The sequence below is a fragment of the Macaca thibetana genome, chromosome 2 (genome assembly GCF_024542745.1).
Source record: "Macaca thibetana thibetana isolate TM-01 chromosome 2, ASM2454274v1, whole genome shotgun sequence".
In the NCBI taxonomy this organism is placed as follows: Eukaryota; Metazoa; Chordata; class Mammalia; order Primates; family Cercopithecidae; genus Macaca; species Macaca thibetana.
In genome coordinates, this window is record NC_065579.1 from 139,468,600 (window position 1) to 139,883,152 (window position 414,553).

At 46.8% G+C, this 414,553-nt stretch overlaps 14 protein-coding genes, 2 long non-coding RNA genes, 6 other non-coding genes and 4 pseudogenes across 54 annotated transcripts; 16 read left to right on the forward strand and 10 right to left on the reverse strand.

Moving 5' to 3' along the window:
* Positions 1-3,988: 3,988 nt before the first annotated feature.
* On the reverse strand, positions 3,989-15,436 carry CIDEC (cell death inducing DFFA like effector c). Of its 4 annotated transcripts, none has more exons than XM_050778723.1 (6): positions 15,400-15,436; positions 13,829-13,906; positions 12,462-12,615; positions 7,445-7,603; positions 7,172-7,359; positions 3,989-4,551 (listed from the first exon to the last, which is right to left on the reverse strand). In XM_050778723.1, the coding sequence occupies exons 2-6, from the start codon at positions 13,879-13,881 to the stop codon at positions 4,389-4,391; spliced, it is 717 nt and encodes a 238-aa protein (XP_050634680.1). In that variant the 5' UTR covers positions 13,882-13,906; positions 15,400-15,436; the 3' UTR covers positions 3,989-4,388. The 4 variants fall into 4 exon arrangements, with proteins under 4 accessions (XP_050634680.1, XP_050634681.1, XP_050634679.1 ...); XM_050778724.1 differs by lacking the exon at positions 15,400-15,436 and adding an exon at positions 14,334-14,439; XM_050778722.1 differs by lacking the exon at positions 15,400-15,436 and adding an exon at positions 14,171-14,310.
* A 9,014-nt stretch (positions 15,437-24,450) lies between these two features.
* Positions 24,451-28,049, forward strand: JAGN1 (jagunal homolog 1). The gene is made up of 2 exons (XM_050778737.1): positions 24,451-24,697; positions 27,109-28,049. Exons 1-2 carry the CDS (start codon positions 24,609-24,611, stop codon positions 27,569-27,571), a joined length of 552 nt encoding a protein of 183 aa, XP_050634694.1. The 5' UTR covers positions 24,451-24,608; the 3' UTR covers positions 27,572-28,049.
* Positions 28,050-37,317: 9,268 nt separating this feature from the next.
* On the forward strand, positions 37,318-51,312 carry IL17RE (interleukin 17 receptor E). Its single transcript, XM_050778740.1, has 17 exons — positions 37,318-37,394; positions 37,595-37,769; positions 38,106-38,121; positions 38,746-38,865; positions 41,385-41,482; positions 41,725-41,884; positions 41,976-42,115; positions 43,230-43,298; positions 44,207-44,273; positions 45,833-46,008; positions 46,095-46,142; positions 46,222-46,267; positions 46,410-46,564; positions 48,893-48,961; positions 49,486-49,537; positions 49,617-49,715; positions 50,169-51,312. Exons 1-17 carry the CDS (start codon positions 37,318-37,320, stop codon positions 50,717-50,719), a joined length of 2,118 nt encoding a protein of 705 aa, XP_050634697.1. The 3' UTR covers positions 50,720-51,312.
* A 705-nt stretch (positions 51,313-52,017) lies between these two features.
* IL17RC (interleukin 17 receptor C) lies at positions 52,018-67,895 on the forward strand. Of its 8 annotated transcripts, none has more exons than XM_050778696.1 (19): positions 52,018-52,335; positions 52,628-52,649; positions 53,148-53,300; positions 53,552-53,626; positions 53,717-53,826; positions 55,479-55,590; positions 55,913-55,957; positions 58,528-58,667; positions 58,879-58,938; positions 62,538-62,592; positions 62,683-62,864; positions 62,958-63,008; positions 63,906-63,951; positions 64,082-64,203; positions 64,453-64,512; positions 65,265-65,313; positions 66,893-66,988; positions 67,105-67,143; positions 67,239-67,895. In XM_050778696.1, exons 1-19 carry the CDS (start codon positions 52,231-52,233, stop codon positions 67,865-67,867), a joined length of 2,151 nt encoding a protein of 716 aa, XP_050634653.1. In that variant the 5' UTR covers positions 52,018-52,230; the 3' UTR covers positions 67,868-67,895. The 8 variants fall into 8 exon arrangements, with proteins under 8 accessions (XP_050634653.1, XP_050634656.1, XP_050634658.1 ...); XM_050778695.1 differs by having other exon boundaries at positions 52,019-52,335; positions 63,903-63,951; XM_050778698.1 differs by having other exon boundaries at positions 52,019-52,335; positions 58,528-58,628.
* Positions 54,269-54,371, reverse strand: LOC126949423 (U6 spliceosomal RNA). Its single transcript, XR_007723727.1, has one exon. It is a non-coding gene; the product is annotated as a U6 spliceosomal RNA (small nuclear RNA).
* An 817-nt stretch (positions 67,896-68,712) lies between the features above and the next one.
* On the forward strand, positions 68,713-77,865 carry CRELD1 (cysteine rich with EGF like domains 1). Of its 2 annotated transcripts, none has more exons than XM_050778704.1 (10): positions 68,713-68,886; positions 69,109-69,191; positions 71,915-72,025; positions 72,369-72,460; positions 73,738-73,914; positions 73,999-74,094; positions 75,650-75,733; positions 75,909-76,004; positions 76,204-76,338; positions 77,187-77,865. In XM_050778704.1, exons 1-10 carry the CDS (start codon positions 68,713-68,715, stop codon positions 77,399-77,401), a joined length of 1,263 nt encoding a protein of 420 aa, XP_050634661.1. In that variant the 3' UTR covers positions 77,402-77,865. The 2 variants fall into 2 exon arrangements, with proteins under 2 accessions (XP_050634661.1, XP_050634662.1); XM_050778705.1 differs by lacking the exon at positions 77,187-77,865 and adding an exon at positions 76,497-77,094.
* LOC126947735 (uncharacterized) lies at positions 69,198-70,698 on the forward strand. Its single transcript, XR_007723184.1, has 2 exons — positions 69,198-69,536; positions 69,702-70,698. It is a non-coding gene; the product is annotated as an uncharacterized LOC126947735 (long non-coding RNA).
* A 508-nt stretch (positions 77,866-78,373) lies between the features above and the next one.
* Positions 78,374-163,018, reverse strand: PRRT3 (proline rich transmembrane protein 3). Of its 3 annotated transcripts, XM_050778688.1 has the most exons (5): positions 163,009-163,018; positions 86,469-86,561; positions 81,988-82,267; positions 81,628-81,783; positions 78,374-80,825 (listed from the first exon to the last, which is right to left on the reverse strand). In XM_050778688.1, exons 2-5 carry the CDS (start codon positions 86,529-86,531, stop codon positions 79,051-79,053), a joined length of 2,274 nt encoding a protein of 757 aa, XP_050634645.1. In that variant the 5' UTR covers positions 86,532-86,561; positions 163,009-163,018; the 3' UTR covers positions 78,374-79,050. The 3 variants fall into 3 exon arrangements, with proteins under 3 accessions (XP_050634645.1, XP_050634644.1, XP_050634643.1); XM_050778687.1 differs by lacking the exon at positions 163,009-163,018 and having other exon boundaries at positions 81,988-83,062; positions 86,469-86,622; XM_050778686.1 differs by lacking the exon at positions 163,009-163,018 and having other exon boundaries at positions 81,988-83,062; positions 86,289-86,582.
* EMC3 (ER membrane protein complex subunit 3) lies at positions 99,247-124,069 on the reverse strand. The gene is made up of 8 exons (XM_050778720.1): positions 123,450-124,069; positions 113,782-113,839; positions 113,335-113,428; positions 110,030-110,134; positions 109,274-109,355; positions 106,196-106,275; positions 105,333-105,415; positions 99,247-99,474 (listed from the first exon to the last, which is right to left on the reverse strand). The coding sequence occupies exons 1-8, from the start codon at positions 123,602-123,604 to the stop codon at positions 99,346-99,348; spliced, it is 786 nt and encodes a 261-aa protein (XP_050634677.1). The 5' UTR covers positions 123,605-124,069; the 3' UTR covers positions 99,247-99,345.
* Positions 124,125-268,154, forward strand: FANCD2 (FA complementation group D2). 12 transcript variants are annotated; one of them, XM_050778639.1, is made up of 44 exons: positions 190,250-190,678; positions 192,875-192,971; positions 197,373-197,513; positions 199,019-199,086; positions 199,244-199,347; positions 199,733-199,793; positions 201,437-201,489; positions 205,679-205,757; positions 206,126-206,277; positions 207,971-208,058; positions 209,526-209,630; positions 210,021-210,121; positions 210,785-210,893; positions 211,128-211,163; positions 216,200-216,343; positions 217,515-217,649; positions 219,278-219,409; positions 222,403-222,513; positions 229,147-229,256; positions 231,323-231,383; positions 232,663-232,782; positions 233,220-233,293; positions 233,599-233,745; positions 234,567-234,667; positions 235,040-235,155; positions 236,391-236,499; positions 240,066-240,176; positions 240,442-240,551; positions 241,719-241,862; positions 245,290-245,406; positions 248,575-248,703; positions 248,821-248,939; positions 253,003-253,113; positions 254,345-254,475; positions 255,658-255,751; positions 256,036-256,158; positions 257,494-257,587; positions 258,839-258,910; positions 259,944-259,982; positions 260,951-261,025; positions 261,855-261,929; positions 263,317-263,463; positions 264,953-265,048; positions 267,412-268,154. In XM_050778639.1, the coding sequence occupies exons 2-44, from the start codon at positions 192,887-192,889 to the stop codon at positions 267,484-267,486; spliced, it is 4,404 nt and encodes a 1,467-aa protein (XP_050634596.1). In that variant the 5' UTR covers positions 190,250-190,678; positions 192,875-192,886; the 3' UTR covers positions 267,487-268,154. The 12 variants fall into 12 exon arrangements, 11 of the variants coding, with proteins under 11 accessions (XP_050634602.1, XP_050634601.1, XP_050634607.1 ...); XM_050778641.1 differs by having other exon boundaries at positions 206,126-206,250; XM_050778640.1 differs by having other exon boundaries at positions 190,619-190,821.
* On the forward strand, positions 134,122-134,225 carry LOC126949434 (U6 spliceosomal RNA). Its single transcript, XR_007723736.1, has one exon. It is a non-coding gene; the product is annotated as a U6 spliceosomal RNA (small nuclear RNA).
* LOC126947765 (cytochrome c-like) lies at positions 147,756-152,415 on the reverse strand (annotated as a pseudogene).
* Positions 153,086-154,428, forward strand: LOC126947723 (mucin-13-like; annotated as a pseudogene).
* LOC126947724 (putative protein TPRXL) lies at positions 154,979-157,563 on the forward strand. Its single transcript, XM_050778726.1, has one exon. It carries the CDS (start codon positions 155,469-155,471, stop codon positions 156,159-156,161), a length of 693 nt encoding a protein of 230 aa, XP_050634683.1. The 5' UTR covers positions 154,979-155,468; the 3' UTR covers positions 156,162-157,563.
* LOC126947734 (uncharacterized) lies at positions 157,879-161,687 on the reverse strand. Its single transcript, XM_050778742.1, is given in 3 exon segments — positions 157,879-159,439; positions 159,441-159,467; positions 160,241-161,687. Coding segments are annotated over 3 exon segments (1,158 nt in total). The 5' UTR covers positions 161,056-161,687; the 3' UTR covers positions 157,879-159,123.
* On the reverse strand, positions 173,421-190,318 carry LOC126947730 (cell death activator CIDE-3-like; annotated as a pseudogene). Its single transcript, XR_007723183.1, has 4 exons — positions 190,246-190,318; positions 189,886-189,957; positions 180,422-180,608; positions 173,421-174,004 (listed from the first exon to the last, which is right to left on the reverse strand). The product of XR_007723183.1 is annotated as a cell death activator CIDE-3-like (transcript).
* LOC126949441 (U6 spliceosomal RNA) lies at positions 203,323-203,425 on the forward strand. The gene has a single exon (XR_007723742.1). It is a non-coding gene; the product is annotated as a U6 spliceosomal RNA (small nuclear RNA).
* On the reverse strand, positions 226,215-226,648 carry LOC126947731 (cytochrome c-like; annotated as a pseudogene).
* Positions 254,366-262,185, reverse strand: LOC126947736 (uncharacterized). The gene is made up of 3 exons (XR_007723185.1): positions 261,912-262,185; positions 261,521-261,545; positions 254,366-254,451 (listed from the first exon to the last, which is right to left on the reverse strand). It is a non-coding gene; the product is annotated as an uncharacterized LOC126947736 (long non-coding RNA).
* Positions 268,155-270,925: 2,771 nt separating the features above from the next.
* Positions 270,926-275,343, reverse strand: FANCD2OS (FANCD2 opposite strand). Its single transcript, XM_050778738.1, has 2 exons — positions 275,104-275,343; positions 270,926-271,571 (listed from the first exon to the last, which is right to left on the reverse strand). Exon 2 carries the CDS (start codon positions 271,561-271,563, stop codon positions 271,030-271,032), a length of 534 nt encoding a protein of 177 aa, XP_050634695.1. The 5' UTR covers positions 271,564-271,571; positions 275,104-275,343; the 3' UTR covers positions 270,926-271,029.
* A 7,329-nt stretch (positions 275,344-282,672) lies between these two features.
* On the forward strand, positions 282,673-295,397 carry BRK1 (BRICK1 subunit of SCAR/WAVE actin nucleating complex). Its single transcript, XM_050778739.1, has 3 exons — positions 282,673-282,895; positions 293,835-293,917; positions 294,478-295,397. The coding sequence occupies exons 1-3, from the start codon at positions 282,778-282,780 to the stop codon at positions 294,502-294,504; spliced, it is 228 nt and encodes a 75-aa protein (XP_050634696.1). The 5' UTR covers positions 282,673-282,777; the 3' UTR covers positions 294,505-295,397.
* Positions 295,398-302,452: 7,055 nt separating this feature from the next.
* LOC126949543 (small nucleolar RNA U13) lies at positions 302,453-302,556 on the forward strand. Its single transcript, XR_007723820.1, has one exon. It is a non-coding gene; the product is annotated as a small nucleolar RNA U13 (small nucleolar RNA).
* A 6,834-nt stretch (positions 302,557-309,390) lies between these two features.
* LOC126949552 (small nucleolar RNA U13) lies at positions 309,391-309,492 on the forward strand. The gene has a single exon (XR_007723829.1). It is a non-coding gene; the product is annotated as a small nucleolar RNA U13 (small nucleolar RNA).
* A 548-nt stretch (positions 309,493-310,040) lies between these two features.
* Positions 310,041-319,881, forward strand: VHL (von Hippel-Lindau tumor suppressor). 4 transcript variants are annotated; one of them, XM_050778733.1, is made up of 5 exons: positions 310,041-310,461; positions 312,773-312,895; positions 313,291-313,364; positions 313,966-314,037; positions 316,368-316,458. In XM_050778733.1, exons 1-4 carry the CDS (start codon positions 310,122-310,124, stop codon positions 314,005-314,007), a joined length of 579 nt encoding a protein of 192 aa, XP_050634690.1. In that variant the 5' UTR covers positions 310,041-310,121; the 3' UTR covers positions 314,008-314,037; positions 316,368-316,458. The 4 variants fall into 4 exon arrangements, with proteins under 4 accessions (XP_050634690.1, XP_050634691.1, XP_050634689.1 ...); XM_050778734.1 differs by lacking the exon at positions 313,966-314,037 and having other exon boundaries at positions 316,368-319,084; XM_050778732.1 differs by lacking the exons at positions 313,291-313,364; positions 313,966-314,037 and having other exon boundaries at positions 310,044-310,461; positions 316,368-319,881.
* A 13,131-nt stretch (positions 319,882-333,012) lies between these two features.
* IRAK2 (interleukin 1 receptor associated kinase 2) lies at positions 333,013-411,593 on the forward strand. Of its 5 annotated transcripts, none has more exons than XM_050778694.1 (13): positions 333,025-333,192; positions 342,989-343,171; positions 367,284-367,430; positions 377,020-377,123; positions 380,351-380,545; positions 380,628-380,692; positions 384,384-384,498; positions 387,095-387,204; positions 390,325-390,520; positions 394,563-394,625; positions 402,221-402,421; positions 406,374-406,665; positions 409,879-411,593. In XM_050778694.1, exons 1-13 carry the CDS (start codon positions 333,099-333,101, stop codon positions 409,989-409,991), a joined length of 1,878 nt encoding a protein of 625 aa, XP_050634651.1. In that variant the 5' UTR covers positions 333,025-333,098; the 3' UTR covers positions 409,992-411,593. The 5 variants fall into 5 exon arrangements, with proteins under 5 accessions (XP_050634647.1, XP_050634651.1, XP_050634646.1 ...); XM_050778692.1 differs by having other exon boundaries at positions 333,063-333,192; positions 376,987-377,123; XM_050778690.1 differs by lacking the exon at positions 409,879-411,593 and having other exon boundaries at positions 333,013-333,192; positions 406,374-407,614.
* LOC126949444 (U6 spliceosomal RNA) lies at positions 384,662-384,769 on the forward strand. The gene has a single exon (XR_007723745.1). It is a non-coding gene; the product is annotated as a U6 spliceosomal RNA (small nuclear RNA).
* Positions 411,594-414,553: the final 2,960 nt, after the last annotated feature.

A 414,553-nucleotide genomic window follows, 5' to 3' on the forward strand; every position in this document is an offset into this window, starting at 1 on the left:
CAACTTTCGATTCATGGTTTGCATTAGCAAAATACTGTCAATAAATCTAAATCCATCAGAGGAGTGGCTAACTCAGCTCTAGCACGTCTGTATCATGGAACCATTGAGGGAAGAATGCATAGTTCTATAGGAGCTCATGTGAATTGATCTCCAGAATATATTAAATCAAAAGAGGAAAGTAAAGGACAGTGTGACTAGAATAAGCATATGTGTATGTGATGGATGTCTATTTCGCCTTCTTTTTTTTTTTTTTTTTTTTTGAGACAGAGTTTCGCTCTTACTGCCCAGGCTGGAGTGCAATGGCACGATCTCAGCTCACCTCAACCTCTGCCTCCCGGATTCAAGTGATTCTCCTGCCTCAGCCTCCCGAGTAGCTGGGATTACAGGCATGCGCCACCAGGCCCGGCTAATTTTGTATTTTCAGTAGAGACAGGATTTCTCCATGTTTTTTCATGTTGGTCAGGCTGGTCTCTAACTCCTGATCTCAGGCAATCCACCCGCCTAGACCTCCCAAAGTGCTAGGGTTACAGGTATGAGCCAACATGCCTGGCCTCTGATGGGTGTCTATTTCTTAGTTATATTTACATCCTTCTGTGTTTCTGAAAGTACACACAAATACAAGACCAGCCTGACCAACATAGTGAAACCCCATCTCTACTAAAAATACAAAAAATTAGCAGGGCATGGTGGCAGGTGCCTGTAATCCCAGCTACTCAGGAGGCTGAGGCAGGAGAATCACTTGAACCTGGGAGGCGGAGGTTGCAGTGAGCTGAGATCGTGCCACTGCACTCGGGCCTAGGTGACAAGAGCGAGACTCTGTCTCAAAAGAAAATAAACAAACAAACAAATAAAAAATTATGTGCACAAAGACCGGGTGCGGTGGCTCATGCCTGTAATCCCAGCACTTTGGGAGGCCGAGGCGGGTGGATCACGAGGTCAGGAGATCAAGACCATCCTGGCTAACACAGGGAAACCCGGTCTCTGCTAAAAATACAAAAAAATTAGCTGGGCATGGTGGCGGGCGCCTGTAGTCCCAGCTACTCGGGAGGTTGAGGCAGGAGAATGGCGTGAACCCAGGAGGCGGAGCTTGCGATGAGCCAAGATTGTGCCACTGCACTCCAGCCCAGGCGACAGAGCGAGCCTCCGTCTCAAAAAAAAAAAAAAAATTATGTGCAAAATTATGGGCATCGCTGGCAAGCAGTGTGGCAAAAACACAAGTGGTTCTCTTGTTTTGGGCTCAGACATGTGACTGTGCCATCACAGCCCCCCCGGGATTTAGAATTCTTCTGAAAGGCATCCTGTGCACTCTCGAGCACCAGCTTGAACAAATGAAAAGGCTGAGCTGGAGGAGCTGGGACACAGCACACCTTGAAGACAGCTACTCCTGGCTGTGCGGGGCCCAGGAAAGTCTGTTCCCCCTCTAGGACGGGCAGGCCCTACCAAGGCTCAAGCTCCTTTGCTGTTTGAAATCTTCCCTCCCCAGCTCCCAGCCTCATCAAAGGCTGCCCTTTCCTATTCACTGACCACAGCTGCTTTGACTCCATTAGCCTCCGAGCTCCTGGAAGAAGAGGAAGAACCTTGTTTTCCCTGGGCTCAATGCCAAGAGACCGTGGGCAGTTGCTCAAGATTTACTTGTCAAACCCCGGATCTCAGGAGGGAAGCTTGGGACAAATACCAAGCCTCCCACCCCCACTCCAACTCTGTTACTGAGCACTTTACAGGAGGAGCAGGTAGGCCCTGCTACCGCTTCAGCAAGTGTGGACTAGGATAGCTTCTGTGATCATACAAACATCAGGCCTCCCTGCCAGACGGCACACCACATGGAGCCAGCCTGGCACCCGGCCAGCCTCCAGCCATAACTGCAAAAGAGCAGGAGAGCCCGGAATAGCAGCCCCTCTTCAGCGAGTTTCAGCGTCTTTGCCCACAGGGTGCAGGGTTCAGGTCTGCTGCCAGAAATAGCTCCCAGACCAGCTTTGGTAATACAGGCCTTTGCCTTAGTGTTTACTAAATCCAAATAAGATTTATAGTAAAAGTCGTGAAACGATAGGTTTTGTTTTGTTTTGTTTTTCGTTTTTATTTTATTTTGAGACTGAGTCTTGCTCTGTCCAGGCTAGAGTGCAATGGCACAATATCGGCTCACGGCAACTTGCAATTCCCAGGTTCAAGCAATTCTCCTGCCTCAGCCTCCCAAGCTGAGATTACAGGTGCCAGCACCATGCCCGGCCAATTTTTTGTATTTTTAGTAAAGACGGGATTTGGCCATGTTGGCCAGGCTGGTCTCAAATGCCTGACCTTGTGATCCACCTGCCTTGGACTCCCAAAGTGCTGAGATTACAGGCGTGAACCACTGTGCCTGGCCATGATAGAGTTTTTGAATCCTTTTTTTTTTTTTCCCAGAGACAGGCTCTCACTCTGTTGCTCAGGTTGGAGTGCAGTGGCACAATTATAGCTCACTGCAGCCGCGACCTCCTGGGCTCAAGTGAACCTCCCGCCTCTACAGCCACCATGCTCTGCTGATTTTTTTTTATTATCTAGTATAAAGACAGGGTCTGGCTATCTTGCCCAGGCTGCTTTTGAACTCCTGGCCTCAAGCGATACTCCTGCCTTGGCCTCCCAAAGTGCCGGGATATCAGGCATGAGCCACTGCACCTGGCCAGGTTTTTAAATCTTTCAGTCACAGACTAAATAAAACAGTCACCTACAAATTCTACAAGTTCAGCCTTTTTTTTTTTCCCCCTGCGACGGAGTCTTGCTCTGTCACCCAGGCTGTAGTACAGTGGCACGATCTTGGCTTACCACAACCTCCGCCTCCCGGGTTCAAGCAATTCTACTGCCTCAGCCTCCTGAGTAGCTGTGATAACAGGCACCTGCCACGACGCCCAGCTAATTTTTTTGTTTTTAGTAGAAACCGGGTTTCACCACATTAGTCAGGCTGGTCTCGAACTCCTGACCTCAGGTAATCCACCTGGCTCAGCCTCCCAAAGTGCTGGGATTACAGGCATGAGCCACTATGCCCAGTCTAAGTTCAGCCTTTCATGCTTGTCTTGAGTCGTCCAATATTGGAAAATGCCAGCTCACACTGATGAGAAGCTCCTGCTCTTTGGGGCTACCTATAAGCCCACTTTGAAATCCCGAGGTTGAAAGTCCTGAACATCAAAGATAAGCTGTCTGGCAAGTTAGGATGGGCATTGATGGAGAAATGCCTTACAGCTTGAGTAGTACTTTTACACCTAATCACTTAAATGGTTATTATAAAATGGGACACTGAGAAATTAGAAGAGTGACTTAATCCCATCTGCTTAATTGAAGCTCTTCTTATAGGTGAATTTAATTAGGAAATTGTTACATATGGCATCAATTACATAGTCAGCTCAAGCCTCAAATTCAGCTGACTTTAGTTTCAAAATCAACTGCAATTTTGTTTATTTAAAGAGACTGGGGTCTTTAAAAAAGACCCACCCCAGTCTGCTGAGTAGCTAGGACAGCAGGCACCTGTCACTGTGCCCAGCTCTTTTTTTTTTTTTTTTTTTCTCCTTTGGTAGAAAAAGTGCTATTTTCTTTTCTTTTTTTTTTTTTTTTTTTGAGATGGAGTCTCGCTCTGTCGCCCAGGCTGGAGTGCAGTGGCCAGATCTCTGCTCACTGCAAGCTCCGCCTCCCGGGTTCACGCCATTCTCCTGCCTCAGCCTCCCGAGTAGCTGGGACTACAGACGCTCACCACCTCGCCCGGCTATTTTTTTGTATTTTTTACTAGAGACGGGGTTTCACCGGGTTAGCCAGGATGGTCTCGATCTCCTGACCTCGTGATCTGCCCATCTCGGCCTCCCAAAGTGCTGGGATTACAGGCTTGAGCCACCGCGCCCGGCAAAAGTGCTATTTTCTGTAATCCTACATTAAAGAGAATGCTTTGACAATAGATTTTTCTCTTCCTTTAGCCCCCTCCAACCTTCCAGATAGAACCCTGCCCCCAAAGAACACAGGCAAAGAAGAAACATCAGCCTCAGTAATTTATTGCAAACTCCCTAATATCACATGCTGATGTGCTTGAGAATTCACTCAGGAATGTTCTGGGATGGGGGCCAGAAGGTAGAGAGCACCATGAAAGTGCAACCTGTGAGGCCGGATTGCTGAGGGGCAGACTTCAGGACCAGTCTGGGTGGGCTAAGCTGCCTTGGGCAGGAAGGAGCTGGGCCAGGCCAGGAGCCTGAGGTTCTCCTTTGGCCAACCCACCCCAGGTTTCCAGCCCCTCCTCCTCACTCAGGTCCTACACGGTGAAGGAGGTGTGGGGAGGTTAGCAGCTCTACAGCTGCCAGGCTTGTGGGCACTACCAGTTAAGCGTGGGGCCCCTAGTCTAGTCCTTCACTGGGGAAAGCTTCCAAGGACTTGGGCTTTCACTGAAGTATCCTCAGACAGGTCGGGATGAGGGATGAGGCCTTGCCCTTGGGGGGCTGCCCTTCCTCTGTAGCATCGAGGAGCTGCTGCAGGTAACAGGAGGTGCCAAGCATCACGTGGCCCGTGGCCTGCATGCTGAAGAGGGCCCAGCGGAGAGCTTCCCTGGGTGGAATGAGAGGGCATGCAAGTCAAAACCACAAAGTAGGCTGGGCATGGTGCTCATGCCTGTAATTCTAGCACTTTGGGAGGCCATGGAGGGTGGGTCACCTGAGGTCAGGAGTTTGAGACCAGCATGGCCAACATGGCGAATCTCTGTCTCTACTAAAAATACAAAAATTAGCCAGGCATAGTGGTGGGTGCTTGTAATCCCAGCTACTGCAGAGCCTGAGGCAAGAGAATTGCTTGAACCCAGGAGGTGGAGGTTGCAGTGAGCCGAGATGGCACCACTGCACTCCTGCCTGGGTGATAGAGCAAGATTCTATATTTAAAAACAAACAAACAAAAAACATGAGGCTGGGCGCAGTAGCACATGCCTGTAATCCTATCACTTTACGTGGCCGAAGCGGGTGGATCATTTGAGGTCAGGAGTTTGAGACCAGCCTGGCCAACATGGTGAAACCCTGTCTCTACTAAAAAATACAAACAGTCAGGTGTGGTGGCAGACACCTGTAATCTCAGTTACTCAGGAGGCTGAGGCATGAGAATTGCTTGAACCCAGGAGACAGAGGTTGTAGTGAGCTGAGATTGTACCACTGCACTCCAGCCTGGGTGACAGAGTGAGTCTCCTTCTCAAAAATAAATAAATAAATGTATAAATAATAAATAAAAAACAAGAGTATACCCCCTCCCTGCATCCCCATATTCCCATGCTGGCCTGGAAGGGATTGGTTTCATTATGTTTGTTTTCTTCATTAATAACATTTGAATACCACTGAGGTGGTAGCACTAAAAGCCCTTCATCAATTCTAGAGCGATGTGCAAACAGGAACAGATGCTGCAGATGAGGTCAGGATTAGGGCGAGGACCTGCAATTCCACCTTAACTGAGATGCCCAGAACCTCCCTACTTTCTCATGCGAAACTCCAGCTCGTTTCATAAGGCTTTCTATTTTTCTACTACTACTTTGGACCAGATTAATCTCCATAACATGGCTCTGTCCCTTGAGACACTCTGTTCTAGACTCTGAGGCCTTTCCAAGTCACCTGCAGTCTAACTGATGTTCAGAGTGCTGGACATGAAGACACCCATGCCTGGCATGAGCATGCACTGAGAACAGAAACTGAATTAGGCATGCCTAAGTCCTAATCCAGTCTTGTTAGCTGGGTGAACTTTAGCAAACTGCTCTAGCTTTGAGCTTCAACCCCCTCATGGGTAAAATGGGATTGCATCTGCCACCCAGGGTCATAAGGCTGAAATAGCATAAAGCAATTAACATGAAGTTGGATGTTTGGAAAGTAGGGGAAATGGGGAAGTGGGAGCGGGTTCTAACCTCACATATTCTCATGCTTCCTGAGACATTTGGTTAGACTTTCAAAAATAAGTTTTAAGAAAAGTTCATTGTATAGTACAAATGACTCTGGTCCATAAGACTTGCAAATTATAATTCTGTCCTATGGAGGGAAGATTATTTCATCCCTCCCATTCACACGGGGGAAAAATCCAATTTTGTATGTATACATTTATCTCTTTTTTTCTTCTTTTTAGAGACAAGGTGTCATGCTGTTGCCCAGGCTAGAGTACACAGTGGTATGGTCATTTCTCACTGCAGCCTCAAACTCCTGGGCTCAAGCAATCCTCCCACCTAGCTGGGATTATAGGGAGATACTACCACTGCCAGCATTTTGTGTGTGTGTGTGTGTGTGTGCGTGCGCGCGTGTGCACGCGCACGCACACACGCATGTGGTAGAGACTGGGTCTCACTATGTTGCCCAAGCTGGTCTCAAATTCCTGGGCGCAACAGATCCTCCCGCCTTGACCTCCCAAAATGCTGGGATTCCAAGTGAGAGCCACCGCACCCAGCCTATCTCATCATTCTTGCTGGACCTATATATGTGTGAGATTTTGAATTCTCCTTTGAACTGATTGTAACTTCTTGCTACTTCTCTCATTAATTAATGAATTCAATTAAATCTTTGACACATGCTTTTTTTTTTTTTTTTGTCCGAGAGAGTCTTGCTCTTTTGCCCAGGCTGGAGTGCAGTGGCGGAATCTTGGCTCACTGCAACCTCCACCTCCCAGGTTCAAGCAATTCTCCTGCTTCAGCCTCCTGAGTAGTTGGAATTACAGGCATGCACCACAATGTCCAGCTAATTTTTGTATTTTTGTATAGATTGGGTTTTGCCATGTTGGCCAGGCTGGTCTTAAACTCCTGACCTCAAGTGATCCACCCACCTTGGCCTCCCAAAATGCTGGGATTACAGGTGTGAGCCACCACACCTGGCCAACACATGTTCATTTTTAAAAAATTGACTAGAAGACTACTTAGGAAAACTCCCTATTTCAATTAAAAAAAAAAGTGTAGTTTCTAGAGTGGAAAGTAGTCATAAAAGCAAAATGCATCCAAGTTCCACCAGGAGGAGCACGTGCACCCTTGGGCACACGCCAGTGTCGTCCACAGCAGCACTTCAACAGCCCATCAGGCTCCATGTTGTCTGATACAGGCTATGCTTTGTCAGCACTAATGCCAGACCCAGGCGCTGAGAAGGCTGAGTCCATGTGAACAGATAGGGGCTCTCCCATTGCCCATACCCACCCTGTCCCCAGGAAATCCCACTTCACTCACTTCACGATGCGTTTGGCCCCACAGCAGTGCAGATCGTAGGAAAGGGAGTACGTATCATAAAATGTTGCCTTCACATTCAGGCAGCCAATGAAGTCCTGTGGGTTCAGCTTGTACAGGTCAAAGGTTACACGGGCCACATCAATCTTCTTGGCAGGCTTATGGGAGAGGGACTGTGGGTGCCTCGTCCCCTGTATTGAGACAAGCAAATGGTTAGCACCCCTTGAAGACATCTCCCAGGGTCCCGATTTTCTCCCCCGACAGGTGGAACCTCACCTGTTCTGATGGAGGCTGCCATTTCTGCCCCTTCTGGAGGACCATGAACACTATATCCCCTGCCAGGGCTTGGAAGTACTCTTCTGTCTCTACAGTTGTGCCATCTTCCTCCAGCACCAGAAAGAAGGGCTTGTCTGCCAGCATCAGAGTGTCCCGGACCTGGGGAATAAGGTCAGTGATGCTTCTGCCATCCCAGAACTAGTGGGCTGGGGTCTATGAGGTGGAACTGGAGCCCAAGCCCTCTGCTGTGTAATCACTACCCAGAGACTTTATCATGGTACCTCTTGGTTCCTGACTTCAGGGTTCATAGTCTAGAATAATATTGTCCAATAAAATATAAGTCACATATAATTTTTAATTGTGATATAGTTTACATACTCTAAAAGTTACCCTCTAAAAGTATACAATTCAGGGTTTTTTAGTATATTCACAAAGTTGTGCAGCAATCACCACTATCTAATAGTGCAGTGTTTACTAGGCTGGAATGCAGTAATCGTAAGCATATCATAAGCGTAAGTAGAGAGCATGTGACATAATTGTAGCTCATTGCAGCCTCCAACTCTTGGGCACAAGCAATCCTCCTGCCTCAGCCTCCCGAGTAGCGGGGACTACAGGCGCATGCATTACACCTGCCTAATTTTTATGTTTTTTTTTTTTTTTTTTTTTTTTTTTTTTTTTTTTTTTTGAGACGGAGTCTCGCTCTGTCGCCCAGGCTGGAGTGCAGTGGCGCGATCTCGGCTCACTGCAAGCTCCGCCTCCCGGGTTCACGCCATTCTCCTGCCTCAGCCTCCCGAGTAGCTGGGACTACAGGCGCCCACAACCGCGCCCGGCTAATTTTCTGTATTTTTAGTAGAGACGGGGTTTCACCGTGGTCTCGATCTCCTGACCTTGTGATCCGCCTGCCTCGGCCTCCCAAAGTGCTGGGATTACAGGCGTGAGCCACCGCGCCCGGCAATTTTTATGTTTTTTTTAAAGATGGTGTCTGGCTATGTTGCTCAGACTGGTCTCAAACTCCTGGCCTCAAGGGATCCTCCTACCTTGGCCTCCCAAAGTGCTGGGATTACAGGTATGTGCTATCATGCCTAGACATGATTCATTTTTTTTTTTTTTGGCTAATAATATTCTACTATATAGATATACCAGATTTTAAAATCTATTTATCAATGGATGAACACTTGGATTGTTTCTTTTTGACTGTTATGAATAATGCTGCTATGAGTTTTTGTGTACACGTTTTTATATGAACACAGGTTTTCAATTCTCCTGGGCATATACCTAGGAGTAGAATTGCTGAGTCATACATTAACTCTATGTTTAATTTTTTTTTTTTTTTTTTTTGGAGAGAAGGCTTTGCTCTTTAACCCAGGTTGGAATGCAGTGGTATAATCACAGCTCACTGCAGCCTCAACCTCCTGGGCTCAATGATCCTTCCACTTTAGCCTCCCAAGTAGCTGAGATTACAGGCTTGTGCCCTGGTTGTCCAGCTAATTTTTTTTTGCGGCGGGAGGTGGAGACAGGGTACTGCTTTGTGGCCGAGGCTGGTCTCAAAGTCCTGTGCTCAAGGAATCCTCCCACCTCAGCCTCCCAAAATGCTGGGATTTTTCAATCCCAGTGGATGCACTTGGCCTCTGCCTCTGGAGAATGGAAATAGTGGTAACTACCTTAAGGCTCTCATCAGAAGAAATACTGCAAGTCACCTGGCAGAATACATGGTCCATAATAAGAATAGCCTCCTCAGGACATTTACAACCACATCATTGGTTATTTTGGAATGATTGAATTCTCACTTCACTTTTCTTGCTTGGATTCTATAAGGAACATACTTTGCTACTTAAAAATCTTTCAATAAGGGCCTGGGCTCAGCAACACACCAATAGCAATGAACATACCTAGCTCCCTGATCTCGGTTTCTGAATACCATTCTCCACTAAAATGAAACAGACCTCCTTAGAAAAAAATGGCCAAGAATTAGGGCAGGGTAAATACAAGATGAGCCTGTAATACCTTGCTGCACCAGAAAGTAAGAAAGCATGCAAAGAATGATGGGGACAGGATAAAAAAAAAAGCACCAGAAAGTAAAAAGGCATGCAAAGAATGATGGGGACATGATAAAAAGACACAGAAGTCTGGGACAACTTGAGCATCAATAAATAATCTGTTGCCATTCATATATCCTACTAAAATAGGAATACCTGTGTCCCTTTTGATATAAATAAATAAATAGGCCAGGTGCAGTGGCTCATGCCTCTAATCCCAGCACTTTGCGAGGCCGAGGTGGGAGGATCACTTGAGGCCAGGAGTTTGAGACCAGGCTGCGAAACATAGCTAGACCCCATCGCTATTTTTTTTTAAATTAAAAATTAGGTGTGAGGTTGTGTATCTATAGTCCTAGTGAGTCAGGAGGCTGAGGTGGCAGGATCACTTGAACCTAGGAGTTTGAGGCTGCAGTGAGCCATCATCACACCACTGCATCCTAGCCTGGGCAATGGAGTGAGACCCTTTCTCTAAATAATAATAATAAGAAGAAGAAGAAGAAGAAGTGAATACAGTGACAGATGCAGAATTCAATGTTTACTTAGTACAAAGTACTGACCTAGAAAATAAATAACAGAGGGAAAAATGTTACATAGAGAAGCTTGACTGTACCTACCACTTTATTCAAATAATCAGAACAGTAAGGTGATAAAAATTGCATATAATTTTGCACTGACAATCTTTAAAAAAATTTTTTTAGACAGGGTCTCACTCTGTCACACAGGCTGGAGTGCAGTGGTGCATTCACAGTTTACTGAAGCCTCAAATTCCTAGGCTCAAGCGATCATCCTGCCTCAGCCTCCTGAGTAACTGAAACTACAGGTGCACACCACCATGTCCAGCTAATTCCTGCATTATTTTTGTATAGATGGGGTCTCACCATGTTGCCCAGGCTGGTTTTGAACTCCTGGGCTCAAGGAATCCTCCTGCCTCGGCCTCCCAAAGTGTTAGGATTACAGGCGTGAGCCACTATGCCTGGCCTGTAACTTATTTTTATCATATTCCTGCCAAAGATGTAAACCTGAATTAAAGAAATGGATAGGGCCAGGTGCAGTGGCTCATGCCTGTAATCCCAGCACCTTGGGAGGCCGAGGCAGGCAGATCACAAGGTCAGGAGATCGAGACCATCCTGGCTAACATGGTGAAACCCCGTCTCTACTAAAAATACAAAAAAAAATTAGCCAGGCGTGGTGGCAGGTGCCTGTAGTCCCAGCTACTCGGGAGGCTGAGGCAGGAGGATGGTGGGAACCCAGGAGGTAGAGCTTGCAGTGAGCCGAGATCGCACCACTGCACTCCAGCCTGGTCAACAGAGCAAGACTCCATCTCAAAAAAAAGAAAAAAGAAAGAAAGAAATGGATAGTTCCAAGGGCCAGTAAACAAAAATAGCTGGCTCACAATCTTCAAAATGGTCAAGGTCATGAAAGTCAAGGAAACACTGAAAAACTGTTCCAGACTAAAGGAAACTAAAGAACCATACAATTAAATAAACACTTGATCCTGACCTGGATCCTTTCACTACAAAGGGTATTATTGGGACAACTGGCAATGCTTGAGTCTCAGGATTCAATTACAGTAATGTAATACTGTTTCTTGATTGTAATAGTCGTATGATGGCTACACAGGAGAATATCCTTGTTTGTAGAAAATGCACATTGAAGTATCCAAGAGTAATAGGCAGCAAGTTGGCAACTTACTCTTAAATGATTCAGGAAAAGTTTTGTATTGTATTTGTACTGTGTAACTTTTGTTAGTTTGTAATTGCTTCCTCCAGAAGAAGCCATATATAACAAGGACATTTTGATGCCAGGGGTGCCCAGGCCTCAGGGCAAAAAAGCAGCACCAAGTCCAGACTAGAGTATGAACAGGTCCTTTTGATCGAAAGCACAAGAAATGTAGTCTGCACAGCCAGAAGCCTTACAAAGGAGGGGAAATTTGCTCCCCGGAAGAATAGAACTAATACACAGAAATAGGGGAGGAAACTTAGAATAAAGAGGTGAGCTATGATTTATGTATGTTAAATAGAACCTAGTACTTGAAAGCCTAATCCAAACATTTGACCTGTACCAGGCACCTGGGATTGCAGGTCCCACCCCTATAGAGATGATCACTGAGGACGGGCGTGGTGGCTCATGCCTGTAATCCTAGCACTTTGGGAGGCAGAGGCAGGTAGATTTCCTGAGGTTGGGAGTTTGAGACCAGCCTGGTCAACATGACGAAACACCATCTCTACTAAAAATACAAAAAATTAACTGGGCGTGGTGGTACATGCCTATAGTCCCAGCTTCTTGGGAGGCTGAGGCATGAGAATCACTTGAACCTTGGAGGCGGAGGCTTCAGTGAGTCGAGATCATGCCACTGCACTACAACTTGGGTGACATAGCAAGACTCCATCTCAGGCTGGGCGTGGTAGCTCACGCCTGTAATCCCAACACTTTGGGAGGCCGAGGTGGGTGGATTGCCTGAGCTCAGGAGTTCGAGAGTAGCCTGGGCAACACGGTGAAACCCTGTCTCTACTAAAGTACAAAAAATTAGCTGGGTGTGGTGGTGTGTGCCGGTCGTCCCAGCTACTCGGGAGGCTGAGGCAGGAGAATCGCTTGATCCTGGGAGGCAGAGGTTGCAGTGAGCCGAGATTGCGCCATTGCACTCCAGCCTGGGTGACAAGAGCGAGACTTCGTCTCAAAAAAAAAAAAACAAACAAAAACCAAAACAAAAAAACTAATGGAAGTGGGAAGCAAGAGATTTTCCAGCAAGAAAAATGTGCCCTGAAAATACTATTGACCTACTGATAGTGTAGGATGGTAACATACTGCCCCGCCCACCTGCCGTTACCAAACAGACATCAGCCATTGCTAATCAGTTGGATGCTGTCCAGGTGGGCATTACCATATGTAGGTGCTGGTAGGTATCAGAAAGGAAACTGCCACCTTCTAAGCCCTGAATCTCAGCTTACAGCTGGGCTGTGCAACGTGCAGGGCACTCTCACCTTCAGGAGGAGGTCCTCAAGACTGTAAGCCATGATGCCCTTCCTCACGCTTCGATCCGCAGTGCTTACGCGGCAGGGCCGGGCCCTGGGGGCCTCGGGGCTGGGCTCCGACAGCAGCTGCTGGGTCACCACAGAGGTACGCACTGACACGCGCCTGGGGGCAGTTGAAGCATCAGGGTGAGCCGCCCACTTTGCCCAACCCTTGCCCACCACACAGGGGAGCCACTTCCCCACCCCTCCAGACCAGGCTCATGATCAGTCAAGCCCCCATCGCCTGCTAATCCTGCTCTAGTCTTACTCAAAAGCCTGCTAGAGGCCAGGCACGGTGGCTCATGCCTGTAATCCCATACTTTGGAAGGCTGAGGTGGGCAGATCACTTGAAGTCAGGAGTTCAAGACCACCCTGGCTAACATGGTGAAACCCCATCTCTACTAAAAATACAAAGATTAGCCAGCGTGGTGGCATATGCCTGTAATCACAGCTCTGTAGGCTGGGACACAAGAATTGCTTGAACCCTGGGAGGCAGCAGAGGTTGTAGTGAGCTATGATGGTACCACTGCACTCCATTCTGGGCAACAGAGTGAGACCTTGACTTAAAAAAAAGAAAAAGAAAAAGAAAAAAAGCCTGCTAGAGCAGTGCATCTCAAACTTTGAAGGGCACGTAAGTCACCAGGGCATCTGTTCAAATGCAGATTCTGATTGAGTAGACCTGGGTGAGGCCTGAGATTCCAAATGTTTCACAAGTTCCCAAGTGATGTTGATATGCTGGTTCTCAGACCATGAGGAGTAAGTAGCAAAGTAATAAAAGACCCATCTCACGTTCCCCCAATTACCACCTCTCTCTTGGCTTCACTCTCCTCACCTGTAAAGTTGGATGAAGTGGGGGAAACCCGAAGTCAATATAAGGTATTTTTTTAACTGAAGCACTCAATTTAGAACCAAAGGAATGGAAAGGACCTGGATTTTACAGTCAGGCAGTCCCAATTTAGAATTTTGGCTCCCTCATGGATTTGCTGGGTGATTGAGAGCACCCACTATGTGTCTCAGTTCTGTCACCTATTAATTTGGTATAATAACCCCCACTTCCCAAAGTTGTTGTGAGGCTTACATGAGATCAGGAGTAAAAGCACCAAGCATAGTGTCTACTCCTTTCTATGCACGGTGTGGTGGTAGTGTAGGCAGCAGCATTAATATCACCCAGGGACTTCTTGGCAGTGCAGAATCTCAGGTCCCACTCCAGACCTCCTGAATCAGAATCTGCACTTGAACAAGGTCCCCTGTGACCTATATATCCACTAAAGTTTGAGAAGTTCTGGCTTACAGCTCATAGGTGGCTCCCTTTCCATTCTGCCCATGGCTTTCCTCACCTGGAAAGGGACTTGGGGTAGAGAAGGCTAAGGGACTTCATGGCGTATTCCATCCTTGTCAGCTGGACTGTGTTGGACCTGGGAAAGAGGCAGAAACAACTCATCAGTGTGAGATGAGAGGGTTCCTATCTCTCTCATTGTTAGGCATGGTGCAACCCAACCCCTCTTCAGCAACCCTCCTCCCTCTTCTATCCCAACTCACACATACCTCCCCCAGCCCTTCTCCTGTCCGGTCCCAGGCATGGCAACCAAGACCAAGCTGGAGACCCCATCCCTCTCCCCACCGGGTGCTCAGGCTCAGCCTCACTCAGCAGCTACTGCTCCTGCCCCAGTCCCACTCACTCCATGTTTCTCAGCCCCTGGCTTTGGTCACACTGAGCAGATATCCCAAGTCAGGGCTGAAGAAGCCTTGCCCGATATTTTCCTGTCCTTGGGGACAGAGTCCATTTTACGCTGGCAGGAGGTGAGTCACACCACCTCACACTTCTGGGGACCGTTCCCTCACCTCTAGTCCAGAGACCTCACAGGCAGGCAGCCCAGTCAAAGCCTGCTCTCTCCCATGGGTCCTTGAGCAATCCGAACCCCTTCCTGAGGCTTCCCATGGGCCAAAAGAACATTCTGTGATGATAGAGGCATGCCTTGTACATACTCTCCAATACCATTGCTACCAGCCCCACGTGGCTATTGAATATTTGAAACATAACGTGTGATTCAGGAGCTGGATTTTTTTTTTTTTTAGTTTCACTCTTGTCACCCAGGCTGGAGTGCATATGGGGCGATCTTGCTCACTACAACCTTCACCTCCTGGGTTCAAGCAATTATCCTGCCTCAGCCTCCCCAGTAGCTGGGATTACAGAGGCATTTGCCACCACGCCCATCTAATTTTTTTTTTTTTTTTTTTTTTTTTTTTTTTTTTGTATTTTTAGTAGAGATTGGGATTCATCATGTTGGCTAGGTTGGTCTTGAACTCCTGATCTCAGGTGATCTCCCTGCCTCGGCCTCCCAAAGTGTGGGGATTACAGGCATGAGCCACTGCACCCGGCACAGGAGCTGTATTTTTTACTTTATTGAATTTTAACTAATTTAAATTTAAATAGCCACGTTGCCATGTGGCTCCTGGCATCCGTATTAGATCACAGGTCTAAGCAGATAGCCCTGGGCTCATCTGTCACCACTTTTTCTCTTAAACCTCTGTGCTCCAGCTCTTGAAGGCCCCAACCCTTTGCACAGATAGTTCCCTCCACCTGTAGTGCCTTTCTCTGATCCAGGGCGAAACTTTTGCAGCCTTGAAGACTCAGTTTCATTGCTTTCCACTCTTTAAAAGGAAAGTCTTCTTAGACCACTCACAAAATTAGACCAGGCCCCACAGAGGCAGAAAGCCCTCTTCCCCACTTAGCACTACAGTAGTTCTAGTCCTAGCTACATGGGAGGCTGAGGCAGGAGGATTCTGCTTGCCTCAGCCTCACCCACTTCTTATCCCTAGCAAAACTGCCAAGAGCTACCTAACCTGCTCTCCAGGAGCAAAGAAAAAAAAAAAATCCCCAAACCCAAAACAATAACAAACTCCTTACCTCCCCCTCACAGCCTCCTGGAAATACTGCCCTGTCCCGCCCAGCCCTCCCTTCATTTATTTCCAGCCCCCATGAAGCTCCTCCCCAGCCTTCAGCCCCAGCTGGGGAAAAAGGCTTGGGGTGAGAGCTGCAAGCCAGCCTGACTTCTAGAAAAGGCCTAAAAGGAGGGGAGAAGCCACGTTTCGAAAGCTTTGGCAAAAGGGATGGTCCATGACGTGAGATCAAGCACAGAGGGCACAGAAAGCAGGCAGATGTGGGTTGTGGTCCCAACTCTACCCCATATCAGCTTGCTTGAGCTTAGACAGGTCACCTGACTTCTGTGAGCCCCCGTTTCTCTTCTCTGTATAATGAGGATAATGATTCCTGTTTTACAGGGTAGTGGTGAGGATTAGTGACAATAAAAGTAAAGGGGCACAGTGGCTCATGCCTGTAATCCCAGTGTTTTGGGAGGCTGAGGTGGGAGGATTGCTTGAGGACAGGGGAGGAGTTGGAGGACAACCTGGGCAACAGAGTGAGACCCTGTCTCTGAAAAGAAAGAAAGGAAGAAAGGAAAAAGTAGCCTGGGTGCAGTGGCTCACGCCTGTAATCCCAGCACTTTGGGAGGCCGAGGCAGGCGGATCATGAGGTCAGGATATCGAGACCATCCTGGCTAACATGGTGAAACCCCGTCTCTACTGAAAATACAAAAAATTAGCCGGGTGTGGTGGCGGGCGCCTGTAGTCCCAGCTACTCGGGAGGCTGAGGCAGAAGAATGGCGTGAACCCGGGAGGCGGAGCTTGCAGTGAGCCCAGATCGCGCCACTGCACTTCAGCCTGGGCGACAGAAAGAGACTCCGTCTCTCAAAAAAAAAAAAAAAAAAAAGACAAAATAGGTTGCTTCCGGCTGGGAGTAGGGGATGGGAGGGGAACGGGGAGTGGCTGCTAATTGGTACAGGGTTTCTTTTAGGGTTTTTTTTTTTTCTTTTTTTGAGACGGAGTCTTGCTCTGTCGCCCAGGCTGGAGTGCGGTGGCGCGATCTCAGCTCACTGCAAGCTCCGCCTCCGGGGTTCACGCCATTCTCCTGCCTCAGCCTCCCGAGTAGCTGGGACTACAGGCGCCCGACACCACGCCCAGCTACTTTTTGTATTTTTAGTAGAGACGGGGTTTCACCGTGTTAGCTAGGATGGTCTCCATCTCCTGACCTCGTGAGCCACCCGCTTCTGCCTCCCAAAGTGCTGGGATTACAGGTGTGAGCCACCACGCCCAGCCTTTTCTTTTCTTTTTGAGACAGACCCTTGCTCTGTCACCCAGGCTAGAGTGCAGTGGCGCGATCTCGGCTCACTGCAAGCTCCGCCTCCCGGCCTTCTTTTTTTTTTTTTTTTTTTTTTTTGATACGGAGTCTCGGATCTCAGCTTAGGGCAACCTCCGCCTCCCACAGGCGGGTGCCACCACACCTAGCTAATTTTTGTATTTTTAGTAGAGACAAGGTTTCACCATGTTGCCCAGTCTGGTCGGGAATTCTTGACCTCAAGTGATCTACCTGCCTCTGCCTCCCAAAGTGCTGAGATTACAGGCATGAACTATTGCGCCTGGCCAGGTCTCTTTTTTTTTTTTTTAACCTATTAATTACAAACTATTTCGGTGATGGTTGTACAACCCTGTAAATATACTAAAAATCATTGACCTGTACACTTGAGTGGGTGATGTGAATTCTATGTCAATAAAGCTGTGTTTTTAAAAAAACATTTAACCTCATCTTTCTTTTAACACAGGGTTTTTCACACTTTGGTGCATCAGAATCACCTGGCAGGTTTGTTAAAATTCAGATTGCTAGGCCCCACCCCAGAATTTCTCAGTAAGTCTGGGGTGGTGCCTAGGAATTTGCATTACTAAAGGTTCCCAGGTGATTCAGAAGCCATGGCTGCTCAGGGAACCCACTTTGAGAACCAGTGGTCTAGTGCTAGCTGTGTGAGCTAACTTCTCTAAGCTTCAGTTTGATCCAACAACTGGGGATAAAAATAGCTCTATAGAATCTGGTTTCCATGAAGATTAACTTGCTACAGAGTCTAGTGCATCCTTAGAGCTCAATAAATGGCAATTATTATTATTATTTAGATCTAAATCCTTCCCTGGAGGGGCTCTCAGGCAACCATCATTCATTTATTCAGCAAATATTTATTAAGCAGTTACTATATGCCAGTCCTTCTGGGGCTAAGAATACAACAGGAAAGAAGACAGCCTTGTCCTAGACTTCAAGGAGCTGACATTCCTGAGGAAGGTGCGAACTCAGACCATGAAAAAATATGCAAATAAACAAAATAATTTCAGATAATGATGTTCTAGGAAGAAAACAAAACAAGGTGATATAATAACAACAGCTGGATAGTTAGATTGGCCTGTGCGTTCAAGAAATGCCTCCAAGGAGGTGAGTTTTGAGGTAAATCCTAAATCTTGGGGAATGATCAAGACAAAGGAAACATCATTGCAAAGGATTTGAGAAGGGAGCATGAAGAGAGAGTGAGGAGACAGGAACACAAATAACTTAAACTTAAGGACAGACCAAGAGCCAGGAGAAAGGTACAAGCAAAACCCTTTAGGGAAGAGGTTCTGGAGAGAGTCGGGGCCCCTCCCTTCAACAGTCATGGCTCAAATATTTATTACTCCACTGTGTACTTGGTGTCCCGAGACAGACAGGCCAATAGATGACTCAGGAGAGTCATCTCTGACAGAAAACCAGACACAGAAAGACAAAGATAACCACGAGCTAAAGCCAAAGAGCACTGTCTGAGGGTGAAGGATAAACCTGGGGGATTTTTCACAGCAATTAGGAGAGGGAGATGGTTTTGACTCCATTGGAATTTATCTATTCAACCAGCATTTCTTTCTTTTTAAATTTTTTTTCATTTTTCTTTTTTCTTTTAATAGAGATGGAGTTTTGCCATGTTGCCCAGGCTGGTCTTGAACTCCTGGGCTCAAGCGATCCTCCCGCCTCGAGCTCCCAAAGTGCTGGGATTACAGGCGTTGAAATGTTCACACTATGCCAGACACTATGAGCTGCTGGGGACATGGATGACTTAGTTCTTGTCCCTGCCTTTGGGGAATTCACATTCCAGTGAGAAAGGCAATGTCTGAGCATGGTTCTCAAACTCTGTAGTGCATGAAAGTCATCTGGGACACCTTGGATTGGAAAAGTACTGTAGCTACAAGTCAAAATTGAGAAGCCACTAAATTTAAAAATATATTCCTCATGTTAAAGTTATAACACCATGAACAAAAAGTCAAAAGACATAAAATAAATAGGGAAAATACTGTATAAAATTTGAACTAATATCACAGACAAGAAGCTAGTCTCTCTCTTTCTTTCTCATTCTTTCCTCCCTACTCTATCTACATATAATTAAGGGCCAGGGCGGTGGCTCACGCCTGTAATCTCAGTACTTTTGGAGGCGGAGGCAGGCAGATCACGAGGTCAGGAGATCGAGGGAGACCATCTTGGTTAACACGGTGAAATCCCATCTTTACCAAAAAAATACAAAAAAATTAGCTGGGCGTGGTGGCGGGCGCCTGTAGTCTCAGCTACTCGGGAAGCTGAGCCAGGAGAAGGGTGTGAACCTGGGAGGCGGAGCTTGCAGTGAGCCGAGATTGTGCCACTGCACCCCAACCTGGGCGACAGAGAGAGACTCTGTCTCAAAAAAATAAATAAATAAAAAATAAAAAAATAAGAAGACTGAGCCGGGCGTGGTGGCTCCCACCACGCCAGCACTTCGGAGGCCAAGGCAGGTGGATTGCCTGAGGTCAGGAGTTTGAGACCAGTCTGGCCAACAGACTACCAAGTTGTTGCTAGAGCTGGGACTCAGACAGACTCATATATTGCTGGTGAGAATATAATTGGTATAACCACTATGGAAGGCATTCCGACAAGATCTATCAAAATTTCAAGCACAATATATTCTTTGATCCAGCAATACCACCTCTGGGATTCCAGACTACAGATCTACTTGACCATGAGTAAAATTATATATGTACAAGGTTATTCTCTGAAGCTATATTTCTAATAGCAAAATATTGGAAACACAAATGTCCAACAAGAGGGGGTACGTCAAGTAAATTATGTTATAGTCATCATATAATGAAATGGCACTAAGAAAAAAGAGGGCCAGGCGCGGTGGCTCACGCCTGTAATCCCAGCACTTTGGGAGACGGAGGCAGGCGGATCATCTGAGGTCAGGAGTTGGAGACCAGCCTGGTCAACATGGTGAAACCCTGTCTCTACTCAAAAAATACAAAAATTAGCCAGGCGTGGTGGCATGCTTCTGTAATCCCAGCTACTCAGGAGGCTGACGCAGGAGAATCGCTTGAACCCAAGAAGCAGAGGTTGCAGTGAGCTGAGAATGTGCCACTCCACTCTGGCCTGAGCAACAAGAGTGAAACTCCGTCTCAAAAAAACAAAAAACAAAACCAAAACAAAACAAAACAAAAAAACAACAAAAGAGTTTCTTTATGTACTGATCTGGAGAAAACAGTCAAGTCATATTGTTCAGTCAAAATAAGGCAGGGTCGGGGCACAGTGGCTCACACCTGTAATCCTAGCAGTCTGTGAGGCCGAGGCAGGAGTATTGCTTGAGGCCAGGAGTTCAAGACCAGCCTGGACAACATGGTAAGACCTTGTCTCTACAAAAAACACAAAAATTAGCCAGGTGTGGTGAAACACGTCCCAGCTACTCAGGAGGCCGAGGTGGGAGGGCCCAGGAGTTCGAGGTTGCAGTAAGCCACGATTGTACCACTGCACTTCAGTCTGAGCAAGACCCTATCTCTAAAAATATAAATAAAATAAGGCCAGATGTGGTGGCTCATGCCTGTAATCCTAGCACTTTGGGAGGCTAAGGCAGGAAGTTTGCTTGAGGCCAAGAATTTGAGACCAGCCTAGGCAACATAGCAAGACCCCCATCTCTACAAAAAATGTAAAATAAGCCAGGCATAGTAGTGCATGCCTGTAATCCAAGCTACTTGCATGGCTGAGGCAGGAGGTTCACTTGAGCCCAGGAGATCAAAGCTCAGTGAGCCACGATGGTACCACTGCACTCCAGCCTGGGCAACAGAGCAAGACCCTGTCTCAAAAAAAAAAATTAATTAAATAAAAAATAAAAATATTCTGAGAGTTTGTAGCTTCCCCAGGCTGCCAAGGAAATTCATGGCACAAAAACAGCTATGAACCTCTGCTCTAAACAGCCATGCCTTTGCATTAGCATCCTTTCCATATGACCATTTGTATTTTCTTTTTGAGACAAGGTCTTGCTCTGTTGCCCAGGTTGGAGTGCAATGGTGTAATCATGGCTCACTGAAGCCTCAACCTGCTGGGCTCAAGTGATCCTCCCATCTCAGCCTCCTGAGTAGCTGAGACTACAGACATATGCCATCTTGCCTGGCTAATTTTTTTTTTTTTTTTAGAGATAGGTTCTTGCTATGTCGCCCAGGCTGATCTCAAATTCCTGGACTCAAGCAATCCTCCTGCCTCAGCCTCCCAAAGTGCTGGGATTATAGGCATAAGCCACCATGCTCAGGGTCTCATCATGTTGCCCAGGCTGGCCTCAAACTCCTGAACTCAAGCAATCTTCCCACCTCAGCCTCATGAGTAGCTGGGACTACAGGTACATGCCACCGCAGCCAGCTTATTGTTTGGTTTTTGAACCATGTAAACACATTATCTAGTCAACATTTTAAATTAAAAAGATATTCTTAGGCCCAACTTTGGGGAATGATTCATTTGGGTAACGGTGGGGCCCAGAAATCTGTGTTTTTAACAAGCATCCTGGATGAGTCTATCACAGATGGTTCTAGACCAGGCTTCACAGACAGCAAAAACGATGAGAACTAACGTGGAAGCAGGTGATTCTTGGTGCAGTAAGATGGGTCCTAAAGGGTCAGCAGGATTTCCACAGGAGAAAGAAAGACATTCTAGAGAGCCTGGGGGGAGGTGACAAATATTCCTGGCCCATTTTCCCAGAGGTCCTGAACCCTCTTAGTTTTCCCTCAATGGGTCCTGAACCCTCTTAGTTATCCCTTAAACAGGACAGTAACAGATCTGGCAGAAAAATCCTCCAGCCCTAGGGTCACTTTGGTCTGAGTTCTTATAGTGCTATTGCTGTGTGATCCTGGGCAAGTCACTTCCCCTTTCTGAGCCTTAGTTTCCCCTTGTGTAAGATAATGATAACAAAAGTAGTTATCTCCAAGGGTAATGGAAAAAGAGAATGAGTTCACGTGTGTGAATATGCCTAGCATAGAGTAGGTACTCAATAAATATTGCTGATTTCTTTTGTCTCACTCTGTCACCCAGGCTGGAGTGCAATGGTATGATCTCGGCTCACTGCAAACTCCACCTCCCAGGTTCAAGCGATTCTCCTGCCTCAGCCTCCTGAGTAGCTGGGACTACAGGCACATGCCACCATGCCCGGATAATTTTTTGTATTTTTAGTAGAGATGGGGTTTCACCGTGTTAGCCAGGATGGTCTCTATCTCCTGACCTCGTGATCCACCCACCTCGGCCTCCCAAAGTGCTGGGATTACAGGCATGAGCCACTGTGCCCGGCCTTTTTTCATATTTTATTATTATTATTATTTTTTTGAGACAGGGTCTCACTCTGTTGCTCAGGCTGGAGTGCAGTGGTGTGATCTTGGGTCACTGCAACCTCCGCCTCCTGGGTTCAAGTGATTCTCCTGCCTCAGCTTCCCGAGTTAGCTGGGACTACAGGCATGAGCTACCACACCCTGATAATTTCTGTATTTCTTTTAGTAGAGACATGGTTTCACCATTTTGACCAGGCTAGTCTTGAACTCCTGACCTCAAGTGACCCACGACCTCGGCCTCCCAAAGTGCTGGGATTACAGGTGTGAGCCATGCTCGGCCAATGTTGCTGATTTCTTGCTTGTCTTTCTCAGATCCCAGCCACACAGAATCCCTTCCTAATGTGAGCCCCTTGCTAGTCATATGTGCTCTTGTTACCCACCTACGGATGTTAAATCCCAAGGAACTCAAATCTGTTCCTGTCTGTCCATTGCCACCTCTTAACCCAAGCCACCCCTAGGATTGCCTGAATTACTGCAGTAGCCTTCAAGTGATTCCTCCGCTTCACCCTTGGCCCCTGTGAGCCATTCTCTACACAGCAACTAGATCTAGCTATATTTAGTTATTTACAGACAGTGTCTTACTCTGTTGCCCAGAATGGAGTGCAGTGGCATAATCATGGCTCACTGTAACCTTGAACTCCTGGTCTCAAATGATTCTCCCACCTCATCCTCCCGAGTAGCCTGGACTACAGGCACGCAACACCATCCCAGCTAATATTATTTTATTTTTTATTTTTGTAGAGACAGGAGTCTCACTATGTTGCCCAGGCTGATCTCCTGCCTTGGCCTCCCAAAATGCTGAGATTACAGCCTGGAGGCACTGTGTCCCCACCTAGATCTATCTTTTAAAAATGCAAAATTGTGTCATTTTCCTGGTTAAACCTTTCAGTGGTTCCCCAAACCGCCTGGGATAAAGACTTAACTCTTTACTGAACCCTCCAAATGCTCCAGTCACTCTTAAGTTCCTTAGTTCTTTGAACAGCCAAGTGCTCTCTGGATTTGGGGCCTTCTCACGTGCTGTTCCCTCTGCCTGAAAAGCTCCGCTCTCCACCTCTTTAGCTAATTCCCACTCAGGCTTCAGACAGCTTAATTGCTGCCACTCCAGAGAGACTTTCCTAACCCTCCAGGTCAGGGAGCGAGGCCTCATTTTTCCTCCCTCAGCCTCCTGTGTTTTCTTGTATTTCTTAGCTTCATGGGTACAAGTTCTTCCCCCGACTGGGCTGTGATCCCTCAGGGGAAATGGACCAAGTTTATTTCTGTGTCTGCAGGTCATAGCACAGTAACCTGGTGCATGGTGGATGCTCAGTATACATGCTTTTTTCTTTCTTTTTTTCTTTATTCGGATAACATAACTTCTTTCTTTAAAGTTTTGCTTAGTATTTTGTTGTTGTGGTAAAATGCACACAACATAAAACTTACTATGTTAATCATTTTTAAGTGTACGGTTCAGTGGCATTAAGCACACACATATAGTTGTACAATCAACACCACCATCCATCTCCAGAACATTTTTCATCTTCCCAAACTGAAACTCTGTATCCATTAAACACTAACTCCCCATTCCCTGTCCACCCCTCAAGCTTCTGGCAATGGTCATTCTACTTTGTCTCTACAGATAAAGTTTATTTGGAAATAATTTTTCTTTCATGGCCTTGACATTTTTGAAGAGTGCGGTCCAGCTCTCTTCTAGAATGTCCCTCCGTCTGGATTTATGTCATTTCTTCATGATTAGATTCAGTTAGGTATTCTTCGGAGAAACATCTTAGAAGTCATGCTGTGTCCTCAGAATATTAAAAGAGGCACAAGATATCAGTTTATCTCATTATTGATCAAATTAATTATTTGGTTAAGGAAGACAAGCCAGATTTCCTCACTGAGAGGTTCTCGTTTTCTCTTTGCAATTATTAAATGTGAGAAACTTATTGTGAGACGGAGTCTCACTCTGCACTCTGTCCCCCAAGCTGGAGTGCAGTGGCACATTCTCGACTTACTGCAACCTCTGCCTCCCTGGTTCAAGCGATCCTCCTGCCTCAGCCACCCAAGTAGCTGGGATTACAGGAACCCGCCACCACACCCGGCTAATTTTTGTATTTTTAGTAGAGACGGGATTTCACCATGTTGCCCAGGCTGGTCTTGAACTCCTGACCTCAAGTGATCCACCCACCTCGGCCTCCCAAAGTGCTGGGATTACAGGCGTGAGACTGTGATGTCTGCTCCAGGGAAAGTCACAGAATGTATCAGTTTCCCCCTCTGTAAAGTGTGGACAGAGGTATCCTAAACTGATACTACAGTTTAAGAAAGTAAAAGTGTTCAAGCGGCCTCTGAGCGCCAGCAAAAACACGCTGAGTCTGTGGATTAATTTCCTCCGCGCTCCACGGGAGGCGGGGCTGGGTGGGGCGGGGGCGAGAGGGAACAAGGGCGCCTGCGCTGAGAGGAGTGACCACAGAGTCGGTCCTCCTGAGACAGAGGGGCCGGAAGTTCTCTTCACAGAGTCGCGCGGCTGTGGTGGCGGCGCTGCGGCGGCGCAAATAGGGTCCGTGGGCCACTTGGCGCTGTCGTTGCGGTAGCAGGTCCGCGTGAGGGGTTCGGGGGTTCTGGGCAGGCACAATGGCGTCTCGAGCAGGCCCGCGAGCGGCCGGCACCGACGGCAGCGACTTTCAGCACCGAGAGCGCGTCGCCATGCACTACCAGATGAGGTATGAAGTGAGGCGAGGAGCACGGAGGTTTTCTCCCCGGCCGGAGCCTGCGGGGCTTGGGGAGCGACGCCGGCCCGGCCTCAGGGTCTTGCTCCCCAGCCAGCCCCCGCGCACCTGCCAAGTCCCCTCTTCCCGTGACGGCTTCAGGCCTGTCCCCCATCCTGGAAAGCCCCGTCGCCCCCGCAAGCTCCACCCCTTGATCCGCCCGGTGCCTTGAGGGGATCCAGCCCCGCGTGGACTCCCGAGTCACGTCGATGCTGGCCCTGCTGTGTCACCTTCGAAACCGAATTTCTGAGCCTCAGCTTCCTTATCTGTAGAGGGAGAGAATAATCTGCCTTTTAGGTTTTGGTGAAAGATTAATCAGTAATTCGTATAAAGGAAATAGCGTAAGGCCTACCGCGTAATATATGGTAGGTGTTATATTTTGGGCCGTTTGGGGGGATATAGACAGTAAAAGGCAGCCTCTCCTAAGGATGCCTTGCCTAAAATGAATTCTATAAACACTCCCACGTAAGGAGTATTTCTACATTCGATTACTAGTTCGACGGATACTGAACTTCCAACCATCATACACTGCTAGACACTAGGTTATAATAGTGAGCAAAAGCAGACATGGTCTTTGTATGCATGCTATACCTTCAATAAACAATTTTATTTAAAAAAAGAAAAGAAAAAAACTGTTCCCTGCCTTCATGGAGCTTGAAGTCTAGAGGTAACTTTTTTTTCCCCCAACCTTTCCACATTTTCTACAATAAATATTTTTAAATAAAAATTTTAAAATGTTTACTTCCTAAAACCCATTGACCTCTCCCAGAATGTTCTTCATATCTTTCTCTCCAGAGTTTTGAAGAAGGACAAGCTCTTTGAACCCTCATTTCTTTCACATCTCTAGGCCCCGGCTGAAGGGGCCTCACAACTTAAGCAGGTGTTTTCATGACAGCCCAGAGTGGAAACATTGCCCTTAGGGATATGAGGAGGATACATTTGGGACCTGAGAGAATTCGAAGAATAAGATAAGTGTGTACTTACTTTAGATGAAAAATCTGGCTGGAGAAGTATGGGCAGCCTGAGTACTTTTCCTCTCTGCCAATACCTTCCCCTCCAGGCTTTAATCCTATGGTGCAGTCAGAGTCCTCTTGCTAAACACAGCTCTGAGTTACCCTTCTGCCTTATTATTATTATTATTATTATTATTATTATTATATTATTATTTATTTTTGAGACAGAGTCACGCTGTGTCGCCCAGGCTGGAGTGCAGTGGCGCGATCTCAGCTCACTCCGCCTCCCAGGTTCACACCATTCTCAGCCTCAACCTCCCGAGTAGCTGGGACTACAGGCGCCTGCCACCACGCCTGGCTAATTTTTTTGTATTTTTAGTAGAGACGGGGTTTCACCGCATTAGCCAGGATGGTCTCGATCTCCTGACCTCATGATCCACCCACCTCAGCCTTCCAAAATGCTGGGATTACAGGCGTGAGCCACCACGCCAGGCTGTACCTCTTTATTACTAGTATTTTTTTTTTTTTTTTTTTTTTTTTTGAGACAGAGTCTCGCTCTGTCGCCCAGGCTGGAGTGCAGTGGCCGCATCTCAGCTCACTGCAAGCTCCGCCTCCCGGGTCTACGCCATTCTCCTGCCTCAGCCTCCCGAGTAGCTGGGACTACAGGCGCCCGCCACCTCACCCGGCTAGTTTTTTGTATTTTTTTAGTAGAGACGGGGTTTCACCGTATTAGCCAGGCTGGTCTCGATCTCCTGACCTTGTGATCCGCCCGTCTCGGCCTCCCAAAGTGCTGGGATTACAGGCTTGAGCCACCGCGCCCGGCCTAATTTTTTTTTTTTTTTTTTTTTTAATAGAGATGGGGTCTCATTTTGTTGCCAGGCTGATCTCAAACTCTGGGCTCAAGCATTCCTGCCTCAGCCTCCCAAAGTGCTTGGATTACAGTTGTGAGCCACCATGCCCAGCCTCTTCTGCCTTTAACTCTCATAGCCTTTGTGACTTCATATCCCACTACTCCTCTCCCCCTAATAATATGTTCCTGCCACATGTAACCAGTTGCTTTCTTGGAACACAAATACTTGGGCCTTTTTGCTTGCATGCTCCTGCATGGGATGCCCATCTTCACTCAATCCTGAGGCTAGTTCAAATATCACCTGCCTCTAGATAGTCATCTCTGACATTCCATGCCAGGCAGAGTCGATTCCTCCTTCCTGTGGTCTCATATATCTGGGAACATATATTTACTAGAACTTTTTCACTTCATCTTCTAATTATTTTTTCCTCCTCTGCTCTTTGTGCTAGGCTTCTAGGCTGTTTTATTCAAATTTGTATCCCAGTGTCCAGTACAGTTGCCTGGCATATAGTTGGTGGTAAGAAAAATTTGAAAGGTACTTCTCCCTCTGCTCTGCCCCACAGTGTGACCCTCAAGTATGAAATCAAGAAGCTGATCTACGTACATCTGGTCATATGGCTGCTGCTGGTTGCCAAGATGAGCGTGGGACACCTGAGGCTCTTGTCACATGATCAGGTGGCCATGCCCTATCAGTGGGAATACCCATATTTGCTGAGCATTTTGCCCTCTCTCTTGGGCCTTCTCTCCTTTCCCCGCAACAACATTAGCTACCTGGTGCTCTCCATGATCAGCATGGGACTCTTTTCCATCGCTCCACTCATTTATGGCAGCATGGAGATGTTCCCTGCTGCACAGCAGCTCTACCGCCATGGCAAGGCCTACCGTTTCCTCTTCGGTTTTTCTGCTGTTTCCGTCATGTACCTGGTGTTGGTGTTGGCAGTCCAAGTGCATGCCTGGCAGTTGTACTACAGCAAGAAGCTCCTAGACTCTTGGTTCACCAGTACACAGGAGAAGAAGCATAAATGAAGCGTGTCGGACTGCGCTTTAGAGTGAAGCCTGGACCTCCCATTGAATGAAAGGACAGTAGTACAGCGGTTCTAAATTCCTTCTGGTGATTTTAGCAGCTGTGATGTTGGCACCTGATGCAGACCAGGCCAAAGTTCTGGAAAGCTCCTGTTGCCATCTGCTGTGGTGGCAAAACTATAATTTATTTCTGGTTGGCTAGAACTGGGTGACCAACAGCTATGAAACAAACTTCAGCTGTTTGAAGTTGAACTTTGAGGTTTTTCTTTAAGAATGAGCTTCATCGTTGCCTCCTCTCAGTCATTCTCCCCATTTCCATCCATTACCTCTTAGCCATTGAGACTGAAGGAAATAGGGAATAAATCAAATTACTTCCTGTGTAGGTCATGGATCAGGAAACATTTGGGAAGCTGCTCCCTCGGCAGGCTGTGGTCTCTTCTGCAAAGCATTTTAATTAAAAACCTCAGTAACCGTGCCCACACTGTGCCTTGTGTTTGGGGCTTGATAGAGTGTGAAAGGTGTGTTGCTTGAAAGGTGAGGCCTTAGACACTAGGAGATAATGGGTAGAAGCCCCTTGAGAAACCTAGCAGTGGCCATAGAGAAGTAGATTGGGTATGGGGAACCTAAGTCATAGTTCTAACCTACAGCTGATTGGTAAGAACTATGGGCCAGACATTTAATCTCTCCCTCTATGAAATAGTCCATTCTCATTTATCTAGCTTAGGTTATGGGCTCTTTTAGTTGGATATTCACATTTATCATTCAGTGTTAACTGAGTATCAATTGTGAGTCCACTACTGTATAATGGCATCCAAAAGAATTTTAAAGTACCTCTGTTTATAGGGAGTTTACAATCTAGTAGAAACTTGTTATTCATGTGAAACAACCAGTGAACATAGTATCTAATGATGTGGAGCAAATACATTAAAAATAGGAAGGGAGAGATCTGTGATTAAATTAAAGGCCCTTTCACACCTGAAATTCTGACACAGTATTTATTGCATGAAAGATAATGTGTCTGTTTGCACTTGATTTTATTGTCTGGATGATGCCCAGATCTGTAAGTGCAGAGCTCTGCCCTTTCCAGAGTTGTAGTCATTATTTTATTCTATAAACATTGTGTATGTACTTAGTCATTATTACTGAGTCACTTTTTTTTTTTTTTTAATTGAGATGGAGTCTCACTCTGTCACCCAGGCTGGAGTGCAGTGGCTGGAGTGCAGTGTTGCGATCTCAGCTCACTGCAAGCTCCGCCTCCCGGGTTCATGCCATTCTCCTGCCTCAGCCTCCCAAGTAGCTGGGACTACAGGCGCCCACCACCATGTCCGGCTAATTTTTGTATTTTTAGTAGAGACGGGGTTTCATTGTGTTAGCCAGGATGGTCTTGATCTCCTGACCTCATGATCCACCCTCCTCAACCTCCGAAAGGGCTGGGATTACAGGCATGAGCCACCGTGCCTGGCCCTTTTTTTTTTTTAAGGCAGAGTTTCATTTCCCTCACCCAGGCTGGAGTGCAGTGGCGCCATCTTGGATCACCTCTACCTACCAGGCTCAAGCGATTCTCCTGCCTCAGCCTCTCAAAGTGCTTGGATTACAGGTGTGAGCCATCGTGCCTGGCTGGCATTACTTACCACTCTAAAACCTCTTCCTCTAGATGTCCTAATTATCTCAAAATAAGTATGTCCCAAACAGACCTTTGCCTTTCTGCCTTATAGCCATTCCTCTTCCTGCATCCGTTTGTTCAGGTGAGTATACCAAGAGTACAGCTCTGGATCATCTGTTCCGTGATCATTAAGTCCCTCCTATGATCTTTGGTGCAACTTAAATGCCTTAAGCTCTGAGGTTTCCAAAGTGGTCCCAATCCACCAGTCCTGCATTATCTCCTAGTACTCCCAGTCTCACACTGTCTTAGTCAGCTAAACCTCTTACAGATCCCATATAGGTTTCATGGTTTCCCAGTGTCCTTTGCTTAAAAATTTCCCTTTTCTATTTTTATACTGCTTTATTATCCTTTAAGGCCCAGTTAATATGGTAATTCATGAGCTTTCTGGTTCCTTCAAGGAACATGAATTCTTTCTCTGAGTTCTTCTTTTACTGCTTTTAGGTACTGCATAGGAAGTGAAAAACTTGCAATTATTTTAATTTTTTTTTTTTTTTTTTTTTTTTGAGACAAGGTCTTACTCTGTCACCCAGGCTGGAGTGCAGTGACACGATCTCGGCTCACTATAACCTTCGCCTCCCAGGTTCAAGTGATTTTCCTGCCTCAGCCTCCCTAGTAGCTGGGATTACAGGAGCCTGCCACCGTGCCCAGCCTAATTTTTTTTGTTTGTTTGTTTTGAGACAGAGTCTTGCCCTGTTATCTAGGCTGAAGTACAGTGGCTTAATCTGGGCTAATTGCAACTTTCCCTCCCAGGTTCAAGCAATTCTTCTGCCTCAGCCTCCTGAGTAGCTGGGATTACAGACGTGTGGCTAATTTTTGTATTCTTAGTAGAGACAGGGTCTCACCATGTTGGCCAGATTGGTCTCAAACTCCTGACCTCAGGTGATCATCCTGCCTTGGCCTCCCAAAGTGCTGGGATTACAGATGTGAGTCACTGTGTGCAGCCTCACATGCAATTCTTGAGACAATTATTGTAAACTAAAGTCAGGGTGTATTTCACAGAGGATAGAACCAAACTGAAGTAGAGATAGAATTTGGAGAGCACTAGTAGATGGAAATGTATGGATAATGGGGTTAGTATGTGCACCAGACACAGATTGCTCATTTTTAAAGAATTGGGATGCAAATAGTTTGAAATTTCTTTGGTTACTGGAATGGTACTTTGTGGACTTAGAGTATTATCAAAGACCCATTATGAAAATTATTGTCAACAATGCAAACAAACCAAAACTATTTGGTTTATGTTAGTTTTCTACTTGTTAGCTTGTTGAAATTTTGCTTTTGTGGACCTTTCCTATCACCTTTTCCTGCCTCATGGTTGTGTTCCCTGAAGCAAACAAGATTCCCTTGTATCTTGATTTAGTAGAAAGAACATTATTTGAATCAGAATATATGTTCAAGTACCAATGCATCTACCAATCAGGACTAAAATCAACTCTCCCTATTTCACAGATTGTTTTAAAGATCAAATAAGGTGGCCGGGTGCAGTGTCTCATACCTGTAATCTCAGCACTTTGGGAGGCCGAGGCAGGCAAAGCACCTGAGGTCAGGAGTTTGAGACCAGTCTAGCCAACATGGTGAAACCCCGTCTCCACTAAAAATACAAATGGGCATGGTGGTGGGTGCCTGTAATTCCAGCTACTCGGGAGCCTGAGGCAGGAGAATTGCTTGAACCCAGGAGGCGGAGGTTGCAGTGGGCCGAGATAGCGCCATTGCACTCCAGCCTGAGTGACAGAATGAGACTCTGTCTCAAAAAAAAAAAAGTTGAAATACTGTGAAAGTGCTTTATGAACTATGTATCATTATATAAATGTGAAAGATGGTTATTTATTTCCTGATCTTTACAAGATTAGAGAATATAGGAGTTGAAGGGACTATTAGAGATCATCTAGGCCATGAGAAAGGCAATGTGGTATAATGGAATGAACAGTTTCTTCTTTTTTTTTTTTGAGACTCACTGTCGCCTGTGCTGCAGTGCAGTGGCACAGTCTCAGCTCACTGCAACCTCTGCTCACACTTGGTTAATTTTTATATTTTTGTAGAGATGGGGTTTCACCATGTTGGCCATGCTGGTCTCGAACTCCTGACCTCAAGTGATCTACCCACCTTGGCCTCCCAAAGTGCTGGGATTACAGGTGTGAGCCACCGTGCCTGGCCAACAGTTTCTTATATTAGACAGCCGTAGGTGGGAATTCCAGCCAGGCATTTTACTAACTTTTGCCTTGTGCAAGATACCTGAGCCTCTGTTCTTGATCTGACACATGGGCATCATTTTAGCTACTCCCAGGGTTGTTGTGAGGCTTAGATAATATGTATGAACAGGCTACATAGTAGGGGTTTAATGAGTAACAGAATGCCTTCCCTTGATGAGCAGTGTTGGCTTCCTCACTGAGATTGGGAGTCTCTACCTCTCAGCAATAATTTCTTGCCTCAGAATTCTGGAGGTTGATCCTTCTGGAAGAGTAGATGTAAAGAAGGGATACTTGCCCACTCTTGTTTTACATTGATCTAATTGGTGGGCCTTCCTGCCCAGGGTTCCCTATCAGTGAGCAGAGTTGCCCCAAGTAGACATTAGGAATTGGCCATTACAGGAAGAACCTGGTGCTGCTGCTCCATGGTCTGACCAGAGTTCACGCACAGATAAGGCAGTGACAAGAAAAATGGCTGCCCAAGGTCCCCACAGTGCACTCTAAGCATGTGCAGGGGCCTGCCAGGACTTCCTGAGCTCCTGGCTTTGTCCCCAAGTAAAGGCTATTAATCATGAAGTCTTGGTCAGCTCATTTTGACACAAACCACAGGTGAGACAGGCCTTAGCCACCTGCCAAGAAGACAGGGCCTCTGTGCTGAAGCCCTACAACACACCTTTATTGCCTTTACTCCAATTGGCCACCTCCTATTCCAGCCACACTTACTCCTCCCTTGTTGACACTTGCCAAACAATCCCAACTCTCCTACGAGTCTAACCACTGGTAACTCATTATAAGATCTACTTTCCTTTCTTTCCAACAATTTCATTTCTTTCTTTACATTGTTAACCCTGCCAATTGTACTGCTAAGTTTAGTACCTTCTGTGAACTACAGGGTCCAGAAACCCGCTGATCTCCCCAAGTAGTATGTTCTGGCAGAAAGGGCCAGGAAGACATAGCGGTGAGTCCCAGATGAGAAAAGTGAGGCTCAGAGAGGAATAATTGGCAGGGATGGGAACCCAGGTCTTCTGGCCCATCCTGTTAGGACACCATCTCTTAGGCCTCATATGTCTGAACTTCTCACAGTGCTGCGGTGCTCAGCACTCTCTGATCTATTGGCAAGCTGACCCGTAGACTTGGCAGCCCTTTTCCCCCACTGATTCCAGGGAAAGTACCTGCATGCCTTCTGGGGGCTTCCCCCAGCACACGTGTGAAGTGTGGTGTGTATGTGTGTGTAGGAGACAAAGAAAGGGGATGTGTGTGCACAAGGGTCCATGTCAGCAGCACTCACAGGCTTCTGGCCAGCTCTGGAAAGGACATTTTTTGCCCCTCACAGTGTCCTCTTGCAGGTAGGATGCCTGGAGGGAGGGGAGCAGGTGGGGAAGGTCAGAGGAATGGCTTTTCCAATCTCACTCAGACCTAAAACTCATTCTGGCTTTACCTTAGTGATGCAAGCTGCCTGAGCTGGCCAGGCATCGAGCAGGAGGAGGCAATGTGGGGTGGGGGCAAGGGTTGGGAGGAACTCCACAGCATAATCCTAGGAGAGAGAAGCAAGTGAGGGACTGACTTCAGCTCTTAGGTGTGTGCGTTTGGACTTTACCTAATCTTCCTGAGTGTTTCGCAGTCTGTAAAATGGGGTAATAAGACTCAACTCAAGCGTTGTAGTACAAATAAAATAAACTGGGCAAAACGCATGACTCAGAGCCTGATAGTAGGATTTCAGCAAATGTTGATCCCATCTCTCCCCCTCCCTAGGTTGTGCCAGAATTCACCCTGTGCTTCGTACTTTAAATACTTTTTGGAACAGTCTTTACAATAAATAAGTAAACCAGCAAGACAATAAATAAAATGCACACCTCCTTTTCTTTTTCCCCCTTTCTTCCTCACCTTTATTCCTTTTACTTTTCCAGCGGGTTCTGGAATGCTGTTTTACTTCCCTTTCTTCCCTCTTTCCCTCTCTTCTCTCCTCTCATCCTCCTTCCCTTCCTTCTTCTCTTCCTCCCTCCCTTCCTCTCTTCTTCCCTCCCCTCCTCTCTTCTTCCCTCCCCTCCTCTCTTCCTCTCCCGCTTCCTCTCTCTCTCCTCCCTCTCTTCTTCCCTCCCCTCCTCTCTTCCTCTCCCGCTTCCTCCCTCCCTCCCTCTCTCCCTCCCTCCCTCCCTTCCTTCCTCCCTTCCTTCCTCTTCCTTCCTTCCTTCCTTCTTATCTCCATTTCTTTCTTTCTTTTTTTTTTTTTTTTTTTTTTTTTTTTGAGACGGCGTCTTGCTCAGTGGTTGCCCAGGCTGGAGTGCGGTGCCAGGATCTCGGCTCACTGCAAGCTCCGCCTCCCGGGTTCCCGCCATTCTCCTGCCTCAGCCTCCTGAGTAGCTGGACTACAGGCCCCCGCCACTACGCCCGGCTAATTTTTTTTGTATTTTTAGTAGAGACGGCGTTTCACCGTGTTAGCCAGGATAGTCTCGATCGCCTGACCTCGTGATCCGCCCGTCTTGGCCTCCCAAAGTGCTGGGATTACAGGCGTGAACCACCGCGCCCCACCTCCATTTCTTTCTTTTCTGCTTCTCCTCCCATACCTAAACCAGGAGCAATTAACCAGTATTTTCTCTGTGAGAGATCAGAAGATAAGGGTAAAGAAGAAGGATTGTTTTAGAATAGAACCAAGTTTCTCACTTCATGCCTCCAGCGTTAGAAAACTCATTATTGGGCCAGGCGCAATGGCTCACGCCTGTAATCCCAGCACTTTGGGAGGCCAAGGTGGGCGGATCACGAGGTCAGCAGATCAAGACCATCCTGGCTAACAGGGTGAAACCCCGTCTCTACTAAAAATACAAAAAATTATTCCGGCGAGGTGGCGGGCGCCTGTAGTCCCAGCTGTTCGAGAGGTTGAGGCAGGAGAATGGCATGAGCCTGGGAGGCGGAGCTTGCAGTGAGCCGAGATTGCACCACTGCACCCCAGCCTGGGCGACAGAGCAAGGCTCCGTCTCAGAAAAAAATAAAATAAAATAAAAAAAGAAAACTCATTATTGGCCAGGCGCAGTGGCTCACACCTGTAATCCCAGCACCTTGGGAAGCTGAGGCAGGATAATTGCTAGAGGCCAGGAGTTTGAGACCAGCCTGAGCACCATAGCCAGACCCTGTATGTAGCCAGGCAAAATGGCATGTGCCTATGAAGGGAGGATTCACTTGAGTCCAGGAGGTTGAGGCTGCAGTAAGTGGTGACTGCGCCATTGTCCTCCAGCTTGGGTGATAGAGTGAGACTCTGTCTCAAAAAAAAAAAAGAAAGAAAAGAAAAAAAAGACCTCATTATTTATATAGATCTAAACCACTGTTAGGTAGAATTTGGGGGAAGGTTCTCTAACCTATTTTTAGTATGGCCAAACCACCCTTTCCTCTTTTCAGATCTTACTGTTTTGTTTGCAGAGAAGGGCTTCAAGGCCAAAAGGCATACTGTGTTAGGGTCTGTGTCAGGCAGACCCTTTTGGGTTCCAAGAACAGAGGAAGATGAGGCTGTGGGAGGGAAGACCATAGGATGATAGAGAATTGGGGCCAGGCACAGTGGCTCATGCCCATAATCCTAGCACTTTGGAAGGTCGAAGCAGATGGATCACTTGAGGCCAAGAGTTCAGGACCAGCCTGGCCAACGTGGCAAAACCCTGTCTCTACTAAAAATACAAAAATTAGCCAGGCATAGTGGTGTACAGCTGTAATCCCAGCTACTCGGGAGGCTGAGGCACAAGAATCACTTGTACCCAGGAGGCGGAGTTTGCAGTGAGCCAAGAATACACCACTGCAGTCCAGCCTGGGAAACAGAGCAAGACTATCTCAAAAAAAAAAAAAAAAAAAAAAAAAAAAAAAAAAAAAAAAAGCCAGGTGCTGTGGTTCATGCCTGTAATCCCAGCACTTTGGGAGGCCAGGCTGGGAGGCTGAGGTGGGAGAATCATTTGAACCTGGGAAGTGGAGGTTGCAGTGACCTGAGATTGCACCATTTGCACTCCAGCTTCGGTGGCAGAGTGAGACTCTGTCTCAGAAAAAAAAAAAAAAAGAGAGAGAATTGAGTTGCAAGGGCCTAGCAAAAGTGCAGCTCCCTGGGCTATAGACTTTGACCTTGTCCAAGTCATTATCCCTCTGCTTCCTTATCTCTCTTTTAATGAAATGAAAACAATAATTATCACTTACCTGTCTCACAGGGTTAGGAGGATTAAATATGAAAGTGGTTTGTGAAGTGTGAAACAGATAAACTACATAGATGAAATATATAATGACATTTATTCAATTACGCAGCACATACTTCCCCCTATGTTTCTCCTACTGCTAGTGTAGCAGGACGAGCCTCAGACAAAACTCCTCCGACACCAGATTAAAGAAGGAAGAGGTTTTTTATTCGGCCGGGAGCGTCGGCAGACTCGCGTCTTAAGAGCCGAGCTCCCCGAGAGAGAAATACTTGGCCTTTTTAAAGGCTTACAACTTTAAGGGGTCCACGTGAAAGGATCGTGATAAATCGAGCAAGCATGGGAAACATGACTGGGGGCTACATGCATCAGCTAACAGAACAAAAAGTTTTACAATGCTTTTTTCATACAGTGTCTGGAATTTACAGATAACACAAGTAGTTTAGGCCAGGGGTTGATGTTATTATTATTACTTTGTTTAACTCCTAGGGCCAGGTGGTGGTGCCAAGGTTGTCTGGCTATTTATCTTACTTCTGTTTCTTTCTCCCTTTACTCCTGTCTTGTGAACTAGGCAAGGTGGGGGGAGGAGGGCAGCAGGAGTAGTAGTGGTCTGCTTCCTTACTAGGTTTGGAGAAACATAAAGGATAAGAGTTTTTATCTTTTCATGAACTCAAAAAGCTAGAGGGTACTTTTAGGATAATGGGTAGGATGCAGCCTTCAGACAATGAACCTAAACACAAGAATAGAATTGGTCGAAAGCAGGCTGTGGTTAGGCCACTGAAAGGTGGTCTAGATTGAGTTGCAAGGGGACAGTAACAATCTCAAGATGTCTTTGCCAGGCGCAGTGGCTCACGCCTGTAATCCCAGCACTTTGGGAGGCCAAGGTGGGAGGATCACATGGTCAGGAGTTCAAGACCAGCCTGGCCAATATGGTGAAACCCTGTCTCTACTAAAATACAAAACTTAGCCAGGCATGGGGCAGGCACCTGTACTCCCAGCTACTCAGGAGGCTGAGGCAAGGGAATCGCTTGAACCCGGGAGGTGGAGGTTGCAGTGAGCAGAGATTGTGCCACGGCACTCCAGCCTAAAAATAATCTCGATAGAGTGAGACTTGGTCTCAAAAAAAAAGATCTTTGACCCGGTAGGTGTGCCCCCAACTTTCTTTCCAGTGTGTGTGTTACCAAGGTGAGGGCTGAAGCTGCTCAAATGCTCCATGAGTGGGAGGAAGCTGTGGGATGATGGGGAGGGTTCCCACAAAGATGGAGCCTCGTCAGCCTTTCTCCAGCACCGGAAACCACAGGAAATCAGGTCAGTGTGTGGGGCCCGCTCCCTCCACTCCAGGGCTCAGCTATGAGCTCTGGGGCTTCCTGAGCAGGCTGTACTGACTAGTGGGTCCTTGAAGCTAGGGGCCCCTTTGGTATGGAGCCCTTTGCCTAGAAGAGCTGGACCTGGCTCATGGGTAGAGAGAACTTAGCTATAGTCCTGAGAGTTAACCAGGTGGGAAGCCAGGGTACATATGGGTTTCACGTGCATCCTAGAGTGCTTTTTTTCCTCCCCACTCTAAATGGTGCCTCAGTCACCTCTGTATCTCCAGCACCCAGTGCTGAGTAGTGCTTAAGAGCTCGACTAATTCTCTAAGTGAGGGGGTGAAGCACATGTCTGTGGGAGACACAAGTTCAACAGTGTGCTGATGGGTGGGTCAGATCTGCAGTGTGTTTCAGGAGTAGGAGGGGCTAAGAAATGCGTGCGTCCCCCAACCTGATGCTAGTCCCTTTCCTGTTACTTCTCAGTCACCGCAGGCGCCCCTTGTCTTTCAGGTGGGGGGCAGTAGGGTTTTGGGGGGCACAAGCTTTCCTCAGTCCCTCCACTTGGAGGGGAAGGAATGTGGCCTGGCTGGCTGGTTGGGATCAAGGAGGAGCTTTCAGGCAGGGCGGGGCCAGGGCAGGCTGGGGCGAGGGCTCCTGCTGGTACTGTGTTCTTCGCTGCTGCACAACAAGGCCCTGCCACCCACCTTCAGGCCATGCAGCCATGTTCTGGGAGCCCTAATTGCACAGAAGCCCATGGGGAGCTTCAGACCGTCAGCCCTGCTCCTGCCTCTCTTCCTGGTAGTCATCGACCTCTCTGACTCTGCTGCGATTGGCTGTCCCCACCTGCCCCACTGGAACACCCGCTGTCCTCTGGCCTCCCACATGGTAAGGTGCTGCTGCCAGGTAGGGACACCTGCCTAGCACAGCTATAAAGCTCCCCACTCCCCTGCCCGCCCTGTGCTACCTCTGCAGTCCCTGTGCTCTGGTGGCAGCTTCGATGTGTCCTCTACATAATCTCAAAGGGGTGGGTAGCCAAGGTCCTTTGTGCTGACGGCCTGGACAGGGTGGAGCTGGGAAGGTAAGAGCCAGAGGGTATGGGCTATTAGCTATGGGACTCAGAATTCGCTGATTTGAAGCAAAGACCCCAAGAATGCTCCTTATGGGAGTCCGTCCTAATAATAGCTCTCTCCTTTCTTTTCCCTACTGGGCCCTGTGCCTCAGGATGATAGTTTCACTGGTGAGTCGCGTTTCCTGCCCCATTGCTCCTCCCCACGCCCACTATTTCTCCAGATGCCCAGCAAGCCCTCCATTCTAATTTTCAGTTCCCAACCTGGGAAGTACCACAATATCAAGGAAAAAGTTTGGAATCATGACAAGCCTGGATTCACGTTGCAGTTCTGCCAGACTCCCGTGTGGCCTCAGACTGTGCACCTAACCCCTCCAACTAACCCTCAGTTTCTGAGGGGTAGTAGCACAGTAGAAATGATTGTACACTAAAGGCAGTGTTGCTTTTGATCTGTAAGGAGGATTAGATGAGAAACATGGGTAAATCTCCAAGTGCTCCGTATATGTTGGTTCCTCCCCTTAACTGATCCCTCACTTCTATCAGTAATACAACAATAATCCTTCCTATTTTATGGTATGTTCTACTTCACAAGACATTTTCCCATGCACTACTATTTTGATTTTTATAACAGACCCGCTTTATGAATGAGGAAACTGATCCTTAGACAGGTCCTATAACCCCCCAAGTCATACTTCCAGGATGTAAGTGACAGAGCTTGGCCTCAAATCCAGCTTGTCTGAGGTAGGAGGGACCTTCTTAGACCCTATCATTTGCTTTCCCTTCCATCTTTCCCAGGAAGTTCTGCCCATATCCCTTGCCGCACCTGGTGGGCCCTCTTCTCCACAAAGCCTTGGTGTGTGCGAGTCTGGCACTGTTCCCGCTGTTTGTGCCAACATCTGCTGTCAGGTCGCTCAGGTATGAGAAACAGGCCCTTGGGCCATTCTCAGTGAAGAGAACATTTTGAGCGACCGCCTAGGCTGAGCAAGTGGGACTTACTAGAATAGATATTTGTCTTGTTGTAACCTCAACGGGGACTTGGATTATCCTAAAATAGTACACTATGACTGATATTCATGAATCCAATTGTACAATTTTATGAAGGTACTTTTTTCAGCTGAGATTCTTGGAATTAAAAGCTATGGATTTATTGTTATTACCATTTATTTGTAAAGCAGGATCTTCTTTCTTACTCTATATTTTAATTGCTCAGCTCAGTGCCTGGTACATACTAAATGCCCTTACATTGCTTAAGAATTGGCAGTTTCTAGGCCAGGCGTGGTGGCTCACACCTGTAATCCCAACACTTTGGGAGGCTGAGGCAGGCTGATCACCTGAGGTCAGGAGTTTGAGACCAGCCTAGTCAACGTGGTGAAACCCCGTCTCTACTAAAGATACAAAAAATTAGCAGGGTGTGGTGGCGGACACCTGTAATCCTAGCTGCTCAGGAGGCTGAGGCAGGAGAATCACTTGAACCCAGGAGGCAGAGGTTGCAGTGAGCCGAGATCGTGTCATTGCACTCCAGCCTGGGCGACAAGAGCAAAACTCCATCTCCAAAAAAAAAAAAAAGGCAGTTTCTGGGCCAGGTGTGATGGTTCACACCTGTAATCCCAGCACGTTGGGAGGCTGAGGTGGGTGGATCGCTTGAGTCCAGGAGTTTGAGACCAGCCTGGCCATCATGGCAAAACCCCATCTCTACAAAAAAAAATACAAAAATTAGCTGGATGTGGTGGTGCATACCTGAAGTCCCAGCTACTTGGGAGGCTGAGGTGGGAGGATCACCTGAATTCAGGAGGTGGAGGTTGCAGTCACTTAAGATAGTGCTACTGCACTCCAGCCTGGATGACAGTGTGAGACCCTGTCTTAAAAAAAAAAAGAACTAGCAGTGTCTAATTTTTCTAAATGTTTGCTGTTAGAAATAATGCCACAGGGCTGGATGCAGTGGCTCATGCCTGTAATCCCAGTACTTTGGGAGGCTGAGGCAGGCAGATCACCTGAGGTCAGGAGTTTGAGACCAGCCTGGTCAACATGGTGAAACCCCATCTCTACTAAAAATGCAAAAATTAGCCAGGCGTGATGGTGGATGCCTGTAATCCCAGCTACCCAGGAGGCTGAGGTGAGAGGATTGCTTAAGCCCAAGAGTTCAAGACTGCAGTGAGCAGTGATTGTGCCACTGCACTCCAGCCTGCGTGACAGAGCAAAACCCTGTCAAGGAAGGAAGGAAAGAAGGAAGGAAGGAGGGAAGGAGGGAAAGAAGGAAGGGGAGAAAGAAAGAAGGAAAGAGAGAGAGGCAGAGGCTGGTGTGGTGGCTCATGCCTGTAATCCCAGCACTTTGGGAGGCCGAGGCAGGCGGATCACAAGATCAGGAGATCCACACCATCCTGGCTAACATGGTGAAATCCCGTCTCTACTAATTATACAAAAAATTAGCTGGGCATGGTGGTGGGCACCTGTAGTCCCAGCTATTCAGGGGGCGAGGCAGGAGAATCGCTTGAAGCAGGGAGGCAGAGACTGTAGTGAGCCAAGATCGCGCCGCTGCACTCCAGCCTGTGCAACAGAGCGAGACAAATAAAAGAATGCTAAAATGAATATCTTTGTATATATAGCTTTTTCTCTGCTTAAGAAATTAATCCTTTTTTTTTTTTTTTTTTTTTTTTTTTGAGACGGAGTCTTGCTCTGTTGCCCAGGCTGGAGTGCAGTGGCCGGATCCCAGCTCACTGCAAGCTCCGCCTCCCGGGTTTACGCCATTCTCCTGCCTCAGCCTCCCGAGTAGCTGGGACTACAGGCGCCCGCCACCTCGCCCAGCTAGTTTTTTGTACTTTTTAGTAGAGGACGGGGTTTCACCGTGTTAGCCAGGATGGTCTTGATCTTCTGACCTTGTGATCCGCCCGTCTCGGCCTCCCAAAGTGCTGGGATTACAGACTTGAGCCACCGCGCCCGGCCAATCCTTTCTTGACTGCATCGTAATTTTCAAGACTAAAGAAGTTTGACATCCTTACCCTCCTTGATTTAAAATGACTTACTATCAGGCGCGGTGGCTCACGCCTGTAATCCCACTGCTTTGGGAGGCCAAGGTGGGCAGATCACCTGAGGTCTGGAGTTCGAGACCAGCCTGACCAACATGGAGAAACCCCGTCTCCACTAAAAATACAAAATTAGCTGGGCATGGTGGCACATGCCTGTAATCCCAGCCACTCGGGAGGCTGAGGCAGGAGAATCACTTGAACTCGGGAGGTGGAGGCTGCAGTGAGGCGAGATCGTGCCATTGCACTTCAGCCTGGGCAACAAAGAACGAAACTCCGTCATAAAATAAAATAAAATAAAATATAAAATATAAAATAAAATAAAATAAAATCTTACTATCTAACCCTGGGCTATATCTCCAGGTAGGGGAGGGGTAATGAAGGCTAGATAGTAAGTATGTCCCCCCTGCACAGGTCTTCAGTGGGGCTTCTTCCACCTCCTGGTACAGAAATCCAAAAAGTCTTCCACATTCAATTTCTGTAGGAGACACAAGATGCCAGCACCTGCTCAGGTACTCTCCCTTTCAGTTCCAGCCCTACCCAATGCCCCACAGACCTTTGCTTTCTGGCCTCTCATTTGGTTCTCCAGCCATGTGAGACAGAAAGTGTGGAGATGAAGTATTCTGTCTATTACACAGCTAGGGAGGCCAAAAGAGTTTGAGCAGCTGCCACAGTACCTCAGATTCCAGAGGCAGAAACAGAAGCCAGGTTTCCTGATTCCTGGCCCGAGGCCAACCTTATTCTCTGCCTTTAGAGGAAGCCGCTGCCTAGTCGTCGCCTGTCTGAGAAGAGCCATCACATTTCCATCCCCTCCCCAGACATCTCCCACAAGGGACTTCGCTCTAAAAGGACCCAACCTTCGGATCCAGAGGCATGGGAAAGCCTTCCCAGATTGGACTCACAAAGGCACGGAGGTGGGCACTGGGTACAATAGGAGATGGGTTCAGTTGAGTGGTGAGGTGCTAAGGCCAAGAGACAAGGCTACTGAGTCCTTCCTCTCCCCAGGGCCCGAGTTCTCCTTTGATTTGCTGCCCGAGGCCCGGGCTATTCGGGTGAACATACCTTCAGGCCCTGAGGTCAGTGTGCGTCTTTGTCACCAGTGGGCACTGGAGTGTGAGGAGCTGAGCAGTCCCTATGATGTCCAGGTATGGCGTGTCATCCCCTGTAAAAAGCCCGATCACACAGTGCTAGCAACAGAGGCCACCCATTGTACACATGGGGAAACTGAGGCCCAGAAAGGGACGGTAACTGTCCAGGACCTCCTTACAAGCTGAAGGGTCTATCATTAAGACTTCTTTGGGCATGGCATGGTGGCTCACACCTGTGGTCCCAGCACTTTGGGAGGCCAAGGCAGGAGGATTGCTTGAAGCCAGGAGTATAAAACCAGCTTGGGCAACATAGTGAAACTCTGCTGCTAAAAAAAAAAAAAAAAAAAAAATTAAAAGAAAGACTTCTTTGGACTAGACAGAAAGGGCAGAGGGCCTTGTCACCTGGAAGAACAGGAAAGGCAGGCAGAGAACTGGAGCAGACATGAATGACCATGAATGAGCAGAGAAATTAGTATGGTATTTACCCCTAATGAGAGGATCCTCAGTGTGATTTAGGCATTAAGAAGCCTTTTCTTGAGCTTTAAGTTAGTGACAAGTAAGAGAAAATAATTGTTAATTAAAAAATTAAAAAGCCTTTTCAGCTCCCCTAAGAGGTTGTACCGTTTGAGAACATAACAAAATGGTCACATCTGTCTTACCCTTCCATCTCCCTCCCTTTGTTCTTGCCACTCAGAGAATGATATGTCCCCCATTCTCCCAACCTGGGCCCCAACATCCCACCTCAACCTCCCTTTGTCATGGATGCCATTGTATACAGTTGGTACCATTTGCAGGGACTGCTGCTGTACCCCTGAGACCCTCAGCTCATCATTTTTATAACGGTGAGGATACCTCATAAGTTCACTGTGATGCTAGCATGGAGTGAATTGATTTAATGCTTCTAGCACTCACCACACACCCTGGCATACAGTAGGGCCACAATAAAGGAATGTATTCCCTGTCTCCTTCCCCGCAACTCCACCTAGAGTACCTAGAGCTAATGCTTAGATTACTAAGCAGACAACCTTTGAGAGATTTATCAGAAGAGGTATCTCATATAAGAGGAAAAACAGGGTGTGTTGGCCAAGATCCCAGCGCTGTTCTGCCCTTGTCTGTGTGCCTATGCTCTTTCTCAGGCATCTTTTGTCTTCCCCTGTTGTTTCATCCACAGAAAATTGTGTCTGGGGGCCACACTGTAGAGCTGCCTTATGAATTCCTTCTGCCCTGTCTGTGCATAGAGGTGAGCAAAGGAAAAGGTGTGGGCTGTTCATGGCTCTGCTCCTAAGTCGCCAAGGTGGCACAGTTGGTCAAGTATATCTCCAGTAAACTGGGTTTAAAAAGGACTGAGTGTTACTGGCATGCTTAGGAAGAGTGGCAGCAGCTTGGCTGTGAGCCACACACGGGGTCAGAGGTGGAAGGGTGCTGCTGAACATTGGACCTTCTTAGGGTGATTCCAACCTCAGCCCCATCCAAACCCAGCTTTCCCTGGCCCAGACCTGGCCTCAGCCCACAGAGCCAGAATAGGCAGCTGTCATCACTATGTGTTCTGAGGAGTCGAGGAAGGAGTGTGTACATGGCCACTGCAGGGTTCCATATGCCCCCAAAAGTCTTGCCCCCTCTAGGCCTCTGTGGCAGTCCTCCTTTTCTCTTTACAAGTCTAAGGAACATATCAGAAAGTTTTCTATGGACTAGACAGAAAAGGCAAGGGAAATTGTCACCTGGGAGACCTAAGGGAGGATGATGGCAGAGACCTAGAGCCACGAGCAATTGCCAGGGTGGACAGCAGGTGGGCATGTTGGCATTCCAGAGTCAGGAGCTAACACAGAGCACTGGGTGCCTTGGGGATGGCTGAGAGTGGAGGCCAGAGAAGACCAAAACTGAGGAATGCAACCTCAGGATTTACTTCTTTCTGGGGATAGTTCTCTTTAGGAGGAAAGGAATTAGCCCCTCACTTGCTTATCCCTCTCCTATGCTCTGGAGTTCCTCCCTACCCTTGCCCCCACCCCACATTGCCCCCTCCCACTCGGTGCCTGGCCAGCTCAGGCAGCTTGCGTCACAGTAAGGTAAAGCCAGAATGAGTTTTAGGTCTGAGTGAGATTGGAAAAGCCATTCCTCTGACCCTCCCCACCTGCTCCCCTGTCCCCCTAGGCATCCTACCTGCAAGAGGACACTGTGAGGCGCAAAAAATGTCCCTTCCAGAGCTGGCCGGAAGCCTGTGAGTGCTGCTGACATGCACCCTTGTGCACACACATTCCCTTTCTCTTTCTGTCTCCTACACACACATGCACGCACACACACACACCACACTTCACACGTTTGCTGGGGGAAGCCCCCAGAAGGCATACAGGTACTTCCCTGGAGTCAGTGAGGAAAAGGGCTGCCAAGTCTACCAGTCAGCTTGCCAATAGATCAGAGAGCACTGAGCACTGAGGCACTGTGAGAAGTTCAGAAATAGGAGGCCTAGGAGATGGTGTCCTAAGACGATGGGCCAGAAGACCCAGTTCCCATCCCAGCTCTGTCAGTTGTTCTTCTCTGAGCCTCACTTTCCTCATCTGTAAAATCTCAATACCTGCTCTGCCGTCAAAGCGTTTGTGAAGCCTGAGTTAAATATTACATGTGAAAGTGGCTGGTGATGTCTGAAATGCTGTATGCATGTTGTTCTCAAGGAGAGGCAGGACACTCGGACACAAGTGAATCGCATAAAGCAGCCTACAGAACTTACAGGGCAGGGTTATAGTTAAGGTGTAGTAGGGCAAGAACTCCGGAAAGGGAGAAGCCCCAGAAGGGCCATTGTAAGGAGAGAAGGCCTCTTAAAGGGAGTGGCATCTGAGCTGGGGTCAGAAAAAGGGCAGGCTTTAGACAGGAGAGATAGAAGGGGAAGACATTCCTGGTTCTGAGAGGACCCTAAGCAGATTTTGAGTTGGAGGAGAAGCAAGGAGCTGGCCAGAATGGAGGCCTGGGAAGGAGAGAAGAGAGACCCTGGATAGAAAGATAATGAAGCCAGGCGCAGCGGCTCATGCCTATAATCCCAGCACTTTGGGAGGCCGAAGCGGGCAGATCACCTGAGGTCAGGAGTTTGAGACGAACCTGGCCAACATGGTGAAACCCTGTCTCTACTAAAAATACAAAAAATTGGCCAGGCATGGTGGTGTGTGCCTGTAGTCCCAGCTACTCGGGGGGTCAAGACAGGAGAATTACTTGAGCTCGGGAGGCGGAGGTTGCAGTGAGCCTAGATCACACCACTGCACTCCAGCCTGGGTGACAGAATGAGACTCCATCTCAAAAAACAAAAACAAAAAACAGAAAGGTAATGAAAGGGGGCCGGGCGTGGTGGCTCACACCTGTAATCTCAGCACTTTGGGAGGCCGAGGTGGGTGAGTCACAAGGTCAGGAGTTCATGAGGTCAGGAGACCAGCCTGGCCAACATGGTGAAAACCCACCTCTACTAAAAATACAAAAATCATCTGGGCTTGGTGGCTCACACCTGTAATCCCAGCTACTGAGGCATGAGAATCACTTGAACCCAGGAGGCAGAGGTTGCAGTGAGCCAAGATCGCACCACTGCACTTCAGCCTGGGAGACAGAGTGAGACGCTGTCTCAAAAAAGAAAAGACAGATAATGAAAGGGATGCTCATTGATTGAGTACCTGTTCAGGCCAGGAACAGTACTGGTTACTTTTACAAACATCATCTCCTGCTGCCCCCAGGATGTGGGTGGCAAGGTGGGGCTGAAGCAGGGCTGACCCTCACCCACTGACCCTACCACCTGCCCAGATGGCTCGGACTTCTGGAAGTCAGTGCACTTCACTGACTATAGCCAGCACACTCAGATGGTCATGGCCCTGACACTCCGCTGCCCACTGAAGCTGGAAGCTGCCCTCTGCCAGAGGCAAGACTGGCATACCCTTTGCAAAGACCTCCCAAATGCCACGGCTCGAGAGTCAGACGGGGTGAGGACAGGTTCCCCCAGGACCAGGGTGGGCAGGACTGGGGCCCAGGAATTTTCTCCCTGATGAACTCTTCTCTCCTCCCACAGTGGTATGTTTTGGAGAAGGTGGATCTGCACCCCCAGCTCTGCTTCAAGGTACAACCATGGGTGAGAAGAGATGTGGGGTAGTGGGTATTGCCTGGAGCTTGCTAACCTGCATTCCTATATTTCTCAGTTCTCTTTTGGAAACAGCAGCCATGTTGAATGCCCCCACCAGACTGGTAAGCCAATAAGTGACCTCTGCTGGGAACCCCTGCCCCATTTCATCCTCACCCAACTGTGACCAAGCTGAACCCCAGCCCAGCCCTGAATTCATCACCCGAAGCCCAACTCCTATCAACACCCCCACCCTGCCCCAAACAGGGTCTCTCACATCCTGGAATGTGAGCATGGATACCCAGGCCCAGCAGCTGATTCTTCATTTCTCCTCAAGAATGCATGCCACCTTCAGTGCTGCCTGGAGCCGCCCAGGCTTGGGGCAGGACACTTTGGTGCCCCCTGTGTACACTGTCAGCCAGGTATGGCCTCGCCCCCACTAGGTCCTATTGCTCAGAGCACAGCCCTCAATTTCCTTGTCACCTCATTGAGATAGACCCTGGGAAGGCAGAAACAAACAAATCCCTGACTTCTACCATCTGGTTTACTTTATTTACGTGATCAGCCTTTGTTCAGCTGACTTGCTGACAGTAGATTCCTCAAGGGAGCATTTTCCTTTTTTTTTTTCTTTTGAGACGGAGTCTCGCTCTGTCGCCCAGGCTGGAGTGCAGTGGCACGATCTCGGCTCACTGCAAGTTAAGGGAGCATTTTCTAATCCTTTCAGTTTCTGAATTTACAGGAATAACAGAGGCAAGGGACTGGCCCTCCCACATTCAGGTGTTCTCTAGCCCAGGGGTCCCAATCTCTGAGCCGCAGACCAGTACCCACCTGTGGCTTGTGAGAAACCAGGCCACACAGCAGGAGGTGAGTGGAGGGTGAGCAAGCATTGCTGCCTGAGCTCCGCCTCCTGTCAGACCAGTGGCTGCATTAGATTCTTATAGGAGCGCAAACCCTATTGTGAACTGTGCATGTGAGGGATCTAGGTTGTGAGCTACTTATGAGAATCTAATGCCTGATGATCTGAGGTGGTTTCATCCTGAAACCATTCCCCCAACCCCAACCCCTTCAACCTCTGTGTAAAACTTTTCTTCCATGAAACCAGTCCCTGGTGCCAAAAAGGTCGGGGACCACTGCTCTAGCCTAACAAAACAACATTTTATATTGATGCCTTCCCTTGAACCCAGCTGTCCACTACCACTACTCTCCTGCCTCCACGAGGCACCTGTGCAGAAGTTATCTATCCCAGGAGGCAGAGCCCATGCAGCTGACAGGCTCTGCACAATCCTGTAAACTACTGACAAATTTCACCTGTTACATGACTAGGAGCACTTTATCAGACTATCTTCCATGTATCTGATATAAAAACCACAGTCAAATACACCCTTAATACCACAGCACCAAGCTGACTAAGCATGACTAGCACTTTCAAACAGTTATTTCTTAAATGCTCACTTGCAGCTTATACGTTTGTTTTGCATTGTATGAGGGCTCCCAAGCAGACAGGTGATAGTAACACGGTATATAAGACCAAGTCACGCTTAAGATGGCCAGGTGCAGTGTCTCACACTTGTAGTCCCCACTGAGGCAGGAGAACTGTGTGAGCTCAGGAGTCCAAGGCTGCAGTGAGCTATGATCATGCCACTGCACTCCAGCCTGGGTGACAGCATGAGACTCGGACTCTAAAAAAAAAATGTTTTTAATTAAAATTCTGTCCAATTTAGTATGCATTGTTCCCACCCTGTAGCAGGCTCTGGGAGATACAAGAAAAGTATATAACACAGTTAAGGAGTTCACAGACTAATAATAGCTGTTACCAATACATGAATATACATTGCAGTTTATTTAAAAAGATATTCATGTGCATATACCCATTTGATGCTCTCAATAACCCAGTAAAATAAAGATTATTATCCCTCACATAAAAACCAAGAAAGTAGGCCAGGCGCAGTGGCTCACGCCTATAATTCCAGCATTTTGGGAGGCTGAGGCAGGCAGATCACCTGAGGTCAGGTGTTTAAGACCAGCCTCACCAACATTGCAAAACCCGTCTCTACTAAAAATACAAAAATTAGCTGGGCGTGGTGGCGTGCACCTGTAATCCCAGCTACTCAGGAGGCTGAGGCAGGAGAATAGCTTGAACCCAGGAGGTGGAGGTTGCAGTGAGCCGAGATTGTGCCAGTGCACTCCAGCCTGCATGACAGAGCGAGACTCTGTCTCAAAAAATAAATAAATAAACATAAAAAAATAAAAATAAAAATGAGGAAAGTGAGGCTTAGGAAAGAGAGATAACCTGCCTCCATGCAAAGACCACACAGTTAGGGACTACAAAGGCAATAGGTAAGCCTGAACCCAGGTCTCCTGACCCTAAAACTTACATTCTTTTCAATGACATGTTGTGATACCTCTTCAGCTGTGCAGGAGAGTAAAGTGAGGCAGCCTTCCTGGTTTGTGAGCTGCTAGAGGACAAAGACAATGTCCGCACCCGCCTTCTTTCCTCAGGGCTTGGCACAGAGGACATACTCAGAGTCTGTCTGTTTGACAAACACCTGACTGCAGCAGGAGCTGAACTCTGGGAAAGATCAGTGGGAGCCGGAGTGGCTGAGGAAGCCTTCTTGTCAGAGGTGGCACTTGGCCTAAACCTCGTAGGACTGGGGGTATGGTGGGGAGGAATAGCAGGGGCAAAGACTCAAGGCCAGACAGGGCCAGATTCACCTCCCTCAGGAGAGCCTTTCTGATCTTTGTTTCTACAGGCCCGGGGCTCAAGCCCAGTGACACTAGACCTCATCATTCCCTTCCTGAGGCCAGGGAGCTGTGTCCTGGTAAGGAAACCTACTCTCACTCTACATACAGAGCCCTGGCATCTACTCCCCTGGTAGCACTCACCCGTGGAAAATCCATTCTGCAAAAATGTTTGGTTTGGCCAGCACGGTGTTTTGAATCGAAATTACTTACCGCCATTTACATATATAAACAAAGCTGGATTTCTGACTTCTGTTGAAAAATCAGAAAAACCTAGTGCCGGGTGTCCGCACTCTGGCATGGTGACAATGGCCTGGAACTCAGCGCCGTCTGATTGTTTCATTCAGGGCCTGTGCTCTCCAGGTGCTCACAGCAGCCCTGGTCAACTTTGAGTTTACTTTTCGAGTTTGGCCCCTGTCACACTTGAGTTTGCCACCATTGCCCTGTGCTGTGCCAGGCCAGGAGCTGGAGCAGACACAAACCCACCTGGGAAGAATTTCCTAGCCAGTGGGAACTCCCCTCTCCCCCAGCTCCACACTTCACTCAGCTCCCTGGAGAGGAGAATATGCCTGGTTCATAGGGCTGGGGAACTCTGTGCCCTCAGGTGTGGCGGTCAGATGTCCAGTTTGCCTGGAAGCACCTCTTGTGTCCAGATGGTGAGTTCTTGGGGAGGGGGAGGTAAGAGGGAGGCTGGGCACTGAGGAACTGGGCTTGGCCTCACCCTGCTTGACTCAGTCTCTTTCAGACGTCTGGGGCTCTTGATCCTGGCACTGCTGGCCCTCCTCACCCTACTGGGTGTTGTTCTGGCCCTCACCTGCCGGCGCCCACAGTCAGGTAAGCTCACCTGGGGGTAACCTGAGTAGTCAGACCTGCCCAGCTCCGAGGCTAGCTGCCCCCTCACCCTCCCCTGTCTGAGCTCTTTGCACTGCACCCAGTCTCTTGTTACCCAGGCAGGGATCCTCAGGCCCCCAAGTGGGCAGGAATGGTTAAGGCAGGGCAAAGGGCCCTCTGAGCAGATTGTCACTGTACTAAGTCTCTGGACAAAAGGCTAGTGGGGCAGAAATCCAGCCTGCGCTGTACTCAGCCTGGAGCCCTAGCCCTCTTTTCAGAAGGGGTGCCTTTATCTAATTAGCCCATAGGCTAGGGCTGCTTTTGGTACCAACCCCCAGAGCAAACAAGGGGCGGGGCCGGAGAGGCGAGAAACTTCGGTATCCGGAGAGGCTGGGGAGGAGAGGGCTGAGTAGTCTCTCAGCCCCCACCCCTTCATCTGTTGCTCCCCGCCACTAGGCCCGGGCCCAGCGCGGCCAGTGCTCCTTCTGCACGCCGCGGACTCCGAGGCGCAGCGGCGCCTGGTAGGAGCGCTGGCTGAACTGCTGAGGGCAGCGCTGGGCGACGGGCGCGACGTGATCGTGGACCTGTGGGAGGGGAGGCACGTGGCGCGCGTGGGCCCACTGCCGTGGCTCTGGGCCGCGCGGGCGCGCGTAGCGCGGGAGCAGGGCACGGTGCTGCTGCTGTGGAGCAGCGCCTGCCTTCGCCCGGCCCGCGGCCCCGACCCCCGCGCCACGCCCCTGCTCGCCCTGCTCCACGCTGCCCCGCGCCCGCTGCTGCTTGCTTACTTCAGTCGCCTCTGCACCAAGGGCGACATCCCCCCGCCGCTGCGCGCCCTGCCTCGCTACCGCCTGTTGCGCGACCTGCCGCGCCTGCTGCGGGCGCTGGAAGCGCGGCCTTCCGCAGAGGCCACCAGCTGGGGCCGCCTCGGTGCGCGGCAGCGCAGGCGGAGTCGCCTAGAGCTGTGCAGCCTGCTGGAACGAGAGGCCGCCCGACTAGACCTAGGTTGAGCAGAGCTCCACCGCAGTCGCTAGTTTCTGCGGCCGCAATGCAACGGACACTGGCTAGAACCCCGGAATGAGCCTTAGACCCTGGAATCCTTGGGGTGCCTCGAGGACGACTGGCCGAAAAGCCTTATTCCCTGCCTCACAAGCCGGAAGTCCCAGCCCAGTCCCCGCGCGCGTCCCTCTTCCTCCTCATGCTTTCCCTTGACTGAGAGCTCCTCTAACCCCTGTTCTGATGGGGGAGGGCGGTCTTCCCACTTCCTCTCCAGAACTCCAGAAAGAGCAGTGTGCTTATGCTCCAGTCCAGGCTGGAGAGGTTGGGGCCGGGGTAGGGAGGCAGGAGCCATGTCAGTTCTGAAGGAGGGTGAGGGGGTGTGGGGGGGCGGGGGACGGCTGAGAGAAAACCGCCTTGGGGGCCAGGGATTCCCTTTCCACACTGAGGCTCTGCCCAGTGGGAGAGAGGACTCCGGACCTAGGAAAAGAGGCTTTTGGCTCTGGGTGTTAAGGACAATGGGAGTTGGGGGTGGGATGGGTGGTTGCTGGCGGTGGGGACCAAGATCCGGAAAGATGAATAAAGACAAACATGACAAACTAAAAAACACAGTGTGCTTCTCTAGTGTGGCTGAGGAGCCTGCCTGGGGGGTATGTGTCAGTGTGCTGGCCCAAATCCTCCGTGTCTACACCACGTGGCATCCGTCACATTCTTACAAGCAATGCCTCTGAAAGCAAAGGACGATGGGGCAATCTCCTTGATCCCCCCAGTGATTCTTACAAGAGGAGAGAGAAAAACAGAGCCTTTGCCAGCTGGTGTGTCCATCATCACAGAACCGGCCCACAGCAACAGCACAGATGGGACCCCTGTCTGCCAGGCTCTGGGTCCTGGGTTCCTTCTACTCCCCATACCGCATTTCAGCAGGCAGTGGTGAAAAGCCCACTTTGTGGTGCCCTTTGGCGGTGCTTTTAGAGCTCCTGTCCCACAAAGGGTTACTGGGCCCAAAGAGTGTGTGAGGGGACCGAGTGTGCCTAGTAAGGGGAGACCTAGTGGGCCCAGGACTCCAGGGCTGTGTCCGCCTTAGGGCTGGAGTGAGTAAGAGCTCCCTTACTCAGCCATGATGCATTCGCTGTCTTCTTCAGGGGCCCCTCCCAGCCAGGTGTCAGCAGAGGGAGAGGAGAGCCAAAGAAGGAGGAGGTGGGGCCACCACCCTAGTCCAAGGCTGCTGGCTCCCAAGCCTGGTGTTGGTGGGAGGGACAGAGAGGGGCGGGAACAGTCGGCTGCCTGCCGGGAGCCAAAACGAAACCATTCTGGACTGGAAGTAGGACGAGAGTTGGAACTCGCAGGACAGGGAGTGCACAAACTATCCAGCACAGCCCCCTCTGCCCCCTCTGGAGGCTGGGGAGGGATTCCAGCCCCTGCCACCCACAGACACGGGCTGACTAGGGTCAGGGGTAGGGTGTCTGCCCCCCTTAGGGGGGGCAGCACAGGGCCTCAGGCCTGGGTACTGCCTGGCATCTAGAAGATGCCTGTGCCCTGGTTCTTGCTGTCCTTGGCACTGGGTCGAAGCCCCATTGTCCTTTCTCTGGAGAGGCTTGTGGGGCCTCAGGACGCTACCCACTGCTCTCCGGTGAGTCTGGAACCCTGGGGAGATGGGGGAAGGCTCAGAGTTCAGTTCTTGGCTCAGCAAAGCCTTAGCCTGGCTCCTGTCACTGCTGCCACCGCCAGAACTGCCCTGTCTGGTCTGTCTGGTACTGATGGGAGAAGAGAAGAATGGGGAAGGGGCAAAAGCTGGGTCTGTCTTCCTCTGGGAGGGTCTGGGAATACGGAGCCCCAGAAAAAGGTAGGTGGAGGTCTCAGGCAAAGAACAGTGCCTAGAAGGTGGGGGAACAAATTCTGACTCTCCTTTCCTTCCTTCCCAGGGCCTCTCCTGCCACCTCTGGGGTAAGTATCCCTACTTTTTTTTTTTTTGAGACGGAGTCTCGCTATGTCGCCCAGGGTGGAGTGCAGTGGCCGGATCTCAGCTCACTGCAAGCTCCGCCTCCCGGGTTTTTACGCCATTCTCCTGCCTCAGCCTCCCAAGTAGCCGGGACTACAGGCGCCCACCACCTCGCCCGGCTAGTTTTTTGTATTTTTTAGTAGAGACGGGGTTTCACCGTGTTAGCCAGGATGGTCTCGAACTCCTGACCTCATGATCCGCCCGTCTCGGCCTCCCAAAGTGCTGGGATTACAGGCTTGAGCCACCGCGCCCGGCCAGTATCCCTACTTTTAAAAAGAATTTCCCAGGTTGGCTAAAGGGAGCAGAGCTGTCCCCCAGGTCCATGCCCTCCATGTCCACCTCAGCCCCAGAGAGCCAAGTTCTTTGGCTCTCTGGGTATGTCAGGTGCCACCAAATTCTGGGCTTGGAACAGCTTCAGCTCCCACCCACCCCTCCACACACAGACAGTGACATACTCTGCCTGCCTGGGGACATCGTGCCTGCTCCGGGCCCCGTGCTGGCGCCTACGCACCTGCAGACAGAGCTGGTGCTGAGGTGCCGCAAGGAGACCTACTGTGACCTCTGTGTGCGTGTGGCTGTCCACTTGGCCGTGCATGGTGAGCAAGTCATCCTGTGACAATGCATGTGAGTGTGTCTGGGGTGGGCATGAGAGCCAGGGAATCTCTCAGGCAGTGCTGGGCATCCTCAGTGTTCTCCTGGAGGACACCAGCAGAAGGACTCCCAGGCCAGTGTGGTCTCCCCAGCCTCTGCTTCCCAGCACTGGGCTTTCCAGAAGGAAGCCAACCCCAAAGCCAGTCAGCCCAGAGCAGGGGGCCTCACCCAGGGCCTTGCTCTTGGGTCCTTCTAGGGCACTGGGAAGAACCTGAAGATGAGGAAAAGTTTGGAGGAGCAGCTGACTCAGGGGTGGAGGAGCCTAGGAATGGTGAGGAGAACCTGGCTGGCCCAAGTGCCCCATGCCAAGGCCTGGCCTGCCACTCCTGGGCCTGACCGACCCCTGCCCTGTTGCCCACAGCCTCTCTCCAGGCCCAAGTCGTGCTCTCCTTCCAGGCCTACCCTACTGCCCGCTGCGTCCTGCTGGAGGTGCAAGTGCCTGCTGCCCTTGTGCAGTTTGGTCAGTCTGTGGTATGCAAAATAATAATAATAATAACCTTCTAAACCTAAAATCCAATAAAACACTTTCACATGCATTATCTCTTTGAGGATTACAAAAGAATTAAATTTATTGAAACCCTTCAGTACCAGGCATTACAGTCAGTGTTTTACAGGTATCAACTTATTTCTCACAACAGCCATGTGAGGTGGGACTATTCTTTTGATTCTGATCAGCGCTGTGGCCAAGTCCCTTCAGCCTGTTATGCCTCAGCCTTTATGTCTGTAAAATGGGGATAAGAATAGTTCTACTTCATATGCTTGACTATGAGAAATCACCAAGCAGTTTTCCTGGGTGCTTCTACTATTTTACCCTCCCACCAGCAGTGTATGGGAGTTTTAGTTGCTTCCCATCTTTGCCAGCACTTGATGGTGTGATTTTATTTTATTTTTAAATTAAATATATTTGAATTTTAAGTATATGGAACCCTCCATGAATTTGCATGTCATCCTCAGGCAGGGGCCATGCTAATCTTTTCTGTATTGTTCCAGTTGTAGTATATGTGGTGCCAAAACAAGCATAGTGTTGTAATTGTAATAATTTTACTGCATATGTAGCGGTTTATCATTGTGGTTTTAATTTGTATCTCCCAATGACTGATGAAGTTGAGCACTTTTTTCACATGCTTATTGGCTATTTGTGTAACTTCCTTGTGAAACATCTCTTAAAGATTTTTTTTTTTTTTTTTTTGCCACATAAAAAAAGAATAGTCCTGGCCGAGATCCCGCCACTGCACTCCAGCCTGGGTGACAGAGAGAGACTCCGTCTAAAAAAAAAAAAAAAAAAAAAAAAAAAGAATAGTCCCACCTCATATGACTGTTATGAGAATTAAATTAAGTTGATACCTGTAAAACACTGGATGTAATGCCTGGCACTGAAGAATTTCGATAAATTTAATTCTTTTGTAATCCTCAAAGCTACCTGATGAACTAGGCATTATTATTATCCTCATTTTCCAGATAGAGAAAGTGAGGCTTGAAAAGGGGAGGTCTGTGGGCTGGATGCACTTCTCTGTACTCTTGGACCAAAAGAAGAGTCCTACCATACATAGCATGGTATACTTACCATGGTGTAAGTACCATGGAGCAGGGTGTTGGGGCTTCTCCCTGCCTCAGGAGGCCACATGTGCTTGGAAGATCTATTTCCACTGGGGTCAAATCACTCAAACCCTCCAACCTCCAGCTGCCAGCCAATATCCTTTTATCTGGAGAACTGTAGATTGGGAGAACATCTGCTTGGTCCATGTCACAAGCAGTTGTAAGGAACACTGAGGCACTGGGTTGAATGGGAGAACCACTTCTGTGGGGAAGGGTGTCCCATATTGCGCTGGGGTGTCTCATCTCCTTAGCTTTGGCCAGGTGATCTAGCACAGCAGGGTGGGGCAGGGATTTAAATGTCTAGGGCCTTTTCCCGTCCTGGTGACACTCTTACTGAGGACATTTGCTTTAGAACTGAGGCCCCTTGAAGGAAAGGTGAATGGTAGATTTCAGGCTATACAGTATAAATACAGTCATTGGTTGTGGGAGAAGGGCAGTGAGCAGAGTGGTCCCTGCAGATGATCCCACAGCCCTTGGCCTGGATCTGAGCCCTGCACCACCAGCCTTCCCCACCCCTCTCCTCACAGGGCTCTGTAGTATATGACTGCTTCGAGGCTGCCCTAGGGAGTGAGGTACGAATCTGGTCCTATACTCAGCCCAGGTACGAGAAGGAGCTCAACCTCACACAGCAGCTGCCTGGTAAGTGGACCCCCAAGTCCTGGCCCCATAGCCTCTGTCCCCTTTGGTCACTCTCCCTCCTGCTTTCACCTTCTTCTGCCTCCATCCACTCTCTGGCAGGGGTCTGTGCTCTAATCCTTCCCAGAGTCAGTCCCTCGGGCCTTCTCTCCCTGGGTCACATGGCTTTCCAGCCCCTGGGGAAGGTGCTTTGAGCATTGGATAGATGTGGGTGGTATGTAGGGGATGGGGAGCCATTCTTAATGCCCTCCTGGGAGTCAGATTGCCCCCACTTCTTTCCTCGGCCCCCAGCCCCACTGGAGGCTCTTCTGTGATCTCTCCCCAGACTGCAGGGGGCTCGAAGTCCGGAACAGCATCCCGAGCTGCTGGGGTAGGGGCTAGGGCCAGTGGGCTGGGAGGAGGGAGGGGCAGGGTCTAGAGTATGAGAGACCCTTGGAGTCCACTTCTGATATGGGCTGCCACATCTCAGAAGCTCACAGAACACATTCATTCATTCATTTATTCATTCATTCATTCATAACACATTAATTGCAGTATCTGCTCCTCTGTGCTAAGCACTGGGAATAGAAAGATGAATTTTGGGTCAGGCTCAGTGGCTCACGCCTGTAATCCCAGCACTTTGGGAGGCCAAGGTGGGAGGATTGCTTGAGCTCAAAAGTTCGAGACCAGCCTGGGCAACATGGCAAAACCCCGTCTTTACCAAAAACACAAAAATTAACAGGGCATGGTGGTGTGCATTTGTGGTCCCAGCTACTCGTGAGGCTGAGGCAGGAGAATCGCTTGAGCCTGGGAGGCAGAGGCTGCAGTAAGCCGAGACTGCACCATTGCACTACAGCCTGGGTGACAGAACAAGACTCTTGTCTCAAAAAACAAAAAACAAAAAACAAAAAACTTGAAATAAAAGCTAAGAAAGTCAAGGGTCTGACTTTTTTCCCATGTACTATTTGGATTTTGCTTTGGTTTTATATTTTCTTCTTTATTGTGTATAACATACATACATAAAAGTATGTAAAGGGTACTGATTTTCATGTCCAGTTTTTTTTTTTTTTTTTTGGCGGAGTCTTGCTCTGTCACCCAGGCTGGAGTGTAGTGGTGCGACCTCAGCTCACTGCAACCTCCACCTCCTGGGTTCAAGTGATTCTTCTGCCTCAGCCTCCCAAGTAGCTGAGATTACAGACATGCACCACCATACACAGCTAATTTTTGTATTTTTAGTAGAGATGGGGTTTCACCATGTTGGCCAGGCTGGTCTTAAACTCCTGACCTCGTGATCCTCCCGCCTTGACCTCCCAAAGTGCTGGGATTACAGGCGTGAGTCGAGGCCTCCAGCCAATTCATTTTTATGTATGTATACACTTGCATAACTAGCACCCAGATCAATACATAAATACTGTGATGTTTTCTGAATTACTAAATTTTTTCAACTTCATTTTCTTTTTGGCTTCTTAAAATTAAAGTTGGCCTGCCTCTTTGGCAACTCATTAAAGACTATTCAAAACCAGAGTTTTAAAAACACAGATATATATCATGCATTTCATTTCTTCCTTCATTAAGTAGACATTGATTCATTTATTCAACAGATATTTATTAATTTCTGTGTACCAGGCAAATCCCTGGACACTGGAAATATTAATAAATCAATAAATCAAGATGACAAAAAACCCCGACCCCATGGAACTGGTGTCAGGGTCAGGGTGGGGGTGAGGAAGGACACAACAAACACATGGAGATGTGAAGAATGCAGGAAGTTAGACAGTGATTAGCACTAAGGAGAACATTTGTGGAAGGGGTGGGAAAGGTTGGGAGTGGCAGAGGTCAGGGATGGTCTCACTCTGGTGAGCAGAGACCTGAAAGAGGTGAGAGAGGAGCCATATATCTGAGGGAAGAGAGAATAGCCAGCACAAAGGGCCTGGGGTGGGAGTATGTCAGGGGTGTTTAAGAAATAGTAAGAAGGGGGCCAGGCGTGGCGGCTCACGCCTGTAATCTCAGCACTTTGGGAGGCCGAGGTGGGCGGATCACGAGGTCAGGAGATCCAGACCATCCTGGCTAACACGGTGAAACTCCGTCTCTACAAAAAATACAAAAAAGTTGGCCGGGCGTGGTGGTGGGTGCCTGTAGTCCCAGCTACTCGGGAGCCTGAGGCAGGAGAACAGCGTGAACCCCGGGAGGCGGAGCTTGCAGTGAGCCAAGACTGTGCCACTGCACTCTAGCCTAGGTGACAGAATGAGACACTGTCTCAAGAAAAAAAAAAAGAGAGAGAGAAATAGTAAGGAGGTCCTTAATAACACTGCAGCAGAGTTATTAAGGACACAAGTGCCATAGGCTGCACGTGGTGGCTCACGTCTGCAATTCCAGCACTTTGGGAAGCTGAGGCAGGAGGATTGCTTGAGGTCAGGAGTTCAAGACCAGCCTGTCCAACATGAACGAAACCCCATCTCTACTAAAAATACAAAAATTAGCCAGGCGTGGTGACGCATGCCTGTAATCCCAGTTACTCGGGTGGCTGAGGCAAGAGAATCACTTGAATCCAGGAGGTGGAGGTTGCAGTGAGCTATCGCACCACTGTACTCCAGCCTGGGCAACAGAGTGAGACTGCCTCTCAAAAAAAAAAAAAAAAAAAAAAAAAGGACACAAGTGTCAAGAGGTGAGATCAGAAAGGTCACAGTTGACTTGTTTTAAATGACTTGTTTTAAAGAGGTTACAGATCTTTCTGGCTGCAGAGGGAAAATAGCTGTCCTCAGACCACACACTAGGGCCTCCACAGGCTTAGCTCTGGGCAGCTGCTAGGGGCAAAGTCTGGTCTGAGGTGAGGACACACGCTCTGTCCTCCAAGAGCCTCCCAGTCTAAGGGGGTTGAAAGAAACTCCAAAGGGTCAGTCAGGTATGCAGAAGAGGTGAGGAAGTCTAAGCTGTGCTCTCTCTCTTTGCCTCTCCCACCAGCCCTGCCCTGGCTCAACGTGTCAGCAGATGGTGACAATGTGCATCTAGTTCTGAATGTCTCTGAGGAGCAGCACTTTGGCCTCTCCCTGTACTGGAATCAGGTCCAGGGCCCCCCAAAACCCCGGTGGCACAAAAACCTGGTGAGGCCTCCCCCTTCCCAAGTCCATTCCCACTGTAGGCCAATGCCTGTGCAAAGGACGCAGTGCCTTATCAAAGAGGACCCTTGAAGAGGACTCACCCCAAGCAAGGGAACACTGGTGGGGGAACTTCCGCCTTCCTGGTTTCCTTGACTTTGGCGTCCTCCTCTTCCTCCTTATCTTCTCCAACCTCCTTCCTTTATTTGTTCCACAGACTGGACCGCAGATCATTACCTTGAACCACACAGACCTGGTTCCCTGCCTCTGTATTCAGGTAGGAGCAGAGTCCAGCTGGGTGCCAGAAGAGGAATGGGAAGATGATGATGGGGGTGATCCCTGCCTTCCTGGTCTCACCATTCTTCAAACCCTTCATTGAGGTGGAGACTGTGGCTCCCTGGGGTGGCTGGCCCTTCCTTGACCCTTGCTGTCCTATGCCTTCTGTCTATTACATTCCCTGAATGCTCTCCCTGATCCTCCACAGAACTCCTACTGATACTTCATGGCCCCATTCAAATATCACCTTCTCCTTGAAGCCTTTCCCTACTCCTCCAGTTCTGTCTTTGTGTTCCCCTGGGGGGCAGAGCATGTGCTACGAACTTGGACTGGTTTGAATCTTGGCTCTTGCCATTTGCTAGTTGTGTAACCTTGGGCAAGTCACTTCACCTCTGTGAGCCTGTTTCTCATCTATAAAATGGGAATAATAATAGTAACAGCTTCTTGGGGCTGTTATAAGAATGTGTGCCACATCCAGGCTTAAACCTGCTGGCTCTTTCCTCTTCCTCTGCACATTTATTTATTTTTTTAGACAAGGTCTCACTCTGTTGCCCAGGCTGGAGTGCAGTGGCACAATCATGGCACACTGCAGCCTCAGTCCCCTGGGTTCAAGTGATCCTCCTGCCTCAGCCTCCCAAGTAGCTGGAACTACTGGTGAGCACTACCATACTCAGCTAGTTTTTTTGTTTTGTGTAGAAATGTGATCTTGCTATGTTACCCAGGCTGTTCTGAATTCCTGGGCTTATGTTATCCTCCCACCTCAGCCTCCCACCAAGTGCTGGGATTATAAGCATGAGCCACTGTGGCTGGCCCCGATTGCACTTTTTTTTTTTTTTTTGAGACAGAGTCTCACTCTGTTGCCCAGGCTGGAGTGCAGTGGCGTGATCTCGGCTCACTGCAAGCTCCGCCTCCCGGGTTCACACCATTCTCCTGCCTCTGCCTCCTGAGTAACTGGGACTACAGGTGTCTGTGACCACGCCCGGCTAATTTTTTTGTATTTTCAGTAGAGACAGGGTTTCACCTTGTTAGCCAGGATGGTCTCGATCTCTCGACCTCATGATCCGCCCGCCTCGGCCTCCCAAAGTGCTAGGATTACAGGCATGAGCCGCCATGACTGGCCCCTGATTGCACATTTAATTTGTCATCAGGTCTCATCCATCTTACCTCTGACATTAATGTCCCTCATTCTCTTTCCCCCTCCTCTCCATCTCAGTCCAGCTTGGAGCTCTATCATCTCTTTTCTAGACTGTTTCAATACTTCCAAGCTCCCCTCCCTTCCAATCACTTTCCTGGCATTCTGGGCCCATATTCTGCCCCCAGTGGTGCCTTTTCACTGTATTTTCCCCATGATTCTCCTTCATGAGAACACTGTTACATCCAGTGGAGCTACTTACCAAGATACACCCATCTCCCTGCCTTTTCTCAGGTGATTCCCATTACCTCAAATACCCTCACCTCTTTCCCAAAGCTTTTCCCCAACCACCCAGCCTCTCCTAGTTCCAAATCCCCTTGCACTTCTATCTTTCCTTGTCCATTTATCACTTCATTTATTTTATTTTCTTAAAATTTTTTCTTTTTTTCTTTTTTTTTAGACACAGCATCTTGCTCTGTCACCCATGCTAGAGTGCAGTGGCATGAACACGGTTCATTGCAGCCTCAAACTCCCAGGCTCAAGGGATCCTCCTGCCTCAGCCTCTGAGCAGCTGGAACTGCAGGCATGGGCCACCATGCCTGGCTAATTGTTTCCTTTTTTGTGTTGTTGTTTTTTAATACGGAGTTTCACTCTTTTGCCCAGGCTGGAGTGCAGTGGCGAGTACAGTGGCGTGATCTCGGCTCACTGCAACCTCTGCCTCCCAGGTTCAAGCCATTCTCCTGCCTCAGCCTCCCAAGTAGCTGGAATTACAGGCACATGCCACCACACCTGGCTAATTTTCGTATTTTTAGTAGAGACGAGGTTGGTCAGGCTGGTCTCAAATTCCTGACCTCGTTATCCGCCCGCCTCGGCCTCCCAAAGTGCTGGAATTATAGGCGTGAGCCACCGTGCCCAGCCTGTTTTCATTTTTTAATGTTTTGTGGCGATGGGCCACCACACCCAGCTCGATCACGTCCTTTCTTATTTGGGCATCTAATTTCTTCTTGTACACAACAGATGCTCAATAAATATTATGAAATGAGTGAGTGCTTTACTAATTTATATAAATATTTTATCCTTACTACAAGTGTGAGTTTGTGATTTCCTTGAAGGCAAGCAAATCATATCTAATTCAAATGTAATAGCTTTGCAAGAGCCTTGCATGGTGCCTGGCATATAGCGCCTACTCACTGTTTTGTTTTGTTTTTAAACAAGGTAACAGTATGAGGGTCCTCACTGTTGAATGAGTGAATAAATCTTACTACCTAGCACAGCCATAGGACACAGCAGATGTTCATGAGATGTATGCTGTGATTTAAATGTCTTCATTGCCAAACACAATGCCTGCCACATAGTTGGTGTTCCTAACTAAAGGCTTGATGAATAAATTTATATATTACCTCTAGTGCTTAGCACAGAGCTATGCATGTAATAGGCACTCTTAAAACGTCTGTTGAAAGAATAAATGAATGTGTCCTTAGAACTTAGCACATTCCCTGACACATAGCAGGTGCTCACAAAGTGACTGTGGAATGAATTAAAATTAATTATCCGCCAGGCGTGGTGGCTCACACTGTAATCCCAGCACTTTGGGAGCCCAAGGTGGGTGGATCACGAGGTCAGGAGTTTGAGACCAGCCTGACCACCATAGTGAAACCCAGTCTCTACTAAAAGTACAAAAATAAGCCAGGCGTGGTGATGTATGCCTGCAGTCCCAGCTACTCGGGAGGCTGAGGCAGGAGAATCACTTGAACCCAAGAGGCAGAGGTTGTGGTGAACCAAGATCACACCACTGCACTCCAGCCTGGGCAACAGAGTGAGACTCGGTCTCAATAAATAAATAAATAAATAAATAAATAAATAAATAAATATTTAATTATCCAAGGTCCCTTGTGCCTGCCATACTGCTAAGACACAATGGTAGGCACCCATTAAAAGTCTGTTGAATGGGCCAGGTGTGGTGGCTCACACTTGTAATCCCAACACTTTGAGAGGCTGAGAGGGGCAGATCACTTGAGGTCAGGAGTTCGAAACCAGCCTGATCAACGTGGTGAAACCCCATCTCCACTAAAAATACAAAAATTAACCAGTTAGCCTGGCGCTGTGGCACACGCCTATAATCCCAGCTCCTCAGGAGGCTGAGATGGGAGAATCGCTTGAACCTGGGAGGCGGAGGTTGTAGTGAGCCAAGATTGTACCACTACACTCCAGCCTAGGCGACAAGAGCGAGACTTTATCTCAAAAAAAAAAAAAAAAAAAAAAAAGTTTGTTGAATGAAAATCTTGCCAGTGCCCAGCATTATGTTTGCTGGAAGAATAGATGTGAGCATCTCCAGGTTTTGTAAAAGGCGAGAAGACCCAGCACATACTTGTGAACTATCTGCTGAATGAGTGTGTCCCCAGTGTCTAGCAGAGGGCCAGGCACATGCCCACGGAGGGGACCTGAGCAGACCCCTGTTTCCTTTCCAGGTGTGGCCTCTGGAACCTGACTCCGTTAGGACAAACATCTGCCCCTTCAGGGAGGGTGAGCTGACCGGCCTGGGGCTGGGGTTGGGGCTGGGGCATTGCGAGCGATGGGTGCCTAGCGTGTGGTGACTGCGCCCTTTCCTTGCAGACCCCCGCGCACACCAGAACCTCTGGCGAGCAGCCCGGCTGCGACTGCTGACCCTGCAGAGCTGGCTGCTGGACGCGCCGTGTTCGCTGCCCGCAGAAGCTGCACTGTGCTGGCAGGCTCCAGGTGGGGACCCCTGCCAGCCACTGGTCCCGCCACTTTCCTGGGAGAATGTCACTGTGGACGTAAGTAAAGCAGAGGACACCTCCCGTAGTGAGGGGAGAGTGGGGAACCAGGGTCCCCCTTTTGTGATCCCACCCATTCCTCTCTTTCCACAGAAGGTTCTCGAGTTCCCATTGCTGAAAGTCCACCCTAACCTCTGTGTTCAGGTCAGAAAGGGGTGCCAAGTGCTGGGCTGGGGGTTGGACCTAGGCAGACCCCCTAGCCAAGGGGGTCTTAGTTCTTGGGCCGCTAAAGCATAGTGGTTGCCAGCTTCCTCTTTGGGAGTTCCACTATTTACTTTAGCAGTGTGTGGGACCCTGGGCAAGTCCCTTCACTTCTCTGAACGTCAGTCTCCTCATCTGTTTAATGCAGATGATAATACAGTAACTGCCTCATGGAGTGGTTGTGACGATGAAATAAGAGAAGTGCTTCCCCTTAGGAATCCGTACAGACTAAATGCTCAATAAATGTAGCCACTTTTGTTATTGCTATCCTTATTCTATTTCCATACATGTAGAATGGGTTGCTCTACAGTTTCAAAGGGTGATTATAAGAATATTCACTCATTCGAGATGTTTTTAGCAGTGCGAGTCACTGTTTTAGGCACTTGTGATAGATCCTAACATCTCTACCCTCATAGAACTTATATTGTAATGGACAAAGGCAGCCAACAGACATTGTAAATAAATTATATAATATCTTAAAATTGCATACAAATACTATGGGAAAGGAATAAGGTGGGACTGGGGTTGCAATTTTTAGCGGGATGGTCATGTGAGAAGGGAATCTCTTTGAGAAGGTTAGATGAGAGGGGAACTATGCTTTGTAAGACATAAAAACAGCTTTAGGGTCAGAAGATACTTTACACAGATGACCTCACAAGGCTGGGGCAGCGAAAGATGTAGTGACTCCTAATCACCCAGCCTTGAATCCACATCTGCTCAAGATCAGATTGAGTGCAGATTCCCAACCCAACAGGCCTTCTGTTGCCTGCCCTGTTCTGGTCTTTCTGCCTTTGGCTTTTGCTTTTCTTAGAGGCCCTAACCATGGTCTCTTCCCAGCAGGTGAACAGTTGGGAGAAGCTGCAGCTGCAGAAGTGCTTGTGGGCTGGTGAGTTGGGCATGGGGGTGGCTGGGACAGGGCCACCTCCTAGGGGTGAAGGTCAGGGCATGGGAGGTGGGCAAGTGGCCAATCCCAGCAAAGTTGGGTCTTGGTCAGAGTGGCCTCTCACCCCTTCCAGACTCCCTGGGGCCTCTCAAAGACGATGTGCTACTGTTGGAGACACGAGGCCCCCAGGACAACAGATCCCTCTGTGCCTTGGAACCCAGTGGCTGTACTTCACTACCCAGCAAAGCCTCCACGGTTAGGACTGGGTGACCCTCCTCCACAGATCTCTCCAAATGCATCTCACACCTGGCCTCAAATTTTCACTCCATCCACCCTGTGCCGGTCTCTGGGAACATGGGGGTGACTCAGACCAGGGCCATATTCAGCGGCATCACCAAAGTCTCCCAATCCCGTCTACCCCGTTCTACCCAGCTGTAGCCCGGTAGGTGCTGCCCTAAGGGTGCTACCTCCAGGTAACAGTGCCCCCATCCTTTGTCTTGGCAGAGGGCAGCTCGCCTTGGAGAGTACTTACTACAAGACCTGCAGTCAGGCCAATGTCTGCAGGTGAGCTGGTGGCAGAAGGGCCCCACCTCAATGCCCAGAGGCAACAGGCCTAAAACTAGCACTCACCTCCTGTCTATTTAGGCTTATTTTATGTTCAGCCCTGGGAAAGTTAAGAGTAAATGAAGGGCCGGGCACAGTGGCTCAAGCCTGTAATCCCAGTACTTTGGGAGGCCGAGACGGGCTCAGGAGATCGAGACCTTCCTGGCTAACATGGTGAAACCCCGTCTCTACCAAAAAAAAATACAAAAAACTAGCCGGGCGAGGTGGCGGGCGCCTATAGTCCCAGCTACTCGGGAGGCTGAGGCAGGAGAATGGCGTAAACCCGGGAGGCGGAGCTTGCAGTGAGCTGAGATCCGGCCACTGCACTCCAGCCTGGGCGACAGAGCGAGACTCTGTCTCAAACAAAACAAAACAAAAAACAAAAAAAGAGTAGACGAAGCATAGTTCCTATCCCCAAGGGGCACACTGTTGGCTAGACACCCGTAAACAGATAACCACACCTAGAGGTGCTAAGTTTTGGGTTCCAGGGAGAGCTTCCGGGAAGAATTTCTTCCTATAAGCCAGATTTGGTATGGAAGAAGTCACACCATAGGCAGTGGGCACAGCATAAACAAAGGCAGAGCAGCTGCAGGAACCCTAGCAGGGAGATATGCATAGTTGATGCTGGGAATTTGCAGATCAGGCCACCAGAGCTTGGTGAATGTTAAACACCTGGCTGCTGCCCTGGATTTGGTTCTGTTTGTATCTTACAGCTATGGGATGATGACTTGGGAGCGCTATGGGCCTGCCCCATGGACAAATGTGAGTATTGTAAGAACTGCCTTTCCTTTCTGTACCAGGAGCGGGGATCTTGACAGGGACCACTCTTGGGCACAGCACATGCAATGGCCTTGTCCTTCCCTGAGATCAGATAAACAGAGGGTCATTCCTTCATTCACTCAAAAAATATGATGAGAGCTTGCAGGAATCCCAGGAACACCAAAAAGATAAATCCCTGCCCCCTATCCCTAGAAGACTAGCAAGACATGAGCCAGTCACTTACATTTGAAGTGTGAGCTACTGAAGCACCACCAAGTGTTCAGTGCTGTAAATGCGTACAATGTGGACCTGACCTGGGTGGGGTGAAGGGCTCAGGGGGAAGGTTTCAGCAAAACTCTGAAGACTGAACTAGGGGAAGGGGGTAGAGATAGAGGGTCTTGGACAGGCAGGTTTCTGTCATGAGATAAAGATGCAGGAGCCATGTAGGGGATTTAGATCTTATGTTGAGAGCAGCAGGAGTTAAAATCAAATTTATATATATATTTTTTATTTTTTTATTTTATTTTATTTTTTTATTTTTGAGACAGAGTCTCACTCTGTCGCCCAGGCTGGAATGCAACGGCACGATCTCAGCTAACTGCAACCCCTGCCTCCCAGGTTCAAGCAATTCTCTACCTCAGCCTCCTGGGTAGCAGGGATTAATAGGCACCCGCCACCATGCCCGGCTAATTTTTGTATTTTTAGTAGAGATGGGGTTTCACCGTCTTGGCCAGGCTGGTCTTGAACTCCTGATCTCGTGATCCGCCCGCCTCGGCCTCCCAAAGTGCTGGGATTATAGTCATAAGCCACCGCGCCCGGCCCAAATTTACATTTTTAAAAGATTTCTGAGGCTGCCATGAATTAATTCAAGGTGAATCGATTAGAGGCGAAAAAAAGACAGGGCAGGGACACTAGATAGTTGCAGACACCCAGGACAGCAAGATCAAGGGCCCAGCAACCCTAGCTTAGGGGAGAATAATAGGAGCTGACATTTTAGCACTTAAGATGCTCGGCATTGTGTTAAGTGCTTTATATATATTAATATATTTAGTCCTCATACCAACCCTGTGACGTAGCTACAACTTTACAGAGGAGAAAACTGAGGCAGAAGGTGACCTTACTTATTCAAAGACCCCTAAACAGATGGAGCTATATTCATCCACTGGCTCTGACACTGTGCTGTGGACTTTGGACAAATCATTTTTTTTCTTTTTTTGAGAGGAGTCTCAACCTGTCGGCCAGGCTGGAGTGCAATGGCGCGATCTCTGCTCACTGCAACCTCTGCCTCCCGAGTTCAAGCGATTCTCCTGCCTCAGCCTCCCGAGTAGCTGGGATTACAGGCGTGCGCCACCACACCCGGCTAATTTTTTGTATCTTTAGTAGAGACGGGGTTTCACCATGTTGGCCAGGCTGGTCTTGAACTCCTGACCTCGTGATCCACCCGCCTTGGCCTCCCAAAGTGCTGGGATTACAGGCGTGACCCACCGCGCGCGGCCGTCAAATCATTTCTCTTAAGTCTCAGTTTTTCTCCTCTGTGGAAGGTGAGTGTAAGTTTCTAACTCTTCTTCCATGGGTCTCCCAGACATCCACAAGCGCTGGGCCCTCTTGTGGCTGGCCTGCCTACTCTTTGCCGCTGCGCTTTCCCTCATCCTCCTTCTCAAAAAGGATCACGCGAAAGGTGAGCGCTTCCCGGCTCCCCATTCCCCAGGGGCAGGACCAGAGTGGCTGTGGGAGTTCTCCGAGGGAAGGTGGCGGCCGAGCTCACAGGCTGCCTCCGCCCCTCTCCCCTAACAGGGTGGCTGAGGCTCCTGAAACAGGACGTCCGCTCGGGGGGTGAGTGGGAGCACGCGCTGGGCTGGGGGCCGCCCCCGGGGGGGCCAGGCCTGTGCCAGCTCACCTCTTCCCTCCCCATCTGTTTTCTCCAGCAGCGGCCGCCAGGGGCCGCGCGGCTCTGCTCCTCTACTCAGCCGATGACTCGGACTTCGAGCGCCTGGTGGGCGCCCTGGCGTCGGCGCTGTGCCAGCTGCCGCTGCGCGTGGCCGTAGACCTGTGGAGCCGTCGTGAAATGAGCGCGCAGGGACCCGTGGCCTGGTTCCACGCACAGCGGCGCCAGACCCTGCAGGAGGGCGGCGTGGTGGTCCTGCTCTTCTCGCCCGGGGCGGTGGCGCTGTGCAGTGAGTGGCTACAGGAGGGGGTGTCTGCGCCCGGGGCTCACGGCCCACACGACGCCTTCCGTGCCTCGCTCAGCTGCGTGCTGCCCGACTTCTTGCAGGGCCGGGCGCTCGGCCGCTATGTGGGGGCCTGCTTCGACAGGCTGCTCCACCCGGACTCCGTACCCGCCCTTTTCCGTACCGTGCCCGTCTTCTCACTGCCCTCCCAACTGCCGGACTTCCTGGGGGCTCTGCAGCAGCCCCGCGCCCCGCGTCCCGGGCGGCTCCAAGAGAGGGCGGAGCAAGTGTCCCGGGCCCTTCAGCCAGCCCTGGATAGCTACTTCCATCCCCCGGGGACTCCCGCGCCTGGACGCGGGTTGGGACCTGGGGCCGGGGACGGGACTTGAATAAAGGCAGACGCTGTTTTTCTACCCATGTGGCCCACACGCATCTGCGTCTCCGTGGCTGGGCTGGCAAACGTCGTCCCCTAGCCCCGCGGCCCTTTAAAGCCCGGACAGGTGCAGCTCGGTACCGCCTGTGGTTGGCTGGCGTGGGGTGACGTAATGGCACATGGCCCGTCACCATTGGCTGGGCGGCACGCTCCGCCCCCGGGACTGCAGCGCGGGTGGGGGTTGTGCGTTTTACGCAGGCTGTGGCAGCTACGCGGTGAGGAGACGGCTCACGGCGCCCGTGGGCTGGGGCGGTCGGTTCTTCCTCCTCCGTGGTTTACGAGGGTCTGGATCCTTCTCTGCCGGCTCGTGGGCCGTGCCTTTGCCCTTCTGCGAGGCCCTGAATCTGACCCCTTCCCTTCATATCCGGATCCGGGCTCCTCCCCCAAAGCCCGGGGTTCCGGACACCTCCCCCAAAACAACCCCTCTGGCCTCCTCTCCTTCAGTACTTGGAATCTGATCTCTTCTCCCTAATTCTGCGGATCCGACCCCTAATAGCCTTTATCAGACCCTCAAACAAGAGGCTGACTTCTGCCCCCTTGCCAAGGAGCGAGGCCACTTTCCTCTCCCCACCCCCATGCTAACGGGGATAACTTATTTCTCTTCTGGAATTGCATCTTATGCGCCTTTCCCCACCCATCCCCACAGCCCCTGCAGTACCCAGTTTGGCCTCTTTTGCTTGTAATAACGCACTTCCCAACGCCACGGCACCTCAGAACAGACCTTTTTCTTTCTCGCGTGGGGCCTGACTCCAGTGAAGCCTCTCCACGCCCTCTTTCTGCAGGTCCCCAGCCTGGGTAAAGATGGCCCTATGGCTCCCGAAGGGCCTGGTCCCAGCTGTGCTCTGGGGCCTGAGCCTCTTCCTCAGCCTCCCAGACCCCATCTGGCTCCAGCCCTCTCCACCTCCCCAGTCTTCTCCCCCGCCTCAGCCCCATCCGTGTCATACCTGCCGGGGACTGGTTGACAGCTTCAACAAGGTGGGTGCACCAGCAGCCTCGTTGGAGGGGAACACAGCGATTTAGAGTGGGGAACTCTGGGATGCAAATCTGCGTGGATTCAAGTTTCATTTTGGTCTCTTACTAGTTGTATGGCCCTAGGCAAGTTGCCTTTCTGTGCCTCAGTTTCCTGGTCAGTAGAACAGTGAAGTGCTAGCATGTGCCAGGCACTGTACTTAGCTATTACTAATTTTCTGTTTCCAGGGCCTGGAGAGAACCATCCGGGACAACTTTGGAGGTGGAAACACTGCCTGGGAGGAAGAGAAGTTGTCCAAATACAAAGACAGGTAAGGGGCTGCTGGGGGAATGGGTGTATATTCCCCTCCCTGCCAAATCTCTGCTCTACTGGTGGAGGGCTAGGAACTCTTGGGGAGCACTTATTCATTCAACAAATAGCACTGAACATCTATAGTATAGCAGTAAACAAGGCAAGCAAAATCCCACCTTCCTGGAGCTCACATTCTAGTAGAGAAGACAAGCAATGAATAAGTGAATAATATTATGTCAGATGAAAGAACAAACAGTGAAGCACAGTAGACTGCAGGATGGTGGGAGGCAGCGTGTTCAAGATGTGGCATTTGAACAGTGAGACCTGAAGTGAAGAAGCGAGCTATGTGACAGGAAGGAAATTGGTGTATTCGAGAAGTGGCTGGAGTGGAGTGAGCAAAGGGGAGAGTGGTAGAAGGTGAAGGCGGAGGCTTAGGGCAGAGGATGGGACTGAGCTTGGTGTATTCGAGAAGTGGCTGGAGTGGAGTGAGCAAAGGGGAGAGTGGTAGAAGGTGAAGGCGGAGGCTTAGGGCAGAGGATGGGACTGAGCTTGGTGTATTCGAGAAGTGGCTGGAGTGGAGTGAGCAAAGGGGAGAGTGGTAGAAGGTGAAGGCGGAGGCTTAGGCCTCAAAGACTACAGAAAAGAGTTTAGATTTTTTTTTGGAGTGTAATGGGAAGCTCTTGGAAGGTTATGAGCAGAAAAAGTGATACTGTCTTCTTTATACATTTAAAGATTACTCACACTGCTATGTAGCAAACAGACTGTAAGGGGCAAGGGTGGAGGAAGCAGGGAGACCAGTTTGGGAGGCAAGTGCATCATCTAGGTATGAAGGCAATACGAGCTAGTGTAGTATCTAGTGGAGGACATGGTGAAGGGGTCACAGTCTGGGTATATTTTGCAGAGAGAACAATAGGACCTGGTGATAGATTCATTATGGATATAGAGAAACGGTAGAATAAAAGATGCTTACTAGATTTTGGGCCTGAGCAACTGGGTGAATAGTGCAGCTGTTTTCTAAGATGGTGAGATGGGAAACTGAGAAGGTTTAGGGGAGGGGTGGGATGTGGTGTTCTTTGAATGTATTGGGCTGAAATGTCCATTAGACATCCAGGTAGACTCCATCCAAATCTGGAATTCAGAAAAGAGTAGGAATTGGAAACAGGAATTTGAGAGTCATCATTATATAGTCAGTATGTAAAGAAAGTCATTATGAGGAGAGCCATTATATAGTCAGTATATATAATACAGAAAGCCATTAAATAGTCAGTATGTAAAGAAAGGCATGGGAAGGATACAGAAAGCCAAGCCCTGAGCCCTGTCCTGAGCCTCCAGCTTTTCAAAGTCAAATGGAAGAGGAGTCAGCAAAGGCTCAGAGTTAGACCTGATTGTTGGTTCTTAACCTCTCAGAGCCACAGTTTCTTCGCCTGTAAAATGGGGATATTAATACCTGGTTTGCCTATTTCATAGGAGTGTGGAAAGGGCTTAATTGGGATGCCCACTAGAAATAAAGGTTTGTTATTATGTAACATTGGTCATTTTCTCTTTTCCTTTGCCGGGCATGAGTTTCCTCATTCAGGAATGAGGGCATTGGCTAAGACAACCCCAGAGGCACTTCCAGCTTTGTAATGGCTCCTGCGTTACTTGCTTTTTAAAATCACTTCCTATATGCCAGGCACTGTGTAAGACCCTTTAAATACAGGATATAAGGCATCAAATATTTATATATATATATATATATATATATATATATATATTTTAATTGTGGTAAAATACACATAAAAAATTTCCCATTAAGGACATTTAATAACATTTACAATGTTGTGCAACCATCACCACTATGTAGTTCCAGAACATTTTCATTACCCCCCAAAAAATCCTATACCTGTTACACAGCCACTCCCCATTCTCCCCTTCCTCTGGCTCTTGGCAATCACTAATTTGTGTTAGTCGAGCAGAAATTATGGATTTGCTGATTTCATTGGAATCATAAAATATATGGCCTTTTGTGTCTGGCTAGTTTCACTTAGCATAATGTTTTCAAGGTTCACCCATGCTGTAGCATATATCAATACTTATTCCTTTTTATGGCTGAATAATATTCTTGTTTGGCTGTACCACATTTTGTTTATCCATGCATCAGTTGATGGACATCTGCATTGTTTCTACCTTTTGGCTGTTGTGAGTAGTGCTGCTGTGAACATTGTGTACAAGTTTTCATTTGAACACCTGTTTTCCATTCTTTTGGGTCTATATCCAGTAGTGGAATTGGCAGGTTCTATGGCAATTCCATGTTTAACTTATTGAGGAACTGCTTTTCCACAATGGTGATGCCATTTTTTATTCCCATCTGCAGTGTGGGAGGATTCTAATTTCTCCACATCTCTGCCAACACTTGTTATAGGATGTATTTTTAGCTATATCTACCCAGCAAGGGTATTATATTCCATTGCTCAGATGCAGGAACTGATGTATGTTACAACAAACCTGCAGGGAAGGTATTGTTGTCCCCATTTTACAGATGACAAAACAAAGAGGTTCAAAGAAGTTAAGTGACTTGCCCAAGGTCCTACCACTAGATTTGAACCCAGGTCCGTCTGCTTCCCAGAACCATGATCCCTTCTATTGTACCTCATGGCCTTTCCTTTCATATTGTCACGGCACGAGGAAGGGTAGAGAGAGACCTGAGGAGGGTGGTGGGCAGGATGGGGCGTGTTTCCCACCAGCCCTGCCCTGTCTGGTCAGTGAGACCCGCCTGGTAGAGGTGCTGGAGGGCGTGTGCAGCAAGTCGGACTTCGAGTGCCACCGCCTGCTGGAGCTGAGTGAGGAGCTGGTGGAGAGCTGGTGGTTTCACAAGTGAGTGGCAAGGGGGCCTTCCCTGGGAGTGGGTCACAGGTGGGGCCTGGTGATAAGGCCTTGACTTGGCCAAGAAGCAGGGGGGTGCATGCTGGGGGCCATGTCCTGGTTCTGCTCCTTCCAAACCCAGATCTGCTAAGGACTTGCAGGGGGACTTGTGCTCCACTTGAGCCTCAGTTTACCCCTCTGCCAAATGGGCAAAGGGCATTGGTCAGATGGCCTTTTGGGTCTTATGTCCAAGCTGGGTTGAATCACAGATTCAGGCGTGGGGGAATGGGAACAGCACTTCTGACACTATCTCAGCGCCTCCTCCCCACTTCCCTCCACCCTGCCCCTGCCTCAGGCAGCAGGAGGCCCCGGACCTGTTCCAGTGGCTGTGCTCAGATTCCCTGAAGCTCTGCTGCCCCGCAGGCACCTTTGGGCCCTCCTGCCTTCGTGAGTTTTTAAGTTGCTCTTGGGGATGGGAGGGGACTGCCAAGTCCAGGTATCCAGTCCTGGCTCTGTCCCTAGCTAGCTGTGTGAACTCAGGCTACTCAGATAACTTCTCTGGACCTCAGTTCTTGCCCGCCTCACAGGGCTGGGGAGATGGGCAAATCAGTGGGGAAAGGCTTGGAGAAAGCACAGGGGCTACACTGAGTCAGATGCAGTATGGTTATCATCATGTATTAAAGAAATGATAGAGCCCCCAGCCCCTTCATTTCCCATGCCAGATCGGACTATGGTATCTTCCTGGGGAGGGGCGGGTGTTGCCCTGGAGCCCCCATGGTCACCATCTATCCTCACACACAGTCCTGGCACAAGAGCCAAACTTACTACCAGCCTCTTTTAGAACAGTCTTTCCTGAAGCTACAGATAAAGAGGTAGCTGCAAAAATGGCAAATTCAGTCTTTGTAAAAGAAACTATTGGCCGGGCGCAGTGGCTCACGCCTGTAATCCCAGCACTTTGGGAGGCCGAGGCAGGCGGATCATGAGGTCAGGAGATCGAGACCATCCTGGCAAACACGGTGAAACCCTGTCTCTACTAAAAAATACAAAAAATTAGCCGGGTGTGGTGGCGGGCGCCTGTAGTCCCATCTACTCGGGAGGCTTAGGCAGGAGAATGGCATGAACCCAGGAGGCGGAGCTTACAGTGAGCCAAGATCACGCCACTACACTCCAGCCTGGGCGACAGAGCGAGACTCTGTCTCAAAAAAAAAAAAAAAAAGAAAGAAAATATTTGTTGCAGTGGCTCGTGCCTGTAAACCCAGCACTTTGGGAGGCTGAGGCAGGAGGATCACTTGAGGCCAGGAGTTTGAGAGACCAGCCTGGGTAAATAGCAAGACCCTGTCTCTTAAAAAAAAAAAAAAAAAAAAAAAAAAAAAAAAAAAGGTGGGGCATGGTAGTGCAGCCTGTACTGTAGTCCCCCTAGGCTGAGGTGGGAGGATTGCTTGAGCCCAGGAGTTCGAGGCTGCAGTGAGCTATGATCATGTCATTGCCTGGGAAACAGAGCAAGACCCTGTCACTAAAAATAAATAAATAAATAAAAGGTTTGTAAAATCTGATTATTCCACAAGAGGAAATTGGTTAAGTAAATTTCACTTTTATGACAAAATATTATGTCACTAAAATTAATTGTCTTCTCCAAAAATGTTACTGATATGCAGAGCAGAAAATATTCTCTTGTATGTCAAGGTTGTATAGACGACCTCACCTGGTTTGGTGTCTTCCCACAGCCTGTCCTGGGGGCACAGAGAGGCCCTGTGGTGGCTACGGGCAGTGTGAAGGGGAAGGGACACGAGGGGGCAGCGGGCAGTGTGACTGCCAAGCCGGCTACGGGGGTGAGGCCTGTGGCCAGTGTGGCCTTGGCTACTTCGAGGCAGAACGCAACGCCAGCCATCTGGTATGTTCGGGTAGGTAGCCAAAAGGTGTGGCACTGGGCAGGGGCAGATGGGGTATCTGCCTGCCTATCCTCATGCTGCCCCCATTCCACCCAGCTTGTTTTGGCCCCTGTGCCCGATGCTCAGGACCTGAGGAATCAAACTGTTTGCAATGCAAGAAGGGCTGGGCCCTGCACCACCTCAAGTGTGTAGGTAAGTGGGGCTCTAGCTAGGTCTGGGGAAGATGGGCAGGGGCCTGGGCTTGGTCCTTCATTCTCTCAACACAAGCCTGGGCTAAACTAGCCTAGGCCTCACCTTCATGGAGATCAAGTAACCAGATACTTACAGTCCAGTACACAGGTACTGTGTAGTATAGTCCCTGTGTACAGTGAGAGATGCCTCTGATCTAGTTCAGTGGAAGTGGTGATGGGGAATCAGGAAAGGCTTCTTGGAGGAGGTGCTACTTTGGCCAAGTCTTAAAAATTGAGGAAGGGGCTGGGCGCGGTGGTTCACGCCTGTAATCCCAGCACTTTGGGAGGCCAAAGAGGGCAGATCACAAAGTCAGGAGATCGAGACCATCCTGGCTAACGCAGTGAAACCCCATCTCTACTAAAAATACAAAAAATTAGCTACTCAGGAGGCTGAGGCAGAAGAATGGCATGAACCCGGGAGGCGGAGCTTGCAGTGAGCCAAGATCGCGCCACTGCACTCCAGCCTGAGCAACAAAGCAAAACTCCATCTCAAAAAAAAAAAAAAAAAAAAAAATTGAGGAAGGGTTGGCCAGGAGAATGAGGACCCTGAACTTGGGGTCAGGAAACCTGGGTTTAAGACTTGGTTGGTCCCAGCCTAGCCACTTACTTAGACTAGAGTAGAGGCTAAGCTGTTATAACAAAAATCCTCAAAAGACTGTGGCTTAAAGAATATACAGGTTGGCCGGGCATGGTGGCTCACTCACGCCTCTAATCCCAGCACTTTGGGAGGCCGAAGGGGGGTGGATCACCTGAGATCAGGAGTTCAAGACCAGCCTGGCCAACATGGCAAACCCAGTCTCTACTAAAAATACAAAAATTAGCCAGCCGTGGTGGCAGGTGCCTGTAATCGCAGCTACTCGGGAGGCAGAGGCAGGAGAATTGCTTGAACCCAGGAGGCAGAGGTTATAGCGAGCTGAGATCACACCATTGCACTCTAGCGTGGGTAACGAGAGCAAAACTCCATCTCAAAAAAAAAAAAAAAAAAAAGAATCTAGAGGGTAGAGGTTTATTTTTTTTCCTCATATTACAGTCCCAAAGTGAGTAGTCCAGGCTGGCAGGGGAGCTGTGCTAGTCACAATCGTTCCAGTACCCAGATCATTCCTGTAACTTCCTGCACAATCATCCCCTTGGGCATTGTCTGCATGGTGGAAGCTGAGTCCTGGGCATCTCCGTGTCCCATGTCCCAGCACTCAGGAAGGGAGAAGGGAAAGAAAGTGCATTGAGGAGTCTAAGCATTGTTTTAAGACCAAGATAACAGTGGAGCTCACCACTCCTGTTTACATCCTGTTGGCCACAACTCAATCACAGGGACACGCTTAGCTTCAAGACAGATTGGAAAATGTGGTCTCTGGCTGGGCAGCCTGAAGTCCAGCTGCACGTCTGCTTCTGTGTTGGTAGACAGCTTGCAGTCCCTGCCATACCATTTAATCCCAGGCAAGACCATTCCCCAGTGGCTCTGGCCTCAGCTTCCCTACTAAATAGGGATCGAAATTCTCACCCTGCTCACCTCTCTGCAGACATTGATGAGTGTGGCACAGAGGGAGCCAACTGTGGAGCCGACCAATTCTGCGTGAATACTGAGGGCTCCTATGAGTGCCGAGGTCAGTGTCTGCTTCTGCAGTGGGGATGTGAGGAGGGCAGGAGGAGTTGCTCCACACCTGTCCCTCCAAACCTTCCCCTTCTCAGGCTTCAGAGCACCCCCAGGCCTCCTCTTCTGGAGCATGGCTCTCCTGGGCCTAGGAGCACATCTCACCCTCATCTCTCTCCTGTCTCCAGACTGTGCCAAGGCCTGCCTAGGCTGCATGGGGGCAGGGCCAGGTCGCTGTAAGAAGTGTAGCCCTGGCTACCAGCAGGTGGGCTCCAAGTGTCTCGGTGAGTCTCCTGCTGATGGGACACAGGCACCTGGGAGTGCCTCACCCAGCATGAATGGTGAAGGGGCTGGAATATGGGGAAGGAAGGGTGGAATGTTGCCTGTGCAAGGGCAGAGGGTAGTGTTGAGAGATGGACAAGATGGAGTCGGGGTGCTGGGTGGGGGGCCTTAGCAGGACTCTGACCCCTCCCTTCCCCCAAGACGTGGATGAGTGTGAGACAGAGGTGTGTCCCGGAGAGAATGAGCAGTGTGAAAACACCGAGGGCGGTTATCGCTGCATCTGTGCCGAGGGCTACAAGCAGATGGAAGGCATCTGTGTGAAGGAGCAGATCCCAGGTGAGCCCTGGGGTGGGAGAGGGGAGGTCCTCATTCAAATAGAGGGCAGGCAAGCCCCTTCCCCAGGTAGCAGTGGCAGCTCGAGTCCTGCCCCACCCCTACTGCCACCCAGCCCCCTGGAGGCTGCACTGAGACCAGGCTGTACATCTGATCTCCAGGTTGGCTCTCAGCAGCCTTACACTTTCCAGGGTACAAAGGGAATCAGACTTGGCATCAAATCAGTCTGCCTCCCTAACCTGTTTCCTCATCTATCCAATGGGACCAGTGTTTGCCCTGGCCTGCTGAGAGCTGTTCTAGGCTGGGGGTGTGGTGAGATGCAGGGTAATCACAACAGTGATGGCAGGGACCATTTCCCCAGCAATTACTATGTGAGATGCTGTTCTAGGTGCATTCCTCATCTTAACTTATTTAACCCCTGAAACAGCCCGACGCTGGAGGTCGGGTTCTCATCCCCATTCTAACTATGTAAAAACTAAGATGCAGAGAGATGAAGCTACTTTCCCAGGGCTATATGGCAAGCAAGTTGCAGAGCTGAGATCCCAATCCAGACAGTCTGACCGTGGAATGAGACTCATACATGTAATAAGTGCTCTGCCCCCAACTTGTCTACCACATGGCCTTGGCAAGTCCAACCCCTTTACCTCTCTGAGCCTCACTTTCCCATTTAGTGAGACAGGGATGGTAACTGCCTCTTGCAGCGTGGTTTTGAGCAGTAAATGTTGTGTGCCTGGCTTGCTGGGCAGGCCTGGTGGCCATGATGATCAGGTGCATGGGAGTTCTGGGGAGGCTCCAAGAACTGCCAGGAACAGGGATACGAGTGCCAGGCTGCATCTCTCGCTCCTCTGCAGAGTCGGCGGGCTTCTTCTCAGAGATGACAGAGGACGAGTTGGTGGTGCTGCAGCAGATGTTCTTTGGCGTCATCATCTGTGCACTGGCCACGCTGGCTGCTAAGGGCGACTTGGTGTTCACTGCCATTTTCATCGGGGCTGTGGCAGCCATGACTGGCTACTGGTTGTCAGAGCGCAGTGACCGTGTGCTGGAGGGCTTCATCAAGGGCAGATAATCTTGGCCACCACTTGTAGGATCTCCTCCCACCTACGCTGCCCCCAGAGCTTGGGCTGCCCTCCTGCTGGACACTCAGGACAGCTTGGTTTATTTTTGAGAGTGGGGTAAGCAACCCTACCTGCCTTACAGAGCAGCCCAGGTACCCAGGTCTGGGCAGACAAGGCCCCTAGGGTAAAAAGTAGCCCTGAAGGTGGATACCATGAGTTCTTCACCTGGCGGGGACTGGCAGGCTTCACAATGTGTGAATTTCAGAAGTTTTTCCTTAATGGTGGCTGCTAGTGAGCTTTGGCCCCTGCTCAGGATGAGGGGATCCTCACAGTGGTGGGGCCGTCACAGCCCCCTCCTGCCAGCTGCATGCCAGCCCCCTCCTGCCAGCTCGTTCTGTGTTCACCACATCCCCACCCCTCATTGCCATTTATTTATTCATCTCAGGAAATAAAGAAAGGTCTTGGAAAGTTAAAAGGCTTCAGTCTTACTACCTGTTCCACCACCCCCCACCTTAGGGAAATTTCCTAGAATCCTGGGAAATTGAGGGCTTCCCTGATGGTGAGTGGAGAAAAGATAGAGGAGAAGGTTGCCCCTGAAGTGCTGTTAGGAGAAGGAGGGTAGAGGAACCAGCCTTAGGATGGTTCCATGCCAGCTGTCATTTGGCAAAGGACCCTGGACAGATGACTTTTGCCTCTGAACTTCACTCTTCTCTTTCCTCAAATGGGCTTCATAATGCTTTCCACTCAGACTTAACATGAGAATTAAATTAGGTCATAAATGTGAAGACCTGGACAGTACACAAGAGATGTTCAATAAGTGTGGTCGCCATTATGACCAGGGCCTCCAAGCCTCAAGCAACCTTTCCTCAAAGTCCTCCCCTCTGTCCAATACACAGGACTTAGAATGACTGGGAGGCAGGGCCTCCAGTCTCTCCTTCCTTTTATGAATACAGGATCCTGGCATGGCCAGTGGGAAGCATGAGCCAAGTCCTAAGGGTTTATTTCTTTGGCACAAAGAGGACAGTCTAGACAAGCGAGGCTCATCACTCCATGTTGGGGAGTCTGGGGCACCTGCTCCCTGTTCTTCATGCCCAAATCCATGCATACCCACCCTGTATTCCGCATAAGACACGGCCTCTGTGCAAAATACCGGCTGAAAACCAGAAATATTAAAAGCAAAAAACAGGGCATGGGGGTGGGGTGAGTTCAAACCTGGCTGTCCCCCGGGGGCTGTCGTCAGGTGGAGGCCTGGGGTGTCTTTTTTTTTTTTTTTTTTTTTTTTTTTTTGAGACGGAGTCTCACTCTGTCACCCAGGCTGGAGTGCAATGGTGTGGTCTCGGCTTACTGCAACCTCCGTCTTCCCGTTCAAGCAGTTCTCCCGCCTCAGCCTCCCGAGTAGCTGGGACTACAGGCGTGTGCCACCTGGCTATTTTTTTGTATTTTTAGTAGAGACGAGGGTTTCACTATGTTCGAGACTAAGAGGCTGGGCTCGAACTCGTGACCTCGTGATCCGCCCACCTTGGCCTCCCAAAGTGCTGGGATTACAGGCGTGCGCCACCGCGCCCGGCCAGGATACCCATTTTTTAAAGGCTCAACTGTCCCAGTCGGCCATGCCATGTGGGCATCGGCCAGGGTCCTAGCCCTGCGTCAGGACCGCTCCTCAAAGCTCGATGGTATCACTGGAGGCGCTGCGGGATTCCCCAGGCTTGCCGCGCGGCTGGACCTCTCCCTGGCCGTTCCCCGGCCGAGCAGCGGTAGAGTCAGGGGCTGGGGTCGGGGCAGGCAGTAGCTGTACTGTGCTGGGCAACTCATCTAGGGGCAGACTGTCCACTGATGACAGCCCGTGGCGCCAGGGGTTCCAACTGATCTTGAGTGAGCCCCTGGAGAAGCTGTCCAGGGAGCTGCCAGAAGCCACCGCGGCTGCCCCGTCGGGATCTTCCACTACGTGTTGTGGGACCGGCCCGCGCACGCGCACGTCGCTGAGCGACCTGCAGCGGCCGCGGAGGAGCGAGGAGCCAGCGTCGTCGAGCTCGGCTTTGGGATGGCTGCCCCGACGCGGCCGCACAGCGCCTCCAGGCGGCGGGGAGGCCACGCCGCGGAGGCCGCAGCGCTTGAACACACTGTCTCGCACCAGGTGCTCGCGGAAGAGCGCGGCGTCGATGCTACGGCTCAGGTTGATGGGCGATGGCGGCCGCAGATCCAGCTCGCTCAGCGATGGCGCCGGTCCCACACCGTTGCGGGACAGTCCTGGGCCACCCTGGGGTCCGCGACCCAGCGACGCAGCCGAGCCCCAGGCGCCTGAACTGGGCGTGGCCAGCTGCCCACTCTCCGCCGGGTTGCGGATGAGGCTCTTGCTGATGTCCAAGCTGCCTGCACCAACGCTGCTGGGCCGCGCATAGCAGTTATTGGGTCGCTCCGGCACCTCGCTCTTGCCCGACGGCGCCGGGCACGCCAGCCGCATCAGCTTAGCCCAGCAAGCGTGCTCCGTGGGCGGCCTGGGTCTCGCGGCAGCCACCGCGGCCAGCGCCAGGGCGAGCGCCCATGTCAGCTCCAGGAGGCGCAGCCAGAAGTGGACACCCCACCAGGCCCACGAGAAGCGGCCCACGCGACCTGGGCCCGGGTACAGCCAGAGCGCAGCCGCCAGCTGCAAGCCGCTGGCCAGCAGCCCCAGCGCGCCCGCCACGGCCAACAGCCGAGGGCCCGGGCTGGCATCCCAGCCCCGTGGGCCGTCCAGCAGGCGGCGACGGCACAGGCAGAGCGTGCCTAGAGCCACGGCCGCGCCCCAGGCGCACGACAAGCCTTGCATAAGGAGGTTGAGCACAGACCATGTGGACAGCAGGTCTGTCGCGAGCAACCCCACACCATGCACCAACGCCACTGCTCCCAGCAGGAGTGGGTTTTGCAGCGGTGGCGGCAGCCCAGCGCCCAGGCCGAGCAGAGTCAGGGCCGCCAGCGCCGTGAGCAGCAAGGGGAAGGGCAGGTTGTAGAGCACCAAGCCCCCGCGAACGCCCAGCCGCGCCTGCGAGCCATAAGGGTCGGTAAGCATGTAGGCGGATCGCAGCCCTGAAGCCACGAGCACCAGCACCGCGGCCACCAATGCCAGCCGGGGCCCTGCTGGGGCGGCTGCCAGCGCAGCCAGCGCCAACAACGCGGGCAGCAGAAAGAGCACCCCCACCCCGTAGACGTGCAGCTCCCAGGAGAAGCTCAGGACCCGCCGCAGGGGGCCCCAGCGTAGCGGGGGTGCAGTGGCATTGGCTGGGGGGCTGGAGGCTGGGGCTGAAGCCATGGAGCTGGCTGAGGGCTCCGGAGGGGGAGGCTGGCCCAGGGCTCGCTGTGTGGTGACTCGAATGAGGCCCCGGCGTGACGTCGAGGGGGCCTGGACTGGGGGTGCTGGGGGATGGCTTTGGGGGCGCCCCGGCCACTCCTCGGCGTCATCTGCAATGATAACAATATTAAAATCGCCTTTTGAAAAGTGCTTTTGATTTTCTATCACCCTCTAGTGTGGTTAGCAAGTCATTTAACTTTTCCAAGCAAATCTGCAAAATGGAGATAACAGCACCTGCCTCATTGGGTTGTGAAGAAGACGGAATGTTTAGCATGGTGCCCAACACCCAGTAAGTGCTAAATGGATGTCCCCTATCGTTTTTATTTCAGGGTACTATCAGGGAGGTAGTACCCCAGCAGTTCAACACATGGGCTGCATAATAGAATCGTCTGGAGGCCAAGGAATAAGAATTTCTTGGAACGTGGCTTGGGCATTGAAATTTCTTTTTCTTTCTTTCTTTCTTTCTTTCTTTCTTTTTTTTTTTTTTTTTTTTTGAGACAGGTTCTCACTCTGTCATCCAGGCTGGTGTGCAGTGGTGCAATAAGGGCTCACTGCAGCCTTGACCTCCAGGTCAAGGGATTTCCCACCTCAACCTCCAGAATCGCTGGGACTACAGGCATGCACAACCACACCCAGCTAATTTTTGTATTTTTTTGTTGTTGTTGTTCTAAAACATATCCATGTTACATATTAGAACATTCTAGCCCCAAAAGGGCAAATGACTTCTCCCAGATTTCCCAGTGAGTATGAATTTATTATCCTAGGCTGTTTGAAGGAGGCCCTGGGCAACTCCTTTAAGCAGGTGATTGTCTCCATTCATTCCCTGCCCTCCACCCCTCACACACCCCCAACAGAGGTTCTCAGTTACTAGACAGAGCACTCCCTCTCCCCACACCCCAGCCATGCCCTCACCTGGCTGCAGGGCCCCCATGGGGCTCTCTGTTCGGTTTGCAGCTGGGCCAGGGTCTGAGGGACCAGGGATGAGGGGCTTGGGGGTGCCTGGGGCCTCCACGGCTCCTCTCACCCGCTGGGGGGAGATGGGGTCTGCTCCATTCATTGCTGCTATCTCTGAAATGACAAAGTAGTCATCTGACTATAACTAAGCAGTAGTTACCTGACCCTCCTATGGTGCTCCTAATCCCTCAGGATTGAGTCACAATCACCTTCATTTGCCACAGAGAGGAAAATGAGACGTAGAGGGACCCAGGGTCAAACAGAATTGAGGCATCCAGCTGCCCCGGAACATCACTCAACACGCTCACTGACACCAACCTGGCTTGGACGGCCCGTCAGGAGCCTCTGAGGCAGGCGGATCCATGGGCTGGGGTCCTGGTGAATCCTTAGCGTCAGGGAGGTCAACCTGCTTGGGCAGCGGACTTGAGGAGCTGACTTCCCAGGACACCTCAGCTCCAGCCCTCTTGGGGGTCTCAACCGGCAGCTCCTCAGCAGGAGGAAGGCTTCTGGCCAATGCCAAGTCTGGCTGGGCCCCTGGCTCCTGAGAGTACACCACCTCAACTGGGGGAACTGAGCCAACATCAGAGGCTGCTGGATCCTGCTGGGTGAAGAGGGGGCCTTGAGCTGCCTCCTGGAAGTGTTCCTCAGACCCACCCTGTCCTTCCAGGACTGGCCTCTTGACAGTACCTGAGTGGGGAACAAGGGTGTGGGGTGGGCCCTGGTAGTCTGAGGGAGAAGTGGGTAGGACCCTGCTCTTGGTTTTGGCCTTCAGACCCTCATCTCTAGGTGGCTGCTGTCCCTGTTGGCCTCCATGCTGCAGGGAGGGAGGAACTGTGGCTACCCTGAGTTGAAGTCTGGGAGTTGTAGGGATGAAAGTGAGATGAGGGTGGCCCACTGGGTGCGGAGCCACTGCTTCTTGCTCCAGAAGCTCTTGTGAATCCAGAGGTCCTGTCCAGCCGTGGGAGCTTTGTCCTCGAGCCATCTGGAGGTCATCAGTTACTGGGGGTCGTTCTCTCTGAGCCCCTTGGGCTGCTTTGGGCCCATACAGGGCTGGGCCAAGGGGAGAGGCTACAGGCTTCTCAGGCATCTCGTCAGCAGGGGCGTGACGGACATCAGAGTTCCTATGACTCTCAGCTCTGGGGTTGTCCAGGAAGATGTCAAAGGAGTGGGGCTCTGAGCCCAAAGAGCCCTTAGGGTGGGCTCCAGGAATCATAGGGGTTTTGGAGTTTTCAAGTGGCCTGGGAAAGCCCCTCCCCAGGGCAGGGCCAGTCCCCGGGAGTGGCAGCAGCAACAACAGCAGAAAGCCACATACACAGCCCCATGGGCTGGAGGCCATGGTCTACTCCGATGCCTGGGCCTAAAGCCCCCACCTTCCAGTCCTCACTGGATGAGCCTAAAAAAAAAAAAACAGGGGGAATGACATGTGAGGGCTGAGGGCCCCCATGCCTTCCTCAAGGGGCTGTCAGGAAAGAAAAACAATGTAAGGCAGCAGCTTCTCTGCTTTTAAAACTGCGGGATGTGGCACTTGCCTGCTTTAAAACCTTCAGTGGCTCCCCATTTCCCTCAGGAAAGAACATAAGCTCCTCTCCTGGCCTTCCAAGACCCTGGCCACCACAGGCTGTTCATCTGTCCTCCAACATCCACTGGACTGTGTGACTCCCATGCCTTTGCTTCTGCGGAAATGCTCTCTCCCTTCTCCTTCACTTGCTGAAATCCTGTTCTTTTTTTTTTTTTTTTTTTTTTTTTTTTTTTTTTTTGAGACATAGTCTCACTCTGTTGCTCAGGCTGGAGTACAGTGGCGTGATCTTGGCTCACTGCTGCAACCTCCGCCTCCCGGGTTCAAGTGATTCTCCTGCCTCAGCCTCCTGAGTAGCTGGGGTTACAGACATATGCCACCACACCTGGCTAATTTTTATATTTTTAAGAGATAGGGTTTCACCATGTTGGCCAGGCTAGTCTTAAACTCCTGACCTCAAGTGATCTGCCCATCTTGGCCCCCTAAAGTGCTGGGATTACAGGCATGAGCCACTGCGCCCAGCCTGAAATGTTATTCCTAAAGCCCACTTCAAAAATGAGAGAGGTGGAGAGGGAGAGGAATATGCACCTGCCTTTGGGGAGGGGCCTGAGTTTGAATCCCAACATCTTCATTTCCTGGGGGAGTCATTTGACTTCTCTGCATCGTAGTTTCCCCATCAGTAAAATGGGGGATAATAAGCCTGTCTAACTTGAGGCGGCTCTTATAAGACTTAAATAACCAAACACATATGGGCGAGGTTCATACCTGACGCTTGAAATGCATTAGAACCCTTTCACTTTTCCCTCTGTCCAGAAAGCTTTCTGTCTCTCCATTCCCCTTAACTATTTCAACAAATAATTTGCACACACACTATGTGCCAGGCCCTGATGATAAAGCAGTGAAAAACACTGATGAGACTGCCCTCGCAAACGGCATTCTAGGGGAGAGACGATGATACATACTTTTAAATAAGATGAGCTATGAAGAAAATAAAAGAGGGCTAAGAGATGGATGAGAGGCCATTTACACAGGGGTTACCAGAATGTCCTCTCTGAGGTGACATTTAAGCTAAATGCTGAATAAGAAAGAGTCAGCTCTTTGAAGATTTGGGGAAAAGGCATTTAGCAGAGGGAACAGCAAGTACAGAGGCTCTGAGGCAGGAATGAGCTGGGTGAGTTCAAGAAATAATAGGAGTGTGGGCTGGGCACAATGACTCAGGCCTGTAATCCCAGCACTTTGGGAGGCTGAGGCTGGTACATTGTTTGAGGCTAGGAGTTTGAGACCAGCCTGGCCAACATGGCAAAACCCCATCTGTACTAAAAATACAAAAATTAGCCAAGCATGGTGTCGGGTGTCTGTAATCCCAGCTACTTGGGAGGCTGAGGCAGGAGAATCACTTGAACCCGGGAGGCAGAGGTTGCAGTGAGCTGAGATTATACCATCATACCCCAGCCTGGGCGACAGAGTCAGACTCTGTCTAAAAAAAAAAAAGAACACAAGTGCTGCTGGAGCACAGGAAATGAAAATCAGGAAGGCGGAGGTGAGGTCACAGGTGTCTTGTAGGCCACGACGTGGCACCTGAATTTTATTCCACATGTCACAGGCAGCTAGTGGGGATGGAAAGCATGGGGATGACAAAGCCTTATTCGTGTTTTAAAAAACGGAGAGAGGCCAGGTGCTGTGGCTCACACCTGGAATCCCAGCACTTTGGGTGGCCTAGGTGGGCGGATCACTTGAGGTCAGAAGTTCGAGACCAGGCTATCCAACATGGTGAAATCCCATCACTACTAAAAATACAAAAATTAGCCAGGCATGGTGGTGTGTGCCTGTAATCCCAGCTGCGTAGAAGGCTGAGGCAGGAGAATCACTTGAAAGCCAGGAGATGGAGGTTGCAGTGAGCCAAGATTGCACCACTGCATTCCAACCTGGGCGACAGAGCGAGACTCCAGCTCAAAAAAAAAAAAAAAAAAAAAAAAGACGGGGAGAGAGACGCCAGTGTAAACACCCAGGTAAGACAGGATGGTGACTTGTTTCAGCTTAGACATTCCTCTTCCCGCCTTCCTTCCCTCACCTTCCTGGGCACTTGTCACCCTGGTCTGATTCTATAATAATCTCTTATTTCAAACCTGCAGCCTCCAGTATATACCTGGCCCCAGGTGGATATCCCCTAAAAGTTCCTGTTCCCGAGAGCCTGTCGGTGGGCCAGGGAGGCACCACCAGGAGAGGGTGCATGGAGGGTGCGAGAGCTGAGGCCTCGGTGTGTTTGGGGGCAGAGGCCCTGCTCTTTTCCTCTCTGGGGAGCAGCTGTCCCCAAAGCTTCCAGGCTCTTAACCCGTGGTGGCTCACAGACACCTTAAGAAGCCACTGAAAATCCCTGATGCTCTCCCAGCGAAACGATGCTGGCTCACCAAAAGTTGTGGACAATTTCAAGGGGTTCAAAGACCTCTGAGTCCCATCCTCCAAACTTGAGTTTAGACTCTGTCTTAAAGCCTTGTTAGTTCATTTCTCAAACATTCACGGAGCCTCGTGGGCTGCTCCTGGTCTAGGATAGGTGCTGGGGGCCCAGAGACAGGGCTTAGCTCCAAGGTTGAGAGTAGGGGTGTGCTGAGAGGCCCCTAACACAGGTACTGGCTAAAAACAGTGCTCCTGTGTTTAGTTCTTCCCCAGTTAGGCTCCTGTGCTAAGCTTAGCAACATGTCATTCCGCCCTCCCAATACAAGGTGTGGGACTAGCCATTTCACAAGGAGAAGAAACGGGGGTTCAGAGAGGGTGAGCAACTCCCCCAAGGTCACACAGCTGAGTGGACACAATCAGGGTTGTGAAACCCTCGGAGGCTCATCTTCCACATGAGGTCCAAAACGCTTTGCCTTTGGAGGGCTGAATGGGGCCTCCAAAGATAAACATGCCATCTGCCTACCACCGCCAACCCAAGAGATGTGGGCACCTGCGGACAAGGCCGGGGCTTGCCCAGTCCTGGGCTCCCACTGCTGGAGAGGCTGTGGGGGTGGCGGATCTCTCTGTCGCAGGGACTGGGGAGAGGCCGGCCTGGGGGCAGGGCGAGGCCGCTGCAGGGCAGCCTCGGAGCTGGTCCATCTCGGGTTACCTCTCCTCCTCCTCCTTCTCCTCCTCCGTCTCCGCTCTCCCTGGCTCCGCGCCTTCCCGCAGTGTGCTGGATGGGGGTGGGCGCCGTGCAGGCCTTGTCGCCTGCGCCCGCGACGGGGGCAGCAGGCCACGCTCCCCGCCGGGGCCCCGCCATCGCCCCCTCCCTGGGCCAGCTCCTCACCTGCGCGCCGCAGCCCCCGCGTTCACCTTGCGCGCGTCCCTGCAGCCGCTCGCCGCGCCGCATCCTCCGAGATGCTCAGACTCGGCTAACAGAGCCCGGCGCTGCAGATCGCGAGCCCGCCCACAGGAGCGCAGCCCTGCTTAACTCTTTCCCCTTAGGGGTGGACTCTTCTCCCAACCCTGACTTCCCCTCGCTCAGGGATTCTCAGGGCTGAGTGGAACCGAGGTCATCTCTGAGGAATGTGGAAATGCCTTCTGCAGCATCCCTGAAAACGGGGCAGCTAGCCTCTGCTTGCATACCTCATGGGACGGGGAGCTCACTTCCTCTTTGTATCCCTATACCCTTTTAGGTAAATCCTACCTACAGCTTGGTATGTATCCTTCAGATTATTTTCAATGCACGATTACATGTATATCTTAAATAGAAATGACGTCATACTGTACACTTTTTTTTTTTTTGAGACAAGAGTCTTGCTCTGTCGCCCAGGCTGGAGTGCAGTGGCGTGGTGATCTCGGCTCACTGCAACCTCCACCTCCAAGGTTCAAGTGATTCTCCTGCCTCAGCCTCCCCTAGTAACTGGGATAATAGGCATGCAGGGCTAATTTTTATATTTTTAGTAGAGACAGGGTTTCACCATGTTGGCCAGGATGGTCTCGAACTCCTGACCTCAGGTGATCAGCCCACCTCAGCCCCCCCAAGTGTTGGGATTACAGGGGTGACCAACCGTGCCCGGCCACTGTACACATTTCTGTAATTTGCCTTTTTCACTTTACAATATATTCTGGCACATTTTTCATGTAAATATCTATAGACTTATCTCATTTCTTGTATCCACTGTTCAGAATTCCAGCATATGGTCAGCTAGTTATTGTTCTTCATCCTGTCCCCTGTGATTGGACACAGGTTGTTTCTAGCCTTTTGCTAGCAGGAATAATGGAGCAGGGATAATGCTTAACACATCATTGTGCACGTGAACTAGTGCACCTACCAGATAATTGCCTAGCCGAGGCATGGTAGTAAAATCTATGGGTCTGCATATGGGGCTGGTAAACACTGTCGAAATGTTCCTGGTCTTTCTTTGAACACCTCTTGATATACTAAACACCCACTATTAAGCTCAATTCTTTAAGGGAAATCCACACAGGAAATATATGTGGTTATCAAAAATGAGACAGGACTGGGTGCAGTGGCTCACACCTGTAATCCGAGCACTTTGGGAAGCCTACACAGGAGGACCATTTTGAGCCCAGGAGTTCAAGACCAGCATGGGCAAGATGGTGAGACTTTTTAAAATTTTAAATAATAATAATAATAAACTAGCTGGGCATTGTGGTACATTCCTGTAGTCCTACCTACTCCAGAGGCTGAGGCAGGAGAATCATTTGAGCCCAAGAGGTCAAGGTTGCAGTAAGCTGTGGCCACTGGAGTGTCACTGGAGCGCACTGACCACTCTGTCCATTGACCACAAGCTGTGTCACTGGAGTGCAATGACCACTGCACTCCAGCCTGGGCAATACAGCGAGACTCTGTCACAAAAAAAAAAAAAAAAAAAAGAAAAGAAAAGAAAGAGAAAGAGAGAGAGAGAGGGAGGGAGGGAGGGAAAAAGAGAGAGAGAGAGAGAGAGAGAAAGAAGAAAATTTGGCCTGTGTAATGGCTCATGCCTATATTCCCAGCACTTTGGGAGGCCAAGGCTGGAGGACTGCTTGAACCCAGGAGTTCGAGACCAGCCTGGGCAACATGGCAAAACCCCATCTCTACCAAAAAAAAAAAAAAAAAAAAAAAATTAGCCAAGTGTGGTGGTGCGCACCTGGGTCCCGGCTACTCAGGAGGGTTACGTGGGAGGATCACTTCAGTCCAGGAGCCAGAGGTTGCAGTGAGCCAAGGTCGCACCACTGCACTCCAGCCTGGGTGACAAAAAGAGACCCTGTATAAAATAAAATATTAAATTTAACTTAAAAAAGAAAAAGAAAAAAATTCTTCCTAGGGCTGAGCTGACATCTCCCTCCCAAAGGCTTCCTACCTCTAGCTCTCACAGAAAAGCAATACTCAGCCCCCAGTCGTGTCTGACATGTTGCGGTTTGAAGAATATCCCATCCCTAATGGCTGGTAAATGGTGGGGCCTGCATTCAGCTGTTTGACTCTGGGAGAGAGTGCAGGCCTTACCCATTTCACCACATGACCTGACCAGCTGTTTTCCTTGTTGGACAGACCCTTCAGAATTGTAAAGGCATCTCTCGTTTCTCTAGAGTCTTCTTTCTCCAGAATAAACACTCTTTTTCAGCTGTTCCTTGCAGGACAGCATTCTGGGTTCTCACCATGTGGGATCTCGTCGCTGTTTGCTTCTTACCAGCTCAACAATGCCCCCCTTAAAGTCGGACTCTTGGAAATGAATCTCGTTGGGAGTAAAGGTGAACCTTCACCTCTCCTTTCCAGGATTCTCCTCCATTCATACGGCCTCACACTGAATTAATGTTTCTAGCCGCCACGTCATGTTACCCAACTGATCTAGTAGTAAGGTGTTCCCATCTCTTCATGTACAACTGGTTTATTGACGCTTAATGCAAGATTCTACATTTGTTTGTTGTTTATTTTGTTAGATTTATCCAGTTGTTACAATCTTGTAGGAAGTTAACTGGATCCTGATTCTACATATAGCTAATTGACATTTTGGAGGGTTGTGCAATAATCATGTCCCTTCCTGACAGCATCCTGACTTCCTCTGGGGGACCTGTATCTTTTCCCCTGTGAGCAGTATTGGCCAGAAGGCAGTGCTAGGGCCCCCTACAGAAGCTGAGGAGTCTGGATCCTTCCTCTCACTTCCCCTTGTGAACTCGCTGGGAGCCTCCTTTGGAGATGTTGAGATTCCCTCCGCAGGCTCGGAGCTGGCCCGGTTCCCTTCCTCAGTTTCTCCTGACGAGGGCAGGTGTGTGAGTGCCTGACCTTCCAGTCCATACAGGGCCATCTGGCTGCTTCCTGGCTGCCCTCTTTAGAACCAGGGGCCCCAATCCCATCGCGTTTCTAAACTACCAACTGGCAGGGGTTCTGAGATTCCAAACAAAGGCAAGAGAGATTAGGATCTCTTTGGCTAGAGGCAAGGCGAAAGCTGATCCTATGGAAAGAGGAGACTGGCTGGGGTGGAGGTGAATGTTTAAGTGGGGAACACGAGACGCAGGTGTGGATGGGGAGTATCTCAGCTCCAGATGGAGCTCCCAGCATCCTTCTGGAGACTCTGGGACGGCGGGGATAAGTGGAAGATGACTCCAAGTATACAAGGGGTGGTCAATATCTCCTGTTTACCAAGCACTTGGTCTGCCAAAAACTATGCTACACACCATTATTCTTTTAAAGTCCTCATGACAACCCTAGGTGTTATGCTTTTCATTATACAGCTGGCAAGCTGAAGCTCAGAGAAGTTCAATAACTTGGTAAAGGTCGTGCAGCAACGAAGGGAGAGGCCTGACTTTAGAACTAGTGCTCTGTGTTTGGAGACAGAGTCTTGCTTTTGTATTTTTAGTAGAGGCAGGGTTTCGCCATGTTGGCCAGGCTGGTCTCAAACTCTTGGCCTCAGGTGATCAGCCTGCCTCGCCCTCCCAAAGCGCTAGGATTATGGGCATGAGTTACTACGCCCCAGCCAGAACCAGTGCTCTTAAATAGTAATGACACCCTCCTGCCCCTCTGGAAGAACCTGAGAGAGGAAAGTGGGGGCGATGGAAACCCCAGGCCTTCCAGGCAGCCCCTACTATGTTAGGAGTTAATTGAGTCCATGAAAATAGGTCCTCCAGTTTGGATCTCTGTTGACTTCAAACCAACAGAGCTGAAAGTTGTGACTCCCCAAGGAAAGAGAGGGAAGGAAGAGGCAAAGAAGATGGGGCTGGCAATGATGAAATCTCCTGATTAGACAGAGCCCAGGACAGTTGCCTGGCATTTTCGTTCAGGCTGGTTGCTCTGGCAGGCATGAGCAAATAAACAAAAGGGAGAACAGGTGGGAGACAGTGCAGGCTGGCGAACCTTCTCTGTGCTCTGCCCACTGTCCTGAACTCTGAGGGCAAGGGGAGTTATACTCTTTTACTAAACTGGCCAAATGCAGCCTGAAGAGTTCCTGGAGTCTTAACCTATCCATTCTCAGATTTTAGCTTCCACCAACACCAACTAAACAAACCTGATCTTTTTAAAGAGGTTTTTTGTTTGTTTTTTGAGACAGAGTCTCTCTCTTTCACCCAGGCTAGAGTGCAGTGGCACGATCTCAGCTCACTGTAACCTCCGCCTCCTGAGTTCAAGCCATTTTCCTGCCTCAGCCACCCAGTAACCGGGATTACAGGCGCACACCACCACACCTGGCTAATTTTTGTATTTTTAGTAGAGACGGGGTTTCACCATGTTGGCCAGGCTGGTCTTGAACTCCTGACCTCAAGTGATCTGCCTGCCTTGGCCTCCCGAAGTGCTGGGATTACAGGCGTGAGCCACCGTCCACAGCCAAGAGTTATTTTTTTTGGTGAAATCTGATGCCACTTTAAAATCAGCAGATCCTTACCCCATTCCCTTTCACTCTCAATTCCCACTTGCTGGAAGTAATTATTTTCAACTCTTTCTGGTACTTCTGGTTATTTCTTCTGGTATTTATCCTATTTTCGCATCAGATTTATGCTGCTAATGTTAATTATTTTCAGTTTGGGGGGTTAATCTATTGACTACTATGAAGATAATATGAAAATGTAGCTCTTCTATTACTTTCCACATTTTTCTGTAGTTTTTTGATATCATTATTCTGCATTTACAATACTAGAACTGTGAAACAATTATTCAAGCTGATTCAAGAAGTGTACTGTAAGTATAATAATTCCTTCCCCAGACATTCTGTTTCTCCTGCAGTAAGTACTGCTTGGTTTTTCATTTGCTTAATTTTCTTTTTTTTTTTTTTTTTTTTTGAGACGGAGTTTCCCTCTTTTTGCCCAGGCTGGAGTGCAATGGCGTGATCTCGGCTCACCGCAACCTCCGCCTCCCGGGTTTAAGCGATTCTCCTGCCTCAGCCTCCCGAGTAGCTGGGATTACAGGCATGCGCCACCATGCCTAGCTAATTTTGTATTTTTTTTTTTTTAGTAGAGACGGGGTTTCTCCATGTTGGTCAGGCTGGTCTTGAACTCCCGATCTCAGGTTATCCACCCACCTCGGCCTCCCAAAGTGCTGGGATTACAGGCGTGAGCCACCGCGCCTGGCCTCATTTGCTTAATTTTCTATGCATCTATCACAAATTCATTCCCCTTAATCTTTCCTTAAAGTGAAAAACAATCTGAAGATTTAATTTTCCATTCAGATAACATTTTCAGAGATTCACAGAACTCTACAGAGACAACAAACAACATGGTTTCTTTGACAAATGAATGTCTTGGAAAAAAAGGGAGGGAGGGTAAACTGTTATATAAGAGATTTAAGAGAGATAGCAACCAAATGCCATGTGGGGGCCTCGTTGGGAGCCTCAGTCAAACAAATCCACTGTGGAAAAGACATTTTAAGACAATTAGGGAAATACGAACACAGATTGGGTCTTAGGACATATTAAAGTATAAGCATGTTTGTATTGGGTGAAATAATGGCCTTGTGGGTTATGTGTAAAAAATTCTGTATGTTATGATACCTACTACTTATGTGTGAAATGACATACTTGTGATTTACTTTTAAAATATCCAACTCCACTGCTCCCTCCCCTCCCACAAAAAAGTGATTTTGGGAAATACATTAAAAAATTCTGGGCCAGGGGCAGTGGCTCACGCCTGTAGTCCCAGCACTTTGGGAGGCCGAGGCAGATGAATCACCTAAAGTCAGGAGTTCGAGACCAGCCTGGCCAACATGGTGAAACCCCTTCTCTACTAAAAATCCAAAACTTAGCCAGACGCAGTGGTGCATGTCTGTAATCCCAGCTACTCGGGAGGCTGAGGCACGAGAATTGCTTGAACCCGGGAGGCAGAGGTTGCAGTGAGCCAAGATCATGCCACTGCATACCAGCCTGGGTGACAGAGCAAGATTGTCTCAAAAAAAAAAAACAAAAAACAAACAACAACAACAAAAAAACTGGTGAAATAGTAATACTTACTTTATTATTATTTATTTTATTATTATTATTTTTTGAGATGGAGTCTTGCTCTGTCGCCCAGGCTGGAGTGCAGTGGCACGATCTCCACTCACTGCAAGCTCCGCCTCCTGGGTTCATGCCATTCTCCTGCCTCAGCCTCCTGAGCAGCTGGGACTACAGGCGCCCGCCACCACACCCGGCTAATTTTTGTATTTTTAGTAGAGACGGGGTTTCACTGTGTTAGCCAGGATGGTCTCGATCTCCTGACCTCGTGATCCGCCTGTCTCGGCCTCCAAAAATGCTGGGATTACAGGCGTGAGCCACCGCGCCCAGCCTATTATTATCTATTTATTGTTTCAAGACAGGGTCTCGCTCTGTCTTCCAGGCTGGAGTGCAGTGGTGGAATGATGGCTCACTGTAGCCTTGACCGCCTGGGCTCGAACAATCCTTCCACCTCAGCCTCTCCAGTAGCTGGGACCACAGGCATGTGCTGCCATGCCTGGCTGATCTGTTTTTCATTTTCTTGTAGAGATGAAGCCTCACTATGTTGCCTAAGCTGGTCTCCAACTCCTGGGCTCAAGTGATCCTCCTGCCTCAGCCTCCCAAAGTACTTGGGATGCAGGCATGAGATATTGTGCCTAGCCTATTTTACTGTTTTAGAGACAGGGTCTCAATCTGTTGCCCAGGCTGGAGTGCAGTGGTGCAGACATGGCTCACTGTAATCTTCAACTTCTGGGCTCAAGCAACCACCCTCCTGCCTCAGGCTCCTGAGTAGCTGGGATTACAGGCATACGCCACCGTGCCCAGATAACTATTTTTTGTAGAGACAGGGTCTTGTTATGTTGCCAGGCTGGTCTTGAACTCCTGGCCTCAATCAGTCCTCCCACCTCAGCCTCCTAAAGTGCAGGGATTACTGGTGTGAGCCACTGCACCTAGTCAGTACTTCATTCTTTTTATTGCTGAATAATATGCCATTGTATGGATATACCACATTTCATTTATCCATCTGTTAGCTGATAGACATTTGGGTTGTTTCCCCTTGTGGCTACTATGAATAATGCTCTATGAATATTCATGTATAAGTATTTGTGTAGACAAGTTTTCTTTTTCGTTTTTCTTTCTTTTTTATTTTTTTGAGACAGAGTCTCGCTCTGTTGTCCAGTCGGTAGCCCAGGCTGGAGTGCAGTGGTGCAATCTCGGCTCACTGCAACCTCTGGCTCCCAGGTTCAAGCAATTCTCCTGCCTCAGCCTCCTGAGTAGCTGGGACTACAGGACGCTCAATCCACCTGCCTCGGTCTCCCAAAGTGCTGGAATTACAGGCGTGAGCCAACGCACCTGACCTGGATGTTTTCTTTTCTTTTTTATTTTTGAGATGAAGTCTCGCCCTGTTGCCTAGGCTGGAGTGCAATGGCACGATCCTAGCTCACTGCAACTTCCATCTCCTGGGTTCAGGCGATTCTCCTGCCTCAGCCTCCCAAGTAGCTGGGATTACAGGCGCGCACCATCACGCCTGGCTAATTTTTCTATTTTAAGTACAGACGGGGTTTCACCATGTTGGTCAGGCTGGTCTCGAACTCCTGACCTTGTGATCTGCCCGCCTCGGCCTCCCAAAGTGCTGGAATTACAGGCATGAGCCACCGCACCCGGCCAATATGTTTTCACTTCTCTTGGGTATATATCTATTTAGGAGGAGAACTGCTGGGTCACATGGAAACTTTACATTTAAACTTTTGAGGACCTGTCAGACTTTTCCAAAGTAGCTGCACCATATGATCCCCTTGTGACTGATGGGGAGACTGAGGCCCAAAGAGGAAAACTGTCTTCTGCAAAGCAACACAGTGAGTGTGAGAAAGCAGGAGCTAATCATGGACATGACTTCAATGCTGTGCCTTCTCCTCTGACCGCACTACCATCTCACTCACTCCAGTGCTCTCCTTACCCACTTCTGCCCCTCCATTCCATTCCCTGCCCAGCAGCAAATCCCTCCACACCAGTCCCTACAAAGGCTTCCTGCTGCCACCATCGGGATGAAGTTCTGCCTCTGAGGGATGACTTATGAACTCCTCTGCCATCTGGCCCTAGTGCTGCCGCCTCACGTTTTTGTTTTCTGAAGCAGCTTTAGGGAGCTATAATTCACCCCCCACCCCATTCACCCATTTTAAGTGTACAATCCAAATGTTTATCAGTGTCCTTTCATATTCTACACTGCAGGATCATGCAGGTCTTGTTTCAGTTCCATGAAAACACCACCATCTTTGCTTCTGGGACTTTGTGCACACAGTTTCCTCTGTTTGGAACAGTCTGTATAATTTTTTTCTGGCAAGTTCCTCATGATCTTTCACACCTTAGTTGAGATGTTCCTGCTGGGAAGCCTTCCCTGACCATTTGGGTTGATTGGATGACCTGCAGGATGTTCCCACGGCCTCCCTAGGATCATCCCTGTCACAGCATGTACTACAGTAGTCTGAGTTTCTAAGGTCTTTGACTGTGTCTTGTTCATATGCAGTGCCTGGCAACACTCAATTCACTATTGGTTGAATGAACAGAAAGATCTGAAAATATCTAGCATGGCCCTGAGCACACTGTAGAAATCCTGCAAATGTCTGCAGAACGCAATTACCTCCAAGGACAGGGACAGCACCTCCTGTTGGGAACATTCCAGATGGTTTAGATCATTAAAGGTAAGATATTTTTTGTCTGGTACCCATGCCACTTCTTCTGGCAACAGCATCCCAGTTTTCCTCTGGGGAATCACTCCTATTACACCTTCAGTTCTTAGAGTTTATTTATGAAAAGCTAAGCGATTCCTGGAATTTGTACATGACCCAAGGCAGATTAGTTAGATGCAATCCTAACTTTTGCTAGATTTTTTATTTTATTATTTTTTGAGATGGAGTCTCACTCTGTCACACAGGCTGGAGTGCAGTGGCACGATCTAGGCTCACTGCAAGCTCCGCCTCCCAGGCTCACGCCATGCTCCTGCCTCAACCTCCCGAGTAGCTGGGACTACAGGCACCTGCCACCACGCCTGGCTAATTTTTTTGTATTTTTTAGTAGAAACAGGGTTTCACCATGTTAGCCAGGATGGTCTCGATCTCCTGACCTCGTGATCCGCCCGCCTCAGCCTCCCAAAGTGCTGGGATTACAGGTGTGAGCCACCGTGCCCGGCCAACTTTTGCTAGATTTTTAAAATAGGGGTGCTTTCTTTTCACTGGGATTACTAATCTCGTGCCTCTATAAGAAAACTGCCTGAGAAGCAGATTTGAGAAAGCAACTGAGTCCTCATGACATCATGAGAGGCCCTGAATCCAGCTGTGCCTGAAGCCAACCAGTTTACATTTCAGTTATTGAGTCAATTTCCATCCCTTTTTAATTGCTTGAGTTCAGCTTGTCACTTGCAACTGCAATATTTCTCATCCAGTTAGTAACCCTCTTCCACATACACACATACCCATCACACACCTTACAGACCAAACAGAGGAATTAAGCTTGTCCCTAAGCACGGGTTTACCTACTCAACTCAAATCTAAGTTGTATTTTTCTGAGTTGTTTTGTGCTTGACTGTCAATATTTAGCTTTCCTTGTATGGTACTTTCTATACCAAGCTTGTCTGGCTTGCGGGCCGCATGCAGCCCAGGGCAGCTTGGTATGCAGCCTAATACAAATTCATAAACTTTCTTAAAACATTGGTTTTTTTTTGTTCATTTGTTTTTTAGCTCTAATCAGCTATCATTAGTGTTAGTGTATTTTATGTGTGGCCCAAGACAGTTCTTCTTCCAATGTGGCCCAGGGAAGCCAAAGGATTGGACGTTCCTGTTCCATACCATGATCAGCAAGTAGACATTTGCGGTGTCCTAAATGGTATCAGGTGGTAAGTCCAGGTGGATGAAGAGATGCAATTCTCATTTATAGCCTGGCCCAAATTAAACTCCAAGAAACACACACAATAAGCACTGCTCCCTAAACCTGTGCGGCGGTTCTGGAAAGAGCCTACTAAAACAAACTTGGCTTTTCCTTTTGACTTGCTGATGTCAAGGACAGGTCTGTGCATTTACTACCAGTACAATGGGGCAGGAAAGTCTCACACATACTTTTTTTTTTTTATTTTTTGAGATGGAGTTTCACTCTTGTTGTCGAGGCTAGAGTAAAGTGGCATGATCTCGGCTCACTGCAACCTCTGCCTCCCAGGTTCAAGTGATTCTCCTGCCTCAGCCTCCCGAGTAGCTGGGATTACAGGTGCACACCACCACGCGTGGCTAATTTTTGTATATTTAGTAGAGACGGAGTATCACCATGTTGGCCAGGCTGGTCACACACATTTTAACCACCCACCTTTGCTACAAGGGAAAAAGGTAAAGCCTTGTGTGAGTGAAGAGGCAGACTCAAATGCTCCTGATGCAGAGGAACGAGGTGGCTACCACTCAATCACCAATTACCATTTGCATGCTACCCAACCTGGACCTTTCCAGGGCATACTGGACCACTCCCCACTTCCTTGGGGTGCAATGAATTGCAGACAGTTTAATCCATGGGCTTTTGCTGATTCTGTTTTCTCTGCTTGGAATGCCCTCTACACAGAGGAAGGCTTTCAAGACCCAGGTCAAAGGTTAGCTCCCCTGTGAACACTTGTTCCTTTTATATCTGGTGTAAGCAGCCATTTTAACTATCGTTAAAGGTCAGGGTTTCTTGGGTCTGCGGGTCATTATGAATAAGCTTTAGAGGGACGTGTGCGTGTCTATGCCCACATATGTTGCTCTGGAGGCCAGGGTCAGAGATTCCAGATTCTCAGATTCAGTGACCTCAAAAAAAGGTCTCTTTTAGCCAGGCATGGTGGCTTATGCACTTTGGGAGGCTGAGGCAGGAGGATGGCTTGAGCTCACAAGTTCAAGACCAGTCTGGGCAACATAGTGAGGTACCATCTCTAAAAAAGTAATAAAAAATTTAAAAAAGCTCTTTTTTTTTTTTTTTGAGACGGAGTCTCGCTGTGTCGCCCAGGCTGGAGTGCAGTGGCCGGATCTCAGCTCACTGCAAGCTCTGCCTCCCGGGTTTTTACGCCATTCTCCTGCCTCAGCCTCCCGAGTAGCCGGGACTACAGGCGCCCGCCACCTCGCCCGGCTAGTTTTTTGTATTTTTTAGTAGAGACGGGGTTTCACCGTGTTAGCCAGGATGGTCTCGAACTCCTGACCTCGTGATCCGCCCGTCTCGGCCTCCCAAAGTGCTGGGATTACAGGCTTGAGCCACCGCGCCCGGCCTAAAAAAGCTCTTATGTGTCTCTCTCTTGTGAGCTGAGGGCAAGGTTCACATCTCTTTCATCTTAGACTCCCCGCACTGGTCCAAGATAGACAGTCCTAACTGTCGGCAGAAGGTTGTTAGTGACTTACAGAGGCAACATTTTCACAGGCAAAGAAAACAGGATGGTTTAATTTGTGGAGTCAAGAGTCATTTGTTCTTAATTACTGCACTCAACACGCAAATTACATTCACCTCTTGGTACAGCAATGGCACTCTGTCACTTCCCTGGGACCTTTAATCCAGACGGAATTATTCTTGGGCCCCTTAGCCACATGTCTACCAACAACTGCCGTCTCTCCCTTCTTACAGCGGTATGTAAATTCTCTTTCGTTCCCAGCAACTGGGAAGTGAGGTCCTTCACCCAAAGGAATAGCCATTTCCAGTATAGCACCGATTTGTCAATGGATTTGATAAGATTTCATATACTGACATCCAGATCAAGATTTTGCATTATTTATAGCCGGTCTCTGATGATCCCAAAGGCACTTTAGAATCTGGCAGTGCCTCAGGGTCACTGATTTTCGCTGGGCAGAATTAAGTGATATAGAAGGTTTGCCGAGTCTGTCCTGGCCCTGGGTATTCACTCTGAAGAGAGTTTATTTGAATAAGGTTTTGACATATTTGATCTCTGTTCTATGTAGGCTCAAAATGAACAATACAGGGAGATTCATTTTGTTCATCCATAGTTTCTAAACCTTTGGTAGTGGAAATTGTTTACTTGTGTAAAGAAAGTTAACAATACTAACAAAACTAATGGTAAAACACAGGGTGTTTGGATCCCAAGAAAACAGGAGTTTACTGTGGCAAGATGTCAGACTGACTGCACATAATCATTAGCTATAATTAACAATGCTTCCTCCGAAGACTGGGCTGCTGCTAAGATATATATACATACATATATATATATATATATATATATATATTTTTTTTTTTTTTTTTTTTTGAGACGGAGTTTTGCTCTGTCTGCCAGGCTGGAGTGCAGTGGTGCGATGTCAGCTCACTGCATCCTCCGCCTCCTGGGTTTAAGCAATTCTCTGCCTCAACCTCCTGAGCAGCTGGGATTACAGGTGCCCACCACCATGCCCAGCTAATTTTTTTTGTATTTTTAGTAGAGACAGGGTTTCACCATCTTGGCCAGGCTGATCTTGAACTCCTGACCTCGTGATCCACCCGCCTCAGCCTCCCAAAGTACTGGGATTACAGGCGTGGGCCACTGTGCCCGGCCAAGATTTTATATATTATCAGTAGCTTGAGGTTTCCCCCTTTCTCTGACTTTCATTACTAGAGTCACCAAAAGGAACATTTACAACATTTTAAAAATAACAAGTTGCCCAGCATACTCCTATTTCCTCTAGTTTCAAACATAAAGGGGAACCCAGCCCAGACAAGAACAAGCCTTGCTGCATGCCTGCCAGCTCTTGCATCCTCCTTTTTATTCTGAGAGGTGCCAGCTCCAAACAAAGTTACAAGGTTAAGTGCAATGCCAAGTTCCTGACACAGCTAATCCCTGCTCAGTCTTCAAAAAATAGAGGTCTGTAGTTCCTTTTTGAACATGCCTTCGAAGTGGAGGTCTTTGGCCATGAGCTCTTCTTCGACATCATCTAGTGCCCACTGGTGATCCGTCAGCTCCAAAGCTTCCCACTCTGTCTGTAATGGAAGAGAACACCCAGCAGGAAGAGGGAATTGTTACTGACAGCTGTGACTAACCTTCAGTGACCACTTACTCCAGGCCAAAAGCTGGAGTGTGCTATCCACATGTATAAGCTCATTCAATCCTACAAGGGAAATGCTGCTACCCGCATCCTCTCCTCCCCCTCTTCGTGCCACCCCTCAATTTATAGATAAGGAGACTAAGGCTAAGAGGTCAAATAATTTGTTCAAGGCCACTGGCACTAGGAGCTAATGGAGCTGAGATTTAAATTTTGGTCTGACTGCAAAGTCCCCAGCGCTTAACCCGTCTATCAGCTCACGCTCACTAAGCACCTTTATGCCCCACAGTACTCTTGAGGGATGTACAACAGACAAATTAGTGCTGATTCTCAGCTCTTTCATCAAGGGACTTGTCATCTGGTTTAAATGGTGCATGGTCCACGATGCTTTGACATAAATGGCTGGGGTATTTTCAGTGGGCCTAAGAACACTTACTCCATCCTTATGTCAGATACACAATGGCACTTCATTAGTTTGTCCAGTAATTTTTAATCACTGCAATAAAGACTTTGATGGTGTGAACTAAAAAATGGTTTTGGCATATAATCATTTAGATGTAAACTAGTAATAGGTTGAGCAGAAATAAATTTGCAGAATTTTCCAAGAAATTACATTTCTCAAATATTCTATTAATCTGACTACTTTGCCCTAAATTAGTGAGTGTCTAAAAAATGCTTTATGAGGTGGGTGCAGTGGCATACATCTATAGTCCCAGCTACTCTGGAGGCTGAGGCTAAGGATAGCTTGAGTCCAGGAGTTTGAGACTGCCCTGGACAACCTATCTTTAGATGAGCCTAGAGATAGTAAGACCTCGTCTTTAAAAATAAATTAAAAAAAAAAAAAAAAAAAGCTTGCAAGGTGTGGTAGCTCACGCTTGTAATCCCAGCAATTTGGGAGGCCAAGGCAGGAGGATCACTTGAGGATGGGAGTTCAAGACCATCCTGGGCAACATAGTGAGATCCCATCTCTATACAAAATTAGTTGGGTGTGGTGGTGTGTGCCTGTAGTACTGGCTCCTCATGTACCAGTACTGAGGCTGAGATGGGAGGAATGCTTAAGTCCAGGAACTCGAGGTTGCAGTGAGCTAGGATTGTACCACTGCACTCCAGCCTGGGTGACACAGTGAGACCCTAGATAGATAGATAGATAGATAGATAGATAGATAGATAGATAGAGTAAGCTTATCTAATGTGAAATACAAATGTTAGTTCATGAGTGGGTTTTTGAGATATAATTTACATGTCATAAAATTTACCCCTTTAATGTGTACAATTTAGTGATTTTTAGTATATTCGTTGTGCAACTACCACCACTATCTAATATCTACATAATATCTAATAATAATTTTGTTATTATCTAATAACAAAAAGAAACCACATACCAAACAATACACAGTTCCCATTATTCACCTCCCACAACCTCTGGCAACTACTCCTTTATCTTCCGTATCTTTTTTCACTTATTCGGGGCATATGTGGCCTTTTGTTATTTTCTTTCACTTAGCATGCTTTCAAGGTTCTTCCCTGTTTAACATGATTCAGTATTCCAATCTTATTTATAGCTGAATAACACTCCATTGTATATATCCTACTGTATATACAACATACATTATATTCAAAAATATTCCATTGTTTATCCTTTCATTAGATGATGGGTATTTGGGTTATGTCTACTTTTTGATTATTATGAATAATGCTCTGAACACATTCTCACGTAAGTTTCTGTGTGGACATATGTTTTCAGTTCTCTTGAGTACTTACTTAAGAGTAAAACTGCTGGGTCATATAGTAATTATGTTTTAACTGTTTGAGGAATGGTGGAAAAACTGTTTTCCAAAGTGGCTGCACCATCATGAACAATAGGGTTCCAATTTCTCCACATCCTCACCAACACTTGTTATTGTTCATCTTTTTTTATTATAACCATCTGAGTGGGCACGAAGTGGTATCTCACTGGTTTTTTTTTGTTGTTTTGAGATGGAGTCTCGCTCTATTGCCCAGGCTGGAGTGCAGTGGCACGATCTCGGCTCACTGGAACCTCCGCCTCCTGGGTTTAAGTGATTCTCCTGCCTCAGCTTCCTGAGTAGCTGGGACTACAGGCACCCGCCACCACGCAGGGCTAATTTTTGTATTTTTAGTAGAGACGGGGTTTCACCATATTGACCAGGCTGATCTCAAACTCCTGACCTTGTGATCCGCCCACCTCGGCCTCCCAAAGTGCTGGGATTACAGGCGTGAGCCACCGTGCCTGGCCCTCTCACTGTTTTTCAGTTGTTTATTTTTTTGAGACAGAGTGATCTCACTCTGTAGCCCAGGGTGGAGTGCAATGGCGCCATCTTGGCTCATTTCAACCTCTGCATCTGCAATGGTGCGATCTCCGCTCACCGCCATCTCTGCCTCCCCGGTTCAAGCGATTCTCATGTCTCAGCCTCCTGAGTGGCTGGGATTACAGAGGTGCGCCACCACACCCAGCTAATTTTTGTATTTTTAGTAGAGATGGCATTTCATCATGTTGGCCAGGCTGGTCTCAAGCTCCTGACCTCAAATGATCTGCCTGTCTCGGCCTCCCAAAGTGCTGGGATTACAGGTGTAAGCCACTGTGTCCAGCCAAATTTTTATTTTTTTATTGTGGTAAAATATATGTAACATAACATACACCATTTTAACCATTTTAGATATAAAATTCAGTGGCATTAATGACATTCACAATGTGTACCCATGTCTACTATCATTTCCAAAGTTTTATGTCCTCTTAAACAGAAAATGCGCACAGTAAGCAACTACTCCCCACTGCCCCCATCCCATCCTCAGTAACCTCTAACCTACTTCCTTGTCTCTGTGAATTTTCCTATTCCAAATATTTTATATAAGTAATATCATGCAATATTAAAGATTCAGGTCTTTGACCCATTTGATTTCTTTTTTCTTTTTGAGACAGGGTCTCACTGTCACCCAAGCTGGTGTGCAGTGGCACAATCATAGCTCATTGCAGCCTCAAACTCCTCAGCTCAAGTGGTGCCCCTATCTATAGGCATGCACCACATCTAAGCTAACTTGAACCTAATTTTTTTTTCTTCTGCACTACACATGCCTGTTGAACCATTTAGACTTAACTTTTGTACATGGTGTGAAATAGGTGCCCAGCTTCATTCTTTTGCATGTAGATATCCTTTTCCCAGCACCATTCATTGAATGGACACTATTCCTTCCCCACTGAATAGTCTCGGTACCCTCTTTGAAAGTCAATTGATGATAAATAGATGTGTTTATTTCTGAACTCTCCATTTTATTCCATTGACCTATATCTCTCCTTATGCCAGTTTTTATTTCTGTGCAGTTTTGATTACTACAGCTTTGTAATAGGCTTTAAAACCACAGCATGTAAGTTCTCCAATTTTGCCAACATTTTTGCCTATTTTGATTCCCTTGAATTTCCATGTGAACTTCAGGAGCAGCTTGTCAATTTCTGCAAGAAAGGCAGGTAAGATTTTTGATAGGGATTGTGTTCAATCTGTGGATAAATTTGGAGAGTATTGCCATCTTAATAATATTAAGTCTTCCAATCTATGAACATGGGTGTCTTTCCATTTATTTAAGTCTTTAATTTCTTTCAGCAATGTTTTGTAATTTTTCAGCATATCAGTTTAAATCTAACAAAAGGCCATTTCTTTTTTTTTTTTTTTTGAGATGAAGTCTCGCTCTGTCACCAGGCTGGAGTCTAGTGGTGCGATCTTGGCTCACTGCAACCTCCACCTCCCGGGTTCAAGTGATTCTCTTGCCTCAGCCTCCCCAGTAGCTGGAACTATAGGCATGTGCCACCATGTCCAGCTAATTTTTATATTTTTAGTAGAGATGGAGTTTCACCATGTTGGCCAGGATGGTCTCGATCTCTCGACCTTGTGATCTGCCCGCCTCAGCCTCCCAAAGTGCTGGGATTACAGGTGTTAACCACCATGCCCGGCCAAGGCCATTTCTTTTGTTAGATTTGTTTCTAAATATTTTATTCCTTTTGATACTATTATGAATAAAATTGTTTTACTTTCATTTCCAATCTTCATTACCAGTATATAGAAACACAATTGATTTTTGTATGTTGAACTTATTTATTAGCTCTGTTAGTTTTCTTGTGGATTGTTTAGGATGATCTACATACAACACCATGCCATTTGCAAACAGAGATAGTTTTACTTCCTTTCTAATCAGAATGACTTTTTATTTCTTTTTCTTGCCTAACTGCCCTGGCTAGTATATCCTGGACAATGCTGAATAGAAGTGGCAAGAACAGACATCCTTGTCTTGTTCTTGATCTTAAAGGGAAAGCTTTCAGTCTTTCACCATTGAGTATGATGTTAGCTGTGGGTCTGTCATAGATGCCCTTTATCAGGCTGAGAAACTTCTCTATTTTTTTTTGAGACAGAATCTTGGTCTGTCATCCAGGCTGGAGTGCAGTGGCATGATCTCAGCTCACTGTAGCCTCTGCATCCTGGGTTCCAGCGATTCTCCTGCCTCAGCCTTCTGGGTAGCTGGGATTATAGGCACATGCCACCATGCCCAGCTCATTTTTGTTTTGTTTTGTTTCTTTCTTTTTTTCTTTCTGAGATGGAGTTTTGCTCTTGTTACCCAGGCTGGAGTGCAATGGTGCAATCTCAGCTCACTGCAAACTCCGCCTCCTGAGTTCAAGTAATTCTCCTGTCTCAGCCTCCCAAGTAACTGGGATTACAGGCGCCTGCCACCACGCCCAGCACATTTTCTTTTGTATCTTTAGTAGAAAAGGGGTTTTACCAGGTTGGCCAGGCTGGTCTTGAACTCCTGAACTCAGTTGATCTACCCGCCTTGGCCTACCAAAGTGCTGGGATTACAGGTGTGAGCCACCATACCTGGCCCATTTTTGTATTTTTAATAGAGACAGGGTTTCACCATTTTGTCCAGGCTGGTATCAAACTCCTGACTTCAGGTGACCCACCCACCTCGGCCTCCCAAAGTGCTGGGATTACAGGTGTGAGCCACTGTCCCGGGCTGGAACTTCCCTTCTCTTTCTAGTTTTTATCATGAAACACAGTGAGATTTTGTTCCACAAAAATCATGCCAAATTATGCAAATTCTAGAACCTTTTTGTGAAAAGGCTCTTAGTATTGATTTTTTTTTTTTTTTTTTTTTTTGAGACGGAGTCTCACTCTGTTGCCCAGGCTGGAGTGTAGTGGTGCAATCCCAGCTCACTGCAACCTCCGCCTCCTGGGTTCAAGCAATTCTCCCGCCTCAGCCTCCTGAGTAGCTGGGATTACAGGCGCCCGCCACCATGCCCAGCTAATTTTTTTTGTATTTTTAGTAGAGATGGGGTTTCACCATGTTGGTCAGGCTGGTTTTGAACCCCTGACCTTGTGATCCACCCGCCTCAGCCTCCCAAAGTGTTGGGATTACAGGTGTGAGCCACTGCGCCCGGCCAGTATTGATTTTTTTTAATGCAATTTATATCTGATATCTATGGGGTTCAAAAACGTTCAAATTATTCTAAATGTTTACCTCACACCTCTGATTGGATTATTTTACGGCATCATTGATAGTGTGGATTAAATTCTGGTGAGCATTTAAAAACCAGTAAAAGTACCAAGAATTTCCAATTTACTTAATAGATGATTCTGCCTCAGGAAAAAGAGACGTGTAAACTATGTTTTTGCTAAGTTTAAATTAAAACGATGGAACCACACAACACTCCCTGCAAGGAAGCTATTTTTAAAATAGCTCTAGATAACACCTTTCAGAGCATCGCTGCGGCTTTGAATGGTGAATAGAGTGTACCTTGAAAGCTTTGTTTGTGTCTGCGGGCATGGCCATGGCTGCTCCCGTCATCTGCTCCTGCATCATTCGTGATTGGTCAGCGGCTGTAGCATAAGACACACTTACATGAGTGCCAGGACTCAGCGAGCACCCCAGCACCCAAGGGGAAGAATGGGCTTCACACAGATTAGAGAACTGGACTACAGCCTCACGACTGGCCCTGTCACCCACTGGCTATGTGACTCTAGGAAAGTCACTTTGTGTCTCCTGAAAAATGGGGATAGTAACAGCAAAAAAGAGATCACTAAAGGAAGCTCTAAACTTCATTTCAAATTTCAACAATAACAGGCACCAGTTATTGAGCAACTACTGTATGCCAAGTACTTCACTAAGTGGTTCGCATATTCTACCTCATCTGTTCCTAATAACTCCACAGGTTAACTAATAAAGTCCTTATTTACAGATAAGCAAATAGAGAATTTGAAGTTAAGTAACTTGTTAAGTAACTTTTCTGAGGTCCCAGCCAGTAAACAAGAGAGCAAGGATTAGTACTGGCAAGGGCTCTAGTCAGTGAAATGACTGACAAACCAGGCCTTCTTTAAGCTTTAGGTTCACAGGCTTATACTGCTGGTGCTGGATCCCTCACATGATGGTATCAGATTCTGGGGAATCAAATACTGTCCCAGTCATTGCCAGAGAGAATTGAGATCTTCAGTTTGACCCCTGGAATTTTTAAGTCTTTCAGAATACCTCAGAAACTGAAGGAAGGAAACATTTTATTTGACTGTGGTAACAAACAGCATAACCTACAAGACTTTTCTGGCTCTAACATGGATGATTCATCTATGGAAGTATTTGCTTAGTAAACCTGACATGCTTCTTACCATTATCTTGGCCCAGAATCAGAGAGTAAATGCTCCGAAGCCCAAATACATTGAGGAAGTACCAGGATGCAGAACTCACCCTGGCAAAGGAAAATGGTGTGGTTAGTTAGTACATCAGAGAGTAATGCAGCTCCCACTTCCCTACCACCCAAAGTTGTTCAGTGTTTGTAAAGAAGTCACCTTGGATGGGCTGTATTCATCCAAAGCACAACCACAGAAGAAATACAAGTTGTTAAAGCAGTCTCAACAATACAGAACTATATTTAAAAAAATCCAAAGATGACTCCCATTCTGAATTCCATTCCTGAGAGGAAATCACAAGTGTTGGTGTGTTCCATAGTTTTTTTTTTTTTTTTTTGAGACGGAGTCTCGCTCTGTCACCCAGGCTGGAGTGCAGTGGCGCAATCTCGGCTCACTGCAACCTCTGCCACCGGGATTCAAGAGATTCTCCTGCCTCAACCTCCTGAGTAGCTTGGACTACAGGCACGCACCACCATGCCTGGCTAATTTTTGTATTTTTAGTAGAGACGGACGGGGTCTCACCATGTTGGCCAAGCTGATGTCGAACTCCTGACCTCAAGTGATCTGCCCACCTCAGCTTCCCAAAGTGCTAGGATTACAGGCGTGAGCCATTGGGTGTGTTCCGTACTTACAAGAAGGGATGAGAGGTGGATTTCAGGAAATATAGTACCGAGGACTATAGCTACTGGCAGAGTCATTCCAAGTTTTGAACTATATCACTGAGGCTTCCTTTAGCTTATGTTTCCTACTCAACCTCCATAAAATAAATAGGCTTGCATATAATAAAAGCTAAAACCAAAAATGAGTATGGAAAATGATAAATGGAAAGATCCATAGTCATTCCAACAAGTGGGTCACATAAAGGCAAAAGTCTACTCTGGTTACTCCATAGGCTGCAGGTAAGTAAATGGCCTGTCTGAATACAATGTTGCTGATCTCACCACAGTGGTAATTGTACACTGGGGTTCCAGTCTCCCTTCTGTCCATGATATCATTTTAGTCACATGCCTCTCTGGATGCTGAGAAAAGATAAATAAGCTTTTCTCCAACCCATGAAGTTTTTGTTTAGCCCAAGGAGACCGGAAGGTAAAAGTTGAATAGACTCATGGTACTCATATAATGTACAGCTTTTCTTCTCTAGCAGAATTGTGCATGGCCCAGACTTCCCAGCCTCTGGCCTGTCCTGCTCCTCCCACACATCCTAGAGGGCTCTGCTCAAACCAAGTAGTCAAGATTACCACTAGTAATCCCCATTTTGTCCATTATTCTTTTTCTCTGTTTTATGCCAGTCTTTGGGAAGCCACAGGCAAAAGAGTCTGGAGAGGCCACGTGAAGCAGCATTACTAGGTTCCAGATACTGTAGCAGTATTTTCTAAGAGCTTTTCAGATTTTAAGTTGTCTTATTCTGCCATTCAAAAACAAAAAAACAAAAAAAAACAGTGGTATTCAGAAGGAGAAATCTCTTTTTAAAAATTATAAAGAGTGGTAAATAACACATGGGTGCTGGATTTGGACAGACTGTTGTCAAATGTCAATTCCTACATAGGTTTCATAGGTTGCTATGAGGGTAAAATACAGAAAATGCTAAGCACAGTGACTAGAACTAATGAAAACTATTATCATTAATAGTAATGTACTTTGGAAAAAAAAATAATACAAACTTCCACTCTCATAAGCTCCAGGTATTACTAAAAATGATTGCATGGCCAGAACTCCTGGCTTAAACTTTTAACTTTCTGGGGGTTGATACATCCACCCCTGCAGTTTTAAGCCCCCAACTGTGACAGAAAAGAGGTGACACATTCTTTCCTTTTGCTAGACTCATGTAAAAGTTGCCATAAACCACCCATGGCATTTTGAGTGGAGTTTCAATGAAAAAAAAAAACAAAAAAACTTTTGGCCAGGCGTGGTGGCTCATGCCTGTAATCCCAGCACTATGGGAGGCCGAGGCAGATGGATCACTTGAGGTCAGTAGTTTGAGACCAACCTGGCCAACATGGTGAAACCCCGTCCCCACGAAAAATACAAAAATTACCCAGATGTGGTGGTGCACGCCTATAATCCCAGGTACTCGGGAGGCTGAGGCAGGAGAATCACTAGAACCCAGGAGGTGGAGATTGCAGTGATATAGAACCACTGCACTCCAGGCTGGGTGACAGAGTGAGACACAGTCTTGGAAAAAAAAAAAAAAAAAAAAAAAAAAACTTTAAAAAACCGATTCCAATGAAGTATGCAAATTAGAACTCCTCATCTTTTTTTTTGGTTTGAGACACAGTCTCATTCTGTCGAACAGGCTGGAGTGCAGTGACGTGATCTCAGCTCACTGCAAGCTCCACCTCCTGGGTTCATGCCATTCTCCTGCCTCAGCCTCCTGAGTAGCTGGGACTACAGGCACCAGTCACCACACCCAGCTAACTTTTTGTATTTTTCATAGAGACGGGGTTTCACCCTGTTAGCCGGGATGGTCTCGATCTGACCTTGTGATCCGCCCACCTCAGACTCCCAAACTGCTGGGATTACAGGTGTGAGCCACTACACCCAGCCAGAAATCCTCATCTTTAAGGGGCACTGGTTTTAGATTTTGGTTTGTGTGATTTTTGTTTACGTTTTTTTTTTTTTTTTTTTTTTTCAGATGGAGTCTCACTCTGTTGCCCAGGCTTGGAGTGCAGTGGCGCGATCTCCCCTCACTGCAAGCTCCTCCCACTGCAAGCTCCGCCTCCCGGATTCACGCCATTCTCCTGCCTCAGCCTCCCGAGTAGCTGGGACTACAGGCGCCCACCACCACGCCTGGCTAATTTTTTGTATTTTTAGTAGAGATGGGGTTTCACCGTGTTAGCCAGGATGGTCTCGATTTGACCTGTGATCTGCCCGCCTCAGCCTCCCAAAGTGCTGAGATTACAGGTGTGAGCTACTGCACCCCGCCTGTTTTTGTTTTTTTGAGACAGGGTCTTAATCTGTTGCCCAGGCTGGTCTCAAACTCCTGGGCTCAAGTGATCCTCCCACCCTGGCCTCCCAAAGTGTGGTTTGTATTTTTATTAAACAGAAGAAAGTTCTTACCAGGATGCATCTAATGTGAGTAGCTCGATTCCTTGCTGTAACATAGGCTTAAAACGGAGGGTCAGTGGAAATGGGACCTTGGCTGCAGAGAAGAAAAAGTTCACAATCACTCTGAGCTGTTTTATTTTTAGAATAAGTGTGAATCTTTCCCAGAGGAGGTGGGAACTCTGTGCCACATAGCTTTTGGAAAACGACTTCCACAAGAAAATCTGTGGCAATTTCTGAAGAAAAGACAGTCAAAATGCCACTCTGCTCTAGTTTCCCTCAATAATACTTGCTTCTAGCTTACCGAGGAAGAAGGGACTCAAACTGAGCTGTGACCTGAAATTTGGAAAAAATTTGCACCAATCTGTTAAACTCTAAGTGGAATATATAAGCATAGAACTATGTTACTAAGAAACCAAATTGATTAAAATCAAATCAACTTATAAACAAATAGAAAACTCACCCTAACACCTAGCAAACGAAGTCAAAATAGAAATATGCTTCCCTTTATCCTGCTCAACTAGAATACCATATTAGTTTTGGAAGCAAGCTAGCAAGTCACTTGCTTGAATCTAATCTGGCTAAAAAGCATCCACATCATGAACTTAGGATCACTTTCGGGCAAAAGTCATAAAAGTCATCACATAGTAAATTTTTTGTTCAAAGACTATTATCAGTTTACACAAGAAAACATACGACCTATGATATTAGTGACTCAATAGCACTTGAATCTCTCTGGGTAACATGAAGTCGGCTGGGTCTGTAACTTACTTGTGACAAAGCCTGAGAATGTCATGTTGATCCATCCACCAATAAGAATCATAGGGAGGACATTTGTTACATTCCCTTTCATCATGTCTGTCAGCATAGTAGGATCTAAGACAAAAGCAGAAACAAGAAACCCACTAAGTTTTACCTCTGTTGCCAGGGACTTCCTCCTGGTTTTCTGTAAATTTTATTTTTTTGTTTTTGAGACAGAGTCTCGCTCTGGGGCCCAGGTTGGAGTGCAGTGGCGCAATCTCCTGACCTCGTGATCCACCCACCTCAGCCTCCCAAAAGTGCTGGGATTACAGGCGTGAGCCACTGTGCCTGGCTCCAATTTTCTGTAAATTTTTAACATACTTGATAATTAAAATAAGTTTATTATAAAAAAAATCAAATGACATAAAAATGTATGATGTAGACAGTTCTTTTAAGCCCATTCTCTAAACACTTATTTGTTGTATATCCTTCCATCTTTCTCTCTACATACACACATTACAAATTTTATGTATATGTGTGTGTGTATATATACACACACACACACAAAACGGAGATACTATGCTACTATGTTTATTACTAGTAATATATTGTGGATGACATTTCCACACTGAATAGCTCCCTCTCAATATTTCCTTTTTTTTTTTTTTTTTTTGAGATGGAGTCTTGCTCTCTTGCCCAGGCTGGAGTGCAGTGGCACGATCTTAGCTCACTGCAAACTCCGCCTCGTGGTTTTATGCCATTCTCCTGCCTCAGCCTCCCAAGTAGCTGGGACTACAGGCGCCCACCACCATGCCCAGCTAATTTTTCGTATTTTTAGTAGATAGGGCTTCACCATGTTAGCCAGGATGGTGTCGATCTCCTGACCTCGTGATCTGCCCGCTTTGGCCTCCCAAAGTGCTGGGATTACAGGTGTGAGCCATTGTGCTGGGCATTTTTGTTTGTTTGTTTTGTTTTGTTTTTTGAGACATAGTCTCACTCTGTCGCCCAGGCTGCAGTGCAGTGGCATGATCTCAGCTCACTGCAACCTCTGCCTCCCAGGTTCAAGTGATTCTCTTGCCTCAGTCTCCTAACTAGCTGGGATTACAGGCACACCCCACCATGCCCAGTTAATTCTGTATTTTTAGTAGAGACGGGGTTTCACCAGACCAGGCTGGTCTTGAATTCCTGACTGACCTCAAGTGATCTGCCTGCCTCGGCCTCCCAAAGTGCTGGGATTACAGGTGTCAGTCACCGTACCCAGTCTCAAAATTTTTAATGTCTGCATAGGATTCCACGGTGTGGTCACACCAATCACTTTTGAGTAGACCTATGGATTGTTTCCACTGTTTTTGACAATAAATGATAAATGATGCTGCTGACAGTTATCTTGCACATACATCTACATGTTTATGTGTTTCTGTAAGAGAACTTCTTAGAATTTCTAGGTCCAAGGATTTGTACATTTAAAATTGATAGATATTGTCAGACTGTCAGCAAAGCCCCACCTCTCGCCACTCCCGCCAATGGTGAGGGGGCCTAACTTCCTCGACATTGACAATAGTGGATCCTGCCAATCTTTTCAATCTTTTTTTTTGAGACGGAGTCTCGCTCTGTCCCCCAGGCTGGAGTGCAGTGGCGCGATCTCGGCTCACTGCAAGCTCCGCCTCCCGGGTACACGCCATTCTCCTGCCTCAGCCTCCTGAGTAGCTGGGACTACAGGTGCCCGCTGCCACGCCCGGCTAATTTTTTGCATTTTTAGTAGAGACGGGGTTTCACCGTGGTCTCGATCTCCTGACCTTGTGATCCGCCCGTCTCGGCCTCCCAAAGTGCTGGGATTACAGGCGTGAGCCACCGCGCCCGGTTCAATCTTTTCAATCTTTTGACAGCTTACGGGGCTAAAAAAAATGGATATCTTGGCCGGGCACGGTGACTCACATCTGTAATCCCAGCACTTTGGGAGGCCAAGGCGGGCGGATCACGAGGTCAGGAGATCAAGACCATCCTGGCTAACATGGTGAAACCCCAACTCTATTAAAAATACAAAAAATTAGCCGGGTGTGGTGGCGGGCGCCTGTAATCTCAGCTACTCAACAGGCTGAGGTAGGAGAATGGTGTGAACCCAGGAGGCAGAGCCTGCATTGAGCTGAGATCGCCACCACTGCACTCCAGCCTGGGTGAGAGAGTGAGACTCCCATCTCAAAAAAAAAAAAAAAAAGATACCTTGTTTTAATTGGTATTCCATGGATTATTAGTGACGTCAAGTAACTTCTCATATATTTAATGGTCTTTTGTTTCTTGTAAATTTTCTTAAAAACTTGTTAAAAAATGAACTCCATACAACGTTAGTCACTCTTAAAAAAAAACTAATTATAATACCTTCCCTATGGGTTTAAAATAGCTGGCTGTCTCACCTAAAGAAGTGAATAGTACTAAAATGAGAGGAGAGTCAACACAAAACAACAAATTACTTTGTTTTCCTTTTTTTTTTATTTTTATTTTTTGGAGACAGAGTCTTGCTCTGTCGCCTAGGCTGGAGTGCAGTGATGGGACTTCAGCTCAATGCAACCTCCATCTCCGGGGTTCAAGCAATTCTCCTGACTCAGCCTGCGAAGTAGCTGGGACTACAGTCACCTGTCACCATGCCAGGCTAACTTTTGTATTTTTAGTAGAGACGGCGTTTCACCATGTAAACCAGGCTGGTCTCGAACTCCTGACCTCAGGCAATCTGCCTGCCTCGGCCTCCCAAAATGCAAGGATTACAGGCATGAGCCACCATACTTGGCCTGTTTTACTTTTAGCATGCTGTATTTTTCACATGACTGGGATCAGTGGAAGTAGAAAATGTTAGAGCCAAAACTGTAGGATAGACCAAACAATCACATCTAACAACAAAATGGCATGTCTCGGAAGTAGTGCACTCTTCCTCATTTAGGCAGAAGCTGGGCAGCCATCTGTCGGAAGGGGGATCAGGCACTGGGTGAGAGCCAGGCTGGAATGCTTTTCCAACTGTGCTCCCTAGAACCCTGGGTCCTGAGAACAGCAATAAGGAGAGACCCAGGGACAACAGCTCTAGTCTCCCCACTCCATCAGCTGAGAACTATTTTTTTTAATCCACTTTATACATTAGGGTTCTCAGAAAATCTAACTGAAAAAGAGAATTCCACTTCCATAGATCCCTGTACTAGATGATTTCCAAGGTCTAAGATTACTATCTTCTGCAATTTAACATTTAAACAAAATGACACCCTCCCTGCCCTCTCCCACACCCACCCCACCCCACTCAATGACCTATGTTAAAAATCTTCCTTAAAGATGAGTGAAAGGAATAAACATACCAGTCATAGGAGAAGGTGGCACTACCTTCCGTTTAGTTTTTTTGAAAAATCCATCCTCTGGGTTGTTGAAGTAATATTTTCGTGTCAAGAAAGACTAGTTTAAAAAAAAAAAAAAAAAAGCATTTTAGGTCTTAGAACTATGACACAGCAGATTGTCAAATTACTCCCCAGGGACTTAGTCAGAAGACCTTTAGGATATGCTGTTCTGCTTAGAGCTGTCAGCCTACTTGGTAGGCGACCTGACACTTTAGACACTTTAGCTGAGTCACATTTAAAAACAACTTCCTAAGAAAGGTGAGGTCACCATGACAGCAAACACCATCAGGCCACAGCTTAATTACTAAATTGCCAACCTTCAGCTTTCCCCAAAGTCCCCTTATAAAACATTCAGATATCTACTGCCCAACAGTGAATCGTGGAGCTTTTTAATAAAAGATAAATGAGTACCTGTTTGGGAATGTATTTTCCATTTTCCCTGAGGACTCTGCTTCGAATTAGGACTTGACTGAAAAATACAACCAACACAATGAGATTTTTAAAAGTGAAACACTAGAAGAAAATCGGAGAGTCAAGTAGAAGAACTATTTAAACACAAGAGAGGGCCTATTTGGTAACAGCTCTGTGTGGAAACTTTCCAAAATACAAGTATCTTTGAAACCACCGTAAACATATTTAACCTAACAGTTAGGTTTTCAGAAAAGTATTTTTCAGAAGTGACTATGTTTCTGAACAAATAAATATTTCAGAGGAAGGTACATTTGGGACATTACATCCAGCTTTTGCTTACTTGATAATGAGCTAGGAAGACGCCTTCTCTGAGTGAAAAGAATAGTTGGACACTGCTCAGGAGATCTGGGGTCAGGAGAAAGGGAGAAGAGTGAGGATAAAAGAAGGAATTTCTTATTACCTACAGGGAAATGAGAACAGGCCTTGAGAGGGTTGCTATCTGATGGAGAAACAGAAATCCTACCCAGGAGTCAGACTGTTAGAAAGCTCTCAGCAAACAGTTATTGAATAAATAAATGAAATTACTAGGGGAACTTAAATTAACTATTAGAGCCGTAGTTCATCATCAAATATTGTGCTAGGCCGGGTGTGGTGGCTCACACCTCTAATCCCAGCACTTCGGAAGGCAAAGGCAGGTGGATCACTTAAGCCCAGGAGTGTGAGACCAGCCTGGGCAACACAGCAAGACCCTGTCTCTAAAAAAAAAAAAAAAAAAGAAATACAAAAATTAGCCAGGCTGGTGGCACGTGCCTGTAGTCCCAGCTACTCAGGTGGCTGAGGTAGAAGGCTCACCTGAGCCTGAGAGGCAGAGGTTGCAATGAGCTGAGACGGTGCCACTGCTCTCCCGCCTGGGCAACAGTTAAGACCCTGCTTCCAAAAAAAAAAGAATACCGTGTTACGCAACAAATGGGTGTTGCCAAGACGCAAATGACAAATAAAACAGAGATCAAAATATTAATTTTTTCTAGGTACTCAAAAGTTCATTAAAGGAGGAAAAGAGGAAAAGGCCCTTAAAGTAATGGAAATCTTCTTGAAACATGAAAAAAAATTATGGACAGAAATGAACATAATAAAACCTGTGCTTGGTAGGGGCTGGGCACAGTGGCTCTCATCTATAATCCCGGCACTTTGGGAGGACGAGACAGGAGGATCACGAGGTCAGGAGTTTGAGAGCAGCCTTGCCAACATGGTGAAACCCTGTCTCTACTAAAAATACAAAAATTAGCCAAGTGTGCTGGTCTGTGCCTGTAATCCCAGCTACTCAGGAGGCTGAGGCAGGAGAATCACTTGAACCTGGAAGATAGGGGGTTGCAGTGAGCGTAGTTGACGCCATTGTACTCTAGCCTGGGGCGGGACTCCATCTCAAAAAACAAACAAACAAACAAACAAACAAACAAAAAAACTGTGTTTGGCTTTCTCTGTCTACTCAATACAAACCACTTGTTCTAAGCAGTCAGTACCGCTGAGGTCTCCCTTGTCACAATACACATATTCTAGCTTCTCCACATGCTGGGAATGTTCCAGTGCCCTTTCCTTTCCAAGTTCTACTCCATCATGCCTTAACACCTTCTTCAAACCTCAGCACCTCCACGAAGCTTTTCCCAATGCCTGGAACCCTCATGGAATTCTCTCCACTTTCCTCCTGAGCTCATTATGCTGTACAGTTCTCTACTTCATCTACAGGGCTACAGAGGCAACATGTAATACATTCTGCTCCCTGGCTGCTAAAGATACTCAAAGTGTGGTCAGTGTTGCAATGCTGGTCTGTGATAAGCACAGACATTGAGAGTAAGGATTTAGAGACTTTTATAATAATTTGACATTGTCACAACATCCAAATACATGATCAAAATATTTTACAAAAGTATTAGCCTACAAGAGATTAGAAATTTAGAGGCCGGGCGCGGTGGCTCAAGCCTGTAATCCCAGCACTTTGGGAGGCCGAGGCGGGTGGATCACGAGGTCAGGAGATCGAGACCATCCTGGCTAACATGGTGAAACCCCGTCTCTACTAAAAATACAAAAAAAAAAAACTAGCCGGGCGTGGTGGCGGGCGCCTGTAGTCCCAGCTACTCGGAGGCTGAGGCAGGAGAATGGCGTGAACCTGGGAGGCGGAGCTTGCAGTGAGCCGAGATCGCGCCACTGCACTCCAGCCTGGGTGACACAGCGTGAGACTCCGTCTCAAAAAAAAAAAAAAAAAAAAAAAAAAAAAAAGAAATTTAGAAAACAAAAAACCCCAAAACCGGCCCTTCACCATTGACAGTCTAAGAAGCACTGGGTCTAGAGTAATGGGTAAAAACTTAAGCTCTGGAGTTGAACACATGGGTTCAATCCCATCTCTGCCACTTATTAGCCATGTGATCTTGGGCAAGTCACTTAAATTCCCTAAGTCTCTATTCATATTCTGTACAAGGGTAGATTTATTCTTTCATTGAACAAATATTTCTTGAACTTCTAAGTGCCAGGTGACCTGAAGAACGGTGATCGAAATACACATATCTTATGACGGTCAAACTCTAGTGAGGGAGAAAGACATTAACCAAATAACCAGAAGAATAAATGTGAAATTCAATTATCATGTCCTAGGAAGAGAGATGGATGGTATTGGAGGAGTGCATAAGCGGGAGGTGATGGAGTCTGGGAAGTCAAGGTCTGAGAGATGGGTTTGCTGAGGATGTAGGATTAAGCTGCACTCTTCAGGATGAGTGAGGATTACCTTGGCAAAGTGCTGGTGTAAACAAAATGGGCAAAAGCCTCATAGAGGTAAACACTCTGCCTCTGAGGACCTGAGCAAAGGCCATATGGCTGGAAGAAGGAGAACTACAGAAAATGTGGTGAAAACAAGACTTCAGAGGTGTGCAAGAGCCAGACTGGTCCCACTGTATTTTTTTTTTTTTTTTGAGATGGAATCTCACTGTCTCCCAGGCTGAACTGCAATGGCGCAATCCCAGCTCAGTGCAACCTCTGCCTCCCGAGTTCAAGTGATTCTCCTGCCTCGTCCTCCCAAGTAGCTGGGGTTACAGGCATGCGCCACCACACCCAGCTAATTCACGTATTTTTAGTAGAGATGGGGTTTCACCATGTTGGCCAGGCTGGTCTCGAATTCCTGACATCAGATGATCTGCCTGCCTCGGCCTCTCAAAGTGCTAGGATTACAGGCATGAAAAACCGTGCCCAGCCAGGTCCCACTGTATTTTGATCATTGTCTTAAGAGCAAAAGGAAACTAATGAAGGATTTTTTGTTTTTTGAGACAGGGTCTTACTTTGTTGTCCAGGCTGGAGTGCAATGGTACAATCTTGGCTCATGACAACCTTGACCTCCGAAGCTCAAGTGATCCTCCCATCTTAGCTTCCTGGGTAGCTAGGGCTACAAGCACACACCATGACACCTGGCAAACTTTTTGGTTTTTTTTTTTTTTGTAGAGACGGGGTCTCACTATGTTGCCCAGGCTGGTCTCTAACTCTTAGACTCCAGTGATCCATCTGCCTCAGCCTCCCAAAGTGCTGGGATTACAGGTGTGAGCCACCACACCCAGCCAAGTGGAGAATTTTAGGCTGAGTTCTTCATATATATGATCTTATATGACTCTACCTGGCACATCCTAAGCACTAGATTAACAATGTCTATTATTTTTCCCTTTGCATATTTTATCACTTGAACAGAAACTCTGAGAGCAGGGTTGTGACCTTGTCTTATACTGTACCCCATAGCATGCGGCAGAGTACAAGGCACATGGTAGGCCATCAAAAAACCTTGTTCACAGCCAGGTGTGGTGGCTCTCGCCTGTAATCTCAATACTTCGGGAGGCTGAGGCGGGAGGATTGCTTGAGCCCTGGAGTTCGAGACCAGCCTAGGCAGCATAATGAGACCACTGTCTCTACAAAAAATTTAAACATTAGCCAGGTGCAGTGGCATGTGCCTGTAGTCTCAGCTACTCGGGAGGCTGAGGTGGGAGGATCACTTGAGCCCGGGAGATCGAGGCTGAAGTGAGCCATGATCGCACCACTGTGATTGCAGCCTCAATCACTGCAGCCTCGACCTCTTTGGTCCAGCCTGGGTGACAAAGCAAGACCCTGTCTCCAGAAAAACAAATGGAAAACACTTGTTCAGTCTACGATAACTCAAGACTTTCCCAGGCAGTGTAATCAAGAGGAATTCATCTAGATCTCCTATATTTACACCACTGAACAATTATGTAGAAATGAAGTTGAGTATGGTGACCCTGATGTATTTCAAGACCTAAATAAGCAATCGTAAATTATCCTGTATTTTCTAAACACTTGCTTTCTTAAGCTGAGATAAATAGCTATGTTCTCTGAAGTTAGAAAATTCTACAAGAAATTTTTAATTTTGTATTTTTATTTTCATAAATATCTAAAAATAAGTCTCTGTACTGTTATGAAGATAAAACTTTGTAATTTGCAACTGAATAACATCTTCTATTTATTTTGTTTTTTGCAGAAACAGGGTCTAACTATGTTGCCAGGTTGGTCTCAAATTCCTGGGCTCAAGGGATCCTCCCATCTCAGCCTCCCAAAGTGCTGGGATTATAGATATGAGCCATTGCACCAGGCCTGAAAGATATTTTCTTAGAATAAAACTTTAAAATCAGTACTTCTCAAACCAGAGTTCCACATTCTGAAGAATCAATGTTTCTTCCTTTCCAAAAAGTCAGTAGAATATTTGTCAAGTCTGAGAACCATTTTTTACACATACTCTATCCCCAAACCTAGTCTAATATATTTTATTCATATATTTTACAGCTTTCGCTTAAAACCTGTTAAAAAAAATTTTTTTTTTTTTTTGAGACATTGTCTCGTCTCGCTCTGCCACCCAGGCTGGAGTACAGTGGCGTGATCTTGGCTCACTGAAACCTCTGCCTTCTGGGTTCAAGCGATTCTCCTGCCTCAGCCTGCAGAGAGCTGAGACTACAGGCGTGCATCACCACGCCCAGCTAATTTTTGTATTTTTAGTAGAGATGGGGTTTTGCCGTGCTGGCCAGCCTTATCTCCAACTCCTGACCTCATGTGATCCACCTGTCTCGGTCTCCCAAAGTGCTGAGATTACAGGCTTGAGCCACCATGCCTGGTGCGAATGGAAATGTTCTTTTTTTGAGACATAGTCTTGCTATGTCGCCTATGCTGGAGTGCAGTGGCACAATCTCGACTCACTGCAACATCTGCCTCCCAGTTCAAGCGATTCTCCTGCCTCAGCCTCCCGAGTAGCTGGGATTACAGGCGCATCCCACCATGCCCAGGTAATTTTTTGTATTTCTAGTAGAAACGGGTTTCACCGTATTAGCCAGGATGGTCTCAATCTCTTGACCTCGTGATCTGCCTGCCTCTGCCTCCCAAAGTGCTGGAATTACAGGCGTGAGCCACCACGCCAGGCTGCTAATGGACATTTACAGCATATTTAGAAAAATGTTTTATACCACTGGGCACAGTGGCGCATGCCTATAATTCCAGCATTTTGGAAGGCCGAGATGGAAGGATCACTTGAGACCAGGAGTTTGAGACCAGCTTGGGCAACAGAGGAGACCCCATCTTTGCAAAAAATCTAAAGATTAGCTGAGCATGGTGGTACACATTTATAGTCCCAGCTACTCAAGAGGCTGAGGCGGGAGGATCACTTGAGCCTGAGATGTTGAGGTTGCAGTAAGCCTTGACTGTGCCAGTGCTCTCCAGCCTGGGGGACACAGCAAGACTTGTCTCTTAAAAAAAAAAAAGTTTTACAACTAAAACACACCTTTTTCTTGGACTTAGGCTGGTTCAGAGTGTACAGCATTTTACCCAAGTCAAATAATGACTTGATGAGGCTGAGTCACTCCATGTAAGAGCTGGTATAATCCAGCTACCTCACTTAAGGGATGCAGCAATTATGAGCAGAGACATTGAGTTTTCTCTAGAGCGGTGGTTGGTTCCTCATGGGGGTGGTACTGCCCTCTAGGGGTACGTGTGGAAATCTGTGGGATTTTTTTTTTTTTTTTTTTTTGAGACGGAGCCTTCCTGTCGCCCAGGCTGGAGTTCAGTGCCGAGATCTCGGCTCTCTGTAATCTCCAGTCCTTAGGTTCATGTGATTCTCCTGCCTCAGCCTCCCGAGTAGTTGGGATTACAGGCACATGCCACCACACCCGGCTAATTTTTGTATTTTTAGTAGAGATGGGGTTTCACCATGTTGGCCAGGCTGGTCTCAAACCCCTGACCTTAAAAGATCTGCCCGCCTCAGCCTCCCAAAGTGCTGGGACTACAAGCATGTGCCACTGTGCCCAGCTGTTACATTCCTTCTTAAGGAAATGTTCTTGGCTGAGTGTGATGGCTCACACCTTGTCTCTATTAAAATACAAAAATTAGCCGGGCGTGGTGGCGCATGCCTGTAATCGCAGACACTCGAGAGGCTGAGGCAGGAGAATCACTTCAGCTGGGGAGGCAGAGGTTTCAGTGAGCCGAGATTGCGCCACTGCATTCCAGCCTAGGCAACAGAGTGAGACTGGTCTCAAAAAAAAAAAAAAGTTATTGTAAACAGACTATACTAACTGTGAATTTCATTTTGGGGTTACAAAAGAGAGCTTTGGATCAGATATAATTCAGAACCATTGCTCTAATAGTGAACCATGGGCAGAAAATCGTGGTAGAGAATCTACGACAGCAGGAATCATGGTTCAAGAGGGTTTAAACTGGGAGTGAGACTGATCTGAGTTCAAGTACAGGCACAATATTTCCCTACTTTGGTTACTTTGGGACGACTACTTAACTTTTCCAGGATCCCTTTTCTTCAACTGTAAAAATGTATTTAGGAGTATCTGCCTTAGCGCTAATGTAAGGCTAAAATAAGAAAAATTTATGTGCCAAAAAATGCTAAATGTCTGAGCTTTCTCCACTTTGCATTTTTTTTTTTTTTTTTTTGAGACGGAGTCTTGCTCTGTCGCCCAGTGGCGCGATCTCGGCTCACTGCAAGGGCCGCCTCCCGGGTTCACGCTATTCTCCTGCCTCAGCTTCCCAAGTAGCTGGGACTACAAGTGCCCGCCACCACGTCCGGCTAATTTTTTTGTATTTTTAGTAGAGTCCGGGTTTCACCGGATGGTCTTGATCTCCTGACCTCGTGATCCACCCGCCTTGGCCTCCCAAAGTGCTGGGATTACAGATGTGAGCCACTGCACCCGGCCCACTTTGCATTTTTCTACAGCCTTTCTTTCTGTGATAAATAGACTTTTTTTTTTTTTTTTTTTTTTTTTTTTTTGAGATGGAGTCTTCCTCTGTCGCAAGGCTGCCAGTGGTGTGATCTCGGCTCACTGCAACCTCTGCCTCCTGGGTTCAAGTGATTCTCCTCCCTCAGCCTCCCGAGTAGCTGGGACTACAGGCATGTGCCAGCACGCCCAGCTAATTTTTGTATTTTTAGTTAAGACAGGGTTTCACCATGTTGGCCAGGATGGTCTTGATCTCTTGACCTGTGATCTGCCTGCCTCGGCCTCTCAAAGTGTTGGGATTACAGGCGTGAGCCACCACACTCAAGCAGTAAGTTGACTTTTTTTTTTTTGAGACAGAGTCTTACTCTGTCATCCAGGCTGGAGTGCAGTGGCATGATCTCAGTTCACTGCAAGCTCTTGCCTCCTGGGTTCACAAGGAATTCTACTGCCTCAGTCTCCTGAGTAGCTGGGACGACAGGCGCCCAGCATACCACGCCCAGCTAATTTTTTGTATTTTCAGTAGAAACATCCTAGCCAGGATGTTCTCAATCTCCTGAACTTGTGATCCACCCACCTCGGCCTCCCAAAGTGCTGGGATTACAGGGGTGAGCCACCACCACACCCAGCCAGTAAGTTGACTTCTTAAGGTTCACTCCAGGGTGGGGTGCTGGCTCTGGTCAGTTCTAAAACTAATGCTACAGAAAGACAGTGATCGCTGTGGTATAGTGGAAAAAGCCCAAGACCAGAAGGCTTGGTGTGAAGTCCTGAATGTCACCATGTGTGACCATGGAACTTGTTAAAGCTTCAGTTTCTATAAAATGAGACAATATGTACCTCATAGAGTTGTTTTGAGTTTTAAATAAGTTAATGAATACAAGTGCTTCGCATAGTGCCTGACAGAGTAAATGGTTACTATTCTTCTTGGCATAATTGGGAAATGTTACAGCAGTGCTTCCTAAATAAACTTCAGTCATTCTCATGCCATGGGTCAGAATTTTTGTCTAGCACTTGTATCATTACATATTTAATACTTTTTAATACTTTTTAATACTTTTTATATATCAACTTTTTTCCCAATCTATATGATTTTAAAGGAATCTTTAAATTACCAGCAAATGGAAATACAGTATTGTCACAAAAAAGAAAGTAACTTAAAATAAGTACAGTAGAATCAAAACAACATTATTAAATTTTAACTAGATACTATTACCTGTGGAAAGTTCTTAGCCTGAGGCTTACTCTCTTTATTAAAACGAGAAATTAATGTGAGAGGGAGGTGCTAAAGATATAGTAGCACTTACCTGAGATGGTTTCTGAACGTAATCAGAACTGACTGATAATTGCTTGTTTTTCTAAGAGACAATGTCTCCTTACGTTGCCCAGGCTGGTCTCCAACAATCCTCCTGCCTCAGCATCCCAAGTAGCTGGGAGAAAACTATTACTTTAATATGAAGGGGTACATGTCTAGATAACCATCTAAAATCATCTCAAATTCCTGTCTCTGTATATAAATATTGCAATGAGGGGCTGGGCGTGGTGGCTCACAACTGTAATCCCAGCACTTTGGGAGGCCAAGGCAGGTGGATCAACTGAGGTCAAGAGTTTGAGAACAGCCTGGCCAAGATGGTGAAACCCTGTCTCTACAAAAAATACAAAAATTAGTCAGGTGTAGTGGTGTGGGCCTGTAATCCCAGCTACTCGGGAGGCTGAGGCAGGAGAATCGCTTGAACCTGGGAGGCGGAGGTTGCAGCAAGCTGAGATAACGCCACTGCACTCCAGCCCGGGCCACGAGAGCGAAACTCTGTCTCAAAAATAAGTAAATACGTAGATAAATAAATAAATACTGCAATGAAATATGTGAGGAAGTTGCCTCCACTCTAGAGGGGAAATGATAACTACAATTCCTTACATCTCTAACAGCAGTTTTACAGACTGCAAAGAGCTTTGGTACTTAGCATCTCAGCTGACAGTCCCGCCAGGTCCGACTCCTGGTACACTAATTTGGTAGAATGCAGATTATCACACTCACCTGACTGGATATTACAAAGACTAAAAGCAGTAACGCACCTGGCACTCTTCTCAACGAAAGGGTAGGATGGGATAGTTCATAGGTAAACCCACCGAAGGTTGGCGACTAACGTAAAGGATTAACAGCACCGTTTTTTTCAAAACTCAATACGTCCTAGATCCTGTGCTAAGGGCTTTACAGACATCATCTAATTTGATTCCTACCTGTCTATGAAGCAGGTACTGTTATCATCCCCATTTCACAGGGGACAAAAGTGAAACACAGAGATAACGGGTAAGGTCACCCTGCCAGTGGGGACGCGACGTGAACCTAGGCAAATTGACACAACTCCTGCACTTTCTTGCCCAAGGTCACGGCGGTGTGAGGTAGGCAGGAGAAGGAAGGGGGCTGACCTGTCAGATACTTGTTCCTGGGTGAGCTTCTTGTCGCTCTGCAGCAGGATGGACACGTAGTGGCGGATCATGCCTACGAAGAAAGTGATGATAACGATGGGTAGAACCACCCAGAGGCGGATGTTAGAGTCGAGCAACAGTTCTGGCCCTGCCATCTTCACTGAAAGCTGGCTCCCAGTCGGGAATGGGCGAGCTTCTCTTCTCCAGGGCGCAGTTGCTTCTCTTCGGCTTCTCTTCGACTTCGCCTCCAGGCCTTCTCACGCCCCTTTGCCCCGATATCCCAGAACTACCCTGCAACGGAGAGGCCAGCTTACTGCCTTCAGCTAGGCTGCCCGGCCTTACACTTCCGGCGCGAAAGTTCACGTCACGACGTGGCGCGCCTCGGTGGCGTCAGAGCAGCGTCGGGCCGGGCGGGAAAGTGGAAAACTACCCGCGGCGGGCCGGCGTGGTGGTTCACCCTTGTAATCCCAGCAGTTTGGGAGGCCGAGGCGGGCGAATCAGGAGGTCAGGATATCGAGACCATCCTGGCTAACACGGTGAAACCCGTCTCTACTAAAAATAGAAAAAAATTAGCCGGGCGCGGTGGCGGGCGCCTGTAGTCCCAGCTACTCGGGAGGCTGAGGCAGGAGAATGGCTTGAACCCGGGAGGCGGAGCTTGCAGTGAGCCGAGATTGCGCCACTGCACTCCAGCCTGGGCGACAGAGCGAGACTCCGTCTCAAAACAATAAATAAATAAATAAAACTACGAGTGACGACTTCTTGGTGAGTAAGTGGAGCAGTGGTCATAGTCTCTCCAGGCCCCGGTCCCCTAGCGGCCTAATCTCTAGGCCCGGTCCGCGGTCGTCGTTCTTCTCTGAGACTCGGCGCCCGAATCCTCGGTTTTCTCATCTGCCCTGAGATGGGATAATCCCCACAGGTATCTTTCTGCTGGGCTTGGTGGTATGCGCCTGTCGTCCCAGCTACTGAGGAGGCTGAAGTGGGAAGATCACTTGAGCTCAGGACGTCGAGTGTGCAATGAGTCAATAATAGCACCACTGCACTCCAGCCTAGGCGACACAGCGAGAGAGACCGTGTCTCAAAAAGGGAGCCGGGGCCGGGGAGGTTGATAGTTCATTTATTGCTCTCGTCTACTCTATTAAAGCAGTTCTAACTTGATTTGTGTTGGTTTGTTTTTATTTTACTAGGTTTTTAGGGAACAGGTGGTGTTTGGTTGCATAAACAAGTTATTTAGTGGTGATTTCTGAAATTTTGTTGCACCTATCACCTGAAGAGTGTATAGTGTACCCAATGTATATTTTTTAATCCGTGAGTCCCCCGACCCTTTTCCTCGTGTCTCCAAAGTCCACTATATCATTCTTGTGGTGGTGGTGGTGGTGGTGGTGGTGGTGGTTTGAGATGGAGTCTCATTCTGTCACCCAGGCTGGAGTGCAGTGGCACAATCTCGGCTCACTGCAAACTCCACCTCCCAGGTTCAAGCGATTCTCCAGCCTCAGTCTCCCCAGTAGCTGGGATTACAGGCACCAGCCTCCACGCCCGGCTAATTTTTTTGTATCTTAAGTAGAGAAGGGGTTTCACCATGTTGGCCAAGAGGCGGGGGGGTCTCGAACTCCTGACCTCAAGTGATCCACCCACCTTGGCCTGTCAAAGTGCTGGGATTAACAGGCGAGAGCCATCACGCCTGGACCTGTATATCTTTTTTTTTTTTTTTTTTTTTTTTGAGATGGAGTTTGGCTTTTCTTGCCCAGTCTGGAATGCAGTGGCACAATCTTGGCTCACTGCAACCTCCGTGTCCCAGGTTCAAGCCATTCTCCTGCCTCAGCCTCCCAAGTAGCTGGGTTTACAGGTGCGTGCAGGCATGCCTGGCTAATGTTTGTATTTTTAGTAGAGATGGGTTTCACCATGTTAGGCTGGTCTCAAACGCCTGACCTCCAGTAATCCACCCACCTCGGCCTTCCAAAGTGCTGGGATTTCAGGTGTGCCTGGCCTCATTATGTCATTCTTTTTTTTTTTTTTTTGAGACGGAGTCTCTTCTGTCGCCCAGGCTGGGGTGCAGTGGCCAGATCTCAGCTCACTGCAAGCTCCGCCTCCTGGGTTGACGCCATTCTCCTGCCTCAGCCTCCTGAGTAGCTGGGACTACGGGCACCTGCCACCTCGCCTGGCTAGTTTTTTGTATTTTTTAGTAGAGACGGGGTTTCACCGTGTTAACCAGGATGGTCTCGATCTCCTGACCTCATGATCCGCCCGTCTCGGCCTCCCAAAGTGCTGGGATTACAGGCTTGAGCCACCACGCCCGGCCCATTATGTCATTCTTAATGCCTTTGCATCCTCATAGCTTAGCTTCTACTAATTTATGGATTGAAGAGTTATTTCTTATTAGGTTATTGGAATTTAAGTGTGCTTCTTGGTCAGTTCCACTGAAAGAGATGAAAATGCTTGATGAACAGCAATTATAATGATAAAAATTGCAAGTCCAAAACCATGTTAGGAATAAACTTGATTTAGAAAAGGAAATTGTGGGCCAGGCACGGTGGCTTGCGCCTGTAATCCCAGCACTTTGGGAGGCCAAGGCAGGCAGATCACCTGAGGTCAGGAGTTCGAGACCAGCCTGGCCAACATAGCGAAACCCCATCTCTACTAAAAATACAAAAATTATCTGGGCGTGGTGTCATGCACCTGTAATCCCAACTACTCAGGAGGCTGAAGCAGGAGAATCGCTTGAACCCAGGAGGTGGATGTTGCAGTGAGCTGAGATCACGCCACTACACTTCAGCTTGGACAACACAGCAGTGGCACAATCTCAGCTCACTGCAACATCTGCCTCCCAGTTTAAGTGATTCTCTTGCCTCAGCCTCCTGAGTAGCTGGGACTACTGGCGCACGCCACCACACCTAGCTAATTTTGCCATTTTAGTGGAGACTGGGTTTCACCAGGCTGGTCTTGAACTCCTGACCTCAGGTGATCTGCCTGTGTCAGCCTCCCAAAGTGCTGGGATTACAGGTGTGAGCCACCACGCCCGGCCAGGAATATGCATCTTCCCAGTGATTCCTGTACAGTGATTTGCAGGCAACAGCTTGAGAGACACTGGCTAGTTTAGAATTTGGATGGAAAACATTTCCATGGGTTGTTCTTGTTAGGCACTTGTTTGTTTGAATTTATTTTTTTAGAGATGGGGATCAACTAGGTAATATTTTAATCTAATTTTATTCTCTGGGTTTAATGAAAGAGCTCAGGATTGAATCTGGGTTTTCTTTTCTCTCTTTTTTTTTTTTTTTTTTTTTTTTTTTTGAGACGGAGTCTCGCTCTGTCACCCAGGCTGGAGTGCAGTGGCACTATCAGAGCTCACTATAGCCTCAACCTCCTGGGCTCAAGTTATCCTTCCACCTTAGCCTCCTAAGTAGCTGGGACTACAGGTGCGCATCTCCTCACCTAACTAGTTTTTTGTGTGTGTGGAGATAGGGGGTCTTGCTTTGTTGCCCAGGCTGGTCTTGAACTCCTGGTTTCAAGTGATCCTCCTGCCTTGGCCTCCTAAATGCTGCGATTCCAGCGTAAGCCACCTTGCCTGGCCAGAAATCGCACATTTTGAATTCTTCAAATGAAAACTTAATAGGTGAAAATAATTCTATTTGTTGATATGAATTGTTTGTTTTGGAAGCCACTATTGCTGAAGATACTTTATTTCACTACAGCATCAATCCTAGTATAATTTTTAAGGAACACATCAGTTTTCCTCTCAGGATTATTATTCCTGGGTTTAAGTTTTCATTTTTCCTTTATAATTTGCCATATTCTTTAAAATTTTGTCAATTTTCAGAAACCAGGAAGCAACCACTTTCCATCTCATATTCCTAATGAAGTTGAAGAAAATGACAGCGTCTGTAAAGCTTCTTAAGACATCAGAAATTATTCTTAAAACCAGAGAGAGTCAGAATCAACTAGGTAATATTTTAATCTAATTTTATTCTCTGGGTTTAATGAAAGAGCTCAGGATTGAATATGGGTTTTCTTTTCTTTCTTTTTTTTTTTGAGACGGAGTCTCGCTCTGTCGCCCAGGCTGGAGAGCAGTGGCGCCATTCTCCTGCCTCTGCCTCCCAAGTAGCTGGGACTACAGGCGCCTGCCATCACACCCGGCTAATTTTTTTGTATTTTTAGTAGAGACGAGGTTTCACCATGTTAGCCAGGATGGTCTCGATCCCCTGACCTCGTGATCCACCCGTCTCGGCCTCCCAAAGTGCTGGGATTACAGGTGTGAGCCACTGCACCTGGCCAATCATGGGTTTTCTAAACAGAGGCAATGAAGATTAGAAATGACAGGACCATCCATCTTGAGACAAAGTTGAAATTGCTTTTTAGAAAATGGTACAGCCAGGCTGCACATGGTGGTTCACGCTTTTAAATCCCAGCACTTTGGGAGGCCGAGGCGGGCAGACTGTCTGAACTCAGGAATTCCTGACCAACCTGAGCAACATGTCTCTACTAAAATACAAAAAATTAGCTGGGCATGGCGGCGTGCATCTGTAGTCCCAGCTACTCAGGCGCCTGAGTCAGGAGAATTGCTTGAACCCAGGAGGTGGAGGTTGCAGTGAGCCAAGATCACGCCACTGCACTCCAGCCTAGGTGACAGAGTGAGACTCCGTCTCAAAAAAAAAAGGAAAAAGAAAAAGAAAATGGTACAGTCTTTGGTCCTCATTACTACCTGTTAAGTAAAGCATTTCTAATCCTTTCATTAGAAAAAATGTTCTATTATTTCTTTTGTGTTTTCTTATGAAAAAATAAATATCCAGAAAGCAACTATATCAGTGTCAGAGTAATTTCAAAAGAAAATTTATAGAGCCATGTAAGATTGTGCTGGGGGAACAGATTATTCTATCTTGCTAAGGTTATGGCAGGTCTTTTTTAGAGCACTTAGTGGCTATCTGCTATCAAAGCTAAGTCTTTTATGTAGGTTTAGAAGATTTGAGTCTAGGCCGGGCGCGGTGACTCACACCTATAATCCCAGCACTTTGGGAGGCTGAGGCAGGCGGATCACGGGGTCAGGATGTCGACACCATCCTGGATAATACAGTGAAACCCCATCTCTACTAAAAATAGAAAAAAATTAGCCAGGCGTGGTGGCGGGTGCCAGTAGTAACAGCTACTTGGGAGGCTAAGGCAGGAGAATCACTTGAACCCAGGAGGTGGAGGTTCCAGTGAGCCGAGATCACCCCACTGCACTCCAGCCTAGGTGACAGAGCAAGTCACCATCAAAAAAAAAAAAAAAAAAAAAAAAGATTTGGCTCTGAAATTGGGTTGAAAATATTTTTATTGGTTTTATCAGGAAGAAACGGGTTTTTAGAGAAGGAAAACTATGGTAGGAAACTGGTGACCAGCTCTTCTTTTTTCTGTGTAGCTGTGGACCAAATAGCTTTCCAAAAGAAGCTCTTTCAGACCCTGAGGAGACACCCTTCCTATCCCAAAGTATGTATTTTTCCCCTGGTATTTTTTTTTTTTTTTTTTTTTTTTTTTTTTTTTTGAGACGGAGTCTCGCTGTGTCGCCCAGGCTGGAGTGCAGTGGCCAGATCTCAGCTCACTGCAAGCTCTGCCTCCCGGGTTTTTACGCCATTCTCCTGCCTCAGCCTCCCGAGTAGCCGGGACTACAGGCGCCCGCCACCTCGCCCGGCTAGTTTTTTGTATTTTTTTAGTAGAGACGGGGTTTCACCGTGTTAGCCAGGATGGTCTCGAACTCCTGACCTCGTGATCCGCCCGTCTCGGCCTCCCAAAGTGCTGGGATTACAGGCTTGAGCCACCGTGCCCGGTCTCCCCTGGTATTTTTGCTTGTGCCAGTATAACTCTAGAATTTGGAATTTAAGGACACTGGTATAAAGTTGAGTGGGCTAAAATGATTTTTAACAGCAAATATTAAACTAAAAATTTATTCTTTTTTATTTTTTAAATCTCCTTATTAAGATAATAGAAGAATTTGTTAGTGGCCTGGAGTCTTACATTGAGGATGAAGACAGTTTCAGGAACTGCCTTTTGCTTTGTGAGCTCTGCAGGATGAGGAAGCCAGGTGTGGAGAGGAGGCATGGAATCTTGCTGAAATTCAGTCTGTTCCGCTAATTGCGTGGGGCTGGGGAGGGAGAGCGCAGTTGTTTCAAATTTCATTTTTGGTGTAAGCTCTCTTTTCCTCAAAGTAAACCTAACTTTGAAATTCCTAAGCTTGTGGTTATGAGCCTAACAATCAGTGTTTTCTAGAATGTGTTTCACCTGTGTTGACAGAATTTCTTTTTTTTTCGTTGTTTGAGATGGAGTCTTGCTCTGTCATGCAGGCTGGAGTGCAGTGGTATGATCCTGGCTCACTGCAAGCTCCGCCTCCCACGTTCATGCCATTCTTCTGTCTCAGCCTCCCGAGTAGCTGGGATTACAGGGGCACGCCACCATGCCTGGCTATTTTTTTTTTTTTTTTTTTGGTAGAGACGGTGTTTCACCGTGTTAGCCAGGATGGTCTTGATCTCATGACCTCATGATCCGCCCGCATCACCCTCCCAAAGTGCTGGGGTTACAGGCATGAGCAACCGCGCCCATCCCCTAGAATTTCAAATCTCTACGTCTCCCTTGCTAAGAGCCATGTGCTCATTTCTGTATTTCTTTTCTTTTTTTTTTTTTTTTTTTTTTGAGACAGAGTCTTGCTTTGTCGCCCAGGCTGGAGTGCAGTGGCCGGATCTCAGCTCACTGCAAGCTCCCCCTTTCGGGTTCACGCCATTCTCCTGCCTCAGCCTCCCGAGTAGCTGGGACTACAGGTGCCCGCCACCTCGCCCGGCTAGTTTTTTGTATTTTTTAGTAGAGACGGGGTTTCACCGGGTTAGCCAGGATGGTCTCGATCTCCTGACCTTGTGATCTTCCCGTCTCGGCCTCCCAAAGTGCTGGGATTACAGGCTTGAGCCACCGCGCCCGGCCTACTGTATTTCTTGTGTAACAGGATAGTTCCTCTTTAAAATTATGTATTTAACCAATTTTATTGAGAAAAGATGATAAAAGCATTAAAACAAGGAAAGCAAAGTGGAAAACATGTCTCTTTTTTACAGTATGGGTGCATCTTATTCTAAGAGTCTCATCAAACTGCTTCTGGGGATTGACATACTACAGGTAAGACTCACTTTTTCTGTGAACATTTGATGGATGAGGTTTGTGGTGTATGCTCAAGTCTAAATGGCGGGAACATGGGATAGAGTAGGGTTAATCAGAGAATTGGGGTTTGTAACAGCTTTAACACAGCTCTGTTGCTGTGATGAGTTTGGTAGGGTAATGTCTGTGTTTTAAAACTATGCTTATTAGCTTGGTACATCCAGCGGTTGGTCCCATTTATTCCCTCTGCATCTGATTCTTTTTCTTTTTCTTTTTTTTTTTTGAGACGGAGTTTCTCTCTTGTTGCTCAAGCTGGAGTGCAGTGGCGCAATCTCGGCTCACCACAACCTCCGCCTCCCAGGTTCAAGCAGTTCTCCTGCCTCAGCCTCCTGAGTAGCTGGGATTATAGGCATGCGCCACCACGCCTGGCTAATTTTGTATTTTTAGTAGAGACAGGGTTTCTCCATGTTGGTCAGGCTGGTCTCGAACTCCCAACCTCAGGTGATCTGCCCACCTTGGCCTTCTAAATTGTTGGCATTACAGGCGTAAGCCACCGCGCCCGGCCTGATTCCTCTCCTTAAATCTGCGTCCTGTGTACTCTGAGCACCTGGTAATCTATCATGTTCATATCTAAATCATCTCCCATTTAGCTTTTTAGATGATTATGTAACTTAATTTTGTCCTTTTTCTCCTTCTCTTTTAATATATTAAATAGACAATACATTGATATGATATGAATATCTCAAGTTATTCAAATATATATAGATCAGAAAACTTCCCTCCACCCCATTCTCCATTTTTCCTCTTCTCTTGTCTCCTACTGTTAATCTTTTCACACTCTTTTCATTGGAAATCTTGAATATAATTTAGGTGGTTTTTTGTTTTTTTTTTGAGACGGAGTCTTGCTCTGTCGCCCACAGTGGCCGGATCTCAACTCACTGCAAGCTCCACCTCCCGAGTTTACGCCATTCTCCTGTCTCAGCCTCCCGAGTAGCTAGGACTACAGGCACCCGCCACCTCACCCGGCTAGTTTTTTGTATTTTTTAGTAGAGATGCGGTTTCACTGTGTTAGCCAGGATGGTCTCAATCTCCTGACCTCGTGATCTGCCCGTCTCGGCCTCCCAGAGTGCTGGGATTACAGGCTTGAGCCACCGCTTCCAGCATAATTTAGTTATTTTAAGTCTAAGAGCTCCCTTATTCCTCTGGAGAGCTCCCCTTGCAACCTATTTGATAATCTTTTAAAGTCTGCATTTCATGGATTAACAGCGTATTTAATAATATTTTGATTATCTGATTATTTTAACTTTGCCTTGATAATAATTTTCAGTTTTTCAGAAGGCAGATTAAGTCTTCGTATTCCAGTAGCATATTCTAAAAATGAAGACATACTCATGTGGATATCCTTGTAATAAGATATCAACTTTACCAAAGTGTTTCCTCCAGGAGCTCTAGTTGGAAAGAGATTATAAATTTCTTTTTTCTTTTTTCTTTTTTTTTTGAGTCAGAGTCTCCTCTGTCACACAGGCTGGAGTGGAGTGGTGTGATCTCAGCTCCCTGCAACCTCTGCCTCCCACAGGTTCAAGTGATTCTCATGCCTCAGCCTCCCAAGTAGCTGGGATTATACATTTCTGTTGTGTATATATATATATATTTTTAGACGGAGTCTCGCTCTGCCGCCCAGGCTGGAGTGCAGTGGCACAATCTTGGCTCACTGAAAACTCTGCCTCCTGGATTCACACCATTCTCCTGCCTCAGCCTCCCGAGTAGCTAGCACTACAGGCGCCCGCCACTACACCCGGCTAATTTTTTGTATTTTTAGTAGAGACAGGGTTTCACCATGTTAACCAGATGGTCTCGATATCCTGACGTCATGATCTGCCCACCTCGGCCTCCCAAAGTGCTGGGATTACAGGCGTGAGCCACCGTACCCAGCCTTGTATTGTGTATTTTCAGATCATCCCCTAACTCCCTTTGTCTTCTTTTTTAACCTGCCATTGTCAAAACCTTATTTGAGAAGATGCCAGAATATTTTTTTGAAAATATTCTGGAGTTATTATGGAATGTTAAGTACAATCCTGTTGTACTTAAGTTTCTCTCTGAAAAGTTTACTCTGAAAACTGTTGGTTTCTCTGAAAGTCAATTTATCATGATGCTTCTTAAGTGACTACTAAAATTTTACTGGAGTGTCTTTGAAGTTTCATCTGTTAATATGACTTTGTAACAGTAAATAGGATTACTGTTAAAAGTAACTATTGGCCTGCTGCGGTGGCTGACACCTGTAATCCCAACAGTTTGAGAAGCCTAGGCAGGAGGATTGCTTGAATCCAGGAATTCAAGACCAGCCGGGGCAATGTAGTGAGACTTTGTGTCTATTTAAAAACAGAAAAAAAAAATGTTTTTTAAGTATCTATTGCTTATGCTCAGGGATAATCCTTAGTAGAAGGATACACAATATACTGGTAACAGTAGTTGTTTCCAAAGAGGGTAGCCAGTTGGTTGGAATCAGGTATTCTCTGAATACTTTTCTTTACCTTTTTAATTTTGTAGTGTATGTTGAGACAGGGTCTCACTCTGTCGCCCAGGCTGGAGTGCCGTAGTACGATCACGGCTCACTGCGGCATCAGCCACCCAGGCTTAAGTGATTCTCCCACCTCAGCCCCATGAGTGCCTGGGACTACAGGTGCGTGCCACCCGGTCTGGCTAATTTTCATGTTTTTTTGGTAGAGATGGGGTTTCGCTATGTTGCCCAGGCTGGTCTCAAAACTTCTAGGCTCAAGTGATCAACCTGCCTGAGCCTCTCAAACTACTGGGATGTGGCCCTACCTGTTTTCTTTAATTACTATGTTAGAAAAGAAATGAACAGCCTAATAGAAAAGTAGACAAAGGTCATGAACAGACCTTTTACAAAGAAGAAATACAAGAATATAAAATATTTAGGCCAGGCGCGGTGGCTCAAGCCTGTAATCCCAGCACTTTGGGAGGCCGAGACGGGTGGATCACGAGGTCAGGAGATCGAGACCATCCTGGCTAACACGGTGAAACCCCGTCTCTACTAAAAAATACAAAAAACTAGCCGGGTGAGTTGGCGGGCACCTGTAGTCCCAGCTACTCGGGAGGCTGAGGCAGGAGAATGGCATAAACCCGGGAGGCGGAGCTTGCAGTGAGCTGAGATCCGGCCACTGCACTCCAGCCTGGGCAACAGAGCGAGACTCCATCTCAAAAAAAAAATAAATAAATAAAATAAAATAAAATAAAATATTTAAAAAGTTAAATTTTGTTAGCAATCAAAGTCACAAATTTAAAACACTATATCAAAATAGTAAATAATAACTATTAAGCAGTAAAAGGCATTTTTTCCTACTCTCAAAGGGTCTGCTTGTTGAGTGTAGTGAATAGGCATGCTCATACATTGCTAGTGAGCATATAAATTAGTTCAGGCATTGAGTCTGAAGAGCAATAAATTGTATGTGTCAAAAACCTTAGATTTTGCATACCCTTTAATCCTAATGTCATGTCTCCTAATTTATCCTAGGATAATAACTGTGAATGAAAATGAAATAACATTAGTTTAGTGCTTGCTTTGGCAGCATATATACTAAGACTGGAACAATACAGAGATTAGCATGGCCACTTTGCAAGGGTGACACGCAAATTTGTGAAGTGTTCCATATATTGAAAAAAATTGGCCAGGCACAGTGACTTACGCCTGTAATCCCAGCACTTTGGGAGGCCGAGGTAGGTGGATCATGAGGTCAGGAGACCGAGACCATCCTGGCTAACACGGTGAAACCCCAACTCTACTAAAAATACAAAAGATTATCCGGGTGTGGTGGCAGACGCCTGTAATCCTAGCTACTCCTGGAGGCTGAGGCAGGAGAATGGCGTGAACCCAGGAGGCAGAACTTGTAGTGAGCCGAGATTGCGCCACTGCACTCTAGCCTGGGCGACAATGCGAGACTCCATCCCAAAAAAAAAGAAAAAGATTACTGTTTAAAATAAAGAAATGTAAATAATTGAGATGTTCAAAAAGGAATATTATATGCACATTAATAACTGTAAAAAGAACTAGTTAGTATCATACATTAATTGAAAAAAACAAACCCAGGTTACACATAGCATTTATATTAGGTTGGTGCAAAAGTAATTGCGGTTTTTGCAATTAAATAGTGCAGTCCAGTATTTTGTTAAAAAAAGAAGATACATATGCATATTAATAGTGCACATTTCTGGAATGACAGGATTAGTCATTTTTATGTTCCCTTTTTAAATTTTTTCAGAGTCCTGTGTACAGTAATAATACATTTGAAGGATTGTTTGTTTATTTATTTTGAGAAAGAGTCTCACTCTGTTGCCCAGGCTGGAGTGCAATGGTGCGATCTTGGCCCACTGCAACCTCCACCTCCTAGATTCAAGCAATTCTCCTGCCTCAGCTCCCCGAGTACCTGGGATTACAGTGTTCACCACCACACCTGTCACCCAGGCAGGAGTGCAGTGGTGCAGTCTCAGCTTTCCAACCTCCTGGAACAAGTGTTAGTCAGCCATTGCCTTGGGAGAAATCTTGTGTAATGAGTATTTCATTTTGAAACCATAGTGAATCACATTTGATATCTCTCTCTCTCTCTTTTTTTTCTTTTAATTTTTCTCAATGAGTTTCAGATGCTATTCTGTGATAGATTCACAGGTCTGTTTTTAAGCAGTAAGTTTTGAGTTGAAATTTTCTATATTGTCTTAATCACACCTGCTTCCCATAGGAATAATACTTTTTATGCCTTACTATATAGCCAGTTGAGAATTTTGGCTCTTAATGTAAGATAATAGCTCTGTTTCATATTTATTGCCTGTCTGTTTTCGATGAAGCTGTGGTATTAACAACTAAAAGATTCTAATTTGGGGAAAAATTTAAATTTTTTTTCCCCCTAAATTGTGAGTGGGAAAACTGAGTGAGAGAAGTGATTTTTTTCTAATTTTACCTAACAGTTCAGTACAAGCTGAGGTAGTGATATGAAAATGTATTAAGTTTTTGTGCTTTTAATTTTTAGGTTCGCCAGTTGGTGATTGATAAGTTGTCGTCTATTGGAGGATTTGCCTGTGATAATAAAGTTCATTCTTCATTCCATAACAGCCATGGATGCACTTGAGGTATGCTCTTATATCCCGTCACACCTAGACAAAGCAACTTAAGTTAATAAGTACCAATCGCTCTTCTCTGTCCCCAGACTAACCGAGAATAGTGACTAATCCAGATAGCATTCAGAGGAGAGAATGGAGCTATTCAACAGATTCATTACTCTGTATAAGCTGCTATAAGTTACATTTACTCTTTCTGTGTAGTACCTCACAGAATTCTGAAATTTTGGGTATGATGTTCTATGACATTTCATTAGCTATTCTCACAACTCTATTTTTCAAAATGTCCAACATTTAAAATTTTTTCTTAGTCTTTCAGGAGATTGTCATGGTTGAGAGACTGGACTGTGCGTACCCACTATGAATAAGCAGAAAACCATAGTTAATATTTATTTTCTGCAGGTAATTTCTGAGCTTCGGGAGAAGTTGGATCTGCAACATTGTGTTTTGCCATCACAGTTACAGGCTTCCCAAGTAAAATAGAAAAGTAAAGGACGAGCAAGGTAAAGAGCTCATGGATAATTGCCACCCTTTTCCTCACATAGGTTGTCACAGTTTTCTGACATCCCACAGTCAGAATTGGAGCTTAATACTTACAACTACAAATAATGGTACTATTATGACATTTACATCTAGTATTGTATAGTGTTTCAAACTACATATATGTATGTGATTATGTATGCGTTTATATGTTTTCTTAGCCATTCAGATTAATTCCAGACAGACTACAGTGCAAGTTTATTAGCCATCTTATACATGAGGTTGTCATTTGCTCCAGGGTACATGGCTACGAAGCAGGAAATCAGATCTTGTAAGTTCTTTTCTGGTAGGTAGAAGACTAATTTTTTCCTCTCTGCTACTTGTAATTCCTCAGGAAATCAAGAAAGCAGCGGTCAGAGCTGCATTATTCTCCTTTTTGATGTAATAAAGTCAGCTATTAGATATGAGAAAACCATTTCAGAAGCCTGGATTAAGGTGAGATCTTTGGAACTTTGATTATCAAGGAGGAAATGAGTGGCAATTAGTGACAGATGTATAACTGAGGTAGATTGAAATAAAAATCTCAAAAGTCATTCGAGTGGAAATAATAGCTGATGGCTGCCATATGGACACATTGGCTCTTAGATGAGATAACACGGCATGCTGAGTAAGGTGAAACGTGTTTCGCTGATGTGTGGTAATGTTTTTGTGACTCTCTTGTTTTTTCAGGCAATTGAAGACATGGCCTCAGTGTCTGAACACAAGGTGATATTCATGTACTATGCATTTTAAGTATTGTAGACTTGAGGCCGGGTGTGGTGGCTCATGCCTGTAATCCCAGCACTTTGGGAGGTCAAGGCGGGCAGATAACGAGGTCAGGAGATCAAGGTCATCCTGGCGAACACGGTGAAACCCAGTCTCTACTAAAAATACAAAAAAATTAGCCGGGCATAGTGGCAGGTGCCTGTAGTCCCAGCTACTCGGGAGGCTGAGGCAGGAGAATGGCGTGAACCTGGTGCGGGGAGCTTGCAGTGAGCGGAGATTGTGCCACTGCACTCCAGCCTGGATGACAGAGCGAGACTCTGTCTTAAAAAAAAAAAAAAGTATTGCAGACTTAAAAGTAATGACGTTGGCTAGCTTGCCGTCCCGCTTTCTTTCTTTCTCCTCCATCCAGTCACTCTTTTTTCTCTTCTCTAGTTGCTCTAATAAACATTAGCTGTTTGGGGAAGATAATGTGAGGTGTTGACTGGCCAGATAGCCTGCCCCTACTCACTCTGGCTATAAAATAAGCCTACAGTATCCATAAAGGGAAATACAGTGTAACTAAGCACATCAAGGTGCAATCAAAGAAGCCAAGTCCCCACTGATGAGATGAAGAAAATAACCACCTGAATCTCAGGTCCCTGTATCTGCCTAATTGCCCTTCCTTCCACCCAGCACCACTGTCAAGATAATGGCATTCCATGTTTTACTTTACTTTGCCCATGTAGACCTGACTGGAGTAAATCAGTGTGTCCACTGTCAAGGCAATGGTACTGGATCTTATGTCTCTATTAATTCTAGAAATACCTTCTATCAAAAAGCCAGATGATTGGCTGGGCATAGTGGCTCACGCCTATAATCCCAGCACTTTGGGAGGCTGAGGCAGGCGGGTTTGAGACCAGCCTGACCAATGTAGCGAAACCCCGTCTCTACTAAAAATACAAAAGAAAAATTAGCCTGGCCTGATGGCACGTACCACTGCACTCCAGCCTGAGCGACAGTGCAAGACTCCATCTCAAAAAAAAAGAAAAAAAAAAGCCAGATGATTGAGTTCCTTAGGAGCTGATTGTTTGCCTTAAAGATTTTTCTTTCGTTGGAATCTGTGTTGTGGAATTTTTGTTGTGTTAGCCAATTTTTGGATGACTATCTTAAAAGCTTTCATTATGCTGAATAAAGCAATGAAAAAATTGACAACTTTTTGTGGTGAAAAATATCAAAGTACTCCAAAACACTGTTTTTGGTTTTGGATAAACATATATTTATCCAAATATAAATTACCACCTTGGCTGCCTGCATTCCTATTTTTACATAGTTGTAATCATTTTATAAATACAATTTGTATTCTTTTTTCTCTTAACATTTTTTCTCCTGTTATAAATATTTCATGTGCTTCTGCATTTTCATTGTTACCTTTAATGACTGTATTTTGGTCTAATGACTCTCAATTTTGGTGTCCTAAGAAGTGGGGCATTCAGTTAAGAGAAGTAGTAAAATTTGTTTTGTTTTTTCTTTTTTGTCCTGCTTACCTTTTTAACTTTTTTGTTTTGTTTTGTTTTGTTTTTTCTTTTTTTTTTTTTTTTCTGGAAGCATAGACTCAAGTTGCCCTGAATACATTCCCAATGTTTTCTCTCTCTCTCTCTTTTTTTTAAGAGACCAGGTCTTGCTCTATCACCCAAGCTGGAGTGCAGTGACAGCATCATAGCTCATTGCAGCCTCAAACTCCTGGGTGCAAGCGATCCTCCCATCTCAATTTTCGGAGTAGCTGGGACTACAGGCAAGCACCACCAGGCCTGGCTAATTCTGTTAGTTAGTTATTTTGAGATAGAGTTTCGCTCTTTTGCCCAGACTGGAGTGAAGTGTAACAATCTCTGTTCACTGCAACATCTGCCCCCTGGGTTGAAGCAATTATCCTGCCTCAGCCTCCCTAGTAGCCGGGATTATAAGTGCCCGCCACCACACCTGGCTAATCTTTGTATTTTTAGTAGAGACGGGATTTCACCTTGTTGGCTTGGCTGGTCTCAAACCCCTGACCTCAGGTGATCCACCCGCTTCAGCCTCCCAAAGTGCTAGGATTACGGCCAATTCTTTTATTTTTTTTATAGAGATAAGGTCTTGCTGTGTTGCCCAGGCTGGTCTCAAATTTTCAGCTTCAAGTGATCCTCCTGCTTGGGCCTCCCAGTGTTGGGATTATAGGCATGAGCCACTGCACCCAGCCCTCATATTTTTCTATTTTAAACTTAGGTAAACAAGCTAATCGTGGAGAAAAACCCACAAGGAATCTACAGATGCAAAAAATACAGTTTTTCTCCACTCTCTGTCCCATTCCTCAGGGATAGTCATCCTTCCAAATTTTTTCTCTTCATATACAAGCTGTAATTGTGTGCAAGTACTGGTATGCTCTTATGCCTACACATATGCATGTTTACATAATGTTTTTACAAAAGCAGAATCTTAACCGTGATTATGGGTTATTGTTGTTGTTGTTTAAAGAGACAGGGTTTCACTCTGTCACCACGCTGGAGTACCAGTGGCATAATCATAGCTCACCGTTGCCTCCACCTCCTGAGCTCAAGTGAGCCTCCCTCCTCAGCCTCCCAAAGCAGTGGGATTATAGGCATGAACCACCATGCCCAGCCTGATTATCCTTTTGCAGGTTGCTGTTTTTTCCACTTCATATCAGGAATGTCTTTCCTGTGTCAAAAAATATAATATGGTTTAGCAGTCCCTAACCTTTTTGGCACCAGGGACTGGTTTCATGGAAGACAGTTTTTCCACAGACAGTGTCGGGGTATGATTTCGGGATGAAACAGTTCAGCCTTAATAGGCACTACATAGATTCTCATAAGGAATGTGCAGCCTAGATCTTGTGCACGTGCAGTTCACAATAGGGTTCACACTCCCATGAGAATCTAATGCAGTCGCTAATCTGACGGGAGACAGGTCTCAGGTGGTAATGCCCACTTGACTGCCCCTCACCTCCTGCTGTGCAGCTTGGTTCCTAGCAGACCACGGACCCCATGATCCAGGGGTTAGGGACCCCTGGCCTAGCATATTCTTTTTAAAAAATATTTTAATAAAAAAAATTTTTTTAGACAGAATCTCGCTGTGTCACCCAGGCTGGAGTGCAGTGGCACGATCTAGGCTTACTGCAACCTCTGCCTCCTGGGTTCAAGTGATTCACCTGCCTCAGCCTCCTGAGTAGCTGGAATTATAGGCACTTGCCACCACGACTGGCCAATTTTTTTTTCTATTTTTAGTAGAAATGGGGTTTCACCATGTTGGCCAGGCTGGTCTCGAACTCCTGACCTCACGTGATAGGCGCACCTTGGCCTCCCAAAGTGCTGGGATTACAGGCGTGAGCCACCAGAATAAACCAGCCTGGCTTATTCTTTCGATGACTGTAATATTCCAAAAATTAAAATTACTCCGTCATAATTTATTGGACCTTTCCCGTATTGGTGGGCATTTATAGTCTTTCCAACTTTTCACAAAGTAATTTTCCTAGTAATAGTGAAAATACTGGAGTTGGCAAGTGATTGAATCTTTCCTTTAATAAATGTCAAGATATTCAAAGTTACTTCTGTAGTAGAATCACTTTAATGTATATTGCAATGTATTAAGAGATACCAGTGGTTAATAATTGTGGCACTTTATTTCTCTGAAAATTATTTCTGGGTTTTGTGAAAAGTGTAGATACTCCCAGGGGAGTGTGTGGAACAAATGAGCATCATCCATTCTGTGTTTTAATGGGGAAAAGCTGCTGTTTCATTGTAGCAAATGTACTGATTTGTTAACTGTTTTTCTATTATTGCATATTTATTGACAATAGGTGTTTGACCTGGTGATGCTTTTCATCATCTATAGCAGCAATACTCAGACAAAGAAGTACATTGAAAGGTGCTAAGAAATAAGATTCGATCAGGCTGCATTCAAGAATAACTGCTCCAGAGTACATTCTCTGTTCATTACTTAGTAAGTGTCAGAGACTATTGATCTTTAATCTAAAACGGAAAGCTATACAGCTCCTGTGTAAAATTTCATCTTATTTCAGTCCATTGTTCAAACCCATAGAAATTTTTTAATTTTATTTTTGCATTAATCATTTTAATTGTCTATCTCAATGCATTTTGCAGCTATGACAAACTAGCCTTTCATATCCTATTCTAAGTAGCTTATAAAAACCTTGAGGGGAAAGGCCGGGTGCAGTGGCTTATGCCTGTAATCCTAGCACTTTGGAAGGCCGAGGCGGGCGAATTACGAGGTCAGGAGTTCGAGAGCAGCCTGGCTAACATGGTAAAACCCCGTCTCTACTAAAAAAATACGAAAAGTTAGCTGGGCGTGGTGTTGGGCACCTGTAATCCCAGCCACTTCAGAGGCTGAGGCAGGAGAATCTCTTGAACCCAGGAGGCGGAGGTTGCAGTGAGCCGAGATCTGCCACTGTACTCCAGCCTGAGCGACGGAGCAAGACTCCGTCTCAAAAAGAAATCCTTGAGGGGAATAGGACCCGCCTGTAGAAACTAGTAGAAACGTAAATATGAACTTATTTGAACTATCACTCTTTGGCTATTCAAAACTGTGGACTTTAGGTGATAATTCCTCTGGAAATGTAAATTATTCAAACTGGAATTTTATAAGCTGGGAATAGTGTTTTGCCTGAATGTTCAATATATTAACAGTATAGAACTTAGAAAACTGGATGGGCCAGTCGTTTGGGGTTTGGGTCAGAGGCTAATGAGAATACCTCGTTGGATCTTAAATTTTATATTTAGGAATGGATTTAATGTTTGTATTATTTCATCTTGCAGTTCTTTCTGTGTTTATTTCTGCCAATTATATATATGTTTTGAGCTGTAATTTTCTAGATGCAGAAACCATATGTAATTTTTCATTGCATTTTCCCCAATAAAGCATTATACCCAGCTGAGTACTAAATGTAAGATTTTTTAAAACTATGGTATCAATAAGGAAGCTATGTTTATTAACTGGTTATTTACTGTGGGTCCATTAATGTCTATGTATATTGTGTTATTGGTAGATCATGATCACATCTCTTCTTGATCTTCTTTTAAAAAAATCAGTTTAGTTAGCATTGAACCTTATAGACCAACTTCAAATTATAACCAAGGTGGAACATCCCTGGGGGGTAGTGTGATTGCATGGGGAAACTGGGATTTAGAAGAGATGGCCTCCAATGCCAAACTGAGCAGACAGGAACGTACTATTTGGCTTATAATTTAACTTCTTTGAGCTTAAAGGACAATTTTTATCCAAATGTGGAATCCCGTTGATGCTGAGAGAAAACTCAGAATGATGAAGGATTATTCTGTGTAAAAAATATTAAGATTTCTTAAGTTAAAATGAGAGTTGGGGAGAAGTCTGACATTCCAAAAGGATAAGCAACTCTTAGCTTGTGTACTGTTTCCTACAGCTTCTTTTCTCTCTCTACTCTTCCCCACTCAAGGTTCTTAAGGGTATGTGTTCATCCATTCTGTCGCTGGCTCAGAGTTTTCCTCACTCTCTAGACCAGAGTATAATTTCATTTGGCAGTCTCCTATACAAATATGCATTTAAGTTTTTTGACATGTATTGCCAGCAGGTATGTTGAAACACTTATTTTGGCAAGGAGGGAACAGGGGAAGGAAGAATCATCTGATGCTTATTTTTTGTTGATTGGAACTTACTGAAGGGGAAGGAACTCTGAACTGGGACTCAGGAAAGCTCAATTCTAGTCCCAGCCTTGATGAAATGAAGAGACTTGACTGGTGGATCTAACTCCGTGTTCTGAGCTCTAAAATTCTCTGCCTGAAATTAAGATCCAGATCTAGTCTATTTCAAAACATGAGACACTTTTTTTTTTCAAGACCGAGTTTCGTTCTTGTTGCCCGGGCTGGAGTACAGTGGCGCAATCTCCGCTGACTGCAACCTCCGACTCCCGGATTCAAGCGATTCTCCTGTCTCAGCCTCCTGAGAGGCTGGGATTACAGACATACACCACTACACCCAGCTAATTTTTTGTATTTTTAGTAGAGACAGGGTTTCACCATGTTGGCCAGGCTGGTCTCGAACTCCTGACCTCAGGTGATCCACTTGCCTCAGCCTCCCAAAGTGCTGGGATTACAGGCATGAGCCGTCATGCCCAGCTGAGACACATTTTAATAGCATATATCTAGAGAGAGAGAGGACTGTATTTGTGGAAAATGTTTATGAAAACAAGTAAAGAATGGTGTCTTATTTTGTGTTTTTACATATATTCTTCCTATTATTAACAATGTTAAAACACATCTGAATGGAACTTTTAAAATGAAGATTTGTAAAAAATTTTAAACATTTAAAATAGAGCAATAGTTGCAGCTGACATGAGGTAGCTGTTGCAATTGAGAATATAATTCTGTTATGACTATTACAGAGTGATGGTATAAAGGGAGAATGGCATCCAAAACATTTTTGAACCTTCTTAATGTCTTAGAGACACTATCATGATCCATGTTTGCTTGGAAACATGCAAGTCTAGCCAGTACTATATAGAGAAAACCTTAAAAGCTTTTAGCTCCTTTTAGCTCCTTGAGTGCCATCATTTTGAGAAATTTCAACTGATCTTGTACAACCTCAACTTAAAGGGTAAAATTTAACCCATGTGGGAAAAAGAAAGAGGAAAACTATGCCAAGGAGCAAAATCAGGAGGGCTTAGGTAGTGCTTACCGATAAAATATGGGAAATAGGTCAAGACAGGATGCTAAAGTTACACTGGCATGTTGCTAAATCTCCTGAAGCCAACATTAATGAAAACTAGATGATAGATGATGGGATTGGGTTGATTGTGATTTTAATAAAGTAGAGATTGGAGAGGCTTCAGGGGTGAATCCCCTTAGAATGACCATCCAGTGCCAACAGAATGAAGCCAGCAGTCACATCCAGGTAAGAGGCAATATGTTGGGAATGATTCTTTTTTTTGAGACGGAGTCTAGCTCTTTCGCCCGGACTGGAGTGCAGTTGGCACAGTCTCAGTTCAGTGCAACCTCTGCTTCCCAGGTTCAAGCGATTCTCCTACCTCAGCCTCCCGAGTAGCTGGGACTACAGGCACGCGCCACCACACCTGGCTAATTTTTGTATTTTTAGTATTTGGTGTTTTTAAACCTCTATTTGAAATTTGCTAAAAAAAAAAAAAAAAGCAAATGATAGATTTGCTAGTGTGTAGTAGTGGAAATGGAGTACATAGCCATAGTTCCAGCATTTTTTTATTCTTACCACAAACATTAAGTGCCTATTTTGTGCCAGGCACTGATATATTAGATCCTCTGCCCTCAAAAAGGTTGTCTATTAGGGTAGAGATGGGTCTGTGATCAGCTAACCATGAAACTGTTCAGGTTCTGAGTGCAGTGGGGACACAGAATTGCCTTGTTTCCTAAGAAACATCTCCATCTAATGTGAACTTCACGTGGGCTTGCTTTCGTTTGTGGACACCATTCACTGAAAAAGCCAGGCTGTAATCCCAGCACTTTGGGAGGCCAAGGCAGGCGAATCATATGTGCCCAGGAGTTTGAGACCAGCCTGGACACCATGGTGAAATCCCGTTTCTACAAAAACATACAGAAATTAGCCAGGTGTGGTGGCATACACCTGTAATCCTAGCTACTCAGGAGGCTGAGGTGGGAGGATCCATTGAGCCCAGGGAGTTGAGGCTCCAGTGAGCCATGATTGTGGCAGTGCACACCAGCCTGGGCAACAGAGTGAGGCTCTATCTCCAAAATAAATAAATAAAATAAAACAAAAGGAAGAGATTAGATTGGAATCATAACTTGTAACTCATTTGTATCATTAGTGCTACCTTATGGCAGTAATTCATACTGGACTGTGACTTTGAACAACCAGCATATTTTATCTTTTTTCCCCCTTTCTTGGATCCCCAGTCAGCACATTTTTTTAACTAAAAAAAATTTTTGGACTAGATAATATACATACGTCGTACAAAATTCAAAATGTATAGAAGGATATCCAGTGAAAAATAACTCTCACTTCTCAGTCCTGTAGGCACCTGGTTTGTCTCCCATAGGGACAATCACTTTATAACCTTCTGAGATGTTGAGAATTTACAAATATGTATTTACCTGTAGTTTCCTTTCCCCTCTTGTTCTATATCATACCTTTTGCATTTAGCAGTTTATTTTGGAGACTGCTTCAAATCAGTAATATAAAGCTACTTCATTATTTTATTTTTGAATTTTGATAATATATATATAACATAAAATATACCATTTAAAATGTTTTTAAGGGTACAATTTGTAGCATTAAGTATATTCACAATGTATACAACCATTACCACTATCCACTTCTAGAACTTTCTGATCATCCCAAACAAACTTTGCACCCATTAGGCAATAATTTGCCATCTTCCTCTCCCCACCCCCTAATAATCACTAATCACATTCTGTCTATGGATTTGTTCATTCTAGGGGCCTCACATAAATGGAATCATAACAATATCACTCTTGCCCAGGCTGCAGTGCAGTGCTGGGATCTCGACTTACTGTAAGCTCCGCCTTCCGGGTTCATGCCACTCCCCTCCCTCAGCCTCCATAGTAGCTGGGACTACAGGGTCCTGCCACCACACCCGGCTAATTTTTTGTCTTTTAGTTGAGACAGGGTTTCACTGTGTTAGCCAGGATGGTCTTAATGTCCTGACCCCATGATCTGCCCACCACAGCCTCCGAAAGTGCAGGGATTACAGGCGTGTGCCACTGCGCCTGGCCAGCTTAATATTTTCAAGATTCATGTATGTTGTAGCATGCATCAGAACTTTATTCCCTATTACAGCTGTAGTAATTCCATCTTTGTTTTTTTTGTTGTGTTTTGTTTTGTTGAGACGGAGTCTCACTCTGTCACCCAAACCGGAATGCAGTGGCACAATCTCGGCTTACAGCAACCTCTGCCCCCTGGATTCAAGCAATTCCCTTGCCTCAGCCTCCTGAGTAGCTGGGATTACAGGCACATACCACCACACCCAGCTAATTTTTGTATTTTTAGTAGAGTTGGGGTTTTACCATGTTGGTCAGGCTGGTCTCAAACTGCTGACGTCAGGTGATCCACCCTCCTCGGCCTCCCAAAGTGCTGGGACTACAGGCGTTAGCCACTGTGCCCGGCCCTCATTCTTTGTTTATAACATATTTTGTTTATCTATTCATCCATTGATGGACACTTGGGTTGTTTCCACGTTTTGGCCATTTGAATAATGTTTTGTTTTGTTTTTTGTTTTGTTTTTTGAGACGGAGTCTCGCTCTGTCGCCCAGGCTGGAGTGCAGTGGCGTGATCTCGGCTCACTGCAAGCTCCGCCTCCTGGGTTTACGCCATTCTCCTGCCTCAGCCTCCTGAGTAGCTGGGACTACAGGCGCCCGCCACCGCGCCCGGCTAATTTTTTGTATTTTTAATCTAATTCTTTTTTTTTTTTTTTTTTTTTTTTTTTTTTTTTTTTTGAGACGGAGTCTCGCTCTGTCACCCAGGCTGGAGTGCAGTGGCGCAATCTCGGCTCACTGCAAGCTCCGCCTCCCGGGTTCACGCCATTCTCCGGCCTCAGCCTCCTGAGTAGCTGGGACTACAGGCGCCCGCCACTGCGCCCGGCTAATTTTTTTCTATTTTTAGTAGAGACGGGGTTTCACCATGGTCTCGATCTCCTGACCTTGTGATCCGCCCGCCTCGGCCTTCCAAAGTGCTGGGATTACAGGCGTGAGCCACCGCGCCCGGCCAATTTTTTGTATTTTTAGTAGAGACGGGGTTTCACCGTGGTCTCGATCTCCTGACCTTGTGATCCGCCCGCCTCGGCCTCCCAAAGTGCTGGGATTACAGGCGTGAGCCACCGCGCCCGGCCTGAATAATGTTACGATGATTGGTTTACAAATATTTGTTTGAGTCTCTGAGGGTATATTTCTAAGAGTGGAATTGCTGGATCATAGGATGACCATGTTTACCATTTTGAGGAACCACCAAACTGCTTTCCATAGCAGCTGCACAATTTTACATTCCCACCAATAACACATGTAGACTTTAATTTCTCCATATTCTTGCCAACATTTATTTTCCTTAAAATATTTTTTCTTTTAATTAATTAATTAATAATTTTTAAAAAAATTTTATATAGGGTCTTGCTCTGTCACCCACGCTGCAGTGTAGTGGCGTGATCATAGTTCACTGTAGCCTGAAACTCCTGGGCTTAAGCAGTCTTCCTGCCTCAGCCTCCTGAGTACCTGGGTCTATAGGTACCTGCCACCTCTCCTGGCCCTACTTTTTAATTATAATCATCCCGATGTGTACGAAGTGGTATCTCATTGTGGTTTTTTTTTTTTGTTTTTTTTTTTTTGAGATGGAGTCTCGCTCTGTCGCCCAGGCTGGAGTGCAGTGGCCGGATCTCAGCTCACTGCAAGCTCCGCCTCCCGGGTTTGCGCCATTCTCCTGCCTCAGCCTCCCGAGTAGCTGGGACTACAGGCGCCCGCCACCTCGCCCGGCTAGTTTTTTGTATTTTTTAGTAGAGACGGGGTTTCACTGTTAGCCAGGATGGTCTCGATCTCCTGACCTCGTGATCCGCCCGTCTCGGCCTCCCAAAGTGCTGGGATTACAGGCTTGAGCCACCGCGCCCGGCCAACTTGTTACTCTTTTAAAAGCATGTGACCTTATAGATCGTGTATAAAATGTGAGAAGTGTTAAATAATATTTGATATTACACATAAACCACACTAAAATGTCTTTCATTAAGTTAAAGGAACCATTTTAAATACAGGGAATTCTAATTAGGTTCGCATAGATAAGGCCAGAAATATAAACTAGGCATTGCTACCTTTACCTTCAACCCTTGCCTTTAAGAGGCAAATGAACACAAAACACAGGTGAGTCTTCCTTGGTTCTAAGACAGTGAAGGAATTTCCCCAGTATTTAAATATATTCACATACCCAGTTATATAAATCTAAATATAAAACCAATCTCCAGTAAGTTTTTTTTTTAATTTTGTTTTGTTTTTGTTTTTGAGATGGGGTCTTGCTTAGTCATTCTGGCTGGAGTGCAGTGGCGTGATCTTGGCTCACTGCAACCTCCACCTCCTGGGTTCAAACAATTCTGTCTCAGCCTCCCAAGTAGCTGGGATTACAGGTGCCTGCCACTACGCCTGGCTAATTTTTGTATTTTTAGTAGAGAAGGGGTTTCACTATGTTGGCCAGGCTGGTCCCGAACTCCTGAACTCAAGTGAACCACCCGCCTCAGCCTCCCAAAGTGCTGGGATTACAGGCGTGAGCTACTGCGCCCAACCTCCATTAAGTTTTAAGATGGCACTCACCATCTTTGTGAGAAGTTTAACATTACTAACGAATTCTAATCATAAATCTTTAGAAGGGGTAAACAGTGATACCATGTGCTGAATTGGAATTTCTATTAAAATTCAAAAACTGAACATTTAACCACAAGCCAGTCTTAGTTTTAAATCACAACTGCCCAACAAAATATTCTATCATTCATTTATGATCTGAATTCTGGTGTATGAGATCTATTAAAGTAGGGTACACATAAAACAGTCATGAGACATTTGTTTTGTAATAAATAAGGCAGTGGCCAATTATTACTCACTGGTAGTTTTTTTGAGATAACCTATCAAGTCTGCCCTTTCTGCCTTCTTCTTAATGCTGGCAAAGATCATTTTTCTTCCATGCCCTTGCGATTCTCCAAATACTCCCTCAGTGTATCCTCTCCCCAGGTGATGCCTTTGTTCTTATTGGCGTCTATGTAAGATAATGCAACAGCTTGACCTGTCTTCCACCCAAAGAGACCATAGAGATTAGGCCCAGTTTTGTGCTTGCCTCCCTTTTCCACGGTGTGGCACTGGGCACACTTCTGAACAAAAATCTTCTTACCTTTCTCAACATCACCCGTATTTAATTCTCTTTTTTGTTGCTGGGGCCATGAAGGTTGCCACTCCAAAGCTGGATGACCCACTCTCTTATTTTTTTGTTGTTGTTGCTTGTCCTTTCGGTGTCATGCTTAAGATACCATTGCTGAATCCAAGGTCATGAAGATTTTCTTTTACTTTCTTAAATTTAGGTCTTTGATCCACTTTGAGTTAATTTTTGTGTATAGTGTAGTTTAAGGATTTAATTTATTATTTTGCATATGAATATCCGGTTTTTCCAGTTCCATTTGTTGAAAAGATGATCCTTTCACCATTGAAATGATTTTGGCACCCTTGTCAAAAATCAATTTGTCACATATATGAAGGCTTATCTTTGAACTCTCTATTCTGTTTCATTGGTCTATATGTCTGTCCTTCTGCCAGTACCACATTGTTTTGACTACTGTAGCTTTGTATTAATACTGAAATCAGGGCCAGGCACGGTGGCTCACACCTGGTAATCCCTGCACTTTGGGAGGCCAAGGCGGGTGGATCATGAGGTCAGGAGATCGAGACCATCCTGGCTAACACTGTGAAGCCCCATCTCTACTAAAAATACCAAAAAAATTAGCTGGACGTGGTGGCGGGTGCCTGTAGTTCCAGCTACTCGAGAGGCTGAGGCAGGAGAATGGCGTGAATCCAGGAGGTGGAGCTTGCAGTGAGCCGAGATCGTGCCACTGCAGTCCAGCCTGGGCGAAGAGCAAGACTTTGTCTCAAAAAAAAAAAAAAAAAAAATTGAAATCAGGAAGTGTGAGTCCCTCCAACTTTGTTCTTTTTCAAGGTTTTGGCAATCACGGGTCCCTTGAAATTCCATGTGAATTTTGGTATGGATTTTTCTATTTCTGCAAACTATGTTGATAAGGATTACGCTAAATCACTTTGAATGGTATTGTCATCTTAAAAATATTGAGTGTCGGCCGGGCGCGGTGGCTCAAGCCTGTAATCCCAGCACTTTGGGAGGCCGAGACGGGCGGATCACGAGGTCAGGAGATCGAGACCATCCTGGTGAACACAATGAAACCCCGTCTCTACTAAAAATACAAAAAACTAGCCGGGCGAGGTGGTGGGCGCCTGTAGTCCCAGCTACTCGGGAGGCTGAGGCAGGAGAATGGCGTAAACTCGGGAGGCGGAGCTTGCAGTGAGCTGAGATCCGGCCACTGCACTCCAGCCTGGGCAACAGAGCGAGACTCCGTCTCCAAAAAAAAAAAAAAAAAAAATATTGAGTGTCTTCGAATCCATGAAGACAATAGCTCTTTCCATTTATTTATGTCTTTAATTTTTTTCAGCAATGTATTTTATTTTATTTTACTTTATTTATTTTATTTTATTTTATTTTATTTTATTTTCATGGCAGCATCTGGCTTTCTCACCCAGGCTAGAGTATAGTGATGTGATCTTGGCTTATTCCTGCCTTGATCTCCCAGGCTCAGGTGATCCTTCCACCCCAGCTTCCAAGTAGCTGGGACCACAGGCATGTACCACCATAGCTGGCTAATTTTTGTATTTTCTATAGAGATGAGGTTTTGCCATGTTACCCAGGCTGGTCTTGAACTCCTGGGATCAAGCAGTCCACCCTCCTCAGCTTCGCAAAGTATTAGGATGACAGGCATGAGCCACCGCGCCAAGCCTTGCCTTTATGCTTAAATACATAAAGACCCTGTGGCCTTCCCCTCCACCCAGAGCAACAGCAGCAGTGGTGAAGACCCAGAAACGTCCCTTGCTCAACAAGACCCTGAGCATCACCCTGTTATTTAGTAACAAAGTGTGCAAGAGGAGGAGACAGACCTGCACAACTGGATGTACCCAGAAATGTCCCTGACTCAACAAGCCCCCCAGCATGACCCTGTGGCTTCCCCCTCCACACAGAGCACCAGCAGCAGTGGTGCAGACCCAGAAACCTCCCTGGCTCAACAAGCCTTCCAGTATCAGCCTGTGGCCTTCTTGTTTTTGTTGTTGTTGTTGTTGTTGTTGTTTTTTGTTTTTTGAGAGGGAGTTTCACTCTTGTTGCCCAGGCTGGAGTGCAATGGCGCAATCTCGGCTCACCACAACCTCCGCCTCCCGGGTTCAAGCGATTCTCCTGCCTCAGCCTCCTGAGTAGCTGGGATTATAAGCACGCGCCACCACGCCCGGCTAATTTTGTATTTTCAGTAGAGAGGAGGTTTCTCCATGTTGGTCAGGCTGGTCTCGAACTCTGGACCTCAGGTGATCCACCTGCCTCGGCCTCCCAACGTGCTGGGATTACAGGCATGAACCACTGTGCCCGGCCTACCTGTGGCCTTCTCCCTCATCCAGAGCACCAGTAGCAGTGGTGGAGACCCAGAAATTTCTCTGACACAGCAGCAACCATCCCAGGAAGCCAGCATCATTCAAGCTGGGCAGCCTGAGGCTATGACGTCAGACTTGCCAACAAGAAACCCCGGAACTCTTCCTGGGCCAGGGCTATCAATGCCCTACCATGAATGTTTGGAGCCTCAGCGTAACGTTGCATCACATGGTGGCCAGGGTTCTGCCCTACTCACACAGCGTTAGGGTCCTCATTTCAGAAATTAAAAATGGAAGCTATTTTTCCCCAGTCTACTTTTCCCAAGGTCTTAAAAGCCTCATTTAAAATCTATTAGCAGTAGACCACAGGGAGCAGACCACACTCGAAGAAGTTATGAGGGACCCGTGGGTGAACAGTGGCCAGGATTTGCCTTTGACCACAAATGAAGAACAAATCCTGGAATATCCGAACCACAAAACAACCCAGCTCTTGGTGGCCTTGGGATTGCAGGCTGAGAACATCTCCGTGACAATCAACAAAAATTATTCAATTATCCCATAGCCACCAACCTTATTTTGGAATAAACGAACAAAGCAGTCCACTATCAGACCACAGATCCTTCCTTCTGGGGTTCACAACATTTTTCCTCTATCCATAGAAGTTTCCACTACCCTTCTCCTGCTAAAGCAGGCTCACGGCATTGAGCAGAATAGCCTCTTACTGGCCAGTGCACCTGCCAGCCTACAGAGAAAGCCAGAGAGCTTTAATCAAGTTCCCCAGCATGACCCTGTGGCTTCCCCCTCCACCCAGAGCACCAGCAGCAGTGGTGAAGACCCAGAAATGTCCCTGGCTCCAGAAGCCCCAGAGCATCACCCTGTGGCCTTCTCCACCCAGAGCACCAGTAGCAGTGATGGAGACCCAGAAATGTCCCTGACACAGCAACAACCGTCCCAGGAAGCCAGTGTCATCCATGCTGGGCAGCCTGAGGCTTTGACAAATCAGTCTCGCCAACAAGAAGCTGGGGGTGCCAGGAGATGCACTTCCATTCTATTGAAGTGTTTTTGCCTGTGTCCACCACAGAAGAGGAGGAATTAGATGACCCCCACATAGTTGCATGGCTTAAGGGAAAAATCAAGTGGGTGAGATCGGTACTGTTAGCATAGTCAGTAGACTTAGAGTAGTTTTATAGTCAGTATAGAGAGGTGGCACCATGCAGCAGGGATCGGCCTCCACACCTGACCAGGAGCTCCAGAATTGTAGAATTCTGGACACCATCGGCTGTGGCAAGTTCAGTGAGGTCCAACTGGCCCATCACATGCTGACTGGGACCCAGGTGGCCACAAAATCATCCCCAAGGCTGGCTCCCCCAGCATCACTCTCTAGAGAGAGAAGTATTTTGAAGTCTCTCTGTCACTTAAGTATTGTACAATTACATCAACTGATTGACACCTCTGTCATGAGTTATTTATTTAGTAATGAAGTATGCAAGAGGAGGAGACCTGCACAACCGATACACTACCACGGCCTCATGAGGGAGAAAGCCTGGACCACATTCAGGCCGATTCTGTCGGCCATGCAGTAGTGCTATAGCAAATAAATTTCACATAGAGACCTGAACCCGGAAATCACTGTTCTTGATGAGGACGGTAACATTAAGATCACGGACTTTGAGGCCGGGCACGGTGGCTCAAGCCTGTAATCCTAGCACTTTGGGAGGCTGAGACGGGTGGATCACGAGGTCAGGAGATCGAGACCATCCTGGCTAACACGGTGAAACCCCGTCTCTACTAAAAAATACAAAAAAACTAGCCGGGCGAGGTGGCAGGTGTCTGTAGTCCCAGCTACTCGGGAGGCTGAGGCAGGAGAATGGCGTGAACCCGGGAGGCGGAGCTTGCAGTCAGCCGAGATCACGCCACCGCACTCCAACCTGGGCGACAGAGCGAGACTCCGTCTCAAAGAAAAAAAAAAAAAAAGATCACGGACTTTGGCTTCAGTACCACATTCCATGAGGAACAGAAGCTGACAGCCCTTTGTGGCACCTACCCCTGCATGGTCCCAGAATTCTTCCTGGGCCCGGGCTACCAGTGCCCCGCCATGGACATTTGGAGCCTCGATGTAACGTTATGTCACATGGTCGGCAAAACTCTGCCCTTCTGCTTACTCAGCGCTAGGATCTTCACAGCAAAACGTTAAAATGGAAGATATTTTTCCCCAGTATACTTTTCCAGAGGTCTCAAAAGCCTCAATAATAAACTATTAAGAGTAGACCCCAGGGAGCAGACAGGACTAGAAAAAGTTAAGAGGGACCCGTGGGTAAACAGTGGCCAGGAGTTGCCTCTGACAACATATGAAGAACAATTCCTGGACTACTTAAACCCCAAAACAATTTAGCTCTTGGTGGCCATGGGATTCCAGGCTGAGAACATCTCTGTAGCAATCTAAGAATTATTCAGTTTTCTCATGGCCTACCTTATTTTGGAACAAACAAAACGAAAGAGGCAGTTTACTATCCGACCACAGTCCCTTCCTTTTGGGGTTCCCAACTTTTTTTCTCTATCCATTGAAGTTTTCACCTTTTTTCTCTTACTGAAGCTGGCTCATAGCATTCAGCAGAAGAGCCCCTTTCTGGCCAGTGCACCTGCCGGCCTGCAGAGGAAGCCAGAGAGCTTCAATCAAGCCCCCCAGCATGACCCCATGGCCTCCCCTTCCACCCAGAGCACCGGCAGCAGTGGTGGTGACCCAGAAATGTCCCTGGCCCAACAAGCTTCCCAGCATGACCCTGTGGCCTTTCCCTCCACCCAGAGCACCGGCAGCAGTGGTGCAGAACCAAAAACCTCCCTGGTTCTCCAATCCTTTTAGTATGACGCTGTGGCCTCCTCTGTCCAGAGCTCCAGCAGCAGTGGTGGAGACCCACAAACCTTCCTGGCTCACCAAGCCCCCCAGCATGACCCTGTGGCCTCCCCCTCCACCCAGAGCAGCAGCAGCAGCAGTGGAGACCCAGAAACTTCCCTGGCTCAACAAGCCCCCCAGCATCATCCTGTGGCCTTCTCCACCCAGAGCACCAGCACCAGTAGCAGTGGCGGAGATCCAGAAATTTCCCTGACAGCAACAACCATTTCAGGAAGCCAGCGTTTTTCAGGCTGGGCAGCCCGAGGCTTTGATGTCAGCCTCGCCAGTAAGAAGGTGAGGCTGCCACAGAGCTGACAAGAGGTGCATTTCTATTCTATTAAAATGTTTTTGCCTGTGTCCACCACCAAAAAGGAGGAATAAGATGACCCCAACATAGTTTGATGGCTGAAGACAAAAATCAAGTCAGTGGGGTCATTATTGTTAGCTTAGTCAGTACTGCTAGGGTAGTTTTATAGTCAGTGTAGGGAGGTGGCACCTTGGAGAAGGGATCGGCCTCCACCCCACTGGACTGGGAGCTCCAGAATTGTGAAATCCTGGACACCATCGGTTGTGGCACATTCAGTGACATCCAACTGGCCCATCACGTGCTGACTGGGACCCAAATGGCCATCAAAATTATCCCCAAGGCTAGCTCCCACGGCTTCACTCTCCAGAGAGAGAGAGTGAAGTATTTTGAAGTCTCTCCATCACTTTAGTATTGTACAAATATATCAACTGATTGACACCCCCAACACCAGTTTGTTTAGTAACAGAGTGTGCAAGAGGAGGAGACCCGCACAACTGATACACCACCACCACCTCACGAGGGAGGAGGAGGTCTGGACCATGTTCAGGCAGGTTCTGTCGGCCATGCAGTACTGCCACAGCAAAAAAATTGCCCATAGAGAGAGGCTTGAAGCCAGAAAACATCGTACTCGATGAGGACAGTAACATTAAGATGGCAGACTTCGTCTTCCATACTACGTTCAATGAAGGACAGAGGCTGACAGCCCTTTGTAGCACCTACCCCTACATGGCCCCGGAACTGTTCCTGGGCCAGGGCTGCCAATGCCCCTCTATGGATGTTTGGAGCCTTGGAGTAACGTTACATCACATGGTGGCCAGGGTTTCGCCCCTCCACTCAGGCAGCCTTGCTGTCCTCACGGAAAAAATTTAAAATGGAAGATATTTTCCCCCAGTATACATTTCCAGAGGTCTTAAAAGCCTTCATAAAAAACTATTAACAGTAGACCCCAGGAAGCAGACCACACTAGAAGAAGTTATGAAGGACCCATGGGTGAACCGTGGCCAGGAGTTGCCTCTGACAACATATAAAGAACAAATCCTGGAACATCTGAACCCCAAAACAACCAGGCTTTTGGTGGCCATGGGATTCCAGGCTGAGAACATCTCCATGGCAATCAAAGAAAAATTCAGTTATCCTGTGGCCACCTACCTTATTTTGGAACAAACAAAATGAAAGAAGCCGTCCACTATCAGACCAGAGACCCTCCTGGGGTTCACAACTTTTTTCCTCTATCCACTGAAGTTTCCAGCACCTTTCTCCTGCTGAAGCAGGCTCATAGCATTAAGCAGAAGAGCCCCTTTCTGGCCAGTGCACCTGCCAGCCTACAGAGGAAGCCAGAGAGCTTTAATCAAGTCCCTCAGCACGACCCTTTGGCTTCCCCCTCCACCCAGAGCACCAGCAGCAGTGGTTCAGACCCAGAAACCTCGCTGGCTCAACAAGCCCCGCAGCATGACCCTGTGGCCTCCCCCTCCACCCAGAGCACCAGCAGCAGCAGTGGAGACGCAGAAATGTCCCAGGCTCAACAAGCTGCCCAGTATGACCCTGTGGCCTCCCCCTCTACCCAGAGCAACAGCAAAAGTGGTGCAGACCCAGAAACCTGTGGCTCACCACTTCCCCAGCATGACCCTGTGACCTCGCCCTCCACCCAGAGCACCAGCAGCCGTGGTGGAGACCCAGAAACATCCCTGGATCAACGAGCCCCCCAGCAACACCCTGTGGCCTTCTCCACCCAGAGCACCAGTAGCAGTGGTGGAGACCCAGAAATGTCCCTGACACAGCAACAACCGTCCCAGGAAGCCAGCGTCATTCAAGCTGGGCTGCCCAAGGCTTTGACTTCAGCCTTGCCAATAAGAAGGCTGTGACTGCTGCAGGGCTGCCAGCAGATGCATTTCCATTCTATTAAAATGTTTTTGCCTGTGTCCACCACTGAAAAGGAGGAATAAGATGACCCCAACATAGTTGCACAGCTAAAGACAAAAATCAAGTCGGTGGGGTCAGTATTAGCATGGTCACTACACTTAAGAGTAGTTTTATAGTCAGTGTAGAGAGGTGGCACTATGCAGTAGGGATCGGCCACCACACCTGACCAGGAGCTCCAGAACTGTAAAATCCTAGACACCATCGGCCGTGGCACATTCAGTGAGGTCCAACTGGCGAATCATGTGCTGATTGGGACCCAAATGGCCATCAAAATCATTCCCAAGGCTGGCTCCCCCGGCATCACTCTCCACAGAGAGTATTTTAAAGTCTCTCTGCCACTTCAATATTGTACAATTGTATCAAGTGATTGACACCCCCGACACCAGTTATTTATTTAGTAACTGAGTATGCAAGAGGAGGAGACTCGCACAACCGATAGACCGCCATGGCCTCACGAGGGAGGAGGAGGCCTGGACCATATTCAGGCAGATTCCATCAGCCATGCAGTAGTGTCATAGCAAATAAATTTCACATAGAGAGAGACCTGAACCCGGAAATCATCATTCTTGATGAGGATGGTAACATTAAGATCACCGACTTTGGCTTTGGTACCACATTCCATGACAGGCAGAAGCTGACAGCCCTTTGTGGCACCTACCCCTACATGGCCCCATTCCTAGGCCAGGGCTACCAATGCCCCACCTTGGATATTCGGAGCCTCAGAGTAATTTTATACCACATAGTGGCCGGGGTTCTGCCCTTCTGCTCATGCAGTGTTAGGGTCCTCTCAGCAAAAATTTAAAGTGGAAGCTATTTTTCCCCAGTCTACTTTTCCTGAGGTCTTAAAAGCCTCATTAAAAAACTATCAGCAGTAGACCCCAGGGAGCAGACCACACTAGAAGTGATGAGGGACCAGTGGGTGAACAGTGGTCAGGAGTTTCCTCTGACAACATATGAAGAACAAATCCTGGACCACCTGAATCCCAAAACAACGCAGCTTTTGGTGGCCATGGGATTCCAGGCCGAAAACATCTCTGTGGCAGTGGTAGAAAGAAAATTCAACTCTGCAGTGGCCACCTACCTCATTTTAGAGCACACAAAACAAGAGAGGAAGTGCTCCACCATCAGAGAACGTTCCCTTCCTCCTGGGGTTCTCACCTGTCCTTCCCCATCCACTGAACTTTCCACCTTCCCTCTCCCACGGATGCGGGCTCATAGGGAGCCAGCTTGTCAGACGTTTAACGTTCAGCCTGTCGAGGAAGGCCAGATGTCTGGGCAGAAGACTGCCATTCTTGCCAGTACACTTGCCAGCCTGCAGAGGAAGCCAGATCGGGGAAGCCAGGAAGTTTTTTTTTTTTTTTTTTTTTTTTTGAGACGGAGTCTCGCTCTGTTGCCCAGGCTGGAGTGCAGCGGCCGGATCTCGGCTCACTGCAAGCTCCGCCTCCCGGGTTTACGCCATTCTCCTGCCTCAGCCTCCCTAGTAGCTGGGACTACAGGCGCCCGCCACCTCGCCCGGCTAGTTTTTTGTATTTTTTAGTAGAGACGGGGTTTCACCGTGTTAGCCAGGATGGTCTCAATCTCCTGACCTCGTGATCCGCCCGTCTCGGCCTCCCAAAGTGCTGGGATTACAGGCTTGAGCCACCGCGCCCGGCCAGCCAGGAAGTTTTAATGAAGCCCCCAGCATGACACTGTTGTCTCCCCTTCCACCCAGAGCACCAGCAACAGTGGTGAAGTCTTAGAAACGTCCTTGATCCACCGAAAACCATCCCAGGAAACCAGCGTCGTCTAAGCTGAGAAGCCTGAGGCTGTGACGTCAGCCTTGTCGGCAAGAAGCTGGGGCTGCCGCAGGGCTGCCAGGAGATAGATGTCTTTGCATACTATTAAAATGTTTTTGCCTGTGTCCACCAAAGAAAATGAGGAATAATATTGCCCCAACATAGTTGCATGACTGAAGACAAAAATCAAGTCATTGGGATGGTCAAGCCACAATTCCTGCATTTTACTATATTTCTTCTGTCTTTATTGTATTGTTTCATTTGGCAAATCATGCTTGTATTCATTCACGGGGTACAATGTGAGGATTGGATAAATGTGTGCACTGTGGAATAAGGAAATCCCGCTACTTAGCATCTCCACCACCTCGGAGAGACCAAGAGACCAATTCCACGTGAAGTCTCAGAAGTATTGATCTAAAAAAGTTGACCCCATAGAAGTATCAAGTATATTGATGGTGATCAGGGGCCAGAGAGCGGCAGAGGGAGGGAATGGGGGGGTTGTCAGTTAAAGGACCAAAGTCTCAGGGAGGAGGAAGAGATTTTGACATCTAGTGCACAGCAGAGTGACCAGAGTCAATGAGAATGTCTTGCATTTTGCAAAACACCTGAAAGAATCCATGTCAAGTGTTTCTCTGCATTTAGATTGGAGAGGATGAAGGCTCTGGGGTCCAAGAACATTGAAACCTGACAGTGTGTGCCAATGGCTGTAGGGAGGAGCCGGGTGAGACGCCCAGGCTGCCGTCTGCCCAGCAACGTGGGAGCCTAGCAACGTGGGAGCCTGCAGTACTTTCCTGCAAAGCTCTATTTTATCTTTTCAAATAAAAATGGTTACTGATTACCAGTAACCATTACCAGTTCTTGCAAATCTTGTAGTAGCATTAGGCGGCAAATAGGTCACAGACACTCTGCTGCTTTGTGCCCTCCCTGCACAAAATAAGGGCTGTGCACACCCTAGTTGAGGTGGCATGCAGTCAAGTGATCCTCTCAGTTACTCAGAAAAACAGAAAGAGACCTCAGAGAAGTATCAGGGTGAGCCCACCCACAGTAAATCATTATTAGTGACTCTGAAGGGCTGAGGCTCTGAGCAGGTGCAGGACAGAGTCTCACATTGTGCATGGCCTCCCTACATTCATACTGCCTGGTGAACATTTTCAGAAGGACCAGCGACCCCCTCAGGTCCCGTCTGCCTGTGGGACGCTGAGAGATCTCCAGGAGGACCCTGAAGCCCTGGGAACCAGACTGTGCTGGGGTCAGAGTGGTGGGGGTGTGGTCCCCAAAACGCCTTAGGGGGCCACTTGTGCTGCTGGGCTCCTGGCTGTCTAGTGTGGCATTGGCCTTTGTGCTTCGATGGTTTCCCCTTTTGATAACAGCAGCACGAAGCGCTACCCCTCAGAGCCCTGACAGAGGAGTGCTTCTGGGTGAGGCAAGCATCCTGGGTGTCGGGAGGGTTGATGGCAAGACAGCAGCAGCCCCGAGGGATGGAGCGGGTGGTAGGAATGGGGCTTTCGAATGGGGCTTTCATAAGGCAGGTTCCAGCTTCCCAGGAACCTGGTCTTTCTATGTCAGGCAGTGACTCTATGGGTGTAGATGCCCATCAGCACCCATCAGGGAGCTTCCTTGTGGGTTCCTAAGGAGACTGAGGTAGGTCCAGAAGGCCCCATTTTGTGCATGGCCGGCATCTCAGTGTGCCAACCTTGAACATGTGGTACCCACTACTAATGGCGGCCAGGGTCGGTCCTGGAGTTCCCCCAGTCAGATAAGATTCTCCTTCCCCAATAAAGAGCAGGACCAGGTAGCAAGAAGCAGTCTCAGGATAGGGTGGGAGTGTTGTGGAGCCCCTTGTCTCCCCAGTAAGCTGCTGTCCTTTAAATCCACATTGGGGGTGAAGGTCCCTCAGGTGTCAATACTGGATCTCCTGCCACCCAATGCCAGTTTGTACCCCAGAAAGAGGGCCCCTGTGGGTTCTGCTTGAGCTCCCCAAGGGCCCGTCAGAGTCTGTCCCTCCACCTTGCTGCTGTGCCCCCTCTGGAAGTGCCGTCCTGTGAGAGGGCACCTTCCCAGGCCTGACTTTTACTATCACTGGACAAGGCCAGAATTGTTTCTGGCTGTGACCTGTGCTAGAGCTTGACATCTCCTCTTCAGAAGCCAGGGCTTCCAGCCCATTGAGCTGGGCTGGGTCAAGGGACTATAGGGAAGGGCACCAAGGCAAAAGCCCACAAACAGAGAAACTCCCTTCAAGTATCCACCTGGGCCAGCATGCAGGCCGGGCAACCTTGGCTTGTTCATCATCCTTTGCTACCAGCAGCCTCCATATGGCAGACATTCTTCTCCTGGGGGACTGACAGCCATGGAGGGTGGGGAGCAGGCCTGAGCAGGTCGGGTTCCCTAAAGACAGCCCAGAGAGCAGGCTCAGATAGTGGGGGGTGGGTTCAGCTCCACTGTCCAGGTGAGGAAACTGAGCTGAAGAGAGATCAGGTAGCATCTCCAGTGAAATCTGGCCAGGAACAGAAGGCAAAGGTTTGCTGTTTACCCCGTCCCAGGCTGCCCCACACCCACCCAGCCACTTCCCAGTACTCTGCTTTGTCCCCATTCTCAGGTTCTTAAGTCGTCCTGTTTTACACCTGTCACCCCTACTGGAACAAGGACCTTGCCTCCCTGAGAGCCACACAGTCCTGGCACCCAGGAGGCCCTCAGTCAATATCTGTGGAATCAGTGAGACCCTGGGATTCAAGCCCGAGGTGTGTCTGCAGAGCATTGGAAGTGCAGCCTTGGGTCCGTCCCCAAGGTCGCCTGATAGAGCAGGCCTAGGGATCCGCAGGGGCCGTGGACGCCTACCGTGACTCTCGGGAAGGCTGGTGGGACTGTCACTAATCTTATTTGCCTGTTCAATCTTGGGGATCCTGAGCTCCCTACTGGGCAAGCTCGCAGGGGTTCGGCTGTGCCTGCGGGTCTCTGGCTCTGCCTCCCAGTCCCGGCTCCGACTCTGCCCAGGCTGGGCGAGGCCGTTGGGAGCCACGCCCCCTTCTGCGTCACTGCCACCTGGCTCCGCCCCCGTCTCCATGGCCGCTAGACCAGATGTCAGCAACTGCTCCAGAACCTAGTGCGTATAAATCTTCTATACACTTGCTAGTATGTGTCCCCTTTTTCCCCAGACCTCCTCCTGTGCAATACGGAATGATGAAAATCTAGAAACAGGAATCTCACTCCCGCCCTCCCTAGGACTCAGGTTTTGTGAAGGGGGATGAGGCGGGAGGAAAAGCAAATCGCTTCAAACCAACACCTAGTCTAGAGCCTGATCAAAGTGCCATTCAAAGCACGATTCCTCCCTTTACTTTCCTATAACCCGAGAATTCTTCCTGAAAAAGGTGGCCCCTGAGAACCATCTAAAAGCATTACGGGGTGGAGGGGCAAGGGTCTTGAGAGCTGGTCTTGCCATCCCTTGTCCCAGTTTTCTTGAAGCCGAGCTCCAGAGAAGTGGCGGGGCCCGTGGGGCGTTTGGATTACACTCCAAGTCCAATTTCCCATCCAGCAATCCTGCCCTCACAGGCTCCCTTCATCTGTCCACTTGGCAAAGGAAGGGGCGGGTCGGCCCATGCCCCCTGCCTGGCTGCAGAGGACAACCATCAGAAGGGTGTCTGTGTAGCGGGGGCCCCAGAACCATGTCTGTGTGGGAAGAGCCCAAGGAGCTGGATGGAGCCCTTTCGGCTCAAGAAGAGCATGAGGGACCCAGCCCCCTTCTGAAACCTAAACCGAATTCTGGCCTGTGAAGGTTGTGAAGGCCTCCAAATGTGTCTTCTTGCTTCCCCATCTTCTGAGGCCCAGGCCTTTTTCAGAGCCTTCGTAGGTCCCACCCCTGCACCCATCACATGGTGTCTGGGCCCTGCCTGCCAGGCTCACACCCCTCACCCTGCTGCCCTAATTCCCATCCCTGAAATGGTCAACTGGACACTGCCATTCCCTCTCTTAAAAGACTTTCACAGGCCCTGACCATCCCTTGGTAGATCTAGTGAATGTCACCCCCTCAGAGAAACCCTCCCTGAACACCCCATCTGCAATAGGGTCACCCCCATCTTCCACCCTCACTGTTTCTGGTGTCTCCTTCCTAGTCCCCACCTCTATGGGGAGTTTTCTTCACTGATAGACTAGACTCCCTCGCCCACCCGGGGGCCAGCGTTGTCTGTCTTCTCTGTCCCTGCACACCAGAGGTGATCAATGATCGCTTGTTGACATCAATGAAACAGGAAGGCCCCTGAGGTGCTGGGAGCCGTTCACTGAAAGTGAGAAGGAGCCTTGAGAAGTGGAGAGGACGCGAGTTAGTGTCCTCTCCCCACCCAGAGGGTCAGCTCCTGGCAGCTCTGCGGCTCTGTGGCTTGGGTCGCCTCTCTCCTGTGCCCTTGAAGCTGGAGGAGGGGGGCCCCTCAGGGGACGCGGCCGCACTCGGTCCTCTGTGGTCCTGCAGCAGCCGCGCCCGGAGGGCGGCACTTAGGAAGGACAAACTCCAAAACCCAGGCCTCCAAAGGACCCATGGGAAGATCCGGGGGCTCAGAGGAGTGACCCCCAGCTGCGGGGGGTTACCCTCAGCTGAGGCCTCTGGAGGCGCTGAGCGGGCCGGGCGCCGCGGGACCCGCAGAGGGTGCCCGCCTGTGTTGGGGCAGCAGCACCTGGAAGGAGGCAGCCCCGGCCGCCCGCAGAGCTGCGTCTCCCAGGCCGGGCTGTGTGTTTTTTGTCCAGGCTGGGCCCGGCCGATGACCGTTAAAAGCCCCGCCCGCCGCTGCTCACCGCCTCCTGGCCCCGCCCCCGTCTCCATGGAGACCCGACGCCGCCTGACAGCCTGTCAGCAGCTGCTCTGGAGCCTGGGGCCTGCCCCGTTCGCCCTGTCTGCCTCCCGGGGGCCATGCTACCCAGGCTGACCCCGACTCGAGTCACCAGGATACCTCTCCTGGGCCACTTCCCCGCGGGGCGGGCAGTAGGGCAGGGCGGGCTGGGAATCTCTTGTACCCAGGGAAGGGAATTGCCCCCAGTCCCAGAGAGTTTGGAGCCTGGGGTACTGCCACCAACAGCCCAGGACTCTCCCAGCTGGACCCTCCCCTAGAGTCTTCCCGCAGCAAGGCTCTCTTCCGGAGGGGCTGTGAATGTTTCCCCGGGGTGGGGCTAAGCCAGAGCCCAGAGGTTAGCCCCTGGGGCATGGATCCCCCAGGTCACTCGCCCCCCACTGGCTGCAGTGAAGGAGGCTCTGAGGGGAGGATGACTGGCTTTTCCCCTGCAAGGATATGAGCCCCAGGGAAGGCACTCCTGCTCTGGGGACTGCCTCCCTCCCCTACATCAGAGCCAGCCCTCAGAAGCTTGGCCAAGCTGACCACTCTGTCTGTGATCTCTGCCAGGGAGGCTGAAAGAACATCCAGCCCCACCTGTGGTCCCTTCCCACCTCAGGCTATGTGACAGTATGACTCCCCACCTATTTCTTCGTTTCCACTGGAAACACTAGTAAAACAAGTCCTCACCCTCCACCCCAGGGAGCAACCCCCACTAAACCAGCTGATGTGGGACCCCTGGGTCAGTGCCGGCCAGAAGACACCGCTGACACCATACAGAGACCCTGGACACCTGTGTCCCCTATAACCCTGGTTATGGTGGCCATGGGATTCCAAGCATCACACATCTCGGAATCAATATTCCCCCCACAAAAAATACACATATGATTATCCCATGGCCTCGTACCTAATCCTGGGGTACAGGAGAAGTGCAGAGGAGGAGGCGCTCCATCATTGGAGCACAGTCCCTTCCTCCTGGGGGTCCCACCTGTTCTTCCCCATCTGACAAAGTCCACCTTCCCCGTGGAACCAAAGAGAGCTCAAAGGGAGCCGGCTGTTCCCACTTTTAATTTTTGACTGCCCAAGAAGGGCGAGAAGTGAGGGCAGAAGCCCACCATTCCTGCTCAGAACTCTTCCTGGGCTGGGGGTACCAGAGCCCTGCCATAGACATATGGGGCCTCGGCGTCCTCCTCTACCGTATGGTGGCCGGGGCCCTGCCCTTCTATTCAGGGAACACGATGGACCTCAAGAATAAAATTCTCACAGGAAGCTACCATGCCCCACCATTCTTTTCCCCCTTCAACTTGAAAGACTCATTCAAAAGTTACTAACACTAGACCCCAGGGAGTGGCCCCTACTGAAACAAGTTTTGAGGGACTGATGGGTGAACTGTGGCCAGGAGATGCCACTGACAACATACAAAGAGCCGCTACTGGACCACCCGAACCTCAAACCACCCAGCTTCATGGTGGCCATGGGATTCCAGATAAGAACATCTCTGTGCCAATCAAATAAATAGCATTTCACTATCCTGTGGCCACCTACCTCCTTTTAGAACAAACAAAAGAAGCAGTCCACCATCAGACCATGGTCCCTTCCTCCTGGGGTTCCCACCTGTCCTTCTCTATCCACTGAAGTTTCCACCTTCCCTCTCACCGAAGCAGGCTCACAGCGAGCCAGCATGTCCCATATTCAGCATTCAGCAGAAGACCACTGTTCCCGCCAGTGCCCCTGCCAGCCTGCAGAGGATGCCAGACAGTTTTAGCAAAGCCCCCCAGCATGACCCTGTGGGCTCTCCCTCCACCCACACCACCAGCAGCAGTGGCAGAGACCCAGAAACGTCCCTGGCCCAGCGAAAACCATCGCAGGAAGCCAGTGTTGTCCAAGCTGGGCAGCCCGAGGCTGTGATGTCAGCCTTGCCAACAAGAAACTGGGGCTGCTGTGGCCAGGCGCGATGGCTCATGCCTGTAATCCCAGCACTCTGGGAGGCTGAGACAGGCGAATCACGAGGTCAAGAGATCGAGACCATCCTTGCTAACATGGTGAAACCCTATCTTTACTAAACATACAAAAAATTAGCCGGGCGTGGTGGCGGGTGCCTGTAGTCCCAGCTACTCGGGTAGCTGAGGCAGGAGAATGGTGTGAACCCGGGAGGCGGAGCTTGCAGTGAGCTGAGATTACACTGCACTCCAGCCTGGGGGACAGAATGAGGCGCCATCTCAAAAAAAAAAAAAAAAAAAGAAAGAAAGAAACTGGGGCTGCCGCAGGGCTGCCAGACAATGCACCTTTCAATTCTTATTTCTTTTTTTTGGCAAATCATGCTTGTATTCATTCATGGGGTACAATGTGAGGATTAGATAGATGTGTGCACCGTGGAATAAGGAAATCCCGCTACTTAGCATCTCCACCACCTCAGAGACCAGTTCCACATGATGTCCCAGAAGTGTTGATCTAAAAAAGTTGACCCCATAGTAGTACTGAGTAGATGGATGGTGACCAGGGGCAGGAGAGTGGCAGAGGGAGGGAACGGGGGGGTTGTCGGTCAAAGGACCAAAGTCTGGACAGGAGGAAGAGGTTTTGACATCTAGTGCACAGCAGGGTGACTAGAGTCAATGAGAATGTTTTTTGTTGCTGTTGTTGTTGTTTTTTTTGCAAAACACCTGAGAGAGTCCATTTAGATTGGAGAGGACAAAGGCCCTGAGGTCCAAGAACATTGACAGTGGACACCAATGGCTTTGGGGAGGAGCGTGACGAGATGCCCATGCTGCTGTGTGCTCAGCAACACGGGAGCCTGCAGCACTTCTCCCCTGCCCTGCTCTATTTTATCTTTTTTAATAAAGATAGTTTCTGATAAATGACTGTTTCTTGCAAATCTTGTAGTAGCATTGGAAAGGTGGCAGGTGGGTCACAGACACTACTGCTTTGCGCCCTCCTTGCACAGAACGTGGGCTGTGCACAGCCTAGTTTAGGTGGCATGCAGTCATGTGATCCTCTCAGTTTCTCAGAACAAATGAAAGGAAAAGAGACCTCAGAGAAGAATCAGAGTGACCCCACCTGCAGCGAATCATTACCAGTGACTCTGAAGGGCTGAGGCTTTGAGCGGGTACAGGGCAGAGTCCCACACGTTGTGCATGGTCTCCCCACACTCACACTGACTGGTGAGGATTTTCAGAAGGACCAATGGCCCCTTCAGGTCCCACCTGCCTGTGTTAATCATGCTGAGAGGTGTCCATAGGGAAGGGGCTCCAGGCACCAGGGCAAAACCCACAGAGAAAGCCCCTTCCAGGGTTCACCGAGGCCGGGCCTCAGGAGCCATGGGGCCCTAGGCACAGGCCGGGCAACCTTGGGTCGTTCATCTCCCTCTACAGCCAGCGGCCTCCTTTTATGGGGCCATTCTCAGGAGGGACTGACAACCATGGAGGCAGGGAGCAGGCCTGAGCAGGGCGGGCTTCTTAGAGGCAGCCCAGAGAGTGGGGTCTGGCAGTGGGGGTGGCTCCAGCTCCACTGTCCAGGTGAGGAAACTGAGGCTGAAGAGAGATCAGGTAGCATCTCCAGTTATATCTGGCCAGGAACAGATGGCAAAGATTTGCTGTTTCCCCCATCATCCCAGGCTGCCCTGTGCCCACCCACTTCCCAGTACTCTGCTTTGTCCCCCTTCCCAGGTTCTGTAGTCATCCTGTTTTATACCTGTCACTCCCACTGGAGCAGGGACCTTGCCTCCCCCACAGCCACAGAGGCCTCGCACCCAGTAGGCCACAGATCAGTATTTGTGGAATCAGTGAGATGGGGTTCAAGCCCGAGGTGTGTCTGCAGAGCATTGGAAGTGCAGTACTAGGTCCCTGAGGCCACAGGCAGAGGGGTCCTGGGGACCCACAGGGGCAGTGGACGCCTACTGTGAGTTTCCAGAAGGCTGGTGTGACTGTCACTAAGTTTATTTGCTGGTCCAATTTTGGGGATCCTGAAGTTTATACTGGGAGAAGCCAGAGTTTCTCACTTCAGCAGGTGCGGTGACCATCTGGCCCAGGGCATCATCTCTTTCTCCTGTCTGGCCCCTGCTTCCCCTCTCCTGCCACCTCCCTGTGCCTCCCTGCCCAGGCCCGGGCGGTAGGGTGGGGTGGGGTGGGAATCTGTTGTAACCAAGGAAGGGAATTGCCCCCAGGCCCAGAGGAGTTTGGAGCCTGGGGTACTGTCAGTACTGTCACCGACAGCCCAGGACCCGGCAGCTGGGCCCTGCCCTGGAGTCTTCCTGCAGCAGGGCTCTCTTACCAGGGGCTGTGAATGTTTCCCCGGGGTGGGGCTAAGCCAGAGCCCAGAGGTTTGCCCCTGGGGCATGGATTCCCCAGCTCACTCACAGGCTTTACTGAGGGAGACATGGAGGGGAGGATGGCTGGCTTTTCCCCTGCAAGGAAAGGAGCCCCAGGGAAGGCATTCCTGCTCTGGGGACTGCCTCCCTCCCCCACATAAGAGCCAGCCACGGCAGAAGTTTGGCCAAGCTGACCTTGATCTCTGCCAGGGAGGCTGAAAGAACATCCAGCTCCACCTGTATTCCCCTCCTGCCTCAGGCTACGCTACATCTAGGCCTGCCAGGGAGACTGGTCTCCTCACGAGTCCCCCTGCACAGATGTCTAAATGTACAGAGTCCCAACAGAACACACACAGGGATAAAAACTATATACTGAAGCAGGCCAAGCTGAATGCTGGTACCTCCCTAGGACACGACCCAGCCATGAGGAGCAGGCTTAGGTTCATTTTTGCTGAGTCTGCAATCAAACCAAGAAGCCTCATTTCTTTGGCTTTGTGGTCTCAGCACCAAGCACTTAGGAGGTGCATTTGTGGAACCTCCTGCGTGGCCTCTAATTCTGGCATGGCTCTGTGCTTGTCACTCAATCCTACTGGCTGGCTAGACCACCTTGCCTTGGCCTCTCCTTTTAGGAATCAGGTTGACTGTCTCATTGAATATTGTTGAATCAAGGAGAGTCTCATACCCCAGGTAGCAGGTAGTGACCTCTGCATGGTACAGTCCTTGTCAGGACCTTTGTCCTCCGTGACCAGGCTCCAGGTCTGAGCTGGCATTTTCGCTCTTTCGGATGCTGGTTGTAAACACTGTGGTTTCCTTCTCTGGGTCCTCTTCTCAAGGTTTTCCTCTGCATCTTGCTGGTCGGGAATTGCAGCAACACTTAAAATATTCCCGAGTGTGAAGGTTCTTTCAGCAAACACTATTCATTCATTTATTCAATAAATACTTATTGAGCTTCTACTCCATGTGCCCGGCACTGTTCGAGTTGCTGAGCAGTTACCACAGTGCACAAAACAAGAAAATTCCTGTCTTCAGGATTCCGATTTCAGTGAGGAAAACCAGACAATAATGGTGGTAAATAGAGATCATATGTTGTATGTTCAACTGGAAATATGCTTAGGAGAAAGATCGAGCTGGGGTGGGTGGGTGGTGTTGGCGTGTTAGATAGAGTGGAAGCAAAGGCTTAAAGGAAGTGGGCAAGTGAGTTGTGTCCGCATCTGGGAAGAGCCAGCCGGGTCCGGGGCCTTAGCCAGTGCAAAGGCCAGGAGGTCCGTAGGTGCTTGGCTCATAGTGGGAAATGGCGAGGAGGATGGTGTGGCTGATGGGCAGCCGGGGGAGGGTAAGAGGAGGTGAGGACTCAGAGGTCAAGGAAGCAGGAGTTCGCACAGGGCCCTGGAGTACTCTGCCCTTTACTTCGGCAGGGGAGCCTCTTCTGAGCAGAGGAGGAGTGCAATGGGGACCTGGAGCCCTCTGGATGCTGGGTGGGCCAGGGACCCAGGGGTGGGTGGGCAGAGGGAGGGAGCCCAGAGGGGCCACTGCAAGGATCCAGGCAGGACCAGAGGGGTGGCAGTAGGGGTGGGGGGAATGGCTGGCTCCTGGGCATCCCTTGAAAGTAGGGCCGACAGCACTTGCTGACAATTATCCATTAGACATCACCATGGCACTGCTGTTCCCACGCCTGTCACACCAGGTCTCCGCATTTGTCCTAGCATCTGTCATTCCACACAGGGTCGGTGCTTTCTGTGTGTGTGGCCGAGCCTCAGCTGTCTTGCCCACTTGGTTCCCACCACCCCTGGAGCCAACTAATGAAAGGCCACCTGAATTCTGCTCAAAATTCAGTTAAATGGTTACCAGTCATTATTCCAGAGATCACAAGATTTGCAACTTTTCCAGTTCACTATTATAGAACCTAAGACTGGCCTTTTGAAATGCAACCCTTTCATTTCAACCAGAAATCCTTTCAGGTTTTTGCATTTCTGACAACCGGATGGTCCCACCTGGACCCTCGACTGTTGGCTCAACCAGTCCTGTGGCCCCACCCGGCAGCAGATTCATTGAACAAGGAGCCTTTCCCACAGCCCTGTGACTGCATCCCCAGCCAGTCAGCAGCACCCATTCCTATAGCCCCCGCCCACCAAACTACCCTGGTGAAACCCCAGCCTCCACATTTTCAGGGAGAGTGATTTGAGTAGCAGCTCCGTCTCCCAGGTGGCATGGCCAGCCTCACGTCAGTTAAGCTCTTTATTGCAATGCCACAGTCTCAATGAGTTGGTTTTGTCTGGGCAGTGGGCAGGAAGACCCCATCAGGCGATTACAAACCATGAAGGAAGGTCAAGGTTTTCTGATTACCATTCTGATTCTTAGGAGCCTCCCAACTTCAAAAAAACAAAACAAAACAAAAACAAACAAACAAAAAAAACCACTATAACTTTCAATTCATGGTTTGCATTAGCAAAATACTGTCAATAAATCTAAATCCATCAGAGGAGTGGCTAACTCAGCTCTAGCACGTCTGTACCATGGAGCCTTTGAGGGAAGAATGCATAGTTCTATAGGAGCTCATGTGAACTGATCTCCAGAGTATATTAAATCAGAAGAGGAAAGTGTGACTAGAATAAACATATGTGTATGTGATGGATGTCTATTTCATTGTTTTCTTTTTCTGAGATGGAGTTTTGCTCTTGTTGCTCAGGCAAGAATGCAATGGTGCGATTTCTGCTCACCACAATCTCTGCCTCCTGGGTTCAAGGGATTCTCCTGCCTTAGCCTCCTGAGTAGCTGGGATTTCAGGCATGTACCACCATACCTGGCTAATTTTTTATTTTTAGTAGAGACAGGGTTTCTCCATGCTGGTCAGGCTGGTCTCAAACTCCGGACCTCAGGTGATCCGCCTGCCTTGGCCTCCCAAAGTGCTGGGATTACAGGCGTGAGCCACCACACCCGGCCTGTGATGAGTGTCTTATTTCTTAGTTATATTTACATCCTTCTGTGTTTCTGAAAGTACACACAAAAACAAGATGGTGTTTGCTCCTGAAGGAATCAGATGGGGTTAGATGAATAGTTCTGTTTACCCTTTGGAACCACTTAAATGTTTTACCTCACTGATATATTTCTTCTACACACACACACACACACATACACACACACACACACACACACACACACAGCTTAAAAATCTAAGCCAAATATAAAAGACTGTATGATTCAAAATAATTTTCTAAACAATTTTTTTAATTTACAAAAATAGAAATAAAAAATTTTAAGACAGTATGATTCTATTTACGTGACATTTTAGAAAAGTCTATTTACATGACTATAAAGGGACAGATGGCAGCTTTATGATTCACCAGAAATGGTGGTTACATAACTGTATAAATTTGCCAAAACTTATTGAAAGACTTACCTGTAAATAGTACATTTTATTGTATATAAATTATGTCGATAAACAATGTTTTCAAAAATATCAGTTATTAAAATGATGTGCACATGCCAGGCATGATGGCTCACACCTGTAATCCCAACACTTTGGGAATCCAAGGCACTTTGGGAAGCTGAGGCAGGCGGGTCTCTTGAGGCCAGGAGTTCGAGACCAGCCTGGCCAACATGGTGAAACCCCAACTCTACTAAAAATGCAAACATTAGCCAGGCACGGTGGTGCACACCTGTACTCCCAGCTACTCGGGAGGCTGAGGCATGAGAATCTCTTGAGCCTGAGAGGCGGTGGTTGCAGTGAGCTGAGATCATGACACTGCACTCCAGCCTGGGCAACAGAGCAAGACTCCGTCTCAAATCAAATAAAATTATGTGGGCCAGGCGTGGTGGCTCACGCCTGTAATCTCAGCACTTTGGGAGGCCAAGGCGGGCGGATCACAAGGTCAGGAAATCGAGACCATCCTGGCTAACACAGTGAAACTCCGTCTCTACTAAAAATACAAAAAAAATTAGCCAGGCGTGGTGGCGGGCGCCTGTAGCCCCAGCTACTCGGGAGGCTGAGGCAGGAGAATGGCGTGAACCTGGGAGGCGGAGCTTGCAGTGAGCCAATATCACGCCACTGCACTCCACCCAGGGTGACAGAGCACGACTCCGTTTCAAAATAAAAAATAAATAAAATAAAATAAATAAATAAATAAATAAATAAATAAATAAAATTATGTGTAAGAGGGCTGAGCGCGGTGGCTCATGCCTATAATCCCAATACTTTGGGAGGCTGAGGCAGGTGGATCACCTGAGGTCAGGAGTTTGAGACTAGATGGTGAAACCCCATCTCTATTAAAAATACAAAAATTAGCTGGGCATGGTAGTGGGTGCCTGTAATCCCAGCTACTTGGGAGGCTGAGGCAAAGGAGAATCGCTTGAACCCGGGAGGCAGAGGTTGCAGTGAGCTGAGATTGTGCCACTGCACTCCAGCCTGGGCAACAAGAGCGAGACTCTGTCTCAAAGAAAAGAAACAAACAAAAAATTATGTACACAAATATGGACAGCACTGGTGAGAAGCATGGCAAAAACACAAGTGGTTCTCTTGTTTTGGGCTCAGACATGTGACTGTGCCATCACAGCCCCCCTGGGATTTAGAATTCTTCTGAAAGGCATTCTGTGCACTCCCGAGCACCAGCTTGAACAAATGAAAAGGCTGAGCTGGAGGGGCTGGGACACAGCACACCTTGATGACAGCTACTCCTGGCTGTGTGGGGCCCAGGAAAGTCCGTTCGCCTACTAGGACGGGCAAGCCCTACCAAGGCTCAAGCTCCTTTGCTATTTGGAATCTTCCCTCCCCAGCCCCCAGCCTCATCAAAAGCTGCCCTTTCCTATTCACTGACCACAGCTGCTTTGACTCCATTAGCCTCCGAGCTCCTGGAAGAAAAGGAAGAACCTTGTTTTCCCTGGGCTCAATGCCAAGAGACCGTGGGCAGTTGCTCAAGATTCACTTGTGAAACCCCAGATCTCAGGAGGAGGGAAGCTTGACAAATACCGAGCCTCCCACCCCCACTCCAACTCTGTTACTGAGCACTTTACAGGAGGAGCAGGTAGGCCCTGCCACCGCTTCAGCAAGGGTGGACCGGGATAGCTTCTGTGATCATACAAACATCACGCCTCCCTGCCAGACAGCACACCCCATGGAGCCAGCCTGGCACTGGGCCAGCCTCCAGCCATAACTGCAAAAGAGCAGGAGAGCCCGGAATAGCAGCCCCTCTTCAGCGAGCTTCAGCAGCTTCGCCACAGGCTGCAGGGTTCAGGTCGCTGCCAGAAATAGCTCCCAGACCAGCTTTGGTAAGACAGTGGTTTACCTTAGTATTTACTAAATCCAAATAGGCTTTATAGTGTCGTGAAACGATAGGTTTTGTTTTATTTATTTATTTTTTTTGAGACAGAGTCTCGCTCTGTTGTCCAGGGTAGAGTGCAGTGGCAGGATCTCAGCTCACTACAACCTGTACCTCCCAGGTTCAAGCAATTCTCCTGCCTCAGCCTCCCAATTAGCTGGGATTACAGGTGCCCACCAACATGCCTGGCTAATTTTTTGTATTTTAGTAGAGACAGGGTTTGGCCATGTTGGTCAGACTGGTCTCCAACTACTAACCTCAGGTAATCCACCTGCCTTGGCCTCCCAAAGTGCTGGGATTACAAGCATGAGCCACCATGCCCGACCTAAGTTCAGCCTTTCATGCTTGTCTTGAGTCGTCCAATATTGGAAAATGCCAGCTCACACTGATGAGAAGCTCCTGCTCTTTGGGGCTACCTATGAGCCCACTTTGAAACCCCGAGGTTCAAAGTCCTGAACATCAAAGATAAGCTGTCTGGCAAGTTAGGATGGGCATTGATGGAGAAATGCCTTACAGCTTGAGTAGTACTTTTTCACCTAACCACTTAAATGGTTATTATAAAATGGGACACTGAGAAATTAGAAGAGTGACTTAATCCCACCTGCTCAATTGAAGCTCTTCTGATTGGTGAATTTAATTAGGAAATTGTTACTTATGGTATCAATTACATGGTCAGCTCAAGTCTCAAATTCAGCCAACTTTAGTTTCAAAATCAACTGCAATTTTGTTTTTTAAAAGAGACTGGGATCTTGCTATTGGGCCGCAGGCTGGCCTTGAACTCCTGGTCTCAAGGGATGCTCCCACCCCAGTCTGCTGAGTAGCTGGGACTGCAGGCACCTGTCACTGCACCCAGCTTTTTCCCCCTTCGGTAGAAAAACTGCTATTATTTGTAATCCTACGTTATGGAGAATAGTTTGACAATAGATTTGTGTCTTCCTTTAGCCCTTCCCAACCTTCCAGATAGAACCCCACCCCTAAAGAACACAGGCAAAGAAGATATATCAGCATCAACACTTTATTGCAAACTCCCTAATATCACATGCTGATGTGCTTGAGAATTCACTCAGGAATGTTCCAGGATGGGGGCCAGAAGGTAGAGAGCACCATGAAAGTGCAGCCTGTGAGGCCGGATTGCTGAGGGGCAGACTTCATGCCAATGGAGGGGCAGACTTCAGGACCAGTCTGGGTGGGCTAAGCTGCCTTGGGCAGGAAGGAGCTGGGTCAGACTAGGAGCCTGAGATTCTCCTTTGGCCAACTCACCCCAGGTTTCCAGCCCCTCCTCCTCACTCAGGTCCTGTGTGGTGAGGGAGGTGTGGGGAGGTTAGCGGCTCTACAGCTGCCAGGCTTGTGGGCACTACCAGTTGAGCGTGGGGCCCCTAGTCTAGTCCTTCACTGGGGAAATCTTCCAAGGGCTTAGGCTTTCACTGAAGTATCTTCAGACAGGTCAGGATGAAGGATGAGGTCTTGCCCTTGGGGGGCAGCCCTTCCTCTGTAGCATCGAGGAGCTGCTGCAGGTAACAGGAGGTGCCAAGCATCACGTGGCCCGTGGCCTGCATGCTGAAGAGGGCCCAGCGGAGAGCTTCCCTGGGTGGAATGAGAGGGCATGCAAGTCAAAACCACAAAGTAGGCTGGGCATAGTGGCTCATGCCTATAATCCTAGCGCTTTGGGAGGCCATGGTGGGTGGGTCACCTGAGGTCAGGAGTTTGAGACCAGCATGGCTAACATGGTAAAACCCCGTCCCTACTAAAAATACAAAAATTAGCCAGGCATGGTGGTGGGCGCCTGTAATTCCAGCTACTTGAGAGCCTGAGGCAGGAGAATCGCTTGAACCCAGGAGGCGGAGGTTGCAGTGAGCCGAGATGGTGCCACTGCACTACAGCCTGGGTGACAGAGCAAGACTCTGTCTCAAAAACACAAAAAACAAAAAACAAAACAAAAAAAGATGGGCTCAGTGGCTCATTTCTGTAATCCTAGCACTTTAGGAGGCTGAAGTGGGTGGGTCACTTGAGGTCAGGAGTTTGAGACCAGCCTGGCCAATATGGTGAAACCCCATCTCTACTAAAAAATACAAAAAATTAGCCAGGCGTGGTGGTACACATCTGTAATCTCAGCTACTTGGGAGGCTGAGGCATGAGAATCGCTTGAACCTGGGAGACAGAGGTTGTAGTGAGCTGAGATTGCACAACTGCACTCCAGCCTGGGCAACAGAGCGAGACTCCATCTCAAAAATGAATAAATAAATTAAGAATAAAACACGAGTGTACCCCCTCCCTGCACCCCCTTATTCCCATGCTGGCCTGGAAGGGATTGGTTTCATTATGTTTGTTTTCTTCATTAATAACATTTGAATACCACTGAGGTGGTAGCACTAAAAGCACTTCATCAATTCTAGAGCGATGTGCAAACAGGAACAGATGCTGCAGATGAGGTCAGGATTAGGGCGAAGACCTGCAATTCCACCTTAACTGAGATGCCCAGAACCTCCCTACTTTCTCATGCGAAACTCCAGCTCATTTCATAAGGCTTTCTATTTTTCTACTACTACTTTGGACCAGCCAGATTAATCTCCATAATGTGGCTCTGCCCCTTGAGACACTCTGTTCTAGACTCTGAGGCTTTTCCAAGTTACCTGCAGTCTAGCTCATGTTCAGAGTGCTGGACATGAAGACATCCATGCCTGGCGTGAGCATGTACTGAGAACTGAACCTGAATCAGGTAGGCCAAAGTCCTAATCCAGTCTTTTTTTTTTTTTTTTTTTTGAGAAGGAGTCTCGTTCTGTCACCCAGGCTGGAGTGCAGTGGCACTATCTCGGCTCACTGCAAGCTCCACCTCTTGGGTTCACACCATTCTCCTGCCTCAGCCTCCCAAGTAGCTGGGACTACAGGCGCCTGCCACCACACCCGGCTAATTTTTTGTGTTTTTAGTAGACAGGATTTCACCGTGTTAGCCAGGATGGTCTTGATATCCTGACCTTGTGATCCACCTGTCTCAGCCTCCCAAAGTGCTGGGATTACAGGTGTGAGCCACCGCGCCCAGCCCTAATCCAGTCTTATTAGCTGGGTGAACTTTAGCAAACTGCTCTAGTTCTGAGCTTCAGCTCCCTTATGGGTAAAATGGGATTGCACCTGCCACCCAGAGTCATGAGGCTGAAATAGCATAAAGCAATTAACATGGGGTTGGATGTTTAGAAAGTAGGGGAAATGGGGAAGCGGGGGCAGGCTCAAGAGCAGCTGGTTGAATGCTAGGCAACTTTGGCTGGGTGCACTGGCTCACGCCTTTAATTCCAGCACTTTGGGAGGCCGAGGAGGATGGTTTGAGGCCAGGAGTTTGAGACCAGCCTGGTCTAGTGAGACCTTGTCTCTACAAAAACATTAAAGAACCAGCCAAGCATGGTAGCACACACTTGTGCTACTCAAGAGGACCACTTGAGCCTACGAGGTTGAGGCAGCAATGAGCCATGATTGCACCGCTGCACTGTAGCTTGGATGACAGAGTGAGACGCTGTCTCTAAAAAAATAAAAAGAATGCTGAACAATTTTAATCAAATACTTATCAAACCTGTTTGAAAGAGATATGTGAGGGTCACTCGAGGTGTCTAGTCCTAAGTGGGATAGGGGAGTGGAAAACAAAAGGCAAAGAAGTATTCCCTGGCTGTTGTTCAAACTTTAGTCTTTTATTAATGTTCATTCAATAAGTGAACTTATTGTCTGACTGGGTTGTGGGGGGCAGAAAGACACTTAGAACTATTCACATATACACAGGAAAATACTTTACATTTTCAAGGCTACATCTTAGAAGTATACCCACTTCTCAAATTAAGGAACTGAGGCTGACAACCTAGCTGACCAACCTTAGAAACGAATGAAATTCGCCTGTAATACCAGCACTTTGGGAGGCCGAGGTAGGCGGATCACGAGGTCACGAGTTCAAGACCAACCTGCCCAAGATGGTGAAACCACGTCTCTACTCAAAAAATACAAAAAAATTAGCTGGGCATGGTGGCGGGGGCCCGTAATCTCAGCTACTCAGGATGCTGAGGCAGAGAACTGCTTGAACCTGGGAGGTGGAAGTTGCAGTGAGCCAAAATCGTGCTACCACACTCCAGCCTGGACGACAGAGTGAGACTCCATCTCAAAAAAAAAAAAAAAAAAAAAAAAAAGGAATGAAATTCTGATCCATGCCACAATATGAATGACTCTTGAAAATCTGAAGTGAAGGAAGCCAGAAATGAAGGATGAGTATTGACTGATTCCAGTTCCATGTGGTACTAGAATTGGCAAACTGATAAGACAGTGGAATGGAGGCTACCAGTGTCTGGAGGGAGGAGCAATGGAGACTTAGAGCTTCAGGGGGACAGAGTTTCTGGTTGGGATGATGCAAGACGTCTGGAAATGGATGGTGGTGATGGCTGCGCAACATTGTGAACGTACTTAATGCCACTGAACTGTACACTTAAAATGGTCCAAACGATAGATTTTATGCTATATATATTTATCACAATTAAAAAAAACCTAGTGATGCCACTAAGTCACTAAACTGATTCCAACTTGCTATTGTTTTTTGATACCAACATATCTACTGTGTTTAGGTCTAAGTGTCCTACCTCCCCTAAGTGGACTGAGTTTAAGGTCTGAAATTTATTCTTTTTTTTTTTTGAGACAGAGTCTTATTCTGTCACCCAGGCTGGAGTGCAATGGTGCGATCTCGGCTCACTGCAACCTTCACCTTCCAGGTTCAAGTGATTCTCCTGCCTCAGCCTCCCGAGTAGCTGGGATTACAGGCGTGTGTCACCATGCCTGGCTAATTTTTGTATTTTTAGTAGAGATGGGGTTTCACCATGTTGCCCAGGCTGGTCTCGAACTCCTGACCTCAGGTGATTCGTTCACCTCGGCCTCCCAAAGTGCTGGGATTACAGGTGTGAGCCACTGCCCCCAGCCGGTCTGAAACTTCTTGTTCATAATTTTGAAATATGCAGACTATTGGTGGTAGTCTGAGGTCAAGAGGTAGCATGAGATGGTAGTATCCTGGAAGAAGCAGCTGAGGAGGAAAATGGAACTCTCAGCCATAGAACCAGGCTCAAGTCTGCCACCCACTGTTGTGTCTGGCAAGCAGACCCACACAGCCTCAGTTTCTTCATCTGCAGATTGGGTCTGCAGGAGATCAACTAAGAAAGCAAGAAGGTCTGATATGTTCTAGCTACATGTGATCTGGTAGAACTCTTGGGACCCTGGGCAGGATTTCTCAGAAGCCCCATGTGAACAGAGATCGCCTGTGTCTTCATTTATTCTACAATCATTTAAATAACTACTATGTGTCAGCATTCACCAAGGTGCTGGAGGCCACAGAAATTCCTGCCCTCATGGAACTTGTTCTGGTATTTTGTTCATCTCTGAATCTGTAGTTACAGCATAGGGCCAGGCACACAGTGGGCACTCAGGAAACACTGCATGAAAGAACTGAGGAAGAATAGACTATCGGAAAGACGGACTAGAAGCCACGCTCTGCTGCTTGCAAGTTTTGTGGCTTTGGACTGATTCGATCACTTCAGCCTCGGTGGCTACATCCACCTAATGGGTAAGGATGCCCCAGGGCGCCACTGGAGCGGCTGAATTTCGGAAACATCACCATGATGGCATGCAGCTTCTAACCTCACATATTCTCATGTTTCCTGACACACTTGGTTAGGTTTCCAAAATAAGTTTTAAGAAAAGTTCGTTATATAGTACAAATGACTCTGGTCCATAAGACGTGCAAATTAATTCTGTCCTATGGAGGGAAGATTATTTCATCCCTCCCATCCCCACGGGAGAAAAAATCCAATTTTGTATGTATACATTTATCTCTTTTTTTCTTCTTTTTAGAGACAAGGTCTCATGCTGTTGCCCAGGCTGGAGTACACAGTGGTATGGTCATATCTCACTGCAGCCTCAAACTCCTGGGCTCAAGCAATCCTCCCAACTAGCTGGGATTATGGGCACATTACTACTGCTGCTCCCAGCGTCTCACTATGTTGGCCAGGCTGGTCTCAAACTGTGTGTGTGTGTCTCTCACTATGTTGCCTAGGGGTGTGTGTATGTATGTGTGTGTGTGTCTCTCTATGTTGCCCAGGGGTGTGTGTGTGTTTGCATGTGTCTCTCTCACTATGTTGTCCATGCTGGTCTCAAACTCCTGGGCTCAAGAGATCCTCCTGTTGTGCGTGTGTGTGTGTGTGTGTGCACGTGCACATGCATGTGTCTCTCTCTCTATGTTGCCGAGGCTGGTCTCAAACTCCTGGGTGCAAGAGATCCTCCTGCCTTGACCTCCCAAAGTGCTGGGATTCCTGGTGAGAGCCACTGCACCCAGCCTATCTCATCATTCTTACTGGACCTATATATGTGTGGGATTTTGAATTCTCCTTTGAACTGATTGTAACTTCTTGCTAGTTCTCTCATTAATTAATGAATTCAATTAACTCTTTGACACATACTTATTTTTTTTTTGAGACGGAGTCTCGCTCTGTTGCCCAGGCTGGAGTGCAGTGGCGCGATCTCGGCTCACTGCAATCTCCGCCTCCTGAGTTCACGCCAGGAGTAGCTGGGACTATAGGCACCTGCCAGTATGCCTGGCTAATTTTTTATATTTTTAGTAGAGACGGGGTTTCACCGTGTTAGCCAGGATGGTCTTGATCTCCTGACCTTGTGATCCGCCCGCCTCGGCCTCCCAAAGTGCTGGGATTACAGGCATGAGCCACTGTGCCTGGCCCTCTGCTTTTTTTTTTTTTTTGAGACACTCTTGTTCCTTTGCCCAGGCTGGAGTGCAGTGGCACAATCTCGGCTCATTGCAACCTCCGCCTCCTGGGTTCAAACGATTCTCCTGCTTCAGTCTCCTGAGTAGTTGGGATTACAGGCATGCACTGCCATGTCCAGCTAATTTTTGTATTTTTGTAGAGATTGGTTTTGCCATGTTGGCCAGGCTGGTCTCAAACTCCTGACGTTAACTGGTCCATCCACCTTGGCCTCCCAAAGTGCTGGGATTACAGGCGTGAGCCACCGTGCCTGGCCAACACATGTTTGTTTTTAAAAAACTGACTAGGCTGGGCGCGGTGGCTCACGCCTGTAATCCCAGCACTTTGGGAGGCCGAGGCGGGCGGATCACAAGGTCAGGAGATCGAGACCACGGTGAAACCCCGTCTGTACTAAAAATACAAAAAATTAGCCGGGCGCGGTTGTGGGCGCCTGTAGTCCCAGCTACTCGGGAGGCTGAGGCAGGAGAATGGCGTGAACCCGGGAGGCGGAGCTTGCAGTGAGCCGAGATCACGCCACTGCACTCCAGCCTGGGCGACAGAGCGAGACTCCGTCTCCAAAAAAAAAAAACAAAAAAAAAACAAAAAAAAAACTGACTAGAAGACTACTTAGGAAAACTTCCAATTTCTTTTCTTTCTTTTTTGAGGTGGAGTCTCACTCTGTCGCCCAGGCTGGAGTGCAGTGGCGCGATCTTGGTTCACTGCAAGCTCTGCCTGCTTGGTTCACACCATTCTCCTGCCTTAGCCTCCCAAGTAGCTGGGACTACAGGTGCCCACCACCACGCCTGGCTAATTTTTTGTATTTTAGTAGAGACGGGGTTTCACCGTGTTAGCCAGGATGGTCTCGATCTCCTGACCTCGTGATCTGCCCATCTCGGCCTCCCAAAGTGCTAGGATTACAGGCGTGAGCCACCGTGCCCGGCCCTGGAAAACTTCTTATTTCAATGAGAAAATATAGTTGCTAGAGTGGAAAGTAGTCATAAAAACAAAATGCATCCAGGTTTCACCAGGAGGAGCACGTGCACCCTTGGGCACATGCCAGTGTCGTCCACAGCAGCACTTCGAGAGCCCATCAGGCTCCATGTTGTCTGATACAGGCTATGCTTTGTCAGCACCAATGCCAGACCCAGGCGCTGAGAAGGCTGAGTCCATGTGAACAGACAGGGGCTCTCCCATTGCCTGTACCCACCCTGTCCCCAGGAAATCCCAATTCGCTTACTTCACGATGCGTTTGGCCCCACAGCAGTGGAGATCTTAGGAAAGGGAGTACGTATCATAAAAAATCACCTTCACGTTCAGGCAGCCAATGAAGTCCTGTGGGTTCAGCTTGTACAGGTCAAAGGTTATACGGGCCACATCAATCTTCTGGCAGGCTTATGGGAGAGGGACTGTGGGTGCCTTATCCCCTGCATCGAGACAAGCAGATGGTTAGCACCCCTTGAAGACTCTCTACTTATGCTTATGATTACTGCATTCCAGCCTATTAGTCACTGCAGTATTAGATAGTGGTGACGGTTGCACAACTTTGTGAATATACTAAAAAACCCTGAATTGTACACTTTTAGAGGGTAACTTTTAGAGGAAGGAAACCATACCACAATTAAATGTGAGTTACATTATATTTTATTGGACAATATTTTTCTAGACTATGAATCCTGAAACCAGGAGCCAAGAGGTACCATGATAAAGTCTCTGGGTAGTGATTCCACAGCAGACGGCCTGGGCTCCAGTTCCACCTCATAGACCCCAGCCCACTTGGTCTTTCCCTGGCAGCCAACGAGCTTTGATGGGGGGCTTCCCAGACTGGCTCTGTGGCTCCATAGGGATGGCAAAAGCATCACTGACCTTATTCCCCAGCTCCAGCCTGGGTGACAGAGCGAGACAATGTTTCAAAAAAATAAATAAATAAATAAAATAAAATTCTGACAGGTATTAAACCAAAGCTGAAAAATACATGACTAAAATATATCAGACTAGGTTTGGGGATAGACTGTGTGTAAAAAAGGCCAGGCACGGTGGCTCAAGCCTGTAATCCCAGCACTTTGGGAGGCTGAGATGGGAGGATCACGAGGTCAGGAGATCGAGACCATCCTGGCTAACACGGTGAAACCCCGTCTCTACTAAAAAATACAAAAAACTAGCCGGGCAAAGTGGCGGGCGCCTGTAGTCCCAGCTACTTGGGAGGCTGAGGCAGGAGAATGGCTAAACCCGGGAGGCGGAGCTTGCAGTGAGCTGAGATCCGGCCACTGCACTCCAGCCTGGGTGACAGAGCGAGACTCCGTCTCAAAAAAAAAAACAAAAAACAAAAAACAAAAGAAGTTCAAGAAATATTTGTTCAATGAAAGAATAAATCTACCCTTGTATAGAATAGAGACTTAGGGAATTTAAGTGACTTGCCCAAGATCACATGGCTAATAAGTGGCAGAGATGGGATTGAACCCATGTGTTCAACTCCAGAGCTTAAGTTTTTACCCATTACTCTAGACCCAGTGCTTCTTAGACTGTCAATGGTGAAGGGCCGGTTTTGGGGTTTTTTGTTTTCTAAATTTCTAATCTCTTGTAGGCTAATACTTTTATAAAATATTTTGATCATGTATTTGGATGTTGTGACAATGTCAAATTATTATAAAAGTCTCTAAATCCTTACTCTCAATGTCTGTGCTTATCACAGACCAGCATTGGAACACTGACCACACTTTGAGTATCTTTAGCAGCCAGGGAGCAGAATGTATTACATGTTGCCTCTGTAGCCCTGTAGATGAAGTAGAGAACTGTACAGCATAATGAGCTCAGGAGGAAAGTGGAGAGAATTCCATGAGGGCTCCAAGCATTGGGAAAAGCTTCGTGGAGATGCTGAGGCTTGAAGAAGGTGTTAAGGCATGATGGAGTAGAACTTGGAAAGGAAAGGGCACTGGAACATTCCCAGCATGTGGAGAAGCTAGAATATGATTAGTGTGACAAGGGAGACCCCAGCGGTACTGACTGCTTAGAACAAGTGGTTTGTATTGGGTAGAGAGAAAAAGCCAAGCACAGTTTTTATATGTTCATTTCTGTCCATAATTTTTTTTCATGTTTCAAGATTTCCATTAATTTAAGGACCTTTTCTTCCTTTCCCCCTTTAATGAACTTTTGAGTACCTAAAAAAAAATTAGTATTTCAATCTCTGTTTTGTCATTTGCATCTTAGCAACACCCATTTGTTGCATAACACTTTTTTTTTTTTTTAAATTGAGACAGGGTCTCCACTGTCGCCCAGGTTGGAGAGCAGTGGCACCATCTCAGCTCATTGCAACCTCTGCCTCGCGTGCTCAGGTGAGCCTTCTACCTCAGCCTCCTGAGTAGCTGGGACCAAAGGCATGTGCTACCAGCCCAGCTAATTTTTTTTCTTTTCTTTTTTTTGGGGGGTTGGGGTCTTGCTATGTTGCCCAGGCTGGTCTCACACTCCTGGGCTTAAGTGATCCACCTGCCTTCGCCTTCAAAAATGCTGGGATTAGAGATGTGAACCACCACACCCGGCCTAGCACAATATTTAATGATGAACTATGGCTCTAACAGTTAAGTTCCCCTAGTAATTTCATTTATTCAATAAATGTTTGCTGAGAGCTTTCTAACAGTCTGACTCCTGGGTAGGATTTCTATTTGTCCATCAGATAGCAACCCTCTCAAGGCCTGTTCTCATTTCCCTGTAGGTAATAAGAAATTCCTTCTTTTATCCTCACTCTTCTCCCTTTGTCCTGACCCCAGATCTCCTGAGCAGTGTCCAACTATTCTTTTCACTCATGGAAGGCGTCTTCCTAGCTTATTATCAAATAAGCAAAAGCTGGATGTAATGTCCCAAATGTACCTTCCTCTGAAATATTTATTTGTTCAGAAACATAGTCACTTCTGAAAAATACTTTTCTGAAAACCTAATTGTTAGGTTAAATATGTTTACGGTGGTTTCAAAGATACTTGTATTTTGGAAAGTTTCCACACAGAGCTGTTACCAAATAGGCCCTCTCTTGTGTTTAAATAGTTCTTCTACTTGACTCTCCGATTTTCTTCTAGTGTTTCACTTTTAAAAATCTCATTGTGTTGGTTGTATTTTTCAGTCAAGTCCTAATTCGAAGCAGAGTCCTCAGGGAAAACGGAAAATACATTCCCAAACAGGTACTCATTTATCTTTTATTAAAAAGCTCCACGATTCACTGTTGGGCAGTAGATATCTGAATGTTTTATAAGGGGACTTTGGGGAAAGCTGAAGGTTGGCAACTTAGTAATTAAGCTGTGGCCTGGTGGTGTTTGCTGTCATGGTGACCTCACCCTTCTTAGGAAATTGTTTTTAAATGTGACTCAGCTAAAGCGTCAGATTGCCTGCCAAGTAGGCTGACAGCTCTGAGCGGAAAAGCATATCCTAAAGGCCTTCTGACTAAGCCCCTGGGGAGTAATTTGACAATTTGCTGTGTCATAGCTCTTATACTTAAAACACTTTTTTTCCTCTACTAGTCTTTCTTGACATGAAAATATTACTTCAACAACCCAGAGGATGGATTTTTCAAAAAAACTAAAAGGAAGGTAGTGCCACCTTCTCCTATGACTGGCATGTTTGTTCCCTTCATTCATCTTTAAGGAAGATTTTTAACATGGGTATTTGAGTGGGGTGGGGTGGGTAGGGGAGAGGGCAGGGGGAGGGTGTTGTTCTATTTAAATGTTAAACTGCAGAAGATAGTAATCTTAGACCTTAGAAATCATCTAATATAGGGATCTATGGAAGAGGAATTATCTTTTCAGTCAAAAAGCAAATCATATAGCTGACAAGGGTCTAATATGAAGAATATACGAAGAACGTTTACAGCTCAACAAGAAAAAGACAACCCAATTAAAAAATAGGCAAAGAATGTGAGTAGATAGTTCTCCGAAGAAGATACACAGTGGCCAATAAACACATGAAAAGATGCTTGGCTGGGCGCATTGGTTCATGCTTCTAATCTTAGCACTTTGGGAGGTGGAGGCAGGTGGATTGCTTGAGCCCAGGAGTTCAAGACCAGCCTGGGTAACATGGTGAAACACCATTTCTACAAAAAAATACAAAAATTAGCTGGGAATGGTGGTGCATGCCTGTAGTCTCAGCTACTTGGGAGACTGAGGTGGGAAGATCACTTGAGCCTAGGAGGTTGATGCTGTAGTGAGCTGTGGTGGCACCACTGCAATTCAGCCTTGGTGAGAGAGCAAGACCCTGTTTCAAAAAAAAAAAGGCTCAGCATCATTAATCAATAGAAGACTGCAAATCAAAATCACTTCATCCACTAAAAAGTAGATATAAGGCTAAGTGTCATGGCTCATGCTTGTAATCCAAGCACTTTAGGAGACCTAGGTAGGAGGATTGCCTGAGCACCCAGGAGTTCAAGAACAACCTTGGCAACATAGTGAGATCCTGTCTCTGTTTAAAAGAAAAAAAAAAAAAATGAAAGAAGATATAAAAAGGATTTTTGGCTAAAATACAGACAATAAAAGCATCAGTGAGGATGTCAGGAGACTGGAGTTCTCATACACTGCTAGAGGGGATGTAAAATGACGCAGCCACTTTGGAAAACAGTTTGGCACCTCCTCAAAGTTAAACATAGGCCCATTGTGGTGGCTCATGCTTGTAATCCCAGCATTTTGGGAGGCTGAGGGGAGAGGATTACTTGAGCACAGGAGTTTGAGACCAGCCTGGGCAACAAAGCAGTACTCTGTCTCCACCAAAAAAAAAAAAAAAATTAGCTTAGCTACATGGCACAAGCCTGTAATCTCAGCTACTTGGGAGGCTAAAGTGGGAGCATCACTTGAGCCCAGGAGGCCAAGGCTGCAGTGAGCTGTGATTATACCACTACATTTCAACCTGGGTTAAAGAGCAAGGCCCTGTTTCCAGAAAAAAAAAATTTAAACATAGAGTTAAGGTATGACTTAGCAATTCTACTCCTAGGTATATGCCCAGGAGAATTGAAAACATGCTGCTATGAGTTTTTGTATACAAGTTTTTATACGAAAACATACAGTTTCATATAAACATTTATATGAAATATTTATATGAAAACGTGTGGTTTTCGTATAAAAACCTGTCATAAAAACTCATAGCAGCATTTTTCATAATAGTCAAAATAGTCATAATAGTCAAAAAGAAACAATCCAAGTGTTCATCCATTGATAGATTTTAAAATCTGGTATATCTATATAGTAGAATATTATTTAGCAAAAAAAAAAAAAAAAATCATGTCCAGGCATGATAGCACATGCCTGTAATCCCAGCATTTTGGGAGGCCAAAGTAGGAGGATACCTTGAGGCCAGGAGTTTGAGACCAGCCTGAGCAACATAGCCAGACACTGTCTCTATAAAAACATAAAAACTAGGCAGGTGTAATGGCATTGATGCACCTGTAGTCCCAGCTCCTTGGCAGGCTGAGACAGGAGGGTTGTGCCCAAGAGTTCGAGGCTGCAATGGGCTATGATTATGTCATATGCAATGGCATGCTCTCCGCTCACTGCAACCTCTGCCTCCCAGGTTCAAGCGATTCTCCGGCCTCAGCCTCCAGAGTAGCTGGGACTAAAGGCACGCACCACCACACCTGGCTGATTTTTGTATTTTTAGTAGAGATGGGGTTTTGTCATGTTGGCCAGGCTGGTCTTGAACTCCTGACCTCAGGTGATCTGCCTGTCTCGGCCTCCTAAAGAGCTGGGATTACATGCCTGAACCACTGCACCGTCAGAAAATTTTTAGTTAAGTTTTGAAGCAGCAAAAGCCTAATCATTTAAGAAACCAAACATTCACTTTGTGATCACTCAGGCTAATGGACTTTTTTTTTTTCACTCTGTTGCCCAGGCTGAAGTGCAGTGGCGTGATCTCTGCTCACTGCAACCACTGCCTGCCAGGTTTAAGTGGTTCTCCTGCCTCAGCCTCCCAAGTTGCTGGGATTACAGGTGCGTGCCACTACGCCAAGCTAATTTTTGTATTTTTAGTAGAGACGGGGTTTCGACATGTTGGCCAGGCTGGGCTCAAACCCTTGACCTCAGGTGATCCACCCGCCTTGGCCTCCCAAAGTGCTGGGATTACAGGCATGAGACCCCACGTCTGGCACTAATAGAATTTTTTTTTTTTTTGAAAGAGAGTCTCACTCTGTTGCCCAGGCTGGAGTGCAATGGCGTGATACCGGCTCACAGCAACCTCCACCTCCTGGATTCAAGCGATTCTTCTGCCTCAGCCTCCCAAGTAGCTGAGGTTACAGGTGTGTGCCACCACGCCCAGCTAATTTTCAGTATTTTTAGTAGAGATGGGGCTTCACTGTGTTAGCTAGGATGGTCTTGATCTCCTGACTTCGTGATATGCCCACCTCGGCCTCTCAAAGTGCTGGGATTACAGGTGTGAGCCACCACGCCAGGCTGCTAATGGACATTTATAGTATATTTAGAAAAATGTTTTACCCCACTGGGCACAGTGGCTCATGCCTATAATCCTAGCATTTTGGAAGGCTGAGATGGAAGGATCACTTGAGACCAGGAGTTTGAGACCAGCCTGGGAAACAGAGGACACCCCATCTTTGCAAAAAATTTAAAGATTAGCTGAACGTGGTAGCACATGCTTATAGTCCCAGCTACTTGAGAGGCTGAGGTGGGAGGATCCTTGAGCCTGAGATGTTGAGGCTGTAGTAAGCCTTGACTGTGCCAGTGCTCTCCAGCCTGGGTGACATAGCAAGACTTGTCTCTTAAAAACAAAAAAGAAAAAAAAAAGTTTTACAACTGAAATACACCTTTTTATTGGACTTAGGCTGGTTCAGTGTGTACAGCATTTCACCTAAGTCAAATGATAACTTGATGAGGCTCAACCGCCCCATGTCAGAGCTGGCATAATCCAACTACCTCACTTATGGGACACAGCAATTATGAGCCGAGACATTGAGTTTTCTCTAGAGCAGTGGTTGGTTCTTCATGGGGGTGGTACTGCCCTCTAGGGGGCCTTATGGTAATCTGTGGAAATTTTTGATTGTTAAAATGATGGAACTGTGGGGAAAAATCACGTAACTGTCATTTGTATGATGCAAGAGATGAGTATCCCTTAGTCCTGGGGACAGTCACATAACACAAAGAATTTTCCCATGTCCCACATGACTTTTGAATATCTCACCAAATTGTTTTGTTTTGAGGAGTCTTGCTCTGTTGCCCAGGCTGGACCGCAGTGGAGCGATCTCCGCTCACTGTAACCTCTGCTTCCTGGGTTTAAGCAATTGTCCTGCCTCAGCCTCCTGAGTAGCTGAGACTACAGGTGTGCGCCACTATGCCTGGCTAATTTTTGTATTTTTAGTAGAGATGAGGTTTCACCATGTTGGCCAGGCTGGTCTCAAACTCCTGACTTCAAGAGATCTGACTGCCTCAGCCTCCCAAAGTGCTGGGATTACAGGTGTGTACCACTGTGCCCAGCTGTTACATTCCTTCTTAAGAAAATATTCTTGGCCAGGCGCGATGGCTCACACCCCATCTCTACTAAAATACAAAAATTAGCCAGGCGTGGTGGCACATGCCTGTAATCCCAGCTACTGAAGAGGCTGAGGCAGAAGAATTGCTTGAGGTAGGGAGGTGGAGATTGCAGTTAGCCAAGATCACACCACTGGACTCCAGGCTGGGCAACAGAGTGACACTCCAGTCTCCAAAAAAAAAAAGTTCTTGTATATAGACTACACTAACTGTGAATTTCATTTTGGGGTTACAAAAGAGAGCATTGGATCTGATATAATTCAGAATCATTGCTCTAATAGTGAACCATGGGCAGAAAATCGTGGCAGAGAATCTATGACAGCAGGAATCACGGTTGAAGAGGGTTTAACCTGGGAGTCAGACTGATCTGAGTTCAAGTATAGGCATAATATTTCCCTACTTTGGTTACTTTGGGAAGGCTACTTAACTTTTCCAGGCTTCCTCTTCTTCAATTGTAAAAATGGGTTTAGGAGTATCTACCTCTGTGCTAATGTAAGGATAAAATAAGAAAAATTTATAGGTGCCAAAAAATGCTAAATGTCTGAGCTTTCCCCATTTTGCATTTTTCTACAGCCCTTCTTTCTGTGGTAAATGACTTTTTTTTTTTTTGAGACGGAGTTTCGCTCTGCTGCCCGGCTGGAGTGCAGTGGTGCGATTTCAGCTCACTGCAACCTCCACCTCCCGGGTTCAAGCAATTCTCCTGCCTCAGCCTCCCGAGTAGCTAGGACTACAGGGGTGCACCACCATGTCCAGCTAATTTTTTTTTTTTTTGGACAGATGGGATTTCACCATGTTGGCCAGGATGGTCTCAATCTCTTGACCTCATGATCCACCTGACTCAGCCTCCCAAAGTGCTGGGATTACAAGTGTGAGCTACCAGGCCCAGCCAGTAAGTTGACTTCTTAAGGTTCGCTCCAGGGTGGGTGTTGGCTCTGGTCAGTTCTAAAACTAATGCTACAGAAAGATAAAGTGATCGCTGTGGTATAGTGGAAAAAGCCCAAGACCAGAAGGCTTGGTGTGAAGTCCTGAATGTAACCATGTGTGACCATGGAACTTGTTAAAGCCTCAATATCTATAAAATGAGACAATATGTACCTCATACAGTTGCTTTGAGTCTTAAATAAGTTAACGAATATAAGTGCTTCGCATAGTAATGATATGTGAGTATCATTACTGATATAGAGTAATGATATAGAGTATCATTGATATAGAGTAAATGGTTATTATTCTTCTTGGCATAATTGGGAAGAACTGAAAATGTTACAGCAGTGCTTCCTAAACTTCAGTCACTCTCATGCCATGTTAGAATTTTTGTCTAGCACTTGCATCATTACATATTTAACACTTTTTATATATCAACTTTTTCCCCATCTATATGATTTTCAAAGAATCTTTAAATTACCAGCAAATGGAAATCCAGTACTGTCACAAAAAAGAAACTTAAAATAAGTACAGTAGAAACAAAACAACATTAAATTTTAACTAGATACTGTTACCTGTGGGAAAGTTCTTAGCCTGAGGCTTACTCTATTAAAACGAGAAATTAATAAGTGAGAAGGAGGTGCTAAAGATATAGTAGCACTTACCTGAGATGGTTTCTGAAAGCCATCAGAATTGACGGAAAATTGCTTGTTTTTCTAAGAGATAAGGTCTCGTTATGTTGCCCAGGCTGGTCTCCAACAACCCTCCTGCCTCAGCATCTCAAGCAGCTGGGAGAAAACTATTATTTTAATATGAAGGGGTACATGTCTAGATACCCACCGATAATCATCTCAAATTCCTGTCTCTGTATATAAATATTGCGATGAGGGGATGGGCGCAGGGTTCACGCCTGTAATCCCAGCTACTTGGCAGGCTGAGGCAGGAGAATCGCTTGAACCTGGGAGGCGGAGGTTGCAGTGAGCTGACATCGCGCCACCGCACCCTAGCCTGGGCAACAAGAGCGAAACTCCGTCTCAAAAATAAAATAAATAAATAAATTAATTAATTAATACTGCAATGAAGTATGTGAGGAATTTGCCTCCACTCTAGGAAGGGAAATGATAATTACAATTCCTTACATCTCTAACGGCAGTGTTACAGATTGCAAAGCGCTTTGGTACTTAGCATCTCAGCCGACTATTGGAACAGCAATTTGGTAGAATGCAGATTATCACACTCACCTGACTGTATGTTACAACTGCTAAAAGTTCTAACGCACCTGGCACTCTTCCCGACGAAAGGGTAGGATGGGATAGCTCATAGGTAAACCCACCGAGGGTTGGCGACTAACCTAAAGGATTAACAGCACCGTTTTTGTTTTTGTAACACTCAATACGTCCTAGATCCTGTGCTAAGGGCTTTACAGACATCATCTAATTTGATTCCCACTTGTCTATGAGGCAGGTACTATTATCATCCCCATTTCACAGAAGACAAAAGTGAAACACAGAGGTAACGGGTAAGGTCACCCTGCCAGTGGGGGGCGAGACATGAACCTAGACAAATTGACAGAACTCCTGCACTTTCTTGCCCAAGGTCACGGCGGTGTGAGGTAGGCAGGAGAAGGGAGGGCGCTGACCTGTCATATACTTGTTTCTGGGTGAGCTTCTTGTCACTCTGTAGTAGGATGGACACGTAGTGGCCGATCATGCCTACGAAGAAAGTGATAACGATGGGTAGGACCATCCAAAGGCAGGTGTTGGAGTCGAACAACAGTTCTGGCCCTGCCATCTTACTGAAAGCTGCCTCCCAGCCGGTGATGGGCGAGCGTCTCGTCACCGGGGCGCAGGTGCTTCTCTTTGACTTCGCCTCCGGGCCTTCTCAAGCCCCTATTCCCGGTTAGCCCAAAACTGGGCTGCAGCTGTGAGCCCAGCCTACTGCCTTCAGGGGGCTGCCTGGCATTCCACTTCCGGCGCGGAAGTTGACGTCACGTCATGGCGCGCCTCGGTGGCGTCAGAGAGTCGTCGGGCATAGCGGGAAAGTCGAAAACGACGGGCGGTGACGGCTTCTCGGTGAGTTAGTGGAGCAGTGGTCGTAGTCTCCGCTCCCCTGCGGCCTAATCTCTAAGTCCGAGCCGCGGTTGGAGTTCTCCTCTGGGGCTCGCGCCCCGAACCTCGGCTTCCTCATCTGCGCTGAGATGGGATAATCCCCACAGGTACCTTTCTGCGTCATTAAAATGAGGAAACGAGAAAGGCTTTTACCCTCACCCCCTTCCCGATGAACTAGTCCAGACAGTCGGCCTCATCTCACGTCTGTTGGACTTTTCTGAAAGCCAGATGGTATTGCACGTGTTAAAGGCGGGTGCCTGGAAGCCGGACGTCCTGACTTGCCTTAGTTTTTCCATCTGCAAGATGGCTGATAATGGTTATCTGTACTAACCGAAGCGGCGACAAATAAAAAGCTTAGCACAGCGCCCGGTACCTCGAAAATGTTAACCATTATTATAAGTCATTATTGTCATCAAGAGTAAGTATAGGTGGTGAAGAGCACAGGTGCTGCAGCCAGACTGCCCAAGTTAGAATCCCAGTTCCGCCCGGGATGATGAGAAGAATAATGGTACCCACCTCAAAAAGTTTCGTGGGAAATTAATGAATTATTAAATGTAAAGTACTTGAAACAGTTCTTATTAACTTGTAGCATTTCCCCTGCCCTGCCAGCTTTTCTCACTCTGAATATTCTCAGAAATTTTCTTTATGCCGGTAACTATGCTGGGCATTAGGGGCATTGAGTAGGTGAGACTGGGTTCCTGCTCTCAAAGAGCTCCAGTCTAGTGTGAGGTAAGGTCCCCTTAGATATACCCTGTGGAGCAGGGAAGCTGCAGTAGCAAACTCCCTTAGGGATAGGAGGAGCGCTTTTCAAGGAAGATGACATTTGATTGAATGTTTAGGTCTGAGTAGAAATTTCCAGGCAAATAAGAGCACTTCAGATGAAAAGAACACCTTTGTGCAAAGGCACTGAGACCACGAAGGTTCTGATTTACAAGATTAAAAGGTCATGTGATTCAGGCACTCCACTACCTCTGCTGGCTCATTTCTAACTCCACATCTCCTCTTCTCAGTATGAGACTCCTCTTCTCCTACACCTTCTACTGGCTAACTCCTGTTTCAGTCCTCAAGTCCCTGCCTAAAAATCACTTCGTCGGCTAACTCCTGTTTCAGTCCTCAAGTCCCTGCCTAAAAATCACTTCGTCGGTCGGTTTGGCTCACGCCTGTAATCCCAGCACTTTGGGAGGCTGAGGTGGGCGGATTACGAGGTCATGAGATCAAGACTATCCTGGGTAACACGGTGAAACCCCATCTCTACTAAAAATACAAAAAATTAGCCGGGTGTGGTGGCGGGCGCCTGTAGTCCCAGCTACTTGGGAAGCTGAGGCAGGAGAATGGCGTGAACCCGGGAGGTGGAGCTTGCAGTGAGCCGAGATTGCACCACCGCACTCCAGCCTGAGCGACAGAGGAGACTCCGTCTCCAAAAAAAAAAAAAAAAAAAAAAAATCACTTCTTCAGACCGGGTGACTCACATCTGTAATCCCAGCACTTTGGGAGGCCGAGGTGGGTGGATCACTTGAGGTCAGAAGTTTGAGACCAGCCTAGCCGACATGGTGAAACCCTGTCTCGACTAAAAAAAAAAAAAAAAAAAAGAAAGAAAAAATTCGAGGAGATTGTCCCTAAGAAATTGTCCTTGCTTCTTTTTACCACCCCTACTAGCAACTAGATTAAATTTCCTAGTAAGCCCTCATAGAACCTGTACTTTTATAGCACTTACAAAACTGTAGTTCAGTACATTAAGGCTATTTGTTACTTACTATACTGTAAACTCCCTGAGGACAGGAATCATGTCTGTCTAGTTCACAGTTGTAACCCCAGCACCTAGCACAGTCCCTAACCTATTGTATTGAAATAATGAGTTAAAGGACAGGTCCACTGGGGGATAGATAATGGAGGGTCTTGAATCTCAGATGGAGAGCGATGGGTTTTATCCTTCAGCAACAGCAAAGTAGTCTGCCTAAAGAGGCAACTAAGACTTGAAAGGAAGGTAGTATTGGCTAGATGTGAGAGTTGAAATTTGCTTAGCACCTAGATTTAGATAACATTAATATGGAGATATGAGCCCCACTGATTTTGGATAGAACAGTTTTCTTTGAACAATAGCTTTAACTTCTCAGAATTTATCTTCTAGAGGGTAACTTCTGTTCCCCGATTTTGCTCTAGGAAGTAATTTAAATGCACAAGACATTGGTCAAAATGGTTTCCAAAAGAAGACTGTCAAAATCTGAGGATAAAGAGAGCCTGATCGAAGATGCCTCCAGTAAGTATCTAGTCATTTGTTGCTTTATTTCCTGTAGCAATGTATGAGGCATGTGAGAGATATAAAGTTCCTGCTTTTCAAGTGCTGAGAATCTTCAAAGTGTAATAGATAGAGCGCACAGAATTAAGGGAGAAATATCAGATTTGGGATTGAATTTTTGCCTCGAATTCTGCATATAACTTTGAGTATGCCCACACCCTCTGGGCCTCAGTTTCCACATCCATAAGAGGAATTAGTGTTACAGACTTTTCTGCTATACATCATTTAGGTATTGAGACACAAATATATAACATTCTCTACTCTTAAAAAACTTTATGTTCTTTCTTCCTCTCTTGGAAAAAAAATATTATGATCTAGACACATGCTATGTTAGTGATGTGAAAAGAAAGATATATCAAAGCAAGCACCCCAGAGGCAAAGAAACAGTGCAGACTCTGCCCATATGAGAAATGGTTGACAAAGATCCCAAGACTTCCGGATATAAGGAGTTCTGGCTGGGTGCTATCGCTCACATCTGTAATCCAAGCACTTTGAGGGGCTAAGGTGAGAGGATCACTTAAAGCTAGGAGTTCAAGACCAGCATGGGTAACAGCAAGACTCCATCTCTACAAAAAATTTTTTTAATTAGCTGGGCGTGGTGTTGTGCGCCTGTGGTCCTAGCTACTGAGGAGGCTGAAGTGGGAGGATCACTTGAACTCAGAAAGTCAAGGGTGCAGTGAGTCAATAATAGCACCACTGCACTCCAGCCTAGGCGACAGAGAGAGAGAGACCGTGTCTCAAAAAGGGAGGGGGGGGACAGGGAGGTTGATAGTTCATTTATTGCACTCATTTACTCTATTAAAGCAGTTCTAACTTGATTTGTGTTAGTTTGTTTTTATTTTACTAGGTTTTTAGGGAACAGGTGGTGTTTGGTTACATAAATAAGTTTTTTAGTGGCTATTTCTGAAATTTTGTTTTGCCTGTCACCTGAAGAGTGTATGGTGTCCCCAATGTGTAGTTTTTCAATCCCTAACCCCACTTCCACCCTTTATCTCGAGTCTCCAAAGTCCATTATATCATTCTTGTTGTTGTTGTTTGAGACGGAGTCTCACTCTGTCGCCCAGGCTGGAGTGCAGTGGCACAATCTCAGCTCACTGCAAACTCCACCTCCTAGGTTCAAGTGATTCTCCAGCCTCAGTCTCCCAGTAGCTGGGATTACAGGCGCCAGCCACCACGCCCGGCCGATTTTTTTGTATCTTTAGTAGAGACGGGATTTCACTATGTTGGCCAGGGGGTGTCTGGAACTCCTGACCTCAAGTGATCTGTCTACCTCGGCCACCCAAAGTGCTCGGATTACAGGCTTGAGCCACCACGCCTGGCCCATTATATAATTTTTTTTTTTTTTTTTTTTTTTTTTTGAGATGGAGTTTGGCTCTTGTTGCCCAGTCTGGAATGCAGTGGCACAATCTTGGTTCACTGCAACCTCTGCCTCCCGGGTTCAAGCGATTCTCCTGCCTCAACCTCCCAAGTAGCTGGGATTACATGTACATACCACCATGCCTGGCTAAATTTTTGTATTTTTAGTAGAGAAGGGGTTTCACCATGTTAGTCAGGATGGTCTCAAACGCCTGACCTCCGGTAATCCACCCACCTCAGCCTCCCAAAGTGCTGGCATTTTAGGCGTGAGCCACCGTACCTGGCCTCATTATGTCATTCTTAATGCTTTTGCATTCTCATAGCTTAGCTTCTACTAACTTGTGGATTGAAGAGTTATTTCTTACTAGGTTATTGGAATTTAAGTCTGATTCTTGGTCAATTCAACCGAAATAGATGAAAATGCTTGCTGAACAGCAATTATAATGATAAAAATTGCAAGTCCAAAACCATGTTAGGAATAGGCTTGATTTAGAAACGGAAACTGTGGGCCAGGCACGGTGGCTCACGCCTGTAATCCTAGCACTTTGGGAGGCCAAGGCGGGCGGATCACCTGAGGTCAGGAGTTCGAGACCAGCCTGGCCAACATAGTGAAACCCCATCTCTACTAAAAATACAAACATTAGCTGGGTGTGGGATCACGCACCTGTAATCTCAGGTACTCGGGAGGCTGAGACAGGAGGATTGCTTGAACCCAGGAGGTGGAGGTGAGCTGAGATCATGCCACTGCACTTTAGCCAGGGCAGCAGAGCAAGACTCTTATCTCAAAAAAAAAAAAAAAAAGCATGTTGTGAAGCTCCAATAGTTGATTAGTAATGGGATTATAGAATTAGAATATAGAGAAATTGGTAGAAAATTTGAAACTGAAGAGGAATAATATAGGAAATTATTGAAAGTAAATGTTTTACTTTGGAAATACTGTTTTCCAATGGAGAAGAGACTTCTGAATTAAGTTTATTAGAAGGGATTTGGGTTCTCTTGGTCAGTAATGAACAAACTGAATCTTTCATTCTGGTTATGTTTTACATTTCATTCAGGAAGGTAGTGGTCTTTCATTCTGATTAAGGCTTTATTAGAAAGAGGGAGAGGAGGCCGGGCATGGTGGCTCACACCTGTAATCCCAGCACTTTGGGAGGCCGAGGCGGGTGGATCACGAGGTCAGGAGATCGAGACCATCCTGGCCAACATGGTGAAACTCCATCTCTACTAAAAATACAAAAAATTAGCCGAGCTGGTGGTGGACACCTGTAGTCCCAGCTACCAGGAGGCTGAGGCAGGAGAATGGCATGAACCCGGGAGGCAGAGCTTGCAGTGAGCCAAGATTGCACCACTGTATTCCAGCCTGGGCGACAGAGCGAGACTCTGTCTCAAAAAAAAAAAAGAGGGATTGGAATTGAAGAAGGAAAAAACAGAATGGCATCATTAAGGGATAAGAGTAAATTTTAAACTTGGCTTTGTTTGTTTCATGTTTCTTTTTATGGGTAGAAAGCCTTGGGATTAAACCTATCTGAGCTTTGTAGTCAAAGATATGATACAGGAGAAACTTCCCCATTCTGTCTACCCTTTATTCAGATCATTGAGTCTCAAATTTGGTGTGTATCAGGATTATTATCTGAAGACTAAAAAATTCAGACTCTTAGGTCCCATTCCCAAGATTTTGACTCAGTAACTCTGGTATATGGTGTGGAATATGCCTTTTTTTTTTTTTTTTTTGAGACCGAGTCTCACTCTGTTTCCCATGCTAGAGTGCAGTGGCGTGATCTGGACTTACCGCAACCTCTGCCTCCAGGGTTCAAGTGATTCTCCTGCTTCAGCCTCCTGAGTAGCTGGTATTACAGGTGTGTACCACCACACCCAGCTAGTTTTGTATTAGTGGAGACGGGGTTTCACCACATTAGCCAGGCTGGCCTTGAACTCGTGACCTCAGGTGATCAGCCTGCCTCGGCCTCCCAAAGTGCTGGGGTTACAGGCGTGAGCCACCATGCTTGGTCGGGAATATGCATTTTATTTTATTTTATTTATTTTATTTTATTTTTTTCTGAGACGGAGTTCTGCTCTGTCGCCCAGGCTGGAGTGCAGTGGCGTGATCTTGGCTCACTGCAGACTCCACTTTCCAGGTTCACGACATTCTCCTGCCTCAGCCTCCCGAGTGGCTGGGACTACAGGCGCCCGCCACCATGCCCGGCTAATTTTTTTTGGTATTTTTAGTAGAGACGGAGTTTCACCATGTTAGCCAGGATGGTCTCGATCTCCTGACCTCGTGATCCACCCACCTCGGCCTCCCAAAGTGCTGGGATTACAGGCGTGAGCCACCGCGCCCGGCCGGGAATATGCATTTTAATAAGCTTTCCAGGGATTCCACTACAGTGGTTTGCAGGCAATAGCTTGAGAGACACTGGCTAGTTTAGTATTTGGGTGGAAAACATTTCCATGGGTTATTCTTGTTAGGCACTTGTTTGTTTGAATTTAGTTTTTTAGAGATGGTGATTTCACTCTGTCACCCAGGCTGGAGTGCAGTGGCACTGTCATAGCTTCACTATATAGCTTCAACCTCCTGGGCTCAAGTTATTCTTCTGCCTTAGCCTCCGAAGTAGCTGGGACTACAGGTGGGCGTCTCCTCACCTAACTAGTGTGTGTGTGTATGTGTGGAGATGGGGTCTCCCTTTGTTGCCTGGGCTAGTCTTGAACTCCTGGCTCAAGTGATCCTCCTGCCTCGGCCTCCTAAATTGCTGGGATTACCACGTGAGCCACCTTGCCTGGCCAGAAATGGCACATTTTGAATTCTTCAAATGAAAACTCAATAGTTGAAAATAATTCTATTTGTTTTGGAAGCCACTATTTCTGAAGATAGTTTATTTCACTACAGCATCAATCCTAGTATAATTTTTAAGGAACACATCAGTTTTCCTCTCAGGATTATTATTCCTGGATTTAAGTTTTAATTTTTCCTTTACTGTTTGCCATATTCTTAAATTTTTCTATTTTCAGAAACCAGGAAGCAACCACTTTCCAAAAAGACAAAGAAATCTCATATTGCTAATGAAGTTGAAGAAAATGACAGCATCTTTGTGAAGCTTCTTAAGATATCAGGAATTATTCTTAAAACGGGAGAGAATCAGAATCAACTAGGTAATATTTTAATCTAATTTTATTCTGTGGTTTTAATGAAATAACTCAGGACTGAATCATGGGTTTTCTAAATAGAGAGGCAATGAAGATTAGAAATGAGAGGGCCATCCATCTTGAGACAAAGTTGAAATTGCTTTTTAGAAAATGATACAGTGAGGCCAGGCACGGTGGCTCACGCTTATAATCCCAGCACTTTGGGATGCTCAAGGCAGGCGGATTGCCTGAGCTCAGGAGACCAGCCTGGGCAAAACGGTGGAACACCGTCTCTACTAAAATACAAAAAATTAGCCGGGCGTGGCAGCGTGTGCCTGTAGTCCCAGCTGCTCGGGCGCCTGAGTCAGGAGAATTACTTGAACCTGGGAGGCAGAGGTTGCAGTGAGCCAAGATCGCACCACTGCACTCCAGCCTGGGCGACAAGAGTGAGACTCCATTTCCAAAAAAAAAGGAAAAAGAAAATGGTACAGTCTTTGGTCCTCATTACTGTGTGTTAAGTAAAGCATTTCTCATTCTTTTATTAGAAAAAATATTATGTATTATTTCTTTTGTGTTATGAAAAAATAAATATTCAGAAAGCAGCTATATCAGTGTCAGAATAATTTCAGAAGAAAATGTATAAAGCCATGTAAGATTCTGTTTTTGGGGAACAGATTATTCCGTCTTGCTAAGGTTATGGCAGGTCTTTTTTAGAACACTTAGTGGCTATCTGCTATCAAAGCTAAGTCTGTTTGTTTGTTTGTTTGTTTGTTTTTGAGATGGAGTCTCCTCGCTCTGTCGCCCAGGCTGGAGTGCAGTGGCGTGATCTCGGCTCACTGAAAGCTCTGCCTCCCGGGTTCATGCCATTCTCCTGCCTCAGCCTCCCGAGTAGCTGGGACTACAGGCGCCCACCACGACGCCCAGCTAATTTTTTGTATTTTTAGTAGAGACAGTGTTTCACCATGGTGGCCAGACTGGTCTCAAACTCCTGACCTCAAGCAATCTGCCCGCCTCAGCCTCCCAAAGTGCTGGGATTACAGGCGTGAGTCACCGTGCCCAGCCAAAGCTAAGTCTATTATGTGGGTTTAGATATAACCCCATGACTGTGGGCTGGGCGAGGTGGTTCACGCATGTAATCCCAGCACTTGGGAGGCCGAGGAGGGCAGATCATGAGGTCAGGAAATCGAGACCATCCTGGCTAACACAGTGAAACCCTGTCTCCACCAAAAATACGAAACAAAACAAAACAAAAAAAACATGCCTGTAGTCCCAGCTACTTGGGAGGCTGAGGCAGGAGAATTGCCTGAACCTGGGAGGTGGAGGTTCCAGTGAGCCGAGATCACCCCACTGCACTCCAGCCTAGGTGACAGAGCAAAACTCCATCTCAAAAAAAAAAAAGAAGATTTGGCTCTGAAATTAGGTTGAAAATGTTTTTATTGGTTTCATCAGGCAAGAAAGCAAGAAACTTGGGTTTTTAGAGAAGGAAAACTATGGTAGGAAACTGGTGACCAGCTCTTCTTTTTTCTCCATAGCTGTGGACCAAATAGCTTTCCAAAAGAAGCTCTTTCAGACCCTGAGGAGACACCCTTCCTATCCCAAAGTATGTATTTTTCCCCTGGTATTTTTGCTTGTGCCAGCGTAACTCTAGAATTTGGAATTTAAGGACACTGGTATAAAGTTGAGTGGGCTAAAATGATTCTTAACAGCAAATATTAAACTAAATATTTTATTCTTTTTATTTTTTAAATCTCCTTAAGATAATAGAAGAATTTGTTAGTGGCCTGGAGTCTTACATTGAGGATGAAGACAGTTTCAGGAACTGCCTTTTGCCTTGTGAGCGTCTGCAGGATGAGGAAGCCAGGTGTGGAGAGGAGGCATGGAATCTTGCTGAAATTCAGTCTGTTCTGCTAATCGCAGGGGGCTGGGCAGGGAGAGCACAATTGTTTGAAATTTCATTTTTGGTGTAGGCTGTCTTCCTCAGAATTTAAACTAAGTTTAAAATTCCTAAGCTTGTGGTTATGAGCCTAACAATCAGTGTTTTCTAGAATGTGTTTCACCTGTGTTGACAGAATTTCAAATCTCTACTGCTCCCTTGCAAAGAGCCATCTGCTTATTTCTGTGTTTCTTGTCTAACAGGGTAGTTCCTCTTTAAAGATTATGTATTTAACCAATTTTATTGAGAAAAAATGATAAAAGCGTTAAAACAAGGAAAGCAAAGTGGAAAACATTTCTTTTTTTTTTTACAGTATGGGTGCATCTTATTCTAAGAGTCTTATCAAACTGCTTCTGGGGATTGACATACTACAGGTAAGACTGTCACTTTTTCTGTGAACATTTGATGGATGAAGTTTGTGATGTATGCTCAAGTCTAAATAGCAGGAACACAGGATAGAGTAGGGTTAATTGGAGAATTTGGGTTTGTACAGCTTTAGCACAGCCCTGTTGCTGTGATGGGTTTGGTAAGGTAATATCTGTGGTTTTTTTTTTTTTTTTTTTTTTTTTTTTTTTTTTTTTGAGACGGAGTCTTGCTCTGTCACCCAGGCTGGAGTGCAGTGGCCGGATCTCAGCTCACTGCAAGCTCCGCCTCCCGGGTTCACGCCATTCTCCTGCCTCAGCCTCCCAAGTAGCTGGGACTACGGGCGCCCGCCACCTCGCCCGGCTAGTTTTTTGTATTTTTTAGTAGAGACGGTGTTTCACCGTGTTAGCCAGGATGGTCTCGATCTCCTGACCTCGTGATCCGCCCGTCTCGGCCTCCCAAAGTGCTGGGATTATATCTGTGTTTTAAAACTGTGCTTATTAGCCTAATACATCTGGCGGTCCTATTTATTCTCTCTGTATCTGATTCCTTTTCTTAAAGCTACATCCTGTATATCTGAGTACCTGGTAATCTTTTTTTTTTTTTTTTTTTGAGATGGAGTCTCACTCTGTTGTCCAGGCTGGAGTGCAGTGGCACAATCTTGGCTCACTTCAAGCTCCACCTCCTGGGTTCACGCCATTCTTCTGCCTCAGCCTCTCGAGTTGCTGGGACTACAGGCGCCCAAAAAAATACTAAGTTTTTGTATTTTTAGTAGAGATGGAGTTTCGATCTCCTGACTTCATGATCCGCCCTCCTTGGCCTCCCAAAGTGCTGGGATTATAGGCATGAGGCACCGCGCCCAGCCAGTATCTTGTAATCTTTATCATATTCGTATCTCCATCATCTCCATTTAGCTTTTTAGATGCTCATGTATCTTAATTTTGTCCTTTTCCTCCTCCTCTTCTCCTTTAATATATTAAAGACAATACATTGATATAATTTAAATATTTCAAGTTATACAAATGCATATGGAACAGAACACTTCCCTCCACCCCGTTCTCCATTTTTCCTCTTCTCCCCTACTGTTAATCTTTTCACACTCTTAAACTCTTCCTTTTCACTGGAAATCTTGAAGGTAATTAGTTATTTTCAGTCTAAGAGCTCCCTTGTTCCTCTGCAGAGCTCCTGTTGCAACCTATTTGATAATCTTTTAAAGTCTGCATTTCGTGGATTAACTGTCATTGTTTTTAATAATATTTTGATTATCTGATTATTTTAACTTTGTCTTGATAATCATTTTCAGTTTTTCACAAGACAAATTAAATCTTTGTATTCCAATAGCATATTCTAAAAATGAAGACATATTCATGTGGATATCTTTGTAATAAGATATCAGCTTTAACGAAGTGTTTATTCCAGGAGCTCTGGTTGGAAAGAGAATTATGCATTTCTTTTGTGTGTGTGTGTTTGTGTGTGTCAGAGTCTCCTCTGTCACCCAGGCTGGAGTGGAGTGGTGCAATCTTGTCTCACTGTAACCTCTGCCTCCCGCAGGTTCAAGCGATTCTCGTGCCTCAGCCTCCCAAGTAGCTGGGATTATACATTTCTATTATGTATTTTGAGATGATCTCCTAACTCCCTATGTCTTCTTTTTTAGCCTGCCATTATCAAAACCTTGTTTGAGAAGTTGCCAGAATATTTTTTTGAAAAGTAAGTGGAGTTATGGAATGTTCGAAGTACCCCGGTGTTACTTAAGTTTCTCTCTGAAAAGGTTACTCTGAAAACTCTTGGTTTCTCTGAAAGTCATATTTATCATGATGCTTCTTAAGTGACTACTAAAATTTTACTGGAATGTCTTTGAAGTTTCATCTATTTATATGATTTTGTAAAAATAGATAGGATTATGATAAAAGTAACTATTGGCCTGGTGCGGTGGCTCACACCGGTAATCCCAACAGTTTGGGAAGCCGAGGCAGGAGGATTGCTTGAGTCCAGGAATTCAAGACCAGCCTGGGCAATGTAGTGAGACCTTGTCTGTATTTAGAAACAGAATTTTTTTTTTTTTTTAAGTGTCTGTTGCTTATGCTCAGGGATAGTCCCTAGTAGAAGGATACACAATATACTGGTAACAGTAGTTGTTTCCAAAGAGGGTAGCCAGTTGGTTGGAATCAGGTATTCTCTGAATACTTTTCTTTACCTTTTTAATTTTGTAGCATATGTTGAGACAGGGTCTCACTCTGTCACCCAGGCTGGAGTGCCGTAGTATGATCACGGCTCACTGAGGCCTCCACCTCCCAGGCTTCAGTGATCCTCCCACCTCAGCCCCATGAGTGCCTGGGACTACAGGTGCGCGCCACCCGGTCTGGCTAATTCTCATGTTTTTTTGGTAGAGGTGGGGTTTCGCCATGTTGCCCAGGCTGGTCTCAAAACTTCTAGGGTCAAGTGATCAACCTGCCTGAGCCTCTCCAACTACTAGAATGTGGCCCTACCTGTTTTTTTTAATTACTATGTTAAAAAAGAAATGAACAGCCTAATAGAAAAGTAGACAAAGCTTGTGAACAGACAGTTTACAAAGAAGAAATGCAAGAACATCGAATATTTAAAAAGTTCAATTTTGTTAGCAAAGTCACAAATTTAAAACACTATATCAAAATAGTAAATGGGCCGGGCGCGGTGGCTCAAGCCTGTAATCCCAGCACTTTGGGAGGCCGAGACGGGTGGATCACAAGGTCAGGAGATCGAGACCATCCTGGCTAACCCGGTGAAACCCCGTCTCTACTAAAAAATATAAAAAACTAGCCAGGCGAGGTGGCGGGCGCCTGTAGTCCCAGCTACTCGGGAGGCTGAGGCAGGAGAATGGCGTCAACCCGGGAGGCGGAGCTTGCAGTGAGCTGAGATCCGGCCACTGCACTCCAGCCTGGGTGACAGAGCGAGACCCCGTCTCAAAAAAAAAAAAAAAAAAAAAAGTAAATAATAACTATTAAGCAGTAAAATAAAGGCATTTTTTCCTACTCTCAAAGGGTCTCCTTGTTGAGTGTAGTGAATAGGCATGCTCGTGCATTGCTAGTGAGCATATAAATTAGTTCAGGCATTGAGTCTGAAGAGCAATAGATTGTATGTGTCAAAAACCTTAGATTTTGCATACCCTTTAGTCCTAATGTCATGTCTCCTAATTTATCCTAGGATAATAACTGTGAATGAAAATGAAATAATATTGGCCGGGCGTGGTGGCTCACGCCTGTAATCCCAGCACTTTGGGAGGCTGCGGCGGGCAGATCACAAGGTCGGGAGTTCGAGACCAGCCTGGCCAATATGGCGAAACCCCGTCTCTACTAAAAATACAAAAAAAAATTAGTCGGGAGTGGTGGCGGATGCCTGTAGTCCCAGCTACTCGGGAGGCTGAGGCAGGAGAATCGCTTGAACCCGGGAGGCGGAGGTTGTAGTGAGCCGAGATCGGGCCACTGCACTCCAGCTTGGGAGACAGAGCGAGACTCCATCTCAAAAAAAAAAAAAAAAAAAAAGAAAATGAAATATATTAGTTTAGTGCTTGCTTTGGCAGTACATGTACTGAAATTGAACAATACAGAGATTAGCATGGCCCCTTTGCAAGGGTGATACCCAAATTTGTGAAGTGTTCTATATATTGAAAAAGATTACTCTTTAAAATAAATGTGAATAATTGAGATGTTCAAAAAATAGGAATATTATGTGTACATTAATTACTGTACAAAGAACTAGTTAATATCATATGTTAATTGAAGAAAACAAAACCAGGTTACACGTAGCATTTATATTAGGTTGGTGCAAAAGTAATTGCGGTTTTTGCAATAAATAGTGCAGTCCAGTATTTTGTTTAAAAAAGAAGATACACACGTATACATATGCGTGTTAATAGTGTACATTTCTGGAATGACAGGATTATAGTCATTTTTATGTTCTCCTTTTTAATTTTTTCAGAGTCCTGATACAGTAATAAGTTTAAAGGTTTATTTATTTTGAGACAGAGTCTCACTCTGTCGCCAGGCTGGAGTACGGTGGCGCGATCTTGCTCACTACAACCTCTGCCTCCTGGGTTCAAGTGATTCTTCTGCCTCAGCCCCCCGAGTAGCTGGGATTACAGGTGTGCACCACCATACCCAGCTAATTTTTGATATTTTTAGTAGACACGGGTTTTCACCATGTTGGCCAGGCTGTCCTTGAACTCCTGACCTCAAGTGATCTGCCTGCCTCAGCCCCACAAAGTGCTGGGATTACAGGAGTAAGCCACTGCACCCACTGAAGTTTTTTCTAATTTGTTTCAGCTAAATGTCTCATGCTGGATGCCTTACATCCTGGCTTATCTTTTTCAGTTAAGACTGGCTGCAATAACAAGGACCATGCTGTCAAGGATGTGGAAGTGGTCCAAAACTTTAGATACAGGAGGCTTGAAGGAAGGCGGAAACTATCATTTTTGGAAAAGTGATAATTGAGCCAACATTTCTTTATTTACAAATGGTTTTTAGTACTTTTATGAATATAATCTAATTTGACTTTCTGTGTTCCCTTAGCAATATATGCTTGTCTTTTTTTTTTTTTCCGAGACAGAATCTTGGCTCTGTCACCCAGGCTGGAGTGCAGTGGCACGATCTCAGCTCACTGCAACCTCCGCCTCCTGGGTTCAAGCGATTCTCCTGCCTCAGCCTCCCGAGTAGCTGGGATTACAGGTACCCACCATCATGCCCAGCTGATTTTTGTATTTTTTTTTTTTTTTTTTTTTTTTTTTTTTTGAGACGGAGTCTCGCTCTGCCGCCCAGGCTGGAGTGCAGTGACTGGATCTCAGCTCACTGCAAGCTCCGCCTCCCGGGTTCACGCCATTCTCCTGCCTCAGCCTCCCGAGTAGCTGGGACTACAGGTGCCCGCCACCTCGCCCGGCTAGTTTTTCGTATTTTTCAGTAGAGACGGGGTTTCACCGTGTTAGCCAGGATGGTCTCGATCTCCTGACCTCGCGATCCGCCCGTCTCGGCCTCCCAAAGTGCTGGGATTACAGGCTTGAGCCACCGCGCCCGGCCTGGTTTTTGTATTTTTAGTAGAGACGGGGTTTCACCATATTGGCCAGGCTGGTCTTGAACTCCTGGCCTCATGTGATCTGCCCACCTTGGCCTCCCAAAGTGTTGAGATTACAGGCATGAGCCACCGCACCCAACTTATGCTTGCCTTTTTTTTTTTTTTTTTTTTTTTGAGACGGAGTCTCGCTCTGTCGCCCAGGCTGAAGTGCAGTGGCCGGATCTCAGCTCACTGCAAGCTCCGCCTCCCGGGTTCACGCCATTCTCCTGCCTCAGCCTCCCAAGTAGCTGGGACTACAGGCGCCCGCCACGTCGCCCGGCTAGTTTTTTTTTTGTATTTTTAGTAGAGACGGGGTTTCACCGTGTTAGCCAGGATGGTCTCGATCTCCTGACCTCGTGATCCACCTGTCTCGGCCTCCCAAAGTGCTGGGATTACAGGCTTGAGCCACCGCGCCCGGCCATGCTTGCCTTTTTAAGCACTTACTGCATTGATGTTATTAGTGTCTTACCTTTTAAAAATATTTGTCATATTTGGTTTTTAAGATTTATTAACGTTATCTTTTTAAAAATTATTATTAAGAGATGCTGTCTAGCCCTGTCATCCCTTTTCTCTAAATCCTCCCTGGATGTAGCCACTGTTCATATTTAGCATACTTTCTAGACATTTTTCTCAACATACGTAAGCATATATCTCCTGCATATTGGGTATCACTTGTGTGTCTAGTGCAGTGCCAAATTCATAGTAGGTATTCAGTAAATGTTAATGGAATGGCTAAAATATTTTGTGCAGTATTAATGCTTGCTGTTATTTTGGCCAGGAAGGCTAAGTTCCCTGTCTTCTCTTCCTAATATTTTAGCAAGAACAGTGATGAAATCAACGTACCTCGACTCATTGTCAGTCAACTAAAGTGGCTTGACAGAGTTGTGGATGGCAAGGTAGGCTTACGGACTTTATCTCTTGAATTTAAAGAGTATGTTTCTCATATCTTTTGGAAGTTGTATTTTTTTTTTCTCTTTCTAAACAGAAGATTCATACTTTTCCATCCATCCATTAGCTTTTTCTAATTTTCATCATTTGAGAATCATAGATATTTCACCTTTTAATTTCATCAGAAAAGTTTAAATACGAAGAGTAGGTATCATTTATTAAATAAATTAAATATTTGGGAAGATTCTTTTTCAAAGTACAGAGATAAATAACTATGTTTATCTCTCAAATAATTTCAGCTCTGCATTTCACAAGTAGGTAGTGTTTCTTTATTCTGGGTAATGTGCTGCAGTTCTAATATTGTCCTCTACTGCAGGACCTCACCGCCAAGATCATGCAGCTGATCAGTATTGCTCCAGAGAATCTGCAGCATGACATCATCACCAGCCTACCTGAGATCCTAGGGGATTCCCAGCACACTGATGTGGGGAAAGAACTCAGGTGGATAAGCACTCTGTCACCATCTAAGTGAGGCTCGACTGTGGGGGCTTTATCATTGCAGTATTCAAAAAGCAGTAGTAATGTGGTCTCTTATATCTAAAAAGAAGATGATACCCACCTTCATGATTAGGGTATGGGATTTGACTTAAAAAAAAAAGGTATATATTTGAATAGGTCCACGTACTTTCTTCTTTTTTTAAGACAGAGTCTTGCTTTGTCACCTAGGCTGGAGTGCAGTGGTGTGATCTCAGCTCATTGCAACCTCCACCTCCTGGGTTCACGCTATTCTCCTGCCTCAGCCTCCTGAGTAGCTGGGACTACAGGCGCCTGCCACCACGCCCGGCTAATTTTTTTGTATTTTTAGTAGAGACGAGGTTTCACCATGTTAGCCTGGATAGTCTCAATATCCTAACCTTGTGATCCACCTGCCTCAGCCTCCCAAAGTGCTGGGATTACAAGTGTGAGCCACTGTGCCCGGCCCCACATACTTTCTTTTAAATGGTATACCTGTTATGAGCGTGAAGTCTGGCTTAGGATTAGGTATCTAAATTTGGCCAATGGAGAAGTTGACCATGATCCCTTAGTTTCATTAACATGTTCTTCAGGGCGTCCTTAACCCTGACTGCACATTAAAATCATTTGTGGAGCCTATTAAACATCTACCTTCCTTGGGTTCCTAGGTGATTCATTCTAATGCACAACCTTGCATCAGACCCCTTGCAGAGACCCATTGCTTGCTGTCATTCATTTGAAAAATAGTAATTGGTAGGGCAGTATTGAAGAAGGGGTGAACAATATCCCTAGGTAATAAAGTTTCCATCATAATGCAACTTTTTATTGTACTAGAAGAGTTTTTTAAAAATTCAGTTTGTGATACTTCCTTTTGTGTAGTTGTGTGCACAGCTACCTCCAAAACATCCAATGATTTCTTGCCTTTGTCCTTTTGGGCAGGATGCTCCCTATGGGCAAAGCACTATGCCACCTACTTTACCTGCCTGATGCCAGCTCATCTCCTTTTGTATAGTCTTCTTTTAGCATCTATCACTGTGACTCATGCCTTTAATCCCAGCATGTTGGGCCGCTGAGGTGGGTGGGTCGCTTGAGCCCAGGAGTTCAAGACCAGCTTGGGCAAAAAGCTGTCTCTCCAAAAAATACAAAAATTAGCTGGGTGTGGTGGTACGACCTATAATTCTAGCTACCCAGGAGGCTGAGATGGGAGGATCAATTGAGAATGGAAGGTTGAAGCTACAGTGAACTGTGATCACGCCCCTGTACTCAAGCCTGGGCATCAGAGTAAGACCCTATCTCAAAAAGCAAAAAAAAAAAAAAAAATCTGTTACTGTCCTCACTACGTTGTGCTCCTGTAGCACCATGCACACATGTCTCTCATCCTTATCACATTTCATTGTAAATGTTTTGTGTTTTCTTTTTCCTTTTTGCGGGGAAGGATATGTACCAAACTAAATAGTGGTGTTCTCTGGGTAGTGGGGATTGTGATGGAAGGCTTGTTTCTACTTTTATTATTTGAATTTTTATAATGAGCATGTATTATTTTTTGCAGTCAAAACAATTTTTAAAGAAACATACTATAAATGGTAATTTAATGGCAACTAAGTATGTCCTTTTTTTCCATACTGTAATGAATGATTTTCTCAAGTCATTGTCTGCCCAGCTCTGTTCAAACCATTACACAACTTTTTTGTTTTTCTACCATTCACAGTGACCTACTGATAGAGAATACTTCACTCACTGTCCCAATTTTGGATGTCCTTTCCAGCCTCCGACTTGATCCAAACTTCCTGTTGAAGGTAGGAAAGACTCAGCTTTCCAGAAACTGAGCCAGCTTTCCAACCTCCCAGAACAAGTATTACTCAGTCATTGCCTTGGGAGTAATGAATATATCATTTTGAAACCATAGTGAATCACATTTGATATTTTTTTTTCCCCACCTCAATGAGTTTCAGATGCTATTCTGTGATAGAATCACAGGTCTGTTGTTTTTTTTGTTTTTGATTTTGTTTTGTTTGTTTTTGAGACGGAGTCTTGCTCTGTCGCCCAGGCTGGAGTGCAGCGGCACGATCTCTGCTCACTGCAACCTCTGCCTCCCAGTTTCAAGCAGTTCCCTGACTTGGCCTCCAGAGTAGCTGGGATTACAGGCGCCTGCCACCACGCCTGGCTAATTTTTGTAATTTTAGTAGAGACTGGGTTTCACCATATTGTCCAGGCTGGTCTTGAACTCTGGACCTTGTTTTCCACCCACCTCGGCCTCCCAAAGTGCTGGGATTACAGGCTTGAGCCACTGTGCCAGCCCACAGGTCTGTTTTTTTTTTTTTGAGACGGAGTCTTGCTCTGCTGCCCAGGCTGGAGTGCAGTGGCCGGATCTCAGCTCACTGCAAGCTCCGCCTCCCGGGTTCACGCCATTCTCCTGCCTCAGCCTCCCGAGTAGTTGGGACTACAGGCGCCCGCCACCGCACCCGGCTAGTTTTTTGTATTTTTTAGTAGAGACGGGGTTTCACCGTGTTAGCCAGGATGGTCTCGATCTCCTGACCTCGTGATCCGCCCGTCTCGGCCTCCCAAAGTGCTGGGATTACAGGCTTCAGCCACCGCGCCCGGCCCACAGGTCTGTTTTTAAGCAGTAAGTTTTTTTGTTTTTTTTTTGAGACGGAGTCTTGCTGTGTCACCCAGGCTGGAGTGCAATGGCCAGATCTCGGCTCACTGCAAGCTCCGCCTCCCGGGTTCACACCATTCTCCTGCCTCAGCCTCCCGAGTAGCTGGGACTACAGGCACCCCCCACCTCGCCCGGCTAGTTTTTTTTTGTATTTTTTTATTAGAGACGGGGTTTCACCGTGTTAGCCAGGATGGTCTCGATCTCCTGACCTCGTGATCCGCCCGTCTCGGCCTCCCAAAGTGCTGGGATTACAGGCTTGAGCCACCGCGCCCGGCCTTAAGCAGTAAGTTTTGAGTGGAAATCTGTATTGTCTGAATCATACCTGCTTCCCATAGGAATAATACTTTTTATGCCATACTGTAGCCAGTTGAGAATTTAGGCTCTGAATGTAAGATAATAGCTCTGTTTCACATTTATTGCCCATCTGTTTTTGACGAAGCTGTGGTATTAACAACTAAAAGATTCTAATTTGGGGAAAAATCTAAAATTTTTTCCCCCTTAATTATAAGTGGGAAAATGATTTTTTTCTAATGTTACCTAACAGTTCAGTACAAAGTTGAGGTATTGACATTAAAACTTACTAAGTTTTTGTGCTTTTAATTTTTAGGTTCGCCAGTTGGTGATGGATAAGTTGTCATCTATTAGATTGGAAGATTTACCTGTGATAATAAAGTTCATTCTTCATTCCATAACAGCCATGGATGCACTTGAGGTATGCTCTTATATCCCGTCACACCTAGATAAAGCAACTTAAGTTAATACGTGCTAATTGCTCTTCTCTGTCCCCAGACTGAGAATACTGACTAATCCACATAGCATTCAGAGGAGAGAATGGAGCTATTCAACAGATTCATTATTCTGTATAAGCTGCTATAAGTTACATTTACTCTTTCTGTGTAGTACCTCACAGAATTCTGAAATTTTGGGTATGACGCTCTATGACATTGCATTAACTATTCTCACAACTCTATTTTTCAAAATGTCCAACATTTAAAATTTTTTCTTCCTCAGTCTTTCAGGAGATTGTCATGGTTGAGAGACTGGACTGTGCCTACCCATTATGAATAAGCAGAAAACCATAGTTAATATTTATTTTCTGCAGGTAATTTCTGAGCTTCGGGAGAAGTTGGATCTGCAACATTGTGTTTTGCCATCACGGTTACAGGCTTCCCAAGTAAAGTTGAAAAGTAAAGGACGAGCAAGGTAAAGAACTCATCCTCACATAGGATGTCACAATTTTCTGACATCCCACAGTCAGAGTTAGAGCTTAATACTTACAACTACAGGCTGGGCGCAGTGGTTCACGCCTGTAATCCCAGCACTTTGGGAGGCCAAGACAGGCGGATCACGAGGTCAGGAGATCGAGACCATCCTGGCTAACACGGTGAAACCCCGAATCTACTAAAAAATACAAAAAACTAGCCGGGTGACGTGGCGGGCGCCTGTAGTCCCAGCTACTCAGGAGGCTGAGGCAGGAGAATGGTGTAAACCCGGGAGGCGGAGCTTGCAGTGAGCTGAGATCTGGCCACTGCGCTCCAGCCTGGGCGACAGAGCAAGACTCAGTCTCAAAAAACAAACAAACAAAAAAAAACTTACAACTACAAATAATGGTACTATTATGACATTTACACCTAGTATTGTATAGTGTTTCAAATTACATATATGTATGTGATTATGTATGCGTTTATATGTTTTCTTAGCGATTCAGATCAATTCCAGACAGACTACAGTGCAAGTTTATTAGCCATCTTATACGTGAGGTTGTCATTTGCTTCAGTGTACATGGCTACTAAGCAGGAACTCAGATCTTGTAAGTTCTTTTCTGGTAGGTAGAACAGTAATTTGTTTCCTCTCTGCTACTTGTAGTTCCTCAGGAAATCAAGAAAGCAGCGATCAGAGCTGTATTATTCTCCTCTTTGATGTAATAAAGTCAGCTATTAGATATGAGAAAACCATTTCAGAAGCCTGGATTAAGGTGAGATCTTTGGAACTTTGATTATCAAGGAGGAAATGAGTGGCAGTTAGTGACAGATGTATAACTGAGGTAGCTTGAAATAAAAATCTCAAAAGTCATTCAAGTGGAAATGATGGCTCATGGTTGCCATATGGACACATTGACTCTTGGATGACATAACAGGGCTTGCTGAGTAAGGTGAAACGTGTTTCACTGATGTATCGTAATATTTTTGTGACTCTCCTGTTTTTTCAGGCAATTGAAAACACTGCCTCAGTGTCTGAACACAAGGTAATGTTCATGTACTATGCATTTTCATTATTGCAGACTTAAAAGTAATGACATTGGCTAGCTTGCCTTCCTGCTTTCTTTCTTTCCCCTCCCTCTAGTCACTCTTTTTTTCTCTTCTCTAGTTGTTCTAATAAACATTAGCTGTCTGGGGAAGATAATCTGAGGGGGCGACTGGCCAGATAGCCTGCCCCTACTCACTCTGGCTATAAAATAAGCCTACAGTATCCATAAGGGGAAATACTAACAGTGTAACCAAGCATATCAAGATGCAGTCAAAGAAGCCAAGTCCCCACCGATGAGATGAAGAAAATAACCACCTGAGTCTCAGGTCCCTGTATTTGCCTAATTGCCCTTCCTTCCACCCAGCACCACTGTCAAGATAATGGCATTCCATGTTTTATTTTACTTTGCCCATGTAGACCTGACTGGAGTAAATCAGTCTGTCCACTGTCAAGGCAGTGGTACTGGATCTTATGTCTCTAATCTAGAAGTACCTTCCATCAGAAAGCCAGATGGTTGGCTGGGTGCTGTGGCTCACATCTATAATCCCAGTACTTTGGGAGGCGGATCATCTGAGGTCAGGAGTTTGAGACCAGCCTGGCCAATGTAGCGAAACCCTGTCTCTAAAAGAAAATAAAAAAATAAAAAAATTAGCCTGGCCTGGTGTCACGCACCACTGCACTCCAGCCTGGGCAACAGTGCAAGACTCCATCTCAAAAAAAAAAGCCAGATGATTGAGTTCCTTAGGTTTTGATTGGTTGCCTTTAAAGATTTTTCTTTGGTTGGAATCTGTTTTGTGGGATTTTTGTTAGTTGTGTTAGCCAATTTTTGGGTGACTATCTTAAAAACTTTCATGATGCCAAATAAAGCAATGAAAATTCAGAATTTTTTCTGGTGAAAAATATCAAAGTACTCCAACACACTGTTTTTGGTTTTGGATAAACATAAATTTACCACCGTGGCTGCCTGCATTCCTATTTTTACATATTTGTAATCATTGTATAAATATAATTTCTATTCTTATTTTTTTCTTTACATTTTTTCTCCTGTCATAAATATTTCAAGTGTCTGCTTTGTCTTCATTATTATCTTTAATGACTGTATTCTGGTCTAATAACTCTCAATTTTGGTGTCCTCAGGAGTGGGACAATCAGTTAAGAGAAGCAGTAAAATTTGTTTTGTTTTTTCTTGTTTGTCCTGCTTTCCTTTTTAACTGTTTTTTTTTTTTTTTTCCCCTGGAAGCATAGACTCAAGTTGCCCTGAATACACTCCCAATGTTTTCTCTTTTTTGGTCTTGTTTTGTTTTTCAAGAGACTAAGTCTTGCTCTGTCACCCAAGCTGGAGTGCAGTGGTAGCATCATAGCTCCCTGCAGCCTCAAACTCCTGGGTTCAAGTGATCCTCCCACCTCAATCTTCGGAGTAGCTGGGACTGCAGGCAAGCACCACCAGGCCTGGCTAATTGTTTTATTTATTTATTTATTATTTTTATTATTATTTTTTTTTGAGATGGTGTTTCGCTCTTTTGCCCAGGCTAGAGTGATGTGGCACAATCTCAGCTCACTACAACCTCCGCCCCCTGGGTTTAAGCAGTTCTCCTGCCTCAGCCTCCCTAGTAGCTGGGATTATAGGTGCCCGCCACCACGCCCAGCTAATTTTTGCATTTTTAGTAGAGACGGGATTTCACCATGTTGGCCAGGCTGGTCTCAAACTCCTGACCTCAGGTGATCCGCCCACCTCAACCTCCCAAAGTGCTGTGATTACAGGTGTGACCCACCATGCCAGGCCAATTTTTTTATTTTTTATATAGATGAGGTCTTGCTGTGTTGCCCAGACTGGTCTGAATTTTTTTTTTTTTTTGAGACGGAGTCTCATTCTGTCACCCAGGCTGGAGTGCAGTGGCATGATCTCGGCTTACTGCAAGCTCTGCCTCCCGGGTTCATGCCATTCTCCTGCCTCAGCCTCCTGAGTAGCTGGGACTACAGGTGCCTGCCACCACACCTGGCTAATTTTTTTTTTTTTTTTGTATTTTTAGTAGAGACAGAGTTTCACCGTGTTAGCCAGGATGGTCTTGATCTCCTGACCTCGTGATCTGCCTGCCTCAGCCTGCCAAAGTGCTGGGATTACAGGCGTGAGCCACTGCACCCGGCATGGTCTCAACTTTTTAGCTTCAAGTGATCCTCCTGCTTGGGCCTCCCAAAGTGCTGGGATTATAGGCATGAGCCACTGCTCCCAGCCCTCAAATTTTTCTTTTTTAAACTTAGGTAAACAAGCTAATTGTGGAGAAAAACCCACAAGGAAACTACAGATGTAAAAAATACAGTTTTTCTCCACTCTCTGTCCCATTCCTCAGGGATAATCATCCTAAATTTTTTCTCTTCATATACAAGCTGTAATTGCGTGGAAGTACAGGTGTACTCTTATACCTACACATATATATGTTTATATGTTGTTTTTACAAAAGCAGAATCTTAACTATGATTATGGGTGGTGGTGGTGGTGTTTAAAGAGACAGGGTCTCACTCTGTCACCAGGCTGGAGTGCAGTGGCATAATCATAACTCACTGTTGCCTCCACCTCCTGGGCTCAAGTGAGCCTCCCTCCTCAGCCTCCCAAAACAGTGGGATTATAGGCATGAACCACCATGCCCAGCCTGATTATCATTTTGCAGGTTGCTGTTTTTTCCACTTCATATCAGGAATGTCTTTTCTCTGTCAAAAAATATAGTATGGCTCAGCAGTCCCTAACCTTTTTGGCACCAGGGACTGGTTTCATGGAAGAGAGTTTTTCCACATCCATGAAATCATGAAATCGTGTCAGGGCATGAACAGTTCATGAACAGTCAGGATGAAACAGTTCCACCTTAGATCATCAGGCACTACTTAGATTCTCATAAGGAATGTGCAGCCTAGATCCTGTGCATGTGCAGTTCACAATAGGGTTCACACTCCCATGAGAATCTAATGCTGCCGCTATTCTGACAGGAGAAGGATCTCAGGTGGTAATGCCCACTTGACCGCCCCTCACCTCCTGCTGTGCAGCTTGGTTCCTAGCAGACCATAGACTCTGTGGTCCAGGGGTTGCGGACCCCTGGTCTAGCTTAATTCTTTTTGTTTGTTTGTTAATTTTTTTTTTTTTTTTTTTTTTGAGACGGAGTCTCGCTGTGTCACCCAGGCTGGAGTGCAGTGGCGCGATCTCGGCTCACTGCAAGCTCCGTCTCCCAGGTTCACGCCATTCTCCTGCCTCAGCCTCCGAGTAGCTGGGACTACAGGCGCCCGCCACCACGCCTGGCTAGTTTTTTGTATTTTTAGTAGAGACGGGGTTTCACCATGTTAGCCAGGATGGTCTCGATCTCCTGACCTCGTGATCCACCCGCCTCGGCCTCCCAAAGTGCTGGGATTACAGGCTTGAGCCACCGCGCCCGGCCTGTTTGTTAATTTTTTAAATAAATTTTTTTTTTTTTAGATAGAGCTTTGCTCTGTCACTTAGGCTAGAGTGCAATGGCATAATCTTGGCTCACTGTAACCTCCACCTCCCAGGTATAAGTGATTCACTTGCCACAGCTTCCCGAGTAGCTGGGATTACAGGCACCTGCCACCATGACTGACTAATTTTTTTGTGAGTATTTTTGGTAGAGATGGGGCTTCACCATGTTGGCCAGGCTAGTCTCAAACTCCTGACCTCAGGTAATCTGCCCACCTCAGCCTCCCAAAGTGCTGGGATTACAGGCATGAGCCACCACACCCTGCATGGCTTATTCTTTTTGATGACTGTGTAATATTCCAAAAATTAAAATAACTCTATCATAATTTATTGAACCTTTCCCGTATTGATGGGCATTTATAGTCTTTCCAACTTTTACAAAGTAATTTTTTTTTTTTTTTTTTTTTTTTTTTTTTTTTTTTGAGACAAAGTCTTGCTCTGTCACCCAGGCTCCAGTGCAGTGGCTCGATCTTGGCTCACTGCAACCTCTGGTACCCGGGTTCAAGCAATTCTCCTGCCTCAACTTCCCAACTAGCTGGGATTACAGGTGCGTGCCACCTTGCCCGGCTAAGTTTTGTATTTTTAGTGGAGATGGAGTTTCAGCATCTTGGCCAGGCTGGTCTTGAACTCCTGACCTCATGATCCACCTGTCACGGCCTCCCAAATTGCTGGGATTACGGGCGTGAGCCACCTCGCCTGGCCTAGTAATTTTCCTAATAATAGTGAAAATACATACTGTAGTTGGCAACAAATACACACTGGAGTTGGCAAGTGATTGAATCTTTCTTTTAATAAATGTCAAAATGTTCAGAGTTACATCTGTAATAATATCACTTTCATGTATATTGCTCTGTATTCTTTGTTTTTGTTTTTGTTTTTGTTTTTGTTTTGAGATGGAGTCTCACTCTGTCACCCAGGCTGGAGTGCAGTGGCGCCATCTTGGCTCACTGCAAGCTCCGCCTCCCGGGTTCACGCCATTCTCCTGCCTCAGCCTCCCCAGCAGCTGGGACTACAGGCGCACGCCGCCACACCCGGCTAATTTTTTGTGTTTTTAGTAGAGACGGGGTTTCACCGTATTAGCCAGGATGGTCTCGATCTCCTGACCTTGTGATCCGCCCGCCTTGGCCTCCCAAAGTGCTGGGATTATAGGCATGAGCCACCATGCCCGGCCTGCTCTGTATTCTTGTATTTTTTTGTTGTTGTTTCCTTTTTGTGGAGAACGGGGTCTTGCTATATTACCCAGGCAGGTCTCCAACTCCTGGGCTCAAGCTATCCTCCCGCCTCTGCCTCCCTGAGAGCTGGGATTACAGGCGTGAGCCACTGTGCCCGGCTGCTCTGTATTCTTGAGAGGTACTAGTGGTTAATAGTTGTGGCACTTTATTTCTCTGAAAAATATTTCTGGGTTTTGTGAAAAGTGTAGATACTCCCAGGGGAGTGTGTGGAACAAATGAGCATTATCCATTCTGTGTTTTAACAGGGAAAAGCTGCTGTTTCATTGTAGCGAATGTACTGATTTGTTAACTGTTTTTCTATTATTGCATATTTATTGACAATAGGTGTTTGACCTGGTGATGCTTTTCATCATCTATAGCACCAATACTCAGACAAAGAAGTACATTGAAAGGGTGCTAAGAAATAAGATTCGATCAGGCTGCATTCAAGAACAGCTGCTCCAGAGTACATTCTCTGTTCATTACTTAGTAAGTGTCAGAGACTATTGATCTTTAATCTAAAATGGAAAGCTTTATAGCTCCCATGTAAAATTTTATCTTATTTCAGTCCATTGTTCAAACCCATTGAGATTTTTGAATTTTATTTTTGCATTAATTATTTTAATTGTCTATCTCAATGCAGTTTGCAACTTTGACAAACTGACCGTCCGTATCCTATTTAAGTAGCTTACAAAAACCTTGAGGGGTAAAGGACCAGCCTGTAGAAACTAGTAGAAACGTAAATATGAACCTATTTGAACTATCACTCTTTGGCCATTCAAAACTGGAATTTAGGTGATAATTCCTCTGGAAATGTAAATTATTCAAAGTGGAATTTTATAAGCTGGGAATAGTGTTTTGCCAGCTGAACATTCAGGGTATTAACAGTATAGAACTTAGAAAACTGGATGGGCCAGTCGTTTGGGGTTTGGGTTAGGAGCTAATGAGAATACCTCATTGGGTCTTAAATTTTACATTTAGGTATAGATTTAGCAGTTGCATTATTTTATCTTGCAGTTCTTTCTGTGTTTATTTCTGCCAGTTGTATATGTTTTGGGCTATAATTTTCTAGACACAGAAACTATATGTAATTTTTCATTGTATTTTCCCCAATAAAGCATTATACCCAGCTGAGTATAAGATTTTTAAAACTTACGGTATCAATAAAGAAGCTATGTTTATTAACTGGTTAGTCTGGGTCTATTAATGTCTATGTATATTGCATTATTGGTAGGGTATGATCACTTCTCTTCTTGATCTTCTTTTAAAAAAGTTCAGTTTAGTTAGCATTGAACCTTATAGACCAACTTCAAATTATAAGCAAGGTTATAAGCAAGGTGATTGCATGGGGAAACTGGAATTTAGAAGAGCTGGCCTCCAATCCCAAATTGAGCAGATAGGAACGTACTATTAGGCTTATAATTTAACTTCTTTGAGCTTAAAGGTCAATTATTATCCAAACGTGGAATCCCATTGATGCTGAGAGTAATCTCGGAATGGTGAAGGATTATTTTTGTGTAAAGCAAAGATTAAGATTTCTCAAGTTAAAATGAGAGTTAGAGAGGAGAAGTCTGACATTCCAAAAGGATAAGCAACTCTTAGCTTGTGTACTAACTGCTTCTTATAGCTCCTTTTCTCTCTCTACTCTTCCCCACTCAAGGTTCTTAAGGATATGTGTTCATCCATTCTGTCGCTGGCTCAGAGTTTGCTTCACTCTCTAGACCAGAGTATAATTTCATTTGGCAGTCTCCTATACAAATATGCATTTAAGTTTTTTGACACGTATTGCCAGCAGGTATGTTGAAGCATTTATTTTGGCAAGGAGGGAACAGGGGAAGGGAAAATAATCTGATGTTTATTTTTTGTTGATTGGAACTTACTGAAGGGGAAGGAACTCTGAACTGGGACTCAGGAAAGCTCAATTCTAGTCCCAGCCTTGATGAAATGAAGGCTTGACTGGTGGATCTAACTCTGTGTTCTGAGCTCTAAAATTCTGTCTGAAATTAAGATCCAGATCTATTTCAAAACATGAGACACTTGTTTTGTTTTGTTTTAAGACGGAGTTTTGCTCTTCATGTCCAGGCTGGAGTGCAGTGGCGTGATCTCGGCTCACTGCAACTTTCGCCTCCCAGGTTCAAGCGATTCTCCTGTCTCAGCCTCCTGAATAGCTGTGATTAAAGGCACACACCACCACAGCTGGCTAATTTTTTGTATTTTTAGTAGAGACAGGGTTTCACCATGTTGGCCAGGCTGGTCTCGAACTCCTGACCTCAGGTGATCTGCCTGCCTTGGCCTCTCAAAGTGCTGGGATTACTGGCATGAGCCATCGGGCCCAGCCAAGACACATTTTAACAGCATATATCCAGAGAGGAGGGACTGTTTTTGTGGAAAATGTTTATGAAAGCAAGTAAAGAACAGTGTCTTATTTTGTGTTTTTACATATATTCTTCCTATTACTGACAATGTTAAAACACATTTGAATGGAAATTTTAAAATGAAGATTTGTAAGAAGATTTTAAACATTTAAAGTAGAGCAGTAGTTGCAGCTAACATGAGGTAGCTGCTACAGTTGAGAATATAATTCTGTTATGACTATTACACAGTGACAGTATAAAGGGAGAATGGCATCTAAGACATTTTTGAACCCTCTTAATGTCTTAGAGACCCTATCATGATCCATGTTTGCTTGGAAACATGCAAGTCTAGCCTGTACTATATAAAGAAAACCTTTAAAGCTTTTAGTTCCTTTTTTTTTTTTTTTTTTGAGACAGAGTCTCGCTCTTGTCACCCAGGCTGGAGTGCAGTGGCCGGATCTCAGCTCACTGCAAGCTCCGCCTCCCGGGTTCATGCCATTCTCCTGCCTCAGCCTTCCAAGTAGCTGGGACTACAGGCACCCGCCACCTCGCCCGGCTAGTTTTTTGTATTTTTTAGTAGAGACGGGGTTTCACTGTGTTAGCCAGGATGGTCTCGATCTCCTGACCTCGTGATCCACCCGTCTCGGCCTCCCAAAGTGCTGGGATTACAGGCTTGAGCCACTGCGCCCGGCCGCTTTTAGTTCCTTGAGTGCCATCATTTTGAGAAATTTCAACTGATCTTGTACAACCTCAACTTGCAAAGGGTAAAATTTAACCCATGTGGGAACAAGAAAGAGGAAAACTATGCCAAGGAGCAAAATCAGGAGGGCTTAGGTAGTGCTCACCGATAAAATATGGGAAATAGGTCAAGACGGGATGCTAAAGTTACACTGGCATATTCCTAAATCTCCTGAAGCCAACATTAATGAAAACTAGATAATAGATGATGGGATTGGGTTGATTGTGATTTTAATGAAGTAGAGATTGGAGAGGCCTTGGGGGTGAATCCCTTTAGAATGGCCATTCCATATTTTGTTTTACATTGTCCTGTTGACTCTCCTCTGTATAGGAGGTGGTTGGTGCCTTAGTGACCCATATCTGCAGTGGGAATGAAGCTGAAGTTGATACTGCGTTAGATGTCCTCCTAGAGTTGGTAGTGTTAAACCCGTCTGCTATGATGATGAATGCTGTCTTTGTAAAGGTATCTTACTGGCTTCTTTTACTTTAGATATTGAATACTGTAATTGGTGGGAGGAGGTGGGAAGGAGGTGAGATGATGGGCAAGTAATATAAATAAAAAGTGACTATTTTATCTATGTGTTGATTCATTCAGCAAACACTTCTTTATGCCTAACCTACAGGCTAAGCTTTATTCTGGGTGCTGTGGGTGTAAAGTAAGTCCTTGCCTTTGATGTTAAAGGCTAAGACACCTAAGCAAGTCACTATAAATACAACATGGTGAATTCTCTGGTAAAGTACTATAGCTAAAACAGAGCAAGAATAATTAAATTTAGCCTGGGAAGCTGGAGAATTCTTCAAAGAGACAATTTGAGTGATTGCTGAAGGATGGGAATGACTGACAAGAGAAAGTATGGGAAGTGTGTTCTAGGCAGAGAAGAGTTTGAGCAGAAACAAACTGGTGCCCAAGTCAGTGGTATGACTGAGGAATGAGAAGCAAACAAGCATGACTGGAGAATAGGATATATATGGAGAAGAGTGATGGGAGGCGAGGCTGGCAAGACATAGGACAGGCCCATTTGCAAAGAGTCTCAAATAACATGCTAAAGAGTTTCAACTTTATTTTCTAGACAATAGGGAGCTATTACCAGTTTTTACACAGAATTGACTTAATCTGCTCAGCATTCAGAGATAACTCAGTAGGCTATATGGTGGGTGGATTAGAGACTGCTGAAAGGGTCTAAGGGAGTGAGAGTAAGGGCCAGATTTTACTCACGGGAATGTAGAAGAAATGATGGCTTAAAAGACAGTTTGGTGTTAGAATTAACATGACTTGGTGACTGTTAAGAATATGTTGCAGGTGTGGTGGCTCATGCCTGTAATCCCAGCACTTTGGGAGGCCAAGATGGGCGGATCACGAGGTCAGGAGATTGAGACCATCCTGGCTAACACGGTGAAACCCCGTCTCTACTAAAAACACAAAAATTAGCTGGGCGTGGTGGTGGGCACCTGTAGTCCCAGCTACTCTGGAGGCTGAGGCAGGAGAATGACTTGAACCTGGGAGACGGAGCTTGCAGTGAGCCGAGATCGTGCCACTGCACTCCAGCCTGGGCGACAGAGCAAGACTCCGTCTCAAAAAAAAAAAAGAAGAGAGAGAATATGTGGCAATGAGAAACAGGAAAACTAGGTCCTAGTTTTTCGTGTTAGGAAACCAGGTGGATGGTTGTGCTATTTCCGGAGACCAGGAGGGGAGTGTGTCTTCTGTAGGAAGTATGATGAGTTCACTATGGGATAGCCACATGTAGATGGTTAGTGGATAGTTGGAAATTCTGGTTTGGAACCCTGTGGGGCACCCTTTGGTGGAAGATTTAGTTTAGGTATTCAGAACCATATAAATGTGAGCTCAACTGAGGTAATTTTGAGGCAGAAGACCATAGAAGCTTAGAAGAGGACAGCTGGGCACGGTGGCTCACGCCTGTAATCCCAGCACTTTGGGAGGCTGAGGCGGACGGATCACCTGAGGTTGGGAGTTCGAGACCAGCCTGACCAACACGGAGAAACCCCCTCCTCTACTAAAAATACAAAAATTAGTCGGGCGTGGTGGTGCATGCCTGTAATTCCAGCTACTCGGGAGGCTGAGGCAGGAGAATCATTTGAACCCAGGAGGTGGAGGCTGCAGTGAGCTGAGATCATGCCATCACACTCCAGCTTAGGCGAGAAGAGCGAAACTCTGTCAAAACAAACAAACAAAAAAAGAGCGAGGGATTTATCTCAGTGCTGGATACTGTAGAGGTTGAAGATGGAGCAGAGGCTATTGTCTTTGGCAATTATGATACCTCTGGCAACCTCTGAGAGAACAGTGTTAATTGAATTATAAGGTTGGAAGCCAGAGAGCAGTAACTTGAAGACTTGGGGAATAGAGTCAATGTTGAGAAGCATCAAGGAGGACAGAATAAGAAAAGTAGCTTGAGAAAGAAGCTAATTGCAAGGGAGATTTTTTTTTTTTTTTGAGACGGAGTCTTGCTCTGTCCCCTAGGCTGGAGTGCAGTGGCGCGATCTTGGCTCATTGCAAGCTCCGCCTCCCGGGTTCACACCGTTCTGCTGCCTCAGCCTCCCGAGTAGCTGGGACTACAGGTGCCCGCCACCACGCCTGGCTAATTTTTGGTATTTTTTGTAGAGACAGGGTTTGACCGTGTTAGCCAGGATGGTCTCGATCTCCTGACTTTGTGATCTGCCTGTCTCGGCCTCCCAAAGTGCTGGGATTACAAGCGTGAGCCACTGCACCTGGCCGCAAGGGAGATTTTTTTAGATGAGGAGGCTTGAGATTGCTTGTAGGCTGAGAGAAAGCATTCAATAGAGAGGAAGAAATGGAGATTTTTCAGAAATTAATTAAAAGTTTTCAAAGCTGTTTTATTACTTTATCCTCAGACAAACCATGAAAGGTAGTATAGCTATTATTATCGCCATGTTACAGATGAGAAAAGCTGAGACATTTCCCACGGTCGCAAAGTAAGTAGTTTCCTTGTGACTCCTTCCAGATCTGTAGAGAAAGGAGAAATAGTTCATGGAGTAGAAGCTGGGAAGGGATGATATGGCAAGGAATAGGGTAAAGACATAACTTTTGGTAGAATATTGTTTTCACTGAAAAAAGGGGAAAGGTGGAGGTAAAGAATACCGAGAACTGGGAGGTGCATTAGAATGACTAAGCAGTAGACGACTAAAGCCCAGGATGGTGGTTTAGAGTGAAGAGGATAACTTTATCTTTCCTGATAGTTAGTTCCTAGTCTCTGATAATAAGAGACTTAGAAAGCTGGAAGAGTTTTCTCAGTTTATTTCCAGTCTATCAAACCTTTGGGCTCTGAGCATAGCTTTTAGAACTTGAGCTTTTAAGGGAGCTAAAAAGTTTTAGATACCTGGCTGTCTATGTGTGCCTCTTTTACAGGGATTTTAATGTTTTGATTTTTAAGAGAAAAATGTTAGCTGCTAGCCTCATTGTTGGCATCATTTTTTCCACAGGGCATTTTAGATTATCTGGATAACATATCCCCTCAGCAAATACGAAAACTCTTCCATGTTCTCAGCACACTGGCATTTAGTAAACAGAATGAAGCCAGCAGCCACATCCAGGTAAGAGGCAATGTTGGGAAAGATTTTTTTTTTTTGAAACGGAGTCTAGCTCTGTCTCCTAGGCTGGAGTGCAGTTGGCATGATCTCGGCTCAGTGCAACCTCCGCCTCCTGGGTTCAAGCAATTATCCTGCCTCAGCCTCCCAAGTAGCTAGGACTACAGGCACATGCCACCATACTCGGCTAATTTTTGTATTTTTCCTATTTTGTATTAATTTTAAACCTCTTTACTTGAAATTTGCTAGGAAAAAAAACCAAACAAGCAAATGATAGATTTGCTAGTGTATAGTAGTGGAAATAGCCATAGTACCAGCATTTTTAAATTCTTACCACAAACATTAAGTGCCTATCCTGTGCCAGGCACTGATATATTAGATCCTCTGCCCTCGAAAAGCTTTGTTTATTAGGGAAGAGATGGGTCTGTGATCAGATAACCATGAAACTGTTCAGGTTCTGAGTGCAGTGGGGACACAGAATTGCCTTGTTTCCTAAGAAACATCTCCATCTAATGTGAACTTCACGTGGGCTTGCTTTCGTTTGTGGACACCATTCACTGAAAAAGGCAGGCTGTAATCCCAGCACTTTGAGAGGCCAAGGCAGGCGAATCACATGTCTGAGACCAGCCTGGGCACCATGGTGAAACCCTATCTCTACAAAAACATACAAAAATTAGCCAGGTGTGGTGGCATACACCTGTAATCCTAGCTACTCAGGAGGCTGAGGTGGGAGGATCCATTGAGCCCAGGGAGTTGAGGCTCCAGTGAGCCATGATTGTGCCACTGCACTCCAGCCTGGGCGAGAGAATGAGACTCTATCTCTAAATAAATAAATAAAACAAAAGGAAGAGATTAGATTGGAATCATAACTTGTAACTCGTTTGTATGTTTAGTGCTACCTTATGGCAATAATTCATACTGGACTGTGGCTTTGAACAACCAGCATATTTTTTATCTTTTTTTCCCCCTTTCTTGGATCCCCAGTCAGCACATTTTTTTAATTAAAAAAAATTTTTTTTGGACTAGGTAATATACATGTGTCATACAAAATTCAAAACATATAGAAGGGTATCCAGTGAAAAATAACTCTCACTTCTTCTCTCCTCTAGGCACCTGGTTTGTCTTCCACTTTATAACCTTCTGAGACGTTCTCAGAATTTACAAATTTGTATTTACCTGTAGTTTCCTTTCCCTTCTTGTTCTACATCTTACCTTTTGCATTTAGCAGTTTATTTTGGAGATTCCTTCAAATCAGCAATATAAAGCTACTTCATCATTGTATTTTATTTTTGAATTTTGATAAAATATACATAACGTAAAATAGAATATTTAAGCTGTTTTTAAGGGTACAATTTAGTAGCATTAAGTATATTCACAGTGTTATACAACCATTACCACTATCCATTTCTAGAACTTTCTGATCGTCCCAAGCAAACTTTGTACCCATTAGGCAATAATTCACCATCTTCCTCTCCCCACCCTTAATAATCACTAATCACATTCTGTCTATGGATTCGTTCATTCTAGATGCCTCATATAAATGGAATCATACGATATGTATCCTTTTGTGTCTCACTTATTTCACTTAGCATAATATTTTCAAGGTTCATGTATGTTGTAGCATGCATCAGAACTATATTCCCATTACAGCTGTAATAATTCCATTCTTTGTTTTCGTTATTGTTTTGTTTTGTTTTGTAGAGACGGAGTCTCACTCTGTCACCCAGGCTTGAGTGCAATGGCACAATCTCAGCTTACCATAACCTCTGCCTCCTGGGTTCAAGCAATTCTCTTGCCTTAGCCTCCCAAGTAGCTGGGGTTATAGGCGTGCACCACCATGCCTGGCTAAGTTTTATATTTTTAGTGGAGATGGGATTTTGCCATATTGGCCAGGCTGCTCTCGAACTCCTCACCTCAGGAGATCCACCTGCCTCGGCCTCCCAAAGTGCTAGGACTGCAGGCGTGAACCACTGCGCCCAGCCCCCATTCTTTGTTTATAACACATTTTGTTTATCCATTCATCCATTGATGGACTATTGGGTTGTTTCCACCTTTTGGCCATTTGAATAATGTTGCTGTGACCATTGGTTTACAAATATTTGTTTGAGTCCCTATCTTCAGTTCTTTAGGGTATATTTCTAATAGTGGAATTGCTTGATCATATGATGACCATATGTTTACCATTTTGAGGAACCACCAAACTGCTTTCCATAGCAGCTGCACAATTTTACATTCCCACCAACAACGTATGTAGGTTCCAATTTCTCCATATCCTGGCCAACATTTATTTTCCTTTCTTAAAAATTTCTTTTGATTTTTATTAATTAATTAATTTAAAAAATTATTATTTTTTTTAGATAGGGTCTTGCTCTGTCACCCAAGCTGCAGTGCAGTGGCGTGATCATACTTCACTGCAACCTGAAAATCCTGTGCTTAAGCAGTCTTCCCAACTCAGCCTCCTGAGTACCTGGGACTACAGGTACCTGCCACCACGCCAGGCCCTATTTTTTAATTATAATCATCCTGATGAGTACGAAGTGGTATCTCATTGTGGTTTGATTTGCATTTCCTAATGACTAATGATGTTAAGCATCTTTTCACATACTTCTTGGCCATTTCTATATTTTTGTAGAAATGTCTATTCAAGTCCTTTACCCATTTTTGTTTATTTTGTTTTAGAGATAGGGTCTCACTCTGTCACACACTTTGGAGTGCAGTGGTGTGATCTTGGCTCACTGCAACCTTCACCTCCTAGGCTCAAGTGATCCTCCCATGTCAGCCTCCTGAGTAGCTGGGACCACAGGTGCGCACACTACCATGCCCAGCTAATTTTTTGTAATTTTGGTAGACATGAGGTTTCGTCATGTTACCCAGACTGGTCTGGAACTCTTGAGCTCAGGAGATCCACCCACCTCTGCCTCCCAAAGTGCTGGCATCACAGGCACGAGCCACCGTGCTCAGCCCTTTGCCCATTTTTATATTAGGTTTTTGTCGCCATTGAGGTATAGGAGTTATTTATATATTCTGGATATTGATCCTTTATCAGATATATGATTTGCAAATATTTTCTCCCATTCTATGGGTTTTTACTCCCTTGATAGTGTCCTTTGATGCCCAAAAGTTTTTAGTTTCAATAAAGTCAAATTTATCTATTTTTTTTCTTTTTCTTTTTTTTTTTTTTTTTTTTTTTTTGAGATGGAGTCTCACTGTATCGCTAGGCTGGAGTGCAGTGGCGCGATCTCGGCTCACTCCAACCTCCGCCTCCCAGGTTCAAGCAATTCTCCTGCCTCCGCCTCCCCTGTAGCTGGGACTACGGGCACATTAACAACCCAGTTAATTAACTACCCAGTTAATTTTTGTATTTTTAGTAGAGATGGGGTTTCTCTCTCTGTTGGCCAGGATGATCTCAGTCTCTTGACCTCATGATCTGCCTGTCTCAGCCTCTCAAAGTACTGTGATTACAGGCGTGAGCTACTGCGCCCGACCTCCGTTAAGTTTGAAGATGGCACTCGCCATCTTTGTGAAAAGTTGAACATTACTAACGAAGTCTAATCATATTTTTAGAAGGGGTAAACAGTGATACCATTTACTGAATTGGAATTACTATTAAAATTCAAAAAACTGAAAATATTCATTTAACCACAAGCCAATCTTAGTTTTAAATGAGGGAGGACCACCCAACAAAATATTCTGTCAGTCATTCATGATCTGAATTCTGGTATATGAGATCTATTAAAGTATGGTACACATAAAAAAGTCATGAGACATTTGTTTTGTAATAAATAAGGCAGTGGCCAATTATTACTCATTAGTAGCTTTTTTGAGATAAGTTATCAAGTCTGCCCCTTCTGCCTTCTTAATTCTGGCAAAGATCATTTTTCTTTTTGGGATTCTCCAAATACTCCATCAGTTTATCCTGTCCCCAGGTGATGCCTTTGTTCTTCTTGGCGTCTGTGTAAGAGAATCCAATGGCCTGACCTGTCTTCCGCGCGAAGAGACCATGGAGATTAGGCCCAGTCTTGTGCTTGCCTCCCTTTTCTACCGTGTGGCACTGGGCACACTTCTTAACAAAAATCTTCTTACTTTTCTCAACATCACCCATGTTTAATCTCTTTTTCGTCACTGACGCCCCAAAGGTTGCCACTCCAAAGCTATGCGACCCACACTCTATCAATTTTTTTTCCTGTGTTGCTTGTCCTTTTGGTTGTCATGCTTAAGATACCATTGCAGAATCCAAGATCATGAAGGTTTTCTTTTATTTTCTTCTAAGAGAAAGTTTTAGCTCTTAAATTCAGGTCTTTGATCCACTTTGTGTTGATTTTTGTATATAGCATATTTTAATATTTTAAGGATTTAACTTCATTCTTTTGCAGATGGATATCCAGTTTTTCCAGTGCCATTTGTTGAAAAGATGGTCCTTTCACCATTGAAATGATTTTGGAACCCTTGTCAAAAATCAATTTGTCACATATATGAAGGCTTATCTTTGAACTCTGTGTTCTGTTTCATTGGTCTATATGTCTGTCCTGCCATCACCACACTGTTTTGACTACTGTAGCTTTGTATTAATATTGAAATCAGGAAGTGTGAGCCCTCCAACTTTGTTTTTTTTCAAGGTTTTGGCAGTTTGGGGTCCCGTGAAATTCCATGTGAATTTTGGTGTGGATCTTTCTATTTCCGCAAAACGTGTTGTGGGACTTTGATAAGGATTGTGCTGAATCACTTTGAATGGTATTGTCATCTTAACAATATTGAGTGTCTTCCAGTCCACAAAGACAATAGCTCTTTCCATTTGCTTATGTCTTTAAAGTTTTTCAGCAATGTTTATTTATTTTATTTTATTTTGAGACAGTGTCTGGCTCTGTCACCCAGGCTAGAGTATAGTGGCGTGATCCTGACTCACTGTATTCTTGACTTCCCAGGCTCAGGTGATCCTCCCACCCCAGCATTCCGAGTAGCCAGGACCTCAGGCATGCACTACCACAGCTGGCTAGTTTTTGTATTTTCTGTAGAAACGAGGTTTTGCCATGTTACCAGGCTGGTCTTGAACTCCTGGGTTCAAGCAATTCAGCTGCCTCAGCCTCCCAAAGTGTTAGGATGACAGGTATGAGCCACTTCACCCAGCCTTGCCTCCATGTTTAAATCTTTACCTGAGTATTTTATTCTAGTTCATTATTTTAGCTGAGCAGTCATCAACGTTATAATTTTCATATCCTTATAGAAATAATAATAAAAGGTATTATTGGCCGGGCACGGTGGCTCACACCTGTAATCCCAGCACTTTGGGAGGCCGAGGCGGGTAGATCACGAGGTCAGGAGATCAAGACCATCCTGGCTAACACAGTGAAACCCTATCTCTACTAAAATTACAAAAAATTAGCCAGGCGTGGTGGCAGGCACCTGTAGTCCTAGCTACTCGGGAGGCTGAGACAGGAGAATGGCGTGAACCCAGGAGGCGGAACTTGCAGTGAGCCAAGATCGCGCCACTGCGCTCCAGCCTGGGTGACAGAGCAAGACTCCATCTCAGAAAAAAAATAAAAAATAAATAAAATAAAATAAAATATATTATTATTGAATGTCTGTCATGTGCCAGGCACTGTTCTATAAGGTTTTTTGTTTTTTTTTGTTTTTTGTTTCTAATTTAAGTTCTAGGGTACATGTGCGCAACGTGCAGGTTTGTTACATATGTATACATGTGCCATGTTGGTGTGCTGCACCCATTAACTCATCATTTACATTAGGTATATCTCCTAACGCTATCCCTCCCTGCTCCCCCGACCCCATGACAGGCCCCGGTGTGTGATGTTCCCCTTCCTGTGTCCAAGTGTTCTCATGTTCTAGAAGTTTTTTATGATTTATCTCTAATCCTTAAAACAACCTTCCCCATTTCAGGCCGGGCACGGTGGCTCACACCTGTAATCCTAGCACTTTGGGAGGCCAAGGTGGGCGGGTCACAATGTCAGGAGATCGAGACCATCCTGGCTAACACGGTGAAACCCCGTCTCTACTAAAAATACAAAAAATTAGCCAGGTGTGGTGGTGGGCGCTTGTAGTCCCAGCTACTCAGAAGACTGAGGCAGGAGAATGGCGTGAACCCAGGAGGCGGAGCTTGCAGTGAGCCAAGATGGTGCCACTGCACTCTAGCCTGGGCAACAGAGTGAGACTCCTTCTCAAAAAAAAAAAAAAAAAAAAGACTTCCCCATTTCACTGATGTAAAAATTAAAACTTGGAGAGATGAATTGACTTGCTAAAGACACACAGGGCTAGTTATGGTGGTTCACACCTGTAATCCCAGCACTTTGGAAGGCCAAGGCAGGTGGATCACCTGAGGTCAGGAGTTCAACACCAGCCTAGCCAACATGGTGAAACCCCATCTCTACTGAAAATACAAAATTAGCCGGTCGTGGTGGCAGGCATCTGTAATCCCAGTTACCCAGGAGGCTGAGGCAGGAGAATCGTTTGAACTTGGGAGGCAGAGGTTGCAGTGAGCCGAGATTGTGCACTCTAGCCTGGGCAACAAGAACAAAACTCCCTCTCAAAAAAAATAAAAATAAAAAACAGTTAGTAAACGATAAAAGCCATACCTTCTTTTGCTGTGCCATTCCAGCATTTTCATCTTTCTTCATCATCTCATTGCAGGATGACATGCACTTGGTGATAAGAAAGCAGCTCTCTAGCACCGTATTCAAGTACAAACTCATTGGGATTATTGGTGCTGTCACCATGGCTGGCATCATGGCAGCAGACAGGTACACATGGAAATTCTGACTTCTGTGGTCTGAGATCAGTTAATCTTGCTAACAAACGAAGTGTTACATCTCATAGACATCATTTTAACAGTAGACGTTGCAACTATGAGAGAAATGAGCAAATGTGTTTTGCTACTTTTCCATGTTCTAATCATGACTGTATATAATACCATGTATATTTTTTGCTGGATTGTGATCCTAGCTATTACAGTCTGTTGTTAAAAATTAAGGATTGCCTAGAGGTAAAATTCTAGAAATCTTTGCACAAAAAGGGAGCCCTGATTCTTTTAGAATGCGTTTTTCTTTATCTGCTCCTGATATAGGCACTAGACAATGCAGGTGTCTACATTGCTGTGTCATTCCTGTTGGGAACTTTATACATTTGGTACAAATAAGATCTTGTGGATTTCCTCTCACCTTGTTCCTTGAGTCCCCATTTGTAGAATCTAAAGACATATTGGTTTGGGGGCTTGATAAGATGTTGCTATTACAAACCAACATTGGATTTCAGTTCATGCTCCTTGGAAATTATTTTCTGAGACATCAGGAGACATCTTTAGAATCCACATTGTGGAATCCTAATTAGGGAAAAGGAGTCAGAGTGGTGGGAGCAAAGAAAGCAAAGACAAAGTATGTAAGTCTGCCTTTTTTCATGGTGCAGGACATGCAGTCCTCTGCACCCAACTTATCACCAGACACCTGCAAGTTGGCTCACTGCAATTTTGGCATTATCAGTACTGCACAAAGCCCTCTTCAGCATACAGCATACATCATAAGTACTACTCTGTAAATCCCCAGCAAGCCTTTGTTTCCTTGCAGTCAGCTCCTCTATTGCTGGCTGCCCATTGCTTTCTTGCAATGTATTTTTATACTTTCTCTAAGAAATCTTGTCTTTCTTTACCTACAACTGTCTTAGTAAATTCTCCCCCTAACCCTACCCCAGCCGCCACCGGCTCAGATAGTCATTGCTCCCCTGTGGCACACATTAATAATGGGAAGAGGTTGCAGAGTGTATTGTTTAAGAGTTCCTTCACTGAAGCCATACTGCTTGCCCAGGGTCAAATTAGCTGAATTACCTTGGGTAAGTTACTTTATTTCTCTGCCTTTATAGACTCACATCTGCAATAAGGATAATAATAGGATTTACCTCATAGAGTCGTTGAAATGTCTAGCACATAACATACACTAATTAAGTGCTTCCTCTAATTATTGCTAATTTGCCCTTAAAAAATATGTACAGAAAAGAGAAAAGAAAAAAATATAGGCCGGGCACGGTGGCTCAAGCCTGTAATCCCAGCACTTTGGGAGGCCGAGACGGGCGGATCACGAGGTCAGGAGATCGAGACCATCCTGGCTAACACGATGAAACCCCGTCTCCACTAAAAATACAAAAAAATTAGCCGGGTGTGGTGGCGGCGCCTGTAGTCCCAGCTACTCGGGAGGCTGAGGCAGGAGAATGGCGGGAACCCGGGAGGCAGAGCTTGCAGTGAGCCGAGATCGCGCCACTGCACTCCAGCCTGGGCGACAGAGCGAGACTCCGTCTCAAAAAAAAAAAAAAAAAGAAAGAAAAAAATATATAAAATAACCATCCTTTGCTCTAATCTGTATTTTGTATGGACAAAATAAATACTCTTCTCTGCCTTTATGCACTTTTATCTTTACCCTACCCTAGGGAAGTCAGAAATCTTTTTTTTTTTTTTTTTTGAGACGGAGTCTCGCTCAGTCACCCAGGCTGGAGTGCAGTGGCCGAATCTCTCAGCTCACTGCAAGCTCCACCTCCCGGGTTCACGCCATTCTCCTGCCTCAGCCTCCCGAGTAGCTGGGACTACAGGCGCCTGCCACCGCGCCCAGCTAGTTTTTTGTATTTTTTAGTAGAGACGGGGTTTCACCATGTTAGCCAGGATGGTCTCGATCTCCTGACCTCGAGATCCGCCCGTCTCGGCCTCCCAAAGTGCTGGGATTACAGGCTTGAGCCACTGCGCCCGGCCGGGAAGTCAGAATTCTTAAACTTATTGGCAGTTGCTACAAAATATTACAAAAATGAAATTAAAATGCTTTCTTTTTAGAACTGAATCATGTAGTTTGACCCAAGAGAGAGCCAACCTGAGCAATGAGCAGTGCACACAGGTGAGTTCTTTTCTTTCTTTCTTTTTTTTTTTGAGAGAGCCTCGCTCTGTCACCCAAGCTGGAGTGCAGTGGCAAGATCTCAGCTCACTGCAACCTCCGCCTCCCAGGTTCTCAGCTCACTGCAACCTCCGCCTCCCAGGTTCAAGCGATTCTCCTGCCTCAGCCTCCAGAGTAGCTGGGATTACAGGCACACCCCACCATACCCGGCTAATTTTTTATATTTTTGGTAGAGATGAGGTTTCACCATGTTGGCCCTGCTGGTCCTGAACTCCTGACCTCAAGTGATCCACCTGCCTTGGCCTCCCAAAGTGCTGGGATTATAGGTGTTGAGTCACCACGGCTAAATTTGTATTTTTAGTAGAGACGGGGTTTCACCATGTCAGGGTTTCGTTATGTTGGCCATGCTGGTCTCAAACTCCTAATCTCAGATGATCCGCCCCCATCAGCCTCCCAAAGCACTGGGATTACAGACGTGAGCCACCACTCCCAGGCTGGTTGCATTTATTTCTATATCCATTTAATCTCTCTGATTATAAAGTTTTAGCAAGAAAGATATACCATGTTTATGGAATAACAGTTTGGTTGAAGCATGGGGACAAATAAGTATATAATTGGAAAGTGGGACATAAAGCTAGTTCAGGCAGGGCACGGTGGCTTGCGACTGTAATCCCAGCACTTTGGGAGGCCAAGGCAGGAGGATCACTTGAGGTCAGGAGTTTGAGGCCAGCCTGACCAACATGGTGAAATCCTGTCTTTAATAAAAGTACAAAAGAATTAGCTGGACATGGTGGCAGGTGCCTGTAGTCCCAGCTACTCAGGAGACTGGGGCAAGAGAATTGCTCGAATCCGGGAAGTGGAGGTTACAGTGAGCTGGGATCACGCTACTATACTCCAGCCTAGATGACAGAGCAAGACTCCGTCTCAAAAGAAAAAAAGAAAAAGCTAGTTGAGAGAGAAAACCGAGAGCCTTGCATGTAAAGCAATACATTTTTATTTCATTCTTTAGGCAGAGGTATTCCTTAAGGGTTTCTTAGCATGGAAATGGCAAAATCAAAGCTTTGCTTTAGAAAAATTAATCTGGCTGCAGTGTCTGACAGATTGCAAAAGGGATGATATCAGAAAGAGACAAACAGGTCAGAACATTCAGGAAAACTTCAAGTGAGAAGTAGAGCTTTGCCAGTAAAATCAGAAAGTGAAAAAAACAGTCTTGAATGGGGCGAATGGAGTTTGGGAAGGATTGGCAGCCCAAGGTTTAAACCATTCTTCCTCTTTGCTCCAGGTGACCTCCTTGTTGCAGTTGGTTCATTCCTGCAGTGAGCAGTCTCCTCAGGCCTCTGCACTTTACTATGATGAATTTGCCAACCTGATCCAACAAGAAAAGCTGGATCCAAAAGCCCTGGTAAAGCCAATTGTCTTTTCTTAAAGCAATAAAGCATGAGAGCTGCTTTACTACACTCTTCAGGTCTTTCTGTTGCAGTGTGAAAATAGATCATCCTGTGACCTCTCCTAAATTCTACCTGCGAAAGGCTTTTCTGCCCTACCCTGTCTCAGGGCTCTTCTCTGAGGCTTCCTTCACTTAATAACAATAGTAAAGAAGAGATTGACTTTGTTAATGATGATGGCTACTATCTGTCTGAGAGCCCTATTCTATGCTAGGCCTTGTGCTAAGTGCTTTTTATGCACTCTCTCTTTTCTACTTCACAAAAATGAGATATTTATTATTACTTTCTTTTTAGAAATGAGAGAACTGAGACTTAGAAAGGTTAAGAGTAATTTATCTAGGGCTTACAGCAAGTACACCCTGCACTGCCCTTTTTGTTTGTTTGCTTCCTGAAGGAACGTGTTGGGCATACCATCTGCAATGATTTCCAGGATGCCTTCGTAGTGGACTCCTGTGTTGTTCCGGAAGGGTAGGTATTGTTTACCTGCTGGCTTGGTTGTACTGGTGAAGTTACATCAATTCTGTCAGTAGCTGATACAAACTTCAGAATACCCTTGACCTCAGCCACAGCTGCCCAGTCCCACAGCTTCTTTCCTGCCAACCCCAGCACCCCTGCACCCTTAGCTCCAAAATTCCTAAAAGTTTCACTGTTTGTTCTTCTATTTCTAATTTCTCCCCATGATGTTGTATTTGAAATTGGTTTGCTCTAGTGGTTTTCCCTGTAGCCTTGCGTATTCCTGAGCTGCAGCATCAGATTCTGGTTTTTCTCCGCAGTGACTTTCCATTTCCTGTGAAAGCGCTGTACGGACTGGAAGAATACAACACTCAGGATGGGATCGCCATCAACCTCCTGCCGCTGCTGTTTTCTCAGGACTTTGCAAAAGATGGGGGTCCGGTGACTCCACAGGAATCAGGCCAAAAGTCAGTATAGTTTTTCTTTTCTAAACCTGTTAGTGTTTTGAATGTTCATGGGGAATTCCACAGTTCTTGGTGGGGAACTTGAGTCAAAAAAGTTTCTCTCAGGACAAATGGTATTTGGAGAGCTTAGGGAGGATGCGGCAGATTCCTTGGTTTTTCTTGGACCCTTGGCTTGAGATTTATATTGCCTTGTGTGAGCCAACAGATATTCTGAGATTACCTTCTTTTCTGTATCTTATTCTTTCCCTCCCTTGAACATTCTGTGCTACCTCTGCCTCTCTTACATTCTCTTTCTATCTTATTTCTGGTTCTCCTAACACATGGACTTTCATTCCTCATACCTCTGCCTTCCTATGATTCAGCTCATTATATTTATTTTCTTAATGGAGCATCCATTAAGTTCCTTGCCATTTATTCTTAAAAGTAGACACTTGTTTTGAGGAAAATTCTTAAAAAGTTGGTAGCCGGGCATGGTGGTTCATGCCTGTAATCCCAGCACTTTGGGAGGCTGAGGCGGGTGGATCACTTGAGGCCAGGAGTTCGAGACCAGCCTGGCCAACATGGTGAAACACCGTTTCTACTAAAAATACAAAAATTAGTCGGACAGTGTGGTGTGCGCCTATAATCCCAGCTACTCAGGAGGCCGAGGTAGGAGAATTGCTTGAACCTGGGAGGCAGAGGTTTCAGTGAGCTGAGATCACACCACTGCACTCCAGCCTGGGTGACAGAGCAAGACTCTGTCTCAAAAAAAAAGTTGTGCTTCCTATGTACGTAGAGTCATATACCTATTAAGTGTGGTCTAGAAATTTATTTTTCCTTCTCAGATTGGTGTCGCCACTGTGCCTGGCTCCCTATTTCCGATTACTGAGACTTTGTGTGGAGAGACAGCATAACGGAAACTTGGAGGAGATTGATGGTCTACTAGGTATAGGATGAAGTCATCAGATCCTTTCTTCTTTGTACTCTTTCTTTGGTAAACTTAGGGAAAGGGCATATCAGTACATGGTATATGTGGGAAGGAATAATTTTTTAACCTTAACAGAGTAGTTTAGCATTGGAATTCCAAAGACAAAATAGTGCATACAGAATCCCATTATGTTAACAAATCAATTGTTACAAAAACTTTCTAATTATATTTGTTGATTGCCATATGATATGCAAATATTTTAATCAAATCTTGGCCTTCAAATATGAGTTAAAGGGGAAAGTAAATAGCAAGCAGAGCTAGCTCCAGAGGCAACCTCCAGGTTTTATTGGCTTGCACTAAAGGTAGTTGGAAATGTTTGTTCTCTCTCAGATTGTCCTATATTCCTAACTGACCTGGAGCCTGGAGAGAAGCTGGAGTCCATGTCTGCTAAAGAGCGTGCATTCATGTGTTCTCTCCTATTTCTTACTCTCAACTGGTTCCGAGAGGTAAGCAGAGTTAATAGGATGTTTCACTTATTGTCTGTAATTTTTCTCAAAACTATTTTCTTAGTTCTCGCAAGATTCCCTGGAAGTCTTCACCAAGCACTAACCCCCTTGTGCTTCTCTAGCTGTTATATCCCACCACTCTCCAATTATATGATCCTCCTTATGTAGCCAAATCAGAATACTTAGAATTCACTTCACATTGCCCACGTTTTATTTCCTCCAAGCTGCCTTCTGCCTAGAATGACCTTCTCACTTTCTTCACTGTAGAACTGCTGTCCATCCTAGCACAGGCATATGCCTATGGTTTTGATTCAGTGAGTGGTGGTAGTTTCCCTCCCGTTAGAACATATTTGTGTTTAGTGATAATGACAATGATGACAACACCTTATGTCTCTATCTCACTGACTTCCTCTCACATGTTATTTCAGGAATGTTTATGCACTTGAATGAGCTTATTTGATTACCACATCTCTATTGTGATATGGGCAGGAATACTATTGTCCTCATTTTACACAAATGAATTTCAGGTATAGGGAGTTCAAAGTCATTAAAAATTTTTAAGTACTTACACTGTACCAAGTGCTGGACTCATTTCTTTATGAAGAAAATCTTAGAAAGGTTAAAGACTCAGCCAAGGTCACACAGTAAGGAGCAGAATAGAACTTGTTTCACCAAATTATGTGCTCTCTGGCTATTCCAGCTTGTAATATAACTAGTAATAAGTAAAACTAGGGTCACAAGCCTAATCTCCTTCACTTTTTGTTTTTTTGAGATGGAGTCTTGCTGTGTCACCCTGGCTGGAGTGCAGTGGCTCAATTTCGGCTCACCGCAACCTCCGCTTCCCAGGTTCAGGCAATTCTCCTGCCTCAGCCTCCCTAGTAGCTGGGATTACAGACATGTGCCACCATGCCCAGCTAATTTTTGTATTTTTGGTAGAGATGGGCTTTCACCATGTTGGCCAGACTGGTCTCGAACTCCTGGCCTCAAGTGATCCTCCTGCCTTGGCCTCCCAAAGTGCTGGGATTATAGATGTGAGCCACCGCGCCTGGCTGAATCTCCTATATTTTGGCCCAGAAATTTTTTTTCTCTATACCACCTTGCTGAGGACAGTTCTATTACAGACTAAACTCAAAGATCCTGCTTTTCATAGACATCTCTCAGCTCTGGATAAATAATACAAACAAGGTTAAAATCTGAACATTTGGAAGTATGACAGTGTAATTTGTACTTTGCAGATTGTGAATGCCTTCTGCCAGGAAACGTCACCTGAGATGAAGGGGAAGGTGCTCACCCGATTAAAGCACATTGTAGAACTGCAAATAATCCTGGAAAAGTACTTGGCAGGTAAGGGACATGTCCTATACTGGTAGTCCTACTAGGCCAGTAGTGAGGCAATAAAGCGCTTAGCTTTCCCTGATACCAAAACCAGACAAAGACACATCAAAAAAGAAACCTCAGCTGGGTGTGGTGGCTCATGCCTGTGATCCCAGCACTTTGGGAGGCCAAGACGGGCAGATCATGAGGTCAGGAGATCGAGACCATCCTCACTAACACAGTGAAACCCTGTCTCTACTGAAAATACAAAAAAAATTAGCCGGGCATAGTGATGGGCACCTGTAGTCCCAGCTACTTGGGAGGCTGCGGCAGGAGAATGGTGTGAACCCAGGAGGCGGAGCTTGCAGTGAGCCAAGATCGCGCCACTGCACTCCAGCTTGGGTGACTGAGTGAGACTCCTCAAAAAAAAAAAAAAGAAAGAAAAGAAACCTCAGGCCAATACACCTGATGAATGTTGATACAAAAATCCTAACAAAATACTAGCAAACCTAATTCAGCAACACATTAAAAATATCGGCCAGGCGCAAGGTGGCTCACGCCTGTAATCCCAGCACTTTGGGAAGCCAAGGCAGGTGGATCACTTGAGGTCAGGAATTTGAGACCAGCCTGGCCAACACGGTGAAACCCTGTCTGTACTAAACATACAAAAATTAGCTGGGCGTGGTTGTGGGCACCTGTAATCCCAGCTACTCGGGAGGCTGAGACAGGAGAATCGCTTGAACCTAGGAGGCGGAGGTTGCAGTGAGCCAAGATTGCACCACTGCACTCCAGCCTGGGTGACAGAGCAAGACTCCCATCTCAAAAACAAACAAAAAAAAGATCATTCATCATGGCCAAATGGGATGATTTATCCCAGGGATGCAAGGATTGTTCAACATACATAAATCAATGTGATACATCCTATCAACAGAATGAAGGACAAAAGCCACCTGATATTTAACTTGATGCTTAAAAAAATTTTTTTAAATTCAACTTCCTTTCATCATAAAAAAAGTCCCTCAGAAAACTGGGTATAGACCCATAGCTACTATTAAACTGAACAGGGAAAAACTGAAAGCCTTTCTTCTAAGATCTGGAACAAGACAAGGATACCCACTTATATAATACCACTATTATACAATACAGTATTGGAAGTCCAAGCTAGAACAATTAAGAGAAAGAAAGGAAGGGCATCCAAATTATAAAGGAAAATGTTAAATTATACTTGTTTGCAGATATGATCTTATATTTGGAAAAGCCTAAAGACTCCATCAAAAAACTATTAGATAAATTTAGTAAAGTTGCAAGATACAAACTCATCATATAAAAATGAGTAGCATTTCTGTATACCAACAACTAAGAATCTGAAAAATATCAAGAAAGTAATCCATTTACAATAGCTACAAATAAAACAAACAAAAGTTACAAATAAAATAGGAATAAACTTAACCAAAGAAGTGAAAGAGCACTACAATGAGAACTATGAAACATTGATGCAAGAAATTGAAGAGCAAATAAAAAAAGGAAAGATACTTCATGTTCATGGATCGGAAGAATTAATAGTGTTAAAATTTCCATACTACCCAACACAATCTGTAGATTCAAGGTAATCCCTATCAAAATACCAATGAGATTCTTCACAGAAATAGAAAAAAAAAATCCTAAAATTTATAGAGAACCACTGAAGACCCAGAATAGCCAAAGCTGTCCTGAGTAAAATGAATGAAACTGGAGGAATCACATTACCTGACTTCAAATTATACTACAGAGCTATAGTAACCAAAACAGCATGGTGCTGGCATAAAAACAGATGCATACACCAGTGGAACAGAAGAGAGCCCAGAAATAAATCCATATACCTACAATGAACTCATTCTAAGCAAAGGTGCCAAGAATATACATTGGGGAAGGACATGTCTTCAATAAATGGTGTTGGGAAAACTGGACATCCATATGCAGAAGAATGAAACTAGACCCCTATCTCTTGCCATATAGAAAAATCAAAACGGATTGTAGACTTAAATCTAAGACTTCAAATTATGAAACTACTAGCAACAATAACAAAAAACGTTCAGAAAACTCTTCAGGACATTAGAGTGGGCAAAGATTTCTTGAGGAATACCGTACAAACACAGGCAACCAAAGCAAAAATGGACAAATTGGATCACATTAAGTTAAAAAGTTAAGTTCCTTTCCTCTGTATAGCAAAGGAAACACCAAAGTGAAGACACAGCCCACAGAAGGGGAGAAAATATTTGTAAACTATGTACTGACAAGGGATTAATAACTAGAATATATAGATAGGAAAAAAATTTATTCGGATTGAAAAATGGGTAAAAGGTCTGAATAGACATTCCTCAAAACAAGACATACAAATGGTGGATATAGGAAAAGGTGCTAAACATCACTGAGCATCAGAGAAATGCAAATCAAAACTGCCATGAGATATCATCTCACTCTAGTTAAGATGGCTTTTATCCAAAAGACAGGCAATAACAAATGCTGGTGAGAATATGGAGAAAAGAGAACCTTTGTACGCTGTTGGGAATGTAAATTAGTACAAGCACTATGGAAAACAGTTTGGAGTTTCCTCAAAAAACTAAAAATAGAATCACTGTATGATCCAGGAATGCCACTGATAGGTGTATACGCAAAAGAAAGGAAATCAGTATACCAAGGAGATACCTGCACTCCCATGTTTATTGCAGTGCTAGTCACAATAATCAAGATTTGGAAGCAACCTAAGTGTCCATCTGTGGGTGAATGGATAAAATGTGGTACATATACACAATGGAGTACTATTCAGCCATGAAAAACAATGAGATCCTGTTGTTTGCAATAATACAGGTGGAACTGGAGGACATTATGTGGAACTGGAGGACATGTTAAGTGAAATAGGCCAGGCACAACATATTTTCACATATTTGTGGGAGCTGAAAATTAAAATAATTTGACTCATGGAGATAGAGTAGAAGGATGGTTACCAGAGGCTGGGGAGGGTAATGGTGGTTGGGGGACTAGGAAAAATGGTAGGGTGGTTAATAGGTTCAAAAATATAGTTAGATAGAATGAATAAGATCCTTACTACAACCTCAGCCTCCTGGGTTCAGGCAGTTCTCCTGCCTCAACCTCCCGAGTAGCTGCTATTACAGGCACCTGCCAGCACACCCGGCTCATTTTTGTAGTTTTGGTAGAGACAGGGTTACACCATGTTGGCCAGACTGGTGTCAAACTCCTGACCTCAGGTGATCCACCCGCCTTGGCCTCCCAAAGTGCTTGGGATTACAGGCGTGAGCCACCTGCCTGGCCACCATTTAGATTTTAAATGTTTGTTTTAGTTTTTATCTGTTTGTTAGTTATATATCATTATTTAAAGTTGTTTTATGATAATTGATCATAATATGATATTTCTGTGTTATCTCTGGCCATTTTGCTATGCCAAAACAATGTCAGATGACTTGAATATGTCTTATAAGCATTCAGCCACACTTGGTAATTTTGGAAACTAGTTTTTAGCCAATGGAGTGACTGAATTTCAAGTCTAATGGTGGCGTGTAATTGGTACTCATTGAGTTTCAACCTGCTCTTTGTTTCAGTCACCCCAGACTATATCCCTCCTCTTGGAAACTTTGACATGGAAACTTTAGATATAACACCTCATACTGTTACTGCTATTTCAGCAAAAATCAGAAAGAAAGGAAAAATAGGTAAGTATGTTCTTTTCCTCGTCTTCTGTTTCTAAATGAGCTGCATTGAATTAACCTAAAAGTTATGTGTATCATGGCATAAATAATTGGAGCAATTGTACAACTGAACCCTTTGTTAGATTTATAAATACACTGTAATTTAGGGTTATAAAATTACCTCTTCTACCTCTAGGCAGTTCCCAACAGGTTGTTTTCTGAGGGCAATGATATTTGGCTGACATGATTATTAATTACTTGAGTCATTTTTCTCTTTTTAATATAAAAGAAAGGAAACAAAAAGCAGATGGTAGCAAGACATCCTCCTCTGACACAATTTCAGAAGAGAAAAATTCAGAATGTGACCCTACACCATCTCATAGAGGCCAGCTGAACAAGGTATTGGAATGATGGGTATCCATGAAGGTTTGTGACATCCAAATGAGAGTAACAGAACCCCAACTTTATTCTCTGCATTTTACAAAGAAAAAGAAAATTAGGAAACAGCAAGCCAAAACTCTCTTAGGCCTTGGAGTAAACTCCTTAGTAGCAAAGTTCAGATTAGACTGTAGGTCCTTATTCCTGCCACACACTGTTGACTGTTTTTTCTAATTATTTTCTTGACTGTTTTAGTCCCTTTTTTGTACCCCAGCAATACATTGAATTCTCTCTTGAGGTACTTGATTATCATTAGTTCCCTTTTACTTTACATTTGTACTGTTCGCAGAATGAGTTTCATGTGTTTGAAATTGCCTGGACCACATGGATCCCAATTATTTCTGTTTATCAGCTACCATTTATTGTATATTTATTAGGTATAGTTTCTCTAAGAGCCCAAGTTTAATATTAATACCACATTTAATGAATAAGGAAACTAAGACCCAGGGAAGACAAGTGCCCAAAGTCACACAGTTAATAAATGCTGGAGCTAGGATTTGAAGCCAGACCATTCTGGCCCCTAAGCTCACAGGTTTTTTTTTTTTTTTTTTTTTTTTTTTTTCTGAGATGGAGTCTCGAACTGTCACCCAGGCTGGAGTGCAGTGGTGCCATCTCGGCTCACTGCAACCTCCACCTCCTGGGTTCAAGTGATTCTCCTACCTCAGCCTCCCGCGTAGCTGGGACTACAGGCATACACCACCACACCCAGCTAATTTTTATACTTTTAGTAGAGACGGGGTTTCACCATCTTGGCTAGGCTGGTTTCAAACTCCTGACCTCGTGATCCACCCGCCTCAGCCTCCCAAAGTGCTGGGATTACAGGCATGAACCACCATGCCCGGCCAGCTCACAGTTTTCTACATTAGACCTAAATGCCTTGATTTGCCTAATAGATCATCCCTAAATAGAAACCAGCTAAGGGTCTTGATGTGTGACTTGTATCCCCATCTTAAATTAGGTGCTCTGTCTTGGGAATATTTAGGGACTTTTGCTAGAGAAATGTGTTATTATAATAAAAATGTAATTTTTTGCATTAAATAAATGCATATTTGCACTTTGAAGTTTTATTAAAATTTGATTAATATAGAAGATTTATTTATTCTCTTTGTTGCCGTGACTTCCCCATAGGAGTTCACAGGGAAGGAAGAAAAGACATCATTGTTACTACATAATTACCATGCTTTTTTCCGAGAGCTGGACATTGAGGTCTTCTCTATTCTACATTGTGGACTTGTGACCAAGTTCATCTTAGATACTGAAATGCACACTGAAGTAAGTGACAGGCTAGGATCTCAGAATTTAATCTTCTTTCAGAAAGTTCCTCAGGTCTATTCTTATTTCACAAAGAACACTGTGACACTGAGGAGAGAAGTTAGACTGACTGTATAAGCCTTTATATGTGAAAGTAATGATGAATAATCATCCTTATCATATTGGTGTTTGTAAGTCATAAGGATTTTAAAAATGTGTCAGACATAAAATATGCCAATGATGTGATCCTTACGTTTAGGTTACTACTACTACTACTACTATTACTATTACTACTACTACTACTACTACTGCTAGTAAGCTACTTAGATTATTTTTGTAGAGGAGCACTTTTCTGGTTCTTAGAGGTCATTGCCCTTTTCACTTTTTCACATTTGTTCAGCACCCGACAGATGCTTACTGAGTCCTATTTTGTGTTTGCCACTAATCAAGGTACTTGCATTTCAGTAGTACATAGAGCATGATGCTTGCCTTCAAATAGCTTCTAATCTAATCGAAGAAGTGGAAATAGCTAGCAGTACCATAGCTTTATTATTATTAATTTTTTTAATAGTTCAGACAGTGAGGTCCACATTGAAAAAAACCAGGGACACTTAGTCTACAAGTCCCCAAGGCAAACAGTCAAATACAGCCTCCTTTCTCAGCTACAGTAAAGAAACCACCAAGGCTAGACTTAAAATTGAACCCATATTCCTTAGGGCCTGTTTTAATTGCTTTTGTAAAATAATGAGGCAGCCCGTCTCATCCCAAATAAGACTGTTTCTCCACTCCTCCACAGGCAGAACCTCTCACTTCTTTTTTTTTTTTTTTTGTTTGAGACGGAGTCTCGCTCTGTGGCCCAGGCTGAAGTGAAGTGGCGCGATCTCCATTCACTGCAAGCTCTGCCTCCTGGGTTCACGCCATTCTGCTGCCACTTCAGCCTCCTGAATAGCTGGGACTACAGGCGCCTGCCACCTTGCCCAGCTAATTTTTTGTATTTTTAGTAGAGACGGGGTTTCACTGTTGTTAGCTAGGATGGTCTCGATCTCCTGACCTTGTGATCCGCCCACCTTGGCCTCCGAAAGTGCTGGGATTACAGATGTGAGCCACTGCACCCAGCCATATATATATATTTTTTTATCTTTCTACATCATCTCACCCTTAGGAGATTCCACATAAATGTGTATTGAGTGAGCAGTTTGCAATGAGACTGTATTTCACCCATTCTGCTTCTGGCAGTGTAATGTAGTTATTACACTGGGATCACTCTGGGATCCTGCCCAGAGTTAATAGTAGCAAAACATTAGAGGAAGAGAAGTATGAAAGGATTATTTAATGAACAGACAAAAGTGAAATTCCCTTGAATTAGTCTTTTTTTTTCTTTCCAAACTCTGCGTGTGGCATTCAAAGTCATTTTTTTAATCACAGGATATTTAGGAAATGCATCTTGGATCCACAACTGGAAAGGTATACAGAGGAATTTATAGAGAAAAAGTATGTCTTCTAAACTATACTGTCTTGAATTCTTATTTTACTATTCAGAATATTTATTTTGGACATGCTTGACTTTATTATATGACAGAGCATAATAGCTATCCTTTATATGAGATGGGTGCAATTTCCTCCTTTGCCTCTTTTCTTTTTAGAGACAGAGTCTTGCTCTGTCACCCAGGCTAAAGTGCAGTGGCAAGATCATAGCTCACTGCAACCTTGAACTCCTGGATTCAAGGATCAAGTGATTCTCCCACCTTAGCCTTCCAAGTATCTAGGGCCACTGGCATGCCCAACTACACCCAGCTAGTTTTTTTGTTTGTTTGTTGGAGACAGAGTCTTGCTCTGTCCATCAGGCTGGAGTACAGTGGCAGGATCTTGGCTCACTGCAGCCTCTTCCTCCTGAGCTCAAGCGATTCTCCTGCCTCAGCCTCCCAAGTATCTGCGATTACAGATGCCCACCACCACATTGGCTAATTTTTGTATTTTTAATAGAGAGGGGATTTCACCATATTGGCCAGGCTGGTCTCAGACTCCTGACCTCAAATGATCTGCCCGCCTTGACCTCCCAAAGTACTGGGAGTTTGAGACCAGCCTAGGTAACACATTGAGACCTGTCTCTACAAAAAGTAAAAAAAAAAGAAAAAAAAAATAGCCAAGCGTGGTGACGCACACCTGTGATCCCAGCTACCTGGGCAGCTGAGGTGGGACCATCACTTGAGTCCAGGAGGTTGAGGCTGCAGTGAGCTGTGAACACAATATTGCACTCCAGCCTGAGCAACAGAGCAAGACCCTGTCTCAAAAATAAGTAAATAAATAAATAAAAGTCAAATTATTTACCCGGCCAGGCACGGTGGCTCACACCTCTAATCACAGCACTTTGGGAGACCGAGACAGGTGTATCACCTGAGGTCAAGAGTTTGAGACCAACCTGGCCAACGTGATGAAACACGTCTGTACTAAAAATACAAAAATTAGTCAGGCTGGTGGTGGGCACCTGTAATCCCAGCTGCTTGGGAGGCTGAGGCAGGAGAATTGCTTGAACCTGGGATGCAGAGCTTGTAGTGAGCCAAGATCATGCCACTGCCCTCCAGTCTGGGAGACAGAACAAGACTCTGTCTCAAAAAAAAATTTTTTTTTCACCCATTGGGAAGTATTAACATGAAATAGCCAGGTGTGGTGGCTCATGCCTGTCCATAATCCCAATACCTTGAGAGGCCAAGGCAGGAGGTTTGCTTGAGCCCAGGAGTTTGAAACCAGCCTGGGCAACAAAGTGAGACCCCATCTGTATAAAAAAAATTTGAAAATTAGCTGAGCCCAGGTGTGCTGGTTCATACCTGTAATTCTGGCACACTGGGAGGCCGAGGCAGAAGGATCATATAGTGAGACCTCATTTCTTTTTTTTTTTTTTTTTTTTTTTTTTTTTTTTTTTTTTTTGACTCGGAGTCTTGCTCTGTGCCCCAGGCTGGAGTGCAGTGGCGCGATCTCGGCTCACTGCAAGCTCCGCTCCCCCGGGTTCACGCCATTCTCCTGCCTCAGCCTCCCGAGTAGCTGGGACTACAGGCGCCCGCCACCTCGCCCGGCTAATTTTCTTGTATTTTTAGTAGAGACGGGGTTTCACCATGTTAGCCAGGATGGTCTCGATCTCCTGACCTCATGATCCGCTCGTCTCGGCCTCCCAAAGTGCTGGGATTACAGGCTTGAGCCACCGCGCCCGGCCTACTAGACCTCATTTCTTATTAATTAAAAAAAAAAAAAGATGTAGCTGGGCATGGTTGCGTGTGCCTGTAGTCCCAGCTACTCAGGAGGCTGAGATGGGAGGATAACTCGGGCCCAGGAGTTCAAGGCTGGAATGGCTATGATCTTGCCACTGCACATTTACGAAAAAGAAAGAAATAAAAAAAATTATCATGAAATGACTAGGACATTCTTGGAACTAATCCTTTCCTCCATGTGACAGGCGACAGAAGTTGTGCAACTTGGGCCCCCTGAGCTACTTTTCTTGCTAGAAGATCTCTCCCAGAAGCTGGAGAGTATGCTGACACCTCCTATTACCAGGAGAGTCCCCTTTTTCAAGGTTAGTATAGGCAGAAGCAGATGACTTGGGCTTAGTAGATTTGGGAACAAAGGAGGTATTAGTGATGAAAAAGTTGTCACTTCCTCTGGCTTTGTGTTTGGGTCACTGTGTAGCATGGGTGCAGCCGTATTGCCAGACAGTATTCATCTTGCTTTATTTATTTATTTATTTTGAGACAGAGTCTCACTCTGTCACACAGGCTGGAGTGCAGTGAAGTGATCTCAGCTCACTGCAAGCTCCGCCTCCCGGGTTCATGCCATTCTCCTGCCTCAGCCTCCCAAGTATCTGGGACTACAGACACCCACCACCACGCCTGGCTAATTTTTTTAGTAGAGACGGGGTTTCACCATTTTAGCCAGGAGGGTCTCAATCTCCTGACTTCATGATCCACCCACCTTGGCCCCCCAAAGTGCTGGGATTACAGGTGTGAGCCACCAACGCCCGGCCTCATCTTGCTTTAAAAAGGAAGTCTGAAAGCTGGGCCCGATGGCTCATGCCTGTAATCCCAGCACTTTGGGAGGCCGAGGAGGGCAGATCACTTGAGTTCAGGAGTTCGAGACCAGCCTGGCCAACATGGTGAAACCCCATCTCTACTAAAAATACAAAAAGAACTAGCAGGCATGGTGGTGCAGCTATATAGTCCCAGCTACTTGGCAGGCTGAGGCATGGGGAGGCGGAGGTTGCAGTGAGCTGAGATTGCACTACCGCACTCCAGTCTGGGCGACAGATTTTGTCTCAAACAAACAAAAAGTCTACCTGTGCAGTGGCTCACACCTGTAATCCCAGCACATTAGAAGGCCGAGGCAGGTGGATCACCTGAGGTCAGGAGTTTGAGACCAGCCTGGCCAACGTGGCAAGAGCCTGTCTCTACTAAAAATACAAAAATAATTAGCCAGGTATGGTGGCGCATGCTTGTAGTCCCAGGTGCTTGGGAGACTGAGGCAGAAGATTTGCTTGACCCCAGGAGGTAGATGCTGCAGTGAGCCAAGATCATGCTACTGCACTCTAGCCTGGGCATTAGAATGAGACTCCGTCTCAGAAATTTAAAAAAAAAAAAAAAAGGAAGTCTGAAACAGAAAATAGAAAGGCACTTGGAATAAGGAATGTATTTCTTTTTTTGAGACAGTCTCGCTCCGTTGCCCAGTGGCACGATCTCAGCTCACTGCAGCCTCTGCCTCCTGGGTTCAAGCAATTCTCATGCCTCAGCCTCCTGAGTAGCTGGGGACTAGAGGCGCGCACCACCATGCCCAGCTAATTTTTGTATTTTTAGTAGAGAAGGGGTTTTAACATGTTCGTCAGGCTGATCTCAAACTCCTGACCTCATGATCCGCCCACCTCGGCCTCCCAAAGTGCTGGAATTACAGGCGTGAGCACCACGCCCGACCTACGAAGTGTATTTCTAAATGCCCTAAACATTCCTGAATCCTGTTCTTCACTTGAATTTTGGTTTCAACAGCCTCCCAAACTAAGCCCGGGCCCATGCCTCAATGTAGTAGTAAGCTGTCTAGAGCGGCCAGAACTTCAGATGTGTATGTAGTGTACAAACATGCACCTAATATCCGGGGAAGCAGTTGGATGGTGCATATAACAAAATAAGAAAATCTTGGATATAAGCATTTTAAACATCAATATATCCAGTTTCTTGATTCCTTCTTTTTTTTTTTTTTTTTTTTTTTTTTTTTGAGTTGGAGTCTTCCTCTGTTGCCAGGCTGGAGTGCAGTGACTTGATCTTGGCTCACTGCAACCTCCGCCTCCCAGGTTCAAGCGATTCTCCTGCCTCAGCCTCCCAAGTAGCTGGGACTACAGGCGCACGCCACCATGCCCGGCTAATTTTTTTATTTTTATTTTTATTTTTATTTTTATTTTTTTTTTGAGACGGAGTCTTGCTCTGTCGCCCAAGCTGGAGTGCAGTGGCGCGATCCTGGCTCACTGCAAGCTCCGCCTCCTGGGTTCACGCCATTCTCCTGCCCCAGCCTCCCGAGTAGCTGGGACTACAGGCGCCCACCACTGCGCCCGGCTCATTTTTTGTATTTTTAGTAGAGACGGGGTTTCACCGTGGTCTCGACCTCCTGACCTTGTGATCCGCCCGCCTCGGCCTCCCAAAGTGCTGGGATTACAGGCGTGAGCCACCGCGCCCGGCCATTTTTTTATTTTTAGTAAAGACGGGGTTTCACCATGTTGGCCAGGATTGTCTCGATCTCTCGACCTCGTAATCCGCCTGCCTCAGCCTCCCGAAGTGCTGGGATTACAGGCGAGAGCCACAGTGCCCAGCAATTCATTCTTCTTTGTATTCACTATTGGCTCTACTTTTTGAGACAAGGCTTTGCTATATTGCCCAGGCTGGAGTGTAGTGGCACAGTCTTGGCTCACTGAAACCTCCACCTCCTGGATTCAAGTAATCCTCCCACCTCAGCCTCCTGAGTAGCTAGGACTATAGGCATGTGCCACCACACTCAGCTAATTTTTGTATTTTTTGTAAATAAGAGTTTCAGCGTGTTGCCCAGGCTTTTACATTTTTTATTTGTTTGTTTTTCAATTATAAGAGGGAGGCAGGGCACAGTGGCTCACGCCTTTAACCCTAACACTTTGGGAGGCCAAGATGGTGGATTGCTTGAGCTCAGGAGTTCGAGACCAGCCTGGGCAATGTGGTTAAACCCCATCTCTACAAAAATTACAAAAACTAGCCATGTTTGTTGGCATGTGCCTGTGGTCTCAGCTACTTGGGAGGCTGAGGTGAGAGGATCACTTGAACCCAGGAATTCAAGGCTGCAGTGAGCTGTGATCATGCCACTGCACTCCAGCCTGGGTGACAGAGCAGAACCTTGTCTCAAAAAAAAAAAAAAAAAAAGTTATAAGAAGGAGTCTATTGCTCTACATTTGTCAACCTAAATGATTTCTACTTTTATGTGACCTTTATCTGATTAGTTATGATAGGGCTATATGTCTCAATCAAACACTGTTCCTCCTCTACAAAAGCCAATCTCTCAGTCATTAGAAGATGGAGCAAGATTTTTATCCCTCCGTTAGAATATAGTCTTAGGTGAACAACTCATTTCTCCCATCTGCTCCTACCTGGTGACACAGGTTTGACTTGACTCCATTGCGAACCCTTAGTTTCTGAGAAGCTATCCAGCAATTTCTTCACTCATAACTCTGAATTTATTATAGAACAAAGGAAGCCGGAATATTGGATTCTCACATCTCCAACAGAGATCTGCCCAAGAAATTGTTCATTGTGTTTTTCAACTGGTGACCCCAATGTGTAACCACCTGGAGAACATTCACAACTATTTTCAGGTCAGAAGCCTAGACTTAGAAGCCACTAAGCAAATATGAGGTTTTATTTTTGGCTGAGAAAAAGGAAAATGAGGACAATTACTGAAGCAACTGTCCTAAAATCATTTTTATTTTTAGTGTTTAGCTGCTGAGAATCATGGTGTAGTTGATGGACCAGGAATGAAAGTTCAGGAGTACCACATAATGTCTTCCTGCTATCAAAGGCTGCTGCAGATTTTTCATGGGCTTTTTGCTTGGTAAGTATGTGGGAAGTGTGGAGAGAAATGATTATATACTTGCTTTTACTTAACAGTCACCAAGGCACTGAAATGTAGAAAAGAAAGAAAAGGTTCAAAAACCTTATGTAAATATGGTTCTTTAATTTTGTGGGAGTGTTCTTGTCTGTATTATTTCATTTGATCTGATACCCTCTGAGTCCTTTGGAGTCACTATTGTTAACCATTTGACAAATTAGGTGACTTGCTGATGAGCTAACATATAACAGATCTGGCCATCTGATCCTCAGTCCAGTTTCCTTTAGCATGCTTTAATTCCAGATTGTTTGGTGACGGGCTGAACACAGTGTGAGCTGGACTATTCCATGATACCTTCATGGAAACAGTGGGACTCGAGGGAACCCCAGAAGGGTACATGGCCTTTAGAGAGATAAAGGAAGGAGGTGGAAGGTACAACATGGACAAAAGTAGAACTAAGGGAGGTGTGCCCCTTAAATACTTTTGTTCATCAGGGACAGACCTTGGGCTCTCTGTTCTCATTATACAAGATTTCTGGTCAATCCTACCCAAGCTTAAATTTAGCCAAAATTTATTTTCTGAGCTATAGGCATTTATATCCAACTGCCTACTCAACACCTCCTTAGATGTGTCATTGACACCTCAGACTCCACATCCAAAATGGAATGTGTCATCCCTAGCACGCTCCTTCAGCTTTGTCTGGCTTAGTACATGGTACCACCAATTGCCTGAACCAGAAACCAGGAGTTATTCTTTGTCCCTCCCTCTGCTCTCCACCGTCTTTTTCCCACATCTGATTGCCAAATCCTGTTGATTTTATTTTCTGTTATAAATAACATCCAGATAGCCATCTGTCCCTGTTTCTCCACTGCTTCCAAACTCCCATTATCTCTCAACCTGGACTGGGCTAGGTTCACACTTGGCCTCTCTCAGTCCATTCTTCACATGGCAGTAAGAGTGATCTTCCTAACATAAACCCAATTTGATCCTATCCCAATTTGGATTTCTGATTGCTCTTAGATTTTTCTTGAGTTAAAACTCTCTTACCTAGCCTCTAGGTCTTTTTCTGACTCCTGCTATTCCATTTATTATATTATACTCTGCCTCTAGCCTCACTGAGTTAATTTCAGCACCCCATATAGCTTTTATGTGGGAGGCTTTGCACATGTTCATTCTCCTGCCAGGACCCCCACTCTTCTTGATCCCCAACTTTTTCTGACTCATCACATCTCTTGAGATCTGGACTTAAGCATCCATCCTGCCTCTCTAACCCCCAGTTCTCTTCTAACACTCTGGTATCCGTTTCGTGATAAAACTTAATTTCATTTTATTATAATTACTTGTTCAGCAGTCTTTCCTGCTAGACTCTGAGCTCCATAAAGGCAGATGTCTGTCATTTTAATATCCTCAGTACTTAAAAGCAGTGCCTGACAAAAAATTTGAACAATTTATCGAGGAGACTTATGGATGGCACGTGTGAAAGGGGTCTGACATTGTGGTTTATGCCTGTAATCCCAACACTTTGGGAGGCCAAAGTGGGTGGATAACTTGAGCTTAGGAGTTCGAGACCAGCCTGGGCAGCACGGCAAAACCCTATCTCTACAAAAAATACAAAAATTATCTGGGCATGGTGGCATGCATCTGTAGTCCCAGCTACTCAGGAGGCTGAGGTGACAGGATGGCTTGAGCCTGTGAGGCAGAGGTTGTAGTGAGCCAAGATTGCAACACCGCACTCCAATCTGGGCAACAGAACCAGACCTTGTCTCAAAAAAAAAAAAAAAAAAAAAAATCTGGGCACAATGGCCCAGCGAAGTTAACACAGAAAATAAACCATCTCTAAAAATTATAAAAACAATAATTAGAATAAATACATGAAAAGATGTTTATTTATTACTTCTTAAGGAAATGCAAATTAAAAGCACGATGAGATAGCACAACACACTCACTAGCATAGCTACATTAAAAAGACTTAGCATGCCAAGTGTTGGTGAGAATGTGGAGCAACGAGCTCTCACATGCTTCTAGGGAGACTTTACAATAGTACATCCATATTGAGAAATAGTTTGGTAGTTTCTTAAAAAGCTAGACGTGTACCTACCATGTGACTCAGCCATTCCGTCTTTAGGTATTTAACCAAGGGAAATGAAAGCATATATCCACCAGGGTCTGATACAGGAATATTTTTAGCAATTTAGCCTGTGGTTTTACATAGTATATTCTGAACTTGTTTCCCATGCTTGTGTGCGTGCGTGCGTGTGTGTGTGTATGTGTGTATGTGTGTGACGGAGTCTTACTCTGTCGCCCAGGCTAGAGTGCAGTGGCGCAATCTCGGCTCACTGTAACCTCTGCCACCCAGGTTCAAGTGATTCTCCTGCCTCAGCCTCCTGAATAGCTGAGCATACAGGCGACTGCCACCATGCCCGGCTAATTTTTGTATTTTTAGTAGAGACGGGGTTTCACTATCTTGGCCAGGCTGATCTTGAACTCCTGACCTCATGATCTACCCTCCCAAAGTGCTGGGATTACAGGTGTGAGCCACCACACCCGGCTTTTTTTTTTTTTCCCCTGAGACAGGGTCTTGCTCTGTTGCCCAGGCTGGAGTGCAGTGATGCAATCGCAGCTCACTGCAACCTCTATCTTCCAGGCTTATAAATCCTCCCACCTCAGCCTCTCAAGCAGTTGGGACTGCAGGCACGTACCACCATGCCCAGCTAATTTTTGCTTTTTTTTTGTTTGTTTGTTTTTCTTTGGTAGAGACAGGGTTTCTCCATGTTGCCCCCAGGCTGGTCTCGAACCCCTGAGCTCAAGTGATCCACCTGCCTCAGCCTCCCAAAGTGCTGGCATCAGAGGCGTGAGCCACCATACCTGGCCCAAATTGAACATTTTAAATACATGAAGTTTGCTGTACATCAATTATATCTCATTGAAGCTATGGTAGACATAAAACCTGACACCTAATAGGCCCTCAGAATACATTTGTTGAAAAGAATTACTATCACTGGTGGTTGGGAAAATGCTTCTAGAGGAGAAGATCTAGGAAGTCAGATTGTGCTGGGCGTCAAAAGTCAGGCAGAATAATTTAAATGTTGTCCAGGGAAGCCATTTTGGAGTTTTATGATCATAGCCATGATGCAATGAAAGCAGTGGTTTAGGAAAACCCTTCTGGCAGCAGCGTGCAGGACAGATTGAAAAGGGATGCAAAAAGAACACTCAAAAATACATGTGTCACTATGATCTACACATGTATTGATAGGGGCCTGGCCAAAATGATGGTCTGGGCTTGGAAAGGAAGGGACAATATGAAAGGTAATCCAAAGATAGAAATGTCAAGACTTGACTGGTTAATGTAGGAGAATGGGTAAGTACCACTATGGGCTGGACATTGATTTAGCAGTTGGACAAAATTATTCCTATATTTTTTAAGAAGACTACCTATCTCTAAAATGTAGGGAATGAAGGAGAGCTTTTTGCCCTTGAAAATAAACCTATGGGCCAGGCGTGGTGGCTCACACCTGTGACAAGAAAGAAGAAAAGAAGCCTGTGAAGACTTCAGGAAAGATTACTTTGGATGTATTTCAATTTCTACTCTGATACTTAGAGCTGTGATTGAATTTGGTACTTCAGTACTTTCCATTTCAATTCTTTTTTCTTTTTTTTTTTTTTTTGAGATGGAGTCTCACTCTGTCACCAGGCTGGAGTGCAGTGGCACAATCTCCGCTCACTGCAACCTCTGCCTCCCTGGTTCCAGCGATTCTCCTGCCTTAGCCTCCTGAGTAGCTGGGACTACGGGCGCCCACCACCACGCCCAGCTAATTTTTGTATTTTCAGTAGAGACGGGGTTTCACCATGTTGGCCAAGATGGTCTCCATCTGTTGACCTCGTGATTCGCCCGCCTTGGCCTCCCAAAGTGCTGGAATTACAGGCATGAGCCACCACGCCTGACCTCTCAATTCTTTTTTCAAACTGTTAAACTATTGATGGTATAGACTGGAGGCCAGGATCCTTAAATATTATCCAAGTAGTTTTCCAGAAACTAAGCTAACCCCTCTTACCTTGACTTCCTTAGGAGTGGATTTTCTCAACCTGAAAATCAGAATTTACTGTATTCAGCCCTCCATGTCCTTAGTAGCCGACTGAAACAGGGAGAACACAGCCAGCCGTTGGAGGAACTGCTCAGGTGAGTCAGACTACATAGCCAAGATTGTTGTCCCAAGAAACTCCTAGGAACAGGATTGGCAACTTTCTTGAAAATACCTGGGTGTCTTTCAGTAGTTGTAAAGGAAATTATTTTCAGCTACTCTTCTCATATATGAGCGTTCTCATCTATATATTCTGATAAATCCTGAAGTATTAGAAGCCTTGAATAATCATGCTAAATCTTCATGAATGTATCAGCCCATAAACACAGCCTTTTCAAGTAATAATGATGAAAACATTGACCATCTGTAATCAACTCTTGATTATCCAGGGACCTACTGTCTCCCAGCAGGGTTGGGTAATTAGGCAGCAGCTAGTTATCACTGATAACCTGCTTCTTTCCCCTTGTCTTGTAGGAAGACCTTACATGACTGAGGGGTAGGCAGTGGACAAGGGAGGTGAGATGATCTCAGGGGCATGGCTTTTCAGCCCCCTCCCCCTTCAGTCAGATTTGACTTGGTCTTTCTCTGACTTCCCTTGATAACCTAGACTATCACTGGGTCAGCAGTCAGTGCTTATCATCCCTGTCTATAGGTCAGGACCTTATTTCTTCTTTTATTTATTTTTATTTATTTTTATTTTTTTGAGAGACAGAGTCTCACTTTGTCACCCAGGCTGGAGTGATCTCGGCTCACTGCAACCTCCGCCTTCCGGGCTCAAGTGATTGTCCTGCCTCAGCCTTCCAAGTAGCTGGGATTACATGTGCATGCTGTCACACCCTGCTAATTTTTGTATTTTTGTAGAGATATTTTCGCCATGTGGCCAGGCTGGTCTCTAATTCCTGAGCTCAGGTGATCTGCCTGTCTCAGCCTACCAAAGTGCTAGGATTACAGGCATGAGCCACCATGGCCGGCCTGTGAACCCAGATTTTAAAAATTATTTTCAGTGTATTGCCTAAGGCTTTAAAGAGCAGATAATTTATCTAGGGTTGTGCATATTAGCGTGGTGCTTGGGTTTCTCAGCATACATGACCCCTTCAAGGCCAACATTCCATCCATGGGGCTGTCTTCTGCTCTGGCTTTTTCCATACAAAGGTATGGTTTTCTACCGAGATGCTTGAAGAGGGTTGCTACTAAAGCACCTGAAAATAAGGAGGATTCTGATTAGGCCATCAAACACTTAAAGGGACTTGGGCACGTCATGTGGATTTAAATATATCTGTAATACATAGGATATTATTGCATTTGTTTGTTTTTCTTGTCTTCTTACAGCCAGAGCTTCCATTACTTGCAGAATTTCCATCAAAGCATTCCCAGTTTCCAGTGTGCTCTTTATCTCATCAGACTTTTGATGGTTATTTTGGAGAAATCGACAGCTTCTACTCAGAACAAAGAAAAAATTGGTGATGGGCCCCAGATCCTTTTTTTTTTTTTTTGTGATGAATAGGACTAATATCTCACACTTGTAAACTTGGGGCTTCCCAGGACATTTTTACATGTAAATCCCCACATAACCTCAGACAGGCCCTCTTGGTATACCAAGAAGGTCATTTTCCCAGAACAACCTGACTGATTTCTGCTAAAATTGCTTAGTTTTCTCTTTGGCTTAAGTTTAATCATGTTCTTCCTTTTCAAAAAAAAAAAAAAATTATCTGAGACATTTGACAAAACTACACAAACCATGAGGTTAATAAAGTAGGAGATAAAGGAGAAGTCAGGGTCAAGTGTAAAAGAAATACTAGCCTCTTCCCTGGCCTTTTTCTTTTCTTTTCTTTTCTTTTTTTTTTTTTTTTTTTTTTTTTTTTTGAGACGGAGTCTCGCTCTGTCGCCCAGGCTAGAGTACAATGGTGCGATCTTGGCTCACTGCAACCCTCCACCTCTGAGGTTCAAGCAATTCTCCTGCCTCAGCCTTTCAGGTAGCTGGGATTACAGGCATGCACCACCATGCCTGGCCAATTTTTGTATTTTTAGTAGAGACGGGGTTTCACCATGTTGGTCGGGCTGGTCTCAAACTCCTGACCTCGTGATCCGCCTGCCTCGGCCTCCCAAAGTGCTGGGATTACAGGCGTGAGCCACTGTGCCCAGCCCTGGCTTCTTTCTTTAACTGTCTTTTGTTATAGCTCTTAGAATGCGGCTCATCCTAGTTTGCAGCACATCAGAAAGTAAGATAAAAATGCAAAACAAACCTTTATTTTTCCCTATTGATTAAAAGGGGAAGGTTTGGTCTGAATCTTGGAGGTGACCACTGCTATTGGCCAGCTCAGGAGGAACAAGATTGGCCTTCCCACTGCCCAGCAGCATTCCTTTTCTCTGTGTGTCTGTATTTATGTTCATGTTTGCATGTTTGTGTATTTCAGGATGGGGTTGGGGTGGGACGTGTTGAGCCTTAGACAAATGAGTTTATGTCTGGCAAAAGGGCCAGTGGTTCAGGAACATGACAGCTTTTTGTAAGTTGCCTGTTAGACCAGGACCGTCTTAGTAAATGTAAACTAATAATCCTTTTGATCGATATCCTCAAAAGCCTGAAAAGCAAGAATGAGGTCAAGTTCCCATATGTAAGATTCCTTTGTCTTCTTTTCTAACAGCTTCCCTTGCCAGACAGTTCCTCTGTCGGGTGTGGCCAAGTGGGGATAAAGAGAAGAGCAGCATCTCTAATGACCAGCTCCATGCTTTGCTCTGGTGAGATGTTTGGTTTCTTCCAATGAGCCAAATAGCCATTTTCTACTTTGCTACTGTTTTTTGTCAGAGACTGGACAAATGACCTTTTTAGTGGGAATTTGAAAACAATGAAGTAGGTTAAAAATGAACACAATTTGGAACATGTGGATCTTAAGATCCTCTGGTTCTGTTTTATGCTGTCAGCTAACTGCTTATTGTTAATTCAGATCATAGAGGAATTTGAGGAATCTGCAGTGTATTCTACTTTGTTAATCAGTGGGTCAAATATTTGATTCTCAATGCAGTATCTACCTGGAGCACACAGATAGCATTCTGAAGGCCATAGAGGAGATTGCTGGTGTTGGTGTCCCAGAACTGATCAACTCTCCTAAAGATGTGTCTTCCTCCACATTCCCTACACTGACCAGGTAAGGGAGTTCTTTCCTCCAGTTTTTCCCTTAAGATAGAATCATCATCAGGCTGGGCGCGGTGGCTCACCCCTGTAATCCCAGCACTTTGGGAGGCTGAGGCAGGTAGATTACCTTGAGGTCAGGAGTTTGAGACCCACCTGGCCAACACAGTGAAACTCCGTCCCTACTAAAAATACAAAAATTAGCTGGGCGTGTAATCCCAGCTACTTAAGAGGCTGAGGCAGGAGAATCGCTTGAACCTGGGAGGCAGAGGTTACAGTGAGCCGGGATTGCGCCACTGCACTCCAGCCTGAGCACCAAGAGCGAAACTCCATCTCAAAAAAAAAGAATCATCATCACACTGTCCAATGTATGTAGCTTCCACACAACTGCTTTGCTCTTCCTCATCTAATTCTGATATAGACAGTAGATATATTCATTCATTCAATAAAGAGAGTTTGCTGTGGATTCCTTTTAAGGGCTCTCAGCTAATACATTTGAGAGGACCCTGGTGGTTTTTGTTTTGTATTGTTTTGTTTTTGAGAAAACTTGCCACCCAGGCTGGAGTGCAGTGGCGCAATCTCAGTTCACTGCAACCTCTGCCTCCTGGGTTCAAGCGATTCTCCTACCCCAGCCTTCCAAGTAACTGGGATTACAGTCACCCACCACCACACCCGGCTAATTTTTGTATTTTTAGTGGAGATTGGGTTTCACCATGTTGGCCAGTCTAGTCTTGAACCCGACCTCAGGTGATCTGCCTGCCTCGGCCTCCCGAAGTGCTGGGATTACAGGCGTGAGCCATTGTGCCCAGCTGAGATATTTTAGCCATCTTGAGAACAGGGTGCTCACACGTATGTCTCACTTAATGGGTTTGTGTCTCAGAATATCAATAGTTATCTTAACATTTGTAGTCTTTTCAGTTTATAAAGCACTTTTACTTTATCTTGTTTGATCCTTTTGATAATTCTGTGAGGTCTTTGGTATCATTGCCCCTATTTTACTGTTGAGGAAAATGAGAGCTAGGGAAATTCTCAAGCTTACACGTGCAATAAAATAAACATAGAACCAGGACTCAAACTCAGATCTTCTCACTGTTACTTCACTGCTTTTTCCATACTACCATACCACATCCTTTCATAAAGTTAATCCCATTGTTTGACAGGCAATCTTCTTGGACCTATTACTGAGTCCCTATTACTGAGTCCTTTCCACTCCCCCATCCTCTTCCTAAGGACCCTAGTGAAGGACATTTAGAGAGGTAGGGAAGGAAGATACTTTTGGTTCCTGATTCTTCCCAAGTAGTTCTAAGCAGTGCATCATGGCGTAGGCATGCATGCTTTTCTCGTCTTCTAGGCACACTTTTGTTGTTTTCTTCCGTGTCATGATGGCTGAACTAGAGAAGACAGTGAAAAAAATTGAGCCTGGCACAGCAGCAGACTCGCAGCAGGTGAGTAAGATATAGTCACTTCAAGAAGTGGACTTTGGATTACTTGGAAGTTGCTGATTCTTTTTTTTTTTCCTTTCTCTGAGACAGAGTCTTGCTTGCTCTGTTGCCCAGACTGGAGTGCAGTGGCATGATCTCAGCTCACTGCAACCTCGCCTCCTGGGTTCAGGCAATTCTTCTGCCTCAGACTCCTGAGTAGCTGGGATTACAGGCATGTGCCACCACACCAGGCTAATTTTTGTATTTTTTAGTAGAGACAGGGTTTCACCATGTTGGCCAGGCTGGTCTCGAACTCCTAACCTCATGATACACCCGCCGCGGCCTCCCAAAGTGCTGGGATTACAGACATGTGCCAGTGCGCCCGGTAGAAGTTGCTGATTCTATTTCTTGGGTCCAAGTTTTCTCCTAAGCTGTTTTTTGTTTTGTTTTGTTTTGAGTTTCTGAGATTCAGGATTTTTTTCAAAGAGTTCCTAGTTTAATTTCCTTTCCCTCTAGTTAGAGATGAGGAATGGGCTCTGTTTTCCTTGGCTACTGCCCAGTTTGCCTCCTGTTAACTGACATGAGGTAAGCCAGTCTGTTTGAGATACTGTGGATCTTGGCAGCCTGCTAACCAGAACAGAGCTACACAAGTAAAGGGCTAGCATAGGGAAGCAGAGAAGCTACAGCCAATATATGTTTTTTCTTTTTCTTTTTGAGACAGGGTCTAAGTCTGACATCCAGGTTGGAGTACAGTGATGCAAACTTGGCTCACTGCAACCTTTGCCTTCTGGGCTCAGATGATCCTCCCACCTCAGCCTCCTGAATAGCTGGGACCACAGGTGCACGCCACCATGCCCGGCTAATTTTTCTATTTTTAGTAGAGGCAGGGTTTTGTCATGTTGCTCAGGCTGGTTTTGAACTCTTAGGCTCAAGCAATCTTCTAGCCTCAGCCTCCCAAAGTGCTGGGATTATAGGCATGAACCACCACACTTGGTCTGATGGCCAGTACATGTTGCAAAGGCTTTTACTTACTTGGGAATTGCTGAAGAGGAAACTTCTTAGGATGTCTGTCTCTATGAGGTGTTCTAATGTTACCACAACATGCGCAGGCCTCAGAACCATCTTGTGGATGCACTGGTTGCTACATCTCTTGGGAAGGATAATTGGCTTAAATATCTGTATAGCTAGTAATTCAAGAACTATATCTTAGTGAGAATATACTAAGGGAAGTATCTGGCTATGACTCAGAGGTGCCCATATATTTGGCTGCCCCAGATTCATGAAGAGAAGCTCCTCTACTGGAACATGGCTGTTCGAGACTTCAGTATCCTCATCAACTTGATAAAGGTGAGTATGGAGGCTCCTTGACCCATCTCACCAAATAACTGCAGAAACCAAGTGTCCTGGCTTCCAAAATGGACTGTCCTTGCTCCTTTTCCCACTCTTCCTTGGGGCCTGCTCTCCCTGAATTGTCTTCTTCCTTTGTCCCCGTACCCGTCCTGGATAACCCTTTTTCTCACTAGGCTTTTTTTTTTTTGCCTCTTCCTTTCTTCCTTCTACTTATGCCACAATACTATTTAATGACTCCTTCCATCTGTAATTTCTTAACTTTTTCACCTTGCCTTGGGTCCTCTGTGATCTGAGCACACATTCCCTCTTCTAACCCTGAAAGCCCTCGTTCTCCTTTAAACACACTGTACTCTCACCGACTCCATTGTGGTTTTGCTCAGCTTGTTCCCCTAGCCTAGAATGTCCTTGCCTCTCCTTTCCATCTCTTTCATGTCTTTTTGTTTTTGTTTTTGTTTTGAGGCAGGATCTCACTCTGTTGTCCAGGCTGGAATGCAGTAGGGTGATCACAGCTCACTGCAGCCTCAATCTCCTAGACTCAAGAATCTTCCCACTTAAGCCTCTGGAGTAGCTGGGACTACAGGCACATGCCACCATGCCCAGCTAATTTTTCTATTTTTTATAGAAACAGGGTCTCATTCTGTTACCCAGGCTGGCCTCGAACTCCTGGGCTCAAGTGATACACCAGCCTCCGCTTCCCAAAATGCTGGGATATCAGGCATGAGCCAGCATGCCCAGCCTCATCCAGTCTTTCTTAAGTCTTCAGATCAAGGTTTTGGACCTCTAATAATGCCATCTTCTGAACACTTCCAGTTGGAATCAGTTTATTTCTCTTTGCTTTTCTCTTCCTTTTCTTGAACTCCAGTTGTGATAATTACTTTATGCTGCTTTGTAATATTAATTTAAATGTTGACATTCCTCCATTTTAGTATTCTCTACAGAACCCAAAGCTGTGTTTTGCACAGTGGGAAAGAGGCTGGAGTGCTCAAAGGAGCAGATCTCAGCCTTGGTTTCTTGTCTTTCACCTCTCCAGGTATTTGACAGTCATCCTGTTCTGCATGTATGTTTGAAGGTGAGAGATTTACTGGGCCCTGTTTCATATTCTTCCTGTGGATCACTCTAGAGAGGACCTCAGCTAAGATAAATTGCTCAGTTTCTTGCCCACAAGCCAGAGTTTCCAGAATCTGTGCCAGTTTAGGGAAGGCAATGGATACATTTTCCCACCCTAGTTGGATGATTGGAGAAGCCAGTTTTCCTATGAATTTGAAAACTTTCGGTAAGAATCTTAGTACTAGGAGGAATGGCTTCAGGGCAGTTGAGTTTAGGAGCAGTAGTTACCTTCCCTGCCATTCCTTACCAGGCAAAAGGGAGGAAGGAGTAGATGATTCTTCTTTAAAGTCTATGTGGTGGCCTTACAAATGTGGGATCTGATATCCTGAGAATTGCCAAACTTCTCTTTCATGGGAATAGCCTGTATTAGCCCTAGATTTGATGGGAAGTCCAGTCGGAATGTTATGGGGAGAATGCTACTTCCCCACTCCTGAAGTTTCCTTCCAAGTGGATGGTGCCCCATTCTTGTTATCTGCTGGTCACTCTCTCCCTTTTTACTCCACCCTTGCGCAGTGTGGGAGCTGGACGAGTTGGAAAGAGGAGTGATTTATCTGATTGGGAAGTTTAGAAATTGGTCATATGCTTCCTCAGCTTTACCCAGTTTTTCCCTCTTGGGAGTAAGTTATCCTCAGATACAGCTCCCCTCTACTCCTCTATGCTCTCACTCCTAAGCTGAGCAAGTTCCCTTTCCATCCACTGTATCTGTGGTAGGTAAGTCTGCCTAATTCTGGGGCTTAGTTAACAGGCCTATTTGATTTTTGTGTTAAGTTACATTCTCCAAATAAACCTTTTGGACCATTCCCAATTTGTTTTTTATATATATAAATAAGAAAATAAAACCCTTGGGCAGAATGAGGCTATTCTGCCTCAGAAAGGGGCCTTTCAGTGAGATACCTCAGCTAGAGATAACAGTGTGTCTCTCTTCTTCAGTACGGACGTCTCTTTGTGGAAGCATTTCTGAAGCAATGTATGCCGCTCCTAGACTTCAGCTTTAGAAAACACCGGGTAAGAGCTAAGAGCAGAGAACAAAGATATGCACTGAAGAGTTGCTCAGAAGTTATGTCCATGGTGACTCCTGGGTGAGGCTGGGAGTATTCTACCTGGGTTCCTCTGATCCACTTCAGTTATAGCCAGAGATCCCCAAATAGGACTGAATATTCCAAAGCAGGCTGAACTCCTCAGACCCACTCTGGATCAAACCCACCTTTCTACTTCTCCAGATCCGACAGTGGTTTTCCTTTTAGCTTGATTTTATTGTGCTACTGCACTCTCAGGTCCTCATGTATCAGTGTGTCATTTGCTTATTCCTTTATGCTTCTGTAGGTATACTCAGAAATGATTAAAAAAAAAAAAGTTCCTTTGTGTCATAAAACCCTTTGCTGTGGTAATGAACATTCTTGACAGTTTTTTAGCCAATGGCACCCAGGGCTAGAGTGATGAAGTAAGGATAGAATCAGATTATTTCCTATACATACTTAGCAAGTTGAACAAACCACTCACCATATTTGGTTGGTCCCTCATAGCCCTGAAAGAGAAAAGGAAGGTGGTATTTTATCCTAATGTTGCAGATGGGAAAACTGAGACATGGTAACCTATGTAAAACTAAAATGCAGGTCTTATAACTCTCAGATTTATACAAGGGACAGAAATGGGAGAGTTGAGAATAAGCGGTAGCTGCTATTCCTCCTATTTGAGAGGCAAATTAAGATGATTATCAGCATAGGCTGGAACCTGCAGAGTTTATCCTCTTTGGAGCTTTTGATTCCAAGGGTATACTGAATCTAAAATGAAATCAGTACATTTCATAGAGTATTTATAAACTTATTGGTTATAGGAAGATGTTCTGAGCTTACTGGAAACCTTACAGTTGGACACAAGGCTGCTTCATCACCTGTGTGGGCATTCCAAGGTAAGAAGGGAAGCAGATCCTATCAGCAGCCTGCCTGTTGGCTTAATCTGCAGTTGCTATTGGGAGATCCATGGGCTGCTGTCCTTCTTCATTTATATCTGGGACTGTGTCTGTCCAAAGGCAGTTTATTCAGAGCAAATCCTTAGTTGCTGCTTCAGATCGGGCAGTCCTCTAGAGGGGAATCTCTGCATCTGAAATATGATTCAAACTCCAAAGCTCTTTTTCCTCTAGAAACTTCTTGGGTGAGAGGAATAGAATGCTGGTATATGTTTACTTCTGCAAAGTCCCCTAGGCGACAGGACTGTGATGTAAGTGATGATCCTGCAGGAGACAGGAGGTGGCTCTAAAGCAGCCATCTGTAGAGGCTTTCATCTGTGCTACTTACTTTCAAGGAATGCATCTGTGTCTTATGAGAACATCTTAGCATTAAAGGATTTTTCCACTTGAAGCCTTCTTATAGTTAATGAGGTATTGTCATGTTTTGTCTGAATGAACATAGAACCCTAGAGTTCTGCAGTCGCTGGCAAACCAAATGATTCTTGAGTCCAGTTTCTGTTACTTACTTCCTCTTCTGGTTCTAAATGTGTAAGGTCCTGAAGAGTGAATTTTTTTTTTTTTTTTTTTTTTTTTTTTTGAGATGAAGTCTCGCTTTGTAGCCCAGGCTGGAGTGCAGTGGTGCAATCTCTGCTCACTGCAAGTTCCACTTCACGGCTGCACAGTGAATTTTTAAGGAATTCTCTTAGCTAAATAGGGCTACTCTATTGTTTAATATCAGTAAAATATATATTCAAGAATATTTTAGGTAAATTCATTGATGATCGGCCAGCAAGAGGTTATGAAGAGGAACCAGAGGTGGTAGTGGTATGTCTTCTAGGCTTTGAATTATTTAGCTGCCATTGTCTTTGGATTACTCTGCCAAGCTATTCCTGTTCGATGGAACATACTGTTGGTTCATATTGGCGGGGCTTATATCCTTATTCAGTATTCAAAGGTTTCTATAAGAAATATGAAGGCATGGGCCGGGCGCGGTGGCTCAAGCCTGTAATCCCAGCACTTTGGGAGGCCGAGACGGGCGGATCATGAGGTCAGGAGTTCGAGACCATCCTGGCTAACACGGTGAAACCCCGTCTCTACTAAAAAATACAAAAAAAAAACTAGCCGGGCGAGGTGGCGGGTGCCTGTAGTCCCGGCTACTCGGGAGGCTGAGGCAGGAGAATGGCGTAAAAAACCCGGGAGGCAGAGCTTGCAGTGAGCTGAGATCCGGCCACTGCACTCCAGCCTGGGCGACACAGCGAGACTCCATCTCAAAAAAAAAAAAAAAAAAAAAAGAAATATGAAGGCATGATGATAAACTCACAAAAGATGGATGTTATTTATCTCCATTCAGATTCACCAGGACACGAGACTCACACAACATGTGCCTCTGCTCAAAAAGACCCTGGAACTGTTAGTTTGCAGAGTCAAAGCTATGCTCACCCTCAACAATTGTAGAGAGGCTTTCTGGCTGGGCAATCTAAAAAACCGGGACTTGCAGGTAAGCCTTGGATCCTGCTAGTGATAATTCTCCAATCTTATTCTTTGTGACAGCATCAGATGGCATGTAAGGCAGTTCACCTAAGCCCTGGTCTCTCAGTAAGGCTACTTTTCTCTTAAGTCTGTGACTGTTGAACTCTTAAAGTTATGGTATGTTGCTCATGGGCCCTAGTCACAGGCTATACCCCTCATCTTAGGCAGCAAGGCACCAAAACATGCCATTGATATAAACAATGCCTCAGACATAAAGGAGTCAGACCAGTACAAACCTCTCTCCACAGCCAGAGGGGCTCCTTTAAGCCCCACTGAGGGTAGATTCATAATAACATTTTTGTATAGGGACAAACATTTCTTTTGTTTAGTTATACTAAGCCAATCTGTCTTATTCCGGAAATTATAAATTAATCTCTAATTTTAACTAATGAGCATTTATAAGGTTTTTTAATTGTCTGATTAGCTGAAATCTTGTGTTGTTTATAATACTACTTTGGAGTTACAACATTTTTCAGATAGGGTAGTATAAGCCCTTTTCTTTCATGCTTAAAATATCTGAGTCTTATAGTCAGTTATATATGAAATATATAAAATAGCACCACAGAGAATTAACTTCCTTTCTTCACATCAACCTTATGAGGCAGATACTATTGTTTCTTCGTAAAAATTGAAACTCAAAGAAGTTAAGTAATTTACCTAATGTCATTCAACAGTAAGTGAGTGGAGCCACGGTTTGAGTCCAAACAGTCCTAAATCCAGACTTGATGCTCTTAAACACTTCACTGGGCCGGGCGCGGTGGCTCACGCCTGTAATCCCAGCACTTTGGGAGGCTGAGACGCGTGGATCACGAGGTCAGGAGATCGAGACCATCCTGGCTAACACAGTGAAACCCCGTCTCTACTAAAAAACAAAAAACTAGCCGGGCGAGGTGGCGGGCGCCTGTAGTCCCAGCTACTTGGGAGGCTGAGACAGGAGAATGGCATGAACCTGGGAGGCAGAGCTTGCAGTGAGCGGAGATCAGGCCACTGCACTCCAGCCTGGATGACAGAGCAAGACTCTGTCTCAAAAAAAAAAAAAAAAAAAAAAAAAAAAAAAAAACACTTCACTGTACTGTCCTTTAGCCTCTGCATGGCCTTTCGTAGTTGGTGTAATGGTGCTTATATACTTTAAGGTATTTGGGAAATTTTAGAACCATGTTCAGCATCAACTTAGAGTCACCAATACAGTCTAGCCTTTTAAAATGTAGTGTGATGCTAGCATACCAAGATGAACCTTTTGTTACATTACTTTTTGTATCAGAGCCACAGACATCTCAGAAACCTGGAGTTGAGTATCCCTCCTCTAGATGCTGAATCACAAGTTGGTATCCATGTTTGACCGTGTTTTGAATGGCTAGAATATCTTCCTTTGTATTGCCTGTAAACTCAACCTTCTCCCCTATTACCCTAAATGTGGTCATTATAACCCACAATTTTCTTGGTCCATTCACATTTAGGGTGAAGAGATTAAGTCCCAAAATTCCCAGGAGAGCACAGCAGATGAGAGTGAGGATGACATGTCATCCCAGGCCTCCAAGAGCAAAGCCACTGAGGTATCTCTGCAAAAGGCACCAGAGTCAGGCACTGATGGTTGCATTTTGTTATTGTTCTGAGTTGGTGGAGCAGAACTTTGCCTACTTATGTTTATTGTCAAGTACTTCTATGCCCATTTCCATTCCCTCCATAACAGCTTCTGTGCTTATATAATTTTTTGGGACCCAGAAAAAACAACCACACAATCTTAGAATCGCTACTGAGTATCTCGAGTTGTGGCATTTGTTATAGAGTTGACAATTCTCTGCATTATAGCCTTTCATTTTCCATGAATCCATATCTGAAATCATTTTAGAAGGGAGAAGTCATCGAAGTATTTTCTGAGTGTTGAAAAGAATGAGTTAAACCATTTAAACACATTTGAAACATACGAAAATAGAAATGTGAAAGCATTTGGTGAAAGCCAAAGCACAGAGTCAGAAGCTGCCACCTTAGAGAACTGAAATAAAAATAGAAGTTCTTACTCTTTTTTGTGGTACAGATGCTTTTGAGAATTTGAAGAAAGCTAAATAAAAATGTATACATGGCTGGCGCAGTGGCTCATGCTTGTAATCCTAGCACTTTGTGAGGCCAAGGTAGGAGAATTGCTTGAGCCCGGGAGCTCAAGACCAAGCTGCACAACATAACAAGACCCTATCTCCACAAAAAAATGAAAAATAAGCCCAGGTGCGGTGGCTCACGCCTGTAATCCCAGCACTTTGGGAGGCTGAGGTAGGCAGGTCACAAGGTCAGGAGTTCAAGACCAGCCTGGCCAACATACTGAAACCCCATCTCTACTAAAAATACAAAAATTAGCTGGGTGTGGTGGCACGCACTTGTAGTCTCAGCTACTTGGGAGGCTGAGGCAGGAGAATCACTTGAACCTGGGAGGTGGAGGTTGTGGTGAGCTGAGATCCCGCTACTGCACTCTAGCCTGGGCAACAGAACGAGACTCCGTCTCAAAAAAAAAAAAAAAAGCGTACATTTATAAAATTTTGTCACAATTCAGGTAGGTTATAGACACCAAAATCTCAGATTTAAGAACCCCTGCTGTGGGGCCTCTGTCTGTAATGCCGTTTGAGTCTGATCCAGAAAGATCATTTAGTATGAAAAGTCTGGCCTGGTAGGGTGGCTCACACCTGTAATCATAGCACTTTGTGAGGCTAAGGTGGGAGGACTGCTTAAGCCCAGGATTTCAAGACCAGCTTGAGACCCCATCTTTACAAAAAAAATTTTTTTGAGCTAGCCAGGCATAGTGACGCATGCCTATGGTCCCTGCTACTCAGGAGGCTGAGGTGGGAAGGTTGCTGAAGCCCAGGAGGTGGAGGCTGCAGTGAGCCATCATCACACTCCAGCCTGGATGACAGACCCTGTCTCAAATTTAAAAAGTTCTTTTATTTACATGGTCCACAGTTTTATTTGTATAATATACCCCTTCCACCTTTTTCTCAGAGAATTTGAGGCAGACAGTATCCTATTAGTTTGGTACTTTCCCCTAAGCAAATCTCTCATACTAGAATTGTAAGCCAGACAGAACAGAATTTTGTACTGGATTCCTGTTGAGATACACCAGCACAGCACTTCTTTTTTTGAGACAGAGTCTCCCTCTGTCGCCCAGGCTGAGGTGCAGTGGTGCAGTCTCGGCTCACTGCAATCTGTCTCCCAGGTTCAAGTAATTCTTCTGCCTCAGCCTCCCAAGTAGCTGGGATTACAGGTGACTGCCACCATGCCTGGCTAGTTTTTGTATATTTAGTAGAGACAGGGTTTCACCATGTTGAGCAGGCTGGTCTCGAACTCCTGACCTCAGATGATCCATCCACCTCAGCCTCCCAAAGTGTTGGGATTATAGGCATGAGCCACCGTGCACTGCCATAGCACCACTTGTAATAAATATTTCATTCTATATTGAATGCCCTCTTTGTTCCTATGTCATACACATGAAGTAGAGCTGGAGGACCATGGCTTGTTTAAAATTATGCAAATTGGGCTGGGTGCGATGGCTCAGGCCTGTAATCCCAGCCCTTTGGGAGGCTGAGGCAGGCGGATCACCTGAGGTCAGGAGTTTGAGACCAGCCTAGCCAACGTGGCGAAACCCTATCTCTACCAAAATACAAAAATCAGCCGGGCGTGGTGGTGCATGCCTGTAATCCCAGCTACTTGGGAGGCTGAGGCAGGGGAATCGCTTGAACCTGGGAGGCGGAGGTTGCAGTGAGCTGAGATCACGCCACTGCATTCCAGCCTGGCAACAGAGCAAGACTCCTTTAAAAAAATAAATAAAAGTTTTAACAGTGACAGTAGTACAGTTGTGTATCCTCTAGGAACTGTATTCCAGAGGTCACCCAGAGCAGTAACCTAAAATACTTATTTATTCTTTGCCCCTTAGGATGGTGAAGAAGACGAAGTAAGTGCTGGAGAAAAGGAGCAAGACAGTGATGAGAGTTATGATGACTCTGATTAGACCCCAGACAGATTGTTGCCCGCTTCTGTGTCTCTGCCAGCCACTGATCATTTTGTGTTAAGAGTTTGAAATCCGCTGTTTACCTTTCTTACTGGAAGGATCCTTTTTTTGTTCCTCTATTTTTTTTTTTTTTCCTAAGATGGAGTCTCACTGTGTCGCCCAGGCTGGAGTGCAGTGGCGTAATCTCGGCTCACTGCAACCTCCACCTCCTAGGTTCAAACGATTATCATGCCTCAGCCTCCTGAGTAGCTGGGACTACAGGAATACGCCACCATGCCCGGCTAATTTTTGTATTTTTAGTAGACACAGGGTTTCACCATGTTGGCCAGATGGTCTCGATTTCCTGAACTCATGATCCACCTGCCTCAGCCTCCCAAAGTGCTGGGATTACAGGCATGAGGCACCACACCTGGCCATCTTTTGTTCTTAAAGTGGGGGCTTTATTAACTTGTGGACATCATGGATTATCTAACATCATCACAGTCCCTGGCTCAGGATTCTAATGTAGCATTATTTATTGGTTTGGATAAACCTAGCTGTGCTACACTGCAGAGTAAAATCTCTGAGTCATGATTCTGGACTTTGGGAGCTAGTTTTGAAACTGATTTATTCTAGAACTTAGGCTTGTACCAATTTTACAAATAAATTCTCTTCTAAGTTCTGCTTCAGCTGCCTCATTTATCTTTCTGGATTTGCTTCATTATTCAAGGATTAGGTGGAATTGAATTGAGATTTGTGCAGAGAAATTATGGAGACTGGTGCTAACATAGTTCTGCCGATTAAAATCATGTCTCCTGGCCGGGTGCAGTGGCTCATGCCTGTAATCCCAGCACTTTGGGAGGCCGAGACAGGCGGATCACAAGGTCAGGAGATCGAGACCATCCTGGCTAACACGGTGAAACCCCATCTCTACTAAAAATACAAAAAATTAGTCGGGTGTGGTGGCGGGCGCCTGTAGTCCCAGCTACTTGGGAGGCTGAGGCAGGAGAATGGCAAGAACCCGGGAGGCGAAGCTTGCAGTGAGCTGAGATCGCACCACTGCACTCCAGCCTGGGAGACAGAGCGAGACTCCATCTCAAAAAAAAAAAAGAAATGTCTCCTATTATAAGAACCAATTTCATTTGAAATGAGATATATCTGGTCTTTCTGGAGGATTGACTTGATCTTGATGATCTTCCTTTTTTTTTTTTTTTTTTTTTGAAACGGAATCTCACTCTGTCACCCAGGCTGGAGTACAATGGCACGATCTCAGCTCACTGCAACCTCCGCCTCCCAGGTTCAAGTGATTCTCCTGTCTCAGCCTCCTGCATAGCTGGGACTGCAGGTGCACACCACCACGCCTGGTTAATCTTTGTATTTTTTTAGTAGAGACAGGGTTTCACCATATTGGCCAGGCTGGTCTTGAACTCCTGACCTCGTGATCCACCCGCCTCGGCCTCCCAGAGTGGTGTGATTATAGGCGTGAGTCACCATGCCTGGTCGACTTAAACTTCTTGTCAATGCCCAAAGAAAGTCAAAAGGAATGTTTTGGCTGCTTTTTAAATTTTTTTGATTGGTGTGATAGTATAAGACCAAAATAAAGGCCGGGCGCATGGCTCACACCTGTAATCCTAGCATTTTGGGAGGCCGAGGAGGGTGGATCATGAGGTCAGGAGATCGAGACCATCCTGGCTAACACAGTGAAACCCCATCTCTACTAAAAAATACAAAAAATTCGCCGGGCATGGTGGTGGGCACCTTTAGTCCCAGCTACTCAGAAGGCTGAGGCAGGAGAATCGCTTGAACCTGGGAGGTGGAGCTTGCAGTGAGCCAACATCGTGCCACTGCACTCCAGCCTGGGCAACACAGCAAGACTCTGTCTCAAAAAAAAAAAAAAAAAAGACCAAAATAAAATAAAAAAGCAGCATCAAACTCGTGTTAACTTTGTATATATAATGTTTATTTCCATATTCTGAGTTATACCTAACCTAGTTAATTTTTTTTTTTTTTTTTTTTGAGATGGAGTCTTGCTCTGTTGCCCAGGCTGGGGTGCAGTGGCCGGATCTCAGCTCACTGCAAGCTCCGCCTCCCGGGTTTACACCATTCTCCTACCTCAGCCTCCCAAGGCGCCCGCCAACCCGCCCGGCTAGTTTTTTTGCATTTTTTAGTAGAGACGGGGTTTCACTGTGTTAGCCAGGATGGTCTCGATCTCCTGACCTTGTGATCTGCCCGTCTCGGCCTCCCAAAGTGCTGGGATTACAGGCTTGAGCCACCGCGCCTGGCCAACCTAGTTATAAGAATGCTACAAAGGCCAGGTGCAGCGGTTCATGCCTGTAATCCCAACACTTTTGGAGGCTGAGGCCAGGGGATTGCTTGAGCCCAGGAGTTTGAGACCAGCTTGGGCAACGTGGCGAAACTCCATCTCTACTAAAAAAAAAAAAAAAAAAAAAAAAAATAGAAAAATTAGTGACTCATGCCTGTAATTCCAGCACTTTGGGAGGCCAAAGCGGGCAGATTACCTGAGATCAGGAGTTCAAGACCAGCCTGACCAGCCTGGAGAAACCCCGTCTCTACTAAAAATACAAAAGTAGCTGGGCATGATGGCACATGCCTGTAATCCCAGCTACTAGGAAGGCTGAGGCAAGAGAATCGCTTGAACCTGGGAGGCAGAGGTTGCAGTGAGCTGAGATCGTGCCATTGCACTCCAGCCTGGGCAACAAGAGCAAAACTCCATCTCAAAAAAAAAAAGCCAGATATGGTGGCCCACACCTGTAGTCCCAGCTACTCAGGAGGCTGAGGCGGGAGGATCCCTTGAGCCTGGGAGTTTGAGGCTGCAGTGAGCCAAGACCATGCTATTGTAGTCCAGCTGGGATGACAGAAAAAAACAAAAAAATGCTACAAAATTACTTGTAGTTTATTAGAAATAGAACATTAGGAGTACATTTCAGCTAAAATGGAGAGTCATGAGTTCCATGTAGCCTACCAGAAAGCCTAGCTTCGTTCAGTGCTACCAAGATCTTTCTTGCCAGGCTGTACGTATTGTTTAATATCAGTATATTTCTACCCACTTTTGTACACTCCCATGGTATTAGGGTGTGGTTAGTTAGGGTTTTTTTCTTATTTTCATTGTTTTGGTTGGGGGAGGTTTTAAACTAATGCTTGACCTATGTATAGATTTTTGACATCCCCTGGTACATGAAATCCATATCTTTCTCCTCTACACCCCTTTTTCCCCCAATTCATTGTGATCTTAGGTGTTTATGTGAGTTCACACTAGGCTCATTGGTTTATATCATTTGTTTAATGGTTATCACATGTACATGTCAATGCTAGTTTGACTCTAAATGGTTCAACCTTACAATGGGAATGTTTTTCCTTGTTCTCTATCATTGGTCCTTTTTGGAGGGGAAGGGATGAAAGGGGCTCCTGAATCATCACTGCTTGAAACAAAAGCAAGATGGCTGGGGCAATGACACAGTTTCATTTACATGGACAGGTTTCTGTAAGCTTCAGTTACATGCCAAAGGGCATGGTGTGAAGAAATGGGGATCAAATGAGGACCCTTTACTTGGAGTGCTGCAAGGCAAAGGTGCACTTTTTGTAAGTTGCATACAGCAAGAGGATAGAGCGCAGCATCTGTTTGCACATAGTCACTGTCATCTGAATCTGAGGCTCCTTCAGTCCAATGGGCCACTGGTGCTCCCTGCTAATGATTTTGCAAAAGGCTGACTTGTCTGAAACTCTGAAAGTCCCGGTCCATTTTGGTGGCTGAGCTGTGATAACCCTGCCAAAGACAGAATCTACTCCACTGAGGCGGATGGGCTGGGGCTTCCTGACCAGTCCTTTGTTGTTCATTGTTCGCAATTCTGATGTGTGACAGGGTAACTTGGGACTCACTCCAGATTCCAGGAATGGGCTGTCTAGGACTAGAGTGACCTCTTGAAAGCACAGCTGCACTTCAAGGTCAGATGGTGTGTGTGGGAAGCAGGGAGAGGCCCTGAAGGGGTGCTTGGAGGAAGGTATAGGTGTCGTGTGCCGCAGCCATTGGAAACTCTCATCCAGTGGGGTCCATGGTGACCAGAGCTGGTATCCTGCCATTGACAGTCCTAAAGGAGGGAAATCAGAGCATGGAATTTCCCTGACATGCTTTTCATGATGGTATGGACTTTTTTTTTTTTTTTTTTTTTTTTTTTTTGAGACGGAGTCTAGCTCGGTCGCCCAGGCTGGAGTGCAGTGGCCAGATCTCAGCTCACTGCAAGCTCCGCCTCCCGGGTTTACGCCATTCTCCTGCCTCAGCCTCCCGAGTAGCTGGGACTACAGGCGCCTGCCACCTCGCCCGGCTAGTTTTTTGTATTTTTTTTAGTAGAGACGGGGTTTCACCGTGTTAGCCAGGATGGTCTCGATCTCCTGACCTTGTGATCCGCCCGTCTCGGCCTCCCAAAGTGCTGGGATTACAGGCTTGAGCCACCGCGCCCGGCCGATGGTATGGACTTTCAAATTCCCATCTCTGTCTCACTATTGACATAAACTTATTCTATAGTTCCCATGAATAGATTCCAACAGGTGTTAGGATATTAGTAATTCTTTTCTTTCTTTTTTTCTTTTTTGAGACAGTCTCGCTCTGTCACTCAGGCTGGAGTGCAGTGGAGCAATCTTGGCTCACTGTATTTTTAGTAGTGACAGAGTTTTGCCATGTTGGCCAGGCTGGTCTCCAACTCCTGACAGGTGATCCACCTGCCTTGGCCTCCCAAAGTGCTGGGATTACAGGCGTGACTCACTGCGCCCAGCGTGGGTATTAGTAATTCTAATAAAGGGAAGTAGGGAATGATTACAAATATTGATCTGGCAACTGCTATGTGTACTAAAACTTTATATTACACTTTTTCACAAGCCTTTGGAAGTAGGTCTTAACCCATTTTATAGATGAGGAAATGATTTGTCTGAAATGAAATGAATATAGGTCCACTGTTAGGACCTATGCTATGTTGTTAGCTGCTAATGACAGAATCTATATGTTCTGAGGTGACAGAAGCTGCTGAGAATTCATGATGAGACCTTATTACTTGAGATTAGAAGAAGCTCAGAAAAGTCATATCTTAAAAATATTTATGGCTGGACACAGTGGCTCATGCCTACAATCCCAGCACTTTGGAAGGCTGAGGCAGGCGGATCACTTGAGATCAGAGTTCCAGACTAGCCTGGCCAACATGGTGAAACCTTGTCTCTACTAAAAATACAAAAATTAGCCGGGCATGGTGGCGTACGCCTGTAGTCCCAGCTACGTGGGGAGGCTGAGGCGTGAAAATCGCTTTAACCCAGGAGGCAGAGGTTGCAGTGAGTCAAGATTGCACCACTGCACTCCAGCCTGGGTGAAAGAGCAAGACTCTGTCTCAAAAAAAAAAAAAAATTGTGCGGTTCGCAATGTATGAACTCTGTACAATGTATGAACTTGCAAGTATGAACTTCAGCATCATTTGGAAACTTGTAGATGTGCACATTTTTGGGCCCCACCTCAGACCAACAGAAACAAACTCCAAGTGGGGCCCAGCAATCTGCATTTATACAAGCCCTCTTGCATTGTCTATTTTGAGAATTTCTTATGCTATTCCTTTCAAACAACTCTAACTTTCACTATTCATTACTGAGATCATCTCCTGGCCCCAAAGGCCACTGTATTTTCTCTGCACACGGGAGCAACTTGCAGACCCCTGGGTTATTTATATACCACCTCAGAGGAGCTGGTAGGAGACTGGGAGGAGAAACATTTCCAAAGTCCAGTCAAAATATTGTTAAAGATTTTTGTTTTTCTAGATGTGGGTGTGTTTTTAAATTTGTTTTTCTGTTTTGTTTGTTTTCCATCTGTGGAAGACCTACTGGTTCCATAAGACCTTAATTTTCTTTTTCCTTTGAAGATTAAAAAGGGCTGTGAGGATATTGCTAACTCAAAATTTATGCAAGTAAAATTAGAATTTTCTATCATTCTCCTTCAACATTGCCAGTATACAAGAAGGTTTACTGAATTCAGAAGCTAATTCTTTTTTTAGCGTGTACCTATTTTGTTAGTGGGCATAGTGGGTCCCTTTTCTTTCTAGCCAAGTGTATTTCTCTGCCCCTTCTCCCACAGAAGATAGCAGCAGATCCCATCCTATCCAGTAATTGCCCCAGAAATACTGTGAAAATTTTGACATCTTCACCACCGTTTGTGAGATAGAAAAGTTGATTTTAAAAAAAGAACGGTTGGCCAGGCACAGTGGCTCACACCTGTAATCCCAGCACTTTGGGAGGCCGAGGCGGGTGGATCACTTGAGGTCAGGAGTTCAAGACCAGCCTGGCCAACAGGGTGAAACCCCGTCTCTACTAAAAATACAAAAATTAGCCAGGCGCGGTGGTGGGCACCTGTAATCCCGGGTACTCATGAGGCTGAGGCAGGAGAATCACTTGAACGGAGGTTCCAGTGAGCTGGGATCAAGCCATAGAACTCCAGCTTGGGTGACAGAGGGAGACTCCATCTCAATTAAAAAAAAAAAAAAAAAAAAAAATGGTTGGTGACATTTCAGACCAGAAGACCTGCCCCTGATAATGGTTAGTATGGGGGATTTGTTGATTTTCTGCAACTAGTATGTTTCTCATGATCTATGTAGGCTCTTTGCAAAGTACTAAATGTTCAAATATCTGGGCGGCCTTAGAATGAGAAAGGGACACCCAAGGGACAGTTATCTATTCCAAACACCCTGTGAAAGGCTTCTGGTGCTTGATATCTTGACCTTCAGAGCACATACCCAAAAGAGGGACTACCGTGGTACACCACCATGACAAGGTGGGCAGAGAGTATAAATGCTGCCAAGCATATTTTTAATCCCATAATATGAGATTTTAAAAAGTATTTAATCCCAGGATCATTTTCTCTTTCTTTTCTTTTTTTTTTTTTTTTTTTTTTTTTTTTTTTGACATGGAGTCTGGCTCTGTTGCCCAGGCTGGAGTGCAGTGGCGCAATCTCGGCTCACTGCAAGCTCCACCTCCCAGGTTCATGCCATTCTCCTGCCTCAGCCTCCCGAGTAGCTGGGACTACAGGCGCCCGCCACCACGCCCGGCTAATTTTTTTGTGTTTTTAGTAGAGACGGGGTCTCACCGTATTAGTCAGAATGGTCTGTCTCCTGACCTCGTGATCCACCCGCCTCAGCCTCCCAAAGTGCTGGGATTATAGGCGTGAGCCACCGGACTCTGCCCCCAGGATCCTTTTTTTTTTGCCACATCTTCTAAGAGGAAATAGAGGTAGAAGTAAAAGGCTTTGTCAAATGTCCAGCCTAAGTCAGGGCGCGGTGGCTCAGGCCTGCAATCACAGCACTTTCGGAGGCCACGGTGGGCCAATCACTTGAGGTCAGGAGTCAGCCTAAATATTCGGCAGAACCAACATGGGATGAGGGGCTTCTAAACCTAGGTCCCCGCACCACTTCGCGCAAAGTTTAAAGATGGTTCATCCCATCCCCACTGCCCAGAAGTCACTGTCAACCACTCCAGAAGGGCTTGAACCTACGAAGTCTGCTCAAGCTGCTCAGTAGCTCCCAGATAGGGAACTCCTGGTTCTCCTGGTCAAAAAGGTTTCCCCTTCACACCCCACTTCCCGTTCCAAAGCCCCACCTGGGAAACGGGGCGTTAGCGCCAAAATGCAGCTGAGGTCGTGAACTGTAAACGGAGATGCGAAGGGTCTGGAGCTGCTGAGAGTGGAGAGGCTCCCACTCCAAGCCGGAAGAAAGGGCTTGGGCCTCCTGGGTCTCTATGCGGGGACGGGGACCAGAAGGTTCTGGCTGAGGAGGACGATGCGGTGGGAACCTGGGCCCAGTCCCACCATCCGGGCCCAGGGCTCACCTGCTGAACCCTGAGGGTCGCACGCTCCAAAGCGGCGGCCGCTGTTCGTGGCGCCTGGCAACCACCTTTGTGACTCAGGACTGCGGGGCAGCCCGAGCCGCGGCGGGGGGCCGCACTCCCCGCCCCCACCTCATTGGAATGCCTTGTCCAGGACTCGGCCTTCAGGAGGGCTGGTTCGAATCCTGTTCCCTCCATTGTCTGCCTCCCTACCGTGCCACACCTGTGTACCTTTGATCAAGTCACAGAGGACAGGCGACCCCTACTTCAAAGGGCCTGCATAAAAGTCCCAGGACCTGTAGTTAGTGTTAAAAGTTAGCCCCAACTCATCACACTGTGCTCAGTGGGTGCTCAGGCTTGCTCAGTGTTGCTCTATTTGAATGATCCCAGTGCAAAGAAATAGAATAAATGTTCACCTGTCAAGAGGAGGAGGAAACGCACGTCCTTCCTTGATTTCCTGACAGAAAACCTTTCTCAGCCTTCTGTTAAACCTGAGAGTACCTGTAATCCCAGCTATCTGGGTGGCTGAGACGGTAGACTGCCTGAGCCCAGGAGTTCAAGACCAGTCTGGGCAACATAGTGAGATGCCCTGCTCAAAAAGAAAACAAAAATATCTCAAGAATAATTTTGTCTCATTCTTATAATGCAGAGATACACTTTTGCCATATTAGTGAAGGAGTGATTTGACAACTTTGTAATCATCACTTAAAATAATGACCCTGGATGGCTGAGGGAAAGGAGGAGTCTACCCAGCTGATGTCTGTATTCCCAGTACCTGGTTATTGCCATGCCTGGCAGTGTGCAGTATTTGTGGGGGGAAGTAGTTAATGGCCTACTTGGCCTTCCCTTGTACACCCAGAATCACCCTTGCATTTTACACACTATAGAACACACACCACAAATAAGACTTGTCACCTTTGGTCTGGTTCTTTGGGTAAAGCTGATGGAGAGAGACTGAGGGCCTGAGCATAGGGTCAGGCAAGATCCTGATTTAGAAGACACACCCCCACTGTCTGTGCATGTGCACCTTGTGGAAGAAGAGGTAAGTGGAGAAGAGTGTGGAGGGAGTGTCAAAACATGAAGAGAGGGGCACAGAATAGTGAGACTTGGAAGAGACACAAATGATTTTGAATTACAAAACTTTTTTCCCCAGCTGGTTCACTTTTATTTCCATCTCTTTTTTTTTTTTTTTAATGGAGTCTCACTGTGTCGCCCAGGTTGGAGTGCAGTGGCTTGATCTCAGGTCATTGCAACCTTCACCTCCCGGGTTCAAGCGATTCTCCTGTCTCAGCCTCCCGAGTAGCTGGGATTACAGGTGCCCGCAACCAGGCCCAGCTGATTTTTGTATTTTTAGTAGAGATGGGGTTTCACCATGTTGGCCAGGCAGGTCTCGAACTCCTGACCTCGTGATCTGCCCTCCTCAGCCTCCCAAAGTGCTGGGATTACAGACGTGAGCCACCACACCCGGCTTTATTTCCCTCTTGAATAAAAAAAGACATTTTTATTTTAAAAGAAAACAGTCATTTTTATTTAGGTTTTAATTGCACAGTGATTTTTTTGTTGTTGTTTTGTTTTTTAAATGAAAGTCCTCAATGCAAAATTGTATGTTTAAAAATTACTGGATAGATAGGGCTTCATACTGTTAAGAATTTGTATGGGCTGGGTGCAGTGGCTCACACCTGTAATCCTAATACTTTGGGAGGCTGTGGCGGGCAGATCACCTGAGGTCATGAGTTCAAGACCAGCCTGGCCAACATGGTGACATCCCATCTCTACTAAAAATACAAAAATTAGCCAGGCGTGATGGTGGGCACCTGTAATCCCAGCTACTCGGGAGGCTGAGGCAGGAGAATCGCTTGAACCCAGGAGGCAGAGGCTGCAGTGAGCCAAGATCGTGCTATTGCACTCCAGCCTGGGTGACAGAGCAATACTCTGTCTCAAAAAAAAAAAAAAAAAAAAAGAATTTGTACAACAGTCCTCTGTGCAGTCTGCCCAGCTCTAAGGGATGTGTTCTCAGAAGTGCCATTCACCATCACCTCTAAGTCTGATAGTATGCTCCATATGGAAAACCAGAATGTGATCTGTATCATCCAGTGCTCAACATTCTGGTTGCACTGTTCAGGGATTCTCATGACAATAGCCACATTTACTCTGCCAAAAGCTGATTCAATGCTTTCAAAGCAGGCAGCAACACTGCTATGGTGCACAAACTGTATCCACCCTTAGATGTCTCAGCACATGTTCCATTTATTATGGCAGTAATATGGTGTCACGAAGTGTTAGTAGGAATTTGAAATACTGACTTAACAGGCCCAGCTGTGCCAATGATGGTCCAAGTGCATATGACTGCAAAGGAGGCTCAAATGACCAGGCTTAATGTAATTGCTATATTTCTTCGAGCTTTGATTCCACATTGATTCTTATACCTGAAGTCATCAGTGAGATCCCCAAGTTCCGTGAAGTGTATGGCCAACTCAAAGTGAAGACAGGGGCTCGGCATGGTGGCTCATGCCTGTAATCCCAGCACTTTGGGAGCCTGAGGCAGGCGGATCATTTGAGGTCAGGAATTTGAGACTAGCCTGGTCAACATGGCAAAACCCCGTCTCTACCAAAATATACAAAAATTAGCCGGGCATGGTGACTCATGCCTGTAATCCAAGCTATTCAGGAGGCTGAGGCAGGCAAACTGCTTGAACCCAGGAAACAGAAGTTGCAGTGAGCCGAAATTGCGCCACTGCACTCCAGCCTGGGCAACAGAATGAGACTCTGTCTCAAAAAAAAAAAAAAAAAAAAAAAAGTGAAGACAGGGACCTGGTTTCCCTATGTTAACTGTAGCACTCCTGGCCGGGCGTGGTGGCTCAAGCCTGTAATCCCAGCACTTTGGGAGGCTGAGGCGGGTGGATCACGAGGTCAGGAGATCGAGACCATCCTGGCTAACACGGTGAAACCCCGTCTCTACCAAAAAATACAAAAAAAAAAAAAACAAAACTAGCTGGGCGAGGTAGCAGGCGCCTGTAGTCCCAGCTACTCGGGAGGCTGAGGCAGGAGAATGGCGTGAACCCGGGAGGCGGAGCTTGCAGTGAGCCGAGATCTGGCCACCATACTCTAGCCTGGGCGACAGAGCGAGACTCTGTCTCAAAAAAAAAAAAAACTGTAGCACTCCTTGTTGCACCAACAACATTCCCAAAGCTGGCCTCTGCAGCCCTGTGTCACTCATCAGAAACAATTCCTACAATGAAGAACTATCATGCTAGCAAACCCATAACTGGAGGACTGTCTGACAGCAAGCTCTGTAAAGCATTTAGGAAAAGGCTCCTGAGGTCCACAGGAACCATCTTCACTCAAGAACAGCAGCATATCCTTGAGTCATTTGGAATTACACAGGAGATTCTGGAACAGTGTATAGGAAGTCAAGCAAAAGGACAAGACTTGAGTCTGACTTGTCCATGGAAGATGATCATTTAAAAAAATTGTTGGATATAGTTTTCTGCCATCTGCATAATAAGAAAATATAAACTGATCCTGAGTGCATGCTTTATGAAGAGCTAGGCATTGTGCTTAGTGTTTTATTTATACTTTCTCACATAATCCTCCAACAATTCTAATTCATCAATGTTGTTATCCTTGAATTACACATAAAGACACCAAAGCTCAGAGAGGTGAAATGACTCCTGGATGGTAGATTTAAGATTTCAGACCATGGCCGGGCGCGGTGGCTCACGCCTGTAATCCCAGCACTTTGGGAGGCCGAGGCGGGCGGATCACAAGGTCAGGAGATCGAGACCACGGTGAAACCCCGTCTCTACTAAAAATACAAAAAATTAGCCGGGCGCGGTTGTGGGCGCCTGTAGTCCCAGCTACTCGGGAGGCTGAGGCAGGAGAATGGCGTGAACCCGGGAGGCGGAGCTTGCAGTGAGCCGAGATCGCGCCACTGCACTCCAGCCTGGGCGACAGAGCGAGACTCCGTCTCAAAAAAAAAAAAAAAAAAAAAAAAGATTTCAGACCATGATGCAATACCTTTATTTTTTATTTTATTTTTTTGAGACGGAGTTTCACCCTTGTTACCCAGGCTGGAGTTCAATGGTGCAATCTTGGCTCACTGCACCCTCCGCCTCCCAGGTTCAAGCAATTCTCCTGCCTCAGCCTCCCTAGTAGCTGGGATTACAGGCACCTGCCACTACCCTCGGCTAATTTTTTTTTTTTTTCTGTATTTTTAGTAGAGACAGGGTTTCACCATGTTAGCCAGGTTGGTCTCAAACTCCTGACCTCGTGATCCACCTGCCTCGGCCTCCCAAAGTGCTGGGATTACAGGCGTGAGCCACTGCGCCTGGCCTTGATTTTTGATTTTCAAATGAGAAACTTCTTCCTGGCTTCCTTCCACAGGGTTTGTGAGGGTCCAGTGAGGTAATAGCTATAAAAGCATATTTATAGCTTATAAAATCCTCTACTGGGGTAAATAACTGTTAGCAATGGTTTCGTCCCAGTTAATGCTAATACTAGTAGTAATCTGCCTCTTCAGCCACTTTTTTTTTTTTTTTTTTTTGAGACAGGGTCTCACTCTGTCATCCAAGCTGAGTGCAAGAGTGCAATCACTGCTCACTACAGCCTTGACCTCCCTGGGCTCAGGTGATGCTCCCACTTCAGCCTCCCAAGTAGCTGGGATTACAGGCACGTGCCACCATGCCTGACTAATTTTTCTATTTTTTGTAGAGACAGGGTTTGACTGTATTGGCCAGGCTGGTCTCAAACTCCCGGCCTCAAGCAATACGCCCGCCTCAGGCTCCCAAAGTGCTAGGATTAACAGGTGTGAGCCACCACACCCAGCCACTCAGCCACCTTTTTTCTTTTTAATAAAAAGCATTTACTGGCTGGGCACAGTGGCTCACGCCTGTAATCTCAACACTTTGGGAGGCTGAGGCAGGGAGATCATCTGAGGTCAGGAGTTTGAGACTAGCCTGACCAACATGGTGAAACCCCGTCTCTACTTAAAAAAAAAATATATATATATGTATACACACACACACACACACACACACATATATGTGTATATATATACACACACACACACACACACACAGAAATCAGCCGTGTGTGGTGGTATGCACCTGTAGTCCCAGCTACTTGAGAAGCTGAGGCAGGAGAATTGCTTGAACCTGGGAGGCAGCGGTTGCAGTGAGCCGAGATCGAGCCATTGCACTCCAGCCACAGCAACAGAGCAAGACTCTGTCTCAAAAAAAAAAAGAGCATTTACTGCATGCCAGATAGTAAGTATTCCCTAAAACGAGAATAAAATTGTTCATATTCCACTACCTTAGCAAAGCAGATACTGACTTTTTTGGTAGATCCTTCCTGTCCTCAAGCAGACATTTTTCCATAGTTGCAATTAAAGAAAAATGTGGGCCAAGCAGGGTGGCTCATGTCTGTAATCCCAGCACTTTGGGAGGCCAAGGTGGGCAGATCACTTGAGGTTAGGAGTTCGAGATCAGCCTGGCCAACATGGTGAAACCCTGTCTCTACTAAATATACAAAAACTAGCCGGGTGTAGTGGCAGGTGCCTGTAATCCCAGCTACTTGGGAGGCTGAGGCAGGAGAATCACTTGAACCCGGCAGGCAGAGGTCACAGTGAGCCAAGATCCTGCCATTGCACTCCAGCCTGGGCAATTAACAGAGAAACTCCGTCTCAAAAAAAAAAAAAAAAAAAAAAAAAACAAAGAAAAGGAAGGAAGGGAGGGAGGGAGGGAGGATGTTTTGTTTTTCCCCTTAATTTATTGTATTTGTTTTCATGTTGCTTGTGTTCATAATTAGCATTTAAATGACTGCATAATAGACTGGGCGTGGTGGCTCATGCCTATAATCCCAGCACTTTGGGAGGCCGAGGTGGGCAGATCACTTGAGGTTAGGAGTTCCAGACCAGCCTGGCCAACATGGTGAAACCCCCCCTCTACAAAAAATAAAAAAATTAGCCAGGTGTGGTGACCTGAACCTGTAGTCCCAACTACACTGGAGGCTGAGGCTGGAGGATAGCTTGAGCCCAGGAGTTCGAGGCTGCAGTGAGCCATGATCATGCCATTGCATTCCAGCCTGGGCATCAGTAAGACCTTGTGTCAGACCCAGCGCGGTGGCTCACGCCTGTAATCCCAGCACTTTGGGAGGCCGAGGCGGGAGGATTATCTGAGGTCAGGAGTTCGAGACCAGTCTGGCCAGGATGGTGAAACACCGGCTCTACTAAAAATACAAAAAATTTAGGCAGGCGTGGTGGTGTGTGCCTGTAATTCCAGCTACTTGGGCAGCTGAGGCAGGAGAACCGCTTGAATCCGGGAGGCGGAGGTTGCAGTGAGCCGAGATCACGCCACTCCAGCCTGGGCGACAGAGCGAGACTCCTCTCAAAAAAACAAAAAACAAAACCTTGTCACAAAAACACAAAGTTCCTTCTGAAAGGGATTGTTCCAGTTTGCAGTGTGCCCATCTATTTATGACCATGTCATTTTTTAGACTCCGTCTAAAAAAAAAAAAGAAGGCCGGGCGCGGTGGCTCACGCCTGTAATCCCTGCACTTTGGGAGGCCGAGGCGGGCGGATCACGAGGTCAGGAGATCGAGACCATCCTGGCTAACACGGTGAAACCCCGTCTCTACTAAAATACAAAAAATTAGCCGGGCGCGGTGGCGGGCGCCTGTAGTCCCAGCTACTCGGGAGGCTGAGGCAGGAGAATGGCGCGAACCCGGGAGGCGGAGCTTGCAGTGAGCCGAGATGGTGCCACTGCACTCCAGCCTGGGCGACAGAGTGAAGACTCCGCATCAAAAAAAAAAAAAAAAGACTTGTATTTAGTGTGATTTTTTTTTTTTTTTTTTTTTTTTGAGAGGGAGTCTCGCTCTGTCTCCCAGGCTGGAGTGCAGTGGCGCGATCTCCGGGTCACTGCAAGCTCCGCCTCCCGGGTTCACGCCATTCTCCTGCCTCAGCCTCCTGAGTAGCTGGGACTACAGGCGCCAGCCACCGCGCCCGGCTAATGTTTTGTGTTTTTAGTAGAGACGGGGTTTCACCGTGGTCTCGATCTCCTGACCTCGTAATCCGCCCGCCTCGGCCTCCCAAAGTGCTAGGACTACAGGCGTGAGCCACCGCGCCCGGCTATTTAGTGTGATTTAATCGACTGTGCCCATCTTACTGCGGACACAGCCTGGAGCAGTTGAGGGAGACGGCAAGACCCCCCACGAGCCCGTTTGACACCATAACGCGCGTGCACTACAACTTTGCCGCCGGAGTCGAGGCTTCTGTTTTCTACAGCGTGGGAGTAGAGAGCAAACGCCAGCGAGGACGTTACATTGCACAGGCGTATCACAGTACCCGAGAATTCGTGGGCGCTCCAGAGGATGGGTGTGGGCTGATGGCGCAGGCGCGCTAGAGGCCTGTAGGGTCGGGGCGCCTGCGCAGTCGCTCTTCCTCAGGCGGCCGCCATGGCGGGACAGGAGGATCCGGTGCAGCGGGAGATTCACCAGGACTGGGCTAACCGGGAGTACATTGAGATAATCACCAGCAGCATCAAGAAAATCGCGGACTTTCTCAACTCGTTCGGTCAGCGGGCCAGCAAGGGGAGGCGGGGAGGAGGGAGGCCGCTGAGGCGCTTGGGCTGGGCTCCGGGGAGATGCTTTGAGAGGACTCCCGGAGCCTTCGGCTGTTGCGGGTTTTCACTTCCTCCTTCAGGTCCCACCTTCTTCCTCCCGTCCTGACCCTCAGGCTCCGCTGGACAGTCTCTGTAGGGTTATCCTGCCCTACGCTGAGCTCCTGGCTTCCTGCCATGCCCCTGGACCCATTCTACAAGTCCTTTTCCCAGACGGGTCAGGCAGCCCCATCCTCGCTCCGTGGTTCTCCTAAGTGGTCTCCCTGCCTCCTTTGTACTCTACATCCATTCCAGTCCCCACTTTGCACTCAAAGTGAACATCCGGGACCGTGTCACTGCTCTGTTTGAAGACTGTTGACGGTTCCCCATCTTTAGGATCTGCTCGAAACCCTGTAGCGTCATGACTTTTAGTTGGACCCGTTGTCAACCACTCCCGTCTTGTCCATTTCTTCCTGTCTCCTGTGTGTGCTGCGGTCAGAGTGGTTGGAGATGAGGTCAGAGGGATGCCAGGATCTTGGAAGTCCTCTCTGTATTGCTAGTATATAGCTTGTGGTAGGTGTTCTGTCTACTTCTAGCCTGTTCCTCAGAGCTAGTACAGGTCGGGTGCCTTCAGCAGAAAGACATCTTTACCAGAGTCTTTCCTAGGCATGGCCTGCTCGTGACAGCCTTAAATTCTTATGAACAGCAAGCAAAGTAATCAAGACTCCTACCCCTTCTTCTCCAAGTGTTTAAGAGAACTTGGCACTGGTTAGATTTTCTTGTGTAATTACAGGATATAGGGATGCATCTAGTGAACTCTTCCTCAACTAGTGTACTTTGGAAAGATTTTTAAATGAATTATTCTCTAGCTAAAGGAATGATGGCCTTAGGAGTGTAAAGGTGACAGAGCAAGAGATGGTCAGAAAGCATCAGCGAGATATGCTAGAGCTCCATTTGAGGCCCTCTCTTAAGGCATAGTGGGAGACACAGAATAAGAACCACTTCCTACATTCAAAGAAGTTCTAATCTTGAAGATGAAATAATGACAACTTCAGAACAAAGAAGAGTATCATTTTTGTATTAAAGTATTTTCATACAGGGTGTATAGGACTATAATCATGGCTGGGTTCAATGGCTCATATCTGTAATCCCAGCACTTTGGGAAGCCAAGTTGGGAGGATTGCTTGAGCCCAGGAGTTCAAGACCAGCCTGGACAACATGGCCAGATCCTATCTCTACAAAAAAACAACAACAACAAAAAATTAGTTGGGCATGGTCATGCAGACCTGTTGTCCCAGCTACTCGGGAGGCCGAGACAGGAGGATCACTTGAGCCCTGGAGGCAGTGAGCCATGTTCATGCCACTGCACTCCAGCCTAGGCAACAGAGTAAGACGCTGTCTCAAAAAAAAAAAAAAGAAATCCTGAGTTGGATTCTAGTAATGTAATTTCATTTCTGAGAACAGAATTGTACCAGTAAACTTTTAATTCATTATGTTTATCTTTGACATAGTCTTGGTATATCATACCCATTAAATTTATAGTGAATGAGTCTTGGGACTGACTGAAAATTGAAAAGCTTAAGCTTAGGATTTGTAAAGGAGAAATGTCTCTTTTCTTGCTTAATAGGCAAGGAGATATCAGCTCAGACATTATGTCTGATTTGTAAGAGTCACATTTTATGATCAGATGGAGAGTAAAGACTTTTTATTTGGGCTTTCCAACAATTTTTTTTTTTTTTTTTTTTTTTTGAGACAGGGTCTCACTCTAGTCCAGGCTGGAGTGCAGTGGCATGATCTCAGCTCAATGCAACCTCGTCTTCCTGGACTCAAGCTATTCTCGTGCCTCTGCCTCCTGAGTAGCTAGGTTTACAGATGTGCACCACCACACCTGGCTGATTTTTGTGCTTTTTAAAGTAGAGACAGGTTTTGGCCATCTTGCCCAGGCTGGTCTCAAACTCCTGAGCTCAAGTGATCCACCCACCCCAGCCTCCCAAAGTGCTGGGATTACAGGCGTGAGCCACTGTGCCCTGCCCCCAACAAATTCTAAACTAAGGAATTAGACATACAGAAGTCCAGTCTTTTGGAGCCAAAATAAATGACTTCCCTTAGCTTAGATCATTATCCTCCCTTAAAGTGATGATGATGGCCAAATGTTTGGAGTAATTACTAGGTGGTTTTTAAAGATTTTAGAAAGTGAATTTAGAGAAAATAACAATTAAATTCAACTAAGTAAGAAGATAATTATAATGCAGGATTAACAGTCAAAGGAATTTGACTTAGTAGTTAGGTGTACCTGAGGCAGGTTCTTAAAGATTGGCATGGTGGCTCATGCCTGTAATCGCAGCACTTTGGGAGGCTGAGGCGGGCGGATCACCTGAGGTCAAGTTTGAGATCAGCCTGGCTAACATGGTGAAACCCTGTCTCTACTAAAAATACAAAATTAGCTGGGTGTGGTGGTGCACGCCTGTAATCCCAGCTACTCAGGAGGCTGAGGCAGGAGAATCGCTTGAACCGGGGAGGTGGAGGTTGCAGTGAGCAGGGATCGTGCCACTGCACTGCAGCTTGGGCGAAAGATTAAGACTCCGTCTCCAAAAAAAAAAAAGAAAGATTGACAATATCACAATGCAAGATTTTAGAAAAAGACCCCACAAGCTGCAAAACTGGATAAATTTTAAGGATAGACTTGAGTATGTTTTCTTGGTATTGGATGATTTAGGATGACTGTGTGTGGGATGTTTTTTTCCCATCCTAAGCCATTAGCAAGCTTTTACAATTGTCCCTTGAACAATACATGTTTGAACTGCAGGGATCCATTTACAGGTAGATTTTTTTTTGAGACAGATTTTCACTCTGTCACCTAGGCTGAAGTGCAGTGGCATGATCTCGACTCACTGCAACCTCCACCTCCCAGGTTCAAGTGATTTTCTTGCCTTAGCCTCCCGAGTAGCTGGGACTAGAAGTGTGTGTCACCATGCCCGGTTAATATTTGTAGTTTTAGTAGAGACAGGATTCGCCATGTTGGCCGTGCTGCTCTTGAACTCTTGGCCTCAAGTGACCCACCTCTGTTCAACTTCCCAAAGTGCTGGGATTACAGGCATGAGCCACTGTGCCTGGCCATAGGTGGATTTATTGCGATAAAAGTTATACAGTATGCCTGCCTTCCCTGCCTCACCTTCCACCTCTGCCACCCATGAGGTAGCAAAACAACCTCTCTTCTTCCTCCTCTTCCTCAGCCTAACTTAGCAGGAAGACAATGAGGATGAAGACCATTATGATGATCCACTTCCGCTTAATGAATAGTAAATATGTTTCCTTTTCCTAGTGTGTTTTTTTGGTTGTTGTTTGTTTGTTTGTTTTTTGAGACGTAATCTCACTCTGTCGCCCAGGCTGGAGTGCAGTGGCGCGATCTCGGCTCACTGCAAGCTCTGCCATTCTCCTGCCTCAGCCTCCAGAGTAGCTGGGACCACAGGTGCCCGCCACCACGCCCGGCTAATTTTTTTGTAATTTTTAGTAGAGATGGGATTTCACCATGCTAGCCAGGATGGTCTCCATCTCCTGACCTTGTGATCCGCTCGCCTAGGCCTCCCAAAGTGCTGGGATTACAGACGTGAGCCACTGCACCCAGCCTCCTCATGTTTTTTTTAATAACATAGTCTTTTCTCTAGTTTACTTTATTGTAATACAGTATGTTATATATGTGACTTCCAAAATATGTGTTAAGCAACTGCTCCTGTTATCAGTAAGGTTTCCAGTCAGCAGTAGGCTATTCGTTTAGTTCTGGGGAGACAAAAATTATATGCAGATTTTCTTTTTCTTATGTATTTAAAATAGAGATGAGGTCTTACTGTGTTGCCCAGGCTGTTCTCAAACTCCTAAGTTCAAGTGATCCTCCTGTCTCAGCCTCCCAAAGCGCTAGGATTACACGTGTGAGCCACCGTGCCAGCCTGTGCAGATTTGCAACTGCACAGAGGGTTGATGTTCTTAACCCCTGAGTTGTTCAGGGGTTAACTCTAACATGTTTATGATGATATGGTTTGGTGGTGTAAAGATTCAATAAGAATTTACTGCCAGGTGCAGTGGCTCACGCCTGTAATCCCAGCACTTTGGGAGGCTGAGGTGGGCAGATCATGAGGTCAGGAGTTCGAGACCAGCCTGCCCAACATGGTGAAACCCTGTCTCTACTAAAAATACAAAAATTAGTTGGGTGTGGCGGAGTGCACCTGTAATCCCAGCTACTCAGGAGGCTGAGGCAGGAGCAATCCCTTGAACCCGGGAGGCAGAGGTTGCAGTGAGCCAAAATCGTGCCACTGCACTCCTGCCTGGGCGACAGAGCAAGACTCCATCTCAAAAAAATAAAATAAAATAAGAATTTACTTTGAGGCCAGGCACGGTGGCTCATGCCTGTAATCCCAGCACTTTGGGAGGCCAAGGCAGGTTAACCGCTTGAGCTCAGGAGTTCGAGACCAGCCTGGCCAACATGGCGAAACCCCATCTCTATAAAAAATACAAAAATTAGCCAGGCATGGTGGCGCATGCCTGTAATTCCAAGCTACCTGGGAGGCTGAGACATGAGAATCACTTGAACCCTGGAGGTGAAGGTTGCAGTGAGCCAAGAACGTGCCACTGTACTCCAGCCTGGGTGACAGAGTGAGACTCTGTCTCAAAGAAAAATAATTTACTTTGAGGGAGCATCTGAAGTTCTTCAAATATGTTAGCAATTCTGTAGTCCTTACCCTGACCACAGAGAATCTGCATGGGCCATGTATTTTGGAGAGAGAATTGTTTTTCTAAGATAGTGAATGACTTTCTGAAAAGCATTTACCCTGTGATTCCAGCTGGTGAGAGTAGAGTCACAGTCTCCCACTTGAACTTGAGGACGTACAAATCATAATGTAGCAATAACATCCTAACACTAGGCCTATTCTGTACTTTGGAATTGGTGAAGCTTCTAAAAACAGATGGTTAGAGATTATTGCTTTTTATTCTTATACTATTTTTTTTCTGGTTCTAAAGGTAATATATGCAGAGAATTATAAAGAAAAAATAGAGAATGTGGCTGTTTTTAAAAAATCTTAGTTTTTGTACTAAGCCAACAAATACAGCGTGCCTGGTGTGTATTAGATGCTGTGAGAAAGGAATAAATATGAATAAATGGATATGATACCCACTCCTAAGATATTCAGAATTTTTCTGGAAAAGTAAGACTTAACTACAAAAACATTCCAAAAGAAAGGCAGTATTTTTTTTTTTTTTTTTTTGAGACGGAGTCGCTCTGTTGCCCAGGCTAGAATGCAGTGGTGCAGTCTCGGCTCACTGCAACTTCTGCCTCCCGGCTTCAAGCGATTCTTCTGCCTCAGTCTCCCGAGTACCTGGGACTACAGGCATGCGCCACCATGCCTGGCTAATTCTTTTTCTTTTTTCTTTTTTTTTTTTTTTAAGATGGAGTCTTGCCGTGTTGCCCAGGCTTGAGTACAGTGGTGCAATCTTGACTCACTGCAACCTCTGCCTCCTGAGTTCAAGCCATTCTCCTGCCTCAGCCTCCCAAGTAGCTGGGATTACAGGTGCACGCCACCATGCCCAGCTACTTTTTGTATTATTAGTAGAGATGGGGTTTCGCCATGTTGGCCAGGCTGGCCTCAAACTCCTGACCTCAAGTGATCCGCCCACCTCGGCCTCCCAAAGTGCTGGGATTATAGGCGTGAACCACCATGCCCAGCCTGACAGTATTGATTTTTGTAATGCTAAAGTTACATGCAGTAAGTTCACAGAAGGAGCTGTCTGATAAAAGCATTTGTTCCCTAACAAGAACTGGTATTTTCAGTTAAAGGCTGGTGATAATGTACACATACTTGTGCTCTGGTCTCAGATTTATCCAGCTGCTGAATGCTTTCTCAGTGTTTTTTATTTGAACCAGCGTGTACTTATTAGGATTTGAAATATGACCAAAGTTTCTGGAGTTGAACATTTTCTGTTTCTCAACAGTGTTTATCCATGTGGGCCAGTAGCATAGTATTGTTCCTGAATTCTAATTCATTACCAGATTGACAGCTAGAACAGAATAGCCACCCAGGAAGGAACCTTCCCTCTCTCTTACCTCCCCCAATGAAGCTGGTATGTCTTTCTTCATGGGAAATGACAGGTTGTCAGAGATAATATTCATGCTCTTACTCACTAGCATACATAATGTGCTTTTAGACTTCCAAAAACCAGACTGAAAAGAGGCTTGGTCCTGTGGGGCAGTTCTGACAGAAACTGGCAGTGCATCCAGGAAAAAGGGGATGCTGAAATGATCATACTTAAGCTAGACCTGGGAATTCAAGGAAGCAGCACAAGCATAAAAAGAATGAAGAATGTCCAGAAATGGCAAATCCATAGAGACAAAGATTAGTGTTTCCCAGGGACTGAGGGGTGGCAGAATGAGGAGTAACAGGACTAAGAGGTACAAGGTATCTTTTGGGGATGATGAAAATATTCTAAAAGTAGATTATAATGATTGCACAACTCTGTAAATATACTAAAAACCATTGAATTGTATACTTTAAGCAGGTAAAAGAATGGAAAGTGGCAGAGTTGGGCTGGAGACCTGGGGTATAAATTATAGCCCTGGAGGCACAGAAAGATGGTAGCAGTGTGCATTGGGACAGTGTGATGGGAAAGAATACCATACTGGGCAGTGAGAGAACGGGGTTCTAAACTCAGCCCTGCTGTTATTTTGTCCCATTACTGACCCAACATGGGCCCTCAGCTTACCTAGGCCTCAGTTTTCTCACTTGTAAGGTGAGTAGAGTTACACTAGAGTCAATCTTTTGTTCCACTAACATACCAGAATGCATCCTTTTTTTTTCAGTCAACATCTGTGTACCAGGCATGATACTGAGGTTACAAGAGGCAATATGTACTTCTTTCAATTAACTTGTTCTAATGGTGAAACAGACATGTAAATAAATTGTAAATTATAAGTACATAAATATCATTTGGCTTTGTAACATGAACATTTTCCCATTTCATTAAATACTCCTCAAACTTGTAACTTTTTTTTTTTTAGACAGAGTTTCACTCTTGTTGTCCAGGCTAGAGTGCAATGGCGCGATCTCAGCCCAGTGCCTCAGGTGATCCACCCACCCTGGCCTCCCAAAGTGCTGGGATTATAGACGTGAGCCACTGCACCTGGCCACTTTTTTTTTTTTTTTTTTTTTTTTGAGACGGAGTCTTGCTCTGTCGCCCAGGCTGGAGTGCAGTGACGTGATCGCGGCTTACTGCAACCTCCACCTCCCAGGTTCACGCCATTCTCCTGCCTCAGCCTCCCAAGTAGCTGGGACTACAGGCGCCCGCCACCACGCCCGGCTAATTTTTTGTATTTTTAGTAGAGGTGGGGTTTCACCGAGTTTCACTGTGTTCGCCAGGATGGTCTCAATCTCCTGACCTCATGATCCACCAGTCTTGGCCTCCCAAAGCGCTGGAATTACAGGCGTGAGCCACCGCGCCCGGCCTTTTTTTTTTTTTTTTTGAGACAGAGTCTCACCCTGTTGCCCAGGCTGGAGTGCAGTGGTACAATCTCGACTCACTGCAACCTCTGCCTCCTGGGTTCAAGCCATTCTCCTGCCTCAGCCTCCTGAGCAGCTGGGATTACAGGCGTGCGCCACCATGCCCAGCTATTTTTGTATTTTTAGTAGAGACCGGGTTTCTTTTTTTTTTTTTGTATTTTTGGTAGAGATGGGGTTTCTCCATGTTGATCATGCTTGTCTTGAACTCCGACCTCAAGTGATCCGCCCACCTCGGCCTCCCAAAGTGCTGGGATTACAGGCATGAGCCACTGCACCCGGCCATTGTAACTTTTAATGCCTATTTTAATAGTCTCATTGATACACTATATCAAACCATTCCAATCATGGGCATTTGGTTTTGTTGCTTTTTCACCATCTTAAATAATAGTGATGCACATTCTTATTTGTAAAATCTTTATCCAAAGGGGGAAGTGATAACCAAAGACCAAGTACACGAATAACTTACAAATTAGAACTTCAGAGGCTGGCACGGGGCCTCATGCCTGTAATCCTAGGACTTTAAGAGGCCAAGGCAGGAGGATTGCTTGAGTTCAGGAGTTTGAGATCAGCCTGGGCAACAAAGTGAGACCCCCATCTCTACCAAAAAAAAAAAAAAAGAAAACAATTAGTCGGGCACAGTGGCATCCACCTACTGAGTAGTAATTCTAGCTACTCGGGAGGCTGAGGTGGAAGGATCACTTGAACCTAGGAGTTGAGGGGCGCAGTAAGCTATGATTGTGCCACTGAACTCTAGCCTGGGTGACAGAGCAAGACCATGTCTCTTTAAAAAAAAAAAAAAAAAGATATTCATCCGTAAATGTTTAGGTAAATACAGAAGAGAATTATGATATCCATCTGGCAAGACCTCTCAGAGATAGAATTTGAACTTAGCCTTGGGGGAGATAGGCAGGCAAGATGAGTAAGATTTGGATATAATAAGATGAAAGTTGAGGCAAGATTAGGGTGTAGGAAGATTTGTCAAAATGGATGCTGAAGCGCTTTTGCAAAACAGCCAGGGAATAGATGAAAAGGCAGCTTGTTAGCTAAGTGTTAAATCATTGCGTGGGAGAGTCTCAGCGAATGTTTCAAACTTAAAAACTGTAGGTTATTGAGAGATGACTGAACAACAATGTTGGAGGAGAGAGTAGAAGATAATGACCATGCTAAGATACCTTTTCTCTCATATATTGAGAATAGTTGGAAAAAGAATAGTTCCTGTTACAGAAGTTTGCAGAGAAAAAGATGTTTTAAATTAAATCTGGTTTCATTTTGAATGAGATGGTAAAAGAAGACTGGAAAAGCTAGAGGAAGAAAAAGAATTTTGGCTGTTTTCACAGATGGAATGTGGGCTTTATAGGGTATTTGATGTTCTCCAAGTTTTCTCTAGTTCTGAAAGGCCTTTTGCCTCTAGGAGGAACAGTAGTGACATGGCTTTAATGAGCTCAGAACTCTCACACCTTCCCTTTCCATAATTTCTGCTGCTTTCTTGGCCTCTACTTTTTTTTTTGTTTGTTTTGAGATGGAATCTCACTCTGTCACCCAGGCTGCAGTGCAGTGGCGCGATCCTGGCTCACTGCAACCTCCGCCTCCCAGGTTCAAGTGATTCTCCTGCCTCAGCCTCCCAACTAGCTGGGACTAGAGGCACTTGCCACCACGCCCAGCTAAGTTTGTGCTTTTAGTAGAGATGGGGTTTCACCATGTTAGCCAGGCTGGTCTTAAACTCCTGACCTCAGCTGATCTGCCCACCTTGGCTTCCCTAAAGTGCTGGAATTACAGGCATGAGCCACTGCACCTGGCCTCATTTCTTTCCTATTGAGATTATTTTCTTATTCTTGCCATGTCCCCTCTTTTGAAGGTCTTACTTAGGCCATTAGTAAATGGCTGTACAGCCTCGGTGTATTCATTTGCTATTCCTGGCATAACAAATTACCACACAGGCTGGACACAGTGGCTCACACTTGTAATCTCAGCACTTTGGGAGGCTAAGGTGGGCGGATCACGAGGTCAAGAGATTGAGACCATTCTGGCCAACGTGGTGAAACCCTGTCTCTACTAAAAATACAAAAAAAAATTAGCTGAGCATGGTGGCGCACACCTGTAGTCCCAGCTACTTGGGAGACTGAGGCAGGAGAATCACTTGAACCTGGGAGGCAGAGGTTGCAGTGAGCTGAGATCACGCCACTGCGCTCCAGCCTGGCAACAGAGTGAGACTCCGTCTCAAAAACAAACAAAAAAACAAATTACCACACATTTTGTGGCTTAAACCACATAAATTTATTATTTACCATGTGTAGGTCATAAATTGAACACATGTAACTGGGCTAGCAATCTTCACACCTTGGCCTTCTGAAGTATTAGGATTACAGGCATGAGTCACTGCTCCTGGCCTGAGCTCCAATCAGGGTTTCAGCAGGACTGCCTTCCTTTCTGGAGGCTCAAGGAGCGGGTCTAGTTCCTCGAATATTGGGTTGTTGGCAGAACTCAGTTTCTCGTGGTTGTAGAACTGAGATCTCTGTTTTGTTACTGGCTGTCAGCTGAAAGTTGTTCCCAGCTTCTAAAGGTCACTTACATCCCTTGGCTCATGACTCCCTTCTTCCACTTTCAAAGCCAACAATGGCAGATTGCATCCCCTTCACACATCGAATCTCTTTTTCTTCTTCCATTTCATCTCTGACCCCCTTCCTCTGCCTTTCTCACCTACATTTGTGGACTTATGATTAGATTGGGGCCAAATGGACAATCCAAGACAAACTCTAGGATCTCAAGGTTCTTAACCTTAATCATACCTGCAAAGCCCTGTTTCCTCATGTATAATCCATATTCACAGGATCCAGGGATTAGAGAAAGGACTTTTTTTTTTTTTTTTTTTTTTTTTTTTAGTTTTGCTCTTTCACCCAGGCTGAAGTGAAGTGGCGAGATCTTGGCTCACCGCAACATTTGACCCCCGGTTCAAGCGATTCTCCTGCCTCAGCCTCTCGAGTAGCTGGGATTACAGGCATGTGCCATCATGCCCGGCTAAATATTGTATTTTTAATAAGAGATAGAGTTTCACGATGTTGGCCAGGCTGGTCCTGAATTCTTGACCTCAGGTGATCCACCTGTCTAGTCCTCCCAAAGTACTAGGATTACAGGCATGCACCACCACGCCCTGCGGGAAAGGACATTTTTGTGGGGCCGTTATTCTCTACTTGCAATACTTGATAGGAAATTCAGCAGATCCACTCTAAGGAACTGTGCTAAGATACTTCTTACTGTATCCATTTCCATTTGTATTCTGTGTATTATTCCTCTTTTTCAGTGTAGGAGTTGTGTGTGTCTGTGTCTGTGTTTGAAGTGACCTTAATTCTGAACACCAGTCTCTTTTTCTTAGATATGTCTTGTCGTTCAAGACTTGCAACACTAAACGAGAAATTGACAGCCCTTGAACGGAGAATAGAGTACATTGAAGCACGGGTGAGTTTGATGGGCCAGGGCATTCCAAGAGAGAATGCGCATTTCCACTTATTACTGAAAAAAACCTGAAAGCAGAAACAGTCTTAGGAAGCTTAAGCACTGGCCAGACATGGTGGCTCACGCCTGTAATCCCAGCATTTTGGGAGGCCGAGGTGGCGGATCACCTGAGGTCAGGAGTTCAAGACCAGCCTGGCCAACATGGTGAAACCCCATCTCTACTAAAAATACAAAAATTAGCCAGGCATGGTGGTTCACACCTGTAGTCCCAGCTACTCAGGAGGCTGAGGCAGGAGAATCACTTGAAACTGGGAGGCAGAGGTTGCAGTGAGCCGAGATCGCACCACTGCATTCCAGCCTGGGTGGCAGAGTGAGACTCCGTCTCAAAAAAAGAAAAGAAAAGTTCAGCAGATTGCCTGGATTTGAACCAGGTTTCTGTGACTTCACAGCTATCTTCTTTTCTACTATTTCTCACTGCCTAGGATCTAAAGTAAGAATTTTTTTTTAGACCCCTCTAATCTTTTTGAATTTATCTAAATGTCAATTTTCCTTTCCTTTCACAGGTGACAAAAGGTGAGACACTCACCTAGAACAGTGACGTGCTGCTGCTGGGAAGTTGCTTTACACAACACAGGCCACATGGGAAAGGCCCCAGCAGCCTTCAGCTCCTTCCTTTCTCCTTAAAGAGCAACAGGGCTTATTCTTGTTTTTCTTTTTTCAAAAGTGTGGCCTTTGGGCTCTGCCATCTGGGGTGTGGTGTGTTATGTGGGGAGAAGTCCAGAGGAACTGCTGGAAACGACATGAGGCATTTTACCTTTTCAGTAACATTTTATAGATCTACTTGTCAATGTATTTGAGACATTCACAGCCAAAACCCTGGGACTCTTTGTGAAGGTCCTCCCCGCCTCTATCTTTCTTTCTCTCTCTCTCAAACTTTCCTTAAAGTTCTCATTGCCTTTGCACTGCTTCTGTGAACAGTCTTTATCTCCTCCCCACCTTTGGTGGGAAGTGGGGGGCAATCCTGGCCAAGACACTCATGCCCTGGCAATGTGGCTGCCAGAGAATGTTGTTGCAGACCCACCAGTTTCTTGTTGATTTGGGGAGGTCAAGGCCAGGCCCCCACTTGGCTTGAAGGGACATTTTTAGACTTTTCTTTCTGTCACTTGGGAGTGTCTATGCCTCCCATATTTCCCTAATAAACTCAACTTTTTATCTGACTGCTGTGATTATGGTGGGGAGAGGAGCTAGAGGTGGACTTACTTATTGCACAGAAATGTAATATATGGCATTATTATTCTAACATAAAACTTTCAGATGCAGCTGTTTGATTCAAAGCCTAGGTGGCTTACCAGCCCAAGTCCCCATGTTTGGACTCTGAGCTGACTAGCTCATCCTGGGAATCATTTGGTCATTCAGCACATTTACCAAGTATTTACTATGTAGGCATGTTAAACTCCAATAAAAGATACAGCATTGAATCAGACATGATGCTTACAGTCTGTTGAAATACCAGCATTCACACAATTTAGCCACAATCCAAGGCAGATTATTAGTTTTATAAAGGCAGAAGCTAAATGTCTACTTCTTTGAAAAACAGATAGCCGGGTGCGGTGGCTCATGCCTGTAATACCAGCACTTTGGGAGGCCGAGGTGGGTAGATCATGAGGTCGGGAGATCGGGACCATCCTGGCTAACACAGTGAAACCCTGTCTCTACTAAAAATACAAAAAATTAGCTGGGCGTGGTGGCGGGCGCCTATACTCCCAGCTACTCGGGAGACTGAGGCAGGAGAATCGCTTGAAACCGGGAGGTGCAGGTTGCAATAAGCCGAGATCGCACCACTGCACTCCAGCCTGGTGACAGAGCAAGACTACGTCTCAAAAAAAAAAAAAAAAAAAAAAGAAAAACAGATGGTTTAAACTTTTCATTTTGGTATCCAAAGCTTACTATAAACTTGTACCAACCAACTTCTAAAGGCTTATCCACTATATAGAATCTATTTTAGTCACACAGAAGTCATGCTCTGTATACACTGATTTCCCTCAATTCAAATCATATTTGCCATTCAAAGTCTAGCGCAAGGCCCAGTACGGTGGCTCATGCGTGTTATCCCAGCACTTTGGGAGGCCGAGGCGGGTGGATCACAAGGTCAGGAGGTCGAGACTGTCCTGGCTAACAGGGTAAAACGCCGTCTCTACTAAAAAAAAAATACAAAAAAAATTAGCCGGGCATGGTGGCGGGCGCTGTAGTCCCAGCTACTCAGGAGGCTGAGGCAGGAGAATGGCGTGAACCTGGGAGGTGGAGCTTGCAGTGAGCCAAGATAGCGCCACTGCACTCCAGCCTGGGCGACAGAGGGAGACTCCATCTCAAAAAACAAAGTGTAGCTTAAGCCAAATTTCCCCCTGAAAGTTCTCTTAGACTTGACTTTTTCATTTAGCATTGCCCTTTTCCTCTTCTCAGTTCCTCCCAATCCTACCATGCTGACACTGTGCTTCAGCTCTGGATTTGATCTTGATATGGATTTGTCTCTGATTTAGCATGTGCATCCTAGAATAGAAATGGACATCTTTGGCCAGGTGCAGTGGCTCACACCTGTAATCCCATCACTTTGGCTGGGTGGATCACTTGAAGTTAGGAGTTTGAGACCAGCCTGGCCAACATGGTGAAACCCAATCTCTACTAAAAATACAAAAATTAGCTGGGCATGGTGGCAGGCACCTGTAATCCCAGCTACTCAGGAGGCTGAGGCAAGAGAATCACTTGAACCTGCAGAGGTTGCAGTGAACTGAGATTGCGCCACTGGACTCCAGCCTGGGTGACAGAGGAAGACTCCGTCTCAAAAAAATAATAATAATATGTTCTAAACGAGTTAGTGCCCTTAATAGTACCATATTGCTAGGTGTGGTGGTGTGCACCTGTAATCCCAGTTACTCAGGAGGCTGAGGTGGGAAGATAGCTTGAGCCTAGCAGGTCAACACAAGCCTGAGCAACATAATGAGACCCGTCTTTATTTTTTTTAATTTTTCTATTTTTTTAGTTAGCTCTTTTTTCTTTCTTTTTTTTGAGACAGAGCCTTGCTCTGTTGCCAGGCTGGAGTGCTGTGGCACAATCTTGGCTCACTGCAACCTCCACCTCCCAGGTTCAAGGGATTCTCCTGCCTCAGCCTCCTGAGTAGCTGGGACTACAGGTGCCTGCCACCACACCTGGCTAATTTTTTATATTTTTAGTAGAGACGGGGTTTCACCATGTTAGCCAGGATAGTCTTGATCTCTTGACCTTGTGATCCGCCCACCTCGGCCTCCCAAAGTGCTGGGATTACAGGTGTGAGCCACCGCGCCTGGCAACTCTTTTCTTCTTTTTACGCCCAGCCAACTCATCATAAGTTTTTTAATTATAATTTTTTTAATCTACCTTTTTTTTTCAAGATGGAGTTCGAGACCCACCTGGGCAATGTGGCAAGACCCCATCTCCACTAAAGATACAAAAATTAACTGAGCATGGTGGCATGCACTTGTAGTCCCAGCTACTCAGGAGGCTGAAGTGGGAAGACTGCTTGAGCCCAGGAGGTGGAAGCTGCAGTGCTGAGATTGCACCACTCCACTCCATCCCAGGCAACAGAGTGTGGCCCTGTCTTAAAAAACAAACAAACAAACAAAATCTGTGAGTGGAAAATGAGCTAAATTTAAAATTTTCCTCTAAGCCATTCATAGGCACCTTCAAGGGAACCTCTTCACGCCTGTATACTTTGAAATGTTTTTTACTCTGTAATTTGGTTTAATTCACTTATTTACTGAAAAGTAAGAGGTTTGAGCCCATGAGCAATTAGGCATAGATTGCAAGACCCTTGATAATAAAGCAGTTTTCAGTCTGTCTTTAAAAATTAAGCTTGGGCCGGGTGCCGTGGCTCACGCCTGTAATCCCAGTACTTTGGGAGGCCAAGGTGGGCAGATTACGAGGTCAAGAGATCGCGACCATCCTTGCCAACATGGTTGAAGTGGATTTCAGAAGCAGAAAAAATAGGGAGCTTATTGTCTGGCTGATAGTTACAGAAGTACCCAGTTCTGTCATTCCACTCTTGTTACTCAGACATTTAACTACCCATGTTTATTTCACCAAGCTAAAGAAGTATAGTACAGGTTGATGATCCGCATTCTGAAAATTGGAAATGCTTCAAAATCTAAAACTTTTTGAGCATTGACATGGCACTCAAAGGAAATGCTCATTGGAGCATTTTGGATTTTGGATTAGGGATACTCAACGAGTAAGTATATAAAGACGTTCCAAAAGATTTCAGATTTCCAAAAGCTGAAAAAATCCCAAATCCAAAACACCTCTGGTCCCAAGCATTTCAGATAACACTCAACCTGTACTATAAGCCACACTAGGTGGGGTAGAGGCCAGCCGTGGTGTCTTATACCTATAGTCCTAGCACTTTGGGAGGCTGAGGCAGGAGGATTGCTTGAGCCCAGGAATTTGAGACCAGCCTGGGCAACATAGTGAGACCCCTCTCTATAAAAGCAGTTTTTAAATTAGGAGGGTGTGGTGGCACAAGCCTATAGTCCCAGCTACTGGGGAGGCTGAGGTAGGAGGATCACTGGAGCCCAGAAGTTCGAGGCTGCAGTGAGCTATGATCATGCCACTGCATTCCAGCCTTGGTGACAGAGTGATATACCATCTCAAAAACATGGTATGGGGGCTGGGTGCTGAGGTTTATGCCTCCCAGCACTTTGGGAGGCTGAGGCAGAGGGATCACTTGAGGCCAGAAGTTCAACACCAGCCTGGCCAACAGCAAAACCCTGTCTCTACAATAAAAAAAAAAAAAAAAAAAAAAAAAAAAAAAACAGAAAAAATAAACGTGGTGGGGACAGGAAGCCTGTTGTTCATTTCTAGGCTCCTTCCCAGTATTTATACTCAGATTCATGCTGTTGCCTGCAAAAAAGGCCCCCAGTTGCCTCTGGATAATATGATTTAGAAAATTTGCTCTGGCAGCTTGCAGACAATTGCTGCCGTTAGTAATTGTACAAAAATACATGGCTGGGCACAGTGGCTCACACCTGTAATCCCAGCATTTTGGGAGGCCAAGGTGGGCAGATCACTTGAGGTCAGGAGGTTGAGACCAGGCTTGTCAATATGGTGAAACCCCATCTCCACTAAAAATTAAAAACAAAAAATTAGGCTTGATGATGTGCGCATGTAATCCCAGCTACTTGGGACGCTGAGGCACAAGAATCGCTTGAACCTTGGAGGTGGAGTTTGCAGTGAGTTGAGGTCACACCACTGCACTCTAGCCTGGGCAGCAGAGCTGGATTCTGTCTCAACAACAGGCTGGGCGCGGTGGCTCAAGCCTGTAATCCCAGCACTTTGGGAGGCTGAGATGGGTGGATCACGAGGTCAGGAGATCGAGACCATCCTGGCTACCACAGTGAAACCCCGTCTCTACTAAACAATACAAAAAACTAGCCGGGCGTGGTGACGGGCGCCTGTAGTCCCAGCTACTTGGGAGGCTGAGGCAGGAGAATGGCGTAAACCCGGGAGGCAGAGCTTGCAGCGAGCTGAGATTCGGCCACTGCACTCCAGCCTGGGCGACAGAGCGAGACTCCGTCTCAAAAAAAAAAACAACAACAACAACAACAATAATAGCAACAACAACTAACTTCTAAAGGCCATGTGACTGTCAAGTAGATTATACATAAGAAAGGCTGATTTAGAGTTCTTAGAGGTTTTTTTTTTGTTCTTTTTTTTTTTTTTTTTTTTTCTGAGACAGGGTCTCGCTCTGTCACCCAGGCTGGAGTGCAGTGGCGTGATCTTGGCTCACTGCAACCTCCACCTCCCATGTTCAAGCGATTCTCATGCCTCAGCCTCCTGAGTAGCTGGGATTACAGGAATGTGCCACCAGGCCCAGCTAATTTTTGTATTTTTAGTAGAGACAGGGTTTCACCAGGTTGGCCAGGCTGGGGTTTCTTCATTTAATTTTTCTTTATTTATTTGTTTTCTTTGTTTTTAGAGACAGAGTCTCACTATGCTGCTTAGGCTAGTCTCAAACTCCTGGGCTCAAGCAATCTTCCCGCTTTGGCCTCCCAAAGTGTTGGGATTACAGGCATGAGCCACTGTGCCCGACTAGTTTATTTTCTTTTTTTTTTTTTTTTTTTTTTTTTTTTTTTTTTTTTTTTTTGAGACGGAGTCTCGCTCTGCCGCCCAGGCTGGAGTGCAGTGGCCGGATCTCAGCTCACTGCAAGCTCCGCCTCCCGGGTTCACGCCATTCTCCTGCCTCAGCCTCCCGAGTAGTTGGGACTACAGGCGCCCGCCACCGCGCCCGGCTAGTTTTTTGTATTTTTTAGTAGAGACGGGGTTTCACCGTGTTAGCCAGGATGGTCTCGATCTCCTGACCTCGTGATCCGCCCGTCTCGGCCTCCCAAAGTGCTGGGATTACAGGCTTGAGCCACCGCGCCCGGCCTTATTTTCTTTTTTTTTTTTTTTTTTTTTTTTTTTTTTTTGAGGCGGAGTCTTCACTCTGTCGCCCAGGCTGGAGTGCAGTGGCACCATCTCGGCTCACTGCAAGCTCTGCCTCCCGGGTTCGCGCCATTCTCCTGCCTCAGCCTCCCGAGTAGCTGGGACTACAGGCGCCCGCCACCGCGCCCGGCTAATTTTTTGTATTTTAGTAGAGACGGGGTTTCACCGTGTTAGCCAGGATGGTCTCGATCTCCTGACCTCGTGATCCGCCCGCCTCGGCCTCCCAAAGTGCAGGGATTACAGGCGTGAGCCACCGCGCCCGGCCTGACTAGTTTATTTTCTAAAGAAAAGTTACCCTGGAGGATCACTTGAGGCCAGGAGTTTAAGACCAGCCTGGGCACCACAGTGAGACACCGTATCTGTTAAAAAATAAAAAGTAAAGCCACCCTGTTCACTAAATTGGCAAAAGATTAGGACTAGCAAGAATTAAAACTCACAGAACATTAGGGTGAGAAAGAATCTTAGAGATAATCTAGTCTGCCCCTGCCATTCTAGGAATATAGAAGCAAACCCAGACAGGTTGAGTGACATGTCCATCCTGGTGGCAAAGCCAAAACTAAAATCTTATTCCCAGGTCAGTGCAGAGCCACTCAGGATCTCATAAATCAGTTTTGTGTTTTCTGTACCATACTGGCCCTCTACTAGCCTCTCCCTGGATCTCACTGATACCATGAGAGTGCAAAAAAAGCAATTGTTTGTTACATTTATCAAAGTGGTGGTATCCATTGGCATCAACATTTGCATTTAGGACAAAGTTATCTTTGGCACCTTTGAACTTGCTAAGACTATCAAGTGTGAAGTTTGTATTATGCCTCAGCTGCATCTTCCAACCATAACAGTTTTTAAAAAAATGATTTTATTGGATAGGTGTGATGGCTTATGTGTGTAATCCCATTACTTTGGGAGGCTGAGGTGGGAGGATTGCTTGAGCCCAGGAGTTTTGAGAACAAGCTGGGCAACCCAGAGAGACCTCCACCACAAAAAATAAACAAAATCAGGCAGGTGTGGTGGTGCATGCCTGTAGTTCCAGTTCCTCATGGGGCTGAGGTGGGAGGATTGCCTCGGCCCAGGAGGTCATAGCTGTAGTAAGCCAAGATCACACCACTGCACTTCAGCCTGGGCGACAAAGCAAGACCCTGTCTCAATAAATAAATAAATGAAATGAAATGTTTCAATTCAATAAATGATAAATGCTTCAGTGTGGCTTTCACAAACATTTTGCCTAAGAAGTTGTTTATTAGCATTAAATACATTGTGTGTCTATTATGTGTGAGTCACTGGAGATAACATGAGAAACAGACACAGTTTCTAGGCTTATGGAGCTTATAGTGTAGTCACTTGTTCACTGTATGTTCTCAAACCAAAAGATGCTAGAATCACATTTGCAGAAAAACCTCAGGAAAACACAACATACACAAAGGAGCAATGCAGTATCAACTTCCCTACATGATAAAGATACCATAGGCCAAAATTGTATTGTACGTGGAAATGTTTGGGTTTTGTTTGTTTGTTTGTTTTTGTTTGTTTACCATTGTAAAAGTAATACATCACCACATATACATTATGGACACACACATGCATTTGAAAAGCATTAACAATTGACCTGAATAAATATATAAAGAACTATTAAAACTCAGCAGTAAGAAAATAGCTAAAAAACGGGTGAAATATTTGAACTGACACCTTGAAGACAATACAAGAATGGCAAACTGGCCGGGGGTGGTGGCTCACACCTGTAATCCCAGCACTTTGGGAAGCCAAGACGGGTGGATCACCCAAGGTTAGGAGTTCGACATCAGCCTGGCCAACATGGCGAAACTCCGTCTCTACTAAAAATACAAAAATAAGCCAGTTGTGGTGGTGCACATATATAGTCCCATCTACTCAGGAGGCTGAGGCAGGAAAATCACTTGAAACTGGGAGGCGGAGGTTGCAGTGAGCTGAGATCACACCACTGCACTCTAGCCTGGGTGACAGAGTGAGACTCTGTCTCAAAAACAAAAAAGAATGGCAAACAAAATACAACAGATTTTTTTGATGTTCATAAGCATGATGAGTGGGTTTTCATGTTCATGTGTGAGGTGTGCCTCCCTCAAACCTTGTTATGATGTCAACACATTGCCTATCTGATGAGAAGTAAAAAAAAACAGTGAAAAGGCAGTTTACAGAATGGGAGAAAACATTTGCAAATCATACATCCAATAAGGACTTCAATAGCAAGGAAACAATTTTAAAATGGGCAAAGGACCTAAGTAGACATTTCCCAACAGAAGACATTAAATGGCCAAAAGATAAGTGTTGGTGAGGACGTGGAGAAAATGGAACCCTTCCAGGCTCTTGGTGGGAATGTATATTAGTACAGCCATTATGGCAAACAGTACGGAGGTTCCTCGAAAAACTAAAAATGGAATTACCATATGATCCAGCAATCTCACTTCTGGGTATATGTATACAGGAAATGAAAATCAGTATTTTGGAGAGATATCTGCACTCCCATGTTCATTGCAGCACTATTCACAATAACCACATTATGGAATCAAGTGTCCATTGCCAGATGAATGGATAAAGAAAACGAGGGCCAGGTGCGGTGGCTCACGCCTGTAATCCCAGCACTTTGGGGGGCCAAGGTGGGCGGATCACCTGAGGTCAGGAATTTGAGACCAGCCTGGTCAACATGGTGAAACCCCGTCTCTACTAAAAATACAAAATTAGCCAGGTGTGGTGGCGTGCGCCTGTAATCCCAGCTCCTCTGGAGGCTGAGGCAGGAGAATCGCCTGAATCCAGGAGGCAGAGGTTGCAGTGAGCCAAGATCACACCACTGCACTCCTGCTTGGGCAACAAGAGTGAAACTCTGTCTCAAAAAAAAGAAAAAGAAAAAATGAATAAATGCATGTTCTCACTTATATGTGGAAATGCATGTTCTCACTTATATGTGGAATTTTTTTGTCTTTTTGAGACGGAGTCTCACTCTGTCACCAAGAGCGAAACTCCGTCTCAATAAGTAAATAAGTAAATAAATAAATAAATAAATAAATAAAAATTAAATAAGTTGAACTCACAAAAGCAGAGAGTAGAATGGTGGTTGCCAGAGTCAGGGGTTTCAGATGAAACAGGGAGATATTGGTCAAAGGGTATGAGGCACCCTTTTGGTTGGGAGGAGTATATTCTGGAGATCTGTTATACAGCATGATGACTATAGTTAATAATGTATATTTGAAAATTGCTAAGAGTGTAGTTTTTTTTTTTTTTTTTTTTTTTTTTTTTTTTTTAAGATAGGGTCTTGCTCTGTCACCAGGCTGGAGTGCAGTGGTGCGATCTTGACTCACTGCAACCTCCGCCTCCTGGGTGACAGAGCAGGAGCACTGTCATCTTGGACAAATACCACCACTTTAAGTTCCAACTCCCTTTCTAGCCTCATACATTTCAAGGAAATCACTTCTCTTCTAGCTATAAGCAGCCAGAAAGAGCAGACAGTAAAACACAGATAAGACAGCTCGGGCTCAGAGGGAGGTGGGGATAAAGTCTCTTGGGTGACTGCCAAACTTCACGCTCATACAATGTGCCCCAGTAAAACAGTGGGCCTTAATAAGCACATTCCTTTCCCTCGGGTGCACTAAGATAGGGAAGCTAAAAGCAGACTCGGGGGATATGCCCGCAGCTGCAGAAAGATGTACAGGAACAGACACAACTCTCCCTCCTAGATAAGCACAACAAAGAAACACAGAAGCAGTCCAAGTCTCTGATAAACTCTCCAACCCTGAATCCTTAAAAACTCTCAGTATGTAAGATTGTGCAGCTTCTGACCTAACTTGGTCAGAAGTCCCTCCCAGGTTTGAAATAAACCTGTTGACTATCAAGCCACCCTTCGTGTTTCTCTCCTTTTTGTTTAATTCTTACACTAGGTTCAAGCGATTCTCCTGCCTCAGCCCCCCGAGTAGCTGAGACTACAAGCACCCACCACCATGCCTGGCTAATTTTTGTATTTTTAGTAGAGATAGGGTTTCACCATGTTGGCCAGGCTGGTCTTGAACTCCTGACCTCAGATGATCTGCATGCCTTGGCCTCCCAAAGTGCTGGGATTACAGGCATGAGCTACTGTACCCAGCCAAGAGAATAGATCTTAAATATTCTCACCACAAAAAAACTGAGGTGATAGATATGTTTGCTTGATTTAAAAAAAATTTTTTTTTAATTTTTAATTTTTTTACAAAATAGAGATAGGGTTACACTATGTTGCCCAAGCTGGTCTTGAACTCCAGGCTCAAGCCATCCTCCCACCTGGGTCTCCCAAAATGGTGGGATAACAGACGTGAGCCGCTGCACTTGGCCAGCTTGATTATTTTTTAATGGCAAACAAGCTCATGAAAAGATGTTCAACATTGTTAGTTACTAGAGAAGTACAAATTAAACCTCAATAATATACCACTATACATCTATTAGAATGGCTAAAAATTTTTATTTTAAAGAACAAAACCCCAGGCTGGGCGTGGTGGCTCATGCCTGTAATCCCAGCACTTTGGGAGGCCAAGGCGAGCGGATCACGAGGTCAGGAGATTGAGACCATCCTGGCTAACACAGTGAAACCCCATCTCTACTAAAAATACAAAAAATCAGCCAGGCGTGGTGGCGGGCGCCTGTAGTCCCAGCTACTTGGGAGGCTGAGGTAGGAGAATGGCATGAACCCGGGAGGCGGAGCTTGCAGTGAGCCGAGATCATGCCAATGCACTCCAGCCTAGGCGGCAGAGGGAGACTCTGTCTCAAAACAAAAGAACAAAACCTCAAATCTGATAATACCAACTGTAGACAAGAATGTGGAGCAACTGGAACAGTCATACATTGCTGGTGAGAATGCAAAATGATACAACCGCTCCGGGGAAACAGGTTAGCAATTTCTCATGAAGTTAAACATGTACTTCCCATTTGACCTAGCAATCTCCTAGGTGATTCTTACCCAAGAGAAACAAAACTTAAGTTTGCAAGAAACCTGTACACAAATGTATACAGCAGCTTTATAGTTGCTAAAAACTAGAAACAAACCAATATCTTACAGTTGGTAAGTAGATAGTGTGGAATACCCTTGGCAATAAAAATAAGTTGTTATATACTACAACTTGGATGAATCTCAAATGCATTATGCTAAGTGAAAAAAAGCCAAACTCAAAAGGCTACATACATATGATATGATTTGGTTGTGTAACGTTCTGGAAAGGCAAAACTATAGGGACAGAAGACAGACAGATCGGTGGTTGCCAGGGATTAAGAGTGGGAGCAGGGTTTGACCATGAAGGAGTTTTGGGGTGATGATATTCTGGTTTTTTTTTTTTTGAGACGGAGTCTCACTTTGTCACCCAGGCTGGAGTGCAGTGGCACGATCTCGATCTCGGCTCACTGCAAAAACTGGAAACAAAGGAAGTAAATATGACAACATGCTAATTACATATGAGATTATCAGGCCGGGCGCGGTGGCTCAAGCCTGTAATCCCAGCACTTTGGGAGGCCGAGACGGGCGGATCACGAAGTCAGGAGATCGAGACCATCCTGGCTAACACGGTGAAACCCCGTCTCTACTAAAAAATACAAACAACTAGCCGGGCGAGGTGGCGGGCGCCTGTAGTCCCAGCTACTCGGGAGGCTGAGGCAGGAGAATGGCGTAAACCTGGGAGGCGGAGCTTGCAGTGAGCTGAGATCCGGCCACTGCACTCCAGCCTGGGTGACAGAGCAAGACTCCGTCTCAAAAAAAAAAAAAAAAAAAAAAAAGAGATTATCAGTATTTGCTTTATTATTGTACTTGTATTTTTTAATTAGTCGACATACAAACAAGGCAAAATATATCCCCCTTAGAGAAAATTTAGAAAAGACAGAGAAGGAGATAGAAAAAGTCACCAGTTGTCTTTTATTTATTTATTTATTTATTTATTTATTGAGACAGAGTCTCGCTCTGTCACCCAGGCTGCAGTGCAGTGGTGCCATCTCTGCTCACTGCAAGCTCCGCCTCCCAGATTCACGCCATTCTCCCACCTCAGCCTCCTGAGTAGCTGGGACTACAGGCGTCCGCCACCATGCCCGGCTAATTTTGTTTTTGTATTTTTAGTAGAGACGGGGTTTCACCATGTTAGCCAGGATGGTCTTGATCTCCTGACGTCGTGATCCGCCCGCCTCGGCCTCCCAAAGTGCTGGGATTACAGGCGAGGGCCATCGCGCACGGCCCACCAGTTGCCTTTAGACATTGTATTTTTTATTATTTTCTACATGTCTTTTTGCACAATGAAAAGTGTACCGTAAGAACAATTTTGCCTGTGGTTTTACTTAGTATATTCTAAACTTGTTTCCTTTGCAATTTTTTTTTTTTTTTGAGACACAGTCTTGCTCTGTTACCCAGGCTAAAGTGCAGTGTTGCGATCGCAGTGTCGCGATCACAGTTCACTGCAGGCTTGACCTTCCTAAGCTCAGGTGATCCTCCAGCGTCAGCCTCCTGAGCAGCTGGGACTATAGGTGCACCCATGCCTGGCTAATTTTTTGTATTTTTTGTAGAGACAGGATTTCATCATGTTGCCCAGGCTAGTGCTGAACTCCTCAGCTCAAGTGATCTGCCCACCTCAGCCTCCCAAAACGCTGGGATTACAGCATTTGTAATCCCCTTCCTCTTAAATGATCTTTGAAACATATTTGCAATCTCAAAGCCTGCATTTATCTAAACAACTGGTTTCATTTTAGGGATGTAGGCATTTCTGTAATATTAAACTGGTATATTTCACCTCGCTATCATGGCAGTACAACTGAGGGGATGTTGGCATGAATCTTGTGAATTATGATGGCTCTGAGCCATTGTAATTTGATTAACCGAAGTCTTACTTTGGGGTTTATTTTATTTTTATTATTTATTTATTTATTTTTTGAGATGGAGTCTCACTCTGTCGCCCATGCTGGAGTGTAGTGGTGCTATCTGGGATCACTGCAACCTCTGCCTCCTGGATTTAAGTGATTCTCCCACCTCAGCCTCCCAAGTAGCTGGGACTACAGGCACGGGCAACCATGCTGGGTAATTTTTTGTATTTTTAGTAGAGACGGGATTTCACCATGTCGGCCAGGCTGGTCACGAACCCCTGACCTCAAGTGATCTCCTCACTTTGGCCTCCCAAAGTGCTGGGATCACAGGCGTGAGCCACCACGTCTAGCCTACTTTGGGATTTTTCTCTACAACATTTTCATGTTGTTAATGTAGCTGGGGGTCCAGCATCACTGCTGGTCACTTAATCCGGCTGGAGGCCACCAGGATACATCATCTCTTTGTAGTAAGCTGTTAAGGAGAGCCCTAGGCAAAATTACTTAGGTTCATGGTGTCAGTGCTTTCGTGGAGATGTCCAACTCCTGAGGTTCACTCATACTGTCATTTTTTCCTAAGGCATCAGGTGATGAGCCTCTCTGACCCAGCATTCTGACTACACTACCCTTTTCACATTCTTTTCTTTCTTTTTTTTTTTTTTTTTTTTTTTTTGAGACAGGGTCTGGTTCTGTTGCCCAGGCTGGAGTACCCTGGCATGATCACAGCTCACTGCAGCCTCGACCTCCTGGGCTCGAGTGATCCTCCTGCTTCAGCCTCCTGAGTAGCTGGGACTACAGGTGCACGCCACCATTCCTGGCTAATTTTTTCATTTTTTATAGAGACAGGACCTTGCTATGTTGCCCAGGCTGGTTTCAAACTCCTGGACTCAAGTGATCTATCTCCCTTGGGTTCCCAAAGTCTTGTGATTACAGGCATACGGTGCCTGGCCTTCACATTCTTATATACCCTTCTGTTTCCTTAGTTGTGAAATGGAGATAATGACATAGCCTTAATTCATGTGGGATGCTTAGCACAGTGCCTGGCACTTGATAGACTTTTTCTTTCTACTTGAAATTTATTTTTGAGCTGGGCATGGTGGCTCACACCTGTAATCCCAGCACTTTGGAAAACCAAGGCAGGCAGATTACCTGAGGTCAGGAGTTCGAGACCAGCCTGGCAAACATGGTGAAACCCCGTCTCTACTAAAAATACAAAAATTACCTGGGTGTGGTGGCACACATCTGTTATCCCAGCTACTCCAGAGGCTGAGGCACGAGAATCGCTTGAACTCGGTAGACAGAGGTTGCAGTGAGCTGAGATTGAGCCACTGCACTCCAGCCTGGGTGATAAAGAGAAACTGTCTTTAAAAAATATATTTTTACCTAATATAAAACTCTCTGGATCCTTCTTTTTCTGAGCTGCATCTCCACTTGAGTCCATCCCACATCATTGAACATTTAATTACACAGAATTGTGTACCATCTTCCTTGACCCCCAGATCTTTAGCCTTCTATAGTACCCTGTGTCTCTTTTTGTTGTACGAGTCACAGTTGCAATTTTTTTTTTTTTTTTTTTGAGACAGAGTCTCATTCTGTCACCCAGGCTGGAGCACTCACTGCAACCTCCGCCTCCTGGGTTCAAGCAGTTCTCCTGCCTCGGCCTCCTAAGTGGCTGGGATTACATGCCCGCACCATCACGCCAGGCTAAGTTTTGTATTTTTAGTAGAGATGGGGTTTCACCATGTTGGTCAGGCTGGTCTCGAACTCCTGACCTCCTGATCAGCCCTCTTTGGCCTCCCAAAGTGCTGGGATTACAGGTGTGAGCCACTGCACCCGGCCATAGTTGCAATTTTATTTGTGTGATTGATTGCCGTATGACCCTTTTATTGAAGTACAGTGAAAGCAGGAAACATGACCGATTTTTACAATATTTTCAACACTTATCACCATAGGTGGTACATAGTAAGGCCTTAATAAACATTTGTAAAATGAACAAAGGTCATGAGTGTTTATGTTTGTAGTTTTAATTGCCCTAAAGTAAATATCTGATTTGCCAATTTCCACCAGAGTGCTCTGCGCATAGTAGGTCTAATTATTTTTCCCTCTTTACTAATCACCCATGCCTTGTAAGAATTGAGTTAGCTGACTTTTTGTAGTTTATAAGCCTGATGACTGGGTGTTCCTGTGTGTGTGAGATGTGCCACCCTCGAACCTTGTTACTACGGCGGCACATCGCGCGTCTGACATGAAGAAAAAAAAAATTCAGTTAGTCGGCCAGGAACAGTGGCTAAGCCCTGTAATCCCTGCACTTTGAGAGGCCAAGGCAGGAGGATCACTTGAACCCAGGAGTTCGAGACCAGCCTAGGCAACATAGCGATACTCCGTCTCAAACAACAAATAAAAATAATTTGTCGGGCATGGTGGTGCGCGCCTGTAGTACCAACTGCTCGGGAGGCTGAGGCGAGGGGATCGCTTGAGTCACGGAGGTCAAGGCTGCAGTGGGCCAAGCTCGCGCCACTGCACTCCAGCCTGGGCGACAGAGTGAGACCCTGTCTCAAAACAAAACAAAAAACCTTAGAGGATTAAAAAAAAAATTTATAGCGGAAATATAGTAACGAGTTGCCCTAGGCTCGTCTTCGTTCAGCCTTCGCCTCCGCTCAGCCGCCGCCTCCGTTAGAACGGCCCCTGGTGCTGGGGGATCCTTTTGCGCACGCGCACAGCCTCTGGCCGGCTATGTCCTCGAGCGGGTTCCATCCTCTACCCAGCGCGCGCGAAGGCTACGCAGGTCGACTCGGGAGCGCGCACGCAACTCCGCCTCGCGTCCGGCCCGCGAATCCCGCGGCGTCCAGCCCGGGTGGTCCGGGACGCGGAGGGAATGCCCCGGAGGGCGGAGAACTGGGACGAGGCCGAGGAAGGCGCGGAGGAGGCAGGCGCCGAAGAGTACGGCCCTGAAGAGGGCGGCCGGGAGGAGTCGGGCGCCGAGGAGTCCGGCCCGGAAGAGTCCGGTCCGGAGGAACTGGGCGCCGAGGAGGAGATGGAGGCAGGGCGGCCGCTGCCCGTGCTGCGCTCGGTGAACTCGCGCGAGCCCTCCCAGGTCATCTTCTGCAACCGCAGCCCGCGCGTCGTGCTGCCCCTATGGCTCAACTTCGACGGCGAGCCGCAGCCCTACCCAACGCTGCCGCCTGGCACGGGCCGCCGCATCCACAGCTACCGAGGTACGGGCCCGGCGCTTAGGCCTGACCCAGCAGGGACGATAGAACGGTCTGCTGAAGCCCCTCAACCGCTCCGGGGTCCATTTTGCAGACGGGGAACTGAGGCCCCTTGAGGCGGGACACATCCAGGGTGACGCTGCTCGCAAGCGTCAGAGCATTCTTTTTTTTTCCTCCCGAGACAGAGTCTCACTCTGTCACCCAGGCTGGAGTGCAGTGGCGCGATCTCGACTCACTGCAGCCTCCGCCTTCCGGGTTCAAGCGATTCTCCTGCCTCAGCCTCCTGAGTTGCTGGGATTACAGGCGCGCGCCACCACGCCCGGCTGATTTTTGTATTTTTAGTAGAGATGGGATTTCACCATGTTGATCAGGCTAGTCTCGAACTACTGACTTCGTGATCCGCCCGCCTCGGCCTTCCAAAGTGCTGGGATTATGGGCGTGAGCCGCCGCGCCCGGCCCAGAGCATTCTTTATAAGGCTGAATAGTTTGCATTTGAAGGTGGCTCCTCTCACCCCCGGCCCCACGTGTATTTTCCCCTAAAAGAAAAGCTCGGCCGGGCGCGGTGACTCAAGCCTGTAATCCCAGCACTTTGGGAGGCCGAGACGGGCGGATCACGAGGTCAGGAGATCGAGACCATCCTGGCTAACACGGCGAAACCACGTCTCTACTAAATACAAAAAACTAGCCAGGCGAGGTGGCGGGCGCCTGTAGTCCCAGCTACTCGGGAGGCTGAGGCAGGAGAATGGCGTAAACCCGGGAGGCGGAGCTTGCATTGAGCTGACATCCGGCCTGGGCGACACAGCGAGACTCCGTCTCACACACACAAAAAGAAAAGCTCCATCTTTAACATCCCATCTGTTCAGTCCTGATGACTCCAGTGGGCCAGTTCTGCGCAGTCTCTGCCCTCATGGAGAACATATTCCTCCTGGGGAGACAGACAGATGCATTAACTGACAGGAATAAGCCAGGGTCATGTTGACGCCGGAAGAGCCGACGGTGTGTGACGTGGGAGCTTGACCTACCTGCCTGCTTGGAGTTGGAGGGGTTGCGGTTGTGTGGTTTCAGTTAAGGAGCGCTTCCCAGAGAAGGAAGGGAGCAGGATGGAGTAGGAGCTAGCCAATCCTAGGTAAGAGGTTCTAGACATACGTGCGTTGAGACCTGGAGTCTTGAGAGAGGAAGCTCTAAAGGTGATTTTACCCCCTAGGAATGTGGAGGCATTGAAATTTTTTTTTTTTTTTTTTTTTTTTTTGAGATGGGAGTCTTGCCCTCCAAGCTGGAGTGCAGTGGCCCAAGCTAGAATGCAGTGACGCAAGCTAGAATGCAGTGGCGCAATTGCGGCTTATTGCAACATCCGCCACCTGGGGTCAAGTGGTTCTCTTGCCTCAACCTTCCGAGGATTGGGGATTAGAGGCGTGCGCCACCAACCTGGCTAATTTTTTTTTAGTAGAGATGGGGGTTTCGTCATTTTGGCCAGGCTGGTCTCGAACTTCTGACCTCAGATGATCCACCGGCCTTGGCCTCCCAAAGTGCTGAGATTACATGTGTGAGCCACTACGCCCAGCCCTTTGAAAGTTTTTCTATATATATATATATTTGAGGTGGAGTCTGGATCTGTCACCAGACTGGAGTGCTGTTGTGCAATCTTGGCTCACTGCAACCTCCCGATGCAACCTCCGGATGCAACCTCCCGACTCCCTGGTTCGAGCGGTTCTCCTGCCTCAGCCTCCCGAGTAGCTGGGATTACAGGAGCTTCAAGTATGTGCTCTTTGCTTACCGTCTTATACCTTGAGCATGTCACTTGCCCTCTCAGACCTGTTTTCTCATCTATAAATGGATCTGTTGTGAGGACTGACTGAGATAATGTTACTAGAAGGGCTTTGTATGATATTTAAGCAGAGTGAGAGGCAAGCTTTTTAGCTTTTTGTGTAGGTCAGGGGAAATGGAGAAAATAGGTGCCCTGACTTCGACCAGTGTGGCTCTTTTTTTTTTTTTTTGGAGATGGAGTCTTGCTCTGTTGCCCAGGCTGGAGGGCAGTGGCATGATCTCAGCTCATTGCAAGCTCCACCTCCCTGGTTCACACCATTCTCCTGCCTCAGCCTCCTGAGTAACTGGGGCTACAGGCACTCGCTACCACACCCGGCTAATTTTTTTGTATTTTTAATAGAGACGAGGTTTCACCGCGTTAGCCAGGACGGTCTCGATCTCCTGACCTCGTGATCCGCCCGCCTCGGCCTCCCAAAGTGCTGGGATTACAGGTGTGAGCCACCGCGCCCAGCCACCAGTGTGGCTCTTTAACAACCTTTGCTTGTCCTGATAGGTCACCTTTGGCTCTTCAGAGATGCAGGGACACACGATGGGCTTCTGGTTAACCAAACTGAATTATTTGTGCCATCTCTCAATGTTGACGGACAGCCTATTTTTGCCAATATCACACTGCCAGGTACTGATGTTCAGTTTTACTTTTTAAAAAGATAAGGTTGTTTGTTGTGGATAGGCCACTTGAAAAATTAAGCCCAGTCCTTAATTTTTGCCTGATGTCAGGCAAGGTATCCAATCTTTTTGTATCCTATTCTCTACCATAAATAAAATGGAACTGATGTATTTGTATGTTTTGTGTTAAAGATGTTATGGTGTCTCAAAAGCACTTTGGGCTCTTAAGAGACAAGCAAAATTAAAGTATCACATCATAGATTAGTTTTGTAGAATTGTAAAATTATGAATGCCTTTTGTTTCCCTGGCTGAATTGTGCCCTGGAGCTCCAGGAGAACAATGTGTAGAGCATGAGATATTTTGGCTTATTTCTTGTTGACTTCTAATTTTTTTTATTTTTTTCAGATGGAATCTCGTTGTGTTGGCCAGGGTGGAGTACAGTGGCGCAGTCTTGGCTCACTGCAACCTCTGCCTACTGGGTTAGCGATTCTCCTGTCTCAACCTCCTGAGTAGCTGGGACTACGGCGTGTGCCACCCACCCCGCTAATTTTTTGTATTTTTAGTAGAGACAGGGTTTCACCATGTTAGCAGGATGGTCTCCATCTCCTGACCTCATGATCTGCCTGCCTCAGCCTCCCAAAGTGCTGGGATTTACAGGTGTCAGCTGCAGCACCCAGCCTATGTATTTTTATTTTTATTTTTATTTATTTATTTATTTGAGACAGAGGAGTCTCCCTCTGTCGCCCACGCTGGAGCGCAGTGGCATGATGTTGGCTCACTGCAAGCTCCGCTTCCTGGGTTCATGCCATTCTCCTCCCCCAGCCTCCCCGGTAGCTGGGACTACAGGCGGCCGCCCCCGTGCCTGGCTAATTTTTTTTGTATTTTTTAGTAGAGATGGGGTTTCACCGTGTTAGCCAGGATGGTCTCATTCTCCTGACCTCGTGATCCACCCGCCTTGGCTTCCCAAAGTGTTGGGATTACAGGCGTGAGCCCCTGCGCCTGGCCTATGTATTTTTAATTTAACACAATCAAGCTCACAGTGCCAATCAGAGGTATATTTATTTTTGTTTGTATTTTTAGAGAGTCTCACAGTGCCATCCAGGCTGGAGTGCAGTGGTGTGATTTCAGCTCACTGCAGCCTCTGCATCCCAGGTACAAGTGATTCTCCTGCCTCAGCCTCCTGGGTAGCTGGGGTTATAGGCGCCTGCCACCACACCTGGCTAATTTTTGTATTTTTAGTAGAGACGTGGTTTCACCATGTTGGCCAGGCTGATCTTGAACTCCTGACCTCAGGTGATCCGCCCACCTCAGCCTCCCAAAGTGCTGGAATTATAGGCATGAGCCACCGCGTCTGGCCTTTTTTTTTTTTTTTTTTTATCATTGAAGATTGGTATAATACTTCACTATTTGTTTGAAGCTCAAATGATTTTATCAGGGTAAACCCTAATAAACTGATGTTCCTGTGGGTAAAAAAACTCACTAAAGACCAGCAATGCATGGTGGCTCATGCCTATAATCATGCCTGTAATTCCAGCACTTAGGGAGGCTGTGGCGGGAGGGTCGCTTGAGGTCAGGAGTTCTTGACCAGCCTGGACAACAAAGTGAGACCCCAGCTCTACAAAAAAAAATTTTTTTTTTTTTTTTTTGAGACGGAGTCTAGCTCTGCCACCCAGGCTGGAGTGCAGTGGCCGGATCTCAGCTCACTGCAAGCTCCGCCTCCCGGGTTCACGCCATTCTCCTGCCTCAGCCTCCCGAGTAGCTGGGACTACAGGCGCCCGCCACCTCGCCCGGCTAGTTTTTTGTATTTTTTAGTAGAGACAGGGTTTCACCGTGTCAGCCAGGATGGTCTCGATCTCCTGACTTCGTGATCCGCCCGTCTCGGCCTCCCAAAGTGCTGGGATTACAGACTTGAGCCACCGCGCCCGGCCTAAAAAAAAATTTTTTTAATTACCTGGCTGTCTTAGCATGTGCCTGTAGTCGCAGCGATTTGGGAGGCTGAGGTGGGAGGATCCCTTGAGCCCAGGAGTTCGAGGCTGCAGTGAGCCATGATCACACCACTGCACTCCAGCCCAGGTGACAGAGTGAGACCCTGTCTCAAAAAAGAAAACAAACAAACAAACAAAAACAACCCACAAAGCCCCCCAAATACATGGGTTTCATAGGATTCAAACTAATACGTGTGCATAGATTCTGTTTAAGGAAGTAGATATATAAAAATGAGCATTGCTGAGTTAAATTTGGTAAATTTGCCTTATAGAATACCCTTAAGGAGTACGTTTCCAGTGAGTGTAAAATAGGAATTGGGATACCCAATTCAGTTGTACTAGATTTTCGAAGTACACATTGTTTTGGTTATGTGTTTTGTGACTACCACCCCAAAAACCACCTTTTTTTTTTTTTTTTGGGAGACAGAGTCTCACTGTGTCACCCAGGCTGGAGTGCAGTGGTGTGTGATCTTGGCTCACTGCAACCTCTGCCTCTTGGGTTCAAGCGATTCTCCTGCTTCAGCAGCTGGGACTACAGGTGTGCACCACCAAGCCTGGCTAATTGTTTGCATTTTAGTGGAGACTGGGGTTTCGCCATGTTGACCACGCTGATCTTGAACTCCTGAGCTCAGGCAACCTGCCTGTCTCAGCCTCGTAAAGTGCTAGGATTACAGGTGTGAGCCACCGCACCTGGCCCACCATTTTATTTTGTTCCTAATTCTGTAGTCCAGGCTGGGCTCAGCTAGGCGGTTACTCTGCTGGTGGTAGTCGTTGGTATGGCTGTCTTTTGCTGGCAGCTGGGGGCTGGACCTGTCCCTCTTTTTTCTTTTTTTTTCATTTTTCTTTTTTTTCGAGATGGGTTCTCACTCTGTCACCCAGGTTGGAGTGCAGTGGCATGATCTCAGCTCACTGCAACCTCTGCCTCCAGGGCTCAAATGATCCTCCTCCCACCTCAGCCTCCCCAGTCGCTGGGACCACAGGCATGTACCACCATGCCTGGCTAATTTTTTGTATATTTTATAGGGACGGGGTTTTGCCATGTTGCCCAGGCTGGTCTCGAACTCCTGAGCTCAGGCAATCTACTCACGTCAGCCTCCCAAAGTGCTGGGATCACAGGCATGAACCACCATGCCTGGCCAGGGCCTGTTCCTCTTTATGTGGTCTCTCTAGCACGGTGGCTCAGGGCTTTCAAAAGAATAGAAGCAAAAGTCGACAGGCCTTTTTAAGGCTTCGACCCAGAATTGCAGTGTTGCTTCATCCACATTCAGTTAGTTAAAGCAGTCACAAGCCCAGCCCATTTCAAGGTGAAATTACTACCAGGAGGTGTCCATAGGGGGCCATCAGTATAACACACTGCCACATACATGCACTCACTTTTTTTCTTTAACCTAAAGTGAGATCCATCAGTAGTAAAGGTAGCTGTTGGCAAAGCCTCTTGCTCATTCCTTGTACTGAGACCCTAGTCTGCCACTGAGGATTTGGTTTTTGCCCTTCCAGTGTATACTCTGAAAGAACGATGCCTCCAGGTTGTCCGGAGCCTAGTCAAGCCTGAGAATTACAGGAGACTGGACATTGTCAGGTCACTCTACGAAGATCTGGAAGACCACCCAAATGTGCAGAAAGACCTGGAGCGGCTGACGCAGGAGCACATTGCAAATCAACGGATGGGAGATTGAAGATTTCTGTTGAAACGTACACTCTTTCATCTCAGCTTTTGATGGTACTGATGAGTCGATCTACATACAGGACTGCTTCCTTACTCAGTTTCAAAGTGTCTCATTCTCAGAGTAAAATAGGCACCATTGCTTAAAAGAAGGTTAACTGACTTAACTAGGCATTGTGATGTTTAGGGGCAAACATCACAAAATGTAATTTAATGCCTGCCTATTACAGAAGTATTTATCAGGAGAAGGTGGTGGCATTTTTGCCTGCTATTAAGTCAGGACAGCTTGTGTGTAAGGAGGTTTGTATAAGTAATTCAGTGGGAATTGCAGCATATCGTTTAAGAAGGCAGTGGCATCTGCTTTTAATGGATGTATAATACATCCATTCTACATCCATAATGGTTGGTGACTTGTCTGCCTCCTGTTTTGGGAAGACTGAGGCATCCTTGAGGCAGGGACAAGTCTTCGTCTTCTTTGAGACCCCAGTGCCTACACATCATGAGCCTTCAGTCAGGGTTTGTCAGAGGAACAAACCAGGGGACGCTTTGTTAGAAAGTGCTTAGAGGTTCTGCCTCTATTTTTGTTGGGGGGTGGGAGAGGGGACCTTAAAATGTATACAGTGAACAAATGTCTTAAAGGGAATCATTTTTATAGGAAGCACTTTTTAAATTTTCTAAGTTGTGCACTTTTCTTGGTCCACTCTTGTTGAAGTGCTGTTTTATTACTATTTCTAAACTAGAATTGGCTTTCTATAGTTGTGATAATAGCATTTTTGTAACTTGACAGCTGCACAGAAAATAGGAGAAAATCTGCATGTTTGATTTTAGTATTAATGGGCAAATAAGTTTTTGCTAAATGTGAGTATGTCTGTTCTTTTTTGTAAATATGGGACATTCCTGATTGATTTGGGTGTTTTGTTTTGTTTTTTTGAGACGGAGTCTCGCTCTTGTCACCTGAGCTGGAGTGCAGTGGCGCCATCTCGGCTCACTGCAACCTCTGTTTCCTGGGTTCATGCGATTCTCCTGCCTTAGCCTCCTGAGTAGCTAGGATTATAGGCGCCCGCCACCACGCCTGGCTAATTTTTGTACTTTTAGTGGAGACAGGGTTTCACCATGTTGGCCAGGCTGGTTTCAAACTCCTGACCTCAGGTGATCCGCCCACCTCAGCCTCCCAAAATGCTGGGATTACAGGCGTGTGAGCCACCGTGCCTGGCTGATTCGGCATTTTTCATCAGGCAGGACCAGGTGGCACTTCCACCTCTAACCTCTGGTCCTACCAGTGGATTCATGGAGTAGCCTGGAATGTTTCATAGTTTTCTAAATATACAAACTCTTATAGGCTAGACTTAAATTCATTAACTCAAATTCAATACTTCTATCACACTCAGTTTTTTGTAACTAATAGCTTTTTTTTTTTTTTAATTTTTATTCTATTCCTCCCCTAATAGCTTTTAAAAAAATATCCCCAGTAGAGAAACATTTGGAAAAGACAGAAAACTAAAGAGGAAGAAAAAAGATCCCTAGTAGATACACTTCTTAAACACAGCCACATTAACAGTTTGAACTGTTTCCTTTCAGCCTTTTTAGGGCATATATTGGTTGATTTTCACATAGTTGAGATTGTACTGTTTATACAGTTGTATACCCTACTTTTTCATTTAACTTTGTAACTTAACTATTTCTCTATGTTATTATAAGCTTTTCACAAACATTAGTGTAGTCTTCCTTTTATAATTAATGTTTGGGGGTATTTCTTGGCATCTTTAATTCCTTATCCTAGCCTTTGGGCACAATTCCTGTGCTCAAAAATGAGAGTGACGGCTGGCATGCTGGCTCACGCCTGTAATCCCAGTGCTTTGGGAAGCCAAGGAAGAGGACTGCTTGAGCCCAGAACTTCAAGATGAGCCTGGGCTCATAGTGAGACCCCATCTATACAAAAAAATTTAAAAAATTAGTGTGGCGGCACACATCTGTAATCCTAGCTACCTGGCAGGCTGAGGTGAGAAGATCATTTGAGTTTAGGAATTGGAGGCTGCAGTGAGCCATGAGTACGCCACTGCACTCCAGCCTGGGGGACAGAGCAAGACCCTGGCTCAAAAAAAAAAAAAAAAATCAGGCCAGGCATGGTGGCTCATGCCTGTAATCCCAGCACTTTGGGAAGTCGAGGCAGGCAGATCACCTGAGGTCAGGAGTTCAAGACCAGCCTGGCCAACATGGTGAAACCCCGTTTTCTACTAAAAATACAAGAATTAGCCAGGTGTAGTGATGCACGCCTGTAATCCCAGCTACTCAGGAGGCTGAGGCAGGAGAATTGCTTGAACCCAGGAGGCGAAGGTTGCAGTGAGCTGATATCACACTGTTGCACTCTAGCCTGGGTGACACAGCGATACTCTGTCTCAAAAAAAAAAAAAAAAAAAAAATTCAAATCAGAGTGAAGTGAATGAGACACTCCACAGTTTTCCTTCTACTGCAAATTTCAACTGATTTTAGCCCCTTCTTTCAACATTCAACAAATAGTCTTTTTTTTTTTTTTCTTTGAGATGGAGTCTCACTCTGTTGCCCAGGCTGGAGTGCAGTGGCGTGATCTCTGCTCACTGCAAGCTCCACCTCCCGGCTTCAAATGATTCTCCTGGCTCACCCTGCTGAGTAGCTGGGATTACAGGTTCCTGCCACCATGCCCGGCAAATTTTGTATTTTTAGTGGAGATGGGGTTTCACCATGTTGGCCAGGATGGTCCTGACCTCGTGACCTCCTGACCTCGTGATCCACCCACCTCAGCCTTCCAAAGTGGTGGGATTACAGGCGTGAGCCCCCGCGTCCAGCCAGCCTTTTTTTTTAACCTTTGTGTCAAAATGATAGTTCATGTTCCTCTTGTTAAAACATGTAGGCGGAGCACGGTGGCTCATGCCTGTAATCCCAGCATTTTGGGAGGTAATCCCAGCATTTTGGGAGGCCGAGGCAGATGGATCACCTGAGGTCAGGAGTTCAAGACCATCCTGGCCAACATGATGAAACCTCATCTCTATTTAAAATACAAAAATTGCCAGGTGCGGTGGCTCACACCTGTAATCCCAGCACTTTGGGAGGCCAAGGCGGGCAGATCAGGAGGTCAGGAAATCGAGACCATCCTGGCTAACACGGTGAAACCCTGTCTCTACTGAAAAATAGAAAACATTAGATGGGCGTGGTGGTGGGCGCCTGTAGTCCCAGGTACTCGGGAGGCTGAGGCAGGAGAATGGCGTGAACCCGGAAGGTGGAGCTTGCAATGAGCTGAGATCATGCCACTGCACTCCAGCCTGGGCAACAGAGTGAGATACTGTCTCAAAAAAGAAAAAAAACAAACAAAAATTATCCGGGCATGGATATGGGCACCTGTAATCCCAGCTACTCGGTAGGCTGAGGCAGGCAAATCTCTTGAACCTGGGAGGTAGAGGTTGCAGTGAGCCAAGATCACACCATTGTACTCCAGCCTGGGCAACAAGAGTGAAATTCCATCTCAAAAAAAAAACCAAAAAAAACCATGCAGTTTGAGTACTGTGTTTTTGGTGTTGTCCAAGGAAAATTAAAAACCTGTAGCGTGAATAATATGTGTTTTTCATTTGAAATCTTGTGAATGTATTAAATATATAGCTCTTAAGAGACTGTGAAGTTCCTATTTTAAGTTTTTTTTTTTTTTTTTTTTTTTTTTTTTTTTTTTTTTTAAAGCTGTTCTTTAATACATTAAATGGTGCTGAGTAAAGGAAATAGGCAAGGTGTGTTGTGTGGTGTTTTAACCAGGCACTTCTCTCTCAGAGAGTTTTGAAACCTGTTTACATAAAGGCCCAGGATGAGAAGGAGATCCAGACATAAGCCACCAGCCTCATTCCAAGTCTCTTCTCTTTCCAACCCTGGATTTTTTTTTTTTTACTTAACATTGTTTCTTTTGGCTTTATTTTTCTTATAAAAGAAATATATCACTATACAAAATTAAACACTACAGAAAAATATTAAGAAGAAAAACATTCACCTCAGAAACAAAGTTTTTTCCCATGAAAACAGGACCCAAAAAGGTAAGTGGTTAGTATTTCACCAGCAATTAATTATGTTGAGAATAAGGCCAGGTGAGGTGGCTCACGCCTGTAATCCCCGCACTTTGGGAGGCCAAGGCGGGCAGATCATCTGAGATCAGGAGTTCGAGACCAGCCTGGCCAACATGGTGAAACCCTATCTCTACTAAAAAAAAAACATTAGCTGGGTGTGGTGGCGTGTGCCTGTAATCCCAGCTATTCAGGAGGCTGAGGCAGGAGAATTGCTTGAACCTGGGAGGCAGAGGTTGCAGTGAGCCGAGATTGTACCATTGCACTCTAGCCTGGGTGACAAGAGTGAAACTCTGTCTCAAAACAAAACAAAACAAAACAAAATATATATATATGTTGAGAATACAACAGTGAGGGCATGTGCTAGAAATCAGTGCACTAAGGATATGAAATAGATATCAATGTTTTACACAATGTGTGAACACCAGTGTGAACTTTTCAGATACTTTCACCCTGGGTCTCTGTATCCCATTCTTAGCACCTCAGTCCCACTCTGCTAGTCGCAGGCTTCCTGATACCCCTTCAATACAGATTGAGTATTCCTAGTCCAAAAATTCCAAATCCAAAGTGCTAAAAAATCCAAAAGTTTCTGAGTCCTGACGTGACTCCACAAGTGAAAAATTCCACATGTGAGTACTTAATACAAACTTCGTTTCATGTGCAAAACTATGAAAAATATTGCTCAAAATTACCTTTAGCCTGTGTCTATAAGGTGTATATGAAACTGGTGGTGTGACGTATATGTTTTCTGTTTTTGTTCCTGGCTCATAACTCCCACAGCCCTTGTTATGGATGTGAGCCACCTTGCCTGGTTAATTTTTTTTTTTTTTTTTTTTTTTGAGACGGAGTCTTGCTCTGTCGCCCAGGCTGGAGTGCAGTGGCCGGATCTCGGCTCACTGCAGGCTCCGCCTCCCGGGTTCATGCCATTCTCCTGCCTCAGCCTCCCGAGTAGCTGGGACTACAGGCGCCCGCCACCTCGCCCGGCTAGCTTTTTGTATTTTTTTAGTAGAGACGGGGTTTCACCGTGTTAGCCAGGATGGTCTCGATCTCCTGACCTCCAGATCTGCCCGTCTCGGCCTCCCAAAGTGCTGGGATTACAGGCTTGAGCCACGGTGCCCGGTCCTGCCTGGTTAATTTGTAAGTTTTTTTGCAGAGATGGGGTCTCGCTCTGTTTCCCAGGCTGGTCTTGAACTCCTGGGCTCAAGCGATCCTCCCACCTTGGCCTCCCAAAGCCCTGGTATTACAGCCCTCATTTCAGAGAAGGTCCCACCCCATACCCTGGGGGAAGGAATGGTGACATAAAGCCTCGTTAAAACCCATGAGGACAGTGGAGAGCGTCAGGATAGCTGAACTTGTAGAGATTCCTGGAGGGTGGTTTGTCCAGGGAGGGGACAAGCTCTGTGCCCCTTACCTATGCCTTGGTCTATGCATTTCTTCATCTGTATCCTTTATTACATCCTTTATGATAAACCGGGTAGGCCGGGCGTGGTGGCTCACACATATAATCCCAGCACTTTGGGAGGCTGAGGTAGGAGGATTGCTTGAGCCCAGGAGTTCAAGACCAGCCTGGACATCATAGATCCTGTCTCTACTAGGAAAAAAAAAACCGGGAGTGGTGGTGCATGCCTGCAGTCCCAGCTGTTCAGTTTGCACTCCAACCTGAGTGACAGAGCAAGACCCTGTCTTGAAAAAATGACTGGTAAACATTTTTCACTGAGTTTTGTTAGCCACTCCAGCAAATTAAACCCAAAGAGAGGGTGGTGGGAACCTTAACTTGAAACTAGTTGGTCAGAAGTTCTGGAGCCCCAGACTTGATACTGGTGTGGGGATGGAGGCAGTCTTGAGGACTGAGCCCTTACCCTGCAGGATCTGATATTATTTCCAGAAAGATTGTGTCGGAAGTGAATTAGAGGATACCTAGTTGGTGTTCACTGCAGAATTGCTTGCTTGCTTGCTCTTGGGAAGAAATCTACACATTTGGACACAAAAGTGTTCTGGGTTGGTATTGTGTTCATGTGGAATCTAGAGGAAAAACACTGTTTGAGAGTTTTTCTGAAATAGGTAATGAATTTCACCTTTAGACTTGGGTCCCATCCTCAAGATATCTCATTATATATATGCACATATTTCAAAATACAAAAAAATCTGAAATTGGAAACACCTTCAGTCCCAAGCATTTCCAATGAGGGATATTCAACTTGTTTTTCCCCTTCTTTCGGCACACCTAGACTGCCTGCCCCAACAAAACATTTTCCTGCCCCCACCCCTCGCCAAACATACCCAGTAGTCCATTGGCAGGTCACAGAAAATTGAGGTACACGTATGATGGACATGAGAAGGATTGGGCAATAGTACTCGATATATGAGAGGGAGAAAAACCCACAAAACTTGTTTCAAAATTCAAAACATGAAACTGCAGGAAAATATAAGTCTGCTTGACATACAAACTAATGGCAGTAGGCTCTCTCCCTGTCTGTCAGATGGAAAAACACAAAAGACTGTTGCTTTCCAATTGGGAAAAGTTGAATCCTGGAGCCCTGGGGCTGGCCCCACAAATGCTAATAACAGAGCTGAGGTTACTGAAAGGCTGGGGGGAAGTCCTATTGAACCATTTCATCTTAACATAAGTTGGAGGAGAGTTAATTGGGCAAAGGACAGTTTAGCAATTTGCTTGATGGGGAATGACATGAGATGATAGTTTGTCCTTTGTAGGAGGGTGTTCATTACCTAGGCCCAACTCAAGAATTTTGAGAACTCTTGTTGTAGCTATCCCATGCTCACGAACCTCAGATAGGAACTGTGGTAAGGGCTTGTATTATTCTGTTCTCAGGCTGTTATGAAGGAATACCCAAGACTGGGTAATTTATAAAGAAAAGAGGTTTAATTGACACAGTTGCTCACAGCTGGGGAGTCCTCAGGAAACTTAAAATCATGGTGGAAGGCACCTCTTCACAGGGCAGCAGGAGAGAACGAATGTCAGCAGGGGAAATGGCAGACACTTATAAAACCGTCAGATCTAACGAAAACTCACTATCATGAGAACAGCATGGGGGAAATTACCTCCCATGATTTGATTAAATTACCTCCCACCGGGTCCCTCCCACAACATGTGGGGATTATGGGGATTACAATTCAAGATGAGATTTGGGTGGGGACACAGCCATACCATATCAGGGCTGTTCCAGCAGGTCTGGGTTACCCTGGCCTGGAGCAACTCCAGGCAGTAGGGAGGATTTTGAGAAGGTCTAGTGTGCCTCTGGGGCAGCTGTTTTCCAATACTTGTTTATACTTGGCAGCCTTCAGGACTTCCACCCCCTCTGATAGATGCAGAAAGCAGATCCCTCTGGAACAGACTCCAATATTGGAAATAAATGTACATCCATGGGAGATTGCCCAAATTAAGTATGGCACTCCTAAATAAGCCATTAAAAAGGATGGGGCCAGGGGCTGCGGCTCACGCCTGTAATCTCAGTGCTTTGGGAGGCTGAGTTTAGAGAATCGCTGGAGGACAGGAGTTTGAGACCAGCCTCAGCAATATAGTGAGACCTCCATCTCTACCCGAGTAGCTGGGATTACAGGTGCACACCACCATGCCTGTCTAATGTTTGTGTTTTTCGTAGAGACAGGGTTTCACCATGTTGGCCAGGCTGGTCTCAAATTCCTGACTTCAAGTGATCTGCTTGCCTTGGCCTCACAAAGTGCTGGGATTGCAGGCATGAGTCACCACACCTGGCTGAAAATTTTATTTTTTCAATTATAATAGAGACAGGGCCTTGCCATGTTGCCCAGGCTGGTCTTAAACACCTGGGCTCAGGCAGTCCTCCCGCCTTGGCCTCCCAAAGTGCTGAGATTATAGATAAACATGCACCACCACACCTGGCCTTATGTTTGTTTTTCTTTTTTTTTTTTTCTGAGACGGAGTCTCCCTCTGTCCCCCAGGCTGGAGTGCAGTGGCGCGATCTCGGCTCACTGCAAGCTCCACCTCCCGCGTTCATGCCATTCTCCTGCCTCAGCCTCGAGAGTAGCTGAGACTACAGGCGCCTGCGACCATACCCGGCTAATTTTTTGTATTTTTAGTAGAAACGGAGTTTCACCGTGTTAGCCAGGATGGTCTCGATCTCCTGACCTCGTGATCCGCCCATCTCAGCCTCCCAAAGTGCTGGGATTACAGGCATGAGCCACCGCGCCTGGCCATGTTTGTTTTTCTTAATTTTTTTTTTGTTTGTTACTGTTTTTTGTGTTTTGTTTGTTTGTTTTTGCCTTTTCTTTTTTTTTTTTTTTTTTTTTTTTTTTTTTTGAGACGGAGTCTTGATCTTGTTGCCCAGGCTGGAGTACAATGGCACAATCTCAGCTCACTGTAACCTCCACCTCTGGGTTCAAGTGATTCTCCTGCCTCAGCCTCCTGAGTAGCTGGGATTACAGGCATGTGCCACCACACCCAGCTAATTTCGTATTTCTAGTAGAGACGGGATTTCTCCATGTTGGTCAGGCTGGTCTTGAACTCCTGACCTCAGGTGATCCACCTGCCTCAGCCTCCCAAAGTGCTGGGATTACAGGTGTGAGCCACTGCACCCAGCCATGTTTAATAGAGGTGGGGTCTCACTATGTTGTCGAGGCTGGACTCCTGGGCTCAGGCAATCCTCTCTGCTTGACCTCCCCAAGTGTTTGGATTACAGGGGTGAGCCATGGCGCCCAGCCCATCACAATTTTAGATGTTCATCTTTGCTCCAGAAAATCTAGTTTTAGGAATTCACCTTAAGAAAGAAAAAACAGGCCGGGCGCGGTGGCTCAAGCCTGTAATCCCAGCACTTTGGGAGGCCGAGACGGGCGGATCACGAGGTCAGGAGATCGAGACCATCCTGGCGAACACGGTGAAACCCCGTCTCTACTAAAAAATACAAAAAACTAGCCGGGCGAGGTGGCGGGCGCCTGTAGTCCCAGCTACTCGGGAGGCTGAGGCAGGAGAATGGCGTAAACCCGGGAGGCGGAGCTTGCAGTGAGCTGAGATCCGGCCACTGCACTCCAGCCTGGGCGGCAGAGCGAGACTCCGTCTCAAAAAAAAAAAAAAAAAAAAAAAAAAAGAAAGAAAAAACAAGTGTGAATAGATGTACATATATGAAGTTTGCTGCAGTATTATTTAGAATAGTATAATACTGGAAATAAATTTATACTGATAGGAGTTTGGGCACGTATAGTATGGTGTTCCTGAATAAGCCATTAAACCGGGCGCGGTGGCTCAAACCTGTAATCCCAGGACTTTGGGAGGCGGAGGCGGCAGATCACCAGGTCAGGAGATCGAGACCATCCTGGCTAACACGGTGAAACTTCGTCTCTGCTAAAAATACAAAAAAAAAAGAAGCCAGGCGTGGTGGCGGGCTCCTGTAGTCCCAGCCACTCGGGAGGCTGAGGCAGGAGAATGGCGTGAACCCGGAAGGTGGAGCTCGCAGTGAGCTGAGATCGCGCCACTGCACTCAGCCTGGGTGACAGAGCAAGACTCCATCTCAAAAATAAATAAATAAATAAGCCATTAAAAGGGAAATAGTACTATGCTCATATATTGACATGAAAAGCTATTAATTGAAAAAATTACATAAAATTAAAGGTTTAAAAATTTTTTTTCACCATTGTGTCTGCAAAAAGAAAATATGTTTAGGCCGGGCGCGGTGGCTCAAGCCTGTAATCCCAGCACTTTGGGAGGCCGAGGCGGGCGGATCACAAGGTCAGGAGATCGAGACCACAGTGAAACCCCGTCTCTACTAAAAATACAAAAAAAAAAATTAGCCGGGCGCGGTGGCGGGCGCCTGTAGTCCTAGCTACTCAGGAGGCTGAGGCAGGAGAATGGTGTGAACCCAGGAGGCGGAGCTTGCAGTGAGCCGAGATCGCGCCACTGCACTCCAGCCTGGGCAACAGCGTGAGACTCCGTCTCAAAAAAAAAAAAAAAAAAAAAAAAAAAAGAAAATATGTTTAAAAAATTGGTCACGGTCGTTCACTCCTGTAATCTCAGCATTTTGGAAGGCCGAGGTGGGCAGATCATGAGGTCAGGAGATCGAGACCATCCTGGCCAACATGGTGAAACCCCATCTCTACTAAAAATACAAAAAACTAGCCAGGTGTGGTAGCATGCACCTGTAGTCCCAGCTACTTGGGAGGCTGAGGCAGGAGAATCGCCTGAACCCAGGAGGTGGAGGTTGCAGTGAGCCGAGATTGCACCACTGCACTCCAGTCTGGTGACAGCGAGACTCTGTCTCAAAAAAAAAAAAAAAAAAACCCAAAAAAAACCCCAATAATTTTGTATAGGACTAAAAACATGTAAAAGGAGTATATACTCCAAACAATAATGGTGGTTCCTCAGGGATGAGGTTATGGGAAGGTCTTTGTTTTCTCTTTCTTTCTGTCTTTGACAAATATCACATGCTATCAGAGAAGCCAATAAAGATATTTTTGTTAAAAAATAAAAATATAGCTGGGCACGGTGGCTAACGCCTGTAATCCCAGCACTTTGGGAGGCTGAGGTGGGTGATCACCTGAGGTCGGGAGTTTGAGACAAGCCTGACCAACATGGAGAAACCTCATCTCTACTAAAAATACAAAATTAGCTGGGTATGATGGCACATGCCTGTAACCCCAGCTACTTGGGAGGCTGAAGCAGGAGAATCGCTTGAACCCAGGAGGCGGAGGTTGCAGTGAGCTGAAATCACACCATTGCACTCCAGCCTGGGCAACAAGAGCAAAATTCCATCTGAAAAAAAGAAAAAAAAAAGTATATGCAAAATGCATAGAGAAGCTTTATTATTATTCTCCTTTCATCAGTCTTCCCTCCTGCTCCAGCTTTTTTTTTTCTTTTTTTTCTTTTTTTCTATATGGAGTCTTGCTGTGTCCCCCAGTCTGGAGTGCAGTGGTGCGATCTTGGCTCAGTGCAACCTCCACCTCTTGGGTTCAAACGATTCTCCTGCCTCAGCCTCCCAAGTAGCTGAGATTACAGGTGTGTGACATCACACCCAGCTAATTTTTTGGTATTTTTAGTAGAAACAGGTTCCGCCATGTTGGTTGGGCGGGTCTCGAACTCATGACCTCAAGTGATCCACCCACCCCAGCCTCCCAAAGTGCTGTGATTGCAGGTGTGAGCCACCGTAGTTGGCCTCTGCCCCAGCTTTCTGATATGACTGGCTCTCAACTCTGCCAACACATATTATAATTATCTGGGAAGCTTTAAAAAACAGTAGTGCCTGAGCCCCACTCCAGAAGAATTGAATCTGGCTCCCTGGAGGTAGGGCTAGGCATTTATACTTTTCTTTTTTTTTTTTTGAAATGGTGTCTCGCTTTGTCACCCAGGCTGGAGTGCAGTGGCGCGATCTCCGCTCACTGCAAGCTCCGCCGCCTCCCGGGTTCACGCCATTCTCCTGCCTAAGCCTCCCGAGAAGCTGGGACTACAGGCGCCCGCCACCACGCCCGGCTAATTTTTTTGTATTTTTTGGTAGAGACGGGGTTTCACCGTGTTTACCAGGATGGTCTCGATCTCCTGACCTCGTGATCCGCCCGCCTCGGCCTCCCAAAGTGCTGGGATTACAGGCGTGAGCCACCGCACCCGGCTGGCATTTATACTTTTTAAAAGCATCCCAGATGTTTCTAATATGCAGCCAGGGTTGCAAACCACTGAGTATAATTTCAAGGTAGTTAAACTTGAACAGCTCAAAATGACATAAGTGTGTAACTAATTACATTCAGCCTCAACAACTGTTGCTAACTGATCCTGGTGGGTGTTGGTCATGGAAAATAGCTAGTTAGAGGAAGAAATTAAGTGCGAGATCAGAGGAAATTTCTTGTGGTGAGGTGGTATAACAGAGCAGAATGGGTCAGACTTGGGTTGCATTCTATTGATGCGGAACAGGCAAGCCCCAAAATTGGGGTTTAGCCTAGGAGGGTTCTTAGCTTCACCTAGAAAGGAATTCAAGGGCCAGCCAGTGGTGTTAAATAGCAACTTTTATCAAAATAGCAGTGTGCAGCAGCAGCAGAGGTACTGCTCCTTGCAGGGTAGGGCTACCCCATAGGCAGTGTGCCCGAGTAGCCTCTCAGAGGCAGTTCTACAGTCACATTTATACACACTTTTAATTATATGCAAATTAAGGGGCGCTTTATGTAGAAAATTCTAGGAAAGGGGCAGTGACTTCTGGGAGTCGCCATGGCAATGGTAAACTGACAAGGTACACTGCTGGCAGTGTCTTATGGGAGGTTCTTCCCATCACACCTGTTTTAGTTAGTCCTCAATTTGGTCCGATGTCCCAGCCATTCCTCTGGAGTCAGGTACTGCTTCCTACCTCACTGTCACTTGGCCAACTTGGCCCAGTTACAATTGACTTCGGCCTCAGTTTCTTCATCTGTAAAATAGAAGCAATAAACCTACCGTGCAGGGTTGTATGGATCACAGATAATGGATGCTAAATGCCTGCTAGGTCAGTTGGTAGGTGAAGTGCAACCCTTAGTAATAACAAAGACCTTACTTTGAAGAACTTATTCTAAAGAGTGGTAACCGAGATGTGTCCCTATGATGACCTGCTGAGGCCCAAAATGAAGGAATCGCAGTAATCCCAGCACTTTGGGAGGCCAAGGCGGGCGGATCACGAGGTCAGGAGATCGAGACCATCCTGGTAAACACGGTGAAACCCCGTCTCTACCAAAAAATACAAAAAAATTAGCCGGGCGTGGTGGCGGGCGCCTGTAGTCCCAGCTTCTCGGGAGGCTGAGGCGGGAGAATGGCCTGAGGAGGCAGCAGAGAGAGCAGTAGGGGCTCCTCTGCCTTACAGAATTGACCAAGGCTGAATGTGAAACTTCCGTGGTCTTAAAGCCTCACCCCAGGGAAGAGGCCCTGTGGCACTGAGGGAGGAGCTCTACACACACACACACACACACACGCACACACATGCTGCTTGCAGAAGAGAAGGAGAAGCAGGTAGGGGACTCTACAAAAAAGAGAAAAAGAGAAAAAGAAGAGGACCTTTATTCTCTTTTGCCTCCATGTGCCTGGGATGGAGATGCTTCTCCACCCAGCCTATGGCAAACCATCATTACAGTTCCCAAGTCCACGTTCAGCCACTGCGGAAAACACGGGACTTCCTTGAAAAGCAGGCTTAGAACACTATGTCCAACTTTCAACATCAAAGAGGACATCATAGTAATCCTTTATTGGGCTCAGCACTTCACAGTTGATCTTGAGCATTTTGGAGTCCATTTGGGCTTCATAACACTCCTTCCAAGTGGCTGCAGCAGGAGACCTAGTTTCCAAAAGGGAAAACAGAACTGGCTCAAAGGACTAAGAGCTGGAGAGGGGCTGAACCAGGGCTCCAGTCTTGATAGGACTCCAAGGCCAGTGGGTGCTTTTTCAAGACCACCAATGACAGCTACCACTTTTTGGGCACATTCTCTGTGCGAGGAAAGTCCTGTAGTAGGTGTTCTATATAGCTGTGTAATTTGATTTATTCCACTCCCCTCACAACTCTAAGCCATAGGAATGAGCAGGCCCACTTTACAGATACTGGAAACAAGTCTTGACAAATGAAATGAGTTGTCCAGAGTCACAAAGCCTGTTGGTGGCAGAACGGCAACTTGGTCCTAGGACTGCTCACTTTGATTTCAGTTTCCTCCTTTTGCAGCGCTCCTCCATAGCTGATGGCCACAGCTACACAGTGGTACCTACTCTAGTTACTTACCTGTCCTTTGTGACCTCACCTAATCTCTTGGAATCTATTTACTTCTGTGTAAAATGGGGATAATAATATCTATAGTATAGGCTTGTAAGAATGACATAAGATCATTTTTGCAAAGTACATTGTAGATACATTTAAGTGTATCTGTATTTACAATATACTTTAGCCAGTGGTGATGAAGAGCCTGGGGTCAGAATGCTTAGGTTCAAATGATTTTAACCTCTCTGTGCCTTAGTTTCCTTGTTTGTAGAATGGGGGTCTACCTACCTACCTCAAAGGGTCATTGTAAGGAGTAAGTAAAGTAACCCAGGTGAAGGCTACACACAGTAAGTGCTCAATAAATACTAGCTACTATATATTATACATATATGTGTGTATACACACACACACACACACACACACACACACACACACTGTGAGTTCTGTTCCTTGTACCCTCTTTGTTTATTTAGAGACAGGGTCTTACTCTCACCCAGGCTGGAGTACAGTGGTGCAATCTTGGCTTACTGCAATCTCCACCTCCTGGGCTCAAGTAATCCTCCTACCTTAGCCTCCCAAGTATCTGGGACTACAGGCACATGCCACCATGCCTGGCTAATTTTTGTAGAGACAGGGTCTTGCTCTATTTCCCAGACTGGTCTCAAACTCCTGGGCTCAAGCGATCTGCCTGCCTCTGCCTCCCAAAGTGCTCGGGTTATAGGTGGGAGCCGCCACACCCAGCCCCTTATACCCTATTTAATAATCCAATTTATCCTGCAGTCCCCTGTACCATACTCTGCTTTTCCCCCAGTAATAGTTATCATCTTCTAAGATAATGCAATTAGCCACCTGCACTCCCTTTTACCACCCTCTACTTTCATTCTTTTTTCTTTTTTTCTTTCTTTTTTTTTTCAGAGAAAGGGTCTCATTCTGTCACTCAAGCTGCAGTGCAGTCATAGCTTACTGCAGTCTCAAACTCCTGGGTTCAAGAGATCCTACCCCCTTAGCCTCCTGAGTAGCTGGGAGTATAAGTATGTACTACTATGCTTGGCTCATTTTAAAATTTTTTGTAGAGGCCGGGCGCAGTAGCTCACGCCTCTAATCCCAGCACTTTGGGAGGCCGAGGTGGGTGGATCACGAGGTCAGGAGTTCAAGACCATCCTGGCCAACGTGGTGAAACCCTGTCTCTACTAAAAATACAAAAATTAGCTGGGCATGGTGGTGCGTGTTTGTAATCCCGGCTACTCGGGAGACTAAGGCATGAGGATTGCTTGAACCAGGACCCGGGAGGCAGAGGTTGCAGTGAGCCGAGATTGCGTCACTGCACTCCAGCCTGGGCTACAGAGCGAAACTCCCTCTCAAAAAAAAAAAATTTTTTTTTGGTAGAGATAGGATCTTGCTATCCTGCCCAGGCTTCTACTTTCATTCTCCAACATAATCTGCCTATTTTTTTTTTGTTTTTTGAGACAGAGCCTCGCTCTATCGCCCAGGCTGGAGTGCAGTGGCTTGATCTGGGCTCACTGCAAACTCCGCCTCCCGGGTTCACGCTGTTCTGCCTCAGCCTCTTGAGTATCTGGAACTACAGGCGGCCACCACAACGCCTGGCTAAAATGCCCGGCTAATTTTTTTGTATTTTTAGTAGAGATGGGGTTTCACCGTGTTAGCCAGGATGGTCTTGATCTCCTGACCTCGTGATCCGCCCGCCTCTGCCTCCCAAAGTGCTGGGATTACAAGCATGAGTCACCGCGCCTGGCCTTGTCTGCCTATTTTTATTGCTTGTTGTCTGTCTCCCTCCAGGACAAGGATTTTGTCCTTCTCTTCAGAGGTATTCCCAGCACCTACAACAGTGCCTGGCTCATAGTAGCTGCACAATACATATTAGCTACTATAGTAAAGTCTACCTGACTACCCTATTTAATAGAATATTCCCCACACTCAATCTGAATTCCTGATTCTCTTTAACCAACATTTTTGCCTTTTTTTGCAATAGTACTTATTGCCGTTTAAGACACTCTGTAGCTTATTATTTTGTAAGCCTCATGAAAGCAAGGATTTTTGTATGTCTCCCCTCCCCCTCCCCTCCCCTCCCCTCCCCTCCCCTCCCCTCCCCTTCCCTCCCCTCCCCTTCCCTCTCTCCTCTCTTCGTGAGACGGAGTCTCGCTCTGTCGCCGGGGCTGGAGTGCAGTGGCCGGATCTCAGCTCACTGCAAGCTCCGCCTCGTGGGTTTATGCCATTCTCCTGCCTCAGCCTCCCGAGCAGCTGGGACTACAGGCGCCCGCCACCTCGCCCGGCTAGTTTTTTTTTTTTTTTTTTGTATTTTTAGTAGAGACGGGTTTCACCGTGTTAGCCAGGATGGTCTTGATCTCCTGACCTCGTGATCCGCCCGTCTCGGCCTCCCAAAGTGCTGGGATTACAGGCGTGATCCACCGCGCCCGGCTGTAGGCTTTCTTATTCAGGTATCACCAACACCTAGGGCAGTGCCTGGCATACAGTAGGTAATTAATGGAGTATTTGATGAGCGCATGAGACATGGTGTAGTGCCCATGGAAGTGGAATCAGAAGGCCGCCTGCCGCTGCGGCAGGATTCCCGTGTGGCCTTCTCCCCCGGGGCCTCAGTTTCCCCTCGCAGTTCCGATCCTCTGGCCGGCGCTGGGGTGGAGCCGGCGGGGCCGTCGTGCTGCCCGTGGCCGCTAGGGGCGCTGGTGCCCTCCCGTCCCGCCCACTTCCCGGCCGGTCCGCCCCCAGCTAGAGAAGCCCCAGCCCGCGGTGTCCGATCCAGTTGCCCCGCGCCGGAGCCCCGTAGCGCGCCATGGCCTGCTACATCTACCAGCTGCCCTCCTGGGTGCTGGACGACCTGTGCCGCAACATGGACACGCTCAGCGAGTGGGACTGGATGGAGTTCGGTAAGTACGGCCCGGGGAGGGGAGGGGGCCAGAGCGACTGGTGCCCCCAGCGATCCCGCCAGCCGCCAAGCTCCCTCGGGCACCCGGGTTAAGCGGGTCCCGATCAGAGGGCGTGCGAGCTAAGCATCCTGGACTGGGCCCGCCGCGGACCTTGGCCCGTCACCTGAAGGTGCCGCGTGGTCTCTGAGGACGTCTATCGGGAGCTCTGTCGCCGAGCTGGGGCCGCCGCCACTGCGCTCTGAGTCCAGAGAACGGTGGGTGCTGGGGCCCTCCTGTCACCGCTGCTGGCTCCGTGACGGCGCCGGGTGGACATCCAGCCCACAATGGTGTGCGAAATGCGAGCCTCGACCCCGTCCTGCAGACAGCGCGGGCAAGTGCGCGGGGGCTTGGCGACCGAGCTTCAGAGGGTCTCTCAGGGACCACGGTGCTGTCACTCCTTGGGGGTGTGTGTGTGTGTGTGTGTGTTTAGTTTTAGTGTATATTAGAATGATCTATTACTTAACATATATATATATATATATATAGAAAGAAACGGAGTTTCGCTGTTGTCGCACAGGCTGGAGTGCAATGGCACGATCTCTGGCTCACTGCAACCTCTGCCTCTCGAGTTCAAGCGATTCTCCTTCCTTAGCCTCCTGAGTAGGTAAGATTACAGGCGCTCGCCACCACCCCAATTAATTTTTTGTATTTTTAGTAGAGACGGGGTTTCACCATGTTGGTCAAGCTGGTCTGGAACTCTTGATCTCAGGTGATCCACCTGCATCTGCCTCCCAAAGTGCTGGGATTACAGACGTGAGCCACTGCGCCCAGCGTATTTATCATATTTGTGATTAAATGCACGTTACCATTGTAGTTTTAAAATCAAATATTTACTTTTAGTATACATTTTTGGATCACAGTATTTATGACTATAAACCTGTTTTGAGATCAGATGTGTCCTAGTAGGTTCAGTGTGTATAATGTGGCCTAAGCACAGGCACTTACTTTCACTCTATCGCAAGGTGCACAGTTGTCGAAAATTCCGTGGGAAGGCACTCAGACAACCTCCGTATTTTGTATTTGTTGGTGCCTGATGGATGACTGGTGGAGGGCCATGGCCTCTGCTGGGGGTTGCTTGCCTGTTGTCTCTGCTTTCCAAGTGGAGATCTGCATTCCAGACTCTTGCTGTATGACTTTGGGTCCGTTTCTTAACCTCTCTGAGCCTCAGCTTCTGAATCTGTATGTAAACTGGATATGATAATTATAGCTTCTTCATAAAGTTGTGAGGAATGAAAATATTGTATAAGAGCACCAACACCTAAGTGTTAAATATTCTTATAAGTCATAAGTTGTAATCTTTCTTTTTATTTTTTGAGACAGTCTCATTTTGTGGCCCAGGCTGGAATGCAGTGGCGTGATCTCGGCTCACTGCAGCTTCTGCCTCCTGGGTTCAAGTGATTCTCCTGCCTCAGCCTCCCGAGTAGCTGGGATTACAGGCAGCTGCCACCACACCCAGCTAATTTTTATGTTTTTAGTAGAGATGGGGTTTCACCATGTTGGCCAGGCTGGTCTTGAACTCCTGACCTCAGGTGATTCGCCCGCCTTGGCCTCCCAAAGTGCTGGGATTACAGGTGTGAGCCACTGCGCCTGGTCCTGGCTTCATTACTTTGAATATCTCCTGGGCAGTGGACAAACTTTGCATGGGACTCCCTCTCATTTTTTCCACATTGGCCCAGCCCTCAGTTACAAATGTCAGAACAACTTCTGTTTCTAGGAAATTCAATTAGAAGGCACATCTATGAGTTAAAAAAAAAAAAAAAAAAAAAAAGGTTTATTGAGATATTCACATACCATACCATACACCTGTTTAAAGAGTACAATTTAGTGGCATTTAGTATATTCCCAGGGCTGTGTATCCATCTTCACAATCAATCTTAGAACATTTTAATCACCCCAAGAAGAAACTGTACCCCTTAACTGCCAATCCCCTCCTTCCATTTTCCCAAGTTTTAGACATTGCCTATTCTGGACATCTCATATAAATGGAACCATAATATATAGTGCTCTGTGACTGACTTGTTTCAGCTAGCATAAGGTTCATCCATGTTGTAGCATGCATCAGTACTTAGTTTCTTCTTATTATAGGATAATGTTCCATGGGATGGATATACTATATTTTATTCATTTATCAGTTGTTGGGCATTGGGTTCCTTTCACTTTTGGGCCATTATGAATAGTGCTGCTGTGAACACTCACGTACAAGGTTTTGTGCAGTGGTGCAAACGTAGCTTACCGCAGCCTCAACCTCCTGGGCTCAAGCGATCCTCCTGTCTCCTGAGTAGCTGGGACTAGAGGTGTGCACCGCCGTGCCCAGCTAACTTTTGTATTTTTTGTAGAGACGGGTTTCACCATGCTACCCAGGCTGATCCTGAACTCTGGAGCTCAAGCCATCTGCCCATCTCAGTTTCTCAAATTGCTGGGATTATAGGTGTGAGCCACCGCGCCTGGCTTTATGTTTAACTATTTGAGGAGCTACCAGATGTTTTCTAAAGTGGCTGAACCACCAGTGTATGTGGATGACCATTTCTCCATATCCTTGTCAACATGTGTTATTTTTTTCTTCTTTTCTTTTTCCTTTTTGAGACGGAGTCTCGCTCTGTTGCCCAGGCTGGAGTGCAGTGGCATGATCTTGGCTCACTGCAACCTTAGCCTCCTGGGTTCAAGTGATTCTCGTGCCTCAGCCTCCCAAGCAGCTGGGATTACAGGCGTAAGCCACCATGCCTGACTAATTTTTGTATCTTTAGTAGCGATGGGGTTTCACCATGTTGGCCAGGCCAGTCTTGAACTCCTAACCTCAGGTGATCTTCCCGCCTCGGCCTCCCAAGGTGTTGGGATTACAGGTGTGAACCACTGCACCTGGCTGGTGAAGTGGCATCTTACTGTGGTTTGATTTGCATTTCCCTAATGACTAATGCTGTGGAGCATCTTTTCCTGTGCTTATTGGCCATTTGCACATCTTGTTTGGAGAATACCTCTGCGAGGCTTCCCACTGGGGTGGATATGATCTGAACGCTTCACCAGGCCTGTCTGCTCTGACACATCTGCCCAGTGCTGGCCTCTCTGACCTCCTCATCTTCCACACCCACTGTCACTCCCCTGCTCCAGCCACACTGATCTCCCTGGGCCAGACACAGGGTCTTCACATGTGCTGTTCCCTCCGCCTGGGACATTCTTCCCCCTGTGTTACCTGGGGCTAGATTTCTAGTCTATTAGTTTCCTCTTGCTGCAGTTACAGATTACCACAAAGTTGGTGGCCTATAACACCTCAAGTTTATTATCAGCATTCTGGAGGTCAGAAGTCCTAACTCAGGGCTGCTCTAGGAGTTTCCTTGCCTTGACTGGCTTCCTGAGGCCTGCAGCATCCTGTGGCTTGTGGCCCCTTCCTCCATCGTCAAAGCCACTGGTGTATATCATCACATCTGTCTCTGTGACCTCTGCTTCTACCGTCACCTCTTCTCTGAATCTGACATTCTGGCCTCCCCCTTACAGGGACCCTGGTAATTACCTTGGCCAGACCCAGATAATCCAGGATAATCTCAGCTCAGAATCCTTAATTTAATCAAATCTGCAAAGTCCTTTTTGTCACGTAAGATACCATATTCACAGGTCTCGGGGCTTAGGATGTGGATGCTTTCCAAGGGTATTATTCTGTCTGTCATAGTCCTTCAGGTAAGCTCCCCTGGCACCTTCTTTGAAATCGAGAGGCCTTTCCTGCCCCTGTTCCTCTCTAGCCCATCACCGTGTTTCATTTCCCTCATTCCACTTCATGTTCTTTGATGTCCCCTCGTTCCTTAAGTGTTTCCGCCTGTCTCTTCTTATGGAGTGGAAGCACAGTGTGGGCAGGGGCCTTACCTGTCTAGTTTTTCACTCCTGTATTCCCAGAGCCTGGGCAGTGCCTAGCTAGAGGGCAGGTGCCAGAGTGAATGATGAGCTGCCAGGCCTTGGTGTGGTGAGGATGTGGACTGCCCCCTATTACCCATTGGAGCTGGCCTGGAGCCTTGGGTCAGCCCCCTTCCCACACTGGATCACAGCCAGCCGTGCCCCCAGCCCACTGCTCCTCGCCTAGTACCAGCGCTCTGGTTCCCTCTTCAGCCAAATGAACGAGTGACTGTGATCGTCCCTTCAGTCCTAAAAATTCTTGGCTTCCTGTGGGTCATTTTAGAAAGAAGACAGTCCCTCGGAGCTGATGGTGGCACTGGGAGAGTGTAGTAAGAACACTAAAGTGATTCAGAAGATCCCGCAGCCATAGACAGACACGCTGTTTTGGACCCGACACTTGGCAGATAATCTGGCCACCCCTGGTTCTTGTCTCTGTGATGGCAGCTGCCTCTGTTGGGCTTTGCCTGACCCTGTGTAAGATGGGTTTCCTACAGCTTCAGCCCCGGGTGTGTGCAGAGGGGCTCGACGCAGGGTCTCTTATGTGACCGCTCCCTGTCTCGTTCACTCATGCGTGTGCCAGCCTTTGTACACAGCTCTGCTTTGCCCCTGCCTGGCTGTGTGACGTCAGGCGGTGACTGTCTCTCTCCGAGCCTTTAGTTTCCTCATCCACGGAGCACCCTCACAGAGTTGCTGAGAGGCTGAGGAAACTTAGCTGGTTGTAAAGGGTCAAGTTAGGGCTTTCCTCATCCCCTACCCAGGGAGGGGTGTGGGCATTTGATTCTAAGATGGGTCATTTCAGAAGGCTGTGCCATCCCTGCTCTGGAGGACTTTGAAGATAGGCAAAGTTTTCTACTGCCTCGGTTGAACTCCTGCAGGATTCAGGCACTCAAGAGTGATAGTCCCAGTACTGTTAACCATCAGGGATAAAAACATTTTCAGGCCAGGTGCAATGGCTTACACCTCTAATTTCAACACTTTGGGAGGCCAAGTTGGGAAAATTTCTTGAAGCCAAGAATTTGAGACCAGCCTCGTGATCCGCCCGCCTTGGCCTCCCAAAGTGCTTGGATTACAGGTGTGAGCCACCGTGCCCAGCCTTTTTTTTTTTTCTTTTTTTTTGAGACGGAGTCTCGCTCTGTTGCCCAGGCTGGAGTCCAATGACATGATCTCGGCTCATTGCAAATTCCACCTCCTGGGTTCAACTGATTCTCCTGCCTCAGCTTCCAGAATAGCTAGGACTACAGGCGCATGCCACCATGCTCTGCTAATTTTTGCATTTTTAGTAGAGATGGGCTGGGCGCGGTGGCTCACGGCTATAATCCCAGCACTTTGGGAGTCCAAGGTGGCCGGATCACGAGGTCAGGAGTTCGAAACCAGCCTGACCAACATGGTGAAACGCTGTCTCTACTAAAAATACAAAAATTGGCCGGGTGCGGTGGCTCACGCCTGTAATCCTAGCACTTTGGGAGGCTGAGGCGGGTGGATCACGAGGTCAGGAGATTGAGACCATCCTGGCTAACACGGTGAAACCCCATCTCTACTAAAAATACAAAAAATTAGCTGGGCGTGGTGGCGGGTGCCTGTAGTTCCAGCTACTTGGGAGGCTGAGGCAAGAGAATGGCGTGAACCCGGGAGGCAGAGCTTGCAGTGAGTGGAGATCACGCCACTGCACTCCAGCCTGGGTGACAGAGCGAGACTCAGTCTCAAAAAAAAAAAAAAAAAAAAAAAAAGAAATTAGTCAGGCAGGATGGTACTCGCCTGTAATCCCAGCTGCTCGGGAGGCTGAGGCAGAAGAATCACTTAAACCTGGGAGGCGGAGGTTGTGGTGAGCCAAGATTGCGCCACTGCACTCCAGCCTGGGCAACAGAGCGAAACTCTGTCTCAAAAAAAAAAAATAAATAAATAAATAAATGTAGAGACGGGGTTTCGTCATGTCGGCCAGGCTAGTCTCAAACTCCTGGCCTCAAGTGATCTGCTTGCCTCAGCCTCCCAAAGTGCTGAGATTACAGGCGTGAGCCACCGCATCTGGCCACAGAACAGGTTTTCATAGAGTGTAGATAGTTTAACACTTACGGCTAATACTTATATCATGTTTATTTTGTGTCAAGCACTGTTCTGAGTGCTTCTGTACATATAACTCGTCTAATCCTTGCAACAGTCTCTGAGGCAGGTGCTGCTGTTATCCTTGTTTGACAGATGGGGAAAGTGAGGCTCAGGGAGAGATGAACACCTTCCCCAAACACACAGCAAGTAAGCAACAGAATGGGTTTGAACCCAGGCCCCGAATCCCAATATCTGGCCTCTGAACCACCACTACTGTCCTGCTGACTTTCACACATGTTTTCATATCTACAGAAAAAGTCTGGAAGATTAGACACCAAAATACAACTGGTGGTGTCCTTGGAGTCCTCCAAGTGGGATGGTCATGGGGACTTTCATTTTCTTATTTCTCAAATGTTCTACTATGACCAGGTATTACCGGTCCATGTTGAGAAAAAAACTTCGGACTTAGCAGAAGGCCTTGGTAGTGACTCATCCCCCCAAGATCTCTATCATATCCTGACTCTAAAGGGTCTGGTTGAGACTGGATACGGTGGCTCACGCCTGTGATCCCAGCACTTTGGGAGGCTGAGGAGGGCAGATCACTTGAGCTCAGGAGTTTGAGACCAGCCTGGCCAAGATGGTGAAAATACCAAAAAATTAGCCGAGAGTGGTGGCACATGCCCTGTAGCCCCAGCTACTTGGGAGGCTGAGGCAGGAGAATTGCTTGAACCTGGGAGGCATAGGCTGCAGTGAACGGAGATCATGCTACTGCACTCCAGCCTGGGCAACAGAGCAAGAGTCTGTCTGGAAAAAACTAAATAAAATAAATAAAGGGTCTGGTTAAATGCTGATTGGTCAACACCTTAAGATATGGCACTGTCATCGAACAAAAATGTTTAAGCTGGAAGGCACCTTAGAGTTTAATTCCTGTTTCTCTTGTATTACTATCACGAGTAAGGAAAGTTCAGCCCACGGAGAATCAGGCTGTGGCTGAGTTCCTGCTGCCACCACCCACTGGGGTGGCCCTGGGCTTCTGTTTTCTCATTACGTCATGCTGCCTCCCAAGATGGGAGTGTGTGTGGATGCCCAATGCTTCGTGCGGGGAGATGGTCCTTCCTTTTCCATCCGTTCTCTTCTCTGTATTGCTAGAAGCAGCCCCTGACCCAGCTGACATCACTTCCCACTGACTAGGAATCTGGCCTGGGGTTTCCAGTGACTAATATAGCAATTTAGGAACTTTCCATCCTAACGGGGCACTTCTCCTGGAGACTTTCTGTGTGCAGGAGGCTGTCACCAGCCCATTTTGTTCAAAGGGTAGGGGATTGTGCAATCTGATCGCAGCACTCACTGGCTCTGAAATCTTCTATGGTTCCTTGTAACTCTTAGGATCAAGTCCAAACTCCAAAGCTGGGCATTCGCTTGAGGGTCTTTGTTATGTGGTCCTGGGCTTTATCTCTTGCCTTTCCTTCTTCTACTTGGCCCACCTATGTTTATATTTTCTTTTTGTTTGTTTGTTTTGCTTTATTTTTTTGAGATGGAGTCTTGCTCTGTCACCCCGGCTGGAGTGCAGTGGCGCTATCTCAGCTCACTGCAACCTCTGCCTCCCGAGTTCAAGTGATTCTCCTGCCTCAGCCTCCCGAGTAGCTGGGACTACAAGTGGGCACCACCACACTTGGCTAATTTCTGTATGTTTAGTGGAGATGGGAGTTCACCATGTTGGCCAGGCTGGTCTCGAACTCTTGAACTTAGGTGATCCGCCCATCTCAGCCTCCCAAAGTGCTGGGATTACAGGCATGACTCACTGCACCTGGCCAATTATTCCTAGTTTAAAAAAATGCCTTTCTCACTTCAGTAAACTCAGTGGAATACTGGTCATAAAAATCCATTAATGGGCCAGGTGCAGTGGCTCACGCCTGTATCCAAAAAAAAAAAAAATTAGCCAGGCATGGTAGTGTGTCTGTAGTCCCAGCTGCTGGGGAGGCTGAGGTGGGACAATTGCTTGAGCCTGGGAGGCCAAGGCTGTGGTGGTCCATGTTTGCACCACTGCACTCATGCCACCTGGGCAACAGAGTGATGCCCTGTCTCAAAAAAAAAATAATTTTTAATTCTTATTTATTTTTTATATTTTTGAGAAAGAATCTCACTCTGTCACCCAGGCTGGAATGCAGTAGCACGATCTCAGCTCACTGCAACCTCCACCTCCTGGGTTCAAGTGATTCTCCTGCCTCAGTTTCCCAAGTAGCTGGGATTACAGGCGTGTGTCACCAAGGCTGGCTAATTTTTGTATTTTTAGTAGAGACGGGGTTTTATCATGTTGGCCAGGCCGGTATCGAACTCCTGACCTCAGGTGATCCACCCGCCTCGGCCTCCCAAAGTGCTAGGATTACAGGCATGAGCCACTGTGCCTGGTCCCTGTGGTATAATGTTAATAAATAAGACCAGGATGCAGAATCTCAGGCGAGGCGCGGTGGCTCACACCTGCAATCCCAGCACTTTAAGAGGCTGAGGTGGGAAGATTGCTTGAGGTGAGGAGTGCAAGACCAGCCTGGTCAACATAGTGAGACCCCATCTCTTAAGAAAAGATACAAAATCTTACCTGCAGTGTGGCAACAACTACATCCAAAGACACATCTATGTAGAGGGGGTGATTTTTGGAAAGGAGGAGTACCCTAGTGGCCTTCGGAGGGTGGTGAGGTGCTGTGTAACTTCTCCCCCGTATTGTCCATGTTTTTTTTTTTTTTGGTGAACAACCATCAGTTTTATGGTAAAACACCAAAAGAAAGAATACATTATTTTTATTGTTACCAGTGGTAGTTCCCTGCAAGTTTTGTCCCATACTTCAGAATAGGCAAAGTATTTTTGTATCCATGGCTCTCTTGATCCTTATAACAGTCCTCTGAAGACAATGTGGTATGTGTGTGTGTTTTCATTCAATCATTCACTTAGCATATTTTTGTTGTTGTTGTTTTTGGAGACAAGGTCTTCCTCTGTTGACCAGGCTGGAGTGCAGTGACATCATCATGGCTTGCTGCAGCCTCCAAGTCCTGGGTTCAAGTGATCCTCCTATCTCAGCCTCCTGAGTAGCTAGGACTACAGATGCATGCCACCATGCCTGGCTACTTTGTTTATTTTTTGTAGAGACAGGTCTTGCTATGTTGCCCAGACTGGTTTTGAACTCCTGAGCTCCAGCAATCCCTCCTTGGCCTCCTAAAGTTTGGAACTGCAGGTGTGAGCTGCTGCACCCAGCCTCATACACTTGTTGAGTTCCCCTGACCAGGACTGGGACTTAGCTGAGAGGAATGAGATGCCCGGGGCAAAATGGAAGGAGGCGCTGACACTCAGGGTCCTACGGTGCCACCTGAAGATGAGCGCCTCCTGCATTTTCCTTCCCTAGGTGCCTCACCTGACTCACCCTCATCCTGGCCCCGCCTCCACTCTGAGCCAGGCACTATTCTCAGTTCTGGGGAAGTAACCATGAACCAAACAGGTAGAGCTCCCTGCCTACATGGACCTTCTATTATAGAAGGGGAGGCAGGTACAGCTGGTACCCACTGAGGCTCCCACGGGTGCAGTGACTGCCCCAGGCATAGCAGCAGCTTCGACCCTCCTGTCCCGTGCTCTTTCTCTTAAGTCTTGTGTACTCGACCCCATGGGTGTCCAGCAGAGTCAGCGTTGTAACTTGGGCCGCCTGTGGACCTCAGCTAATGGTGATGTTTCCAGTGTGGAGGGGTGGTTGGGGAGGAGGTCCTGGAAAAGCCCAGCTAGTGGCTAGCGTGGGGACCTCTCCTGGAGGGACTGCCTCTCTGACTCTAAGCAGAGTCCTCTCCCTCCCTTCCAGCCTCCTACGTGATCACAGACCTGACCCAGCTGCGGAAGATCAAGTCCATGGAGCGGGTGCAGGGCGTGAGCATCACGCGGGAGCTGCTGTGGTGGTGGGGCATGCGGCAGGCCACCGTCCAGCAACTTGTGGACCTCCTGTGCCACCTGGAGCTCTACCGGGCTGCCCAGATCATCCTGAACTGTGAGTAACTCAGGGCCTTCCTTGGGTGGGGCCCATCATGCCCCTGAGCAGTTTCCGTCCGTGTGAGTTGCACTCTCTGGCCTTAATACTTGTTTCCTCTTTTAATTAAAAAACTAATTTAATGAGTGAGTTTATCATGCACATAAGAAACTGGTAACAGGCCAGTCCTGGTGGCACACGCCTGTAATCCCAGCACTTCGGGAGGCCGAGGCGGGTGGATCACCTGAGGTCAGGATTCGAGACTGGCCTGGCTAACATGGTGAAAACCTGTCTCTACTAAAAATACAAAATTAGCTGGGCTTGCTGGCCTGCGCCTGTAATCCCAGCTACTCTGGAGGCTGAGGCAGGAGAATCGCTTGAACCTGGGAGGTGGAGGTTGCAGTGAGCCAGGATTGCACCACTGCACTCCAGCCTGGGTGACAGAGTGAGACTCTGTCTTCAAAAGAAAAAAAAAGAAACTGGTAACAGTGGTTACCTGTGGGGAGAGGAACTGGGCAGCCAGAGAACACAGTGTTGGAGGGAGACTTTACTGTAAATTCTTTCGTACCTTTTAAATTTGGGCTATCTGTTCCAAAAATAAGTACATTAATTAATTTTGAAAACTCCAATAGCTATAACAAAAATTCAAAAAAGCATTCAGTAAAAATGATTCATATTGTCATCCTTTCCCCACTTTACATCCCAAGAAGTAATGACTTTGGTAAAAATTTCTGGCTTTTCTTACTAGAAATTTTCTCTGCATGGCAAGGGTATTATGCATCTGCAATCCCTTTCTAAAAAGCTTTTTTTTTTTTTTGAGACAGGGTCTTGCTCTGTTGCCCAGGCTGGAGAGCAGTGGTGTGATCAAAGCTCACTGCAGCCTTGATGTCCTGGGCTCAAGTGATCCTCCTGACTCAACTTCCTGAGTACTTTGGACTATAGGCACATGCCACCATGTCTGACTAATTTTTCATTTTTTTGTAGAGATCGAGGCTGGTCTTGAACTCCTGGTCTCAAGTGATCCTCCTGCCTTGGCCTCCCAACGTGCTGGGATTATAGGCACGAGCCACATTACCTTGCCTGCAACCCCCTTTTGATACAGATAGTAGCACATCATGTACTGGTGTGAATTTTTTTTTCACCTAGCAATAGACCTTGGGGACTGTTTCATATTGACGCATTCTTTCTTTTTTTTTTTTTTTTTTTTTTGAGACGGAGTCTCGCTCTGTCACCCAGGCTGGAGTGTGGTGGTGCAATCTTGGCTCATTGCAAACTCCTCCTCCCGGGTTCACGTCATAATTGCTACATTGTATTCTTTTGACAGATGTTCTGTGATTTGTTTAGCTTGCCCCTATTGAGATATGTTTATGTTCCTTCTAGCATTTTTTGGTTCTTTTTTTTTTTTTTTTTTTTTGAGACGGAGTCTGGCTCTGTTGCCCAGGCTGGAGTGCAGTGGCCGGATCTCAGCTCACTGCAAGCCCTGCCTCCCGGGTTCACGCCATTCTCCTGCCTCAGCCTCCCGAGTAGCTGGGAGTACAGGCGCCCGCCACCTCGCCCGGCTAATTTTTTTTTTGTATTTTAGTAGAGACGGGGTTTCACCGTGTTAGCCAGGATGGTCTCGATCTCCTGAACTCGTGATTCGCCCGTCTCGGCCTCCCAAAGTGCTGGGATTACAGGCTTGAGCCACCGCGCCCGGCCTTTTTTTTTTTTTTTTTTTGAGATGAAGTTTCGCTCTGTCACCCAGGCTGGAGAGCAGTGGCACAATCTCAGCTCACCACATAACCTCCACCTCCTATGTTCAAGAAATTCTCCTGCCTCAGCCTCCCAAGTAGCTGGGATTACAGGTGCCCACTACCACACCCAGCTAATTTTCTTTTTTTTTTTTGGTTTTTTTTGATACGGAGTCTTGCTCTGTTGCCCAGGCTGGAGTGCAGTGATGAGATCTTGACTCGCTGCAGCCTCTGCCTCCCAGGTTCAAGTGAGTCTCCTGCCTCAGCTTCCCAAGTAGCTGGGACCACAGGCACCCACTACCATGCCTGGCTAATTTTTGTATTTTTAGTAGAAACAAGGTTTCACTATGTTGGCCAAGCTGGTCTCAAACTCCTGACCTCAAAGGGTCCACCTGCCTTGGCCTCCCAAAGTGCTGGGGTTATAGGTGTGAGCCACCGTGCCCAGTCAACTTTTTGTATTTTTAGTAGAGACAGGGTTTCATTATGTTGGCCAGGCTTGTCTTGAACTCCCAACCTCAGGTGATCTGCCCACCTTGGCCTCCCAAAGTGCTGGGATTACAGGTGTGAGCCACCATGTCCGGCCATTTTTCTGTTCTGTATAGTGTCATGATATACTGTCCTAGACGTATAGAGCCTGTTTTGCACACATGTAAGTGTAGCCATGGGATGGCTTTCTGTTATAGTATTGGAATGTCTGGGTTGAAGATTTTTGCATTCTAAGTGTTGATTGATATTTAGTATTAACAAATTACCTTCCTCAGAAAACAGGATCATGTGTGGTGGGGACATATTTAGCTGGTAATACCTCCCTACCCTGAAGGGTGGCTGTGAAGTTGAAGAGCAGGTCAAGTGCCTGATGTTCAGCTGGTACTCAGCAGAAGGCAGTGGGAATGGGGGTTCTGGTTACCCCCACACCTCCTCACATCCCCAAAGAGACCCCCTCAGTGTAGGGCTGGGAGCCACTCTTCTGCAGGTACTTAACTGAGCACCTGCCTGGTGCTGTCCTAGGTTCTAGAATACAGCACAGGCAAAGCGACAGGTCCTCTGCCCTCACGAGGGCACAGTCTTGTGAGGAGACAGTTAATGCACAGGAAAACAAGTAAAGAAATGGGCAGGCAGGATACAGTGACCAGATAGGGGAGCATCCTAGGACAAGGGGTGAAGGAAGGCCAGTGCGAGGATGTGAACCTGGAGGAATAGGAAGAAGACAGCCATGTGACGCATTGGTAAGAGCCCAGGAGAGAGGGGCCAGCGTGTGCGAGGGCCCTGAGGAGCCAGTGGTGGGAGCCCTAGACACCCGGGGAGGAGCTGTCCTGTCAGGGTTCCTGAGCTGGGAACCACCTGGCTGGACCAGCAGACCAGATTCAGCACCTGCCTGTCCCTCAGGTCTTCTGGAATCACTGAGGGCTTCCAGGAAGAGGGACTGGGAGCAAGGGCCTGAGGGTGGGGGCCTAGAGAGCACCACCCTCTGAGGTAAACCAGGAGAGCAGAGGATGGTGTGGTGGACCTGCAGGTGGAGAGATCTAGAGCTACAGCCCAGGCTGGGCTTTTGGGGGCATCATGGAGCAGACCACACCAGGCACAGGGAGGCCAGTGGGGCAGCGAGAGCATCTCCTCCCTTCAGCTGCCAAGCGACTTTCCAGGCCTTCCTGTCTGGGGTAGGGAATGGGGTGATCTGGCTCCCAATGGGAGTGATGTTCCAGCACAGGACCGTGGCTGGGCCTGCTTCTGCACAGGCCGGACCCTGACTCCACTGTGTGCCCCAGCAGCATGGTGGTGGCTCCTCTTGAGTCACGGTCCTCCCCATCCCCTGAACTTCTGTCTCCACCCCTGCTGGCCACCTCCCTAAACCCACCTTCCTCCTCAGAGTGGAGAGGGTCGGCTGCCCGGGCCACAGCCTCCCCACTCCTGGAACCCACCTGCAACCCCTCCTGCCCGGTGCTCCTGAGCCGCTGCCGTTCCTTACGTTCCCCCTGCGAAAGTTGTCAGAATCGACATGGAGTGATTTTGTATTAAAAAAAAAAATAATAGGCCAGGCGCGGTGGCTCAAGCCTGTAATCCCAGCACTTTGGGAGGCCGAGATGGGCGGATCACGAGGTCAGGAGATCGAGACCATCCTGGCTAACACGGTGAAACCCCGTCTCTACTAAGAAATACAAAAAAATAGCCGGGCAAGGTGGCGGGCGCCTGTAGTCCCAGCTACTCGGGAGGCTGAGGCTGGAGAATGGCGTGAACCCGGGAGGCGGAGCTTGCAGTGAGCTGAGATCCGGCCACTGCACTCCAGCCTGGGCTACAGAGCGAGACTCTGTCTCAAAAAAAAAAAAAAAATAATAATAATAATAATAAAATAACCCTTGGCTGCACGTGGTGGCTCACACCTATAATCCCAACACTTTGGGAGGCCGAGATGGGTGGATCACCTGAGGTCAGGAGTTTGAAACCAGCCAGACCAACATGGTGAAACCCTGTTTCTACTAAAAATACAAAAAAATTAGCTGGGTGCCTGTAATCCCAGCTACTCAAGAGGCTGAGGTAGGAGAATTGCTTGAACCTGGGAGGCAGAGGTTGCAGTGAGCAGAGATTGCACCACTGCACTCCAGCCTGGGTGACAGAGCGAGACTCCATTTCAAAAATAAATAACCCTGACAAATAGAACTAGGGAAGGCCATGAAGGGAGAACTGTCATGCATAAAGGCCCAACAACACTAACTGTCACGGAGGACTCTTCAAAAACCACAACCTTGCATAAATACCATCGTAACCACACACAAAAAATACCCCTGCGAGGACATCTGCCCAGCAAATGCTTGTCCGACCCTAGAGACTGTAATCACTCTTGCTATTCAAGGATAGTTATCTCAAAACAGTTACGTAATCCTCTTCACTTTTCCTTTGAAAAACCTCCCTGGATACGCCCTTAGTTTACTATAGCATATGTACTCTCATTCCGATGCCCTATTCCTGAGTAAGTATCATTTTCTTTTTTTTCTTTTTTTTTTTTTTTTTTTTTGAGATGGAGTCTTGCTCTGTCACCCAGGCTGGAGGGCAGTGGCGCGATCTTGGCTCGCTGCAACCTCTGCCTCCTGAGTTCAAGCGATTCTCGTCCCTCAGCCTCCCAAGTAGCTGGGACTACAGGAGCCTGCCACCACACCTGGCTAATTTTTCTATTTTTAGTAGAGACGAGGTTTCACCATATTGGCCAGGCTGGAATCGAACTCCTGACCTGAGGTGATCCGCTGGCCTCGGCCTCCCAAAGTGCTGGGATTACAGGCGTGAGCCACCGCGCCCAGCTGCATCATTTTCTTGTAGAGAGCCTCTCCTTGTTTGTTATTTAGGTTGACACCCCGAAGGCCAGATCCTCATTCTGGCCCACCAGAGAGGCCAGGTGGTTTCACAGTGCAGTGGTGGGCGGCAGGCCTGAGTTTCAGTTCAGGCTCAGCCTTGATTGTGTGGTTCTGGACAAGTCCCTTCCTTTCCCTGGGCCCCAGACCTCTTGACCCCCTTGTCATCCAGCTCAAGTGCAGTCAGGAGCAGGGGCGGGAGTTCCAGCTAAGTCTACATTGGAGAGGGGGATGATGTGGGGGGGCTGGCACCAGACCCCGATATTGCTCCCGCAGCTCAGGCTGAGAGGTTGCAGGGGAGTCCCGATGCCTGAAAGCAGAGAAGCACCAGGGCTTTGAGACACAGCCTCTTGTTGGACACTCACCATTGATGTCAAAACCTGTTGACTAATCTCACACAGATTCTTAGCAATGTGACGCCAAAAAACAATAGAGTGTGAAATTTTCAGAGATACTCTCATCTGAGTGTGATGCCTTTTTAGGGGAACACTGAGCACTTTTGAGGTGCTGGCAGCCCCTGAGGGTCTGCTCAAAGGAGCCCCTTCTCCACCCAAGGAACCTGGCCAAGAATGGCCAAGGGGTGAAGGTCACACCCGGGCAGCCTGGATCCAGAGCCATCCTGCTTAGCTTCTTTTTTCTGAGATGGAGTCCCGCTCTGTTGCCCAGGTTGGAGTGTAGTGGTGTGATCTCAGCTCACTGCAACCTCTGCCTCCCGGGTTCAAGCGATTCTCTTGCTTCAGCCTCCTGAGTGGCTGGGATTACAGGCGCCTGCCACCATGCTCAGCTAATTTTTGTATTTTTAGTAGAGATGGGGTTTCACCATGTTGGCCAGGCTGGTCTTGAACTCCTGACCTCAGGTGATCTGCCTGCTTTGGCCTCCCAAAGTGCTAGGATTACAGGTGTGCGCTACTGCACCCGGCCGCCCTGCTTAGCTTCCACAGGGGACTTCAGCTGCATCAGTTGCCTCTGAGCGCAGTGCTTGGGCGTCCAGGAAACACTAGTGATGCTCTTGCCCGTTGACCTCTGTTCTGCTTAAAACTTTACTAAAGATCTGTGCTCTCCTGTTCTCACCGCCTCTACCCTCCTTTCTTATTCCCCAGACCTCATCTTCCTTCTAGCCCTGCTGATCAAAATTGCCTGAGGAAGAGAGATTAAGGCTGGTTTCCACATCCACAAAACCCCTGCTGTTCTTCTGTTATGGGTGTCTGGTCATGTTTTACTATTGGTTTGAATTCTCAGGCAAGGCACTTCCCCTTTCTGTATCTTTTTTTTTTTTTTTTTTTCATTAGGAAAAAAAGTGCTGTAAATCCTTGTCACTTTTTGGAGGTGAATATAGAGAAGCATTTTAAATTTCTTATTCTACCTGGTCAGAGTCTCTTCCCTTCCCTAATTGTTTAATGTTTAACATCAGTTAAACGTGCTTTTGCACTCACTTGCTTAGGATTGGTTATGAACTTGCTCACTGTCGCTGGCAGTTTGAGAACCTGACCTCTGCCGACCACTTTATTTTATTTATTTATTTATTTATTTATTTATTTATTTCAGACGGAGTCTTTCTCTGTCACCCAGGCTGGAGTGCAATGGTACGATCTCAGCTCACTGCAACCTCCACCTCCCAGGTTCAAGAGATTCTCTCGCCTCAGCCTCCCAAGTAGCTGGGGTTACAAGCAAGCTCCACCATGCCTGGCCTAATTTTTTTTTTTTTTGAGATGGAATTGCACTCTTATTACCCAGGCTGGAGTGCAGTGGCACGATCTCAGCTAAGTGCAACCCCTGTCTCCTGGATTCAGGTGATTTTCCTGCCTCAGCCTCCCGAGTAGCTGGGATTACAGGCATGTGCCATCATGCCCAGCTAGTTTTGTATTTTTAGTAGAGACGGGGTTTCTCCATGTTGGGCAGGCTGGTCTCGAATTCCTGACCTCAGGTGATTTGCCCACCTCGACCTCCCAAAGTGCTGGGATTACAGCCGTGAGCCACCACGCCTGGCTGGATGCCCACCACCTCTTAAAGGGTGTTAACAATAAATTTGAAGAAAACAGTACTTGAAAACCCCACATACCAAAAGTCCTGGACATGAAGTGGCTTCCTGAGGGACTTACCTCTCCAGGGGATGTGCCTGGATGTGACTGTAGCCTTTTGAAGGCCCTGCTTGAACTCAGTGGTACGATTGGGGCCCACTGGGGGCCATATCCATGCACAGTCTCTTGAAATTGTGAACTGCGGAGGCTGCCTGGTCTGAATGGGTAGAGGGCTGGCTCCGTGGGTCTCTGTTCCTTGATTTTCCTCAGACTTAGTTGCCAAGTCCATAGTTATTTAATTTGTCAAACACTGAATATTCTCAGATGTAGAATGGGCCAGGCACAGTGGCTCACACCTGTAATCCCAGCACTTTGGGAGGCTGAGGCGGGCGGATCACAAGGTCAGGAGATTGAGACCATCCTGGCTAACACAGTGAAACCCTGCCTCTACTAAAACAAACAAACAAACAAAGAATTAGCCAGGCGTGGTGGCGGGCGCCTGTAGTCCCAGCTACTCGGAGGCTGAGGCAGGAGAATGGTGTGAACCTGGGAGGCGGAGCTCACAGTGAGCTGAGATCACACCACTGCACTCCAGCCTGGGCGACAGAGCGAGACTCCATCTCAAAAAAAAAAAAAAAAAAAAAGAAGAAATAGAATGGATCAGTACAGAAGGCTTAGAACAGAAAGCAGCTACCCATTCCTTGCCCTAGCAAATCTGCTGGCCAGAGTCAGCCCCTTTTTCCTCTTTTAGCCATCCATGTCTTGGTCTCCTCCATTAGCCTTCCAGGTTCACTACTTATCGGGGGAAATCCCCACCCCCAATATTCAACGTGAGTTCTTTTCTATTTCCCTAAGCATCGGCTGGTCTGAGAAATAAAGGGAAAGAGTACAAAAGAGAGAAATTTTAAAGCTGGGTGTCTGGGGGAGACATCACATGTTGGCAGGTTCCGCGATGCTCCCTGAGCCGTAAAACCAGCAAGTTTTTATTAGCGATTTTCAAAAGGGGAGGGAGTGCACGAATAGGGTGTGGGTCACAGAGATCACATGCTCCACAAGGTAATAAAATATCACAAAGCAAATGGAGGCAGGGCGAGATCACAGGACCACAGGATGGGGTGAAATTAAAATTGCTAATGAAGTTTCGGGCATGCACTGTCATTGATAACATCTTATCAGGAGACAGGGTCTGACAGCAGACAACCTGTCTGACCAAAATTTATTAGGTGGGAATTTCCTCGTCCTAATAAGTGTGGGAGCACTACAGGAGACCAGGACTTATTTTATCCCTTCGGCTTTGACTGTAAAAGACGCCGCCCCCAAAGGGGCCATTTCAGAGGCCTACCCTCAGAGGCCATTCTCCTTCTCGGGGATGTTCCTTGCTGAGAAAAAGAATTCAGCGATATTTCTCCTATTTGCTTTTGAAAGAAGAGAAATGTGGCTCTGTTCCACCCAGCTCCCTGGCTGTCAGAGTTTAAGGTTATCTCCCTTGTTCCCTGAAGACTGCTATTATCCTGTTCTTTTTTCAAGGTGCCCAGATTTCATATTGTTCAAGCACACATGCTCTACAAACAATTTGTGCAGTTAACACAATCATCACAGGGTCCTGAGGTGACATATATCCTCCTCAGCTTATGAAGATGACGGGATTAAACAGATTAAAGACAGGCATAGGAAATCACAAGTATTGATTGGGGAAGTGATAAGTGTCCATGAAATCTTCACAATTTATGTTCAGAGATTGCAGTAAAGACAGGCATAAGAAATTATAAAAGTATTAATTTGGGAAACTAATAAATGTCCATGAAATATTCACAATTTATGTTCTTCTGCCGAGGCTTCAGCCGGACCCTCCATTCAGGGTCCCTGACTTCCCGCAACAACTACTGTTAAACAAGTGCAGACAACAGTGGCTGAAAGACAGGCGTTCATTTCCCTTTCCTGTGACTGCCAGGCTGCTCCAGGCTCATGTGGCAGCTCCGTGGTGTTGTGGCCCAGGCTCTTTCTTCTTTATTGTTCTGCTAACGTGGACACAAGGCTTCTCACATGTGAGATGGCCCCTCTGTGCCCCCATATGCACACGGCAGCCAGCAAGAAGAGAAAAAGAGGAAAAGGGTGGGCACACTCCACTTCTTTTAAGGACATGACCAGGGAAGTTGCTCACCTACTTTCTCTCATAAGCTATTGGCCAGAACTTGGTCACAGAACCACACCTGCTTGGAAGGGAGGCTGGGAAATGTAATCTTTAGCTGGAAGGTTATATGTGCAACTAAAGCTTCTAGTACTCTAGAAGAGGAGGAAATCAGTATTGGAGGGACAATTATCAGTTTCTGCCACAGTCCATTTTGACCACCCACATATCCATATACACCTGTCTTGACATGCATGAAACATCTGCTTTCCACAAGGGAGACAGGCCTGGGGGCCTAATCAGTCATTTCCTTTAGGGCAAGTCTGGTATGTGTGGGTGATATGTAGCCTTCTCTAATGGCCCAGTGACCCAGGGCCTCTCAACCAAAGAGAAGCTGTCTACATCCCCTTCCCCCAGCACACCCAAATTCAGTGGTGGAATTTGAACAGGAAGCCACAATAAAAACTACCACTTGAGATGAGAAACACGAGGTAGTTACTTGTCTATAGCAGTCAACAAATCTGGCAGAGGAGCAATTGTAAAACTCCATTCCCTGTTTTTTTGTTTTTTGGTTTTTTTTTTTGAGACAGAGTCTCGCTCTGTCACCTAGGCCAGAGTACAGTGGCGTGATCTCGGCTTACTGCAAGCTCTGCCTCCTGGGTTCACGCCATTCTCCTGCCTCAGCCTCCTGAGTAGCTGGGAGGACAGGCGCCCGCAACCATGCCTGGATAATTTTTTTTTTTGTATCTTCAGTAGAGACGGGGTTTCACCATGTTAGCCAGGATGGTCTTGATCTCCTGACCTCGTGATCCGCCCACCTCGGCTGCCAAAGTGCTGGGATTACAGGCGTGAGCCACTGTGCCTGGCCAAAACTCCATTCCCTGTTAAAGGAGTAAGTTCTTTGCCTGGCCTATTTGGCAGCCCTTGGTTCTCAGTGATCTGTGATTCTCAAAGCATCGTAAGCATCAGTATCACCTGGGAACTTGTTAGAAGTGCAAATTATTGGGCCCCACCTCATCTGCTGATTTGGAAACTCTAGGGGTGAGGCCCAGCAGTCTGGCCTAAGTTCCCCAGGTGATTCTGATGCACCTTGAGGTTTAAGAACCAATGCTCTGGCCAGGCGTGGTGGTTCACACCTGTAATTCCAGCACTTTGGGAGGCCGAGGTGGGTGGATCACTTGAGGTCAGGAGTTCAAGACCAGCCTGACCAACATGGTGAAACATCATCTCTACTAAAAATACAAAAATTAGGCCAGGCGTGGTGGCTCACGCCTGTAATCTCAACTACTTGGGAGGCTGACGCAGGAGAATTGCTTGAACCTGGGAGGCAGAGGTTGCAGTGAGCTGAGATTGTGTCACTGCACTCCAACCTGGGCGACAGAGTGACACTCAAAAATAAATAAATAAAAATGGAAATACAAAAATTAGCCAGGCGTGGTGGTGCGTGCCTATAATCCCAGCTACTCGGGAGGCTGAGGCAAGAGAATCTCTTGAACCAGGACGCAGAGGTTGCTGGGAGGCGGAGATTGCAATAAACCGAGATTGTGCCACTGCACTTCAGCCTGGGTGACAGAGCAAGACTCAGTCTCAACAACAACAAAAAGAACCACTGCTCTGATAGCTGGTCCTCCGTGATTTCTGGCTATGTTTGGAGGCAGGGGAAGTGGAGCTTCCATGTTCATTATTCTCTGTGGCCTTATGTGAAACGGAACTGGAAAGAATGTGCTTTTATTTAGGGCTCTTTGGCTTTCACAAACCACCTCCTGCTGGTGTGGGTCTGGGACTTGAGTGGAGCTGTAGGAATCAAATAATCTCCAGCTTTTATCAGATTCAGCTGTGGTTTCTTTGGCACCACAGTTCTGTCAAAAACCAAGAAGCTTCTGCTCTCATGGCAGAAGAAAATCAGTTCTGCTGTGGTAATCACAGCCAAAGATCCAGCCTAGACACATCTTAATTCTTAGCCCTGAAGTGTTTGGTCTGTTACTTCTTGGCTTCTGTGCTTAGCCTCCCCACCTCACCCCCCAGTGTAATGTGCTTACCTGGAGCTTCCCTTGAAGCCACCTGAAACAGTAAGTTGGATGGGAAGGCAGGACTCTTAATTTGACTTTTGCCTTTGAGCTCTCTGTATTTGGCAGAAAACCTCTTCTGAGGTCAATAGCAGAACTGAGAAAGGTGGAGCAGAGATCAAATGATTAGAAAGCTTAGTACCATGGTCTTCCCTGCTGCTGAGGCAGGGGGATCTTGAGATCCCCCAAAATGGGGATTCTTGTTGACTTGGATTGTTAGCTACAGGCTGGGTCTTTGTTTTCGTTCTTTCTTTCTTTTTTTTTTTTTTTTTAATAGAGACAGAGTCTTGCTTTGTTGCCCAGGCTGGAATGCAGTGGTGCAATCATAGCTCACTGCTGTCTTGAACTCCTGGGCTCAAACAGTCCTCTTGCTTCAGCCTCCCAGGTAGTTAGGACTATAGGTGCAAATCACCATGCCCAGCTAATTTTTTTTTTTTTCAGATTTTGGAATTTTTGCATTATCTCCTTAGTGGCTGAGCATCCCTAATCGAAAATCCAATATCTGAAGTGCTCCAATGAGCATTTCTTTTGAGTGTCATGTTGTTGCTCAAAAAGTTTTGGATGTTGGAGCATTTTGGATTTCAGATTTTCAGATTAGGGCAACTCCACCTGTTACCACTATTTTCAGTCCCTCTATAGGTTGGCTTTGCAGTGTTAACAAATATACTTACATTTCTTCCATAAGCTATAGGCAGTGTCTCCTGATGCCCCATTTTGTAAGATGAAGCCCTTTCTTGTCCTCTCCTCTCCATTTCATCTCCCATCTTCTGGCAAAGACTAGTTGAAAAATAGTCCTCTGTGAATTTTGGGACCTCTGAGCCTCCAGGGAAGAACTGGGTCTTGGATGAAGATTCACTCTCTGGGTCAGACAGGAAGGGGGAATACTGCCTTTGTGTCCTAGTTGAAAGCTTCCTCATTGTGGTGGGGAGAGTACTACATGCATAGGGCATCTGCAGTGGCAGGTGATGGTCTAGGGTAGCATTTCCCACACCATGTGCCTCAGAAGACTGGTCCAGCAAGATACCCTGCTGCAAACAAAAGGGTTCATGAATAACTAAACTCGGGAAACCCCGCATACTTTATCACTGCCTCCACCTTTGGAGATTTACAATGCACACCAACTGTGAAGGCTCTGATAAGTCCTGCAGCAAAGAAACTTATTTAGGCTATTGTTTCCCATTCATATTTGACCACAGTATTCCTTTTCATTTGATACTTACTAATATGCCCATGAGATCAATATACTTTGTGAGTCACTGCTCTGGGGAAATGGTGACCATGGTGAGGGTGCTGGGCATCTCAGGGAAGCCCCATGATGGAGAACCTAGGGGGTCAGGGGCAGTACTTGTATGTTCAGACCAGCTTCCAGCACGAAAAGAGTCTGTTTCTGGGGCTAGGGTCCACCATCACCCTAGGGCTTAACGACGAGAGTCCTACTCCAGAGAGGGATTTTTCCAGATGACCAGGCTTAGGAGGGGACCATGGGCTGGGCTCCAGACCTTATATGCTGGCATCTTAGGGCCTTAAGAGCAGGAATTGAGGCAGAGGTGAGTATCCCAGCTATGGCTCCCAGAGAGAGGAGAATCCACTATAATCAATGCTGAGCTCTAGAGCTGATTAAGTGTCTCCAAAGGCTGGGTTAGGGGCTGAGCCTGTAGATGGTAGGGAGCAGATGGCTCTGGCTCTGAGGGTGGAGGCTGGAAACCGGGTGCACTTGGCCCTGCCACAGGGATTTAGATATGCAGGAGCTGGACAAGAGAGTTAATAAGGAGCTAAAAATACATTTTTTGGCTTTTTTTGAGATGGAGTCTTACTCTGTTACCCAGGCTGGAGTGCAGTGACTCAATCTTGGCTTACTGCAACCTCTGCCTCCCAAGTTCAAGTGATCCTTGTGCTTCAGCCTCTGAGTAGCTGGGATTACAGGCATGCACCACCACGCCTGGCTAATTTTTGTATTCTTATTTATTTATTTATTTATTTTTGAGATGGAGTTTCACTCTTGTTGCCCAGGCTGAAGTGTAATGGCGCAATCTCGGCTCACCACAACCTCCGCCTCCCGGGTTCAAGCGATTCTCCTGCCTCAGCCTCCCGAGTAGCTGGGATTACAAGCATGCGCCACCATGCCCGGCTTATTTTGTATTTTTAGTAGAGACGGGTTTCTTCATGTTGGTCAGGCTGGTCTCAAACTCCCGACCTCAGGTGATCCCCCTGCCTTGGCCTCCCAAAGTGCTGGGATTACAGGCGTGAGCTACCGCACCCGGCCTAATTTTTGTATTTTTAGTAGAGACGGGGTTTTGCCGTGTTGGCCACGCTGGTCTTGAATCCCTGACTTCAGTGATCCACCCACCTTGGCCTCCCAAAGTGCTGGGATTACAGGCATGAGCCACCACACCTGGCCTAAAAATACATTTACTGAGTGCCTTCTGTGTGCTAGATATTGGGGATGCAACCATGAAAACATAGCCAAGGTCCCAGGCCTCAAGGAGTTTATAGTCCAGTGGGAGATGAATTGTAAGGAGCTAACACATAGGAGCTAACACACAGATGCATGTCACCCACTGCAGTATGAGTGCTGAAAGGATAAATGTAGGTCGGGTGGGGAGGGCAGGTAGGAGAGTAAAAGATGAGAGGATCTGATCTCATCAAGGGAAATTTCCCTGAGGCAGTGAAACTTGAACCTCCTTCAAAAGGAATAGTGGACCAAGAAGTGAAGGCCCACACAGACATATCTAGCCAGGGGGAGCAGCATGTGCAAAGGCCCGGGGGTGGGCTGAGGCTGGGGACAGGGTAGGGTCAGGCCACATAGCGCCATGCAGGCCACCGCCAAGAGTTTGCTTTCACCCAGGAGTGAAGGGAAGACGTTGGAGGGCTTCCATCTGGGAGTATCCCCTTGTTTTGGCCACCATATGGACTGGGAGGCCGGGCCTGTGAGGTTCCAGGTGTTAACTGAGCAGGATAGGAAGACACTTGAGGAGTCTGAAGGGGTTTGGGAGGTGACCAAGATTTTCTCTTCCCATCTGTTGCTACTATCTTCCTGGAAGTCTTCAGTTTCACAATTTTCATGCAGTTTCTTCTTGGTTGTGCAACTCTGACAGTTTCTAACTTTGGGTTTGGCATCTCAGCCAGAGTCATTTCCTTCCTGGAGCTGGGCTCTCATTGAGTGGAAAATTTGGGGCTGCTATGTGAAATGAAACAGCAGAGAATAAACCCTTCCTCTCCCGAAGGGGCAGGGCTGTGCCAGGTCCAGACAGGGCTTGTGTGCCTGCTCTCTTGGAAGGGTGCCCCGCCTCCGCCCCTTTCCAGCTGCTAGGGCACAACAGAACATGCCTACATCTAGACCCTGGCCCACTGCGACATGCCACTGGAGGTGACACTGTTGTGGGCCAAAACCACAGGTCAGGGGTCAGAGTACTTGGGTTCTAGTAGTAGCTTGTATTTAGCACCTGATATGTGCCAGGTAAGCATATTTTCTCACAACTCTTATTATCCCTATTTTATAGAAAAGGAAACTGAGGCTCAGAGATTAAGTAATTTCCCAAGGCCACATAGCCCGTAGTGATGAGGCCAACGTGGGAATTCAGGTCTGCCTGACCTTACCCCCTTGTTGGGTAGGTTACTAGATTGCATCAAGTCTCACTTTCCCCATCTGGAAAATGGGTAAAGACATTGCCCTATCTACTTTTTTTGTAGACTGAGAAGGTTCAAAGCATACGAGATGGTGAGGTTTTCTTTTTTCCTTCCCTTCTCCCTTCCTTCCTTCCTTCCTTCCCTCCCTCCCTCCCTCCCTCCCTCCCTTCCTTCCTTCCTTCCTTCCTTCCTTCCTTCCTTCCTTCCTTCCTTCCTTCCTTCCTTCCTTCCTTCCTTCCTTCCTTCCTTCCTTCCTTCCTTCCCTCCTTCCTTCTTTCTTTCCTTCCTTCCTTTTTTTTTTTTTTTTTGAGACAGAGTCTCACTCTGTTGCCCAGGCTGGAGTGCAGTGGCATGAGCTTGGCTCACTGCAACCTCTGCCTACTGGACTCAAGTGATTCTCCTGCCTCAGCCTCCCAAGTAGTTGGGACCACAGGCGCACGCCACCACGCCCGGCTAGAGGTTTTCTTAAAGTTAATTGCTGAGTGGCTAAGGACGGGTCACTTGACCTTTTCCTTCCATGCATTCGTTATTCCATTGGAAAAAAGCAAGACTTTAATCACTGTTGGTCTCTTGAGAGTGGTGTTAGAATGAGCAGAGTGTGGAATACCTCCAAGCCAGTCCCCAGGGTTTTAGAGAGGAAGGGTAAGAGCCAGGGTGAAGTGAACCATCCTTTATTGAACTGCTGCTAGATGCTTAGCTCTTACAACTAGGCTCCTCCGGTTGCAAGTTTTGGACACATACTCAGATGATGCATTAGCCACAATAGGCTCGGTTATGCTGCAGTATCAGATGAACCTTGAAATCTAGTTGCTCAACGCAACAAATACTGATTTCTCACTCACCTGAAGTCCAGTATGGGTCATGCAGTCTCCTGCATTCTTGTAGCCAGCTATGTCATCTAGAACACGTGGCTTCCAAAGTCACTGTGGCTGGGGAAGAGAGGAATGGAAGAGGCTCACTAGCTGTTAAGTGCTTTGTCCAGGAAGTGATGGATAGCATCTCCACTTAAAATCCACTGGCTAGACCGGGCGCGGTGGCTCATGCCTGTAATCCCAGCACTTTGGGAGGCTGAAGCGGGCGGATCATGAGGTCAGGAGATCGAGACCATCCTGGCTAAAACGGTGAAACCCTGTCTCTACTAAAAATACAAAAAAATTAGCTGGACGTGGTGGCGGGTGCCTGTAGTCCCAGCTACTCAGGAGGCTGAGGCAGGAGAATCGCTTGAACCCAGGAGGTGGAGCTTGCAGTGAGCCGAGATCGCGCCATTGCACTCCAGCCTGGGCGACAGAGTGAGACTCCGTCTCAGAAAAAAAAAAAAGAAAAATCTGCTGCCTAGAACCAGGCATGTCACCCAGCCTAACTGCTAAGGAGGCAGGAGTATGAGAGGGAGCAGGTGGTTATTTGGTAAGTACTCTCTCGGCTACAGGTTACCTCGGTTCCAGGGTGCTTATGGTAAGGTTCTGCCTAACTGTGGCCTACAGGGACCTGCATGGTCTACCTTTGCCCAGCTCTTTGACCTCACCTCTACCACTTTCCCCCTCAGTCATTCCCCTCAGCCACTAGGGTCATCCTTCACTTGCGGGGATATGCCAACTGTTTGCTCCCTAAGGACCTTTGCACGTGTGTTCCCTCTCCTCGGAACACTGTCCCTTCCAGCTTCCCTGCATTCTTCCATGCTGGTCCTTTTCATCTTCTGGGTGTCTGCATACATGGCCCCTCCTCATGGCAGCTTTTCCTGGCCAGCCTATGGAAGTAGGTCCATCAGGCACCCCTCCCTCGAGTTTGTCTTCAGTGTAGAGCTCCTCCTAGTTTATAATTAGATAGATGTCTTTTATTTAACTAGCTTAATGTCAGTATTATGGCAGTTTTGATAAAGGATTCCCCATTCCCTAACATAATGAATGAATGAATGAATGAATGAGAAAGAGAGTCATTTCAGCAGCAGGTGGAGTACAAGTTCACTGGGGAACCAGGGATTGCACAATTAGGAAGGCAGGCTGTGCTCTCAGGTTTGCCTCATTTCAGGTCTAGCTTAAGTTGGGAGTGTGTGTGTGTGTGTGTGTGTTTGTGTGTGTGTGTGTGTGTTGTGTGTGTGACTGTGTATGGCCTGGAGGGCCAAACCCAGGGATTAGGAGGGAAAGGAAAAGAGAGGGCACAGAAAGCTGTGTTTGTCTCTGATAGGGCCAGCTGGCACGAGGGTGCTTTAGTTACAGCTGAATCACTTTTGTTTGTTCTGGAAGGGATCTATTCTGGCCACATGAGTCAGCTTAAGGACAAATTACTGTTTAGTTTGACGGGCGTGAAGGGTCCGGGGGATTTCCCGAGTGTGCTCACCCAGGAAAGACCTTGTTGCAGGCTCTGAGTCCCCTCTGCTCCAACAGCTCCTGGATTTGCCACTATGTGAAATGTTCTCACGCAGCTAGTGTGACGGCCCAGGCGCCATCAGCCAAAGGCCCAGCACCCAGAAACATCCTTTAATCCTTTCTCCCGAGGGAAGTGGGGCATAAACAAGCACATAATAAATAAATCTGCATTCTAGGCTTTGCTTTCTTCAGATATAAGACAATTACCTTATACTTGGTAGCAATTATCCCCCAGAGCTGTTATCTATTTAATTAATCTGAATTAAATAGGCCACGGATATGGGAAAGAACTTAGGAAAAAAAGCCTGACCTAGAGTTAGAGATGGTCATTATAATAACAGTAGTAGGAGGCCAAGGCGGATGAATCACCGGAGTAGTAGGAGGCCAAGGCGGATGGTCAGGAGTTCAAGACCAGCCTGGCCAATATGGCAAAACTCCGTCTCTCCTAAAAATACAAAAATTAGCCGGGCGTGATGGTGTGTGCCTGTAATTCCAGCTACTCGGGAGGGTGAGGTAGGACAGTCGCTTGAACCCAGGGGGCAGAAGTTGCAGTGAGCAGAGATCGTGCCACTGTACTCCAGCCTGGGCAACAGAGCGAGACTGTAGCAAATGATGGTAGCTTAGATCTGCTGGGCGTTAATTTTTTTATCCTCATGGCAAGTCTCGGGGACGGGGGTCCGCTTCCACATCTCATTTGTCAGATGAGGAAGCCAAGGCTTAGGAGGGTCCCCCTGCTGCTGAGCCCGACTGCAGGACATGCTGCAGACTGCTGGGAGTTCATTTGCCTTCCATGGCCTCAGTGATTCATGCTCATTAGGGAGAGCACAGGCATTCCGAAAACAAATCAGAGAGAAAAAGAAATCATGCCTGGCAGCCAGCTCTGGTGAACCATGACAGGGGCACAGAGAAGAGCTTCTGCCCCTCCCCCATTTCCTCCTTGTATCTGGGACTCAGCCCTCATCACTGTGGGTTCTCAGCCTCAACAAGGCAGCTGTGAAAGATATCCAGATTCCAGGCTGGGTGCAGTGGCTCACATCTGTAATCCCAGAACTTTGGGAGGCCAAGGCAGGTAGAGTGCTTGAGCCCAGGAGTTTGAGACCAGCTTGGGCAATATGGCAAACCCTGTCTCTACCAAAAAAACCAAAAACAAAAACAAAATTAGCCAGGCGTGGCGTCGTGCTCCTGTAGTCTCAGCTACTTGGGAGGCTGAGGTGGGAGGATTGCTTGGACCTGGGAGGTAGAGGCTGTAGTGAGTTATGGTTGCACCAGTGCACTCTAGCCTGGGCCACAGAGCACGACTCTGCCTCAAAAACAAAAACAAAAAAATCCAGACTCTGAGAACCACCATGTCAACCTCCTGGTGCCTGTGACCACCTAAGCTGTAGATTAGCTGTTCCTTCCATCACCTGCATCCCCTTCCTGTCCCTGGGGGTCCCAGCAGGGAGAACGCTGGGCTGCCCGCCTCCAGTGTGTGACTGAGGCTGGCTGCCAATGGTGTGGGCGCAGGCCCCCACCTCCCCTGCTGCTGGGTTCCTGTGTTACTTTGCCCTTATGGCCACTGTGCCTCTCAGGACTGTGCACCAAATCGCTGCCCACCTAGAATCGGTTTCCATTAGAGTGTTTAAAATGTTAAAAATAGCCTTCCACTCCAAATGCTTCCTTCGGAGGCCTGAGTTGGGAATCAGAGGTTCTTTTCTATCTGCACCTTTCTGGCAGAACTGAAGGAGGGTGGCTGTTTGCACAGCGTTTCGGGCCCCTGCTCTGGGCCAGCCACTTCACATTTGTCATCATGGAGCCCTGGGACGGCCCTGGGAGGTGTGGGGTTATTATTCTGACTTCACAGGAGAGGCGCATGAAGCTCAGAGGGTTAGGAGGTCTGTGCCTGGGCGTGAAGCTGGAACTGTAGAGCCTGGGTCTGGTTCAAGCCAGAGCCGACGCTTCCCCACACTTACTCTGGTGATCCCAGTTCTTCTCTTTGATCACAGTCTGTATTTTTGGATCTCACAATCCTGCAGAATCAACTTTATGTGTGGAATTCTCTTGAGAATTTAATCCTGGGAGGAAAGAGTGCTGTCTTGGAAGCCTGAGGCTGCCCCTGTCTATCTGTGATAGGAAGTCCATGAGCAGCTCACTCCTGAGCCTTCACCTTGGCAGACAGGAAGCTCAGCGTGAGAGTTAAAGTTCGTCACAGCCCTTTCTTGTGGGCATTTGGCCTCCTTTGCCTCATCCTGCCTTTGGTGTTCTATTTTTATTTCACTAGCTCTCTGGTGTGCCAGCCTGAACAAGTGGGCATTGCGTCTGTCTAGCTAGCAGGGAGCAGGTTTGGAGGGATGAGGACAGAGGCTATTTTCTCCACCTTCAGGTTTGGACAGTGAACAGGCATGCATGGACCTGCCCGCTCACCCAGCTCAGACCACACCGGTAGCTCCAGGGTGGAGATGAGGGCGGTTCATGTTTATACGCACCATTTATTGCTTGCATTTTAAAGACACCTAAAAACTCAAAGCTCTCGAAGATGGGGGTTTCACAGGAAACCAAAACTTCTTGTTGGGGCTGACGTGGGGCCCTGTTGACTGACATCCGTGGCTTACATCCGTGGCTGGGTGTGGCCTGGTGCCTCTTGTGTGGGAGGGTGGATGTCAGCCCCAGGTGTGCTGACAGGTCTGGCCACAGGTAGCCCTGCCGACACTGCCCCTCCCCATCTATTTCTCACCCCTGCTCACTTCCGAGTGCCCTGTGGTGCCAGGTGGGGCCACCGCATGTCACTGCAGAAAGAACAAGAAAAAGAAAGAGAAAAGCTGTACTCTCTTTAGGATGAAAACATAATGACATTTTTTATCTTCCCCATGGGTGGAGCCCACCGAGGTCGGCCACAACTGGGTTGGTGGCCTTGATGTTCCTGCCGAGTGTGTTTTGACAGAGAGGCAAAGATTTGTGCTGAACAAAACATTATCCTGAATAGGACACTGGGCTGGGAGCAGTGGCTCATACCTGTAATCCCAGCACTTTGGGAGGACAAGGTGGGAGGATCACTGGGGCCTAGGAGTTTGAGACCAGGCTGGGCAACATAGTGAGATGCTGTCTCTACAAAAAATTAAAGATTAGCTGGCCGTGATGTTGCCTGTAATCCCAGCTGCATGGGAGGCTAAGTGAGGAGGATAGCTTGAGCTCAGGAGTTTGAGGCTGCAGTGAGCTGCGATCACACCACTGCACTCCAGCCTGGGTGACAGAGCAAGATCCTGTCTCAAAAAAAAAAAAAAAAAAAAGGAACAGGACACTGAAGTTAAGTAAGGCTGTGAGTATCGCCCTCATCCCCATTTTACTGATGAGAACAATGAGGCTCAGCCAGGCAGGCCTCAGACAAGGAGAAGGTGCCTCATTTGCTGGGGTCATGGGCGGTGCTGGGTGTAGGTGAGACCTTTAGGGCGGATTTTATACTGTTGTGGGCCTGGCCTCTGCAGGAGGTCACTGTTGGGAAGTGATTTCAGTGAGCCTAGCCGGCCCTGAGCCAGGGGAGCCACTGCTGCCCTTTTGACACAGATGTCACAAGGATGACAAGCCTTTCCAGGAACACAGGCCCCACCTGAGGCGGTTTGAGGAGGGAGGGTGGAGGGAGAGAGGCGGTGTTTCCCTGCCAGAGAGGGGAGGCTGGGAAAGATGAGGGCTGGGAGTGGCGGGGGGTGGCCTTCTAGGGGACGCAGGCAGAGCTTTCATTTCTGTGCACCCTGCGAGCGACAGCTCTGTTCCAGACCCGTGCTTTAATCAGCACTCTCGCCGGCATTGTTCATTGTCATTCTGTACAAGGGACTGGTTTTTGTTGCTGTTTGAGACAGAGTCTCGCTCTGTTGCCTAGGCTGGAGTGCAGTGGCGCAATCTTAGCGCACTGCAGCCTCTGCCTCCCGGGTTCAAGCGATTCTCCTGCTTCAACCTCCTGAGTAGCTGGGACTACAGGTGTGCACCACCACGCCTGGCTAATTTTTGTATTTTTAGTAGAGACAGGGTTTCGCCATGTTGGCACACAGGTGATCTGCCCGCCTTGGCCTCCCAAAATGCTGGAATTATAGGCGTGAACCACCGTGCCTGGCCTAGGCACTGTTTGTTCTCCTCCTGGGCCTGTGGGATGCCATGAGGCAGACGGTGATCCTGTGATTCCTGCCAGCAAGGCCCTTGTTGGAGAGAAACTGGCTTCCAGACTTCGAGTTTCAGCCACAAAGGCCTTGCCCTGATGGCAGTCGGGATATGGGGAGCGTGGCCTATCGAACCACCAAAGTGCCTGTGGAGCCCAGGTTGGGAGAGAAGTGCGTGCCCTCTGGGTGCCCTTCTGTCCGTGGTTCTGGGAGGAGACCCTGCCTTCCTGCCTCAGCGCTGCCTGCCTTCCTGTCTCCCTCCGGCAGGTCTTGTTCCCCACTGAGCCTCAGCTTCCTGACTTGAGATCGCCAGGGTTGTGGGGAGGGGTGCTTGAAGTGAACGTATCAATACACGACGTGGATATTCGTTGGTGAAAAACAGAAGTGAGGCAGATCTGAATCTCATGAAGGGCTGATTCATCGTCTGCTCACTGGAGCCAGAGGGGTCTCCAGGGCAAATGCTACTCACACTAGCTTGGAAGATTCAGTTCTATCATTATTTTAGCTAGCTTGCTAACTGATTTTTTAAAAAGAAGTATACTTTACTGTGTAAATAATGCATAATCATTTTGTTGAAAAATTCTATGATACGAATAAATCACAAGGAAAAAACTCCACAATATAAAATTACACCAGGTGTGGTGGCTCACGCCTGTAATCCCAGCACTTTGGGAGGCCGAGGTGGGGGGATCAGGAGGTCAGGAGGTCAAGACCATCCTGGCTAACACGGTGAAACCCCGTCTCTACTAAAAATACAAAAAATTAGCCGGGCGAGGTGGCGGGCGCCTGTAGTCCCAGCTACTCGGGAGGCTGAGGCAGGAGAATGGCGTGAACCCGGGAGGCGGAGCTTGCAGTGAGCCTGGGACTAGTTTCACTGTTGTTGGCTGTTTTACTTGACACAAGTCATTTCACTTATTTGAGCCTCAATATGCTCAAAAATAAAAAGCAGATAAACCTATGAACTACCAGAGATTGTTGTGAAAATTAAATCTGCATGGTGCCAGTGTGGTGCTATGCAAATTTAGGTCTTATTGTTTTAGTTCAAAAGCGTGGGTTTGACAAGTGAGGTCCCAGGGTAACAACTGGTTTGTTTAGAGAGGCACAGTTCACCAGTTCAAAGAAATGTTTCGGGAGATGTTTTGTCCCAGCCCTACCTGGGACATCTGTTGTGATATCCCCGTGTCATGCTTTATGTCATGCTCTGTGTGATGTCAAGTGAGTCAGCAGCTTTCCCTGGGACTTCAGTGCCCCAGTTTTTGTCGTTCTCAAACATGAGTCTATCCCAAACCATCAGAGAATGAGGGCCTTGAATGCAGGGCTATAGAATTGGGTTTTATCTGGGAGGCAATGGGGAGACAGAAAGATTCAGGCTAAGGAGTGTGGACGTTATCTAGGCAATGGGGAGCCCCATAAAGGCTTCAAGCAGGGAAGTGACGAGGCCAGATGTGTACTTTGGTAAGAGGCAGGCTGGCAAGGGTGTGGAGGCTGACTGAGCTGGCGGCAGGGCCCAGCCGGAAGGGATAAGATCAGGGCCCAGTGGAGGAGGGGAGAGGAAGCTGTTCCACAGAGCAGCTCTGAGAAGCAGGCTGGAAGCTGAGGTTGACACACCCTCGAAGCACCTTTGGGGTTTCCCAAGTTGATGTAAAGAGGAAACGATTACCCTCGAGAAGGCAGGGGAGTTCTTCGGCCAGTCCTGCCTGCCTTTGGCATGTGATCTTAGCAAGTAAATGTAAATTTAACCTGCTCAGGCCTCAGTTTCCTCATCTCTGAACAGGGATGAAAGGCAGAGATGTTGTGAGGATTCATGTCTGTGCAGCTGGGCTTGGGCCTGGTGCAGCCCGTATTCAGTGGCCATAACTGCTGTTTTTTAGGATTCCTATCCATCGAGTGGGAAGGATGCGTGTGTCTCCACTGCGTGGAACGGAGGTTGTAGGATAGCCAGAACTTTGATCCATAGGGGCTGGAGTGGGAACTTAGAGGGATGGTGTCTTTGACACACTCACATGTTCAGGGAAATGTGCAGTCTATAGCGCCCATCCTCATCTCTACTCTCCCTTCCCTCATGACACCCCAGTGGGAGGCAAATGGACGCCATTATCACCTCCATTTTACATGTGAGGGAAGGGAGACCAAGAGGAGGAAGGTAACTTGTTGGAGGTCACACAGCTGGTTGGGTGGAAGCAGGTGTGTGTGACTCAGCACATCAGAGCTCCACCCTCGCCGGGACTGCCATGTTCAGCCACTCCTCTTTTTTTTTTTTTTTTTTTTTGAGACGGAGTCTTACTCTGTCGCCCAGGCTGGAGTGCAGTGGCGCAATCTCGGCTCACAGCAATCTCCGCCTCCCCGGTTCAAGCGATTCTCCTGCCTCAGCCTCCCAAGTAGCTGAGACTACAGGCGTGTGCCACCACGCCCAACTAATTTTTGTATTTTTAGTAGAGACGGGGCTTCACCATGTTGGCCATGCTGGTCTCAAACTCCTGACTTCAGGCAGTCCCACCCACCTCGGCCTCCCAAAGTGCTGGGATTACAGGTGTAAGCCACCGTGCGTGGCCCACAGCATTTTACAGATGGGGAGGCCAAGGCCAGAAAGGGAAAGCCCCTCCTGCCCTGCAATACCGTGCATTTGTGGCAGAGCCGGAATCAGAACCCAGGCCTCTGACTTCCAGACCCAGTCTCTCAGTGGCTACCCCACTTCATGGAATAGTAATAACTTTCTTTCCACCTTGTTTTCAGGGAAACCAGTTCCTGAAATCAGGTGTCCCATTCCAGCCTTCCCTGACTGTGTGAAGCCAGAAAGGCCTTTGGCAGCTTCTGTAAGAAAGACTGAGGATGAACAGGAAGAGGGGCAGCCTGTGAGGATGGCCACCTTTCCAGGCCCAGGTATTTTAAATTTAACTTTTTTACTTAAAGCACATTTATTTAAGGAAATGAAGATATATCTATAAGGACATTCAGCTTAGCATATAAGAGCAAAACATTGAGGCTGGGCATGGTGGCTCATGCCTATAATCCCAGCTTTTTGTGAGGCTGAGGAGGGAGGATGGCTTGAGCCTGGGAGTTTGAGACTAGCCTAGGCAACCCGGTGAGACCTTGTCTCTACAAAAAATTAAAAAAAAATTATCCAGGCATGGTGGCATACACCTGGTAGTCCCAGCTATTCAGGAGGCTGAGGTAGAGGGACTGCTTGAGCCCAGGAGTGCAAGGCTGTGGTGAGCTATGATCACACCACTGCACTCCAGCCTGGGTGACAGAGTGAGACTGTGCCTAAAGAAAGCAAAAATCTGGCAACAACAATGGGGGATGATAAAATTAATGTCAGACAGTCACAATAAAGTACTGTCAACAATGACATAGACATGGCCGGGCGCAGTGGCTCACGCCTGTGATCCCAGCACTTCGGGAGGCCGAGGCGGGTGGATCACGAGGTCAGGAGATCGAGACCATCCTGGCTAACACAGTGAAACCCCGTCTCTACTAAAAATACAAAAAATTAGCCGGGCGTGGTGGCGGGCGCCTGTAGTCCCAGCTACTCGGGAGGCTGAGGCAGGAGAATGGCATGAACCCGGGAGGCAGAGCTTGCAGTGAGCCGAGATTGCGCCACTGCACTCCAGCCTGGGCGACAGAGTGAGACTCTGTCTCAAAAAAAAAAAACCAAAAAAAACCCCCACAAAACAATGATATAGACATGCATATGTACATGAAAGCATACTCACAATATAGGGAGGTAGAAAAGTGGAAAAAAATCAGGTAACAAAACATATAAAACATCTATTACCATTTTTGTGAGCAGAAAATAAATAACTCAGTAATTGGAGGCTTTCTAGTGCCAGACACCATTCCAAGTACTGTACTTCAAAGATATTGACTCATTTAATCTTCAACTAACTATGAATTAGGTATTGTGATTATGCCCATGTTATGGATGAGAAAACTAAAGCACAGAGAGGTTAATTAACCTGGCTGAGGTCATGTACTGCCGGGTGCCTGTGTTTCACCCGTGGTCTCCCGAGTCCCCAGCACAGGTTGGCCCTGCCTGCAAGCTCTGGGCCAGATGTCTGACCATTTCTCTGTCCAATCTCCATAGGCCCCAGCCCTCACAGCCATGCAGTGGGGAATTGAGGGGTGCTTCCTGCCCACCACTTTCCTCCCCTCCATCAGTAACAGGTCTGCTGAAGCCTAGAGAGGGAGAGCAGTTTGCTTAAGGTCACACAAATAGGAAGTAATGTCTGAGCTGTGTGATTTGAACACGCACGTCCCTAACCATCGCACTCACTGCTATCCCAAAGCCTTTCAGACCACTTCACATTTGTCTCCATCACCTGTGCCCAGGTAAGGGCTCTGGAAAAGTTTCCAAATGACAGAATGTCTCAGCCAGCAGATGACCTCCCTAGGGAAGCTGCTGCTCAGCCCAATCTCCATTCTCACCGCCTCGCCTCTGGAGTCTTGCCTCACTTCCTGTCTCCTACGGCCTCCCGAGTGATGAGCCAGAGACCCTAAATCCACGTAATCTCAGTTCACTGGTGCCGTTCCTGAAGCCAGGGGCAGCATCAGCTGAAAGGAACCTGTTTTGTGGGCTTTTGTATTAGACGGACTCATATTTGAATCCCAGTGCCGCTGTTTTGTAGAAGAATTACTTAGCCTTTGTACCTCAGTTTGCTCCTCTGTAAAATGGGGAGAATAATAGACCCTATTGCATCATGTTGTGGTAAGAAATCCTGCACCTGAGTGTTGCACCATGGAGGTGCTCATTAAATGTTATCTGAGATTATGAACATTCCAGACACTCTAGATAGGTTGAATCTAGAAAGTTAATTCTAGGCCAAGGAGTCTGGATTATTTCCTGTAGCTAAATATATATATATATATATTTAAGTGCAGATCTTTGATCAGCAATGAAAGATAAGGGGAAATGGTCCTGACCAAAGGGAAAATTATAACAAAATAGGGAAATTGTAGGGGCGTGCTGGTCAGGATGGAGGAGGTAATAGGCATAGCAGTTCCTTCTGATATTCCTTATCTAGGTTACTGTAAAGATCAACGTCAAGGCCAGCTGGGCGCAGTGGCTCATGCCTGTAATCCCAGCACTTTGGGAGGCCGAGGTGGGCGGATCACAAGGTCAGAAGATCAAGACCATCCTGGCTAACACGGTGAAACCCCATCTCTATTAAAAATACAAAAAATTAGCTGGACGTGGTGGCACACGCCTGTAGTCCCACCTACTTGGGAGGCTGAGGCAGGAGAATTGCTCAAACCCAGGAAGCGGAGGTTGCAGTGAGCTGAGATCATGCCATCGCACTCCAGCCTGGGCAACAGAGTGAGACTCTGTCTCAAAATAAAAATAAAAATAAAAATAAAATAAATATCACATGTCTCTGTCAGCTTTTGCTGTTTACTTTCTTTCCTTTTTTTTTTTTTTTAAATAGGCCTTGCTTTGTTGCCCAGGCTAGATCACAGTGTCACAGTCATAGCTCACTGCAGCCTCAACCTCCCTGGCTGAAGCAATCCTCCCACCTCAGCCTCTCAAGTAGCTGGGACTACAGACATACATCACCACAGCTGGCTAATTTTTTATTTTTGTAAAGACGGGGTCTCATTATGTTGCCCGGGCTGGTCTCGAACTCCTGGGATCAAGCGATTCTCCCACCTTGGCCTCCCAAAGTGTTGGGATTACAGGCATGAGCCACTGCACAGGGCCCTATTTACTTTCTTTCTTTTTTTGGCGGGGTATGGAATCTCTGTCACCCAGGCTAGAGTGCAGTGGCACAATCTCAGCTCACTGCAACCTTTGCCTCCCGGGTTCAAGTGATCCTCCTGCCTCAGCCTCCTGAGCAACTGGGACTATAGGCCTGCACCACCATGTCTAATTTTTGTATTTTTTGTAAAGATGGGGTTTCGCTGTGTTGCACAGGCTGGTCTTGAACTCATGGGCTCAAGCAATCCGCCCGCCTTGGCCTCCCAGTGCTGGGATTACAGGCGTGAGCCACTGCACCCAGCCCCTATTTGCTTTCTTGATGGCACTTGGAGCAAATGTGCCCAGACAGGTCAAGATGATAACTACAATCTGCAGGCAGAGACAGGAAGTTGATTGTATATCTTTGCCTAAATTGAAAATAAGAAATCATTCATGTCATTAAATCACCCAAAGTGTGTCTTCTGGGAAAACCCCAAGGTTCCACTGAGCCCCAGAGTTCAAACTGATCAATTATCTTGAAGGATTTTGGTAGGAGTGACGGATACTGGGCCCACATCTTGACCCCTGTGATACCCTGGCTCCCCCTTGCAGTAGGTGGGAAGGAAGTGGGAAGAGACATGGAGGAGGAAAATATGTTTGTTTGTTTTGTTTTTTGAGACCGAGTTTCACTCTGTCACCAGGCCGGAGTGCAGTGGCGCAGTCTCCGCTCACTGCAACCTCTGCCTCCTGGGTTCAAGTGGTCCTTCTGCCTCAGCCTCCTGAGTAGCTGGCACTACAGCTGTGCGCCACCACGCCCAGCTAATTTTTTGTATTTTTAGTAGAGACGAGGTTTCACCATGTTGACCAGGATGGTCTTGATCTCTTGACCACCTGCCTCGGCCTCCCAAAGTGCTGGGATTACAGACATTAGCCACCGCGCCTGGCCGAGGAGGAAAATATATGAGCAGAGGAGCCATGGACAGGCTATGAGCACCTCAGCAAAGGAGTCTCGAAGCTAGAATTCAGATAAAAGGGTTTTGAGCAGCTGAAATAACCGTCACAAAGCCTTAGCTGTAGGAGAGGCCACTGGGCTATCAGTCAGAATCTGTTTACTTACTCTACACATAGTTTCACCAGCCTTGGTAAAATACCAAGTACTGCATGTGTCACAGCCTGACCTTTGTGCTTTATAAACATCAGCTCTTTTTACCTGGACAAGGAGCAGACCATTATTGCTCTTTTTACATTTGAGAAAGCTCAGAGAAGTGAGGCACGGTTCATCTGAGGTCAGATCTTGAGTAGTGCTGGAGCCAGCGCTTGAGCCGAATCTGTCTGATACTAATAAAGGAGATGGGGCAGCTGGGGGTAGACCCGCTGCCAGCATCAGGGCAGGACATAGAAGACCCTATGTCAGATACAGTGCCGCTTCTTGGACCTGCAGCGACACAGCTTGGCAGGACCAGAGGTGGTGCCTTTTGCTTGAGAAAGCAGGCATATTAGCCTCAGTAGAAAAGCAACAAAAAGGCCAAGGCAGGCGGATCACCTGAGGTCAGGAGTTTGAGACCAGCCTGGCCAACATGGCGAAACCCCATCTCTACTAAAAATATAAAAATTAGCTGGGCATGGTCTCAGGCGCTTGTAATCCCAGCTACTCGGGAGGCTGAGGTAGGAGAATCGCTTGAACCCAGGAAGCGGAGGTTGCAGTGAGCCGAGATCATGCCATTGCACTCCAGTCTGGGTGACAGAGAGAGACTCCGTCTCAAAAACAAAAACAAACAAAACAGAACAAAAAAGAAAAGCAAGAAAAAGAAAGCTTCTGGAAGGATTTCCATAGGAAATGGTTTGTTTTTTAGCTAAGTCCTGGCACTTGATCTGGCGTCAGATGAGCTGTGCCTCACTCTTGGAAACAAGATTATGTAGAAGCCCCCAAGCCCCATCCATCACCATCACCCAACAAGTATCGCATCTTGTTCATCTACTCTCCTGCCCCATCTCCCTCCCCTCCCTTAGCCATTATTTTAAAACATTTTTATATGAAAAAATTACAAACATACAAAAGCCAAGAGCATAATGACCCTCCATGTCCCCATCAGCTGGCTTCAGTAATGATCCACCCGTGGCCAACTTCTGATTACTTTGTATTGAATCCAGGGAGATTTTTGTATCCTTGATGGCAGGAGAATTTCTTCTCATTCTCCTCTCTCTGCCCTTGGACATACAATGGGGGCCTTTAAAGATTGTGGTTGTGAGTTTAACCTATCACAGATAACTACCCCAGGCATGAGGAGCCCATCAGATTAGATCCCAGAGGAGGGGAGGGCTGGGTAGGGAGAGATGGAGAGTAATGGCTGGTGGGGGGCTGGGTAGGGAGAGATGGAGAGTAATGGCTGGTGGGGGGCTGGGTAGGGAGAGATGGAGAGTAATGGCTGCTGGGTCCTGTCTGATTTTCCAGACCAGAGTCCATTCATTTTCCCCAAGACCACAGGGATAAATAAACCCAGTTAGTAGCCCTCATATGTCGCAGGAGCAGGCCTCAGGGGTTCCCCCAAACGGAGAGGCCTGGGGGAGCCTCCTGAGCAAACCCCAGGCATTAAGTCAGATAGGAAACTCATGACTTGTGTGAGGCAAGGTCTGACCTCAGACTCACTGGGCACAGAAGGACCCTCTGTGCAGTGAGAGCCCTGCCCTGTGACCAGGCATGGCAGCAGGATGGAATTCAAGTTAGTCTGGAGCAGTGGTTCCCAGAGTGTGGGGCCCACACCCGCAGTGGTACACAGAACCTGGGTATTAGCACAAATATAGATCATGTGTAGAAGAACTAGGGACGTCATGGATATTACTGTTTAACACAAGGCTGAATATATAACACTGGAGTTAAAGTTGGTTGAAAGAAAACCGTCAAGTGACTCATAGTGAGGTGGCACAGACTTGGCCAAAAACTTGGAGACTGGATAAACATAACTGCAGTCTGAAGGATGCGGGCCAAGGGTACTGAGCTGAGGCCAAGAGAAGGCAGGGCAAGGGTGGAGGTGGCCATCACAGAGCAGCCTTTCTGCAAGACAGGGGCCCTGTGCTGGCCAGCAGAGGCCTGCATTAGTCCAGGTCCTTGGTGAGAGGCAGACACCAAGACAGGATAGGATTTCATCAACAAGATAGGGTTTCATTAGGACAAATAGTTGCAAGAAAATGGAGTGGGAGCCGGGCAAAGCTGGGAGAGCCGTGGGACCACAGTGTGCCATTTCCGCGGAAGGCTGGGTGGGCACTTGCTGTCCTGCCTTCGGTCTAAGGCAGACTCTCCAGGGTGTCTGTTGGCCATCACAGTCCTGTCTGCCTAGTGTACCCTCTGCACACAGTGCCTGGGGAACAGCCCCTGGGAAGCATGGTCGGGATGCAGATGCAGGGATTGACTGGAGCCAGCCACAGCCAGGCCCGCAGACAGACAAGCTCCCAGCAGCTGGGGATCTCCAGCTCGCATTCTCCTGGCTGCTAGACTCGCACAGCAGCAGGGCAAAGATCCCAGGAATGAGGTTGAGGGCAGCCCCTTGACAGGCTCCAGACCTTTTCTCAGGTGATTTCATTTTATCAGCTATCTGTGTGGGTTAATTGTTTAGCCAGGCTGATTCTATTTTTATTTATTTATTTTTTTATTTTTATTTATTTATTTTTTTTTGAGACGGAGTCTCGCTCTGTCGCCCAGGCTGGAGTGCAGTGGCCGGATCTCAGCTCACTGCAAGCTCCACCTCCCGGGTTTACGCCATTCTCCTGCCTCAGCCTCCCGAGTAGCTGGGACTACAGGCACCCGCCACCTCGCCCGGCTAGTTTTTTGTATTTTTTAGTAGAGACGGGGTTTCACGGTGTTTGCCAGGATGGTCTCGATCTCCTGACCTCGTGATCCGCCCGTCTCAGCCTCCCAAAGTGCTGGGATTACAGGCTTGAGCCACCGCGCCCGGCCCGATTCTATTTTTAATCTCGTGAAATAAATTTTTGTTTTTTTGTTTTTTGAGACCGAGTCTCGCTCTGTTGCCCAGGCTGGAGTGCAGTGGTATGATCTCAGCTCACTGCAACCTCCGCCTCCCAGGTTTAAGCGATTCTTGTGCCTCAGCCTCCCAAGTAGCTGGGACTATAGGCACGTGCCACCATGCCCCACTAATTTTTGTATTTTTAGTAGAGACAGGGTTTCACCATGTTGGCCAGACTGGTCTCGAACTCCTGACCTCAGGTGATCCATCTGCCTCAGCCTTCCAAAGCACTGGGATTACAGGTGTGAGCCACTGTGCCAGCCAAAATAATTTTTTTTTTTTTTTTTTTTTTTTTTTTTTGAGACGGAGTCTCGCTCTGTCGCCCAGGCTGGAGTGCAATGGCACATCTCAGCTCACGGCAACCTCTGCCTCCCTGGTTCAAGCAATTCTCCTGCCTTAGCCTCCCAAGTAGCTGGGATTACAGGCACCTGCCATCATGCCAGGCTAATTTTTGTATTTTTGTAGAGATGGGGTTTCACCATGTTGGCCAGGCTGGTCTTGAACTCCTAACCTCAGGTGATCCACCTGCCTCAGCCTCCCAAAGTGCTGGGATTACAAGCCTGAGCCACTGTGTCCAGCCCAAAATAAATTTTTTAATAGCCAAAGTTCCAGATGAATCACTCCTTTCCTGATGTTGTAAGCCACAAATACCTGAAGCAGGTAGATTTATCCAGTAATCTTGGAGTCAAGCCCAGGTTCCTTTGGAAGGGTCAGGTCCCCAGTTACTCAGAAGCTGTCCTTGCCATGGGGCTCCCTGGGTATTTCCGGATGATGATGTTTGAAGCCTCTGGCCTCTGGCCGAGTCCTGCTTCTGTGTGGACCAGCCACCATGGCTCACCTCACCCACAGTCTGTGCCTCTGCTCACCCAGGAGACCCCCCGACCAGATGGCCTCATTAGTCTTCAGATTAATCTTCACGTGGGGCCTAGTGAAGAAATTTCACCCTCTTTAACCTCATGTTTAAGTGACCCTAAACTACTTGTCAAACTTTCTGTCTTGTGAATCTTGTTCACTCACTAAGGGATTAAGGGCACAGGCGCAGCCGAACGTGGTGGCTCACACCTATAATCCCAGCACTTTGAGAGGCCGAGGCAAGTGGATCAAGACCAGCCTGGCCAACATGGTGAAACCCTGTCTCTAATAAAAATACAAAAATTAGCTGGCATCATGGCACATGCCTGTAGTCCCAGCTCCTTGGGAGGCTGAGGCAGGAGAATCGCTTGAACCCAGGAGGTGGAGGTTGCAGTGAGCTGAGAGAGTGCTACTGCACTCCAGCCTGGGCAACAGAGTGAGATCCTGTTAAAAAAAAAAAAAAAAAAAAAAAAAAAAGAGCGTAGACGCTGGAACCACTGACTGTGTGCACTTGGAAAAGTTACTTAACCTCTCCATGCCTCATTTCACCATCTGCAAAGAGGCAATGAAAATGGTGCAGTGGTACCTTATCTCCTGATTGGCATGAGGATTAGATGAGTTAATGCACTGAAAGGATTTTTTTTTTTTGAGACAGGGTCTCATTCTGTCTCCTAGGCTGGAGTGCAGTGGTGTGATCATGGCTCACTATAGCCTTGACCTCTTGGGCGCAAGTGATCCTCAGCCTCCCAAGTAGCAGGGACCACACGTATACACCACCATACCTGGCTATTTAAAAAAAATTTTTTGTAGGGCCAGGTGCGGTGGCTCACGCCTGTAATCCCAGCACTTTGGGAGGCCGAGACGGGTGGATCATGAGGTCAGGAGATTGAGACCATCCTGGCTAACACAGTGAAACCCCGTCTCCACTAAAAATACAAAAAATTAACCAGGCGTGGCGGCGGGCACCTGTAGTCCCAGCTACTCGGGAGGCTGAGGCAGGAGAATGGCATGAACCCGGGAGGCGGAGCTTGCAGTGAGCCGAGATCGCACCACTGCACTCTAGCCTGGGTGACAGGGCAAGACTCCGTCTCAAAAAAAAAAAAAAAAAGAAAAAAAAAATCTTTTGTAGAAACGGGATCTTGTCATGTTGCCCAAGCTGATCTCAAACTCCTGGGCTGAAGCAATCCTCCTGCCTCAGCCTCCCAAAGTGCTGGGATTACAGACGTGAAGTATTTAGAACAGTGCCTGGCATGATGTTTCCTAATTTGTATACCTAGATGTTAACTTACTACAGCCCCGCGCCCTTCTACTGCCCCACCTCTGCATGGGCTGGTTCCACTGCCCCATATCTGCTTATTGAAAACGTTTCTTCATCTTTCAAGCCCAGGTCAGGTGCCCCTTCTTCCTCTGTGAATCCTCCTCATCTCCCAGCCTGTTATGGTGTCTCCTCCCTCTGACCTCGCTTTCCCATGGGATATATCCTCGGAGGACGGTTATTGCATCCCTGCCACGGTGGAGGTTTCTGGAAGCCAGGTTCAGTAGCTAGTTCACCTCTGTGTCTTTTTCTGCTCTTTGAGTAGGAGGTGAGATAGTGCAGGGCCTATAAGTCAAACGGATTTCTGTCTGAATTTTGGCTCTACCGTCTACTGGCTGGGTGGTCCTGAGCACTGCATCTACCTCCGGTGCCTTTGTGTCTCCACTTGTCAACTGGGATGATAAATAGGCCCCAGGTCGTAGGGGAGTCAGAGGCTTATCCTGAGGTGATGCTTGAGGAGTGTGTTGGCCAGCACATGGTGGGTGTCAGGAAGTGGCAGCAACAAGCGTTTTGGGAGTGAACAGGAGACTGGCATGGTTGGAGGACTAGACCAGGATCCCTCCTGTCTTCCTCCCCCAGGCTGCATCCTGACCCGCAATCCCTCCTTTCCAGGGTCCTCTCCAGCCAGAGCCCACCAACAGGACTTTCTCCAGCCTCCTGAAGAAGATGCCCCTCATTCCTTGAGAACCAGCCTCCCCACTTCTTCTGATTCAAAGGTAAATCCACCACTCGGCTGCAGCCCCCAAGCCATGTCTCCCAGCATGTAGTTCCCTCTCTAAAATGCAATTTCTCTACCCCTTAAGACTAATTTAAGGGTGGGGAGGAGAAGGGAAATTGCCATCAAATTACCCCAAGCTTCTAAGACTGTAAGTAGAGGAGGTCAATAATAGTGGGGAGAGGGAGGGAGGGCACTTCAGTGAGTACACTTCTTGTTTTTTAATTTATTATTATTTTTGAGATGGAGTCTCACTGTGCCGCCCAGGCTGGAGTGCGGTGGCATGATCTCGGGTCACTGCAACCTCCACTTCCCGGGTTCAAGTGATTCTCCTGCCTCAGCCTCCCAAGTAGCTGGGATTACAGGTGCATGTCACCACGCTCAGCTACTTTTTTGTATTTTAATTTTTTGTATTTTTAGTAGAGAAGGGGGTCTCACCATGTTGGCCAGGCTGGTCTCGAACTCCTGACCTCAGGTGATCCACCCGCCTCAGCCTCCCAAAGTGCTTGGATTACAGATGTGAGCCACCACACCTAGCCATTATTTTATTTTATTTTTGATCTGTGGTCCCAGCCACTTGGGAGGCTGAGGCGGGAGGATGGCTTCAGCCCAGGAGGCAGAAGTTGCAGTGAGCCATGATCCTCCCACCACACTCTACCCTAGGTGACAGAGTGAGACCTTGTCTCAAAAAAAAAAAAAAAAAAAAAAAAAAAAAAAAAAAAAAAAAAAATTATGATCATATTGGTATAAAGATAAATAAAATCCAAGCTGGATTAAAAATGAGGACATTTCTTTGACTCTAAAAGTTCATTTATTTTCTTCTGATTTTAAAATAAATTAAAATGTTTTGATGGCTCCTAAAAGTGTTGTGAGTCTGAGACCCTTTGCATCCAGTGCCTGGGGGAGAAGCCAGCTTTGCATGAGTGTGGTTAATGAAGCTCTTCCATGTCCCAGGTGTGGTGTCACATGCCTGTAGTCCTGGCTACTCGGGAGGCTGAGGTGGGAGGATCACTTGAGCCAAGGAGTTGGAGACCAGCCTAGGCAACATAGGGAGGCCCCATCTCTAAATTAATAAATAGATCAGTCTTCTGTGAAGGATAATACCAACACTTTGGGAGGTTTGGGAGGTTGGGATGGGAGGATCACTTGAGCCCAGGAGTTTGAGACCAACCTGGGCAACAGTGTGAGATCCTGTCTCTACAAAAAAGTTTTTTTTTTTTTTTTTTTTTTTGAGGAATCTTGCTTTGTCACCCAAGCTGGAGTGCAGTGGCATGATCTTGGTCACTGCAACCTCTGCCTCCCAGGTTCAAGCTATTCTCCTGCCTCAGCCTCCCGAGTAGCTGGGATTACATGCACATGCCAGCATGTTTGGCTAATTTTTTTGTATTTTTAGTGGAGACAGGGTTTTGCCATGTTGGCCAGGCTGGTCTTGAACTCCTGGCCTCATGTGATTCGCCCACCTCAGCATCCCAAAGTGCTGGGATTACAGGCATGAGCCACCGTGCCCGGCCAAAAAGTTATTTTGAGACAGTCTCCCTCTGTTGCCCAGGCTGTCTTGGCTCACTGAAACCTCTGGTTCCCCAGTTTAAGCGATTCTCCTGCTTCAGCCTCCCGAGTAACTGGGATTATAGGTGTGTGCCACCATGCCTGGCTAATTCTTGTATTTTTAATAGAGAACAGGGTTTCACCATGTTGCCCAGGCTGGTCTTGAACTCAGATGATCTGCCTGCCTTTGCCTCCCACAATGGCGAGATTACAAGCGTGAACCACTGTGCCTGGACTCTACAAAAAGTTAAAAAATTAGCCAGGTGTGGTGGCACACACCTGTAGTCCCAGCTACCTGGGGGCGCTGAGATGAAAGGATTCCTTGAGCCTGGGAAGTTGAGGCTGCGGCGAGCCGACATCATGTCACTGCACTCCAGCCTTGGTGTCAAAGTGAGACCCTGTCTCAAAAAGAAATCAAAACTATGTGTGTGGCATGATACCAGTTTTGTTAAATAAATCCTAATATATCTAATAGGCCGGAAATACACCAACTTTAATAGCAGTTAAATGGATAATGGGGTTATGGATACTAATTTTCAAAAACTGTTAAGAGCATATGCGACTTTAAAAAATTTAAATTTAGGCCGGGCATGGTGGCTCGTGCCTGTAATCCCAGCACTTTGGGAGGTGGAGTCGGGCGGATAACAAGGTCAGGAGATGGAGACCATCCTGGCTAAGATGGTGAAACCCCATCTCTACTAGAAAAAATAGAAAAAATTAGCCGGACGTGGTGGAGGTCACCTGTAGTCCCAGCTACTCGGGAGGCTGAGGCAGGAGAATGGCTTGAACCCCGGAGGCGGAGCTTGCAGTGAGCCGAGATTGCACCACTGCACTCTAGCCTGAGCGACAGTGCAAGACTCTGTCTCAAAAAAAAATTTTTTTTTAAAATTTCCGTACATCTGTTTTAAAGAGAGAAGTTATTAAAAAGGGAAGCAGAACTTCTCTTTATAGGCTTATGTACACATGCAGTCTCTGGAATTCTGTTTAGAGCAGGCTTGTCTTGCTTGCCCATGGGTCGTGTGCAGCCCAGGATGGCTTTGAAGGTGGCCCAACACAAATTCGTAAAGTTTCTTAAAACATTATGAGTTTTTTTTGCAATTTTTTTTTTAAAGCTCATCAGCTATCATTAGTATTAGCGTATTTTATGTGTGGCCCAGGACAATTCTTCCAGCATGGTCTAGGCAAACCAACAATTGGACACCCCTGGTTTGGTTATAGGAACCTGTATCCCACTTCCCAGGAGTCTGGAACCCCATTATCCATGCTGTGTATTGGACCAAGGGTGCTGAGCTCGGCCGCTGACCAGCTGTGTGACCTCACTTCAGCTGTTTTATTTCCTCAGTGCTCACTTTTGTAAACTGAATTAAAGGAAACATCAACCATGTGCCAGGAATACTCACATCTTAGTCTTCAAAATTACTCTTCAGGGTACTACTGTTACTTTCATTTTTGCTGATGGAAAAAATTGAGGCTCAGAGAGGTTAAGTAGCTCACCCAAGGTCACAGAGCAAGATACAGATGGAGCTGGGATTTGAGCTTGGGTCTCTCCATGTCCTTTTTACAGTTTCCGTTGGATAAGATGATCCCCTCCTCCCCTTCAGCTCTGTTGTTCCAAGGTCCCTTGAGGTAGCAGAGGAAACGAGATTCCATAGTAATCTCCATCTCTTCTCTCTGGGTGTCCAGGACTACAGCACCTCCATTCCTAAGCAGGAAAAACTTTTGAGCTTGGCTGGAGACAGCCTTTTCTGGAGTGAGGCAGATGTGGTCCAGGCAACTGATGACTTCAATCAAAACCACAAAATCAGCCAGGGGACCTTTGCTGATGTCTACCGAGGGCACAGGCACGGGACGCCATTCGTCTTCAAGAAGCTCAGAGAGGTGAGCGCTTCTTGGTTTCTAGTTGGGGTGGAGGCTGCAGGGGTGGGGCGGGATCTTCACGCTCTGATTTCTTTCTCCGCAGACAGCCTGTTCAAGTCCAGGATCAATTGAAAGATTCTTCCAGGCAGAGCTGCAGATTTGTCTTAGGTAAGCCTCCCCTTTGGAAAATCCTGTGTTTAATAATGATGATGGCTAACCTTTATATAGTGCTTCCTGTGTGCCAGGCATGTCATTTAGTCCTTACAAGAACCCTATAAATGTAGCTGCTATTATCACATTATTTTACAGATGGGTAAATTGAGGCACAGAGGGGTTAAATGTCTCATCCAAGGTCACACAGCTAATGAGCGGCAGAGCCAGGATTTGGATCTACCTGGTTTGGCTCCAGAGTCCATTCTTCTCCTGTGTAGCAATTCCATGTCTAGATTAGAATTATAAAGGAACCTTGGCTTACTCCAACTCCTTCCTTCCACATGGGAATAAATCTGCTTCTCTCCTTTTTTTTTCTTTCTTTCTTTATTTTTTATTTATTTATTTATTTTTTTGAGACAGAGTCTTTCTCTGTCTCCCAGGCTGGAGTGCAGTGGTGTGATCTCGGCTCACTGCAACCTCTGCTACCAGGTTCAGGTGACTCTCGAGCCTTAACCTCCCGAGTAGCTGAGATTATAGGCGTGCACCACCACGCCCGGCTAATTTTTGTATTTTTAGTAGAGACGGGGTTTCGCCATGTTGGCCAGGATGGTCTCAAACTTCTGATCTCAAGTGATCTTTCCACTCTGGTCTCCTAAAGTGCTGGGATTACAAGTGTGAGCCACCGTGCCAGGCTTTATTTTTCTTTTTTAAGAGATAGGGTCTTGCTCTATTGCCTAGGCTAGAATGGCCTTGGAATGATCGTAGATCACTGCAGCTTTGAACTCCTGGGCTTGTGATCCTCCCACCTCAGCCTCTGAGAAGCTGGGACTATAGGTGTGCACCCAGTTCATTTTTTTCTTTTTCTTTTTTTTTTTTTTTGTAGAGATGGGGTCTTGCTATGTTGACCAGGCTGGTGAGCTCAAATGATCCTCCTGCCTCGACCTCCCAAAATGCTGGGATTGTAGGTGTGAGCCACTGTGCCCGGCCATGTGTGTGCTTTTTTTTAAAAAAATTATTTTTCATCTGAAACACTTATGCCTTATATTGTAGGGTATTTTAAGAAATAAAGAAAATTGAGTATCTGTTCATTCTGGAACCTGTGTTAAAAAATAAAGAAAATTAGCCGGGCGCAGTGGCTCATGCCTGTAATCACAGCACTTTGGGAGGCTGAGGCAGGCGGATCACCTGAGGTCAGGAGTTCGAGACCAGCCTGACCAACATGGAGAAACCCTGTCTCTACCAAAAGTACAAAATTAGCCGGGCGTGGTGGTGGGCGTCTGTAATCCCAGCTACTAGGGAGGCCGAGACAGGAGAATTGCTTGAACCTGGACCTGGAAGGCGGAGGTTGTGGTGAGCCGAGATCACGCCATTGCACTCCAGCCTGGGCAACAACAGCGAAACTCCATCTCAAAAAATAAATAAATAAATAAAATTAAAAAAAAAAATAAAGAAAATTGACCAGGTATGGTGGTTCATACCTGTAATCCCAGAACTTTGATGCCGAGGCAAGAGGATTGCTTGAGCCAAGGAGTTTGAGACCAGCTTGGGCAACATAGCTATACCCTGTCTCAACTGAAAAAAATATATATCTAAAAACATTTTTTTGGCTGGGCATGGTGGCTCACACCTATAATACCAGCACTTTGGGAGGCTGAGGTGAGTGGGTCACTTAAGCCCAGGAGTTCGAGATCAGCCTGGGCAACATGGCAAAACCCCATCTCTACAAAAAATACAAAAATTAGCTGGGTGTGGTGGTGCATGCCTGCAGTCCCAGCTACTCGGGAGGCTGAGGTGGGAGGATCACTTGAGCCCAGGAGGCAGAGTTACAGTGAGCCGAGATTACGACACTACATTCCAGCCTGGGCAACAAAGTGAGTCTCTGTCTCAAAAATAAATAAAGGCCGGGCATGGTGGCTCACACCTGTAATGCCAGCACTTTGGGAGGCCGAGGTGGGCAGATCAGTTGAGGTCAGTTTGAGACCAGCCTGGCCAACATGGCAAAACCTCATGTCTATCATACAAACATCAGCCTGGCGTGTAGGCACGCACCTGTAGTCCCAACTACTCAGGAGGCTGAGGAATGAGAATCACTTGAGCCCAGGAAGTGGAGGTTTGGAGGTTGCAGTGATCCCAGATTGCACCACTGCACTCCAGCCTGGGCAACAGAGTGAGACTCTGTCTCAAAAAAAATTTTTTTTAAATTAATTAATTATTTAAATAGTAAAAATTTAAACATAAAGAAAATTATAAATAAGAAAACAGAAACTATTTTTCACAGCACCTATAGATAAGCACTACTGTTTTAATATTTTGATATATTTCCTTTTTTAATTGTTAAAACTTTTTTTGTAGAGACAGGATCTCGCTATGTTGCCCAGGCTGGTTTTGAACTCCCTGGCTCAAGTGATCCTCCTGCTTTGGCCTCTGAAGTGTTGGGATTTTAGATGTGAGCCATTGTGCCGGGCCCATATTTCGATATGTTTTCTTTAATGCTTTCTCTATACATACATGTATATGAATACTCATATGTGTACATACACACACACACATAGATACACACACACACATCTAATAAAAACTAGAAGTATGATTCCCTTTCCACTTTGGCTTAGTGCTTTCACGGAGTCGGCAGTCACTCCTTCATTCATCGATTTAGAAAATGTGAGTAGCCAAGCCCTTTTCTAGGCTCTACGGAGTGTAGGCCAGAAGCATACAGAGCCCCTGCCTTGGGAAAGTTTATGGTCCAGTGGGGAGACATGTAAATAACTCTAATGAGTATGCAAAAGCGAGTAATAGGTTGGCTTGCGGGAAGCAGAGAAGGGTGGAGAGATACGGCAGGAGGCCATTTACAATGGTCTTGGGAGGTTGAATCAGAGCCTAACCCAATCCAAGTGACCCAAGGCAGAGGAGAGGGGAATGAAGGGACATTTTAAAAGTTATTTGTGGCAGTGAATGGTGACTGATTTGATATGGGAGATAAGAAGGTTTCTAGGAAACTGGGTGGGTGGTGATGTGCCTTTCTGGGATAATAAATATGGGTGAAAAAACAGGTTTGGGACTTGTTGAGGCTAGGATGATGTTGACCTGAGCATCAGGATGCAAGCTGACGTTCAGGTCTGGAGCTTAGGATGGTGCTGGCGATAAGAGATTTGGGAATGTTCCCTATAGCAATGGGAGGTTCTTGGAGGAGCAACATGCTAAACAAGATAAGGAGTCCAGCTGGCAGAAAGAGGAAGGCAAAGGAGGGGGGTCTGAGTGAAAAGGGCCAGGACAGGGTGGTGAGAGACGTAGGAGGAGAGTCAGGAGGGAATGGTGACTGAGAACCAGCAGAAGAGGATTTCAGGAAAGAACCCCAGTCCTAGAGTCAGGCAGATGTGGGATCTGGTCCTGGCTTTACTGCTTGCTAGTTTCTGACCTTGGGCAAGTCCCTTAAGCTCTCAGTCTCTGTTTCTGGAGATGGGGCAGTTGAGGTGTCATGTGCTGCAGAGCAGTAAAGCAGGGTGAGGACTGCCACACTCCTTGAAGGCAAGTAGTTTTCATCTTTCCACTTGGGCCAGGCCCTTAGGGGTCAGAGCATGTGGCACCAGTAACCTGGGAGGTTACTGGTGGCGTTGGAGGAGGAGAGGGCAGAAGAGGGGTGGGACATGAGGAAGTAGATCATTCTTTCCGTCTGACTCCTCACCCCTGCACTGATGCCCGATTCCAGATGCTGCCACCCCAATGTCTTACCTGTGCTGGGCTTCTGTGCTGCAAGACAGTTTCACAGCTTCATCTACCCCTACATGGCAAATGGTTCCCTACAGGACAGACTGCAGGGTCAGGTAAGGGACTGGGTCATGGTCAGAGAATGGGACCAGGCTGCACCCCGCCGTGGGGTCAAGGGTTAAGGACTTACAGAAATTCAGAGGGGAGAGGGGCCATCTAGGTGAGACCAGGGAGACTTCAAGGAGAGAAGTGGGGCCAGGATACATAAAATCTGGTTAAGTGCTCACTTTGGCAGCATGGGTACCAAAATTGGAATGATACAGAGAAGATCAGCATGGCTCCTGAATGAGGATGACAAAATATGAAAAAGAAAAAGAAAAGCACAAAAAGATCTGATTAAACATCTTCAGGAAAATATCTATAAAAAAATTTGATGAGAGGCATTTCATTCAAATCAAGAGCATGACAAAAGTATCTCACAGAACGAACTTCGTTCAATGTGGTTCCGGAGGTGTTAGCCAATGCAGTAGGACAAGAAAAAGAATTAAGAGGTAAAGAGTATGGAAAAGTAGAGGTGAATTTTTGTTATAAAATGTTTTTCTAATATATACCTATTTGCTTGTGTGTTTATGGAATATCTCTGGAAAGATACACAAGAAGCTGGTTCACTGGCTACTGCTAGGGAGGAGAACTAGGTGATTGGGGCCCAGAATAAGAAGCAAACTTACTATTAGAGTATTACATCATGTGAAGGTAATCCTTAATAAAAATTACAGTGTTTTAAAACAGGCCTCTGCTTATCGTATCCTCAAATAGAGGGGAAAGAGTTATTCCATAACAGAATTATTGCTTCCCATGGCAGAGACCAGACAAAGCAGTTATTCATGGCATACTAATGATCATTAGCTTTTCTGGGCACTCACTGTGTGCAGGTTGCTTTGATAAGGGTTTTACACAGGTCATCTCCTCCAGGCCGTGCCACAGCCAAAGCACTTTCTTCTCCCATTTTTCAAAAGAGGAATCTCTGACACATAGAGACAAAGTGAGTTGCCCAAAGGAACATAGGAGACAAGTGTCAGGCCAGAGCTTACATTGGGTTTGTCTGGCTCTAGGTTTCAGAGTTTTTTAGAAGAAATTAGCAGGGGTTGTCCAGGCCAGTTCTTAGTGGATGTGGGTCCTACTCCAGGGCTTCAAAAATAAGTGATGAGGCTGGGCACAGTGGCTCACTCTTGTAATCCCAGCACTTTGGGAAGCTGAGGCAGGTGGATCACTTGAGGTCAGAAGTTTGAGACCAGCCTGACCAATATGGTGAAACCCTGTCTCTACTAAAAATATAAGAATTAGTCAGGCATAGTGGCATGTGCCTGTGGTACCAGCTACTCAGGAGGCTGAGACAGGAGAATCACTTGAACCCGGGAGGCAGAGGTTGCAATGAGCTGAGATTGTGCCACTGCACTCCAGCCTGGGTGACAAAGTGAGACTCTGTCTCAAAAAAAAAAAAAAAAAAAAAAAAAAGTGATGATTTAGCCTGGGAGAGTCAGTCTTAGAACAACAGTGGGAGCAAATGAGAGTTAGCCCTGGTGAAGTTTCCCCTAATACAGATAAAATCAGCGTAAGGCCCAGGTGCTTGGCTCTCACACACAAGCTCCCTAGCTCTTCTCCCAACCAGCCTCTTTCCGAGAGAAATTCCAGAGCAGCCACTATAATAGACATGATGAAAATAACCGCTGATTGAGCACCTACTGTGTGGCAGGTGCTATGCTAGGGGCATACCATATATTTCCTTGAATCCTTACAGCAACCCTAAAACATAGGGATTAACATTTCCATTTTATACCCAAGGAAACTGAAGCTCAGAGACATTAAGTGTCTTTTTCCAAAATTACATAGCTAGTGCATGTCTGAACTGGGAGTTACCTCTAGATCTGTCGGATGTCAAAACCCATAGTATAGGGTGAGGCACATGGCTCATGCCTGTAATCTCAGCACTTAGGGAGAGCGAGGTGGGTGGATCACTTGAGCCCAGGAATTCGAGACCAGCGTGGCCAACATGGCCACATTTCCTGTATTCACGAAAAATACAAAAATTAGCTGGGAGTGGTGGCACGTGCCTGTGATCCCAGCTACTTGGGAGTCTGAGGCGGGAGAGTCACTTGAACCTGGGATTTCAAGGCTACAGTGAGCTATGATGCTGCATTCCAGTCTGGGTGACAGAGCAACACCCTGTCTCAAAACAAGCAAGCAAACAAACAAACAAAAACAATGAAAAACTCGCAGTATCATGCTGAGCCCTCTGGCAGAGGACATGAAGGGCAGGAGGAGGGTCAGGAGCCGGGGACCCTGCCATCAGGACTTAGTTTTTTTTTTTTTTTTTGAGACAGAGTCTCGCTTTGTTGCCAGGCTGGAGTACAGTGGCACAATCTTGGCTCACTGCAAGCTCCGCCTCCTGGATTCACGTCATTCTCCTGCCTCAGCCTCCCAAGTAGTTCGGACTACAGGCACCCGCCACCATGCCCAGATAATTTTTTGTATTTTTAGTAGAGATGGGGTTTTACTGTGTTAGCCAGGATGGTCTCGATCTCCTGACCTCGTGATCCGCCTGCCTCGGCCTCCCAAAGTGCTGGGATTACAGGTGTGAGCCCCTGCGCCCGGCCACCATCAAGACTTAGAAAGGTACATTGTGACTGTTTGTCCTGTTTTTCTTTCTCTTAGGGTGGCTCCGACCCCCTCCCCTGGCCCCAGCGTGTCAGCATCTGCTCAGGGCTGCTCTGTGCCGTCGAGTACCTGCATGGTCTGGAGTTCATCCACAGCAACGTCAAGAGGTGAGAGAGGTGGGCTGGACCTTGCTGGGGCCTGGGCTGCAAGGGTAGAACTGGCACCTATTCCTGGCTCACCTCACCCCTGCCACTCACTCCTGTCCTCTTTGTTTTTCTCTTCCCACCTCCTCTCCTCTGCCCTCCCCTGGATGTCTTTTTCTCTGTTATGCCCTCAAAAATCAGTGTTTCCGGGCTGTGCTCTGAGTCTAATTGCTCTCAGCATGAATTCCCTACCTGTCACATTTGTCTTTCGGAGCTGCTGTTTTTCCAACAAGCCCTCCACACCTTGCTGCATCTCACCGTCCACTCAGCAGCTGGCCTGGACCCCATCCTTGAACTTTGGGCCATGTCTGCCAACCCCCTGGGATTTCGAGCTCCTCGTTCAGTGTCTTCTCTGAGACTTGTGCCTTCCTTGTGTAGCTGTTGGTGTTAGCATCTTGTCTGGACGGCTCCTGCAGCTTAGGCCTGCATCCCTGCATCTCAGTGCCATGCACACGAGAGGGAGAGGTCCCCATCTAGGGATGGTTAGGATAGGGAGGGATTCCAAAGATACCAGAAAATTTGGCAGAACTGGCTTCATAGACACAGAACTCATATTTCTCCAAAGTTCTCTTTCCATTTGACTTGTGGAAGTCCTTTCCTCTTTTCTCTCCCCGAATTTTTTTTTGTTTTTTGAGACAGAGTTTCACTCTTGTCACCCAGTCTGGAGTGCAGTGGTGCAATCTCAGCTCACTGCAACCTCTACCTCCCTGGTTCAAGTGATTCTCCTGCCTTAGCCTCCTGAGTAGCTGGGATTACAGGTGCTCGCCACCACACCGAGCTAATTTTTGTATTTTTAGTAGATAGGCTTTTACCCTATTGGCCAGGCTGGTCTTGAACTACTGACTTCAGGTGATCTACCCGCCTTGGTCTCCCAAAGTGCTGGGATTACAGGTGTGAGCCACCACCCCCAGCCCTCTGCCCCAATTTTTATTTAATTGCAACAATAATTGTAATAGCAGTCAAGGAAATGCAAGGGTGAGAGAGGTCACCACTGACCTACCCTGTGACTCATCAGCTGGCCTCTAGGTTTTGTTTCTTTTTTTTTTTTTTTTTTTTTGTTGAGACGGAGTCTCGCTCTATCGCCCGGGCTGGAGTGCAGTGGCCGGATCTCAGCTCACTGCAAGCTCCGCCTCCCGGGTTTACGCCATTCTCCTGCCTCAGCCTCCCGTGTAGCTGAGACTACAGGCGCCCGTCACCTCGCTCGGCTAATTTTTTGTATTTTTAGTAGAGACGGGGTTTCACCATGTTAGCCAGGATGGTCTCGATCTCCTGACCTCGTGATCCGCCCGTCTCGGCCTCCCAAAGTGCTGGGATTACAGGCTTGAGCCACCGCGCCCTGCCTAGGTTTTGTTTCTTTTTTCAGTTCCTGCCCACACAAATCCTTAGTCTGTAGGTTGCACCTAGGTACCAATTCACATCCTGTTCTTTACCCCTTCATTTAAATATAGTAAACATTTCACTACATTGTATACCATCATGTTTTTTAGTGTCTTGTTAATCTTCCCCTGAAGGAATTTGCCCATAATTTACTTAACCACTCCTTGCACACATGATAAAAACTTTTTTTTTTTTTTGGCCGGGTGCAGTGGCTCGTGCCTGTAATCCCAGCACTTTGGGGAGCTGAGGCAGGCAGATCACGAGGTCAGGAGATCAAGACCATCCTGGCTAACATGGTGAAACACTGTCTCTACTAAAAATACAAAAAAAAAAAAAAAGACAGAGTCTCGCTCTGTTGTGGAGTGCAGTGGTGCAATCTCTGCTCACTGCAAGCTCCGCCTCCCAGGTTCATGCCCTTCTCCTGCCTCAGCCTACCGAGTAGCTGGGACGACAGGCACCTGCCACCACTCCCGGCTAATTTTCTGTATTTTTAGTAGAGATGGGGTTTCACCGTGTTAGCCAGGATGGTCTCGATCTCCTGACCTCGTGATCCGCCCACCTTGGCCTCCCAAAGTGCTGGGATTACAGGCATGAGCCACCGTGCCTGGCCAAAAAAAAATTTTTTTTGAAACAGGGTCTTGCTCTTTTGCCCAGGCTGGAGTACAGTGGTGCAATCTCTGCTCACCGCAGCTTCCCATCTCAGCCTCCCAAGTAGCTGGGACTACAGGCATGCACCACCATGCCCAGCTAAATTTGTTTTAGTGGAGATGAGGTCTTGCCATGCTGCCCACGCTGGTCTCAAACTCCTGGGCTCAGGCGATCCTCCTGTCTTGGCCTCACGAAGTATTGGGATTACAGGCACGAGTCACTACACCTGGCCTGCACTAAATATCGGTACACATGTGGCTTAGCTTTTTCCCATTTTGGAGTATGTTCTCAGTGTTTGCTCCTGTGGGTTAGATGACTGGGTCAAATGATTTTTTTTTTTTTTTTTTTTGAGACAGTGTGTCACTCTGTTGCCCAGGCTGGAGTGCACCTCTGCCTCCTGGGTTCAAGCGATTCTCCTGCCTCAGCCTCCTGAGTAGCTGGGACTACAGGCGCCCACCACCACACCTGGCTAATTTTTGTATTTTTGGTAGAGATGGAGTTTCAGCATGTTGGCCAGGCTGGTCTTGAACTCCTGACCTCAGGTGATCTGCCCATCTCTGCCTCCCAAAGTGCTGGGATTACAGGCATGAGCCACTGTGCCTGGCTAAGAGGGATTTTTTTTTTTTTTAACATGATCTGGGGCAGGTTTAGTCACAAAGGATGCTGGCCACTTAGACCTGAGTCAGCCATGCCAGAGCTGGGGGTTGGAACAGTTGTGGAAGAGACCGAGTCTGCACAACCTATAGGCTTGGCAAGCTGAGGCTGATCAGGGTTGGCGTCTGTGGGAATTAGGGAGGCTGCACTTCTTTGGCCACATTCCTGGGGCAGCAAGACTAATTCTGAACTCCATCTCCATTTGCTGGGGGGAGTATGCTCCTGATGTCCTCTCTTCCCCAGTCAGGGCTGCCTCAGAAGCTCCATGCTGAGGGTCTTTAGAGACCTCAACTTGCAGGAGCCGATGTTGCTCTGCCACTATATTGTCTCCCCAAAGGGTCTCCATGGCAACCTGTTGTTATCCAGCTCAAAATGAGAAGGTTCTCTCCCCTTTCGTTTCCACAGCTCTAATGTCTTGCTGGACCAAAATCTCACCCCCAAGCTTGCTCACCCAATGGCTCACCTGTGTCCTGTCAACAAAAGGTCAAAATACACCGTGATGAAGACTCACCTGTTCCAGGCGTCAGTTGCGTATCTGCCAGAGGATTTCATCCGGGTGGGGCAGCTGACGAAGCGAGTGGACATCTTCAGCTGTGGAATAGTAAGAGCGTCCTTCTCTGCTTAGACTGGGGCCCGCCCTGATTTGTCCTTCCCACAGCTCCTTTGTAATCACAGGATACGGTAGAGGCACACAGACGGGTTCCATCAAAGTTCAGCAGGGGCTGTCAAACCGTGGCCCACAGGCCACTCTGGCCTGTGGCCTATTTTGTGTGGTCTGTGAGCTAAGAGTAGTTCTACATTTATAAAGGATTATATTTTTAAACCAAGGAATATGTGATAGAGACTGAACATGCCCCACAAAAGCTCACATATTTACTGTGTGGCCTGTTACAGAAGAAATTTGCCAGCCCTTGAAGGAAAACCACTCATGAGTATCCAGGTTCTAGTAGGCTCCAGATATCCTCTCCTGACTTCCCTATTCCCATCAGCCATCCACCTGTCCATCCAATTGTCTATTTGTCCTTATTTGTTCATCGCTGTCCGATCATCCATCCACTCTTTAGCTGCCCATCCATTCAGCGACCGTTGACCCACCCAGCATCCCATCCTGCCACCACCACCATCCTTGTCTGCCATTGTGTTGTGCCAGGCACTAGGAATATGAATGTAACGAAAACACAGCCCTCCCCTCAGGAGCTCATGGTCTGCGTGTAGCAGTCTACAGAGTATATTTCTGTAGAACTCCAATTCCTTTGGATCTCTAGGATTGGTGGGTTAAAAGGTTTATGCCTTGACAGGCTTGGAAATATTGCATTAGGCAAAGCCAAGCAGGTTTCTTTACCACAAGATTAATTCAAACTGGTAGGATGGTAATGAGCCTTTAATCTGGGACTTGTGAATTCACCAGAGAGGGGTATGCAGTGTTTCCCAAGCTCATTTGACTGTGGAACCTTGTTTTCTCAGAATATCTGTCCTCGTCAGTGTTCCATGGAACCCAGTCTGGGAAATGCTGCTGAGAAGAGTGACAGTCAGGTTGGCTTCAGCCAAGTGCACACAGCTGCCCTGTGGGCCTCACCCTCTCTTCTTCTCTAGCCTTGAACTCTGTACTTCCTCTCTCTGACCACAGTCTCCTGTCTACCTCTGCCACTAGAACCGTGGCCCTGAGTCACCTCTGCCCTCAGCAAGAACCCCAGATTCTGTACCCCTGTGTCTCCCAGCAGGTTCCTCTGCCTCCCTCAGCCCCACTGCGAGTTGTTCAGTGAAGCTCAGCAGGGCTAGTCCAGGCTCCTGCTCCTTTAAGAACCAGGTGGATGGGCAGGGAGGGGTGGCATACGCCTGAAATCTCAGTACTTTGGGAGGCCGAGGTTGCAGTGAGCCGAGATCATACTATTGTACTCCAGGCTGGGCAAAAGAGCAAGACTCTGTCTAAAAGAAAAAAAAAGAAAAGAACTGGGGGATGGAACCCCTGGGCCCAGCTCAGTTACCTTCAGCTGTGTGACCTACACCCAGCACCTCTGTCTCTGGGCCTCAGTTATGCTTTCTGTAAGATGGGGCTAACGATATACATGGAGACAAATGGGATAATATATGTAAGCAGGTGAGCATGGTACCTTGCACCCTGCACCTACCAAGAATATTATGATGACTGTGGTTATTGTTATTCCCACCTTTACACCCTCCTTCTGATATCTGTTTACTCTTGACCCTCTAACCAGTGTGTTAGTGTCACAGGTGACTTCCTCATCCATCCATTCACTCTCCCGCTCATCCACCCACGCACCCACCCTTGCACCCACTCACCCATCCACCTACCCACCTGTCCACCCATGTACCCACCCTCCCTCCTACCCTCCCAGCCACCCAGCCACCCATCCATCCACCCATTTATCCACCTACCCACACATTCACCCATCCATCCATTCATCTACCACCCATCCGTCCATTCATTCATTGAATGCCCCCTGTCTCCTGCCACCCTTTTGTTCAGCCCTGCCTCTGGTTGACTGAAATGATTTTGAACTTTGACTTCTCCTGTGGGCAGCACAGTGCATTGCTCAGTGTTTTTTGGTGAGTGCTCAGTGACCTCTATAAAGGACTTGGCTCAGAGCCTGCCCTGTGAAAGGGGCACAGGAAATCTTTGTTTATTCATTTCCCCTTGTTCCATCCCTTCCTGGCAGGGACCTGTCAGGAGTCCCTTTTCAATTGGCTCCTGTCCCACTTGCAGCAGTGATGCCCTCTGCTGCCCTCTTCTGGTCACTGCCAGTCTGTTATTAATCCTGGGTGGTTTCAAACCTTTATCCTTTTTCCTCCAGGCTTGGAGGGATTCTTGGCTATAAATGTGACCCTATTCTGACTTGCTTCGAGAGATGCTGTGGGAGAGAGATTCCACACTAAGTGTGTGGTATTCACACCTTTAATATTCACAACTGCTAGTCCCCATTTAACAGATGAGGACACTGAGGCTCAGGTTTTAGTTACTTGCCTAAAGATCACCTGAGCATGTAAGGAACAGAGTCAGAATTTGAACTCAGACCTGACTGTAGAGCCCTTAACCATCATGGCATTGTCTCTACTGAGAAACCCTGTTCAAAGCAGGTTTCCTGTTTATGAAGACATATATCATGGTTTGCCAATTTTCTGGTGACTTACATGTATACAGGGCTGTGCTCCTTGTGCGAGTGGCTGCACTAATGAATAATGTTAGGAAAGGCCTGTGAGTGAAACATGCTATCGATGCTGCAAGATTTGTCTGGAAGAGATACCTGCCTGCATGCAGACTCCTTCCTTTCCTGAGATTCACACAGCAATGCCTGCTTGCCATAGCTGAAGGATTTTCTTTTCTTTTCTTTTCTTTTTGAGACGGAGTCTTGCACTGTTGCCCAGGCTGGAGTGCAGTGGTGCAATCTCAGCTTACTGCAAGCTCTGCCTCCTGGGTGCACGCCGTTCTCCTGCCTCAGCCTCCCGAGTAGCTGGGACTACAGGCGCCCACCATCATGCCCGGCTAATTTTTTGTATTTTTAGCAGAGATGGGGTTTCACCATGTTAACCAGGATGGTCTCGATTTCCTGACCTCGTGATCCACCTGCCTCGGCCTCCCAAAGTGCTGGGATTACAGGCGTGAGCCGACGCATCTGGCCAGCTGTAGGATTTTTAAATGAAACAATCTTGGGCCGGGCGCGGTGGCTCAAGCCTGTAATCCCAGCACTTTGGGAGGCCGAGACGGGCGGATCACGAGGTCAGGAGATCGAGACCATCCTGGCTAACCCGGTGAAACCCCGTCTCTACTAAAAAATACAAAAAACGAGCCAGGTGAGGTGCTGGGCGCCTGTAGTCCCAGCTACTTGGGAGGCTGAGGCAGGAGAATGGCATAAACCCGGGAGGCGGAGCTTGCAGTGAGCCGAGATCCGGTCACTGCACTCCAGCCTGGGCGACAGAGCGAGACTCCATCTCAAAAAAAAAAAAGAAGAAACAATCTTTAAAAAATAGTGTGTATAGGCCGGGCGCGGTGGCTCAAGCCTGTAATCCCAGCACTTTGGGAGGCCGAGATGGGCGGATCACAAGGTCAGGAGATCGAGACCATCCTGGCTAACATGGTGAAACCCCGTCTCTACTAAAAATACAAAAAACTAGCCGGGCGAGGTGGCGGGCGCCTGTAGTCCCAGCTACTCGGGAGGCTGAGGCAGGAGAATGGCGTAAACCCGGGAAGCGGAGCTTGCAGTGAGCTGAGATCCAGCCACTGCACTCCAGCCTGGGCGACAGAGCGAGACTCCGTCTCAAAAAAAAAAAAAAAAAAAAAAAAAAATAGTGTGTATATACGGGTGTGTATCTATCTATATCTATCTATACCTATATATCTTATGGTAATATACATAAACACACATACACATGAATTTTTGAAAACCATCTTCTCTGCCTGGCTATCAATTAATTACAACCTTCCACTGGCAGCTTGGTGGCATCTTTAATTGGGGGAGGAGGTGTTTAGTGATATTCCCACGTTCCAGATTTTGGGCAGGTGTGTCTGCTGGCAATGGCAGAGCTGTGCCTCGAGCTCAGACTTTGCAACTGAGAAGACAGAATCTACGGCCTGGCTGTTTGTACAAGTGTCTGAACCATGCTAACTCACGTTCTGTTCTCTCCAGGTGTTGGCCGAGGTCCTCACTGGCATCCCTGCAATGGATAACAACCGAAGCCCGGTTTACCTGGTAAGGGAACTTGTCACATCTGGCTGGGTGGTATATTTGGGAATCACAGCTCTGTAGAGAGGGCAAAGATCTCAACTCTAGCTAATTTTACACATGCTAATGAGGCCCAGTCCAAGCTTGCATTTGCATCTCCACAAAGCAGCTTTAACCTCCCATCCCCACCTACCAGCCAACCATTGCCTTTTCATGATAATAGCATGTGGGGCTTGGCACCGTGGCTCATGCCTGTGATCCCAGCCTTTGGGAGGCCAATGTGGGTGGATCACTTGAGATCAGGAGTTCAAGACCAGCCTGGCCAAAATGATGAAATCCCGTCTCTATTTAAAAAAAAAAAAAAAAGTACGAAAACCCCGCAACATTATCCAGGCGTGGTGGCATGCACCTGTAATCCTAGCTACTTGGTAGACTGAGGCAGGAGAATCACTTGAACCTGGGAGGCAGAGGTTGCAGTGAGCTGAGATTGTGCCACTGCACTCCAGCCTGGGTGACAGAGCAAGATTCCATCTCAAAAAAAAAAAAAAAAAAAAAAAAAAAAGAAGTTGGAATGTTTACAGAAAGCGCACTTCTTCTCTACATATCATGCAATTCGTTAGGGATTTTCCTCAAATTGATAAAAGTTAATTTCTGCCCTTTTAAATAAGTTTCTTTAATAAAAACAATTTCCATTTTGTAGGCCAAAGATCTGATATACAGAGTCATTAAAAAAAATATAACAACCTGACTAGGTGTGGTAGCTCACACCTCTAATCCTTGCACTTTGGAGGAGGCCAAGGCAGGTGGATCACTTGAGGCCAGGAGTTCGAGACCAGCCTGGGCAACATGGCAAAACCCCGTCTCTACTAAAAATACAAAAATTAGCTGGGTGTAGTGGCACATACCTGTAATCCCAGCTACTTGGGAGGCTGAGGCAGGAGAATTGCTTGAACCCAGGAGATGGAGGTTGCCGTGAGCCGAGGTGTGCCACTGCACTCCAGCCTAGGTGACAGAGTGAGACCCTGTCTCAAAAGAGAGTAAAAATATAACAACCTAGCCTGACTTTGTGTTAAATACTTTCCATACATTATCTACCTAAATCATCTCAACTTTTCCATGATAGAGTCATTATGTTCATCTGCAGATGAGGAAAGCTGGCTCTGAGGTTGGCCTAGGATCTTGGTTGGAGTTACCAAGTGTCAGAGCTGGAATTCTGAGTCAGATCTCCCTGCCCCGAGATCCTGAGTTCTTAACCACATCTGCCTCCTGCTTGTTTCTTCTGACAGTCCAACCATATGAATTCAGTATTATCATTCCCATTTATAGCTGAGAAAACTGAGGGCAAGCTGAAGTGACTTGTCTCACACCCCTCAGTGAGACCAGTGGTGGAACTGGGGTTTAATTGGACCCATGGCTTGTGCAGAGTTTCAAATCTCATGCAAGCTCTAGTCTTCCTCATCAGTTTGAGAGGGGGCACCTTTTCCTACTGGATATTGAGGCCATTGGAACAGACAGATTTTTTTTTTTTTTTTTTTTCTGGTGACTGGGCCCCAGAAGCATCCCCTGGGCTCTGGGGTAGGGAGGCTGAAGGCCTCCCCGCTACATGCAGAAAGTCACGACATGTTCCTTTGCTGAACTCTGTGAGTTCCACCCCTTTTGGCCAGTCAATCCCATATGCTGCAGAGAGGTCTCTCTGGGCAGCTCAGATGTGGTTTGGGGCTGTTTGGGGGCAGTTTCTTATTTTCTTGAGATGCATTTCCCAGCAGTCCTCTGGGGCTCCCAGGACAAGTATCACAGTAGAAGGAGGCTTTTGAGGCACTGACATGAAATTGTCTAGAATTATTTTTTTGGTAATGATTTCTAAAAATGTGGAAAATAACCATTTTTAAAAATGTAGTTTCTTACTCTAGACTCTCGTATGGTCTCTTATCGTGTTCTGTTGTGGTAGGTACAATCCGATGGTTAATCAAGATTTGAGCCTGGGAGGAAAGCTTGCTGACTTCCCGTGGCCCAGGGTAGGAGGAAGCAGGCCTCCCCCAGGCTTGGGAAAGTGTTAGTTGCCACAGTGTTTCCTGAGGGCGTTTGGTGGTTTCCACCAAAATTGAAAGTATGGGTACCCTCTGACGCAGCAATTCCGTTTGTGCCTAGAGAAACATGCACACATGTGAGGAGAGACAGATGAACAAGGATAATTGTAGCGGCATTTTTTTTTCTGAGGCAGAGTCTCGCTCTGTTGCCCAGGCTGGAGTGCAGTGGCATGATCTTGGCTCACTGCAACCTCCACCCTACCGGGTCAAGAGATTCCCCTGCCTCAGCCTCCTGAGTAGCTGGGACTACTGGTGCGTGTCACCATACCTGGCTAATTTTTGTATTGTTTTGGTAGAGATGGGGTTTTGCCATGTTGGCCAGGCTGGTCTCAAACTCCTGACATAACTCAGGTGATCTGCCCACCTTGGCCTCCCAAAGTGTTGGAATTACAGGAGTGAGCCACTGTGCCTGACCAATTTTTTTTTTTTTTTTTTTTTTTTTTTTTTGAGACAGAGTCTCGCTCTGCTGCCCAGGCTAGAGTGCAGTGGCGTGATCTTGGCTCACTGCAAGCTCTGCCTCCCGGGTTCACGCCATTCTCCTGCCTCAGCCTCCCGAGTAGCTGGGACTACAGGCGCCCGCCACCTCGCCCGGCTAGTTTTTTTTTTTGTATTTTTTAGTAGAGACAGGGTTTCACCGTGTCAACCAGGATGGTCTCGATCTCCTGACCTCGTGATCCACCCGTCTCGGCCTCCCAAAGTGCTGGGATTACAGGCTTGAGCCACTGCGCCCGGCCAACCAATTTTAATTAATTTGATTTAGAGATAGGGAGGGGTCTTGCCCTGTCACTCAGGCTGGAGTGCAGTGGCATGATTGTAGCTCACTGCAGCCTCAAATGCCTGGGCTCAAGCGATCTTCCCATCTTGGCCTCCCAAAGTGTGAGGATTACAGGTGTGAGCCATGGCGCCCAGCCTGTATGAGTTTTGACAAACATATACAGTCATTTAACCACCACCACAATCAAGATATGGAATATTTTTGTCACCCTAGAAAATTCCCGCCACTTCCAGGACTTGGCAACTACTCATCTAATTTCTGTCCACATAGGTCTATCTTCTTTAGAGGGTCATATCAATGGGCCCACGGAGGATGCACCCATTTGTTTCTGTCCCCCTTCATGTAGCGTGGTGCTTAGATTCATCCATGTTGTTGATGTGTCAGTAATTCATTCCTTTTCATTGCTGAAGAGTATTCCATTGTATGGATAGATGACTGTTTATCCATTTACCAGTTGCTGGACATTTGGGTTATTTCCAGGTTTTGGCAATTCTGAATAAAGCCAACAGAAACATTCTTATTTTAAAAAATGAAAAAGAGGCTGGGCGTGGTGGCTCACGGCTGTAATCCCGGCACTTTGGGAGGCTGAGGTGGGTGGATCACTTGAGCTCAGGAGTTCAAGACCAGCCTGGGCAACATGGTGAAATCCCGTCTCTACTAAAAATACAAAATTAGCTGGGTGGGTGGCGAGTGCCTGTAGTCCCAGCTACTCAGGAGGCTGAAGCAGGAGAATCGCTTGAACATGGGAGGTGGAGTGCAGTGAGTCGAGATTGCACCACAGCACTCCAGCCTGGGCAATAGAGTAAGACTCTGTCTCAAAAAAATAAAAAAGTAAATTGAAAAAGACATGTATGTTCTGGCAGGGACATATCTCCAAGTGAAAAAAGCAAATTCAGAATAGTATATAATATGATCACATTTTTGCTAAAAATAGATGGATGAATGAATGAAAACATTGTATCACATATTTTCTTCTCTATAAATTGAGGATAATAGTAGTACTCTCCTGACAAGGTATATTTGTTTGTTATCATTTTTGGAGATGGGGTCTTCCTTTGTCAAGAAGACTGGAGAAGTGCAGTGGCATGATCATAGCTCGCTGCCACCTTGGACTCCTGGGCTCAAGGGATCCTCTCACCTTAGCCTCCCGAGTAGCTGGGATTATAGGCATGAGCCACTGTGCCCGGCATCTGACAGTGTTATTGAAGGTTAAATAATGTGTGAGATGCCTAAAACAGTAACTAGAACATAATAAACAATATATGTTAACTATTATTATTATCATTATTATTTGAGATAGGGTCTCTGCCACCTAGGCTAGAGTGTAGTGGTACAATCATGGCTCACTGTAACTTTGAACCCATGGCCTCAAGTGATCCCCTGCTTTAGCCTCCCAAGTAATTGGGACTACAGGCATGTGCCACCACTCCTAGCTAATTTTTATTTTATTTATTTTTATTTTGAGACAGTCTCACTCTGTCACCCAGGCCAGAGTACAGTGGTGCAGTCTCGGCTCACTGCAGCCTCTGCCTCCTGCCTTCAATTGATTCTCCTGCAACAGCCTCCTGAGTAGCTGGGATTACAGGTGTGGACCAACACGCCCAGCTAATTTTTGTATTTTCAGTAGAGACAGGGTTTCACCATGTTGACCAGGCTGGTCTTGATCTCCTGACCTCAAGTGATCCATCTGCCTCGGCGGCCTCCCAAGTAACTGAGACCACAGGCATGTGCCCTCACGCCCAGCTAATTTTTAATTTTTTATTTGTAGAGATGGGGTCTTGTTATGTTGCCCATGCTGATATTGCTATTATTTTAATAGCTCTTAGGTTACTGTTATAATTATTATATAAGTAAATATATAACCAAAATAATTACAGCTGTATAGCAGAAAGTAATATAATCCAAACTATTAGCAGGGGTTACCTTTGGAGAGTAGAAATGAAAGGAAAGGTAAACTTTTGCCCCCAAATTTTAACCACTTATGTTTAATTTTAATTTTTTTTTTGAAGTGGAGTCTCCCTCTGTGGCCCAGGCTGGAGTACAGTGGTGTGCTCTTGGCTTACTGCAACCTCTGTCTCCCAGGTTCAAGCAATTGTCCTGCCTCAGCTTCCCATGTAGCTGGATCACAGGTGTGTGCCACCATGGCCCAGATAATTTTTGTATTTTTAATAGAGATGGGGTTTTGCCACGTTGCCCAGGCTGGTCTCGAACTCCTGAGCCCAAGTGATCCTCCTGCCTTGGCCTCCCAAAGTCTTGGGATTATAGGCGTGAGCCACCGTGTCAAGCCAAAAGTTGCTTTTTAAAGGTAGTTTGTTTGAAACTAGACTCCCAAAAATGTCCATATATTACTTTGGTTATGTTTATTTTTTTTTCATTTTTATATGGAGATGGCATGTCACTTTGTTGCCCAGGCTGGTTTTGAACTCCTGGGCTCCAGCGTTCACCTGCCTTAGCCTCCCAAAAGTGCTGAGATGATAGGCGTGAACCACCATGCCTGGGCATGGTTATGTTTTTTAAGACTCTTATTCTCTCGCAACCTCTCCCGCAATGCCCTTTTTCATTTTGGATGTCGTTGCATTTTTGCATAGAATAGGTCATTTGCCCTATATAGACAGACTGTCTCACATTCTGGGTTTTGCTGATTACATCCTGTGGTCTCCTTCCCTTGTTTCTCTATTCCTCATATTTCCTGTATTTCGTACTTAGCACTTGTGACTTGTTTAGTCATGGTCATTGCCTTCGTCAAGAAAACTTTCTGGAGGCGCTGTGAGCCTCCCAGTTCTTCACTACACGGGGCGCGTAGCCTGTTGTCCTACTTTTAGTGCTGAGACCAATAAGTGTGTTCAGGTTTTAGTGCTAAGATTGATCAGTGGTTTCAGGTGGAGCTGCAGACTCCTCCATGGTGAAGTTCCCTCGACATCCTTTCATCGCGTGTTCTCAGTCCCCCAACCACTGTTTAAATACCAGGTGTCTTCTATACTTTGATTATCATCATAGTCTTTGCATCAGGATACATAGCAATGATGGCAGGTTTCCAGTTGGGGCAAATTGTGAGACCCTGCCTCTAGAAAAAAAGAAAATAATACACTTCTGCTGTTCTTGATTATCAGCTTTAAACACTAGCACACTTTTAAAAAAATAAGCATTTAGGCTGGGTGCAGTGGCTCACACCTATAATCTGAGCACTTTGAGATGCCAAGGCAGGAGGACTGCTTGAGCCCAGGAGTTCAAGATCAGCCTGGGCAACATAATGAGACCCCATTTCTACAAAAAATTAAAAAATTAGCCAAGTACAATGGCATGCACCTATAGTCCCAGCTACTTGGGAGGCTGAGGTTGGAGGATCGATTGAACCGAGGAGGTTGAGACTGTAGTGAGCTATGATCATATCACTGTGCCCGGCCTATTTCTATTTTTATTTATTATTTATTTTTTTTGAGACGGAGTCTACTCTGTCGCCCAGGCTGGAGTGCAGTGGTGTGATCTCAGCTCACTGCAGCCTCTCCCTTCCCAGTTCAAGCAATTCTCCTGCCTCAGCCTCCCAAGTACCTGGGACTACAGGTGTGTGCCCCCATGCCTGGCTAATATTTTGTATTTTTAGTAGAGATGAGGTTTCACCATGTCAACCAGGCTGGTCCCGAACTCCTGACCTTGAGTGATCTGCCCTCCTTGGCCTCCCAAAGCACTGGGATTACAGGCCTGAGGCACCATGCCTGGCCTACAATACATGTTTTTACAATATTTAGTATACTCTATTTGTAACATTTATATATGCTAATCATATAGACCATATTACTCATGAAATATACAACATATAATTTATATTAAATAAATCTTACATATTTATATAAAATTATTTATATAGCGTATGTGCTATTGTATGCATAGTTCAGATTCCTGTATTTTATGTGCTACAAAATATAAAATATATGTAAATACAAAATGTATAAAAAGTATAGACATATTTTCTTTGTGGTTCTCCTGTTATGTATACATAGGTTAGAATCCTACATTTGAAATTTTTTTTTTTTTTTTTTTTGAGACGGAGTCTCGCTCTGTCGCCGGGGCTGGAGTACAGTAGTGTGATCTCGGCTCACTGCAAGCTCTGCCTCCTGGGTTCATGCCATTCTCCTGCCTCAGCCTCCCGAGTAGCTGGGACTACAGGTGCCCGCCACCACGCCCGGCTAATTTTTTGTATTTTTAGTAGAGACGGGGTTTCACCGTGTTAGCCAGGATGGTCTCGATCTCCTGACCTCGTGATCCACCCGCCTCGGCCTCCCAAAGTGCTGGGATTACAAGCCTGAGCTACCGCGCCCAGCCAAGCCCAGCTAATTTTTATATTTTTAGTAGAGACGGGGTTATGCCATGTTGGCCAGGCTGGTCTTGAACTCCTGACCTCAAGTGATCCACCCGCCTCTGCCTCCCAAAGTGCTAGGATTACAGGCGTGAGCCACGGCGCCCGGCCCTGGTGTAGGTATTTTTGTTATTCCCATTTTCCTGATGAACCAACCGAGGCCTAGAAAAATTAAGGCCCCGCGTTTGTGGCATGAGTTCACTACAGAGTGTCTTGTGCATGTAGGAAATCGAGTCCTTCTCCATTTCTTGGGTGTTTTACTTCTTTCTGGAATCCTTGCATTTATTCTTACGATGTCCTGTTGGTTTTGAGCATTTTTTGCAGCTCTAGAGGTGACTGGGGCGTGTGCGTTGGCTGTCGCAGCCCTGCAGCTCACACAAGGGCGTTTCTACACTTCTTCCCACAGAAGGATTTACTCCTCAGTGAAATTCCAAGCAGCACCGCCTCGCTCTGCTCCAGGAAGACGGGCGTGGAGAACGTGATGGCAAAGGAGATCTGCCAGAAGTACCTGGAGAAGGGTGCAGGGAGGCTTCCAGACGACTGTGCCAAGGCCCTGGCCACGGCCACCTGCCTGTGCCTGCGGAAGCGTAACATCAGCCTGCAGGAGGTGAGCCTCGCCCGCAGCAACCTCGCTGCCTGGGCGTGTGGGTCCACCTAATCAGGGACGGCTCCTTCACAGAGGCCTGGTGCACAAACCAGGGTTATGGCAAGCCGCAGAACCTCCTGGAGCTCGCATCAGCCAAGGGGCTGGGTAGGTGGGGATGGATAGTGCGAAGTCTGAGCAGGACAGGGGTATTGCAGGGCCTCAGGGTGCAGGACCATATACGGGGATGTTAATGAACTTGATGCACTCTGCGAATCGGCTTTATTCCCCCTTCTCTATAGACCCCTTCTTTCCTCCGTGCTCCCTGGAGGGAACGGATCTGCCCGCAGGTTTTAACGCAGAGAATGAGCCTCCACCCTGAGGCCCCCCGCAGAGGGAGGACCTGATTGGCTGAACTTGGGTCAGGTGTCTACCGCTTGGCCAATTAGGCATGGCGGGGCAGTCCACTATGCAAACCTGGCTGCCCAGGGCTCCATCTCTGTATGGTGTCAGGGCCAGGTCCCAAAGAAAGGGAGCGTGCTCAGCCCATGCACTAGGCAGATGTCCTAGAAGAGTCTCCCTTTGTCGCCCAGGCTGGAATGCAGTGGCGCTATCTCCAACCTCTGCCTCCCGGGTTCAAGTGATTCTCTTGCCTCAGCCTCCCGAGTATCTTGAATTACAGGCATGAGCCACCACGTCCGGCCATTGCTTGCTTGGTATTTCTAAGGACAAAATCTCCACTGGCCACGAGGAACCTTAGAAATCATCTAGCAGAGTGATTTTCAAGTGGTGTTGGGCACAGAGGGGCTCCTTGAGAATATCTCAGGAATTGCTGTTGGCAGCAAGAGGGGTTGGGGGAGGTGCAGGCCCCCAATTGTGACTCGAACCAGACACCCACTTTGACTTCTCTCAGTTACTATATTGGGTTCTGTGGAAAGGGTTTGGTAGCTGAAAAAAATCTTCAAAAACCACTGCTGTAGCCCAAGCCTCCCATTTTACAGAAGGGCAAGGGCCAGAGAGGAGAAGATGAGGCCAGAGAATTTGTTTCTGTCAGAGCTCTCTGGACTCCCAGTTCAGCCCTATGTCCATCGTCTTGCACTGTCACGTGGCAGGAGCTGGAGGCTTCAGTCTTTGTTCTCAGCCTTTGCTAGCACAGATGTCCCCCCAGTGTCCATGTGCCACGATGTTCAGTCATTCATTACGTAGTTGTACACTAGGGCCAGGGGACACATCTGGGAACAAGGCAGACCCAGCTTCACTCTCCTGGAACTCATGGACATTGTATAGTAATTGTCTGTGTGGTAAGCGCCAGGACAGTGTATGACGAGGACCCCACCCTGTTGACCTTCCTGAGGAAGGGGTGTTTAAGCACATGAAGAGCAATCCAGGCAGAAGGAACACCCTGCAAGTGGCTTGAGCCGAGAGAGAGCTCAGCACGTTCAAGGGCTTGGAAGAAGGTCCGAAGGGCTAGAACACAACACATGGGGCACAGTGGCTTGTGTTGGGTGTGTTGAGGAAGGAGTTGTCCGATGATAGAGGGCTTTGTAGGCACAGTAAGGATTTTTGCAGAGCCGCTAAGGTTTTTTTTTTTGTTTGTTTTTTTTTTTTTTTTTTTTTTTTTTGAGACGGAGTCTCGCTCTGTCGCCCAGGCTGGAGTGCAGTGGCCGGATCTCAGCTCACTGCAAGCTCCGCCTCCTGGGTTTACGCCATTCTCCTGCCTCAGCCTCCCGAGTAGCTGGGACTACAGGCGCCCGCCACCTCGCCCAGCTAGTTTTTTTTTTTTTTTTTTTTTGTATTTTTCAGTAGAGACGGGGTTTCACCGTGTTAGCCAGGATGGTCTGGATCTCCTGACCTCGTGATCCACCCGTCTCGGCCTCCCAAAGTGCTAGGATTACAGGCTTGAGCCACCGCGCCCGGCCTGTTGTTGTTTTTTGACAGAATCTCACTCTTTCACCCAGGCTGGAGTGCAGTGGTGCAATCTCGGCTCACTGCAACCTCCACTTCCCAGGTTCAAGCAATTCTCCTGCCTCAGCCTCCTGAGTAGCTGAGATTGCAGGTGTGTGCCACCACACCCAGCTAATTTTTGTATTTTTAGTGGAGACGGGGTTTCACTATGTTGGCTAAGCTGGTCTTGAACTCCTGACCTCAGGTGATTCACCTGCCTTGGCCTCCCAAAGTGCTGGGATTTCGGATGTGAGCCACTGTGCCCAGCCTCACTAGGGTTTTAAGCAGAGGTAGAACATAATCAGATTTATATTCTAAAAAGTTCTGTCTCCTTCAACCAATTATTATTTCAGTAAGACTTTCATCCTTTTATTCATTCCATTATTTTGTTCAATGTGTCACTTAATGTGCAGGTGAAACTGCTATAACAAGGAGACTGCAAAATGCAGTGGTGTAAATGAGATAGACGTTTATTCTCTTTAGTGTAACAGTTTGAATTTACACAGTCCAGTGCTAATGTGGCAGTGCCACAGTATTGGGGACCCAGGCTCCTTCTATATTTTTTGTCTGCTATCCTTACCATGTGGCTTCCATTTCAGGATTTAAAATAGCTGCTGTTCTCAGGCCATCACACCTGCATTCCAGCCACTGAAAGAGGGTTAAAAGGAAAAGGTGGACACACTCCCTTTCTTTTAAAGATATAACCTGGAAATGTATCACTTTTTCTCACATAATGGAGAGCAGAACCTAGTCACATGGCCACACCTAGCTACAAGGAAATGCGGTCTTTAGATTGGCAAATATTTATTGGGCATCTACTGTGAAGATTTATCTCAAGAAGTAACATGTGACCTGGGCCTTGAAGGATGAGATGTTTGCCATGTAAAATAAAGGGGATAGGGTGCTTTCGGTGTAAGAAAAGGTAGGAGATGGCCTTTGCAGTACATCACAACCAAGCTAGGAAGATGAGAAAACAGCTGGGTCAGGGACTCAAAGATAAGCAAGGCTGGGTTTGGTGGTCACCTGTGCCATTTACTGGATTGGCTGGGTGGCTTTAGGCAGGGAACTTAACTTTTCCGATTTTTTAATTTTTTATCTATAAAAACTCATGCATTGTGTATGAAATGGATACATTAGTATACTGAATTTTTTGCAAGGCACTGAGGAGATGAGATTTGTCATTGTTATTATGAGTATAAGGGTATGTATGTGTGTGTATCTGTGTGTGTGCTCTGTGTGTGTGTGTGAAGAAGAAACATTCCTTCCTTGCTTCCCTCCAATTTTCCTAACCTCCCTAACCAGAAAAACCTTCCAGGGCAACATCTATATTATTTGTGCTTTTTTTTATTGAAAGTGTTAGGAACTTAACCTCTTACACACACACACACACGTGCATGTGCACACATACAGACATAGGGAGAGGGGAAGAATATGAATGAGTGATTAGTGAATGAATATACTTAGTGTCTCATTTAACCAGACAGCAGAGAGGACAGGCATTGCTCTGGTTTCAGGGAAGTTAGACCCAGGATGTCAAACACCAAAGGTACAGCCATTGTGTCTCTGTGTCTGTGGCTCTCTCTCCGTTGCTTGCCTCTGCTTTACTCTGTGTTGAGCTTTCATTTTCCCCTACTGTAAATGGGTTTTCTGGGTGTGGTGGGGCGTCTGGTTCTACCACGAGAAAGGAAAGGCTGGAGGTCTTTCCCCAATAAGCTCTAGGTGGAAAAGTTTCAGGGAAGGATTCTGGTTGTCCGCCTTGGATCACAGGCCCAAATCTAGACTAATCCCTATGGCCAGAGGAGTGCGGTACTATGATCGGCCCATGCTGGGTCCTGCTGTCTCATCTATGGCAGGGCGGTGGGTGGGCAAGTGCAGGTCTTTTCAAAGGAAGGGTGCGGTTTTTTCAGACAAAGCAACCAGCGTTAGGTTCTTCAGTCTGCTCCCCGCCCCCTCTCTGCTGGGAGGCCAGATGTTAGCATTTTTATTTCCGAGAGAATTCTTGATGAGCTTCTTTCTCCCTCTTCTCCCAAAGGTGCGTGGCTCTGTGGCTGCTGTGGAAGAGCGGCTCCGAGGCTGGGAGACGTTGCTCCCTTGGAGTGGGCTTTCTGAGGGTACAGGCTCTTCTTCCAACACCCCAGAGGAAACAGACGACGTTGACAATTCCAACCTTGATGCCTCCTCCTCCGCGAGTGTGGCACCCTGGGCGGGGCCTGCCACCTCACTTCTCCCCACAGAGAATGGCGAAGGAAGGCTGCAGGTCATCATGGGAAGGGAGGCCGACTCCTCCTCTGAGGCCTGCGTTGGCCCGGAGGCTCCCAAGGATGGTAAGCCGGCCGGAGGTCAGAGTGCATATAGATGCTCATGTGTGTGTCCCCAACTTCAGCCCATCATTTTTTCTTTCTGTTGCCCTCATTCACTCCTTCATTTGGTTATTCAGCCATTCACCAACCAGCCAGTTTTTCACAGAGAAACCTGGGAGGCATCCTTGACACCTCCCTCTCCCTGCCCTGGACTGTGTCCAGTTAATCATCCAGTCCTGTCCATTTGCCTCCTAAATCTCTCTCACCTTCATTTACTCCTCTGCATTCTCCCTTTGTCTGAGCTCCTGTCCTCAGGGGACTGCATAGCTTCCCTGAGTCCTCCTCCATCCACCTGGGCCCCTCCCTCACCAGGTCCTTCTCCAGGAGCCAGCCAGAGTAGCTTTTAAAAACACAACGCGGGCCAGGCGAGGTGGCTCACACCTGTAACCCCAGCACTTTTGGAAGCCAAGGCGGGTGGATAACCTGAGGTCAGGAGATCGAGACCAGCCTGGCCAACATGGCGAAACCCTGTCTCTACTAAAAATACAAAAAAATTAGCTGGGCATGGTGGCACGTGCCTGTAATCCCAGGTACTTGGGAGGCTGAGGCAAGAGAATTGCTTGAACCCGGAAGGCAGAGGTTGCAGTGAGCCCAGATTGTGCCACTGCACTTCAGCCTGGGCGACAGAACGAGACTCCGTCTCAAAAAAGAAAAAACAAAACAAAACAAAAAACACAATGCATGTCATCCCTCATTTAAAGTCCTCAAGGCCCCGTGTGGTCTCTTCCTGTCTGCCTCTCCTCTCAACACAAACACCATCCTCACCAGTCACTTCTAAAGATATCTTCCAGGCTGGGTGCGGTGGCTCACGCCTGTAATCCCAGCACTTCGGGAGGCTGGGGTGGGCGGATCACCTGAGGTCAGGAGTTCAAGACCAGCTTGGCCAACTTGGTGAAACCCTGTCTCTACTAAAAATACAAAAATTAGCTAGGCATGGTGGTGTGTGCCTGTAGTCCCAGCTACTTGGGAGGCTGAGGCACGAGAATCACTTGAACTCGGGAGGTGGAGGTTGCAGTGAGCCGAGATCGTGCCATTGCACTCCAGCCCTGAGTGACAGAGTGAGACTCCATCTCAAAAAAAAAAAGAAAAAAAGAAGATACCTTCTGGCTGGGCACGGTGGCTCACACCTGTAATCCCAGCACTTTGGAAGGCCGAGGCAGGCAGATCACGGGGTCAGGATTTTGAGACCAATCTGGCCAATATGGTGAAACCCCGTCTCTCTACTAAAAATACAAAAATTAGCTGGGCGTGGTGGCAGGCACCTGTAGTCCCAGCTACTTGGGAGGCTAAGGCAGGAGAATTGCTTGAACCCGGGAGGTGGAGGTTGCAGTGAACCGAGATCGCACCACTGCACTCCAGCCTGGGTGACAGAGGAAGACTCTGTCTTGGGGGGGGAAAAAAAAGGATACCTTCCATTCCTGCCACTCAGGTCCAAGGATACCAAGTTTCTTTCTGAAATAAAAAATTAGGAAGGTCCCCCCTGCCATTTTTTTTTTTTTTGAGATGGAGTTTTGCTCTTGTTGCCTGGGCTGGAGTGCAATGGCATGATCTCAGCTCACTGCAACCTCCACCTCCCGCATTCAAGCGATTCTCCTGCCTCAGCCTCCTGAGTAGTTGGGATTACAGGCATGCGCCACCACGCCTGGCTAATTTTGTATTTTTAGTAGAGACGGGGTTTCTCCATGTTGGTCAGGCTAGTCTCGAACTCCCGACCTCAGTTGATCCGCCCACCTCGGCCTCCCAAAGTGCTAGCATTATAGGCGTGAGCCACCGTGCCTGGCCAGGAAGGCCCTTTCAAAGCAGTGTCCCTGTCCCTTAGTAAACATGGTTCAATGAACGTCCCACGCTCTGACCACTCCTGTTTCTCCTTTTACTACTCCTGCCATGGGGAGGGAGAGGAAGAAGAAAGACAGGATGTGAGCATTTTTTTCTCACTCCACCCTCCCACCCCTCAGCATCATAAAGAGGAGCAGGGAAACCCTCTCCTTTCTGTAAGGTCAGGGTAGGTTGCTGGGCTTCCTGCAAAGGCAGAGGAGATGAAAATGCTCATTACAGCCGGGTGCAGTGGCTCATGCCTGTAATCCTAGTAATTTGGGAGGACGAGGTGGGCAGATTGCTTGAGCCCAGGAATTTAAAGATCAGCCTGGGCAACATGGTGAAAACCTACCTCTACAAAAGATGCAAAAATTAGCCAGGTGTGGCCAGCCAGGCATGGTGACTCACACCTGTAATCCCAGCACTTTGGGAGGCCGAGGCGGGTGGATCACCTGAGGTCAGGAGTTCGAGACTAGCCTGGCCAATGTCGTGAAACCCTGTCTCTACTAAAAATACAGAAGAAGAAAAAAAAAGGCCAGGCCTAGTGGCTCACACCTGTAATTCCAACACTTTGGGAGGCTGAGGTGGGTGGATCACGAGGTCAGGAGATCGAGACCATCCTGGCTAAGACACTGAAACCCCATCTCTACTAAAAATACAAAAAATTAGCTGGGTGTGGTGGTGGGCGCCTGTAATCCCAGGTACTCAGGAAGCTAAGTCAGAAGAATTGCTTGAACCCAGGAGGCAGATGTTGCAGTGAGCCGAGATCGAGCCACGGCACTCCAGCCTGGGCAACAGAGTGAGACTCCATCTCAAAAAATAATAAATAAATAGGTCGTTTGCCGTGGCTCACAGGCTGGGCGTGATGGCTCATGCCTGTCTGTAATCCTAGCACTTTGGGAGGCCAAGGCGGGTGGATTGCCTGAGCTCAGGAGTTCAAGACCACTCTGGGCAACATGGTGAAACCCCTTCTCTACTAAAATACAAAAAAACTAACTGTGTGTGTTGCCCAGCCTGGGCGACAGAGTGAGACTCCATCTCAAAAAAAAAAAAAAGTAGCCAGGTGTGGTTGTGTACACTTGTAGTCCCTGCCTCTCAGGAGACTGAGGTGGGAGGATCACCTGAACCTGTGAGGTCAAGGTTGCCTTGAGCTGAAATGGTGCCATTGCACTCCAGCCTGGGCAACAGAGTGAGACCCTGTCTCAATTAAAAAAAAAGAAAGAAAGAAAAAAGAGAAAAAAGAAAAGAAATGCTCATTACACTCAGGTCCTGATTCAGAAATCTGAGTTAAGTGAATCTAAGAATTAAAATAATGGTAATTTTCATTCAAGTTGCTCTTGTTTGCTTTCTGTTGAACATCAGCTACAGAGACTTCGTGGCAAATTGAGATCAATGAGGCCAAAAGGAAACTGATGGAGAATATTCTGCTCTACAAAGAGGAGAAACTGGACAGCATTGAGCTCTTTGGCCCCTGATGACTGGAACACAGCTGAGGACCCTTGTCCTCAGTTGGAACGATGAGCATCAGATCAAGAAAAAGGTCTGAGGCAGAATCCAAGATCTACCAGGAAACACACAACAAAACATCAGCTGTCATGGGTGGGAGGGAAACTTCATTTCACTGGAATGAGTTGGGAGAGAAGGGCCCTCAGCTTTCAGAGACACAAAAATCTATGAAATCTCTTCCTTTCTGGGCTTTGTTAGTCAGAGCAGGGGATCAGAGGAGACTGAAGCAGAAACCCTGTACATGGGCCCAGGATGTGGTTGATTTTGTGGTTCCGGGGAGTGTGTGATGATAACCACCCCAGCAGATTCCATTACCTCAGCAGCTCTTGTCCCCCTACCACTGGCAGTTCTGCAATGCCATAGCATTTTCCAGAGCTAAGATCTCTGGATCGTATTTGCTGACAGCCTGCAAGCTTGCATGCTCTGAAAGACTTTTTTAGTTTTTATTTTTATTTTTTTGTAAAGATGGGGTCTCGCTATGTTGTCCAGGCTGGTCTTGAAGTCCTGGGCTCAAGCAATCCTCCCTCCTCAGACTCCCAAAGTGCTGGAATTACAGTTGGGAGCCACCGTACCTGGCCTGAAAGACTTTCAACTTGTGTCTCAGTGGAGTTCTTGACTCATCTCTCTGGGTCTCAGGTTCTACAAATGTCAGACACCTGGCGAAGAGGTCTGCAGGCCTTCCACTGCCTGTATTAGAAATCTTGCAACTCACATATTTATTCATTCACTGCCTGGCACCTTTATCTTCCCATCCCACTAATGTTAGTATTTTTTAATGGAGCTTTTATTTTGAGAATATGAGAATTTGTAAAAACAAAACAAAACGAAACAAAACAAACCCCACATATTCTCAAAATAAAAGCTCCGTTAAAAAATACTGTCACCTGGGTCACTCTGTCACCCAGGCTGGAGTGCAGTGGCACGATCTCAGCTCACTGCAACCTCTGCCTCTAAGGTTCAAGCAATTCTCCTGCCTCAGCCTCCCGAGTAGATGGGACTATAGGCACTTGCCGCTACGCCTGGCTAATTTTTGTATTTTTAGTAGAGTCGGGGTTTCACCATATTGGCCATATTGGCTGGTCTCGAACTACTGACCTTGTGATCCGCCCACCTTGGCCTATGAAAGTGTTGGGATTACAGGCTTGAGCTACCATGCCTGGCTGAGAATATGTGTTATTTATGGCTGGATGATGAAGAATCAGGAGAATGTATTTCATGTCTGATTCTGCTGCTAATTAAGTCAATTTAATTTTTGGGACCTCAGTTTCTTTGTAAGTAAGATAACACCTGCTTGTTCTTCATCCCTGGGCTGTTGGGAGGAACAGATGAGACAGTGGCTATAGAAGCGCTTGGAAAATGCACTTGTCCTGTTTTATAAAATAAAAAAGGTATTAAATGTGTATTTCTGCCATGTACCTAATGATTATTCAGTGAGTATATATCTGAAAAGGCATGTTGCAAATATTTTTGTGAAACAGATGCTATTTTAAATTCACTGGGAGAAATGTCCTATTTAAAGTAATTCTATAGTAATTTCTTTTTATATAATAAAAATATGTTTGTAAAGTCAACAGACAACTTGTAATTAGTTTGTGTCTGGAAGAATTTGTTTAGAGAAGGCACTCTGCATCCTTGAGAATGGGGTAGCCAAGAGCTAGGATCCTGGCTCTTACTGTTGACTGTTAATAGCTGCATGACCTTGGGCCCAGTTAGGGAGTTACTCTGAGGCTCTTGTTTCCTCATCTGTACAATGGGAAAAAGAAAAAGTACCCATCGCGTAGGGCTGTTGTCGGGTGGGTCCTGCCTGGTGAAAGCATTTAGCAGCTCCCCAGTAAGGAGAGCTTTGGCTTGATGTGTGATGTAGCTGAGCTGGATCCCAGTCCAGATGGACAGTGATCTATACAGACAGCCCTGTCTTCAGCTCTGGTATCTGTGAGGATTTAAGGTGAATGTGCATTTTGTGCCCCAAATGGGACCTGGCCTGTTGCGAACACCTTACAATTATAAGCAGGGTGTTTCCAGGGCTGTTTGAGCAATAGAGGGCTGACACCAATAGGTTCCTGGTTATCCAGATATACTTATATTTCTAGAGTAGGATTTTATGTATTTTTGGAGACGTCAGTGAATCCCCTTGGGACTTGGATGAAAGCTCTAGACCTCTGCTACATACAGACATACATACATATGCATTCTGAGTACTTGAATTCCAGACCTTCACGGGCACCATGATGTCTTTTCGTGGATCCCCCATAGGGAAGCCCTGAATTATTATTTTTTAGGTTAATAGAGGATTTAAAAACCCAAACAGTACAAAGTTTCCATGGTGAGAAGGCAGGCTTTTTCTCAATGGGATCTTAGTCTCCAGTTTCTTCTTCCCAAAGGCAACCACTGTCACTAGGTTGGAGTATCCTTCCAGAGGTGATGGAAAACAGAGGTGATGCTCAACTTAATTAGTCATCAGGGAAATGCAAATCAAAACCTCTATGAGATGCCACTTCACATTCACTAGGATAGCTATAATAAAAAAGACAAAAACAAGTGTCGGCCGTGATGTGGAGAAACTGGAGCCACACACACTGTTGGTGGGAATTGAAAATGGTGAGCACTTTGGAAAACAGTTTGGCACTTCCTTAAAAGGTAAAAGAGTTTCCATATGACCTAGCAATTCTACCCCTAGGTATCTACCCAAGAGAAATGAAAACATGTCCACACAAAGGCCTCCATACCAGTGTTTATAACAGCATGAATCGTAATAGCCAAAAAATAGAAACAACCCAAATATTCATCAACTGATGAGTGGATAAATGAAATGTGGTCTATTCATAAAATGGAATATTCAGCCATAGAAAAGAATTAAGTGCTTGTGAAAAGTAAAGTAGAGGTTCCTCTTCAAAGACTTTCCTCCCTGTCTAATTAGGAATAAATAGTAACTTCTCTTAGAAGCAAAATTTATTCAAAGGCCTGTGCTAACATTCTTAAATATCTGCCAGCCATACTAAAGAAATCAATGTACTTTATGTTCTTAGCTCCCATAGTTTAGCCTAAATGTTTGCCCTGGCATGGTTATACTGGTCCAAGCAAGCATCAAGTTATAGCCTGTTTCTCTTCCTTATTTGAAAGTGTTTTTACCTTTCTCAGCATTCCACAAGTTACTTCCTCCTTCCTTTGTTCTCCTCTGCCTTTGCCTCTTTTAAAAAGTTTTAAGTTGCTAGCCAGTCAAGACAAATACAGAATGTGAAGTCCTGTTCCGTCTATGGGAAAACTGGACACAGCAGTAGGGTGGATATGTCAGGTTATAAATGACCCTGGCTCCTTTGTTCGGTATACTTTTGTGGCAAAACTGCTGGTGAGTGTACCCTTTCTGCAGAAAGTATAAAAATGACCTTGCTGAGAAAATTAATGTTCAAGTGCTATTTCTTTACAGCACCGAGAAACAAGCATTTCAAACATACTGACACATGTTACAACACGGATGAACCTAGAGATCATGGTAAGCAAAAGCAAGTCACATATTGTATGATTCCATTTTTAATTTTGTCAGAATAGGCAAATCTATCAAGACAAACTAGATTACAGTCTTGCTGAAATTATAGGAGTGAGCCACCAGACCAGCTGGTCATATACCCTTCTTTTTTTTTTGAGACAGAGTCTCGCTCTGTTGCCTAGGCTGGAGTGCAATGGCGCGATCTTGGCTCATTGCAACCTCCGCCTCCCAGATTCAAGCAATTCTACTGCCTCAGCCTCCTGAAAAGCTGGGATTACAGGCGTGCACCACCATGCCCTACTAATTTTTGCATTTCTTTTTATTAGAGATGGGATTTCACCATGTTGGTGAGGCTGGTCTTGAACTCCTGACCTTGTGATCTGCCCACCTCGGCCTCCCAAAGTGCTGGGATTACAGGCATGAGCCACCATGCCTGCTGCTCATACACTTTAAATGAGTAAACTTTATGGTATATAAATTATATCTTAAAGCTGTTAGAAACAAACACACAAAGTGGTTACCCTCAGGCATTTGAAAAAAAAAAGCCACATTTATCTTTGTATGCCACTCCTTTCTATTTAGCCACACATGTATTTTGTTCATGCTTTTTTTTCTAGGTCCTTTGTTTTTTCATGTCTTTCTTGGCCATTGCTCCTCAACAGTGAGTTTAGATGACTTCATTCTTTTTGCCTTACATTCAATTGTATGGATATTCCTTAATGTATATAACTACCTCCTACTGATAAGGATTGAAGTTTTGTTTTCATTCCAGCTACTACAGACAAGGCCACCTTCCAAGGAGATTGTATCAATTCACACGTTCATCAAGGATGTATGGGAGTGCATTTCCTCACATCCTCAGCCACAAGGTATATTATCTTGCTTTTTGATTATTGTCAATCTAACGAGTGGAAAATTATAATTTTATATGTACTTTTTATTTTTTTTAATTTTTTTTTTTTTTTTTTAGATGGAGTCTCGCTTTGTCGCCCAGGCTGGAGTGCAGTGACACGATCTCACCTCACTGCAAGCTCCGCCTCTTGGGTT

Excerpts from the sequence above, each read along its gene's own strand:
- CIDEC (XM_050778721.1), bottom strand. The coding sequence starts at position 14,071 with ATGCCTGGGACCGGACAGGAGAAGGGCTGGGGGAG. Across the intron at positions 7,360-7,444 it reads GGCAGCCTCCATCAGAACAG|GGGACGAGGCACCCACAGTC; the intron begins GTGAGGTTCCAC and ends GTCTCAATACAG. Across the intron at positions 4,552-7,171 it reads GGGGCCAAACGCATCGTGAA|GGAAGCTCTCCGCTGGGCCC; the intron begins GTGAGTGAAGTG and ends CATTCCACCCAG.
- JAGN1 (XM_050778737.1), top strand. The coding sequence starts at position 24,609 with ATGGCGTCTCGAGCAGGCCCGCGAGCGGCCGGCACCGACGGCAGCGAC. Across the intron at positions 24,698-27,108 it reads GCCATGCACTACCAGATGAG|TGTGACCCTCAAGTATGAAA; the intron begins GTATGAAGTGAG and ends TCTGCCCCACAG.
- IL17RE (XM_050778740.1), top strand. The coding sequence starts at position 37,318 with ATGCGTGCGTCCCCCAACCTGATGCTAGTCCCTTTCCTGTTACTTCTC. Across the intron at positions 46,143-46,221 it reads ACCCCCAGCTCTGCTTCAAG|TTCTCTTTTGGAAACAGCAG; the intron begins GTACAACCATGG and ends TATATTTCTCAG. Across the intron at positions 46,268-46,409 it reads TGAATGCCCCCACCAGACTG|GGTCTCTCACATCCTGGAAT; the intron begins GTAAGCCAATAA and ends TGCCCCAAACAG.
- IL17RC (XM_050778695.1), top strand. The coding sequence starts at position 52,231 with ATGCCTGTGCCCTGGTTCTTGCTGTCCTTGGCACTGGGTCGAAGCCCC. Across the intron at positions 55,591-55,912 it reads CCTCACACAGCAGCTGCCTG|ACTGCAGGGGGCTCGAAGTC; the intron begins GTAAGTGGACCC and ends ATCTCTCCCCAG. Across the intron at positions 64,204-64,452 it reads TACCCAGCAAAGCCTCCACG|AGGGCAGCTCGCCTTGGAGA; the intron begins GTTAGGACTGGG and ends TTGTCTTGGCAG.
- CRELD1 (XM_050778704.1), top strand. The coding sequence starts at position 68,713 with ATGGCCCTATGGCTCCCGAAGGGCCTGGTCCCAGCTGTGCTCTGGGGC. Across the intron at positions 72,461-73,737 it reads CTTTGGGCCCTCCTGCCTTC|CCTGTCCTGGGGGCACAGAG; the intron begins GTGAGTTTTTAA and ends GTCTTCCCACAG. Across the intron at positions 76,005-76,203 it reads GGTGGGCTCCAAGTGTCTCG|ACGTGGATGAGTGTGAGACA; the intron begins GTGAGTCTCCTG and ends CCTTCCCCCAAG.
- PRRT3 (XM_050778687.1), bottom strand. The coding sequence starts at position 83,005 with ATGGCCTCCAGCCCATGGGGCTGTGTATGTGGCTTTCTGCTGTTGTTG. Across the intron at positions 81,784-81,987 it reads TGACGGGCCGTCCAAGCCAG|AGATAGCAGCAATGAATGGA; the intron begins GTTGGTGTCAGT and ends TTGTCATTTCAG. Across the intron at positions 80,826-81,627 it reads CATGGGGGCCCTGCAGCCAG|ATGACGCCGAGGAGTGGCCG; the intron begins GTGAGGGCATGG and ends TTATCATTGCAG.
- EMC3 (XM_050778720.1), bottom strand. The coding sequence starts at position 123,604 with ATGGCAGGGCCAGAACTGTTGCTCGACTCTAACATCCGCCTCTGGGTG. Across the intron at positions 106,276-109,273 it reads CTCACATTAGATGCATCCTG|GGTGAGTTCTGCATCCTGGT; the intron begins GTAAGAACTTTC and ends TTCCTTTGCCAG. Across the intron at positions 99,475-105,332 it reads ACACAAACAAAGCTTTCAAG|ACAGAGTGGGAAGCTTTGGA; the intron begins GTACACTCTATT and ends CTTCCATTACAG.
- LOC126947724 (XM_050778726.1), top strand. The coding sequence starts at position 155,469 with ATGAAAGAAGCCGTCCACTATCAGACCAGAGACCCTCCTGGGGTTCAC.
- FANCD2 (XM_050778639.1), top strand. The coding sequence starts at position 192,887 with ATGCACAAGACATTGGTCAAAATGGTTTCCAAAAGAAGACTGTCAAAA. Across the intron at positions 233,746-234,566 it reads CCACAGGAATCAGGCCAAAA|ATTGGTGTCGCCACTGTGCC; the intron begins GTCAGTATAGTT and ends TTTCCTTCTCAG. Across the intron at positions 256,159-257,493 it reads ACATTCCCTACACTGACCAG|GCACACTTTTGTTGTTTTCT; the intron begins GTAAGGGAGTTC and ends CTCGTCTTCTAG.
- FANCD2OS (XM_050778738.1), bottom strand. The coding sequence starts at position 271,563 with ATGGCAGGATACCAGCTCTGGTCACCATGGACCCCACTGGATGAGAGT.
- BRK1 (XM_050778739.1), top strand. The coding sequence starts at position 282,778 with ATGGCGGGACAGGAGGATCCGGTGCAGCGGGAGATTCACCAGGACTGG. Across the intron at positions 282,896-293,834 it reads GGACTTTCTCAACTCGTTCG|ATATGTCTTGTCGTTCAAGA; the intron begins GTCAGCGGGCCA and ends TCTTTTTCTTAG. Across the intron at positions 293,918-294,477 it reads TAGAGTACATTGAAGCACGG|GTGACAAAAGGTGAGACACT; the intron begins GTGAGTTTGATG and ends TTCCTTTCACAG.
- VHL (XM_050778732.1), top strand. The coding sequence starts at position 310,122 with ATGCCCCGGAGGGCGGAGAACTGGGACGAGGCCGAGGAAGGCGCGGAG. Across the intron at positions 310,462-312,772 it reads CCGCATCCACAGCTACCGAG|GTCACCTTTGGCTCTTCAGA; the intron begins GTACGGGCCCGG and ends TTGTCCTGATAG. Across the intron at positions 312,896-316,367 it reads TGCCAATATCACACTGCCAG|TGTATACTCTGAAAGAACGA; the intron begins GTACTGATGTTC and ends TTGCCCTTCCAG.
- IRAK2 (XM_050778689.1), top strand. The coding sequence starts at position 333,099 with ATGGCCTGCTACATCTACCAGCTGCCCTCCTGGGTGCTGGACGACCTG. Across the intron at positions 333,193-342,988 it reads GTGGGACTGGATGGAGTTCG|CCTCCTACGTGATCACAGAC; the intron begins GTAAGTACGGCC and ends CCTCCCTTCCAG. Across the intron at positions 390,521-394,562 it reads ACATCTTCAGCTGTGGAATA|GTGTTGGCCGAGGTCCTCAC; the intron begins GTAAGAGCGTCC and ends TGTTCTCTCCAG.